The sequence below is a fragment of the Eschrichtius robustus genome, chromosome 2, assembly GCF_028021215.1.
Source record: "Eschrichtius robustus isolate mEscRob2 chromosome 2, mEscRob2.pri, whole genome shotgun sequence".
Taxonomy (NCBI): Eukaryota; Metazoa; Chordata; class Mammalia; order Artiodactyla; family Eschrichtiidae; genus Eschrichtius; species Eschrichtius robustus.
Genome location: NC_090825.1, coordinates 88,585,542 through 89,112,544, shown reverse-complemented (window position 1 = coordinate 89,112,544; position 527,003 = coordinate 88,585,542). Strand labels below are relative to the sequence as shown.

Genomic DNA, 527,003 nt, shown 5'->3' with positions numbered 1-527,003 from the left:
GCCACCGTGTTTTCATTGTCATTTGTCTCTAGGTATTTTCTGATTTCCTCTTTGATTTCTTCAGTGATGTCATGGTTATTGAGTAGTGTATTGTTTAGCCTCCATGTGTTTGTATTTTTTACAATTTTTTCCTATAATTGATATCTAGCCTCATAGAATTGTGGTCGGAAAAGATACTTGATACGAGTTCAATTTTCTTAAATTTACCAAGGCTTGATTTGTGACCCAAGATATGGTCTATCCTGGAGAATGTTCCATGAGCGCTTGAGAAGAAAGTATTTTCTGTTGTTTTGGGATGGAATGTCCTATAAATATCAGTTAAGTCCATCTTGTTTAATGTGTAATTTAAAGCTTGTGTTTCCTTATTTATTTTCATTTTGGATGATCTACCCATTGGTGAAAGTGGGGTTTTAAAGTCCCCTACTATTATTGTGTTACTGTTGATTTCCCCTTTTATGGCTGTTAGCATTTGCCTTGTGTATTGAGGTGATCCTATGTTGGGTGCATAAATATTTACAATTGTTATATCTTCTTCTTGGATTGACCCCTTCATCATTATGTAGTGTCCTTCTTTGTCTCTTGTAATAGTCTTTGTTTTAAAGTCTATTTTGTCTGATATGAGAATTGCTACTCCAGCTTTTGATTTCCATTTGCATGGAATATCTTTTTCCATCCCCTCACTTTCAGGTTGTATGTGTCCCTAGGTGTGAAGTGGGTCTTGTAGACAGCATATATACGGGTCTTGTTTTTATAGCCATTCAGCCAGTCTATGTCTTTTGGTTGGAGCATTTAATCCATTTATATTTCAGGTAATTATCAATATGTATGTTCCTGTTACCATTTTCTTAATTGTTTTGGGTTTGTTATTGTAGGCCTTTTCCTTCTCTTGTGTTTCCTGCCTAGAGAAGTTCCTTTAGCATTTGTTGTAAAGCTGGTTTGGTGGTGCTGAATTCTCTTAGCTTTTGCTTGTCTGTAAAGGTTTTAATTTCTCTGTCAAATCTGAATGAGATCCTTGCCGGGTAGAGTAATCTTGGTTGTAGGTTTTTCCCTTTCATCACTTTAAATATGTCCTGCCACTCCCTTCTGGCTTGTAGAGTTTCTGCTGAAAAATCAGCTGTTAACCTTATGGGGATTCCCTTGTATATTATTTGTTGTTTTTCCCTTGCTGCTTTTAAAATTTTTTCTTTGTATTTAATTTTTGATACTTTGATTAATATGTGTCTTGGCATGTTTCTCTTTGGGTTTATCTTGTATGGGACTTTCTGTGTTTCCTGGACTTGTTTGACTATTTCCATTCCCATGTTAGGGAAGTTTTCATCTACAATCTCTTCAAATATTTTCTCAGTCCCTTTCTTTTTCTCTTCTTCTTCTGGGACCCCTATAATTCAAATGTTGGTGCATTTAATATGGTCCCAGAGGTCTCTGAGACTGTCCTCAATTCTTTTCATTCTTTTTTCTTTACTCTGCTCTGCAGTAGTTATTTCCACTATTTTATTTTCCAGGTCACTTATCTGTTCTTCTGCCTCAGTTATTCTGCTATTGATTCCTTCTAGAGTATTTTTAATTTTATTTATTGTATTGTTCATCACTGTTTGTTTGCTCTTTATTTCTTCTAGATCCTTCTTAAATGTTTCTTGTATTTTTCCCATTCTGTTTACAAGATTTTGGATCATCTTTACTGTCATTACTCTGAATTCTCTTTTAGGTAGGTTGCCTATTTCATCTTCATTTATTTGGTCTTGTAGGTTTTTACCTTGCTCCTTCATCTGTAACAAATTTTTTTGTCGTTTAATTTTTTTTTAAATTTTTATCGGTGTGGTTGTATTCCTGTCTTACTGCTTGTTTGGCCTGAGCCGTCCAGCACTGCAGTTTGCAGGCAGTTGGATACAGCCACGTCTTGGTGCTGAAATTAGGACCTCCGGGAGGCCTCACTCTGATTAATATTCCTTGGGATCTGAGGTTCTCTGTTAGTCCAGTGGTTTGGACTCAGAGCTCACACCACAGGAGCTCGGGCCCAACTTCCAGCCTAGGAACCAAGATCCCGCAAGCCGGTTGCTGTGGGTTCCTCCCACCCCCTTAGGTGTCCGTGTTCCCCCACTGCTGCCTAGTAGGTGCCCTAGTCGTGCATAGACACGAATTCTGCGCCCTCCTAGTCTGCAATCCTGACTCTGCCCCCTCTGGTTAGCTTTTTAAAAAAACATGTGAATGTATTATTTGTGTAGTAAAATCATACTAGTTGAAAAATATCCATTTAAAAAGTAAAGTTCTGAATCCCTGTGACTCTGAATATGAAATGAATCTTTATAAGAGTTCTTATTGTTTATTATTTCAGAGAAAGGAAGAGAGTTGGGTGCAAGCTGCATGCCCATGACAGGGAACGGTTACATAAGTTATGATACATCTACTCCATTATGTAATTATTAGAATAATGGGCTTATTGAAAACGAAGGTAGAGATATGAAAAATGTTAGGAAATAATGTCAAATAAAGATGTATGTGTATATTTTATAAAATTATGCCCATTGAAAAAAGGCTGGAAGGAAATTGCCCCAGTGACAGCAGTGCCTGTGTGAGAGTAATGAGGTTATAGATGATACATAATACATACTTTTTCTTTTACCCATTTGACCATTTTCTATCTATAATGTTACTTTTATGATTAAAAAACAGTTTCCCTTAAAAAGAGTACAAAGGTGTTGTTCTTAGATAGCCCAAAGATGTCAAGGCACACGGCTCTGGTGACTCCTGTTTGGAGGAGGACCCTCTGTCTCTTCTTAAACAAGAGATTAGAAAACTACCAGCTTTTAGTTGCAAAAGAAAGCCATAGGGTTTCTATCAACAGACAATATCTGTGATTCTAATTTCTTTCTGGATGAATGGAAAAATAAGAGTTTGGGATCCCGTGTGTGTGTTTCTGCGTGGGGGTCAAGGAGTTAAGGACGAGGATGCTAGTACAACTGCATGATCAAGAAAGGCCAGTGGGTTTTCAGTAGGAAATGCAAAGTAGCTACTGGAGGAAGTTTCAAGAGATTTTGATCCAAATTAGTCTGAAGCTTTGGAGTCTGTTGGCAACGTCCAGGGTGGATTTGAGCACAGAATAAGATTAAAGATAATTTAACGTGGTCATGTAAAAATATGTGTGTTGAGGGGAATGAAACTGAGGCTGTGTGGCAGACCCTGCTGGCTGTTCTCAGAAGTATCCATTCCCCCTTCTTCTGTAATGGTAGAAGCCCCATTTTGTAGCTAGGCATAGGGTTTCCAGGAAAAAAAAAAAAAGGACTATATTTTCTACCCTCTTGAAGCTGGCATGAAAATGTGAGAAAGTTCTAGTCAATGAGATGGAAGCAGAAAGGGTGTTTGGCATTTCTGAGAAGCATCTTTCTTGTCCACGCTTTCCTTCCTTCTCTCTGACTGGAGTGTGAACATGACAGCTGGAGCTGGGACAGCCACCTTAGCCACGAGGTGGCCTGGGGAATGGGAGCTCCACGTGGCTGAGCAGCGAGGTAGAGGAAGCCCCGCCCTCCCCTCCCCTCCCCCTGCCGAGGCCTCACGCATGTTCTTGTCCCCCTAATTTTGGACCTACGTATGGAGAAAAATGAACTTCTGTCTCATTTAAGCCACTGCATTTGGGGCTTTTGAAACCACACCTTAATCATACAAGGGAGATGGCATGAGATTGTTTAACAGTACTGCTTCGGGGTGACCGTGATCTGCCCGATGTCAGGTACCTCTTTTACCGATCACAATCAGGAGGTTGCTTAAAAATACAAAAATAAAGCCCCACAAAATCAAAAACTAAATAGTCGCATTGACTCTCATGACCACAGAGAGGAGAAAGAACACTGTGGCTCTGGGGTGTCTGGCCTCCGTCCCTGTCAGGGCTCTGAGGAGTGAATGGCGGGGGTGGGGGGGTGGGGGGAGGGGGGAGGGGTTGCAGAGCCCCTTGAAGTTAGCGCTTGTGGGACTCAAATGCATTTGGAGTCAGCGTGCATTTTGCACTCGAAGGGACCTGATGCAAAATCACATCATTCCTGTAACTCTTAGTACCAAGTCTGGGTGTAGGCAGTCTCCATCTATGCTTTTCCTCTCTCCATGAAGCCTCAGGTTTCCCTGTCAGACTATTACAGGGGCTCAGTGAGTCAAAATATGCAAACAACTTTCCTTAGAAAATGCCACTTTTGGGGCTTCCCTGGTGGTGCAGTGGTTAAGAATCCGCCTGCCAATGCAGGGGACACAGGTTTGATCCCTGGTCTGGGAAGATCCCACATGCCGCGGAGCAGCTAAGCCCGTGTGCTACAACTACTGAGCCTGCGCTCTAGAGCCCGCGAGCCACAACTACTGAGCCCACGTGCCACAACTACTGAAGCCCGCGCACCTAGAGCCCATGCTCCACAACAAGAGAAGCCACTGCAATGAGAAGTCCGCGCACCGCAACAAAGAGTAGCCCCCGCTCGCCACAACTAGAGAAAGCCCACATGCAGCAACGAAGACCCAACGCAGCCAAAAATAAATAAATAAATAAATTAATTAATTAATTTAAAAAAAAAAAAGAAAATGCCACCTTTACAAATAATGCTACTGATTATAAAGGCTCCCTAAATTATCCTACTAAATCAAGGTGATCAGACCTTGTTCAGAACTAAGGAAAAAAATAGTGCAAGAATTAGTAATGATTGTAACATCCAGTCATCAGATAAAAAGCAACAAGCTGCACATTTTTTTGTTTTTTGGTATCTTAAATCCTCCAAAGAGCCTGACCAAGCGTAGAAGAAGGGATGGCAAGCATTTGAAAGAGAACAAATTCCAGTGGTGCCTGGAGAAGGCTAATTCAGTCTATTACAAATGCAAAGGCTTTATGGAAACCTAAGAATGTTGAGTTGAGTAAAATTTAGCCAAACTATGCCCTGAGGCCCCTTATTTTCCCTGAAAAGTCAGCGTGGACTAAGGTGGCTGGATCTTCAAAGCTGATGAAAGGAAAAAGGCTGCTGGGGAAGAGGAAGAGGCCACAAAGAATGTTCTGGACCCTTCTGCAGGCTTCTAGGTGAATCTAGAGGGTTAAAGTAACCCAGGAAGTCTGGGACAAGATGGCAGTACTTACTAAGTGATTAGCAATACTTAGTAAGGTTATGTTCAGTTATTTTAGTAATTTTAATTTTTATTTGAGTGTGGGAAAACCACCATTCTACCTCAAAATACCCTTGCCTCTACCTGACACTTGCTTCATGGCTGTGAGGACATGCCAGAGCCACTGAATCAGCACCTGGGGGAGACAGACCAGAGGCTGTGTGTAAAAACAAACCTTCTGAAGGCTGTTTGCAAACCGACCCTACCAGCAGAGTATTACCCCATGGACACCAACACTGCAAGGGAAAGGGAAGTGGAGAGGGGAGGAAAAGGAGGCACAAAGGAAACTAAACCACAAGTGGGACCAATATTAACCCCAGCAAAACTCTGGGGGCCTGGCCGGCTGCCATGGTTTCCAAGGAGTGCTTACTCACAGAAACCTCGCAGCATGCCTTAGGGAGAATCTCCTTCGATCAGGCGGTCGGAGGAGACTTTGGGGCCAGAACTGAATCAGTGGAGTCTCCTGAGGTTCAGTGCTGGCAGGTGTTCAAAGAAGGCTGTTCTGTAGGCCCAAAGTTTTATCTCTTTCACTCTCTGAAGGTTCACACGCCATCTCATTGCTCAACCGGTTGCAACCTTTTCCAAGCATTTTGAGAACCATTTCCCTGAGTCCTAGTCTCCCCTAAATTAATTACCTAAGACCTAGCATGGTCAGTGCTCATATGCTTCATGGTCTCTCTCCTTCCCTCTTGTGCAATGTTTGTTAAACCCGAGGTAGGAGAAGCACTTGAAATCATTGATTCAGGTGAGAGGCTTGGATTATCTGTGCATTTCCTGAACTATGTTTGGCTCTGGGGAATTGAAACCCTCTCCCCATTTGCTGCTTATTTCTTCCCTGCTGGTAGTGAGTTCACTGTCTCAGACCAGGCACCTTGGGGGCTGGGGAGCAGATCCTCAAAGTCCATCTCTGTGATGGATGAGGACTCCTAGGGCCTCAGAGCAGCTTTACCCTCCATCTCCCCTTTAAATCTAAGGCTTATTTCCAGCTCTGCCCACTGGCCCCTTCTCCTCCCTGACTGTTCTCATGACTTTCACACCCCTGCGAAGGGATGCAAGTAAGTCTCCCTTTCCTGGCAAAGCAACCTGACTTTGGGAATAAAAAAGGCTACAAATTGCTGGCTGCTTGGGAGAGGTGGCATTTCACAGCCACACAAGTCTCCTGATGCACTTCTGGGCTGAGATTTTATCACCATTTCCCAAAGGATCAGGAGGAGAACAAACTCCCGTGAATGTTATCGAGATCACTGTGGGCAAGAAGACTCGGCTAAGGCAGCTCAGCAATTCCAAAAGAGGCCTCAACAGCAGCGATCCACTCGGTATGGTCAAGAATACGTTTGAAGGAAGAATAAGTGTGAGACACTCCAAATCCTGGCCCCGGGCTGTTGGAGGAGAAATCTTATCCAGAAAGCTAGATATGAATACGTTCTTCTAAGGTAGGTAAAACACCTTAGAACAATATAATCAACCAAGAGAAATCAAAAAGCCCTGAAAAAGGTTAGTATCTAAGAGAGGCAGAAGCATCAAACTCAAAGCCAATAAACTGAAAAGGGGGATTAAGAACAGCTGGAGTCAGCACTTATTTTCTGCATCCGTGGAGACTTCTGAGAGGTAGACGAAAGTTTTTTTTTTTTTTTAATTAATTAGTTAATTAATTTATTTATTTTTGGCTGTGTTGGGTCTTCGTTTCTGTGCTAGGGCTTTCTCTAGTTGCGGCGAGCGGGGGCCACTCTTCATCGCGGTGCGCGGGCCTCTCACTATCGCGGCCTCTCTTGTTGCGGAGCACAGGCTCCAGACGCGCAGGCTCAGTAGTGGTGGCTCACGGTCCTAGTTGCTCCGCAGCATGTGGGATCTTCCCAGACCAGGGCTCGAACCCGTGTCCCCTGCATTGGCAGGCAGATTCTCAATCACTGCGCTACCAGGGAAGCCCTAGACGAAAGGTTTTAAAAAATAAAGAAAAAGGCCAGGTTGAGCCGAGCTGTTTCTTTCCTTCGGGTTGAACAGAGACTCCTCTCGTTTCTGGCTGACACTGGATAACCCAGCGTGCCTCCGGAGTACTGACATGTGGGAGTTCTGAGTGCCGATACCTGGGACCGTGCAAGGCCTGAAGGAATGGGGCTACTTGGTCACGCGTGCAAGTGTGCCTCTGTGCTGCTGGGATCCCCGAATTGTCTTTCCCAAAGCAGCATCTGTTGATTGATATGACAGAGTGTGGTTAGGCCTCCCAAACCCAGCAGGCCCAGGATCAATTTACACCTTTGTTTTGGGGCCCAAGGCTCCAGCCAGCATTCCTGAAAGCTGCCCTGGAGAAGGTGGCCCCCAAAGAGATTCTTGCGGCAGCTGCTGGCTGCTCAGGCACGCGGGGCTCCCCCCATATGGCAGCGGATTGTTATGCGAGCACCACAGCCTGACAGGCCGTGTGTCTCTCTATGGCCTCAGAGCGTTTGAGCACATCTATGTCAGGCCCTCTTGTGCTCCTGGAACCTGTCGGTTGGCTGACAGGATGGGTGCTTTCCGAAGCATGAGGGTCAGATCTGAACGCACTCAATGATGGTCTTCCTGCGGCTGTTGGGAAGAATCCCGCCTCCTTCCCCTGCTCCTCCACTTCTCACTCACAGCGTGTGGCCAGGGCGAGCAGCGTGGTGGATGACAAGGGACACCATCAAATGGTCCCCCGAGGGCAGGCGGTAGGGGAGCTCACTGTGGTCAGACTCGTGGTCCTCACTCTTGGGCTTTGGAAAAGGGCCAGCCTGTTGGCCGACTGGTCTCATCTGCAGAATAAAGGTGGCCTGAAAGACATCATCTCAAAAGATTCCAAGGCCACTGGGGGGCAGGCATGACCCAGCTCCCACCCACTCCTCCCTCATGCAACCCCGCAGGAGGGGATGGTTCCTCACCATTGGGGGGGTTGGGATCAGGACCCCGGCTCTCTGCTCTTGTTAGTAACTAATCAGTGGCACAGCTAAGAGCAGAACCCAGGCTCTGGCCCCCAGCTCAGTATCTTTCTAGAACACCGAAACTTCCGAACTAATGCCAGAGTCAACCCACAAAACAAATGCCGTGACATATGGGAAAGCCCTCTATAAACTGTAAAGGTCTCTATATACCTCAGACTCTCTTCTTTCTCACTTACCACACCTGTGTCTCGTGGTGGCATCATATGCTCTCTTATACAGAGGTAAATGTTCAGGCTTTTGCTACCCTCCTGCTCCCACTTCATCTTGGCTAAATGCTGCTTCTTGGGCACCTGGTTATTTCATCAGCTAGGAAATCATTCGAGGCTTAAAGCCCAAGTTGGACGATTTGCTGAATATAGAGCAATCCTTGAATAATAATCTTCAAATTAATTTAGACTCAAATTTCAAACCTGTGCTATATACAAAACTCAAGTCTCAGCATTTCAGAACTGATGGAGAATTTTAAAGAGGAAATATTGGATTCACAAATGACGTCTTGGAGAAGTGGTTCTCTAGACAGAGCAGCGTTTGGCTTCCCTGTGGGTGAGACTCAGGGACTGAGCAGCGTTCTGTCCTCCAGCTACCAATTGAATTGTGACTGAATCGTTTATTCTGAAAGAAGCCAAATGACATTAACAAGCTGATACACTCAGCAAAAGCAGTCAGGTTTGATTCATCTTGAGATCATTATTTTTCCTCGGGGCTTTGTTCAGATTTATTTAGGGGACCCACGTAAGAACTTGAGCCCAGAATTTAGTGGTAATTATACAAGACGGATGGTCAAGTCAGAAACACTGACCGCAGCACTGGGGCCCAATGGGGAGAAGCATTTCCTAGCTGCTCTGTATTTGTAATTGCCTGTGCAGAGCCCCCAGGGAACTCCCCAGGCAAGGCAAGGAGGAAAAGAGGCACCTGGGGTGGGAGGCACACAGTTGTGGAGAAACAGATAATGTTAGATCTGGAAAGGAATTTATATTGGCGGCGGCTGGGGAGAAGGGCCCTAGAGTTACCATGGCTGCTAGACGCCAGGCATTGTGCCACGTGGGTTGGATATTGTAGGAGTATTAAACTGATAAAATAAAATATTGCTGGAGGCTTCCCCCACTGGCCCCTCTGCCCCCGTATTTACACCTGCCCCTTATCCCCATTCAGACAGCAGCTGGACCACTTGGGAGTCTTTTCCTCAGAGAAGGGTTATTACTGCAGAAAGGAAGGAAAAGAAACTTCTACATTTCAAAAACCTGGGCCCTGCAGGTAATCAAGACATTTTTTAAATGTGTGAAACACAAGGACAATGCTTCCCAACTCTGAGCCTGCGCAGAGACTGGGATCCCAAAAGGAGAGTGATTAGTGGGTAGATGCTGGTGGGAGCAGACGTGAGCCCTGCTGTGTCTCCACTCCTTCCAAGATCCACAAGGGCAGAAACCCACACCAGCTAGAGGCATTTGGGAACGCAGGGCCCCTTGCGCTCAGAGCAACATTAGTGGCCCTGTGTGGCTGAGCGGACCAGCCAGGGTGTGGAGGAGAGCAGACTGAGAGGGACACAGATGCATAGTACAGAGCTTCACTGGGTCGGCAGGCACATTTTCGGACAGAATGAGAGCAACTCGTGGCGTATCAAGGTGTGGATCCTACGTGAATGGAGAGATATTCCATGTATGGTCCAGAAGACTCAATATTATTAAGGTACTGATTCTAACTATAGCCTTGAGTCCTTCCAGCTGTCTCCCTCACTCACCCCTAATACAGACTCTTCAGCCTTCTGTTAACCTTGGATATCTTCCCCATATATCAACTCCCCCTGACTTTATTTCCTTCTCTAGCTCTGAGCTTCCTTCCAGCGTGTCCTGATGGAGCAACAGGTATGTAGCAATACCAATCCCCTCGGTCTCCTGGGGCTGGAGCCCCTGGTCAGTTGTGTCCAAGTGCAGGCAGTCTCCATTCACCCCCATGTGCCACCAGGTGCAAAGAGTCAGGAAATACTGCCTAGATCTCACAGTCCTTCACTTCAATCCCTCTAGCTTTTGCTCCAAACTCTCCTGGCTTCCATTGTGCTTGCCCTGCCATCTCCCACCCCTTCATCCATCTTCCAGGCTGTGGTCTCCGCTCCTGCCCCACACTGAGCACTGCTCTGTGCTCCACATTCATGATCACCAGCCTTAGCTGGGCTCTTGATGCTGGAAAAGCCTTTGCTGGGTCTGAGCCAGTTATCTCTCCACTTTGCTCAGGTGCTTTTTCATTCTCAGTTGCCTTTTAAAAATCTGCTCCTCCACCACACCACCCTTTCTTCTTGACAAATAATCTTACTTGGTACTTGACTGAAAAGAGAAAAACTGAGGCCATCAGATAATACCTTCCTTGGCTACCTCCTCTGCCAGTCAAAGTTTACAGTGTTGGCGTACAAATCGGGAGATGATTCTCCATGAATCTCTCAAGTTTCTAGATGATGAGGCGTAACAGCCAGTTACTATGTTTTCGAGAATGTTTGTTTAAACAAGCAGCCTTGGAAAGAGAGCAGTGTCTACTACATTACAGGTTAATAAAGATGGAGACATCCCCCTCCCCTCCTCAGAGCAGATTTGTTTACATTCCAGGGTGATCTCTCTCTCTGGAAATGAGGATGGGCAGGTTTTCCAGAAACGCTTATATGAGATCGGGGCTTGCTAATCTCAGGGCTCCATGCACCCCACTGCATGTGCAGGCAACATTTGGCCTGATCTTTTCCCTCTGTGGGAATCGGGGTTTGGAGAACAGGTGCAAGATATTACTCTGCCTACTACTATTGCTGTGAGTAATAGGTTTTTTTGTCTTTGTTTTTTAATTGAGCTATAATTAACACATAACATTATATTAGCTTCAGGTGTACAACATAATGATTTGATATTTGTATGTATTGCAAAATGATCACCACGACAAGTCTAGTTAACATCTGACAGCACACATAGTTACAGAAATTTTTTTCTTGAGATGAGAACTTTTAAGATTTGCTCTCAGCAACTTTCAAATATGCAATACAGTATTACTAACTATAGTCCCCATTGCTGTACATTATATCCCCATGACTTGACTGGAAATTTGTTCCTTTTGACCCCCTTCACCTATTTCTAAGACCCCCCCTGCCCCCAGCTCGGCCTTTGGCAACCACTAATCTGTTTTCTATGATTTCTTTTTTTTGGTCCGTCCTTCCTTCCTTCCTTCCTTCCTTCCTTCCTTCCTTCCTTCCTTCCTTCCTTCCTTCCTTCTTTCTTTCTCTTTCTTTCTTTCTTTCTTTCTTTGTTTCTTTCTCTTTCCTTCCTTCCTTCCTTCCTTCCGTCCTTCCTTCCTTCCTTCCTCCCTCCCTCCCTCCCCTCCCTTCCTTCCCACATACAAGCAAGATCACACAGTATTTGTCTTTCTCTGACTCATTTCACTTAAGAATAATGTCCTCAAGTTCCATCCATGTTGTCACAAATGACAAGATTTCATTCTTTGTTATGGCTAATATGCCATTGTATATAAATACCGCATTTTCTTTATTCATTCATCTATCATTTGGATACTTAGGTTACTTCCATGTGTTGGCTATTGTAAGTATGCTGCAATGAACATGGGGGTGCATACATCTTTTTGAGTTAATGTTTTTTTGTATTCTTTGGATAAATACCCAGAAGTGGAATTGCTGGTAGTTCTATTTTTAATTTTTTGAGGAACCTCCATGCTTTCTTTCCATAGTGGCTGCAGCAATTTACATTCCCACCAACAGTGAACAAGTGTTTCCTTTTCTCCACATCCTTGCCAACATTTATTGTTTCTTATCTTTTTGATAGTAGCCATTCTGACAGGTGTGAGGTGATATTTCACTGTGGTTTTCATTTGCGTTTCCCTGATGATTAACAATGTTGAGCCCCTTTTCATGTACCCATTGGCCCTGTCTATGTCGTCTTTGGAAAAATGTCTATTCAGATTTTCTGCCCATTTTTAATTGAATTATTATTATTATTTGCTATTGAGTTGCATGAGTTCTCTATATATTTTGGATATTAACCACTTATCAGGTACATGACTTGCAAATATTTTCTCCCATTCAGTAGGTTGCCTTTTCATTTTGTTGATGGTTTCCTTTGCTTTGTAGAAGCTTTTTCATTTGATAAAACCCCACTTGTTTATTTTTGCTTTTGTTGCCTTTGTTTTGTTGTCAAATCTAAAAATTCATCACCATAACCAATATTAAGGTGTTTACTGACTGCTTTTTTCTAGTTTTATGTCGTCAGGTCTTCATATAAGTCATTAATCCATTTTGAGTTAGTTTTTGTGTGTGGTGTAAGATAGTGGCCCAGTTACATTCTTCTGCATGTGGCTGTCCAGTTTTCCCAACAACATTTATTGAAGAGACTCTTCTTTCCTCATTGTATATTCTTGGCTCCTTTGTCATAAATTAATTGGCCATATATGCATGGGTTTATTTCTGGGCTGTCTATTCTGTCCCATTGATCTATGTGTCTGTTTTTATGCCAGTATCATAACATTTTGATTACTATAGCTTTGTAGTGTAGTTTGAAATCTGCGAGCATGATGCCTCTAGCTTTGTTCTTCTTTCTCAAGATTGCTTTGGGTTCTTGGGATTTTTTGTGATGCCATACACGTTAGGCTTGTTTGTTGTGTTTCCGTGAAAAATGCCATTAGAATTTTGATAAGGATTGCATTGAATCTCTAGCTTTCTTTGGGTAATATGGACATTTTAACAATATTCTTTAAATCCATAAGCGTGGTTATTTTTCCATTTATTTGCATCTTCAATTTTTTTTATCAACGTGTTGTAGTCTTTAGTGTACAGGTCTTGGATCTCCTTGGTTGAATTAATTCCTAGGTATTTTATTCTTTTTGGTACAATTGTAAATAGGATTGGTTTTTTCACTTCCCTTTTGGATAGCTTTTTATTAGTGTATAGAAATGCAACCAATTTTTGTATATTAATTTTGTACCCTGAATTCTTTGATTAGTTCTGACAGTTTTTTTGTGGAGTCTTTAGTGTTTTCTATGTAAAATGTCATGTCATCTGCAAATACTGACAGTTTTATTTCTTCTCCGATTTGAATGCCTTTTGTTTCTTTTTCTTGCCTAACTGCTCTGGCCAGGGCTTCCAATACTATGTTGAATAAAAGTGGTAAGAGTGGGCATCCTTGTCTTGTTCCTGATCTTAGAGGAAAAGCTTTCAGCTTCTGATCATTGAGTGTGTACTTAGCTGTGGGTTTGTCATATATGGCCTTTATTATGTTGAGGTATGTTTCCTCTATGCCCACTTTGTTGAGAGTTTTCATCATAAATGGATGTTGAATTTGGTCAGATGCTTTTTCTGCATCTATTAAGATCATCATATGATTTTTATCCTTCATTTTGTTAACATGGTGAATCACATTGATCGATTTGTGGTTGCTGAACTATCCTTATATTCCTGGAATAAATCCCACTTGGTCATGATGTATAATCCTTTTAAAAGTACCCTTTTCAGCAATCCTGCTGAATTTGGTTTGCTAATATTTTACTGAGGATTTTTGCATCTATGTTCATTAGCAATATTGGCCTGTAATTTTCTTTTCTTGTTGTGTCCTTGTCTGGTTTTGGTATCAGGGTAATGCTGGCCTTGGGGTTGGTATTCTTAAAAAAAGACAAAGGCATGTAAATTGGCCCCTCTGGATGGGCTATATCAGTTGGGAATCATGACTGACAGACTTTGTGTGCCTGAAATCTGTCCATCCTCCCATACTGACCATGACTCCTTAATCATTTATCTAACCATAGGCCGTAGAGCGTTGCCCACCAGTCCTCTAATTATCCCCAGATAGGCCTGAATCCTCCAGGGACATGATTTCAACTGGAGCCAATGCCTGAATCCTGCAGGGAATGTGTTTTAGGCTTGAGCTGTGCCCCTGCCACATACAGATTAGGTAACTGAAATTTGGAGGGATGTCATCGCTTACTCATGGCCCCACAGCTGGGGAAGCTTGCTTTCTCATGTGCCAGGCCAATCTCTTCACCTGCTTTGCTCTCCCCCAGTCCCCAGCAGCCAGCTTCACTGAGTCCTGTAAGCACCCCACTGCCTTTATAATCAACTGGACAAAGTAGCCCAAGATGGCTGAACTTGGGCTGATGAGATAATGAAAAGAAAGCAGTTTGTAGTGAAATATCTCTGTATTTGAGCAGAGTCACATTTCTGGCTCTGAATTACATTGCTAGTACCTCTCCATATAGTTCAATTCCAATGAGCAATAATTTTTTCTTTTCCCTATATTCCCTTTTAGATGTATTTTCTGGAAATCTACCTCTCTTCATCCCCAGTGCATTGCATGCATCCTAAATAAATCTCAATTTGTATGAGTTCAACATTACAAAGTTAATTTTACAAAAAAAAGGGGGGGGAAGGGGCTCTATGTGGCAGATAGGGAGGCAGTGTCAAGCAGGGTCCCTTAGAATTGGTGACTGCACCTCCCAGCTTGCCTAGGATTGTCCTGTGGTCCCAGTTATTAAGATAATCCCCTTTCACTGTTAAGATAATCTCAAACTTTTATGGCCCCCAACCTTTGACCCTTCAGCCCCCCTTTGGCATCTGTGGGCCAGTGATCTGAAGGCATTGCTTCACTTTGTGGGCAAGAAGGTTGGGTGATTCTTGTGAATTCTGTCAGTCAACACCCTTCCTTGTAGATGTTCAAACATAGCAGGTCCTTGAGAGTGTCTTGAGCTAGAATTGCTTTGGGGATGAATGAGGCAATAGATAGGACAGGTCCTTGAAATGTAACTCAAGCTTTACTTATGTGAGATATTCCAGTGGCTGTTACTGTCATAACTAGCATAAAAGAGCTTTAAATATGTTCATAAGGTGAATATGTTCCCTCAGTTCCAACAGTGATGTAAATTAACAGGATCCCAAGAAAAAACATGTGACAACCACTTTCTCCTCCACCTCCTCTCTTCTCCCTCCTCCCAGCGCTTGTAGAATATTCCCTCTGTGAGCTGTGATGCTCTCTTACTTACCTGGGCTTCTGAGCACCCCGAGACCAAAGAGTGGTGAGCCCAAGGGCTGAGTCACATTAGGAGACAGACAGATAATGGAATCCAGGGCTACCGCAGGGAGCTTAGAATTGGGGCAGCAGATCTTAGAAGGGCAGATGGAAGGGGACAAGAGGATGGGGGAAGTATCCAGCATGACATACACCACTGGAAGAGGCAAAAGTGTTTAAAATTTTTCAGAGAACTAAGCCAGGTGGCTTTCCTGCTGCCCATTCTATTTTCCTCAAACTAGGAGCATATTTTGCTCTAACAAATAAGTAGATATCAATTGCAACCATCCTATAAGCCGTTCTCAGCGCATTGGCCTTTGTATTCAATACAAGGCAAATCTCCCTCCTGCCCTTACTCCCTGCACTGAGTCTAAGCCCCTCTTCCCCACTCCTGCCTCATGGAGGGGTGGGTATGACAGTGGAGCAGCATGATTCTTCTAGACACATGGGATGGTGTTGTGGCTCTGCTGGCCTTGCAGAGGCCCTTGTTCATTCTTCCTCTCTCAGGGAACTCCAAGGCCAGAAGAAAGATTTATTCCTAACCTCATCATCTGGGTTTCTTAAAAGCATTTCCAAACTATTATAGATAGGGAGAAAGTATCCCATCCGTAAGAGATATAAAAATACCAATTTCCTCCCTTTAAAAGATGTGCTTCTGAGGAATATAGGGAGCACAAATAAATCAGGAGAGTGTGCCATGGCTCTCTGTCCACAGCGCTTAGCTGGCGAGGAGGTGGGGACCTGTGGACGTACCCGAGACAGACAGACAGAGCTCTCATTTAGTCTCCTGGTAATCTCCAGGGTCGAGGCTCCAGGCTTAGTTTTCACCTCTTCACTGTCAACTTCTTGCCAGGAAAAACGCTGGGGAATAAAAAGAAAAAGGAAAAAGATTTTTAAAGCAGGCATCCTAATGTATCACACAGAGGAGGGTCAGGGGAAGCATCAAGGCAACACAATTCTTGATGTGCTTCTGAGTGAAACAGCCTTGCATTTGATCTTTAGTGAGAACGATAGCATTATTTTTTAAAATCTCAAGACAAAAACATCCCTGACCGTTGTCATGTTTTGCTTCGCTGTCTGATATTTGACAGCAAATTATAGGGATGGAAAAGCTAGGGCTCTTGTAAAACAGCCGATCAGCAGTTCAAAACACAGACACCAAAGAGCTGGCTAGCCAGTTTGGCTATTCGGAGCACCATTTTCCTAGTGTGTCTAAGAGCCCCATTCTTGTAGAGGCTGAGGGGAGTTGTGGTATGTGGTGGTATGTGGGAGCTGCCCTGAGAAAGGAAGTGCACTCAAACAGCATCACACAACGTGGGGTGAGGGTCCTTGGGAGTGAGGGAAGCCAGTTTCTCAAATGCCGGTCATTCGCACATGGTGTTACTGAGTCATGTACCACCTGGATTGGTACTTATTTTATTCTGTATAGTTTTTTTTTCACTTAGTTTATTTAAAATGGATGTTATCTCATCGGTTTGATGGGCTACTTATAATTTTTATTATTGCATATTAAAATAAATATGTACCTATAAATATGATACGCCGCCTAAATCATCTCTAGGATTACCTAGTGGCTCACATACCACTTTGAGGAAATAGCAGGTAGGCTGGGCCCCTGTATGCACAGAGGGCCACAGCAGTAATATTGGGTGCCACGAGCATTTTTCAGTTTCTAACGTCTTGCACTTAGTTGCATGCCCCCTGGCTATCTGTGTCTGCCAAAAGCATTAGCTTCTCAGTGTTTGACTGGAATGATAGCAACTCAGGTAGAGCACTGCTGATTTCATGGGAAAACCTATTGACTACTTTTTAATGTGTGCAATTGATCTGGATAGACACAATTTTTCAAAATGTGCATGTTGGGAGGATAATGAAGATGAGTGTGTAGTGGTGGAAAGTTCAGTAGCCACTGGTTCAGATCACCCCTACTCTGTTCAGATGAAGAAACTGAGCTCTGGGGAACTCCAGGAACACACACCGAGAGGGCCCTGAAACTCAAGTACCCCGACCTGGTCATATTCTCTTTGCTCGGTGTCACCCACCTCTGCCACTTCCCTCTCTTTCTCCCCAGGGCCAACGGCTCTTGACCACATCTGTATTAAACAAATGGCCACAGCTCTTCCCAGGGAGTATCAGTTCCCTGACCTCAAAGGAGTCACAAGGCTAGGAAATGTGCTGAAGGTACCATTTGAATGGACTCAAGTGGTGGGGTCTGTGTCTGGCATGGGGGGATGGGACCCTGTGTCCAGGGACCATGAGGATTTTCCTTAATCCTTGTTTGCCTTCAGTGCCAGACTGGGGCCTGTATCATAGAAACTGTTCCCCAAAAATGATCGAATAAATGAGTGGAAGGGTCAGTAAATTAAATGCAAATGGAAAGTGCCTCCACGGTGTCATCTACCGCTCTTCATGGGACCCAGTTCCCCTACACAACAAAGCAGTGCTGGACCCCCTCCCCCCAACCAGTTTCCTCCCAAGGCAAAAGTCTTTTGATGTCAGCACAGGGGGTAGAGCCATGCAGGGTAGAGTTGATGCACTTGTGCATATTTAGCCTGGAGAAAAGAAGGCGGCATGACAGTATTTTCAAGGCTGTGGTAGACCTAAGTTGGCCCCCAATGAGTCATTCCCTTTTAGAGTAACCTTCCGTGAGTGTGGGTGGAACCTGTGGGTTTCTTCTGTTGAACAGAATATGTGATGCAAAAGTGATGGCAGGTCACTCTTGATGAGATTATTTACGTGGCAAATGCTGCTCCCATGATTATGTTTCTTTATATAAGACTCTTGTCTTTGAAGACTGGAAAGAGAAATCCTTCCACGGGCCTTGAAGAAGCAAGCTGCTGTCATATAAAACTACCTGTGAAGGGGGTCACATGACAGGAAACTGAGTATAGCCATAAAAAGCTGAAATCAGCCCCCAGCCAACAGCCAGAATTAAAACGGGGACCTCAGTCCGTTTTGAGGACGTGAATTCTGCCACCAACCTGAAGGAGCTTGGAAGTGATGCTTTTTTCATTTGAATCTCTGACGACACTGTGCCCTGGCCAACGCCTGACTGCAGCCTGGTAAGGCCCTGGTGCAAAGGACCCAGCTAAGCCATGTCTCCTGATGGAAACTGTGAGACGATAAATACGTATTGTTTAAAGCCTCTAAGTTTACGATAATTTGTTATGTAGCAATAGAAACCGAATACAAAGGACTTCTCTTTGTCAGGTCCTATGCTAGCCATTTTCAAATGTATACTCACATTTAATTTTCACAAGACCCATATGAAGTAGGCACCATAATTTTACAAATTTTATAGATGTGGAAACTGACAAGATTTGAACCCAGGTAGACTTCCAATAACTAAATAATTATGACTAGGCCCATGGTTCCCAAACTGTGCACTGAGGCACCCCAAAGTACCATAGAAATTCACAGGCAATCCACAGGATATTTTAAAAATTTGAGGGAAACATCTTTTGACTATTGTGTTAATTACCAGCTCCATGCAGCTTACATTTTCAACATTAGATCATATTACAGTCTATTTGATGATGTCATATCTTTGTGAAGCTGGATTTCCAGTGGTTGCTACAAGAAAAAGCGAGTACTGAATAAAAATTGGTGTGGAACAGAGAATGAGGGGTGGTTAAGTCCAATGTGATTCTGAGGTCTGAGAAGCTGTGCAGTGCCCAACAGGGCACACGTCCCATTAGTAAGTAATTGTGGTTATTTAAGAACAAAATCAAAAATTTTTTTTTCTTTCAGTTTATGTGTATTATTTCAAGCTACTAATTTGTTAAGATATACTTATTAAGTTGGTTTGGAGTAACTCCTTATTAAATGGAACTTCTAGTATTTCTTTTGGCCTAGATGTTGTGACTAAAGTTAACTATGATGCTCAGGACCCTGAGAATTGAGACATTTGGGAAGCCCTGTGTCCAGCAATCCGGTCTTCTAGATGCTTGCAGGGCTAATTCCGTTTCACCCTAGAGGCTGGGACTAGAAGCAGAGGGCAAAGTTACAGGAGGCTGACTTCAGATCCCAGAAGGATGGACTGTCTGACTACAGGTGTGGTCCCACACCCACCTGGACCACACCTGTGTTAAAGGTGGCCTCCTAGGGGGTGAGATCTGTGTCGAGGGAATCATTCCAACAAAGGCTGGATAAGAACTTGCGGGCCACACAGATGAGGAGATTTCTATACCTGCCTTAGGTGGGAAGGGAAGCCAGAGGGTTACCAAGGTCCCTCTAAGATCCGAGGATCCTGGGCCTCCATCCACCTGATTTCTGAGAGTCTCTACTTTGAGCAGCACTTGTGGTCTCTGTTCTTCCTACAGCCAGGTGTTTCTAGGGAACCTGGGAACTAGAGCATCTGGGTGTTGGAGGGAGAACAGCCATATTAGCCCAAAGGCAGGCTAAGCTGCCATGATCAGGAGGCCCAAAGTACCCAACAGAGGCATGGATAAGGTAGCAATGTATTTCTCTATCAAGTTCTGGGTATAGAGGGGGTTGGTCTAGTATCGGAGGAGAGCTTAGCTGTGCTTTCCATCTCTTTGACCACGGAAGCTGCTCTGCTTGTAGCCATCTCCCTGCCAACAGGAAGTGGACAAATGGAAGTGGAGTGCAAGCAGCTTTCCCTTTAAAGTCGGGACCTGGAAGTTGCCACGTCACTTCTAGTCACATCCCACTGGCTCAGACTTAATCATAAGGCTCAACCTTGCTGTAAGGAAGGCTGGGAAATGTAGTCGCTAGCTGGGCAGCCATATGTTTGGCTAAAACTAGAGGAACTCTATGTCTAAAATGAAGAAGGGGAGAATAGACACTGTATTAAGTCTGCTAGGGCTGTCATGGCAAAGTTCCACGGGACTGAGTGGCTTAAACAACAGAAATTTATTTTCTCACAGTTCCGGAAGCTAGAAGTCCAAAATCAAAGTGTTGGCAGGCTTGGCTTCTTCTGAGTTCTCTTCATGTTCACACAGCATTCTCCCTCCAAGCATATCTATGTCCAAGTTTCCTCTTCCTATAAGGACACCAGTCCTATTGGAGTAGGGTTCACCCTAATACTGTCAATTTAATTGCCTTTTTAAAGATACTTTCTCCAAATACAGTCATATTTGGAGGGTCTGGGGGTTGGGACTTTAACATATGAATTCGGTGGGACAGAATTCAGCCCATAACATATGTTGAAAGGCAATTCTCAGCCTTCCAAAAAGGCCAAGGCCTCACAGATACCCTGGCTGTGCTGGTCACAGAGCAAGATTTAAGATGAAGAAATGAGAGGCAGAGAATGTCCTAAGGTGCCTTTGTGAGGTGCCGTTAGGTCAGAGTAGTTAGATAGAGATGCTTAAGAAAATGGGCTCTAGTATACTTAGAGAACACAGAGTCCACCAAAACTCATCCTAACTCAAGACATTTTAAAATTAGTTGGAATACAGTGGATTTTTGCCTGCAAGTTACTGTTACCTCTATAAGCATTTTGAAGTGGAGATCTTTGGAGAAAGTTGAGGAAAGGTAAAGGGAATACTTTGTGGAGCACTTCTGGGTAGTAAGTGCTACTTTAGGCCGCTTTACACATACTGCTCTTAAATAAAGTGCACACCAAAGGGGTGTGGGTATTATTATCTTTATTTTGCAGGTGGAGGACCCAAGGTTCAAAGAGACTGTTATTTGTTTAGCGCTTCACAGTGTGTGGAGGCACCGGGATTTGAACCTAGATCATTTGATGCTAAAGCTCACGTAATTTTTAATAGACCCCACTGTCTCATTTACTTTGAGGTGACAATAATTGATAGCAGAACTTCCCCTAACAGAAGCCATTGCCAAGATGAAGAAAGAATCAGAGTGCCAGGCTTCTAGAGCTCAGGGGAAGGGTTCAGGAGAGTGAAACGCTGATCACCCTGCCGCCCCACCCTCCCCCATAGTAATTTTGCCCAGAGCTGGCCTGCTTGGGAGGTGGAAGAGGAGACTTAGCAGAGCAAAGTGGGTAGGGTTCTTGCAGTCTCTTCTGTTCCTTTGCATGATGTTCTGGTTATGTCGAGAAGGCCCCTGTAGCCACTTCCAAGGACAGCCTATGGGGAACTGGGTAAATAACCACTCTCTGGGGCTGTAACATTGCTGAGCCCCACTGAGCAGTGTCTTCTTGGCAGAAGTAAGGATGGACATGTCTCCTGTTCTGGCGCAAATGGGATCATTCCTAGTTCCCGAATGCGGGGGGAGGGGAATTCCACTGAGGCTTGGCTGTGCCTGCTGGAGAGCCAGGATCTTGCCAGCCCCATCTAGTATAGGATTGTGTACCCCGCAACAGGCAAAGCCCGGGCTGAAAGCCAGAGAGGACCCAAAGGTGGAGGCCCTGCAGGGCGTGCGGGCCCCCAGGTGCAGCCTGGGCACTGCACTGGGCGGCTTGTCCGCAGCGTCTGAGGCCACGCCCCTTGTGTGCAAAATGATCTCCAGAGCAGCCCCTTTTATTTTTGTTTGCATTCTTTAATTCCTTTCTTTCCTTCCAGCGATTTCTCTTCCCCCAGATTTAGCCCTCAGGGCTCAGGCTCTCCCAGAGCCGGGCTCAGCTCCAGGAAGGGGAAGCGGAAGATCACGGGTGGTTCCCGCAGGCTCGCTGATTAATTAACATCTCGCTTCTCCCAGGACACTCGTTTCTCAAGCCAGCCTCCTCTTGACGTTCTTTCTACTTCTCTATTATCCCCCGCGGCTTTCCACAGAGATTCGGATTCCATTAGCGATGTCAGCCGATCCTGACAGACAGCCCATCCACGATTTAAAATTCGCGGCGCTAATTTAATCTCTTCTTTGATGTGTCTCCTTTAGAGGCAGCGTCATCAGTTGGGTTTGCTTGGCTGCTGTTCATAGTCCTAATTTTTAGCTTTGGGGTCAACGTATTTGCCCTTCCCTAGCCTTTCCCCAGAATAATCAGTCTTAGCAAGCGTTCTGCCTACCTAAGAAAAATGCTTTCTCTCCCTCATCTCTCCAAAGATTCTGTCCTCTCATAACTTCCTTACCCCTCCGGTTCACCTTGCTGCTGGCATCTGGTAGACCAGCGCCCTGCGTATAGGGCCGCCTGCACGGGGTCGCTGCCCTGAGCTCGTTGTCCTGCTGGTGGGTGTGCTCTGTTTCCTCTGGCAGTTTGGGGCCAGCTGGACGAGGCGCATCCTTTTGAGCGGGGAGGGAAAATGTGCGAACAATGTATCAATTTTAGGTTACTGAGTCTTAGGAAAACTCTGGTGGGAGCTGGGGATTCCTTTCCCCAGGGTCATGTTGTCACTTCAGCTCGGTCACATTTCTGAGCCATGCATTTCGCAGCAGCACCCCTTACGGAGGATCCTTGTCTGAGAAAGTGGATGAGGTTGTTTGGGGTGGCTGTTTGTTGAATGCATGTCTTCCTCACCATCGCCATCCTGTGTACCTGGCTGAAAAACTTTGCCCCGAGGAGAGGAGGCTGGGGGGGGGGGCGGGGGGATGGGGGGAGGAAAGGAACTGGGGTGTGTGGGGATGGGCAGGGGGAGGAGGCCACAGGGACACTGGAGATGGCTCCTTGGCACTATTCATGCACACTCCTCTATGAGTGAGTATGGGTGAGTGTGTGTGTTTGGTATGTGTGAGTGGATGAGGGTATGTGAGTGTGTATGTAGGGCAGAAGGGAGGATAAAGGTGTAGCTAAGACAGAAATCCACTATTTCCAAATTTCAAGGTGACCGTCCAAGAATTCAACCACCTGCCTTTTCTCTTTTCTCCCAAAGACCTTAGAATGAGTGGATTTCAAACATGGGAGGGCAGGAGAAATGAGAAGCTGGTCAGCTAGATCCCCTAAGCCTTTATTCCTTCTGTGGACAAACTGTCTTCTTTTTAAAAGTTTCATTGTCTTGAATAGGTTATAAATTTACATGTTTCAGAGAGTGAAATAATATTAAAGGTATGCACTGACATGCCCTCATCAACCTCCTCATTTATGTTTCTAGTGTTACTCTAGACAAATATAAGCAAGGAGAGACTATATGTATTCTTATTTCTTCCTATTTCTGAAATAAAAGACCACATACTATATCTAAAGTTCTTCATCTTTTAAGAAAGCATTTATTATGACACATTTCAAACAAACAGCAAAGTTGGAAGATTTTTAACAGTTGTAAGACCAACCATATGCCCATCGTTTATATTCTATAATTAACACTTTTCTATACTTGTTTTATCATATACCTATTCATTTCTTCATTCCTCTACCCTTTAGTTCATCTTTAAAAAAAATGTATTTCAAAATAAATCACAGACATCATCACACTCCTGTATAGTTCAGCATGAATATTATTAATTAGAGTTCAGTATTCGTTGACGTTTCTCATTCTTTTAAAAAATTATTAGCACCTTTAATTTATATTTATTTATTTGGCTGTGTTGGGTCTTCGTTTCTGCGTGAGGGCTTCCTTTAGTCGCGGCAAGCGGGGGCCACTCTTCATCGCGGTGCGCGGGCCTCTCACTATCGCGGCCTCTCTTGTTGCGGAGCACAGGCTCCAGACGCGCAGGCTCAGTAGTTGTGGCTCACGGGCCTAGTTGCTCCGCGGCATGTGGGATCTTCCCAGACCAGGGCTCGAACCCGTGTCCCCTGCATTAGCAGGCAGACTCTCAACCACTGCGCCACCAGGGAAGCCCGACTTTTCTCTTTTGATATAAAATTCACAAACAGTGAAGTGCACAAAGCTTAAGTGTACATCTACTGATTGTGACCAATGGATGTCCCTGTGAAACCCAACCCCCTTCCACGATATAGAACGTTATGATTTCCCAACCATGTTCCTACGTGACTTTTAGTCAATCCCTATTCCCACCCCAGAGGCAACCACAGTTCTGATTTTTTTTTTTTTTCTACCACAGAGAAGTTTTGCTTAACTTCACATAAATGGAATCATATAGTATATACTCCTTTATATAAAGCTTTCTCCATGTAGCATAATGCTTTTAAGGTTCATTCATGTTGTGTTGATCAGTAATTCATTCTTTTCTATTGCTGAATAGGATCCCTCCGTATTGGGATGTCTTACCCCAAAGACCACAGTTTATTCATTCTCCTATTGATGGACACCTAGTCTCTTTCTAGTGTTTGGCTACTAACACTCTATAAATATTCTATTTTTTGTTAACCTATGACATATGTTTTCATTTCTCTTGTGTGAATACTTAGGAGTAGAATTGGCAGGTTATAGGGTAGGTGTATGTTGCACCATTTTACACGCCACCAGCAGTGTATGAGAATTCCAGTTGCTTTACATCTTTGTCAGTAGTTGGTATCGTCAGCCTATAATTTTAGTCCTTCTGGTAGATGTGTTCTGGTATTTAATTACAACTTTAACTTTGATTTTCCTGATAACTGATGATGTTGGGTGCCTTTTCAGTGCCTATTCACCATTCACACATCTTCTTTTGTGAATGGTCTGTTTCTTTCGCCCATTTAAAAAAAAAAAAAGATTTTTATTTTAAAAAGATCTTTTATCCATTAAAAAAACTGAGTTGTCTTTTATTATTGAGTTGTAGAAGTTCTATTAGATAAGTGTTTTGTGATTATTTTCTCTTGGTTCGAGGTTTGCCTATTCATTATCTCTTTTTGATGAGTGTAAGTTTTTAATTTTGAAGTCCAGTTAACAAAATTTTTTAAGGTTTTTGCTTTTTCTGTCCTAGAAACTTTTGACTACCTCCTCACTGAGTCACAAACTCTTATATTTTCCTCTAAAATTTTTATGACTTTAGCTATTATTTTGGGCCTATGTATCATCTCAATTTTTGAGTATCATTTGAGGTAGGGGTCGAAGTTCCTTTGTTTTGTTTTGTTTTGTTTTGTTTTTCCATATCCTGCTCTTTCAGGGCCGTTTGTTGAGAACACTTTCTTTCTCCCTTTGTATTACTTTGATGCCTTTGTCAACAATTGAGTATATAATTTGAGGTCAATTTCTGGGCTCCATTATGTTCCATTTATCCTTTTGTCAATCCTTATGCCAGTATAGCCATCTTAGTATAAGTCCTCCTACTTTGTTCTTTTATAGGATTGCTTTGGATATTCTAGGCCCTTTAAACTTTCATATATATTTTAGAATCTGTTTGGTTTTTTTTTTAAATCTTTTTGAAGTGTTGAATTTTGCTGATCTGAAAGGAAAGAAATGGTATTTCAATGTAGCCTTCATTTTCATTTCTCTGATTAGGCGTGAGTTTGAGTATTGCACAGACTTTTTAACAGCAGTGGCCTAATGCTTCAGTAGAGGGAAGAGAGCTGGGTCAGACAAACTCATGACAGAAGTATTTATGAGAGGACCAGCGACTGCCCAGCTTCCACTCTGTTGCCTGGCCAGCCCTGAGGTCACTGGACCATTTTCATGACTTTCATTTCTGTTTGTGCTGTCCTAGTCCACACTTGTGAAGCATCTGATCTCTTCCAAGGGACAGAGGGGGCTGTATGGCAGCTCAGCCAACAGGCAGTTTAAGAATAAATGTGGAAAGGTTGACAAATTCAGGAGGATTGAGCAGGTGACACAGTCCAGACTTTTGGGCAGGGGATTTGGAAGTGGGAAGGAAAGCTCCATGCCAAAAGTTCCCTGCAAGCTGTCCAAGCTGGGACATCTGCTCAGTACTCCCCAGTGCTCTGTGCACTCTCTCACCAGCTCCTTTGGTCCCTTGATTTGCCTGGACCAAGATAGCCAAGCATGTTGTAGCCTGAGTGCTGGAATTAAGGTCAACAAAGTATCATGCTCAACACTTTGAACCTAGATGTTTAAGCAGAGTTGTGGCCATTATTGAGAGAAAACAAGAAGATGAAATTATTTTCAAATTAGAGGACAGCCTTTCCAAGTGTTCTCTCTGTCCCCCAGGCCTGCCAGGTAGAGATCGTCCTCTTTAACATGGATGGAAGTCTTGAGATGATTTCCTGAAAGACATTTTAGAGCTAGAGCATGTCATTCCATGGGTCCGCTGTCCCATTTCAACAGAAAACTCTGCTGTGTGCACATATGACACATTTATTAGAGAAACAAGGTACTACAAGCATTGAGAAATAGAGGATGAAGAAGACTTTTGAAGACCTTACCTACCTCTCCTGATCCTATTCCTCTTCTCTTCCCCCATAGAAAAGCACTATTTGGAATTTTGTGTTTATTATGTTATAATGTTAACTGAATACTTATTTATCTCAAAACAATGTTATAAATTGTATATAAAGTTTTGATCTTTATGTAAATGGGCTCATACTCTATAGATTCTTCTATGATTTGCTTTCACACTCAAATTTTTTTAAGTTAGGTTTATTGAGGTACATTTACATACAATAAAATTCACCTTTTAAAGAGCACAGTTGAAATGTTTTGATAAATGTATACAGCTGCATAATAACCCCCACAACCAAGATAAATAGTATTTCCATCACCTCATAAAGTTTCCTCATATTCCTAATAGTCAATCCCTCCCTCTGGCAACCAATGATCTGTTTTCTGTCACTATGATTTTTTTCCTTTTCCAGAATATCAAAGAAATGGAATGTTACAGTATAAAGTCTTTTTTTTTTCTAGTTTTATTGAGATATAATTGACATACAGCACTGCATGAGTTTAAGGTGAACAGCATCATTTGGCTCACATTTATTGTGAAGTGATTACCCACAGTAAGTTTAGTTAACACCCGTCATCTCATACATACAAAAAAGAATAAAGAAAATGTTTTGTTTTTCCTTGTGATGAGAACTCTTAGGATTTATTCACTTAACAGTTTTCATATGTAATGTACAGCGGTATTAACTATAGTCATCATGTTGCATATTACATTCCTAGTACTTATTTATCTTATAACTGGAAGTTTGTGCTTTCTGACCACCTTCATCTAATATCACCTCCCCCCAATTCCCACCTCTAATAACCGCAAATCTGATATCTTTTTCTATGAGTTTGGTCCTTTCTCTATTTTGAAACTGGATTATTTGTGTTGTGGTTTTGCTATTGAGTTGTATGAGTTCTTTGTATATTTTAGGTATTAACTCCTTATCAGATATATGGTTTACAACTATTTTTTTGGCATTCTGTAGGTTTTCTTTTAATTGTGTTGATCATTTCTGTTGCTGTACAGAAGATTTTAAAATACTTTGACATAGTCAACTTGTTCATTTTTTATTTTGTTGCTTGTGATTTAGGAGTCGTATCTCATGTCCCAGAAATCATTCCCAAGACCTGTGTCAAGAAGCTTTTTCCCATGTTTTCTTCTAGGAGTTTTATGGTTTCCAATCTTACATTTAACTCTTTAATCCATTTCAAGTTAATTTTTGTGAGGTGTAAGATAGGGGTCTAGTTTCATTCTTTTACATGTGAATATTCAATTTCCCAGCACCATTTATTGAAGAGACTTTCTTTTCTCTATTTGAGTATTCTTGCCCCACTGTCAAATATTAGTTGACCATATATGCATTGGTTATTTCTGGGCCCTCAGTTCTGTTCTATTGGTCTGTGTGTTTGTTTTTATGCCAGTAGCTTTATAATATAGCTTGAAATCAGGAAGCATGATGCCGCCTGATTTGTTGTTCTTTTTCAGTTTTGCTTTGGCTGTTCAGGGTCTTTTGTGTTTCCATATACATTTTAGGATTGATTTTTCTACTTCTGTAAAAAATGCCATTGGAATTTTGATAGGGATCGCATTGAATCTGTAAATGGCATTGGGTAGTATGGACATTTTAACAATATTCTTCCGATACGTGAATGTAGGATAACTTTCCATTTATTTGTGTCTTCTTCAATTTCTTGCATCAGTATCTGGTAGTTTTCAGTGTAGAGATCTTTAACCTCCTTGGCTAAATTGATTCCTAAGTATTTTATTGTTTTTGATGCAATTGTAAAAGTGATCATTTTCTTTTTCAGATAATTTATTGTTGGTGTATAGAAATGCTACTAATTTTTCTTTGAATTTTATTTATTTTTTTATACAGCAGGTTCTTATTAGTCATCCATTTTATGCACGTCAGTGTATACATGTCAATCCCAGTCGCCTAATTCATCCCACCACCACCCTCACCCCCCCGCCACTTTCCCCCCTTGGTGTCCATATGTTTGTTCTCTACATCTGTGTCTCAATTTCTGCCCGGCAAACCAGTTCATCTGTACCATTTTGCTAGGTTCCATATATATGTGCTAATCTACGATATTTGTTTTTCTCTTTCTGACTTACTTCACTCTGTATGACAGTCTCTAGATTCATCCACGTCTCTACAAATGACCCAATTTCGTTCCCTTTTATGGCTGAGTAATATTCCATTGTATATATGTACCACATCTTCTTTATCCATTCGTCTGCTGATGGGCATTTATGTTGCTTCCATGACCTGGCTATTGTAAATAGTGCTGCAGGGAACATTGGGGTGCATGTGTCTTTCTGAATTATGGTTTTCTCTGGCTATATGCCCAGTAGTGGGATTGCTGGGTCATATGGTAATTCTATTTTTAGTTTTTTCAAGGAACTTCCATACTGTTCTCCATAGTGGTTGTATCAATTTACATTCCCACCAACAGTGCAAGAGGGTTCCCTTTCCTCCACACCCTCTCCAGCATTTGTTGTTTGTAGATTTTCTGATGATGCCTATTCTAACTGGTGTGAGGTGATACCTCATTGTAGTTTTGATTTGCATTTCTCTAATAATTAGTGATGTTGAGCAGCTTTTCATGTGCTTATTGGCCATCTGTATGTCCTCTTTGGGGAAATGGCTATTTAGGTCTTCTGTCCATTTTTAGATTGGGTTGTTTGTTTTTTTTAATATTGAACTGCATGAGCTGTTTATATATTTTGGAGATTAATCCTTTGTCCGTTGATTCATTTGCAAATATTTTCTCCCATTCTGAGGGTTGTCTTTTTGTCTTGTTTGTAGTTTCCTTTGCTTTGCAAAAGCTTTTACGTTTCATTAGGTCCCATTTGTTTATCTTTGTTTTTATTTCCATTACTCTAGGAGGTAGATCAAAAAAGATCTTGCTGTGATTTATGTCAGAGTGTTCTTCCTATGTTTTCCTCTAAGAGTTTTATAATGTCCAGTCTTACATTTAGGTCTCTAATCCACTTTGAGTTTATTTTTGTGTATGGCATCAGGGAGTGTTCTAATTTCATTCTTTTACATGTAGCTGTCCAGTTTTCCCAGCACCACTTATTGAAGAGGCTGTCTTTTCTCCATTGTATATCCTTATCTCCTTTGTCATAGATTAGTTGACCATAGGTGCGTGGGTTTATCTCTGGGCTTTCTATCCTCTTCCATTGATCTATATTTCTGTTTTTGTGCCAGTACCATGTTGTCTTGATGACTATAGCTTTGTAGTATAGTTTGAAGTCAGGGAGTCTGATTCCTCCAGCTCCGTTTTTTCCCCTCAAGACTGCTTTGGCTATTCAGAGTCTTTTGTGTCTCCATATAAATTTTAAGATTTTTTTGTTCTAGTTCTGTAAAAAATGCCATTGGTAATTTCATGGGGATTGCACTGAATCTGTAGATTGCTTTGGGTAGTATACTCATTTAAACATTATTGAATCTTCCAATCCAAGAACATGGTATATCTCTCCATCTGTTTGTGTCATTCTGATTTCTTTCATCAGTGTCTTATAGTTTTCTGAGTACAGGTCTTTTACCTCCTTAGGTAGGTTTATTCCTAGGTATCTTATTCTTTTTGTTGCAATGGTGAATGGGATTGTTTCTTTAATTTCCCTTTCTGTTCTTTCGTTGTTAGTATATAGGAATGCAAGAGATTTCTGTGCATTAATTTTGTGTCCTGCTACTTTACCAAATTCATTGATTAGCTCTAGTAGTTTTCTGGTGGCATCTTTAGGATTTTCTATGTATAGTCTCATGTCATCTGCAAACAGCGACAGTTTTACTTCTTCTCTTCCAATTTGAATTCCTTTTATTTCTTTCTCTTCTCTGATTGCTGTGGCTAGGACTTCAACAACTATGTTGAATAATAGAGGCGAGAGTGGACATCCTTGTCTTGTTCCTGATCTTAGAGGAAATGCTTTCAGTTTTTCACCATTGAGAATGATGTTTGATGTGGGTTTGTCATATATGGCCTTTATTATGTTGAGGTAGGTTCCCTCTATGCCCACTTTCTGGAGAGTTTTTATCATAAATGGGTGTTGAATTTTGTCAAAAGTTTTGTTGTCCACATCTATTGAGATGATCATATGGTTTTTATTCTTCAGTTTGTTAATATGGTGTATCCCACTGATTGATTTGCTTATATTGAAGAAGCCTTGCATCCCTGGGATAAATCCCACTGGATCATGGTGTATGATCCTTTTAATGTGTTGTTGGATTCTGTTTGCTAGTATTTTGTTGAGGATTTTTGCATCTATATTCATCAGTGATATTGGTCTGTAATTTTCTTTTTTTTTTTGTAGTATCTTTGTCTGGTTTTGGTATCAGGGTGATGGTGGCCTCATAGAATGAGTTGGAGGGTATGCCTTCCTCTACAGTTTTTTGGAACAGTTTGAGAAGGATGGGTGTTAGCTCTTCTTTAAGTGTTTCATAGAATTCACTTGTGAAGCCATCTGGTCCTGGTCTTTTATTTGTTGGAAGATTTTTAGTCACAGTTTCAATTTCATTACCTGTGGTTGGTCTGTTCATATTTTCCATTTCTTCCTGGTTCAGTCTTGGAAGGCTATACCTTTCTAAGAATTTGTCCATTTCTTCCAGGTTATCCATTTTATTGGCATAGAGTTGCTTGTAGTAGTCTCTTAGGATGCTTTGTATTTCTGCGGTGTCTGTTGTAACTTCTTTTTCATTTCTAATTTTATTGATTTGAGTCCTCTCCCTCTTGATGAGTCTGGCTAATGGTTTATCAATTTTGTTTATCTTCTCAAAGAACCAGCTTTTAGTTTTATTGATCTTTGCTATTGTTTTGTTTCTATTTCATTTATTTCTGCTCTGATCTTTATGATTTCTTTCCTTCTGCTAACTTTGGGTTTTGTTTGTTCTTCTTTCTCTAGTTCCTTTAGGTGTAAGGCTAGATTGTTTATTTGGAATTTTTCTTGTTTCTTGAGGTAGGTTTGTATAGCTATAAACTTCCCTCTTAGAACTGCTTTTGCTGCATCGCATAGGTTTTGGATCGTCGTGTTTTCATTTTCATTTGTCTGTCGGTATTTTTTTATTTCCTCTTTGATTTCTTCAGTGATCTCTTGGTTATTTAGTAACGTATTGTTTAGCCTCCATGTGTTTGTGTTTTTTACGTTTTTTTCCCTGTAATTGATATCTAATCTCCTAGCGTTCTGGTCAGAAAAGATGCCGGATATGATTTCAATTTTCTTAAATTTACCAAGGCTTGATTTGTGACCCAAGATGTGATCAGTCCTGGAGAATGTTACATGTGCACTTGAGAAGAAAGTGGAAAATGATGTTTTTTGGATGGAATGTCCTATAAATATCAGTTAAATCTATCTGGTCTATTGTGTCATTTAAAGCTTGTGTTTCCTTATTAATATTCTGTCTGGATGATCTGTCCATTGGTGTAAGTGAGGTGTTGAAGTCCCCCACTATTATTGTGCTGCTGTTGATTTCCTTTTTTATAGCTGTTAGCAGTTGCCTTATGTACTGAGGTGCTCCTATATTGTGTGCATATATATTTATAGTTGTTATATCTTCTTCTTGGATTGACCCCTTCATCATTATGTAGTGTCTTTCCTTGTCTCTTGTAGCATTCTTTATTTTAAAGTCTATTTTATCTGATATGAATATTGCTACTCCAGCTTTCTTTTGATTTCCATTTGCATGGAATATCTTTTTCCATCCCCTCACTTTCAGTCTCTACGTGTCCCTAGGACTGAAGTGGGTCTCTTGTAGACAGCATATATATGGGTCTTGTTTTTGTATCCATTCAGCAAGACTGTGTCTTTTGGTTGGAGCATTTAATCCATTTATGTTTAAGGTAATTATTGATATGTATGTTCCTATGACCATTTTCTTAATTGTTTTGGGTTTGTTTTTGTAGGTCCTTTTCTTCTCTTGTGTTTCCCACTTAGAGAAGTTCCTTTAGCATTTGTTGTAGAGCTGGTTTGGTGGTGCTGAATTCTCTTAGCTTTTGCTTGTCTGTAAAGCTTTTGATTTCTCCATCAAATCTGAATGAGATCCTTGCCAGGTAGAGTAATCTTGGTTGTAGTTTCTTCCCTTTCATCACTTTAAGTATATCATGCCACTCCCTTCTGGCTTGTAGAGTTTCTGCTGAGAAATCAGCTGTTAACCTTATGGGAGTTCCCTTGTATGTGATTTGTCGTTTTTCCCTTGCTGCTTTCAATAATTTTTCTTTGTCTTTAATTTTTGCCACTTTGATTACTATGTGTCACGGCGTGTTTCTCCTTGGGTTTATCCTGTATGGGACTCTCTGCGCTTCCTGGACTTGGGTGGCTATTTCCTTTCCCATGTTAGGGAATTTTCCACTATAATCTCTTCAAATATTTTCTCTGGTCCCTTCTCTCTCTCTTCTCCTTCTGGGACCCCTATAATGCGAATGTTGTTGTGTTTAATGTTGTCCCAGAGGTCTCTTAGGCTGTCTTCATTTCTTTTCATTCTTTTTTCTTTATTCTGTTCTGCAGCAGTGAATTCCCCCATTCTGTCTTCCAGGTCACTTATTCGTTCTGCCTCAGTTATTCTGCTATTGATTCCTTCTAGTGTAGTTTTCATTTCAGTTCTTGTATTGTTCATCTCTGTTTATTTGTTCTTTAATTCTTCTAGGTCTTTGTTAAACATTTCTTGCATCTTCTCAGTCTTTGCCTCCATTCTTTTTCCGAGGTCCTGGATTATCTTCACTATCATTATTCTGAATTCTTTTTCTGGAAGGTTGCCTATCTCCACTTCATTTAGTTGTTTTTCTGGGGTTTTATGTTGTTCCTTCATCTGGTACATAGCTCTCTGCCTCTTCATCTTGTCTATTTTTCTGTTAATGTAGCTTTTGTTCCACAGGCTGCAGGATTGTAGTTCTTCTTGCTTTTACCGTCTGCCCTCTGGTGGATGAGGCTATCTAAGAGGCTTGTGCAAGTGTCCTGATGGGAGGGACTGGTGGTGGGTAGAGCTGGCTGTTGCTCTGGTGGGCAGAGCTCAGTAAAACTTTAATCCGCTTGTCTGCTGATGGGTGGGGCTGGGTTCCCTCCCTGTTGGTTGTTTGGTCTGAGGTGATCCAACACTGGAGCCTACCCAGGCTCTTTGGTGGGGCTAATGGCAGACTCTGGGAGGGCTCATGCCAAGGAGTACTTCCCAGAACTTCTGCTGCCAGTGTCCTTGTCCTCATGGTGAGACACAGCCACCCCCTGCCTCTGCAGGAGACCCTCCAACACTAGCAAGTAGGTCTGGTTCAGTCTCTTATGGGGTCACTGCTCCTTCCCCTGGGTCCTGATGCACACACTACTTTGTGTGTGCCCTCCAAGAGTGGAGTCTCTGTTTCTCCCAGTCCTGTCAAAGTCCTTCAATCAAATCCCACTAGCCTTCAAAGTGTGATTCTCTAGGAATTCCTCCTACCGTTGCCAGACCCCCGGTTGGGAAGCCTGATGTGGAGCTTAGAACCTTCACTCCAGTGGGTGGACTTTTGTGGTATAAGTGTTCTCCAGTTTGTGAGTCACCCACCCAGCAGTTATGGGATTTGATTTTATTGTGATTGTGCCCCTCCTACCATCTCATTGTGCCTTCTCCTTTGTCTTTGGATGCGGGGCATTTTTTTTGGTGAGTTCCAGAGTCTTCCTGTCAATGACTGTTCAGCAGTTAGTTGTGATTCCAGTGTTCTCGCAAGAGGGAGTGAGAGCACGTCCTTCTACTCCACCATCTTGAACCAATCTCTGGAAATGCTACTAATTTTTCGTATGTTAATTTTGTATTCTGCAACTTTATTGAATTTGTTGATTAGATCTAACAGCTTTTGGTGGAGTCTTTGGGGTTTTCTATATGTAGAATTGTTTCATCTGCAAATAGAGACAATTTTGCTTCTTCCTTTCCAATTCTGATACATTTTACTTATTTTCTTGTCTGGTTGTTCTGGCTAGGACTTCCAGTACTATGTTTAATAGGAGTGGTGAGAGTGGGCACCATTGTTTTGTTCCTGATCTTAGAGTAAAAGCTTTCAGCCTTTCACCATTAAATATGATGTTAGCTGTTGGCTTGTCATATATGGCCTTTATGATGTTGAGGTACGTTCCTTCTATGCCTAATTTAAGACTTTATCATAATTAAATGTTGAATTTAGTCAAATGCTTTTTCAGCATCTATTGAGATGATTGTGTATTTTTTCTTTCATTCTATTAATGTGATGTATCACATTGATTGATTTGTGTATATTGAACCATCCTTGCATCTTAGGGATAAATTCCCCCTTTAATATGCTGCTGAATTCAGTTTGCTAGTACTTTATTGAAAATTGTTGCATCTATATTCATCAAGAATATTGGTCTGTAGTTTTCTTTTCTGGTGGTGTCCTTTTCTGGCTTTGGTATCAGGGTAATGCTGACCTTATAAGTTTGGGAGCATTCCCTCCTCTTTGATTTTTTGGAAGAGTTTGAGAAGGATTGGCATTAATTCTTCTTTAAATGTTTAGTAAAATTCACCAGTGAAGCCCTCTGTTCCTAGGCTTTTCTCCATTGGGAAATTTTTTTTTCTTATTGATTCAATCTCCTTACTAGTAATTAGCCTGTTCAAATTTTCTCTTTCTTCCTGATTCAATCTTGGTAGTTTGTATGTTTCTAAGAATTTTTCCATTTCTTCTAGGTTGTCCGGTTTGTTTGGTATATAGCTATTCATAGTACCATCTTACGATCCTTTATATATCTGTGGTATTAGTTGTAATGTCTCCTTTTTCATCGAAAATAGTGTTGATTTGGGTTCTCTCACTTTTTTCCTTGGTTTTTTTAGTTCTGTCATTGTATTTTTGAGTTCTAGGATATCTGGGATTTTTTTTTTATGGCTTCTATATTTTTTTGTTGAACTTGTTTTGTTAATTTATTGTTTTCCCAATTTTGTTTAGTTGCTTATATGTGTGTTCTTGTAGTTCAACAAACTTCTTTAAGAGGATTATTCTGGATTCTTTTTCTAACAGTTCAGAGATCTCCATTTCTTTAGGGTCAGTCATTGGAGCTTTATTAGTGTCATTTGGTGGTGTCATGTATACCTTTTTTTGTGTGTGATTCTTTATTCCTTATATTGGCATCTGCACATTTGAGTAAGCAGTCTCTTCTTCCAGACTTTACAGGTTCACGCTGGCAGAAATAGTTCTTCACCTGTCATCTCAGTCTGGGTTTCTGGACCTGTCTGCTAGTCATGTCCTTGGGCAGTGGGGCTTGCTATTAGGGTCTGTTTTTGTGAGAAGCCATTGCCTGAGCTCTGAGGTCAAGTAGGGATGGGGTGCTGCTGGCTGAGATCAGTTGGATAGGACTACTGGCTTGGTTCCCTGCCCAAGTAAGGCTGTAGGATGGGCTCCACAGTACCCGAGTTCTCTTGTCAAGCTTACCAGATGCCTGGGACTGGGTACTATACTGAGCAGTAGGTGAGGCTATGAAACCTTCCCTGCCCTTCCAGGACAGCAGGATAGGACCCAGGGCTTGCATGGCTCATTGCTTGGGGACCCAATCAGTCAAGACTGTGCGCTGAATTCCTTGCCCAGCTGGAGCCACTGGTTTTGCTCTGCAGAGGTGTAAAGTCACGAGCTATGCTCTTTGTTCAAGTTCTATTGTAAACCAGGCTGTTGGATGGGTCATGCAACTTTCTGCATGCTGTGGTTAGGTTCCCTGGTTGAGTGGGTTGAAGCAATAGGCAGAACTATGAATTAGTTTTCCTGCCAGGGTGTAGTGGGAGAACCAGCTCCAGGGCTGGCAAGGCTCTTTGTTTGTAGTCTTGACTCAAGCTGACTCATGCCCAAGTTCCCTGGCTGAACAGTGCCACTAGTTTTGCTCTGTGGATGATCAGCTCTGCCTGCCATACTCTCTGCTTGAGTGTTGCTGGGCTATGCACCTTCCAGGTATTCCCAATCAGGCTTTCTGGCTGGGAGGAGCCAGGAGCTACACTCCGCAGCGGGTCAGGCTATGAATCAGGTCTCTTGTTTGGGAAGATGAGGAAGGCCTGCTCCAAGAAGCTTTCCAGGTATTCCCAATCAGGCTTTCTGGTCAGGAGGGGCCACGAGCTACACTCAACAGTGGACCAGGCTATCAATTAGCTCACATGCCCGTGTGAAGCAAAGGAATTCTCTAAGTCCAGTAAGGCTTTTTGTGGTTTTGACTCAAGCTGACCCACTCCCCAAGTTTCTTGGCCAAACAGAGCCACTGGTTTTGCTTTGCAGAAGATCAGCTCTACCTGCCATATTTTGTTCTTGAGTGTTGCCGGGCTCTGCAGCTTCCAGGTGTTCTAGCCTGGCTTTCTGGCCGGGTGGGGCGGGGAGCTATCACTCAGCCCTCCTGCCTCGGTGGGGGAAGAACAGGCTTCAGGGCCAGGAAGAAGACCTGAATCAGGCAGATGTGTACCTCACCAAGTTCTCTGGTCAAACTGTGCCACCGTCCTGGCTCTGCAGATAAGCAAAGCAGCTGGTTGGGACTACTACTTGGACACTGCAGGTAGGAACTTACTTGGTCTGCCAAGGTCAGAGTGCCAGTTGTTGCAAGTCCCTACCCACCTTCTCCTTCAAAATCAGTTTCCTGGTGGTCAAGCCCCGCAGATTCTCCCTGCAATCCCCATGGGGCAAGACTGGAGGGAATGGGGCTCCCAAGAAGTGACCCACAAGGCTGGGGGAGCTAGATGTCCACCGTAAGCTCTCTTTTCCCCCTGGAGGAACCCGCGGGCTCAGGGAAGGCCTCTCAGCGTGGTGCTGCCCTGGCCTGGGGCAGGGGCGATGTGGTCAGTGTGTAGCCTCTCCTCACTCTTCTCAGTGCAGTCTGTCTTGCTCCCTGTGGTGCAGAGGGTGCTTCAGCCTCACCCCTGCGTTCTAGGATTCTCTCAATGGTGTCTTGTCCATGAGCAGTTGTTAATTGTTCTTGTGAGGGAGAGAAAAGTCAGGAACAACCTTTGTCAACATCTTGGTGATATCAGTCCTTCACTATAAAGTCTTTTGTGTTAGGCTTTTTTTTTTCACTTAGCATAAAGGCTTTTGCAAACAGGTTTCTGTGTGGTCTTTTGCTTTCATTTCTGTTGGGTAAATACCTAGAAGTGGATTTTTTGGGTCATATGATAGGTATAGGTTTAAATTTATAAGAAAAGGCCAGGACTTCCCAGGTGGTCCAGTGGTTAGGACTCTGTGCTTCCACTGCAGGGGGCCTGGTTCGATTCCTGGTCGGGGAACTAAGATCCTGGAAGCTGCACAGCCAAAAAAGAAAGAAAAGAAAAGGCCAAAGTGTTTTCTACGCCATTTTGCATCCCTGCCAGTAATATATGAGATTTTTCAGTTGTTCAACAACCTTGCCAGTGGTGATAATGTCAATCTTTATAGGCTTAGCCATTCTGCTGGCTGTGCAGTGGTATAGGTTTTAATTTTTATTTACTTGATGACAACATTGAACATCTTTTTATGTGTTTATTGGTTATTTTTCATTTTTCTTTGGTAAAATGTTGGTTCAAATATTTAATTTTCACCTAGGTTTCACTTGTCTTTTCATTTTATTAAGAGTATCTTTTAAAGAGCAATTTTTACAAAATTTTGAGAAAGTCCAATTTATCATTTTCTTTTATGGTTTGTGCCTTTTGTATTCTATTTAAAAATTCTTCGCCTAACTTAAGGTCATAAAGATTTTCTCCTGTGTTTTCTTTTAGAAGTTTTATAGTTTTATTTTTTATGTTTACGTTTATGATCCATTTAGAGTTAATTTTTATTTGGTGAGAGGTAATGGCAAAGGTTCTTTTTTGCATAGAGATATTTAATATTTTGGCACTCTGGCAAAAATCAATTGATCTTATATACCATGTATGGATCTATTTTGGAATCACAATTTGGTTTCATTGATCTCTATGTCTATTTTTATGCAAATACTATGCTGTTTGATTTCAGTAGCTTTATAGCGAATTAGGTGGTATAAGTCTTTCTCTGTTTTTTTCAAAAATTTTGGCCTTTACACATAAATTATAGAATCGACTCAGCAGTATTTAAAAGTGGCCTGCTGGAATTTTGATTGGAATTACGTCAAATCTGTGCATCATCTGGGGAGAATTGAAAAGTTAATACTGAGTTTTTCAATCCGTGACCATGATGTCTCTCTCCACTAATTTCTGTTAGCAGTCACTTGTATTTTTTAGTGTACAGTTTTTACATACTTTTTATTAAATTTATCGTAAATATTACATTTTTTTGATACTATTGTAAATTGTTTTTTGAAATTTCAGTTTTCAGTTGTTTGTTGCTAGTATATAGAATCAGACTGATTTTGTATGTTGACATTTTATCCTGTGACCTTGCTAAATAAACTCACTTATTGAGTTCTAGCAGCTTTTTTGGTAATTCCTTAGGGTATTTTACATGGAGGGTCATGTTGCTGCAAATAAAGATGACTTTACTTTGTTCTTCTCAGATTTTATTACTTTTTTTTTTTTCTTTTTCTTACATTATTATACTTGCTATAACCTCCAGAGCAGTGCTGAATAAACATGGTGAGAGTGGATATCCTTGCCTTGTTCCCAATTTTAGGGGAAAAAACATTACTTTTTAAAATCATTAAATATGACAACTATACATCTTTCTTTTTTAATTGAAGTGTAGCTAATTTACAATGTTGTGCTAGTTTCAGGTGTACAGCAAAGTGATTCAGTCATACATATCTATCTATCTATATACTTATTCTTTTTCAGATTCTTTTCCATTATAGTTTATTACAAGATATTGAATATAATTCCCTGTGCTATACTGTATGTCCTTGTTTTCTTTCTATTTTATATATAATAGTGTATATATGTTAATTCCAAACTCCTAGCTATAGATCTTTCATAGATAACCTTTATCATTTGAGGATATTCCTTTCTATTGTGTTAAGAATTTGTATCATCAGAAGCTATTGAATTTTGTCAAATGTTTTTCTTCACCCAAGAGATGATCATATAGATTTTCTTTATTAGTCTGTTGACATGGTTCGTTATTACTATTATTATTTTGATGGTTGAACCAACCCTTCAGTCCTGGATTAAAACCCATTTGTTCATGCTTTATTTTCCTTTTTACATATTAGTGGATTTGATTTCTTAATATTTTGTTACAGATTTTTGTATCTCTGTTCTTGAGTAATATTGGTCTGGAGTTTTCTTAAGATGTCCTTGTGTGGTTTTGGTATTAGTGTGATGCTGGTCTCATAAGATGTCTTGAAGTATTTCCTCCTTTCTACATTCTAGAAGTGTGTAATATTGTTGTTATTTCAACCATCACTGGTAGAATTCATCAATGGAAACATATGGTCCTGCAGTTTTCTTTGTGGTTGGGTTTCTAACTACAGATTCACTTTATTTAATTGACCCTTGAACAACACGGGTTTGAACAATGCGGGTTCACTTATAGGTGGATTTTTTTCAATAGTAAATACAGTAGTACTACCCTGGTTGGTTGAATCTACAGATGCAGAACCATGGATACAGGGGAACTGCGGATATGGAGGAACCTCGTATACAGGAGGGCCAACTACATATTATATGCAAATTTTCGACTGCACGGAGGGTCAGCATCCCTAACCTCCATGTTGTTCAAGGGTCAACAACAGTTTTGCTATTCAGGTTATCTATTTCTTCTTGACTGAGTTTTTGTACGTTGTGTCTTTTGAGGAATCTGTTGATTTTAGTAAGTTGGCAAACTTATTGGCATAAAGTTATTAATGATATTTCCTTACTTTCCTTTTACTGTATGCAGAGTCAGTAGGATTGTCACCCTATTTCATTCTTGATATTAGTCATCTGTATCTTCTTTCTTTTTTTTCCCCTTGATCAACCTGGTAGAACTTTGTTGTTTTTATTGATCTTTTCAAGAAATTAGTATTTACTCTCACTAATTTTTCTCTTTTGTTTTCCTGTTATCTATTTCATTGAGTTCTGCTTTTTATTATTTCCTTCCATCTTTTTATTTTCAGTTTAATTTGCTCTTCTTTTTGTAACTTCTTTAGGTCATTAATTTGAAACCTTTCTTCTTTTTTAGTAAGAGCTTTGGATGGTATAAATTTCCTTCTAAGCATTGCTTTAGCTGCATTCCAGAAAATTTATTATTTTATTTTTCCATTTTCTTTGAGTTTAGAGATGGGGTTTTCTCAGCATACCTGTCCCCACCCTGATGGCAGACCACTTCTTCATCCTCTTAATCAGTGTGTAGGTTCTAGGGCTCAGAGGATTTTCTGCCTCAGAGGCAGATGGTTTTTGTTTATTAGCACAGAAATGCTTGAATCAAGGGCACGGGCTGGTTTCCTGTTTGTCCTCTAGCAGCAGCCAATGGTGACCCTGCACCTCTGCTGGGCTAAGATTGCAGATGGACTCCTCATAATACTCTTGCTCCACTCTCAAATCTTGGCAGTTTCCTCATGTCTTAGCCACCAAGAAGGACATGGTCAGGTTTCCCACCCTCATGAGCATGTGGTGGATACCCATGGAAGGGAGATGGCGGGTGGGTGCCGATGTCTCTCTGTTACGCTCTCTCTCACTTAGGCTTTTTTTTTTTTTTGATAGCTTTTTCATATGCTTATTAGCAACTTTTTTTTTTAACATCTTTATTGGAGTATAATTGCTTTACAATGGTGTGTTAGTTTCTGCTTTATAACAAAGTGAATCAGTCATACATATACATATGTTCCCATATCTCTTCCCTCTTGCGTCTCCCTCCCTCCCACCCTCCCTATCCCACCCCTCTAGGTGGTCACAAAGCACTTAGGCTTTAATTTGTTATTTTCTGTAGTTTTCTATTTAACTGCTTTTATGGTGACTGTCACTTTTTCCTGTGCTCAGTCAAAGGTGAAACAATTTATGTGCCCCGTGTCTCCTCAAAGGACTTGTCACTCTTTGCAGTTTACTTTACTTGGTTATCTTGTGACATCAGCTCTCTGATGGTTAAAAAAAATTATGATTTTGTAGATTATTCAGTTTTCTTTCTCATTGTTTAGGGTGGGAGTGACATTTTTCTGTGACTTTCTACATCCTAAGCAGAAGTAGAAGCATCCTGAATTTTATTTTTGTGATTCATTCACGTAGATGCTAGTGAACGCAGCTCATTAATTTTGGCTGCTGCATAGTATTTCACAGTAAGAACATAGCACAATTCATTTTCCACTTTCCTATTGATGAACTTTTCAGGGTTTTTTTTTTTTTTTTTTCTCTATTACAAGTGATGCTATTATAAATGTTTTAAAAAATGTCTCCTGGTACACCAGCACAAGTATTTCTCTCAGACATGTACCTAGGAAAGGAATTCCTAGGTTACTGGGTAAGATGCCATGTACAGATACTATTAGGCTTCACATCTTCACCTATGCTTGGGATTATCCACATTTAAAATTTTACCAGCCTTGTAGGTATAAAGTTATATGTAATTGTAGTTTCAGTTTACATTTCCCTGATTACTAATGAGGTTTTTTTCCCATATGTTTATGGGTCATTCATCTTTCTTCTTTTGTAAAATGGGTTCCATTTTTCTTTTGGGTTGTCCTTTCTTTTTGATCTGTAGTAGGAGTGTTTTATGTATTGTTGATTATTCTTTGTAAGTTACATATATTATAAATATTGTCTTACAGTTTATAATTTGTCTTTTTATGATGTCCTTTGCTGAATTGAAGTGTTTAATTTTAATATAATTGCATGTAGTAACTTTTTCCTTTTGTGTCTTGTTTAAGGAGCATTTTCTGGCTCCAAAGTTGTAAAGATATCTCCGATGTTTTCTTCTAAAATTTTTAATGTTTTGCTTTTTACATTTAAGTTTTTAATCCACTTGTCAGTTTTTAAATTAAAAAAAATGTTTGTACATAGAGTGTGAAGTAGGGATTTAATATCATTTTCCCCCATGTGGATAACCTCATCTCCCTGTACAATATAATGAATAGTCCATCTTTCCCCCACTCATCTGCAGTACCACCTTTGCAATGTATCAGTTGTTTGTATTTGGGTTTATTTTCAGTCTCGTTATTCTGGTCTATTTTTCTGTTTGTTTCTCTGTGCTAATACCATATTATAGCTTTAAGATAAGTCTTGTGTAATAGGAGAAAACTCTATACCTTGTAATCCTTGATTTTTCTTTAAAAATATCTTTGCTGTTCTTGACCCTTTTTTCATATACATTTAGATTCATCTTGTTAATTTGTATAAGGATTTCTATTGAATATTAAATAAGAATTGGATTTGATTGTAGTAAATAATTTAGAAAGTATTGATATTTTTACAATACTGAGTGTCCCTTGCCATTAAAAGACATAACTCTCCATTTATTTAGTTGTCTTCTTGGATGCTTTGAAAACACTCTCCATAAAGGGCTTACACATCTCTCATTAGTTTACTCCTGGGTGTTTTATAGTTTTTGTTGCTGTTGTAATAGCATTTAAAAAATATTGTTCTTACTCTTATTCTTTGACTGGTGAAGAAATGTAGTTGATTTTTTTTCATGTTGATCTTATATATAGAAATTTAGGTAGTTCTCTTATTCATTATAAGAATGTGTTTGGGTTTAGAATGTAAACAATCATATATCATCTATGAATAGCACTGTATATTTCTTTTTCTTGACTTTCTGTTAGGGCATCCAGTACAAGGTTGAATAGAAATGGTGATAGATATTCTCTTGTTTTATTCCTGATTTTTAAAGGGAATGCTGCTAATGTCTCACCAATGTTTACTGTAGGGTTTTTTGAAGATTCCTTTCTGATTTTAAAGAAGTTATATTTTTCTCCCCACTTTACTGGATTTTTGACTGTCTCATAGAATTTTATGTGTTTTTTTTTTCCTACTTTCTCTTTTTGTATGATAACTTGCATTAAAAAGTTCTTATAAAATCAAACCATTATTTCATTCTTGGAATAAATCTAATTCAAAATTGATATTTTAAATATTTTATTCATTGCTGGATTAAGTTTGCCTTTACTTTGGAGGAGGTTTGTCCATATTCATGATGAAGATTGGCTTGAAATGTTCTTTTCTTGTAGTTTTTTTGCTCTTTGTTTTCAAAGTTATATTAGTTCATTAAATGGATTGGAGAGTCTTCTTTCTTTATTTTCCTCTCTCTGGAGGAGTTTGTAAGAAGGAATTATCTGTTCCTTGAAAGCTTGGTGGATCCCCTCTAAACCCTATACCTCTAGGCCTGGTATTGTCTTTGTGAGAAGATTTTTATTTTCTTAACTTTTAGCTTTGAATAATTATAGATATTGAAGAGTTTACCAGGAACTGTACAGGGAAATCCTGAGCATGTTTCCCCAGCCTTCCCCACAATTTTGACATTGGTACAATCCATAGGGTTTACTCAGATTTCACCAGTTACCTATATACACGTTCATGTTTGTGTGTGTGTAGCTCAATGCAGTTTTATCACGTGTGTAGCCTTGTGTAACCACCACTATAATTATGATAGTGAACTGTGCTGTCACCACAAGTCTCCCTTATGTTTCTCCTTTATAGCCACATCCATCCCCTTTCTCTATCCCGAGCTCCTGGCAATCACTGATCTGTTTTCTCTCTGTGATGTTTGTTAATGAATGCTACACAAATGAAATCATGCATTGTGTATCCTTTTAAGATTGTAGTTTTTCACTCAGCATAATTTTCTTGAGGTTCATTCAAGTTGTGTGAATCAATAGTTCACTCATTTTTTTGTTTGTTTGTCTTATTTTATTTTTGGCTGCGTTGGATCTTCGTAGCTGCATGCAGGCTTTCTCTAGTTGCGGCGAGCAGGGCATACTCTTCATTGTGGTGCATGGGCTTCTCATTGTGGTGGTTTATCTTTGTTGTGGAGCACAGGCTCTAGGCAGGCAGGTTTCAGTAGTTGTGGCTCACGGGCTCTAGAGCACAGGCTCAGTAGTTGTGGTGCACGGGCTTAGTTGCTCCATGGCATGTGGGATCTTCCCGGACCAGGGCTCCGAGCTGTGTCCCCTGCGTTGACAGGCGGATTCTTAACCACTGCGCCACGAGGGAAGTCCAGTTCACTCATTTTTGATATCACCTCACACCAGTCAAAATGGCTATCATCAAAAAATCCATAAACAATAAATGCTGGAGAGGGTTGTGGAGAAGAAGGGAACCCTCCTGCAGTGTTGGTGGGAATGTAAACTGTCACAGCCACTATGGAGAACAGTATGGAAGTTCCTTAAAAAACTAAAAATAAAGCTACCATATGACCCTGCAATCCCACTGCTGGGCATATATCTGGAGAAAAACATGGTTCGGAAGGATACATTCACCCCAATGTTCATTGTAGCACTGTTTACAATAGCCAAGACATGGAAGCAACCTAAATGTCCATCGACAGAGGAATGGATAAAGAAGATGTGGTACATATATACAGTGGAATATTACTCAGCCATTAAAAAGAATGAAATAATGCCATTTGCAGCAACATGGATAGACCTAGAGATTGTCATACTGAGTGAAGTAAGTCAGACAGAGAAAGAGAAATATTGTATGATATCCCTTAGATGCAGAATCTAAAAAGAAATGATACAAATGAACTTAGTTACGAAACAGAAACAGACTCACAGACTTAGAGAACGAACTTATGGTTACCAGGGGGACGGATGGGGGGAAGGGATAGTCAGGGAGTTTGGGATCAACATGTACACACTGCCATATTTAAAATGGATAACCAACAAGGACCTACTGTATAGCACAGGGAACTCTGATCAATGTTATGTAGCAGCCCGGATGGGAGGGGAGTCTGGGGGAGAATGGATACATGTATGTGTATGGCTGAGCCCCTTTGCTGCACACCTGAAACTATCACAACATTGTTAATTGGCTATATAAAATAAAGAGTTTAAAAAAAAAAGAAAATCTTTGCCTTTTGTTTTAGTTGTTGCTCATGGCTAAAAAAAAAAAAGTAATTAGACTTTTTCAAGAAGAAAAAATAGTTCACTCATTTTTATTGCTGAGTAGTATTTCATGGTATGGGTATACCACTGTTTCCTATTGAAGAACATTTGGGTAGTTTCCAGTTTTGGGCTGTTATGACAAAAGCTGCTATCAAATTAACTGCACATGGTTAAAAGTTATTTTTAAAAATTTTTTAATTGGAGTATAGTTGATTTACAACGTTGTGTTTCAGGTGTACAGCAAAGCGATTCAGTTATACATATAACTATTCTTTTTCAAATTCTTTTCCCATTTAGGTTATTACAGAATGTTGAGCAGAGTTCCCTGTGCTATACAATAGGTCCTTTTTGGTTATCTATTTTAAATATAGTAGTGTGTATATATCAATCCTGAACTCCCAATATATCCCTCCCCCACCCCTTTCCCCCCTGGTAACCATAAGTTTGTTTTCTACAACTATGACTCTATTTCTGTTTTGTAAATAAGTTCATTTGTACCATTTTTTTTTAGATTCCACATATAAGTATATCATATGATATTTGTCTTTGTCTGACTGACTTCAGTCAGTATGACAATCTCTAGGTCCATCCATGTTGCTGCAAATGGCATTATTTCACTCTTTTTTATGGCTGAGTAATATTCCATTGTAGATATGTACCACATCCTATTTATCCATTCATCTATCGATAGACATTTAGGTTGCTTCCATGTCCTGGCTGTTGTAGATGGTGTTGCAGTGAACATTGGGGTGCAGTGGACATGTATCTTTTCAAATTATGGTTTTCTCTGGATATATGCCCAGGAGTGGGATTGCTGGATCATATGGTAGCATCTAGTTTTAGATTTTTAAGGAACCTCCATACTGTTCTCCATAGTGGCTGCACCAATTTACATTCCCACCAACAGTGTAGGAGGGTTCCCTTCTCTCCACACCCTCTCCAGCATTTACTGTTTATGGATTTTTTGATGATAGCCATTTTGACAGGTGTGAGGTGATATCTCACTGTAGTTTTGATTTTCATTCCTCTAATAAATAACTAGCAATATTGAGAATCTTTTTATGTGCTTCTTGGCTATCTGTATGTCTTCTTTGTAGAAATGTTTATTTAGGTCTTCTGCCTATTTTTTCGATTGGGTTGTTTTTTTGATACTGAGCCTCATGAGCTGTTTGTAAATTTTGGAGAATAATCCCTTGTCGGTCACATCATTTGCAAATATTTTTTCCCATACTGTGGGTTGTCTTTTCGTTTTGTTTATGGTTTCCTTTGCTGTGCAAAAGCTTTTTAGTTTAATTAGGTCCCATTTGTTTATTTTTGTTTTTATTTTCATTACCCTAGGAGATGGATCCAAAAAGATACTGCTGCAATTTATGTCAAAGAGTGTTCTGCCTATGTTTTCCTCTAAGAGTTTTATAGTACCTGGTCTTAACATTTAGGTCCTTAATCCATTTTGAGTTTATTTTTGTGTATGGTGTTAGAGAATGTTCTAATTTCATTCTTTTACATGTAGCTGTCCAGTTTTCCCAGCACCACTTACTGAAGAGACTGTCTTTTCTCCATTGTGTATTCTCGCCTCCTTTGTCATAGATTAATTGACCACAGGTGCAGAGGTTTATTTCTGGGCTTTCTATTCTGTTCCATTGATCTAAATGTCTGCTTTTGTGCAGGATCATAGTGTTTTGATAAGTGTAGCTTTGTAGTATAGTCTGAAGTTTGGGAGCCTGATTCCTCCAGCTCCATTTTTCTTTCTCAGGATTGCTTTGGCTATTTGGGGTCTTTTGTGTCTCCATACAAATTAAAAAATTTTTTTGTTCTAGTTCTGTGAAAAATGCCATTGGTAATTTGATAGGGCTTGCACTGAATCTGTAGATTGCCTATAGTCATTTTGACAATATTGATTCTTCCAATCCAAGAACATGGTATATCTTTCCATCTGTTTCTGTCATTTTTGATTTCTTTAATCAGCATCTTATAGTTTTCTGAGTACAGGTCTTTTGCCTCCTTAGGTAGGTTTATCCCTGGGTATTTTATTCTTTTTGATGCGACGGTAAATGGGATTGTTTCTTTAATTTCTCTTTCTGATCTTTTGTTTTTAGTGTATAGAAATGCAACAGACTTCTGTGTATTAATTTTGTCCTGCAACAAAGTCCTGCAACTTTACCAGATTCAGTGATGAGCTCTGGTAGTTTTCTGGTAGCATCTTTAGGCTTTTCTATGTATAGTTTCATGTCATCTGGAAACAGTGACAATTTTACTTCTTCTTTTCCAATTCGGATTCCTTTTATTTATTTATTTTTCTTCTCTTATTGCTGTAGCTAGGACTTCCTAACCAGTGTTGAATAAAAGTGGTGAGAGTGGACATCCTTGTCTTGTTCCTGATCTTAGAGGAAATGCTTTCAGCTTTTCACCATTGAGTATGATGTTGGCTGTAGTCTACAGCCATACCACCCTGAACACACTTGATCTCGTCTAAAAGTTATTTTAAAGGCTTCTGTGACCTTACAAGTTTTAAAGTAAATGGTTTTAAAGATGTAATAATATATCTTGCTAACGTACTTCTAACAACTCTCTCCTAAGCCTAGGAACTTCACCCCTGATTTTCTAACAGCCCTGCAGTGAATTGAATCATATTAAAGGGTATCATTATTAAATTCCTCCAGCTTCATTTAAAATAGTAAAAAACCAAAAAACAAACCAAAAAAGGTGCTATGAACATGTATGTAAAAAGTTTATGCATGAAATAAACCTTCAGTTATCTGGGTTAAATGCTACAAGACGATTTTAAATTACTGATTTCAGCTCTTTAATGGTTACAGAACTATTTTGCATGCTATTTTTTCTTGAGTAAGCTTTGGCAAGTTATATTGTTTCTAGGAATTCATCAATTTTGTTTAATTTAGGTTATTTTCAAATTTATTATCAGAGAGCTCACAGTATTCACTAATTTACCTTTTCGATCCCTGCTGTTTCTGTAGTTATTTGTATCTACTATTTCATTCCTAAGATAGTTTATTCTTTTTTTCTTGCTGAATCTCATTGAAGAACAAAGTCTTGGCTTTGTTTTTCTATGTAAGCAGTATGTCAAACATATCAGCGTAGGGAAAGAAATTAAAAAGCAGCTTTCTTTTTTGTCTTTCATTGTTCCTTTAAAATTTATCCAGTTAAAGAAAGCCTTCCATTTCCCCTGGATGGAAATGCAGAGAAGCCTCATAACTCAGGGTGTCTCACCCATGGCACTATTAACATTTGGGGCCAGAGAATTCTTTAGTGTGAAGGTCTGTCTTGGGCATTGTAGGATGGTTAGCAGCACGCTGGCCTCTACCTATTGGATGCCAGGAGCACTTACTAGTTGTGACGAACCAAAAATATCTGCAGACATTGTTAAATATCCCCTGGGGGGAAAAATTGCTTCCAGTTGAAAACCACTGCCATGACTCTTATGTTTAATCTTAGAAAACAAAGTTCTAGAATCACTTTATTTCTAATCTTTTAAGTTGAATGCTTAGCTCATGAATTTTCAGCCTTTTTTTTTTTTTTTTTTTTTTTTTGGTTGTCAGGAAATTCAGTAAAATGTATTGCCTCGTTGTAATTAACAGATTTTAGATATCTGGTTTCCTCTCTTTTCTCTTTATAATTGGACTTTGTTTTTATTTATAATTTTCCTCTTTCACCTTATGTTTAACCTTGTAGATGACTTCTGGTCTTCCCAAATTAGTACTTGAGGAATATACTTTAATATACACCAATGATTATTTTCATGGAACATCTACTTTGGGGTAAAAAACTGTGAGGGTATCCTGATATAGGACTGATTTCAAGCCACGAGAAAGGGTTTGAGAAAGAGAACAATGAAGCAAAGAGAGGAGATATGCTCTTGTGAATCTGCTGGTCTCCCATTTCTAACTTTCTATATACATCAGAGTGACGTAGAAGAGAGGCTGGATTTAGTTTGATATAAAACGAAATTTAGGAGTTAAACTGGCTGGGGCAGATGGCTGCCTGTCTCCTGATTTGATTGAGATGAAAGGTTCAACCATAGCAGATGAGATGTTCCCATCTCTGACTGGTATTCCCTGGAAGACTGATGAAGTGTACAGTTCTGGAATAGAAAAGGCCTGGTTTCTGGGGTTTTGGCTGCTGCAACAGGAGCTTCAGTGAGGGACATCAGTGAGCAAATCCTCCCACTTTGCCCACTCACTCCCCTTCATAACGCACATACATCCTCAGTGTGTTCCTTTGAGTCCTGCTGTGCTGTATGACTGTGTCATACTCATTCCTTGATATTTGGCAGGGGGGCAGAGGGGAGGCTTCCAGAGGCTGCTTGGAAAATTAAACTGGGATAAAAACCCAACAGGCTTAAATTATTCATTGGCTTTTACCCAGGTCTAGAAGGAAACGTTTGGGGGCTGGATGTGTTTGCATGAAAGGGAAAGATCCTCTGAATATGGAACAAGACCAAGCCCTAATGAAAGGTGGGAAGAGGCCAGGAGAGAATAGCTTCTAAGGTTGTCAATATCTCCACTTCCTATGACATTTATTTTTCTATTAATTCTTGGCATTTATATTGCTGTGATAGATCAATTAGCCTCTCTAATGTTCTAGTCCATTGACCTTATCATTTAACTATCCTATGGTGCCACTGTCACCACAGGGAGACTGCAAAAGAAACATTTATAATTTTGAATTACCTAGGTCCAGAGCTGGGGAGACATTAAAAGGCTTAGTTTAGATAATCAGCACATTAGATGACTGAACCTTTAAGGAATTTTCCTTTTTCTCATCACTCTGGAATTCTGACAGCTACACTGTGAAAGCAAGAGAACAGAACCCATCCTGCACAGTGCTGGTGTTCAGAGATTCTAAAGTGACCCCGAGAAGACTTGGGAGATCACAGAATCCCAAAGCTGGAAGGGGCCTCGCCTTAGAGATCACTGAATCAGCCAGGATCCTTGGCTGCAGGCAACAGAACTGCTCTATGGATAGCTTAGTAAAAGGGAATGAGCTGGAAGGCCATCAGGAGGCTCCAAGGTCAATAGGAGGCTAGAGAATGAGGCTTGGGAATGGGAAGAAACCAAGGGTGCTCTGGAGGACTAGGGCAACTTTACAGCAATATTTTCCTAGGAACAATGCCTTCCAACTCTTTCTTCTGTCCTTCAAGACTCAGTTTTGGGAGAAAGTATCCAATTGGGTAAATAAAGATTATGGATCAGTCCTTTGGCTTCCATAGTGGGAGGGCACCATCTGGACTACATTAAATACTGAAGAAGGAATCAGGATGCTTTTAGAGAAGCAAAATTAAAAAAAAAAAAAAAGTTTTAATACTAGGTAATGATTTAGTCCAACCTGTTTTACAGTTGAGGAAACTGTGGCCTAGATAGTGATGTGGCTTGTTCACATTTACAAACTAGTGAGAGTCCAACCAGGGATGAGAACATAGGTTTCCTAGCTCCCAGTTTGATGCTTGTTTCGATATCAGATGCCTTTGCAAGTAGCACCAACAGCCTGACTCAGCTGTAGTCACGAGTTTGGCCTAGGTGTGCTGGGTCAGTCCAATTGTAGCAGATTAGGGGAGTTTCAAAATACACTTCATTTACACTGTTTTTACCTGAAGGAACAACCACTGATGCTTTTAATTAATGGAAACTAGTTCTTACATCCATGTTTTTTTGCAAGCAACATCATTGCCATCTGCCTAAAGAAATCACTAGCCAGAGGGGTATGTACAGTGAAGTCTAGGACTTTAAATACCACGAGAACTCCAGGGAATTTCAGAGATGCTGTTCATCCATCCTGGGGACTGGAACTTCAGTCCAGTAGCCAACCTCCCTTGGTGATGGATGCACCTGGTCCTAATTAATTGAAGTCAGTAAAAGCACAGGTTGTCTGGGCTGCTGTGTCAGAAATCAAACCTGCCAGAGATGAGGATGCAATCTCAGACGGACAATTAAAAGAGTTATGGTGAAAGGATTCACCAAGGGCCAGAAACACCCAGCTCTGGTCAGCCAGAGTGCTGCAGGAACAGGAAGGTCGGACGGAGAGGGTTGTATGGATTCGTTTTGCTTGTCCTAAGAAGCTTGGGGGCTGCCCCACAAACAGGAAACGTGTTTTTGAGAGGGGAGTGGTTACCTCTTCCAATCCAAGATCAGGGATGGGGAGAGGGCTTGGTTTAACGCAGGGGAAACTGTGTACATAACAGCATGCCGTTTTAGAAAGGTTATCGATTTGCTGACTGAAGGGTAAACAGTCGTCCAGCATCATCTTGGTTCTGTGACCAGCTCAGCCCTGTACACAAGCCAGGCAAGGATGCACGCCTGTAACTGCCGTGCAGCAGCAGCTTTCAGCTTCTCTTTCCAAACATCCCTCTCAGCCACCTTTCTCCCCTAAATCCTTTTGTTATGTCTAAACAAATCCTGTTATGAAACAACAGCAACAAAAACCCTGGCAAAGAGCCAGTCCGCACAGAGAAATGGGACTTGAACTATATTTCAGTTTTGATTTCTAAACAGAGGAAGCAGTGATTGGAGTGTAAGCAGCACACACCCATTATCATCAGAACTCAGAAGCTTAATTACAGAGAAACTGAAAGCTAATGGTTTTTTATACACTGTTACATCCCTAGGAGGCCAGTTACCATGGAAATCTCTCCTTCCTTTTCTTCTGCTTAGAGAATGTTTATATGGAAAAGAAAGAAATATAAACACGATGGAAAGATTAAACAAGACAAGGCACAGTTTGCTACAAATATTTACATTTATTATAAGAATACAGTAAAAAAAAAAAAAAAAAAGTTCCACAGACCTATGCATGGTAATTGGTCTATTGGAAAAGAAAAAAGGGCTATTCAAAAATGATCTGTTTACAAAAATGATGAAATCATGTTTTAAAAAAGTAGAAAACAATTTAAAAACACCCTACAATGTTAGCTGAAGTTCAAAGTGTATTTCTTCTGAATGTAAAACTAACAAATAAATAAGTGCTAAATACAGATCCGAGTTAAAAATGGTAAAAGACAGACAACTAACTGCTTAGATATTTCTCTCTCATTCATTTTCAGACTTGTTTACAAAGCCAGATAAACTCACCAAAGGACTTGCTTCTGTGTTTTACACTTTAGCTTTTTATAAGAAGCACCCTATTTCCAGTGTTTCTTTAATCCACTTAACAAATATATTATTTTAAAATAACAACAAAAGAAGATTAAAGGTGCTTTAACCTGACAATATTGGCACTAAAAGGAAACTGTAAACCACAGGAGTGCTTTGCTCAACATGAGGCTTGCAGATGGAACATCTGTACCATGGGGGGCTGAGGGCACACCCCATTCCCACCCCGTCATCCCACACTCATCTTCTAACAAAGGGAAGTGGAAGCAACCCAGAAAGTCACATTTCTGCAACCACTCACTGTGGGTCTGTGCCAGGAGCATGCAGTGCCTTAGGCCAGTGGGCCGCCCACCGTCAAATGGCTTGGGCGCCATGTGTACATTTTGTCTTTGCTTTCCGTTTGCTTGAGTTCCTGAAGAAGTCAGGGCTGTTCCTGGGACTTTGACAACTTGATTTTATTCTCCTGCATTCATCTGGCTTTTCCTAACCCTATGTGGTTGTATGGCTATGACTTCAGAGAGTTGTAATCTTTTAGGGCACTCACCAGACCATACCAAGAGAAACACAAAGAAACCATAACATAAACTCAGCAGAATTCATACTGCCACCAACCCCTGCTATACTCATATGTTGCTTAAGTAGGCCATGTGATTTAATATATTTAACATAAATTAAACATAAAACCTATACACCTCTGACTAATAAAGCTGTCTTAGTGAGAAATCTCAATGATTTATGAAGGAAAATGATAAACAGAAATGGCCCATGAAAAGTGTGCTCCTGGCCACTGGTCCATGTTGAGAGTCTGATTATGTCACAGGATGCTGTGGGGTAACTGGCATTTCATATGGTGAAATGTTCGTCAAGTGAAAGGGAGTTTCACGTTTTGGGCCACTTTGGTCATGAGTCTGAAACAAACAAAACCCCTCTCTACCAGTTCCCCTTTATCTTTGATTTTGATTTGATCCTCAGAACCTATAGCTGGGATTGGATTTAGAATCATAGGATTATAAAATATACTTGTTATGGGGAATCAGGTGAACCTTGTGGAACCAATCTCTTTGACACTAAAGCCCAAAATAGTGAATTCCATTAAAACACGTATATTTTGCATGCATTCCAAGTGTGAAAGGTCTAGCATCTGAGGAGGAATTATGGCAAATAAGTTCATTTCTGTTGGAATTGGTCTTCCATTTGCAGCTGAGGCAAAGCAATTAGACCGGCAGGGGATGGGCCTTCACAGCATCCTATCATCTAAATACAAGAACTGTTATGCTTTGGGTTAGGAGAAAACTTCACGGTCATATTAAGCATGGCTCTGGGCACCATGCCCTTTCCATTTGCTTACAACAGTCTGGCATTTCTTAAGAGCAAGGAGGCAAGTTTATTTCTACCAAGTAAAATTATTTGTAAAAAAATTTGTAGATAATAGGGTGTTTTCCTCACCCCTACCACTCTGCCATCTTCCATGTTTAAAAATTAACAAAAGCATGGATTAGCAAGCTTGCAAAGACTGCCAAGATGGGCCTTTTGCCTGGGATCTCAGTAATAACATTCCAGATTCCCTCTCAGCCACTAAGTTTCTGAATCCAGGGCACTTAGAAATTCAAGCTACCATTGCGGGTTGGGGGGTGGATTTAGTTTTTTGCTTCATAAGGATTTTTCAGGCAACTCAAAAGAGGACCCCCAAGGTTGTACAATTTGACAAGAGCTACATGAAGAAAATATTAAGTTTGGGCTCATATGCAACTTCATTTTTCATTCTCAGATTTTTGCTGCTTCAATGTGGGAATTGGGATTTTTTTTTTTATGGCCTTCTTATATTTATTCTGTGTTGCCCAGAACATTGCTATTTCCCATTGGCATCCATCCTATGCTTTCAAAATAAGGTACTAGCTCCTCATTAGATGAACTGCCTGGATGGTTCTATTGATAGTTTTTGCATGGATGTTTTAACTGAGTACAAAGGGATGAAAGTAGTGTTTCTGTTGTTGCTTTAATGGTTGAAATCTGGCTTCTTCGTATGTCATTTTAGAATCTGCTTTGGATAGCATCTAGAAGGTGCTTATTCTGATACTAAAGATGTTCTTAACAGATAGGAGAAAGAGTGATGTTTGGTTTTGTAGGAAGGGTACCGCTCTGGGGGAAACTGTAGAGTTTGTGTTTCAACACAGTAGTGCTTTGGGGTCTGTGTCTCTAGGTAGATTGCCTTATTTTAAACTTGAGTCTTTGTATTTGCTACCCTCTTTTCTGAAGCTATGGAAAAACTCTTTGACATTGTGCAACTGAAATACTTTTAGACATTTACTGACAAGAGGAGTGTGAAGGAAACAATAAAAAATACTGGCAGAGAAGAGTGGAATGGAAAAATTGAAAATGTCCGGGGTTTTAAAATAATCATTGTTAGTGTTTTAACATTTCTCTGGAGGCAGGTCACCTAGTGAGCTTACTCGGCCAAGTCAACAGGCTGCTTCCCTGGACACATCTGCTCACAATGATCTTTCCATCCTGGGAAAATCTCCCAAGAACCTCTATTGATAGTGTAACTCATCAAACACATCTGCCACCTAGTTGTCCTATCCCCACCACAGAGACTACAGCGAGGCCTCTTTGTGTTCTAAGCTGCATGTGTCACGGGGCCTCTCACACAGGGTATGCGGTTGGTCTGGTAAATGGGTGCCTGGGAGCTCTCTATAAGGCAAGGGCCTCCTGAGCACGTGAGGAGAAACTGTTTGGTCTAGGCCAGTTAAGACACTGTCTGATAAAAGCTGATGAGAAAAGGCTTTTCTGTTTTGGTAAAGATTAAGAAACTGAACATGAGAAAAAGAAATACCAACCAGAAAAAAAAAAATAACCCAGAAAAACTAGCACCCAGTAGGGTTCCCTGAACCTGACATGGCAGATATTGAGAAAAAGCTTCGGAATGAATAAAGCTGAGGGAAAACATTACAAAATTCTGCTACCAGGGTCATTACCATCACTTAGAGCATTTTATTACTTTGTAGAACTCTCACATCTTCTGACTTCAGTGGTAATGTTTGGGAAGATAATTTAGAAATTCAAGATTTGAATCTTTTTAGAGTTTTTTTTAATTTTTAGAGTTTTTTGAATCTTGCCAAGTTTGCTGGCCAGGAGGGAAGCTCAATCTGTCTTTATGTTGCAGGCAGAGACACCCGCAAGGTATCTTTTCTTTCGTAAAATAATAAGAAGGAAATTTCACAACAGTTTTCCTCCAATGCTGGCTGCCCCAGACATATGTGTGCCACCCTCAGTTCCTTACTGCTTAGGAAGTGGGCTGAACCACTGTCATACCTGCAGCCTTCCAGGAAAACCAAGCAAGAGTAATTCTCATTCAACAGTGGCTTGCTCTTGAGATTATAGGGAGCATAAAGAAAATCAAATCAATACCCCACTTAGTGCCCTTTAAGAAGTGTTGTAGAAACTTGAGAGGTACGTAATGTTTAATACCATGCAGTGGGAAGCACCTCAAAATTCCCTTTTGAGGATTCGCTTTCCCTCATTGATACCACATGTATTTGTTGGAAGGTGAGCCCGTGAGTCACTTTGCGTTGGCACTTTGTTTTTGCCCTTCCTGTCCTTCAGTCTTCCTTTTTGGGTGTCTCTTTTTCTGCCTTCCATGTCTGACCTAAGCCATGCTGCGCTGCGACTGGCTTTAGGATGCTTCTCTGATTCCTTCCCTCACATGTTATTAGTATAAAGACAAGGAGCGTGGCTATTTAATCGGTGCTCCCCTCCTTCCCTGCTGCATTCCATGTTTCCCCAGAGCTGCGCTCATCAGAGGAAGGTCCCTCTGGGGTACCTCTAGGAGCCAGTTAGTCAACATCAGTCAAAAGGTGACATGGCTGATCTCAGCGTGCTCTCACTTAGGAGACCAGCCCCACTGCAACCAGACTTCTAATGAGGTGTGAATAATCAGCGATTTAGTTTAAGAAATAGTATCACTAACTCAAATACAAAGAGACTTAGAGAAGTCTCTGTTAAAAGTCTAAGCATATACGGCCAACCCCATTTGTTGGGAGGACAACGGGCATGTGTCGCCCAGCACAGCGCCACCTCTGAGCTGGGGATAAGAGACTGCTACACATGCAAGGGAGAGGTGTCTGGTTTGCTCACATGAAGGCCCACATGCTGGCAGGTGACCTCTTTTGCTTCTTTTGACTCCAGTACCTTTTAAATTTTCTGTAGGAAAGGATCTGGCCTGGTGGCACTGTTCTCCTCAGGCCTCCTAGTGACGTTGTCCAAGTCTTCGTTCCACTTTAATTATCCTACACTCTCTGTAGGGGCTGCATCATCCTGCCTTAGAATAACTGGTGCTCTCCTCTTTTGCCTTTGTAGACGTTTGCCTCAGTGCCTTAGTAACAGATGTGCTGAAGCCTATGCTCATTATAGCTCCCCAGTTTAAAGTGACTAGGAATTTAGTACCGTAGGATTTTTCTCCCACCTAAGAATCTCAGTCTTTATTAGGCCGTCTTTAATGTCTACACTTAACAGTTCAGAATTTAATCTTTGAATCAGTATGAGGCAGTAGGATGGTCTTCAAGGGGCTACAAATATTTCCTTACATTGAATTATGACTAAGCTATGCAGTTTTACACTTTCTGTATTATAGCATTATTTTTTAAAGGAGAATTTTATGGGACTCTACAACTGTAGCAGTATCTCCTTCGAGTAGGTAATCGTGGTACCTGAAATATTGACTTTTAATTAGAATATTTTCTTTGGCAGAAATTAATATGTAGCTCTGGATCTTCCCAAATAATATATTATTCAGACTTGATATGAAACTAATCAAAACAGAGAAAAATAAATAAACTAAAATATTTAATAAAAATTTCTGGTACGTATAAGCAAATCAGAGTTAGTAATAAAAGAGGTAATACTTTATTTTAATGGTAAACTTTCATGCTAACTTAATAGTGTAATGGAACTGTAATATAAACTCATTTTCATATAAAATCTTTGTTTTAATTAACATATTAATACATAAAGAAACCATGTCTTTTTCAATTGTCTGTCCCTTTTTGTTCCTTGTATTTTGCATTATTCTCTGTTTTGTGTGAGGGCTCTGACCTCCTAAATACAAAAGTCAGTCTTTACATGACTCAGAATAGTGTTTATGGACAATCAATTCTGTTGATAAGAAACAACTAAAATACCAATGGTGTGATGGGGGGCTACGTATATGTAAAAAGAGGGTTGAGGCAAACAAACAAACAAACAAACAAACCCTCTTTTCAGAAAGTATCAACTGATCTCACGTCAGAAGACACACAGCCACAGAACAGTGCCCGTAGAGTATACTAGGGAAGGTTTGCAGGTACATTTTTAGAACATCATCTGATGAGTGAACTGGGAAGCAGTGTGACTGAGGTAACCGAACGACAGTAACGTACGACCTAGACATGTATTTTTGCGTTCTCATTTTTATGTTTATCCCACTACAAGATCCTCAGTGTGTGGCATACAGTATAATTAAAACACTTTCTTCTTGACACAAGTCATACCAGTACTGTGAAGCCACGGTTATTTTAGTGGTATTAGCCAAACTTTATATAAAACTATATGGCAAAACTGAAACAATGAGTATAACACAGACAAGAAAACCATATCATGGTTTAAAGGAAGTTAAGACTAGTTCATGACTAAACATTTTCTTTTCTTTTAAAACAACCCTCAAATGAAAACAGTTGTGAAATGTGTGCTGAAAATTGGCTGAAGCAATTAGACTCATGTTCTACCCTGGTGTGCTAGTAACAGGTTTCAGTAATATTGTATTTGTGATAAAATGGTGAATTATGGATGAAGAATTTTATTGCCTATATTAAATTTGGGAGATAAGCGAGAAATGATTACATAAGACCTCTCACTGGGGACCTAGTGGCAGGATGGACTGAAATGAAACCTCTGGTTTTGAAAGTCTAAACAAAACCTATTCATCCTTTATTATTATATCCTAGAAGAGAAAGAATATGTTGGCTTTGGGAAGTAACCTTAGATTACATGGAGTGCAAAATAATTTTAGGTTTCACATGTTGGTGATAAATGTTAATTTGACAATAAAAGATTTCTTTCCTTGAAAAATGATGAACTACCTAAATATTTCTCATAAAGGTTCCTTGGTGATTCAAGATAGAAAAATGCAGGTGAGAGTCAGGCTGCCTGGGCTTACCGCCCCCCCCCCCCATATTCATAAATTTAAGGAATTATGACAGAAGCTACATAGGAGCAACAGATGCAACGCGTGAAAAATCCATTAACAACACAAAGATTTGTGATCTGGCTGAATTACATTCAGACCAGTGGCAATTTTGGTTACTGTTTTCTTACTAAATAAGTCATAGGATTTTATGTGTTTCTGAAACCTTTCCCTATATCAACTTGCAAATTCAGAGGAGTATTTGTGTGTATGCTTTTTGGGTATGGATTAGCCTCCTAAAGTACATAATTCCAATAATTATCAGTGATAGAAGGGATGAATAAATTATGCTTCAAGCACAACAAAGTTAACAGTAAAAAATAGTCTGCATAAGTTTTTCTTAATGCATGTGCCTATATTAAATTTAACATTCTATATAACTGATATGATCCTGAAAGACTCCCGATGAGTTATTAATCCTGAACTGTACCACTGCCTGCTTTGGGACAAAGAATAAAATAGAATTTAAATGCTGCAGATGTCACGATGTTTTGAAAAGCCTCTTTAATTTAAGCACAGAGTTACGATGTGAACTGCAAATTCTAACAGCCTGGATGAGTGAAATATCAATGCCATGTTCGTTCTTTACACCAGAATGCAATGATTAAGCTTCAGGTCTTGTTCACAAAATTAAAGCCCAAACCAACATTCTCTCTCTTTGCTGAGAGCTTAGCATTGGGGCTGCTAAGTGATGGGAGGCTGTTTTCTTTAAGCAAAGAACATTACAGAGAGATGCACTGGGAAATACTGGCAAAGGGTGGAAATGTCCCCATTTTATTCTTGCTTTTGAAGGCTGGCCAAGTGCCTGAAGACCAGAGCTCTTCATCTTAATTCATGAGTCTGCTTTGATTTACCACCACAGTATACGCCATCAAAAGAAGGTTTCATTTTACTCATAATATTTGACAGAAGGGAAACAATGCTGATTAAAACAGAGTTACTTTGTATATTGCAATATTTTTGTGGGTGAGTTTATTATGCTTTCATTTTTGTCTGGATGTGGTAATCATTAAATGTGTGTGAAACTTCAAGGAGATTGAAGTGGTGGACACAAGCCATTTTTCTCCTCAGTATTATCCTGTTTACTCTTGAAAGTAGTACTGGGTGTGAGTTGTGCGCAGTGATATTCCTAGGCAGCAAATATGTGGAGGGGGCAGGAGGAATTTTCTATCCCATAAGCTCCTCCAATGAATGTAGACCAAATAATCACTACTGTGCTATTTGGACACAGGCCTGAGCACTTATTAAAAGCTCCCAGGCCACATTTACCCCTGAGCGTGACCATCTCTTACACACATATTTATCCTGAGAGGCAACTATATACAGACCATGGGGTAAGTTCCCTGGATGAAGCTAAGATTCAGCTAAAGACAATCCTAGTTTAAACTCTGTTACATTTTATTCATGTGAAGCATCTCCAAACTGTGCTCATATATGGGTGGGCTAATGATAAGAATTTTCAGGTAGCAGTATAAGAGTAAATGAGGGGGAAGGTGGACAAAGGAGCGCTGTCTCTACAGCTTTTTCCTTAATAAGGTTCACCTGACTTCTTAACCATTTACTCCATTCATACCTGCCAGGTTTCTCGGTATTATGTGCGTGTGTGTGCTGTGTGGCTGTGTGGGGGGTGCACGCCCACGTGTGTACACACATGGATGTGTTTATGAACTAGAATCATCATATTCTGACAGCTCTGGAAACTGGCACAAATGAACAGAATTAAATTCTGGGATGTCTCCTCTCAAATGAAGGTACTTAAAATTATGCTGTTATTTCTGTAGACTCGTGCTTTGGAATTTCTCTAAAGAATTTTTTGTTGACAAGAAGGCTCTATCTATGAACTCCTGAAAACATTTCTTAAAACCTTTTTCATGAATCAGACCATAAAATAAAGCACGTGTGTGTGTGTGTGTGTGTGTGTGTGTGTGTGTGTAAAGGCATAACTCTGGTAAGAAGGCAGATTTTCTATTTTCCTTTCCTTCTCTTTGATGATGACTTTAGCTGCCCCTTTCTCCAGACCGTCCTCCTGTTCCAACTTACTTCTTGCCATCACAGCTGTCTGAAACATTCTTTAAAAGCTGTGGCCTCAATTAAGAGCTCTTTGAGGACGTTCCAGGTATCATTTTCTGATGCCTGGACAAAAGGGGAGGGAAACAACAGGTTTACCAATAAGACAGGAATGTGAGGATTCTTACACTGTGCTTATTTCTGGCGAGAAAGGAAAGAAAACCCCTAGGAGGTCTAAATAATTCTCAATATAAAATGATGTTTACAAATACACTCTTGCCTTGGCAGAGCAGAAAGCCAACTTTGGTTGGAATGTGTCCTGCAGACATGGCATTACCAATGCAGCTGATAGCACCGATCGAGTAGGGTCTGTGGCATGGGACAGCAGCCGTGAACTGGGTCTGAAGTAAAAAATCTCTGAGAAACATCGATGGTCCTGGTGTGAAAAAGATGGATTGGTTCCCCCTCACGTTTAGAGCCTGTGCTTTTCTATTTACAAAGGGCTGAAATGCCAGGATTGCTGTGGTGAGCTAAGAAAGCCCTTGGTAGGACTACCTGTTTCTTGAATGCATTTGCCTTTGACTTTTTTTAACGGCACATATTTAAAAAACAGTTAATTAAAAAAAATAACCTTAGAAGACTGTTGCACATAACGTGGTATAAACTCATTGTTAACGAGAAGAACAATATTACTCTGCTGGAGGACCAAGTCCTGGAGGCTGAGTTTGCACTGTTCTGTCACTATGTGATTTTCTTCTTGATGACAGTGAGCTCTTTCTGAAGTTCAGTGAACTTGGGGCGGTTTTCAGGTTTATAATCCCAGCACTTCATCATAATTTTAAAAATGTCCTCTGGACAATGCTGAGGGGCTGACATTCGGTATCCTGAAGACCCAAGAGAAGAAGAACAGAGGTTTTAGAATGGGGATAAGATATAAATGTTCACATAGGGCATTATGCAGTTTGTAATTTTTAGTACCTTATGTTGTCGGTTAATAGAAACAAAAAAATCCATTTCGGGGCAAACTGATTTTTTTTCTATAAGTAATGCAGACTTTAATATTAATAGAGCAACATCATTACCTTCTAGTTCAAAGAACCCATTTTCTGTTTGTTCATTTGTCACAAAGTCTGATGTAAGATACATCACATACAAATGCATGTTTCAGTTGCTCTAAGTATTTGCTTTTAGAATTTGCTTTTAGATGCTGTAGGCAGAGTTTTAAAAAAATCATCTTTACAACTCAGGTTTTTGAAGATGAGGAAAAGGATGAGGATTTATAAACATTAACTTAAAAGTGAAATAAAAATGAATATGAGGCATATTCCTTTACGGTCTGAGAAGAATATTATCTTTAATTCAAAGTCAACTGGCAGTGTCCCGGCAGTATGCTGGGCGGTATGTGTGTGCCTGTGTGCATTTGCCCCCGGCGCGGTAGGAAAAGGGAGGAAGGAAGCTGGAAAGTCATCTTCCTACACCCGATTCTACAACCATGCCCCCCTCGAGGGGCCTGACCCTAGGGCACTGGTGTTTTGTTGAAAGTATTGTGTTGTTGTTGAAAGCCGGGGACTACACAAGTGCACGTGAGGGTGTCACCGTCACCTGCTTATTCCTGTCCCTGATCTGAGAACACCATCGGGCTTCTTCAGAACTGTTCCAAAATTCTCAACTTCTTCCTGAAGTCTAACTGCATTTCAATTTGCAGTAATATTAACAGTGTTTATTTGGCATAGAATAAAAAATAGGTGGTCTACCTCAATCTCCTATTTCCCTGGAAGATAGTGAATGGCACAGCCTTGCAGGTGTCATGCCAGGCAGGGGGAGTGGAAGAAAAGCCTAGAGCTTTCTATTTTCAAAGAGCTGGGATCTATCTTTTAAAGTCTTTGTTGTTGCTGTTGGTTTGGTTGTGTAAGAGCTACACCATCCATAAAGTTCAAAAGTAAATTAACCAGCACCTCTTCTATCGCGTGCCCAAGAGTACCCCCTTCCTCCTCCCAGGAAATGCAGACACGGCACCAGCACTGCCCGGGCTGGGTGTGAACACTGCTACCCCGTGTCTTCGGCTCACCTCTTTCCACTTGCTCCCGAGCTTGTTGATTTGTCATTCCAGGGTATGGGCAGACCCCTAAGCTGAAGGTCTCCCAGAGGAGGATGCCAAAGCTCCACACATCACTCTCAGAGCTGTATCTCCCTGCAGGGCGAACAAAACCACACTCAGGTCATTGGATAAGCGGGTGACCATTTCTGGTTGTGTATGTCTATGTCAGTCACATATTAACATATTTAAACTTACCAGGAATTCAATAACTAGTGATCTTATTTTCTTGACTAGTTTTGCTTTCCAGGAGTAGTAATATTACCAATTAAATGAATAGTCTTCAGGCTGCTACTTTAACCAAACCACCTTCCAAATCACATTTCCCCCACCAAGAACAAATATTCACTCAGTATGCAAGCTTACTTTCTCTGTGGCCTCTAAATGAGATGGATGGTTTATATAAAAAAGATATAAATTTGTACACATCGATGCCTAGGAGATTAAATAAGTTGGAGTTCTGCAATTTTGTCTTCTGCCTGCATCATTTTCTTTCTACTAAAATTACAAACAAACTTAAAGCAATAAGGAAAGTTTCTTAACTTCAATTTTTTACTCATCACTGTTTACAGATATTCTTACATGCTTAAAGTTCTCATTTTCTCCACTGATAGTTTCATTTACGGAAAATACATTTTTCTGTGTTTTGAATAGAGTAGAAATTAACATAGCTGGCTGATAAAAACAACTTCTTTAAATTACATGGTGCCGTGTTTTGTCAAAATATCTCGGTGCACCTGCTTTACTGAATTACATAAGCTAACTCTTAGTTTAGTTTAGTTTAGTTTTTTTTTCCCTTGGTAATCTTCTAGAGAAACAAGGAGATAAAAGCCAATACCAGATATCTTCTGGAATGAATGTGAAATCAAGGAGGGGAGGCAGAAAAGGCTATGAATTTTCAAGATTTTCCAACATAATTCTGCCACTCCGGGATGTATAAATGCCCATCCTCTCAAAATGTCTTGTTACTTTGAGTAGGATGGCCTTTTCTCTTTCTTGAAAACAGTACAATGAGAATGAGAGTACGCCTGTGCTATAACTGCTCTGACGTCAGAGTTTGGAGCGTACTTGCTGATCATCATCTCCAGCTGTGTGAATTAGCTTCCTTCTTACTAGACAGTAATTACGGACATTCACTATGCTAGTCGGTAGGAAGATTAGTTTCCCTGTCTGCATATCAACTCTTTTCATGTTTGGCATCCAATAATTTAAAACTTTTTATGAAAATCATTCAATGGTTACAAGTTAAGACTAATTAACTCTTTAAGGAAGTACAAGGCATAGAGAGCCAAATACCTTATTTTTGTAAGATAGTATCTGGGAAGATATCAAGAATGGCCAGTTGTATTATAAATTAAGATCACACTCTAGAAGTGAAAGCTTATAACCTAACTCTGTAACCTTGACATTTTTTTTCTTTTTTTTTTAAATTTTATTTTATTTTATTATTTTTGGCTGCGTCGGGTCTTCATTGCTGCGCGCAGGCTTTCTCTAGTTGCGACAAACGGGGGCTACTTTTTGTCACGGTGCGCGGGCTTCTCATTGCAGTGGCTTCTCGTTGCCAAGCATGGACTCTAGGCGCGTGGGCTTCGGTAGTTGTGGCACGGGGGCTCAGTAGTTGTGGCTCACGGGCTCTAGAGCACAGGCTCAGTAGTTGTGGCGCACGGGCTTAGCTGCTCTGTGGCATGTGGGATATTCCCGGACCAGGGCTTGAACCCGTGTTCCCTGTGTTGGCAGCCGGATTCCTAACCACTGCGCCACCAGGGAAGCCCTGCAACCTTGACTTTTGAATCTGGTTTTACTGGATAATTTAAAAAAATTAATTAATAATTACTTCTTTATTTTTCTTATTGAGATATAATTAACATAACATTATATTAGTTCCAGGTGTACAGCATGATGATTTAATGTTTGCATATATTGCAAAATAATCACCACGATAAGTCTAGTCAACATCACCATCCATAGTCACCATCCATAGTCATAAAAATTTTTTTTCTTGTAATAAGAACTTCAAGATCTACTCTCTTGGCAACTTTCAAATATGCAATATAGTATTATTAATTATAGTCACCATGTTTTACATTACACCCCCATGACTCATTTGTTTTATAACTGGAATTTTGTACCTCTTGACCACCTTAACCCTCCCCCTACCTCCCACTGCTAGACTCTGGCAACCACCAGTCTGTTCTCTGTATCTATGAGAGTGGTTTTGTTGTTGTTGTTTAGATTTCACATATAAATGAGATTATACAGTATTTGTCTTTCTCTGTCTGACTTATTTCCCTTAGCATGATACCCTCAAGGTCCATCCATGTTGTCACAAATGGCATGATTTCGCTCTTTGCTATGGTTGAATAATATTCTATTGTATATACACACTATATCTTCTTTATTCATTCGTCCATCGATGTACACTTAGGCTATTTCCGTATCTTGGCAATTGTAAATAATGCTGCAAATGAACACGGGGGTGCATATATCTTCTTGAGTTAGCATTTTTGTTTTCTTCAGATAAATACCCGGAAGTGGAACTGCTAGATCATATGGTAGCTCTATTTTTAGTTTTATGAGGAACCTCCATACTGTTTTCCATAGTGGTTGCACCAATTTACATTCCTCCTGACAGTGGAGGAGGGATCCTTTTCTCCACAACCTGGCCAACACTTGTTACTTCTTGTTTTAATAACAGCCGTTCTAACAGGTATGAGGTGATAAGTCACTGTGGTTTTGATTTGCATTTCCCTGATGATTAGTGATGTTGAGTATCTTTTCATGAAACTGTTGGCCATGTATATCCCTTCTTTGGAAAACTGTCTATTCTGAACTTCTGCCCATTTTTTAATCAGATTGTTTTTTGTCTTGAGTTGCATGAGTTCTTTATATATTTAAATATTAACCCCTATCAGATATACGACTTGCAAATATATTCTCTCATTCGGTAGGTGTCCTTTTATTTTGTAAATGGTTTCCTTTGCTGTGCTTTTTAGTTTGAAATAGCCCGACTTGTTTATTTTTGCTTTTGTTGCCTTTGCTTTGATGTCAAATCCAAAAACTCATCTCCAGCACTAGAGCTTACTGCCTATGTTTTCTTCTAGGAGTTTTATGACTTCAGGTCTTATAGTCAAGTCTTTAACCATTTTGAGTTAATTTTTGCATATGGTGTAAGATAGTGGTCTGTTTCATTCTTTGGCATGTGGCTGTCCAGTTTTCCCAACATTTACTGAAGAGATGTCCTTTCCCCATTGTATATTCTTGCCTCCTCTGTCATAAATTAATTGACCATTTATGCATGGGATTATTTCTAGGCTTTCTATTCTGTTCCATTGATCTGTGTGTCTGTTTAATTCTAATACCACGCTGCTTTAAATACCATAGCTTTGTAGTATAGTTTGAAATCAGGGAGCATGATGCCCCTAGCTCTGTACTTCTTCCTCAGGATTGCTTTGACTGTTAGGGTCTTTTGCGGTTCCATGAAAATTTTAGTATTATTTGATCCAGTTATGTGAAAAATGCCATCGGAATTTTGATAGGGATTGCACTGAATCTGTAGATTGCTTTGGGTAGTATGAACATTTTATTAATATTGATTCTTCCAATCCATGAGCATGAAATATCTTTTCATTTATTTGTGTCTTCTTCAGTTTTTTTTGGTTGTGTCTGATAGTTTTCAATGTACAGGTTTTTCACCTCCTTGGTGAAATTTATTCCTAGATATTTTATTGTTTTTGATGCAATTATAAATGGAACTGTTTCCTTAATTTCTCTTTCTGATAATTTGTTATTAGTGTATAGAAACACAACAGATTTTTGTATTTTGACTTTGTATCCTGCAATTTACTGTATTCATTGATTACTTCTAACAGTTTCTTGGTGGAGGCTTTAGGATTTTCTATATAATATCATTTCATCTGCAAATAAGGACAGTTTTACTTCTTCCTTTCCAAATGGGATTCTTTTCATTTCTTTCTCTTGCCTAATTGCTGTGGCTAGGACTTCCAATACTATGTTGAACAAAAGTGGTGAGAGTGGGCATCCTTGTCTTGTTCCTGTTCTTAGAGGAAAAGCTTTCAGCTTTTTACTGTGAACTGTGATGTTAGCTGTGGGCTTGTCATATGTGACCTTTATTATGTTGAGGTACACTTCCTCTGTACCCACTTTGTTGAGAATTTTTATCTTAATGGGATGTTGAGTTTTGTCCAATGCTTTTTCTGTATCTATTGAGATGATATGATGATATGATTTTTAGCCTTTATTTTGTTAATGTGGTGCATCATGTTGATTGATTTGCAAATGTTAAACCATCCTTGTATCCTTGGAATAAATCCCACTTGATCATGATGTATGATCCTTTTATTATTTAATGTATTGCTGAATTCCGTTTGCTAAACATTTTGTTGAGAATTTTTGCTTCTGTGTTCATCAGGAACAATGGCCTGTAATTTTCTTTTCTTGTGATGTCTTTATGTGGTTTTGATATCAGAGTAATGATGGACTCATAAAATGAGTTTGGGAGTATTCCCTCTTCTTCTGTTTTGGAAGAGTTTGAGAACGACTGGTATTAATCTTCTTTGAGTGTATGGTAAAATTCACCAGTGAAGCCATTCATTCCTAGACTTCTTTTTGTTGAGAGGTTTTTTTGTTACTGATTCAATTTCAGAAGGTTTTTGTTTGAGAGATTTTTTTCATTTTTTCTAGGTTGTCCAGTTTGTTGGCATATAGTTGTTCATAGAAGCCTCTTACCATCCTTTGTATATCTGTGGTATCAGTTGTAATGTCTCATTTTTCATTTTTAACTGTTTTGATTTGGTTTCTGTCACTTTTTTTTTCTTGCTGAGTGTAGCTAAAGTTTTGTCAATTCTATCATTTCAAAGAAATAGCTATTAGTTTCATTGATCTTTTCTATTGTCTTTTTAGTCTTTATTTCATTCATTTCTGCTCTGATCTTTGTTATTTCCTTCCTTCTAATAACTTTGGGTTTTATTTTTTCTTCTTCTAGTTCCTTGAGGTGTGATGTTATGTTGTTTGAGATCTTTCTTGTTTCTTGAGGTAGGCATTTATTACTATGAACATACCTCTCAGAACTGCTTTTACTGCATCACCTAACTTTCGGTATGTTCTATTTCCATTTTAATTTGTCTCAAGGTAATTTTGACTTTTCTTCTGATTTATTCTGTGACCCACTGGTTGTTCAGTAGCATGTTTAATTTCCACATATTTGTGAATTTCCTAGCTTTCTTCTTGTAACTGACTTCTAGTTCCATACCATTGTGGTCAGAAAAGATGCTTGATGTGATTTCAGTCTTGTTAAATTTATTAAGACTTGTTTTGTGGCCTAACATATAATCTGTCTTGGGGAATATTCCACGTGCACTAGGAAAGAATATGTATTCTGCTTCTTTTGGATGGCATGTGTATACTGATCTATAGATATCTATCTATATATATATCTGTTAAGTTCATCTGGTCTAAAGTGTCATTTAAGGCTGACATTTCCTTACTGATTTTCTGTCTGATCTTTACATTGACTCAGGTAGGGTACTGAAGTCCCCTACTATTATTGTATTGCTGTTTATTTCTCCTTTTAGGTCTGTGAACATTTTTTTTTTTTATATATTTAAGTATTCCTATGTTAGGTGCATAAATATTTACAAATTTTATATCCTCTTTTTGGATTGACCTCTTTATCATTATGTAATGCCCTCCTTTGTCTCTGATTACAGTCTTTGTTTTAAAATCTACTTTGTTTGATATAAATATAGCCACCCCAGCTTCCTTTTGGTTTCCATTTGCATGGAATACCTTTCTCCATCCCTTCACTTTTAGTCTTTGTGTGTCCTTATGTCTGCGATGAGTCTCTTGTAGGCAGCATATAGATGGGTCTTATTTTTTATTCCATTCAGCAACTCTGTCTTTTGACTGGCAAATTTAGTCCCTTTACATTTAACGTTGTTATTGATATGTATGTACTTATTGCCATTTTAATTCCTTTCTTGCTGTTTTATAGTTCCTCTCTGTTCCTTACTTCTTCACTTGCTCTCTTCCTTTGTGGTTTGGTGACTTTCTTTAATGGTATGCTTAGATTTTTCTCATTATCATTACTGTATCTACTATAGATTTTGACTTTGTGGTAACCATGAGGCTTACATATAACAACTTACATTTTTAAGTTGATTAAAAAAAACTGAAGATTGAACACATTCAAAAGCTATACATTTTCACTCCCCCCTGCCTTGTTTTATGTTTCTGATGTCAGATTTTACATCTATTTATCTGGTATATCCCTTAACTAATTTTTGTAGTTATAGTTTTTATTTTTTTGTCTTTAACCTTCATACTACCTTTATAAGTGACTGATCCACTACCTTACTACATATTTACCTTTACCAGTGAGATATATATACTTTCATATATTTTCTTGTTACTAATTAGCAACCTTTCTTTTCAGCTTAGAGAAGTCCCTTTACCATTCCTTGTAAGGCCAGTTTAGTGGTGATGAACTCTTTTAGATTTTGCTTATCTGGAAAACTCTTTCCCTCTCCTTCAATTTTGAATGATAACTTTGCCAAGTAGAGTATTCTTTGTTGGAAGTATTCTTCTTTCAGCACAGTGAATATATCATGCCATTCCTTTCCTGCATGCAAAGTTTCTGTTGAAATATTTGCTGGTAGTTGTATGGGGAATCCCTTGTATATAACAAGTTGTTTTTCTCTTGCTGCTTTTAAGATTTACTTTTCTTTAACTTTTGACACTTTAATTATAATGTGTTTGGTGTGGGTCTTTCTGGGTTCATCATCTTATTTGGAACACTGTGGGTTTCCTGGTCTGGATGTCTCTTTCCTTTCCCAGGTAGGAAGTTTTCGGCCATTATATCTTTTTTTTTTCTTTAAATAAATTTATTTATTTTTTTATTTACTTATTTTTGGCTGCGTTGGGTCTTTGCTGCTGCGTGAGGGCTTTCTCTAGTTGCGGCGAGCGGGGGCTACTCTTTGTTGTGGTGCACGGGCTTCTTTCTCATTGTGGTGGCTTCTCTTGTTGTGGAGTACGGGCTCTAGGCGTGCGGGCTTCAGTAGTTGTGGCGCACGGGCTCAGTAGTTGTGGCACATGGGCTCAGTAGTTGTGGCGCACGGGCTCAGTAGTTGTGGCTCACGGGCTCTAGAGCACAGGCTCAGTAGTTGCGGCGCACAGGCTTAGCTGCTCTGCAGCATGTGGGATCTTCCCGGACCAGGGATTGAACCCGTGTCCCATGCATTGGCAGGTGGATTCCCAACCACTGTGCCACCAGGGAAGTCCCCCATTATATCTTCAAATAAGTTTTCTGCCCCTTTCTCTCTCTCTCTCCTCCATCTGGGACTACTATAATGCAAATAGTCTGCTAGATGTTGTCTCATAAGTCCCTTAAGCTCTCTTGGCTTTTTTCATTCTTTTTTCTTTTTATTGCTGTGATTGGATGACTTCCATTGCCCTCTGAGCTCACTGATCCTTTATTCTGTTTCACGTAGTATGATGTTGAACCTCTCTAGCATATTTTTCAACTCAGTTATTGTATTCTTCAACTCTATGTCTTTTCTTTGGTACCTTCTTATATTTTCTATCTCTTTGTTGAAATTCTCACTATGTTCATCCATTCTTTACCACCTTTAACGTTTTATCAGGTGGATAAACTATGTCCGTTTCGTGAAGGTTTTTTTCTGAGGTGTTATCTTGTTCTTTCGTTTGGAACACATTCCTCATTTTGCTTGACTTTCTGTGCTCGTTTCCATGCATTAGATGAAACAGCCACCTCCCCCAGTCCTGTAGGAGTGGCCTCCTGTAGGAGATACAACTTACCATCCAGCTCTGACCTAACTCTCCGATGTCTCTCAAGCCTTTGTGATTGTCCAAGCAGCCTATTTTATTTTTTAATATCTCCTAGTAGTTGAAGGTGTTCCAAGACCTGTCAGTGTCCCAAAGAGGAATATCTAGCACATAGATTCAGGCTGATTGGAAGCCAGACCCTCGGGCAGCAACTTTAAAGCATGCAAATATATACAGTCCTATCAGACTGCAAGTGTAAGCCATGCTGGGCATCAGAGCCAGGCGATCTGGAATGGCCCCTGGATTACAGTCACAAAAATAGGGGCTCCAGACAAGTGTATAAGTTCCTTCCTGGGAGATACTGACAAATTGTAGCGAGGCAGAGGGAGTCACAAAATCCTGTTCTCTGGCCTGCATTCCCTGAGAGCACCTTGATAGGCTTCTAGACAAACCTGGAGCCTGCCCTCAGGCTGAAGCTCCAGCACAAGATTATAGGCCTTTCACGGAAAGACTGTGCTCCTGGGTCTGTTGCCTCTTGCTGTGCCCTGAGGGTGGTAGCTGTTTAAGAACGCTTTCTCAGTTCTGTGGGACCCAGGAGTGTCAGCCCTGCTGGTCACCAGAGCCAGGCAATGTAGAGGTGTCTCCTGGCAGCAGCTGAAAAAATTGAGGCACCAGACAAGTGTTTAAGCTCCTTTCTTGGAGATACCAGTGAGCTAGAGTGAGGCAGAGGGATAGCACAAAGACGGCATCCACCAGCCTCATTCCCTGAGAGCAATTCTGTAGGCCCCTAGAAGTGTGCCAGACCAGAAGCCTGCCCCTCAGGCCAAAGCTCCTGGATAAGCAAATGGTCTTTATCAGAAAGACTGGGGGTGTGCTTCAGTCTGCTGCCAGTGCAGTGCCTTGGGAGGTGGCAGTCTGCCCAAAACTCACTCTCAGATTGTTACAGTCCTGTGGGTTCCAGGACTACACGACCCCTGGTCTCCAGAGCCTGGTGATCAAAGGGTGTCCCCTGGGTGGCAGCTATAAAAACCAGGCCACCAGACATGTGTAAAAGCTCCCCTCTGGGAGATACTGGCACTTTGGATCATAGCAGAGGGAAAGCATGAAGATGGTGCCTGCCAGCCTCTGTCCCTAGAGATACCCTGTCAGGGCCCTAGATGCATTAAATTAGATGCCTGCCCCTCAGGCTAATGTGTTAAGATTAGCAAGTGAAGCTCTTTCATGTAAACTCTAGGAGTCTCTCCATTAGCTGATTCTGCCCTGGGCCCTGTGGTGGGTGAGCCCTTTAAGAAGCAGTTCTCAGCTTGCTAAAGCCTTGAGGGCCTCGTGGATGCAAGCCCAGATCATTTTCAAAGCCAGATGTTTTGGGGGCTCATCTCTCAGGTGCAGGTCTTAAAAGACAGGATGCCTGATGTTCCTTCGCTCCTCAGGGAGAAGCTATAGGTTTTGAGTTCCCTCCTGATTGTGGGTCACTGAACCAGGGGTGGGATTTAGGACAGCATTTTAAGTCAGCTGCTCCTACCTGCTCCCATGTGGCTTTTTTCCTCCTTTGCCCAATGTGTACGAATTGCTCAGCTAGTTTTTAGGTTTTTTTTTCAGGGGCAAATGTTCCATATGTAGCTGTAGATTCAATGTGTCTGTGGGAGGAGGTGAGTTCAGGATCTACCTATATCGCCATCTTGACCTGAAACCTTGCTGGATAATTGTAATGGGCTAAAAGTTACTTGCAGCCATATAGCACATTGCTAGTTTTCCATGTCTCATTTGATGCTCACAGTACCCTTTGCAGGGGAAGATACTATCATTCTCATTTGCAAATTAGAAAACATAGGTGTAGAGAAATAGATCGCTTGCTAAGGTCATGCAACTAATGACATGACTGGTTGGGAAACCTGGTCCTGATGGCTGATCCAGGACTCTTTACATTATAAATCCTACCTCTCTTGCATTTCAGAGTACTTAGTTACTTCACAGTAATTAAATTTCTATGGGTTGTATCAGCCCCAAGTTCCCAGGTGACAAATGAAAAAAGTTCTTTTAATGATCGTTACACAGATTGTTTTATTCCTTAGTTGGAAATCAGTATCTTATTTGCCCCTTACAATCACAGTACCCTTGGTAACAGCTGTACTGAGGAGGCAATATATGCTGAGGAGGCTATGAAGTACGCTACCACTGTGTGCTTAAAAAGGGGGGGAGATACGTACAATTAGATGGCTGAGAAATCTCTGAGAAGAATACAACAATATGATAAGAGTATTTGCCTTTAGGAAGGGGAATTACATGGCTAGAGACAAGGGTGGGGAGAGGGGCTTACATTTCATTGTAGGCCCTTTACATACTGCTTGACTAAAACAAAACAAAACAAAACAAAACGAAAACAAGTTTATGCATCATCTTTTCAAAAATTAAATGACAACACTAATGACAAAATAATGGTGAAAATAACTTTAATTCTATGTCCCTAAGCCGAAATTTCACAGAGGTTTCTTAGACTGAAGGGGTTTCCCATCTACCCTAACCCCACACTGCATGAAGACTTGGGCAGCATTTCATCTACTCTGAGGGCAAAAGTGAAAAAAAGAATCTGTGGGGAAAAAAAGACCCCTGGAAATGAGGCAAAATTTTACCACCAATCATAAATTGATATTTGCATAAAACATGGAAGAAGTGGAACAAAAAATAAGACTTTCATAAAATATTTATGTTTTCTCTTGTTAAAAAAAGTGCTAGGATTCAGAGCCAATCTTCAGTAATTTTAGTCTATGAGAACTAAATTTCTCAGGGTTGCCATGACACTTGTAGACACTCAGGAACTCCCTCATTGGATTCGGTAACAAATACTCCCCACTTCTTTCTCATCCTGTTAAAAATCTCTCCCTCATCTAAATTGTTCTGCATTTTATTTTTTATCAATTTTTAAAATTGAAGTATAGTTGATTACAAGGTTGTTTTAATTTCTGCTGTACAGCAAGGTGATTCAGTTATACATACACATACATTCTTTTTTTAAAATATTATTTTCCATTATGGTTTATCATAGAATATTGAATATAGTTCTCTGTGCTTATCCATTGTTGTTTATCCATTCATAACGCTACATCTGCTAATCCCAACCTCCCATTCCATCCCTTCCCCAACCCCCTCCCCCTTGGCAACCACCAGTCTGTTCTCTGTGTCCATGATTCTGTTTCTGTTTCATAGATAGGTTCATTTGTGTCATATTTTGGATTCCACATATAAGTGATATCATATGGTATTTCTCTTTCTGACTTCACTTAGTATGATAATCTCTAGTTGCATCCATGTTGCTGAACATGGCATTATTTCGCTTTTTATTCCATTGTATATGTGTTCCACATCTTCTTTATCCATTCATCTGTTGATGGACATTTAAGTTGTTTCCATGTCTTAGCTATTGTAGATGCTGCTGATGTGAACATAGGGGTGCATATATCTTTTTGAACTATAGTTTTGTGTGGGTATATGCCCAGGAGTGAGATTGCTGGATCATACCGTAATTCTATTTTTGGTTTTCTGAGGAGCTGCTTTCCACAGTGGCTGCACCAACTTACATTCCTACCAACAGTGTAGGAGGGGTCCCTTTTCTCCACACCCTCTCCAGCATTTATTATTTGTAGACTTTTTAATGATGGCCATTCCGACTGATGTGAGGTGGTACCTCATTGTAGTTTTGATTTGCATTTCTCTAATATTAAATTAGCGATGTTGAGCATATTTTCATGTGCCTGTTGGCCATCTGTATGTCTTCTTTTGAGAAGTGTCTATTTAGGTCTTCTGCCCATTGTTTGATTGGGTTGTTTGTTTTTTTGTTGTTGAGTTGTATGAGCTATTTATATATTTTGGAAATTAAGCCCTTGTCAGTCGTGTCACTTGCAAATATTTTCTCCCATTCTGTAAGCTGTCTTTTCGTTTTGTTTATGGTTTCCTTTGCTGTGCAAAATCTTGTAAGTTTGATTAGGTCCCATTTGTTTATTTTTGTTTTTATTTCTATTGCCTTGGGAGACTGACCTAAGAAAACATTGGTATGATTTATGTAAGAGAATGTTTTGCCTATGATCTCTTCTAGGAGTTTTATGGTGTCATGTATTATGTTAAAGTCTTTAAAGCCATTTTGAGTTTATTTTTGTGTATGGTGAGAGGGTGTGTTGTTCTGCATTTTATAAAGTTAACATTAAAGACTGCTAAAAGAGGTCCCTCACTGCCAATCAAAGATCTTCTTGCCTGTCTTTATTATATGACATACCAAATTTAGGTCTGGCTCTTAAAGATATTTGGAATTAGAATTTTGATTTGTAAATACTTTAGTCAGCTTGAAATTCAACTAAAACACACTGTGATTGAAAGGCAGGATTTTACTTGGCATAATTGCTTAGCAGTAAGAGGAGTTTTAAAGGCAGTGTAATATAGAGAATCTGGCAAACAGGGTTAAGAACACATTCTAGAGAGCTGGATTTTATTGATAAGGTTTTAGGGCTCCCAAGTCCAGCTCCAGCTCCTTTATAGGGATGCTGTAAGAATCAAGAAGAAGGTGCTTAACAATGTTGTGTCATCTAAAGAAAACCTCTGAGTAGATAAAAAGAATACAGTCCTTTATTTTATCCTGTGATTGTTCTCCTTAGGAATATAGCTTTAGAGTAATAACCACCCCAGAGAAGAATCACTGGAAAATAGCAGGGCTGCCATTTTCTCTACATTTTGAGGAATGGTGGAATTAGTTTGTGATCTGCAAAGCTTCCAAAAGCTTCTCTTGCCAGCACATGGGAAGACACACTAAGGGTGAGGATTAGTTTCTGTGGAGTATTAAGTTAGAAAATTTCATTGTTGGGAACTAGAACGGCTTAGTCAATTTCTCACAATGACAACTACCTACACTTATCTATGCCATAGCCTTGCTGATATGCAAAATACAAAGCAGATTCTGGTGTCTCGATCCACCCCCAATTCACTTCCAAAACAATAACATTCCAAAGCTTTATCTGGAAAACCTCTGGTGGTTCCTCAAGAAGTTAAGCACAGAATCACCATATTACCTAGTGTGTACTCAGAATAATTGAAAATAGGTCCTCAAATAAATCCTGGCATACAGATGTTTATAGCAGAGTTATTCACAAGAGCCAAAAGGTAAACACTGCTCAAATATACATCAATGAATGAACAGATAAATAAATGGTGGTAAATATATACAGCAGAATGATTATTCATCCATAAAAAGGAGTAAAATAATGACACATGCTACAACATGGATGAACCTTGAAAACATTATACTAAGTGAAAGAAGTCACATACCAAAGGTCACATATTGTATGATTCCATTTATATGAAATATGCAGAATAGGTAAATACATAGCAACAAAAAGCAGATATGTGGTTGCCAGTGGCTGAGGGAAGGAAGGAATGGGGACTAACTGCTTAATATGGGTATAAATTTTATTTTGGAGTGATGACAGTGTTTTGGAACTAGACAGAGGCAGTGGTTGCACACCACAGTGAATGTACTAAATGCCATTGAATTGTTTGCTTTAAAATGGTTAATTTTATGTTACATGAATTTCACCTCCAAGCTCTTTCTAAGTTACCTGGTCTTTAATTAAGCCATTAAGACATTTGTAAATACCTTATTAATTTCTCATGGTGAAGTAATTTTTCACTTTAAATCAATAAAGAATCATTTTATGATATTTTCAGTTTAATTTTTATTTTATATTGGAGTATACTTGATTTACAATGTTCTGTTAGTTTCAAGTATACATCAAAGTGATTCAGTTATATATACATACGTATATCCATTCCTTTTCAGATTTTTTTCCCATATAGGTCATTACAGAACATTGAGTAGATCCCTGAGCTATACAGTAGGTCCTTGTTGATTATCTGTTATTATAGATAGCAGTGTGTATCTGTTAATCCCAAACTCCTAATTTATCCCCCACCCCCGACATTTCCCCTTTGGTAACCATAAGTTTGTTTTCGAAGTCTGTGAGTCCATTTCTGTTTTGTAAATAAGTTCATTTGTATCATTTTTTTTTAGATTCCACATATAAGTAATATCATATGATATTCGTCTTACTGTCGGACTTACTGCACTTAGTATGACGATCTCTAGGTCCATCCATATTGCTGCAAATGGCATTATTTCACTCTTTTTTATGGCTAATATTCCATTTATATATAATATTCCATTGTATATGCACCACGTCTTCTTTATACATTCCTCTGTCAATGGATATTTAGGTTGCTTCCATGTCCTGGCTATTGTAAATAGTGCTGAAATGAACACTGGGGTGCATGTATCTTTTGGAATTATGGTTTTCTCCAGATATATGCCCAGGAGTGGGATTGCTGCAGCACACGGTAGTTCTGTTTTTAGCTTTTTAAGGAACCTACATATTGTTCTTCATAGTGGCTGTACCAATTTACATTCCCACCAACAGTGTAGGAAGGTTCCCTTTTCTCCACACCCTCTCCAGCATTTATTGTTTGTAGACTTTTTGATGACAGCCATTCTGACTCGTGTTAGGCGATACCTCACTGTAGTTTTGATTTGCTTTTCTCTAATAATTAGCGATGTCGAGCATCTTTTCATGTGCCTGTTGGTTATCTGTAAGTCTTTTTTGGAGAAATGTCTATTTAGATCTTATGCCCATTTTTTGATTGGGTCGTTTGTTTTTTTGATATTAAGCCGCACGAGCTGTTTGTGTATTTTGGAGATTAATTCCTTGTCAGTTGCTTCATTTACGAATACTTTCTCCCATTCTGTGGGTTGTCTTTTCATTTTGTTTATGTTTCCTTTGCTGTACAAAAGCTTTTAAGTTTAATTAGGTCCCATTTGTTTATTTTTGTTTTTATTTTCATTACTCTAGAAAGTGGATCCAAAAAGACCTTTCTGCGATTTATGTCAAAGAGTGTTCTGCCTGTGTTTTCCTCTAAGAGTTTTATAGTATCCGGCCTTACATTTAGGTCTTTAATCCATTTTGAGTTTATTTTTGTGTATGGTGTTAAAGAATGTCCTAATGTCATTCTTCTAGATGTAGCTGTTCATTCTTTTAGATGTTGCTGCTAGTATTTGGTTGAGGATTTTTGTGTCTATGTGCATTAGTGATATTGGCCTGTACTTTTCTTTCTTTGTGATATTTTTGTCTGGTTTTGGTAACAGGGTGATGGTGGCCTCGTAGAATGAGCTTGGGAGTGTTCATTCCTCTAGAATTTTTTTGGAATAGTTTCAGAAGGATAGGTGTTAACTTTTCTCTAAATGTTTGATAGAATTCACCTATGAAGCCATCTGGTCTTGGACTTTTGTTTGTAGGGAGTCTTTAAATCACAGTTTCAAGTTCAGTACTTGTGATTGGTCTGTTCATATTTTCTATTTCTTCCTGGTTCAGTCTTGGAAGATTGTACCTTTCTAAGAATTTGTCGATTTCTTCTAGGTTGTCCATTTTATTGGTGTATAGTTGCTTGTAGTAGTCTCTTATGATCCTTTGTATTTCTGTGGTGTCTGTTGTAACTTTATCATTTCTAATTTTATTGATTTGAGCTCTCTCCCTTTTTTTCTTGATGAGTCTAGTAGCTAAAGGCTTATCAATTTTGTATATCATTTCAAAGAACCAGCTTTTAGTTTCACTGATCTTTGCTGTTGTTTTCTTTGTCTCTATTTTATGTATTTCTTTGCTGATTTTTATTTCTTTCTTTCTTTCTATTAATGTTGGGTTTCATTTGTTCTTTCTCTAGTTGCTTTAGGTGTAAGTTTTGGTTGTTTATTTGAGATTTTTCTTGTTTCCTGAGTTAAGATTGTATTGCTATAAACTTCCCTCTTAGAACTGCTTTTGCTGTGTCCCATAGGTTTTTGGATCATCGTGTTTTTGTTGTCATTTGTCTCTAGGTATTTTTTGATTTCCTCTTTGATTTCTTCAGTGATCCACTGGTTATTTAGTAACATATTGTTTAGCCTCCACATGTTTGTGTTTTTTACAGCTTTTTTCTTGTAGTTGATTTTTAGTCTCACAGCGTTGTGTTTGGAAAAGATGCTTGATTTCAATTTTCTTAAATTTACTGAGGCTTGATTTGTGACCCAAGATGTGATCTGTTGTGGAGGATGTTCCGTGTGCACTTGAGAAGAAAGAAGTGTAATCTGCTGCTTTTGGATGGAATGCTCTATAAATATCAATTAAGTCCATCTGGTCTAATGTGTCATTTAAGGCCTGTGTTTCTTTACTGATTTTCTGTCTGGATGATTTGTCCATTGATGAAAGTGGGGTGTTAAAGTCCCCCATTTTTATTGTGATACTATTGACTTCTTTTATGACTGTTAGCATTTGCCTTATATACTGAGGTGCTCCTATGTTGGGTGCATATATATTTACAATTGTTATATCTTCTTCTTGGATTGATCCCTTGATCATTATGTAGTGTCCTTTTTTGTCTCTTGTAACAGTCTTTATTCTAAAGTCTATTTTGTCTGATATGTGTATTGCTATTCCAGCTTTCTTTTGATTTCCATATGCATGGAATACTATCTTCCATTCCCTCACTTTCAGTCTGTACGTGTCCCCGGATCTGAAGTGGGTCTCTTGTAGACAGCATATATATGGGTCTTGGTTTTGTATCCATTCATCCAGTCTGTGTCTTTTGGTTGGAGCATTTAATCCATTTACATTTAAGGTAATTATCAATATGTATGTTCTTATTGCCATGTTGTTAATTGTTTGGGATTTGTTTTTTTAGGTCTTTTTTTCTTACCTTCCTCTTTTGTTCTATTCTCTTGCGATTTGATGACTATCTTTAGTGTTGTGTTTAGATTGCTTTTTCTTTTTTGTGTGTGTATCTATTGTAGACTTTTAGTTTGTGGTTCCCATGAGGTTTTGATATAGCAGTCTATATATGTACAAGATTCTTTTAAGTTGCTGGTCTCTTATTTTCAAATGCATTTCCAATATCCTGAATTTGTACTCTCCTATTCTCATGACTGCTGGTTTTGATATCTTATTTGCATGTGGATGATTTGCTACCTTTACTGCATGTTTGCCTTTACTGGTCAGTTTTCCCATTTGTAATCTTCTTGTTTCTAGTTGTGGCCTTTTCTTTTCCACCTAGAGAAGTTCCTTTAACATTTGTTGTAAAGCTGGTTTGGTGGTGCTGAATTTTCTTAGCTTTTGCTAGTCTCTAATGCTTCGATTTCTCTGTCAAATCTGAATGAGAGGCTTGCTGGGTAGAATATTCTTGGTTGTAGGTTTTTCCCTTTCAACACTTTAAATATATCCTGCCACTCCCTCTGGCCTGCAGAGTTTCTGCTGAAAACCCAGCTGGTAACCTTATGGGGATTTCCTTGTATGTTATTTGTTGCTTTTCTCTTATTGCTTTTAACACATTATTGACTGGGGGATTTTTGCAGAAACTAACGTCTGTGGCCAGGTGATTTGCTATGTAAGTGAATATTGAAACACCCATGTTTGAGTAAATATCAACAACTTTTTTTGCACTAAATGTATTTATTTGAAACTTTGTACATGTCTTACTAAAGTATTCTAATATTTCGTTAGAGTGTGATAGGCAGTATAGCAGGCACCTCTGTGCAGGGGAACAGAACAGCTATTACAAATATACTGTGTTTCACTGCACTTTCCCCTGTTAGAGCAGACTGTACACTTTCTGGTGGGATTTGTTTTTTTAGTCCTATGGGTATGGTTTCCTCTAGAATATGTTCTTTTATTTTACCTGATAGTTGACAAGGTGGATCTTTGTGGGGGGCTCTTTTAGAAATGCCACAAGAAGGACCAGGTGCAGGACTACCACTGCATTCACCAGAATTCTCAGTTACCCATTCTCTAGCTACTGCTAACAAAAATTGCTTGTAAGTCATTTTATTCTGTGCATTAAGGCTACAATAAATTTTAAACTCATTGAATAAACCACCCTACTCAAATAGAAACCCACTTTCTTATACCATTTTCGAGTTTTCCAGAGGATATTGAAGTTTGCCAGAGATTGATCGGATCGATCAACTTCTTTCATATATTTATTATACTCTAATATACAAGTGGGTTTAGTTATCTGATGGCCAGTCCTCCTGTCTTCCTTTCCTGTAGATGCTATGGAGGCGTCATGAAGAGTTGTCACCATGCAGACTAGCCTCTTGTCTTTCCATATAAGAAGAATCACTTCTCCCTTCCATAAGAATGTCATTTCTCCCCTCTGTAGATGTTTAGATTTCTTCTTTAATTGGTTTGGTAGACCATGATTCTCTCTTATAGTCCCACAAACTCTGGTTTTATTTTTCAACAATATTTCAGATGTGGACACACTGTTGTAATAATTGTCTTTGTAAATATGGTGCCATGAACCAAGATAAGGTTGTAGGACCGATAATATTGTTTCTTGCAGTTTCTTTCCTTCACCCATGTAAATCTCAAGGTAGCATATATATCGTTTCATTTTCGGTAACCATCCTGACCAAAATTCCATATTTTGTAAGTTTTCTGGGAATATAGGTTTTGAATCTGAGTCGTCCTCTCCACTCTAATTGCCTCCTCAAGTGATAGCTCTTGTTTGGGTATACAGATCAATTGAAATTTTGGTAGAAAATAATACAAAAGAGGTTTAGCTTTTGAAGTTCTGTCTGCAGGAAGTGCAGTTTCTGAGTTATGGTTAAAGTGAAGAAATATCATTATTTGTTTGAACCTTCTTCTTGTCATAATCTTTGGAAAGACAGGTGTTTCAAGTAAGGGATCAGTCGACCAATATTCTTTCCAGTGTGACTTTATTTGTCCCATCAAAATTATTAATCCAAGAAACTTCTTCATGTCACTAGTGGTTACATCAGTCCATTTTAAATCCTTATCATAGTTTTTATATGATTTTTCATTCTGCTGGTGATACGAATTGGTTTGAGAAGTGACCAACTCAAAAAAGTCGTTACCAAAAATTGTTATTTCACTAACACTTTGTGGGTTATTACAGTCAGCAGTTACACCTGACACACCTGTAAAGTCTTCTAATTCTCATGAAATGTTGTCTTCAATCCACTCTTCTGTAGAAGCAAAGGAGCATTCTCCAGCACCATGAGTTTCATTTTCACTTTCCGTATCAGAATCAATCACTAAGGTTTTTTTGTCTTTTTGTTGGTCTAATATTCACATCGTGTGAATCAGAACTATATTCTGAAGAACTATCCTCTTCTGAGACACTAGTATACATGTTGCTCAATCAGAGAAAGTATCTGCATAAAATTCACTGAAAAATTCTTTTTCACTCAAAATTTTGTGATGCGTCATTTTTGAAAATTTTATGGTAATAAACTTGTGTTTATAATATACACAAGGTTGGAACAAAAACCTAACGGACCAAAATGTGAATGATAATGACATCATAAGCTGTCTAATGAACTGTTGATCAACTTTAAGCTCTAACAACTTTGCAAGTTGATATTAATTGTATCACTCTCTAAAAACGTATTGATATGTCTCTGGTCAATAACGTTTGGGTAACAAGAGACATATTAATATGTCTCCTGTCAATAAATTGTTAACATTTTCTCTTTGTCTTTAATTTTTGTTAATTTGATTAATATGTGTCTTGGCATGGCCCTCCTCAGGTTTACCCTGTATGGGATTTTTTTGTGCTTCCTGGACTTGAGTGATTGTTTCCTTTCCCATGTTAGGGAAGTCTTTGGCTATTATCTCTTCAAATATTTTCTCAGGCCCTTCCTCTTTTCTCCTTCTGCAACCCCTATAATGTGAATGTTGGTGCATTTCACCTTGTCCCAGAGATCTCTTAGTTTGTCCTCATCTCTTTTCATTCTTTTTCCTTTATTCTGTTTTGTGGCAGTGATTTCCACCAATCTGTCTTCCAGCTGACTTATTCATTCTTCTGCCTCATTTATTCTGCTACTGATTCCTCCTAGTATATTTTTCATTTCAGTTAGTTATTGTTCATCTCTGTTTGTTCTTTAAATCTTCTAGCTCTTTGTTAAACATTTTTTGTATCTTCTTGGTCTGTGCCTCCATTCTTTTTCTGAGATCTTGGATCATCTTTTTCAGGCAGACTGCCTATTATCTCCTCCTCACTTAGTTGTTCTTCTGGGGTTTTATCTTGTTCCTTCATCTGGAACATATTTCTCTGCTGTCTCATTTTTTCTAACTTTCTGTGTTTGTGGGCTCTGTTCTGCAGGCTGCAGGATTGTAGTTCTTCTTGCTTCTGATTTCTGACCCCCGGTGGGTGAGGTTGGTCCAAGGGCTTGTGCAGGCTTCCTGGTGCCTTCCCACTGGTGGGTGGAGCTGGATCTTGTCCCTCATCTCATTGTGGCTTCTTCTTTGTCTTTGGATGTAGAATATCTTTTTTGGTAGGTTCCAGTCTTTTTTTGCTGATGGTTGTTCAGCAGTTAAGATTTTGGTGTTTTTATAACAGGAGGTGAGCTCAAGTCCTATTCTACTCTGCCATCTTGTCTTCAATCTCTCTAATATGCTTTCATGTCACAAACCTCAGCTTCTTCCCTCCCACACCTGGTCTAGGTCCAGCCGGAAGGAGGCAGAAGTAGGAGGCTGAGTCAAGGCTTGGTGCCCTGGCCACGTGGAGGTGGCACTTACTAAATATTTTCTGATGAATGCTTTGTTACGAGCTGCAGCGAGGCAGGGACCATGATGAGGGGCAGCGGCCACACATGCATGGTACCAGCTGGCACGGAGTCTCACAAGCTGCATGCCCTTGCCTGCCTCTTGTGCATCTCCACTTCGAGGAGCAGGACTGAGGACACAGGGACACTGCATGATGCTTCCCTCCACTTTATGATATTTTTATTCAAAACATACTATACCCATTCACCAACTCATGGCTCATATGCTGCTTCCCTTAATGAAAATGTAATTTTTAATTTCACTTAAAAGCATATTATTTTTTTTTAAAAATAAAATTCTTGAGTTCTTACCCATCTTGCTATGGCCCATTTCATCCCAACCACAGATAATACAAGCTGTATTTACTTCCAATTACAATGACACATAAAAATTCAAGTGAAAAAAATCCCTGCTGTTTTAAAATGTAACAACTCCCATCTCTCTCTTCCCACAAGATTTATACAAGTTCCAGAGACTGAGATGCTAAGAAACCATGTCAATTTTCAGAGTGAGAAACAACAGCATTGACTGACTTAATATTTAGGAACCTAACATTAGATGAGGTTATTGGACCCATTATAAGACATTCAAAAGAAATGGTCCAGAGCCACAGCAACATTTTTACTCTGGGTATAATTTGACTATTAAGATAGAAATAAATAATCTTTTTTGGATAACAATAAAAACTTTCAGAGGTACAGTCATACTTAACAATGCTTGTATTATCCATCTTTTAAATCTAGCAATCTTCCATACAAAAATCTGATTAATAAGATCAGTGAATTAAGTTTGTGCTCATGTTCAAGTGTAAAGTCTGAACACTTACTTACACATCCTTTTTTGTTGCTCCTCAGATGATTCTAACTGGAGCTCTGCTCTACCCCTGTAACTTTGCTTGTGAATGTTTTGTGCTAACGGAGTCCATTTTTACCACCAAAAAGAAAAAAGTCTATTCTTACCATAATTAAGAGCTTCTGGTGCTGTCCATTTAATGGGAATCTGCTTTAAGCCAGAAGATGAATACACTCCACCATCCTCTTGACGAGACATTCCAAAGTCACTGATTTTCAGAACATTATTTTCACCTACCAGACAGTTTCTTGCAGCAAGATCCCTAGGTTACAATAAGACATAGAAAACACCTATTAAAACAAACTGAAAGCTGCTTTCACACTTATATGACTTCCATGCTTTGCAATTTTACATTTGCAGTGTATTCATAATGAGGTTAAGAATGCTTGCAATTTACCAGTCTTTCCCATCTTTTCTGTCATAGGTAAAAATCATCCACAAGAACATTTGCATATGGAACAGGCCACATGCTAATCTCTAGCCACCACATATATTATTTCTATTTAAATAGAAAGACACTGATTCTAGGGTTAAGAGAGAAAAATCACAGAGGAGAGTCTAAGCAGACTTGGCATTATTTCTCCTTTGACTGGCTTTCCTAGAGCAGCACTAACAGAACTTTCTGTGACAATGGCATATGCTGTCTGGCATGACCTGTGCTGCCCAGTAGGTAGCCATTGGCCACGTGAGACTATTGAACACGTGCAATGTGGCTGGTGTGATGGGAAACTGAAATTTTAAATTTTCTTTACTTTCAGTTAGTTAATTTAATTTAAATAGCTGCATGTGGCTTGTAGCTGCTAAGTAGCCTTTGGCAGTGTAGCCCTAGAATTTCCCAAAGGTTGGAGAATGGCTGAGGTGCCAGAGAGTCTGGCGACTCTTTTGTTTTTTTTTTTTTTTTGCATCTGGGATGTGCAAAACCCTACGTGATGATCTGCCCTGCCTCTCTCTCTCTCAACTTGTCTTGTTCCAGTCTGTCCATAATTTGCTATATTCCAGCCATATTCAGCTTCTTTTTGTCCCCAAACATAGGACAAATCCCCTAAACATGGCAAGCTTATTTCTACTGTAGGGCTTTGCACTTAGCTATTCCCTTTGCCTGGAGTGCTCTCCTTCTAGGCTTTTGCATAGCTGGCTCCTCTTCATTCATTCTTAGCTCAAACTGCTATACTTCCTAACCTCCCCTGCAGCTAGCTGTGGCTGTAATCTAAATACTGGCCAATGAGATATAAGCAGAAGAGTTGTCTAGAATTTTTAGGAAGTTTCTTTAAAAGAAAGGGGAAGTACCATTACATTTCTCTCCTCAGAGAACTCTATCTTGACCACCCTTAACTAAGAGGAAAGACAGCAGTGAACAAAACAGACCAAGTACTCTCATTCTAGTGGGGAAGACATTCAATAGTCACATTCATATATGTACATATAAATGTTTATATATAGAAAATATAGATAAAGTATATGAGCATGCACACACACAAAGAATATCAGATAATAGGTCAAATGATGTTGAGTGTTAAGAAGAAAAAGAGTTGTATAAAGGGAAAAAGATTTACAAGCGGGAATCCTATTTTAGATAGGTTGTTAGGGAAGGTCTCTTTTTGATAATGTGATATTTGATCAAAGACCTGAAGGAAGTTAAGGAACAAGCCATGAGGATATCTAGGTGAAGAGCGGTCAAGGTAGAAGGAATAGTAGATACAAAGGCCCTAAAATTGGTTCATGCTTGGTATATTCAAGGAACGTCAAGGAAGCAAGCAGAGCTGGAAGGGAATGAGTGAGGGAGAGAATAGCAGATTTAATCAGAGTTAGCCAGGACCAAATAATATATGGCCTTTTAATAGTAGGCTCCTTGGCTTTTATTCAGCTAGGAGGTAACCAGAGAGTTCTGCACACAGGAATGACATAATGTGACTTATTTTTTTGAAGGATTATATGTTACTATGTGGAGAATGGGCTGGCAAAACCAGAGAGACCAGTCAGCAGACTATTTCAGAAGTCTAGGAGAGATGACGATAGCCTACACTAAGATGAAAGTGGTGGAGGTGGTCAGAAGCTATCAGATTCAGAATATATTTTGAAAGTATCAATACAATCAGTAGGGTCTGCTGGTAGACTGGATGTGGAGTAGGAGAGAAAAAGAGTCATGGATGACCCAAGATATTTTGGCCTAAGCAACTGGAAGATTGGAACTGACAGTGAAATGGGTAACTGGGGGAAGAACAAGATTCACAGAGTGTGGCAGAGACAGCCAGTTGCCCCCTAATGTCCATTTCCTCTTCTGTTTTAGTAATAAGTGCTCCATAATTTCAAGGATTGAAGAAAGAAGGCTGAGAAGGAGCAGCAAGTGAGGCAGGAGGGAAACCAACAGAGGGGCTGGTGTCCTGGAAGCCAAGTGAGGAAAGCTTTTCAAGGGGGAATAGAAATTAACTGACATCTACTACTGAGAAGACAAGAAAGATGAGGACTATGAACTGGCCATTAGATTTGACAACATGGAATTTAATGAGACACTGACAAGAGCAATCTCAGAGGAGTGGTGGGTACAATAGCATGACTGGAGTGTGTTCAAAGAGAATGAGAAAAAAGAAGTGGAGATAGTGAGTTTAGACGCTCTTCTGAGTAAATTTGCTATAAAGGGGTACAGAGAAATGGGGAGGCAACTAGAGGGGGTTTCAGGTCAAAGGAGTTTTTCCCCTAATATGGGGGCTATTACATGTATTTATGCAGACAGGAATAATACTGTATAGAGGGTAAAACTAATGCAGGAAGGGAAAGGTGACCATGGCAGGTGTGAAGCCCTTGAAAAGAGGTGATGGCTCCATCTGTGCTCTTCAGAGCTGTATCCCCAATGCCCAGAATAGTACTTGGCACATAGTAGGTGCTCAATAAATGTTTGTTGAATGAATACATATATATTGTCTTATCCTAGCAGTGATCCCTGCTGAAGGCAGCTCGTCTATTCTGTGCTTTCTTTTGTAATAATTCTTTTCCCCCGAGGAACAATCAACAACTTGTTTCTCTTTCAGCTGAGATGGTTTTACATATTTACCTTTGAAATGCACCTCTATATGTCAAACAAACATGACTCAAGGCTTCTAAAAAAATAAAGTCTAATTTATAGGATTGGTCTTGTAACATAGGAAGTACCTTGAGCAACTGACTTATATCAGTAGTTGACTGGTAATGATGATATTTCCTCAGGGAGTTAAATTAGCTTTTTATGTTTTAGTAGGAACCTTGGGCGATAGTACCTAAACAAACACATTCAGAAAGGAATGTGACATTTTCTACCTTACTAATTTGCTAAGATTGGCTTTATTCATCAGATCCAAGTTTCACAATGGAGAACCTTAGAAGAAGCCCAAGGTTAAAATTAAATCTTTGACTTGCTTCCCAGCACCCACTGGAAGAGTGAGGGACTCTGGTTTGTTGCTAGACAAAGTGAGTGATAGTGAAATGCTGGTCCATCTTAATCTGTAGGAAGGAACTATATTATATGTGCTCAGGAACACCAAGTCCTACCTATGGCAGAGATGGCCAGAATAAACAATAGCTTTGCCACTTATTTGAGTGGCCTTGGTTAATCTTCATTTTAGGTATCTATAAAACACAACCTAGCAGGGTTAAATGGACTAATGGTTGTAAAGTGCTAGTATGCAACATATGATTCAAAATAAGTCTTAAACAAACTATTACTGCTGCTGCTGCTGCTGCTACTACTACTACAAGAGGACCTGCAACAGTGAGATAGAGTTTGTGACCTGCAGTATTTAAAGATGATATGATTTTTATTTTTACACACAAAAATCTCAAGGAATTTAAGTAACAAGAACTAATAAACAAATTTAGCAAAGCTGCAAGGTAAAAGGTGAATATTAAAAAATATTCTTGCATGATAGCAGCGAACAATTGGAAAATAAAATAAATTCCATTTACAGTAATGCCAATAAAACAAATACCTAAAAATAAGACAAGCAAGTTTTTTTACACTCACAACAACTATAAAACTTGACTGAGAAAAAAGTAATAAATAAAAGGAAAGACAGTCCATGCTCATGAAGTAGAAGTCAATATTGCTAAGATGGCCAAATTAATCTATAGATTTAATGCAATCTCAGTCATTCTAGCAGACCTCTTTGTAAAATTAGACAAGCTCATTTTAAAGGCCATATATGACAAACCCACAGGTAACATCATTCTCAATGGTGAAAAACTGAAAGCATTTCCTCTAAGATCAGGAACAAGGCAAGGATGTCCACTCTTGCCACCTTTATTCAACATAGTTTTGGAAGTTTTAGCCACAGCAATCAGAGAAGAGAAAGAAATAAAAGGAATCCAAATCAGAAAAGAAGAAGTAAAACTGTCACTGTTTGCAGGTGACATGATACTATACATAGAAAATCCTAAAGACACTACCAGAAAACTACTAGAGTTCATCAATGAGTTTGATAAAGTTGCAGATACAAAATTAATACACAGAAATCTCTTGCATTCCTATACACTAACAAACAACGAAAGATCAGAAAGAGAAATTAAGGAAACAATCCCATTTACTGTCGTATCAAAAAGAATAAAATACCTAGCAATAAACATACCTAAGGAGGCAAAAGACCTGTACTCAGACAACAATCAGATGCTGATGAAAGAAATCAAAGATGACACAAATAGATGGAGAGATACACTATAGTCTAGGATTGGAGGAATCAATAGTGTTAAAATGAATATACCACCCAAGGTAATGTACAGATTCAATGCAATCCCTATCAAATTACCAATGGCATTTTTCACAGAACTAGAACAAAAAATTTTACAATTTGTGTGGAAACACAAAAGACCCCGAAAAGCCAAAGCAATCCTGAGAAAGAAAAATGGAGCTGAAGGAATCAGGCTCCCTGACTTCAGACTATACTACAAAGCTACAGTTTGGTACTGGCACAAAAACAGAAATACAGATCAATGGAACAGGATAGAAAGCCCAGAAATAAACTCATGCACTTACGGTCAACTAATCTATGACAAAGAAGGCAAGAATATACAATGGAGAAAAGACAGTCTCTTCAATAAGTGGTGCTGGGAAAACTGGACAGCTACACGTAAAAGAATGAAATTAGAACACTCCCTAACACCATACACAAAAATAAACTCAAAATGGATTAAGGACCTAAATATAAGACCAGATACTATAAAACTCTTAGAGGAAAACATAGGCAGGACATTCTCTGACATAAATCACAGCAAGATCTTTTTTGACCCACCTCCTAGAGGAAAACATAGGCAGGACATTCTCTGACATAAATCACAGCAAGATCTTTTTTGACCCACCTCCTAGAGTAATTGAAATAAAAACAAAAATAAACAAATGGGACCTAATGAAACTGAAAAGCTTTTGCATGGCAAAGGAAACAATAAAACAAAAAGAGAACCCACAGAATGGGAGAAAATATTTGCAAACGAAGCGACAAGGGATTAATCTCCAAAATATACAAACAGCTCATGCAGCTCGATACCTAAAAAAACCAAACAACCCAGTCAAAAAATGGGCAGAAAGCTGGTTTGGGGGTGCTGAATTCCCTTAGCTTTTGCTTGTCTGTAAATCTTTTGATTTCTCTGTTGAATCTGAATGAGACCCTTGCTGGGGAGAGTATTCTTGGTTGTAGGTTTTTTCCCTTTTGTATACGTATAACTGATTCACTTTGCCATACAGCAGAAACTAACACAACATTGTAAATCAACTATACTCCAATAAAAATTAATTTAAAAAAAGGGTAGAAGATCTAAATAGACATTTCTCCAAGGAAGACATACAGATGGCCAGGATGCACACTGAAAGATGCTCAACATCACTAATTATTAGAGAAATGCAAATCAAAACTACAATGAGGTATCACCTCACATCAGTCAGAATGGCCATCAACAAAAAGTCTACAAGCAATAAATGCTGGAGAGGGTGTGGAGAAACGGGAACCCTCCTACACTGTAATGGGAATGTAAATTGGTATAGCCACTATGGAGAACAGTATGAAGGTTCCTCAGAAAACTAAAAATAGAGCTACCATATGATCCAGCAATCCCACTCCTGGGCATATATCCAGAGAAAACTGTAATTTAAAAAGATACATGCACCCCTATGTTCATTTCAGCACTATTTACAATAGCCAAGACCCGGAAGCAACCTAAATGTCCATTGACAGAGGAATGGATAAAGAAGATGTGGTACACATGTACAATGGAATAGTACTCAGCCATAAACAAAAAATGAAATAATGCCATTTGCAGCAACATGGATGGACCCAGAGATTGTCATTCTGACTGAAGTCAGTCAGATAAAGACAAATATCATATGATATCACTTATATGTGGAATCTAAAAAAAAAAAAAGGTACAAATGAACTTATTTACAAAACGGAAATAGAGTCATAGTTGTAGAAAACAAACTTATGCTTACCAGGGGAGAAAGGGGCAGGGGAGGGATATTGTGAGAGATTGGGGGATTGGGACTGTAATATACACACTACTATATATAAAATAGATAACTAATAAGGACCTACTGTATAGCACAGGGAACTCTCCTCAATACTTGTAATGACCTATATGGGAAAAGAATCTAAAAAAGTGTGGATATATGTATGTGTATAACTGATTCACTTTGCTGTACACCTGAAACTAACACAACATTGTAAATCAACTGTACTGCAATAAAAATTTTAAAAAAAAGGACATGGAAATGTAAAGGTTCTAGAATAAAGTAATTTTAAGAAAGAAGTATAAAGTTGAATGACTTACCTAACCTGATGCTAAATCTCACTATAAAGCTACTGTTATTAATACAGTTAAGTAAAGGAAAATAAGATATTATGGATCAGTGGAACAGAATAGAGGGTCCAGAAATTTATCACATACGTATGGTCAACTGATTGTGACAGAAGTACAATGGCACTGCAGGGCACCCCTCCCAATCTTATTCGTGAACTGGCTGACACCTCCTCAGAGCCAAATGCCATTACTCTTGGTCGGAATGAGCTTTTATTCAGTGCAGCATTTTAGTCATTTACAGGATTGCAGTGTCAGTACTTTCCTCAGAATAATACCTATGCTTTACAACTACATACACTTCTGTTGTTGTAACTATCTATCTTCACTGCAGTGCCAGCTTAGTGTTTGTCCTCTGAAATGATGCTTACAGTTCTATGAGGGACCAAACTAAAACTAATGTAGCCGTACCTTCAATTCAATGTAAATAACGTTTCAGTTAAGATTTACAGAAAACTTTACTTTCTTTGGGTGGCAGTAAGTTCAAGTGCATGGAAATGGTATCGTTTGGGCATACTCTATGAATTAAAACCTTAGGCCTTCAGGCAGTAAGCATGCCCTGCATACTCACAGTTTGCCTAGTATTCTAAAAAGAATTAAAGGAGATAGGAACGACAGATACGGTCTCTGGGCTGAGAGGCTGACAATCTAATTTGGGAGATAAGGTAGACACACACCTCTGCCCCTTCTCGCCTCTCCATTCCTTTCTTTGTTAAGCTCACGGTTGCCCAGCCCCAGGACAGACACTCTAGGAGACCGCTCATGCTCCCTGCCTCTTCACACATGAAACTGCCAGAGAACAAGTCAGTATGAGCCAGTGTGTTAACCAACTGCAAATCCTACAGGAATGCAGAGATGAGAAGTCTCATAACAGGCTGGTATGGTCATTCACAGGAGGTATCGGAGATAGCTGTATCTCACCATGTGCAGAGGAATATCACAGTGAACGCTGCTGGCAGCCGAAAGGATATGGAAACGTTCCACTTATGTCTGCTGAGTAATCTTATTTGAAAACTCCAACTTCTGAGTGTATACCAGGGATGTCTTACAAGTTGTACATAATATGAGACAGGCTAATTAAGGATAAAATGAGAACAGAACAGTTACAGGAAATCCAACGCCAGCAGGCAATGGAGATGAGCACATTTTCTTTGTTCTCTGGAAAGTACAGCAGTGCGCATCTTGCTCTGTGGAGATGTTGCCTCTCAGGGCAAATACTATGGTAAACCAGGAACAACCAGGAGGTTGGGCCAATGTTCTCCTTTGCCGGCTTCCTTATCCCAAACGTCACTTACTACTTGCAGCTAAGATTCCCCCAAGTCAAGATTTATCCCTCACATAGGAAAGGAGTTAGAGAAGTATTTGCTTCTTTTCCCACTGGGTCTGGATAATACTGAGCCACAAGTAACTATCAGCACTTAGGAGGAGAAAACCTCTTTAAGGCCCTGAGATTTCCTCATTCTAACACATGGCATAAAGCCAACAACCCAGGGATGGGGGAGAAATGAAGCAGACTTCATCTGCCTTATTATGTTCTGCTAAAGAACAGAATTCTCATATCTTATTACTGCACAACATCTATAACTGATAGTGGAAGCACATTTTGGGGGCATTTAGAGGAGTAGTTAAAAGCAGCAATTTTGAAACATGACATCATTTACTAGCTCTTGGACCCTTAGAAGTTTACTTATGCTTAGCCTCAGTTTTCTCATCTGTAAAGTAGGAATAATAATAGTATCTACCCAAGATTGTTGTGAAAATTACGTAAACTGCGTAGCACAGTAATTGGAAAATAGCCACACAGATATAAAACTTCACATTTACCACAGTAAAACTTGAATTTTAGCCACAGAAGCCATGTGTTGGAGAATCACTGCCTTTTCCCTGCTTCTAATTGGAATATTTGACTATTTTTCTATTTATATAAATATAAAAGCCGTTCAATTTAGTGCTCCTAACAAAGATTTATATAGTATTTACTACTTGTCAGGCATGTAAGCTCCTTTCATAAACATCACTTAATTCTTCTAATTAACTGTATTTTTGATCTTCATTTTTATAGATGATGAAACTCAAGCCCAGAGAGTGAAGTGACTGCCTAAGGTTACACGGCCCACAAGGGGGTGAGGTGGGGAGAAGCAGGAATTGGACCCCAGCAGCCCAGCCTCAGAGTCTGACATTTTAGCCACCTGTTATCATGCCTCTCAACACATTTTGTAATTCTCTTTCGGAATGTAATCCAATTACATACCACTTAATCTACAGCCAATGGCTACAATTTCTGAATTTTAAACAACAAAAGGGTTAAAATTGGTTACCTTTAAGAAAAGAAGTGACACTTCAAACTCTCTCCCCTCTCAAAAGTGAAAAAAAAAAAACCCAAAAAATAATCTATATAATAAGCACATGAAAAACCCATTTTCTGAAGAAGCCAAGAGTCACTAACTGCTTTAAAACAATATACATGATTGTTTTGATGGAAAGAGAGTAGTATTGCCTGTTTCTTGTTGGAAAATTTTTCACATGATAACAGAAATAGAACTATAAACCGTCTGACAGAGCACACCAGGAAATGGAGGTGGGGCAAGATGGCGTGTCTTTGGCAACAGAGCTGGCACCTAGGCGACGGTTTTATACCAGCCGATACTTAAGCCACTATTTAGCTGACAGTGATGGGATCAGAAATTAGACAAAAAAGAGATGACCAGCCAGATCCTTCTGCCAATCACACGTTGCTTATTTCCACTTCAGAATCTACCTTATCTTTCCTTTGAATAAAGTACATGTAAATGTGAAAATCTCTCTCCATTTCTTGTTTTCAGTTGCACCTGTGACTTCACTCCCAGTTTTCCACTGGTCACATTGTTCCTCACCATCTCTCTCTCTTCCCTTCGCAACTTCCTCCATCACACTTCATACCTCTCGCTTGGTGAGCTCTGTGCCCAGTGTTAATGGGGCACTTATTTCTAAAGGCACAGGCCCCAAAGGAAGCCTCAGCTTCCTTTCCCTGTGAAAATTAGCCCCATTATTAAACTGTGCTTTTCCTGTTCCTTTGAAAAATTGTTGAGTGTCACAGACTTCTGGGAGGTTGGAAGGAAAGTGCTGCTTCTGTGAATGCAGTAGCAGACCATGTGTGGAGGGAAGGTCAGAGTGTAATTTATGCCTTTTTGCTAAGGGCTGGTCCAGTGCCCTGTGGGTTTATATGGTGAGAGCCAATGGGCTCCTGAAATCCCTGTCCTGCTTCCCGCCAGGACACTTAGAATCCTCAAGATCTGAGTCTCTTCATTTACTTAAAGCCTCTGCAAAAATGCAAATATGTTACCTGTGGGGAGGGAGGCATGTATTACCTTTTACTCACATTTTGCCATAAATTATTCCAAGAGATAATTGAATAGACATCATACAAAATCTTAAGGATGATAGGGCAGGCATGTTCTGACAGTGAGAAGAAAGAAGAGAAAAGGTAAAATCGAGTAACAAGAACTGGCTGAGGAGAGCCGGCCTGGGCAGGGTGTACAGCGGGCTCTTAGGGGAAAGTCAATCCGGACACTGGGTGAATATATGAGTGTGATGGGGCTTTGGGTGTGGGCAAAATGCAGCTACAACTTCTAAAAAAGCTGTCTAGGGCTAGCTCTAGTGTATTTATTCTAAACCAGGTGACTCTCTTTCTCAACAGCAAAGGAAGATCACCACTGGAGGCTTAGCTGCCTCAACCACTGAACCTACTTACACTGGAGTAATGCTCCACTGGGCTGCATTCTGCGGAGAAACAGAGGCCTTTGGTGATCTCCTCTAATGAGGCTGCTGCCTGATAGCTGGGGCATGAAACAATTAAGTCCTTGCCTGACAGAGCCGGCTGCATGAGAACCACTTATGGAAGCTCCTGAAAGTCATCTGCCTTTACTTAAAATGGACATGTTCAGCACATATAGAAGTGCTTACTTCTTTTGGCTCTTTCATCTCCTTCCCTTGGGCAACAAGCGAATTCCAGCTGGCCATGCACAAGTAAAGACTCCACGTATTCTTTTATTTAGCTTATAAATCAATTCCTGGATAGTTAGTTAGGTAAAGAAAGGGAACTCATACTAAATATGGATATTGAAAAAAATTCAGAACCAAACACATAGTGATAATACTTGCTTCAGTCCTCAATTTACCTGAAAAGCCCAAGGGGAACTTTCTTTGTATTTAACTACTGGGATTAATCTGGATGGTTTATAGTTTTATAAAGCTCTATTTGTATGGTCAGAAATAAATATCTCTCATTCACCATTTTCTGCTATCACCTGAGGGCCACGTTGTGAAATTAGATACCAAATACCTAGAGACCACTACAGATTTTAAATAAATATTGATCTAATGTTGAATCTATTAATAAAAAGAGTCTGGCCAATAGGAACTGGGGCATGGTGGGCGGGGAGGAGGACAAATTAAAAAGCATTGATGGCAAGTAAATGTTTAAATCTCTTTAGTTCACAGAAATGTATCAAATCCCAATGGGTAATTCAGCAACAAAACAGAGCTGTCTTAAGCATGCACATTAAAGGCCAACAGCTGTCTTGAGGCTGCAATAAAATGCGTTGCAAGGACTTGCCTCCAAAGTTAGCCTCAGTACTAATGGCAAGAGCCTCTACTCCTAAAAGACTTCCGGAAGGGAGATTTAGAAAATATCCAACCACTCCTATTCTGAGAGTATGAGAAATGAGAACAAAAGCCACTTGCCTGGGTGACTAATGATACAACCTACAATGTTACACTTGGATGCAGTAAGTTACTCTGAGCAACAGGTAGAAAAAAGTGACAAAATCACGCCTTACTAAAGAGTCATCAAGATAATAGCAACCATTTGTTGAGTGTTTTATATGTGTCAGGTACAGTGTTAGATCTTTTTCAAATAACTGATTTTCGATTAATACTCAACTTCATGCATACTAATCTGAACATTAGATACATTTCAGATTTTTCCAGAAGCAATAATGAAAACATCTCCACTGTTGGGAGTTCTGGACAAGGGGTTGGAGACTTGAGTTCTCACCAGTGTTTTCCTTAACAAGATGTGTAAACGAGTACATCACACATCATTTTCCTGGACCTTGGAAATGAGAGCACCAGTTCTTGACTTGCTTTGAGCATAAGGGCTCCTGCATAATATCCAACAGTTTTATGATTCCTTTTTACCACATCTACCCTGATGTGAGAGGTGTATGTTTTATAATGGCTGACAGAGAAAATACAATATAATGGAAAGGCTACTAGGGATCCAAAGATGTTTTGAAACAAATTTGTATTCTATTAATCACAACAGTAAAATAGTACTGCATATAGTTATATACAAATATATTATTCTGTCTCAAACAATGCTTGATGTACACTTGGAACACTCGCAATAAGTTGGAGGAACCAGTGGTCCATGGTCCACCACTTGGTGGCCAGCACATGGTCCTTTCAACTAACATTCTGTAAGCTCTAGGTTAAAGGCATTGTCTTACTGTAACTGGCTGGATGAATCTAGACACACAGTGATGCTAGATGATCCTGGTGAAGAGTTTTCCACCTTTCCATCGCAAGAGTGAATGCCAACAGCTGATGGATGGAAGTAAAGCTGGGAGGGTAAGTTACAAGTTACAAGCTACAACCAAGGAAATACATTTCTCAACCCTGTAAGAATAAGAGTGACAATTTATTTAGCACCTAGTATGTGTCAGGCATGATACCAGGAGCTTAACCTATTATCCCTAACCCCTATTTTAAGTGTAAGTATCTCTGTTATACCGATAAAGAAACTGAGGCTCAGAGATTAAATAACTTGCTCAAGAAAATATAGCTGATAAGTGGCTGAGTATGGAATCTGTCTTGTTCCAAAGCCTGTGTGCTTTCAGTATTCTACAATGCTGAGTATTCTGGTTCCTTTGAACTACCTTTCATTTTTATCTTGACAAAACTTATACAGTAAATCCCCTACATACGAACCTTCACGCTGCTTTTAAAGATGCGAATGTATTATAAACCTATTACAGCACAGTACTATATAGCCGATCGTGTTAGTTGGGTACCTAGGCTAACTCTGTTGGACTTAAGAACAAATTGGACTTACGAATGTGCTCTCGGAACGGAATTTGTTCGTATGTAGGGGACTTACTGTACTCTGCAATCTCTGAGTAGATAGATTTCTGCCATTTTGTTCCTGAGACTTGACTTCTTTTCCATTTAAGTTTGATGAAATAGAGCCCCTGATCAGTGCTTAGGCTCTAGAATATACACTATACTGAGAGGACTAAAGTAAACATTATTTCTTCTATTCTATTTTCTATTTTATTTTTCTACCCTGTATAAAGGCACATAACAATTCCTCCAAAACCATTTGTTGTTTATACTTTCACTATATGATACACATACACTGGTGCCTAAATTAGGACATAAAAGGCACATAAAGAGGAGAGCAACTGTGTAATCTGTGATGCACAAGGTGCCACAATGAGCTTCAAGATCATTTAAATTTTTAAGGTCTGCAAAATGTTCAGTTACTAATGAACAAACACACTCTAATTACGATGGAACGCACCTAGATTTAGATACTGAATGATCCGCAGATGGTTAACCCTTTGCAGGATAATAATCTCTGTGCAAGGGATGCCACAGACTTTGCACTTTGCTGAGAGGGTCAATAATGGATTATCCTCCAAATGCCCTGCCCCTCAATTCTTCCAACCAGACAGAGCTACTTGGTCAAGCTGCACGTTTGCCTCTGGTCTGGTGACGCTTAGTAGATTCTTAGGCCATACTCTTAGCCAAGTAGGAAGATGGCCGTGTCTGGCATGCTAACACAAAAAGTGTCTTTAGAACAGTTTGAGCCCCTATGTACAGAGGGGAAATACCGAATCACATTTACTGTGGCACCAGTATCCTGCTAATGGAAAACATTTTTCAGTATTTATAGGAATTCAAGAGAAGTAATGACTTTCTTCCATGTATCTCAACAGTTCTTTCCTTGCCTCCCATATACTTTCTTTTAAAATGAAATTTTCATTATTCCCACTTCAATGTCTAATGTTGTTTTCTAGGTTTATGAAGTGATATCCCAGGTAACTTTATTATAAATTTCCCTTCAGTCCTATGATTGCTTTCAGCATATGAAATCCAAATAGGAGAGGCAAAGTTATGAATAGGTCTAAGCCAAAGTTATGAATAAGGTCTATTATAATAATTCATTTTTATCTTGAAACAAAGATCTGAAATTCAATTTCTTTTTTGTCTCTCTATATTTTCCTTCCATAGTCAGCAGAGCTTGCTTTATCTTCACTCACTTTTAATTCTATATTATGTTTGATAAGACTATTTTTGTGGTATTACATTAAGACTTGATTTCATATATGTAACTATTTTTCTCTTGTACTTCTACAAAAGTTTTTAAAAATGTTCACCAAATGTCCTTCTATGATTAATTATTATTCGTTCTGTGATTCTTTGATGTAGTCCACACAAAATCTGCATTTTGCAGTCATAAAGGATTACCTGTCTGAGCAAATATTAACTTTGCATACACATGTGTCCTTTTGGTCTCTTACCAACTTGCAGACCACAGTTACATAAAACAAAAGTGTCTGAAAGACTCAAAGTGGACAAAATAATAATTTATATAAATGTAAAGCATATCATGCCTAAAGGATACCACATATTTTTGCAAATTACAGTCATCTCCAAACTATCAGAGGAAAATGTGACAGTTGCTTTAACGACATTCAGGACAGTGTACAGCAAATCAAAGTGGCTATCCCTGGATCTTGGTGAAATTACATGTAAAATAATCACCTATGTGGAAACAACTAGGACACAGGATTTTTAAATTCTATGAAATACCGAATTGCTCCTTTAGTGCCATCAATTGAATCTTAGCTGACATGAGGTAATAGTTGAGCCTGTTAGATTATTCAAAGTATTTTTAAAGCAAAGGAATTAGGGGCTACATTTGCAAACAGACTTTCCTTACTAAGATCTTGTTATTTTGGCACAAATCGCCACTGATCTGACATTAAATGCATGCCACAAGACAAATATATATCTTAGACTATGAGGCCCAACATTTTTTATAACAATGATGGTAGAGAAAAGAGATGAAATCATTTCTGGTTTTTTGACCCGGGAACTGATTAAGGAAACACTACTAAGTCTCTATTCCACAGATGAGTTTCTAGGTTCTAAGAACCCGGCATTCTATAGTTACTGTTTGATATACACAAAAACTCTTACTACTTTACATCAAAAAGACATACTTGTAATTTACTTTGTACTTTTAAAAGTACTATTCCATTAATCTTAGAATCTAGCTGTAAAAAGTACACAAAACAGAGTATCCGTACATGCATTGTATGTACATCTCAACCAATCAGCCCACCATTGGTTCAACTTCTCTTGATTAAGGCCTTAATAGGTACCGGCTTCTCTGCTATGTGTTGCAGATAAAGATAAACCTAACTCCTCTCAGGGAATTAAATATTACAAGAAGAAATAGCTATGCTAGTACATACATTACAATATTAGAAATTACAAGTCTGATAATTAGGAGTGGGCTCTCAGAGACAAATGTGGTATGAAAACTATGGCCACAATATTTTGTACTTCTCCATCCCTTATATCTAGGCTAACTTGTGACTTCAATGCGCAGACGTGGCAGAAGTAATATTATGAAGTGCTGGAGTGTAGACCTCAGGGGGCCTTGCAGCATGCACTTTTGTCTTCCTGGAACAGTCCTGACACCATGTAAAAAAGCACAGGTGAGAAACCATCTAGAGAGAGAGAGGACCACCCTACAGTAAGCAGGAAGGCCCAGCCATGTGAGTGAGGCTATATTAAACCCTCCAGCCCTAGTCAATCTACTAGATGTATGTGACCCCGGGGAGAAAAGCAGAAAACCATTCAGCTGAGCCCAGGCCAAACTGTTTACCTGAACTGATGAAACAAAAATAAATAAGAAATGGTTGTTGTTTTAAGCCACTATGTTGGGGGTAGTATTTGATGTAACAATAGATAATTGGAACAGCAAGCTTATCAACAGCATTGAGAATGAAAGTTCAACAGTGAGGATGGGTAGGGCAGAGTTGGGGGCAAGAGACCAAAGAAAAATTATCACTGTTCATGAAAGGTCTGAATCTGCTACCTGCTTCTTTCTCACCCATACCTAATAGAGAATTGCTGCAGGCACTTTCTTATTAGTGCAATAATTTCTCTTCGCTTGGCTTCTGATCCTCAGCTTTGAACTTGTTTTCTCATCTAACTTTTTATGGGCCACATAGCTTTCACGGGCTGAATTTTCCCTTTCAAGCTTTTTGCACTAATGACTGCCAGGCTATTTGACTAGTATCTCTTCTAGACATTGCTTCTTTGTGTCCAGAAAATGACGTTCCTAGATGGCTCCACCTGGTCCTAAGCTTCTGTACTACCAACCACTTTTAACGTGATATAATGAAAAGAAAAATAAATTTACGCTATCTGGCACACAGAAGCCAGTTAAATTTAGAGGTAAACTTCTCTGAGATGCTTTGAGGGAATTTTGCTATCAGATTAGAACAAATCAGAGTAAGTGATATGGATAATGTTGCCCCTGAGTCATCAATAAAGGTGAACAATTATGGGGAATACCTGATATCAGAAAGTAGGAAAATGTGATAGGCAGTTTATAATTATTTCCATAAAAGATTTAAAATTGACAAAGAGAAGGCCAAGCGATAAAATAAAATGATTTGATTCCCTCAAAAATATGTATTTTGCACTTACTATTTGCCAGGCACTCTTTTAGGCAAAATGGTGACAAGACACACAAAAATTCATGTCCTTATGGAACTTACATTCCTTTGATACAAACTAGGTAAATGATGCATTATCAAATATGATACATCTAAAAGAATTACTCAAGGACATATTCGACATAATATAAAAAGGGAATGCATAAAAGAGAAAGAAGTAGTGAGCAAAAAACAGAAGGAGCAAAGACATGAGTGACACTATTAGGTCTAAATAATTGTTGATCCATTCTGTTAAAAAAAATCCTATATGTCTTCAACACGCTAAATGGAAGGGAGGAGGTGGGAGGGAGTAGGACAAACTGTGCTAAGGGCATCAGCCTGCTCCCACTGAAAGAGAAGAGGATTAGGATGTAAAAAAGATCAGGTGTAAGAAGCGCATGCTAACAAACAAAAGCAGTTGTGGCAATACTGCCATCAGAAAGCAGAATGGAGGAAAAAAGAGCATCAATAAGAATAAAAAGAACTATATTTCTAAAAAAGTAGAATTCACCAAAATGATACATGTTAATGATACTAAATGGAACATGCAGCAAACAGTGAAAACAACAGGAAATCTAGACATATCATGAGTTAAGGGCAAAAACAAAAGCAGCATAATTTAACATAGACCTAGAACTGGTTTAGAAGGGGTCAATGTATAAACATGGAATAGATGAAATGTCAGCAGTATCAGCAGAGATGGAGTGAGACAGGATCAGAAGCAATTATCAAACAGGGACCAGAGGACCTGCTTTCCAAGCAAACAGCAACTTAAACACTGGTAAAGGAAAATGGAGGCCACCTTGGAGTATTTTAATAATACTATCACTAATGGAAGAGAGGGCATTCAAATTCAATCCATGCGGAAACAGAGTAATTATGGAATCCCACACTATACCAGTATGTGGTCTGACTATTAAACAGGAATGATGTCATTTTGTGGAGAAGTTGTGCCTGTTTCACTGCTTGGCTTATTTGAAGCAAGGATGATTGGGGCCTCTGGGAGGACCTTATTGGGAGCAAATCTGCCTTTGAGAAAGAATGGGCAAATCTTCTACTAGGTCTTTACAGCTATAATCTCAGAACCAATTATTACTATTATTTTTAAAGCTAATAATTAGCTTAGGTTTTCTGCAGTTTAGCTCTTTTGGTGACTGATTCTATTAATACAGTAATAGGCAAAACAACCATTATGCAGACATTGGTTTTATTTTCTGAATGTTTCTATACTCCATTATATTAGCTGGAGAATAGACATGTAAATCTCATCAAATTGCCATGTGCTAAATAATGAGGTTATTGTCTAAAGTCATACCAGGCACCCAAACTATTCTATATTTTTTTCATATTCTGGATTATATCTATGTCAGATTATCAAAGAATATACTAAGTGGCAGTCATGTTTTAAAATGAATGTTGAATATTTTCTTTAAAATTGAATTTTATGTACTAAAAATAATTTTGTTCTTTTTTTCTGATAGTAGTGGAAGAGCAGATGTTTATTTTATACCAATATCCAAACTGTTTTTCCTCTAAAATTTGCCTTACCAAAGTTCTCTCCAACAATAATAACAAAGAATTCTACTCATACTGAATGGTTCAGGAAGATGATTCATGATAAAGAAATGTCTTCCTGTTCCAAAGGATATGTGGCAGAAAGATAAAGACCACACTCAAAGAAAGGATCATTATTTACTAAAAACTCAAAAGCATCTATTGGGTTTAATAAAAGGCCAATAGTGTACAAGAGAGTGACAGTCAGTGGATAAACATTTTAGTCAACAATGTAATTAAGAAAAATAAGAAAATACTGGAGAAATTGGGTCCAAATTATTTAGCAGATGAAATAGCAGAATTTCTGTCCAGAGGAATTTTTAGGATGTTAGCATATAGAGAGATGACAGGATCTCTTTTCTGGGAATGTTAAAGAAAGGGTAAGATGATTGATTCAGCAAACATTTCCTGGGCACCAAATATGTAGCAAGTACGGTGCAGTGTTGGAAAAAACCAGGTTCTGCCCTTAAGGAGTTTATCCAGTGGTAGTAACAAACGATCCTGTAGGAGAGACAGTAGAGGTCTACAGAGGGCATGATGGGCACAGAAGGGGAAGGAGGTAGGAGAAGGATGCTCAGAAATGCTTCAGGCTTGAAGACAGCCTTGCTAATGATTACATGTTTGCTAGGGCAATTATCCAGACATAAAAACTATGTTTGACATAACCCAGGAAAAAATCTCTCAATCTTATCCTTACATAGAGGATCAACTAAATAACTTCCAGTGCTATCAAATTAATGTCATGGAATTCTCTGAACTTTGCACTAAGTTCTAGCCGAATTTAAATATTTGTTGTCTAAAACCTTAAAAGGGTTATTTCAAGCCCTATGCATATCTGAACCTTCACATTTCACCAGGCAAACAAATTAAAAAAATTTGACATTTTTTTCTAAAGGACGGCATGAAAGAGGTATGTATAGGACATCTAAGGACATATTCTTAGAAATGTTGCTAAAAAGTCAGAGGAAAAGGAAAAGGTAGACAATTAAAAGGGGATTCCCAATGTATTTTGACCTCCAAGAAGAGATGAGATAGGAATGAAACTGGGAGTCCCCAGAAAAGGCAATAGGATATATTCTGACCAGAAGGTGTGCAAAGCCAGAAACAGGCAGATGAGGAAGTAAAGAACCAAATGGGAAGAGTGAGAAATGGTCCCAAATCAGCACAAACAAGAGGCAGGCACGGTGCAGGTCTTAGATCTGAAAGCAAGAACTAAACTATAAAACTTTCAGAGGGACTTCCCTGGCAGTCCAGTAGTTAAGACTCTGTGCTTCCAATGCAGGGGGCGTGGGTTCAATCCCGGGTTGGGAACTAAGATCCCGCATGCTGCGCCGTGTGGCCAAATAAATAAATAAATATATATATTTTTAAATCCTAAAAGAAAAAAACTTTTAGAAAGAAAAACATAGGAGAAAATCTTTGTCACCTTGGTTACAAAGGAGTTCTTAGATATGTTACCAAAAGCATGATGCGTAAAAGGAGAAAGTGATGGATTAACGTTCATTAAAATTAGCAACTTCTCTTGAAAAGAAAAACAAGGAAAGGACAAGCCACACCTTGAGAGAAAAAATTTATAAAATTTCTGTCTGATAAAGGACTTGTTTCCAAAAAATATAACAAATGTTTACAACTTAAAAACAGGACAAAAGCCTGATTAACAAAAATGGGCAAGAGATTTGAACAGACACTTCACAGAAGAAGGCATAAGAATGGCAAATAAGCACGTGAAAAGAAACTCAGTATCATTAGTCATTAGGAAAGTAAAATAAAAATTAAACCCATAATGAGATAGCACTACATTCCCACTAGAAAAACTAGAAAAAGATTAACAGTAACAAGTGTTACTTATTGTAGGGAGAAAGTGCAACTCTCACACATAGTTGGTGGGCATGCAAAACGGAAAAGAACTTGGAATACGGTTTGGCAGTTTCTTATAATTTTTTTCCATGCAACCCAGCCATTCAGCTTCTAGATATTTACTCAAGAAAAACAAAAACATACATTCACACACAGACACATATGAATATTCACAGCAACTCTGTTTATAATAGGCCCTAAGTGGAAATAATCCATATGTCCATCAAACTGGTGACTGGAAAAACAAACTGTAGTATAAAATGGAATACTACTCAGAATTTAAAAGGAAAAAACTATATGCAACAACATGGATGGATTTCAAAAGCATTATGTTTTTAGTGAAAAAAGCTCGAACAAAAGGCTAGTATATGCTAAATAGTTCCGCTTAACTGAAATTTTAGGAAATTATAAACTATAAACTATAGGGATAGAAACAGATTAGTGGTTCCCAGGGCCAGGGGTAGGAGAAGGGGACTGACTACAAAGTGGTACAGGGAACTTTTGGGGGTGATGGAAGTTCAGTGCTGGTTACAAGGACTGTACACATTGGGTAACACTCATCAAACTGCACCCTTAAAATAAGTGCATTTTCTTGTATTTAAACTATATCACAATATAGATAATTAAAAATATGTAGGGCATCTGAAGATTCTTACAAATATATTTCATCATTATAAAGTTAATGGTGTTATTATTAATAAAGAACTTGGGATAGCATGTTACTTTGGGATTTCTTTACATGGGATTTCAAAATAATTTAGGGACCACATAGTCAAATAATTTATTCTTAAGTTAAACCAAGCAAATAAAATTATTAAAATACTGTCTCTCTTTAATCTGTGAAGATGCTTCCGAGGATAAATTTTCTGCTTTCTTTACTATCTTGGCGAGAGTTTTGTTCAGTCATTTTCACAGGAACGGTACCCTTGTAACCAGTGTTTGTTAGTGAAGGGGTAAGGCCTGGACGGGAGTGTGCGGCTCCAAAATGGCTTTTTCTAATGCTGAACAGCTAATTGTCTTTATGGCACTTATATTTTCTATTGTGGCCTTTTTTTGTAAAATAGTCAAAAGAAAATTCAATAAACTATCTTCGTATCACTTTATTTTAAGGCTATTATCCCATAAAAAAAGGGGTTGTTTGCATTAATACCCAAATGAAATCCCTTTATTTTCCTTTAAGGGCTTATAATGCCAAACTCTTACCAAAGAAACTAAACACTACAACTCATGACTTAGAGATTGAGTTATACTATTAAGTGTTACATAACTCATCATTTATCTATTTTTTATATTTCATATTTTTAAAAAGATACTAACAGTACAAAAAGGACTTGACAGCAAGGCATTCCTGAAAAAGTAATACTTTTTTTAGACCACTGAAAACATTTAATAAAGTCTTTCAAGATCTTTATGGCCTCAAAATTTAGAAGTTTTAAAATACTAATTACAAAGCATCCTAGAGAAAGTATTAGAAAAGGATAATTAAACAAATAATGGATATTTTGCAAACAGTGAAGCTGAAAGTAGAATACATTCACCGTATCAGTGTTAAACTGTACATGAAGCAATTGGTCCTATTTTTAATCTTTTGCATTTACTTTGCTCATGACTTCTGCACTTGGTGTTTCTGTATGACAGTTTCCCCAAAGCCTTTAGTGTACGCTGAAGAGACAGAATTTGAAAAAGGTACTCATGCTCAGAGTGGGGGAGAAAAACAAAATAATACATCAAGGTATGGTTTTCCCCCAAATTTCCATATGCCGTATCCATCAGCCTATCAGGGAGAGTTAAGGTATTGAGGTCTATTTTTAGCTTAAGTTCAGAATCTAGATAGAAAAATTCTCAGAATGTTTTTATCGAGTCACACAATTGTTCTGGTCCCAAGGGTTTGTCTCTCCCTTTGTCTATGACCCAGGCAGTTGACATTCTGCTTACAAAAAGAAACTCAGAAACGCACATGTGATGCTGCTCAAGGCTGCCAAGTTATGTCTACTCTTCATTTTAAAATGAGACAAAATAAAATTAAAGGCAACAGAAATGAAAACAAAATATCAAGACAGAGAGAAGGAACTAGGATTTTGATGTATTAATTTACTTAGTACAGGGAACTAAAATTTAACAGCTCTAGGTATGAATACCTGAAGTAAGGAAGAAATTTTATATGATGGGCTAGTATTTTGCACACCAAGTTATGACTGGAAGCTTCCGTACTAGGATTTTTCTTCTCATGAAACATTTACAAAGAATCTTTGCAATTATGTCTGTAATAGTCCTTCAAGAAAAGTTATTAGGATACCGATAAAGAAAGGAGATGGGAGAAAACTGACTGAACCAGTTCTGCATTTAGGAAGCAGCAGGGCTACCTGGTGGACAGAATGCCTCACGAATCTCTTCTCAGCCCTGTCATTTGATTCATCACTGTTTCTTCCCATGTGGTCTGAAGACAAAACAATCAGTATCACTGAGTCTGGTTTATGACTGAATCCCTAAGAGATACCTGTATAGCTCCACAGGCTAAGTTTAAATTTTAGGGGGAGAAATCTATGTAAGATGCCTTATTTCTTAGAGTATTATATCTGAAAATAGTAAGCATGAATGGCATTCCAATTTATCACAAAATATTTATTTGATTTGAGACAGAAAGATGTCTTGGGTTCATTTTCTTTCCTCTCAGCAGATGCTCTTACAAGATTCAAGTTGGGACCAAAAAAAAAAAAAAAAAAAAAAAGATGCAGTCCTTTTCTTTGTCACTTTAATAACCATCGCTAGGAAAATAGAATTTCAATAGCCAGGTAAATTAAAACTAGTTAATGGCCTGTTATCAGCATGGATGATCTGCTTTGTAGATTATTGCAGTCACATTCTATTTTTGTTCAGAGCCACTAGGAGAGGCTTGGGGACGGTGGGCTGGGACTATTCACAGGCTCTAGTCCATGACTCTGCATTCATAATTTGACCTTCAAATGTCACTGAAGTATGTTTCCAAACAAAAGTGCTTTCTTTTGGCACCTGTCTATCTCAGCTATAATCCCTGAATCTCATTTTGGCGAACAGGATTCTTCTGACACTTTATAAAAATCCCTCCACCACTGACTATACACCACATTCCACATTACGTGCTTCTTAACAATTATTGTCCTAGTGTCTTATAAATTAGCTTTTATTTTATATTTTTCTTGACTACATGTAATGTCTCCCTAGTAAGATTTTATGTTCTTTAAAGAAATGATCTGAAGAACCTAGGGGCAGGACAGGAATAAAGATGCAGACGTAGAGAATGGACTTGAGGACACAGGGAGGGGGAAGGGTAAGCTGGGACGAAGTGAGAGAGTGGTATGGACATATATACACTACCAAATGTAAAACAGATAGCTAGTGGGAAGCAGCCACATAGCATACGGAGATCAGCTCAGTGCTTTGTGACCACCTAGAGGGGTGGGATAGAGAGGGTGGGAGGGAGACACAAGAGGGAGGAGATATGGGGATATATGTATATGTATAGCTGATTCACTTTGTTATAAAGCAGAAACTAACACACCATTGTAAAGCAGTTATACTCCAATAAAAGACGTTAAAAAAAAAAAGAAATGAACTATCCTTCTTTGAATTCCCATAAGCATTCATTCATTCATTCAAGTAGTGATCTCTGTTCATACTGCCAGCCGGTTACTGTGGGAGCTGTAGCAAATAATTAAAATATAAGGTAAAATATGGTATGTTATTATATGAGAAGACCAAAAATGGTAGTAGAAAGAAGGTAAAGATTATTTCTAATTGGTAGATGACAGAAGAATCTAAGATGGAAATAATGAGTTGAGCTCCTTGAAGGAAGAGTAGGGTTTTAAAAAAACTATTTAAAAAGTTGAAAATAGGGCTTCCCTGGTGGCGCAGTGGTTGGGAGTCCACCTGCCAATGCAGGGGACACGGGTTCGTGTCCCGGTCCGGGAAGATCCCACATGCCGCGGAGCGGCTAGGCCCGTGAGCCACAACTACTGAGCCTGCGCATCTGGAGCCTGTGCTCTGCAATGGGAGAGGCCGCGACAGTGAGAGGCCCGCGCACCGCGATGAAGAGTGGCCCCCGCTCGCCGCAACTGGAGAAAGCCCTCGCACAGAAACGAAGACCCAACACAGCCTAAATAAATAAATAAATAAATATATTTAAAGTCCAAAAAAAAAAAAAAAAAAGTTGAAAATATCATCAATCATTTTGTTTCCTACTGTAAAAGCACCACATGTTTACTGTTAGGAAAAATTGGAAAATACAGTGGGCTGAAAAGGGGGAAAAAAAGAGCAGCCATTATCCAATGAGCCAGAGATAACGACTGTTCATACCATGTTGAATATACCTAAAGTCCTTTGTTCTGCATGTGCACTTCTTAAAAATGTGATTAAACTAAACATACTGTATTATATCATGTTTGTTTTACCTATTAATATATTAAATAACCTTTTCATAATATTTATCCCACAAAATTATTTTTAATGACTTTATATTGTATGGCTATATCATTTTGAGATATTTTAACTTTTTAGGATGAAAAGGCTTTTAACCAGGTAAGATATGAAAGGGAAGGGAGAGAGAAGGAAAGGAAGATTATTCTAAGCAGAAGATACAGCCTAAATAAAGACTTAGAAATGGGAAAGAGGGAACAGTGAGTACTTGGGTTTCTGAGGTTGATCAGGAGGCCCGAAGCCCATGAAGACTGGTTTTAGACTCCGAATGTTATCAGAAGGCAATGTTGAACCACTAAAGATTTCTCAAGAGAGGTATCATGGACAGAGCTGAGTTTTACGAGAATATTGAAGCAAGAGTAGATGGTGGATTGAGGGAGAGAATAGAGGCCGTAATTCTAGGAGGAGATTAATTCTTAAGTGAAGCATTCTCCCTGCCATCATTTTTTTCCAATTCATTTATTTCACAGATTCCCAGATTCTTTATATAAAATACAGACTATTTTTTAAAAAACATTTTTTTCTTCTAACTCAGATGTTCCCTCCCTTCTTCCTCTAGCTAAATCCTACTCATTCTTCAAAATCTAACTTAAGCACCGTTACCTTTGGGAAGCCTCTCCTGATTGTGTACCATAGCACAGTTCATTGTGTATCTCACTGAATGCTAATCACAGATTTACTTGTCTGACTCTGTCTTAAATGTCAGCTCTGTGCAGAGCCTCTGATGAGAGCCTGGCACCTTAACGCTCAGGCACACGCCACATAGTAGTTCTCGATACATGTTTGCTCAATAAATGCATGAAAATTCCCAACTTCCCAAGTCCCCGATATTCAAATGTTACTTAAATTGGGAAGTTAAATAGGGAAGTTCTGGGTAGGCAAACTAAAATCTACAATTTTAGAAATAATGAAATTCCACAAAAATGGAGAAGCACTAAGGAAAATAAGTCGATTATTTTTGGAGCTTATTCTCACAATAGGAAATCTATCAAAGTTAACAGCACTGGAGTGCACAGGCCGACTCATTAAGGGACTGCTTGAAATGCTCAATATCAGAAAAAGAATATCAGAACTCGTTGCCAGTGATCAAATAAAATCACTAGCAGTGTATACGCCCACAGAAAAGTCCAACAAGAAGATAAATGGGTATAAAAAAATTATAGTTCAGGCACGAGAAATCAAAGGGAATAGAACTTAGAACAGTGGAAATGTTACAGCATTCCCCTGTTGCTGATCACAGCAGTAAATTTCATTTTAAAGTGTTTTCATAGAAATAGTCACTAAGAAAATCTGTGTTAACACCGAACTGCCAGCAGATTTAAAAACACAACAGTATCTCTTGGGAGATAATACTTGATTCAATCTAATAGTGTATATATTTCGATTCATTGAAAAATAGTAAGTCCACAGGCTTGACTGGCTTGTGGAGACAGGAAGAGGCTACACCCAGCTTCCAACAATGTGACCAGTATGAAGTCCACATAACTTACCACTTTTCAAAAAATACTGCGATATTTTGGGTTAAATGGCCTGTGAGAAATAAGTGGTCGCAGTTTAGCACAGTTTACTTCCTGTTAGCCTGTTCTGCCTCTTCTTCTCTGATTCTTTTCATTAGCATCTGAACGTAAAAACCTTGCCCTCCACCCCACACCCCCCTTCCTGTCACTTTATTGACCATGCTCTTGCCTCCTTGTGGCTACTGGCTATGGACACTTGAAGGCCTTCCTGTTCTTGGCCTCGCACTTGACATTACTGGTTCTTTGAAACTCTCCCTTTGGCTTCTGAGACACCAGACCACCTTCAACGATACCCTCTTGAGTTCTTCTGCCCACGGAACCCTTCAACATCAATGTTCCCCCAGGTTTGGTCCCGGGTGCTTTTCTTCTCAGTCTAGAGGCTCTCTCTGGATGGTTTCACACACTGCTCCACTTCTAATGATCATCTATGTGCTCATGACTCCTAAACCTTTATGTCTACCCTGGATCCCTCCTTTGTTCCAGAGCTTCCCTACGTCTCCATTTCACTACCCTACAGAAACCTAAAATGCATTATGATACAAGTGGGTCTTTTCTGTGTTCCCCTGACAAAGAATGGTACCAACATCCACTCAGACTCTCAAGTCATACTCGAGAGAGTGTCGTGTTTAATGTTTCACTGCTCTCTCCTAACTTGCCCTGTCACTTGCTAAAATGATCACATCTTTTCCGAGAACTGGCTCTATTCTTCCTAGTCCAAACATTACTCTCCACCAAAAAATGGCCATCTAGTTTTTTATTTTGACTACTCTTCTTATTTTTCAATAGCTTCACCTCATTTTAACTTTTAACCTGCTGATGCTATTTTTACAGAGTTTCTCACTAGAAAGTATCCTAGGCAGTATCGTATCAGTTACTTAAGACACATCAATATCTGGTTCTTTCATTCCTGAACACATGGAAGACTGCCTTTCTTAGCCTCCTTACAGTTATATGTGCCATATGACAAGGGAATGGGTGACATGTGTCACTTTTGGTCTAAGGGAGTGAAAAGCTCCTATACAACCATCTGGCTTTCCCCCTGCCATGGTGACAGTACAGCACACACTGAGATGGTAGAGGCATAAGCTAAAACCTCCCTGGATCTCTAAGTCACTGCTTGGAAGGGAGCTGCTCTGCACAGTTACAGAACTTGTAACAGATTTTCCATTAGCAAGAAATACTCTTTTATACATTAAGCCCTTGAGATGTAGTATTTCTATGTTATTGCAGCATAGTTTAATCTTTCCTAGCTAATACAGCATTTTTCACCATTATTTCAAAATTTTAGTTTTGAAGGGCTCCTGATCCAATTGAGTCATTTTTTTCCCCCTTAGGATTTTAAGATGCTATAATAGGTTGAATAATTTAGCCATCTCCCATTCCCGAAAATGTCTGTGTCCTAATCCCTGCAACCTATGAATATGTTACCTTACATGGCAAAAGGGATTTGAAATTTTGAGATGGGGACATTATTCCAGATTATCTGGACAGGCCCACTGTAATCACAAGCCTTATAAGAAGGAGGTAGTAGGGCCATTCAGAAAAAGGGAATGTGACAATAAAAGCAGAGGTTGGAGTGATGCACTCTGAAGATGGAGAGAGGGGCCATGAGGTAAGGAATGCAGGTGGCCTCTAGAATCTGGCAAAGGCAAGGAAACAGATTCTCCCAGAAGGAATGCAGACCTGCTAACACATTGATTTTAGTCCAGTGAGACCCATTTTGGACTTCTTACTCCAGAGCTGTAAGAAAGTAAACTTGTGTTAGGCCACTAAGTTTGTGGTAATTTGTTACAGCAGCAACAGGAAAGTAATACAGATGTTGAATAGTACTTTTTCTTTCTCTAAAAATTGTGAAAATGACTTTCTAAAGTCTGAGGTAAACATATCCAAGAATGATGTCTTAAACTATATTTTTCTATCCTTTCTTTATCTAAGTATCAATAGTAGGTGCTACTGGATAAGAGTTTCTTCTCCCTATACTATTTTACCACTTTCATCTTACAGGCATAGGTTTTGCTTCTTTTTTTACTTGCGATAAAAAAGATCTTTCCTATTTCCATTTTTGAATTATTTATTCTATCTTCCCAAGTAATATGGAACACAGAAATCGATTCATCAAGCCTTCACCTTACGTACTGTAAAGATCACCTTGCATGTAATATTCCCAGGGCTGGTGATACCCTCCATCAGCAAGACAAATGTGGTACAATCTTTGGAGATTTTTTGCCTGTTACTTCAGTTTTCATACTTCTGGTAAAGGTTCAGAAATGTTATAGATATCCCTGACACCTGTTGAGAAGAAGTATAATGACCAAATATCTGTTATACCTGTTTTCTGGTTCCAAGTGGGAGACTCCTAAGAACTAAACTCTTAAGCAGCCTGGGCCTACCTAACCTTTCAACAGTATGTGATTTTTGCACTTTCCCCAAACATAACTGTCAGTATCCTTGCTAGTTTCTGTAAAACTAGAGATACTTAAACAAATATAAGACGATGACTAGAGAAAACATCTGTTGAAGTCAGCAAGTAAGATCACTGAGAACAGGGTCATTCACTGTTCCCCTGCTACTTGATGCTTTCTGCTGCTTCCAGTAAAACTGTACATAACATTTTGGGGCCAATATCTTAATTTTTGAGATGAGGAAACAGGCTCTGATAGCTGAAGCAACTTTCCTAAAGTGAAGGATAGCGTAATTGCTAATGATTAATAATAAGGGCTCTGGAATCTGGCTTCAAATTCAGACTCTGCCGCTTACATGTACATCCGTGGGCCTCATTTCCTTATCTGTGAAATTGGGAAAACAATATTACCCACCTCATAGTGAGGATTAAGTGAGTAATATTTAAAGCCGGTCCTAGGGACTTTTCTGGAGGTCCCTGGTGGTTAATTAAGACTCCGCCCTCCCAATGCAGGGGGCACCGGTTTGATCCCCTGGTCGGGGAACTAAGATCCCGCATGTTGCATGGCATGGCCAAAAATAAATAAATAATTAAATAAAAAATAAAGCCAGTCCTGGCACATAGTAAGCAAGCAATACAAAAATGTCTGAGACTATTTTGTTATGCAGAGAGTTAATAACTGACTTAGTATTACAGGTGAATCTAGTGTTTTTTCCACTACCCCGCTCTGGATCCTTAAAGTCAGATATGATATACTTGACTTGGTAGTATGCTTTATTACTGAAAATGCAACCATAAGTCAATTTTTTTGATTTTTAGAATTTTTCATTGTTTTTATAAAATAATACATGTTTTTGATAAGGAATTCAAGCAATAATAGAAAACTACAAAGGAAAAATATCACCTCAAATCCCTTCACTTGGAATATCTCCCTATGTATACATACACTCAGAAAACAGAACTAAATCAATGGATAGGTTAATTTTACTGATCATATTATAATGCTGCTTTTTAATAAAAACTCAAGTGGATATGTAACTAATTCTTTTACCCTAAAATTCTGTTACAAGTTCACTTAGAAAACAGGACCAACAGAGTAAAATGGAATTTTATGCTGATTAGGAGCTAAGAAAGTCTTTATGTTCAACTTCATTTTGACTCTCTGGCTAATTAGTGAACATTCCTAATTCCAAAGATTACATCACTTGATTTTAGCTAAATACACATATAAAACTATGGTACCTTCTTGCTGTATTTTTGTTACTCTTTATTTTTAATCTGTATTTTGTTAATCCATTGTTAATCTGTTTTTTAAGACAACATAAATGATCTTTAAGCTCAATACTATAAAACGAAATTTCCAAAATTGCACATTTTAATGGTTTAAATTATAATGCAAATTTTATTAAAATGGTGATAATAAGGCAGGTAGTAAATAAAGCTACAAGTTTCATACTTCCTTCCTTGACACAGTTATAAAAGTCTACTGGAAAGGCTTTGTTTTCCTGAACAATTAAACAGAAAATGTAGCCATAAGTATAAGATAGCGATACATATGCAAGTAATTTCACAGAGAAATTATTCTGCAAATACTTGTAATTCAATATGTATCTGAATTATTATATTTGTTTCATATATTTTATATACATAAATCAGAGACATATGTTGACCTTTTTCTGACAGCAATCATAATTCAATCCTTTTGCCAGAGGGCTGCATGAGTCCTAAAACTGATATTTGTATTTATTAATGATTTATCCCTGCCTAACTCTAAAGGGCTTATGGTAGTGGGAGCACCGCTACCCTTACAATGCTTTTGTGAAAAATTAAAAAGGGTGCCCTCTCTGGGTGGGCAAGTGGATTGCAGGCTGCGTTTAGTTCCCATTCACTCCCTAGTGTAGGGCACAAACTATATAACTATATTGATGACTTTTTCTGGTAGGTAAAACACAGATATGGGATTAAAAAAATTTTTTGGACCATATAAATGGAAGAACAAGCTGATGATACAGCAGATTTATCATATTCAGGCATTTATTCTGGTTCTAAATTTTTGGCAGCTAATGCAGAATGACAAATATGTGGTGTTACATAGCCTTGGTTCCTCATGTGATGTACAAAATCAGCTGTACATGCAAATATTTCGTGGAACTAAACTCATGTAGAAATAGTTTCTCTCCTAGGATAAATGATCTTGACTATCTTCAACTATGGTTGCCCCAAAGTTTCAGAAATGCTGTATAAACTGACAATTTTTATATTGATCCTCCCTAAAAGCAGGAGGCACCACAGTAAACATTAACTCTGAAGACACATTTTTAAGGAGCTAAAATGATGCAATCATTTGCTTTCTGATTTTGTAAGTTAATTTGGGATGAGACTTAGAAAGTCTTTTTGAATGGCTGTAAACATGTCCATTGGACTGTCTCTAAAACATCAGAAATATGAAACATGTTTTGAGCTGATGTCAGATTATGCTTTGACCAGAGTTATTGTAACTTATCTTCCAGAAGATGACAGTTGTCAGAGTAATGACAACAACCAATTTCTAAAAGTGTCTTTGCTGGAGAAATCTCTTCTGGGGTCAAGTTCTCCCTTAATTTCTGCTACAGCAAATGCCCTAATATATCAATGAAGGAAAATAGGTCCTACTAGCAAAAGCAAAATGGAAATTACACACCCTGGACATGTTTTCTAACTTTGCATATTTTTTCATCTTTTACCCTGGGTAAATGTGTGTCTATAGCTTTTGTACCAGTTTGTAAATTTACCAATCTGCATTTTCTCTTATTAAGCAAGTTTTTCAATTATGGTCTTTGAAGTGATAATTCAGTATATTGTATGTAAAAGAGAAAATTTTAATTTTAATTTTGAAGTTAGTAGTCTTACCACCAATTCAATTTGACTGAATTTAAACTTATGATTCTAGTTTTTGTGTCTCAAAGTGGTTTGTGGAAAAAATATTACCACTAACACTCAAAAATAGAGACAACAAATATAGAAAATGTTTTTCAAAAAATTTTTTGAAACCTCCATCAAAAAAGTATAGCACAATAGGAGAGCATCATTCAATGAATTACAACAATTTTCTGTTCAGCAGGGCCATTTTAGATTACTTTTCCATTTTCAGAGGGAAAACAAACCAGTCAAAGATACATGTTCTTCCAAACACTTGTCTATAATTCATTTTATAGAGCCCATCACTTATTTCCAAGATAACAGCAATTTTATAAAATGTCATTTTGATTATCTTGAAATCTTTTAGTTACAATATTCTGTTAGGATGACTCAGAGTTAAGTATGAGAAATTTGCAATGGGCTCTACTTCAAGATCTAATGTTTAAAATGTCACAAATACATTACAGATTGTTCGAATAATAACAAAAGAGCAAAGACACATGAAACTTCATTTTCAGTAGCTTCTCAGTAAATTTATACGCCAGGAGAATACTAATGATAGGGATTAACACAACACCAACTATCACTTCAAAGGTACATTGGCTTCTAGGACCTGAAAAGGGATACTTTACTGTTCTATTTCCTCTCTTAAGACCCAGCTAGCTGACTTCCATGCTATTCTATGAAGGTTTTCTACTTCCTAGATAACTGCAGGTAGTACTTTCTATTCTAGAGCATTGTCATAAAGCCTACTGGGGAGAAAGATCACAACTAAATAAACAATCATAATTTAGTGCAGTGAGTGCTGTGATAGGGTAAAAAGAAGGGTGGGTAACCAAGATTTGGTAGAGAAGCAGGGCTTGCTAAGTGAAATGAGGTCTAACTAGAATCTGAAAGAAGTAACAAGGTGAGACGGGTGTAGAATGCTCCAGGGGAAGTGAAAGTATATTTGAAGCCAGTGGAGCACAAGAGAGGTGTACTGGGAAAGGGGGGTTCAGAGGAAGGCACTGGTGACAGGAAATGAGGTACCAGCTGATCAGGTCCCTCAGCTTGAGGGACCTTCTGTTCTCAGATGCTCAGTCTAAGGAATAAGACTGTAGGCATTCAGAAAGGTTTGAGGTGTCTCATGCCCAAGACTTTTCTCGCTCTCCTCTTCCTCCTTACACCCATTACAAGTGAACTACTTCATATCTTGTTTGCTCTTTGGGGTGGTGGTGAAGGGGAAGAGCAGGAGAGCTATTTGTGAAACGCTTACATTTAGGAGGCCTCAAATTTGACTTTTCTCATTATCTCTATCTAAAGGGAGGTTGCACATATGATCACAGAGACAGTCTGATAAGACTGGATAGCAAAAAGATGTCACTATTTTTATAACCTAGCTTTGCATTTCTTTATTGTTTAATGTAACAGAAAAAAGGAAGGTGACCTGAGTAACCATTTTGAACTAAGATTCTGATCCAACTTGGTTAGGTGGCAATTGATCACAAGGGGTAAAGCAGATATAGTTTGGCAATATTTTACTCTCTTAAATAATATTATAATTTACTGATAGGTTAAAATGCAAGTCTCTATAAGATTCTTATTTTATAGTGTTTCTAATTCTCAGCATCCTCAAAACTATCCTGCACACTCATTGCTACTTTGGTATTTATGATCCCAACCATCAAATCATGTTGCAGGAGACTCTCTTGCCTTGTGATAATATACACACAGCAAAGCCTCATTTTGAATGTCCTGGTCAAGGAAATAAGTATTTTACATAAGGAAGATACCCAAGTAACTAACCCTTTGAGAAGAACCTTTAAACAGTTTTAACCACTTTTAATGAAAAATTTTCTAAAATGTAGCACACTCTCTTACATTCCTACACAGACTGAAAAGAACGTCTCTCTGTCCCCCATGACTTACTGGCAATCATTATGAATAATGATGACTAAACTTTAGTATAAGAGAGTGATGCCTGAGTGAGACTTTAAAAGGAAGTAGATTTCTTCTCACATGCTATCTACTGCTTTAAGAATATTGCCTCCTTCTTGTACTGTCTTGTCTGTTTCTCAAAGTGTCTGTTTCTTCTCTCCCTGGTCTACACCCTTCCCATGGCCTTTTCTTTTTTTAAAATATTGATGGATTGATTGATTGATTGATTGATTGTATTTATTTATTTTGGCTGTGCCAGGTCTTAGTTACGGCACTTGGGATCTTCGTTGCGGCATGCGGACTTCTTAGTTGTGGCATGAATGCGGGATCTAGTTCCCCAACCAGCGATCGAACCCCGGCCCCCTGCTTGGGAGCACGGAGTCTTACCCACTGGACCACCAGGGAAGTCCATTTTTTAAAAAAAAATAAATTTATTTATTTTATTTTTGGCTGTGTTGGGTCTTCGTTGCAGTATGCGGGCTGTTCTCTAGTTGCAGTGAGCGGGGGCTACTCTTTGTTGCGGTGTGCAGGCTTCTCATTGCGGTGGCTTCTCTTGTTGTGGAGCACGGGCTCTAGGCACGAGGGCTTCAGTAGTTGGGGCATGTGGGCTCAGTAGTTGTGGCTTGCGGGCCCTAGAGCGCAGGCTCAGTAGTTGTGGCGCACGGGCTTAGTCGCTCCGCGGCGTGTGGGATCTTTCCGGACCAGGGCTTGAACCCATGCCCCCTGCATTGGCAGGCGGATTCTTAACCACTGCGCCACCAGGGAAGCCCCCCCATGGCCTTTTCTAACTTGCTGATTCAAATCTGTGAGAATTTGAAAACCAAACTTAAGAGGCTTATGCTTAGAATAAAAAATCAAGATGCTCCAAAGGAAAATTCCCATATCTAAAGTGTAGGAGTTTCAATGCAGGGGATTTTACGGCATTTATTTAGGCTTTAGAGATCTTTCATGGATTATTTCCCATTCTTAACGTGCTCTGGATAGGTGGAGTTGCTAAATAATTGCATGCCAGGTAAGGGAGCTATTATATATAGATTCCGGCACCCAAGTTCACCCAGCTAAGAGGTGTCCCTACTATGGTTAACCATATAAACATGTACAACATTAAAAAAAAAAATCTACCAAAGAAATACATAATTAAAGAAGAAAAACTGACATTATATGTAATTCCAAAATAAATATATTTGAGTATGGATGGAGAAATTAATTTTTTTCTATTTACAAAAGTAATTGCTCAGTGGAAAAAATACAGAAAATTAGAAGAAGAAAAAAGCAAAAAATTACTTGAAATCTAACTAAAGCTATCACTCTTAATATTTTGGTGTGTTTTATTAGTGTTACTTTCTCTCTCTTTATATATACATATATATTCTCTTTGTATGGAGAATATTTATGTTTGTGTGCATATACACTGTTTAAAAAAGTGGTATCATGTAGATTCTGAAATTTGTCCTCCTTGTTTTTTTTTAGCTAGGAATATAGTATGAACGTTTTCTCCTGCCAACAAATATTCTTACATCACAGGATTTATAATGTCAGCATTTGTGTTCCATTAATGGGCATATTATAATTGATATAACTAACATTTGGTTGTTGGGCATTTTAGATTATTTTTCCAGATACTCCCCCTTTTTTGGGCTTTCATGAATAAGACTGCAATGAACACGTGGTCACACACATCTATTTGCTCCTCCGTAGTTAGTTTCACAGAATATATTCTTAGAAGTGAAATATCTGGGATAAAGTAATGCAAACTTGCATAATTTTAGGGACATATTCTAAAATTACGACCCAAAGAGGCTATGCAATGTGCACTCCCACCAGGGGCATATGCATGTCTGCTTTCCCATATCCTCATTCACACTGATTCACCATAGCATTCTTTTCGATTCTTGCCAATCTGCAAGAGAAAAATGATACTCATTTTTAACTTGCATTTTTTATGACTATGGGATTTTAACATTTTTTTCAAATATGTTAAAATTTTAAATATACAAATATGCTAAATTCAAAATTTTTTCCTATTTTTTTGGGGGGCATTTGTGTCATCATTCTTCTGTGAATAGCCTTTTCATCATTTTCAATTGCCTTTTCATTGCCTTTACCAATTTTTCCATTTGGTTGTTTACTTTTTATTTATTGATTTATAAAGAGTCTTTATGGTTAAAAATGCCATTTGTCATATATATTATATATTTTCTCAACATTTTTGTCTCAATTTTATTCTTGGTGTTTAAATTAAAAATCTATTGTTTCTTAATTGTTCCTTTATCACATTACTGAATAGTTTGATAGATTTTCTAAGGCTCTACTCTGCTTTTTAATAAAATCTCCTTTGAACTTCCTCCCAACCCATCAGTTCTGAGATAATGACGCATACAGCATGGTAAGTAAAGTTGTGCCAATGCTGTACTTGCCATATGGAGCAATATTTTAAACTCTGCAGTTCATTCTGTTAGTACTTCATCTATGACATGTGGATTGGGAAGGACTTTGTGTCTTTTTTGAAGCATATGTAATTATATGATGTATATAATGTCATAAATCATAGATACTTCATACATGTTGAATACATGGATAAATGTCACAAAATTATAATTTAGAAATTCTGACATATAAGGAAAATGTTACTACATGTAGAAAGGTAAAAACAAGCAAGATAAAACAATTATGATAATGAAAGAAGAGACATAAATAGATAGATATGCTATAAGCATGAAAAGATTAGTAGTCAATAATATTACTCATGTCAGTAGCCTTGGAATACATGTATTTAATCTCTCTACTGCCAGTTGGATTAGATCAGAAGTTTTCTACTTTTGTTTCTGAGATGGGAAGAGGCTGGACCTAAGTCTCTACTTCGCAGCCCCAAAATATTTTAAAACCCCTAGAAAAGAGCTGAAAACTAAAGATATTTTTGCTGCAAATATCTATCAGTCTTCCTCTTTTGTTGTTTATATTCATATAATTTTATGTATTTATTTTTGTCTGTGTTGGGTCTTCGTTGCTGCATGCGGCTTTCTCCAGTTGCGGCGAGTGGGGGCGGGCTTCTCATTGTGGTTTCTCTTGCTGTGGAGCGCGGGGCTCTAGGCGTGCGGGCTCAGTAGTTGTGGCACATGGGCTCTAGAGCACAGGCTCAGTAGTTGTGGCGCACGGGCTTAGTTGCTCCGCGGCATGTGGGATCTTCCCGGACCAGGGCTCGAACCCGTGTCCCCTGCATTGGCAGGCGGATTCTTAACTACTGTGCCACCAGGGAAGTCCCAATATATTCATATAATTTTGATGAAAAAATATATTTGAAAAAATTCTCTTAATTTTATTGAGAGGAACCTATCACATGGTTCTTTACTGCTTTCCTGGTATGTTATTTGTACATATCTTAAAAATTAAATATCAAGATGTAAATCATCTCAGTTTCTCTCTCTGTTATTTATACAAAGTTCTGTGAGATTATTGTTGTTTTTTTAAACATAATAATATACAGTTTATAAACTGTAAGGTCTATTTTGTAGGTAGCCAAATAACTTCAGTATCAGCCCATTTACTCAAGGCCTTAAACAAAAGCAAGCAGAAACGCATCAACATATATTTCCTGACAAATGCAATATCAGTGACAATAATAAAATCCCAATAACAACATTCTTTATGTATACAGCCTCTCTCTCTTCCACAAATCTCAACTCTGAATAATCTCAGAAAACACTGAACCACACTTGAATAAAGATCCCCTGAAAAACATTATTTTGCTTTTGCGTGTTAGATGTTGCTAGCACTCAGGATGCCCCCCGAGTCTGCCTCCATGGAAAGATACCAAGTACTGGTTGATGCCAACTACTGCAAAGCACAGATGAGTGATTTAAGGGGGAGAGAGGGAGAATTCTTTACAACTCAGGCAAGAAAATATTTATAAAGCAAACATAAAGCACCAAAGCACATAATTTGAAGGTAGATTTAGCTTCATAAAGTCATATGAAAAAATTTTCTTTAAACATCCTGTTTCCTTCTTTATGTCACTGTGGTAAAGCTCTACAAGGAAATGTTTTTGCTATTTTTTAGCTTGTAGATTTCAAAGAGAGCATTTCCTTTGGGGAGAGAGTCACTTTCCTGTTTTGGCTGTATAAGCTCTGGTGAGGGTCACCTTGTTCTTTGGGACACACTGGGTAGTCAGTGACTTTATGTGCGCGTGCAACACTGGAGCTGTTAGAAAGTTTACAATGAAGGGAAAAATAGAATTTTCTTAGGCAAAGCTTTCTATAGCTGAGTTTGCCGCACATTGTTAGCACAAACGTGTATTCTTGTCTGTAAGAAACATAACAATAAAATTTTGGTTATGTTTTCAATCAAGAAAGTAAAATAAAGGAAATAATCCTAGTCAGATTATTTGAGCTTCCTGAAAAAAACAGGAACAGGAGATTTGATGAATAAAAGCAGCAGTACTTGTCTCTTCACAACCTGAAGATTACTCATAGAGGGAAGAATTAAAGAGAAATTGTTACAAATTCAATATCATATTTATTCTCATATTCTCCAATTTTCTTAATGTGGAATTAGAATGAATACAAAAGGTATTCACATTTGTTTTCATATTCATTACACTCCTTTCTTGCTCTACGAATGAAGTAAGCTCTTGAAACACTCTGTGTCCTTAGGACGTCCAAACGACATTTGGTAGCAGCTCTCGGGCCCGTAGTGATTCCAGGAATGAAGGGAAATTGACTAGGTCCTTAAAAAGCTTTCCTGGGGAATCCCTGGCGGTCCAATGGTTAGGACTTGGCACTTTCACCGCTGGGGCCTGGGTTTGATCCCTGGTCGGGGAACTAAGATCTTGTAAGCCATGCGGCCAAAAAATGAAAAGCTTTCCGGTTCTGGCTAGCTCAGCCAAACCAAACTAAACAAAACCCTAAGACAAATAAACATACAAACAAATTCCATTTCTCAGACGTTCCCACTTTTCAGGATATAAATGAGGGTGAGAAAAGATCACCTAGATGTCGGTGATCACAATTAGCATGCTACAGAGTAGAAGGCCCTGAAAGGATTCCCTTTAAGTTCCTCATTTTCCGTGGAAGGCTTGGGTCTCCGGAGGAAGCCAGGGCCCCATGGCTGGTCAGAGGCCCCATCAGGGCCACAAGGAACATTTACTCCTTCCAGTAGGCACTTTATGAAGGACTCCCACGCAGCCTCTGAGACACAAGGAATTATTTTGATGTTTGACTTCTAAAATTATCAGTGTTTTAATACTATTTACTTTTATAAAAACAACTATCAGTAAAAAATGGTAGAAGGAAAAGTATTAGGGAAAAAAAGAGCAGGGGAGAAGGGATTCGAAGCCTAGAGAGCTCTCTACTTTCAGCTATATGAATTGCCTTCCCCAGGAAAAACGTGTTCTCCTAAATCACGCATTTGTGGTGAGTAATGGCTTTGACAATTAATTTAACAAATATTTACTGAGATACAACAGTAAATAGGATAAATTCCTTTCCTCATGGAGCTTACAAATTAGGTTGACACACAGATAATAAACAAGTAAATAAGTAATACAATTGCTGATAGTTCTGTTATTAGGGAAAAAAGAGCAGGTATAAATACAGAGTGTAAGGGAGCGGGTGGAGATGATTTTAACAGGGTTGACAGGAAGGCCTCCGAGGAGGTGATATTTGAGAAGAGGAGGAGACCTTTGAATTTTGAACTGTGAGTGGCAGTTCGGCTGGTAGAAAGTTCTGAGATGAAAGATAAGTTAAAGAAAAATTTATTCACACTGGACCCTAGTTTTTCCCCGAATGTTTTTGCTGGTCTTTCTTTAACTCAATACTCACAAGACTGATTAGACAATCTATCTTTTAGGTTGGCAAGAAGACAACTGCATTTATGTGTCTATAGTCAAGCACTTTATTGCATAGAACAAGCTCTTCTTTTTGTGCCCCGCAAGTGAACTTGGCTCGAGCAGTACAGTATCTCGTTCCCTGATATAACTCTTCCTGATGTGCCCAAGATTGCTCCAAATGCTGACTTGGACTGTCCGAGTTACTTAATGGGATGATAAAGCTGCTGGCATTTTTCATTGACCCTGAACTCCTTCTTAATGAAACAGGAGCAGACCACTCAACCTAGTTGGGTTCTTGCCTAAATTAGAGTGGACAGAAGTGATGCAAGGTTGTTGCTTTTGTCATCAAGTAATCACATCCCATCTTTAGTGACAGAATAATAATAAAAAAGACCTATTTGTCACTGTCTGGCCATCAATCTCCCTAACATTGAAGAGGTAGAACTTTTAAGCTCGATTAGTATTGACTACTAGAATACAATCTACAGTTCTAATACTCTACACTTCTCACATTTTCATACAAAACAGTAGATTTCTCAGAAGGGGCCGAAATGAAGTGTAAAAGGAGCTCAGAGCTAATATATATATTGAACTGTCACTGAGAGCTCTGATGCTTAACTTCTTCCTATTCTCTAGTCCATCTTCATGTCTTTCTTTTTTTTTGGGGGGGGGGGCTATGCATCACGGCATGTGGGATCTTAGTTCCCCGACCAGGGATCGAACCTGGGCCCACAGCAGTGAAAGCCCAAGTCTTAACCACTGGACCACCAGGGAATTCCCCCATCTTCATGTCTTTTGTTAGCTGAATTTGCCTTCTGAGGCCTTTGAATAAATCTCCCTCCAAAGTTCCCCCCAAATGATTATGTACACTAGGTATGCTTTTGTATGTCTTTCAAGGGAAGATTATTTCTTCCTCTTCTTTGGATCCCTGACATCTTGCACAGTCTGTTCTATAGCAGTTGTTTAATAAATGCTCCATGAAGGCATGTCATTCTTCTTATTTCCCTCAAGTACAGTTCTTGTTATTTAACAGTTTCAAATAATTTTGTAGTCCCTAAAGTTATACCTCTTTTATGAAAACTTCCCAGATTGAAGCCTCTTTGTTTGTCTAATTCCCACACCTGCTCAGTGGCTCTCCATCAAACAATGCACCCACGCTTGCCATGCATATAATTTACATAATAAAAACAATGGGGAAGGGAGTTGGGGTCAGATTATTAGAGTCAAGCAAATGAAGAATGGAACTGAGCTTCCAAATGCTTTAGTACGGTTCACTGACAACTTATTTAATTTTTTCAAAAACTCATGTAAAAAGCAGTTCCTAGTGAAAAATCCCATTAAGTCCATAACAGAAGGTAAACAGATTTTTATAGCAGTCTCTTGTACCCTTCTCCTATCTTCAGTCTCCTAACAGAGATGGTTTTTAACGCTTTTTTCCCCTCAGCCTAAAGCTACGATGTGAAATCCACGGTGGAGGTAATAATTTTCATGGAAATTTCACTGGTGCTAACAAATTAGGAAGAAAGAACCTTGGAATCCATGCTCTGGAAGCCACACTGGGAAGAGCAGGCCATGAAGTCTAAGGCCTCTCCCACCTGATGTGTCTCTAGACTTCTAAGCTGGTGGCTTTTAAAACCACAATAAACCAAGGAAACTGTTCAAGAACCTATACTCCACTGGCATAGCAGGTAGAATTGCCACTGTGGTAGCTATATTATTGTGCACAAATGTATAGTGTTTCTCCCTGTAGGAGGATTATACCTCACCATGCTGAACATATACATCCTTACCACGTTGAACCCAAGCATGGCTATGTGACTTGATTTAGTCAGTAAATTTTGAGAAGTGATGATTGTTATGTCTAGGAAGCAACTTTAAGAGCCAGTGCATGGCTTGGCAAGTTCCCTGCCTCTGTGATTGTAGAAGCAATAGATTCTTCCTGTGTCTGTGAGCAGAGCTCCTTTTCTGACCCATGATGGACTGCAGTGAGAAATACACTTAGCTGTTTTAAGTTCCTGAGATTCTCATGTTGTTTGTTACCGCAGCATAATCTAGCTTGTCCTAACTGATACAAAAGGCAAAACTTTTCTGTCCTTAGTGATGGCTGGAATATGGGTGATATTTACAGCTGATCTGCAGTACCTCTTATGGCTTTTCAGTTGAGTGAATGTTCAATCAAGTCCACTGCAGAGGAAAAAAATTGCTATCTTTAATTATTTTATAACCTGAAACTTTTGTGAGTTTTTCACATTCCTAATAAATACTTCAGATACTCTTGATGAAATAGGATATCATTAACATGGCTTGTGGGAAAATGGAGAAAGGAAGTTTAATTTATATTTTCAAAATATGAAAATTTTTTTTACTCATGAAAAAGGTCCTCTCTAGTGCCATGTAGAACTCATCATGTTAGGTACACAAGGTAAGAGAGGCCACCTCTGTGCCCTCTGGAGATGCTGACCTAGTTAGGCCTCCATTCAGTCTTATACTCGAATGTAGACCCTTATAGGGACTCACATGTAGGTAGCTACTAGTTCCTACAAATTTTTCCAGTTCTCTAAACATACGCAAGAAATGTGGAGGAAGAGGAGCTATCACAGAGCATGGGTCCAGTGGATTCTGGCGCTGCTTGTGAGTTGAAGGGCAGTCATGAGTTATGAGGAGAATGCTCAACTCTCCAAGTTCTCCACTCACATGATAAGAATGTCTATCTCCACCACATAACAATCTCTTTCCCCCTAGTTCATTGCAATTTAAATACACTCCACCCTATTATAAGATGACTCAGATGATGAAAGGCACTTTCTGTGCATTCTTAATGTCTCCAGTTATAAGTTAGAAGGCTTTAATCTTTGTCTATCACTAACAGGGGTGTTAAAGGAAAAAGCATTTGAAGTCCAAGACTGTTAGAAGGGGCAGCATCAAACACCAAAATCATTTCAACAGGTTTAGAATTTAGTAAATTTTTTTCCCTGCTCTCTCAAAAATCATCAATAGCTTTCTGTCTACGGCCATACCACCCTGAACGCACCTGATCTCATCTGATCTCAGAAGCTAAGCAGGGTTGGGCCTGGTTAGTACTTGGATGGGAGATCGATAGCTTTCTGATGACCATTTTAAAAAGATATATTTTCTAGTTGCCTAGGTCACACTATTTTTCTATTTTTCTGTGCCCCTAGTAACAATACCACTGATGATACATATCTTACAAATGACAACCAAACTCTTTTCCATGGGATTTATATGAAAAATTTGGCCAATATGAGCATGAAGTGAACTGACCTTATGATTAATATGTGGTAAGTTGCCCAGTTCAAGATGACTGTAATATTGCTTCAGAAAGGATATCTTTTGTACTATTTCTTCTTTTGTGTCTGTGTAATTATCCAATATAATGAAAAGGGAAATGTGATTTTAATTTATTATAGGTGTAATTCTCTTCTACTTTGACCCATTTTTTTTCTATTTAAGGCTTTATATGAATCACTATTAAGAGCCACTAAAATAATGCATTACTTTTTAATGTAATGTGAATATGGTTTTTGTGTTCACAGAATAAAACCAGGCTTCATCTGCTAACAGCAAGAAAAACCTAAGCACTTTCATTGTCTACAATAATATTTCACATTACATAAGGCAGCACTGTTTTGCTTACTAGGCACTAAAGGTATTTGCAATTTGAGCTTTATTGGGAAGTCAGAGAAAAAAGTTTTGGCCTTTATTTCTGATATGATTCAATAACATACTCTTCAGTCAGCTGGTAATTGATAGCAGTGTTCTCTCTTTGACTCAATTTTTTTATTGCAATCCATCTAGCACTGTGCAGGTCCTGTCAGCTAATTGGCTGCCCATCTTTCTGATACTTAACCTCAGCCAATGTAAAACTGAGAAGTTTTCAATCAATTCTTATTCCCAGGTAAATTTAGCCCAGGCCCACTTCTCTCTCCTTAGGCAATCTTGTTCTCTCTCATGGCTTTAATGATCACATAGAGCCATCAACAGATCCCAGTTTTATATCTCCCACTCCACTATTTCAGCTGGACTCTTAAAGATTCCTCTTCCTAGATGGCCTACAATTATTTCAAACTCAACAAGTCCAAAACAAATGTCAAACTGTTCCCCCCCCCACAAATCTGCTCCTGACTCTTATTCCCTATCTTGGTTCATGGATTGCCATGGGCCCCCTATCCGCAGTAGAAATGTACTCTCAAAATCTTCTTTGACCTTTCCCTTTTCTTCACTCTGTCACATCAATAATTTATAATTACTCTACATCTGAAAAAACTCTTGAATTCAACCTTTCCTTGTCATTCACATTGCATGTGTCACAGTACAGGCCCGCCATTGCTTTCTTAGACAACTAGGATAGTCTAACTGTTCAGAGAGGGTAAGTGACTTCACAGCCTCCAATCTGTGAAACATCAGATGGAAACTCACGGACAGCTGACTGCATCCTAAAAGAGTGGGAGAAACTGGAGAAATGAAGAATTTTTAAGGCAGTAGTATAGCTTCAAACAAGAAAAATGGAAGTTCTGGGGAGAGTAACTAAGTCTAAGGCTTTTAGTTAACATTATGGTCTCACTGAATCTCTCTTCTAACATCTTTTTACTGTCTTTGATAATGCCCAGTACAAGAAACATGCACGATAATTAATAATGAATAATATGAATTACAAAACACCCTGAAGACCTGCAAGTATCCCATGGGCAATTCAAGGAGATAAAGTATTTTCCCCTTTTATTAAACCAAGGGGTAAAGTAGCTGTTCCTCCTCTTTTCCCCACCCTCCTTTTCCTGTATATCCTTTGTTCCAGCCCTACACATGACATCCTCTCCTACACTTCCAAGGCAGAAGTCCCTCCAGTTCCAATGTGACAGAAATCCTCCAGGCTTGAGTTACACTGCAGGGAACTGGGAAGAGCCAGTCAGTGAATCAGTCAGGGGCTAGGGCTGGATGGTAGGCCTATTATGTCTTCAGGAGGAAACTAGGACAGGACATCCTTCCCAAGTTAATTGGGTGGGGGCCAAGTCCATAAGGAAAAGAGTAGAATCAAGCCTGATAGAAACCTCAAGCACTAAAGAGTGGAGTGGAATTGAAAACCAGTTTTGGTGTCCTTATTTGCTTATTTCCTCACAGGGCTGAAGCCACAAGGGCACTATGAAGAGTACTTATCTTTTATGGGCCTTTCACCAAGCTCAGCCTCTTACCACCCCCCTACCATTGATATTTCTATCTCTGTTTGTGGCTCCTTTCCACCAGATATTGGTTCATTCTCTTTCATTTCTCCTCTAGATGGGAGGCTTGTTAGGTCAGTTTGTGATTAATGAGCTGGACTTTACCTTGGATACTGTCTTGGGTTCCTCCATGGCTCTATTCCCTCTAACTGGAAGCTAGCCTTATCCTCCTCTTATACGTTCCCAAATTCCTAAAAGCTAGACCAAGGTTGGTGCCTTTGCAGAGGCTCTAGAGATATCTGAACAGAGAAAAAGAGGCCTGGCACGAAAGCTGGTCAGGAACAAACATGGCAAAACTATACAACTTCAGAAGCAAGAAGAACTACAATTCTGCAGCCTGTGGAAGGAAAACCACATTCACAGAAAGACAGACAAAATGAAAAGGCAAAGGACTTTGTACCAGATGAAGGAACAACATAAAACCCCAGAAAAACAACTAAATGAAGTGGAGATAGGCAACCTTCCAGAAAAAGAATTCATAATAATGATAGTGAAGATGATCCAGGGCCTCGGAAAGAGAATGGAGGCAAAGATCAAGAAGATGCAAGAAATGTTTAACAAAGACTTAGAAGAATTAAAGAATAAACACCTAGAAGAATTAAAGAACAAACAAACAGAGATGAACAATACAATAACTGAAATGAAAAATATACTAGAAGGAATCAATAGCAGAATAACTGAGGCACAAGAACGAATAAGTGACCTGGAAGACAGAATGGTGGAATTCACTGCTGTGGAACAGAATAAAGAAAAAAGAATGAAAAGAAATGAAGACAGCCTAAGAGACCTCTGCGACAACGTTAAATGCACCAACATTCGCATTATAGGGGTCCCAGAGGAGAAGAGAGAGAGAAAGGACCGAGAAAATATTTAAAGAGATTACAGTCGAAAACTTCCCTAACATGGGAAAGGAAATAACCACCCAAGTCCAGGAAGAGCAGAGAGTCCCAGGCAGGATAAACCCAAGTAGAAACATGCTGAGACACACAGTAATCAAATTGACAAAAATTAAAGACAAATTATTGAAAGCAACAAGGGAAAAACGACAAATAACATACAAGGGAACTCCCATAAGGTTAACAGCTGATTTCTCAGAAGAAACTCTACAAGCCAGAAGGGAGTGGCATGGTATATTTAAACTGATGAAAGGGAAGAACCTACAACCAAGATTACTCTACCCGGCAAGGATCTCATTCAGATTTGATGGAGAAATCAAAAGCTTTACAGACAAGCAAAAGCTAAGAGAATTCAGCACCACCAAACCAGCTCCACAACAAATGCTAAAGGAACTTCTCTAAGTGGGAAAAACAAGAGAAGAAAAGGACCTAAAAAAACAAACTCATAACAATTAAAAAAATGGTAATAGGAACATACATATCAATAATTACCTTAAACGTGAAAGGATTAAGTGCTCCAACCAAAAGACACAGGCTCACTGAATGGAAACAAAAACAAGACACATATATACGCTGTCTGCAAGAAACCCACTTCAGACCTAGGGACACATACAGACTGAAAGTGAGGGGATGGAAAAAGATATTCCATGAAAATGGAAATCAAAAGAAAGCTGGAGTAGCAATACTTATATCAGATAAAATAGACTTTAAAATAAAGAATGTTACAAGAGACAAGGAAGGACACAACATAATGATCAAGGAATCAATCTGAGAAGAAGATATAACAATTATAAATATATATGCACCCAACATAGGAGCACCTCAATACATAAGGCAACTGCTAACAGCTATAAAAGAGGAGATCGACAGTAACACAGTAATAGTGGGGGGCTTTCACACCTCACACCAATGGACAGATCATCCAGACAGAAAATTAATAAGGAAACACAAGCTTTAAATGACACAATAGACCAGATAGAGTTAATTGATATTTATAGGACATTCCACCCAAAAACATCAGATTACACTTTCTTCTCAAGTGCACATGGAACATTCTCCAGGATTGATCACATCTTGGGTCACAAATCAAGCCTCAGTAAATTTAAGAAAATTGAAATCTTATCAAGCATCTTTTCCGACCACAATGCTATGAGATTAGAAATCAATTACAGGGGAAAAAAACGTAAAAAACATGGAGGCTAAGAAACACGTTACTAAATAACCAAGAGATCACTGAAGAAATCAAAGAGGAAATCAAAAAATACCTAGAGACAAATTAAAACAAAAACACGATGATCCAAAACCTATGGGATGCAGCAAAAGCAGTTCTAAGAGGCAAGTTTATAGCTATACAAGCCTACCTCAAGAAACAAGAAAAATCTCAAATAAACAACCTAACCTTACACCTAAAGGAAGTACAGAAAGAAGAACAAACAAAACGCAAAGTTAGCAGAAGGAAAGAAATCATAAAGATCAGATCAGAAATAAATGAAAAAGAAATGAAGGAAACGATAGCAAAGATCAATAAAACTAAAAGCTGGTTCTTTGAGAAGATAAACAAAATTGATAAACCTTTAGCCAGACTCATCGAGAAAAAGAGGGAGACATAGTTTTGGAAGTCCTAGCCATGGCAATCAGAGATGAAAAAGAAATAAAAGGAATGCAAATTCGAAAAGAAGAAGTAAAACTGTCACTGCTTGCAGATGACATGATACTATACATAGAGAATCCTAAAGATGCCACCAGAAAACTACTAGAGCTAATCAATGAATTTGGTAAGGTTGCAGGATACAAAATTAATGCACAGAAATCTCTTGCATACCTATACACTAACAACAAAAGATCAGAAAGAGAAATTAAGGAAACACTCCCATTCACCACTGCAACAAAAAGAATAAAATACCTAGGAATAAACCTACCTAAGGAGGTGAAAGACCTGTACTCAGAAAACTGTAAGACACTGATGAAAGAAATCAAAGATGATACAAACAGATGGAGAGATATACCATGTTCTTGGATTGGACGCATCAACATTGTGAAAATGACTATACTACCCAAAGCAATCTACAGATTCAATGCAATCCCTATCAAATTACCAATGGCAGTTTTTACAGAACTAGAACAAAAAATCTTATAATTTGTATGGAGACACAAAAGACCCTGAATAGCCAAAGCAGTCTTGAGGGAAAAAAACGGAGCTGGAGGAATCAGACTCCCTGACTTCAGACTACACTACAAAGCTACAGGAATCAAGACAATATGGTACTGGCACAAAAACAGAATGGAACAGGATAGAAAGCCCAGAGATAAATCCACGCACCTATGGTCAACTAATCTATGACAAAGGAGGCAAGGATATACAATGGAGAAAAGAGAGCCTCTTCAATAAGTGGTGCTGGGAAAACTGGACAGCTACATGTAAAAGAATGAAATTAGAACACTCCATAACACCATACACAATAATAAACTCAAAATGGATTAAAGATCTAAATGTAAGACTGGACACTATAAAACTCTTAGAGAAAAACTTAGGAAGAACACTCTTTGACATAAATCACAGCAAGATCTTTTTAGACCCACCTCCTAGAGAAAAGGAAATAAAAAGAAAAATAAACGAATGGGACTTAAGTAAACTTGAAAGCTTTTGCACAGCAAAGGAAACCATAAACAAGACAAAAAGACAACCCTCAGAATGGGAGAAAATATTTGCAAACAAATCAACGGACAAAGGATTAATCTCCAAAATATATAAACAGCTCATGCAGCTCAATATTAAAGAAACAAACACCCCAATCCAAAAATGGGCAGAAGACCTACATAGACATTTCTCCAAAGAAGACATACAGATGTCAAGAAGCACATGAAAAGCTGCTCAACATCACTGATTATTAGAGAAATGCAAATCAAAACTACAATGAGGTATCACCTCACACCTGTTAGAATGGGCATCATCAGAAAATCTACAAACAACAAATGCTGGAGAGGATGTGGAGAAAAGGGAACCCTCTTGCACTGTTGGTGGGAATGTAAATTGGTACAGCCACTATGGAGAACAGTATGGAGGTTCCTTAAAAAACTAAAAATAGAATTACCATATGGCCCAGCAATCCCACTACTGGGCATATACCCAGAGAAAACCATAATTCAAAAAGACACATGCACCCCAATGTTCCTTGCAGCACTATTTACAATAGCCAGGTCATGGAAGCAACCTAAACGCCCATCAACAGACGAATGGATAAAGAAGTTGTGGTACATATATACAATGGAATATTACTCAGCCATAAAAAGGAACGAAATTGGGTCATTTGTAGAGACGTGGATGGATGTAGAGACTGTCATACAGAGTGCAGTAAGTCAGAAAAAGAAAAACAAATATCGTATATTAATGCATATATGTGCAATAAATAGTCAAGTACTTCAGACAGATTTTTCTCGTGTAATCCTTGCAACTAATTTATGAGATAGATAACATACAGGTAAGATGTAGAGATGCCAGACAAGTAGCAAAGCCTGGATTTGAACTGGGACTGACAGCAAACCTATTTTAATTTACACTCCAGGTATTCTGGTAAGCAGTATGCATGATGATAACATGGCTCAACAGTGATTCCTAGGCCCCTACCTAAAATAAAACTATAAGCTAAGAGCACATCAGAAAAAAAACATAGATTATTTCTTGCTCTTAGCAATTAACACCATATTGGCATTTGATGGCTGTTCAGCTATTACTGACAGTCGACAAGTGCTCACCAGTGGTATTTATAACATCATTTATGTGGGGAAAGATATCTCACAAACCCAATAAATAAACACATTACTGATCTCATCTTTTCTATTAGAAAAATGTATTTTTAAAATTCTGATGTAAATTTTGAAAAATTGGTGTTCAATAATTTAGAAAAAGAACGTTGAAGGAAAATATAATAAGTAACATTACTAATGTGAAAGCTCACATTATGATTAATGCTGACCAACTGTTGTCCGCCTCCACTGAGGATCACAGGAGAAAAGTCTTATGTTACAGCAAGGGATTATTAGGATTGACAGAGAAGAACTCTGTAGCTATAAACTTTATTCAACACGGGACAGAGTTATATTAAGTAAGGCTACTGAAGCTCTAAACCATAGTGATCTTCAAAAAGAAAATCAGCGATCAACCATTTTGGATGGCTTAATCTAAAGACCCAATTGGGTCTTAATCTAAAGACCCAATAAATGAAGAGTTGAGGTTTTTCAATTTCTACTGCTAAACGCTATATAATTCTATTTGACATCGTGAGATTTAACATATAATATTTCAAGAGACTGAATTACCAGAAAAAAAAGTTCTCTGTAATAAAAAATGAGTATTTTCTCTTCTTCCCCAACTTCCTTCCAATAACCATGTATGGAACATCTACTATATCAGGCATATAAAGTTGAATAAAACATGGTTGCTCTTTTGAGGAACACACAGTTATTACAGGAGATAGGCATGTAAATGAAAAGTACAACAGAGCAAGTGATACTACAGAGGTAGGAGTAGCAGAAAAAACTCTGCAGAAGCAGATTCAAATATTAAAAGTGCTTACTAAGTTCCAGACACTTATTAGGCACTGGGGATATAAGAGTAAAAGAGATGCCCTGGTCCTCAAAGAGATTAACGTTCTAATGCTGTGCTGGTCAGTATGGCAGCCACTAGCCACATGTGACATCTGAAACGCACTTAGTCCAAATGGAAATGTGCTTTAAGTATAAAATACCCACTGGATTTTGAAAACTTGTAAAACAAACAAAAGAATGTAAAATACCTCAATAATGATTCATGTTAATTACATGTTAAAATAAGAAATTTTTAATATATTGAGTTAATAAACTATACTATTAAATCAATTTTACCTTTTTCTTTTTGCATTTTAATGTTGCTACTAGAATATTTTAAATAACATAGTGGCTCATATGACATATTCATTGGACATATTTAATAGAAGGTACAGATAAATTAACAGAGGACTATAGTTTGTCATCTTTGATAAGTGCTAGGATAGTACAGTAAAGAGAGGAAGGAATATAAAAAAAAAGCTTCCTCAGGGGAAAACTGATCTCTCTTAAGCATCAAAATGTGAAAAAAAATCAATTAAAGTTCACCAAATATGTAAGTCTCATATTAAATGTCAACTTTTTTATTAAACAAATATATTTTAACTGTGATATTTACTACAGTATAAAATCTTTAATCATCTTCTTCATCATTTTTTTAAAAATAAATTTATTTATTTATTTATTTATGGCTGTGTTGGGTCTCCGTTTCTGTGCAAGGGCTTTCTCCAGTTGCGGCGAGCGGGGGCCACTCTTCATCGTGGTGCGTGGGCCTCTCACTGTCGTGGCCTCTCCCGTTGCGGAGCACAGGCTCCAGACGCGCAGGCTCAGTAGTTGTGGCTCATGGGCCTAGCCGCTCCGCGGCATGTGGGATCTTCCCAGACCGGGGCACGAACCCGTGTCCCCTGCATTGGCAGGCGGATTCCTAACCACTGCGCCACCAGGGAAGCCCCTTCATCATTTTTAAAATATGGAGATGGCTTTATTTTTTTTTAATTGTAAAGTATGTCCACTCTGAATCATCTTGAAAGCAGAGATAAGTATAAACATATAAAAAGAAAACCTATTCACAATTATTAATACATTGCTATATGTCCTAAAGTATCAATATTTATGCATATAGAAATACAAATTTATTTCTATAAAATTAGATCATACTTTATTTAGTATTGTGATTATGTCTATTAATAGTAAAATTATAATCTCATATATGTTGAGACTTAGGATGTTTCCCAAAATTTGCTATTATATACAATGATATGTTAGACAACTCAAAACAGTATATTTTTCAAAACATTTTTTATGTCTTCTTTGATTACTGATTTGAGGTAAATTCTTTTTTTTTTTTTAATAAATTTATTTATTTTATGTATTTATTTTTGGCTGCATTGGGTCTTCGCTGCTGCATGCGGGCTTTCTCTAGTTGCGACGAGCAGGGGCTACTCTTCATTGTGGTGCACAGGCTTCTCATTGTGGTGGCTTCTCTCATTGCAGAGCACGGGCTCTAGGCACGTGAGCGTCAGCAGTTGCAGCGCGTGGGCTCAGTAGTTGTGGCTCATGGGCTCTAGAGCGTAGGCTCAGTAGTTGTGGTGCAAGGGCTTAGCTGCTCCGCAGCATGTGGGATCTTCCCGGACCAGGGCTCAAACTTGTGCCCCTGCATTGGCAGGAGGATTCTTAACCACTGCTCCACCAGGGAAGTCCCTTGAGGTAAATTCTTAAGAGGTGAATTGCTGTGTCAAAGGGTATGCATTCTTACATTTGTTTAGTACATTTTAATAATTTGAATCCAAAAAACTTGTACCAATATATACCTCTTCCAAGAGCATATGAGAATGTGTTTTTCATTACTTATTAATAATAAGAATTAAAGATTTAAAAAATCTTTACCAATCTGATAGCAGAAAATATTTCATTGTTTTAAATTTACATTTCTTCATTTTCAAATGTTTATTAGAAATTAATAAACCTGTTCATGTTCTAAATTAACTGCCTGTTCAAGTGCTCTGCTCATTTTTCTGTTTGCTCCTTTATTGCTTTTTAAGAGCTCTTTATATGTTATGGAATATTCAGATCTAGTTTACCACACCTATTTCAAACCTTTTCATCCAGGTTTCTATGTAACAGTGGTTGGTTGATTGCTATGTGGAAGTACACAACAGGCAATAAATAAAAGGCAAAGAGGCTTGAAATTCAAGGAGGTCTTGAAAAAATTACTAAATAATAGAGAACTTTAATATATCACTTTTAGCATTAAACAGAACAAGCAAAAAATAAACAAGTTAGTATACATAGATACGCAAGGTTTTAAAAGAATTAATGAGAATATTAAGGTACATATTAAATATCATTTAATTTTTAAGTTATAAAATTTCCATATTTCCAATAATAATTATTTAACCTTAACAGACTATTAAGATTCTCCATCTGGAGTTCATTTTGTAATAAAATGAAGTGTGAGTATTTAAGTTTATTCCTCTGCCCTCATCCCAGCCCTAGCACCAATAGTTAGCTAATTGTTCCAGCACCATTTATTAAAATAAATGTTTTCCTACTAATTTACAATATCACTTGTATTGTACTCCAAATCTTTATCTATACTTTAGTCTGTTTCTTGACATTATATTCTATTTTCCCAATATTTTTGTATACATTTATGCTCACACATTACTGTTTTAATTACTATAGGTTTATAAAGTGTTTTAACACACAAATGGGAAACTTCTTCATCCTTTTTGCTTTTACAATGTTTTCTTCATTGTTTTGGCATATTTATCTTTCTATATATACTTTAGAATCATTTTATAAAGTTTCCAAAGCAAAACTACATTTCAGTTTTAACAGGAAGTATATTAAATGCATGCTCCAGATATTAAAATAAAAATTACAATTCATTTTATTTGCATAACATGTGTATTCATTATTTTAATACATTGCCAGCCACATACTTTAGAACTTTACGCCTGATTAACCTATAGGTATTGCTGAATGTTAGTGTGGGCAGCGTAGTACTTATAATCCTCACTGTGCATTGCTGCATTACAGATTATACACATGATGAAGTGCATACTATAAAGCAGCAAACACCCAAATGATGACAAACTATCCTAACTGCATTTTTCCTGCTTTTTATTAAGTAACTCCCAAATATGAATTTAGAAATATCATCAAATTATTAACGAGGCCAAAGACAACAGTCTAAAATCACGTACTGATACTAAAAGTGTTTACTGTGAATGCCTTATTAAGATGAAGACTGTTATTTTATGCCTACAAAACTGACAACTGAAAGTGGTCACAGATATTCACAATATGCCAAAGTTCATGATTACATGTAAAAAATATACCTTGAGGATCTAGGAACTTAAAGTATACTACTTCATAATTAAGAAATAGTTACCTGTATTCCTCTCATGAAAAAACTTGTATATCTCACAAAGGTATGACAAAGATGTGTGTGACCGATAATTGGGTAGAGAAGGAGAGGCTGAGGAAATGTATGTTCTTTGTCCATGCTATTATGAAATAACAATTGTTATTTAGAGAACATATGTATTGATTTCAGGGGCCTACTTCTGAAAGTACAGGCTGATTCTGGGTCCCAAGTGAAATGTAAAAATTAAGTTTGAACATAAAAACATGAAGGATATTTTTGCTTTTTATGACTCCTAATATAGTTAATTAGGAATACCTTTCTTAAAACAGTAATCTTTAAAAATGAAAATGTAACAAGAGTTGAAGTATGCTTTGTATGGATTAACATTAATAATTTATTATTATTTTAGGTATGACAAACACACAATATATATACAAGTCTTCATTATGTGTTGTAATAAATAGCAGCAAAGATAATCCCCAAAGGCAGATAACCTTAAAATGATCTGTATTTAGAATTTTGTACTGGCATTCAATACAGATGTGTGACAAAGCCTTCTTGTTTCCCCAAAGTGACTACATTGAAAGATAAACCATGATTAGATGGAAGTACATATAATAAATGCCAATAAATATTTAACACACTGTAAAAAATAATCTCAGAATTTTGCCAGTTAAGAATTCAGGGGTTATTAATAGGTTTCTATGTGTTGGAAGTATGTGAAAGGGTAAGAGTCTATTATAATCTTTTCTACTGGCTGGTGGACCCCACAGCGACCTTTCAAAACAGAGCCTGGGATCCTGTTCCCCCCAGTCTTCACCTTGCTAACTCCTTCAGTTTTCACCAAAATGAATAATTCTCAGAAGTCTTTCCTGATTCCCCATGTAAGTAGATTTTCCCTTCCCCCTTCCATACAATTTATTCTCATCATTGTATCCTGTTTGCTTCCATCACAGCTTTTATCACAACTAGTGAATACCTAATTATGTGTTTACCTTTTTATCTGCCTTCTGTACCTGATTATAAGCTATATAATTACAAGGAGTGATACAGCCAGTACCTAATACAATGCTTTGCACAAAATAAACACTCCAGTAAGTGTCTGCAAGATGAAAGAAAGTAGAGATTAGGTTGGAGGAGGTTTGCTTTAGTCACTGTAAGTTCGTAGCTGTGAGAAATGGCATAGGCAGTGAATTCTGATTCATTAATCAATCCCTTTATTGAAAATGAAAATTATCCAATTACTTTGACTTAGAAAATTTTCCTGTCCATGCTTGGGTTTTGATGGGCACAGCCCTGAAATCAAGATCTCAAACTCTCTTTTTTTCAAGCACCTTCTGTGTAGTAGCTCCATATATAATGGCTAAGGTGAATAAGTAAACAGAGGATAAAAGCAAGGGAGTACGGCTCCTATTGCTCTAGCCCTTCCAAGAGGAATGGAGCTGGACTGCTTTAAGATCTAGCAAGCGTGGGAAGCTGCAGGGCCTTTACCTCAGAACGCACATATAATGGGGCCCAGATGACTAGACAACTGGGTGCAAGGGAGGGGGAGAGGAAGTCCCCTTTGGACTTAAGTAGCTATCCTAGACCACACGGTGGATGTTTAGAGGTATTTTTCTGTGTTTTAAAGGTACATCAGCAATTATTTCCAAGCACATAACTGTAGTTTTCCATAGAGAATTCAATAAAGGTCAGGGAGTCTCTCAGACTGAAAGTATAGTTTCTGGAACTAAGTCAATTACTGGCTGCATCAGGAAAGAAACAACAGCTGTAGATATGAGGTTCTGAGCTCTAAGAAATGAATGAGCCATCCCTGGATGTAGCGGTCTGAGCCCTCACTGTTTCATCCTTTCTGACAAGTCAGAAGAACAAGGAGTCCTAGAGGTGATGCCTAAAAAGAATTTCCAATTTAGGAACAAGGATATTAAGGACAATGCGTGGATGCTGTTACCCTAAAACTGCTACCTCTCAAGTAACAAAGTCTTCCATGAGATGATTTATAATATAAAACACTTGGGAATATCAGATTTTAGAAGAAGTACATCAAAAGATTAAAAAAAAAATCCAGTAGTTCCTGTCTGCTACTTTAACATTTCGAAAACAATACTATTACTACTAATACTAACTCACACTGATGGAGTGATTAGAATATTCTACGCACTGTGCTAAACACAACCTTCACCAAAATTCTGTAAGTACTGCTATTATCCCACTTTTACAGACTGTGTTACATGAGTTGCTGGGGTTATGTTATTTAAAAAATCTGACTGTAGTAGGAGGAGACAATAAGCTGAACTGCAGATGTTTTTACAGTCTTTGAATATAATTCACCTCTAAGAAAAACTTAGTAAACTTATTCACATAAAATCTTTTGTATGCATTTATAAGATGTTTAAATCACTACTTTCACAGTGCTTCTTACTTTATGGTTATATATTTATCCAAACAATGGTTCACAAATCATTTGAATCCACTGTTTTGTATATAGGGTTCTAACATATCTAAGAGGAAAGTACAGCCAATAATTCTAAATATTTATCTCCTGAGGTATAAGGATCTTGAGAACAGTAAAGTTTACCGAAAGAAAAAAAATATTTGATTTAAGACTTTCCCTACTGAGTAGTAGTCAACTTGTCTTAAAAGGAGAACTCACATTTCTAATCTTATATTTTCTTCCTATTAAACGCTTTTCTCCCACAAGAGCTTAAGTAATTGGCTCAGTCACAGTTTTGAGATCTCAGTTGAAGGCTGCTGTCCATCAAGGAAGGTGGTAAAGAAAACCACCAACAAAAACGTCTGTAAGAAAGGACAGAGCAAAATCTTAGAGATGACAGGTGTTATGTTTCTAAGGAAAACTGATGCCTTTCTGAACACAGAGGAAGGGAAGGGAATCCACACAGTGATTTTTAGGAATTTATACAGGCATCTAATGAAACATGTCTTCCATCTCACCAGTGCTCAAGGTGTTCATACTCTGTATGAATTATTGGTCTTTTGTACAAGCCACTGAATGGAAGAATACTGCTAATAATTTCCCCCTGCATTTTGTTTCTCAAAGCTTTCAAGTTGGTTATTATAACAAGGATAAAGGAAACTGCCAAGCACCTAGTTTTCTGTTCCTTTGAAAGGTTTCTGGCCAATATCACTGCTAACATAAGCCCACAAGAGTAATTTATGGGCTTATAGAGATACTGACTGAGATGTTCTGAGATGACTGAAAGATTAAAATGTTCTTTAGCTAAAAGAAGCAATGATGAAAATGTAAATTAACCTTCTTTGGCCTAGCAGTCATTGATCGAAGTATTAAAACTTCAGTCTTTACATACACCACAGAATGGTTACACAGCTTTTAATTTAAAAAGTAAATGTGAATACAATGTTATTAAGTGAAGAAAATTAGGAGAAAATATTTAAAAGATGTTTTTCATGGGTTTAAGAACTATGTCAGGTATACTTGGGTATATATACTCCACAAGTAGTATGCAATACTTTCTCTCTTTTTATTTCAACACAATAGCTTCTAGGTCTGATCCTATACAATAAAAATAATAACATTACCTATTTGTATAGTTCACCATTTATAAGTAACTTTTATTTATCTTAGTACATTATCACTTAGTCAATAAACATTTGGTGATTCCTATTTGATGCAAAGTCCCTTTGCTAAGTGACTGGGAGGCAGAGCTACCATCAATTTTCACTACTGAGGGAGCATATCAGTATAATATATAGCTAATTGTTACAAAAACGCAGGCATCTGAAAACCCTACTCCCAGGGACCTCATCTTACTCATGGTTTCCCAGCACTGATATTTTCAATTCACAAAATGATAAATGTACATTTACCCCTACTTGAGTATATAACTATGCCTAAATGATTTATAAGAGCTTGATATTTCCTTGTTTGGCATGAACTTGTAGAATTGTATACATTAAAAGCACATGGGAATCATTATGTTGTAGTCAGTGATACTTCTGACCCATAGAATTTCATACAGTGATCTCATCCATGTATAGAAAAACAAGCTCAACGCTTAATGGATGACCTTTACCATTCTAGGATGTTATCCTGCAGGGAAGAAAACTTTTCTGTATTTGTAACATTATGAGCATAATGGAGTTAACATACTACACCTGAGAAAGAATCAGTATTGTCAACAAAGTCCCTTAAAATAAAAGTAAAATCCCAGATGTTAGATAAAATGGAAACCAAAAAACTTGGACAAATTGTCTCACAACAGGTTCTCATCCAAGAGTTCTGACGCATATTGACAGAAGGTAGCTAAATCTTTTATCATAAACCTTGAAATTCCATTCATCTTATGTTCTGACATTTTCAAAAAGCCTGATCACATATGGATATACTTTTTCTTTATTTACTTCACTTAAGTCCTTCCTCTGAACTGCTGAATAATTTTCATTCATACAAGAACAAGAACTGGAAAATAACATTATGCTTAAAATGCCATTTGTCTTCACTCAAACTATGTGTTTGTCTACTTACAAAGAGTGACATCCCAAAGGCAAAATGCAATGCAAATGTTATATGTGTATGAAGACAGGATGCATCAGTAATAATTATCTTGAAATACAGTGGCAGCCTACAATCAAGGACATCAGCACAAGTAGAATGTGAATATCCATTTGTTTCTCAGAATAAGGCAAAATTGCAACATTTTAAACAAATAACTTGGTTCAGATTTGATTTAAGTCAACGGGTATGCTATAGAACTGGAAGAGTGATTAATTTCTTAACATTTTACATAACAAACACATTGTCAAATTATACTTGCAAGCAGAAATAAAGCAATTTATTGACACTGTTGTTTTGTTTTGGATCATCTGATATTCTCTTTGCAAAGGGAAAAGAGAAAATCTACAAAGCAGTCAAAGCTTTTACCAAGGCTAAAGCTAAAACGATTCCATTATAACTGCTATCTACAGTCAGCAGTATTACATTGTTTGTCAACATCTATCAGCAAAGAAAACTGGTAAAAATCATATTTCACAGGTTTCCATCTCTCTAGTGCAGTTTAAGTATTTTTGGAAGTGTGGTGACCTCTTCAGGACACCAGTACCATTAGTCTGAGATCTGTAACTTACACAGGGTTCTAACACATTCTCTCTTGCTCACTCATCTGAGCTGATGGAAGTCATGTTTCCTCAATTCAAACTACTTTATCTGACTTCTTTTGCAGCTCATCATTTTCCATGTTACAGTCTGGTTGCATATGTATGTCTTATATGTTCTTTTCCAAGGGGGAAAAAACACTTGGAAGGGAGTTTCTTATTTTAGAATTCCCTAACAGAACTAACATTTGCACAGAGTAAACCAACATGGCTTAAGAAAGGAAAGAGGAGGAGTAGGAAAAAAGGGAAGAACTTATAGTCATATTTTTGTATGGTATAGTCTTACAATTTTGAATTATAAAGAAAAAACATCTAACTACAAACTGTAAGGATAAAAGTACCACAAACCACAAAAAGTCAGTGGAAGCTGAAAATAATAATCCTTCCAAAAGAAGAGAAGTCTTTCCTGGCAAAAACTCCTATAAAATCTGTCTGGTAGAGTACTAATAAACCTTACTTATAGAGATGTCTAAAAATAACTTGGAGTGTTTTCATAATCTTAGGGTGAATAACCTGAATATAAGAAAACCATTATTATAAGTGAATCTTACAAAACTCCTAGACGTAGAGATACTTTGTTAATGTGCCACTTACTCTGCTATGCCTGTGTAAGCCTTTTTCCACTTACAACTGCCAAGGCTGGTTAATATGTATGGTAGTATTACTTGGAAAACATCTGTATTTAATTTGGGTCTGAGATAAATGACTCTTATCAATAAATCATAAATTGTCTTTAATTTTTCATCTTTTTTCCATGTCTACTACAGTTTAGGCCTTTGTCGTATTTTTGCCTAATTGGTCTTCCTAGTCTTACGTGTTCTAAAGCAGGGGTCCCCAACCCCCGGGCCACGGACCGGTTCTGGTCCATGGCCTGCTAGGAACCGGGCTGCACAGCTGGAGGTGAGTGATGGGCTAGCGAGCGAAACTTCATCTGCCGCTCCCCATCTCTCCCCATCGCTTGCATTACCGCCTGAACCATCCCCGCATCCGTGGAAAAACTGTCTTCCATGAAAATGGTCCCTGGTGCCAAAAAGGTTGGGGACCACTGTTCTAAAGTTTTATTAATACTGTTAGGAAAAAAATTAAGATCTTCATTAGCAACAAGAAGCATTGAATGGCTACTATGTTAGGGCCTGAGACATTAAAATAAAATAATTACTTCATAATATCTTTATAATGATAGTTAAGAGTTAAATGCATTTTTAGGAACAAATATCTATTGGCTCATCTACTAAGAACTGAGGAGGTAGAAGGAGGAAGGAGGGAAGGAGTAAAGAAGGAAGGAAGGAAACAATCAAATAGCTAACAATGTAGTTGGAGAAACAAGACATTCGTTTTGGAAGGTAATAACACACAGATCAGACAACAGGGATGAAGAGGAGAAGAAGCTGGTGGGGGGAGGAGGATTTGAGCCTGGTCTCAAAGGGAAAAAGAGATAGAAAGGGTTAGAAGAGGGATGTAACGCTTTTAAAATGTTTGACCCACAGGCCAAAGCTTTATTGAAACACAGTCATGCCGTTTAGTTTACATATTTTCTATAGCTGCTTTTGTCCTACAATGGCAGAGTTGAGTAGCTGTGATGCAGATGATCTGGAAAGCCTAAAATATTGACTATCTGGCCCTAAAGAAAAATTTCTAGAGCAAGGATTCATATATGTTCATCTAATCCTTTTATTATTCTCAAAAATTTCAAGTTAAAATCCTGTGCACCACCGGTCAGAATGGCCATCATCAAAAAATCTACAAACAATAAATGCTGGAGAGGATGTGGAGAAAAGGGAACCCTCTTGCACTGTTGGTGGGAATATAAATTCATACAGCCACTATGGAGAACAGTATGGAGGTTCCTTAAAAAACTAAAAATAGAACTACTATATGACCCAGCAATCCCACTACTGGGCATATACCCTGAGAAAACCATAATTCAAAAAGAGTCATGTACCAAAATGTTCATTGCAGCTCTATTTACAATAGCCAGGACATGGAAGCAACCTAAGTGTCCATCAACAGATGAATGGATAAAGAAGATGTGGCACATATATACAATGGAATATTACTCAGCCATAAAAAGAAATGAAATGGAGGTATTTGTAATGAGGTGGATGGAGTTAGAGTCTGTCATACAGAGTGAAGTAAGTCAGAAAGAGAAAAACAAATACAGTATGCTAACACATATATACGGAATCTAAAGAAAAAAAAAAAAGGCCATGAAGAGCCTAGTGGCAAGACGGGAATAAAGACACAGACCTACTAGAGAATGGACTTGAGGATATGGGGAGGGGGTGGGGTGAGAAGTGACAGGGTGAGAGAGTGTCATGGACATATATACACTACCAAATGTAAAATAGATAGCTAGTGGGAAGCAGCCACATAGCACAGGGAGATCAGCTCGGTGCTTTGTGACCACCTAGAGGGGTGGGATGGGGAGGGTGGGAGGGAGGGAGATGCAAGAGGGAAGAGATATGGGAACATATTGTATGTGTATAACTGATTCACTTTGTTATAAAGCAGAAGCTAACACACCATTGTAAGGCAATTATACTTCAATAAAGATGTTTAAAAAAAAAAAAAAAAAGAAGATGTGGCACATATATACAATGGAATATTACTCAGCCATAAAAAGAAATGAAATTGAGTTATTTGTAGGGAGGTGGATGGACCTAGAGACTGTCATACAGAGTGAAGTAAGTCAGAAAGAGAAAAACAAATACCATATGCTAACACATATATATGGAATCTAAAAAAAAATAAAAATAAAAAAATGGTCATGAAGAACCTAGGGGCAAGAAGGGAATAAAGACACAGACCTACTAGAGAATGGACTTGAGGATATGGGGAGGGGGAAGGGTAAGCTGGGACAAAGTGAGACAGTGGCATGGACATATATACACTACCAAATGTAAAATAGATAGCTAGTGGGAAGCGGCCGCATAGCACAGGGAGATCAGCTCGGTGCTTTGTGACCACCTAGAGGGGTGGGATAGGGAGGGTGGGAGGGAGGGAGACGCAAGAGGGAAGAGATATGGGGACATATGTATATGTATAACTTGATTCACTTTGTTATAAAGCAGAAACTAACACACCATTGTAAAGCAATTATACTCCAATAAAGATGTTAAAAAAAAAATCCTGTGCGCAATATTACAGATATCTTTATATGCAATGAGGTCTTGATATTAGCATATGAAAAATGAGGGAGGTAGTACCATTCACAGAATATCACTTTAATAAAGGTTACTTCTGTCTATTCAAACATCTGTAGTGTTGTACAGTTCAAAAGTGACAAAGGAAAAAATTAATAACTGAGCTATTAGGAACCTTAAAAGAAATGAGTGATATTGAACTTAGTCCTGGGTGTGCCATGCTCACCATCTACATTCATGGTAAGTTACAAAAGACATGGCTTATGGAATCAATCCTATGACAAGTCCTTGTACCTCCAACGGATGAACATTAACACAGTGGGCAGGGAAATGAGCACCGATCACTGCCTATAAATAGCTGACTGGGTGCACAAAGACTTCCATGTCTAAGAATGTCCTTCAGTAGGAACCATCATTACCACATGCACTGAGAAAGTGTAAGGGCAATACTATCTTAGAAATGCCATTCTTATGCCTCTGATTATATATTTTTCTATGTTGATGTCTTGCTTCACCTGTTATTTATTTCCCATGGCTTTTCTCTTGCATATTAAATAACTTAGCATTAGATAATATTTTGAGTATATTATGCCCTTTGGAGCAAATAAGGGGAATTGACTTTTTTCTACCAAGTACCATTATCAAATAGTATTTTTAAAAATTGTGTATATTTTGTGCTGCAAAATTTTTAAGATTCCCTAACTAATAATCTACATTTGATTCTTTAATACACACATTACTCAGTTGTCCTACATGCCAGGCACAGTGCTACCTATGGGAATAAGGCCTTAACATGAAGGAAATACAGTTTCACCCTTCAAGAGATTCACAGCTTTTGCTGTGCACGTGTGTATGTTTAAAGCAAAAATATTTAAACAACTTCAGAAGAAATGAGTAATTCAAAGAGAAGAGCTTCAAATAAAAAATTTAAGTAAATTTCTGACACCCAATAGGTGAAAAGAGATTTCCTTCAACAGATAGTGTTTGAAAGCGGTGGTTCTCTGACCTTCTCATCCTGTAATATAAAAAGCTTCCTGAAATATCCAGTTTCCCTTGTTTCTTAAAGTTAAAAAAAATGAGAAAAAGATATATAAAATTCACACTTTTTTGTATCCTTTCCTCCTGGCTTAATTGAGGACTCCTGATATGTCCAAGTCACAGGTACACAGGCAGAAGATGCTAGAGCAGATCAAGCTCAGGCAGGCAAGAGTAAACCACTTTTCAGTCCAGCAATGATGTAACAAGCCCCCGCACATTATTAACTCTGCAACTGTTAACAGTGATTGTGGAAGATGAGCATTGTATTCCAGTGCCACCAGGCTGGTTTTAGATTCAGCAGTGACAGAAATCTATTCTTATCTCTTCTCAAAATCTAGGGGATTCTAGACCATGACCATGTTTTCTTGCATTGGGAAACACAGCTGGACAGGCAGATGGTTCAGGAAAGACAGGCAGATGAATCAAATGGCAACAGATATCTATGAAAATATGAACGTTTCATGCTACGGAGAGGCAGTATATCTGATATGTCAGATCAGAAAACTGCCTGTCTGCTCTTCCCAACAGGGTACAGACAGACGGCAACAAGATGAACAGGAAGAACATGCACTGCTGAAAACTGCAGTGGCCCTTCTGCATTAAATGTTCCTTTTTAAGCAATATTCAAATATTTCATAAAATGGTTTCAATTCAGCTCAAAAATAGGGGGTTAATAAAGATGATGGGGAAAAGGCTAATTCCTCTCTTTTATAAAGAAAAGAACAGACATAAATACATCAGGTAAAACTTTTTCAATGTTGTAGTGTTTTTCTTCTAAATAAATAAAGCCTTGAAAATGGAAAGAGAAAAATACGAGAAAAGGTATATACAGTCAAATAGCTCTGGGCAGTGAGTGACCTCTTTCAGTAGCCGGTTTGGAGCAGTAGCCCAGGGAAGGCCCACCAAGATGGCTAGCACTGGCTGCCAAGAGTAAATATTACTTCAGACCACTATGGTTGACATCTTCGTCCTTTACTGTAGCTACATAGAGACCACACTGTAAATACAGAAGAATGATCACCAGCTGCTTTTACCTCATTCAAACCTTTTTTACTGACAAATTTAACCCATACATTTTTTCATCCATCTTTGTTTTCTTTCATCTAGTTCTAAGGTGCCTTGGTGAACAACCCCCTCTTCCTCTGTAACTGGACAGTCATTTAACACGATGTTTCATTTGCATTGCCATTTAGTTTTCTCAAAGGCTTTCTTATCTCTTATTTTAATTTAACCTTATAGCCACTGATTGTGAAGTAGGTATTGTTAACCCTCTCTTAACAGAGGGAGGGAGAAAATCTGGATATAATACACTTTTTTCAAGATAATTTTCTCTTTTAATTTGTTTTTTTAAATCACAGAAACACTAGGGAAATGTCTTTATTTTAGGTAAACCAATATACATGCCTTGAGCTGTGAAGAAAACAACAAGAGACACTTTCGGTGTTGTCATTGTTAAATCCCAGTCATTTAAGAATAGCACAAAGCTGTATTCTGTGTCCAGGTATTTCATTGTTACATTGTTTCACATGTTACAGTGAGTTCTATTGGCCAGATAGCAAGACTCCCAAGAAGCAAACCCGGTTACTCTCCTGGTTTTCTTCCCAGAGAAGAAAACTTTCCAAAGGAAACAGGTTTCTTTCTATGAACGGTGTTTTTATAAATTTCTTTCTTTGACTGATAGTTTATTTGTACAGAATTAGGGACATTTCTGAATAGAGTGAAAAATATTTTTCTCTTTCATTTTCCAGTTGTCATTGTTATTTGTGGCACTATAAAGTTATCAAGGATGAAATAATTTAAGATCTTAAAGGAAACACTTAACTATCAGTGAATCCTTAAGTAAGCAAATAAGTTAAATAAACAAACGTTATTCTAGAGCCATTTTACTGTCAAACTAGATTAACAGTACTAGAAATGACAAACATTGGGTACTACCACCAAAAGTTAAAAGTAATATTGAAATTGCCTCCTCATTTAAAAAAGCTAGGGGCAAAATGAACTGATAGTTTTTCAATGAATGAATGAATGAATGAATGAATGAATGGTTTTAAAAAATCACATATATTTTTTCCATGTTCTTTTCTTACCCTCAAATATTTCTTTCACTGATTCACGATTAATTCAAAGTTTCACTGATTCACTCATCCATTTATTCATTCATTTTGCTTTCATCATTTCCACATTGTTCATCTCCATGTCAGACCTTTCTCTTCAGTTCTACTTCTAAATACTCACCTGCCTTTTCAATGTCTTCACAAATATCTTACAGGTACTTCAGATTCAACATGCCTCGAAATAAACTCATTATTTCATCTCCGATCTCCTCCCCACCCAAGGAAACCCCCAAAACCGAACAAACCAAAAAACCGTGCTCGTCTTCCAGTATTTCCTGAGTCTAGAGACCTATCATCCAGCTGCACATGCCAGAAACATGGAAGATGTCTTGATACTGACTTCCTTGAAAGCTTCCCTTCCCTGCATCCACTCTTCCCTCTAGTCCGGTCTCCACACTGCAGCCGGAGTAATCTGCATGGAACATGAATGTGATCTCTCCTACAAATAGATAACTAATAAGGACCTACTGTATAGCACAGGGAACTCTTCTCAATACTCTGTAATGACCTATATGGGAAAAGAATCTAAAAAAGAGTGGATATATGTATAGGTATAACTGATTCACACTGCTGTACAGCAGAAATTAACACAAAATTGTAAATCGACTATACTCCAATAAAAATTTAAAAAACAACAAAACAAAATCCCTACAATGACCTCCATTGCTCTCAGGGTCAGGACCACCCTCCTGCACCTGGCCTACACCTCACAGGGTCTGGCCCCTGCTACCTCTCTGGTCACATCTCAAGTCGCTATTTAACCTAGTCATAGTCTGATTACCTTTCATTGCCTTGAAAGGCCATTCTCCTTCCCACCTCCAAGCCACTCTCTCCCAGTTGATTGTTTCCTCTCTCCTCTTCCATCTTCCCTTAGTTACTTAACTTTCGGTTCAAATGTCATTTCTTCAGAGATGCCTTCCACAGCCTCAGGATGGGGCCATATCCCACTTTAAAATGCATTCTTTGTATGAATATCTGTTAATGTACGGCTCATTCACTAGACTTTAAGCTTCTCAAGGACAGACCCCATCTGATTTGCTCTATTATTCCAAACACCAACCATGTGCTTGACACATAGTACTTAAGTAAATATGTGATGACTTCAATTGAACTAACATTATGGAACACTTGCCCTTTGACTGCTTTTCAATACCCAGATGCTTACAAAGTAAGTGGATAAAGTATTCTTTAATAAAATTAGAAGGGAAAAGTAAAATGTTTAAGTTACTAAATATGGTAAAAGGTCAATTTAGAAATCCCTTGGGAATTAAGCTTATTTTTAATACACCCAGTCACGTAAAAGAAATTCAATAAATTACCCCAATATTTGTTGGGTGGCTCTTGCAATTTAGACTGCTGTATGCTATTTTTTAAATCCCTACTATAAAAGGCCTTTGGAAATCCTATTCTTGTTTCTTGTCCACTCCCTTCCCCCAATGTACTCTTTAACAAATTATCAAATATCTTTCACTTCTCTCATTTTCCTTGAGAGTAGAGAGCATGACTAAACTGGGCCTTTTACAAAGAAGGCATTCAATACATGGTTTTGCATTGATTTAACCTGTGGAATAGAGAGAGGCTTTAGAAATTATGAATAAATTGAGGAATTCTATCAGGCAAGCTTATATGATATCAAAAAGCAAAAATATAGAAATCTCAATAATTGTTTCTACTAGGATATGCATTTAAGTATAAATTTGATATGAAAATTATAATTTTCTTTCCTTTACTAATATATATTTGAAAAAATAGTCTTAAAATTTATAATGTGGCACAATGTGATAAAAAAAGAGTGAATTCTTAAATTACACACCATTTACGTTTTCATTTGATTACAAAGAGGTTTATAGATTATTTGTATATCATGCCATATGGTTATGTCCTACCATGAGTTTTAAAACATCTCAAATAGCTGACATATTTTAATTTTTTTCCTTCATTAATTTATGTAAGTAAATAGATGCCTAATTTTTAAAAAGTATAATGGGAATTTTAAGAATGAAGGGAGAAATACTATTCACTGAGAATTAAAGTTACTCATTATATACTGTCTTAAAAGGCTAGGAACTAAGTACCTCTGCACTATTCTAGCCATACCATTCATATTCTCTCATTATTTACACAATGAATGGACAGAGGGCACGTAAGGGAGAAAGAAGCTAAATGAAATATGTGCCTATTGAGCTCTCTAATACATAATAATACGTCTGATGTTTGCTGCCCAATTATTTCAAACTACATGTTAAAAATTAATACTTTCTGGCATGTTATAAACTACTGCTGTTTTCTTAAGCCCTGATCATTGTCTGCAATAGGACAGGGTCAATATAAAAAATAACTACTGTTAGATGAAAAAGGGATTGAAACAGGATAGTATTCACCTTCTGTGACTCTTGGAGGATGACAATATCTGGAGAAGAGCACTGACACTGTCTCACTAAAACTCTGGAGTGATCACATTCACACAATCAAAAAAATACTCTGAGCATCCTAAAACCTTCATTCTGACTCACAACAGAAAAAGAATTTTGGTCTGTTTGTGTAACACATACTGGTTTGCATCACACATAATTACTTCTTCATTTACGCAATATAAAGAAATGAATCAGTGAAAACTAAAAATGGAAGAATAACATTTAGGGGTGAAACAATTTAGGGTTATTTTTCCAGAAAGTTCTTAGTCATCTAATGGCATTCGATTAGTACTTTGGACAGCAGATAAGACCTATTTCATTTATTCACTAATTTATCCACTTATTCATATATCAGATATTTATCACACTCCTACCTTTTGAAAAGTACCCAGTGAAAAATGTTCACAGAAAATCTACACTATTTCCTTCCCCACAAAAAAGCAAATCAAACTGTGCAATAAAAAATGTTCAGTATTAAAAGGTCAATTTGAGAACACAAAATAGGGACGTGTTTCTTTTCTATAATAATAAAAATGTCTATTCATAAGAAGTATAAATAAGTGTACCGGACCACAAACAGTAAGTCTCTAAGCTATTTTATAAAACTTTGATATTATAATAGAGGCCATTTTATTTTACAGTACATAACCTTACATTAGAAGGAAATGGCCTTTGTTTAGTAAACAAAATAGCAAGTGAATGACATCTTCTCTCTTGTGTCACTTTAGTTCTACAGATGACATTATACCTCCAAGAATCAGACTTAAACCATTAACTAGCAACATTACCGAGTTATTAGGTTAGGTAAATAATAATTATTTTCTAGCAACATTACCGAGTTATTAGGTAATTATTAACCAGCAACATTACCGAGTTATTAGGTTAGGTAAATAATAATTATTTTCATACACAAGTCATAAAACCAGAGACCCGGGGGAAAATATAACCCTCTATAAATTATGCATACATTTAATTTTACTTATTTCTTTAAATCAATGGGTCTGTGACCTAGGATACTATTTTCAAGGTACCCTTCTTAAAGATCTGTATCTTATTTGGAAAACATATGTCCAATTAAATGCAAAAAATTACAGATGAGATCTTGAGGTTACTTTCTTTTATTTTCTTCCATTATGAGAAATATAAGATTAGTGTGGGAAAGTGAGAATGCCAGAAGGAGTGGCGCTCTGTCTACTCTTGGCTCTGTCACTAGCACAGTTCTCAGCATTTAGTAGGCTCCCAGTAAAAAGAAAACTACGTGTTATGCTTTTATTTGGCTCATTATAGTTTGAAGCAGTCATGTTTGAATTACTAGAATTACAGAACATAAAACATTGGAGAGTGTCTTACAGTCACCTGACTTTATGAGGAAAATAATACTGGAAGATCATTGTTTGATATCTGAGCAAATATGAAGTTATCTTTCACTCTTTCTTTCACTTACATATAGGGTCTAATATCACAGCAAATCCTGATGGCTCTTCCTTCAACATTCACCCAGAACCGGCCACTTCTCATGCTCTCCACCACTACCCTCCTGGTCCAGCTCCCATGGTCTCTCACTTTGATTACTGCAATAGCTCTCTAACCGGTCTTCTCATTTCTGCAATTGCCCCCTTAGAGTCTATTTTTAAAAAAGAATTCCAACTAATCCTTAAAAAACCTGGGACAGATCAAGTCAGTCCTCAATGGCCCCCATCTCATGAAGACTAAAAGCAAAGCCCTTTCAATGACTTATAAGATCTTCCTGATCGGGCTACCGCATAACCGTCTAACCTCATTTTCTGTCTCCCTTGTTGGCCTTCTTTGGACATACCTGGCAGGTGCCTATCTCAGGGCTTTTTGTACTTGCTACAAAGTTGCTAAAGTTTTTCTCACTGATATTCACAGGGCTCACTCCTTTCTCTCTTCTGGGTCTTCTCTTACACCCTATATAAAACAGTGCCTGCCCCTACCTTCCCATTCCCTTTAATCCTATTTTGTGACTCTCTATAACATTTCTCACCATGTGGAATATTTTATATTTACTTGCTTATTCTTTTTTAAGTGCATTTATTATCTGCTTCCCCTCTCTTTCGTAAGCTCCGTAAGGGCAGAGTTTCGTTTATTCGCCACTGAAGGGGGGCAGAATTTGCCACCCCAGAATATGACTTTTAGGCTTAAGGATTATTTTGAGCTGATTATTTGAGCAGACACAGGAGAAGCTCTGAAAACTGAGTAGTTACCCATTTTAAGGGAAATTTCCATTTGTAAGGGTGTCTCCCTCTCTGTACCAGGAAGAGAGGGATGACTAAATCTCTAAAAACTCATCAATGGAGAAAACACCGACTTAAATCTGCATAACAACCTTACCCTTGTTTATTGTGCTTTTCCTGGTAACTTCCTATAACTGGCCTCCCCTCTTCCCCAACATCTTTCTTTTGTCTTTAACTGGAGGTGGTATTTAAGGTGGTGGCTTGGGCCATTTCAGGGAGTTACTCAGTTTTCCTGGGTATCTCCCATGTATACAGGAGGTATACTTGTTATTAAACTTCTGTTTTTCTCCTGTTAATCTGTCTTTCATTACAGGACTCTCAGCCAAGAACCTAGAAGGGCAGAGGGAAAATTATTATCCTCCCCTATACTGCTGTAGCCATAGTATCTAGAAGAGTGTCTGGCCCAAACATACTCAGGGTTGGAAACACATAGCTCAAAGGGTAATGAGAGTAAGGTAGCAAATTGTGGAGAAATGGGCTGGAGATAGAGATGAACCACCTGGAGATTCCTAGGCTTTAATTTTGCTTTTTCTTCAGGGTGAGGATGTGGACTTGTTGGCACCAACAAGAACCAATAGAGCCCAATGTTTAAAATATCACATTAAACAAAATCACACAGATGTATAAGTACTCCGTGAATAGTGTCATAAGCTCCACATTACAGCCATTAGTAAGAAAATGAGTGTCTCAGATTCAACAAGGCCCTATCCTATGTAGACAGTGTCATCATTAGAAACTCTGGGGACCATGGTCAAGTGAACTGAGATATCCTGCATTTGCTTTTGCCTTACGTGGCCATCTTCTTCTGAAAAGTTTCTGCATCCTTGGCTAAGTAGACAACTGAATCTCATCTTACAGTGGTATGGACATGAGTGGTCTTTTCCTGCTAAATTGTGAGCCTCTTGAAATGCTGTAGGGATATTTCTTATTGGAGAGCTTGGAGATACCCCTTTCCTACTCAAGTAGCCTTGCAGTGTCTAACCCAAATCAGTGTGTCAGAAAGAGTATTATTATCTTCAATTTATATTGGAAGAGACAAAAGTATAGTAGGTAACTTCATTCATTCATCCATTCAACAAACTTTTACTGAGCACCAAAACTAGATACTGGCAACTGTTCTCTGTATCAAGGAATGAACAAGATAAAGCCAGTATCCTCATGGAGCTTACATTCTAGTTGAGGCAGACAACAAAAAGTAAACCAGTACTTTTTTATGGTTTCTATGTCTACATGTACCACTGTTATACATATACATATATTTATACACACACAGTTGCATATGTAGATATAAATAAAATAAATGTCAGGTCATGATAAGGACTGATGAAAAATGAAGCAGGGTAAAAGTTACAATGAATGCTGAGGTAGGGGCGGGGAAGGGGTCCAAAGTCACACAGCTGATGTGCTACAGGGCCAGGATTCAAAAACAGAGCATTCCAGTGTCAAATCTGTGGGCTTAACCACTATGCTGAAGCTGTTAAATGGCTCTGCAAACACTAGGCTTCCAGGCTGTTAGAGCTGGCAGTGCAGAGGCAGACAGTCTGAGTGGCACAGAGGCACTTGAAAAGGAAAACCTGGGAATGAAAAGGCCTTCTCATTGTGCTTTTGAATTTCATCAAATAAAAAACATATTTAAAGATAACAATTGGACAAAACCCCTAGTAATTCTCAATATTAGTGAGGTGAGTCAATGCCCAGTAAATGGCTCAGGCTTGAGTTCTCTAGTTCCATGTTGATTGCTCTGATCCTGCCTCGGCGGCCAGAGAGTAGGAAACAAACATAAAAAACAAAAAAAGCAAGCGAGAAGTTTAAGCTTGTTTCTATGTCATCCGTGTTCTAATGGATTCTTCAGAAGCCAGAATTTCTATTTGACCGAGACTTATTAGGAAAAGCTAGCTACTCTAGCATAAATCAGGTTTTATTTTAGAACCTGAATTCAACCAATGGTTACCCAAATCCCTGGGGTAATCATGAACCCAACTCCATGGTTCTGGCCTTAATCTCCTGTCTGTCGTATGGATGTGGTGTGAGCTAGGATTCAAGGAGACTGCACGACCACCTGCAGGAAAGAGTAAACCCACCAGCCCTTCACCAAGGAACTGGGTGGGGATGAATCATCCCAGGAAAATATGGAGTTAAGACTTGTAAAGCACTCTCTTATCTCTACAACGAGGCTTTCTCTAAATCAGTATTTATTAAATGGTTTTAAGATTTGCTTCATACAAGAGATGTCCACGTGGCTGCTTATAATTCACAAAAGGGAAGAAACTGAAAAGTATATCTAACACATAGTTTAAGTGTTTTGCTTAGTTTCACAGGCTTTGTCGTTCACTTGATCTAGACTTGGGTCTTCCACTCACCAGCTGTATGACATTGGACAAGTTACTTATTTTGATGGCTCAATTTTTTTCTAGTGTGAAATAGAGAGAAATGGTCATAGAAATATGAAGACTAAATAAGATAATGAATGTGCTTGCCCAATAGGAATCATTCAATGAATGCGTGGTAGCCATACTTTAGGGAGCCTGCTCAATATGTGTCCCACCCTCTGAGAATTATCCCCTCACACACAGTAACCGGCTCCTGTAAATCTATGTAACAGTCATCCTGCTTACTTTTCCCTTGTCTAGCCATGTTATTGATTAAAACAGGGGTAGACACCTAATATAAACTGGGCCAATCAATTCTTTCTGCCACGAATTTGAAATGAGACCTCAAAGAGTAATTAATTATCTGCAGATGAGGGGCTTGGAAGGTTGTGACTCGAATGTCACTTGAGGGAGCTTTGCACATCGGGGCAGAGGAATGTAGTCTTCAGAGCAAGAGGGAAATGAAGTAGCAACATAGCAAGAAGAAATAATGAAAGACCAAGTGAACACAGAGGGTAAACAGAAAGAGATGCTGCTTTGGTTCCTGACTGCTTCCCAGTTCCTAATTATAATGACTCCCAGAGCTGGCTGAACTTCCTGTCTTTTGAGTTCTGTGAGATAACTCTATTTCCTTCTAATAAATTTCCTATTGCTTAAATTAGCTTAAGCAATTTCTGTTATTTGTAATCAAATAGGCCCTAAGAGAAAATGGTAAACCAACCATTTGTGTTTGTTTAATGTAAAAGATCACTTTTGACATTCTGAACCAGAAATGTACTTAATGTAATTAAGTGAATAAAAGTCAGAAATAATAGAGAATGAGGTATAGGCCAATTTTCCTCTATCATTTCTATGTAACATAAGACAAGGCTAGCCCTCGCTAAGCCATGAAACAGTGCTCATGTACTCCTATTCCCTTCTTCCCCTCTCTTTTCACTCTCAAGGACTTTCATTCCGTTTACTGGACTGAGCTGAATTCCTGAACAGTATCCTACATATGCTGCATCTTTCCTACCAGTAACCATAAATCAAAACTCATCCGTTCTCTGACCCTTTACCCCAAATCCATCATTTCTGTTTTCTAAGAAGGCAGTTAGATACTCTGGTACATTAACTCAAGCCAACATGTTAATTGATTCCAGGATAAGAGAAGGCCTCCTTTTTCATTCCTGGAAACATACATGTGACTTTAGGAAAAAATCCTTTAATTAAAATGAATGAAGCTAGCGATAGGAAAATCTGACACTGAATAAAGTAGCAGGATAAATAATTTTTAGGAAGGTGTTCCTGTGAATACCAAACTGCTCTAGAAAAAAAAAAAAGGTTAAACTAGAGGAGGACCATATATTTTTGAGACATTTAAAATTACACTCCTCTTTGTACTGTAGCAAAATTGGTTTAGAAGCTAAAAATAAAAGTACAGCTTAATATATTCAAAATTATAATCAAATGTTAGAACAAGAAAACCAGTCATAAATGCTTAGTCAACTAACTGAGATTATCACATTTCTATGCTAATCCTGTGTTTTTAATTAACAGATAAAGCAGAAGGGGGTATCTAAACAATAGTGTACAAAAAAATGAAAAAAATTTTCAAGCTCTAATTAAATGGACAAGCAATAACAAAATACTGCTGCATTTCAGCAACTGTTCATTAAAAAACAACAGAAAACACCTTGGTATGTCTTTCTAAAATTATATTTCACAGGCTTCAGCATCCTCTTCTGTTTTTACTCATGACCATAAAGAGTCCAGATGTTGATTATAAGCTGAGCCATCACACCAAACACCACCTGGCCTTCTGCCCTGAATCTTCTAATTGGTCAGAAGATGCATGTCTTATGGAAAGCAGCTGAGTCCAGTGTAGTGATTCAGAGTGGGGCTCTCAAACCAGAGTGCCAGGATCCACGTCCTGGATCTGCCACTTTCTTTTAATACGATCTTGGGCAAGATGCTCAACCTCCCTAACCATAAGTCTCCTCATGTTACAACAGGCCCAACAATAGTACCTACTGTTGCCTTGTGGATTCACTCATTCACCTTTAAGTGCCAGGTACTGTTTCAGGCTTTTGGAATCCAAAAGTAAACAATATAGGTAAAAATTATTGCCCTCCTGAAGCTTAACTTCTCATATATTGAATCAAAAGCACTTAATTAGCATAACGCCTGGTACTCAGTAAGTAATCAATAAATGTCAGCTGTTAGGTTCATGAATACTTGATGAGACAGAACAAAACACTGGAATGGGAATGTGTCATAATGAAGTCAGCACATCCAAGAACTAACAGTGGCCCTGCCACTAATTCTCTAGGTGACCTTCGTTTAATCTTTCTCGGCCTCAATTACTTAATCTGTAAACTGATCTTAAGGTCCCTTTTATTAAATATATGGCGGATCATAAGACACAGAAAAGATGAAACGTTCAAAAACACTGAAGAAAATATGCAGATACATTAAGCACAAGAATACTTTTCCACTACATTCAACGTTTAGGAAGAACTCAGATGCTAGTCAGTTGCATTTAAAAAATAAAGAAAACTTTCAAGAGAGTTTCCATTTTCAAGGGAAAAATGTAAATGATCAATATCATACCAAATCTTTAGCTTCATAAAATATGAAATCACAAACAACAAAAATAAGACAGAAGCTACATCTTACATTTATCTTAAAAAGTACACATGCCTAAACCTTATCAGAAATCACTGTATGAAATAATCTTCTTCTGGAACATATCTAAGTGAAATGTAATATTGTTCCTTTCTGGGCAATCTTAGCTTTCTTAAATTGTTTTTCCAATGAAACTTAAAAATAAAATTGGTCCCATACCTACACCTTTTCACAAGATTATACATTTTTCAAGATTCTGTAAATTTTGTTCAAATTACTTTCCTTTTCCAGTTAAAAACCACAGACTTCTAACTGTCTTAAAATTATCTGAATGTATGGCTAGATATTCCCAAGTTTAGCCAAATTAAAGGGTATACATGGCCCTTGGAAAGAAAGACCCTGTTTATCTGGCTCAGCCCAATGTTCCTTGGTCTTCCCATTTTGATAGTATTATACTCTTTGTAGTTCCATGATTGTCATGCTTTCTCATGAAAAACGTAACTTTGCTTTCAACTTTGCTTCAGCTAGAAAATTCTTTCCCCTTCTAGTCAATGATACACTCAAGTCTCACTCAAACAGTATCATCTGCAAAACTTTCCCTGATTACTCCCCACCATAGCTCCCATACTGACAGGTCATATTAGACCCTCTTGATATTACTCCCATGGTATCTTGTACACATTGTCACTAAACTGATAATCTCTTTGCATTATTATTATTTTCTGTTACATCCATCTGAAGGCAGGGATCATGATTCTCATATTGCTATCATCCTGGCAAAGAATAAGCTAATGTTCACGTTTCTGAAGTGCCAGAAATATCATTGCTCTCAATGGATAAGCAAAACATTTAGCAAACAATAAAATATTTGCAGTCTTATATATTTTCATTTGTAGAGTTATTAATCTTACTCCATAACAAAGAAACATCACTGTGGTAGAGTAATCAAAAATGAAGAGGAATCAGTACAAGAGTTAAAATAGAAACAGAAATCATATTCTATAGTACCTCTCCCAAGATACTTTTTCTGGCATTGACAATGACATACAATATCATGAAATGAAGAAATGCTTCCAAGACTCCCAATAGATTATGGTCTTTAACTCAAATACATGGCAATCAAGAGTTTATCCTCCCTTTACTTTCCATGGACAAATAAAATACATGGCACAAAACCAATTTTTAAGAATAAACCCAAATAAAAATAAATCTTGCAGTAGAACTCATCAGCAATAAAACCATAAACACCGTTACCATTTAAATCTAATATAATGTCAAACCTCAATCCACTTAACATCAAGAATCATCAGGTTTAATACTTTTTCCAGAGTGACACCTAGCGATCTAATAACATGCCACTGTAAGTAAACACACCCCTGCAAAGTTTATCAGTGTACTTCAAATATTTGTATGAAGTACAAGTAGGAAAGAAAATTTCACATTGGCTTATAGAATAATTATAAAGAAAACAGGGTTGATTACAACTAAATTGAAACACAAAATATCCAACACTCTCAAATTATAAGCAGAAATAGTTTCAATTAGAAACTTAGTGAATCAAGAGAACACTCCTGGAAGTGAAATGGAAATTACAACAAGAACACTTTCCAAAAAAGCATGCCATTTCTTTATGCAATTATTTGTTTCCATTTTATAGCTGTCATACTTGTTTATCTTTAATGAAACATTGCTCTGCTCTTCTCATAGTAATCAAAACAATACAACAAAGCTAAAGAAAGAGAATGCGTCCCCCAAAAGTTAAGATAATATTCTGGAGAGATTCAATTAGAAGTATTTTCAAGTTCTGAATTCCAGTGACCTGGAATCAGTGAACAGGATACAATGTATAAGTTCATATAAAATTTAAAGCATATTTAAATTTTTTTGCTTTGATTTGTAGGACAAAGACTTTAGAATTCATAGACATACATATATTTTGGGTTGTCATGAATGGGGCTTGGGGCCTTTCTTCATTACTTGAAAAATGAAAGGAAACTTTTAATCACGTTTTAGAAACTTTAATTAAATTTTGAAATACCTTACTAGAAATTTTTCCAATGAGGAAAAATACTTTTCACTGTAGTGTATAATATATACATATATAGTATTTATATATTTGTTATATTTACACTACATAAATATATGTATGATATTTCTTAGGAGAAAAAAACGTATAACATGCCTTGAGTATATCTATTAAATATAAATCAATTAAAACTCCACTGCAATTACTACTGCTACCACAGAAATAGTTCCACAGAATGACACAGAGGAACACAGTTCTGTAGCACAAGTCACTTCCATAAAAAATTCAACACAAAGAATGATTTACTTTCTCAATATAGAGTCATGTATTGGTGAGGTACCAAAAAGGAAGAGAAAAAAATTGAATTCATCCAAAAGAACATTTACGTTAAGATTGAAGAGGAACAAAAAGATCACTGGCTAGAGATATCATGAAATTCATCCAGTAATCATGATTAACAAGAGAAATAAGAATAGCATATAGTTTAGGAGGTATCAGTGGAAGTGATTATAGAAAAATATTATATTGTTGTTATAATATAGCTAGTAAGGAAAATCATATCAAAAATGTATTTATGAAAATAAAGACAAAAAGAAAATATTCTATGTGACATGACAAATTTGGAGTTTTTGTGTTAATGCTTATCAGCACCCTGACAGATGTGACTAATCGATCACTGGACTCTGTCACTGATCCTGGAATCCTTCTCAATGCACAACACAGACAGCCACTACCAATCACTGAAAGTCGGCACTGAAACCTATTTGTCAAACCTGCTCTCAGCAACACTGTTCAAGATGTTCAATCAGGAACCTTACCCCCAGGCAAATAGTACAGGACTATGTACAACCTTCTAGGATATGTGGTCAAGCGCGGGTTGACTTTCAAACATTTGGAAATGCATGAAAATTCTTAAAAACCAAAATGGGAAAATAAAATTACAGCAGATAATATTATGATTCTGTAAGTGGGATAAATTTTTAAAAGCTAACTGCCATCGGCAATTTAGAATTGTTTCAATTCTCATGATAGAGGCACTTAAAAAAATACAATCATCCATTTGCAAGGAAAGCAATCACTAAGGCAGCAAGAAATTGAAACAACAGTTCCCTCAACCACAACACACCAGAAATTAAAGACTGTTACTGGTAACTGACATTAAAACAGTTTCAAGAATGTGTATTTATTATGGCTTAAAGCCATAAATAGTCTAAGAGTTTAAAAAAAAAATCTGAGACACGAGAAAAACTGCAGTAGAGAATGTGATACCCAAAGTAGCTTTAACACCTGAGCAATCAAAATTATAGGTTTTCTCTAAATAAAGGGCAAAATCCTTAATTGTTACTTTTAACATGAAGTAATGAAATTAGTGATAATGCAATTCTTGTCCAAAATCAATTTTTTTAGTCTTCACAAATATCTATTACAATGTGATTTGATCTACATTCATTGAAAGTAAATATAGTCTATATTCATAGAAAGTAAAACAGGAATATGATAGTAGCTTAGTTTTAGTTGTTTTAATTTCCAGAAAAATAGTATCCTTATTGAAATGTATTTTAAAACACATGTGACTGTTGAACCATATTTGAAACATAAGCCATAATTTTAGTTTCAGAATAAAACTGAACACTAAGCAAAATTTGGGGGGGGGGGAATTAAGTAAAAAATATTCATTGAGATCAAATAAATGTATATTTCAGGTGCATATAACTTTGTTCTGCTGCAATTCTATGTTGTACAACCTCACAAGAAGATGAAGTCAAAGGCTGCATAATGAAACACATGAGAGAAAAATATACCTCTATAACCAACCAGCTTCAAGTTCACAATGGTTCAATCTGACAATGAACCCTCCCCACGTTAAACAGTACATGTGCTGTTTCAAGCAAATAAAAACTACATCAAATCCCCCACTTTATTTTGCTTATATACACTTAGCCATATTTAGGATCTGACATGAATTCTGCAAGAGATCTTAATTTGTATTCACACTTAGCAAAAGAAGATTACTTTCAGCTACAAGCAGCTAAAACCACAATCTATAAAGCATTAAAACCAAGTTGCTGGTCTTGATATAATTAGAGAAAGTTTGCTAAAATCTCCTTTGAAATAACTAGTGTGCTCAAATCTTTTACCCTTGGCCAAATTCACTGTCATGAATTGTTTTACCAGTAGGATTTTCTGTAATTTTATAAGTAATTTCTTTGAAAAAGGAGAATAAGTAACACATGAAACAATCTTATTTGGCTGTTAAGTTTGTAGCTGCTTATACTACTAACTTGTGGTATATCTTATCACTATGCTATTCATGATTATAATAAAACAAATTTTAATTAGTAAGTCATTGTCTAATGAGGTATACTTACCTCAGGAAGACAGAAAACAAGTGTTTCTGTAAACTAAGTAAGCAACTGTCAAAGAATGCTTTCACACAAAATATGAAAACCAACAAGAAAATACATGTTTTGTGAAAGAAATTCACTGCTTTATGATAGCAAGTATATCAGTTTTCTAATACCCTATTAATAAAACTGGAAAATGTTTAAAAAATATTCTCCTTACCTGTGTATACAGTTTTTACTCTCAAGATAGGCCATACCAGAAGCAGCATCTAATGAAAATTTCACTAATTGTTTGAGTTTTATTTCATCCTTCTTCTTTCTCAGAAAGGAGAGGAAATCACCTCCTAGAAGAATTGAAAGGTGAACAATGAGACAAGATCATGATGAAAGTCATATTTATCACCTATTAGAGATACCTGACAGAACAAAAAGCATTACACATTTAACCATACCTTTTGCTCATTTCATTTAAGGTGAGGATAAAAGAAAATATGAAAAGAACACATCTTATTAGAAAGCAGACACCATGAATTTTCTTAGATGCAGTTTAAGTACTTTAAGTGCTTCACGCTGTATATTACCCAACACATAATAATATTCAAAGTCATACTTCTTCCTCTGTCACAATTTCTCACCAATTTGCCTGGATAAAATTTTTTAAGAAATTTTATTTTCTCTAATACCAAATAAAAGATTACAATTATTATGAGTTAAAAAAGTATATGATATCGAATTAGTTATCAGATTCAGTGACTGCTTAAAAAATTGAGATTATTAACAACACCATCACTAATAGTAGAGTCAGACAGGAAAAAAAAAAAAGAAGGCTATGATTTTGATAAGATTTAGTTGCTGAGTCAGATTGCATGTTTGTGCATCAAATGAATTCCAGTGATGACTTAGAGAAACTCCATAAAACGGCATGGTCCAAAAAAAATGTAATGCAAGCCACATAGTAATTTTAAATATACCGGTAGCCACATTTTAAAAAGTAACAACAATAAAAAGGTGAAAGTGACTGAAATAGTATGTTTTTTCTTTAGCCCAATATATATAAAATATTATTAAATCAACATGTATCATTACAAAATTACTGTGGACATATTTTACATTTTATCATCCTAAGTCTTTAAAATATGTTGTGTATTTTACATGTATGGGACATCCCAATTTAGATGCACATTTCCATCTGAAGTATTTGATCTGTAATTTAGATTTCATCAAATTTACGGTTAAAAAAGTAGACTCACATACCTAGGTTGTTCCAAATATACTTACCCTTTTCTAATAACTGAATCATGTTATTGGAAATTAAATTAAATTTTAAAATTTAAATCAATTAAAATTAAATGAAATTCAAAATTCAGTTTTTTAGAAGCACTAGATACATTTCAAAAATTCAAGAGCCCAGGAGCCACATATGGCCAGTGACAACCATGTTAAATAGGGTAGCCTTACACTGTGCATTCACTAACAGCATGGCATTAAACAATTTCCTTGTTAATGTATAGTGTAATGTATTGTATTATTAAACAAAACAAAAGAAAACCAAGTTAAAGTATATTAGAATGAACATTCTCTAAAAACACTCATCCCTACTTTCTCTTTCTATTAGGCCCTCCGATATTAAGCCAGAATTTTGCAAGAGGGATTAACATTTTAATTGTCATTTCCTGATGCTTTTGATCCTCTTCACCAGGGACCTAGGCCTCCTTAAATAGAACAACTCTAGAGATGAAGACTTAATGGCTTTTTCTTTAATGAGAATACCTAGAAAATAAACACCTAACTCCCCTTAGAAAGTTCTCTTTTTCTAATCTCTTCTCCTATTCACAAATCAGTATTACACAAATTTAGGTGGACTATTTGCAAAATCACTAAGCTATATGCTTTAAAAATAATCTTAATGGTATCAGATAATTTACTTTTTTTTCTGTTCTTTTAAAGAGAATATCAAATTTATTACTATGAACATTACTGAAATAGCTTCTATCAAGCTTGACTTAATTTTCGGAAACAAAAACAAAAACACCTAAATGCAACAGTAAACAGCAAAATTACCACTAATTTCTCAACTTTAATAGGTACAAAAAATGTCTATTAAAATGGACTTGAAATCAATATTTAGTTCAAGTTACTTCCTGGACCAATATTCACATATATTAATTATTTTGTTAGATATACATTGGCCTAGTTTAGAAAAAGTGCACCCTTCTGGTCTTGAAACCACATAGCATTTTTTCTAAGCTATGGAATAACTTTCAAATGAAAAAATCTTTTCTGCAATTTGATTAAAGCAGCATATGACATAACCCCAGTGTTCTGCGGAATCCTAATATTATTTCTTTCCAAAACTAGCTCACATTCAGCACTTTTCCTTCTGCCTCCTGCTCTTTTTAAATTAGTCTTTCACATAATCCTCTTCATACCCCAATCCCCGGCCCAGCCTGTAAATCCTGTGAAGAGAATTGCGCTTCTGTTGTTCAGTATGCTAATTTCAGTGCCCACCACAGGCTGTCTAGCATGTAATAATACCTCAATAAGCATGAAGACAAGCTACTCAAGAAATTTTTTATTCATTTTAAACATTTCTTCCTTAGTTTTTCTCCAATGGTTAGAACTATGCTTTTCAAGTACTTGTTAAATGTTAAAATAATGTTTAGAAAAGGATGACATTACATCTCTTATCAATGGCACCTGACAGATGCCATAAAATTCTTTAGATTCCAACAATAAAACTTAGTACATTTAAGACTCTGAGCTCATCTTGATAGATGCTTCTGTAACACCACTGCCTTACAAACTGCATCATTTACAAAAATAATTTGTAAAGAAGCAATCCTTAATAGATAAGACTGTAAACCAACAAATGCACACTAGATTAATAAACAAAGAGAAGACAACACTTAAATAGAATTAAAAATTGGCTGAAAAGTGATGCCAAGTCAATAAAGATAAAGTACTAGGAAGGTAGAGTTAGATACAGCTATTTCAGAATACTGTGACACAGCCAAAGATACAGACAAAGGGTATCTGATTGTCCCTTAGTTAATCCAAGACTATTTCTACCTTTGAGAAACTTCTTGCTTAAAATCACTAAATCATTAAAGTAAATTTTAATTTATTTCCAATTTATAGTTATTCATGCCACAGACACAGTGATCTTTAGTAAAGTAGCAGAGCTGCACCATTCCACAGCCCTACTCAGCTAACTGCAGAACACTGTCGAGAAGCAAGGTCTTCAGGAAAAAAATTAAATAACTAGGATTCAGTATGGAAAGCCTAAGCCTTGGGCAAGTGTAGGCATTAAGGACCCTGAAGCAAAAAGTAAACTCTCCAAAGGACAGACTATGAGACTAAAGCTAGGATACCAAGAAAATAATTCAGACTGGGCCAGAAACATTTCCGTGGGGACTGTACTTGATTATTATCATTTAGTGAAGAAGAACTGGAGACTGACATCAGATGATACGATCTTTAGTATTCACTGTAAGGTTACTGTAGAAGATAGTGTCTGTTTCTTTGAACTCATTCTTTTGTCATTTTCACTGTGGAAGTTTAAAGAACCTCTCTTAGAATGTGTGATACATACAAGAATCATATATGCAGCACATGTGTATACATGTTTGTATATGTATGTGTGTATGTGTGTAGCTAGAGTACCCCACCTGACCATTGCAATAAGATGGTGGTGTTCATAACTGGGTAAAACAAGATAATAACTCCCCCTTTGTAGCTGTCTTACCAAAGCTTATTTCTGTATGGCACATTAAACCAAGACAGGATGGATTATTTTCTAGAATTCTTCACCAGTGATGAATTTCTAAGACAATTCTTAGCATGTTTTTATAGCCAACTTTTAGTTTACTCACAAGGCAGCATTACATGGTGAAAGGAACATGGATATTGAAGTCGTGCTGATCTAGGTCTGACTGAAACGGAGCAGGCCCTATGGTCCTTGCCCAGCCCCCCTCACCCCATGTCCTCAGCCTGCCTTTTGTCTGTGGAAAAACTTTAGCTAAAGAATAAGTTTAATCAGAGAAGTGAGAAAATGCAGAAACAGAGGAAACAGTCAAAGGAGACCAAATAATAATAGTTTAGTCATTAAGCATAGTCGAGGACCTTTAGTTCCTCCTTAAGGGCTATAGATAATATTCTGAGCCGTATCCTGTGAGCCGTCTTATAGATACTGAAACCGCCACCAGGTGGAAGAAGTTAACTACATGATGGCTAGGCTGTGGCCATGACATAAGCTGCCGCAATTCCGAGAATTGGCCTCAAAGAAATGGAAACAAACCGAACCTGGAACTGAAGATTAACTGTACCTAGGACAATCAAGATGACACTGTCAGACTACCGATGACCAATTTCAGGATGACTGTCAGAGCTGACTGTATTGCTTCTGCATGTAGCCCCCTCCCTCTGTCTATAAAAGCTCTTGCCCCCTGATGGTCGGGGCGGCGGGTGGGGGAAGTCGGCCTTTGGACAGGTGTCCACCCTGGTTGCTGGCATCCAAAATAAAGCAAACTTTCCTTTCCCCCAACCTGGCCTCTTTATTGGCTTTTGAGCGGCGAGCAGGCGGACCCCACTTTTGGTTACATGATTAGCTATGTGACCTGGGGTAAGTTGTTCAATCTCTCTAAACTTCTTTAAAACATAAGGATTAATTCCTTTTATTTCTCAAGATGGTTTTGAAGACTAAAATGTATCTAAAGCACTAAGCATATGCCTAGCACATGGTACACACAATAAACACTACAACTTATCATTATTTTTGTTGAAGTTATTTTGCATATAAAATAAGGAAGAGTTGTAGCAGGGACTGGTTGTTTGTCGCACATCAACTTTCCCTCATTCACCTCAATTTCCTTTAGGAGACTGCCCTTCTCCCATTTTGGAAAGTATTTACCTCACCTCAACAATAAAGGTGATCCTAGATTTGCTTACCCCAATCAATGGAGTCCATTTCCCAGTGACTGGCTCGGGGATAGGCACATAGTTTAATTTAGGTCACTGAGATACAAGGAGATACTTTAAAGGGTGAAATAAACTTTTTTTTTTTTTTTGAGAGAAGTACCAGGAAAGAAGTATTCTCTGCAAGTGGAAGTGTACAGGACAGCATGTAGCACCACAGAGACTAGCAGCCTTGGGATGAAGCTATCACCATGGAAAGCAGAAAGAGTAAAGGAAAAAGAATACTTTTTGGTGACATGCTTGATCCACTGGATCACATACTGCCTCAAGAGTGATTTCCCTCTAGATTTTCCAATTAAGTGAACGAATACAAGCTCTGTAAGTTTTTTGATATACCTCCCGTATTAGCACTCAATGATTCCTTATGGATAAAATAGTATCTATACTAGAAGACCTTGAGAATTAAAAAGATAATATATATATATATGTGTACATATATATACACATATATATATAAATGTCTGGAACAATTAGGAAATAATAAATAGAAGTGCTTTATTTTGTTTGCAGCCAACTTTTAGTAAGAGGATAAAAGACCATTTTATTCTCAGCAGCTCTTCCTCCAAGATTTCTTACTCTGTGCTGTGAAAATCTGATCCTACCTGTTCTTTCAGTATTAATGGGACTCTGAGGAACTGATCATATTAAACAAACTCGGAGAGGTTATTATGTAAACAAGAATACTAATTTATCAATTTGTCATTTGAGAAAAGGGATCATCAGGGCCATACCACTAATGACTTCTTGTCATTGAATCATGTAGAGATCTTAATTTATCTTCAAACAACTTCAAAGGTTATTAAACTAAGAGATACTAGTCCCTAGTGATATATAAAATGTATAATTCATTACCCTTGTTTTTTGGGATATCAATTTCTTCCTGAGAAGTTTGGTTTAGTTGTATTCACTTATACATTTAAAATAGGATCGTAATCAAAGCAACTATTAAATTATAGAGAGCTATTATGGGGGCTCCATTTATGTCATTGTTCAGAGTTCTTACTTAAAACAAAAATAAACCTTTGTTTAAGTCAATAGAGTTTTGACTGTTAGCCAGCCCATCAAAAATAAGGGGAAAAAATCTATATGATAATCATAAACAATGAATGCTGATTCAACTTTTACCCAATGAGACACAGAATAGGTTTTATATAATAGGAGGTAAGCCAAAACAAGTTCTTGAAGAAGAAAGGATTCATCAAACACTGAAGCAGAGAATACTGACCGGTACATGTAGGTTATACTTAGGAGAGATGGATTTCACAGAAAGAGAGATTAGCTGGGAGAACGTGTGAGTTGTTAATCGAGGTGATGAGGGCTTATACTAAGAATTATCTGCCTCCCCCCCCCCCCAAAAAAAAGACAAAAGCATTAGATCTGAAAAGACTCTGTACTAAAGCTAGACATTGGTCAGTCTGTGGGGAAAGATGAGAAACATGAAACACTGAAAAACTGAAAGTGACTCCAAGAATATACTGGCTTTTCTGATACCATCATGTTCTTTTTAAAGATGCACCTTATGAACAGCTTGCTACCTAAGTAACGTAGTTCGGCTGGGCCAAAGGCAGAGCTGAGTGTGTGGTTTTCCCAGTTTAGATTAATACATGACATTAGTCTTTTCAGATGAGGTTTCCTAATAGCCATGCTCTGCCAGCACTGCAGAGTACCGGGACCTTTTGCATTTCTCCTTTGTAGATGATCTCCGAGAACATAACTCCCTAAGGGTCATGATAACAGTTCTATGAAATAAAAGAGTGCATTTCACAGTATTTTTAACTTGCTGGTTCAAGGGGCACCAGCTACAATATTGCTAGACATTATGTGATCTGCCAGGACAGATACCAGAGTCAACTTTCACAAACCATCAGAATGTCAGTTTCCAGAAAGTACTCTGGAGATAATCAGCTTTTTCATATTGTGGGGGAGGGAACTGAATTGACCTTTTATTCTTAAGCTGGTGATTTTGGTGATATAATTGAAATTCTAAGGCAAGTGTCTGCAAACTATGGCCTAGAGGCCAAAGTCAGCCCACTGCCTGTTTTTGTAAATAAAGTTTTATTGGAAAACCACCACACTCGTTCCTTTACATACTATCTACAGATGCTTTCAAGCTATGATGCCAGAGTTGTGACAAGAGACTGATGCCTAAACATTTTACTATCTGGCCCTTTATAGAAAAAGTTTGCTGACTCTTGTCTTAAGATATTACTCAGTATTCCATATAGCTGTAGTCCCTTTCATTCAAAGGTTCTTATGATTGCTTTGGCTACTTTGAACCAAGATTTTACTTTTCACTGTGTGTTTTTTGCATGAGGGCTCAATAGTGCTATTTTTTAATGCTCAAAAAAGGAAGCTGAAAAGGCAGATTCACCAATTAATTTTGTGTCCTAAGGCTGACACACATAGTTACACACGAAAACATACATAGAGCGAGATCACAAATCCCCCGCCATCCTCCCCAGCCACAACGCACTGTCTGCCATCAAGACAAAGAAATTCCACAGTCCGTCTCTCCCTGCTTTCGGGCCAAACGACTTACTTTTCTATTTGTGGCTTCTTATGCCCCTCAAAGCTGCCTTTGATATAAAATATAAAGAATGGACAGGAAGATGGTGTATAAAGATGCTGGCTCCTGGAATACCCTTTAAATACTTAGATGCTACAATGGCATTTTTTCTAAATAAAAAATTCAATGGAATGCTTATTTTGATATCTCTATCTAGTACAGGAAAAATGCAGAGAAAAAGAAAAAGGCATCAATTCAAGCTTCCTTAGATTTTTAAAGAGATGAGGGATAAAAAGACAAATCCAAAAGTACGTTTACATTTAATAAGGGAAAAATGTTAAAAAAGCTAGCAATATTTTTAGAAATTGAATTTATCATAGGCTAGATATTTTAGAGACATTATATTCCCCAAATCAATGATATCAGTGACTACTTTATTAAGACCTATTACATAATCTTGTTATCTAAAATAATTAGAAACATATATTTATATCTTCACATTTACACATTTTTGTTGGATATGGTCAGAATTTATGCAAAGGTTTTGATCAGAAATACATTCACAAATTATGAAACTTTCTATCAAAATAAAAATTATTACTTTAAAATATACTTTTAAAGAACACATTGCAGCAAAGAGTTTGGAATGTCAGCATTAAGGAAAAATCAGAAAAAAAGAGTCTCCTTTTTCACTTTTTAGGAAGTTGTGGAAAAAAACCCTCAAATTTATCCTCGTAATTTTAAGTGTATAGTATAATACTGTTTTTTTTTTTTTTTAGAAATTCACGTTCTTTTTATTTTATTTATTTATTTATTTATGACTGTGTTGAGTCTTCGCTTCTGTGCGAGGGCTTTCTCCAGTTGCGGCAAGCGGGGACCACTCTTCATCGCGGTGCGCGGGCCTCTCACCATCGCGGCCTCTCTTGTTGCGGAGCACAGGCTCCAGACGCGCAGGCTCAGTAATTGTGGCTCACGGGCCCAGTTGCTCCGTGGCATGTGGGATCTTCCCAGACCAGGGCTCGAACCCGTGTCCCCTGCATTGGCAGGCAGACTCTCAACCACTGCGCCACCAGGGAAGCCCTAATACTGTTAACTATATTCACAATATTGTACAACAGAGCTCTAGAACCTTCTCATCTTGCATGACTGAAACTCTATGTACCTAATGACCAACTCTGTTTCCCCCTCCAAACAGCGCGTGGCAATCACCATCCTATTTTCTGTCTCTATGAGTTTGATAACTTTAGATACCTCATATAAAGTGGAATTATACAGTATTTGTCTTTTTGTGATTGGCTTATTTCACCTAACATAATGTCATTAAGTTTCATCCATGTTGCAGATTTTGACAGGATTTTCTTCTTTCTTTAAGGCTGAAGAATATTCCATTGTATGTACATGGCACATTTTCTTAATCCAGTCACCCAATGATGGACATGTAGGTTGTTTCCACCTCTGGACTATTGTGAATAATGCTGCAATGCATGTAGGTGTGCAAATATCTCTTCAAGATCCTGTTCCATTCTTTTGGATATATATAGAGAAGTTGAATTGGTGGATCATTATTGGAGTTCTATTTTTAATTTTTTGAAGAATCTCCATGCTCTTTTCCATAGTGGCTGTCCCAATTTACCAACAGTGCACAAGGCGTTCAAATTCTCCACATCCTTGCCAACACCCATTATTTTCTGGGTTGTTTGTCTTGTTTTTTGACAGTGACCATCCCAATGGGTGTGAGGTAATATCTCTTTATGGTTTTTATTTGCATTTTCCTGATGATTAGTGATACTGAGCATCTTTTCATATGCTTGTTGGCTATTTGTTTATCTCTTTAGAAAAATGTATATTTAAGTCCTTTGCCCATTTTTTAATTGAGATATTTGGGTTTTGTTATTGAGTTACAGGCATTCTTTATATATTCTGGATATTAACCCCTTATCTGATATGATTTGCAAATTTTTTCTCCCCTGTGCTGTAGGTTGCTTTTTGACTCTGTTGACTGCTTCCTTTGCTGTGCAGAAGATTTTAACTTTGATGTAGTATCATTTTATGTGTGTATATTTTTCCTTTTGTTGCCTGTGCTTTTGGTGTCATATCCAAGAAATCACTGCCCATTTCAATGCCATTACATTTTCCCCTATTATTTCTTCTAGGAGTTTTATAGTTTCACATCTTACATTTAGGTCTTTAATCCATTTTCAGTTAACTTTTGTACACGTGTAAGATAAGCGTCCATCTTCACTCAATTGCAAGTGGATATACAGTTTTCCCAATACCGTTTATTGAAGAGACTATCCTTTCCCATTCTGTAGTCTTGGCACCCTTGTCAAAGATCATTTGACTGTATATGTTAGGGTTTACTTCTGGGATCTCTATTTGGTTCCACTGGTCTATCTGTCTGTCTTTGTGCTGGTATCATACTGTTTTGATTACTGTAGCTTTGTAATAGGCTTTGAAATCATGAAGTGTGAAGCCTCTAAATTTTTACTTCTTTCTCAATAGTATGGTTTGGCTATACTGGGTCCTTTGATGTCCCATGTGAAGTTTAGGATTTTTTTTTTTCTATTTCTGCAAAAAAATGCCATTGGGATTTTGTAGGGAGTGCATCATATCTGTAGATTGCATTGAGTAGTATGAACATTTTAACAATATTAAGTCTTCCAATTCATAAACACAGGATGCCTTTCCATTTTTTGTGTGTCTTAATTTCTTTCAGCAATGTTTTATAATTTCAGTGTACAAGTCTTTCAAGTCTTTCACTTCCTCAGTTAAGTTTATTCCTACACCATTTATTCTTTTTGATGCTATTGTGAATGGGATTATTTTCTTAATTTCCTTTTAGGATTGTTCATTATTATTGTATAATAACACAACTGATTTTTGAGTGCTGTTATAGGATTTCCAGTACTATGTTAAATAGAAGTGGTAAGAGTGGGCACCTTTAACTTGTTCCTGATCTTAGAGGAACAAGTTTCCAGTTTTTCACCACAGAGTATGATGTTAGCCCTGAGCTTTTTTCCATATGATCTTTATCATGTTGAAATAATTTTTTTATTCCTAGTTTATTGAGTGTTTTTATCATGAAAAGGTGTTGAATTTTGTCAAATATTTTTCTTGCATCAGTTGAGATGATCCTGTGACTTCTGTTGTTTATTCTGTTAATGTGGTATCTTACATTTATGGATTTTCATATGTTGAATCACCCCTGTATCATATTTACACATAAAACACACTTACACTGAGATCACAAATTTCCTTCTACCCTCCCCACCCAATGTCTGCTACTTATGCAAAGTCTAACTGACTGTTTCTGTCTCTACTTTCATGTCAAGTACTAACTGCCATCCTCACTCATCAGAGAACAAAATATACACATTTTAAAATTGGTCATCAGAAATCTGAGGTAGCGTATAGCAGAAACTCTTCTGACTTCCTGGCTCACTGTCAATAACACTTGATTCTTTAGATGAACCACATGTCTCAGTACAGGTATCTTTCTGTAGTGCTTCTCTCTGTAAGAGATCGTTCATTTCTGAAGGAGCTCTTGATCATTTCATCCACCTGGGGCTATCTTAATTGTCTATAATTCACCTTCAATTGCACTGGCTGAATAAAGAGGGGATAGTCTGAAATCAGAATATCCTTTATAACAGCATCAAAAACCAAAATACTTAGAAATACTTTTAGACAGGGATGTGTTACACTTTTACACTGACAACTACAAAACACTGTTGAGAAATTAAAAAAGTGCAAATTAAATGGAACAATATACCCAGTCCATGGATTGGAAGATTAATATTGAGTGTTAAGAGTCAATTCTCCCCAAACTGATCAAGTGCAATCCCAACCAAGTTCCAAGCAGGCTTTTTGGTTTGATTTCACAAGCTGCTTATAAATTTTTACATGGAAATGCAGAAGATCTAGAATAGAGAATAATGATGAAAAAAAGGGCCAATTGGGAAGAGACAGACTACCCAATTTTAAGAATTACTATAAAGTTACAGTCAAGGGAGTATGTTTTGGCTTCAGAATAATCAAGTAGATCAATGGAACAGAACAGAGTCGAGAAATAAACCCACCTACTTAATGGCCGATTCATATACTACATAAGACACCAAAGCAATTCAATGGGAAAAGGAAATTCTGGTAAAGAATTCATATACCATTTTAAAGAACTGGTAGTGGAAGAACTCGATAACTGTCTTGGAAAAACAGACCCCAATCTCTACCTCACACCTACACAAAATTAATTTCAAGTGATCTATAGACCTAAAGTTTAAAGCTCTGAGAAGGAAACACAGGAAATACCTTTGTGATCTTGGTAAAGGTGAAGATTTTTTAGAACTTAGAAAGCAGTAACCATAAAGAGAAAGAAAGAGACAGACAGAGAGAGAGAGGCATACATACATCATTATAAAAAGTGAACAGGGACTTCCCTGGTGGTCCAGTGGTAAAGAATACACTTTCCAATGCAGGGGACATGGGTTCAGTCCCTGGTTGGGGAACTAAGATCCCACATGCCGTGAGGCAACTAAGCCTGCACGCCACAACTATTGAGCTTGAGCGCCTCAACAAGAGAGCCTACGTACCGCAAACTACAGAGCCCACATGCTCCAGAGCCCACGCGCCACGACTAGAGAGAAGCCCAAGTACTGCAACAAAGAGACCAAGTGCCACAATGAAAGATCCCGCACGCCTCAATGAAGATCCCACGTGCTGCAACTAAGACCCGAGGCAGGCAAAAAAATAAGGAAAATAAATAAAATTAAAAAAAATAAACATTAAAAAAAAGTGAACAGCTACTCTGTAATAACCTAAATAGGAAAATAATTTGAAAAAGAATAGATACATGTATATATATAAGTGAATCACTTTGCTGTATACCTGAAACTAACACAACATTGTTAATCAACTCTATTCCAATATAATAATTTTTTTTTAAAAAGTGAAGAGTTAAGCCAAGGAATTGACTTTTTCTTTAATTTAAAATAAAAACCATTTTCATTATGGTTAAAAAAATACATAAAATTTATTTAGCATCTTTACTATTTTTAAGTATATAGTTCAGTAGTGTCTCCCTCTGAGATAAAGGTTTCATTCCATTTATACAAAGTTCAAGAACAGCCAAAACTAATCTATAAGTCAGGAAAATGGTTACCATGGAAGTGTATACTTTGTGATAATTTGAGCTCTACAATTTGTGTACTCTTCTGTGTTATATTTTGTTTGATCTAGTACTTCACCCTATTTATAAGCTAATAAGTTAGACTGCTACTTTTTCATGGGTCAGAGATGAAGACCTTTATTACTCACAGCACAGCACGGGGGTGTTGTGGATAAGCCCAGATGGATACCTGCACACAGAGCAGGATGTGTTTCAGGAGAGGAACGATGAGTCTGGGAAAGCTGCTGTTTTATAGCAGGCAGTAAGCAAGCCTGCTCTTTGTCTGAGAGGGAGACATTACCTTATCCCTAGAAGCTGCTCACAACAAACACATCCCTGAGAAATGGCCTAGGTAAAGATCAGTCAGGGCCTTGCATTCTTGACATACCCAGTAAGATGAGTAGGAATGCAAGAGATCAATGGAAGAGTACCTCTAAACATACTCTAATAAAAAGCTTACTAGATTTTTTTTAATACCAAAAAAATATAGATCAGAGGAAGGTCATAAATACAACAAGATTTCAGCAAGTCATTTGACTCATTATTGTAATCACTTGGTAGAAATGGAGATGAAGTGAGCTAGACAGAATTATAGCAAGTGGATCTGTAGGTTGAACAATGATAGCCATGGGATCTTGATTTAAGGTTTGATGGAGATTTGTCAGGAAGTGGACAAGTATGACTTGGAATTCCATACTTAATCCTCTCATTTTCAAAATTTTCGGCAAAAATTTGGATGAAGACACAAAAGGCATGTTACATGTAGTACAAAAAAGTTAAGTGAACTTGTTCTAATAATCTGACAAGAATAATTCTGAGGTGATATCAAAGCTGCTTTCAAATATGTAAAGAGCTTTTTTTTAAAAAAAAATGAAATAAGAACGTTATTTCTCGTGTAACTTCAGGTTTCAAGTAAGGGTTATGTTTTGTGTGCCAGGATACCATGTCTAAATTATTTCTTCAAAAATACTAAGAGAAATCCTCATGTGTGAGTTCACACTATCATTCCACCTTCAAATATCTGCATCAGGAAAATTTATCTCCCTTTTTGCTTAGAGCAGAAAAGCTATGTTGCTTACCATTTAGAATAAAAAAAATACAAAGTGAGTACTTGTGATGAGTCTGACATATTTCTACAATGATGAATAATCAATGATAAAAAGATGATTTCTCATATTGAATAAGAGATTTTAGAGGTATCAAAATTTCCTAGGATGGATGACTTTTTTAGCAGATTAAATTGGCTTAACTTGATCTATCTTAGGCAAACATATAGAATAGGACTGCTGACATTCTACTATGTACAGCAAATATATTTAGTTTGGCAATATCTTATTACAAGGAGTTAGCCCCCCTACACTTGGGATTTCAGTGAGAATCAGGAAAAATATTCATCTTCCCTAATAAGTAAAACCCTCGGTTGAGGAGTTTAATATTAAAAGTGTCTTGCATGTATTTAATAGTTTACATGTGTTGGCACAGGCATTATCTCATTGAATTCTCTTAACAATACTTTAAGCATTAATTGACTTTCCCAAGAATATACTACAAAGGGGAAGTACTGGGTCTCAAGTCCACGTATGCTGTCTGGAGATCAGAATTCTCTCGGCTATAGCAGTTTTCCAGGCATAGAGCAGTGACTGTGTCCTGAAAGGACATGAGCTTGTCGTGTGTCAGGTGGGGCACACGTGACCAAACTCTTCCACATATGAAGGGGCTGTGGAGGCCTCCTGGCAGGCTGCCCTGTGTACAGCCTCTCAAGGGAGACAGTTAATAAGCTCTTCTGCCAGCCGCCTCACAGAGAGTCTCCTGTGATACATTAGGCAGAGGCAGAGCTCCATCAAGAAAGGAGACAGGAAAGAGTAATGTTCAAAGGCCTTTACAGAAGAAAAACTAAGCCTAAAAAAAGTGGAAGTGCTTAATTCAATTCCATAGGATTCCATGTAAATTGCTGAAGGCCTACTAAAGATTAATGGATACTCTCTCTTCCAGTGGTTCTTGATCTAATAAGGAAGATAAAAAATTCAGAAATAAACTACATTAAAAGACACAGTGAAATAGTAGTTAAATATATACACAAGTAATATGTTGTAATAGTTCAGAAACACACAATGAAATCTGATTTATGGAACTGGAGAAAGATTCAGCAAGTAGGTAAGGCTGTGAAGGATGGAGCAGGATTTCAGTGGGGGGAAAACAAAGGAGAAGTACCTGTATTTACCTTAAAAGCGAAAGATATAAATTAAAACAAAGAGCTCATGAGAAGTAAACATCTACAGAACAAAGACTCACATTTCTGTATGCGTTTGTTTCTATTTTCACGTTGCTGAATTTTTTGCGCTAAACTGGCACTACTGATGATGAATACTGACGTTTTCTCCTGGGTAACTGCATAGGAGGAAAAACTAAATTGGGTTCACTCTAATATCGAAAATATCTTTTTCTTTAAACTTGATTTTGGATATAAAATAAAAATTAATGCCTTCTTTGGAATTTTTCTGGTAGAATGTGAGTCTGTGCTAGAAACAATTATGATCCTCTAGAAGCACAAGAATGTTTGGCCATAAACAGATATTCCTACTAATTCAGATCATCATGAAATGGGTTCCCAATGACGCTGAATGTTCTCAAATCTAAGTGGGAAAAAAAGATTTATTAAAGTAATTTGACTTAAATGGTTTTCCTAGGATAAGTACTTTCAGGAAAGAGATAAGAACCACGCATGCAGTAAAATTTTAGTTATCTAAAGGAAAAAAAAAGTTTCTATACATCTTTAAGATTAACTTTAATAGGGTTTTACTACATAAACTTGCAGACTGTCTTCTCATTCCAACTTTGTTAGTAATTAGTTGTAGGAATTTAGGTGAATCATTCAATTTCTCTGGATTTCACCCATTTCACTTTATATAAAGGGACTGGGTAGACTGACCTGTAAGTTCCAATCTAGAGCCAGAAGCTCAGTGTAACAGACAGTGAGGATTATTCAGTCACCATCTCTGGGTTCCTAATCTTAATATGCTCTACTTTGGACAGGGTGCACGCAGTCATATTTTATTTACTATAGAAGCCTTCCACTCTTACCCCCCAATATCATCTCTCTCTATGCCAGGGCTCTGGCACTGTCATCTGTGTGTATGACCTGTTGATAAAGCTGGAGCTGCTCAGCCGTTCTCCTCCATTCCTGACTCTCCCCATCCCAAACATTAGTGTCATCACTTCTCTGAAATCTCATTCAAGCAATCTGAGAATAATGATTTCTTTATTAACATACTTTATTCTGCATATCCAATTTATAATCCTCTTCCTTGCCTCTATCATTTAACCTTTACTGTTAGTGCTTTAACCTGAACTCTTAGTCGTTCACTTTGGGATTAGTGAGAACTTTGTTTTTTGATATCAAACTCTAGGAAGAAAATGGAATCATTCTGCCTTATAGTTTGCCAGCTAATTCACTCCCATTATTCAGACGTAAAATCCTTAAGCGTCTTCCTTCCTCATTCAACAAAAGATGACTTTTACCAATATCACCAATTCGAAATGGTTAATGCAGCCTCTATCCCTTCATAACCCCAAAACTTCACTTTTACAAACAGTAAATATTTCACTGTTTATATAGATTTTTTGTTAAGTTATTATCTATGTGACCTTTTCACAACCACTCACATGGAGTATTCCAAGTATTTTATCATAAACTTCCAGAAGGCACAGCCCAGTAGGTAAGTCACTTCGTTCAACACGAAGTTCAAATAGGCAATTAAAACTTTTTCATTAAAGTGATAGGTTAAATGTCACAGAGAGACCAACAAAAGATTTAAATTACATGGGCATTCTCTTCAAGTTATTGTTGGTCATTTCTTATTGGATATTATTTTCATTTTATGACATGAATACAAGCTCAATGAGCAAGCGGAGAGAAAAATGCCAAGTGTAACTGGGATTTTCTTTTTCATTTTGGTTATAATTTATCATTACACCTGGGAACAAAAAATAATTGTTATTTCTCAAAAAAAGACACCAGTTTTATTAAACTACCAAACTCATAACCATAAACGTACACCATAGTAAGAGCATGATCCAAACAATGTGGATAGAATGACAAAAGGAAATGAGCTCCTTTAAGTTAATTCCCACATTGCCAGAAAGGGCTTCAAGAGCACATGTTGGCATTTAGTCCAGCAGTGGGGTCAGGAGGACAAAGGGAGCTATAGAGTTGCCAGTGGCTCAGCTGTCGTATCTGACAGCACACTACAGGGCAATGCACACAGGGGAAAGGGTGCCCTAAAAATCTGCAGGATCTAATCTGACAGGACACCTTCTGCCTTGAATAGATTTCTCTGGGGTAACTATAACCTTTTCCGGGTATCGTTTTCTTGCCTGGCTACAGTACACTCAAGCCAGAATTTTGCCTACGGGTTCTAGTATCTATATGGATAAGTCTTCCTTCTATAACCAGGACGCTGTTTATCTGACTTACAGCTGTACAAAATGAGGACACCTCTTATTAATGCCAGGAAAAAATGAGAAAAAAACCTGAATTACTCTTACTGCGTTTTGCAATTCATTCACTCAGCAAATATGGTGTAATACCACACCGTAAGACATTCAAGACTTATGATGAAAGAATACTTTTCATCCCATACTTTAGAGCACTAATCTGGAGTCACCATATGTCAAAAAAGCCTTCAACAAGTTCCCAATCTCTCTCCACTTTCCTACACAGAAGAAAGTGTTATATATATGTATCACCCCCAGAGAAGTTTTCCTTCACTGTTATGGACTATTTCTTCTCTCTTCCCTTCTCCCCTGGTGTAGCAGCAGTGGTTAGGATGCTTCCATAACCACAGCATCTTCTTCAATTGATTTTAAATAGGTCTATACTATTCAAGTAAGATAAAACAGATTCTAGTCAAAATGTATTTAGTCTTCTTCCACTACTACTGGAAAAAACAGAAAAGGATATTTTATACAAATTTATCTTTAAAAGCCACCCATCATTCACTCAATCTGGTATTCAGCTTGGTGGGTATGGTTGCAAAAAGATTTAAGACATCACAGAGTCTATAAATATATGGGAACAAGAAATAAACTGAATACAGTTTCACTTTGTTCTCTTCCTTTCATCCTAGAGAACAGGTAATAATTATGGCAAAAATATTCACCTGGCAACTGTATTTTAAAATGTGGCTTATAGTTATCTTCTCTCATGGACTTTGATGTTACAAGGAACCAATTTTGACAGTATTCGAATATGAGACATAACGTGGACATTCTATGTAAATCTGCTGGCGGCAAAATTTTCTAGATGTAAACTACAGACCAACTCCTATAGGGCAAAGACTTATGGTATTTTATATTCCTAGTGAGTAACTATGTTCATCATGTAAGAGTGACTTAGTAAATATTTACTGAGTATATACCTAGTCTTTACAACAGTTGTCTACTCTAAAGCAGTGCATCACCTTCTTAATCTCATTGCTTGGATGATGGGAAAGGAGAGAAGTCAGTAAACACATACATCTTTCTTGAGGGAAGCCCAATAGGAAGGGACATTAGTGTGACCTGGCCTGATTCTGCAGACCTATCCAAGCTGCCTGAGAAAAAAGAAGAAACTGGAAGTCAGACAGTGACTACTCATTTTAAGAAAGATGTAGAGAAATTACCCAGAGACGGTTATATATAAATAATGCACCATTAAGTTAGTCATGCAGATTTTAATCACCTTCTTGACAATAAGGAGTAAAAAAAAGTTCTGGTTAGTAATGAACTAATATACTACCAGCTTCTCCATAAGCATTATTTTCAAGATCACCACTCCTGCAACACGTTATAGATTCCATGGACATATTCTTGAATCCTTAATTGCTGTATAATATGAAGTAAAGAGGGATGTCACTAGTAGTATATGTCTTCAATTTTGTTCCTTTATTATTCTTATACTCTAGGTGTTCTTCTCACAGCTGGTGGACCACTCCCAGCTAATCTGTGGCCCCAGCCTTGAACTTTTAAAACCCTCTGGGGATACTGGTGATTGCTAGTTTATTTCAGAAACTCTTGATTTACACGCTTACACTAAATAATCTTTGAGTCACAATTTCCTCTTCTTTAAAATGAAAACTATAGTAATACTTCAATATTATATAGGGTAAAACAAATCAGATTTATTTATAATTATGAAAAACTAACCCAATAATATGTTTAAAGTCCTTTATAAAATAAAGTCCTCTCATCAAATTTGAAAAAGTTAAAGAAAAACAATAATAATATTTGTTGTGTGATATACATTTTTTTGCCATTATTCCTTTATTTCTGTTTGGCTGTTGTTAGCCAAATGATATGCAGACTGGTTACTGGTCACGGAGGAAAGAAAGTCAAATAAGTAAGTTAATGACAAGGTAGTAAAACTAGATGGAAGGGGAAGGATGGGCCCTTGACCTGTCCAGAAAATGGGCCCAGGAAACCAGGAGTATTGCCCTGATGGGTGGCCCAGAGTAAGTGGTCTGCTTCTATTAGGCTTAAGGACAGAGAGTTTCCAAAAGGCCTTGCAATGCAAATGATCCATAACAAATTGATATTATCTTTTTATGTGGGTAGTAAATAGGGAGACTATTGTTGAAAAATTAAATTCCACAGCCTGCTTTTTTTTTGAAAGTAATTTCCATTAATAAGAGATGTATATAATTTTTAAAAATTATTCTGAATGCCGTAATTCTTGATACAATAAGAGATTATCTTACCTTACCTTAAGATTTTTTTTAAGGATTTCTGTTTAAATGGCCATACTAGACTGGATTTAGCAGTTAATTTATACAGTAAGGGGAAATCAAAATGGTGTGAAAATCTAAACAAACTTCATTACAATTGATCCTGTGTTTTAAATGCAATTTCTCTTGGAATAACCCTCTCTGATACCTGACTCTCTCATAGATTGATTCAGAAACATTTTTGACCCAAAATGTCTCAAGTTTTTAAACTTCAGTACTATTGTTAAAATCTGGCACTATGTGGTTTCATTCTTGCTTTTAATAATGTATTAAATTCATATTAAAGACAATGGATAAAAGTCAGACAAGGTAGCTGACATTAAGGACAGTGAATAAAAGGCAGACACATTTAAGAGAGGTGAAGGATCATTAACTATGATCAAGTAGAATTTATACCTGGGATGAAAGAATGGTTCAACATATGTAAAACCAATGTGCTATATCACATTAATAGAATGAAAGAAAAAAATCATATAATCATCTCAATAGACATAGAAAAGCTATTTGACAAAATTCAACATCCATTCTTAATAAAAACTGTTAACAATAAGGTGTAGAAGGAACATAACATAATAAAGGCCATATATGATAAGCCCACATATAAGTATGTATGTTATACTTAATGATTTAAGGTTGAAAGCTTTTCCTCTAAGATCAGGAACAAGACATGGGTACTCATTCTCACCACTCCTATTCAACATAGTACTAGAAGTCCTTGCCAGAACAATCAGGCAAGAAAAAGAAATAAAAGAAATAAAAGAATTGGAAAGGAAGAAGCAAAATTGTCTTTATTTGCAGATGACATGATTTTTTTTTAAATTTATTTACTTTATTTTTGGCTGCATTGGGTCTTTGTTGCTGCACGCGGGCTTTTCTCTAGTTATGGCTAGCAGGGGCTACTCTTTGTTGCAGTGCATGGGCTTCTCATTGCGGTGGCTTCTCTTGTTGTGGAGTATGGGCTCTAGGCACGTGGGCTTCAGTAGTTGCAGCACGTGGGCTCAGTAGTTGCGGCACGTGGGCTCAGTAGTTGTGGCTTGTGGACTCTAGAGCGCAGGCTCAGTAGTTGTGGCACACGGGCTTAGTTGCTCCGCGGCATGTGGGATCTTCCTGGACTACGGCTGGAACCCGTGTCCCCTGCATTGGCAAGTGGATTCTTAACCACTGTGCCACCAGGGAAGCCCAGATGACATGATTTTATGTACAGAAAATCCTAGACTCAACCAAAGAACTGTTAGCTCTAACCAATGAATTCAGTAAAGCTGCAGTATACAAAATTAACATACAAAAATCAGTAGTGTTTCTATACATGAATGACTTATCTGAAAAATAAATAAAATTATCTCACTTACAATAGCATCAAAAACAATGAAATACTTAGGAATAAACTTAACCAAGGAGGTGAAAGATCCCTACACTGAAAACTGCAAGACGCTGAAGAAAGAAATCAAAGAAGACACAAATAAATGGAAAAATATCCTGTGTTCATGGACTGGAAGAATAGTGTTCAAATATCCATACTCCCCAAAGCCATCTGTAGATTTAGTGCAATGCCGATCAAGATTCCAATGGCATTTTTTATAAAAGTGGAAAAAAAAACTCCTAAAATTTATATGTAACAACAAAAGACCCCAAATAGCCAAAGCAATCCTGAGAAGGAAGAACAAAGCAGGAGGTACCACACTTACTGATTTCAAGCTATACTCATCAGAACAGCATGGTATTGGCATAGAAACAGACAAACAGATCAATGAAATAGAATAAAGAGCCCAGAAATTAACCCAAGCATATATAGTCAACTAATATTTGACAAGGGAGCCAAGAATATTTAATGGGGAAAAGACAGTCTCTTCAATAAATTGTGCTGGAAACTGGATATTCACATGTCAAAGAATAAAAACAGACCCCTGTCTTACACCACTCATAAAAATTAACTCAAAATGGATAAAAACTTAAATTTAAGACCTAAACATGACACTCCTTAGGTGAAAACATAGGAATAGAAGCTCCTTGCTGTGGGTCTTGGTAATGATTTTTTGGATATGATACCTAAAGCACAATGAACAAGATAAAATATAAACAAGTGGGACTACATTACATGAAAAACCTTCTGCAGAGCAAAAGAAACCATCAACGAAGCGAAAAAGAAAACCCTACAGAATGTGAAAAAATACTCACAAACCATGTATCTGATAAGGAGTTAATACCCAAAATATACAAAGAACTCATACGACTCGGGGCTTCCCTGGTGGCACAGTGGTTAAGAATCCACCTGCCAATGCAGGGGACATGGGTTCGAGCCCTGGTCTGGGAAAATCCCACGCGCCGCAGAGCAACTAAGCCCATGCACCACAACTACTGAGCCTGTGCTCTAGAGCCCATGAGCCACAACTATGGAGCCCACGTGCCACAACTACTGAAGCCCGCATGCCTAGAGCCTGTGCTCTGCAACAAGAGAAGCCACCGCAATGAGAAGCCTGTGCACCACAACGAAGAGTAGCCCCCGCTCGCCACAACTAGAGAAAGCCTGCGTGCAGCAACGAAGACCCAACGCAGCCAAAAATAAAATAAATAAAATAAATAAATTTAAAAAAAAGAACTCATACAACTCAATAGCAAAAAACCAAATAACCCAATTAAGAAATTTTCAAAACACCTGAATAGACATTTCTCCAAAGAGGATACACAAAAGGCCAATAGGTACGTGAAGAGATGCTCAACATCACAAGTCATTAGGGAAATGTAAATCACAACCACAATAAGATATTATCTTACGCCTGTTAGAATGGCTATCATCAGAAAGACAAGAGGTAACAAATGCTGGCATGGATGTGGAGAAAAGGGAAGGGAACCCTATACACTGTGAGAGGGATTGTAAACTGGTATAACCACTATGGAAGACAGCATGGAGAATCCTATAAAAATCAAAAACAGAACTACCTGATGATCCAGCAATTCCCCTTCTGAAAATATATACAAAGGAAACGAGCAATAACTTGAAAAGATATCTGCACCTCCATGTTCACAGCAGCATTATTTACAATAGTCAAGACATGGAAACAACTTAAGTGTCCATGAATGGATGAATGAATAAAGCATAAAGTTGTGGTGTATATATGTGTGTGTGTGTGTGTGTGTGTGTGTGTGTGTGTGTGTATACACATAATGGAATATTATTCAGCCATTTAAAAATAAGGAAATCCTACCATTTGCAACAACCTAACGACATGGATGGACCGTGAAGGTACTATGCTAACTGAAATAAGTCAGACAAAGCAAGATAAAAAGTGTATGTTCTCACTTATATGTGGAATCTGAAAGAACAAACAAAGAGCTCATAGAAAAAGAGATCAGATTTGAGGTTAACAGAGGTGGGAGGTATGGAGAAGGGGAATTTGAAGGAGGTCAAAAGATACAAACTTCAAGTTATAAGACAAATTAGTACCAAGGATGTAACATACAACATGATGACTATAGCTAACACTGCTGCATGATATAGAGCAAAGTTGTTAAGAGAGTTAATCCTAGGTTCTCATCACAAGGAAGACGATTTTTCTTTCTTTTCTTTTTATTATATCTATACGAGAGGGTGGATGTTCGCTGAACCTACTGTGGTAATCACTTCACAATATAGGTAAATCAAACCATAATGCTGTAGGCCTTAAACTTACAAAGCGATTGTATGTCAGTTATTTCTCAATAAAAAGGGGAGGTGGGGGGAGCAAGACCAAGGAAAGGGAAATGAGAGGTGATGAGTAATGAGAGCCGAGAGGCAGACTCAATGATTTAGGAAGGGGAGCGTACAGAGGAGACACAGGAAACATCAGAAAACTAATCATATACGCAGAATTTGGATGCCTAAAAACTGATTTTCATTAAATTAGCAATACCTGGTTCAGATAAAAATTCAATTTGATATATAAGATATATCATTTTATACATATAGAATACTACGAGCAAGTCATCAATTCATTAATTTTGTCTTTGCTTATACTTTGGGAATCATCACGTGTTTTTTAAATGAAGTTCTATGTTAATATTAGGGAATACTTAGCACAGTAAATTAAGATTTACACACATTTCACTTCATTTAATCTGTAACATACTACACCTGAAAAACAGTTTGTCAGTGATCCCAACTTACACTCAACAGGTAAGCACATAAACCCCAAGGTTTATTTATGATCAACTACTGTAAAAAGTTTTGGAAGCATGTTCTTGGAATTATTCAATAGTTTAAGTTTATACCCACCTATGGATTATATAAAACAACTTCAATGTCCATTCTACAATGAAAATTTTAGCTCCCTAAAAAAAATGAAGTAAAATAGGTCAAATATTTAATTCATCACAATAAAAATTTTTTATTTCCTTAACAACTTAGCTATTATTCAAATAGAAAAACCCATACGGCTCATCTTTATGAGATGGATACGGAGCATACCGAAACACTGCCTTGGAAATACAAGAACACTTTGAAAGATCATTGACATCAACATCATCTTTCTTTTTTGGCAAAAACCTTGTCATTTCTCCCTGGAATACTGCCAGAACCTCTACTAACTTGGACTCAACACTACTCTTCATAGCTTAATCATTTCCCACCTCAACTATTAAAATTAAACTCTTCATAAATCTATCTTCAGTACACTCAGGGCATGAAGACAGTTCAGCCAACTTATTTTGTCATCCAACCTTGTCTTACATACCCTGGTTTTCTGTACATCCAACACATTTTAGAAATTGGTATTCTGCTCATTCCTATCCACCTCTGACAGGTTTTGAGCTCTCCAAAGATTACTTGTCTTCCAAACCACTTACTTACTATCCACTAGTCTTCTAACCTTGATTTGTCCATCTCTTGTTATGAATTTCTGAACCTGTCAACTGTGATTTTGCTTGGACTGCATTTCAAACTCTTTCCTATTACAAATATGTTTTGTATTTTATCTCAGAATCATAGTTCCTTCTTTGTTTACGGTTGACTTTAGATAAAATGTTTGGTCTACTGCAAGCTGCTTTCTGAAATTCTTTTTGTATATTTTCCTAAAATCTAAAGGTTTTGTATTTTAAAAATCAAGAAGAACTTACTGACCTATACATTAATAGCCTTCTTTTCTGCTAAATTAATATTCAATTATTTGGTAATGCTCTAGTAGGAAGAGAAAGAAATGAGTGTCTTGGATTAATTTTTAATTATTTAATTAACATTTTGACTAAACAATCTAGGACAAAATGGGTAACTACCTGTGCTTTGAAAATACTGACAGTTTTCAAAGGCTGGATATTGTTTACTCTGAAGTATCTGGGCACGATAGGAATCTGATAGTTCATTGAACTGAAAATCCAATCTATACTTAATGATACTCCTCAGCTCAGATTACTTTAGTAGGAGCTAATATTTATTAAAAACTCAGAATGTGTTAAGAACTGTGCCACATTCTTTATATATATTACTTCATGTAACTCTCGGAACATTATTATTCTCATCCCTCATTTTATTAGGAAAGATGTTAAGCCTTAGAAAGATTCAGTAACTTGCCCCAAGTCACACAACTAGATGTAGTAGAGTAGGAACTTAAACCCATATTTGGCTCCAAAGCCAAAGCGGTCATGTTTACACAGGCAAGTCACTCTACAGTATAGCAACTCCCAAATGAGAGTCATAGTGAACTCTGAATCCCACTGAGCATTTCTTTTATTGTAAGTGTTAAAGTGAATAACAACAGAACATCACAAGTGATCAGTGAGAAGCCTCAAATACTTTGGAGGTGAGTATTTTTCCCGGTTTCTTTTCCTTTTTTTTTTTTTTTTAATTGAAGTATAGTTGATTTACAATGTTGTGTTAGTTACTGCTGTACAGCAAGGTGATTCAGTTATACATATATATACATTCTTTTTTTAAAAATTCTTTCCATTATGGTTTATCACAGGATACTGAACACAGTTCTCTGTGCTATACAGTAGGCACTTATCTGTTGCATATATAAAAGCCTGCATCTGCTAACCCCAACCTCCCACTTCCCTGTTTCTTAAAAGAAATTCTGACTCCATAATCAAGCACACTCGGATGAAATAAATGTGGACAAAAGGAACATTATATAGAGATAAGAAAAACATTTTCTGATACTCTTACTCCTAAAAACTTAAATCTCAATTACGGCCGTAACTAGGGTATGGGGTTTGCTTGCCATCTATAAACTCATCTCTCACATGTACCTGCTTTTATACAAAATACTATGAGGAAGCACAGGTTCCACAGGGAGTCACGTATTTTCTAGAGAAATCTCTTGAGTTCAGATTTAATGCTGCCTGAACTGTTGATCCAGTGGTCTAAAGTTTGGAGAATATCTATGAATCTTTCCTATAACATATCTATTTAGATATTCATGACAGTAGAATTTAACCTAAAATGTATCTCCATGTGAGAACAGATGTACAAAAAAGTCCACTGAAACACTCTTTATGGTATCAGATGACTAGAAAAACAATTATCAAGCACTGTGTAAGCAAATACCATGCAACTATTGACAAAATAAATCTATATATACTGATGTAAAAAGACTAGGGTATTTTGTCAAGTAAAAAAAATACAAAGATCAGAGCAGTATGTATGGTAAGCTATTGTTCGTGTTAAAAATAAAAAGATGTATATGCATATATATTTCCATGTGCATAGAAAAACTCTAGAAGGATAAAAGTAAAATTAAACACACAAAAACAAACAACAAAATCCCTCCTCAAAAAAACTAGTAAGGGCAGCTGCCTCTAAAAAGAATTCCAAAGGGAATGGGGAGTCGGGGACAGAAAAATGGCTTTTCATTGTGTTTCCTATTGTACTCTTTGAAAGTAACACTTAAAAAAAAGCCACTGCCGGACTTCCCTGGTCGGGCAGTGGTTAAGAATCCGCCTGCCAATGCAAGGGACACGGGTTCAATCCCTGGTCTGGGAAGATCCCATATGCTGCAGAGCAACTAAGCTCGTGCGCCACAACTAGTGAAGCCCGCGCGCCTAGAGCCCATGCTCCGCAACAAGAGAAGCCACCGCAATGAGAAGCCCGCACACGGCAACGAAGAGCAGTCCCTGCTCACCACAACTAGAGAAAGCCCGCGCACAGCACAACGAAGACCCAACACAACCAGAAATAAATTAATTAATTTTAAAAAAAGTCACTGCCTAAAAGATAATTGCATTGGAAATAACAAATTGGTCATCCTGAACTGTAAGGCCCTTCATCATTCCATCCCTCCTACCTTTCCAACCTTACTTACGTGTTTCTCCCAGGCGCACATGCCTCAGTCACTCTACCCTTCTTCCTGTTCCTCAAACACAAAGGCTGTTCCTACCCTTTCCCCAACACTTAGCAAAGGTAGATTATTTTTATCTTTCAGGTCTTAACACAAATGCCACCTTCTAGAGATGTTTCCTAAGACCTCTAAAACAAATTAGGTGCTACCTGTGACTATCTCTCTGAGCAAAACTCTTAATAGCAAAATTTGCAATAATAAATTTATTTGCGATTACTGTTTAAATATACGTCTCTCCCACTACATTGAATTTCATGAGGGAAGAGATCATAGTTATATTTTTCACCAATGTATATGGTGTATGGAACACAGTTAATGCTAAGTATTTATCAAATAAAGTAATTAATCCAAATCTCACAACAATAGGTTTATAAAGAATGGAAAGTCTTAAAGAAAAAGGGGTGTATTTCTAAGTTTCAAAATCACTTTACCAATAAAGATGTTAAAAAAAAAATCACTTAAACACAGGGTGATATATGTGTCTAAAAAAGTTATTTTTTGTGTTTATTTTTTATCAAAATCGACTGGTTTAGAATATTTTTGACAGAATAATAAAGCTCCTTCAAACTACAGCCTCATTAGCTTAGAAATTCCACTTTAAAGAGAATTGAAGAATATAACTATGACTCTTAAAAGTAATAACAATTATACAATACTTATACATTTTTAATATATGATTACCTATCCTTTATTCTTAAAAAGCACTTTTAAAGATGTAAAAAACTGCAAAAAGATAAGTATCTAATTCTTTTATCCTATTCAACAAATGATGTTAAACAAAGAAAGGGTTTCTTTCTTAATTTTAGTAGCCATGATAGGAAATATAGAAATTCAACCACTTGCTGGTAGCAAATAATATTTTAGAAGACAAATTCACTTGGAAGTCTTATCAAAGATCTTGAAAAATGTTCTCAATACTAATCCACAGACTAACAGGTAAAAGACTAACATGTAAGAGAAGGAAAAAACAAAAGAAAACAAAACAATGTCTTAAAAAAACAGAAAATATGGAATACATGTAATCTTTTAAGATACAAAATTATTAAAGATGCTATATAAAGTCACTTTTTAAATCTCTTGCAGTTTGTTATACAAAGCCTTTCATTTTGAATCCAGGTATTGTCAAGTGTGATATTGTTTTCTCAAGTTTGACACAGAAGAATTTAGGCAAATTTTTCTTTTCTAGCAAAGGTTACATTTTCTATGTGTATTTATTAAGCTCTCGATCTGAGGCACAGCTGTGTCAGGTATTGAATAATATTCTTACTGGAACTGAAATTCATGCCCATAAATAGGTACCAATGACAATCGACTTCAGTTTTACAGAGAAGGACAGATGAAGGCAAACGAAGAGCAGGAAAGTTCCATACACACAAAACCTTATTATAATGAGAGTTTCTAATATTATTTTCACATTTTCAATGACAAAAGGGTATGCAACACTTAACATAAAGTGCAATCACTCAAGATGAATCTGTGAAGATGTTTAATGTATATAGCATCTGAAAATCTAGAAAAAGAAAAAAGAGAGTACCTAAATGAGAAGAGAGATATTAAATATGACCAGAAGACTCGTGAAGAAATGAGAAAAGAAAAAATGCATAATAGATTTTCATAAGTAATTAATTTGGCTGGTCATAAAATGAGCATTTAGCAAGTAGAAGACTGATTTCATCCTTAAAAATGTATTCAAATTTATGAAGGAAATGGGGGAAAAAAGGCAAAAATGTACACATTCCTGTCCATTGGAGACAACATAACACAGACTCTTAGGCCTCAAGGGCCTAAAAGATATTCAGTATTTTCCAAGGAATTGCTCATAAAGATGAAGCTTTCTTTACATTAGTTACCCTGAAAGCTGGTTAAGAACAGCAAGAACATAGCATGCCCAGTTTAAGGTAATCACTGCAGGGTGACTCCTTAAAATGAAATAACTCATTACTATGATCTACGAGGCTTTGCATGGCTTGAACCCCATCCCCTCTCTAACCTCATCTCCTACTACTCTCCCCTTACTCTTCCTTCATCCACACCACTCTTTCTGCAGCTCCATGAAGCCTCGAATGTCCATCCTCCAGTGTCTACACAGATTTCCTCACTTCCACCAGGCATTTTACTCAACGTTCTACCCATATTGAGGCCTTCCCTGGCCACTCTCTCTAAGACTCCAACCTCTGCCCATACCAATAGTTGCTATCCTCTTCCCTCTATGCTTTATCTTTTCACGCCACTCAATGTCCTATATGTTTTACTTACCTATTTCTTTCCCTACCAGAACATAGGGTTCACGAGAGTAGGAAGTTTTTCTTTTTGTGGGGTCTTTTGGTCTGTTTTCTTCACTGTTGAATCCCCAGTATGTGGCATATAAGGGAGGCATTCAGTAACCGTTTGGTGACCAAATGACTGAATAATCTAACAGAATATCTAGCCTTAAATAGTTTTTAAGTACAATTCTACTTAAAGAATATTGGTGTATCTGGGTAGAGTGACATACCTTCTCAAATATTAATGGATAAGGTTTTTTAGTTTCTTCCACAAATTTAAGAAGAGTCCAGAGTTTGCCTATCATTTCTGAATAGACAAGGTAACTTACAACTAGATAGGGATATAAATAACTTAAAACTAGAAAGGGATAAACAAAAGAAGAGAGAGCCAATATCTTTGGCTAATGCTGACAAGAGGCGTTTGTTCGGCTTCTACGTAAAATAGTTTGAATATTTATGGTACTGCAATGCAAATAAAAAACCTCCCAACATATTCACTTTTCAACTTTCATCATAAATAAAATAAGCATTGTTTAAGAACTTTGATTCAACCGATTTTCAGTTGTCTTTTAATCTTGGAAATATTTTGTGTTCCCCATTGTTTTAATAACTGTTCTCCTTACAATTCTGATAATATGAAAATCTCATACTAAATAGGCTCTTTCAGAGTCATATACATTGGGTATACTATTGGGGAAAACCTATTTATTTATTTTTAAAAACACATTATATGTAAAAATTTTTATTTCAGCTGAATTCATCACAGTTTTACTAGCCCTGTTCATACTTCTAACATTTGCATCAAATATAAGTAGGCTTTTAACAATGAAGCAAATTTTCTTATCATTTATATTACTTTAAACTTTCTCTGCAAATTTTAAGACTTTTCCATGTACAGTAACAAAAAAAAAAATAACAAAAGTAAAACTAATCAGTATTTTATCCATGAGGAAGGATGCATATATGTTCATAACGCTTACATTTTCCTTTAATTCATTAAGAAACTTCAATTATCAGAAAGACATTTTCAAAACAGGATCTAAGAGTGAAAATATGGTTCAGAATATGCTTTCTCCTTCTCACCAAGCTATCTGCCTCCTTGCAGGAGGTACTTAAGGTATAAGAGCCATCAGATGCTCAGAACATGAAAAACATATGGGTAATATTGCTCAGATATACACAGTGCACCAATGGCTCAAATGTACCATGAAAAGTTAGTATTTGTTATAACACACCAACCTTTGCTCGCTGATAGAAAAGAAAATCCCTAAGCACTTATTTATAACCATTCAAGTCAAAGAGGGGATACAGTAATAGTTGCTATATTTTAGATTTCATTTCTCATAGCTTTCTTTTGGGTTAATGTTTTTAGTGTTTAGCTCAACCTCTGGGAAAGAAGGGTATGGTCTACCCAAAACAACAATAGAAAAATGCTAATACCACATGTGTGGAATACCACCAGGTTATCAATTTAAGTCGTGCATAAATTAAATAAAGTAACTGATTTCAAAAGATATTAGTGCTTTTATTGTCTGGAGAAATGGCCAGTTTAAACTATTCCATCTGCGTTTGCTTTGGGATATTAGGCAGCAAATGAAACATTAGGGTAACCCAACATATCATTTGGCCGAGAAAGAAATATCAACTTAAAGATGCTATCTTTTTAAAATGTTGTTTTGCAAGTATTAAAAAGTCAACTAAGCACATTTATTTTGCTTTTCATTAATGTAATATGCTTGAATTATAAAGACCAATATCTAAGTTTAGATGTTATAATGTCAGTTAGCATAGAAAAGTTACCCATTCTTCCAAATAGAAATTTACAATGCACTAATTTATAATTACTCATTTAGACTCATACAAACTTTGTTTTAAAAGAGTATTCTGTCGACATCTCCAAACAACAAAGTAATAAAGCCCACAAAATTAGGTTCTTCTTTAGTAATTATCAGCAGCATAAAAAAACTCAGCCACTGAGTTGACATATCTTATAATCTTTAGCACAAAATATTAATTTGAGAATTATTTGTCCTTTACCTTGAACTCAAAATTTACTGCTGTGAAGTCATATTGTTACATAACTGGTAATGGATTGTATGATGGGAGATGGGTTAAATCTGTATAAGGTCATGTGCCAGTTCAGACTTCAAGGGCTCTTTTACTGAGTGCCAGGAGCCATGTTCCTTAATCTTTTGTTGGCACAATTTACCCTTTCTATATTTATAATGAGTGAAAGAAACAAATGCCAGGCAAGGATCCAGAGCCAAAATACTGGGACTTTGTTAACAAAGGAACAGAAACTGTCATTTCCAGTGACTCCCATAATAACCTTCTATAGCTGTGATGTCATGTAACAAATTGATTCTGTTAGAATCACATAAAAATATAAAAGTTCATTATGAATTGGGAAGGAAAAACATTTATTTTTTAAAACAATTTAACCTTCTGGCTAAACTTAGTGAACTTCCCCTAGAAATTACAAATGAAGTGAATAATTAAAAGAAAAAATTCTGACAATGGAAAGATTCTATTGAAAGGCATTTATGAGAACTATATAAATAATAATGTCCAAATTTCTAAGCTAAAATCTCTAGACAATATAAACTACACGAGCTCAATATTTTTTCAAACTTGTTATAGAGGTGAGATATTTTGATGATGTCTAAAACCTGGTAAAAATTCTTCAGTAATTCTAAAAACTCCAAAGCCATAAGTCATTTTAAAATTAAGATAAGTTTGAGGATTGCCAAAGAGCGTGCACCTGTGAGAGCTGAGGAATGTACCATATTATATAACAGTCAATTAGTTCCAAGATGTTCTGAACTCAAAGATAACATCCAGGTCCAAAAGAAGGGGCAGTTAGCAATATCTAGTATAAGACTAGAGACTGATGTTTGTCTTGCTAAAATTAATTACCTCTACCCAGGATCTGTACCTCACATTGTTGTACTTGGAGGTTAAGGTGCTTGGTTTCTTATTCATCAGGGTATCTTACGTCAGCCCTAATTTAACCACATATGTGAAAATAAATGACAGCTGCCTGGACCATAAATACTCCTTTAAATCATGGCTTGTCATTTGAAAAAAAAGTCCTCTCATCATTTCCTTCATTTCAATCTCTAAGCAAAAAACAACTTGTTTGCAAAATAAAATGGGGTCATCTTTTAGCATTTAGAGTTTGTCTTTGTTTTCAGTACTTCCTAGCACCATTTACAATTGCCTTTGTTTGATTTTGTTTATCCAGCAACCTATAAGCAAGCAATAAATAAAGTATTTGTAATTCAAGAAATGATCCAAATGAAGAAAGGATCATCTTGGAGTAGTCACTCTAAACTTGAATCCTCAAATGCTTATAATCTCCTCAAACATTACTCTAGTTAAAATGTATTTCAGATTTATGTTTTCAAAGGGCTCAGTTATCTGACGAGAACAGGAGCATTTTAAATCTCTGCATAATACATTTCTGAAATGGCTTGCATATAAGACACCAAGCAGTTATTAAATCTTGCTTTTAACCTACCAGTTCTCTAAATCTTCTCTCCACAGCTTGATTCCCAGTAGAGAAAAAAGTAACTCAAACAAAAATCTTCCTGTTTACCGTAATAAGCTATTTACTTATCTGTGCAGAAGGTTGAGAGATTATGGAATGGGGATGCATGTATCTGCCCACAGGGTACTTGCATAGGCATTTTGCTTGAATTTTCATTTATATTTTCAATTCATAAAAGGATTATATATTTTGACCCACTTATAACTTGAATGACATAATAGAAAATAGAAAGAGCACAGTTTTCCCACTTGGTATTTAACTGATGTTGACAAGTCACTCTAAGCTCTCTGAACCTCATTTAGCTTATTTGTAAATGGAGATAACAATACCGCCTGGTAGAGCAAATGACAAAATGTTAATTAAAGTCCTTTGAGAACTGTAAAATATTATGTAAATGTAAAATATTGTTTATTATTATGCTACTTTATTAAGAATGAAAAGTAGCTGGTTATTTCCCCATCATGCCTTTTGTAAAATGAGGAAAGGACAGAAAGATGCTGTTTTGAAGTAATCTAATAGTTTGTTATGAGAGGTTTCACATTTAAGAAAAATTTTCCTAACTAAAAAATTATAGGTTAGAGCTAAAACTTAGAAGCCATTTTAATCCAGCCACTTTAGTTTTAGATACAAGTAAAGAAAGACCCATGAAGGGTAAATACTAAAACATACAAACTAAACAGTTACAAATGGTGGTGGAAAGGGAAGAGCTAAACCAAACTTTATGCTTCCCAATTTGCTGTCACATCACTTGGCTAAAGAAATCTAGGGTTAGGATTAGAGTCAGGGGCAGGGGCAAGTTCAGAGGTTGGGTTAAAGTTCTGCCTGGATTATAGGAGTCATTTTAAATAGTCATTTTCTTCTGTTGGTCAATTATAAAATAATAACAATAAAAATTATGACATGATGAGAATACACAGAGTGGTCATTATGGTTAAACATTCTAAGATTATATATATAAATATAAATTATATATACATATACATATGTAAAGTGTCTATGTGTGTTTGGCATACACATACAAAATCACAGTACGTTAGCTCTTACAGCAAGTATATTATTCTTACTTCACGGGTAAGAAAACTAAGGGAGGGAACAGAAGGGTTAAGTAGATTGAGCAAGATTATAGAACTTACAAGCTTCTGGCCAAAATGCCTGGCTCTTGGTCTTTTTTTTTTTTTTTTTTTTAAGAGCTGTACATCTTAATGTACAATTCAGTGACTTTTGACAAATTTACAGAGAGAGATGGACAACTGTCACCACAATACAGTTTAGAACATTTTCATCACTCCATAAAGATCTCTCTCGCCTGTATAGAGTCAATCCCCATCTAAACCCCTAGCCCCAGGAAATCACGAATCTTCCTTCTTTATCTATAGATACCTTTTCTGGGCATTTCATTTTGTATCGGACTTGGGTTCATCTATACTGTAGCATATATTATTAGCTCATGACTCTATCATTTAACAGTAATATTACTATTGTATGGATATACTATATTGTTCATTCATTCAGCAGCTGATGGACATTTGGATTCTTTCTACTTTTTGGCTATTATAAATAATGTTTATATGAACAACTGCAGTCTTTGTGTGGACACACATTTCAGTTCTCTTAGGTGGATACCTAGGATCAGAACTGTTAGTTTATATGGAAAATTTATGTATAACTTTTTGAGAAACTGTGACACTTTTCCAAAGTGGCTGTATCATTTTACGATCCATGAGCAATGTATGAAGGTTCCAGTTTTCCACATCCTCATCAACACTTATTAGAGCCCATGATCTTCACCACTACCCTCTGTAGGCTTCCAATAACCGTGCACATATGACACTGAATGCTAGAATGGGAGGGAAGGGGGCTTCCCTGGTGGCGCAGTGGTTAACAATCCTCCTGCCAATGCAGGGGATACGGGTTCGAGTCCTGGTCCGGGAAGATCCCACATGCCGCGGGGCAACTAAGCCCGTGCGCCACAGCTACTGAGCCTGCGCTCTATAGCCCGCGAGCCACAACTACTGAAGCCTGCGCGCCTAGAGCCCGTGCTCCGCAACAAGAGAAGCCACCGCAAGGAGAAGCCCGCGCACCACAACGAAGAGTAGCCCCCACTCGCCACAAATAGAGAAAGCCCGCGCGCAGCAACGAAGACCCAATGCAGTCAAAAAAAAAAAAAAAAAAGAATGGGAGGGAAGGAGGATCTAAATGGAGGAGTGAGGGAGACAGAGCTTACACTTACTCAAAGACAGCCAAGTCTATTTCATTTATGTTAAAAAAAAATTTAAGACTTTTGAGAGCAGTTTTCGATTCACAAAAAAAATTGAGAGGAAGATACAGAGATTTCCCATATAATCCCTGCTCCTTACTAGAGAGCTTCCTGTATTATCAAATCCCTTGCTAGAATTTGTTATATTTGTTACAACTGATGAACCTATATTGACACATCATTATCACCCAAAGTCCATAGTTTACATAAAGTTTCATTCTTGGTATTGTACGTTCTATGTGTTTGAAAAAATGTAAAATGACATGTATCTACTATTATGTCATACATGGTAGCTTAAATATCCTATAAAAATCCTCTGTGCTCTACCTATTCATACCTCCCTCTTCCATAACCCTTGGCAGCCACTGAAATTTTTTTTTTTAACTGTCTCCGTGGTTCTCCTTTTTCCAAAATGCCAGAGTTGAAATCATAAAGTATGTAGCCTTTTCAGATTGGCTTCCTTTACTTAGCAATATATATTTAAGTTCCCTCTATGAATTTTCATGGCTTAATATTTTATTTCTTTCGAGTGCTGAATAATATTCCATTGTTTGGATGTACCATAGTTTGTTTATCCACTCACCTAGTGCAGAGCATCTTGGTTGCTTCCAAGTTTTGGCATTATGAATGAAGCTACTATAAACATCCTTGTGCAGGTTTTGTGTGGATGTAAGTTTTGAACTCCTTTGGGTAAATACTAAAGAATGTGATTGTTGGATTGCACGGTAAAAGTATGCTTACTTTTATAAGAAACTGCCAAACTGTCTTCTACAAACAAAGAGTTTTATTTCTTCCTTCCCAATCAGTACAACTTTTGTTCCTTTTGCCTTATTATGTTAGCTAGGACTTTGAGTAAGATGTTGAAAAGGAATGGTCAGAGGGGCATCTGTGCCTTGGTTTTTGATCTTAGTGGGAAAGCTTCAAGTCTCTCACCATTAACTATAATGTTAGCTGTAGGGTTTTTATAGATTTTTTTAAAAAACAAACTGAGCAAGTTCCTCAAGTTTTCTGAGTTTTTAAAATTTTGTCATGAAGGGGTGTTGGATTTTGTTAAATGCTTTGTCTGCATCTATTGATATGATCACCTTTTTCTTTTAGCCTACTGATGTGATGGATTACATTAGCAAATTCTCAAATGTTGAAACTGGCTTGCAAACCTGGGATAAACCTCTGCTATGCTTTTGATAACCATGTATTTATCAGCTTTTCATCTTATTGTGGAAATATATATATATTTTTTACAAGGAACCTTATGGTGTTTGCCTCATTTATCTTTATATTCTGGTATGTAAACGTGTTCACTGATGAGAAAGGAAAAGATGCATAAGGCTTAAACAACAATAAATTGAGAGAATAGGAAGAGTTTCTTATCAGGCCTTAACTTGAAAATGTCAAAATTATGAGCTCATTGTTTTTGAACTTGCTATTTTGGCCCAGGTTTCATAACATTAGAATGTTAGATTATAAGTGGTTCAATACTAGAGATTTTGAAGCTGTGTCTGAAGAGAAAAAATCACTAAAGACTATGTGTTATCTTAAATTACTTTAAAAATGTTTAAAAGAAAAAAACCAATCATTTATTTTTAAGTGCTATAGTTGTTTTACCATAGAATGCTATAATGTCTTTTATATTAGTATACTAGCTAGCATTTTGATTTCAAACACTGGCAAAGAAATATTGTGGCAAAGGTGAAAAATACCTTAAACATATTAAAAGGTGATTTTTATTTACTTTTTCTTGCTTTATTTTTTGCTGTTTTGTCCTAGAAGCTAGAACATCTAGTATAGTGTTTAAGTGGTAAATGTAGGCATATTTGTCTTATTTCTGATATAAATGAGCAAAGTATTCAGTCATTTGCCATTAAATATGATGTCATCTTAGGAGCATCTCTTTCTTAGGAGCCACTCATGGTGAGGACATTCTCTTCTATTCCTCATTTTCAGAGAATTCTTAACAGGAATTAATGTTGGATTCTGCCAAATAATTTTTCTTCATTTATTGAAATGATTATGTAGTTTTAAATTTTATTAATATGAATTACATTGATATTTGAAAGTTAAATCAGCTGGTAGTCCTAGGATAAATTCCACTTGATCATGATGTATTTTTTTTTAATTAATTATTTATTTATTTATTTATTTATGGCTGTGTTGGGTCTTCGTTTCTGTGCGAGGGCTTTCTCCAGTTGCGGCAAGTGGGGGCCACTCTTCATCGCGGTGCGCGGGCCTCTCACTATCGCGGCCTCTCTTGTTGGGGAGCACAGGCTCCAGACGCGCAGGCTCAGTAATTGTGGCTCACGGGCCTAGTTGCGCCGCGGCATGTGGGATCTTCCCAGACCAGGGCTCGAACCCGTGTCCCCTGCATTGGCAGGCAGATTCTCAACCACTGCGCCACCAGGGAAGCCCCGATCATGATGTATTTTTACCTACTGCTGCATTTGCTTCATTAAAATTGTGCTCAGAATTTATATATGTAATAATGACATATAGTCTGTAGTTTTCTTTTGCTGTAATATTTTTGTCTAGTTTCAGAATCAGGTCGTGATGATCTCAATGAGTTGAGAAGTAGTCTCTCCTTTTCAATTTTCTAAGAATTTGTGTAGAGTTGGTGTATTTCTTCTTAAAACTTTGGTATAATTCACCAGTGAAGCCATACAGGTTTGGAGTTTTCTTTGAAGGATGGTTTCTTAATGACCAATTCTATAAAAGATATGGGGTTATGAAGGCTGAATGAGCTTTGGTAGTTTTTGTCTTTCAGAAAATTTGTCCATTTCATCTAAGTTGTTGAATTTCTTTATATAAAGTTAAGGAAATATTAGGAATATCTTTTTTAATATCTGTAGATTCTATAATGATGTCACCTCTCTCATTCTTGATATTGGTAATTTGTGCCTTCTTTTTTCTGAAGAGTCTATGTAGAGGTTTTATCAATTTTATTAATCTCAAAGGATCCCATTGATTTCTTCTATATTTTTTTCCTTTCTTCTATATATTTTGGGTTAATTTGCACTCCTTTTTAAGGTGAAAATTGAGGTCAAAATTTTGAGTCCTTTCATCTTTTCTAATATAGGCATTTAGTGCTATATTTATTTCCCTAAGTACTGCTTAATAGGCATCATATAAATACGGAGATGTTGTGTTTTTTTTCTTTCCATTTAGCTCAAAATACTTTCTAAGTTCCACTCTGACCCATTGGTTACTCAGCTATGCATTGTTTACTTTCCAAATATTTAGAGATTTTTCAAATATTGTTCTATCCTTGAGTTCTGTTTTATTTCTGTTGTGTTCATAGAACTTAAATTCTTATAAATTTATTGAGATTTGTTTTATGGCCCAGGATATGATCTATCCTGGTAAATATTCTCTGTGTACTTGAAAAGAATGTATGTCCTGGTGATGTTGTGTAGAGTGTCCTATAAAGGTCAGTAGGTCAAGTTGACTGACAGTGTTATTCACATCTTCTGTGACTTCCATAGTGAACATATTTCTTTAAAAAAATCCCTTACAATAGCATCACAAAAGATCAAATACTCAGAGATAAGTTTGACAAAAGATGGAAAGTCCTGTACACTAAACTCTACAGAACCTTGCTGAGGGATATTAAAGAAGACCTATCTTACTAGAAAGATATGTCACGTAGAGGGGTCAGAAGACTCAATATTATTAAGAAGTCTATTCACCCCAAACTGATCTATAGAGTCAGTGTAATCCGAATCTAAATATTAGCAAACCTTTATATAGAAACTGAAAAACTAATAATAAAATTGCTAGAGAAATGCAAAGGACTTCTAACAGCCAAAACATTTCTAAAAAAGAACAAAATTAGACAACTAACATTACCTGATACAAGGCTTACTATAAAACTTCAGTGGTCAAGGCAGTGTAGTATTGGCATTATGACAAACAAAAAGATCGACAGAAATTAGAGTCCAAAAATAAAACTACACATAAATATATTTTAAAAAATGAAGGTAAAAAAAAGGAGACAAAGGAGAGTCATTGGTGCTGGAACAACTGAATATCTATATGCCAAAAATATGAACTTCAAACCATTCCTCACTACCATATGAAATGGACCATAGAATGAACTATAAATTCTAAATTCTAAAACTATAAAAATTGTAGAAGTAAACATAGGAGAAAACCTTTGTGACCTGGGATTCAACAAAGATTTCTTAGATATACCATCAAAAACATGACCTATAAAAGAAAAACATAATTTAAAGTTTGAAATTAAAAACTTCTGCTCTTCAAAAGACACTATAAAAAGAATGAAAAGACAAGTCAACTGAGAGAAAATGTTTAAAAATGATACATCTGATAAAGGACTTGTATCCAGAATATATAAAGAACCGAGACTTTATTATAAGAAAACAACCCAATTAAAAAATTGGGCACATTATTTAAATAGACACTTCAAAGAAGATATATGAACGGTAAATCAGCACATGACAAGATGCTCACATCATTAGTCAGTTGGGAAAGACAACGAAAACCACAATAAGACACTTCTGCATAAAATTATAATATCTAAAGACTGACCACACCAAATGTTGATGAAGATGTAGAGAAACTACAGTTGGGAATGCCAACTAGTATAATCACTTTAAAATCTATTTGGCAATTCCTTAAAAATTTAAACATGTACATTCTATCTACTTCATTTATTCCACTCCTAAGTATTTTCCTTAGAGAAATGAAAGCACATGCCCATACAAAGACTTATACATGGATGTTCACAACAGCTTACTTGGCAGTAGCCCTAAATAGGAAACAACCCAAAAGTCTATCAACCGTTGATAACAACGGTGATATATTCATATGATGCTATTCTACTCAGCAATAAAAAAGAATGAACTTCCGATAAACATTACAACATGGATGGATCTCAAAATTATGCTGAATGAAACAAACTAGACCCAAAAAAGAAAAGAGTAGTACAGACTATATGATTCCATTTATATAAAATTCTAAGAAACACAAACTAATATATAGTGACAGAAAGCAGATTAGTGGTTGACTGGGACAGGGGTTGAGAGGGGGAGGAGGAAGGGACTACGAAGAGGCATGGGGAAAATCTGGGGGTGATAGATGTGTTCATTACTTTGATTGTGCTGATGGTTTCACAAATGTATACATATGTCAATACAATAAAGTGTACATATATAAAGTATATGTCAATTACATATCAATAAATCTGTTTTCAAAAAGATTGACAAATTATGATTATTAAATATTAGATTTTTGACATTCTCTCAAAATTGAATTAAGTCAGTCCAACACTTCAAGGCAAAAAACTGACAGTTTTTGTTACCAGGGAAAAAAATCCAAGCATTGCAATGAAAGTTAAAATTTTGGAAAACACATTTGCTATAAAGAAATTGATACTTCCTGTTACTTTTCCAGTGAGATTAGTGATGACATTAATGAATGTGGTCTTTTGATACTGTATAATGAATTACTTCACTGTTTGGAAGATCTATATAACCTGGTCACTTGATATTTTCCAAATGAGAAATGACAAAGCATGATGATACAAAAATCATGCATTCATCTTATAAGATTGACCAGTGGAACTAATGTAACAGAGTACGAAAAGTTCAATGTAGTTTCAGATCCCACACTGCAACTAACCTCCAAGAAAATTTAGCAAAGTCCACTGTGGTAGGCAGAATTTGAAGATGGCCTCCCAGTAATGTCCCACCCTAATCCCTGGAACACGTGAACATGATTAGATATCAATCCCATAATTATGTTTTGTCATATTGCACAGTTGCCCTAAAGATAGGCAGATTAGCCAGGTGAGCCTGATCTAATCACAAGACCTTTCAAAAAAGTGGAGGGTATTCTCCCAGCTTTTTTGAAAAACAAAACAGAACAAAATGAAAAACAGAAGGAGAAGTTAGGGAAATTCAAAGCACTTGAAAGATGTGACACACTGGGTCTGAAGAGCAAGGAATGTAGGAAACCTTAAGAAGCTGGGAGGTGCCCTTGGCTCACAGCAAGAAAAGAAACGGAACCTTAGGCCATTTCTCAACTGCAAGAAATGAGACTTTGCCACCAACCGGAAGGAGTTTGGAAATGGATTTTTCCCCAGTGCCTCCAGCCAAGAACTCAGCTTGATGTACTGATTTTTGGCTTTGTGAGACCTTAAGCAGAGAACCCCAGTAAAGCCTGCCTGGACTTCTAACCTACACAACTGTGAGGTAATAAATGGATATTGTTTAAAGCTGCCACGTTATGATCATTTGTTGTGCAGCAATAGAAAACTAACACATTAACCATAAATCAAAATGCACATTAACTCAGATCCAACTCAAGCACTGTTTAAAAAAGAAAAAAAACCCAAATAATAAAAATGGAAACAACCAAAGTATCCATAAATAGAAGATCGATTTAAATTATAGAAAGCCATATAATGGAATATTCTGTAGCCATTATAAAGAAAAGGTAGAACTATATGGATGAATATGAAACAATGAAACCATGTTATATTAAAAATAGAAAAAAAGATCATCAATGTTAAGATTCTGAATAATTAAAACATTGGCATAAAATCATGGTATCTATATTAAATATTTTCCTGGGGGAAAAAAACACAAAAAAATAAATAGCAATTAGCTTTGGGGTGAGATCAGATTGTTGAGTAGGACGTTTTCTAATGAAGTTTATTATTCTTAATCATTTAAAAAAAATATCAATAAAGGTTACTATTTAGTGTCCAGATAAACACTTCCCTGGCTCTCTTCCAAAGCTATCTTTTGCTTTATTCAGTTTGGACCTGCCATCAGGAATTTGTTACCATGCTCCTTTAATCAGTCATAGTAACACCAAAATGACTTTTCCTCAGCAAGTCTGCCCTACCTCTCAAATCTAAGTTTCTCAGTGACATCCCTTAGTAACTGGGGGCATCATTTGCATTATGTGAATGTTTTATGTATTTATAATACTTAAATATCCCATTTTAATTAAAATTATAGGCTATTCAATTGTTTTAAAAATTTTGTATGAAAATTGTATGAAAGCTACTTTAAGATATAAATCATAAATAGTGTAAACCATGCAAATATATATTTCCATCTTGAGGATGAAAATGATTATGATCTAGGAATCCTGCAGTTATATGGTAATAAAGAAATATTCCAATAGCAATCAAACCAGCATGGTAAAATTGGACCAATTTATCCTTTAATAATGAAAGAATTATATGGAAAGTTTTTAATGGGTAATCTACAATATCAGGTTTATGTGATGCATATTAAAGTTAGAAAAATGTTTTCTATTCCTTTAAGTTTCTCCTTTTAAAATGAATAAATAGTTAAGGTAACAAAGCAAATCCTTTTCAGTTATTAAATACTGTATTTATAAATCTTATCAAGATCATATTTTACCTCTGATTATATTTTCTACAACAGAAAGATGTACAATAAAAATAACTTAAAGATAATACGATATCAGTTTGATGTTATCCTTGTTTGTTGGCAAAAGTAGTTAACCAAAATACCTGGAGGTGTTAAAAGTCACCAGAAAGAAATAAAAGGACAAATTCCTAGAGAGATCACCTTTTTTTTGTCCACATATCAAACAAGCTCATAGTTTGTGACCCAAAGCATTATGATATTATTATATACAATTAAACAAAAGGATGTGTGGTAATGTACTTGTAAAATGATATACAATGAAGTAAATATAAGACAGTACTATCATTATTATAAAGTAAACCTAAGTAGACTATTTATCTAAATAGCCTTTCTCACAGAAAGATTATATATAACTAATTTCCACGTGTAACTGCAATGTAATAATATATCTTCTCTTAAAAAAGTTGGCTGACACTTTCTAGAAAATAGCAAGTATTATAGACTATAAAAATATCAAGTATGTGTACAAGCTCTTCGTCATCAGGAAAATGTTAAACAAAATCCTTGGAAACTTTACAAGGAGAAATCAAAGAGACTGAACATATAAAACCAATAAAACATGACATTAAAATGTCATTGAGGAAACCTCTAAAATCATATTACCTGGAACCAGTTCCATAATTATGTAGATAGGCTGTCTTTGTGTGCAAACTCCTATAAGTTTGACAATATTGGGATGATCATATTGCTTGAGAATTCTGGATAAGAGAAGTATAAGAATAGTTACCATTTAAGTTGTAAGCATTAATTTATGATCATGAGTAGTGTGCACAAGTAGAATGCACTTTAATCAACACAATTTTTAAAAGTTTAGTACAAACCCAAATTATGATAAATGGGATGTATATGTCTTGATAAATCTTGGCAAAATATAGATATAAATGAGTCAGTTTTTATTCAATTAAATATTCATTTAAAAATTATTATCTACTCTGAATAGCTAATAACCATGCTAAATAGGAATAACTTACTTAGTCCAAAATATGTAGAACTCCCTTTAAAGTATCTGGTTTTAGGCACCCTCACAAAAGCTGGAAAGTATTAGTGGACCAAAAACTGTAAGCTGTTAGGGCAGCATCTTTTTGTTTTGTTTTATTTTATGTATATACTTCATTTAAAACAAATAAAAATAGAACGATTCATATTGGTAAATGCTATAGAGTAATCACTTCATATTAGATTTCATAATACATACTTTCTTGATGATCATGATCAATTTCAAAATAGTAAAAACTCAAAAAGTTTTGAGAAACCTGGCAGAAGGTTAAACAGTGAGTAATACAAGACTTAAGCTGAGGCAGAGAAGTTTTAGTTTGGATAAAAGCAGAATTTCAGAGAGCTATAAAAGTAGCATAGACTCATCTATAGGATCCCAAGCATGAGTTAAAAATAGATTAGATTCCCTCAGAGGACTGTCTACCCTGATGATTTCTGTTACCAAATGATATTCCATATTATCCTATTGACATAGTTATAAATTCACTGATACTTGAAAAAACACAGTTTCCTTTCTAGGAGAATGAAAAAACTAACTTCATTTGGATAAAGATAAAACAGTTTATATGTGTGCTGTACATGGACAACTAAAGCAGAGATAGCTCTAAGAAAAATGTTATCGATTGAACATATATAAAGTTTAATAAATGAAAAAATACACTGGGAAGAATTCTAGAGATAAAGAAAATATTCTGTCAATAACTGAGTTTGCAGTTTCTATGAGGAATTAGAAAGGAAGTTTTAGAATGATTGACTGTAATCCAAAATGTCATTTCTTAGGTTGAAAACTGCTTAATAAAGAAATTCCACAAAACAGCCAGGATGAATCCAAATAACATTAAATAGCTAAATATATAGCTTTATTATCTGTTAAAGGATACTTGGGAGTTTGTGTGGATGTAATTGTCATTTTTAACATAAAATTTCAGTCTCACTTTAGAAGAAGAAATTAAACTTTCAGTAAAACATTCACAAATTAGAAAGCGAGATACCTTAAGATACCTATGAATAACTAAAATAATGAGGCTACAAGTTTCAATTGTGATAGCATACCTTTAAATTCATCATAGGATATTTTTTCTGAATTGCTAATAATATACATGAAAAAGGTTTGCAACTTTATTCCATAGATAATATTTAATAAATGCACCCAACTAGTTTAATCCATTGCTATAAATATCCATGTTTAGATGATGGAGAAATGACATCAAGATGCTCTATGCCACGGGATTTAGTTCTTTCATTGCCATGTCCTCTGTTCTCCCATGGCACTTTATAAAAACTTCAATTTTATATACAATGCCATGATGGAGACAACACACACACACACACCTTTCCTTCCTTCCCTTTATACCACCAATCTATGGATCTATATATCCTCCTTCTCCTTCTCTCCCTCCCAACTATCCACCTACTCATCCATCCATCCATCTCCCATTCATACGTCCATTCTCACTCTATCCAAAGCCCCTTTCCATTTGTTTTGTGTTTTGTTGTATATATTAGATTTTACCACTAACAGAAGAGTTTAAACTATTTGCAACATAGGGCTGGCAAGCTGGAACATTAAATTCTAGCTAAAACAGAAAAAAGAGAAGACAATCATCCTAAAAGATCAGTTAGAAAAGAAACAATGCAATGAGCTGAAGAAGAAATTTGAGATTCTCAGAAAATAAAGCTAACAGCTGGGAATAAAGAATCAAGCAATAATATCTAAGGAGGGTAGGAAAGATGTAATTATATACTTAAATATATGTCTAAATTATGGATTTATATATAGAATACAGTAATATTCTTAGTATAAGGACAATCACAACACTGCATATATGCATATGTGTATATGCATATGTGTATATGCATGTGTGATAAAAGCACAAAATACTGCAATATTTTTCAAGGACTCAAAGAATACTCACTGTTCTCAAAAGCATCTGGTTCTTTTGACTGTGATTGTCTAACTGACCTGCAGTCTAACTCAAACATATAGAAACTTTTTGTTTTCACATTGTATAATAAGTGCCTACTTTTGAGGGCCCTGAAAGTGCTTACTTCTAATTCATCAAATCATATTTACGATATCTTCAAACTTACGTTTTAATGAATCACTTACTTATATTATAAATACATATTTACATTACTTTAGAGAACTTACTTGGCTTCTTGTAAAAATTTTATTTTCAGTTCCTGAGGAAGATCTTCTTTACACGTTTTAACAGCAACAGCAGTTTTATCCTTTAATATGCCCTTAAATACTTCACCAAAATTTCCCTGAAAATACAAATATATTTATTGTTTGGAGTGTAAGACAGCCACGTAAACCTTTGCAAAATACAAGGAAAGCATGTAATGATGAGCTTTGAGTTCATCAAAGTACTCTGTTAGCTTTATTCAGAGTTTTAAGTGGAAATAAAGACTGGGAATGTTGCTCTTACCAATACTCTAAATACACTACCCAACACACCAACCATTTGGGGGACTGAGGGTTGTGGAGAATTGAAAAGGAAATGGGAAAAAACTGAAATAGAATAAAAGGAAAAACTAATGCTGTCAGAAGTACCTAAGTTTCACTCCATCTAGTTCCCTTCACCCCCTTAGCTCTAAGTTTTATTAGGTTGGCATTTAAAAATAAAGCCAAGTTTGTGACCACCTAGAGGGGTGGGATAGGGTGGGTGGGAGGGAGACACAAGAGGGAGGGGATATGGGGATATATGTATATGTATAGCTGACTCACTTTGTTTTACAGCAGAAACTAACACACCATTGTAAAGCAATTATACTCCAATAAAGATGTTAAATAAATAAAGAAAGAAAGAAAGAAAGAAAGAAAGAAAGAAAGAAAGAAAGAAAGAAAGAAAGAAAGAAAGAAAGAAAGCAAGCCAAGATCCTGTGAGGTGACTGGTGGTATTGATCCACACAGCCAGATGTCACTTGGACGAGAGTGTGAGAGAGTAAGACACTAGATGAGAGGCAACAGAACCAAGGCAGATGAAGGACTGTCAACAGCCACTGCTGCAGGCTGTCAGTCCCTGAAAGATACCAAGGAAAATGAGGTGTTTGCCCAAATGCCAGTGTCACCCATGATGAGCTCATTTCTATCAAATGTCTGAACTCCTAACCTTACTCTATGGCTAGAACATATTTTGATTTAAAATGCCTTATTTCCAGTTTGAAGTCACTTTTATTATAGTTATGAAACAAAAGAATATAGAGAAGATCTATAAAGCTAACACAACAGCTATTTTGGAGTATTCTCTTCAAGTCTTTCTATGTATGCATATGTATTTTTTACATAGCTATAATTATAATGTGCAAGCACTGTATTATAATTAGCTTTAATGCTGTCATTGTTGAGCAACAAGTAACTAAACTAGAGGTCTGATAATCAATGAGTTTGAGTTCTAAGTTCAATGTAACTCTTAACCTATGATCCAAGGTGTATAAATTTTATGTTACTAATCATTTAAATTTACTAAAATAGGTATTTTAATAAATTCATTTATTAAAGAATTACTATTTGCTTAATTTAACACTTATTTTACTTAATATTTTAAGTATACTTGAATATTTAAGTAATGAATAGTATTATTAAATCTAATATTCAACTCTTAAATATTCATTCAAAACGATGATTGATCACCCTTACATGAAAAGTAAACATACAATAACTTCAACACAGTGCACATTCATCACAAACTAGAAAAAGAAAAATTTGAGCTTTATATCCTTCCCTGTTATTCAAGGTTTTTTTCCTTCCCACAATTATCACATCATTTAGAGCTGAGAGAAGGTATTAGTACACACAATTACTGCTGGGCCTCTATTTATCTGAATGATTCTGAAGCACTTAAAACTCACCTTGTCTGAAACTTAACATTTTATTCACTAGAAGACATTTCCTGACTAAATTACCTTTTCATTTACTAGGGCCATTACTCTCTACAAGCATTCAGATTCTTCCTGTGGAACACTTTTGTCTTCCTCGTAGCACCTCAGACAGCCTACCCTGATTCAAGATCTCCTTTTTCTCACCTAAATTGATCTCATCCTTAGTCCCTCACCCTCTTCAGCCAGTCCACCACAGCACTGCCAGATTAATCTCTCCAAAACACAACTTTGATTATACCACTGCCTTATTTAATATCTATCCTTCCATTACCATTCCTTTCTCAGCCTCTGTCTAGCCATCTTAGCCTCTGACTGCTACATGTGTCCTAAATTCAAATACTTAGTGATCCCAAAAGATGTGCCACGCCTTCTGTACATTTTCCCCTCACCTCCAATCAGAGAACATGCTAACTGATCTTTAAATTCATTTCTATGCCACCTCCTTCATGAAGACTTTCTTGATCTTCCCAAAATTATACATCTTGTTCCTGAACACTTATTATCCCATTGCCCCTTTGTACCTTTCTAATGGTTTCTGTCCTATATAACTGTTCTTGGCACATACAAGGCATTTGAAAATTGTAAACATTCATTTAATAATCATTACTCAGAAGACTTCAATTCTGTTAATGGTGGTCAAGGCAGGAATCTCTAAACACTGCAAAAAAGACTCTGCTTCACAGACCACCTCTTCTCCATCCAAAGAGGTCAGGAAAAAGCCTACGACATCCAATGCTGTCTACCATGTAACAGGCACAGCTTCATCTCTGCTACTGGCTTTAAGTCCATGAGGCGAAATTTCATTACTTCTCTTGTGTGTTTCTGTTGGTCCTCACAGAAGATCCTGGTGGTCCTCATTTCCCCCTCGCTAATTCTCATTAGGTTCTGCAGACTCCTCGTCAACCTGTTATCTCCAACTATTTCCCTTCTGTCCTAAACCTCCAGTTGCCTTCTGGAACTTGTGGTCCATCATCAAAATTTTATCTTGATCTATTCTTTGGTCCTTCTCTTCGCCTTCTTGTTCTAACAGAAACCTGGCTCTCACTTGAGAACTCTCAAATGGTGGGTGAGCTTCCTGTGCCTTCTAAAACTGTGATGACCCCACCCGCACCCCCAACACACACACCATGCTTCTCCCATCACCTGAGAGATGGAATACAGGATTCATCGAGCTCCTTGTCACTACTTTCAAAACATTTTCCCTTCTGCTTTCCTAAAAACCCCTAGCTTTGAAATGTTATTATTTGATTATATACCCACTACCCCTTACTGTTGCTAACAGCTATTGAATTTGAAAATATTTTCCCTCATTTGTTGACAATTTGAGCTCCTGGATCACTGTATCCGGTGTTACTCTTGTCTTAAAACTTTGAAAATTTCAATAGACACTTAAAGATCCTTCCAACACTTCAAACTCTGTTACGTGACCATCCCTCTTCCAATGATCCATGTTCCAACCTATTTTCTATGATCATACCTTAAACTTTGCCATCACCAATAATGCAACTCCTCTGTAATACCTACTTCATTCATCCCATCTTCTGGCTGGCTTCTATTTTTCTAGCTTACTTCCTCTAGTATTCGGACTCAGAATCCTTTGACCCTATAGGAACCTCCAAATCTTCAGACCCTATTACTTTTTATTGTCCATAACCCCCTAACAGCCTCGCTTTCTTCCTTATTCAGCTTAAATTCCATGCTCAATAATTATAACAACTGTTTACTACATACTCTCAACTTCTCTGTTCCTTTTCATCTGTAGAACTCCCTCATCAAATCCACAACCCAGATTAAATGCAACACGGCCTACTCTGTTCCTATGCAGCTAAATGTGGCTGGAGAAAATCCACAATGATGTTGACTAGTTTCACTTTAAATTCATGAACACAAACCTCTAGGGGGGCCTTAATACTGCTCAATAATTATATTACAATTCCCTAGACCATTCACACTCTCATTCTTCCAATTAACTATTCCCCCCGCTTCGACTCTCCTCTTAAAGCTCCCATACCTTCCCCACACCCTCATTCTTAGTTAATAACCTTGCTCAATTTATTGAGAAAATTGAAGCAATATAAAGAGAACTTCCAGACTCTCAGTCCCACATTTACCCTCCTACCAATCTTCCTTGCTGTTATAAAAATGAACTACAGTGCTTCTATTAAAGTCAATCCTCCACTGTAAATTAAATTCCATCCCCTCTTACCTACTTGATGATATTATTTCAGCAATTCTCATCTCTTTCCAAAATCTTGAATTTGTCACTACATATTGCCAACTGCAAACCAGCATGCTGCCTCTCTCAGATTAACCAACAACACACAAATCATTCCTTCTGAAACTACCACCACATGTAGTTGGCTACATGAAGTAGCAAAACTTCAAAGAGTTACATCCTTGCTATCTCTAATTCCTCTCCTCCCATTCTCCCTTAAATATATTTCAGTTTGGCTTTCACATAAAGCATTCTAAAGAAAGTGCTCAGCCAAGTCACTAGGGATCTCTTTACTGTTAAAGTCAATGGTGCTCAGTCATCATCTCATTTGACCTCTCAGCAGCACTTGCCACCACTGATCACTCTCTCCTCCTTCATATACTTTCTTCTCTTGGCTTCTAAGGCATCCTATCTCCTGGTTTCCTGCCTTCCAGGAGCTTGCTCTTTCTCAACCTCAATCATCTTGCTTCTCATCTCTCCAGCCTCTTGATTTTGACGTGACCAGGGCTCAATCTCTCTCTTCTCTTCTCTATCTAGACTCACTCCATTGCTGAACTCATCTAAATAAACCAGCAAATAAGTAAGTGACAACTACCAAATTTGTACTTTTGATCCACACCTCTTTTCCAAACTCCAGACTTAATACCCAACCATTTTCTCAACATCTCCAGTTAGAAGTCTAACAGACAAACCTTAATATTTACATCCCAAACTCCTAATCTCATTCCCCCCAAACCTGCTACACCTATGCCAACTGCCCTCTTTGTCCCATGCCCCACAGAGAGCATCAGGATATTTAGTTGGTTCAACCTTAAAACAAATCCAAACTCACCACTTCTCACCACCTCCACTGCCATCCCCTCTGATCCAGCAACCAACATCTTTAGTTAGGTAAGTACAATAGCTTCCTAACCTTCCAACTCAGCCTATTCTCAACACAGTAGCCAGAGTGGACTCTGTAGAAAGTAAGATCATGCCACTCCTCTACTCAAAATCATTCTCTAGCTTACCTTTTCACACATATTTAAAGCCAAAGTATTGATAATTACGGTGATCTACATGGCTCTACACGATCTATACTCTCACCACCTCACTGACTTGCTGCCCTATCCTATTATTCCTTGTTTACTGGGTTACAGGCAAACTGTCTCTCCTGCTCATCAAATGTAATTTGCATTGGTACTCCCTCTGTCTAAAACCCTATTCCTCACTTGACCACATGGCCAAATCCCTCCTACCCAGGTTTTCATTGGAAAGAAACAATCTTAATAAGGCTTATTACCTGGATTCCCCCATTAAAAATTGCAAGTCCAACCAATAGCAGTCCAATAGCACTCCTAAATTCCTTATATTTTCACAGGATTTAGCACCCTTTAACATTATGAAGTTTTCTTATTATTAAGTTTATTAAGTTTATTGTTTTCCTGTCTTTCCCTGCTAGATAGAATATGAGCTTCATTAAGGGCAAGGATATTTGTCTGCTTTGTTCACGGATGTATCCCAGGAACCTAGAAGAGTGCCTGGCACACAGAAGGCATTCAGTAAATATTTGAGGAATGAATATTTTTGAATACCAATTATATATCAAGTACAGTCTATAGAAATACAGTGCTCAAAAACAGAGTTCCCATCTCAACCTTATACTACTACTAAATTCCAAAGTATAAGAACCATGGCTAATTATTTTTCTCATGCATTTTCATGCAGTATACTATAAATATTCAGAATAGGTAATGAAAATATTAAACGTCACTTTTCAACTCAAATATATTTGCTGAAATTAAGCTATATAGTGTCTCTAAAGTTGAAGTGTTTTACTAAAAATGATAAAATTTATTAAAGCTGATATCATGCTACTGCCTTGTCATTGAAAACAATTATTCTTTGAAATAACCTTATTGAGGACCTAAAGGCTAAAATTCCTCCTAATATGTGAAATACCATGTATCACATATTAAACAAAGATAATTGAAACATCTCTCTTTAACTGAAAGTATTTTTTCCTTAGAACTGAAAAATCTGCTCTTCTCAACACACTATTTTCAGTAACTGGTTTAATTTTATAACTTATTATTTAATTGTATTTTCATGGAAATTAATTTACTTTTGTAATAATTTTTAGCCCAATCACTGCTACTGAGTTACCTAAAGTAATGAAAAAGAAGAAATATTTCCTTAAGAGTTATGGCCGCATCACAGAGGAAATAAACATACCAGCTACTGCTTGTAGCTTGAAATTCTTTAGAATTTACTTACTAAATAAGTATTAGCAGTCAATAGAAACTGTTTTCCAATAGCAATTTAATGCTTCTATTTGGAAAAGATATTTTAAAATAGTAAGAATCCTGCAAAGTAGATTGTTTCAACAGGGATTTACTTTCTCAACACACATCAGGACTAAAAACTAGGGGAAATTTGTCAATTCATCAAGTTTACATTTAAATCAAAAAAAGTAATGAATAATCATTTATTTCTTTACTTGAAACGTTGAGCCTTAAATTCTAGTACTGATCACTCAGAAATGTATGAGTGATAGTTTTCCCTAGCTATCTGGATTTTATACTATTTTTTTACATTGCATTATGAACCTCAACTCAATTCAAACATCACTAATTAAGTCATCGACAAAGAAGTTAATATTTATCTATTGGAACTCAGTTATAAACAAATAACAAATTTTCAAATAGCCCATTTGATTATTAAATGTCTGCCATCATTATTAGTTATAATATACTTTCATATGGCCAATGAGTTGGAAGAAACTCCCAACCAGGTTGGAAGAAAGAGACTTTCATCATATATAGCTGCCTCCTCTGACCACTAACAGAGCTAGCTACAAAATAGATATATTGAAACATGTGCCTTGTCCACATAATTTTCAGGTTGAAATAACATGTCCCATGTTGTCACATACTGTGATTCTATATACAATTCTGAAATCCCAAAGAGCAGTACTGCATTTTCTCTGAACTATCATGTATAACCAGAAACAAATAGAATAAGACTATTAAGTATTTAAACTTTTATTACATCACAGTTTCTTTTCAAATCTCAGCTCACTAGTTTTGGCTTTACTACACTGTAATAAAATTATTGTGGATTTTAGTTCTTTCAGAGGAAAATATACAATATAATATTCTTAAAAGTCAAGATAATTCTTAAACTTTTCAAAGATTTTCACACTTCTATTTCAGTGAACATCACAGTATTTGTAACAGATATGGCACTGTGTTCTTCTCGGTTCATGGGGGAATGTGCCTTGCTGTGTGCTGGAATATAAGAAAGGCTTTGAAGAAAATGAATCTGTAGAGTTCACAATCACTATCAAGATTTGGTTTTTCAGCTCAGTGGATTACATACCTTGCCCAGTAATTCTCCCAATGTGACATCTTCATGATTGAGAACCCATTTCTTATCCTGTGGCAAAGAAAAAGAACAGTTTTTTAGCCCAAGCAAGAATGCAGTTCCTGTAAGATGCATTTGAGGCAGTGGCAAATAGACCTAAGGGATATTGCATTCAGACCATTCAATAATCAGCACACTAAGAAGTTGTAACCTCAAGAGGTTATAAAACAGATTTAAGAAATGTTACCACACAATAGAACTTTTAAGGTCTACATTACAGCAAACTTCTATCAGAATTCTCAGCCTTCAAAATGATAGTACCCCTGTAACCAGAACACAGCATGCACTCTCCTCCCACCATAAAGCTTAGGCTATGCTATTATTTGTCATTTCAGAAACACTGTGTCATAAGTACCTGAGGGAATCTCATTTTGCAATGTAAAATTTCCAATCCTCACTTGATCATAGAGAATTATTTTATACCCAAACTACATTACTAAGAGCTAATTTTTCCACAACTGGTCATGAATTATAGCTGTCTGTTACACTGCATATAGTCCCACATCTTTCCCAAGTAATTTCCTGTAGTATAATAAAGCAACAAGCATCAATTACAGTATCATCAAGGTACACAAGATCAGTGATGCAAACATGCCATGATAAAAGAACATCCCATTATGTGATCTCAAGAGCTAATCAGTACTTAGGGAATATTTTATCATCTAAAAAGTCTCAGCTATGAGAGCACACAATACTGTAATGTTAGAAAGACATACTAGATTTAAAAAAAAAAAAAGAAGTAAGGAAAAATGAATGAAGTGGGGTGGGGGGAGAAAGGAGAGAAGGAAAAATGAGGGGATGGAGCAAAGAGAGAAAGAAGAAAAGAAAATCCTGGAATGATATATTTTATTCTTGATTTTTAAAAAATTTAATGTTAAAGTATAGTATTCCCCCATTACACAGACTGAAATATAATTATGAGCTATAGAATGAATTGTAACAAGTAATCAAACATCTTGAAGTAAGAATCCACCCTAACTATGGCTTAAAAATGTCCTGGACAGCCATCTGAAGTACTTTACCTTCTGAAACACCATGTGACAAACACTCAACCACCACCCTCTGATTGTTCAACAAAGGGAACAGCAATGATTTCTAAAAACGGCTTACATGTATAATCTTTAGGGGTTCAGAATAGCCTCCCCAAGATGTGCTACTTTAGCATGTGGATTATTTTGAGCTAAAGGCAATTGAGACCCTGTGGGCTCAAGGCAAAGCTTTACTTCTCCCTTAAAGAATTTAAATTGGGGGCATTACCCATAATAAGAGCTATTACCAGAAATAAGTTTTTATGACCTACCTGTATGACAGGGCAAATATCCAATTATTAAACAACTGCTCTTCCTATTTGTGAATTACCCTCCTTCTCTCTGAAGCCTCACGCCCCTATCCTATCCCTTAGCTCAGGATGGCACATATACCTCATTTTACGTTTCTAACTCAACTTCTCATGCCTGTGGGGTTCCTGTATGTACAAAATTAGATCCGATAGTCTCCTGTTAATATGTCTCATGTCAATTTAATTCTTAGACCAGCCAGAAGAACCTAGAAGGGTAGAGGAAGTTTTCTTTCTCCATGACAAGTCTTTCAACCTAAATAAAAAGCCAGAACTATAAAGGTCCTGAAAAAAAAAAATAGCAGAATATCTTCATTACCAAGTATGTAAAGAAAGATTTCTTAGGACACAAAAAGCACATAAAAGAAACAACTGGAATTCATCAAAATTAAAAACACTTGTTCCTCCAAAGGCTCTTTTGAAAAAACGAAAAGTCCAACTACAATCTGGGAGAACATTTTTGCAATACGTATATTTGACAAATAATTTGTATGTAAAACATATAGAGAATGCATACCTCAAAAACAAGGTGACAAACAACACAATTTTAAGAAACTGGGTAGAATACTTAACAAAAGAGGATGGACAAATAGACAATAAGTACATCAAGAGATGTTTAACATCACTAGTCAGTGACATACAAATACAAACCAAAATAAGATGTCACTTCATACCATTAGAATGAAGTGCCTTCTATTTACAATAGCCAAGACATGGAAACAAACTAAATGCCCATGGATAGATGAATGGATAAAGAAGATGTGGTATATATATACAATGGAATATTACTCAGTCATAAAAAGAATGAAATAATGCCTTTTGCAGCAACATGGATAAACCTAGAGATTATCATACTAAGTGAAGTAAGTCAGACAGGAAAAGACAAATATCATATGATATCACTTATATATGCAATCTAAAAAAAACGATACAAATGAACTTTACAAAACAGAAAGAGACTCACAGACAGAGAACAAACTAATGGTTACCAAAGGGGAAAGGGGGTGGGGAAGGATAAATTAGGAGTTTGGAATTAGCAGACACAAATTACTATATATAAAATAGGTGGGGCTTCCCTGGTGGCGCAGTGGTTAAGAATCCGCTTGCCAATGCAGGGGACGCGGGTTCGAGCCCTGCTCCAGGAAGATCTCACATGCTGCGGAGCAACTAAGCCCGTGTGCCACAACCACTGAGCCTGCGCTCCAGAGCCCGTGCGCCACAACTCCCGAAGCCCGGGCGCCTAGAGCCTGTGCTCTGCAACAAGAGAAGCCACCGCAATGAGAAGCCCGCGCACTGCAAGGAAGAGTAGCCCCCGCTCGCCGCAACTAGAGAAAGCCCGCGCACAGCAACAAAGACCCAACGCAGCCAAAAATAAATAAATAAAATAAATAAATAAATAAAATAAATAAATGAAATAAAATAGATAAACAAAAAGTTCCTAGTGTGTAACACAGGGAACTATATGCAGTATCTTGTAAAAAAAAAAAACAAAAAAACTATAATGGAAAAGAATCTGTAAAAGTTTATATATATATACACACACACATATATATGTTGAATAACTTTGCTGTATACAAGAAACTAACACTGTAAATCAACTATATTTCTATTTAAAAAAAAAGTGCCTTGAAGAGCCTGTGTCTGGGATGTCTCTCAGATCTTTTATGCTTGTTTACAGTTGGTGACAGGATGAGATATTGAAAGGACCCCTAACTCTTGTAATTTAAATAACGACTATGGTGTTACCTGGGGGAAAGATGAGTGGTGCTATTGTCAGGGAAGAGGTGTAAGGGGAGAAATGGGATATTAAACGGGATGTGGAATGCTTACTACTGCCAGAATGGCTAGGGGTCACTCCTGATTTGAAGTCACAAAAATAACCTTTCCACTGATTAGTCCGGGAGAAGACAAGGCTGGGAAGAGGACTAACTGCATAACCAAAAACCCTAAAATTGAAAAGGAGTCAGTTAATAAGGTTGCTCTTGATCTGTTTTAGCTAAAATGAAGATCACAGAGAAGGAGCCTAGAGCCTCAGAATTTAGATTTGTGACTCCATCTGTAAGAGGGAGGGACAAAATACCCAAAGGGGATTCAGTGGCAATTTGATAACTGCAATTTTGTAGAAATGTGGATAGCGGGGCAAACTCCAAACTGTCAAATTGGAAAAAGGCAGTAGCATTTAACACATGCTCTGAAGAGGGGAACTACGCAACTCCTCCCTTAGACAATAAACGAAATACTCCTACTGAGGCTGCTGAGTGATTGAGAAAGACAAGCAACTTTAGTTACATGATGATACTAAAGCTTCACCAAACACTATGCCTCTGGCTCAGGCAATGATGGATATGGTAACAAAAGGAGGTCCAACTCTTACATAAATTTATGTCAAGGGAACAAAAAGCAAACAAGCAGAGACTACATCAGAAGGTAATTCAAAGGTAAGGTTAGGGAATAGGGACATTAAGTAACAAGGAGTTTGGAGAATGGAGAGTTGCCGAAGGAGCCTGGATCCCTGTCTTCCCCACCATCTTTATTGACCTCTCTTCTTTTCCCCTTTGCTCCAAAGCAAAGTCACACTCAGAAGGGTTGCCAGAAAGAGCTGCAGTTCACTCCTTAACAACTGTCCCAGACCTGGTATCTCCTACAGAGATTATACCACATATTCTTGGCTTTATCTTTACTCTTTTTTCTATAGAGGAGCAAGGAGATTTGTACAACCTTCTTGAATCTGGAGAAGGAACAGAAAGAATGGAGGCAGATTGCCTCCAAGAAACAGGAATGGCAGCATCTTCCCTGGTTTCACAGATCAACTGAATGAAAATAAAAGTTGTACTAAAGTATAAGTCAACAGAAGTAAAACAGACATAAAAATACGCATTAAAACCATAATGAATAGAGTTGACAGTTTTACTGTTTCATCTGCTTGCTAGTGATTTGTGACCATATAGGAATATCCACAAACCTATGTCCAAAACTAATGATTAAATTTGTCTGATGTTGAAGCTACAAAAAACTTGATTTAGACTCTTCAAATGTTCTTGACATTAGGACTCCACTCCTTAATTCATGAATATTAACACATCATTACCATGGTGAAAGAAACATATACTTCCCCCATTTATCAGTTATCTCTGAAAATGAAAAAAATAACATTTTGAAACATCAAATTATTTGGGCTAAACTGGACAACTCATTTTTAAAGGGGGGAATGGAAGACAACTCGAAGGCTTTAATACATTTTTTAAAACTATGCATTTCTGGGGAATTCCCTGGTAGTCCAGTTGTTAGGACTTGGCGCGTTCACTGCCGAGGGCCCGGGTTCAATCCCTTGTCGGGAACTAAGATCCCACAAGCCGAGCAGTGTGGCAAAAAAAAAAAAAAAAAAAAGGAATTTCTGCGTTTCATCAACTGATCAGAATATTTTCTAAAACTGCTTAAGAGTAGATTTAAAGTCAGCCCACCATAGTACAGGCAAAGGAAAGTAAGTATTATCACTTGTCTGAAATCCAAACTTTTGTAAAGAAAAGCTGGGGACACATTTTTAACATGTTCCCACATACACTTGCTTGCTAAATCTCAGAAGAACCCCCATTAGATTGGCAGGAAATGCATTATCTCCACTTCACATTGAAAACCAAGGCCTTGAGAAGATAAAATCCTGACTGTGATCACACAGGTACTAAGTTTCAGAGTTGAGATAAGAACCTTGATCTTTTGTCTTTTGGCCCACTATTCCAACACATTCTTCCTTGCCTTTCACTGGTCTCTTCAGTGTGGTAAAGAATATTACATTTAAAATGAAACTCAGTAGTATAATAATTTTCTGAGCCTGAATAATACATATAAGTATATTATGTCAGGTAATTAAAAAGAAGGGTCAAATATAGGACATACTATCTATAACCTGAATAAGTGCCATTAATATTTAAAATCTTAGATATTTACCTACAATATATGATAAATGAGCGTTATGTTACCAGAGAGCCAATTCATGCCAAACTGTAGAACTACCCTAGAGGTAAAAATTTTCATATATATAAAGTCTCATTGAGACTTTTAACTGTTATATGTAACATAATCGATTGCAAAAAGGTTTTTCATTTGAGTTATAGACCAGGAAGGTCAATGAAGCAGCTTTGAGAATTGAATCATCTTGAGCAAAGAACATATGGGCTTGCGGCAACTCAGCTGGAAGATATGGGAATTCTGCCTAAAGTGCACCTTGCATAATCGTTACACACCTCCTGCCGACCATCTCCACGGCAATAACATTGATTCCAGTTTGCTCACCTCCCAGAACTTCAACCTATTTTCTAACTACATTGTAAGTTGTCATCCAAGTCCCAATTTAGAAGCCTATATTGGGAGTGTAGATCATCATTTATTTCCATGGGTAGCTTTAAGTGCAATTTTAAAACATGGTTGTCATGGCAACATTTCTCAGTCAAGGTTTTAGGATGTGTCAAGTTTATTTGTATTCTCTTCCTGAAAATCTTTGGCCTCCATACTTGTGTTAGCAAATGCTGCCGAGTGCAAACTACCCACTGAATGTAGGGAGAAATTTGTTTAAACTTCAAAGGTAACGCCAGTTTTACCAACTTTAATAAAGACAAGGAACAACCAGCAATTCTAAAAGTAAAGCAAGCTAAACAATGAGAAATATTTAATTAGCTGGTATTAATAGAAATTCAAAAGTTTTTTTTTTTTAATTTGTTAAAGCAATGAAGATTTCTTGATTCCCAGGCTTGTGCTTCTACCACTAGTACCTATAAAACCTTACCACAATCTTGGATATCCTTTAAGTCTTTGAATACTCGTCTAGTATGCTAGGAATACTGCTCCTCTCTTGAGGAGAATCACTATAGCCCATTCCTGCTATTGAATATACTTCTCCGACTCTACTGGAATAAAAACACCAAAGAAATATAGATTGGCAAGGACGCCAATCTAGATTTCAGAGGTGATCTAGTCCACCCTTCTGCCCCAACAGTGATAGGCCATCCATCCATTCATCAGTTTAGTTATCCACTCCTTCAACAAATCTTTATCAAACACTGCTACTCACAGCAGATGAGAATTATGACTTTAAGCAATTAAGAAATCACTAAAACACCCAGTAATGAAGAACACTCTATTTCATTAACGAAGCCAATTTAATTTTGAATTATTCTAATTCTTACAAGGATTTTATTATATTTAACTTTTAATCAGTTGGTTCTAGTACTAGGAACACAAAGGATCCTCTGTCTACTACCTAACAGGGAATTATACGTTTGAAGAAGAAAAGCACATCCTCCTGAAGGCAACGTTTTCCGACGTTAAATGTCTAGCATTCCTTCCATCATTTTTTCATGTGAAGTGACTTCTAGACATTTCTGAAATATATGTAGTGGTCATTAACTATATCTGAGAGCACATGATAGTTAAATTATAACAATATATTGTGATCTACTTAGTTTTCTGAAATGTATGTACATCTCACACTACCTTTCTGCTTTCATGTTCACAAATAAAGGAAACAATATTACAATCTTCAAACTTTTCCTTCATTACTAAGATTATTTTACTAATATCTTAGCACTGTATACCCGTTGAATCATCAAGTATGATATAGGGAATAGTTTTTTTTTTCTGTTTCTAAAACGTAACAATTCATTTGAAAATTATTAGTAGGGAAACAGTGTATTTTCAAGAAGAAAAATGTGGCAGGACATAAACATTCCCAACTGATTTAAAAGACTGTTTACTGAACTTTTGAATACATCCCAGTTTTCTAAGGGAGGTTTTTATAATTGAAATGTTTGTTTTCTGTATTTTTATGGGCAACTTTGTTGAAAGATGATTTTGTGATGAATCTTGTCAGTGATATGATAAGTAGAAGACGCAGGTAGTGTAGAGCTAATGTTAGTACTTGATATCCTTATTTTTTTACAACTTAAATAACAGACCTTAAGTAATTAAGACTGTTGTCAAAATTTGAGGTCAAACATAAAATTCACATAACCATACAACCATAATAACCCAGTAAATAAACAACTAGGAGTTTCTCAAAATTTACAAGTATTTCTTCTTAATGATGAAAAATAAAAAAACCATGGGTAATCTTCATGAATGTAGTTTAACATAAAGAGCTTTAAGACTAATAGTAAACAGGAACTGCATAATTATTACTCTAATGATATGTCAGTGCTTTAATGGTACATTAAAAAACTCAGTAAATTACTGCATTACAAGTAGATATGAGAGACTAGAATGTAAGAAATAAAAGTGTAGAAGTAATTTTTTCTATAGGTTACTTCTTATCTTTATTAGAGTTATTTGCATTTTTGTAGCATCAAATATTTATATCAAAATTCCTCTCTGACACAGGAGGGCAAAAATGTTGCTAAACTATACAGGTAAACGAGTCTAATACTGGATTGTTTTTATTGAAGAACAGTTGACAATAGTGTGTTAGTTGCAGCTGTACAGCACAGTGCAGATTATATTGCCTTATAGGTTATTACAAGGTACTGGGTATAATTCCCTGTGTTATACAGTAAATCCTTGATGCTTATCTATTTTATGTATAGTAGTTTGTATCTGTTAATCCCGTGCTCCTAATCTGTCCCTCCCTGCTCCCTTCCTCTCCCCTTTGGTAACCATAAGTTTGTTTTCTATGCCTGTGAGTCAGTTTCTGTTCTGTGTATACATTCATTTGTGTATTATTTTAGATTCCACATATAAGTAATATCTATAGTATGTCTTTCTCTGAGTTGTTTCACTAAGTATAATATTCTACGACCACCAACACTGCATCAAATGGCAATATTTCATTCTTTTTATGGCTGAGAAATATTCTATTGTGTGTATATACCACTTCTTAAGCCAGTCATCTGTGATGGGCACTTGGGTTGTTTCCATGTCTTGGGTATTATAAACAGTGCTGTTATCAACATTGGGGTGCATGTATCTTTTTGAATTAGAGTTTTTATTTTTTCAGGATATACGACTGGAGTGGAATTGCTGGATCATATGGTAGCTCTATTTTTAGTTTTTTAAGGAACCTCCATGCTGTTTTCCATAGTGGCTGCACCAACAGTGTACAAGGATTACCTTTTTTCCACATCCTCTCCAACATTTATTATTTGTAGACTTTTTAACAATAGCCATTCTGACTGGTGTGAGGTGCTACCTCACTGTTGTTTTGATTTGCGTTTCACTAATAATTAGAGAAGTGGAGCATCTTTTCATGTGCCTGTCAGCCATCTGTATGTCTTCTTTGGAGTAAAAATGTCTGTGTAGGTTTTCTGCCCATTTTTTGACTGGGTTGTCTTTTTGATACTGAGTTGTATGAGCTGTCTGTATATTTTGGATATTAATCCTTTGTGGGCTGCATCATTTTCAAATATTGTCTCCCATTCCATGGGTTGTCTTTTGGATTTGCTGATGGTTTCCTTTGTTGAGCAAAAGCTTTTAAGTTTGATTAGGTCCCATTTGTTTAGTTTTGCTTTAATTTCTTTTGCCTTTAGAGAATGATTTAAGAAAATATTGCTACAATTTATGTCAGAGTGTTCAACCTATGTTCTCTTCTAGGAGTTCTATGGTGTCATGTCTTACATTTAGGTCTTTATTTTTGTATGTGATGTGAGGGAATGTTCTAATTTCATTGTTTTACATGTAACTGTCCAGGTTTCCCAGCACTACGTGATGGGATTTTAATATTTCATGAACTCCCCAGTTTTCATACCCTTGGACAGAAGGCAACTAAATGAAAAAAATCCTGCAGTGAAAGGTCCAAACAATATGAGCACTGCACTGGCAGCATCTGCTGCAACACTTTATCGTATGTGTATCCTGATCTTCCCAAAGACTTAGAATCCCAAAGGATGCCTCTCCTCTAGACCTTCCCGACCCTCTTGTCTTTACCAAATACTCTTTAACAGAGTGCAAATCTGTCTGATATTACCTCTTTCTATCTTTACTCCAAGTCTCCCACATATATATATTTGTTTGCAGAGTCTACTCACTGAATGTAACAAGAAATTTGTTTAACTTTCAAAGGTAATATCAGTTATACTTACTTTAACAAAGACAAAAAGAAATGGGCAATTCTAAGTTAACGGGCAAGCTAAGCAATAACTAGATGACTTAGGTAAGCTAAACAAATATTCAATATAGTTGACAGATTATTAACATTTGGGGATTTTATCTTAATATTTATTTTGAGTGTTGTTTTTACTGACATCATCCTGAAACTTTTAGGTAATATTTTGGAGTATATACCTATGCTTCCACTATATCTAGTTAGGAGATTTATGACATAATGTGCATCTGGAATTCACCCTCATCACTAAGAGAGGAGGTGCTTTATCACTTGGAAGAAGCAAATACTCCAGTGGGCTCTGGCAGTAATATCAATAGACTCCATATTCTTTAAGCTTAGTACAACTAGCATAAAATGGCTTTCCTTTTTTTTTTTTTTTTTTTTTCAAAAGCCATCGGAATGCACCTGATACCTCTGTATTTCTAAATAGATGATTTAAGTCTTATCAAAGAGACATAATAATTACAATGACAAATATTGCTAAAAAACTATTGATATCTAAAAAAATCTCCCAAGGATAATACTTTTTTAAACATTGAATTGTTTAAATACTCAGGACACTTAAAAATTACCTAAAAATAAATATTTGAAATTTGCAAAATTAAATATTCTAATGCCATTTTCTTAGGAATGATGTAATTTTATAACATCTTGAGGCCAAATTTCTCATCTGTGAATGTGATCAATCCTTCTAAATCACACACTTTTAGGGAAAATGGTAATTCTGTAAGAAAATATGAATAATTTGTACTCAAAATCAGTTCTAAGAAATGAATTTAACTAACCAGGCTTATTGTCCATGTTTTACACAAATATTTCAAAGTAAAAAGAATGAAATTTAAATAAAGTAACAGAGATTAGAAGTTTCATTAACAATTAATCCAATTTTAGCACCATATTCTAAAGCAGAATACCATGACAATTCTATTTGCTAACTCAAACCTTGTTTCTTATTTCTTAGAAAATCTTTGGCTTTCAGAAATAAACTAGTAAATATGGACAAAAGTAGAAGCAGATGCTGAAACATAAAGAATCAATATTGATTAAAATGCTTCACAAAGTGAATTAAAGGGAAATTTTTTCTGAAACAGTTAAGGTTAAAATTCATAGCTAAGCTATCAGGTAATTTCCTAATTAATTCCTTATATTAGAGTGAATTTTTACATGTCAACCCTTCTTACAAAGAAACACATCACAATAAACATCAGAGAAAGCATATTTAACTCACAGAAATTGATATAAAAGAAACTCAAAAGTTTATTCAATAGATTTGATAGCTTTTAACTTCTAACTTCATCCATTCTAGTACCAGAATTGTAAGTAAAATTAACTGACTTGAGATTCATCTTTTTTTCTTTCCTTTCCTTTTCTGAAAGGTATGCAAATAAGAAATGGGGAAGAGAAGAGTGAAAACTAGAATACACCTGCTACTACCATGGCAATAACAATAAAATGTAATTATACTCTTTTGGAAGAGAGCAGGACTGAAGAGAGCAGTCAAGAGGTCTAGTCTAGTTCATATAATATACATGAATGGGCTCTATATAGTCAAAGAGACTACTGCTAGGAAAGATTTTTCCAGGACTCACTTTGAGGCACAATATAATACACAAGAAGACAACAGAACAGTCTGGTATACACCAAGCTATGCAACTTACTAAAAGAAAGCCAAAACAGTGAAATAGCATGTTGGGGAAACAATGGAAGCTGAGATACAGCACAAAGCCTGGCTCCAAATCCATCCTACCATGTATACACTGAATTGTGCTAGAAATTCAAAGATATGTGAATTCAAAGATGAGTTAAACACAGTTCCTATTCTCAAGGGCTTTAATATAAGCATATGGAGAGTAAAGAGTCAGAAGTATGAATAGTCTAGAGCTGGAACACTGAGGTGCATGTGGTCAATATAAAGATGCATAAAAAAGGCTTCACAGAAGAGGTAGAAAGGTTTCCCAAATTTCTCAGAGTAACTTTTCCTTAATTTCCTACAAGTTACTAAACTAAGAAAACTATAAAGTTCTTGCTTTAGGTGGTCAGAAGTCATACACAGTCTTTGTGAAAAGAAAACAGCCATGCTACTCCCTAGGGTCCATGAAAGGAAAAGGAAAAGGTTAAGCGGAAGCTGCTTGGGGTGAGAAAAAAAAAAAAAAAAGGCACAGGAGGTATGTGTTTCAGTGCAGGAGTGAAGGATAGGGGTTGGTCAGGGATCGCAATGTTTCTTTTATCTGTGGTGGATGATTGTCTTCATTTCACCAACACTAACTTTCTTCTTCCCAGCCTCTCCTCAAACTAGAGGGTTTGTTTTTCTATTTCATTCCCACCAAACTTTTTCCCCATATACCAGGCAGCAGTCTCTGCCATAGGCCATAGGAGCCATCACTCCTATGGAACTCAATGTTACAACTACACTGGAGGGGAAGAGATGAAACGCTAGGGAGATATATAGTCCTGGAATTTCAAGACAGACTCAAAACATAAGGGTATATTCTATTAGACCCTTATGAAATGGTGGTTCTGACCCATACATTAAATACATGATCAATAAATTTAAGAATCCAAACATCATTGCAAACATTGCTTCTCTAGGAAAGTTCATCTCCAAAGAATCAATTAGAGATAAACTTTTAGAGTACACTCTATTCAAAATGTTATTTAAAGTGTCACATGACTAATATAACTGATGATAAAAGTCGGAGAAAAGAAGCCATATTGTATTAGATAACTCAGAAAAAAAGCTTCATAAAGAGGTAAAAGTTAAAAAAAAAAAGAGGTAAGTTAACATAAGCCTTGAATATGGTTATAATTCTGATATACTAAAAGGAGAAAATAACTTCAGCAAATGCCTAGAAAAAAAGTGCAGATCTTCTAGGTAGAGTGAATACACCAATATGGTAGAAGCAAAAAGTTCTTAAAGGGGGTAGTGGTGGGTAGAAAAACTACAGATAAACTTTCTGACCAAACCATGGAGAGCTTTAAGTACCAAGCAATTTAGTATTCACTTAATCTTATACCCAGGGAGGGAGAGAGGGAGAGGAGAGGGAGAGGAGAGGGAGATGCTGAAAGACTACTGAAACAAATAACGGCTGAAAAATTTCCAAATTTTTCACAAATTTGGAAGACACAGACCTACAAATTCAGGAAACTGAGAGAAATTTACATAGGATAAACCCAAAGAAATCAGTTAAACTAGACATATCATAATTATACTTCTCAAAATTAAGGACAAAGAAAATGTCTGGAAAGCAGCCAGAGAGAAATGACATATTACCTATAGGGAAACAATTCAAAAGACAGATTTCTCCTCTGAAACTATGGGGTTCAGAAGGAGCGAGCACAATATTTTTCAATTGTTGAAAGAAAAGAACTGTCAATTGCCACTACAGGTGACAAGACTATCTTTTAAGAATAAAGGTAAAATAAAGACATTCTTGGATGAAGGAAAACTAAAAGGATATGATCAAAAATAAACAGGGTTGTAATATTTTCTTTCTACTCCTCAATGAATTGTTTTCTGTACCCCAGATACTCCAATGGGGCAGATACTGAAGCCAACGGAACGTTAATTAGGATAGAAGAGACATAGGAAAAGTAATTCATGGGACAATTCCCCTTTAACTTTCATTTAACTCCGTGTGAGGAAAGAGTTAACACAACAGATCAGTTTCACTTGGTTCCTGCTTACCTTGATAGCATACCTGTAGTCAAAACTGAGAACTTCTGGAATGTTCAAATGTTACTGAGTAATGTTAGTCCATATGCCTCAAGTGGCAGGTCAAGATGAACATGTTATTAGCTTGTTTAAAATAAACCTGAAGAGTCATGCTGTGCATCTGGTACCTGTTCTGAGGTCCTCACCATGGCTGGTCATGTAGCAGGTATGGGATCAGCTCCCTCTGAGAATTCTGGACTCCAAGACTCAGAGTTTCCTGAGCATATCTCTGCAGTTTGTAGGTGGAAAGACATGCCCATGCAATTCCTGCATAAACAGGGCAAGAAAGCCTGTACTTGACCTCTCCTTTGCTGTTCCTGCTGTTCTCACATGTATCCTTTGCTGCAATAAATCTTAGCCTTGAGTATAACTTTAGTAAGTTTATGTGAGTCTTTCCAGTGAACTAGTAGGTGGGGTGGGACTGTCAAGACACTCAGGGCTTTCAGGTTCTGAGAGATAGGTTCCTCAGGCAGCAAATGGCGGAAACAGTGTTTGAACCCACATCTTTCTGACTTTGCTGGCTATGTCCTTTCTAACAACTTATGCTGCCTCCCCAAATAGAGTACTATATTTAAAGCAATGCATATGACTCGTTCAAGTTCAGAGATTGACTATCATGCAATTATCAGTTTTAATTAACTGAAATACAATGGGTTATACGTTCTATTTCAAGTTCTAGTCCTAAAAGAAGATTTCTGACTTATGTTTTATATACTTCGCTTTCAGCAAATGATTGCTATGTAATTCAATTATAGATTGCTCTTCACTGAACTGAATTTACTAGATTATAATCTAATTTAAAGCCTTACATTTTGCACATTCACAATTTGGGGGTCAAAGAATAAAGTCACAATAAAACTTTAAAGTTGTAGTTAAGTAAAATGACTCCACATAGCTGGCAGAATTATGAATCAATTTTGTAAAATTTTTATATAATCTATAACCTAAAATAAGAACTTCAGTCTCTAGACCACTTATTCCTACTAGATGAGATATGACAAATATTCCGTTTTCCCATAGTAACTCTATCAATTTTTCTATAAAATTTAAAGAAATCATAAAAAACAAGAAAAAATTAAGTCATAATAATATTTTCCACTTTCATGAAAACACTAGGCTTTTGTAATCCTTCATCTTTGCACATAAACAGGTATAATAATAGGCGTGAGCTATAAAAATAGCTACAAATAAAACCCAATGACAGCTTTAAAATGTTAAAACCTGAATTTTAGAATTACTTTGGCTTCATAAAAGTAGCTATTTTAAATGAAGTGAACAAAGTAGCAAATAAGTGGCTTCTCCTTTGTTCTATGGAAGACAACTAGCCACAGTCTGCCTGGGCTACAGGGGACTAGTCGTGCTTCTTGGTGGACTGCCACAGGGTGCAGATGGTCACTATTTATTATGCCAATTAATCCCTGCCAAATTGCTCTGGGATGGCTGTGCATTTCTTCCTACAGTTATCCTTTTAAAGAGCTTTACAGGGATATAGGGACATACGTGAAATTAGATTAAGCAGATAACTCAGAGTGATTAGGAGTATGATTTAAATGAATGATTTACGAGAATAGTCACTTCTCCAGGAAAAAAGCCCACCTAAAATACTCCCAGTGATACTACAGAACAATCTTATCTATCCCTATATCTTTCCCATATCAAAAATTCAGTAAAAGGAGTTCTTCCATAAGGGTGAAGAAGAGATATATTTTAATGCAACATTTTCACTTTTACATTTTTTTAGTAATTACTTCTGCCTTAAACAAATACAGGACAACTCACTAATGCAATAATACAACCTATTCCCAAGCAAGAGCCAATGTAATATAGGTCCAACTTGAGAATTTAGTTACCAAAAATAGTGAAAATACAAGCTTTATCCATCCCATGGTTAAATGGATGGGAGTAATCCTCCTGTATAATGCATTTTTTAAAAAGGCAAAAACACAGACTTAAAAAAATCTCACTACAAAGATTTAACACCTAAAGCAGATAAATTTCTGAATATATTGACAACATGACATTTCAGAGCTTTTATTTTGAAGCCACAAGCCCAGTGTATAATCCTTAGAAGGAATAATTAACAAAATGTCACAATACAGAACGTAAAATGATTGTCAGAGTCTGTAATTTTTCTACTATTCATACTGAGAAATGATTGCTATCTCTTCTTTTATACACAGGTTTTCAGTCAGTCTGCTTCATTACCTGCTTAGCACATTTGTTCCACTCAAAATTTCAGCCACAGCTTATTTTTAGAGTCCAAGGGTTATTCAGAATTTGATCAGCTTTGTCATTAAAGTTATCAGGTTTGCTTTAGAATAAAAATTCTCATTGACAAGTATGCAAAGTAGTCTGCCTGTCTGGAATCCACTTGAGTAGCTTTTAGTAATTGAATACTTGTTTAAATGCTCTATAAATTAATACTAAATAATTCAAAAGTTCTTTGCCCCCAAATGGTTATTTGGGAAACTTCCATTTATCACCTTAGAAAATATTTCATTACTGTACCTGAAAGTTATATAAAATAGTTTTTGTATGTGTATGGTATACTTTTGTCTTTTGAGAGAGAATTTTAATTCTTATTTTTAATGCATGTCTACTCAAATTCTCTACTTACATTATAAACTTCTGTTTCTATTAGTATACTATTAATTGAAAAAAGGCTATATAACTTTCTGTACACATTAATATTTTTCAACTCACTTTCATTCATCTGAACTTTAGAACATCTCATTTTTCTTGACTAAAACTCTCAGAGCCAAAGTCACCCTCCAAAGGGAGACACTCGCAGCTGGAATAAGTAAAAAAAAAAAAAAAAATGCTGATACAGACTCTTTCCACGTTCTGGAAACTGAATGACTAAAAATAACCAGCTAGAACAATATGCAGGTTCAACTTAGTCTATCAAATTCCTACAAGATATACCTTATTATTCATCCATTAATACTATGTCATAGATGTCATAGATAATTATCCCTTTTGCTGATGGGATTGAGTTTAACAAACACAATGTGAAAGGCACAAGGGTTCATTAAAATGACAGCAAAGTATAGATTCTGTTTTTAGGAGTTTATTATCCAGTGAGAACAGGAGAAAGAAACAGATCTTACAGTACCTTTATCCCTAGAGAGCGAAAGAGATGAAATTTCTAGCTTTTTCCTTCTAGTCTTGGCATCTACCCTTGCTCCTCCCTATCCCCCCCCCCCCACTTCGCCCATTGAGATGAGGTCTCTCTCAGGTGGGTTCGGCTCTCTCCCCAGTGGCCAACTGAACAGGAGGAGATGTGTCTGAGTGAAGTGGGTCAGGGCCTTGCTTCTGGGACCTCTCTCCACTCTGTGTAGGGGGTGGCAGCCTCATGAGCAAGAGATATGCAAGGAGTGCCACTTGTCCTCTCCTCAAGGAACACATGGCAGGGTCATTTTGGGGGGTCAGTGGAGTTATCTCTGGAACCAGACACTGGCAAAAGGCGGCTGAGTGGTATTGAGGACAATTCCATGGGATTTATCAGAACCTTCCTCTACAGCTCCGAAGGCTAAAGGAACGTAGGGCTCTATGGCACTGCAGCATGAGCCCTCTGTGCTATGTGGTGGTTGAGAGCGGAGGCTGTGGAGTCAAAGTGCTTGGGCTTTAAGTATGGCTGTGCTGTGCTATGTCATCAACCTCGCCTCCTTGAGCCTCCGTCTCCTTATCTCAAGATGAAGACGAAAACAGCAGCTACCATACAGAGTGGCTCCAAACACTGAATGAGGTTTTTATAAAGAGCTTCGCACAGTGCTTCACACACAGTACGTGCTTACTGAACACTCACCGTTCTCCTTACTCAAGATCCCTCACACCTTTGGGAAGAGAGCAGTCCGTCATCTTTCACACTCATCTACCTCAAGCACCTTGTCTTTCCTTTTAAGCAAACCATGATCCTGCTCAGACCTTCCTTCCTTCCTTCAACAAGGATTTACTCAATGTCTATTATGTGACAGGCACTGTGCTAGGCACTGGCTAAAAAAGGTGACAGAAGCCAGTCCCTCTCCTTGAGGAGAGGAAAAAGTGAAAATATGTTTGCAAATTACAAAAAAAAAAAAGATACAAAACACAAACAATAATACTGAGATAAAGAATAAAAGTGGAGGTAGCCATTTAAACAGACTGGCATTTAAACTGAGTCTGAAACTAGGCAGAGACAAGGACACAATATTCCAGACAGAAAGCACAGTTGGAACAAAGACTCTGAGACATGGGAAGAGCATGGTATGTCCAAGAAACAGAGTCCATATTGATCCCCTGAGTTCTAGACTTGGACATACGATTATATACTTGACATCTTTATTAGAATGTATAACAGTATCTCAAACTAACCAGGTTCATAATGGAACTCTATTCCTATCTCCAAAAAATGCGTTCTCATGGTGTTCCCCATTTCAGTGTTAACTACTATCTATCCAGTTTCTCAAACCAAAAATCGTAAGAGTCATTCTTGAGTCTTTTCTCTGCCTCGTCTCCCATAGACAATCCATCAGGAAATGCTGCATCTACTTCCAAAAGATCTTAACACATCTACTTTCTGTCCATCTCTAATCCCACCACTTAAGACCAAGTAAGTATCATTTCTTCCCTAGACCACTGAAACAGTCTTTTAACCTGATTTCTTGCTTCCATCCTTACCTCATAAATATTCTAAATGCATGAGAGAGTTGTAAATGATCTTTTAAAAAATGTAATTAAGTATTAGAGAAATGCAAATCAAAACTACAATGAGGTATCACCTCACACCAGTTAGAATGGGCATCATCAGAAAATCTACAAACAACAAAGGCTGGAGAGGATGTGAAGAAAAGGGAACCCTCTTGCACTGTTGGTGGGAATGTAAATTGATACAGCCACTATGGAGAACAATATGGAGGTTCCTTAAAAAACTAAAAATAGAATTATCATATGACCCAGCAATCCCACTACTGGGCATATACCCAGAGAAAACCATAATTCAAAAAGACACATGCACCCCAATGTTCATTGCAGCACTATTTACAATAGCCAGGTCATGGAAGCAACCTAAATGCCCATCGACAGACGAATGGATAAAGAAGTTGTGGTATATATATACAATGGAATATTACTCAGCCATAAAAAGGAACGAAATTGAGTCATTTGTTGAGACGTGGATGGATCTAGAGACTGTCATACAGAGTGAAGTAAGTCAGAAAGAGAAAAACAAATATCGTATATTAACGCATGTATGTGGAACCTAGAAAAATGGTACAGATGAGCCGGTTTGCAGGGCAGAAGTTGAGACACAGATGTAGAGAACAGACATATGGACACCAAAGGGGGAAAACTGCGGTGGGGTGGGGATGGTGGTGTGCTGAATTGGGCGATTGGGATTGACATGTATACACTGATGTGTATAAAATTGATGACTAATAAGAACCTGCAGTATAAAAAAACAAACAAACAAACAAAAAATGTAATTAAGAACTGTCATCCCTTTTATTAAAACACTCCAAGAGTGTCCCATTGGTCTTAGAATAAAATGCAAACTCTCTCCCATAGCATACTAGGACATGATCTCGTTCCCACAGTTCTCTACACTTATCTTATTCCACTCCCTCCTTTGAGGACCTCTTTACATTCTTTACATAGACTAAGTCTGTGGTTATTGTTGATTTTGAACTCTGTACATGTGTACTACAAAGTCACTCTACCTAGGACTTACTCATCTCTGTAATTTCTTCCATAGATAATGCATTTCATGTTCCAGGTCTTCCAGTCAAATTGTATCTCCTCAAAGAAACTTTATCTGACCATCTGATCTAAAATGGATTTCAAATGGTAGTATAATATTTCTGTGTTATGTCATTAACATTTGTGGGGCCCAATATCACTTATCTAAATATGCAGAAGTTATATATTCAGTTAAACTGTTACATAAATTATGTTCTATTACATTCCTTTGTCAAATGTACCTCCCCCAATATCTGGAAAGTCAAATACTTCTCAAGAGTTCTGCACTAGAACATGGTGAGAAGAAACTGGCCATTAAAAAAGCTTACTTTAAGAAGGAAATAGGGCTTCCCTGGTGGCGCAGTGGTTGAGAATCTGCCTGCCAATGCAGGGGACACGGGTTCGAGCCCTGGTCTGGGAGGATCCCACATGCCGCGGAGCAACTAGGCCCGTGAGCCACAATTACTGAGCCTGCGCGTCTGGAGAGGCCACGATAATGAGAGGCCCCGCGCACCGCGATGAAGAGTGGCCCCCACTTGCCACAACTAGAGAAAGCCCTCGCACAGAAACGAAGACCCAACACAGCCATAAATAAATAAAATAGTGTTTAAATAAATAAAAATAAAAATAAAAAGCCAGCTTGTATATCACCTGCTCTTTAAAAAAAAAAAAAAAAAAAAAGAAGGAAATAATCTGATGCTATAAGCAAAGTTTGATCCAGGCCTCATTCTCTAAGTTTGCTGCTTCTCTTCCCACTCATGATTCCATCGCACTCCTCAAGGAGCCTAGCATGTATACACACCTGTGGACACCCCATCCTGCACATCCAAGCTGCATGTGTGTGTGCCATGAACAGCCACCTGTTGGTTGCCCTTCAGATGGTCTACCCTTGAGAGCATGGACCTGGATAGGCGATGGAGGTGGATCCAGGGTTGCTGGGGCAGGGTATCTGACGTCCTCGAGACCCTGAAGGGGAATCCACCAACCATATGTGGGCACACATTCCGGGGGCTACCAACTCCTCAACTGCAGGCAGAGCACAACTGGTGGGGTGCCAAAGTGGAGCCACAGCAGGAGCTACGTAAACTCCTTCTGGGCCTAAGGATCTCACCAGTTCACTTGTTTCCTTTTTAGCAACATTAAACTATAATTATCTTTTAATTTATTTGTTTACTTTTCTCTATCTCCTCCCTCTAAAAGGTAAGCTGCATACTTATAGGAGCTTTGTCTGTCTTGTAATGTCTGACACATATATCGCTGGTATTTAATAAACACTTGTTGGATTATAGTTCTTACAGTGATAGCATGAAAATACAACAACTTTTAGAAAAAATGTTTCACAAGGTCATGTTTTGCAAATAAATACCTACCAAATCTAAGGAAACTAAGCATTTGCATTTCAACTAATCTTATTTGTGTAAGACTTACAGTGTAGTAAAAGTTATCAACTTTATAAGATGGCAGATATGTTATCCGAAAGCCTTAGTAATTTTATAGAATATTAAGATAAATACTGAGAATCTTTCGTTACAAACTAAAGGCTAATAGGTAGGAAGAAACTGGTCAATGAAAAGGCTTACTTTTAGAAGAAAATATTCTAATGTATTTTATATTCAGCATATGTAGAATATTCAAAACATGATTCTAGCTACAGAACTTAGCAAATTGTTAGAACACTAAAAATGAAAAGCAATTTCTGTTTGTGAGTCAAATTTTCATTAAATTACTTGATAATTATTTAAACATACCACTATACTATGCATTTGGTATCAAATTGTATCTCTTCAAAGAAACTATCCGACTATAAGTTTCTTGATTTCAAGATGAAAAGAAAGATCCAAGAAGACTCCACAGCAGAGAATCCAATATTATGGCCCCTGATATCACTCTTATTCAGGTCAAGGAAAACTTAAAAAGGCTGATGGTTAGCCAAAATTTAAATTTTACAATGCTCCTGCATACCAGCTAAAAATCTAAGTTTGTTAATTATAGTGGTAGTAAGATGGCACTGAGTAGAGCAAAAAGTCATTGTTTCTTTGAATCTAATCATGAGGTGGGTGTGAAATATTTTGGCATTTGTGAGAACAGATGTGTTAAAGTAGCTACACTAGAATCATTTTACTTAATATGTGAAGCAAAATACTGAAAATAACTTGAAATTTAAAAAGAATAAAAAAACAAAAAAATCGAAAAGAAAGAACCTGAACTATCAATAGAAGTTATCTCTAGGATTTGAATAATAATTATTTTCTTCTTTGTATTATCACTTTTACTATAGAATGCCTATATTAACAATCAGAAAATCAAATGCTTTCTTATAAAAGAAATACAGTGAATGAAATAGGTAGAAATGTGGTTGGAATTATGTAAACTTCTTTGAATAAACTGAATAAATTTGTGGAAAAAAAAAAAACAAGGAGAATAAAGGTAGAATGATTCCTTAACTCCTGGTTATAGGTATACTAATGTAATGATGGTCTTTATGTTTTGAAGATAATAAAAATGCCATCTGATTCAGCGTATTTCTACATTGTGGTAGAGACCAGAGACATGACCAAATATATGCTATATTATTTATGACTATAAAGTAATATTACACATTTAAATATTAATATTTAAATTAATATTTTTAAAGCACTATTTCTAAGTAAACTTATTCCACAAATACTGCTCTTGCTCAAAACAACTTTGGGAATCCATTTTAAAAACTGCCTTCAGAACTTAAGAACATTTCCAATGTTAGCAGATGATCAACCTATGGAAGTAGAATTTTGTAAGGTCAATCATTAAGAGTCAAATCTGGTCGGTGTGATAGGTGGCCAAACTTGCTAAAAAAAACAAGTTGACTGCCAAGTAGGAAGACCCATTTTGTGTGGTTCAGAAGTTCCCCTGGGGGCTTCCCTGGTGGTGCAGTGGTTAAGAATCTGCCTGCCAATGCAGGGGACATACGGGAAGATCCCACATGCTGCGGAGCAACTAAGCCCGTGTGCCACAACTACTGAGCCTGCGCTCTAGAACCCGTGAGCCACAACTACTGAGCCCGCGTGCCACAACTACTGAAGCCTGTACACCTAGAGCCCATGCTCCGAAACAAGAGAAGCCACCACAATGAGATGCCCGTGCACCGTAACAAAGAGTAGCCCCCACTCGCCGCAACTAGAGAGAGCTCACATGCAGCAACGAAGACCCAACATAGCCATAAATTAAATAAATAAATAAATAAATAAAATTTATTTTAAAAAAAAGTTACCCTGAAGTCAATCGCAAAAGAAGTAAATTTTAAAGCATTTTTAGGGAAGCACAGCATTGTTAGAATTTTTCTTCTTCAAGATTATCTTGATGATAATAAGCGTAAATCATTATCAGAATTCTTTACATTAGTTTTAGAACTTTATGGAAGTAGCTAGATTTATATGTACCAAAGGTTCAGTTTGGGAAGGAAACAGTTATCAGCAGCTTTGTGACTCACTTCTTCTCTGGCACTACAGGGAAGAATGCCAGAAGGAATGAAGGACCTCCATCAGGCCTCCTTGTAAAGTTATGAATAGATTGGTTTTCAAACCTCAGTCTGCATCAGAATCACCTGGAGGACTTTGCAAGATTGACAGGTCTCACCCCAAGACTTTCTCAGTAGGTCTGGCAGATGACCCAAGAATTTGTATTTCTACAAAGTTCCCAGGTGAAGTTGATGCTGCTGGTCTGCTGATCATACTTTGACACTACTACTACTAATACTTTGGTATATACCTAGGAGAAAGTTACCAGGGAGGGCTTACCTATAAAGTTAAGCCAGATACAACTGGTGTTCTAGATTGGTTATTGTAGATAAACCTATAATTTTAGGACTTATGAGGGCATGACTAGCTAGAGAGTAGGAAGTAGTTACATAAGGATTTTTTTTCTGTAAAATTAAGGGACTGAAAGGATAGAGTCCCCAAACCATACATTGTTTGGAACTTATCTGTTAATCCAAAACCAAAACTTATCCTCCTGTGAAGAAAGGGACACTTTCTGAAGCTGTATATCATGGACACAAGCCCCTCAGGGAAAAAATACTACATTTGTGCCTGATTTCTGCTTTAGCTTTTGAATTATTATAATACTTTGGTGTTGGATGATAGCTGTGATTTGCCTGAATCAGCTTTGACATTTCAACCTTTTGTGTTAAGACAAGTGGCTTCTCAAAGTCACATGGTTTAATAGTGGTATTACTCAACTAGCTATCAAACTTTCATATTCTTGTTTTGCATTTTTCCTTATTATTTACCCAACCAAGGGCTAGGCAAAGATGCTCAGAAAACAACATGGGGGAAAGCAACTCTACAACTTGAGCCCTTCTTAAAGTTCATATTTTGCTTAGAGAACACAGTGAATCCTTTAAAATGCTGTGGGAAGTAATTCTTATAGCTATGACATTTTAAAAGATTACTCTATGCCAGACACTATAACGTTCACATGTGTATGATTATATATGTATGAATCCATTTAAATCTGTAGAAACCTACCAGGCAATCATAAATCCAGTTTATAGATGAGGAAATGAAAGTTTAGATTGATAAATTTACCCAACCTACATATCTGCATCATCAGGATTCAGATTTGATACTCAAGTCTGTATTCTTCACTGCCAAACTACACTGAAAATTGTGAAAAGGCAAAAGATAATGGGGAAAAGGGGGTTATAAAAACCTTGGTTATCTAGAGTTCTATATATGCATAATCCCAATGATAAGGTATTATTTTAACTCTACATCAACATCATAATAGATTGTTTATCAACCTTAAATCTTTATATGTTCAATATGAAGACACGTATGTTTTTAAATGGGCAGGATAAAGCAAAAGTATAAACTTTAATGATTCTTACTAATGCTTTCTAGTCAGTGCAAGTAATTTCTGTGGATAATCTGATTTTTTGGATAAGACTCCAAAAGCACAGGCAACAAAAGCAACAAAAACAAGTGGGACTACATTAAACTGAAAAGCTTCTTCACAGCAAAAGAAATAAAAAATAAAAGGCAACCTACGGAATGGGAAAAAATATTTGCAGGCCATATATCAGATAAGGGGTTTAATATCCAAAGCATATAAAGAATTACTACAACTCAATAACAAAAAACCAAACAATCCCAATTTTTAAAAATGGGCTGGGGCTTCCCTGGTGGCGCAGTGGTTGAGAATCTGCCTGCCAATGCAGGGGACACGGGTTCGAGCCCTGGCCCAGGAAGATCCCACATGCCACGGAGCAACTAAGCCCGTGAGCCACAACTACTGAGCCTGCGCGTCTGGAGCCTGTGCTCCGCAACAAGAGAGGCTGCGATAGTGAGAGGCCCGCGCACTGCGATGAAGAGTGGCCCCCGCTCGCCGCAACTAGAGAAAGCCCTCGCACAGAAACGAAGACCCAACACAGCCAAAAATAAATAAAATAAATAAATAAATTTATAAAAAAAAAAAAATGGGCAGAGGAACTAAGTAGACATTTTTCTAAAGAAGACAACCATACAGCCAACAGGTACATGAAACTGGTACTCAACATCTCTAGTCACCAGGGAAATGCAAACCAAAACCACAACGAGGTATCACTTCACACCCATTAAAACAGCTATCATAAAGAAGACAAGAGATAACAAGTGTTGGTGAGGATGTGGAGATAAGGGAACACGTGTACATTGTTGGTAGAAATGTAAATTGATTCAGCCACTATGGCAAACAGTATGTAGGTTCCTTAAATTAAGAATAGAATACCATATGATCCAGCAATCCTATTTCTGGGTGTATATACCTGAAGGAAATAAAATCACTGTCTCGAGAAGGTACATGTACCCTTGTTGATAGCAGCATTATTTACAATAGGCAACTCATGAAAACAACTCAAGTGTCCATTGACGGATGAATGGATAAAGAAGTTGTAGTGTATATTTATAAAATGGAATATCATTCATTCGGCCACAAGAAGGCAAGCTTCCCATTTGTCAACAAGATAAATGGATTCTGAGCGCATTACACTGAGACAAGTCAGAGAATGACAAATACTGTTTATTATCATTTATATGTGGAATCTAAAAAAGCCAAACTCAAAAAGACAGATAGCAGAATGGTGGTCACCAGAAGCTGGTGGGTGGGAGAATTAAGAGTATGTTGTTTAAGGGTACAAAATTGGAACTAGCAGATAAATAAGTCCTGGGGAGCTAATGCACAGCATAGTGATTATAGTCAACAATACTGTATCATATAAATGCCAAAGTTGCTAAGAGACTAGATCTTAACTGTTTCCACGGCAAAAAGGAAGTTGTAATTGTGTGATGTGATAGGCATCCAATGTTACAGTGGTAATCATATTGCAATATACAAATGTAGCAAATCAACACATTGTACCCCTTAAACTTACAGTGTTATATGTCTATTGCATTTCAATTAAAAAAATCTATCCATTGCAAAAAAGGACATATTTTATCTTAAAATAATAAGATAACCATAATAAAGTTAAGGCCAGTAATATAATATATATCCTCCAAAATTAGTCAACAGAATAAAAGCTAAATGAATATAATTTTATTTGGACCAAGCTAAAAGAATTAAAATTTACATCATATGGAAATAAGTTTTATCTTTTCATGTGAATTATATTATTTCAGGCAAAGGATCCAAAAATGAGTAACAGTATTTATTTATAAAGCATGAAAATCTTACTATGTCCTTTGTCTATTATCTCGGCAATCATGAACAGAGGCATATCCAATATTTTGCTTCAAAACAAGACAATCCAAAACAATTCTTAGATCAATTAGCTTTGAAATTTTGTATCTAGAATTTCACGAAAATATGGTATCTTCAATTCTGTAATAACTATCGTGTCTTCTCTAACAATTTTGGTTTGCAAAATGCCTAACATCTTTTTGACAAATTTGATGTTTTAGTCTAGAAAATTCACAAATTTAGGAAAAATTTTCTTTCCATGCCCCCTGTAGGACTTACTATCTTCTCAAGATCATACATTTAAGGTCACCATAAAAAACTAGTCTCTTTTCACTAAAAGGCATGCAATACAAAAATTCTTAAAATAACTACACAAAAGAATTGAGAAATACAGGAAGAAAATACCATGTTTATAATATGGTATATTAGTCTGCTCGGGCTGCCATAATAAAATACCGCAGACTGAGTGACTTAAACAACTGAAATTAATTTTCTCACAGTTCTGGAGGCTGGGAAGTCCAAGATCAAGGTACATGCCAATTTTGTTCCTGGAGAGAACTCTGCCTGTGTCCTCTAATGATCTTTTCTAGATGCATGTGGAGAGATAGCTCTCTCTTTTTGTCCTCTTGTGAGATGGCCCAGTCCTACTGGATTAGGATCCTACCCTTATGACCTCATTTAAACTAAGCTACCTCCTAAAAGCCCTACCTCCAAATACAGTCTAATTGTGGGTTAGGATTTCAACATATAAATGGAGGGGGAGGGAGGGCAGGTGAAGGGGAAGAGACAATTCAGTCCATAGCACATAGGGAAAATCTAGAATAATCTTGAGGAAAACATACACATTTCTCAAATAAGAAATAATGAAGTTCTAAACACTGACTAAATATACTAATATACATTTTAAAATTTTGCTATTGTTTTGCAATAGCTTTTCATCTTAAAAGACATGACCGAAAATTGTCATTTATATTCATAACCACACTTTTATCAATAAACCAAAAGTTGGTTTGATATATTCAGAGACACCGAAATGTACACAGGTGTATTTAGGAATTAAAGTGGTCCTCGGTTAAAGTGACAATAGTTTGCTATATACTTTGCTTGCAACTTCACCTTGACTTATAGTACTTGCTCATTTTGCTGTTATTCATTCTCAGCACAAGTCCAAATCAGACTGACTGATATAAAATGAATTTTTATAGAAAAATGATCCTGAGCTACTAAAGATCTGTTCCTCCAGCAGGTTGTCACCTGACCTTATCATCTTCCAGCTTAGTATCAACCTACAGGATTGAGATGGACTGATAAAATGGTCCAAAATTAACAATATATTGTACACTCTCCTACATAGGGTGCCCTGGTGTGCACCAAGATCTCACGAAGCAGATACAGAGAGAGAAAACAGAAACATGTAATTATAGTCTCTGGCCATTGAAGAGGTAGACAATTCAGGCTTTGAATAGAGGAAAAAAGGTCACCTAGAAAAGGGTTGCCTTAGCTCATGGTGTTTTTATTCTCCTCTGTCCACTTATTGTGATCCTTTGGCTGAATGTGGCCCAGTCCTCCAAAAGGAGTGAGGGAAATACAAATACTCCATTCAGGGGCACCCAAAGCCGCTGAAGGTAAATCACAGATGTAATATGACACAGCACAAAAGTGGCTTAATTTACAGTAAGAATATCACAGTTCTGCTTAAAAATATAGTTTTGCTCATGATCCCATTTCATCTTACAAAACATGTTATAATGGTATCTCCTGATTCCCCCAGACACGGTGCGCGGATCCTGCCCTACTGCGTCCCACAGCTCTCTGTTCATGCTTAGATTATGTCTCCTTGTATTATAATTATCTGTTTACTTGTCAGGCTCCTCTGGCAGACCGGGAGCTCCTTGAGACTATGTCTTAGTCATCACTATAGTTCCAGAGTTTATTAAGAAACTGTCACATAATGGGCATTCAATTAACGTTGCATAAATAAAGGAGTGATTATATGTTCCCTCCAACTATTGTTTTTTTTTTTAAAAAAAGTCAAGCATTTGCCTCTCCATCAAGTTCTAAACCACTTTTAATTTATCTACAAGTTAATTTTAAAAGAAAAAGTTATTTGATGCCAAGAACTGGTATTTCAAGTTTTACTACAAAGGAAACTGATACAGCCTAGTTTTAAAAAGCTTGAATAGCAAAAACTTATAAATGGAAATGATGATTCCACTGTGATGACTGCAAAGGGGCTAGCAGATGTTGCTTTGATAAAAATGCTGCATTGCTATGTGTTAGAACCAAGGAGCTTATGAAATCATACATACACACAAGAGTCATGATCCATATAACTGTCAGACATAAGAACAACTTTTTCTTATAATTAGATTGAGTCTGACAGTATTTCTGGAAACATAAATATCATACTTTCACATTAACACCTACAGAGACATTTAGAACAAAATGTTCTTTAAAAATCAACACTTAAAAAGATTACTTTAAAACCAAAGATAATACTAAAGTCAGAAAATGCATTTAAGACTTCATGATTTCTGGGAATAGGTAATCCCACTCCCCGTGTTCAGCAATGTAAGAAATCAGTGAGTTAAGTATGCGAAGATAGTGTTTACTTCTAGTGTCCTTTGCTTTTGTCATTTTACGTCTGCCAGATACGATTTGGGTAGTTTCAATTTTTCTTTATTATTCATCATATTCTCCTAGACTTTTCCAGCATTAACCTTTATTTTTTCCCTTTCCATTTCGGCAAAAGCAAAAGCAAGAAAATAAGTAATTCATAATTTAAAGGAAATTGTAGTTAGCATTTATTTTCATCCATAGCTCTATGTTCATTGAATGTCCATCAAGAAAAATTTGTATCTCTTTGAACAAACCTCTCCGGTTTCAAGTTCTATGCACAATGCTGATGTAATGCCATCACAGTAACACTACACAAGTCTCAAAGAAGGCAACCTTTGAGAAGACTTTCTGGAAATCGTATCACATGAAGAAAAGTTATTGCTTTAAAAATAAAAGCTCTTACTCTGAAAAAAATGAATAAAAAAAGTAGGGGGGAGGGGTCATAAGTATCCTCTGAATAGGACTGAATTAGTAGTGTGGTTTCGGATTTAGTCACAAAACAAGTAAATACAATTTTGATCGGCACATATCTAACTAGACAGTTAACAGAAGGCAATGTTGCTACTCCTGCTATGAAAAGCCAACTAAATCAGCAATTCCCCCATTCTCCACAACCATCCTCTCTACATTTAAACACAAACCCAGCTGAGTTGTCTTGATGTATGCAAACATTATGTTGGTGTAATCATTATCTTTACTAACCCAATTTGCTAAGCATTTTTAGCAAGCCTATAACATGGCAGGCATATATTAACATATGATCTCTACATTCAAGGAGCTCACCATCACAGACATCTTCACAATAAGAAAGTGTTATGTTAGCATTATGAACCAAGTGTCAAGAGCATAAAAAAGAATTAATTTCTTTTGTATTTTTTGCATATCCATCTCTCATTTTTTCAAAATAAATTCATTTTATTTGTGCCAAAAACCAAATGTTCAAAACTCCAAAACATTGTAAAAATAATAGTCAAGTAAAGAGAATAATGTGAACCTTCCTAACAGTTTGGGGTAGAAAATAAGAGTGATCAGATGTTTAAGATTTATAGTCAGCAGAGCTACATGAGCACTAGATTTGGGAGATAATGGAAGATAGCCCCAAAACCTAGTTTGCTCATGGATTAAGACATAAAATCAGGGAAAGAAATGAAGGTGTGGGGTCTGGAATGAAGATAATGAATTATCTTTTGTACTATTTTAAGACACCCAAATACAGGTGTTAATCCTTGGAGACAATTATAATTATTGGTCAAAAGTTCATGAGACTGGTAAGAGAATGGGAGCACAAAACATTTCAAGAGGGATAGAAAAAGAGAATCAAAAGAGAAAACAGAGTAAGTTTCAAAAGTGAAGAATTGTAGTAGACTGTTTCATATCCACATCCAAGTATATATGCCATTTTGAAATGTGACTTTTTTTTCTCCCATCCAGACACAGAGTTTCTTCCTCACCTTGAACCTTGGTCTGCCTTGTTACTTACTTTGACCAACAGACTATGGCAGAAGTGGTTCTATGCAAGTTACAAAGTCTAGACCTCAAGAAGCCTGGAAGTTTTCATCTTGGCGATCTTAGAACACTAGGCTGAGATGACGATGATGTGAAGAAGACTGGCACAGAAGACCAGCCGTTTAAGCTGTCAGGTGAGCCTGCCCCTTAACTTGTCAGCTGAAAGCAAACATGTGAGTGAGCCCAGGCTAAATCAGCAGAACAGTCTAGAATCATGAGAAATGATAAAACATAGTCTTAAGACACTAAGTTTTTGGGTGGTGTTTTATACGGGAATAATCAACTGAAACAAGAACCAACAGAGGACTGTATCCAGGAAGAAGCAAAAAACAAAGGCAGAAGACAGGCTCTATTAAATAGTCAGAATTTTCAAGAAGTAGCAGAGGTTTTAAAGAGGCTGAGGGCTAAGCAGAGGTCACTGAAGCTAGTAAAGAGAAGTCATCTCAGACACCTGAGAGTTCAATTTCAGTAAGGTGGTCAGGGTAGAAGCCTTTTTCAGTGGGTTTCAAATGAGTAGCTGATGAGAAAAACTGACACAGAAAGATGGATTACTCTCACAAGGTACTTTATAAGAAAGGAAAGACAGGAGCTACTTTAGAAGGCTGAAGAGGAAGACTGGTTGAACAAAAGCTTTAGCCATGATTGTTTAAGATAAGGATGGAGGGGCTGAGGAAAAGATTGCAAGAGGACAAGAAAAATATTTTTTAAATAGAGAAAACTGATATATCAAAGGCCCAAGGGAGGTGAGAAGAGATGGGACAAGGGTGAGTAGTATCTTAGTTCGGGCTGCTCTAACAATATACCACGGACCAGGTGGCTTAAACAACAAACATTTATTTCTCACCGTTTTGGAGGCTGAGAAGTTGAAGATTGAGGCACCAGCAGGTAAAATGTCTGGTGTCTGGTAAGAACACTCTTCCTGGTTTGCAAACACCTTGTCGTATCCTCACATGGCAGAGAAAGAGAGCCCCTGGCTCCTCCTCTTTTTATAAGGATACTAATCCCATGGTGGAGGCTCCACCGTCATGACCTCATCAAAACCTAATTACCTCCCAAAGACCCCACCTCTTAAAACCATCCCATTGGATCATAGGGCTTCAACATATGAATTGGGGCAGGGGGGAGGGGGACACAAACATGCAGTCCATAACAGTGAATTAACCAGAGAAAAATGAAAAAAAAAAAAAAAAAGCATGTTAGGTAAATTATAAGAGCTGGGATAAGGGAGAAAGACAGGTTAGGACAGGTGAAAATAATTGTTGGTACAGTGCACAGGAGTTTCTTATCCAGGTTCTTAGAAAAAAGAAGAAAGCAAGATCACTTGCTAAGACTGAAGGAACAGAAAATAGTTTAGGAGCTTGAGAAAAATAGTAAAGTTTGGAAATAGCTGTGGGAAATGGGGAGCAGAATCAACTAGACATGAGAACTATTATGTCAAGCAACATGGTAAACATCTATAACGACAGTCGTAGTTAGGGAGAAGAATTACTATTTTGTCATTTAAATAGACAATAAGACAGTATTTTTACTCAATTCCATGTATTAATAAACTCAATAATGTAATGTTAAAGAGGGGCACACTTTATTTCCTCCATGAGTACAGGATTATCATTTTAATACACTGGTTTCTATATTACATGGTTGTCAAAAGTAAAGTAACCGTCAAAGAAGATATATGGATCACAAATAAGCACCTGAAATTATGCTCAACATCATTATCATTAGGGAAATGCAAATTAACAACACAATGAGATAATAACATACTTATGAGACTGGCCAAACGTAATAACTAATACTTAATTATTTTTTAAAAGTGACAAAACCAAGCACTGGCAAGAACATAGAGTGACTAAAATTCTCCCGTATTATTGGTGGGAATGCAAAATGACACAGCCACTTTGGAAAACAGTTTGGCAGTTTCTTATAAACATGCATTTACCAGACAAACCACCAGTCGCATTCACAGGCATATACTCAAGAGAAATGAAAACTTATGTTTACACAAAAACCTGTATATGAATGTTTATAGCAGTTAGATTAATAATTGTCAAAAACTGGAAATATCTTTCAGCTGAAGAATGGAAAAACAGACTGTGGTATGGCCATACAACAGACTGCTACTTAGCAATAAGAGAAAATTACTGATCTGTGCAAAACGATATGGATGAATCTCATTTGTACTTTGCTCCACGAAATAGGTCAAATGCAAAAGGATACATACTGCATGATTTCTTTTATGTGACATTCTTGATAAGTTTTAAAGGGCTAGGTTGACTAGGAAAGAACACAGGAGAATTTTGGAGGGTGTTGGAATCGTTCTATAATTTGTGGTGGAAGTTATATAATGCATACACACATTTGTCTAAATCATTAGAATATATGCTCAAATGGATTAATTTTCATTTCTCTGTATATAAAGTATCCCTCCATAGGTATGACTGAAACAATGTAAAGTGCCTTTCAAAATGAAATGACACTGCAAAGACTGCTGTCTCTTACTATTTTGGACCAAAACACAACAGGACTACTATACTAATATAATGTTAATAATAGCATTTTAGAATGTGAAGTATTGCTTCAAAATACCGTTGAACAAATATCAATAAACCATGTAACTAAAAACCGCTTTTTAAATCCTAAATAAAATGAAGTTAAAGATTATTTCTCAATTTTCCAAATAACCTATTATAAAAAGCCATTAACTGGATCGTTTCCAATAATAAAGACAGTTGGTTAGCACATCAGCATATACAAAGCATAGGTTTCATAGTAATTTACTTTTATTCAATACCAAAGTTAAGTAAATGTTTAAAACAAAGAATTGAAAAAAATTTTTATCAAAGCTTTTCCTCTACAAATTTGCTCTTAGAATCAATATATTGCTTAAATAATCTTAATTAAGTGAGGTGAGGTAGATAAGATCTTTCTACCATATAAGCATCACAATCACTTTATTTAGGCTAATTTTAGGAGATGTTTGTATTATAAAGTAAGATAAAAGTAAACTTGTTCAAGAAGAAACTTAGATTACAGTTTTTTATCATCTTTACAAATCATATGTAAATAACAATTCTCTTCCACCACTTCCCTATTTCTGTTAGCGCTCTACAAACAAAACAAAACAACAAAACAAACAAACAAACAAGCAAAAAATCTAAGAGCTGTTTTTCATCATAGGTAGGTACATGGTAAATATAAAAAGCAAAATCTTATTTATGGCTCAGTGAAAACGCGTCATAGCTTTCTTCATTTCACTATCTCACTATGGAAGAGTAGAAAGAAAAAGGAAAATTGTTTAACCTATCCAAGATTCATCATTTATGATATTACATTAATACTGTTGCTGTCTGCCTCATGAGGTTCTTATGAAGAGCACATAAGTAGCTTTGTAAAGTATTGTACACAAAACCATGAGGTGATCTTAGAGTATACCTGAATTAAGCAACACTAGTTGAAAACAAGAATTTAAAATATTTACAGTTGCCTTTAAATTCAGCTAATTGTGCTAAAAGTGGTCTCCATAAAGATATGAATTTGTCTTAAGTTATACTCTGGTTGAGGGAAAACAATATGTAGTTAAGATGGGATAATTGATTCACTCATTCTTATAATGATTGACATTTCCTAGACATGCAGCACTATATAAGAGTTTACAAAGTACAAGAAGGCAGAAGACAAAGCCTTTGCTTTTAAGGAACTTCAACTGAAGGGATATTTAAACTCTGTGTGTTTGGTAAGCTTTCATTTGTGTGCAAGAGCACATGTAACTAAAATAAGTGTTTCCTGAAGGTTCTCTAGGTATTTTTTGGAAGTCTCCTCTCCAGAACAGAATTCTTTTCCAGCCAGTTTGGCAGTGTTCTATACTTACTGGAACTTAAATATCTTGTGTATGTGTTTGTATGTGTGTGTAAGTGTATACAAATGCCAGAATCCCCCCACACATAGATGATATAGACTTCTACATATATGTATCACCCTTCATGGAATAATACCAACCACTAACATACCATATACACAGTGTTATCCAAGTATGTATGAATTCACACGCACACGCACGCGCACGCGCACACGCACACGCACACGCAGTGTCTGGTTACTGTCCACTTGCCAACCTGCCTCCTGATCCAACTCCAGCCAGAACAGGGCAACCTACAGGGGTTCTGTGCCCTTGGAGGCTGACTCCTCCTCAGACTTCACCTTGAAGATTCTCTGAAGAGTTGATGAACTTCCAGTTAGATTCCAAGGGTGAAAGAAAAGAGGTCTGGGTGTTTCTTGTTTCTTTCCACTACCCTCTTGCTTGGTGCCGTGTTTTTGGCAGTTGCTGCATCTCTTCATGATTAAAGCTTCTACTGAGAAGTCCGATCTGAAAAGTTCTAGGACACACATGGCTCTAGTAATTCTATTTCTGTCTCTTGTCTCTTTATTCCTAAGGGTAGTAATGACTTAATACTGTGTTCAGTTTCTGGGAAACTAACCATCCCTAGTTTGCTCCCTTAATCCTGTCCGTGTTTCTGTTAGTAGTTCCTTCATTTTAAAAAAAATCTGTTCATTTAAGCCATCTGGGTTGAATTGTGTTTTCTACCAGGCCTTCACATACATACACACAGAGAAGTATATCACCTGCACATATGTAATGTGATACTTACATATATAAATATACCAACCAACACTAAATTTCAAATGAAACTGAACACCTAAAACGACCACAATTACTAACTGCTTCATAAGGTTCAAAACCAGACAGCTCCCAAACGAACGTACTTTTGATTTTTTAATTTTTGTGACTATGAAAGTAATATACGAGTGTGTTTGTGTGTCTGATAGAAAATATTACCAAAAATTTGCCATGCTTTGTAATATAAAGTTTAAAATATTTTATAGTAAATTTATAATCATGCTATAAATAATATTTTATGGTCTATTTGTTCAGTTAACAGCATATTATGAGCATATTACCATGACATTAATTAATGCAAAAACATATTTTAATAGGCTTCATAATATTCTATTATATGAATTTATAATCATTTATCTGTTCTTTTTTGTGGACATCTAAATGATTTCCAAGATTTTACTATTGTTTCCAATGCTTTGGTGATGATCCCTAAACTTCTAATAATTCTTTAGATTACATTCCTAGAAGTAGGGTTATTGGGGAAAAAGGATATGAATATTTGGAAACTATTGATGAGTGATATCCAATTAAACATCTTGAGATTATGGAAATGTTCTATATCTGCTGTGTGCAATATGCAGCCATTAGCTGTACGTCTATTGAGCACCTGAAATGTGGTGAGACTGAAGAAATATTTAACTTAAATAGCCAATGTGGCTATTGGCTGTGCAGTATTGCACAGCACAGTGTTAGATACCTAATGTCCGATCCAGAAAAGTTGTCGCAATTTACATTTTCACTAGCAGAAATTAAGTGCTCATTTCCCCATTCGTTCATTAAAAATGTATTACTTGTCAATTTGATAGGCAAAGATAGAGGTAATTGCTTCTTAATTTATATTTCTTTAAATGCACGGGTTAAACAGTTTTTCATGTTTTCTGTTTTTCTTTTGTTAACTGTTCTTTTTCTTTGCCAATTTTTCTACTAGTGGGTGAATTTGCTTTTCTCAGAATAAATGTACTCTATATATTAAATAAATGAATTCCTGCCATATCTGTTGCAAATAATTTTCTAATTCTGTTATGATGCTTTTTGATATACAGAAGTTTTACATTTTAAATTTATTGATCTTATGTTTGTGTTTTTATCCCAAGCCAATTTAGATAAAATGTCAACTTATACATAATTTACTCATCACCTTTATGAAAAAGAAGGGTCAAGATGAAACAGTGAACTCATACTTCAAAACACCACCCCGGCCTCAGACACATACAAATGACAAATAAAATATAAAAATAGTCAAAAAGGCTGTGCTGGACTCAGAAACAAAAATACTTTCAAAGAACAGAGATACAAAGCAGTAAGTAGACTTGATGCTTCATCTGCTGTGTTTCTGTGTGTTATGTGTCTGGAATTAGACAGTTATGGTAAAGGGCTTTCCTCCTACTTAGTAAAAGGAACTAAAAATAGACCCAGGATCTCAGCTTGAAACAGCAAATATACAATGCACAGAAGTGGAAACCAGAAAAGCCAATATATATAGAAAAAGACGTTCAGTCTCTCTAGCAATCAGAGGGATATAATTGAAACTATATCTAACAGAATGGCAAAAATTGTAAGTATGGTAATGATGTAAGGAAACAGAAACTCTTTTACCCTATTGATTGGAGTATAAATTGGCACAAACACATTGGGAAGCAACTTCAGCAATATTTAACAAAATTAAAGATGTGCATGCTCTTTCATCTTGCTACTCCACTTCTAGGTATAAATAATAAGAGAAACTCACACACAAACCTCACATCTACACAAGGATATTCTTTATGCATTGTTTGTGTTAGTGAAAATTAAAGGCAAATAAAAAAACCAAAATATTTATTAACAGGAAAATATATGAATTCCAGAGCTATTAATATGGGCAAATATAATTTTTTAAAATGTTGAGTACAGAAAGCAAGTTGCAGAATGATAAAGTTTTATAAAAATTGAAAAACATGCAACAAATGCGAAACACACAAATACAGTACTTGGCTAGTACAAATAGCAGAGTATAATTATAGTATAGAAATATAGGAAAAGATAAATCAAATAAGTAGGTAGCAATGCAACTAAAAAAGGAATAGAATCAAGGAGGGCTTCACATTTATCCACATTGTTTCAATTTCTTATTTCTAAAAAACTTAAGTAAGTATGGTAAAATATTAGAAAAAAATTTAAATGAGCTTGTATATGGGTATGTACTATTTTATTCTCTGTAGTTTTTCATGTTTGAAATAATTTATATTACCAAACTAATAAAAAAAAAAAGAACCTACAAAGAACTCTCTAGAATCTTTTTCAAAATAAAATGTATATAAATCACTTAAAAGGCAATTTGAGTGGAGACTTCCAGTAACAAACAAGATGAAGTCATCTCACTACTATCTACCCCTCGTACTGATTACATCTAAAACTCTGGACAAAATACAAAAACCAATTATCTGAGGACACTAAAAAGTTAACAATGGCAGGCAGATTGGGAGGAGATGCAAAACTTATAAAAACTCATAGCAAGGATGAGTTTCCTGGTTAATTTTTTTTCTCTTGGGCCCTGACTTGGACCCACAGGGAACTCAGAGAAGAAATGTGTTAATTGGAAAGGGTACCAAAAAACTGAGAGAGAAACCCTGCCTTTATGGCCAGGGGACCTTTCACTAACTCTTTGGTACTTTCTATTTTAACAGAGACTAGATTTTACGTCTTAAAATCTGTACAGTTCTGTAAGACTGATTCTGGTTACAGCTTTACCTCAATTCATCTTATTCATTTTATTTATTATCACGATTGCTTAACATTCATCAAGCATCCCCACAATGTACAGGGCACAGAATGATATTTAAATGTCAAATATCAAGCTCAAAGGTCCTATCCTTTCATTCACCTTCAAAACCTGTCTCAAGTTGGACATTAAGCTTTCGATATAAAGACAGATAAGGCTGAATTAGTGGGGGGGGGGCAATATATTTCACTCAACTATTTAATATCAGAACATCCTTATCTTGAATTTGAGATATATATGGGGAGAAAAAAGAACTAGAAGAGCCAAAAGAAGACAAAAATTTGAGATGATTTAACATATTTCTGTGGCTAAGCTATAGCTTGAGGGCTTGAAATTGCTTAGAGAGAGTTTTTCCTCAGTAAAATAGCAAGTGCTAAAAAAAAAAAAAAATCAGCACTTAATAAAACTTATTTAATGAATGAATAAAAAAATGAGTAAAGTAGGAGATCTGGAAGTACAAAAAAAAAGTTCATCTGTTTGAGATTACAAATTTTGTAAAAATGTGGTATAAATGGCAATCCTAAAAATCATATATAACCCTTAAAAAATAATATATCAAAGTTGGTCCATCTATTGAAAAGCATTTGATTTCTATTAAATCTGTATCTTTTCATTAAATTTTAAAGCCTTACATATAGGTGACCAAATCAGTAATTCTTCATTAATTTGAATTTTTTAAGTTTGTTTTTGTAGGAAACATGATAGCTCATTGTAATCACTCATGATTAAAAAATATGCCTATAGTTTTTTCATTTGCCTTGCTAATAACTGAAACAATTAAACTATGTAATAATCCAATCAACTTCTTTAGTGATAAGCTAGAATCCACGTGAAATACACACATATACATGTGAGTGAGTGTGTGTGTGTGTGTGTGTGTGTGTGTGTGTGTGTATGGGGCAACCTGGGTATTGAGTGTCAATATTGACATTTTCTCCAATATACTGTATTGCTAATAACATTCCTTCTGTCTCATTATAAATAAGAGTACCATTGTATAAGACATATCTTTGTGTGTGTGTGTGTGTATATATATATATATATATGCATGTGTGTACACATATATATGTATGTATAAATATGAAATGTTTATGTCAAGCTCACAGGTATAATGTGTGAATACATTTTCAAAAAAGCCTTATTTCACGCCTCATAAGTTATGTACATATTTTAATGTTAAGAGTAGAGTACTGAGACTATTTTAGTAGTTATCAGTGTGACAAATCATGAATGTCCATCTAAAAACGAACAGCTCTGCAATATACTTGGGTAGAGGGTTTCTGTATTGCCTTATTTAAGCTTTATTTTACAGATGCTAATGAAGATGACTCAACTCTGTACTTCACTGAATAATAACTCTCATCATTTTCTCCCTTATTTCTAGCCTTATAAAGATGTATTTTCCATTGGTCTCTTGATACTATTATCCACTTCACCTCTTTCCACCACCAAAAATATTAACACTTTCAAAATATGGTATTAACTTACTTTCCATTATCCTTTCATCCATTTCTTTCATTCTCTCTTCATCTGCAATTTTTTGTCAAATCCCCTTCTCTTTTTGTTTTTTTCTTTGAATTATAAGTAGGCAGGTAGAATGCAGGTACATATACATATACACATGCATACCCCAATATTATAGCAAGTATCATCATAATTTTCCAAGCTGAAATACTGCTATGTATAAATCAAGATGTCATTCACAATACTTTTTACAAAATTTAAGTCTGGCACTTTGAAACTTATAAAATTACTTATCAACAATGCTTTTTACAATCTGATTACAATATTTATCTATACAAGCGGAATATAAATGAGAATTACCAGGTTTCAACAGGTTAGCAAAATCATACGTTTTTCTTCTAATATTGCTTGAGTTGACCGACCACTAAAAGATCTTAAAAGTATTAGCTTGGTTTCAGATTCATCAATATTTTATTTCATGCCTAAGCTAATTTTTTTAAAAATATTTTTTGGCTTTTACTGACATAGGTTAATGTTAAGAAGCAGCTTATTTTGTATGTTTCCAATAGAAAAAAATTAAGTGGATTGTATCTGTGGCATGGCCCAAATCACCTAATCAATTCTTGAAACGTATTTAGTCCCTAGTAAGTACAAGGCTCTACAGGGATACAAAATTATTATGATATACTCCTTAACCTTAGACTGATTAAAGGACAGTATGAATATTTGCAAATAACTAAATCAAACATTGGTGAATAGAGTACAAATGATCTTGTTCAAATGAACAGAAATGTATTAAATGTCTACCTATATCATATTAAACTCCTTCATACTAATAGTTATGTATTCCCATGCTTATTCCACATGAAATTTTTATAATGGAAATACTACTAACATAATAATTATATTTGCATAATTGCTTCCTTGGACATTTTTCAAAGACTTATACTAATCATCAAGACACAAAGTGAGAGAAACAGCTGTATACAAGAAATTAAAAAATGTAAAAATCCTAATCTGATCAAGTAAAGAAAAATACACACAGTATGCAGCATCAGTTAAGTTGGTGATTTATCTTATTATCTCAGACCTTCTTTCTTTTAAAATTTAAGATTAGTGTATTGTTAGATATTTTAAATTGGTCACATTATCCTTATTAATTTTCTGTATGTTTTCTAACATCTGAAAGTCCCATCTCCAGAAGTTTATAAATATTAAATTCTATTTTCTCCTTTATTATCATTTGATTTTTATATGTAATTCTAACCAATTCTAAACATATAATATTGTGACAGTGACTAAACTGTTGCTTTACCAAACTGCTAACCAATTTATCTCACCGCCATTGATTGAGAGAAAATCCCCTTCCCAACTGATTTCTGACACATCCTTTATCGTATTTTCCCCACATACTTTCACATGAATAGTAATTTGTTACATCTGTGTGTTTCTAAGTGTAAGGAGAAGACACGAGCATAATACTCAATGAAATCTAACTAGGAAAAATGTAGAGAAATAACTACTGACTGGTATTCATTCACTCATTCATTCATTCACAATTCATGAGTTAAGGACAATTTCATCTCCCAGATATTTTTCTTCTATATTTTCAAATATGCTTAATCTTCATTCAAATTTTATGTTTTTCAAGACACTGATGAAAGAAATTGAAGTTGACACAGATGGAAAGATATACCATGTTCTTGGATTAGAACTATTAACATTGTTAAAATGACCATACTACCCAAGGCAATCTACAGACTCAATGCAATCCCTATCAAACTACCTATGGCATTTTTCACAGAACTAGAACAAATAATTTAAAAATGTGTCTGAAAACTCAAAAAACCCAATTGCCAAAACAGCCTTGAGAAAGAAGAACAGAGCTGGAAGAATCACACTACCTGACTTCAGACTATACTACAAAGCTACAGTCATCAAACCAGTATGGTACTGGCACAAAACAGACACATAGATCAATGGAACAAAATAGAGAGCCCAGAAATAAATCCACACACTTTAGGTCAATTAATCTACAACAAAGGAGGCAATAATATACAATGGAGAAAAGAAAGTTTCTTCAATAAGTGGTGCTGGGAAAACTGGACAGCTACAGGAAAAAGAATGAACTTAGAACATTCTCTAACACCATATACAAAAATAAACTCAAAATGGATTAAAGACCTAACTGTAAGACTGGAAACCATAAAACTCCTAGAGGAAAACTTAGGCAGAACACTCTTTGACATAAATCATAGCAATATTCTTTTTATCTGTCTCTTAAAGCAAAGGAAATAAAAGCAAAAATAAACAAATGGGACCTAATCAAACTTAAAAGCTTTTTCATAGGAAAGAAAACCATCAGCAAAATGAAAAGACAACCTACTGAATTGGAGAAAATATTTGCAAAAGATATGATTGACATGGGGTTAATATCCAAAATATATAAACAGCCCATATAATTCAACATCAAAAAACCAAGCAACCCAATCAAAAAATGGGCAGAAGACCTGAGTAGACATTTTTCCAAAGAGGACATTCAGATGGCCAACAGGCACTTGAAAAGATGTTCAACATCACTAATCAACTGGGAAATGCAAATCAAAACTACAATGAGATATCACCTCATACCTGTCAGAATGTCCACCATCAAAAAGAACACAAATAACAAATGTTGGTGAGGATGTGGAGAAAAGGAAACCCTCGTACACTGTTGGTGGGAATGTCAATTGGTGCAGCCTCTGTGGAAAACAGTATGGAGGTTTCTCAAAAAAAAATAAAAACAGAACTACCATATGACCCAGCAATTCCACTCCTGGGTATATATATGAAATAAATAAAAACAGTAATTCAAGAAGATACATGCACCCTGATGTTCATAGCCACATTATTTACAATTCTCAAGGTATGGAAGCAACCTAAGTGTCCATCAACAGATAAATGGATAAAGAAGATGTGTATACTATACAATGGAATACTACTCAGCCATAAAAAAAGAATGAAATTTCATCATTTACAACAAGATGGATGGACTTGGAGGGTATTATGCTAAGTGAAATAAGTCAGACAGAAAAACAAATGCTGTATGATATCACTTACATGTGGAATCTAAAAGATACAACAAACTACTGAATATAACAAAAAAGAAACAAAGACACAGATGTAGAGAAAAAACTCATGGTTACCAGTGGGGAGAGGCAAGCGGGGCGGGGGGGCAATATAGAGGTAGAGGATTAAGAGGCACAAACTATTAGGTATAAAATAAGCTACAAGGATATAGTGTACACACAGTGAATACAGCCAATATTTTATAATAACTATAAATGGAGTATAACCTTTAAAAAATTGTGAATCACTATATTGTACACCTGTAATTTATATGATATTGTAGATCAACTATAGTTCAATAAATATTTTCTTTTGAATTTTAAAAATAATTTTATTGGAGTCTAGGTTTTAAATATTTTTTATTGGAGTATAGCATACAATGTTGTGTTAGTTTTGGGTGTACAGCAAAGTGAATCAGTTATACATACACATATATCCACTCTTTCTTAGATTCTTTTCCCATATAGGCCATCACAGAGTACTGAGTAGAGCTCCCTGTGCTATACATAGGTCCTTATTAGTTATCTATTTTATATATAGTAGTGTGTATATGTCAACTCAATCTCCCAATTTATCCCTACCCCCCTTCTCCCTTGGCAACCATAATTTTGTTTTCTACATCTGTGACTCTATCTCTGTTTTGTAAATAAGTTCATTTGTACCATTCTTTTTTAGATTCCACATACAATATAAGCGATATCATATGATATTTGTCTTTCTCTGTCTGACTTACTTCACTCAGTATGATAATCTCTAGGTCCATCCGTGCTGCTGCAAATGGCATTATTTCATTCTTTTTTCTGACGAATATTCCACTGTGTATATGTACCACATCTTCTTTATCCATTTCTCTGTTGATGGACATTTAATTTTATATTTTCCAGTCTCAGACCCTAAAGATACTTATACTTGTGCATATAATTACCTGGTTTAGGTGGGACATTTTATTCAACTTTTATATTTCTATCTCCTGAGTCATTTTTAACTTGACTAATTGAGTTGTTTCTGGAAATCTGGTGAGCATATTCCCAATTCCTTTTCCCACATGCCTCCAGATCTTTGCCTCCATTAATTTTAACTCTACACAAAGAGAAGTTTAAGAGCTAAGAAAGATAAGATATAGGGCTCTAGGAAGTCTTTTAGGAGTTTTTCACATCCGCAGAAGTATTCAGAAAGTAGGGCAAGCAAAGGAGAAGACAGAAAAGTACCAGTAGGATTAGGTGGCCTAAGAGAACCTTCTTGAAAAATCGTGTAACATTCCATAGTACATGTTTCAAGAGAGTAGGCACTATGTCTCTTTCGTTTTCTACTGCATTGCCAGCACCAGCTGCACAGCAGGTGCTCAATAAATATTTGCTGATTGCATGAAAGAGACCAAGAGGGCAGAAAAAGGGAGAGAAAAGGTGATAGAGCAAAGGGGAAAAGAACATGTGAGTATATCTAGGTTAGCATGCCTTGAGTAGGGTTCTTGAGTTGTCTCACAATTCTATCCTTTTTTGGAAGAAGGACCTGGGTAGCACACTCTAACTGACCTAGAAGGACTTGCAACTTTTTAAACCACCATTTATCTCTTGCTCCTCTGTGACCTTAAATTCTGCTGATTCTCTTGCTCCTCTGTGACCTTGCTGCTATTAAAATTCTGAAGTGCCTGAAATCAAATTGTACTGACAGACTCCTGTTGAATAACTCTACTGTTCCCTCTGCTCTCATCCTAGGAGTTCCATATGGCTTAGAAATACCACTCATCTGCTTGATGTGTTGATGAAACTGCTAAGAATGATTGTCATGTCAAAAAATTCACTGTCATAAGATGACAAAAGTTAATTTACTACTTTGCATATATTTCATACCTAGAAGAATACTACGAATCAGCTGTCCAGATTTCTGCCAAAAAATCAACTCAATTTCAAAACATAATTAGACTTCAACTTGGTTTAGGCTGAAAGTACCAAGATGTTTTAAGGAAGCAGAGAGTAAAGTAAGAGAAGAGGGGTTTTGAGGAAGCAGAAAAGCGGTAAGATGGGGTGAATGTGTTATGTCATCGTCTATGTATACATCTTGGTCAGAGATGCTATCAGTCTTAAAATTTTGTGCTACTGACTCCTTCACCACAAATGCTGTGATGCTCAATTATCTCTAAAATTGTTACTGGTGCTGTACGTCATTCCACATTGCCATGGCATCTCATCAAGGTTAGAATCATTCAATCCACCAATTCATTCACTGAATACTGATTACTTACTAAGTGCTACGGGACACAATGGAACGTACCTTCAAGGGCCTTACTGTGTAGTGATATTATTGTATTAGTAGTATTAAATGACTACAAAACAACTACAAATTTTCCAAGCATGTGTTATCTCATTTGAGATAACAGAACCAATAAGGTAAGATTATCACCATTTTATAGGTAAGGAAATGAGGCGTAAACAGTGTCATACTAGTAAATGTATAATTACAAAAAAAAATGGAAAATGTTGAGGAGGAAATTTAAAATGTGTAGTGGGGTATCTGATATTGCCTGGAAGTCAAGGACATTTCTTGAAAAAATAATTTTTACAGTTTAGCTTTCTTGACCACTCTAAAATACGACTAACCAAACACAGGGTTAAAAATTATAATTAAGTAGATGAACTTTATCACTTTCTGTCTTAGAATCATTTCAGAATGATTACAGTGAATATACAGCTTATAATAAGAACATAAAAAAATATAGTGTTCATGCAGAATATCATTTTAGATATTTTTCTTCTGAATTCTGATTAGACTGTGAAAATCAATTTTGGAACATCAACTTCTCCAAAAAGCCGTAAAATAGGCATTTCTGTTTCACTGATTCTTGATCATTAGGATGCTTTAAGATGATTAAAGTTTAAAGAGGCCACTGTTTATACCTCAAATAATTACCAGCTTATTACCTGATAAATGTGATTTCTTCTCTCATTTCCAAAGGTAGAATACACATACTTTTATTTCAAATTCCTCCTATATTCTCCCTGTCTAAATTACAAACATAAGGTAATTAAGAGAATTTATAGGTTCAAGATAGCTCTTTTTTTCCATCTGAAATAGTGGTGCTCAAACTTTAGGGAGCATCAGAATCACCTAAGTGACTTGTTAAAACAGAGAGCCAGGCCCCACTCTAGAGTTTCTGATTCTGTAGGTCTGGAGTGAGGCCAGAAAATCTGCATTTCTAACAAGTTCCCAGGTAATGTTGATGCTATGATCCAGGGAATGTACTTTCAAAACCACATGTCTAGGAGGTGAACCTTAGGGAGATCTACAACTAAAAGTGGAAAGTACTGATATTTCCTAAATTAACTCAATTTCACTGGTCCTTCATTAGCATCATTGATGGTTGTAATGAGAACAATCATACAAAACTCAGCGTACTGACTACAAACATGGAATTACAGTCACTGTCCTCTCTATACCACTTGGAAAGGCAACGTAGCGTAGTGTTTAAGAGCAAATACTCTGAAGGCAAATTGCTTGGGTTGGAATCCAAGGTCTGCTATACTTCTACTTAATAGCTAAGTATTCTTGAGAAAATTACTTAACTTATGTGCCTCAATTTCCTTACCTACAAAAGTGGGAAAATAATACCACCTCAAAGGGTTTTTCTGATATTTAAATGAGGAAAGCACGTACACCAACGTCTGACTTAGAGTATACAAAAGTGTTTATTAAGTAAAAGCTCGTTTCCTCAATAAAGACTTTCTCTCAGATTTCAGAACTATGAATATCTGTTCTCCTGAGCAACTTCCTTTTTTTCTACTTTTGTTGTTTATTAACACACAACTGAATTTCCGGCCTATATTCACTTGGAAGAATGCCTCATAAACATTTCTATATAACAACTATTCCCTGATTGAACATGTTATTGTACTTTTTTCTCTTCACTCCAGTGTCATCATCACCTCATTTTTAGTCTGTTTTATTAAACATATCTTTGTAAGAGTCTCCAAATCCTTTACTGGAATGAAATATGATATATATAAATCAATAAGCCAATAAATATTATAGCTCTGACTTTTTTATGTTTACCACAATTATTAAACAATGGAAGTAAACTAAAACAAACTAAGCTTCAATTATGAACAAAAAAATGACTTCAGCTATTTTTTAGTGCCTTTGACAAATCATGAAGTATATGCTATCCTATCCATGTACTTCAAATGATGACCCAAATCCCTTCTAGAAGACCTTCTCTCAAAAACCCCACCCAATAAGTCATTATTTTGCCCTTTTAAGAAACATACATTCAGTTTTCACTAAAATTTGAACAAATAGCAAGAGACTTTATTAGGGTGCATGTTTGTGCAACTAAACATGTGAGGCCAGCGTTCACTTGTTTCTTTTGCTTCTTCGTACCATTCAGTAAGAGACCCAGTGGGGATATTTAACGACCACTTGAGGACTATGGGAATCTGGTGACAATAATAAATATGTTCAACTTGGGTATTTGGAAATTCACATTTTCTTATTGGTCCAAACCCTCAAGCACAATTTTTTCACTGTGACTTTTAAGTATATCCTATGTTCTTGCCAAAATGCCTAAATAATCAACCAATTTCAAATACATTAGTTCTTGACATGGGAATCTGGGATGAAGTTTCACACTTTCATATACTTCAGGTGAAACAGCATTAGAGAAATAGTATTAAATAGTATTTTGCTTGAATGGTTTCTACTAGACACAGGAATTGGAATAATTAAAGAATTGATCAAAACAGGACATACTATCTTTCATGGCCACTTAGTCAACATAGCAAAATTAGCCTGTCGTATGAATTATTTTTTTACCAGTAATGGAGAGAAGTAATATTGCATAATATCCAGTGTTAACAGAATTGGGATTATTTTATACCACAGTTAATGATATACTTAGATAGGAAAGGGATATTTCAATATGAATTACTTTTTAAAATAATTTTTTAAAGTCATGTCTTTCTCTTCAAAGTAATACTGTATAACATTTCTTGAACTCTTGGATTTGACTTAATATATAATATGTGACTTAATATATATATGTGAAATACATCTTAATATATAAATGAGAAATATATAACCTATAACCTTCAAACATTGACTTTCTAAATTCTTAATTTTCCAGTTATTGTTCCACTTTTCCATTTTAATAACTTTGACTTCCAGGTATTTCTCCACTATTGTCTTAGGTTATTAAATGAGAGAACTCACCATCACAATATACCTAGTTTCTTTTCTATTTTCAGAATGAATTCAGTATAACTCATTATTTCAATCTATTACACACACAATGATATAGTGTTTCCCCTGTCTTTTGTCCTATATTGCAAGCATATCTGTTTAACACATCTAGGTCAAACTTATATTTCTGTAATAGGAACCTAAGGGATATTAAGGAAGTTCGCACTATTATGAAAAAGATGACCAGTATCCAGATATCTTGATTTTTTTAAAGCTTCCAAAGCTTAATGGATAATACATTTTCCCAAGCCTATGGATATTAGACTTTCCAACCTAGTTAGCCATAATTTCATTGCATACTATATGATAATATGTGATATTTTTAAAGTACTTGAGAGTTAACAAAGTGCTTTCATAACCGTGCCTTTACAACAACACTGTGAAGTAGGTACAGAAAAATAAATTGGGTCTCAAAGAGATCATGTGTATTGTCTAAAGTCTTATACAAAAAACAATCCAGTGAAGATACATTTGGTGGAGGAGGTCAACCTGAATCAGCCTTTGAACAGCCTTTCTTGCCTACTCAACTACAGGAAATAATTGGGGAAAACCTCTAACTCCAAACTAGAATTTTTAAGGGGTTAATAAGGGAATACAACTTGCCATCAACCAAATCAGTGACTTGGGCTTCTCCAAAATATCTAAGAAAATACTTTGATTCACAAGATCTGTGGTAGCTGGGAATAATTTGCACACTCTTAACAGCTTGGAAATTTACTCCATTATCTAAGAATATGCCCTGAAAGGATGATACACGTAAAAAAAATCATTGAATCACTGAACAATAACTGTTTGCTTAATTATTGGTAGTGGTATAACATTTCCAAATTAGTAATCCCTACAATTCTCCCAGTCTGGATCTTTTCTAGTTTCATTGCCCCTTTCTTGAAGGTGGCTACTAGAATTATAGTCTAAGTCATCTAGGTGCTACCATAGGCACTGAACAAAGACCAGACTATCACCCATTTTATTAATTATAACATTTTCATTAATGCCCAGAAGTTTTTGGACAGCTTGTACACAGCTGCATCTATGAGTTCATGTTACCCTATGTTTTTTAAATTATTCTTTCAACTCATATCTATTTAGCACCTTTTGTGTGCCACCATTAAACCAGGCTCAAGGAAGACAAAAGTGAATTAATACAGTCCATGACTTCACAGATCCACAACTTGAAGTAAACAAAAATTAAAATAATTTTAATACTATGAAATAAGTGATATAATTATGGTTTGTGCAGAATTCTGTGGACGTACAGGGAAAGGAGAATCTAATTTGAACTGGTGGGGTTAAGAAAGACTTTAGACAGGAAATGACACACAAAATATTACATCCCAGGAAAAGACAGCCGCATTACAGAGATCGAAAATTGTGAAACAGCAGATCCCATTCTGAGAAGTGAAAGGGATTTTGGCAAGCTGCGACTTCAGACATGTGAAGGACTGGTGGGAAAAACAACTGGAAAGGCTGAAAGGAGCTAGATGGCAAAAGGTCCTTGAATGCTAGAATGCTTCAACCTGAGCAACAGGAAACAAAGATTCCTTAAGAGTATTTGAAGCATCTCCCAGACCTGATCAGTTACTTACTACGTAGACATCCCAGACATCTAAGCCTGGCAATAGGGCAAATGATTAGCAAGCATGAGAAGCAAGGGACTCTTTACAATTGTCTTTGGACCCATTTCGATGTTGGCCTCAGCTGAGGTAGCAGCAGCAAGGAGCAATACAAGAGGTAACAGACTGAAAAGCCATTTATGAGGCAAAAGTTTCAGGAATTCATGACTCATTAACTGTGAAGACTGAGGATTATATGAATATTCCCAATATTTTTTTATATCTTACATGCCTAAATGGATGGTGTTAACAAAACCAAGACTGAGAAACAGGGCCATGGGGGGAATGAAGGAAAGAATCAGCATGAGTTCATGTTTGTATATGTTGACTTTGAGGTTCTTTATTCTTATATATGCATTCCAAAGGGACAGCAAAAGGAAAGGGACAAAAAGAGGCAAGGAAGAAGGGCTAAATTGGGCAGATGAACAAGGATCCAATTAGGGAAAATCCTGAATGGACTAATAACCCTGCATTGATTCACAAAAGCAAAAAAAAGTATCATAGATTTTTTTTTAACATCTTTATTGGAGTATAATTGTTTTACATTGTTGTGTTAGTTGTTGCTGTATAACAAAGTGAATCAGCTATATGTATACATATCTCCTCATATCCCCTCCCTCTTGCGTCTCCCTCGCACCCTCCCTGTCCCACCCCTCTAGGTGGTCACAAAGCACCGAGCTGATCTCCCTGTGCTATGTGGCTGCTTCCCACTAGCTATCTATTTTACATTTGGTAGTGTATATATGTCAATGCCACTCTCTCACTTCGCCCCAGCTTACCCTTCCCCCTCCCCGTGTCCTCAAGTCCATTCTCTACATCTGCATCTTTATTTCTGTCCTGCCCCTAGGTTCTTCAGAACCTTTTTTTTTTTTTTTTTAAGATTCCATATATATGTGTCAGCATACGGTATTTGTTTTTCTCTTTCTGACTTACTTCACTCTGTACGACAGACTCTAGGTCCATCCACTATGCTCTGTCAGGCCCTTCACCCATACACCCTCAGTCATCCTTCACAATTCTTGGAAGCCTTCCTTGAACCATCAAGGTAAGATGCCCTTCTTATGTCCTCTAAAAGACCATATTTCCTCTAGAATAGGATTTATCACCTCAATCAGTACCTAATTTCTATTATAAAATAGGCACTCAATACATATTTACTGAATGCTAATTAAAGAGACAGAGGCATGCTTAAAACCTGTGAATTCCTAGAAAATTTTGACCTATTTACTTCAGATGAACACTGATGACCTTCCCGAAACCCTACATTCAAGACTGCAAGGAGTGAAGGAGTCTTTTAGAAGTTATTCCTAGAGAAGAATTTTAAAACTCTATTGACTCTCTCACAGTTCATTGTTATGGACATTAAAAAATGATTCTCATGGTCTCCAACTGAAGTGATTTGATTCCAAGGGCAAAAAAAGATATAGATTTATTATTTAAAAGCGATCATAGCACTACTAGAAAGTATAAGTAAAATCATACCTCTTGAGTTCACCATTACAAAATATTTCTAATAATAAAACCATAAAACAGTAAGGGCCATGATTTGAACATGGAGGTCTTCATGTTCAGAAGAAATTATAACTGATCTTTGTTGCTCTTGAGTCTATTTCTCATTAAATAGTTATCAATCAAGATCCAAGGATGTCCACGAGATTATAATTTCCCATTATGGGTATTTCTGTTATTAGACCTTATTTTTTGGTATAATTTTCATGCATGCCAGTTGTTATATAAATAGCAGAAATAAAACCTTAAAGTTTCATTTTCTCTAAGGCTTATATATGAATGAGGCTTTTCATTTTAAAAAATCACTTGAAGATATCTTTTTAATGTCCTTGGTCTTTCTAATTTAAATCCTATTATTTCAGTGTCATTAGAATTCTTAGCATGCATATTTAGTCTCTGTAAAGTAGGATGTGGGACAAATCTTTTGTGGCACAATTAAATTGTCCCCCTCAAGGACAACATAGCAGAAGGTGAGCACTAATTTAGTTAATATGGTAAAGAAAGATAAATGGTTCTTTTAAAAAGTGAAAACAAGCACTGCCAATTCTTGTATTTCATTTTCACTTTTGAAGTGGGTTAAAACAGGACAATAATTTGCATATAAGAAATATTAAATATTACATAAGATTGCTTCACCATTTAAAAGTTAATATCAGAGAGAAATCTCAACAAGGTGTCAAATGAATTTTATGGAACCAATCATAGTTCATAGTAGTATAAAATACTTATAAACTGAATGAGAGCATCAGAAATATTTCCTATCTGTACTTAAAAGTATTTATGAAGTTTGCAAGAGCAACGTAACTACATGAAAAAGTAACTTCTAATATAAAGCAATAAAAGAAGGAAATGAAAATATGACAAAAAAGCTATTATACTAAAAGAACTGAAATGGAGTGTGTCATTTCCAAAGAGATCTCATTCATAAATCTAAACCATGCTCCACTTTGGAAACAGTAAAAGCTAACATTTTAATATTATTCTAAAAACAGAGTATTAAGATCTTTAAGTTATAAATCTTTTTCAAATATTATATCAAGCATTTATTAAATATCCAGATTTTCTCAAAAATAATGACAAATATTTAGTGAATTATGCATTATACACTGTGAGATACATAAAGAATGAGTAAAACTATCCTTCTTGCTCTCAAGGAGCTTATCGAATGGGGATGTCAAACTACAAAATGAACAATAACAGCAGACAATAAAGTAAGTACCCTAACTACTGCAAAGTTAGATGTGAGCCCAGAGGAAGAGGATGTTTTTTATGGAATACTCCATGAACATCTATATTAAATAAAGTTGACCATAATAAAATGGAAATTACACATCATCATCAGAGGTTTTCTACCTCAGAAGATTTCTGTGGGCTGCAGGCTGTAGAGGCAGAGATAGGAGAGTAGTAATAAGGATAAGGGGTTGTGTGACTTATGAGACTAAACCAGCATGGAAGCAACAGATCCCTCTTCTCTCTCTGTCATATTCAACTTCTTATCAACTCACCTCACTCACCCCTTACCACCTCTCATGTGTCCCTCCTATTCTACTGACCACTTCTCTCCTGGCTTGAATGATAGAAGAACCAACATTAAGAACACTCTGTTGGAATGCCTTTGTCTTTTAGTTGGTAGAGACTTTGTTGTTTTCCAGATCTCACTAACTTAAATCCATTGTACTCTGGGGTTTTTAGAACATCAAATATGTTCTCAATGTCTAAGTTCAAGATTTGGAAAGTAAGACAGTAAAAGAGATGGTAACCTCCATTAAATTATCCAGAAAAGGTAATTTATAAAATTTTAAAAACTCAATTATTGGCAACATATTGTGGACTTTTTTTTTCCCATAAGGGCAATATGAATGAAAACAACACTTCAACAAAACCTCATTCCATGTTAGGGTTTTTTCACTCTGTGTGAAAAACTTAGCTAAATGTTAAATTGTTCAGGTATATAATTAAGAGAGAGATTTGTAAGTGTCATAGGTGTGATCTTTTGGTTAAACTTTTGATCTCTTGTTTAAACTTTTTACTGTATTTAATGCTAATTTTATTACTATTTTGATCATAAATCTGGATCCTAGAATTTTACTATTCTGTTCAGCAAAAATTGAAAGTAGACAAAAAATTCCAATGGAGAATGTTCTTCATTAAGTTGTATAAAATACAACTTAATATTATGCCCTTGGCTATTATTAAAGGACACTAAAAGCAACAACCTATGAAATCTGTCCTTAAACTTTTGCAGAAATGTTGTTAAGGACACTGTTATATCTAAAATCCCAAGACAGAAATTTCCTTTAGAAGTTATTGGTAGTAAAACTTCACTTTAAACAAATTAATAACCTTCCTCCTCTCTAATCATGAAACTAGTTAACTTTTCCTACAATGGCTTACAGCTAAATTTCAAGCTCAACGTGGAAACTATTATAGGTCTTTAGGAAACTGCATTTTGTATTTTATTTACTGTTGTTAAATTTTCACTATCAATTATTTTTCCATGGTACTGATAATTTGTTTCTATTTATGTTTTAATATTATTCACTGAAATATAATTTGGATATGGCTACACAAGTTCTCTGTGAAACACATTAAAATCAAAATTGATTTCTTTCTGTTTTTTAAATGTGCCGATAAATACCTTAACTTCTACAAGCAATTAAAAGGCTGGATAGGCTTCAGTAATTTAGTGAGGTATGAGCTATCACCAACTACACTTTAGATGTGCTTAGTTCACATCCAACCCTTGCTTGTAAACCTTCAATGAAATGGCATTTTCCATAGATAAATCCTAATCGTGGTATTCAAGGCTCTCAAAAATCTGGCTTTAACCTAAACTTTTCAGATTCCTCATCTTTTAAATCGTCTGCTTCTGTCAAGGCAACTGATCTTGCCTTCCTTAAAACAAGTCTCAGAATTTCCCAAGTTTTAGATTACTTCCTTACTATAACTCCAAATAATTTCCCTAGTCTTTCTGCCTATTCTCAAGACCTACTTCAAGTCTATCTTTCTCTATGAATCATTCCTAGGCCATATGTTTTTCTAAATTCACTTATCACTACTTTAAAAATCCTTTATATAAGTATTTTTCAAACTGAGGTTCATAAAATCAACTCTTTGGATGTAGACTTTAAAGAAATAGAGTGCATCACATTAAGAAACATGAAACGTTGTTTTGTAAAATTTGTCTCAGTTATAAACACACATACATACCAATGTTTCCAATTTTGTGTGTCCTGGGTCTCAATACAAAATGCAATTTCTTTCTATGCATTGTGGAAAAAAAAGTTTTGGAAACACTGCTTTATAGTGTTCAATTAAATATTATCATATAATATGGTTTTAGAAAATTTTTAACATTACAAAAATAATATGTTCGATGAAAAATTTAAACTACACTTAAGCCAAAAAAAAATACTTTTTTAAAATTTAACTTTTGAAGGGGTAATACACTCACAGTGTTTTTTAAAAGTGAAAAATATCAAATTTAGACTCTAAAAAGTTTCCCTTAACACCTCTATTGCCATTTCAACCTCCTCCTAAAACATGTAACCCCTGTTATACATCAACATCGTTATTAGTTTGAGTATATAAAATTTCTTTATCATATAAAAGCAAATTCAGACATATAATCTTATACTCACATACGTTTTATATAAAAGATAACATAATATATACTCTGTTTTTTAGCTTAATTCCTTTTATTAGCAATATATCTTGGAACTCTCTCCAACCAGTATATAGATGCTTTCTCATTCATGGTATTCCATTGGATGAGGTACCATAATTGATGTAACTAGACTCCTGTTAATGAACATTTAATTATTTCCACTCTCCTGATATTACAAACAATGCTGCAGTGAATAACCTTATACTGATATCATTTCATATATACACAAATATAAGTAAAGGATAAATTGTAGAAGTGTTATTGCTAAGTCAAAGGTATATATGTTTTATAATTTTTATAGATTCCGCCACATTGCCTTCTACAGAGGTTTTTCTAATTTATACCCCCATTGCCAAATTACCTAAGGGTCTTTATCGGCACATCTTTGCCAAGCAAGTGAATTATTAAACTGTGAGTTTATGCCAGTCTGATAGGTAAAAAAATCTCATTATAGCTTTAATTTTCCTTTATTCTACTGAGTAATGTAATCATCTGTCATATTTTAAAAGCCATTTGTATTTTTATTTTTTGAACTATCCACTCATGCCCATTGCCAATTTTGCTATTTGATTGTCTTTATTAATTTCTAGAGGTTCTTTATATATTAAAGAGATTAGCCTCTTGTGGTATGGGTTTTCTTGAATAGATTAGCAAGTATTTTAATTTTCTGTTGATCTCTTAAAAAGCAGTTATTATATATATTTTGTTTTCCCTTTTTCTAATTCATTCTTTTATGCTTTTACCTTTGTTAATTTCTTTCTTCTGCTTTCCTTTTATTTAACTGTGGATTTTTCTCCTAATTTTTTGAGTTGGATGCTTAACTCATTTATTTCATTCTTTTTGTTTTGTCGATGTTAAGTTTTTAAGGCTCTGAATTTACCTCCAAGGGCAGTTTCATCCGCATCACTTAAGCTATATATAAAACTTTATTTTCCCCACACATGTCCTGCATTCATTGATGCAAGCAAGGAATATAGAAATTTAGGGTAAATTCCTCCCTTTCAACAGGTATTTTTGCTGGAGCTTGGTAAGATCTACAGCAACTTGGTTCTTTGATCACGTCTTTTCTTAACTTTGTGCTACACAACTTCTGCCCAATCTAAGGTGCTTTTGGCTACCTAAACATGTACTTTTAAGCCTGTGGATAATATACAGCTCCTAGTTTCATGAAAAATGCAGTTTATAGATTTTGTATTTTGTTGTTGTTGTTCTTTTGTTATTGTTCTATGGTTTCCAACAGGGAACAAGGAAACAATGTTAAGTTATGCAACCCTGTTCATACCAGAGATCCTCTTATATATTTTCTTGTATATGTCTACATTTCCCAGGGTCCATACATATATAGAAGATTTTGTAAATACTTTAAAATGATGATATGATACACATCAGGCAATGTTTGTGCTGTAAATACCAAATCCTATCTTTCAATCTGCATTAAAAAAATTCCAATGACTTTTCTTTTAACCACTTGGGCGCCATCTGCCTACTCCTGTCATCCTTTATCTATTTATAGGATGGATAAGAAGAATATTCATATCTACCAAAAAACTTGGCTCTTCAGACTAAAAATACTATGATATTTAAGAAAGTCTGAGGAAGACTTATGCATGAAATACCTTTGAGAGATCACATAAGAAGAAACATTAGCGGTCTCCAAGGTCCATTAATTTTTTGAGTCCAACATTGCTCCTCCTCACAATATCTGCTGGTAAATTTTGAGATAAAAAACTGAAAGACAGTCTATGTGTTTTATGTTCTATAACAAGGTTCTTTTATTTTATTAAATGGAACAAGCCTAAAATCCAAGTTTAATTTGACTTCCCAAACCATGTTAAATGAAGACTAAACATTCAAATACTTTCTGTATTTCCCTTAGCACAACATGCTATTACAGTTCTTGTTAGACTAAGTTTCATATGGGATGGGATCATAACTGTCAAGTTCACTGTTACGTACTGCTAGAACACCGAAATACAGAAAAAAATTGTTCTTGAACTACTGACGTTACTAAGACTATAGATTATAATTTATGCTAGCTGGGGTTGTAGTAAAAAGATGATGAACAGAACAGAATCATTTTCGGGTCACGACTCTGAAATTTACGAGAAATGTGGTTTAGGTTAATTACAATCTCCGAGTTTCCTCACCTAATAATGGGGATAATAATAATACTCAGTTCACAGTTGTTGAAAATATTTTTAAAATAATAGAAGTGGAGTGTTATCAACAGACTATACACTCAATAAATGTATTTTTTTCTTCCTTCACAATTTAAAAACTTCCAAATTTGCCTTCTGTTCTGATATATTTGTCCTGTAAAAGAAGTTTTTAAACAGGAAAGTATATGGTATTTTACAGTTTCCAAAATCCACAGAGAAAATTTGACTTTTCCTGAGTTACCTCCTTTTATAAAAAACCAGTAATCTGGTAAGTATTGGAAGAAGTAACTATATTACTCAAGTATAAAGTAAAATGAATAGTCTTTAAGTGATCTGAAACTTTAAAAAAATGAATAGAGTACCTAAATCAAAAGTCAAGCTCTCCTCTCATAAACTGTTCTTTGTTTGCATGTGTTTGATCAAGAATGCTGTTATCAGGAACCTGTCACCTTATGACAAGTTAGTTTCAGTCACAGAAAGATTTACTCTCCCTGCAAAAATCTGTTTCTAATATTCTGGCATGCTATACCAAATTCTGATCAAAAAGCCACAATTACTTGATTTAAGCTGGCAGGCAAGTTATTTGTCTAAGGTTCAACTTAGCAACTCACTCCTAACTTGCCTGAATTTAATCATGAACTTTAACTTCCATTCAGAAAGAAAAAAAATTTTTAAACAGCTAAATCTGAAGAAATATTAAACTTAACAAAGACAAACTTTCAAGGCACCATTTAAATGTTAAAGTTGAACTAGATGTCTTCCTTACCTATATCTTACAAAGTCCTATATTTTACCTAAAATCCCAGCTCTGTCACCTGCTATTACTGTTTAATAATTTACCTTTTACAGAGACCTATATTGCTATGTTAAAGACTTATTCAATTTGACATTTTATGGAATCAAAGACTCTTCTTTTCCCTTAAACCCGCATCCATGTTCCTTAAAATATACATTTTTTTCTCTGAAGTCTCTAAGATCTAGACTCTACAATCTAGATAGATAATGGTTAAGAACACGGGCTCGAATCCCAGCTCTGCCTCTTAAGAGTTGTGTTATCTTGTGCAAATCATTTACCATTTAAGCTTCAGTTCCTGATTTATAATTGAATGCGGTTAATAACAATACTTACTTCATAGGAATATATACAGTTAATGCATATAAAAAGCTTGGAAGTACCTGGCTTCTAGGACTTGGTCAGTAAATTAAATTCTTCAACAAATATTTACTGAACACCTACTAGGGGCTAGCACTGTTCTAGGTACTGGAGATATAGTTGCACTGATTATTAAATGTAATTCTGGCCGTTATGGAACTTACATTTCTCTTGGGGGGAGACAGACAACTAAAAATACATCATACAATATAATGTCAGGTAAACATAACCATAACAAAGAGAAATTAAGAAGAGGGGAACATAAGGAGGTAAGGTGTTATTTCACACATGGTAGTCAGAAAAGGCCTCTCTGATGAAATGACATTTGAACAGAGACTGAACTAAATAAAGAACAGGCCCTGTGCATCCCAAAGTGTTTCCTAATTATAAAGATGATGATTATGAGTGATCAATAACCCGTGTACAACATGACCTTCACTCCCATATCTTTACACAGGCTTCGGGAGATAGTGTAGGAGAAATCAGCCAGTGGAGGGTGGGCATGAGTGGGTAGGGCACTCATTAGCTTTATTATCATGAGAAAGTTAAATACTTTCTCTAATTTAGATTGCCTAGTTTCCTTTACCTCTGGAGATAAGAAAGAGACTACCTTGGCTACCGTGTCCTCTAGTTAGGCATATGATGTTGTACATACATTCTCATGGGTAAGAGAGAAATAAATGGAAAGAGAGAAGTAAGTTACTATAAACAGAAATTATATTGAGACCAAAATAGCATTCTTTATGTAGGCTAAAAATGAAGTCTGGCAAGATGGAAATTAGATGTTTTACAGCACATTATATGGTCAAAGACATTAACTTCTTACACAAATTAAATCAAGAAAGAGATTCCAGTTATAAGAGTACAAATACTTCCCAAAGGAAGATAATAACAGATAATACCACCATAAAAAAATCCATATCAATTTGTTCTCCACTCATAATTGAAAATTATCTACTTTCACAACCTCTGCTTTGTGATTTTCTTTTAAAAGAGTGATATGATTCCTTAAATCAAATGCATAACAATATTTACCACACACTGAGATAATTACTTGAATATTTCAAATATCAGTACTTTAGATCAGGTTAATAGTCAGCTAGATTAACTTCAAATTTCTACCTCATAAAACAATCATATGTAGCCCCTTAATCTTCTACAGCTTTCAGTTTAGTTATTTTCATAGATAGTGCTATAAAATGATGGGATATTCAGCTCCACAGCCAGTGCTGGAGGTTTGGAAGAAAGAGAATAATTGGCTATGTAACAGTCCAGAGAATCTACTCCATTTATCTAGGCTCGTTTCATGGAAAATTTTATATTATGAGGGATATAGCTTTATTTGCAATTATATGTTCCTACCCAAGCCCAGATGAGCATTTTTATGTGCCTCTTTTATGGCTTTGATCTCTCAATTTAGACCTGGCTAAGCAAGGAGACAATGCAAATATTAGGTTGGCTTGTGAAATGAGACGTCACTATCTCTGAAAACCCGGGTGTATCTCATTAACCTAACACGGTAAAAAGTATCTTCACTGCAGTGAACTTTACTTCATATTGGGATATACTGGAATTGAGTTCATACTTTCACATGTACAATTAAGTATACAAAACTCCTGTCACTTAAAGTGCTGGAGGAAGGGCAGTGGTGAAGAGATGTCAAAGGACCCCCAGATTTATGGTTTGAGCAGCTGGGTATTTGGTGGTACCACTTATTAAAAAGGAAGAACAGGGCTTCCCTGGTGGCACAGTGGTTAAGAATCTGCCTTCCAATGCAGGGGACACAGGTTCAAGCCCTGGTCCGGGGAGATCCCACATGCCGCAGAGCAACTAAGCCCGTGAGCCACAACTACTGAGCCTGCTCTCTAGAGCCTGCGAGCCGCAACTACTGAAGCCTGCGTGCCTAGAGCCCGTGCTCCGCAACAAGAGAAGCCACCGTAATGAGAAGCCCGCACACCGCAATGAAGAGGAGCCCCTGCTTGCTGCAACTAGAGAAAGCCTGTGTGCAGCACCACAGACCCAATGCAGCCAAAAATAAATAAATAAAATAAATAAATTTTAAAAAAAAAAAAAAAAAGGAAGAACAAATTTTGTACTTAAAAGTGATAAACTCAGTTTTAGGTGAAAAGTAGAAAATTTTTAGATGTGGGAAAGATATATATCTGAGCTGGAAATATAAATTTGCAAGTCACTGATGTATTAATAGTAAATGAAGCTATGAGAATAGAGGACCTTAACTAAAAAAAAGAACTCAGAATTCTGTAAAACAACAGCAGCTATTCGTTGATGAAAGAGAAAACATTAATAGACCGTTTTTGTTTTTTTTTTACTAGAGATAAAATATGACAACCTGTTCCAGACTAAAGGAGAATTTTTATAGGGTTTCTTTGCAATTAAATGTAAAAAAAAGTGACCGGAAAAATATGAACAAAGAATGAGCCCATCTCATAATTCTAGAAAATTATGCAAGAAGGACAATTCCTTAGCCACAGAATTAATATTTAGCAACTGACTGTTAAAATCTTCTGTGAGCAGAATGTTAAAACTCAGCCCCTCAATAAAGACTGAGTAATATAACACAAGTACTAACACAGACACTAGGTTCCAGACTAACAAAGGGAAATATAACCATTGTTTTTTAAGTTTTAAATTTTAAAAGTTTTTTAAATTTTAGGTGAATTTGGATTATATACTAGCATTCTTGGGAATAACACTTGCTTCATATTAAAAGTCATCCCTAGATATGTAAACCTCAAATCAGCAAATATTAACCTACCAGGTTTTATGACTTTCCTATTTCTACACTGTTCTTCATATGAGACGGGCCCCAAAGGAAAGGGACTTTTGTTGACCCCAACCCAATTCCTGGAACATTAAAAGTGCTCAGAAGTTACGCCAGCTCCATTGTTCCTCCCAGGTCAGGCCCCACAGGTTTTACCTTAAAAACACAAACCTGCCTCATACCCATTCCCTACCTCGCAAATCTCTTAAAGCTCATGAAAAGCCATCTGTTCTGTGGTATATCATCTTAGAGGTAAAAATGACCTAGAACAATCTCTTGCCCAGCTACCTGGTTGTACATAGTGAAGTTATGATTTACTGCCTTTGTGAAGAGTAGTGTAGTTTTTAAAAATTCCAGTGTCTTATAATATATTGTAACCTTAACACCCAAAATTAAAATTCTAATTTACTCTTGATTGCTGGACATTTTCTTTGACTTCTACATCTCAGAATCTTTTATAAACTGAGCCTTTAAAGTCTGAACCTTATAGTGTGAAGGAAGGCCTCAAGTCTTTCAAGAAAAACTGGGAAGGAAAAAGAAAAACAGGCCATTTGCAAACACTGAATAAAAAGGTAACCCATCTCCCATCTTAGTAAAACCAAGGAAGTTCCATGTTTCGACTATATTTGTTTCCAAACTTCTATAAATAATCTAAGAACTTTATTTACTGTGGGAAATAACTCACGAAGCAGTCTCAAAAAAAAAATGTGAATATATGCACCTACCTTAGGAATAGGATTCAGCAGAACTACACCTGATTTCTTAGTGATGACCTGTTTTGTTGTATAGTGATGGTCTATAAGTTGAGGGATATTTGAAAACCCAGTGCCTTCAAAACGATACATGTTCTGGAGAAAGGACAATAAAGTAGAATAAATATGAAGACATTGCTTTAGCAACATTACATTCATCAACAAAGTTCCACTTAAGAAAAACTATTATTGCACAACAATGTGAAAATACTTAACACTACTGAACTATTATACACTTAAAAATGGTTATGATGGTAAAAATAAAAATAAATAAAATTCCAACATGCTAAAAAAATTTACCTTTGCATCAAGAAATTAATTTGCATAATGACTAAATATAATTCAGATTGTTAAAAAATAAAAAAGAAGAAAAAAATAAAAAGAAAAACTTACAGACCTGGAATGCATTTTGCTAAAATAATAACCAAAGGAAATAAAGCACAGGATACATTTAAGTTAAGGAACAAGAAATATGTGTATATATGTTTGCTTATATGTTCCATTTGATAAAATTTTCAAGATCAAAAATAGTGTCAAAAGGTTGAGGAAGTATATCCAATATAATAATAAGTATTTTAAGAATACCTCTGATGATCATTTATTTCCCTTTTATCAATACAGTATTGAGTGGTTTTTCTACACTGGGGTTATTCATGTATTATTCTTTTACCAAAACCACACAGACATTCACATTCACTTACATTTGATAAAGAAATAAAATGCAGCAGACACAAAACTGCATATATCTGCATAGTCAAATCGTAGCACTTTTTGATTTCAAAACATCAAGTTAGTAACATTTTCCCAAACTCTGTCAAGACCCCTTTTCTCTGTCTTCATATTTCAAACAGGCATGTAGGTCAGTAATCATAGGGATGAATTGATGGCAATAAATTTAGCAAAGAAAAAATATCTTATTGGGCCTATTTTTCATTGCAAAAAGCGTTACAATACAGTGTGATGTAATAAAGGCTTCCATTTGATTGTTCACAAAGAATTCACCTGTACATATACGGGTGATGTGTACAAATACAGATACAAACGTGCTCCATTTTAAGAAAATGCTATGCTAAGAAATAAGAAATTTCAAAACTCTCTAAATTTGGATACTATTTACATTACTGGAAGATTATTTTCCCAGTTAAAGGATAAAAAACGCAAAGTTCCTTTTCCATAATATAAAATTAGATTCAATTTCCCAGAATCTAATTTATATACAACTTTTTAAATGAATATTTCCATTTCGTCAAGTGAGGAACAAACATGCATTAGCTTACTTTAACACTTAACTATATAGTTCAACTCAAGGCAGTTTGTGTTAGGGTCAATTCAAGGCAGTTGTTAATAAACTGACTAAAAAATTGTTGCATACAACAGCCAGACCTGCTATGATATATTAGTAAAGATACTTAAGAATATCTCACACTAAGGACAGTAGTCTATTGCTAGATGTGCAATGCACTGAGCAAGTTCTCTCAATGCCTCAGTTTATTTCAAAACAGAAATAATATTTGGACGTCCTCACAGAAAAAGTGTGAGGCCTGAACAAGTATTAACATGCAAACCACTGCTTAGTATACAGTACATGGTACACACTCAATTATTAAGTCATCATACCAATAATAAACCTTGGATTACAAAAATAATTCCAAATCTGGATATATGATAGGAAACATTTTCAAAGGACACTTAAAAGTGTAAATTACATGTTCTCAAGGAATAATGATTATCTGTAAATAACCAAATATCCTAGAAGGCATTCTTATATGAAAATAAGACATGAAGAAAGGTAAAATGTTATAGATGTGTAACATGTAGTAATAACAGTAATATCTGAACCAAATATATGGTCTTGTATACTTGAAAGTTCCTGAGAGTAGATATTAAGCATTCCCACAAAAAAAAAAAAAAAAAGAGTTAATTACATGGGATGATGGATGTGTTAATTCCCTTGATCTTGGCAATCATTCTACAATGTGTACCAAATCATCATGCTGTACACTTTAAATATATACAATTATATTTGCTTAGTATTCCTCAGTGAAGTGTGTGTGTGTGTATATATATATACACACACACACATACACACACACACACACACACACACACACACACACTGTTTCTCCCTTTGTCTTTCTTCAGTCTCTTAATAAAGAGCCAGGAAATCCTGTTATAACAGACCATTCCATTATTTTGCACAAAATTTTTACCTCCCTCAGAATAAAAGCCTAAGTCTTTACCATGGTCTTTAGGGCTCTCTAATCTGTCCTCTATCATCTCTCTCACCTCATCTCTTACCAAATCCCCCATCCCGCCTCACTCCCCTCCAGCCACACTCATTTCCTTCTTGTTTTATGAACACACTACACACATTCCCTCCTCAGGGAGTTTACACTTGCTGCTTGAAATAGTTCCTTGGATGGCCGTTTGGGTAATGGCTCCCTTACTTCCTTCTAGTCTTTCAACAAATGTCACCTTTTCAGTGAGGTCTACTCAGGCCATCCAATATCCATTTCTCACCCCAACTAAATTTCTTACCTCCTTTTCCTTACTAAATTTTTCTCCTTAGAATTTATCACTATCTAACATCACATATATTTTACTTATGTATCTTGTTTATTGCCTATCTCCTCCTCTAGAATATAAGCTCCTGAGATGATAAATTTTTATCTTTGTTTTGTTCATCAGAGTATCCCTCTGGTCAAGAACAGTGCTTGGCATATATTGCCTGGATAAATAAACGTGTGTGAAATAAATGAAATGCAATGCATCTAAAATGACTATAAAGTTAAAGTAAGACAACTTAACATAGAAATGAATACTGGAAAGTTCACACACCCACACAAACTCAAGATGCCCTGTAGAATGTTTAATAAAAAGTAAGTAATGAGATGAAGTTCACACAGAATGAAAATTTTAAATCAGCCACTAGTGTCATAAGGCCTTATATAAATTTCTAATATACCCCTTATAACTAGAGAAATAGAGAATAAAATAATAGGAATTTTCAGTTTCCCTTTCTTAAGAACATATCTAGTTTTTAATCTAAAGGTAGTTTTCTGCCATTGACACAGTAATCATGATGAACTAATACAGTAATACAAGCAGCAGTACTTCCTTCAAGGGCTAAAATGAGAAACTGATTCCTAGCAAGTATTTGTTTAAAACAATTCCTCTGACATCAGTGAAGTTCTGAGTCCTAACACAGTGCAAAACCAATTAACTCACTTCCTTAAAGATGAAGATAATGTAATGAATCTAAAAATGATGCTATGGCTGTTTGCTTATAAAGTTCACCTAAGCAACTAAGGTCAAGAATAATACATTCACGGACCCCTCATGCACTGTTGGTGGGAATGTAAATTGGTGCAGCCACTATGGAAAAAAGTTTGGAGTTTCCTCAAAAAACTAAAAAGAGAACTACCATATGATCCAGCAATTCAACTTCTTGGTATTATTCTGAGAAAATAAAAACACTAATTAGAAAGGATACATGCACCCCTATGTTTATTACAGCATTATTTACAATAACCAAGATATGGAAGAGACCTAAGTGTCCATCAATAGATGAAAGGGTAAAGAAGAATGGATAAAAAACAAGATACACACACAATACAATATTACTCAGCCATAAAAAAGAATGAAACCTTGCCATTTGCGACAACATGGATGGACTTAGAGGGTATCATGCTAAGTGAAATAAGTCAGAGAAAGACAAATATTATATGTGGAATCTAAAAAACAAAACAAACAAATATAACAAAATAGAAACAGACTCATAGATACAGAGAAGAAATTGGTGGTTGCCAGAGGGGAAGACGGTAGAGAGATGAAAGAAATAGGTAAGGGAGATTAAGAGGTACATATTTCTAGCTATACAACAAATAAGTCATGAGGATGTATTGTACAGGATAGGGAATATAGTCAATAATATTGTAATAACTTTGTATAGTGACAGATGGTAACGACTTATCATGGTGATCATTTTGTAGTGTACATAAGTATCAAATTACTATGATGTACACCTGGAACAAATGTAATATTAGAAGTCAACTGTACTACAATTAAAAAGAAAAGAATACATTCACCAAAAATGTTGAGGACTTGTTTCTTGATACATTCAAAATTCTGAATATTACATTTGACTTTGTACAAATTTGTGTAAATTTCTTATAGCTCAGATGACCTGAGGTTGGGTTCACATACAGAGAATTCTTTTTAAAGTTTTTCTATATGGCTTTACTAATAATGTGACAGAGAGAATCCATATTAACTTTCAAATAAGAGATTTCTCTTTGGAGCTACTAATGACCTCTTCTGTGAATTCCAAAAGAAGCAATAAAAAATAGTAGTAAAAAATAAATTTCTACAAATTCCTACAAAGATCATTTTGTTGATAGTCATTTGTATTACATTTTAAAAAACCAGGTAATATATCATTAAAAAATAAGAAGTATAAATTAAAAATATGCTATGAATCAATCTTTGTAAAATAAGAATCACATAGTTGCACATAATTAAAATATATTTTTAAGATCTCAAAGAATATACAGTGAGCCTGTAAGGGGGTATTAACTGTGAAGCACATGTTCCGTGATACATATTTCTGAATTTTTACTAAGAGTATGCATTATTTTTGTTTTTAAAACATTCACTATATCTAGAATTCATTCCTGATTTATCACTGTGCTACTTAAGAATCAATCATGCATATAGATGAAAAACGATAAAAAGTAGAATCAGATTTTGTTGCTACACATATTTCCAGAGGACTATTATTATGCAAGGAAGTCAGACAGAACACAATAAGCACACAAAAATGAGAAGGGTATTCAATGAATGTGTAATTTGAAATATTATGCCTGAGTAGATCTCCTGAAAAACCATCAAGGATAAGCATGCATAAGAAAAAAACAAAAAGGAAAGAGGGAAAATCATTTCTGAAAGAGGGCAAGATGAATAAGCTGAATAAAAACAAAAGGCTAGAACACTCCTTTTTTGGGTAGTACCCAACAATAAAAATGTAAAACATAAATTTTAGCTTTCTCAAATAAAAAAAGCACATTGACTAGTTATATTACTATTTAAACCAGTAAACAGGAAGGATTGTTGGGGAATCTGAGGAATAAAATTAATAAGATTTTGGTAAGTCTTCTCCTAGTTAACTTTTATTCATTCTTCAGATGGTTGTCTCAAACGTAACTTCCTTAAGTTTTCCAGTTAAAAGTGTTCATAGCACTGTGTATCTTTACAGCACTTAAGAGAGTTTATAATTACATATATTGTGTGTGATTTACAAATGACCATGAGCCTCCCCACTAGACTGTAAGATCCACCATTATATCTCTGGGTCTTAAAAGTACTCACTCAATTAGTATTTCCTGGAAACTAATTAATAAGGTTTTGGAATGGCTTTGCTTTATTGTTAAGAAGGAACTCTCCTAAGTCCCTGATTGTGTGTCTGGGGCACAGAAAATGATATCTTATGCTGATTCATTTTAACTTCAAGGAACGTATTGCCTTCTCTTGAATCTTTGAATGGCTGGAGTAAAACAGTTAAAATAATCTTAAGTGTACAAGGATAAGAACACAAACTTGGAATTGTCATACAAACAAGTTTTGGGTCTGTATATACTTTCACTTAGTCTTTCTTAAGATCCACAGTATGAATTTAAAAGGTAGTTCAAAGAGCCTAGAGATTGTGGCAAAAAACACAAAGTAAACCTGTCTGGTACATTCAGAGACTACATCCATCACTTTAAAGTGAAACTCAGCACATGATAGACATCCAATAGATATCTGTTGAATGAACTGATGATACAATACACTGAGCTACCCAATTTCACATAGTAGCTACTCACAGCCTCCACTTCTGTGCTATTTTTGTTTTATTGGCCCGTATCCCTGGACTCTATAGAATACTTGCTCAATTAGTATTTTTTGATTGAAATGAATGAAGAAATAAAAAAGGATGATATGCCATTAGGTAGAGGATGTTCCCCCAGGTTTTATTTTAAAATATTTACTATGTTGTGATTTTTCAATTCATCACCAGATGTTAATTCAAATGTTTGGCTCAATTATCCTTAAATCTGCATCTTTAATGTTTCTCTGTTCATGAATTCTACTAATGTCTCACCTACCAGGTCTTAAGCTCACCGAGCAGTAGGCCATACACTTTCAGTTTCACCTCCTACACTGCATAACATGATACTCTGCCAAAATGTGTTTTTAGCAAATATGTGTCAGATAAATAAAATTAGAGAAATATGAATTGGTATTTTCCTATTAATAATAGCACAAAAAGTTTTTTTCTGAAGTACTTTGTTTCATCACTTCTTTTTGTTTATCTTATACAAAAGCAAGGATTTGATTATATACTAACCTATCAAATGAAACAATGCTATTTGAATCTCTATGAAAATCTGTCAATATTTATGACAAAAGATAAACAGTTTTAGGTACAAACTTTAACTGTGGCTTTACATCAAGCACCATAAACAGGTTAGTAACTATGGAATAAGTCAGTAAATAACACTAGAATTACACTGAGATTCAGATACTTAGCTATGCTTAATATATCTGGCTTTATGAAATTAATGTAATTAGTGTCCAATAAAAAGTACAGTTTTCCTTGCTTGAACTAGCTAAAACAACAGATATTCTCTGCTAGAGTAGTAAAAAATGTAAAAATCTAAAGTATCTGCATCCATCTTGATAAGTCATAATGTTCACAGCATGCAGAGTTTCACACCATGTTAAAAAAATAACTGTGATATGCATACAAAAATAAAGCTTCAAAATAACTGCCAAACTAGACTCTAGTTGACAGAGATAATGTTGCTAAAAATAACGTTATTTGTGATCAATGAATACCTCAAACTTAAATATATAAATTCTAAAACAATACTTTCATTACTATTTAAATTTCACAAATAAATCTCAATAGGAACCAAAAAGAAAATTTTTAACTTTTCCAATTACACTTATATTTCGTATAAAGTACATTTGTATGTTTTTCTAAATAAAGTGTTCAAACAATGGTAAAAATGCCTAATGATCTGCATAGCACTTCACACATTACAAAGAATATATTCACTGTTTGACTCTCACAATCAGTATATCAGCTATTACCCCCAATTACTTCCCAAACCAGAGCTTGTAAAGTACAGATCTGGGCCTGAAACTCAAGTTTTCATTGATTACTATTTGACTTTTTTTCCACAGAATCCTATATTTCTTTATGTCTTCCTCACTTAGGACACCTGACCCCACATTTATGTACAGCTTTTATAATCTACTAATGGATTATAAATTCATTGATTGGAATATAATAGGCAATCATTAAATATCTGGTAATGACTTCCCCCATTTATAAACCCCTTCCAGACAACAGGTGTATGAGGAAGGAAATGGGATAATTTTAGATCAAGCAAGATTCACCTGCACAAGAAGAAAAAGAATTAAAATTTCCCCAAACAGTCGATTTCACCTTAAAACTCTTATTTTTTAACTGATTGAAGAACTCAACATTATACAATGAGGGCAAATTAAATAAAATTAGGCAGTGGAAAACCTGAGGCATTTACAGAAATACAAGTACTCTCTTCTTTAAGAGAGATCTTTGCAAAATTTCAATGACAGAGGAAGCTGAATAAAATCTTTAAATGTGAACTTGTAACAATATCTTATTTTTAGAATATATTATGCTGTTCACTTTAGTTACTTAAAACAAAATGGCAATATTAAAGACAAGTGATAATTTGCAAGTGGACCCTTTCCATTTTGTTTCTAAAAATACTAAGTTAAATTCCTACAGTTACATTTTAAACTACAAGAGGTAATAAGGGAAATATTTCAGTCTTATTTAATGTATGACATATTTCAAAGAGTAACTTTTAGAGCTTAGAAAATAGAAGGAAACATTCATATAAGTTGTAGTTTATAGTTTGTCTACCATCTTTCCTTCTACAATTCTCATACAATTTTATAAATATTGCCAACATGGTCACTGGGTGTAATAAGGAAGGTTATCTACATCCATAATTTAAAGGCACATACAAATTTAAAGAAAGTAAGGGATGACATATTATTAGAAACAGTAGGTTGGATGTATAAGAGTAGGCAAATATAATTATCAAGTTGAGGTCTGAATACTATGCAAAATTAACAAGTAGTATGAAAATTATAATATATACTTTAATATACTTATTTTAACCCATCTGAACAGCATTTATTTTCATTTAAATATAATCCCTAGATGTGATTATACTAAATGCAACTTTTAAATGGTTACTTTTATGGTATGTGAATTTCACCTCAGAATTATATCTGTATAGTATATAGATAATATAATATGCAATATATATTATCACTAGATGAACTTATATATATGTGAACTATATATGAACTTGAACATATATGTTCCTAAAACCCTCTGAAGTTCATCTAATGATAATGGTCCAATCTTCTTGTACGGTACTTAGCATCACTCTAGTGCCTGGACATAAACTGAAATCCTACAGACAGTCAGCTTGAAAATGCATGCCATTTGATATGATGGGGTAAAAAATGACAAATACAGGCATCAATTCCTTCCTATGCCAAAAATATTAAAAATTTCTCAGTGGGTAAAGTTAAACAAAATTTTGAGATCACTCTTCATCTGTTGAGTGCTTAATAAAGAATGTAACAAATAAGTTTACAATACTTAAGCTTCAATAAATAAATCACTATTAGAACAAGCAATATGCCCAGATCATTTTAAAAATTTTTCTTCGATTTCTATTTATTGTTCATTAATGCCAACAAATAATAGCTTATACATAAGTGGAAAAAAACCCTTAATCCTCAAAGAATCATAAAAACAATTCAACTATCACTGTCCCATTCATTAAGGTATTTCATTATTACTATTTAATAAAATATTTCTTAAAAATCTCTCATGGTAACATTTTTGAGCAATTTCAAGGGCTGGTTTCAAGAGCATAAAATTCATAATTAAGTTTCTCTAAAAAAAAATTATGATAATCACATTATTTCTTTTTATTTTTAATACAAAGGATCTTTAATGTTCAAAGTTAACTTAAAACATTAAATATTTATGCATTTAAATTTAATGTAAATTGTAACAACTATTCTTAACTTTATATTTTAAAATATGTATTTCCTTAAAAATGTTAACATTTTAGTGAATTTGAGAGCACTCTACTTACGGAATTCAGAAAAAAGAAAAATTAAGTGCTAAAGTTAGTGTTACAGGCATTTACCACAAATTATTCATCATTTATTACAATTATACCTCAATTAACTATATCAAAATATACATATAAAACTAAATTGGAAACGTACATCAACAAATTGTATGATAAAGTGTCTCCTTTGTCCATCAGAAAATACAGAAAGGACATATTCACCAGGTTTCCCATGACTCTCTCGCACCAAGAAGTCTCCTTGTTGTTTTAACAGATCTTGCGCTTCTATTCTGGGAATTGCACCATGGTACCAATCCTGTTCTGCCAGAGGCTTCTCAATTATGGGGATCGTATCACAGAACTTGAGCAAATATTGAAAAAAAACTAAATTAGAGAAAATAGCAATTTTTTTCTGGTAAAGCTAACAGCAATTATAAATACTCTTACCTATGTTCTTCCCTTTAATTAACCAATTAAAAGTTATATGATGAATCTGAAATTTTCATAATTTTTAAAGAAAATACGTCCTAGAGCACTGGTGCTGAAGCTTAGTACAAATACATATCCTTAAATACTTGAAGGTTATTTGTTTTTTCTATCTATCATACATAGGTACACAAAACATCAACATTTAGAGTTGGCACTTATAGTCTTATTTACCATGTCATAAAATAAATCCATATATTTAAAATTTTTCAATCAGAGAATTATGATGAAAAGAGAGTATGATCAGAGAAATTTATCATAAAATAACTTCATTTTAAAAGTTGAGTTGTATCTTTTTATGGAATTAACTCTTAATCACATGGGCTGTGGACTGTCCCCATCATGAGTCCCAGGAGTGCTAAGTCGTCATTTGATGGTGCTCTGTTGCTGTGCCTTCTCATTCTTATCCTTATTCCCCTGACTTCCTTAACCATTACCTCTGCCACATGGCTGGTCCTGATCCTGTACAGCAATGGCAGACAAAGCCTTAGGTGAAATAGCTTCATTGAAACCACCAATGTTCAATTACAAACATATGGCAAAAACAAGGGAGGAATATAAGTCATGAGCACAGCAGGAAAGCAAATTATCTGTTATTTTAGGAGGCCAAGTGCTAATAACAAATAGAGATAACTAAGAGCTGGTTATGTTTCGTTGAAATGTTTCTAATTAATAATAGATGAAATCACACATTTTCTGGTTGCAAGTAAAAAGTTTTTTGTTTGCTTATATTTATTACCCACAGAAACTAAATTGCCCCAGGCAATAAGAGTACTTTGTGGGTAAGGCATAATCATATGCACTAACCCTTAAGGTTCTCAAAATATAATATGCACAATGCCTCATGAGAAAGTAATTCATAAATCGGAAAAATCAGAATTAACAATAAATGAAAGACAAATATTCACACATCAATCAGGTTTTTCAGGTTGATATTATGAACTCTACATAGGGATAAAATACAGTACCTTTCTGGTAAATGAGAACTAGTTTTGAAGAGAGCCTGCATTGTTTTGTATCACACGAAGAGGCTTAAAACTTACTGGTCAAAGTTCCATTTTATATTATCCAAAACCCATCCGACTGATTTAAAAAAAGAACGTTGAGAAGTCCCAATCAGACTTTTTCAGAGTCCACAGTTTGATTTCTACTTCTACCACTATGATATTCTTTAATTCTTTAATTGCATACATGATGTGACTATACATGGAAATCGTTTATAAGCTAAATAAGCCTTTTTCTTTTAGTACTAATTATGATAAACACTATATTTCAAAGAAATTTTAAATTGTGCTCCCAAAAATGGGTTTAAGAATTTGGTTTAAAAATGGGTTTAAATTATATAAAGAACTAGCCACAACTATGAGATTAAAAAAGTATTATTTTTAAAAACAAATGCATAACCCACACAAAATTAACTTTTTGTGTATACTGATACTAATAGTTTATAATTCTTAAAGTAGGTGGTCAAAATGATTAAATATTTCTTCTCCAAAATTTTGTCACAGTGCATTTCAATACAGAAAATACTAAAATTTTTACTGTTATACGAATATTTCCAAGTCTCACCAATGGCAAAGTGTTTCATTGCTTTTTTCCAGAGGAAAAAAAAAATCAATAAAATAAGAAATTCAATGTCACCTCTTGGCAAAAAACTTTTTTATTATTATCTCTCAAAAAAGGTCTACATAATAGAAAAGCATCACAAACAAGAATATCATATGCTTGATTTCTTGTCCTATTCAACCTATCCTCCCAAATTTTGATTTATTTAGAATTGTGAGAATGAAGAGCCTGGAGAATTCGTTAAGTCAGAAGGGCATTTGAAATACAAAAGGTGAGCTAACACTGAGAAATTCATTTAAGGATTTGAAGGTGAGGAATACATCTGGGGAAAAAAAACCATCTATGTTTGTTTCTTTGTTTAAAAAAGAGGAGTAAATAGGAAGAAACTTATATTGCTATTTCATAGGGATTACACGTCAGTCCTCTGGGTTTATTAGTTTCTTTTGGGTAGGAAGGGAAACTTATAGAAATCTTCTGTTTCCGGCTCCTAGACAATACTGTAACGAAATGTAGGCTGAACTCACTATGAGTGTGTGTGTGTGTGTGTGTGTACATGTGTGACAGGCATACACAGGGAAAGGTTGTACTTATACCCTGCCTGGTTCTATCAGGTCTTTCAGGGACTTCCCTGGAAACATTGGAAGGAACGTTTTAATTAATATGATTTCAATTAAATTCCAATACAATTTTGCAAACTTGACAGTGATAGAATGCAGGATGTACCAGCAACAAAATCCCAGCATCCCAAAAGCCTTCATAATTACATCAAAAATGAAATGAAGCTTTTTACTTCAAATATCACAGCTTTCTAAGCCTAAGTGGGGAAAGATTTTTCCTTGTCATTAAGTTATCTAAAATTTTTGCCAAAGATATGGGGAAGGGGAAGTCTCCTTTTTAAAATGTATAGTAATCCAATACAGTTAACAAGTTATACTTAATAAGACAAGCTTTTCTGATTGACTAGGCTAGCTGTTTAGTTAGTTATTTTCCCTGGGCCTTATTCATAAAGAATATTCCAGCAAAAACATACTGAGCTTAGTGAAATAAAAAGATTGGTTTAAATGAAGATGCAATGAGGAGTCGGCACAAGAAAATGAAAATATTTTTTTCTTGACTTAAGAATAAGAGGCTATTTTTTTTTCTTAGCCTAGTTCAGGCTAATTCCCAAGAATTCAATGAAGATTTGTGTGCTTTTATCTCAAACATTTGAGCACAAGATGAGATCCTTTTTGAGAGGCAGAGACAAAAGTGTTTAAAAACAAAAATCAAAGTCTGGATCTTACTCAAATTAAGTACCCAAATAAGAAACCATTAAAAAAAAAAAAACACTAAAATATAACAGCATGGAAAATATACAAGTAAACCTCTCAATGAGCTTCAACAAGCTAAATAAAACTTCAACACTAACATAAAAGTTTTTATGAATTTTAATAACCATAAAAGTGAATTTAATTCTTTAATATCTTATATAAATTTAGTTATTAATTTAATAATCTTAGTAATGAATTATTTCAGATCTAGTATAATAATATACTATGGTGACTACAAGTAACTCACAGGATTTTAAACATTTCTCAAAAATTCCATAATGACCCCTTTAATTTTAAAGCTATGTATCACTGGGAAATTTTACGGGGAGATTAAGAATCAAATGTCATATAAGCAGAAGTAAGAGAAGCACCAAACACTTGCAAAGGGTGGGAAATATTGGCCTATTGAAAAGGAATCTGCCTGATGGTACTAAAAGCTACTTTCACTGAAAGGGCAATGTAACTATAGGTAGAAAAAATGTATTTTATACCAATTAGAGTTTGATAGTTGAACAAATGCATAACATAAAATGAAAACATGAATAATAATGCTCTTCCTGCCACTTTTTTTCAAATTTCTAACCAGTTATGTTTTGAATGCATTGAAAGAGTTAATTATTAAAATAATGAAAAACAAAGACTATTTGGGATATTTGATCTTCATGATTGTTTGCCTTCAGGCTAGACAAACAGGATGTAAAACAATGGTTCCATCATTAACAGGCACTAAGGCCTATCTGCAAATTGACGAATTCTATTTTTTTTTAGCAATAAAGTAGAACTGATCATTGTTTTCATACACTGATAGCTTAGTTATTTTTATTATAAATATACTTTACCTAATGTTCACTTTCCACTATGAAACTAGCAACAAAATTCTTATGTGCAAATTTCTTAATTAAAATTTTTTGTACTTTTTGAAAATTTGAGTTTGTTCAGTCTTTAGCTAATAATATAACTATGGTCTATCATAATGACTAGGCAGAATTATATGCTGAACAAATTCACATTCTTATACAATTTTCCCCAAAACTTTATTTAAAAAGATACACACCTAGGCCAAACTCAAATATTACCTTACTTCCACTGCTTTCTATTTCCCTGATTGCCTATTTTTTTTAAATAACATCTTTATTGGAGTAGAATTGCTTTACAATGGTGTGTTAGTTTCTGCTTTATAACAAAGTGAATCAGCTATACATATACATATATCCCCATATCTCCTCGCTCTTGCGAATCCCTCACACCCTCCCTATCCCACCCCTCTAGGTGGTCACAAAGCACAGAGCTGATCTCCCTGTGCTATGCGGCTGCTCCCCACTAGCTATCTATTTTACATTTGGTAGTATATATAAGTCCATGACAGTCGCTCACTTTGTCCCAGCTTACCCTTCCCCCTCCCCAGTCCTCAAGGCCATTCTTTACGTCTGCATCTTTATTCCTGTCCTCCCCCTAGGTTCTTCAGAACCATTTTTTTCTTTTAGAAAAAGATATATGTGTTAACATACGGTATTTGTTTTTCTCTTTCTGACTTACTTCACTCTGTATGACAGACTCTAGGTCCATCCACCTCACTACAAATAACTCAATTTCGTTTCTTTTTATGGCTGAGTAATATTCCATTGTATATATGTGCCACATCTTCTTTATCCATTCATCCGCTGATGGACACTTAGAATGCTTCCATGTCCTGGCTATAGTAAATAGAGCTGCAATGAACATTGTGGTACATGACTCTTTTTGAATTATGGTTTTCTCAGGGTATATGCCCAGTAATGGGATTGCTGGGTCAGATGGTAGTTCTATTTTTAGTATTTTAAGGAACCTCCATACTGTTCTGCATAGTGGCTGTATCAATTTACATTCCCACCAACAGTGCAAGAGGGTTCCCTTTTCTCCACACCCTTTCCAGCATTTATTGTTTGTACATTTTTTGATGATGGCCATTCTGACTGGTGTGAGGTGATACCTCATTGTAGTTTTGATTTGCATTTCTCTAATGATTAAAGATATTGAGCATTTTTTCATGTGTTTGTTGGCCATCTGTATATCTTCTTTGGAGAAATGTCTATTTAGGTCTCCTGCCCATTTTTGGATTGGGTTGTTTGTTTTTTTGATATTGAACTGCATGAGCTGCTTGTAAATTTTGGAGATTAATCCTTGGTCTGTTGCTTCGTTTGCAAATATTTTCTGCCATTCTAAGGGTTGTCTTTTTCATCTTGTTTATGGTTTCCTTTGCTGTGCAAAACCTTTTAAGTTTCATTAGGTCTCATTTGTTTATTTTTGGTTTTATTTCCATTTCTCTAGGAGGTGGGTCAAATAGGATCTTGCTGTGATTTATGTCATAGAGTGTTCTGCCTACGTTTTCCTCTAAGAGTTTGATAGTGTCTGGCCTTACATTTAGGTCTTTAATCCATTTTGAGTTTATTTTTGTGTATGGTGTCAGGGAGTGTTCTAATTTCATTCTTTTACATGTAGCTAGCTGTCCAGTTTTCCCAGCACCATTTATTGAAGAGGCTGTCTTTTCTCCATTGTATATTCTTGCTGCCTTTATCAAAGATAAGGTGACCATAATGGGTTTATCTCTGGGCTTACTGTCCTGTTCCATTGATCTATATTTCTGTTTTTGTGTCAGTACCATACTGTCTTGATTACTGTAGCTTTGTAATATAGTCTGAAGTCAGGGAGCCTGATTCCTCCAGCTCCATTTTTCTTTCTCAAGATTTCTTTGGCTATTCAGAGTCTTTTGTGTTTCCATACAAATAGGGCAATTTTTTGTTCTAGTTCTGTGAAAAATGCCATTGGTACTTTGATAGGGATTGCATTGAATCTGCAGATTGCTTTGGGTAGTATAGTCATTTTCACAATGTTGATTCTTCCAATCCAAGAACATGGTATATCTCTCCATCTGTTTGTATCATCTTTAATTTCTTTCATCTGTGTCTAACAGTTTTCTGCATACAGGTCTTTTGTCTCCTTAGGTAGGTTTATTCCCAGGTATTTTATTCTTTTTGTTGCAGTGGTAAATGGGGATGTTTCCTTAATTTCTCTTTCAGATTTTTCATCCTTAGTGTATAGGAATGCAAGAGATTTCTGTGCATTAATTTGGTATCCTGCTACTTTACCATATTCACTGATTAGCTCTAGTAGTTTTCTGGTTGCATCTTTAGGATTCTCTATGTATAGTATCATGTCATCAGCAAACAGTGATAGCTTTACTTCTTCTTTTCTGATTTGGATTCCTTTTATTTCTTTTTCCTCTCTGATTGCTGTGGCTAAAACGTCCAAAACTATGTTGAATAATATCGGTGAGATTGGGCAACCTTGTCTTGTTCCTGATATTAGTGGCAATGGTTTCAGTTTTTCACCATTGAGAACGATGTTGGCTGTTGGGTTTGCCATATATGGCCTTTATTATGTTGAAGTAAGTTCCCTCTATGCCTACTTTCTGGAGGGTTTTTATCATAAATGGCTGTTGAATTTTGTCGAAAGCTTTCTCTGCATCTATTGAGATGATCATATGGTTTTTCTCCTTCAATTTGTTAATATGGTGTATCACATTGATTGATTTGCGTATATTGAAGACTCCTTGCATTCCTGGGATAAACCCCACTTGATCATGGTGTATGATCCTTTTACTGTGCTGTTGGATTCTGTTTGCTAGTATTTTGTTGAGGATTTTTGCATCTATGTTCATCAGTGATATTGGCCTGTAATTTTCTTTGTTTGTGACACCTTTGCCTGGTTTTGGTATCAGGGTGATGGTGACCTCATAGAATGAGTTTGGGAGTGTTCCTCCCTCTGCTATATGTTGGAAGAGTTTGAGAAGGATAGGTCTTAGCTCTTCTCTAAATATTTGATAGAATTTGCCTGTGAAGCCATCTGGTCCTGGGCTTTTGTTTATTAGAAGATTTTTAAGCACAGTCTCAATTTCAGTGCTTGTGATCGGTCTGTTCATATTTTCTATTTCTTCCTGGTTCTGTCTCGGAAGGCTGTGTTTTTCTAAAAATGTGTCCATTTCTTCCAGGTTGTACATTTTATTGGCATATACTTGCTTGTAGTAATCTCTCATGATCCTTTGTATTTTTGCAGTGTCAGTTGTTACTTCTTCGTTTTCATTTCTAATTCTACTGATTTGAGTCTTCTCCCTTTTTTTCTTCATGAGTCTGGCTAATGGTTTATCAATTTTGTTTATCTTCTCAAACGACCAGCTTTTAGTTTTATTGACTTTGCTATTGTTTCCTTCATTTCCTGTTCATTTATTTCTGATCTGATCTTTATGATTTCCTTCCTTCTGCTAACTTTGGGGTTTTTTTGTTCTTCTTTCTCTAATTGCTTTAGGTGTAAGGTTAGGTTGTTTATTTGAGATGTTTCATGTTTCTTGTTTCTTGAGGTAGGACTGTATTGCTATTAACTTCCCTCTTAGAACTGCTTTTGCTGTATCCCATAGGTTTTGGGTCGTCATGTTTTCATTGTCAATTGTTTTTGGGAATTTTTTCATTTCCTCTTTGATTTCTTCAGTGATCTCTTGGTTATTAAGTAGTATATTGTTTAGCCTCCATGTGTTTGTATTTTTTACAGATTTTTTTCCTGTAATCAATATCTAGTCTCATAGCGTTGTGGCCAGAAAAGATACTTGATATGATTTCAATTTTCTCAAATTTACCAAGGCTTGATTTGTGACCCAAGATATGCTCTATCCTGGAGAAAGTTCCATGAGCACTTGAGAAGAAAGTGTATTCTGTTGTTTTTGGATGGAATGTCCTATAAATATCAATTAAGATCATCTTGTTTAATGTGTCATTTAAAGCTTGTATTTCCTCATTTATTTTCATTTTAGATGATCTGTCCATTGGTGAAAGTGGGGTGTTTAAGTCCTCTACTATGATTGTGTTACTGTTGACTTCCCCTTTTATGGCTGTTAGCATTTGCCTTATGTATTGAGGCGCTCCTATGTTGGCTGCATAAATATTTACAATTGTTATATCTTCTTCTTGGATCGATCCCTTGATCATTATGTAGTGTACTTCTTTGTCTCTTGTAATAGTCTTTATTTTAAAATCTATTTTGTCTGATATGAGAATCGCTACTCCAGCTTTCTTTTGATTTCCATTTGCATGGAATATCTTCTTCCAGCCCCTCACTTTCAGTCTGTATGTGTCCCTAGGTCTGAAGTGGATCTCCTGTAGACAGCATATATACAGGTCTTGTTTTTGTATCCATTCAGCCAGTCTATGCCTTTTGGTTGGAGCATTTAATCCATTTACATTTAAAGTAATTATTGATATGTATGTTCCTATTACTATTTTCTTAATTGTTTTGGGTTTGTTTTTGTAGGCCTTTTCCTTCTCTTGTGTTTCCTGCCTAGAGAAGTTCCTTTAGCATTTGTTGTAAAGCTGGTTTGGTGGTGCTGAATTCTCTTAGCTTTTGCTTGTCTGTAAAGGTTTTAATTTCTCTGTCGAATCTGAATGAGATCCTTGCTGGGTAGGGTAATCTCGTTTGTAGGTTCTTCCCTTTCATCACTTTAAATATGTCCTGCCACTCCCTTCTGGCTTGCAGAGTTTCTGCTGAAAGATCAGCTGTTAACCTTATGGGGATTCCCTTGTATGTTATTTGTTGCTTTTCCCTTGCTGCTTTTAAACTTTTTTCTTTGTATTTAATTTTTGATAGTTTGATTAATATGTGTCTTGGCATGTTTCTACTTGGATTTATCCTGTATGGGACTCTCTGTGCTTCCTGGACTTGATTAACTATTTCCTTTCCCATATCAGGGAAGTTTTCAACTATAATCTCTTCAAATATTTTTTCAGTCCCTTTCTTTTTCTCTTCTTTTTCTGGGACCCCTATAATTCAAATGTTGTTGTGTTAAATGTTGTCCCAGAGGTCTCTGAGACTGTCCTCAATTCTTTTCATTCTTTTCTCTTTATTCTGCTCTGCAGTAGTTATTTCCACTATTTTATCTTCCAGGTCACTTAACCGTTCTTCTACCTCAGTTATTCTGCTATTGATCCCTTCTAGAGAATTTTTAATTTCATTTATTGTGTTGTTCATCATTGTTTGCTCTTTAGTTCTTATAGGTCCTTGTTGAACGTTTCTTGTATTTTCTCCATTCTATTTCCAAGATTCTGGATCATCTTTACTGTCATTACTCTGAATTCTTTTTCAGGTGGACTGCCTATTTCCTCTTCATTTGTTTGGTTTGGTGGGTTTTTACCTTCCTCCTTCATCTGTTGTGTGTTTCTCTGTCTTCTCATTTTGCTTAACTTACTGTGTTTGGGGTCTCCTTTTTGCAGGCTGTAGGTTCGTAGTTCCTGTTCTTTTTGCTGTCGGCCCCCAGTAGCTAAGGTTGGTTCAGTGGGTTGTGTAGGCTTCCTGGTGGAGGGGACTAGTGCCTGTGTTCTGGTGGATGAGGCTGGATCTTGTCTTTCTGGTGGGCAGGTCCGCATCCGGTGGTGTATTTTTGGGGTGTCTGTGACCTTACTATGATTTTAAGCAGCCTTTCTGCTAATGGGTGGGGTTGTGCTCCTGTCTTGCTAGTTGTTTGGTATAGGGTGTCCAGCACTGTAGCCTGCTGGTCATTGAGTGGAGCTGGGTCTTAGCGTTGAGATGGAGATCTCTGGCAGAGCTTTTGCCGTTTGAAATTATGTGGAGCCAGGAGGTCTCTAGTGGACCAATGTCCTGAACTCGGCTCGCCCACCTCAGAGGCACAGGCCTGACACCTGGCCAGAGCACCAAGATCCTGTCAGCCACACGGCTCAGAAGAAAAGGGAGAAAAAAAGAAAGGAAGAAAGAATAAAATAAAATCTAGTTATTAAAATAAAAAATATTAAAAATAAAAAAATTTAAAAGTAATTCAAAAAAGGAGAAAAACAAAAAACGGACAGACAGAACCCTAGGACAAATGGTAAAAGCAAAGCTATAGAGACAACATCACACACAGAAGCGTACACATACACACTCACAAAAAGAGAAAAAGGAAAAAAATATATATATCGTTGCTCCCAAAGTTCACCGCCTCAAATTTGGGATGATTCGTTGTCTATTCAGGTATTCCACAGATGCAGGGTTCATCAAGTTGATTGTGGAGATTTATTCCACTGCTCCTGAGGCTGCTGGGAGAGATTCCCCTTTCTCTTCTTTGTTCGCACAGCTCCTGGGGTTCAGCTTTGGATTTGGCCTCGCCTCTGCGTGTAGGTCGCCTAAGGGCGTCTGTTTTTCGCTCAGACAGGACGGGGTTAAAGGAGCAGCTGATTCGGGGGCTCTGGCTCACTCAGGCCGGGGGGAGGGAGGGGTACAGCGTGCGGGGCGAGCCTGCGGTGGCAGAGGCTGGCGTGATGTTGCACCAGTCTGAGGCACGCCACGCGTTCTCCTGGGGAAGTTGTCCCTGGATCATGAGACCCTGGCAGTGGCGTGCTGCACAACCTCCCAAGAGGGGAGGTGTGGATAGTAACCTGTGCTCGCACAGGCTTCTTGGTGGCTGCAGCAGCAGCCTTAGTGTCTCATGCCCGTCTCTGGGGTCCACGCTGATAACCGCGGCTTGCGCCTGTCTCCGGAGCTCGTTTATGCTGTGCTCTGAATCCCCTTTCCTGGAGCACCCAGAAACAATGGTCTCTTGCCTCTTAGGCAGTTCCAGACTATTTCCTGGACTCCCTCCCGGCTAGCTGTGGCGCACTAGCCCCCTTCAGGCTGTGTTCACGCAGCCACCCCCCGTCATCTCCCTGGGATCTGACCTCTGAAGCCCGAGCCTCAGCTCTCAGTCCCTGCCCGCTCCGGCAGGTGAGCAGACAAGCCTCTCAGGCTGGTGAGTGGTGGTCGGCTCGGATCCTCTGTGCGGGAATCTCTCCACTTCGCCCTCCGCACCCCTGTTGCTGCACTCTCCTCCGTGGCTCCGAAGCTTCCCCCCTCTGACACCTGCAGTCTCCGCCCGCGAAGGGGCTTCCTAGTGTGTGGAAACCTTTCCTCCTTCACAGCTCCCTCCCACTGGTGCAGGTCCCGTCCCTATTCTTTTGTCTTTGTTTCTTCTTTTTTCTTTTGCCCTACCCAGGTATGTAGGGTGTTTCTTGCCTTTTGGGACATCTGAGGTCTTCTGCCAGCATTCAGTAGGTGTTCTGTAGGAGTTGTTCCACACGTAGATGTATTTCTGATGTATTTGTGGGGAGGAAGGTGATCTCCACGTCTTACTCTTCCGCCATCTTGAAGGTCTCCCCCCGCTCCCGATTGCCTTTTTATGCACCTTCTTGGATCTCTAACAAGAGACCCTATCTCTAGCAAAATATATTTTCTTAAAAGTCATTCATTTTTGGTCTCACACTTCTGCTTCCTCCACTACCTTCTGATTTCCCCTCACTTTACTCTTTTTTTCGCCTGCTTCTTTAGTTCCCTTACTCATCTTCTCTTTATTCGTAATTATTCTTTTTTCTTCTTTATCATTTTTATCCATTTACTTTTTCCAATTGTGCTTGTGACTCTCATTTATTCTCCCTCATCCCATCATGTCACTGCAATTTCTTCTACAGCTTTATTTTTTCAGTATCAAATATCCTTACCTTAAGTTAATGCAATATTACATATAAAATGTGCCACAGTATCAACAGTAACATTTTAGTCCATTAACTGTAGTCAGTGACAATGTTATACTACACATCTCAACTAAAACTATTGCCAGATCATTCTAATGAGTCAGTATGAAATCGTAGCTCAGTAAATTTAAACATTTATCATCAAGTTGGGATTGTTTATATAGAATATAGCATCGTTCTGACATGATCTGGGTTGTTTTAAGCATTTGAGCAAACACATAAAAGATGAGATTTACTCTCTATATAATGAAATTATAGAAAATAAATCCTGATAAGCTCTTCTTGAAAATTATGTATGATAATACTAGTGATTCAAAACTTGCAACTCTGAGAATAATATTTAGTTTTCCTAAACATGGCTAACTATATTGGAGAATTCAATGTATTTATGTCAGTGATATGATGTAAGAAATTTAATTTTTATTTTCCCTTGTTTCTCATTTTTCTCCATCTGAGTGTCTGGGCTAAATAAATAAATAAATAAATACTAAGACCTTCAGAATAAAGGAAGACAACCAAGGTTTAAAATACATAATATTTAAGCTGAACTTAATAACACGCCTTGTCAGAGGAAGTACAAGGTTGTTCTGCTAGACACGAAGGAAAACACTAAAAAATATAAGCAGTTTATTATGTTATGAATGAAAATAACTATATTGCCCTATGCCAATGGTGGAAGCCAAGCGTTACAATACCAGCTTGATAACTGATATACAACTTAAACACAGCTAAATGATAGTTTGCTAATTTTCTAAATAGAAGTAAATAAGCAAATCTTATTTACTACATTATTATATATAATGGATGCACATCTTTATTTTTCAGTATTTTTATTTTCTAAATTCAAATGTAAAGTAATTCAAAAATTAAAATAATCTATATGTCAACAGAATCCAGAAAAATATTAATTTTAAAGAGACAGAAGAATAATTTAATAATTCTTCTGACATCTAAAGAACAATTATCTGGACCAAAATGTGCTTTATTCTGGTTTTAAAGAACATTTTTCAAAGAGTGCTATTGTTATAAGGGTGTTCTGTACTCCACAGATCAGTGAACAACTAGCACTCACAAGGGGCTGTAAGATGGAACAAACTGTTGCTCAGCCACTTATAACAAAAATTCTGCAGTAAAGCAATGGCTCTGGAGAAAGGGCAGTATTCTTGACATGACTAGAACAGATCTCATCAAATATATTGTGGTTTGAAAGATTTTCAATGGAAATGGACCCTCATGATTGCCAGTAGGCTTTCAGATTATACAATGAATCCTGTCTAACACCTCTGTCCTTGACTTCAGAAACAGTCTAGGAGAAACAGTCCTCAATGCAAATTTATAACCTCCTGAGGCATGGAAAGATGCTGGATGTGGAGCAGACCTCAGTACCTGGCGGTACCATGGATAGGTTATTTAACTCTTTTAGTACAGTGGAAAAAAAAAGAAAACATGCTTGGGGCTGATCATAACAGTAAATATTAAACATCTACCATCAGATACTGTATTCGGTTAAAGCCAAATTCATCTAAAGCTAATTATCTAACATTCTTCCTTCTAGCAACACTGTTGATCAAAGTGTTCCATTAGACTGTCTTCACAGATAGCTCTACATTTTAGTCACACTGTAAAAAATGGTAAAACAAGTAGCTATGACAAGTTCAATGAGAATATTATCATGATTAATTCATTTCCCTATGTATAATGCAATTAACTGTTTTATTTTATCTAAAATTATGCTCTATAGTTCCAATTTTTATATGTTTATTTGAGTAAAGAAACAGTGATTTCATAGTTGCTGCTTTTTTAAGATTTTAAATTAAACATGCTTCCACACAGAAAAAAAATGAATTTGGATGTCTACCTCACACCATACACAGCTATTAACTTGTAATGGATCAAAGACCTACATGTAAAAGCTAAAACTATAAAACTGTAGAAGGAAACACAGGTGAAAATTGGCATGACCTTGCATTAGTCAATGGTTTTTTAGATACAACACCAAAAGCATGTGAAATGAAAGAAAATTAGATAAATTGGACTTTGTCAAAATTTAAAACTTTTGTGTGTCAAAGAACATTACCAAGAAAGTGAAAAGACAATTCACAAAATGAGAAAAATTTTTTTCAAATTATATATTTGATAAGGGGCTTGTATCCTGAATATATAAAGAACTCATAACTCAACAATGAAAAAAACCCACCAATTAAAACGTGTGCAAAGGATATGAATAGTCACATCTCTGAAGAACATACGCAAGTGACCAATAATCACATTAAAAGATGCTCAACATCATTAGTCATCAGGAAAATGCAAATAAAACTACAATGAGATACCACTTCATATTTACTAGGATGCCTACAATTTTTAAAAAAGGAAAAAATAACAAGTGTTGAGACTGTAGAGAAATTGGAAGACTCATGCATTATATACATTGCTGGTGGGAATGCAAAATGTTGCAACCACTGTGGAAAACAGTTTGGCAGTTCCTCAAAAACTTAAACGTAGAATTACCACACGACCCAGCAATTCCTTGGTATATAACTGAAAGAACTGAAAACATACATTCACTTAAAAACTTGCATGTGAATGTTCATTGCAGCATTATTCATAATAGCCAAAGGTGGAACAACCCAAATGTCCATCAGCTGATGAATGGATAAACAATATATGATAAATCCATACAAGGGAACATTATTCAGTCATAAAAAGGAATGAAGTACTGATACATGCTACAACGTGGATGAACCTTGAAAACATTACACTAAGTTGAAACTAGACAAAAAAGGTCACATATTGTGTGACTCTTTTTATGTGAAATGTCCAGAATAGGCAAATCCATAGGGATCAAAAATAGATGAGTGATTACCAGAAAATTGAAAAGGGGGGAATTAAGACTAATTGCTAACAGAAATGCAGCTGCTTATTGCGGAGATTGAAAGGTTCAGGAATTCTATAGTGGTGATGGTTGCACAACATAATGAATATACTAAAACCACTGTGTGTACACTTTGAAATGCTGATTTTTGTGTTGCGTGAAGTATATCACAATAAAATAATTTAAATAGGCGTAAGTCTGCCATTTTGCAGGGTTTTTAAAAAATGTTTTTTATGAAGAAAAAAATCATTTATAGCAATTAAAAATTTTCCTTCCTCTATGTTACCTTTACCAAACTAGAATACTCCAAAAAATACTAAATTATGTCAGAAAAAAATTTTAAATTACAATTAAGGAGCCTCTAAATTTTATCCATCTTAGATTATCATACTTAATACCTGAAACCTTCACATTCGCAGTAAGACTTAAAACCTCAGTTACCTCTGTAGTCCAGGGGAAAATCTTCAAATAAATAGGATATCTAACACCTTACAGAAATAGTTCTGTACCTTTATTCATAGTGTACCACAGTGTCATAAACTACAGACTATCTCAATCTTTTTAGTTCATGAGATTTCTGAATAAATCAGGCAATATCAAAGGGCACTTAACTGATGGAGATAATGATTGCCATAATCATGAAGATAAAAATGTGATCAACTGGGGGAGGAAGTGACCGTTCCCTAGAATTCTCAGTTACAGAGAGAACATATTCTTAAATGAAATGGGCATTTATTTCATAGCTTCAAGATGTTGATAAATTTATTAAAAATGTATATCTGAATGAGGCACATGTTTTGTGGGAAAGGCACTTCATTTCAGGTAAAAGCAGTTTGTAGACACCAAATTTTAACCTATATCAATCACTGTCAATTTAGTAATTTTACTGAAGAATAAAGTAATTTTATTCTTCAGTAAAATTACTTAAGAATTTTATTAAGTAAAATTACTTATAATAATTTTACTTTTAAGTTGAGAAAACAATATGTAAATACTTTCAGATATTTAAAAAGTTACGGTTTATACCAATTAATTATGAAGATTGTACATACTATACCTGACACGCTTTTAGGAGTGCCAACCCTGTACAACTTCATCTTAATGAACAAATAGGGTTTTTTTAATTTTAGATGTAAATCAGTGTGTCTTGAAAGAAAAAATCTCTCTCGTCCTCGGATCAACCCTGATTTATCAAAACAGGCTCTGCCTAGAGCCAAAAGCTGAACTTTCCATAACAATGAACTTCAAAGTAATGTAGGCAGCATGAAGTCTCAGAGCCACTGCGAACTCCTAGGCACCTGTCTTGAGGGCACAAGGTTCTCAGGCAGCCCAAGTTGTAGGGAAAAAAACAAACATGGGAAATGGTACCCCATTCCCACAATCATAGAATTCTTATTTTTCTGTCACTAGCTAAACTTTTTAAGCTCTAAATTCCACTCTCCTACATTTCCATCTAAGAATAAAACTAAAAGAAACCTTGAGTTTATAATGAGCCTTGGCTCTCAAGTATTTCAGACATTTTACTCAAGTCAAGCTTGATCTTTAACAGCACACAGGAAGAAAAAATGGTGGGGGACACCTTTCACAAATCAGCTATTAGGTGCTGGCACAAAGACCTCTGACCTAAGTGAAATAAAGGTGAGTTAATGACAACTTAATTATGCCCTGTGTTTCACTGACTCATTTTAATGTTAAATAATTTTATAAACGGTTCACTGAGGTGTTTGAACATTTCTTTTCAAGAACTACATTTGTTTTTCTTTTTTAAAAAACTGTTTTTAAATATTTCCTTTTAAGAACTGTTTTTCTTTTTTCTTCTAATAAAAGTTATCAAAAGACTCTCTTCATAGAGTCTCTGAAACTTCTTATAAACTCTTAATCAAGTCTCCTATACTTTATTTTGACTGTCAAATCATAATAAACCAAGTCCTATGAACTACTATTTATCTGTAAAGTTGTAAATTTAAGAAAACAAAAGTAGGAGATAAGATTTGAAAGAGACTTACTCTATCATGTAGCCCTTGCCCATAATTATTTTTATTTTCACTTGCTATTTAATGCCACATGAGATGGTCTGCATTAGTTCTACTTCCATAGAACACTTCAGCATATTGGAAGTGACAGTGGCAGCATCAAAGGTTAAAATCTATCTCTTTTATACAAAAATATAATTTTCTGCTTTTTTGTTAATTAAAATACTTGACGCTTTGCCGCAATTGTACATAAAAGATTGTTGCCTGAGTGGAATAAATATGGGAACATGTGTTTTACATTAAAAAGGAATTAGAGCAAATAAATCCAAAATGTGAATGGACATTTAACTAATCTAAGGTTAGGAAACACTTTCTTTTTCTAAATAAGAGGAGGTCACATTGTCTTAGCTGAACTTTTAAAGAATAAGAAATGATATTAAGATATTATTCTGTAGAAACTTCACAAGATGGGGGGAGAAGCATGTAATTGATTTGTACTGAATATTGTTTTAACCATCATTCAATAAAATATTATTATAAGGCTCTACTGTGAATGAGGCATGGCTAGAATAAAAAGTTTGATAATTTAGTTTTATAGGTCATGAAGGAAGAAAAATACTTTGTAATTTTATATATAAATGAGATAAGAATATTTTTTATCTTGCTTGCCTATAGCTGCTATTACTAGGGGTAATTAATATTCTATGCATTACTGTGATGTGCCTAGCCCAAATTTCAAACGGACTTCAATTATCTAATTAAAATGTTCTCAAAGGTATGAACACACATATAAACTGATACATTTTAAAAATACATATACAATAATCCCTATTATAAAAACATGTTTCACTGTAAAAGAAATTTGTTTATATTTTTCTTCTAATAAAGCCCCAAAGTACATAAAATACTCCCTGTAACTACTTATATGTAGTACAGAAAATCTACAATACAAGTTTCTTTCTTTCCTGCCTACATCACTGTTACTAGGGGTTTTAATATACACATATATACACAGACTCATATGCCCACAAAAAGTTAAATTGTGTACTTACCTTTCCATTCATAAATACAAGTTTACATATTATATTCATTGGTATATCAGAAAGAAGGTAGACAATGACTATTTTCAGTAGCACACAGAGTTCATCCTACTTACTGTTGAAGAGCCCAGTGCAGACTTTGGAGACCTAATGATTCCAGCAATTGAATGACGAATAGACTCAAATTTGGATAGCCTCTCCTTTCTTTCCTGGAGAGATTAAGAAAGAAGCCTTCAGCAGTAGTAAACTATCTAGTATATACACAGTTATGCTAGGTATTTAGGTATTTATCCACAGCTTATGTCCATCCACTCTGTCTTCCAAGTAAATAAAATGTAAGCTTCCTAACATTAAGAATTAAAAATAACCAAACGCATATGAACTCTATAGCATTTTATTTTCCTGGTCCCTCAATAAATGTCATGATTTGGGGAAAAATAAGAAAGAAATAGAAATTCATGAGATGACAGAAAACAAGAAATGCTAAGGAAACACACAGAAAACCAAATACTAGCGCTCAGAGGAAAAAAAAAAGACACAAACTAGAAGGAACCAGTCTAACAGAAAATTTCAGATGGTACTGTAGTTGTGACATATTCTTCATAAATTTAATTACAAAACAACTGCTGTATATGCCTTACTCCCCACTCTTCCATTCTCCACATCTTGGCTATACCTTTTTAACAGTTTTCGCCTTCCCAAATGTTTTTATTTCAGAAGATTTCTCAAGCACTAGAAATAGATTTTTAAAAAATCCCAAACACCCCAGCTCTTCCAAATGACAGTCTATTTAGATGCCATGGTAAATTACAAATGAACAACTTTAACCAAAAAGCACAGAACAGTTCTCAAAGCAAGGCTCTTAAAGGAGGCACTAAGGTAGAAACGATAAGGTTCTTGATGTCAGAAGGGAAAAAGAGTTTAAGTCTGGGCAAATCACTTAACTATTCTGGCTCTTAAGTTTCCATATCAGTAAACAGGAGGACACTGGACTAGATAAAAATCTTCATCTCAAAAAATTCGTGACCATTGTTCAACTCCCCAATCACGTGCATTGCATTGATCATTGATGAAACTTTCACAGAAGAGCTCCACTGCATCAGGCTGGCAACCAGAGTTACTCCCCTTAGGACAATTAGTTATATCCTGCCTGAGGGTGCCCTCAGAACTTGTTCCCCAATGGAAGGATGAACTAAGGAGAGTGAAAGGTAACAATGGAACACTTTTTTGTTAATAATAGCTTGTTGAAGCAATAACCATATATTATTTCTTACAGACTTCCGTAAATAAACTCAACCTAATAACATTCTTAGAAGGAACAATGCAAGTGATTATTTGGCCCTGTAGGAACAGTCAGAGACTTATTCAAGCCAGTAGGCAATAAGATTCAAGAAAAAGATAACATTCATGCTCAAACTCCAGGCTGAGTGCCAAATATCTTTGGGACTACTTATGCAAAGCAGCCATGAAATTTGGAGGGATTTTGTGAGAGATAACTACAGGGAAATTATAAGGCTAGAGAAGATTGTCTCCTGAAAAAAATTCTAAACTGTTGATAACTCTATAACATAAATGAAATACTTCAAATATCAATATGTCCTTCATAAAAGGAATGCATTTATAAATAAACAAATAACTTAGTCTTTTTCAGATATTGATTTGCTGGAGAGAATGAAGGATACACAGTTTCAATTCCCATCCCATCACGGTATACAATTTAAGTATAAAACAGTTTCTAAAGGATTTATTTTAGCAATTGGGTTCTGACTGAAGAGAAATCATTTTAGAAGTATTCACTGCCTAGTAACCTAGTTTGTCATGCTGTCTTTTTTTCTTTGATGCTTGCATATTAAGAACATTTATTAAAAGAAAACCCCCTTGCTAAGTCAAGCATTTTCATATTTTGAAATAATGAAATTGGAAACTAAATGTGCAAAAGGAACATTTGAATGATTAAGATTTTGTCTTAAAATAACAATGCTAAGGAAATTTATAGTATAACAGAATGGAGTTCAACGAAACCTAGGTTGTAAAGCTTTCTATCATTCTTCCTGCTTTCTTGACTCTGTAACTTCTTAAATGATTTCTCCAGGGACATAAATCCCAAGCCCCAGGCTATAATCAGCTCCCTCCCTGTTCAATACCGAAGTATAATTCATGTTCCATGGAGATTTTCTCAAATGTATGAGCAAAAACGTATTATAATTCTTTTAATAAAGTATCCAGTAGTGCAAGATGTACACCAACCAGTTTCCTTTTCAGCACCTCACTGACTCAACAATTTAAGTACTGATAGGTTTTGCTCAGTGAGCAACTGTGCATTTCAGTTTTTTTTAAAACTTACAGTACTATGAGTTAAATTATCAAGACATCTTAACTGAAATTCTGCTTTTAAAACAATTAAGGGACATAATAATAGGGCAGTACATTTATCTTCTTTGCTTAAACTAATAAATTATAAAACAAAGAATACATTATGGGGGCTTCCCTGGTGGCGCAGTGGTTGAGAATCTGCCTGCCAATGCAGGGAACACGGGTTCGAGCCCTGGTCTGGGAAGATCCCACATGCCGCGGAGCAACTAGGCCCGTGAGCCACAACTACTGAGCCTGCACGTCTGGAGCTTGTGCTCCGCAACAAGAGAGGCCGCGACAGTGAGAGGCCCGCGCACCGTGATGAAGAGTGGCCCCCGCTCGCCGCAACTAGAGAAAGCCCTCGCACAGAAACGAAGACCCGACACAGCCAAAAATAAATAAATAAATAAATAAATAAATAAATAAATAAATAAATAAATAAATACACAAACAAACAAACAAAAAAGATTTTTAAAAAAAAAGAATACACTATGATGAGAATGAAAGTATTTCATTAGAGGTCCCTATGTCTAGTAATCAAGGCACTTTACCAGTTTCAGCCATACCCTCACGAAGCTCATTATTCTATTTAACAAATTATTCATTATTCATCATTATTATTCATTATTCCCAAGCTCGTTATTCTACTTAATACACTATTTTGAACAGATCAAAATAATCCCTGTGTATGCTGAACATGTCTTTCTCACAGCAGCTTCCTTATCTCTCCTCCCTCTTCCCTCTCTGCCTCCCATTTTCCCTTCTTTTCTCCTCCCTCTCTTCCTTACCATAATGAATGCTTATAATATTAGCTATTATTATTACTATTTGGGTTTTACTAATATTGACAAGGACATTTGGGCTGCTTCCATCTTTTGGCTATTGTGAATAGTGCTGCTATGAACACTCATACACATGTACTTGGGTATCTGTTTTCAACTCTTTCAGGGATTTATCTGGGAGTGGAATTGCTGGGTCATATGGTAATTCTATGTTTACCTTTTTGAGGAACAGCCAAACTGTTCTTTCACAGTGGCTGACCCATTTTACATTCCCACCAGCAACGGATGTGGCTTCTAACTTCTCCACATCCTCACCAACACTTATTATTTCTGTTTTTCTGATTATCATCACCCCAGTGGTTGTAAAGTGCTGCTTGCATTTATTTTTTTTATGGATATTTTCACAGGATATAGAATTAAAAGTCGATGGCTTTGTTTTTTCTTCCAGCACTTTTGTCTTCTGGTCTCCATTGCTTCTGGTAGGAAGTCAGCTAAAATTCATGTCATTATTCCCCTACACATAATGTTTCTTTTTTCTCTCACTGCTTTTATAATCAACTAGGAAATAAGTACATGTTTTTTTTTTTTTTTCTTTTAATTATCCTGCTTGGGATCTGTTAAATTTCCTGGACTTGTGGGTTGAAAATGTTGGAAAACACTTAACCATTGTCTCTTCAAATATGTTTCTACTCCCACCTCCCTCTCTCCTTTCTTCCTTAGATTCTAATTACATGTATGTTAGCCCTTTTGATATTACCCCATGATCTCAAACACTCTATTACCTATTTTTCTCTTTTTGCTTCATTGTGAATACTTTGTCAACCTGTCTTCAAAGCTCACTATAATTTTCCTCTCTGTGTCCAGTCTACTGACAAGTCCATCTAATGAATTGCTCAGCACTGATATTATATTTTTCATTCTACAATTTCTATTTTTTGTAGCATCCACATTGCTGCTGAACTTCTCCATCTTTTCATATACATTGTCTATCTTTTCTATTAGATCCCTTAGTATTTTTGTAAAAGCTACATTAAAGACATTGTCTGATAATTCCAATACCTGGGCCATATCTGAGTCTGCTTATTTTCTTAGCTGTGGGTCACATTTCTTACTTTTTAGCGGGCCATATAATCTTTGATTGTGTGCCAGATGGTTTGTATAAAAAAAACAGTAGAATCTGAATTCAATAATATTTACCTCAAGAAAGAGGCACACATACTCCTTTTTTCTGTCAGGCTGCTAGAATTGGGGCTGTAGTTAATAAGTTGGGCCTGGCCTCTGCTGCTGCTCTGGTTTGAATTAGTTCACCACCAGCTTCAAATATTTTGGGCTAGATCAAGAGTTTTTCTTCAGCTAGGAATGGAATCTGAGCCCTGGCAAGATTCCAGCACCCTCTTTTTTTGGGGGGAGTGTGGGATAGGGGGGCACTAGGGAGTTCTCTTTACTCTCCAGGCTCACCCACTACTTTATATATCTAAGATAACTTTCTACCCTCCTTCCTAGCCTTTGGAAAGCCATTGCCCTGTACTCTGTGAAGACCCAGAATTCCCTGAAGAGAATCAACTTGGGAGGGATTTCGTATTTTCCTCTGTTGGTGAAAATCCAGAGTGCTCAGTCCTCCTGTCCAAAAGCCTCAAACACCACCCACACCCCCAACAACAGCGTACCACCTTTTTGGTGTGGGGAGAACTTCATTTGGAGTATCTTTCTCAAGTCTCCTTCTCTGATTCTCTGCTCCACTTGTGGAAGACCCTTGAGTAAATGCTGGTGAGTGGATGCTGCCTCACTGTGGGGAGGGCTCCTCCAGATTCTAATCTGCCACACCAGCCTACACACTGTTCTTACAAGTTTGTTAAAAGCTTGTTGAGTTGACTTCTCCTTATTCCCTTTGATGGAAGTTTCCTCCTATCACTCAGTTCCACCAAGGATGGAAGTAGTCACAGGTTTTTTGTTTGTTTGTTTTTGGGTTTTGTTTTCGTTTCCTATGAAAGGCTTGCCACTTTCTGGACTTTGGTTCATTTAGGTTTCTTTCTGTCCTCAGATCCCTGATGAGTATTTTTTTTAACTATTATTTTGTACCTTATCCTCCTTATTTTGGTTATGAGGTAAGAATGAACGTCTCTTGTGACTTTCTATATCCAAACAGGATGCAGCATTCATATGTGTTTTATTAAGACAAGTAACCTACCAGTCATAATTTTATTTACCTTTATTCACAAACCAAGAAAATAAAAAGACACAATTTAAGGGTCTTCAGTATGACAAAGAAGCCATTAATTTATCAAAAGTTACAGACTTTAATTTAACTACCATTTTCTAAAGCAGTCAATTATCACAACAGGCCTTTAAAGACTATGTTCCCCAGAAGATTATTTAAAGGGTTAAACTCCAGACAACTCAAAAATTTTGATTGTTATTCTGTTTTGGTTTTCTTGTTTTTTGGGTTTTTTGTTTGTTTGTTTGTTTTCTTTTGTTGATTGCTCTTGGGGGGTAGGGGAGATAAAGTTTATTGGTTTTATATTTTCTGCAGAGGACCTCACAAGGACACTATAAAGACTAATATGTACATATTTCATTTCTGTAAACATTTTAAGTTTCCAACTTTATCTAAGAAGTTTCATGAACGGTTTTACTGTTTGATATTTTCATACTGCACATGTATCAATAATCCTCTTATCTGTTCAGAGCTCCTTTTGTTACTGGAACTAATAACTGAGAACATTTCAAGTTTCAAGGCCTCAGTCGAGACTTTATTAGAATGGAATCAGCAACTGCAGGACCCAAAAGAAAATCATGACTAAAATAACAAAAAAGAATAAATTTTAAAGAAAGGAATGTGGCGCTTATAATGTTACGCTTCCATTATCAGCAAATAAAATCCAACTGGGAAACCTGTTTTAGAAAGAAGTCAGTTAGGTTCTAAGCATTTGTCTCACTCTCAACCCCTTTCTAAGAGAAACTTCCACACTATGGGATTGCTGGTACCGCCTGCCTGAGAATGAAGTTAATAGATAAAAGGTGAGAAATGAAGACAGACAAATTCTTGATGACATGGTTTGAATTTCTGGATATATCCAGTTATGTGAGTGGATAAACTCTCTTTTTTGCTTTAACTAATCTGCCTTACTTGACTGCTACATAGAATGAATACAGCAGGCCTTCCTAGAATATCCATGAGTAATTGAAGATTTCTAATAAACGATTACAAATATCACAATTGTCACTAACAAAATAATGCACTAACATTTTTAATGTTTTGGACACATATTTACTTTCAACAGGAAAATAAATATTTTAATATTGAAATACATTAACATAAATGTAACAATTATTTGCAAAATAAACACTTACTATGTTGTGATGATTACTCTTACTTATTCCCATTAATTTAACAGTTTCAGCACATGACACAGAAAATAACTGCTCAACATGTTGGTGAAAACCCTAGTTTAGATGGTTATTACTAGATGTTATACTACAAAAGGTTCAGTAATTCCACAGATTTTAGAACTGCTCAGTTAAACAAATTTAAACAGATTTCTTAAATGCAACATGTCTCAGAGCCTCAATAATGCATTAGTACATGCACTCTTTTTTTGGAAGAAATATTATTCTGCAAAATTCACTTCAAGAAATGCTGTCATGAGGCTTTCATTATGAGGCAGTAGGAGGCAAAACATTCTCCTCCACTTTACATCAGTCATGGCTTTTTCTTGGACATTATCTTCACATGTAACAGCTCCAAATTAACTAATTCCAGCTCCTCTCTTTCTGGCCACAAGCACTTACCCCACTGGTTTGCTTTCACCAGTTCCGCTATAATCATTTTCCAACGTCACTGAAACCCTAAGGCTCTGAGTCTCCTAATCTCTCCCAATCAATCACCTTCTCATTTCTTCTCTTCTTTTTCTAACTGAGATGCCACGACACATCATTTCACTGACACTTTTGCCAATATTCTAAATTCCCTTGCTCTCCTGTCTCTTAGTTGTCCCCAGGCAGCAAACCCTAATGGTGGATCGATTCAACTTTCTGCATTCAGCAACTCACCACTGATGGGGAGAAGCACATGATTATTACTTCAAAAGAGCCCTAAATATCTGACATACTATGAAATTTCTCTGGCCAACTCACTTCTTAACTCTCCCACTGCCGTTGTCAACCATTTCAAACCTTTCTTACTTTTCTTGTGTCTAAAACCACCTTGTTCTACCCTCTACAGCTTCTTTAGAAGGAAGCTACAAGCCAGCAACTCCTTCAACTTCCCTTTTCAAACCTACAAATCCATTCCTTCTCTTTCCATTCTAACCTCTTCCCCATTTGGAAACATGAAGCTGTCTCTCTCCCACCAAGGGTGACCACTCTACTTGTACCTCATCCCTTCCTGTCCTCCCAAGGACTTTACACCTTAAAAAAACCTAATAGATTTCTCTTTGATGTACTGTCCCATCAGCTTTTATATTTAAGTTGTTCTCATAGGAAAACAAGGAGAAGAGGTAGTAAGAGAAAGGAGGTGGGAGAGAGAAATGAAGAGAAGAAAGGATGAACCTTTCCCTTTACCACACATCCTGCTCCAGCTGCTGCTTGCTCTTTACAAAAAAAAGAAAAATCCCTAAAAGAGTTATCTATGTGAGCCAGAAATCTCAGGACCAAGTCTCTATTCCTATACAATAGGCACTAATCTGTTTAAATTAATAAAGCATCCATTGCATATACTGGTATTTTCAGAAATTCATTCACTATTTCATCACTAGGCAATAAGCAGAGCAGAATCAATAAGTGATGAAGAGCATACTGGCCTAGAACAGTCAATATGTAACTCCAAATATCATACTTACTATCAGGAAGAACTTTGATTAGGTGTCATCGTCCAAACTACAATTTTTCAGCTGAAAATTTAGAGTGGGTATTCATCAAGTAACCATATCAATGGTTTCACAAAATTATTAAAGGTACAATAATAGTACAATAATTCCAAATATTTAAAATTGTATTTTTTATTAAGCAAAATTATTACATGGGAGAAAAAGTTTAGAGATATGAGAATTTGAACATCCCCTAAATCCCCTTGTTCCTACTGAGTTCTCCAGAGATTTTATAACTAGCGTTGTCTATCTCTGTCCTTATAGAGGAAACCTTAATTTATACCTATCATAAATGCACATAGAAAATATAATAACAAAGAAAGTATAGCCCAGAAACACTAATCGTATTTTCATCCATCAGTTTGAGGTAAAAACTCTATATAGCTCTCTGAGCACAGAGATGACTGAATCCTCAAAATAAGGCCTCTCCAGGAAGGTTTCCTGTAGTTACCTCACTCAGAGCAAAATTTCATGAAGATTCTAATAAAAGTAACTGAAAGGTTATAAATGGTGTTTAAATTTTTATTCCTGATGAATTTTTCATCCCACAACATTCTTTTTGACTTTGATTATATACTTTCTATTTCAATATATAACTAGAGTTAAGAAGTGATTTGTTCAGTTGGAGTGGCAGCCCTAAAAATTGAGAGGCTATATTTTATTTAAATAATGGCCAAAGGGAATGTCAAATGTCTTGACTAAACTTCCCTAGGTTTGCATGACCTACACATTTTAGAAAGCACAGCTTTTAAAGGCACCATGATTGTTCTTCACTGTCTTCATTCCTTAGGCAAGCTAACTCTTGTTTCAAGATACACATTGGAAATATTTTCTCCTTGCCAAGCATTAACTTCCTACCTTACAAGTGGCTGCAATGTGTTTTACCTGAGATTCAGAAAAGTTTATACAGAAGAAAATTTTCTTATAAAGGGGAAGGAAAGCTGATACAAATATTTGTAATGTCTAGTAGCAGTCAGATGGATTCACAACTTCTCAGGATGGGTAAGGAAAAGAGGAAGTGGTTTAGAGCCAATCTAGGTCTACTTAACACAAATAGCTATGCTCAAAGGTACATAGCAAGCTCAGCAGTTATTTTGTTTTGTTTTGTTTTTACATATCCAAGAGAATTAGAATAATTCTATATAGGTGTAGGGCATTTGATTCTAATCATACTTTCATGGCCTTAGACATAGCAAAAATTTTTCCAGAGCCTCAAAACACTATCTAGCCATATTCAGAGTTTCTCAGAAGACAAAGTTCACGCCTCAGAAAGCATTTCACCCCCCCTTAAGTCATGATAAGCTCACAATTCACATTTAAAATTCGACGAGCATAAAGAACTTTATCTCTAATGGATATGAAGCTGAAAGAAGACAGGTATTACTTTTTCTAATCTTCAATATAAGACAAAAATATCAATGATTTCCTTGGCCATAGAAGTCATTGAAACTATACGATTAGTTTGTAATATTTCTAATTCAGAATACCTTTGCACAGCTATACTTTATTCCAAGTAAAAACTTAATCTTTTACCGGTACTACTCAAATTGTAGTATAATATCTATAGAACTGACTGACAGATACATAAGATTTTCATTTGAAATAGTACCAGGAGAAACAGCAATTCAATAAAGGATGAATCTTAATTAAACAATAATCCTCTTTATCAAAGGATAAAGAAAAAAGATTATCTCACCAAAAAAAAATTTTTTTTTTATTTTAAAAAGGAGTCTGGAATTTTCCTCTCATTAAAAAATAAAACAAAAACAAACAATCAAAAAAAAAAAACCCACCAGATACAATATGAAAGCATTATCATAAGTACCTTAGCCTACTTTCTTTCTGCTTCATGTGATAAAATAAAGCAGATGAGTTAATGGAGGAAGATTATACAAGAACAGCAGATAATTAGGAAGTACTCTATCAATGGGTGAAAGACCAATGACACCCACAATGATCAATCTCAACATTGGGATAGCAGTCCAACTAAAATATACTTTATTTTCCACAGATCATTATCCTAACTTTTCCTTCCCTCTGAAACTTAGCTACCTGAAAGTGTTGATAGAAAAAAAAAAAAAAATCAACTATATAACCGTCTCTGCTTATGCCTTGTTAGCCACTTGCTTCTCGTGTCACTGAAATTTTAATTTGCTCTCCCACATGACCTCAATGTTGCCAAACCCACTGGGTACTTTATTTGACTTTCCACAGAACGTTTCCCTGTTGACGACTCCCCTCTTTTCCCTAGGCTTCAGTAACATCACTGCCTCTTGGTTTTCCTCCTATCTGTCTGGTTGTTCCACCTCATTCTCCCTTACAACATCCTTTTTCTTTGCCTGCCCCTTAAATGTCGGTCACCCAACATTACCATCCTTGGCCCTCCTATCTTGCCCCCCCGCAAAATCAAACACATTTATCTCTATCACTTCAATTATCATCTGCATGCTGATGATGCCCAAAAGCTACATCTCTAGGCCAGACCTCCAACTAGAACTCATCATCCTTCCCCCAGTCCAATCTGCTTCTATTCCTATGAGCCTTTCTTTTGTGGCTAGCGCCGACAACTACAGAATTCCGAAGGCAGAAATCTGGAGGTCAATCTTGGTATTCCTTCTCCCTCATATCCATATCCAATCAGTCACCAAAATCAGAAGTTTGTAAAATATCTCTAAAATCAGCCCCTTTCTTTCAGTACTCCCTGATGTGACTTCAGTTCAGGCACCAGCATTACTGCCCTGGATTGTTCTTTGCTCCTGTTCTCTACAAAGCCCCGAGTGGTCTTTGTAAAAAGGTAAATCAGACCATTTCACTCTGCTGCTTACTATCTTGAATGGCTCCCCCACTGAGTTCACAATAAAATCCCAATTCACACAAAAAGGTTTTTCCATAATATAGCTCCTACATACTTATTCAATCTCATCTCTCTCCACTTAATTTTTCATACCTATAATATGGTCATATATAAATACTGAAGATTTGGAATGCACCATATTTTCTTTTACCGAAGTGATACATGATGCTTCTTCCTTTTCCTGAAATACTATTCCAAAATTTTTCTTTTTTTTTTGGCCTGTCCACCTCTTATTCCTTCTTCAGGCCCAAAGCAGACTTTTACCCCGAGATCTGGCACTCTAAATCAAGAGTATTCTTTTTATGTTCTCTGACAGTACCCAAACTTTACTCTCGTCACATTCTTGTTATAATTATCTGTTAACTTCACTCAACTGTGAGCTCCTTGCGGACAAGGACTTTATCTCATTCAGCTTTGTATACAAAGCTGAGACAGTGCGTGTGGCATATTGTACTTTCCAAAATGGCCTCAACAATATCTCCATCACACATGCCCTTTTTACCATAAAAACTCTGACTCTTCTTTCACTGAGAAGTGGGGCATATGTTCTCTCCACTTGATTTTGGGCGAGTATGTGACAATCGTGAAAGGGACACTACATGACTTCTGAGGCTAGGTCATACAATCAGCTTCCTTCTGGTTTTCTTAGAACATATACTCTTGAACCTAGCCACCTCAAGCTGTAACAAACATCAAGCAACCCAGAGACAGATCTACAAGAAGGTAAACAGAGCTCAGTTGAACTTGCAGCCAGCAGCACCCAAACTGCAAGTCATGTGAGTGAACCACTTAGGAAGTGGATCCTAATGCCTCTAGTCCAACTGTTACAGTTTATGGCACGTGGAACAGAGATAAGCCTTCCACACTGAACTCTTCCCAAACAGAGATTCATGAGCAAATGAAATAACTGGTTGTTTTAAGCCTTTAAGTTTTGCAGTGATCTGTTACATAGCAATAGATCATCAGAACAGTGCCTGTCATAAAGTACACACACACACACACACAGTGGAGTATACATATGCACAACACGTACTAACACATATACATAAAGTTTGGTGAATCAATGAATACATTTTCCAAATCAATTTTACTCCATAAGTTAGATTTGGTGGACAGAGGAGAGACTGTTGCCAAATATTTTAATTAGAATAGTTAAAGTATCTTAGCTTTTTTAGCATTACAAAAACTGATTCAGAAAATCAAACACAAGAAATATATAAATTAGGGTAAATGTCCTCGTAATCACCACCCAGTTCAAGAAATAGAACTTTGCCAAATACTGCAGAAGGCCTCCAGGTGACAGACAGGTCCCAGTCACAACCACCTATATCCTTTCCTCCAAAGTTACCACTATCATGCCTTCCACAGTAAATCACTCACTTGCATTATTTTTAGTTTTATTTTTAGTTTTTAGTGTGCATCCCTAGACACTATACTTTTACTTTTGAACATTTTTAAAATTTTATTTAATGTATCTTTAAGCATCTTTTAATCAATAAGTTCCCTCTCCATCCCTATATTTTCCTTACAATTCAGCTGTTTAAAGACCCAGCCATTTTGGATGGACCTAGGGTCTGTCATACAGAGTGAAGTAAGTCAGAAAGAGGAAAACAAATATCGTATGCTAACGTATATATATGGAATCTAAAAAAAAAAAAAATTGGTTCTGAAGAACCTAGGGGCAGGACAGGAATAAAGACGCAGACGTAGAGAATGGACTTGAGGACACGGGGAGGGGGAAGGGTAAACTGAGACGAAGTGAGAGAGTAGCATGGACTTACATACCCTACTAAATGTAAAATAGATAGCTAGTGGGAAGCAGCTGCATAGCACAGGGAGATCAGCTCGGTGCTTTGTGACCAGCTAGAGGGGTGGGATAGGGAGGGTGGGAGAGAGACGCAAGAGGGAGGGGATATGGGGATATATGTATACGTATAGCTGATTCACTTTGTTATACAGCAGCAACTAACACAACAATGTAAAGCAATTATACTCCAATAAAGATGTTAAAAAAAAAAAAAAAAAAAGACCCAGCCATTCGACTCAGAGTTTTCCACAGCATGAATTTGATGATTTCATACTCATGGGGCAGTCCAACATGTCCTCTGTCCTCTTTTCTACAAACTGGCAGCTAGGATCAGAGGCTAGATCACACTTGGATTCAATACCTTTAGTGAGGTCATGGTGGCAAATATCAGGAGACAACGTCTGGTTCTCTCTTTTTGTGATGTTAGCAGCTACTGATGATCAATGTCTACATCCACTAATTCATGGGGTATTGTAAAATGGTGGTATTCCTTCAAATTCTATCATGTGTTTCCCATTTATTAGTTGGAATATTTCTATAAAAAGATGCTTTCCCTCATCAATTATTTGGTTAATCAGCAATTATCTGCTAATACAGTTCATATAGGAAAGGCAGGATAAATGTTTAACTGTATTATACGGATATATTTTTTAAATTCAAAGTCTTTGAAACAAGAATTATAAACAAATCAAGATAAGTTAAAATATACTCATTAATGGAATAATAATAATGATGGTGGTGATTAAGGTAAATATAATCAAAGCTAATATATAACAAACTTTTGTAAACGGCCTTACATATATTAACTCACATAATCCTCACAAACAACTTTATCAGACAAGTACTATTATTTTCTCTTTTTTACAGATGAGGACACTGAAGCACAGTTAGTAAATGACTGAAACAAGATAGAAGCATGGGTAATGTCTTTAACAGCATTTAAAGGTGGTCCAGAAATAAACATACACATATTCTCAGGTTCACTGATGTATTTCTATGGAGTCTTATAGGGTTATCTCTGTTTAGCACCATGATATTTAGCTATGTGACAAAGAGAAATGATTCCATAAAAAACTTAGAAAGTGGATAATCAAGGGCTGACGCTACACTAAACCTAGCCCTAGTTATCTGTAACTCTTTTAAATTCTTTTCCTTGGTCATCTTCAACTTCCCATCTCTCTTTGGATGGGAAGTTTTAATTCAAGTAGATGTTTTAAGTTTTTTTCTTATCCCTAACTTGTCCAAATTCCTAATATGAAATTCAGTATACCAAAGTTCTTTTTCTGACTTAAGAAAATTCATATTTACTTTTCTGGCTTAAAATAAGTTATTCCACCTTGGGCTTCAATTAAACTTATATTACAGTACCTAATGCATTGATATAAGCTAATAACTATGTTATTATAAAGATAAATTATAATGATTATTTTGCAAAGGTTAACATGAGAAATTGGCTCTAAAATCTTTCATTGCAATAATATTTTCTAAATGTCTGCTGAGATAGAAAGTTCCAAAGATACTACATAAAGTAATAATCTCTGTATCAGAACAAGGTATTTTAACTGGGTCTCTACAATTTAATGTATATAGATATTTGGTCTACCATTTACTCATGTTTACTTGTAAAAATTATTATTCAGAAGTCCATTTATTTGAATTACAAAAATACCATACTACTGGAAAAGATTTTAAAGAAAAATCCAGATACATAAATAAGATACTGGCTGGCACGTTATACAAACTTTTCATTATTTTAAAGCTTTTACACAAGAGTGAACGAGTAAAATGTATAACAGAAACTATACCAGCCAATGGATACTTAGCAAAGCAATTCAACCAGCAAAGTACTCAAGCACACTAAATCATCTGACTGGTAAAGATTCTTGAAAAACTAAGTTTAAATAAAACTGTATTTTTAAAGATTCAAATCTGCTAGAAATAACTTTGGTTATAGAGTTTATCCTTAAATTCTTATAACTTTAACAAAAAGCATTGTTACTTAGATAATATTAGGTGTAAAAAATTAAAAAGAACTCATTATTTTGAAATGCATGTTGAAGAGAGATAAATGAAACAAAGTAGGTTGCACAGATACAATGTTAATCATTTGGCCTAATACTAACCAGAATGCATAAGAGTGTAAAGACAATGTTTTCTTAACCAGTTTTGCTTTTACATTAACGATACTTATATAAACCAGGAGAGAAAAAAATGTACAAGTACATGGATTAAATCTCATGTGGCTAGTCTGGATGAGACCTATTACTGATACAATTTCATACTTCTCCCTTCAACAGGCATGTACCAGTTTACTAAAATTCATCTGACAGATAAATATAAGAATGTAATTTCACCAGAAATGCAACATGCAGTTCTCTTAAATAAGACATTTGGTACAGATTTAAATGAGAAATCTGTGTGGGATGGCTATTCGTGATTAGCTAACTGGACTATTCAAGTACAGTTATTATATTTACCAAATAATAATACATTTTCACTTGAGACTTAAACAATATTTTCACGTTCTTCATACCAAGGGTAAATAAGTATACCAACGAAGAATGTGTATCTTCTCAAATATAAACAATTAAATATAAGTCATCAATATAAAAAAGGGATATTCTACTACATAGAATTACCTCAAACATAGAGAAAATATTCAATATACTTTTAGACATTGCATTATGAAGTTGCTATGATAGTCTATGAAAATTTACAAACTATTACTAATAGGCCTACAAATGTATTTTCATGTACAATTCTCAATTATACAATTTCCTAAACATTCATTACCATTCCTTGACTACTGACAAATGTTTATTTTGGCATGTAATATTAAAAATAAATTTTTAAAAATCTAAAACTGTATTTTAAATCTGCCTTTTTGAAAAAGAAACTATATTACCTAAAAAGAAGTGCTTATTGTTTTTGCCATAAAAGCAATAAAAAGATAAAAATAACAAATTACCAGCAATATTATATTGACTGGCACATTTTTTTCTGTAAAGGGCTGGACAGGAAATATTTTAGGCTCCTGGGCCACATGGTGTCTGTCACCCCTACCCAACTAGGCTGAAGCCTGTGTTCCAATAAAACTTTATTATGGACACTGAAATCTGAATTTCATATAAATTTTACATATCACAAAGTAGTCCTTCTTTTGATTTTTTTCAACCATTTAAAAATGTAAAAATAATTCTTAGCTCATAAGCCACCCAAATATAGACAGCAGGCCAGATTTGGCCCATGGGCCATAATTTTCCAACCCTTATTATGTCACTTAAATTACAGAAACTATACAACAAAGGCTATATAAGCAGTTGTTAAGAGGACAGATTCTACAGTCAGACTGGGGGTGTTCGAATCCTAGCTCTCCTACTTGCAATCCATATCAAGTTTCCTAACTGTACATCAATTTCCTTCTCTATAAATTGAGAATAATAATAGTACTGCCTATTAAGAATAATAATAGTTCTGCCTAATAGGGTTGCTGTAAGGATTGAATGTGGCATGGAAAGGACTAAGCAAAGCTCCTAGCACTCAATAACTAATTAACCCTCTCTAAATATGCTGCTGCTGCCATCTTCAAAACACAGGAAAAGTTCTGTGTTACACATTATAATATGCAAAGGCATTCTACTTCCAAATGTCCACAGGCAAAATTAGAGAAAAATCTTTTAAAAAATAGTTACAACATTTCAGAACTGGAAGATACCATAAAAATAATCTTGTTTCACCAGAAGTTCAAAGATGTTTTTGGTTCAAGTCTGAGTTAAAGTCAAAACGAGGACTAGAATCAAGTGTCTCTATCTGTATTATGAGACCAGAAAGTCCTGTGTTTATTGTATCCTGGTAGCAATTTCGTAGACACTTACTGACCAAAATTTAAACAACATTCCTTTTTGAGGGGTTTGGAAAGGAGTACTTGGGAAGTATGAGGCCAGGGGCTGGCAAAAACTACTCCAGGCAGACAAAATAGCAGAGTGATTGAAAGCAAAAATTTGGTATCAAAGCTGGATTTAGGGCTTCCCTGGCGGCGCAGTGGTTGAGAATCTGCCTGCCAATGCAGGGGACACGGGTTCGAGCCCTGGTCTGGGAAGATCCCACATGCCGCGGAGCAACTAGGCCCGTGAGCCACAACTACTGAGCCTGCGCGTCTGAAGCCTGTGCTCTGCAACAAGAGAGACCGCGACAGTGAGAGGCCCGCGCACCGCAATGAAGAATGGCCCCCGCTTGCCGCAACTAGAGAAAGCCCTCGCACAGAAACGAAGACCCAATACAGCCAAAATTAAATAAATAAATTAATTAATTAATTAATTTTTTTTTAAAAAGTTGGATTTAATTACAGCTGCTTGACCCACATAACCTTGGGCTAATTTATGTAATATTTCTGGGGCTCACAGAATAGGTACTCAAAAGATATTTGAATGAAAGGCCAAAAGAACTAGGCTTCTCTCAAAGTTAAGGGTCTCACCTACAACCAAAGCTTCAACTTTTGAAAACTTTCTTGATAATTAAAGAGAATAATACACAGCTGTAATGGGTTGGATGTGACACCCTCCCCCAAAAGATATGTCCACCCAGCACCTGTAAATGTGACCTTTCTTGGAAAAAGCATTTCTGCAGATATAAGTAAATTAAGGGTCTCAAAATGAGATCGTCCTGGATTGTCCAGGTGGGTCCTAAATCCAAAGACAAGCTTCCTTATAAGAAGACTTAAACAGAAGAGGAAAAAACACAGAAGAGAAGGAAATGTGAAGAAGGGAAACAGGGATTGGTGTGATGTGTCCACAGGTCAAGAAATGCCAGGGTTTGCCAGTAGCCAACCACCAGAAGCTACAAGGGAGACATGGAACTGTTCTCGCTCAGAATCTCCAGAAGGAACCAACTCTGCAGACACCCTGATTTTTAACTTCTGGCCTCTAGAACTGTGAGAGAATAAATCTATGTTGTTTTTAAGCCAGCAAGTTTGTGGTAATTTGTGAGAGCAGTCCTAGGAAACTAATACACAGCTGACAAAGAATCACTGAATATTTACCTTGTAAAGTGATCATCAGCTATTCTAAACATCAAAAAAAACCCCACCAAAATCACCCTTATATGAATTCTATTCATCAGGAAAACTGGTTAAAAATTGCATTATTCTTATAAATTCTATACAGTGAGATTAAAATGCGCATATACGCATTTTTTATTGTTCATTTCCCACTCCAGGTTTTAGAACCTAATCTCTGACCAAGGTTAGGTTGCTGACCAGCAACACCTTGCCCCCAAATCCACTATCAGAAGTATAGCTGCAGTCCCAAAGACAGTTTTTCTCAACAGGAACCCTGATAACTCCAGAAACTATACAGCAATACGCACAGCTCAGCAGTAGCAAGGTCACAGGACTGTCTCCCTCTGGCTTTTCATTCATTTACAGTACAGTAGCTGGAACAGTGGCTAACTTTTTTATTTGCTTTGCTAGCATCTATTTTCATACTAATTAGCATATGCGGTTTTTACATTTTGGGGTCCAATATTGTTTCCGATAATAAGGTGCCAGCAAAGAAAGAAGGAATTTCAAAGGCAACCAACTACTAAGAAAAAAAAATAAGTTGATTAGTATAAGTTTACACAGATAGGGCATGTAGTAAAAAGATTAACATTGAAAATAAGTATGAAAATTACTGGTCCATAGTCCTTATTCTATCACACTTTTTTCATGTTTTATATAGAATCAGTGTTAGAAGGAATCTTCCAAGCTAGAGATTTTTCTACTTCAACATTTTCACTCATAGCAGTTGAGAAAATGGAGATCAGAGTAGGTAAGATGACTTGACTCATGACACACATATGATGACAAAGCTAACTCCTTTTTCCACTATAACATCCTAGATTACATCCACAAAGTTAACCAAATGCTGGGCATTTGGCCCAGCATTACATCCACAAAGTCAACCAAATGCTGGGCATTGGTCACTCATTCAAAAATTTAGGGTGGGGTGGGGAGGAAAGGCTCTAACGACATTAAAGTAGAAATGTTACATTGAAACAATTACTACATTCAAATTTATAATATTTAGTATAAAACTGTTGTTCATTTACACCAAGATGCACTATTTTGAATACCATAACTCAAGGAATGTAATAAAAACAGAAAAAGACCAGTAAATCTTAATTACAAATAATTATAAGACTGAGGAATGCTGCTAATATGAAGATACACTCTCTCACACACACACACGTGCACACACACACACACACACATACACACACACACACACACACACACACACACAGCCGTTTGGGACCCGAAATGGCGAAATGTTAGATATGACCGAAATTGTATCTGTATCAGACAGATACAATTATCTTTTTTTTTTTTTTCACTAAAGATAAAACACTAAGATAGGGGAGAGGCCTTTGAATACAAATACAGGAAAGTTTGGATCCACATGTCAGAAATGCTTCATTCAGTGCCTATAAATTCATTAAATCTCAAAGTAGTGAGAACCCAAATGATTTTAAGTATTCTCAAATACATGAATAAAACATCACTATTGCTAAAGTTTTAGGGGCTATGTCAAAGAAGACAGTCATAATACACTGCTTGAAGTCTCTGTGGAAAAAATATTGACATGCTTAGAAAATGACTCTAACACTGAAGGTAGCTAACATTTATTGAGCACTAACTATGTGCCAAGCACCATGGACCCTGTCCATGCAGTCTTCTGTACATTTAATCATCTATAACACTATAGAGCAGGTCCTGTTAGCCTCACTTCATAGATTAGAAAGCCAAAGTTTGGAGTGGGTAAATAACTTCTGCAAGGACAATAAGAAGTTCTTACTCAGAATACTAATTCTTACACTCAAACCTGTAACGTAATCTAAATCACATCATTTGTTCTCTTCCCTACACTGATTGGGTAGCAACAATATAATTTATAGAACCAAAGGATTAATATCTAGAATTTTTTAAAATCAGCTTCAGCGCTCTAAGAATTATATATAGATTCAAAAAATTACCAACAAATTGTCTTAAGGCTTTAAATGTACAAAATAAAATCAAATAGCTAATTATCATATCTTAATGAGTAGAAATTAATACTTTTTAAAAGAATAACTTACTTTAAAACTAAATGGCACTAATGAGATGCCTCATTTGACCATATCCTTAAAAAAGATTATCCTCACAAATCAAATTTGTATTTCTGTCTTCTTACATAGTTCAAAATGAACATAATCTGGCCTTATCTTGCTGAGTCAAAACTATAAGACTCTGTTTTGGAATTTCTTCTATCTGTATTTTGTGCCTTTTTTTTTTTTTCCCAGATGCCTCCCTTGGTGTTAAAATATGGGTTATCACTTATTGCTACTGACAATTCTTGATTCCACTCCTCCCCCTCTCCTCCACCACCCCACGCCTGCACTCGCTATTTACCATTTGCTCTTTCTAATCTACAGTACACTGAGAAATCATGAAAATAAGTTCATTAGAACTGCTTCCAAATAAGAGCAGAAAATTCTAAGATTCTTTCTGATCTTGATTATGTGAACTTAGTTACATTCATCTGTGAAATCCAAATAGATTATTTTTTCTCCTACTTCTAGTTTCAGAGTAGAGGTCACAGAAAGAATGACCTATGGAGAAATTGGGTGTTTTTCTACTTGTTTCTAAGTGTAAAACTATACCTGCATGCCTTAAATGTGGGTAGTATTTCCAGGTTTTTACTACCATCCTGGAAGAAGGTATTGCCAAATCTCCTAGTCTCTATTCAGTTTTCATTTTGCTTGAGCTCTGTGGAAGGCAGATTTCTCAGATGGCCTCTAAAATTCCCACCCCTTCGTATGCACATCCTGCATGATCACTAGGATGGTGATATGGTGGATTTCACGCCCATGATTAGGTTATGTTACGTGGCACAGCTGACTGTAAGAAAGGGAGAATATTCTGAGTATGCCTGACCCAATCAGGTGAGCCCTTAAAAGAGACTGGCCTCTTCCTGAAGGCAGAGACTTAAAGCTTAAGAGAAATTCAGTGTGAGGAAGATTCTCCATTGCCGGAGGGGACTACATAGCAAGGTATTCTGGTGGTCTCTGCGAGCTAAAAGTAGCGTACAGTTGTCAGCCAGCAAGCAAACGAGGACCTCAGTCCTCAAGTGCAAGGAACTGAATTTTGCCCCAACCACATGAGCTTGAAGAGGACCCCCACGCTTCAGATGAGAATGCAGCCAGCCAACACGCTGACTTTAACATCATGAGACCCTGAGCAAAGAGTTGGGTCAGGCCTGGACAACACAGAACTGGACCCACAGAACTGTAAACTAATAAACAGGTCCTGTTTGAAGCCATTAAGTTTGTGGTGATTGGTAACACAGCATAGAAAACTAACACAAGCCTTCTCAGCATTTGTGTCTTACTGATGGCTCCTTGCCTGAAATGCTTCTTTGTGTGACTCTCCTCTTTCCTCTCTCTTGTCCCTCCTTAGTCTCCACTGTGAGCCTTACTTGCTCTACCCACCTAGTTCCCCAAGCTTCTGGTCTTAGCCTTTTCCTCATACTGTACCATCTTCCTGTGTGATCACTCTCATTTTTTAACAAATGTTTGTTGAACAACTACAATGTTCTAGATGGTAATGCAGGCTCTAGGGAGCTATCAGTGAAAAAACAAACAGAAAAAAACTCCTGCTCCTGTGGGGTGTTCACTGATTCTACGATAACCAAGACAGCCTCGCCTCCTGTGTTTCAGACTCAAATCGCCAGCTGTTTTTTAGGAAACTCAGTCTCAGAGAGGTGAGGTAACATGTCTAAAGTCCCTCATTCTGGACTTAATCTCAAATACATCTTATTCTTAAATATTCTGAAACTGTTTCCTCAACTGAAACCTCACTTCTTCACCCCCTTCACTCCTAGGTCTATTGCAACCGAACCTCCTTCCTCCCCCCTCCACAGAAACAATTCTCATTGAGCTCACTAAGGACCTCTTAAGTTGCCAAAATCACAGAAAGCTTTTCAGCCTTATCTATCCGTCCACTGCACTGTTTACTCCTTTGTTCTTGTATCTTTCAAATTACCCTACTTTCTTCTTTTTCTCTCACTCCCTCTTTAATTACACTGGACACTCCCAAGTCTTAATCTCCAGCTTCAGAAGGACATCCCAAACTGCCTGCTAATCATCTCTACAAGAAAGTTCAGGACACCTCAAATTTTAAACGTCCCAAACTGCAATCACTCGCTCCCATCTGCCTGCTCCTCCTGCTCTGGGCACTTCATGAGCGGAGCCAGTATGACTTCAGTCACCTATGGTAGCCACCCTCCACTCCACCTATGTCTCTCCCTCTCACTCACTCATAGAGCCAGTTAGTCACTCGTTCCTGCTCACTTAACACACCCCCCCCAAAATCATACTTGCTTTTTTTTTGCCTTAGATAGAAAACTCTATAATAATTTATAAAATATAAACTAACACTTGACCAAAATCTAAGTTAGATGGTAAAGTTTACATGAACTATCAGCCAACTGTGGAGTTCAAAACTTTTATGTTTGCAATAAGTATTCTGTGCTTATTTCAAAGATGAATAATGGTACAGATTTGTGATTAAGTAGAGACCTATAATTTTAAAATAAGCAGTATTTTGCCTACCACTTTTTATAACCATTCTTAAAAAAAAAAATACATGGTTTACTACTGGGCTTAAAGTATTCTTAACCTTGAAACAAGGCCATATTCTGGAACAATTTTTTCATCAACAGGTCTTCTTACTTTATTGCTGTTCCCTTCATTCACAGAGAGCCCATCATCAGCAAGCCGTAAGAGTCGTCATTTCTCAAGCTCAATTCCATAAGATGCTCATGTACCTTATTTCTGTTAACTTAAATACAAAGGAAAAGTTAACCTTTCATTGGGTGAAATAATGCAATAGATAAACCATGTAACCGAGGATTTCTGGAATTCTAGTAAACAGTAGCTCGAATGGTGTCTAGATTATACCTGGAAACATATAGTTATGACAGGAATTCACTTACAAGATTTAGCTTTATCTAATGAAGTATTTGCCCTTGGTTCCATAATCACTTAGAGTGAATTAGCAATAATACATTCTGCAATCTACTTTTGTGTGCTTTGTTAATTCAAGATTATTTTGGGTGGGGGGGGCAAAGAGAAGCTTTAAGGTAGCCAATGCTTTCTTGCTACCACAAACAAAACAAGAGACAGCAATTTTTACTGATTATTGCAGGATATACACCTCTATAATATTAGAAATTTAGAAATACTTTACCTGCTGTGATTGAGTAAAAAAGCTAAAAAATATTTCATGCCATTCCTCTTTCACCAGTTCCCTTAGGGCTACTAGAGTCTATATTTTGGGATGAATTTTCAACATATATCGAATGTTCTCAGATGTCTCTAGGTATGTTTCTTAATCAAAATAAAGTTTATATAATATTTTTTAAATACATAGAAAAGCATAACAAAAAGTAAACTATAAAGACCCCAGGGATTATTTGGCTAAATGACTAGATACAGAGTCTAAAGTATTCACCTATCATTCATCCTTTTGGTTTATTTTATAATTTTGACCATACTTTCTACCACTTCCACTCTCTCTCATCCTCTTAAGAAACAAGCAAAAACAGTTTTAATAGATGTATACTTTCAAGGCAGATGCCATATAAAAATTACATCATTGATAGCTAGAATAAATCATTTTTCAGAAATTAATTAGAAATTGAGCATATAAAGCAATAACCTAAAATTATAAAATTAGCAAGGACAATCTGAAGTATGTACAATTACCTTGTTTTCTCCTAACATATGTAAAATTTTCCCTTAAAATCCTGAAATCTTTGTTTTTGTCCTTATGAAAAAGATGTCCTACAATAAATCTCAAGAACTCACCAAATTAACTACTTTTATAAATACTGTTATCATATCACCAAACACTGAAATACTTTAAAACATCTTGCGACACTCTGTCAATCTGCAGAGGCAATTAAGTCTTCCTAAAAATTCAACCAGAAACTAGAGAGCTGGGGGGGAGGGAGAATACCATGCCTTCAAAATATAGATATTTATAAAAGCAAAATGTGATAACCAGATTTGTTAATATTAGAATCAGTAACATCTATTGAGGCATTAAAATTCTTCTACCTTAATAATCTTAATGCCACACAAGCTCCTGTGGAAGCAAGCACCTTCTAAAACATACAAACAAATAAATAATAACAGTGAAAATAGTAGTACTATTCCAAGTCACATTTTTCTATTTTCACTAAAATTTTACTTATTCCTTCAGTCAGAATTGCATTAAACTATATGTGGCAAAAATGTGTCTAAAACTAACCTAACCAAATAAGGTTTTGTGTTTCTTATAAAACAGGAAAGTAAGCAGTCAAGAGCTGATGCCAGAAACTCAAGAGGAACAAGGGCCAAGGAGCTCTCTTCCATCTTTAAGAGAAATTCTCTTGACCTAAACTTGCTTACTAGCTACCATCCCTCGGTCAATACTATTTTTTGATTGATGAACATATAAACTAAGATTTTGGATGGTTCTTCCACATGAATGCTAAAGTCATCCCAAATAGCTATGGGTAGAGAAACAGACAATGAACCAGAGAACGCATTCTTTGATAAATGAAGAGGAATGACCCAAAACATGAAAGAATTCAGCAATGAGAAGGAGTAAATGTAGTACAACCAAACCCCACAAGCCTCGATAACACAGAGGCTTTCACATCAAGTGAAGGAATACAAAAGGCAGTATTAAGGAACACTTCTCAACACTGAGTTATACTGGATATGAGAGGATGAATCCTCTCTTGAAAAGGAAGTTTGCTTACCAGAATAAGATTCCAGGGGGCATAGTAAAACATTTTTGAAAAGATGAGAGCTGTATGAGGATGCTTAAGGGAAGTGAAAATACAGTAAAGAATGAATCTGCCATATACAATACAGAATTAATATGACACACTAATTGACAGAGGGAGCAGATGGCTAGCGACAGCAACGTGGGGGGCAAAAGTTTAGCAGAAGACGACAAACTAGGCCTGGATCTTTTACCAGAATCTGACTTTCTGGGTAAAAGGGAATGGCTCCTGCCTAAAATGAACACTTATGAGTCAGTATGTATCTTACGGTGATAAGGATTCACTGGAAACATCATAAAATAATATCAGAGAGTAAGAACCAAAGAAGTCAGAACACCCTATGAAAGGAGGATAAATAGTGACTCCATAAGAATACAGAACCCTCCTTTAATCAATTCAGGTACAGAATCATCACATAAGCTAGTAGAGGTGGATCTGAATATGTGTGCGTGTGAGTGGGTATAGTAACATCTGACTAAGCAGACTGATGATAAATGTTTAAATGCTTAAAAGTATATTTATAGATTTATGATAAGTCTAAAAAATCTCATTGTATTTAGGCCAGCATTAGCTAATAACCAAAGATAAATTATCACAGTTATGGGTGGAAGTTCACAGGTATGAGAGTTCAGTAAGTATCTACTTAAAGACAGTGTGCATACCTATACTTAATGTCTACTTGAGGATGGTGCCTGATAGCCATCAACACAAAAACTCTTATTCTGTTTACTTTAGGATAGTGTAGGAATAATGCATGACAATGTAGAAATTTATATAATAGTTAAATAACAAAATTTTAACCTTTTCCACTTTATTTTGAAAACATGCAGCAGAGCTGACACAAAAGAAAAAAATAAAAATTAAGAGGATTAAAAACAATTTCAAGAACAGTAAATAAAGAGCATAAAGTCGTTTTGCAAAAACAATAAGAGATATACAAAAAATACAAATACAAATACAGAAAAATGTCAAATAAAGATCATAAAATATATCAGGAAATGAAGAGTGAAAAGGAAGCAGGACTTTATTTTAAAGCTATAGAAAATTAGAGTTGTATAAGTCACTAGCTAGCTACATGAGCCACTAATTATCTAGGGCTTCAGAGACACTGTTATATATAAAATGATAGATTAGACAAGATGACACCAATGGATTCTACATTCTCTAACATTTTTATGACTCCTTAAATCAAGATAACACAAAACGTACAAATATAAGGAATGATTCTTATACTTACGAATAGTACTTACCCAATGACTATAAGACACTAATATTTAGAACACCATAACTTAAATATTGAATTTAGTAACATTAAAACAAGAATTACATGTCTATTAAACTCTCTTCAAATATAAAAGAAAAAATATATGAAGCTACATAATCATCAAATGTTCTTTTTTGACATTTACCATTCTTATTTGAAGGCCAGAACTTGTTTTTCCTAATGTAGTGAATCTAGAAGAATGACAGCCTAAAATATAGGGTCATTAATTAAGGGACTTGCTGGATATAGGCAATTAAATTTAAACTACAAAATAACATGCAAACATAATCCTTTACTAACAACAGATTTAAGATAGGACTCCATTCCTCTTATTTATAGAAATGATATGCTATGCACTAAAATACTAAGAAATTAGTGTGTTCCAGGTTTCTAAATTAAACTGTAAGAATTGATTATAAAATTAGTACTAACTATACAGTTATATATCATTGTGAAAAGCTTTATCAGGTATTATCACCGATTTTTTAATACCAATCAAGAAAAATATTATTTTCCTTTGCTGACAGAAATTGAAAATAAGAAGGTAAAATTGGGCTCACCAGGCAGGAAAGAAACTGAAATCAGGAAAAAAGAAATCTTAATACCATCACAGATTTCAAATTGAGCAATGATTCTCCTCAGATATCTAACAAAACTGCACTCTTTTCCCTTCCCATGTTTTGGAATAGTAGAAAGCACATATTTTTCTCAAATCTGAGAGGTGAATAAAGGAAACAAATAAAATAAAATGAAAACGGAAAACAAGCCACTTTCATTTTTTAACGGGCTTGCTTGGCATCTGAGTGACAGAATTCCTTCAAAAGAATTTTGTCTACTATCATATTCGGAAGTCAAGAAAAAATATTCTTCCCATTTATAAAGAAGCAGCATAAAACAGATGATCTGTTGGACTCTGAGATCATTTCTGGGCCCTGGCTGAAGTAGGTCTGAGACAGCCTTCCCCCCCCTTACCTGTTCTCTTTTGACTTCTGATGTGGAAGAATAGGGAGCCTCAGAGCTGTACTTTAAAGTACAGGTTTTACAGGACTGGGAGTCAGAACTAGGATCCGGCCTACCCTCACAGTGGGAACATCTATTTTTCTTCTCCATCTCAAATCTCAACCAAGAGCTGGTGATAGTGGGCCCACAGAAGCCAATTTGTCCACAGACCTTCCTGTCTGAGCCAAAAGCAAGATAGAAAAGGCACAGATCTGGATCTCCCATTTGACGCTAACTCCCCCTGTTGGCATGGAAGTATACCAGTCAATTCTGGATGAAAGGAATTGACATATCCAACAAATGTTATTGGTTTATTGAGCAATAAAGAGGAAATCTTCATGCATTAAGTGAAGATCCATTACTTAAGAAATAAATCTATTTTGTAATTGATTTTTTGAATAAAATACCTTCCTATTCAACATGTAGAAGTCATCTGCTTCAGAAACCTGGATCTTGAGATCTCTGAGAACAGGCCAAACTTTCAAGCACTTCTTGAAACAAAACCTTGCAAGGGTAAGCTGGGACGAAGTGAGAGAGTGGCATTGACATCTACACACTACCAAATGTAAAATAGATAGCTAGTGGGAAGCAGCTGCATAGCACAGGGAGATCAGCTCGGTGCTTTGTGTCCACTTAGAGGGGTGGGATAGGGAGGGTGGGAGGAAGACGCAAGAGGGAGGGGATGTGGGGATATATGTATACGTATAGCTGATTCACTTTGATATACAGCAGCTACTAACAACAACAATGTAAAGCAATTATACTCCGATAAAGATGTTTAAAAAAAAAAAAACTTGCAAAAAGCTTTGCTAAAAAAGCCTTTCTTAATCCAGTGTTTTTTAATTAATTTTACTGAGGTATAGTTCTCCAATTCTTTATAATTCTTCTGATTCACAAAGAATCTAAATTACACACAAATGATCTTTAAGGTCTAAATAAAAATAAAAATTAAATATTTCCTGACAGGAATGTGTTGAGCTTAACAACATAAAAGGAGGTGAAAGGGCTGGAGAAGCAGTAGAGGGGTCGGGATACTTAAAGCATAAACGTTTAATTTGAAAATAGGGCTCCTATCTTGTTAATCTGTTCTATAATAGTTTGTTCATTGTTACATAAATCCTTGTTTTATTCATTCATTTTTTCGAAAAGAAGGTACTATGCAACCATACTAGATGCCAGATATCATATTCAGGTACTGTGCAGCACATTCTTTAAAATGGACCAAAGTTCAAGAAACATTTTTAAAACAAATAAGAAAAAATAGAAGAAGAGCAAGAGAGACCTACTATACAAAAGTCTTACTCAGTAAAACTTTCCTGGGTCACAATTCTGATATAAAATCTCTTCTTTTAAACCCTTTGCTTCCCTTTCCAATTCCATGCACTTTAAAAAAAACAAAATTAAGACCTACATCTTTGTATAATTTCCTCTATTTCTCTAGTTTAAATATATACATTTTGATTTTGTTGTTATAACAATCATTCATCTTTATATCATGTCCATCAGGGAAAAGCCCCATTTTATATTTTGAGAATAAGTTAATAAAATGTTACAACTAATAAATAATAATAGACAACATGGGGTAGGGAGCTCCTTATAAGCCAGGCATTGTTTAAAACATATTAGGTGGATTATCTCATTTAATCCCTCACAATAACCCTTATGAGAAAGGTTCTATCACAAGCCCTAGTTTACAGAAGAGAAAACTGAGGCACAGAAAGGTTAACTAACTTGCCCAAGGTCACACAGCCAATAAGCGGTTAACCCAGGATTCAAATCTAAGCAGCTCTGCTCCAAAAAATCTATGCAATTAACTTATATTATGCTTCTTGGGCTAAAGCCCTGCTCCATCTCACCAAAAGTATTCTGTTGCCAAGATGGAGTCTCAAAGGATGCATTAGCAATTTATTAATTTTGTCTTTTTGCTATAGTTTGACACACTCAAGAAACAATGAGTTTTTATTCTCAATATTCTTTCCTTTGTTTCATTTTTTTCTCTAAACCATTTTAAACATATAATTTGTATTTTTACACCTACATAGATTTACTTATATTTTCCTACCTTTCCTTATTTCCTGTGTGGTTTTATTTATTTATAGTTTCAATAATCATTGAGCATTTACTAGATGCCTGGCATATGAATTCACAGGCTCATAAAATCATAAAACTTTAAATCTTGAAACAATCTTGGAGATAAAATAAATCAAAATTAATGTTCACAGTCAAGGAATATAAAATCTAGAGAAGCTAGATATCTTGCTTCTTGGTCCAGCCCAGAAAAAAAGCTAATTCGGGTATTTCTCCTGTGATCATCTGTACCCACTGGTTTTCTCTTCACAACTAGAAAAATATGATGTCATCTAGATACCTCACTAGGCAGTCTTTCAGGTCACTTATATAGACAATAAGTACAATGGATGTTGTATCAGTGTCTTAGGTCTTCTGTTAACAAAATACCACAAACTGCATGGCTTAAAGGAAAAGAAATCTGTCTTCTCACAGTTCTAGAGGCTGTAAGTCTGAAATCAAGGTTTTGACAGGGTCATGCTTCCTCCAAAAACTCTAAGGAAGTATCCTTCCTTGCCTCTTATGGCTTCCGGTAGCCCCAGGCAATCCTTTGTTTATAGCAGCATAACTCCAATCTCTGCCTTGGCCTTCACATGGCTGTATTCCCTGTAGGTCAGTCTATCTTTTCTTCTAATAAGGACACCAGTCATATTAAATCAGAACCTGCCCTAATAACCTCATCTTAACTTAATTACATCTACAGACCCTATTTCCAATTAAGTAAGGTCATACTCACAGGTACTGGATATTAGGATTTCAACTTATCTTTTTGAGGAAACAATTCAACCCATAACAGATGGGATTATTAATTGCTAAGGTATCTTTATCTTTACAGTTTTCCAGTTAAATAAATACCTGTTTATTCCTACCCTCTGATTTCTGATTTTAAATCTTTTCTTGGGCCATGCTAAAAGCATACTTCCCACCCAATGGTGACTTAATATTTAGCAATCTTTCGTAAAGAACGTTGCCAAGTCTTTCCTAAAACCTAAGTAGATGATTTTTCTGTACCCTATTACCTTCATATAAAAGAACTCTAAGAACAATCAGGTATGATTTCTTCCTTAGAAAATATTCCCTTTCCCCTAGAAGGTTTTTTACTTAAATATTTGATGACTCTATTTGTTATTATGAATTCTAAGAACTTGCACAATATTCAAAAAATGTTTAGTAAGCCTCCTCTATTTGCCAAGTACTGCTCAAGGCCAAGGAAATCATAGTAAACAAAATGAAAGTGCCTGTCTTCGTGGAGCTACAGTTTGGGGGGCTAGCAGGGATTATAGGGGAAGGAAATAGATACTAAAATCATACATATGTACATAATCAAATGCCATAATTAAATGAGTTAATAACATACAAATACACATATTAAAATATTTAATGCATAGAAACGCTTAAAAGAAACCTATCACATAGTAAATGTTAGCCAACAAAATTGTAGTAGTAGCAGCAAAGAACTAGAAGTAAGGGCTATGTAAGAAGTGGAAAAGGGCAATAGGATAATGATGGCAGGGAGTAGAGGGTTAATGAAAGAGCCTATTACAGCTAGAATAGTCAGAGAGATGTCTCAAAGGAATGACATTTGAGTTGAAATGATGAAAAGAAGGCAGTCAGGCATATGAAAAACTGGGGAAAAGAGTATTAAAGAGAGAGGAAACAGAAAGGCCCTGAGACGAGAAGCAGTTTGGCCTGCTCAAAGGACAATAAGATCAGAAAGGCTAGAGTGTGGAGTATGAGAAGGAGTGGGAGGCTATGCTGGGGAGAGCTAGGCAGGGACATGATCACGTAGTTTAAGCTCTGATAAGAAATTTTATTTTGATTACACAAGGATCCCACTGGAGGGTCATAAGCAGGAGATAACACAAGATCACACTGAGATCACTCAGTTACTACGTAGAAAATACAATGTAGGAAGGGCAAGGGAGCAGACAGGTGGTCTGGAAGAAGCAGTCAGGCTACAACTTACTGTTTTATTCTGATGATCACAGTGAAGATGCTGACAAGAGGTCAGATTTGGGATGTATTTTAGAGATAGCACCACGAGAACTTATGGATAGAGTGGATGTGAGATCTGTGAAAGAGTGAACACAAGGGTGATTCCCATGATTTTTGGCTTTAACAGCTGATTAAACGTGATACCATTTACTAAGAAGTGGAATACTGTGAGAGTGGCAGATTTGAGGGTTTTGACAAGTTAAATACGAGATTATCAGTCCAATTCCTGAATGAAATAATCAAATTCTAAGTCACTCTTGTTAAATGAAGTTCACTTTAAGTATGTCTTCGTCATGCAAATGACTGTCATACGTTATATATAATACCAGAAACAACAAAGAATTTTAGGTGATCCGAATAACCAAAGCATTATTTTTACATATTCAAGAACCATGTGGCAGGTGATGACTTTTGGTAAGCATGCTAAAAATAGAAAGCCTTCACATATAAATTTCAAAACTGTATATGCATTTATTTAATTTTATTTTTAAAACATAAGATGAAAAATAGCTCAATTTCAGAAACTTGGTTTCTCTGACACTGAGCTCCACCTGCTGGTAGTTTCTTATCTTTAGGAATTTGTTATCTTTAGGTATTATACTATGAAAAAGAATTAAAATATGTTTAAGTGGAATATAGCCTCCAACATAAATACACTGAAAAATCACATTTAGGAGAAATCATGGTAACTTTTTCTTTCTTTATAGCTACCTTTTATTGAGTTTAGCTATATGCCAGGCACTGTGCTAAAACATTTTTACAAACATTATCTCATTAATTTTCAAAACAACTCTATGAGGTTTCTATGATTTGCTACATTTTACCAATAAGGATATTTACCTCAGAGAGGTTGTGTTGACTTTTCCTATGGTCATATCTTTAGTAACACAGAGAGGGTCTGAACTAAGTTCTCTCTGACTATAAGTCTGTTGGCTTAGTAAACAGGCAACACTGCTTGGATAGAATTTAACCTATTGTGACAGAAAATTCTGAGTTTGAATCTGCCACTCTTATTCTGATCAAATTCCTTACTCTCTTCAAGTTTCAGAGTTCTCATCTGAAAGGTAGGAATCACTCCTTCCTTGCAGGGTTGTTTGCCAGTAACAACAGTTTATGTCCAGCATACAGTCAGTTCCTTTCTTTTAGTAATTTTCCTTAAATGACATATTGGAGCAACCTAATGCATGAGGCTTTATATGGCCAGATGTAATGAATCAAATCCACTGTCTCTCAAAGAATAATCCTTTAGGAAATTTTAAATTTTGAATTGTAATAGATATTAAAAAATTTGTTTAGAAAAATCCTCCAAAATGGAACATTTCATATAATAGTGAGATTTTCAGCACTCTTTAACTACTTATCTTTAAAAATCTATAGAGCAATTACATAAAGCCAACAAAAAAATCTACAAAGTTAAATTAAGAATAATCAACTAGAAAATAGTGAGACATCACAATTATCACAATTTATCATGAAAATTGCAAGCAAAAGTTGAAGTTTAACACTGACAATTTCCCTTTAATCATCAATAATGTTTTTTAATCCTAACAAGGGGCAAGCTTTGAATAATGTTATGGGAGTTACGTTTTCACAACATAACTAAATTATTTTACATATATAAAATATTTCCAATAATTTAAAATATAGGTCTTCAACAATTTTTAAAAATCAGCTAATTTACTAGTAAATCCTTCTAATCTTACAGATCCACCTGCAAACAAGTATAAAATATCTGCAGTTGAAAACTTTTCCCAGGGAAAATAATGATCCACTGCATAACCTAACTGCAGCTGAGAAAAATGGTACTAAGAGAGAATCATTAGAATCACATCCAAGTTCATTAATTATTCTAAATCTAGAGTATATTCTTGGATGAACTCCGTTTACATACAGCTGCATTCTTAGACCTCCATGGACTGATTTTGGTGTTATGGCCTCCACTTCCACTGAGGGATTCTAGATTCTGAAAGAGATGGCCTTATGAATCTTCTTCCAGCAGGAGCTGTAGTGATATTGTCAAGGGCACTGTCACTGCAAAAGTCAATGTCAAAGCCTCCAGTAAGAAATTCTATTAGAGCTAAATACAATGAAAACGCTTTGCTTCCCCTGCAATGTGACATGCCTTCTTTTATTTAACAGTAACTATTACATGACTTTATCGTCCCTTTCATTTTGGCCTTTGGGAAGTTTAGACACAAAATAATAGCTCTGCTGTAGTAACTATCCAAGCTATGACCTACATAGCTTTTCCTCCAGTCTTGATATCCTGTTACAACCTCTATTTTTCCTGGTGCTGATTTTATTTTTTTATTTGTATTTTGTCATCATTAGCTACCTCAAATACTCTGAGGACTAAGGCAGGAAATGAATGAATGACACAAGTACATAAACTAGCAAATATGAAATCTATACAAAAAGCCTTGCAATGTGAAGATCACAAATTCCCAGAGCTAACAGTCTTTTCGCCGAACAATTTAAAACAAACCTGATTATCTCATATTGGTGACATCATGCTCTCTGCAATCTTCAGACCCCTAGACATGGTCATTCTACTAGGCTGCCTTTCTTGAAGTGATACAGCTGAAGCTTAAAGCATCAGCTCTTTTTTACTTCCTGTCAATCAGCTGAAGAACTCTATGGAAAAATAGGAGAACACAGGAAGGTTTCCTGTGTTCTTTGGTTTTTAACATCCTAATCCCAAATCACATTGTACATCCACAGAGCAAGAAGTCAAGCTGTCTCTGACTTTCTGACTTTGGGAGACAGGAAAGAGGCAACATCCCTAAAAATCATCCAAGAAGCCTATAAGAATGGCAGACGAAAATTAAATTAGGCTTTCAAATTCCTATGAAAAACAACAGATCAGCGTTTTTTCATGGTATGGCCAGTCCATGTTTGTTTTACTGCTCACATACCAAATATCTTTAGTATCTGCACAAATTATTCCATCATTTTAAAAGCATGGTCTATCTTTCAAAATAGAAATAATTATCATCTACTTCCCCAGCACAATTTTCAAAATATAATAAGCGACCACTAAATTAAAGTGAGACCTCTAAATTGTATGCTGTCATCAAATGCTAGAAAGTACAAAGACACTTTCTCTTGGTGAGTTAAATAACCAGTGAAAAGTCAGAATCAACATGCTTGCGCTACCCAGTTTTGGGGTAACTGACACTCTCTTAGCTCCCCAAGCTCCTGATTTGAGGTACATATTATTATCTTACAATGCTTAATAAGCTTTCACAAGAGGCATTCAGAATTTAAAAGAGTTCTTTAAGAAAAACTCCTTTGCCTAATAGTTCTCAAACTTTTTTCAACCCCAAGAGACCTGAAGGATGCAACACTTTCGCAGCATGCATTATAGTTAACTATGGCTTGTTAGCAAAAGAGAAAGGTAGGGAGAAATGTAGTCCATGGAGGAAACATAATATGGGAAGGAAGGGGGTGAAGGAAGAGGGTGACAGAGAGACAGAAGTATGGCCTGTGTAGTTTAAAAAGCCCCTCCTCATCCCAAGTAATTCTGAAAGGACAGCCATGAACAGCCCAACACACAGACACAAACTAACACACACACACACACACACACACACACACACACACTGGAACATGCCTTCATTTTGGTCCCGCACTTAATTAGAGCAAATTTTTTTTTCTGAAATTCTTAATTGAAGTACAAGATACATTCAGCAAAGTGTACAAATCAAAAGTGTACAGTTTATGAATTTTCAGACTGAAAAGATCCCGGTAACTAGAACACGGATCAAAATACAAGTCATTTCCACACTCCAGAAGTCCCCGGTGTGCCCCTTTCAGTCCTTCCCTCATCTCACCAAGGGTAATCCCTATCCTAACTTTCAATATATCATAGATTACTTTTGCCTCTTTTTGAACTCTATATAAGTGGAATCACAGATTATGTAACGTCTGGTATCTTTCACTCAACATGATGTCTGTAAGTTTCATCCATACTGCTGTATATAGCTGTAATTTGTTCATTCTTATAACTGCAGACAATTTCACTGGGTACATATTCCACAGTTTATCTATTCCACTGTTGATTGACATTTGGCAGTTTCCAGTTTCAGTCTATTATAAATAGTGCTCCTGTGTATATTCTTATACATGTCTTTTGGGGAACATATGTATTCATTTATGGGTCACAGGGTGTGCCCATATCCTTTAGTAGATATTGCCAAATAATTTTCCTAAAGTGGTTGTGGTGGTGAAGATGTTTTTGAGGACACAGTGCATCCTGACCCCACTTAAACGACACAGCATACTGAGTTTCTGATTTTGCCTACCTATAAGTGATGAATATGCTAGCTAAAGCTATTTCTCTGTATCCTTTCCTTTCTATCAGTGTTATAAGGAATTTATTACTTTCTAGAACATATTCTAGAGTAATTTACCCCTCTACATTAACTGAGTAGGTGTTTTGTTTTGTTTGGTGCTTATATGCCAAGGAATATGTAGAAAAGAAGTCAAACATTTGACTGGAATCTAAACACTGATGATTTCATCTCTACAAGCACATTGAAGAAAAATTTATTGAGCACCTACTCTTTGCCAGGTACTGTCTTAAGCACCAGAAGCTTTATATAGAATTTAAGAGATGAGGTACTTATAATAATAGCATAAATGAAGCCAGGGCATTTTCATTCTCAATGCTATCATCTACTGGCCTCTCAGACACTCTCCTTTATTTACTGAGATATTTGCAAGTGGCTTATAATTATTTTCTTTCCAGTGCATGACTCTTATACCCAAGGCCTCAAAGTTCCTTTGGATGTCTTCATCTCCAACAATGCTCATTTATGCTTAACTTCAGCATTGCATTCTACTATTCATAACTTGGAGCCTACCAGTCAAAATTGCTTCACATGTGAAATTTCAGATCACACTTAATAGCTTCATATAAGCCTCTTAACTACCTTACTCCAACTATACTTGTTCTTAAACTAGATGAATAGTCAGTCCCTGGACTACTCCAAGATTTTTATCCCAGTCCTTCACCCCTTATATACGTCTTTCTTTTTTTGCTTTTCTTCCATAGGGACATGCCTGGTAGTTATGACAAGCATCCATTCTGATTGGTCAGAGTCCAAGGTAGGGGCCAGACAATATAAGGAAAGCCTTTTATGCAGGCCATTCAGAAAAAGTACTGTTTAGCCTAAAAGTTATAAGCAGCCATTCTTGTGGGGGTCAATATAACCAGACTTGTCCTGATCTGAAATTTTAAAAGGTTACTTTGGCTGGAGCATAGCAAACAGGTGGAAAGGAGGCCACTGTGGATGGTAACAGACAAGTTAAAAATCTCATTTTCTAATTGCTTTTCTTAATGATTATTTTCGTTACTAGTGAGGCTGAAAATTCTTTCTTATCTTTATTAAAGCTTATATATCCTTTATTATAAATTTCTTATGTTCTTTGTCCATTTTTAATTGACGCATTCCTTCTTTATAAACCAGCTTGGATGATTTACTTACATATTTTAAAACATTAATCCTTGTCATATTTGCATCACATATTATTCCCAATTTTTATTCTGCAATTTAATTCTTTGTTTTCTGACACAGGAAAATGTTCACTTATATTTTCTTTAGTCGTTTTGTGGCTTTATTTTTTTATATTTGAGTAATACATCTGAAATTTATTTTTTATGTGGCATGAGCTTAAGACCTAAAATGATATAAACTGAATAATCTTTTAATCTTTCGTTTTCCTTAAAATAGCCTTATACTCATATTAAGAACATATATAGGCTTCTTTGGACTAGTATTCTATTAATCTATCTGTATATTCTTGTTTCCTAACTATGCTGTTTTAATAATGTACTTCTAGTTGTTCAAATGTTATGTTTCTAACATCAGTATGATAGCATTCATTCAAATTTCAAAATGAAGGCAGATAAAAGGATCTGAGTTCATTTATATTCTCTTGTAGGCCCTTGTAACATCTAACACATAGTTAAATACACAGTAGAAGTATAAATGATTTCTTTCTGATTGAGTTATTTCTCCTTCCAAGGATTCAATGATTTTTAAGCAATTTTGAGAACTTATCTAGAAGAATTAGCCTCTACTCTAAAAGATCTCTAGATACATTCTGACAGAGAAAATCTTTCCTTAGTCCGAGATCTTATCATTTGTCTGGGATTTTCAAACTAAACCAATGATTTTAAAAATTAACAGTTGAGTCTTAATCTTTTAAATATTAATACTGAGAAATAATTTTCTTCAGAACACTATAATAAAAGGGAAAATTTATTAGGACTTAAAATTCTTTCATTAGGTACCAAATGAAGCAATAAATCATAATATTCACATATTCTCTTTATTAAACCTTTCAATTAAATTAAAGAAATTGATATGTCATAAAAATAACTTTCAAAATTTACGACAAAAGACTTTAGAGATAAAAATATATGAATCCTTCACTACATGAAAGGCCAACTGTCTACTTTCAATTCAAGTCAAAAGATAACATACTCACACATAAATTTTAAGACAAATACTATTCAATTTAATAGAGGAATTAGCAAATAAATTGCAGAGGCTGAAATACTTTTCTTAGGTTGAAGAAAATTAGATAATTTTTAAATTTTTAAAAGAATGTCCTGAACACGTTATGCAATGGTTTATATGCCAAGTAGTTGCTTTTTATTGATTTATTTTTAATGGGTACGCAAAAACAAAACTATATTATGGGAGAAAAGGAAGAACTGTATTCATTATCAATAGAAATTTTTAGCAATTTTATTATTCACAATTATTATGACAAATTAGACATGTATGTAAAAATCTTTTTTCTCTTCAGATGATTAGATCTCTCCCGTCTTTTCAAATAATGTATCTGCATTAAACTATAATAAAAAAGTCCAAAGGTTTTTTTTAACTTTTAATTAACATAGAATGAATGTCAGTTAATACTATGTCTATCAGTTAACAGTTAATCCAAAAAAAAAAAAAACACAAAAAGAAAATCTAATTGGTGTGTGAATAATAATGAAATTGTTGTTAAATTAAAATTTGTATTACATTTAACGTTTTTTGTGTGAATTTGCATAAGTCACTTAACTTCTCTGCTCTCATTTTTTATGTTTATCTTGAGTGGTGTTCCAGTATTCCTAATTTCCTTGGACATGTAGATTTGGGGATCATCAGTTGATGTTTAAGTCATGACAGAAGGAAAAAAGCCCACAGATAACATGAACACAAAGAAAAGAAAAGGATTGAAAGCCAAGGGCTGAAGGCTAAAGCCTGAGGAATATTAATGATCAATTTCATCACAGCACTTAACTCCGATGTTTTCTTGTTAATCAATTATTTATTGCAACTTCCTGCCTGCTGAATGTAGATTTTTGAGTACAGAGACTCTCTTTCACTCCAGGATGTCTCCATCCATGGCACACAATAGATACTCATAGAAGTTGGTTAATTGTGTTTAATAAGAAGGCAGAGGAAGGAAGAGGAGAAATGGGGACAAAGGTGCAAGAGACAGAAGAAAGGAGGAAAAAGAGAAATGGAGAGGAGAGGGAAAAGAAAGGGGACAAAAACCAAATGCGTACTAAGCACCTTCCTATGTCTGGGCTCTATAATGTGCCTTTGCCTTTGCATCACTCATTTAGTCCTAATAACAATCCTCTGAGGTGCATATTACTAACCACATTTTACAGATGAAGAAACTGAGGTTTAGCGGGGTAAAAATTTACTTAAAGGTAATGAAACTCATGACAATTTGACTCAAGTTTCCACATTTTCTCCACCCTGCCCTGCTGGTAAAAAGAGAGCCTTTAAATAATACTGAGAGAAGGGAATCAATGAGGTATAAAGAAAAACTAGTTTCAACTGACAGAATGAATAAATAATGGTATGGCATAAATTGACAACAAAGAGAGTTATTTTTAAAAGGCAATATAAGTATTAAAAGCTGTTAATTGAATTTTCCATAATTGCAAACTTAAAAGAAAAATGTTATTTTAGGAATGAATAATTATAAAATATAATGCCATTTAGGAATTTTTTTTTCACTCAAACTAAAAGAAAACTGTCATTAAAAAATGTGATTATGAGTTACATTTTTATAAAAATTGCTTTGTGCAAAATTTTAAACACAAACTTTAATAGTGTAGTAGAAGAAAAAAATGAGCTTACAGTAAACTAATAACACTAAAAATTTTCTTTAAAAACTTAGCTGGTCAATCCTATTGATGCCAGCAATATATAAGTAAAATTAATTACATGATACTTTGTTTAAAAAATACTTTGTAATCTATTATGGCTAAAGAACACAATACAGTTGGCCCTCCACGTCTGCAGGTTCTACATCCACAGATCCAACCAACCATGGATCTGAAATATTTGGAAAAAAAAATTCCAGAAAGCTCCAAAAAGTAAAAGTTGAATTTGCCCTGTGCAGGCAACCATTTACATAGCGTTTACATTGTATTTACAACTATTTACGTACCATTTACATTGTATTAGGTATTACAAGTAATCTACAGATGATTTAAAGTATCATCATGTGTGTAGGTAATATGCAAATACCATACCATTTTACTGCAGGGGCTCCTGGAACCGATCCCCCTTGGATACCCAAGAAAGTCTGTACTTCAAATACAGAGTAGATCCCAAACATGCTTATCTATCATCTAAAAATTAACAGGATACATTTTTAAAAGAAAATACTCATGCTTAATGAAAAATAATATCAAGACTAAGGAATAAAGACTAGCAGAAAATAAGCATTTACATTAAATCATCATTTCTGTGATAATTATCATCTACACAAAAGACAATGGTAGTTTACTAAGTTGCAGGCACTGTTCTACACGCTTTAAATGTGTAAACTTAACTATTCCTTACAACAAACCCAAGAGTAAGTAAAACTGTAATTCCTGATTTACACATTGGGAAATGAGGGCAGGAAAAGTCCTGAAACTTGCCTAACACTTCCTAAGTGGTAGAGCATGGATACAAATCCAAGCAGTCTGGCTCTGCAGCTGGAGCTCTCTAGAGTGACGACTCTATTGCAGTAACTCATTAGTCATTATCTCTGTAACTACTGGAGACTTTGTCACTCTGTTAGAATACCACTGCCACAATTATTTATAAAATGAGAAATATTTGATAGAAGCTAACATCAACATTTAACCCATTTTTTAAAAAAACTGAATGGCATCAATTATAACCTATAACCTAACATCAATTATAACCTATAACCTAACAGATATTTTGAAATTCTGTACCTATTCGGTCCCTCTGTAAACATCTGTTGAGTGTATATCTACGTACTGCTAGGCACCTAAATTTTTTCTAATATTTTAATATATGGATATATACAAGTCAAAATGCAGCCAACTTTCAAATTAATTGTTAAATCAATTACTTTTGCTCCATCTACCCCCACCAAACCTATGGTAGGGTCTAAATCTATTTTATCTTTGACCCACCCTTCCCACAAAACCCCGGTACAAAATATTCATGTAGTAATGATTAAACACTTGTTTAATCTCAAATGACTGAATAAATCTGAGTTATTAATCTTTTAATTTGCATTAATCATAGCAATATTTAATTCTTGCCTAACTTTACTTTGTTCTTTTATTATATCCTTTTAGAGCTAGCTAACCCCTGGCTAGTTAGTTTGTGCTAAGATATTAAGAAATCCATAATTAAAAAGACAAATTAGGAATATATATATATATGTATACATATATATACATATACATGAAAATGAAAGGTAGCTTTTTCATTTGGTTTGTAGTATATTACATGCATGTATGTGTGTGTGTGTTTGTGTATAAAAATGAAAAAGTTACCTTTCATTTACCATATACTTGATTTGGCTTATTTACTCACTGAATATGCATATAAATATGAGCAGAGATAGTTAAAATATAAGTTAAAAACAGCTTAAAATTTTGTTTTCTTTCCCCCTGATACTGAAGATACAGTGGCCTAATGCAAAAATGTCTCTGGCATCATCCATTAACTAGTCTGTGATGAGAAATGACTTCATTTGTATGAACCAAAGAAAAATGAACATTTAAAGGAATCTTTTTTAATTGAATATAATTGACATACAACATTATATTAGTTTCAGACGCATAATATCATGATTTGATATTTGTATATACTGAGAAATGATTTCCACAACATGTCTAGTTAACATTCATCACCACACATAGTTATAAAAATTCTTTTCTTCTGATGAGAACTTTTAAGATCTACTCTCTTAGCAACTTTCAAATATATAATAGAGTGTTATTAACTATTATCACCATGCTGTATATTACATCCTCCTCATTTTATTTTATAACTGGAAGTTTGTACCTTTTGACCACCTTCACCCATTTCACCCATTCCCCATCCCTACTTCCGGCAATGAAACACAGTCTGTTCTCTGTAACTATGAGTTGTTTTTTGTTTTGTTTTGTTTTGTTTTGTTTAAGATTCTACATATAAGTGAGATCATACAGTAATTGTCTTTCTCTGTCTGACTTATTTCACTTAGCAAAATGCCCTCAGGGCCCATTCATGTTGTCACAAATGGCAAGATTTCATGTGTGTGTGTGTGTGTGTGTGTGTGTGTGTGTGTAAACATATATATGAGATAGATATATATATATATCTCACATCTTTATCCATTCATCTATTGATGGACACTTAGGTTGTTTCCATATCTTGGCTATTGTAAATAATGCCGCTAGGAACATGGGGGTGCAGATATCTTTTCGAGTTAGTGTTTTCATTTCCTTTGGATAAATAAACAGAAGTGGAATTGCTGGATTGTACGGTAGTTCTACTTTCAATTTTTTGAGGAACCTCCATACTGTTCTCCATAGTGGCTGCACCAATTTACATTCCCACCAACAGTGCAAGAGGATTCCCTTTTGTCCACATCCTCGCCAACACTTGTTATTTGTTGTCTTTTTGATAATGGCCATTCTGACCAGTGTAAGGTAATATTTCATTGTGGCTTTGATTGGCACTTCCTTGATGATTAGCAATGTTAAGGAATCTTGACCTGAATCATTTAGAAAAATCAACATGTTTTTTATAATGTAATCATTATCACCTCCTAACTTCGTTTTATAAATTAGAAATTTATGCATCAAATAAACATAAAGCATATACCTCTAAATACATTTTAAGTATCAGATCTACAGGAGAATTTATTAGTTTAATGGTCTAGAAAGCCACTGAAAGTTCAGCATGATAAAATTCTTGTCACAGGAAAGCTGGAAGCAAGAATTTATTAATCTATAAAACTGAAATATTAATGTCGATATTAATGTAGTAATTAATATCCATAACTGACATTGTTCTCAGGTTAAGAAACCTTTAAATTACTTTGAGAGTAAAATCTAAACCTATATAAACTGCACAAAACCTTCCAAAATGTATCTTACATATAATCTCTATTTATACACATAGTAAAATTATAGGATTTCACCAGCTGTCTTTATAATAACAAACAATTGTAGACAATGTAAATATGTCACTTCTTTGCTCAGAGTCTTATTTCTCTAAGAGTTAGCATCAAAGTCCTTACAATGGTCTGCTTGACTATGCGATCTAAATGCCCACTACTTCTCTGACCCCATCTCCTACTACTCTGGCTCACTCTGTTCCAGCCACACTGGCTTCCTTGTTGTTCCAACACAAGAACCAGACTCCTGCATCAGTGCCTCCCAACTGCTTTTCCCACTGCTTGGAATATTCTCACCCCAGGCAATCTCATCATTTGCTCCCTTAGTTCTTTCAGATCTCTGTATAAATCACTTTATCAGTAAGCCTTATTTGACCACCATATATATGAAAACCCCTCCCAGCACCCTTTTTCTCCCTGCTTGTTTTATTTTTCTCCAAAGAACTTACCACCACCTGACATATATATGTATGTAGGTGTGTGTGTGTGTGTGTGTATGATTGTTTATTGTCTGTCTCCTCCAATTAGAGTGAAAGGTCCATGAGGACAAAAAAAAAATGTTTATTTTGTTCACTACTGTATCCCCAGAACTTAAAATGGCACCTGACACCTGACATTCAATAAACATCTGTTTGTTGAACAAATAAATGAAAAAAAAAGTAACTGTATACTCACTGTTACAAAATGATACTTAAAATATATTAAGTAAAAAGTAAGGTACAGAACAGTATTGTATGTTTTACCATTTGTGTCAAAAGAGCAGGAAGCATATAATATAAATTTATGTTTATATTTGCATACAATGCTTCTGGAAGGTTACCTCTGAGGTAGGGAACTAGGGACTAAGGAAAGGATACTTAGACACCTGTGCACGTATATGTACTACATATTCAGAGAAATTAATTAAGGTTTTGCCTTCATAAATAAGAAATATTACAAAAGATAATCCTACAGAAAAATCTACAATTCATACTTAAGAACTCAGTAAGTATCTACAAATTAATTTACATGTGAACTAAGGTACATTATTAGAAAAAAGTAAAATAGAATCTTTTTGTAACAGTATTTCTTAATATATAAAATACTCAACATAATCTCATTTCAGTGTCACAGAAATCCTGTCAGGCAAGGTGGGTACACATTCATTTCCTCCTTTTATGGAAAAGAAAACTCAGAAAGGTTAAGTAACCTGACGATAGTTACACAGCAGAGACAAAGCTCAATTCAGGTCTCCTGATTCTTAGTCTGGTACTCTTCTCAGTGTATTTGATAGTAAGGCTTGGAATTAACATTTACCTTATGTATTTAAAGAAAGAAAATATACCTGATGATGAAAACAGATAAAGCTTCAATGATGCTGTCAATATATCTCAATTGATATCATTCCAATTTAGTGACTAACTATAAAATTGAAAATATATTGAACATTATGGTAAAATGAATTACTATCAAATCATAATACAGACAATATTTAGTCAACAAACCAGATATTTTGTTGGTTGAAAATGTAACAAAACAGGATTTTATTGATAGTGCTGCTCAATTAAGCAGAACTCAATAAAATATGCAGAGAAGATAAATATATGTTGTGTATTAGTCTAGTAAAAGGGCTTAAAAATGTGCAATTTCAGAAACATCAAAGTAAAGGCAATTATCTTATAGGATAGCTAAACATATTTAAAAATTAGGAACTCATTCCATGGTGCCAGATATATTTGACATACAACAGAGATTCTTTCAACAAAAATTATTTGGCCTAAAGCACATGTTGTTAATAGGAAAATAACTAGATTACTCTGGAGTAAAAAGGAAGTTCAATTCCTCAATTCAACAGACACTGGTTGAAAACTTATGTTCTTACAACTGGATAGCTAAAAACAAACACGATATTTTTGAATAAATTAAGAGAGAGAGAGAGAGTAAAGTCAGACAATGTTTAGTCAGGGACTAGAAAATCTTGGTATTTCCATCATTATCCAGATAGGGCAGCCAACAAAGAGTTTAGCCTTCTAATTTGCCCCAGAAGGCAGATTCTTCTGCCTGCAGAACTAGAAGTGAAGAATAAAATAAAATAATCCTTGGGTCTGTAGTCCATTTAAACAACTCAAATGTCTTCAGCATTTACAGCACATTTAAGTGTCAATAACTCAAATGGATAAGAAAGGATCTGTCTTCTAATTCATCATTTCCCGAAGTATAGTTTCCATTGCACAGTGGTCCCTTCAGGACACTCTTTGAAAAGGGATTGGAACAGTATTTCCAGAGACACTGCATTCCGTGCTATAGTTCTCCTCTTGGGAATTTGATACAAAAAGTTTAGAAAATTCCTGCAGTCAATACAACTGTTTCTTTTGCCTTAACCGGGTATGTCCGAAATTCTAGAACTCATTTTTCCTTGGAACATTTTTCGAGGACACCAAATTCTCTTGATTTTCTACTACCTCACTGGTCATTCCTTCTTAATCTCTTCCTGATTCCTCCTTGTCTAGACCTAACTTGCAGTGCCCCAGAGTTCAGTCCTTGTTTCTCTTTTCTTCTCTATCCTCTCTCACTTGGTGACATTCTATAGTCAAATAATTTTAAATGCCATTTGATGCCTACAACTCTCAAATTTATATCTCCAGTCCAAACCATCCTCTGGAACTACCAAATTTCTACACTGATGGGGTTTCTTTCTTTCTTTCCTTCCTTCCTTCCTTCCTTTCTTTTCTTTTCTTTCTTTCTTTCCTTCTTTTCTTTCTTTCTCTTTCTTTCCTTTCTTTCTCTCTTTCTTTTCTTTCTTTCTTTTTCTTTCTTTCTTTCTTTCCTTCCTTCCTTTCTTTCCTTCCTTCCTTCCCTCCCTCCCTCCCTCTCTTTCTTTCTTTTTTGGAAAAACAAGCTGAAATCTTGCTCTTCCTCATCAAAACTGCTCTATGTGTACTCTTTCCATGCACTTGAAACAAATTCTATTCCTCTAGTGCTCCTGCGCAAAACCTTAAAGTTGTCCTTGACTCCTCTCTCTCATACCCCACATTTAATCCACAGGAAATCTCATGGGCTCAACCTTCAAAACATATCCAGAAGCTAAACACTTCCTGTTAGTTCCTGTGATACCATCCTTGCTCAAACTGTCATCTTCTATCACCTGGGTTGCTGTAACAACCTCAATCTTCCATTCTTATTAACCTTAAGCATATTATCAACACAGTGATCCATTTAATTCAAAAGTCAGAGCATGTCAATCTTCTGTTATAACCTCCCAACCCAATGGCTCCCCATTTCATTCAGAGAAAAGCCATAACCCTTAATTATGTTCCACAGGTCCTGAGATCTGTTTTCCATTACTTCTCTAATCTCATTCGCTATACTCTCACCTTCCACTCTACTCAGAGCTCCTTACTGTACCTTAGACAGTCCAGACCTGCCCCTGCCTTATAGTCTTTGCAATAAATACACCCTCTGACTAGAATGCTCTTTCCCCAGAAATTAAGTGGTTTACTAGCTCCCCAGTTCAAGATTTGTTCAAACGTCACTTTCTTGTGTAAAAATTGATAAGTGGATGCCTTTGAATGGTAAGTAGAACTATGAGATATTTTATTTTATTTACTATTCTTATTTTATGTGGTAGGAATGTATTATATTTATTTAATAACATTTATTATTTTGTAGTTATTAAAGCCACATATGTTGTTTTTAGAAATCTTGGAAATTAGGAAAAATGATAAAGAAAAAAACTCCTACCATGCAGAGATTTTGTGATGACTATTAACCTATTATTTCATTTTTTTCATTAAAAAGAACATTGTTTATATAAAAAATGTCACTTTCTCGATGATGCTTATCTTTACTTGCATTTAAAATTGTATCCCAACCTGTGACCCTCTAGACCCCCAATCCCCTATCCTGCTTTGTTTTTACACCTTGGCATTTAGCACCTTCCAATATAATATATAATTTACTTATTTATTAACTGCCATTCACCACAGAATGTAACCTCTAAGAGAGATCCTTCATTAGTTTTATTCACTGATATATTACAAGCATCTAGAAATATCCTCGACACATAGTAGGTGCTCAATAAATATTTCTTGAATGGATAAATGAAACATACTTATCCACAGATAATAGAGAATTACTGTGCAATACTTAATATTTATCAATATCATTTTCTTCTTGGTATTTTGGCCAAAATTAGACTTAGGTGAAAAAAGACAACACTAGAAGGATGACTTTTCCTGACAAAGATGTTTACATTACCTGTCTCCACAGTTTTTTAGATTTCTGTAAATTAATAGATGGGTCTTAATTCTCATCGAATTATAAAGTCAAAATAAATATCAGTACATCTAAGAGCCTGACTACAATTCTAACCCTGACATCTGAATCACCCTGGAATTTTTATAAGAATATACAATCCATGGCCCATCTCAGCAGTACAGTTCCTTAAGGGCTCTCTTTCACAGAAGCATTCACCACCAAAGAGTCTGAGTTTTGGTTAACACTGCCATTAATTAGGATCATGTAAAATAGTTAATACTTACTCTTAAATAATATTTAGGCCAAGTTTTTACTATTTTCCATGATATTATGCTTTAATTTTTAGCTCTTCCAATTCTTCCAATATTCAACTAAATTTCCCTTGTTGAAACACCATTTATAAGGATGGAATTTATAGAGGAAAAAGCAATGGAACTGCTTACATTAATTTCAGGCTTTTTGGGTAATGTTATTCATAAAACAATGCTTAAACAGTCATTTGGGGAAAAAATCATTTATACTTTTAATATTTTGACTGTTTTTGAATAAAATGAAAAGTTATATTCTAATTATTACTGAAAGATGGAATTAAGCAAAAATTTCACTGATATACGTGGGAGTATTATTTAGTTTTAAGAACTAAGAATTGCAAATATTTCTACTTGTTTTATAAAACATACTGAAAAACTCATTAATTGCCATCAATCTGAGGAATGTCCTGTTTGATTTATAAAATGTTACTTTATTACTTTAAACTACACATAGCATTGCTTTGTAAATTCCTTAAAGACTTACTAAAGTCATTGCTTCAGTGAATAGATAAGATGTATAGAAACAAATAGCATTTCAACTATTTAAAATAAACTGGATAAATGCAATATGTGACATCACTTTCTAAAAATTTATAAGGTATTATCATTTAATAAATGGGTATAAGAGAAAGTTTGAAAGTACCAGAAAGCAGTTTAGCCTCTTAAACTGAATTATACATTCTCTCTAAAACATTATTTATTCATTTATTGAAAAAGTTTTTCTTCAATGATTATGAAAGATAAAACTCCAAATGATTACAAGTTCTTAATGAAATAAGAATTAATGAACTGTTATATTTTAAATTCCAAAGTCTAGTTTTTAGTTGTTGTTACCAAATGGGGATATGTTATCATTTAGTGACTTGAAGAACTATCTTCTATTCTATAATAATAATGCCAACATGAGTCATCTGCATACATAATTACTTAAAATAAATTCGATAGCCCGTTTTAACCTATCTGCCACTAAAAAAAGGCTATGAAGTAACCAATTCCACACCCACATGGGGACAAGGAAATACTATAAACCACACTTAGAGAACAAAAGATTTACTAACTAAGGTTTCAAAGCCAAGCAAAAGAATAAACATTCAGAAGTTCCTCTGAAAAAAATGCATATGTTAGTTATTAAAAATCAAGAAGCAAGAAAATTAATCCAGTAGGGTCCCTGGTCTACATGGTAAGATGTTTATTGTCTGGTAGGACAGTAAAGGAGAGCAAAAAATTATAATTCATAATTCACAATGTAATATATAGATCACTATGGCTCAATTAATAAAAAATAGTAATAACCACAATAATTTAAACACTTCCTATTCATATCCAGATTTATCTAGAATTGGACATTTCAAATGCAGTCTTTTTTTCCTATGGAGACATTTGAATCCATTTAACAATCAAATTGTACTATTTAGAATCACATAAACTAAAAATTACTAAAATATCACCTATAGCATAATTAACTATAATATAATAGTTCTATTTATGGACTGCACACAGTTACCCACAGAAAAATCCAAGGATACAGCTCAGGTTTTTTCAACCTTGGCACTATTAATATTTTGGTTTGAGTAAGTTTTTGTTGGGAGTAAGAAGGGATGGGCTGTAACGTGCACTGCATGGTATTTAGTAGCATCACTGGCCTCTACCCACGAGATAGCAATAGCATCCACCAGCTGTGAAATCCAAACATGCCTGGAGACATGGCCAAATGACCCCTGGGGGGCAAAACTGCCCCCTGATAGAAACCACCAACATAAGATAAAGGAAGGAAGAAAGGAAGGGGAAGAGAGAGAGAAAGTAATTTTAAACTAGGCATTCTTAAACAGTTAATAAATCTGTATAAAATAAAGTTGAATTTCTAGTTGCTAGATTTAAATGTGTTTATTGTAGTTTAAGGCTATTTACAAGAAAAAATCGTCTTTAAAAAAATCAATGTTTTGTATTGTGAAAACAATAAACATATCATCAATCTCAGATAAATTCTACTGTTCTTATATAAGAAAAAAATTAATAAATATCTTTCTCCTTATTTCTATCTTAAGAATAACACCCTACCTTCCTGCTGTCTCCCAGGAATAAAAACAATTGCAGTCTTTGTTTTCAGTTTTGAAGGCAAGAGAAGAGCTTTTTCCTTTGACTCTACAGGTGGTTCCTGACAGTGCTCTCCAGGTGACCTGAGGTGACTGACAAGTCTATTTTGCATTTACAAACAAGTTTAATAGGACCTGCATATTAACAAGAGTAATAATTTGTTATAGCAACCAGAATTACTTTTTGTATTCACTTATTACCTATATACTACTCTTTCAACTTTCTCATTTGATTACTCTTTGGCTTACCATAGATGTAACTGATCGTGCATCTTCTTCATAATTTACTACTGGAGGCGGCTCTTTCCCATCATTTTCTTGCACTTTTTGCTCTAGCAATTCTTTCTGTGCTGTAAACTTTGCCTCAGTGCATCTCAGCTGCTGGACTGATTGTTTTAGCTCTTCAAGTGTCTGTTTTTGGCTTAGCAGAAGTACAATACTAAAAGAGAACAGATTTAATATAAATTATTTCAACTTCTTAAAGAAATAAAGACTTTAAAGGAAACTATATATATATGTATATTTTGCTCCTATTTTCTTTCATTTTCCTCTTTATAAGAGTCATTCAGAATCATAAGAATTATGAAACTAAACAGATTTTAAATCACCACAGTAGTTATTAAATGTTAGCATTAACAAAATGGAAGGAAATGTTTAGAAGCAAAAACCAAATTCAAGATGCTTTCAAATGTATTATGATATATAGCATTCATTTCATTTTACAGTTAAACCATCTACCTCACAGACACTTAGGTCCAGAAGTGTAGAGTCTAAAATGAATTGATATGACTGAAGGAGAATCTTAATTTATTTCAAATCTCAAATGGAACATAGCTAAAGTCAGACCTGTGCCTAAAGTAAAATAAACCAAATCAAGGTGACAGCCTGGAACCAAGCTGTGTGCATATTGTGAGGGGTGTGTTTTTAGAGCTGGGGAAAGCTGTTCTGATAAGGACAAAGGGAATGAGTGTAAGTCCCCAAATCTTCCCCACAACAACATTATAAAGACAGTAGGCTTCCCCATTTCTCCGTTAGAGAACAACACAGGCCACATGTTACCTTATAGTGATCTTTTAGCCCTTGGAGGCTGTCCCTAATAGGAATTTCAAATTAATTCACCCACATTAAAGCCACAAGAAAACAGGCAGTGCCGGTGAGGAATACCTCTGGGAATGCTGTCATACTTAGTGTATTAATACCTTTTTTTTTAACATCTTTATTGGAGTATAATTGCTTTACAATGGTGTGTTAGTTTCTGCTGTATAACAAAGTGAATCAGCTATACGTATACATATATCCCCATATCCCTCCCTCTTGAGTCTCCCTCCCACCCTCCCTATCCCATCCCTCTAGGTGGTCACAAAGCACGGACCTGATCTCCCTGTGCTATGCGGCTGCTTCCCACTAGCTATCTGTTTTATATTTGGTAGTGTATATATGTCCATGCCACTCTCTCACTTCGTCCCAGCTTACCCTTCCCTGTCCCCGTGTCCTCAAGTCCATTCTCTACATCTATGTCTTTATTCCTGTCCTGCCCCTAGGTTCTTCAGAACCTTTTTTTTTTTTAAGATTCCATATATATGTGTTAGCATACAGTATTTGTTTTTCTCTTTCTGACTTACTTCACTGTGTATGACAGACTCTAGGTCCATCCACCTCACTACAAATAACTCAATTTCATTTCTTTTTATGGCTGAGCAATATTCCATTGTATATATGTGCCACATCTTCTTTATCCATTCATCTGTCGATGGACACTTAGGTTGCTTCCATGTCCTGGCTACTGTAAATAGAGCTGCAATGAATATTGTGGTACATGACTCTTTTTGAATTACGGTTTTGTCAGGGTATACGCCCAGTAGTGGATTGCTGGGTCATATGGTAGTTCTATTTTTAGTTTTTTAAGGAACCTCCATACTGTTCTCCATAGTGGTTGTATCAATTTACATTCCCACCAACAGTGCAAGAGGGTTCCCTTTTCTCCACACCCTCTCCAGCATATATTGTTTATAGATTTATTGATGATGGCAATTCTGACTGGTGTGAGGTGATGCCTCACTGTAGTTTTGATTTGCATTTCTCTGATGATTAGTGATGTTGAGCATCCTTTCATGTGCCTGTTGGCAGTCTGTATCTCTTCTTTGGAGAAATGTCTATTTAGGTCTTCTGCCCATTTTTGGATTGGGTTGTTTGTTTTTTTGATATTGAGCTGCATGAGCTGCTTGTAAATTTTGGAGATTAATCCTTTGTCAGTTGCTTCATTTGCAAATATTTTCTCCCATTCTGAGGGTTGTCTTTTCATCTTGTTTATGGTTTCCTTTGCTGTGCAAAAGCTTTTAAGTTTCATTGGGTCCCATTTGTTTATTTTTATCTCCATTTCTCTAGGAGGTGGGTCAAAAAGGATCTTGCTGTGATTTATGTCATAGAGTGTTCTGCCTATGTTTTTCTCTAAGAGTTTTATAGTCTCTGGCCTTACATTTAGGTCTTTAATCCATTTTGGGTTTATTTTTGTGTATGGGGTTAGGGAGTGTTCTAATTTCATTCTTTTACATGTAGCTGTCCAGTTTTCCAGCACCACTTATTGAAGAGGCTGTCTTTTCTCCATTGTATATTCTTGTCGCCTTTATCAAAGATAAGGTGACCATATGTGTGTGGGTTTATCTCTGGGCTTTCTATCCTGCTCCATTGGTCTATAATTCTGTTTTTGTGCCAGTACCATACTGCCTTGATTACTGTAGCTTTGTAGTAGAGTCTGAAGTCAGGGAGCCTGCTTCCTCCAGCTCTGTTTTTCTTTCTCAAGATTGCTTTGGCTATTCAGGGTCTTTTGTGTTTCCATACAAATTGGGCAATTTTTTGTTCTAGTTCTGTGAAAAATGCCATTGGTAGTTTGATAGGGATTGCATTGAATCTGTAGATTGCTTTGCGTAGTATAGTCATTTTCACAATATTGACTCTTGCATCCAAGAACATGGTATATCTCTCCATCTGTTTGCATCATCTTTAATTTCCTTCATCAGTGTCTTATAGTTTTCTGCATACAGGTCTTCTGTCTCCTTAGGTAGGTTTATTCCTAGATATTTTATTCTTTTTGTTGCAATGGTGAATGAGAGTGCTTCCTTAATTTCTCTTTCAGATTTTTCATCATTAGTGTATAGGAAGGCAAGAGATTTTTGTGCATTAATTTGGTATCCTGCTACATTACCAAATTCATTGATCAGCTGTAGTAGTTTTCTGGTAGCATATTTAGGATTCTCTATGTATAGTATCATGTCATCTGCAAACAATGAAAGTTTTACTTCTTCTTTTCCAATTTGGATTCCTGCTATTTCTTTTTCTTCTCTGATTGCTGTGGCTAAAACTTCCAAAACTACGTTGAATAATAGTGGTGAGAGTGGACAACCTTGTCTTGTTCCTGATCTTAGAGGAAATTGTTTCAGTTTTTCACCATTGAGAATGATGTTGGCTGTGGTAAAAACCCTCCAGAAAGCAGGCGCAGAGGGAACTTACCTCAACATAATAAAGTGTATTAATATCTTAATGAACTGTGCCATGCACTACTGAAAGTAAGTTACCAATAAGTAAAAGACAATTGGGAAAGACAGTCTCTTCAGGAAGTGGTCCTGGCAAGTTGGACAGCCGCATGTAAATCAATGTTAGAACACACCCTCTCACCATACACAAAAATAGACTCAAAATGGCTTAAAGACTTAAATGTAAGACAAGACACCATAAAACTCCTAGAAGAGATCATAGGCAAAACATTCTCTGACATAAATCATACCAATGTTTTCTTATGTTAGTCTCCCAAGGCAACAGAAATAAAAACAAAAATAAACAAAGGAGACTTAATCAAATTTACAAGCTTTTGCACAGCAAAGGGAACCATAAACAAAACAAAAAGACAACCTACAGAATGGGAGAAAATATTTGCAAACAATGCAACCTACAAGGGCTGAATTTCCAAAATATATAAGCAGCTCATAAAACTCAACAACAGAAAGAACAAACAACCCAATCCAAAAATGGGCAGAAGACCTAAATACACATTTCTCGAAAGAAAAAATACAGATGGTCAATAGGCACATGAAAAGATGCTCAACATTGCTAATTATCAGAGAAATGCAAATCAAAACTACAATGAGGTACCACCTCACACTGGTCAGAACAGCCATCATTAAAAAGTCTACAAATAACAAATGCTGGAGAGGGCATGGAGAAAAGGGAACCCTCCTACACTGTTGGTGGGAAAGTAAGTTGGTGCAGCTACTGTGGAAAACAGTACAGAGGTTCCTCAGAAAATTAAAAATAGAATTACCATATGATCCAGCAATCCCACTCCTGGGCATATATCCAGACAAAACTGTAATTCAAAAAGATACATGCACCCCTACGTTCATAGCAGCACTATTCACAATAGCCAAGACATGGAAACAATAAAAATGTCCATCGACAGATGAATGGATAAAGAAGATGTGGTACATATAAATAATGGAATACTACTCAGCCATAAAAAAGAATGGAATAATGCCATTTGCAGCAACATGGATGCAACTAGAGATTATCATACTAAGTGAAGTCAGAAAGAGAAATACCATATGATATCACTTATATGTGGAATCTAAAATATGACACAAATGAACCTATCTATGAAACAGAAACAGAATCACAGAAATAGAAAACAGACTGGCGGTTCCCAGGGGGAGGGGGTTGGGAGAGGGATGGAGTGGGAGTTTGGGGTTAGCATATATAAGCTTTTATATATAGAATGGGTAAACAACAAGGTCCTACTGTATAGCACAGAAAACTGTATTCAATACCCTGTGATAAACCATAACGGAAAAGAATATTTTTTGAAAAGAATGAATATATATGTATAACCGAATTACTTTGCTGTACAGCAGAAATTAACACAACATTGTAAATCAACTATACTTCAATTTTTAAAAATTGATTAAAAAAAAAAAAAGAACGAGATCCATAGACTAGGAGAAAAGATTTACAAAAGACACATTTGATACAGGATTGTTATCCAAAATATACAAAGATCTCTTAAATGTCAACAACAAGAAAACAAACAAACTGATTAAAAAATGGGCCAAAGACCTTAACAGATACCTTACCGAAGAAGATATACAGATGGCAAATAAGCACATGAAAAAATGCTCCACATCATATGCCATCAGAAAAATGCAAATTAAAAGAACAATGAGATAGCATCATACATTTATGAGAATGGCCAAACTCCAGAACACTGACAACACCAAATGCTGGCGAGGATGTGAAGCAACAAGAACTCTCATTCATTACTGGTGGAAATGCAAAATGGTATAGTCACTTTGGAAGACAGTTTGGTAGTTTCTTACAAAACTAAACATACTCTTACCATATGATCCAGCAATCATACTCCTTGGTATTTAGCCAAAGGAGTCAAAAACTTATGTCCACATAAAAGCCCACACATGAATGTTTACAACAGCTTTATTCATAATTGCCAAAACTGGGAAGCAACCAGTATGTCCTTCAGCAGATGAATGGATAAACTGTGGTATATCTGGACAATGGAATACTTTTCACTGTTCAAAAGGAACAAGCTACCAGGCCACAAAAAGACATGGAGGAACCTTAAATGTACATTACTAAGCAAAAGAAGCCAATCTGAAAAGGCTACATAATGTATGATTCTAATTATGTGACATTCTGTACAAGGCAAAACTATATGGAGACAGTAAAAAGAAAACTATATGGAGACAGAAACAAACCAGATATTCTTCACAGGGTGAATGATCAAAGTATGGTATATCTATACAGTCATGAGTTGAATTGTGTCTTCTAAAAAGATATGTTCAAATCCTAACCCCAGGAACCTCAGAATGTGGCCTTTTTGGAAATAGGGTTGTTGCAGATGTAATTAGTTAAGATGAGGTCATACTGGAGTGGTTGGGCCCATAATCCATGACTGATGTCCTTGTAAGAAGAAGAAAATCTGGATACAGAGAAGAGACCACACAGGCAGAACACTATATGAAGATGGAGGCGGAGATTGGAGTGATGCTTCTATAAACCAAGGAATGCCTAGAACTGCCGGCCATCAGCAGAAGCTAGGACAAAGGCATGGAACAGAATCTCCCTTAGAGCCCAGAAGAAACCAGCCTGCCAACACCTTACTTCAGACTTTTGGCCTCCAGAACTGTCAGAGAATAAATTTATGTCTTTTTTTAAGCTGTCCGGTTTGTGGTACTTCAAAATGGCAGTCCTAGGAAACTAATACACGTGCCATGGAATACTGCATAAGAGTAAAAAGGAATGAAAGTACCTGGATGAATCTCCAGAGAATTACGATAAATGTAAAAAGACAATCTCAAAAGGTTACATACAGTGTGATTCCATTTTATATAACATTCTTGAAAAGACAAAATTATAGAAATGGAAAATAGATTAATGGTTGCCAGGGGTTAAGGAGGGGGTGGGAGATAGAAGGCAGTGTAGCTATAAAAGTACAAAATGGGGGATCTTTGCAGTGATGAAAATGTTCCATATCATGCCTGTATCAATGTTAATATCTGGATTATGATATTATATTATAGCTTTGCAAGATGCTACCATTAAGGGGAACTGAGTAAAGGGTTTATGGGATCTCTCTGTATTAATTCTTACAACTACATGCCAATCTGTAATTATCTCCATTAAAATTTAATTTAAAAATATGTATCACTGGTTGTTCCCTGGCAGTCTAGTGGTGGTCTAGTGGTTAGGGTTTAGTGCTTTCACCCATGTCGTGGCCCGGGTTCAATCACTGGTTGGGGAATTGAGATCCCACAGGCCGCACAGCGCGGCCAAAAAAAAAAAAGTTTCACTGCTGCTGCTGCTTCCTGTGGTAACGTGAGGCTTTTATCATCTCATATACCTTGGGTTCCTAAATAATCTGTTTTAGAAATAGGCCTTTTTTAATTCTTCTTCAGGAGTTCTAAATATCTATTATGTCATATCAACAATCACTTAGACATTCTGAGACACTATCCTAACGCCAAGAATTAGGAAATACATAGAAGGGAATATCACTCAGCCATAAAAAAGAATGAAATAATGCCATTTGCAGCAATTTGGATAGACCTAGAGATTATCATACTAAGTGAAGTAAGTCAGACAAAGACAAATATCATATATCACTTATATGTGGAATCTAAAAAAGTGATACAAATGAACTTATTTCCAAAACAGAAACAGACTCACAGACTTAGAAAACAAACTTATGACTACCAAAGGGGAAAGGTGGGGGGGAGGGATAAGTTAGCAGTTTGGGATTAACATATACACACTACTATATATAAAACAGATAATCAGGGCTTCCCTGGTGGCGCAGTGGTTGAGAGTCTGCCTGCCAATGCAGGGGACACGGGTTCGAGCCCTGGTCTGGGAGGATCCCACATGCCGTGGAGCGACTGGGCCCGTGAGCCACAATTGCTGAGCCTGCGCGTCTGGAGCCTGTGCTCCGCAACAAGAGAGGCCACGATAGTGAGAGGCCCGCGCACCACGATGAAGAGTGGCCCCCACTTGCCGCAACTGGAGAAAGCCCTCGCACAGAAACGAAGACCCAACACAGCCAAAAATAAATAAATAAATAAATAAATAAAATTTAAAAAAAAAAAAAACACAATCAACAAGGACCTACTAAATACATTAACATCTTGCTTTTGTTCAATAATTACTTTTTAAACAATACTGTTATAATCACTATGTAACACACTATAATTATTTTATATGCTTATAACACCATTGAGTAAAAAAGCTATAAATATTTCAAGAAGAAGAAAATTATAATAAATGCATGATTGTACAATACAAGATGCACAGGAAGCTATAAATAAATTTAAAACATTGAAGGGATCAGGACTTATGCAGGTGCTATTTACTCCCTATTTCTGACTACTCTTTTCCATGCATTCTTCACTTGGAGGGCACTTTCTGTCCTTCAGGTCTCAGCAAAAATGCCATTTCCTAGAAGACCCCTGACTACCTATCTTAAGTGGGTACTCCTCTGTTATTCTTCTATCTGAACTCCTTGTTTCACAGCAATTATCACAATTGTTAATTTCCTGTTTTGTACTGGTCTACTCTACAAAAGTGTAAGCTTCATGAGACATGTGACCATATGTGTCTTACCTTTCACCGTATTCATAGCACCTAGTGGATATAATCTAAAAATTCTGAGACAAAAATAAAAGGTACCTGAGTTTTCAAACCAGAACAATACTCCAGATGGTTCAAGTATTAACTTCACTACAAGTTAGATGTGAATCTTTGCAAGTCTCTTAAAATTTCTGGCCCTCAGATGTCACATAATTTGAAAGACCAGGAGGTTGAATCAGATGATCTCTTAAGATTTTGCATGGCTCTAAGAGTTATGATTTTATAATGTACAAAGTATTTTTAAGTACTGGGTGATAACGGTACAGCACAATACAAAACTGAATAATCATTCACTTTTCGGAAATCAAACCAAGCATTAAAACCAATAGTAACATTACCAGCTCTTTATGCCAATGACTCATAAATGACATTTGCTTGGTATATTTTCCCATAAACTATTTTCTAATATAGTAGTCAAGGATCATAGATCAGGAGAAGATGGATATTATTTCCATTTGAATAAATATGCTTTGGAAGTAATGAGTAAAGATATGTATACTAGAGTGACGCTTTGTGTTCTATTAAAATTATACCATTTCAAATGGCTGGTTTTATTCCTTTCACCCTATTTTTTAAATAAAATTTTGCAATAGCTGTACTGCAACTGCATCATTTATATAAGCTAAAACTCTGTGTTTCTTAGTGTGAATTTAATGTCACATAAAAACCATTCTTTAAGTTCATTTTTCACTTTATATTATTCAATTATAGGACTCAAAGCTATCAAATGATTTCTCATATAGTTTATTTTTTCACTGTTATTATAAGATGTTTTGGAGAAATTTATGTTAAACCTAAATTTAAAGGTTTTAACATTAGTCCCTCATATGTTATATTTTCATAGGAATACAAATGCTATTTCTATTAAGTAAACATTCACATAATTCCATTAATTTAGAAATAATTTAAGAATGTAAATTATCTAATATAGGATATTTTTAGTATTTGGAAAAAATGTAGTTTTGTTTGTTTTGTTACTTTTAGTTTTTATTTATTTATTTATTTTTGGCAGTGTTGGGTCTTCGTTGCTGCGCACGGGCTTTCTCTAGTTGGGGCTAGTGGGGGCTACTCTTCATTGCGGTGCATGGGCTTCTCATTGTGGTGGCTTCTCTTGCTGCGGAGCACGGGATCTAGGCACACAGACTTCAATAGTTGTGGCACGTGGGTTCAGTAGTTGTGGCTCGTGGGCTCTAGAGTGCAGGCTCAGTAGTTGTGGCACATGGGTTTAGTTGCTCCGCGGCATGTGGGATCTTCCCGGACCAGGGATAAAACCCGTGTCCCCTGCGTTGGCAGGGGGATTCTTAACCACTGCGCCACCAGGCAAGTCCCTGTTTTATTACTTTTAACTAACACGGTATATGAAGCTAAAAAAGTCTGCAGAGTAAAAATAAATATTTTTGAAACTAGATAAAAATTGCTCTTAATCATATATTTAAATAAATATATGTAGACATATATATTTACATATACACACAAAAAATGGAAATGTTTAAGAAATATTAAGAAAATGAAATGCAAACATTTACCCTAGAATCCCTTTCAGACTATTTGTTTAGCAAAATATTTTAACATATGATTCAAAGACAAACTTCAACCCTACCAATGTCTAAATTAATGAGATTTCACAATGGCTACTTAGTTATATACATATGCTTAACATTTTCAAGATTATACCCTGAAGCTAACAATAAAAACTCCATGAATAACAAAGGGGTGACAGAACTTGGGTTAAACAGGACTCATTCCCTGAACTGCTTGACATACTTATCCCTTCTAATTTATTCTCCTAAGAACACTGTTAAAATCGTAAGATCAAGCAATTGCTGTGATCAAACAGACAGAAACCTTGGAGTCAGAAACTCATGCATTTTCTATCACTTACTGGGTATGTGATCCTAAGTAAGTTATCTAAATTCTCTAAGTCTTAAAGGTAAAATCCAGGTAATTACACAGGAAGCATAGTGAAGATAACATTCAGTGAATTAACATATATAAAACATCTAGCATAGTATGTGGAACAGAGTACGAACTCAAGAGATGTTATTTCCCATATGTCCATCACCCTTTAAGCTTCCTCTCCTCTATGTCCATTCTCATCTTCTGATAAATACAAGTAGGTGGAGGAATGTGGATCACACTGATTATGTAGATGAAGAGAGAATAGAAGATGTGAGTCAAGAGAACATACCAAAAAAATCAAAGAATCTACAACTTCCACAGTAAGACAACACTTAAAGATTGCCTCCCCCAGCAACTCAGACATGCTGGTGAGAGGGTCAGCTATCCTACTGTATTTCTTTATATCTGCTAAATTATAAAACAGGAGTCATTTACAATGTGCATACGTACAAAACTGTAAAACGTACAACTGCTTGGTCATCTGAAGAGATTTACTAGCAAATAGAGAAAAACAAAAGATAATTTTTTTTAACTTTATATGTGCAATGGTTGATAAATTTTATTTTTATAATCCCAATAGAGTCTTCTGTTGATGCAATACTGAAAATTTCCAGATTTATTAAAGGAATATCCAGAGTAACTCAAATTTTCCTGTTCTCACCTTTAAAAGGCTCATCAATTTCAATATGACATTTAACACCAAGTTGTAATAAAAGCCATAGTATAAGTGGGAGAAGTAGGCTCCTAATATCCTGAGTTGTACAATAGGATAGATGGTGTTGCCATTCACTGAAATTTTAAAAAATACTAAGAGTGAACTAGGTTGCATTGGGTTGGGTTGGGTTATATTGAAGGGATTTTTAATTCAGCCTTAGATATGAGAAATTTAGTGTACTTCTAAGGCATCCAAGGAGGCATGTCAACTAGGCAACTGATTACACGGCCATAGAGTTCAGAGAGGAAATCTGAGAGAGAGTAATATACATGAGTCATCTTCAGGGGATCAGCTAGAGATAGAGTACAGAGAGGAGAATGACATAGCCTAGGGCCATGCCTTGGTAACTCCAAAATATACTGGCTGAGTGGGGAGGATGAGTTTACAAAGAAGGAGTGGCCAGAAAGAGAGAAGTAAGATCTGTCACCTTGGTCCCAAAGGCCAAGGGAAATGAAGTCAACAAAGATACTGTGAGGAAGTCAAGTAAGATAATTGCTAAATTTAGCAATATAAAGGTCACTGATGATTTTATAGATATCCACCTATTTCAACGGTGACAGGGCAGAAGCCAGATATCTGTGGGTTAAGTACTAAGTGAGAGTGAGGAAATGAGTGCTCATTAGCACTCTTAGAACAAGTTTGACTAAGAAAACAGAAGGCAAAGACAGTAATTGAGGGAAAAGATGAAGATTAAAGACAGGTTATCTAGGGTGGTCAGAAAGGTAGAGATTATTTTCAGGAGTCAAAACTTAAGAATATTTAAAAAGTGAACACAAGACACAGTTGAGAAGAAAAGGTGAACATAATATATAAAACAATGTAAAATTTCTGGGAAAGTAAGAGATGATGAGATATAAAAATAGGCACAAGAAATAAACAGGACAAGGAACAGGTCCTCTATGGAAGTTAGGAAAGAGAACGGGTACAAACGTGGTGCATTTAGGTATCTAAAATATCTAGAAAATAAGGTACTTGCCACTTAATGATTCTAATTTTTTCTGTAATGTAGGAGAGGTCCATCTGCTGACTATGATGGGGTATATAACAGGATCAGAAATTTGAGAGAAGCAGAAAATATTTGAAAAGTTGTGTAGAAAGTAAGAGCAAGTATAGACCAGACAAATGCTACACATCACAATCCTTGAAAGTCTTGGCAAATCACACCAATTGGGAAAGTATGATAGCAAGAAATTTATATATTCTAGTCTAGGATTAGAGAAACCATACCAGTAACCCCTGTTGGAGATGCAAACAATGACCAAAGTCAGATTAGAAATTTTAAATTTTAGATCAAAATTTAAACCTTAATACAGTAGAAAACATAATTATTGAAATCAGTAAAAACAAGAGTATAGCAAAACAAGTAAAGTCAGAGGATCCATGAAAATATTTACAGATCCAGAAATCAGCAAGAAAAACAACAGTAAGACAAAAACAGCACAGCAAATATCAGAAGGATTTTTATAGGTGAAACAGACTGCTTTTTTAGTAAGTTTATTTGCTTCCTTCTAACACAGTAGAAACCAGTTTCTAGATAATACTGGTCTGTCACTTTCTTAACAAGGAATTCACAGTGAATCTGGTAGACTTTGATGATGGGGAGTAAAGACAGGTTTTAACAGGGTTTTTCAGGAAATAGTTCAAACCATTAAAACATTGAGACATATGATCAGTACACTATATTGATAAAAACACAAAATCACTCTTCTAGAGTCCTAGAAAGTAATTCAACCATACACAGTTTTATACTTAACATGAAATTTCAGCTTCTAGAAATTACACGTCCATAATTCCATGTAACTGAAGTATTTCTGTAAAATTACATCAATTAAACTTTCTTCCTTCAAATTATTTTTGTTTTACTCACTCAGACTTCTTTTCATAGGTCTTAGAAGATTCCTCAATCCTCTTCTCTAGCTCCAGGACAGCTTCCTCCTTATTTAAAAGCATCTGCTGTGTCTGTATAAGTTCCTCTGCTAAAGTTTTCAACCTAGAATGAACAGTTTCCTCATTATCAATCAATACATTAATTACACTCACTTTATACATACAAAAAAAAAAGCATTCATATGTCTAAGGTTGCAATGTCCAAAACAGTAGCCGCATGTAATTTTACACTACCAAATGTAAAATAGCTAGTGGGAAGCAGCCACATAGCACAGGGAGATCAGCTTGGTGCTTTATGACCACCTAGAGGGGTGGGATAGGGAGGGTGGGAGGGAGATGCAAGAGGGAGGAGATATGGGGATATATGTATATGTATAGCTGATTCACTTTGTTATAAAGCAGAAACTAACACACCACTGTAAAGCAATTATACTCCAATAAAGATGTTAAAAAAAAAAGTTAATGCATATAAAAATACAAATTTAATTAATTAAGAGTAAAATTTCAGTTCCTCAGTTGCATCAGCCACATTTCAAGCACTCAACAGACACATGTGGCTAATGGCTACCTCTTTGGACAGGGAAAAGAACATTTCAATAATCACAGTGAGTACTCTTGGGCAGTCTGTTTTAGAGAGTCTTATTCATCAAATAGCAAAAGAGAAACAGAAAAAGAAAACGGAGAAAGAGAAAAAAGGACTAAAGTAAAAAATACCTGTCATCTCCCAGGAAGAGTGTATAGTGAAAATACCATGATTTTTGTTTTCAGAATAACATGTATTTATAATCTGGCTTTGCCACTTTTTATCTGAGATCCTGGGCAACTTGCTTAAGCTCATTGGATCTATTTTCTCTTTAGTATTTTGGGTACTGTAATACCTGCTTCAGAGCATTGTTTTGAAGATGAAATACACTAATGTATAAATAATAAATGGTACTTAGGAGGCATCTAGTATTATTTGCATAGGTCATCTCATTTAATTCTCACAACAACCTATGAGATAGATGCTGTTATCCTTATTTTAAAGAAAAGAAAGTAAGGCTCAGTCACATGGTAATTTAATACAAGCTATTTCTGTTTTCACATATTGCAATAGAGGTATTTTCTATTAATATATAGATTTGAATACAATTAAATACATAAAATTAATATATACCCATAGACCAATTTTTGGTTACATAAAATGCATTTGGTCCTGAATAGAAATATTTCTACCACAAAAACACACACAGCTGGAATCTAAAATATTAACTTATTTACAAAACAGAAACAGACTCACAGACATGGAAAACAAATTTATGGTTATCAAAGGTGAAAGGGAGGGAAGGAATAAATTTGAAGTATGGGATTAACAGATACACACCACTATATATAAAATAGATAAGCAACAAGGATTTACTGTATGGCACAGGAAACTATATTCAATATCCTTTAATAACCTATAATGGAAAAGAATCTGAAAAAGAATATATATATATATAACTGAATCACTTTCCTGAACACCTGAAATTAACACAGTATTTTAAATCAACTATAGTTCAATTACAAAAAGGAAAACTAAAATTGCTATAATCATAAAAAATACATACACAGCTATCATATCACATTAAAATTTTTATCTTCAGCTTTTTAAAGCAAGACATGAAACCCAAAACATACAAAATATTAAATAACCCAAGTATATGAATATTTGAATTTATTTAAAGTTAAAGAGATGATAAAGTCAAAAGTAAAAGTCAAACTTCGAAGAAATATTTGCATTGGGAATTACAAGCAAAAGCTCATGTAGAAAAACTCTTAGAAAAAAGTCAACCTTCTATGAAAATGGACAAAAACCACAACAGGAAGTTCATCAAGAAAAATTCAAATGATCAGTAAGCACACAGAAATATTTACAACCTGAACCACAAAAAGAAATCTGCAAATTAAATGAATAGTAAGTTATTTTTCACCTACTAAATTGACAAGCGCGAAAAAGTGATAATATTCAGTATTCTCAATATTGTAGAAAGAAAGAAAAAGGAAAGAAGGAAGGAAGGAAGAAGAAGGAAGGAAGGAGATATAGGAAGGATGGAAGGGGTATGGGATTGGAATAGGGGGTGATTTAAGGACAAAAAAGCCTCTCATATTTAACTCTATATTTATCTATATTATTTAAATCTCATAACAAAAATGAATATGATTTTTAAACTATTAAATAATACGTAATAGAGATAGAAGAGGTAGAAAAACTATGAGACATAATCAGAACAACTCAAAATACAGGGAAGGAGGGAGAGAGGGAGGGAGGAAGGAAGGAAGACACATACCCTATTGATGTGACAAAACTAGCACAAATTTTTTAGTGGTCAACTTGGAATTGTCTCTCAAACTTCAAATTAGAATATTCTTTGACCATCTAAAAATCTGTCTTACCAAAATACTTTACAAAGTGCACACAATTAGTCCATATGAAGATGTTTGTTATAACACTGTTTATAAAACAAAAAACTAGAAAATATTTAAATGTTCATCAGCAGGGGAATAGCTGAATAAATTTTAATACATTTAAGATACAGAATAGCATAGAGTCACTAAAAAGAATGAGGTACACAAATAAAACGTTCTTCCAAGGCAAAGTCTTAAATTAAAAGGCATGATGCTGAAAAATACATATAGCATGGTTCCATTTATATTGAAATAAATGTATGTGTATATGTGCTACTGACTGAATTGTATTCCCTCAAAATTCATATGTTGAAATCCTAACCCTCAAAGTGATGGTATTTGGAGAGGGGAACTTTGGGAGGTAATTAGGGTTAGATGAGTTGGTGAGGGTGGAGCCTTCATGATGGGATTAGTGTCCTTAGACGAGACACCAGAGGGTTCACTCATGCTCTCTCTCTCTCCAATCCCAGGCAAAGAAGAGGTCATGTGAGTACACAAGAAGGCAGCAGTCTACACCCAGGAAAAGAGTTTCACCAGGACCCAAACTGGCCAGCACCTTGATCTGGAACTTCTAACATCCAGAACAATGAGAAGTAAATTGCTGTTGATTAATCCAGCCGTTCATGGTATTTTATCATGGCAGCCATAGCAGATTAATACACTATGTATGTATTTATGTGTGGAGAAAAACCAGGTTACTACAGACCAAACTTTCATCATCACTCTGAGGGATTTGGGATTGGAATAGAGCGTGATTTAAGGACAAAAAAGCCTCTCGTATTTTACTTTATATTTATCTATATTATTTAAATCTCATAACAAAAATTAATTTGATTTTCAAACTATTAAATAATAGGTAATAGAGATAGAAGAGGCAGAAAAACCACGAGACATAATCAGAAGAACTCAGAAAATAGTAATCCAGATTACTTCATCTATGTTTAGATTTAAGCAACATAATAAATCTCAACAGGTTTCTGAGGGCAGTAATATATTACAGCAAAACATAATCAATGATGCTTATAATAATGATCCAGAATCATAAGGGAAAGGTTAAATTAGATAGGTATTTTTTTAAGAATATATATATATTTACAAGAGACATACATCAAATCTGGTAAAATTATTTTGTTGAATTTGATGGCAACATAAGCTTTGATTATCAGGAAAATTCAGTTTTGTAGAATAGTTCATATCCTGACTACTAGACACAGAAAGCATTACTGTATTAAAATTAGAGGTCATTCTCAAGAAACCTACATTTCAACTTCTGGCTTCAAGCTACTTATTAACAACTATAAATACATAAGTAAATAATACTCACACATAATGCTTTGCTCTTTATAAAACTCTGCCCTATATATAATCTCATTTAATCCACATGAAAGTCTGGAACACAGGACCCTACCTCTGTACCCGTCCTAACCCCAGTCTAGAGGTAATAAAGACAAGCTTCTCACTATTGCCTTGGCCATGTTGCATCTAAGCTGAATTTGATAGAAAGCTCTTTCCCTCTCTTTATCACTTTCCTCTCTTCTGTTCTTTTACTTCTCTCTCCTATACCTTTCTCTATTCTCTTCTTTTCTTCCTGCTCAATTTTCCATTCACCTCTCTTCTCAATTCTTCCTTCATTCATCTAAACAGGTGTTTACTAAGCACATACCTTTGTGTCAGGCATGCTCCTAGACACTAGGGATACAACAGTAAACAAGTTTGGCTTCAGGAAACTTACATTCTAGTAGAAGAGACATAGACCTTTTTTCTTCCAACCCTCTCTTCTTCTTCTTTCCTCTCTTTGACTATTACTGTTTCTTTCCCTAGTTTCTTCTCAGTTCTTCTCACTGTACCATATTCTCTGCTCCATCCTGAAATAAATACATAGTCCCACCAAACTGTAAGATGCAGGCACCATGGCTTACTCTTCACAGCACATCCCTTACACTTAGCACAGTGTCTTGCACACAGTATGTGCTCAACTCAGTCCTCTATGTCCTGTTCTTCTCATGAGTTCACACATTAAGCTTTTTTCTGCAATTCCCTAATAACTCCCAAGGCTCTCCTGATTCCAATCTTTCTGAAATATCTAGAAAGTGAAACCAAAGAGCTACCTCAATGTGGGAACAGCACAATTTATGACTTTCACCCACCATATGGGCTAAACTGATATATGAACCCCTACTGCAGTGGTGCAGTGAGGGAAGCTTTAGTTCTCTGTATATAGATGTCATTAGTATAGTGCTGACTCCTTTCATGCAAACATTTTATCATCAAGCTAATCACTTTACCTTTCTACATCAGATTAAGAGAATTATTTGTGTTTATAACTCTACACCTCTACTGCATTTTGTAAAGCACCTTACTCTGGTATAACAGACAACAGGTCTAGAAGCAGACACTTTCACGTTCAATATTCACTTGGCTTTTCTAAACTTCCATTTTCTTCCCTAATAAAACGGAAATTAATACCTAATTTAAAGGGTTTCTGTAACTATGATGAATAGTTTTAAACTTCCTAACATGGATTTGGAAGCATAGCATATTCCCTATAAATGTAACTGTATATTATTAACCAATTTTACTAGTTTCGTAAGAAATATTTTTCTGAAAAGTAACTTTAAATTTTGTCTTCTAGGGAATTCCCTGGCGGTCCAGTGGTTAGGACCCCATGCTTTCACTGCAGAGGGCCCAGGCTCGATCCCTGGTCGGGGAACCACAATCTCACAGGCCACATGGCACAGCCAAAAAAAAAAAAATTGTCTTCTACTTTTTTAAAGAATATTTTGTTAACACTGGATGCAAAAATTAACATTGCTCCCAAGGCAGAGGTAGGATTGAGTGTATTTTAAATAAAACTCAAGAACAGGTTATATTATTTATACATTATTCCTAATTAAGGACAAGTAAAGTAAAGAAATTGCAAGAATGCTACATCAAAAGTAGAGGAGCCATTCATAATTAGATGTTGTTTTTCCCTTTACAACAGTGTCATTTCCAAGAACTTTAACTTTTTGGAAATGTGAAGAATTTCAGTTCCATGAGAAATTAACATAAGCTTGCATGGCTTCATTATTCTTGATGCAAACAAAACAGTATGTCTCTATACACACACATACACACACACATACATGTTGATTTGATGTGACATGACAGTAATAATATCACCACAGATCTAAAAGGAAGCAAAAAATGAGGAGTTTTAGTATTGATTTCTTCATATTTACCACTTGGAAAAACTCAAGGGAAGACACTTGATTGTGGTGAACATCATAGTTACTCTAGTTAATTGTAGTGTTGCCCTCTTTTTACTTTGAAATGGTGTAAGAAGGGAGGAATGAGGTGAAAGCCAGAGAGTCCTGATCCACTGCTTAAACCACCTTAGACTGCCTAACTCCCTCTATCAGAGATCACTGGCACGTGGCAATTCTAGCCAAGTATATTAAAATCCAAATCTGCTAATACTTTCTACTTCCTTTAGCAATCATTCAGCCTTCTGAAAAATATCATATAAGCTTTCAATGAGGAATTAAATATGAAGTTGTGTATATGCTCAACTTGTGGCATACACATGTCAGCTCATTTGTGAGAAGAATGAGGTGGTACTCGTGATTTCTTTTCAAATTTCTGATTTGTGCTAAAACAATTTTAACCCAGAAAGAGAAAGAAAACTACCACCAGCTTATTAGATTCTCTAAAGAGCTGGAAAGGTCCTAGAAGTTAAAACAAAGGCCTAGAAGAGCTAGTAAGACTTCTGTTCTCTGGCAGGTCTGTTATGTTAGCTAGAATTTACTACCTGTTACATTGAGCAATGAAGGCTGGAGGAAGAAAGAAAGGAGACAAGAAAAAGGGAAGGAGAAGATCAGAGAAAAAGCAATAATAATATTAGTTTCCTCTACTTTATCTCGCTCTTGATCATGTCAAAAAAAATAGTACCCCTTCTTGAGGCTTTAATTTTTTACAGCCTTAGCGCAAACAAAGCATAGCTGAGCTTTATGCAAAGTCTTCTTAAATAAAAAAATTGAGCAAAGATAAGCCTTTGAAGTCAAAATTTCTCAATATTTCTAAATCTCTACAGACCCATGGTTGCAAATTCAAAGTAGAAAAGACAAAGAAGATTCAGAAGAATGGAATTATATGGGGAAAATATTGTCCCTTTTCTCCACCTGGAGCGGAATGGATTAAGAGAAAAACATTCCAGTATACACAGGTTATATATAGATGACTTAATAAACGTAAAAATAGTTTGCAAATTTCAAAGAACTATTTACCATGATGTCATTGTTGTATATGTTCTATACACAAATATAACAGTAACAGTTCAAAAGGCTTATTTAAATTTTTAAATTAGATATCATGGTATACTTAAACAATCATGATGCAAGTATTTAAATGTCATAAAATGACACTATCTCATTAAAAAAACTCACAAAACTGACATAATACTTAACATGTACTGACTGACAAGCACAATTTTAAGCACTTTAGAAATAGCACTTAAATTCACATCAGTCTTATAACAAAACTATTAATATTATTTTCATTATCATATGAGGAACTGAAGTACAGAGAGGTTAAGGATCTTGTCCAAGTTCACAGAGCTGGTATGTGGAAGACCTGGTATTAGAGCCCAGGCAGCTTAAACTCTAAGTCCATGATCTTAACAACTAATATTCTCCATCTTAGTAATTCCACCTCATAAAATTTATCCAATATATATGCTTCAACAAGTGCGCAAAGCTGTAAATACAAGGATGTTTATTGTGCCACTACTTACACTTGCAATAACCAAAGGTGAATTTACTATGATGCTAATGACACATAACCTTCAGAAACCTCACCTGCATGATACATTCCAAGGCCCCATACTTAACTTTATATTTGCAAATTTGTATAGTTTTTCTGTTAGATGTTCCTCCCCTCCAAATTTTGTAAGCTTCAGGCTCGACAGAACCTGCATCTGCCGCTGGCAATAAAAAAAACTACAGTAGAAATAACATAAATGTCCATCAATAAATAACTAAATTAAATGAATTATGTTACATACATGAAAGCAGGAAAACACTGTACACTATTAAGAAGATTTCATATATGTTAAGAAAAGTAGATGATGCAAGAGTATGCATAGAATAACTCCACTTAAGAATACAATTTATATACATTCATATGCTTGTATATACATTCTGGAAAGATACATAAACTTTTTTCATGAATTCACACTAGAAGGTTGAAATAGGGTCAAAAAAAAAGGGAGAACTTTGATTTTCACTGTATACCCTTTTGTAAGATTTTGCAGTTTTATCATCCACATGTATTAGTTAGATAATTTTTAAAGATTTAGTTGTATTTAAAAGATACAAAAGCTTAAAGTAATTATTGTGGATAATAACAAGCTTCTAATACTTATAACAATACTTTATATATCTTCAAACCATTGGCTATTATTATTTAAATCATACAGTGCTCTTAAAGAGACCCAACTTCCTAAAAAATTATAAATTGCAAATTCCTAATACTGTCACATTAATTGTGACATTTGGGTTGATAAAAACCCAAGTGGAATAAGGGTTACAGTTGCCTGAAGTAACTTTTCTGACAACTCTTCTTCTCTATTACTGCCACATAAATTGAAGAAATAAACCATTTCTTGGAAACTCTTAAAATACAATTGCAGCAGCATAGCAATTTATGGATGACCTCCTCTCCCATGTCACAAATCTATTAGCTTTTCTCAAGATTAAACAGATTAAACTGAAGAGGATGGCTCCTAACCAACCAAGCAAAAGTTGTGAATTTCTCCTAATATACAACCTAATCCACCTCAATACAAAAAATCCACCTGCCTTCTATGATTTATTTCCCTTAACCAAACTGTCCTTCTAAAATATCATCTGCCTTCTAACATTTTACATATTTCCAAATCTTCCCAACTCACTCACTCAAAAAGTATTCGCCTAACACAATCCAATAGAACTGCAGTATATGTTTAAACAAAGACCAAAATTGAGTTAAGATTATAAATGAAAACAGCCAAAAACAGACATAACAAAAACCGAGGTCCTGCTTAACATGTGACAGTACTGCATTATTTGTCATTCCATTAATTGATAAGGTTGATTCAGACATGCCAGTGGGTTAACTTGGTGTCATTCCTTACAACAGAAGTCAGCAAACATTTTCTATAAAGGTCTGGAGAGTAAATATTTTAGTCTTTGCCCCCAGGAGGCAAAATCAAGGATATTATGTAAGTATTAATATAGCAAAAGAGAAAGCAAATATCCACAAATATTTTATCGACAAATTCAAAATATAATAATAATTGGGTACAATTTATTGTAACACCAGTCTACTAATAAGGACAGAAATCTTTGGAGGGTGCTATTATTTCCTTTCACTGGGACTCAAAGTTAGTGGTTATCAACAAAATCCACTAGAATATTCACTTGTAAATGAAGATATGTAATGAGATTTTATGTATTTCACTTTGAAAAGATGGGTACTGCCAAATACTAGTATCAACCCATGAGCATATTTTAATTGAGAATATTTATTGCTTAGCAGGCATTTATAAAATTATATTGCATGCTTTTTAGCATGTCATTACGTTGCAGATTCATCACTTCTAATTGAAAGTTATGTGGGAATTCCTCAACTGCACAGTTAAATGGATTTTGAAATGTCAAAATATTTGTACCGAAGTCCAAAATTCACTGCTGGAAATGTAGTTTGAGCTCAAAAAATACATCAGCTACAAATTTGGTGGGAATGGTGATCTGGCTTCATGTTTTAATGTTTGATAGTACAAAAAGTATATAAAACTGCCTGACATTACCTGGGATTCAAACAACATTAGTTGTCATCTAAATGACATTACTGGAGTACAAGTTCTGTATGTAAGCACTGAATTATATTGTAATTTTAGGTTTAATTCATTACATAGCTAATTTCCAAAGCTTTTAGAATTTAGTGTTCAATAACAGTGGTTGAGGGAAATTCTGATTATCAGAAAAATTTCAATCATGACTCTGAGCTCAAAAAAAATCACAATAAAACTTTACCAGCTCTAAATCATCAAAGTCCTATATGACAAGGCAATTCAGGATATTCAGTTTCAATGTCTGACAAAAATCCGTGAAATTGATGATAGTCAAGTCCAGGAGAGCAAATGAAGTTCACTGTTGACATTACTGGTTCAATAACCATATGATTAGATTACAACATTTTCCACAAAGTGCCTACTATTGAATAATACAATGAATAACCACAGGATTTAAACACCTAACATTTTCACAAGCTTTGTAAATTGTTCAACTAAACCTGTTTCTGATCCACACATATTTTTAACAACATCAGTTGTAAAATACATCTTAACAGATTCCACTTCAGTTTGTACTGAATTAGTGTTTTCTCAACTTCAATGAAAATATTCTTGTTTGTAGTTGATCCACACAGGCTATTTATTCATCAAAAGTAATTCTTTAGTTGAAATCATTTGTCGTGTTTTTTTCAATTTACTAATGATTTAGCTCCCAATGTTCTCAACCCTTCAAGCAAATGTTCTTGCTGAAAGAGTAATGGTCATAAACTTATTTTCTCCTGACATATTTCTTCAGTTACTGCAGTAAAACACTATTTAATTAATTTACCACTGATAAATGGCTTTCTTTGCTTGGCAAACAAATAAGCCACCCATAAACTTATTTTGGCTTCATCCACATTTTCATAATTTATTTTTCTGAAGAAAGTCTGCTGTGATGAGGTATTCCAGTTTAACTTTTTTAATTTTTCTGACTAGTGCTCTCCTGTGAGTCAGTAATATTGAGACGAGTGCTTAGTCTGATAATGTCAACATTTATTATTTTACCACAGCCATAGTGCCAGTGCATGATAAACACAATGCTTTGCCATCTAATTCAATAACAAAATAATCCACACTCCACTGTGTCTTAAAGTGTGACATCCAAAATCCATTTTCTCTTCTTTTCTTGTTTTGACATGACATGCATGCACTGATAATAAAAAGTAAGTAAATGCTGTAGTACAATGATATGTGTGGCATTCAAAACACTGTTGAATTATAACCATGTCACTGTGATTTATAGTATGCCAAGCAGCAGTGTGAAGTGATGAGAATGCCATATATGGTCACAACTGCTCAACTCTGCCACTGTAGCAGGAAAGCACCCATAGACAACAGGTAAATGAATTAGCATGGCTGTGTTCCAATATAACTTTATTTATGTACTCTGATGTTTAAATTTCATATAATTTTCATATATCAAAAAATATAGTTCTTCTTTTGATTTGTTTAACCATTTAAAAGTGTAATGAGCAGTCTTGGCTCATAGACTGCACAAAACAGGTGGCTAGCTGGATTTGACCTATAGGCTATAGTTTGCTGACTCATATCTCACAAAATCCAAGATAATCACTTTTCCACATAGAGAATTACCATTCTTCAATTAAGAGATCTTATTTATATTCCACTGTAAAAGTTAAACATGTTCTGACTTTAAATTTTTTTAAATGTACTGGGAAACATGAGGCCTGAGGTTAGGCTTTACTTTAGAATATAAGACTAGAGAGTTAAACACAGTCTTCTAGAATTCCAATATATATCCTACTGATAGGTAATAACAACTTATGATAAAGAGACCTCATTTGAAACTAGAAAATTGAGTCAACAAAAGAACTAAACAGGACCTTTACTCTCTACCGTTGTACTAAAATTAATCAAAATTCCTCTTTTGGCACACATGTTAATGCTCATATTTTGGAGCAACTTGCTATCTTTAATTTGCCTCACTTAAACTATGGATTCATAATTCCATTTACCCTGCTTTTTAGTTTGCAATAGATCACAAATTGATGCCTCATCTATCGAAAATGCCAAAACTCACACAACAGACACTTAAATATATTCTTCTAATGTTCCAAATTTTATAGACCTTTTTTTCAAGTTATTTGGATGAACTAAAATTACTGAGTCCCCAATTAGTCAATTAAGTAGTGATTAGATGACAGGAAATATTTGCATATATAATCTTAATAAATGGATGATTAAAGTCAATAAAATATAGTACCTCTTCCAGCCTTTGGCAAAGAAGGGTGATCCAAAAATGAGGTAGATGTCAAAGGGGTGCTGGAGGGGAAGGAGAGAGGCTGTAGATGATAGAGACAAAGGAAGCAACCTCAGATTGAAGCCTGAAGGTAATACAACCTGAACGCATGTGTGGTGGCACATGCATGACCTCAGGTGCTAAAATTATCAGAGGCTGAGAAATAGCCCTCTACCACATAGTGATCTACCATGCAAAAACATTTCCAATAAATAGGAGATAAACAAACAACCTACAAATAGCTGAGTTGAATTCCTCTCTCTCTCTCTCCATATGTGTGGGGGGGGGGGGCGGTGTATTACCTTTATAATTATAGCTGATAGATAAATAATGAGAGTATGATAAAAATGCTTTGTGGCACATATTTAGATGGGTAAATGCAGTAACTTTGTCATTTACTATTATATCATTAGATTTCCATCAAATCTGAAAAGGGGGCAGGCAGCAACACTGTATAATCTTGTTTTAGATATAAATACTAATTGTGTAATGATCTCAGAATCTCATGCATTTACTTGTGAAAGCTCTACATGATACAATAAAGAGCAACCAAGAATACAAACTATTAAATTTATGAGTGTTTGCTAATGAAAATAATTTTTATGCTATATTTAGGAATCAAAAAAAAAAAGAAAAACGAAAAAATTCACAGGTATCTTTTTATGACTAGCAAAGTGAAAGAGATAACCTCAGGGAAAGGGCATCTCTTTAAACTTCAAATACCTTACAAGTCAAGACTAGTCCAGAAGTATGGTAGATCAGAAGAAAAAACAGAGTTAAAAAGAAATTCCAGTTAGACTACCGTAAAAATGCTAATTATTTCCCCAATAATGCTATACAACTTGAAGAATATAAGTTAGAAAAGTTTAACAAAAAAGACATTGTTCAAATATGAAAGATATTCAACTAGAGCAGTAGTCCTTAGCCATTTTGGGTTAAGAAGCCCTCTGAAAATTTGCACACAACGTCCCCCCAGAAAGTAAAACACACATTTCTACAAAAAGTTTTAACGGGATGCAGCAGATTTTTTAATCCTGTCTGCACATTAAAATCACCTGGAAAGTTTACAAAAAATTCCAATGCCTAGATCTAACTCTCAGAAAATCTGATTTAATTGGTTTGGGTCAGGTCCCAGGCATCAGCATTTTTTAAAGCTCCCTAAGTGATCCTAATATGAAGCCAGAGACAAGATTCGCTATTCAGAAACTCCCCGAAATATCTCCATAAAACCATCTTCATTCACTCACTCATTCAACAAAGATGTTAATAAATCACCCACAACATCTGACATCCAGCCAAGAATTCTGAAGAGTCCAAGAGAAATGTAATCCAATTTTTTCTTTGTTTCATAGTCACTACTAATCAGCAGTCCGACAGATTGCCAGTATGACTTCTATTTATGGAAAAATTCTCCAGAAGTCAAAAATTAATGATTCTCATTTCCAAACAAATGTAACCTTTCACAAAGGATAGGGTCACTGATCACTTAAACAAACATAAAGGAATGCAAAACAAAAAGAAAAATGTTTCTGAAGTTTTCCTTAATACCATTCTTTATTAATGCATTAGAGCTTTTAGATGGGCTAAGAAAAAATATACAACAAAAAGAAGCACAGGCCATAAAATATTAGCATTTTCAAAAAGAGCTTTAAGAGTGTTCTATTCTAAAACTACATAAAGCAATGTGACTAAGGAACAAATGTTTAGTGAAAGGATAAGGAACTAACATAATGGGAAGGAAAATAAATAGCTAATATTCTGGAGAGAGCCATGCTAACATAAGTTTTCAAATAAAACTGCAAACAGATGAGAAATAAAACCGCATTTATTTAACATTATTATAAATATTGGCCCAAACATGCTTCCCTACATACCCCATTGATTCACCTCCATTCCTAAATATGTTCTATGTATATACAAACATATATGTACTTTTTTATTAATAGACTCATTCCATAAATGTTATTCTATAACTTGTTTTTGCTTTTTATCATATACTCTGGTGCTCTTTCCATACAAGCATATATAAAAACCTATCTTATTCTATTTAAAACCTGAATAATATGGGAAAATTGTGGGGTTAGTATAGACCTAACATAATTCATTTACCAATCCCTTACTGATGAATATTTAGTGTGTTTCCAGTGTTTTGCCACTGTTTTGAGACCTGTATAATCCTTGGCCTCTATCCAAACTATATATGTGTGTGTGTGTGTGTGTGTGTGTGTGTATACACACACATATATATGTGATTTCTCAGAAACCCTCATTCATACACAGATATTAATAAGTGAGAAAGTTTAACCTACAAATTGTTTGAAATGTTTTTGTATATACCAAATTTAATAATTAATGAACGTGACATAATATTATACCTTGTAACAGTTTTCTTTTCATATTTTGGAATTAACAAAAATTTTTCAGATCTCAAACATAGCCAGAGGCCCCTGAAAAACCTAAGCACTGTGCTCAGAGTCCTTAATGTACAAAACCACCCCAAGCAGTAATTTAAAAAACAAGAACAAAAACCAATACATAGAAATACAAATGACCCCAAATAGCCAAAACAAATAGAACAGAGCTGGAGGAATCATGCTCCCTGATTTCAGATTATACTACAAAGCTACAGTAGTCAAAACAGTATGGTATTGGCACAAACAAACACATACATCAATGGAACAGAATAGAGAGCCCAGAAAAAACCCCACATACTTACGGTCAATTAACCTATGACAAAGGAGGCAAGAATATACAATGCAGAAAAGACAGTCTCTTCAATAAGTGGTGCTGGGAAAACAGAACAGCTACATATAAAAGAATGAAATTGGAAAATTCTCTAATACCATGTACAAAAATAAACTCAAAATGAATTGAAGACCTAAATGTTAAGATAGGAAACCATAAAGCTCCTAGAGGAAAACACAGGCAGAACACTCTTTCACATAAATCATAGAAATACTTCTTTGGATCTGTCTCCTAAAGCAAGGGAAATAAAAGCAAAAATAAACAAATGGGACCTAATTAAACTTAAAGATTTTTGCATCACAAAGGAAACCATCAACAAAACAAAAAGACAACCTACTGAATGGGAGAAAATATTTGCAAATGATATGACCAATAAGGGGTTAATATCCAACATTTATAAACAGCTCATACAACTCAACATCAAAAAAAAAACAAACAACCTGATTAAAATATGGGCAGAAGACCTGAATAGACATTTTCCCAAAGACGACATGCAGATAGCCAACAGAAACATGAAAAGATGCTCAACATCGCTAATCATCAGGGAAATGCAAATCAAAACCACAATAAGATATCACCTCACACCTGTCAGAATGGCTATCAAAAAAAGAACACAAATAACAAATGTTGGCAAGGATGTGGAAAAAGGGAACCCTCATACACTGCTGGTAGGAATGTCAAATGGTACAACCACTGTGGAAAACAGTACGGAGGTTTCTCAAAAAACTAAAAATAGAGCTACCATATGCCCGAGCAATTCCACTCCTGGGTATATATCTGAAAAAATGAAAATGCTAATTTGAAAAGATACATGTACCGCAATGTTCATAGCCACGTTACTGACAATTGTCAAGACATGGAAGCAACTGAAGTGTCCATCAAAGATGAATAGATAAAAAAAGATGCTGTATATATATACAATGGAATACTACTCAGCCATAAAAAAGAATGAAATGTTGCCATTTGCAGCAACATGGATGGACTTGGAGGGTATTTGCTAAGTGAAATAAGTCAGACAGAGAAAGACAAATACTGTATGATATCACTCATATGTGGAATCCAAAACTATAACAAACTAGTGAATATAACAAAAAAGAAATAGACTTACAGATATAGAGAACTAACTAGTGGCTACAAGTGGGGAGCCAGAAGTAGGGAGGGACAGTGTAGGGGTCGGGGATTAAAACATACAAACTATTATATATAAAATAAGCTACAAGAATATATTATACAACATAGGAAATATAGCCAATATTTGGTAATAACTAAGTGGAGTATAAACTTTAAAAATTGTGAATCACTATATTGTACACCTGTAACTTACATAATATTGTAAATCAACTATACTTCAATTAAAAAAAAAAAAACTAATACACAGAACTTACTATGTGCCAGGGACTCTTCTAAGTTTTCCACATTTACTCATACATGTAATCTTCATAACAACACTATGAATTGGGTGCCATTATTATTACCATTTTACATTTTGAGGAAAATGAGGCATAAAAGGATTAAATAATCTGTCCATTTTCACAAAGGTAATAAGCCATACTGTCAGGATTCAGACCCAACCAACTCAATATGTTAAGCTTGTACATATATCTTTGCGTACTTGTATGCTAAAGTCCTAGGAGTGGAATTTCTAAGTTAAAAGGTTTGCAAGTTGAATTTTGATGTATATTGCCAAATTATTCTCCCAAAAGGTTATACTAATTTACATTTCTGCCAAGACTTTATAAGAAGGCTTATTTTCCCATATCCTACACAACACTGGGTACTATCAAATTACGTAATCCTTGCCAATCTAGTAGTTGAAATAGCTTTTTAAAAAATGTATACTTCTTTAATTGTCACAGGATTACTGGTCATTTGTGTTTATTTTTCTGGAAACTATGTGTTCATTTGTTTCATTCATTTCTATTGCACCTAATATTCCAACATAAAAAACAAAATTAGCAAATCAATGCCTCAGGAAAGAAAAGATATAAGTTTACATTTAATACACTAACATTATGGTAAAAAGGAAGATTTTCCTCTTACATTAAAATATATATATACACACATATATACACATATACATACATATACATGTTTTAATGGAATTAATTTAGAATATTTTAACAGTGCCAATAGACACATTGAATAACTCATTCTTGGAATAAAATTCTTGAGGAAAGTCTAATCTTAAACTCATATCCTGAATTTAGACACTGTTCAACAAAATATAGCTAAAGTTTTGCCTCAGTAAGAGGTAAGCAATTAAATCTATCACATTATCAAAGATTTATTACCTTTAATTTATTGCATTTTTGTTCACTGCTTCATCACCACAATTAAGAAATAATGATTTATGAATATAACTAGTTTTGCTCTAATTATACCCTAAAAAGCAATAAAACAAATTCTTCTTTAGTCACAAAATCTCTTATTTTACATAAGCTTATAACAGGTAGCTATTTTTAATTTTAACTCATAACACTCCAATATCTATATGCTCATTCTTTCTTGGTGTATTAAATTAAATTGATCAATTGTAGCATAAACTCCTTGAAAGTATTAAACCTTACAACCTTAAACACACAGTAAATATATTTTGATGAATAAATGAATGAATTATTTGGGGGTAATATGATGACTTAAAAAAACAAGAGTAATTTATGTCATGTTCCTTCACCAAGCAGCACAGGAATTAAGGAATGGAATTTGTCACTGCACAAGAATTGAGAAACTCTACCATCTATTTTATGACATGCATTCAACTCTATTGTTAAGAGCAGAGTTTCTCAACCTTGGCACTACTGACATTTTTGGCAGATAATTCTTTGTTGTTGAGGCTGTCCTGTGAACTGTAGGCTGCTTAGCAGCATCCATGGCCTCTACCTTCCCAACTGATAAATAAAAATGTCTCAGACGTTGTCAAATGGCCCCTGGGAACAAAAATTGCCCAGGGTGAGAACCACTGGTTTAGAGATAGCTGACATTGTAAGAGTATATCTAAAGTCAAAAAGAGATTCCTGAGAAGGGTCTTAAAACTTGAGAAATAGCTTGAAGAATCGCATTATGGCTTCTCAAAAGGACCCTCTAATGCAGGGTACTCCCATGCCTCCATTCCTCTCATCAACAGTCAGTCCCCCGTAACTATTAAGCCTTCATCTTGGACGAGGTAATTCAACAAGCATTTGTTAGTTTCTTCATCCCATCTGGCCAACTTTAAAGACATTAAACCCCTTACCAAGAGCTAGTCCCAGGATCCTACCACTTAATTATCTGTAACACTACAATGTCACTGAACAACAGAAGGAAGATTGTTTAATTACATAGATAGGAACTTTTGGCTGTGTTTTTTGAGGTAAAATTTCAATAAGTCAGATGATATAACATGTCCAATACTGAAAAGAAAATAAGTATGTAATCATTTCTAGCTGTAGTTCTCACACAGGTATAGGTACATACAACACTTATTAATAAATATAAGTTTCTTTGTGTTGCTCCTGAACAAAATCAGCAGATAGGTTAAATATCTTTAAATATACTTTAAAAGTAGAATGCCTTAATTATGTTTTCTAAATTTTAAAATGTACTGTTAATAGCCTTAAATGTTTGAAAAGGACAAAAAACACATTAAGATTTCTCAAAACTCTTTTAAACTTTTATGCAATAATAACAAAAAGTGAAAAAGGAATTGATATAATAGCCTATAACAGAAGGTACTTCTGCTTAAAGAGAAAAGAACTCAAAAGTCAAATTTTTATACTAAATGCTTCTGACATCTATAAGTCTCTTCTTATCTCTAACACTCATTGTCCTCATTTCCAAAATGGTTCTGCTATTTAGAGAATGAAAGGGATAAAAAAAATTTCTATAAATTTTGGAAAAAATAAAGCATTATTCCAATATAAGATATCAGCAATAACTGGGCAAATGAATGTAACATCACACAGAATTTTGATTTTCAGAATTACCGAAATTAGTGATGATAATGGGTAAAGTTAACATATTTCTCAAAACATTTCACTCTGACCAAAGATCAGTTCATGTTTAATTTACTTTTCATTACTTCCAAGAAAATAAAAATTAGAATTTTAAATCTGATAAAATTTAACTATAAGTAGTAACACTAATATTTAAGCTTCAGATTTTCTAAATACTTACATTACTTGCAAACTTTCTGCTGTTAAATTATTCCACATAATCTCATTTGCCTGTAGATTTTCATTATCTTCTAGTAAGGAAGTATCAAACTCAATTTCTTGCTCTTTAGCAGCTGTCGTTCTAGTAAAGTATGCCAAATAATTTTGATCAATATGAATGTACTATCATAATATGTCTTAGTACATACCAAAGGCAGAATATTTGTTCTTATTTAAAATTATGTTAACAAAGTAGAGTAAAAACAAATAGAATAAATCAAACTAAACCTTAGGCCTCAAAGATCTAGTCAAGTAATTTCAGCTTAGCTTCCTCATTTGTAGAATACAGATATTAACCTGCTTTATTCCTTCCTCAATGGTAATGAGTATAAAATAAGATGATGCATGCATGAAAAAATCATTGATTATTATTACTATAAAGTTTAACACAAACAGAAAACCGCAAGTTTATTATTATTTAATTGTTAAAAAGAAAATACAATTTCATGGATTAAATATGGGTTTAAGCAGTGATGTAGTAACAACTGAAAAACTTTTCAAGTTCATTATATAAATTAAATAGTTATCATCATTGAGAAAGGATTTTGAAAATAATTAAAAACAAATTAATATGAAATAGCCTATTTCCTAACAAGCTCTTCAATATTTCTTATTTTAATTCAGTTAAATATTATATGGTTAAAAAAAAAAAGTAATACTGTCATAAATACTGAAAGAAGAATGAAAATATCATACATACCTGTGAACATCTATAAAATTATTGTATTCTGTGCTAGGGTCTATCTGTTCAACTGACATTTGAATCTCTTTATGGACATTCACTATTTCCTCTGTAACAAGACTGGTTATCTGGCTGTATTCATCAAATATACCTTTCCTGAAAAGAAAAGAAAATTATACAACATTTTAAAGTTTTATCAGGGAAACACAGGCCCAAAAAGGATTTAAAACAATATGAAATATAATGCCAATTTTTACAGATGGTGATTTAACACACCACCTTATTTCATATACCTGGATAGTGAAGTGAAGAGATTATACACGTGTACAGATTAACAACTTACATTTGATATAATAATTGTAAATGATCTACAGTAAGGCATTACATCGTCCAATATCTATCTAACATATCCAAAGTGTAAGCCAGTGCTAACCACTTTCCATTTCTAAACATCACCACTGAAATGCTGATTCCGTAACATGGAACTGTGGATCAACTCCTGTCTATCTAATGTTTCGTTCAGTGCCTGCCGCTTCCTCACATGCCCTAGCTCCTGGTTCTTCTCTTGCTCCTGGGCCTCTGCTCTTTTTCATATTATACTTAGAGAGTTTAATTGGTTTATACCTTCAATGACATCTCAATCTCTTCTCCTACCCTCCAGTTAGTAGCAAAAATAATCATAAAAGTTATTGGACTTATCTAATAAATGCAAAAGGAAAAACTATTCTGTTACAAAGACCCAATCCCCAACTTAAGAATGCTATGCCCGGCTTCCCTGGTGGCACAGTGGTTGAGAATCTGCCTGCCAAGGCAGGGGACACGGGTTCGAGCCCTGGTCTGGGAAGATCCCACATGCCGCGGAGCAACTGGGCCCGTGAGCCAAAAGTACTGAGCCTGCGCGTCTGGAGCTTGTGCTCCGCAACAAGAGAGGCCGCGATAGTGAGAGGCCCGCGCACCGCGATGAAGAGTGGCCCCCGCTTGCCACAACTAGAGAAAGTCCTCGCACAGAAACGAAGACCCAACACAGCCATAAATAAATAAAAACACACATTTAAAAAAAAAAAAAAAAAGAATGCTATGCTGTAAAAATATACCATTGCTCATTAGTAGCCTTAAAAAGTGTGGACAAACAAGCTTATCCTGCATATACCCAAATAAATATAAGGCCTTGTTTGTTTTTCTTTTCCAAAGTCATCACTCATAAAAAGTAATCCTACAAAACCTCTCTTACTATGAAGCATTCTCTCAATTACTTCATTCTGAATAGCAAAATACTGTTTGGGTTAAAAAAAAATTAAATTCAAACTGCTTCAGGCAATGCTAGCTTGGAATGATTACAGAAATCACCTGATAGACACAGTTTAAAGAAAAGAGGGAGGCAGAGAAACTTAATACAGATTTAGTAAATATCCCTGGGGTTATGACCTCACAATTGAAAGTACTGAATGATATTAATGTAAATAAGACTATCTAGATAATTCTTAAAAAGCAAAACAGTAAGTGGTTATGATGTGGAGATCATTAACACATCTTTAAGACAAATGGGGGAAAAAAAGGAAGAAGTCTCCTAATGTTATATGAATGAGTACTTGTGACATAGGATTCAATTTCAGTGATACTATCATGCTTGGATTTTTTTAAATGCTAGGTCTAAAAAAATTTATTACAAAGTAAAGATAATACACTGTGTGAAACTATTATATGTCTCAAAAAAGGATGTTCTTGTGATGATGAAGACACTATTATTGAAGATTCATATGGAGAGTTTGAGAAAATATTGATTCATAAAATGAAAGTAGGAAAGGAAACGTTTATAGATCAACAATATGTAATTTAAAGTAGACATTACTAAATTTATGAATTAAATATTTTAAGTAGACATTTCACTATTTCATCAATACCCTTAAAAGTTGACATATTCAAGTTGACTAAAAACACTTTATCTTTTTTTGGGAAATGGGGGATCACCTAAACCAGCAAATAAAGGAGACGAAGTCTACCATAGGGTGGCATATTGAATTGATCTGTATGGTAAACGTGTATGCATTTGAATTACTGACCAACGTTGTTTGCTCCTTGAAGGGAAAAATTGTGACCTACTCATCTCTACATCTGCAAGCACCAGGGTGCTTTGCATACAGCAGAACTTCAATAAACATTTGTTCATTTTAATCTCATACAACAAAAGGCTGGCAAATAAACCAAAAAATTATTTCCTTTGGGCTTATCCGTTGCTCAGGATTTAAACCCAGTCCTCTGGAGGTAGATATCCACTTCTTAACACATGTCAAGGGAAATCCCTGGCAGTCCAGTAGTTAGGAATCTGTGCTTTCACTGCCGAGGGCCCAGGTTCAATCCCTGGTTGGGTAACTAAGATTCCACAAGCTGTGTGGCACGGCAAAAAACAAACAAACAAACAAAAACTAACACTTGTCAAACTAAAGATTTTTTTTTTTCAGCTAAATTTCTAGCTAACTGGAGCAAAACAAAAACATACAAAAATAAGAGACATTCTTGGGGCTAGCTAGAAGGTTGCGGAGATGAGTGAGTGTAAACTGAAAGGATAACAGAAGTGAAAAACAAGGTAGAAGAGGTGTGAAATACCCATTGAGCTAGTTCAATGATGCAGCTTACAAAACAAAGACAATTTTTATACGAAAGGTGAACTAGCAGAAAAAAAAATGTTAAAATCATTTTATGAAGGGATTTTATATCAAATAGGAAATGTATCTTACAGTGCTTTTATCATTTCTTCTTGCATCTTTTGTAAGGAATCCAGAAGCAGAGGAAGTGTAGTGTCATAATACTGATTCTGATGAAGCTGCGCCCCTTTCAATGCCAATACATATTGATTATGCAACATATGAAGTTTCATTGTGGCTTTGTCGTAACGTTCCTTAGCCTTTTCAGTTTCTTTCCCTGAAAAAAACATTGAATAAAGTTAGCAAAGAGATAATTTTAAAAGTTCTATCTTCACTATGTGCAAACTGAGTTACCACTATTTCATGCTATCTCATACATTTTATGAATAATCAAAAGGTTACTGAACATATACTATGTTTATTTGCCAGTACTTTGTACAAAGGATGCTCTGAAGGAAGCATGCACTGCAGTAAATGTTTGGTGAATAAAGGTTAATGGACAATTTTTTGAAAAATTGTACAGATATATGATCCTTCTCATCTTCAAGGAGCTCACACCAAACTGGAACAACAGTGCACGTGAAACTGTATAACCAAGAAAACAAGAAAGTTTGTAAATAATGTTAAATTTTGAGGTCTAGGTTTGAGATATGAATAAAGACCAGGGAAGTCAGAGGAGACTGTGGAGAAAACAGACCTAAAAAGATGAGGCAAGTCTGGAAAGGTATAAGAAAGACAGGATAGACAACAGTTCCTCCCTCTCACCTTCTCTTTCTCCATTTCTTCCTTCCTTTCATTCATTAAATATTATTAACTGTTCACCCCCAGGAACTGTGCTAGACATTGAGAATTGAGTATTTGGCAAAACAGAGTCTTTGACATACAGCCCATGGTCTAGTGATTTGAAATATTGAGTGAAAACATGAAGAGAAAAAGCAATGTTCCATCGGCAAGCAAAGCAGTAAGCTCAAAGACAGCAAGTTTTGAGGAAATGAAGGAAATGTGTCTGTACAGGTAGGACAGTTTTAGGTTGTGAATGACTTAGAAATCAAGCACAGAAATTTAAACTTGATGCAGAAGAAGTCTAAGAGATGATAATTTTATGAACTAAAACTTTTTGTGGACTTCCCTGGTGGTGCAGTGGTTAAGAATCCACCTGCCAATGCAGGGGACACGGGTTCAAGCCCTGGTCCAGGAAGATCCCACATGCCGCGGAGCAACTAAACCCACGCACGGCAACTCCCGAAGCCCCCGCTCACCACAACAGAGAAGCCACCGCAATGAGAAGCCCACGCACCGCAACAAAGAGTAGCCCCCGCTCACTGCAACTAGAGAAAGCCCACACGCAGCAACAAAGACCCAACCCAGCAAAAATAAATTAAATTAATTTAAAAAAAAAAAACACCTTTTGTGGTTCCTTTACTAAAATCATTCAGAAAATATTTACAGACTGGTAATATAAATGAATGACTATACAAATAAATGAAATTTTTAAGCAGGTCTTCAATGTTAGATGCAAACTGAACAAATATTTCTTGTCAATTATTTAGATTTAGGGAATAAACTTTTCAAAGTATATATTAATTTTTGCCCTCTATCCAAGGAGACTCCTCCAAATGAATCTTTCCCCAAAATAAATCTTATGTTGAGAATTTTAGACATCAGAGGCTGTCCTCTGCTTCCAATCTGTTCAGGCTCAGCATCCATCTGGGTATTCCCTATAGACAGGAGTCAGAAAAGTATTCCATATTGGAGAATGTCCTCAGCCGAGTGCCAAAAGCAGAGAAAAGGCCAGGGGTTTTGCAGACAGAGGAAACCTCAGACCATGCTCAGGTATAGCAATAGAATTAGAACAATTTTCTTGCCTTTCTCATCACTTTCCTAATTCTGAGGCAAGGAACTACATCCAGCTGGTGAAAAAGGAAACAGAACTTTCCAGCAGACTGGTGTGTCTCTATTACTAACAAATTCTAGTGTTTCTAGATACTAGAACCACCACTGACTTCTCCAGGGGAGCTGCATATAATATTTCACAGAGCATAATTCTCTACCCAAAGACCATTAGCTGGTTCCTATTCAGAGGGATATTCATAATTGTCCAAGCTGTTCATAAAATGTTGCCCTGGATAACCTATTTCACTTTATAACATAAAGAACTTGTTGATGAGAAAATAACTTAATCACTAGGGTATATTTCCTAACCCTTTCACAGCTGACTACAAAGAGATTCTAATACAGAGTGAAAGAGATTCACTACAGTGGGAGGATGGGAGCAAATATATTAACTCAGTTCTGATCTGAAGGAGTCAGAAAAAGATAACATTAGCCATCAAATGAGTGGGTTTTCTCACTTTTTGACTGCAACCCACAGGATAATATATTTTACACCATGAACCAGTAAATAATCATATATTTTTAAATACATAACTGAAATAAGAAATTCATTAAAAAATTCTTCCCCTTATTATGAAGGATGCTCTGTGATTTTTTAAAAATTCTATCATTTGAATTATGAATTTTTTAAAATGTTCATTCGGAAACCAATAAATATTTTGCCTCATCTAATATAAATCCCTAGAGTAGCTGTAACTTACTCTGTATGGCATTAACTTAGGAATTAATAAACCACTTCAATAATACTAATCACAAATGATTTTTTAACATTCGCAGGAACACACCTGCCTACATGTTCAGTTACTTTAATAATTTTGTCATAGAATACTATATTTATTTACCCATAAACATTGCTACTTAGCATCCTTCTTGCAGAAACACATTTCTAAAAGAGCCAGTACAATTGATACATCTATGGCCAGCCCTGCAGCCTTCCTCTAAAATGACAACCCCCTTTTCTGCTTACCCACATGAGTCAGGGGGATACTCCCATGTGAAGATACCACCCAAGATCCAAATTGTATTCCCAACGAAATAGGTACCAATCTTTCGGCTGGGAGCTATGTCACATTAATGCCTGAACACCTGCTGGAGTGAAAGTCCATGAACATTTGCTGCAGAAGTTGCCAGAACAGCCCTTTCTAAGGCCCTTTTCCTTGAGTTGGTTTTGTTTTGCTTTTTTTTTGTTTTTGATTCATCATTTTTAAACTAGTTTAAGTTGCTGTTGCTGGGAATTCAACAAATTCTGACAACAGACGTTTCAAAGTTCATGTACAATTATGCAGATAAATTAATTCTAAGTAATAAAGAAGTCTTCTGGGGTCCACGTGTTCATAATAAGAAAATAAGGTAACAATATTTGAGTACTGTATTCTAATTTGTTGATTTTTATTATAAGTTTAAAAATTATAACTAGTAAATTCAATGAAGTCCATATTTTATGTCACCTCTTTAAAAATATTGCTTTTGGGGCTTCCCTGGTGGCACAGTGGTTGAGAATCTGCCTGCCAATGCAGGGGACACGGGTTCGAGCCCTGGTCTGGGAAGATCCCACATGCCACGGAGCAACTAGGCCCGTGAGCTACAACTACTGAGCCTGCACGTCTGGAGCCTGTGCTCCGCAACAAGAGAGGCCGCGACAGTGAGAGGCCCGCGCACCGCGATGAAGAGTGGCCCCCGCTTGCCACAACTAGAGAAGGCCTTCGCACAGAAACGAAGACCCAACACAGCCAAAAACAAATAATAAATAAAAATTAAAAAAAAAAAATATTGCTTTTTATATGAACTCTATTATTCCCAATTAATTACTTAGATTTTTTAGTGTAACTTCAAGAGTCAAGCTCTCCACACAAACATTTTCATGGAGACATTTAAACCGCCCATCTGTCCTCCTATTGCACAGATTTTTAAGCTGCACACCACCCATCTGTCCTTCTAGCTGGTATAGAAATGACGAATGAAATACACAACACTCAGCTCACTAAGATTTTATAATCCAAAATTACATTAGAAAAGTTAAGAACTTCCCAAATAATTTTTTTCTCTTTATCAGATACAGTGTATCACCAACAATCTGAAGAAGGCTATCATAGCCAAAATCTAATTATCAACAGCTTACCAGTGGTCATTAGCAAATTTAGAAAAAATATGCTTTTGAAAACATCTGAGGCAGAATCCATTACATTAAAATAATAATACATAATGCTAAAAGATTCTTTAAAAACAGCTTTGGGTCTAAAACTGAAATTGGGGTATGCCGTAGTAGGGCTCTTTTGTTGGTTCGTTTGTTGTCCTCTACGCTCATAGACACTCGTGCACTTGGTTATAAGATGTACTTGGGCATGCACCCCATACTTCCTCCCTTGTAGACGTCAACAAAAAGTTTCAAAAACATGCTCACTTGCCATGATTTGAAACGGGATCCTATTGTACTTTTTTTCTTGATTTGTTTTAAAATAAACATTTAGGGTCCCAAAGAGACTATGTAAGTAAATTCAAGAAATAGTAATACTGTGTGAAAACCAAAGTTACAACTAAAATTTTTTTTAATTCCATTCACGTAAAATATATTGCAAAATACTACCCACCACCATTCCTGCCACACAGCTTTTTGGTTCAGAATATCTCAGATCAATATTATACTTTCTTAACTTTTAAATAACTACATTTGAGCTTAAAATCAATGTGAAGTACACAGAGTGAATAAATTCTAATGACAGACACAGAATCATACCTCTGTTGCTGTATGCTTTTTTTTTTTTTCAAATGATGAGAAGCACTGAAGCAGGGAATGGAGTTATTCTATGTGTCAATTAACAGGGAGAAGAACATTCAATTTTTCCTCCTCCACATAATGAAATTCACAAAGAGATTGAATTACAATTCTTTCCACCACTTGTTGACAAACCCGTTTAATGTTTGTAATAACAGAGTGTGTATACAACATGTCATGCCACAAACAATATTATGAAGCCAGCAAAACTCAATTATGTATGTTTGACATTTATAAGAGACAGGCTAGACTAGCCATTAAGCTAGTCTAGAAAGTCAAGTATTTTTTATTATAAACTTCTGAAGAATTTACCATTTGTTAAATATTATGGTGAAAAGCCTCTGGATAATAAATGAGAAGTGATTATTTTCCAAAAGTAAACCGCAAGTAGTCTCTGCTTTGATTTGGATAAATAAACATTCTCCCACCTTACATTATTCCTTTCTTTCAAAACGTTCCACCTCAACTACGTAACGTTTACTTACTACTCTGAGTAAAAAGAAAATGAATGAGAATTCATCTTAACTTACAAGTTATTTGACCTAAATGTCCGCATATGTTTTTTCACTTGGAAGTTAAAGTTCAAGTATGATATGTGGGAACAATGAATGAGCTACCTATTTTACTCAGTGATGTTCTGAGTCAATTTTCATCTCAGCTTCTCCTTTGTTTAGCTGTGCAACCCAAGCAGATCATTTAATCGGAATTTTAGCTTCTAATTTTTAATCCTGGGAGTTAAATCGTGTGCTCTTCTCAATCCATTGGCTTGTGATGGAAATCAAATGGCAGAAAGTTGTCACAATGCACAGTTAACAACAAAGGCTAAAGAAGACAGAATTTGGAGAGCTGAAAAAACCTTTTTGATTAAATGCTCCTATGAAGCATTAAAAAATACAAGATGTGCATCCATAGTGTGCTAGCTTTAATAAATTTCCTAGTATAAGAAAATTTGATGTATCAATCAAGAAATATTTATTGAAATGCATTATGAGTTTTAAACTGTTCAAGGAACTAAAACAGTGATATTTTAAAGTTCAATATAAAATACCTTTAAAAAGCAAGCTTTCTAGTTTGGAAATATCAAGCAAGGAAATACCATTCCCTTGCTTATAGTGACTGCTAGATTCACTTGACCCACAGTCTTTTAATAACCTATATATTGAATGATATACCATGGTCAAAGCTATATTCTCCCTTTTTTTTCTTAATTATTATTTATTTATTTGGCCACGTGGCTTGAGGGATCTTAGTTCCCCGACCAGGGATCAAACCTGTGCCCCTTGCAGTGGAAGCCCGGAGTCTTAACCACTAGACTGCCAGGGAAGTCCCAAAGCTATATTCTCTAACAGCAAAGCTGTGCTTGGGGGGATTCTGAGTAGCTGGGCGGCAGCATAATTCTGAATCTCCCAAATATCATCTAAAAATATAATAAAGAACAAAAAGAAAAACAAAACCTGCACCCTCAGTATAATAGGCAGAGAATGTCCAAATTTTAAATTTTCAATGAGTAGAAAAATAAACATCAGGGCTTCCCTGGTGGCGCAGTGGTTGAGAATCTGCCTGCCAATGCAGGGGACACGGGTTCGAGCCCTGGTCTGGGAAGATCCCACATGCCGCGGAGCAACTAGGCCCGTGAGCCACAACTACTGAGCCTGCGCGTCTGAAGCCTGTGCTCCGCAACAAGAGAGGCCGCGATAGTGAGAGGCCCGTGCATCGTGATGAAGAGTGGCCCCCCGCTTGCCGCAACTAGAGAAAGCCCTAGCATAGAAACGAAGACCCAACACAGCCAAAATAAAAATAAATAAATAAATAAAAATAAACATCAAATCTTTGCAAATGATCTCTCACCCTCCCACTGCAAGCATTCATGGACACCAAAGACTGTTCTGAAAAAAAAAAAAGAAAAGAAAAATGCACTAAAGAGAGAAGAGCTAGCAGTATGCCTAAGACTCATCTAAAACCACCATAAGAATAAGAAGACCCACCCTACATGTGAAAGTACTGAAAACGTGTAATGGTAGATCACCGAACTGACTACAAGGTAGGGACTTAAAAGTGTATATGGAAGATAATGGAGGCAGTCTTAGAAAGGTAATACTTCAGGCAGAAATGGTTAAAATGAAGGGACTTTGGTAAAGGGAAAAAGAAAAAGTCCTGCAGAAAGAGAAAATAAAGAAAAATAAAAGGACACAAATCTTTGTCAAGAACATGAAAAGAATGAGATTCTATCCTACTTGGCAAGGTAAAAAGTTAGGCTTACCCTGGGCCTCACTTTTTAACTTGCCAAGTAGGGTAGAATCTCATTCTTTTCATGTTCTTGACAAAGATTTGTGTCCTTTTATTTTTCTTTATTTTCTCTTTCTGCAGGGGAAGGGTAAGCTCTGACAAAGTGAGACAGTGGCATGGACATACATACACTACCAAATGTAAAATGGATGGCTAGTGGGAAGCAGCCACATAGCACAGGGAGATCAGCTCGGTGCTTTGTGACCACCTAGAGGGGTGGGATAGGGAGGGTGGGAGGGAGAAGCAGACGCAAGAGGGAAGAGATATGGGAACATATGTATATGTAGAACTGATTCACTTTGTTATAAAGCAGAAACTAACACACCATTGAAAAGCAATTATACTCCAATAAAGATGTTAAAAAAAAATTAAAAATAAAGAAAAAAAAAAAGTTAGGCTGCCTCAATTTCATGGATGTGGGCAAAAGAGACAAGACTCTTGGGACAGAGACAAAGGACAGTTTATTTCTCACAGCAGTATGAGTAGCTAAAGTATCATCATTTGTGAACAAAAGACCGTAAAGTCAAACAACACCCAACAAATTCACAGAAAATGTATGTACCATGTATAACAGATAAAGGGCTATTCACTGTAATATACCTTTTAAATTCTTAAAATTTTAAGAAAAAAAAAAGACCAAACTTCAATTTTTTTAAATGGGCAAAAGAACTCACTAAAAAATAAATACTTTAAAATGGGCTTTAAACATATAAAGAGGTGGTCAACCTCAATCCCTCACTCATAATAAAAGAAATGCAAATCAAAATTACCTACCAAATTAGCAAACACTGTTTTGGCAAGGATGTGGAGAAACTGATACTCATACATATCTAGTGGGAATGTAAATCGGTACAATTTTTATAGAAGGAAATTTGGCAATATCTAACAAAACTACACACACATTTATATTTTGACTCTGCATTCACACTTCTAGAAATTTATGCTTAAGATATTCCTTCAACAACAAAAAAAAAAAAACCTACACACAAGCTTATTCATGGTAGTAGTATAAATAACTGAAAAAACTACAAATAAACTATATGTCCATACACAGGAAAGTGCTTGAATAACTTATAATGAAGTGCTATGCAGCAATTAAAAAGAATAACAAAGAAATCTACAAACTGAAATATTGAGGTCTTTCAGGATACAATGTCAGGTAGAAAATCAAAATAAAAAAGCATATCATAATATTGTAGTTTTTGTATAAGAAATAAAGAGATATAGTTAAAGAAGATATAGTTCTCTAAATATCTACTTTTGTACAGTTCTGACTTTTGAAACCATTAATGTCTAACCATTAACAAAATAAATAAACAAAATCAACAAGGGTAAGAGCAGAAAAACAACCTAAAATGGGACACAATAGAAACAAATGAACCAAACTGTATTTCCCAGTGAGTAATGTAACCACACTGAAAGGAGTGGGGAAGGAAAGCATTAATCCAAGTAACTTTGGAAACAGTATTTGACTACAGAGGAAGACTAAAGACAAAAAGAGGTCTAAACAAATACTGAACTGTAGTCAGTAGGTTTCTTTTTTCAGAGGCATAAATTAGCAATTCTGAAATTATCTTCTGTTATTTTACGAGTGAACAAGTAAGTAGATTGTGAATAATAGTAGCCAGGTGTCTCACTGTCAGAGAAGGAAATTACAAATACGTAAATAGGAAAAGACAGAATGAACTATTTGGTGTTCAACTGGAATTGGAAATATCAATGTGAATACTTCAGTTTTAATATAGATAGAGCAACAGGTATAGAAATAGGCACAGATGCATTTGTGTGTGTGTGTGTGTGTGTGTGTGTGTGAGCGTACATTTGCTTATTTCTTATCTATATCCACTGAAAGGACCTAAAACAAAGACATCCTAGTAGCAATGAGCACACCCAGTGCCCAAATATTGGTTTCTAAATACTATTTTCTACTAAATGGGACTATGACTCCTTAGGGAAATGAAGCAAGACCTAGAGCAGAAAAAGTATAAGATAAGCCAGAAAATAAGTGCTCAATAAATAACAGGAACATGTCAAAAGGACAGAAGAACCAGTTTTTGTTTCTCTCTCATGTACAGACAAAGAAAAGGATAAAGTAAATGTGCTAAAATATTAATATTTAGAGAATATGGGTGAAATATATATGGGAATTCTTTGTATTATTCTTTCAAAATTTCCATTGGTCTGAAATAATGTCAAAATAAAAAGTTAAAAATGGAAAGCTGTAAAAATTTATTAAAGCTCAGAAGTATCTGAATATTCACTAAATCTAAAAAATTCAGTTATTTAGCCTAGAGATTAAAAGTCTCAGTGATAGAAAAAAACTTAGTTTTAATATGTATGTTTCAAAGCAGGTATGCTTACACTATAGGTAATATTAATAGATAAAGACAGCCAGAATTTTTTTTAAAAAAAACTATCATTCTACTTTATAAGACTAGTCAAGTGTGTGGGAGAACAACATTTACAGCAAATTAAGGGCATTCATCCTTTAAATCTTTATCCAGAGTCCATGACATCCTAAGTTCTGTGAGAGACACATATTCATAGTCTCTTCCTTAAAAATGCTTGACAAGAAAATTAAGATGGAGGTTCACAAAACAGTCATCATAATGTTAGGATATAATTGTAGAAGAGGGAGTGTAGAGATCACCATATATTTAGTATGGATAACCAACTAGTCACTGATCTAAAACTCCTAATAATGTGCTATAATATACAAGGTTATCTAATAAGTTGATGAATATCCTTAATGAAGTGGTTTAAAAGCCACAGGTTATGAGTAGAATATATCTAGAAGAAACATCATATTGGTTTCCTTGGAGGAAAAAAAAAAAACTGGGTAATACGTGGGAGAAAAAGTTTTCACCGTCTACTTACTGATTTGTACCTTGTGATTTTGAATTTGGAACCATATAAGTATGAAGAGGAAGCCCATGAGCCCCACTAAGGGGGGAAAATGGAATCTCAATGGAAATTCCACAAGCTCTCACCAGTCTATCTAACCTCTTATCTGAATAAGGCTGTAGCCCCTCTTGCACTATTTCAATGAATAAACTGCCCTTGCTCTTAGCTAAGACCAATCCATTCCCTTGGGTACTAGATCCATTCTCTCCCATACAACAAGCACGTTGCTCCAGCAATTCTTCCTTCATTCTGCTGCCTCATCAACTTTTCCTTCTTCATGGGAACATTTTTGTCAGCAAACAAGCTACAATAGCTCCTAATCTTTAAAAAAAATTCCCCCTTGACTCTACTTCTTTTACTTAACTCCCTATCTCTCTCTTTCCCTTTACTGCAAAACTTCTAAGATTTGTGTATACTAGTTATCTCCAGTTTTTTTCTTCTCATTCTTTCTTAAACCCATCCCATTTAAGTGTTTCCTTCTACTGTTCCACTGAAACTGTTCTTGTCAAAGTCACCAATAATGTACGTTTTGCTAAATCCAAACTTTAGTCCTCATCTTTTGTCTTAGCAGCACGCAACTGCAAATCACGTGATCATCTGTTCTTCCTTGAAATCCTTTCACCCCATCTGGCTTCCAGAATAATATATTCTTTTGGTTTTCCTTTTATCTTAGTCTTCTTTACAATTTCCTCCACATTTCTGTGACTTCTTAATGTTAGGCTCAGACTTAGAACTCTTTTCTATCTTAATTAACACCCTTTGTAATATCATCAACTCTCATGGCTTTAAATATCAACTAACAATCAGATTGATAGTTCAACCCCAGAAGTCTCCCTGGAACTCCAAAATTAGAGATCCAAGTGCAAATCTGACATCTCCACTTAGATGTCTAATAAGAATCTCAAAACCAAACTCCTGATCTTCACCTCCAAATCTGCTCCTCCTATATTTTTCTCCATCTCAGTAACAACAATGCCATCCTTCCCATTGCTCAGGCCAAAAATATTGGAATCATTCTTGACTTCTTTCTCTCACACTCTACATCTAATTCATCAGCAAATCCTTAAGCTCTACTTTCAGTATATAATAAATCTTCAGTATCCATGGATTCCATATTTCCATGAATTCAGACCTACTGCCTAAAATTTCTTTTTAATCCCAAAATTGATACACACATTGCTTTTCAGGTCAATCATGGACATGCACACATGCAGAGCAGCAAAGGAGTCACCTGATACACACATTCTCAACTGAGGTTGAAAAGCTATGCTCGGCCTTTTTGTTTCAGCTCTTCTACTGTAAATTCCTTTCTGTAGTCTATATAGTTCCACATTTTTTGCATTTTTGTGCTTTTCGATGGTAACTTTGATTTTAAAATGACCCCCAAGCAGAGTGCTGAAGTGCTGCCTAGTATTCTTATGCTCAAGGAGGCTGTGATGTCCCTGATAGAGCAAATATGTGTTAGATAGCTTTGTTTAGTCGTGAGTTATAGTACTGCTAGCTGTGAGTTCAATGTTAATGAGTCAACAATATATATTAAAGAAGGTGTCTTTAAACAGAAACACACAAAAAACAAAGTGATGTGTTGATCAACTGTTGAAAATGTTGTGACCCTGCTTAAAGGGACCTAATCCCTTATGTTATGCTCACCAGGGGCAATGATTCAGTAATCAGCTAATGCTAATTTAGTATTCACAGTGACTTTTTAGAATATAACTACCATAAATAACAAGAATCAATTGTACATGTATCCAGAATTTGCCCGCTTCTCATCACCTCTGCTGCTACCACCCAGGTCCAAGCCAGCATGAACCCTTGTCTGTATTACTCCAATAGCCTAGAAGTAATCTTACTTACATCCTTCCCCAACCACTCATATGATTCTCAACAAAACTACCAGAATTATCCTGTTAAAATGTAAGTTCATGTCATTCCTTTGCTCAAACCCTCCAATGGTTTTCCATCTTACTCAGAGTAAAAGCCCAAGGGTTTTAAAAGAACCAGCAAGATCCAGCGTAAGCTGTGCCTCCCGTACCACCCACCATCATTCTTCCTCTGTGACCTCATCTCATACCTCCACACCTTTCCTTTATCAATCCCTCAGTTCCAGCCACACAGGTGTCTATACCACCCCTCAAATATGCCACACATGATCCCATCTCAATGACTTTGCTTTGGCTTTTCCCTCTACCTGGAGTACTCTTTGTCCCAGGTAATCACATGCTTCACTCCCTCACTTCTTTCACTCTTCATTTAAATGTCTTTCTCCATGACAACTAACCTGATCATCCTCTCAACATCCTATCTACCTACCATGTTTTCTCCACTGTACCTTTTACCACCTAACATAACATATGTTTCATTTATTTATTTTACTAATTAGCTATCTTCTGCTCTAAAATGTAAGCTCAAGGAGGCAGGGATTTCCATATGTTCTGTTATCTACAAGATCAGTTATGCAAATAACAGTGCCTGGCACATAACAAGAAAATGCACAAATTAATATAGTTCTTACTTTAAAAAAATAAATTTAAACTTAAATAATTTTTTTAAAATTAAAAGTTATAGAAAGATTACAATTTTACCTTCTGCATCTGTTTATATCATCTTTCTAGTAATCAAGTCCAAAACTAATATTGTTAAGGAGCTCACCTATAAAATATAGAGGAAAATCAGCAAAAGGACATAACTTCTCTTAATCTCGTTGTATATGAAACTTAGCTTTGTTTACTTAATAAAACTAAGCAAAATAGGGACAAATCATATTATTGAACTTTCATATTATTTTTAGGAAGTTATCTGCAGAATATAAATTAATCATGTAGCATATTCCATCCCACATAACATCTCAGCATCTGATGCAAATATTACAGCTGTCACTCCAATTTCTGCAGCTTTAACCCAATGCAAATTAGATTAATAACTAAGAGCACCATTACTCCTTATGACATTGTAAAGGTCCTATCATATTAAGCTCCATTCACTGAGAAGCATTCTTGCCATAAGGTAGCTGCTGATAGATCATGTATTAATAAGTAGGTCCAAAAAAAGACAAATCCTCCCACTTTCAGGTCATTTCAACAAAACTGATAACCAATAAACATAGCCTGAACTCTACTTTGGTCTTTAGTAGGTCATGCATCCAAAATGCATTTCTTTCATATGCTGAACTGAGAGGTAAATTTGAACTTTGGAGTACTTTTCTAGAGGGCCTCCATGCATCATCCATACATGATTCTGATTTTTTAAAATCTCCAAGATTTGGTGATTATCAAATAAGAAAGCCAGTAGCCATTCTTAGTGGACTCAAAATAAGGAAATCAACTAAAAGAGCCTTTTCAAAGTTTTATTCATTTTTTAAATTTAGATTTATTTAAACATGAATTTAACCATCTGTCTCAAGTCTGGACTCATTTCAAACTGGTTTTCATAATTAAAGTACTCTAAAGAGAAAACTCAATGGATCTAATCAATTTTAATTGGCTATAAAATATCACAGAACTATTCATAATATGTGAAGAGGCAATTTAAGAAAATATACTTCTCAATTAGAGAAAACTTCACTTTTGAATGAGTCTTCCAACTAATTCCCGACAGTTCTAGCAGTAGGTACCCTCTTACTACGTCTGCTTAGGGTAAGTGAGGGCTTGTAAATAATCAGGGATATTACCAATCCTTTAGCATTCTTCTTTGTTTCTCATAGAGAAAAAAGAATTTGAAAAGGAGTTTGTTTCCCTGCTCTTGTTATAAAAGGGGTGAAGAGAGCTCCTTTCAAACTTCTCTAGGCTGACTGGTATGCGCATGTACAATGGGGAAGAGCTCATCCTGTCTTGCTTCTTTCCTGAATATGATGTGCAATAAAACAGAAGCATTCAGACTTCTACCCATGTAAGAGAAGCCCCACAAATGTCTTTGTGGGTATTTTGAGGCTTGGTAAATATTAAACCATAGTGTAATTCTAGCCATCAGAATACATAGCTGTGAAGCAGTTATTTTGACCACCTTTTCTAATATTTCAATATATCCTCAAGTAAGCTAAAAATCTTCAATGCAAAATCATACTTAAATTCACTTAATTCAATACCATCTGGTTCAATATGGTATTCCTTATTTTTTATAAAATTAGCATACACTTACTCTTAAAAAATATTTTTTAACTTTGGAAAAAGGTACTACATGGCGATATGAAGAAGGATGTGCATATAAGTATATAGGTAAAGATTATGTATATTTCCTACAACATAAACAAGTGGGGACTGACCAGAGGGCAGACAGCAGAAGCAAAAAGAACTACAATCCTGCTGCCTGTGGAATGAAAACCACATTCACAGAAAGACAGACAAACTGAAAAGGCGGAGGACTATGTACCAGATGTAGGAACAAGATAAAACACCAGAAAAACAATTAATGAATGGAGATAGGCAACCTTCCAGAAAAATAATTCAGAATAATGACAGTGAAAATGATCCAGGACCTCAGAAAAAGAATAGAGGCAAAGATCGAGAAGATGCAAGAAATGTTTAACAAAGACCTAGAAGAATTAAAGAACAAACAAACAGAGATGAACAATACAATAACTGAAATGAAAAATACACAGAAGGAATCAATAGCAGAATAACTGAGGCAGAAGAAAGGATAAGTGACCTGGAAGACAGAATGGTGGAAATCACTGCTGTCAAACAGAATAAAGAAAAAAGAATGAAAAGAAATGAAGACAGCCTAAGAGACCTCTTGGACAACACTAAATGCAGCACTTCAGACCTAGGGACACATATAGACTGAAAGTGAGGGGATGGAAAAAGATACGCCATGCAAATAGAAATCAAAAGAAAGCTGGAGTAACAATAATCATATTAGATAAAATAGACTTTAAAATAAACAATGTTAAAAGAGACAAAAAGGACACTACATAATGATCAAGGGATCAATCCAAGAAGAAGATATAAAAATTGTAAATATTTATGCACCCAACATAGGAGCACATCAATACATAAGGCAACTGCTAACAGCTATAAAAGAGGAAATCAACAGTAACACAATAATAGTGGGGGACTTAAACACCTCACTTACACCAATGGACAGATCATCCAGACAGAAAATTAATAAGGAAACACAAGCATTAAATGACAAAATAGACCACATAGATTTAATTGATATTTATAGGACACTCCATCTGAAAACAGCAGATTACACTTTCTTCTCAAGTGCACACAGAACATTCTCCACGATAGATCACATCTTGGGTCACAAATCAAGCCTCGATAAACTTAAGAAAATTGAAATCATATCAAACATCTTTTCCGACCATAATGCTATGAGATTAGAAATGAATTACAGGGAAAAAAATGTAAAAAGCACAAACACATGTAGGCTAAACAATACGTTACTAAATAAGCAAGAGATCACTGAAGAAATCAAAGAGGAAATCAAAAAATACCTAGAGACAAATGACAATGAAAACATGACGATCCAACACCTATGGGATGCAGCAAAAGCAGTTCTAAGAGGAAAGTTTATAGCAATACAATCCAACCTCAAGAAACAAGAAAAATCTCAAATAAACAATCTAACCTTACACCTAAAGGAACTACAGAAAGAAGAACAAACAAAACCCAAAGTTAGCAGAAGGAAAGAACTTATAAAGATCAGAGCAGAAAGAAATGAAATAGAAACAAAGATAACAGCAAAGATCAGTAATACTAAAAGCTGGTTCTTTGAGAAGATAAACACAGTTGATAAACCTTCAGCCAGACTCATCAAGAAAAGAGGGAGAGGGCTTCCCTGGCGGTGCAGTGGTTGAGAATCCGCCTGCCAATGCAGGGGACACGGGTTCGAGCCCTGGTCTGCGAAGATCCCACATGCAACGGAGCAACTGAGCCCGTGAGCCACAACTACTGAGCCTGTGCATCTGGAGACTGTGCTCCGCAACAAGAGAGGCCGCGATAGTGAGAGGCCTGCGCACCGTGATGAAGACTGGCCCCTGCTCGCCGCAACTAGAGAAAGCCCTCGCACAGAAACGAAGACCCAACACAGCCAAAAATAAATAAATAAATAAATAAATAAATAAATTTATTTTAAAAAAAAAAGAGGGAGAGGACTCAAATCAGTAAAATTAGAAATGAAAAAGGAGAAGTTACAATGGACACTGCAGAAATACAAAGCATCATAAGAGACTACTACAAGCAACTCTATGCCAATAAAATGGACAACCTGGAAGAAATGGACAAGTTCTTAGAAAGGTATAACCTTCCAAGACTGAACCAGGAAGAAATAGAAAATATGAACAGACCAATCACAAGCACTGAAATCGAAATTGTGATTAAAAATCTTCCAACAAACAAAAGTCAGGACCAGATGGCTTCACAGATGAATTCTACCAAACATTTAGAGAAGAGCTAACACCCATCTTTCTCAAACTCTTTCAAAAAATTGCAGAGGAAGGAACACTCCCAAACTCATTCTACGACACCACTGTCACCCCGATACCAAAACCAGACAAAGATACTACAAAAAAAGAAAATTACAGACCAATATCACTGATGAATATAGATGCAAAAATCCTCAACAAAATGCCAGCAAACAGAATCCAGCAACACATTAAAAGGATCATACACCATGATCAAGTGGGATTTATCCCAGGGATGCAAGGATTTTCAGTATACGCAGATCAATCAATGTGATACACCATATTAACAAACTGAAGAATAAAAATCATATGATCATCTCAATAGATGCAGAAAAAGCTTTTGACAAAATTCAACACCCATTTATGATAAAAACTTTCCAGAAAGTGGGCATAGAGGGAACTTATCTCAACATAATAAAGGCCATATAAGACAAACCCACAGCCAACATCATTCTCAATGGTGAAAAACTGAAACCATTTCCACTAAGATCAGGAACAAGACAAGGTTGCCCACTCTCACCACTATTATTCAACATAGCTTTGGAAGTTTTAGCCACAGAAATCAGAGAAGAAAAAGAAATAAAAGGAATGCAAATTGGAAAAGAAGAAGTAAAACTGTCACTGCTTGCAGATGACATGATGCTATACATAGAAAATTCTAAAGATGCTACCAGAAAACTATTAGAGCTAATCAATGAATTTGGTAAAGTAGCAGGATACCAAATTAATGCACAGAAATCTCTTGCATTCCCATACACTAATGATGAAAAATCTGAAAGAGAAATTAAGGAAACAATCCCATTCACCACTGCAACAAAAAGAATAAAATACCTAGCAGTAAACCTATTTAAGGAGGTAAAAGACCTGTACTCAGAAAACTAGAAGACACTGATGAAAGAAGTCAAAGATGACACAAACAGATGGAGAGATATACCATGTTCTTGGATTGGAAGCATCAACATTGTGAAAATGACTATACTACCCAAAGCAATCTACAGATTCAATGCAATCCCTATCAAATTACCAGTGGCAATTTTACAGAACTAGAACAAAAAATCTTAAAATCGGTATGGAGACACAAAAGACCCCAAATAGCCAAAGCAATCTTGAGGGAAGAAAACGGAGCTGGAGGAATCAGACTCCCTGACTTCAGACTATACTACAAAGCTACGGTAATCAAGACAATATGGTACTGGCACAAAAACAGAAATACAGATCAAGGGAACAGGATATAAAGCTCAGAGATAAACCCAGGCACCTATGGTCAACTAATTTATGACAAAGGAGTCAAGGATATACAATGGAGAAAAGACAGCCTCTTCAATAAGTGGTGCTGGGAAAACTGGACAGCTACATGTAAAAGAATGAAATTAGAACACTCCCTAACACCATACACAAAAATAAGCTCAAAATGGATTCGAGACCTAAATGTAAGACCGGATACTATAAAACTCTTAGAGGAAAACATAGGAAGAACACTCTTTGACATAAATCACAGCAAGATCTTTTTTGATCCACCTCCTAGAGTAATGGAAATAAAAACAAAAATAAACAAATGGGACCCAATGAAACTTCAAAGCTTTTGCACAGCAAAGGAAACCATAAACAAGACGGAAAGACAACCCTCAGAATGGGAGAAAATATTGCAAATGAATCAACGGACAAAGGATTAATCTCCAAAATATATAAGCAGCTCATGTAGCTCACTATTAAAAAAACAAACAACCCAATCCAAAAATGGGCAGAAGACCTACATAGACATTTCTCCAAAGAAGACATACAGACGGCCAAGAGGCACATGAAAAGCTGCTCAACATCACTAAATATTAGAGAAATGCAAATCAAAACTACAATGAGGTATCACCTCACAACACTTAGAATGGGCATCATTAGAAAATCCACAAACAACAAATGCTGGAGAGGGTGTGGAGAAAAGGGAACCCTCTTGCACTGTTGGTGGGAATGTAAATTGGTACAGCCACTATGGAGAACAGTATGGAGGTTCCTTAAAAAACTAAAAATAGAATTATCATATTACCCAGCAATCCCACTAGTGGGCATATGCCCAGAGAAAACCATAATTCAAAAAGACACATGCATCTCTATGTTCATTGCAACACTATATACAATAGCCAGGTCACAGAAGCAACCTGAATGCCCATCGACAGATGAATGAATAAAGAAGATGTGGTACATATATACAATGGAATATTACTCAGCCATAAAAAGGAACAAAATTGGGTTATTTGTAGAAATGCGGATGGACCTAGAGACTGTCATACAGAGTGAAGTATGTCAGAAAAAGAAAAACAAATATTGTGTATTAACGCATACATGTGGAATCTAGAAAAATGGTACAGGTTAACCGGTTTGCAAGGCAGAAATAGAGACACAGATGTAGAGAACAAACATGGACACCAAGGGGGGGAAGTCGGGGTGGGGGGAATGAATTGGGGGGAAAAAAAAAAGTGGAGATTAGAGTGAACCAAAAAGAAATCTGGGAGTGAATAAACTCATAACAACTTTCAGAACAAATGAAGAAAGACGATGAAGTCCACTAAGACTGTAAATCTTAAGTTAATGTGTTAAGTAGACACATGGATGATTTAAGAAAAGACCCACATCATAATTATCCAGGCAAAATCTATAATGCCTAAGATGAAAAATATACTACATGAGATTAAAGGGAGATTAGACACTGCAGAAAACGAGACTAGTAAAATTGTAGATATAATCATAGAAACTAACCAAAATGAAACAGAAAGCAAAAAAGACAAGGGGAAAAAAATAAACAGACCATCAGTTGGCTGTGAGGCAAATACAAACAGCCTAATACACATGTAACTGGAGTCTTCAAAGGACAGCAGAAAGAGAGACATAGACAGAAAATATACGTGAAGAAATAACAGCTGAAAGTTTTCCAAATTTGATGAAATTTGATGAAAATTATAAACCCTCAGGTATAAGAAGCTCAAAACCCACAAACAGAAGGAGAAAAAAAAAACTTACAGGAAGGCACATCATAATCAAATTGCTCAAAATCAACAATAAAAAGGAAATCCTAAAAGCTGCCAAAGGGATATAAAACATGCAGAGCAACAAAGAAAAGTATGAGAACAGATTTCTCCTTGACATGACCAAAGGACAACATCTTTAAAGACCCAACAGGGAAAAAACCACCTGCTAAAAGAAAATTCTATACCCTACAAAAATATATTTCAAAATCAAAGGTGAAATTAAAACTTTTTCAGATGTACAAAAGCTGAAAGAACTTACTACGTGTAGACTTACAAGAAATGTTAAAGTAAGTCATTCAGGCAAAAGTAAAATGATACCAGATGGAATAAAGAATGCTAGGAAAGATAACTACATGGATAAACATATAAGATGTTTTATTATAATTTTAAAGATACTTGACTAAACAAAAACAAAAATATTAACAATATAGTACAAACTTAAAAACATATGCAAAAGTAAAATATATCACAACAATAGCACAAATATAGGAAGACTATACCAGTGTAAGGATTCCTTATTATACACAAGGTGATATAATATCACTTGAAGGTATACTATGGTAAAGCAAAAATAAAATAACAAAAGAAAAAGTTACAGCTAATAAGACAACAAAGGAGATAAATGGGAATCTTAATAAATTTTTTTCAATTAATCCAAAAGAAGGCAGAAAAAAGGAAAAGGAGAATAAAGAACTGATGAAACAAAGAGAAAAAAAAACTGCAAGATGACAGATTTAAACCTAACATTGTCAAAATCAGTCACATTAACTATAGTCTAACTATCCCAATTAAAATGTAAAGATTATCAAGATAAAAAAGCAAGACCTAATTATATGGTGCACTTCAACTATATAAAGACTAAAAAATGTTGAAGTAAAAGGATGAAAAAAAGATATATCATGTAAACACTAATCAAAGTATCTAATATTAATATCAGATAGAACAGATAACACAGCAAAGAATACTACCAGGGATAATAAAGGTCATTTCATACGACAAAAGGGTCAGGGCATCAAGAGGATACAACAATCATGACTACTTTTACACCCAATAACAAGAATTTCAAAATACATTAAGCAAAAAACTGACAAAACTATGAGAAGAAATAGACAAATCTACAATTACAGTGGGAGATTTCAATTGCCCTCTCTCAGTAATTGATGGAACAAGTAGACAGAAAATCTGTAACAACATAAAAATTTTTAATAACACTATTAACCAACTGGCCCAAGATAGCAATATAGACCACTGCAACCAACAACAGCAGAATACATATTCTTATCAAGTGCACATGAAGCATTTACCAAGATAAACCATACTATGGGCCATATAACATGTATTCATAAATGTAAAAGGAATAAAGTCACAAAAAGAATATTCTCAGACTAAATGAAATTAAATTATAAATGAAAAATAGAAACTTTTTTTAATGTCAAAATTTTAGGAAACCAAATACATTTCTAAATAACCTATGTATCAAAGAAAAAAAAAGGCCAAAAGGAAATACCTTAAGTATTTTGAACTGAAGAAAAATGAAGACACAATATATACAAATGTATGGAATGTTGCTAAAACAGTCCTTAGGGAAATTCATAGCACTAAATGCTTATATTAGAAAAGAAGATAATTCTCAAATCAATGATCTTAGTTAGCTTCCACATTAAAAAAAAAAAGAAAAAATAGAAAAACTGGTGCAAACTAAGCCTAAAGCAAGCAGAAGGAAAAAAAAAAAAAGATTAGAGATAAATCAATTAAATAGAAAGCAGAAAAATAGAAAGAAAATAAAGCCTAAAGCCGATCTTTGAGAAGATTAATAAAATTGATAAACCTCTAGCCAAAATGATTAGGAAAAAAAGAGAAGACACAAAGTACCAATAACAAAAATGAGAAAAAAAATATCACCACAGATTCTACAAATATAAAAAGGTGGATAAGGGAGTATTCTGAACACCTTGGTACCAATAAATTAAACAAATGAAGTGGACAATTCCTTGAAAGATACAACCTACTAAAACTCAAAGAAAAAGATAAACAGGGGCTTCCCTGGTGGCGCAGTGGTTGAGAATCTGCCTGCCAATGCAGGGGACACGGGTTCGAGCCCTGGTCTGGGAAGATCCCACATGCCGTGGAGCAACTGGGCCCATGGGCCACAACTACTGAGCCTGCGCGTCTGGAGCCTGTGCTCTGCAACAAGAGAGGCCGCGACAGTGAGAGGCCCGCGCACCGCGATGAAGAGTGGCCCCCGCTCGCCACAACCAGAGAAAGCCCTCACACAGAAATGAAGACCTAACACAGCCATAAATAAATAAATAAATTAAAAAAAAAAAAAAGATAAACAGAATAGCCTATATCAATTAAAGAAATTGAATTTATAGTTTAAAAATCTTAGCAAAAAAGAAAAAAATAAAGCAAGCAGACCCAGATGGCTTCACAAGTGAATTCTACCAATATTTAAGAAATATTAAGAATTAAACACAAATATTTCTAAGAGGGGGCAATCATGCAGAGGACAGTATTATCCTTATACAAAAATGAGACAAAGATAGTAAAAGAAACAGACAAATTTGAAAATCCAAAAAAACTTAGCCAACCATATCAAACAACATAAAAAATAATAATACATCATAACCAAGAGGAGTTTATTCCAGGAATGTGAAGTTGGTATAATATTTTAAAAATCAATCAAAATAATTCACCATATCAAGGTAAAAGAAGAAAAAATATATCCATCTCCACAGATATGGAAAAAGCATTTGACAAAATATAACATCCATTCTTAAGCAGGAATAAAAAGGAACTTCTTCAACCCGATAAAAGGAAAAACCAGGCTTCCCTGGTGGCGCAGTGGTTGAGAATCTGCCTGCCAATGCAGGGGACACGGGTTCGAGCCCTGGTCTGGGAAGATCCCACACACCACGGAGCAACTAGGCCCGTGAGCCACAACTACTGAGCCTGCGCGTCTGGAGCCTGTGCTCCGCAACAAGAGAGGCCGCGATAGTGAGAGGCCCGCACACCGTGATGAAGAGTAGCCCCCGCTTGCCACAACCGGAGAAAGCCCTCGCACAGAAACGAAGACCCAACACAGCCAAAAATTAATTAATTAATTAATTAATTAATTTTTAAAGAAAAAGAAAAACTACAGTTAACTTCATATTTATGATGAAAGTCTTTCCCCTAAGATCAGGGACAAGGCAAATATGTTTGCTCTTTCTATGTCTGTTCAACACTATACTGGAGGGTCTAGCTAGGGCAATTAGGCAAGAAAAAGAAAAAAAAAAAAGACATCCAGATTGAAAAGGAAGAGGAAAACTGTCTTTGTTCATAGACAATATGGTCTTATAGGAGTTCTTTTGAGAAGTCATCTACTCTTTATAAAGATGATGTGACGGCAAATGTTTTCATTTACAGCCATTATGTCAGAACCTTAGTTTGGACACAAGCTTTATGGATTCACAAAATTGTTTTATGGCAAACCTAACGATGTGTTTAACTAACTAAAAGTATTCAGAACTTAATATGCTATAGGAAAGTAAAACCTGTGTATTTTGCATTCAAGAACTTATTATTCCATGCTATCATGAAACACTCTATTAACTTCAGCTCAATAGGCTAAAATTATTTTGGTTGTTCTCAGCATACATGTTATAAATAATAATGCATAGACTAATGTCCAAATTAGTCCAAGTCAATTTAAGACAAACATTTGTTCCCTTGACACAGCATAGAGCAAAATGACTTTGATATTTAGGGTATATTATTCAATACCAAAAAATTTAACTAAAATGGTGCTATATTCATATTACAAATGAATGTTATATTTTACATTAGACAACATAAATCAGTGTCCCTTTGGATATAAATTCTAAAATTGAAAATTTAAAGTATTTTGTTTAATCCATACAGCAGGGGTCAGGAGTTTGGAATTTCAGTATTAACCCAGGCTTCCAGCTCATCTGCTACTGCTGCTGAACCTCCAGTTGCAGTAACTGAACCCTTGATTCCAAACCAATTCTTGATCAAATCCAGAATTTAACCCTTACTTACTATAGGAGCTATTTCTGGGTCCTATCTCCCCCAAAGCCTTGTCTCCTCAAGCTGGACACTATATATCAGATTGGGTTTTTAAATAGCTTTTCCAAGACCTCCTAATGTCTAAAGCAACGACTCTGAATGCCAGAGCCACAGCTTGGGTATCCACCACCAGTGCCCCAGCAATTCCTAGAGCCTATTCCAGAAATGGCCTGGTGTGGCCTCTCCAGATAAACTAAGGTTCTGACATAAAGCCTGTAAATGTTGGAAGAATTTGCCAACACATCATTCTTATAAAGAGTAAATAACTTCACAAAAAAAAACCTATTTCCATGTTAAAGGTAGAAGAAGGAGTTTGAAAACAGATACAAAATTTTCAAAAATATGATTTTATACTTTTTCATGTAATCATGAGTATAAAGATAGTTGTGATTATAAAAGGGGAATTCACATATGTCTCATGCGTTTACATAGTTATATAAGAACTTACTTTAAAAGTATATACTCTATACATTATAAATTGATTTAATGGGAGTAATCAAATTCTTGAAAATAAAAAAGTACTATCACTAATACCTTTAGAAAGAAAATGTAAATAAGCTCACATATTTTAACTTCAGGAGACTCAGTCAAATAATACATTTCTTAAGATCAATTAAAACTACGGTCTTCAGATTTTCTAGTTGCCTTCTTACTACTGATACAACACTGAATGGTATTTTATCTCTATAATAAGTAATAAAGATAAGTAATAAAGAACAATTATTACCTGTGAATAATCTTTGATAATATAAACTTTAGGTACAAGAACTATTTAAAACTTTATTATGATATCAGAATTAGATTTCATTTTTTAAACAAAAACTATGTCTTTAAAAGTAGGTATCAAACACTTGGGAGTAATTATGTACTTCTTTCCTTAACTAATCATTCTCCAACAGATATAGACCTAGTGTGATATACTTCGCATAGATGGATTACAATATAGTTGGATTAAGTCACCACTTGCTCTGGGTGAATTTAATGTGTGGATATTTATAATATAGGAAACTAATTTGAGAATGCTAGCCAAGCATTATGTAATGAACTTTATAAAAATAACCCTTTGACAGATTGAGTAGTAATGCTCAATGTACAAAACTATTTCTGAATCACTCTTGATGGTTTAGCAAGGGATCCCTTGTATAAAGACTAAATTTTGAAAAACAGTAAAGACTTGCAGTTCCCAAGTTAGAATATCAACTAGAAGTGGGTAAGCTCCTCGAATGTTTGAATCTCAGTAACTTAAAGATAGCAAATGCTCAGTAAATACTTCTTGATTATACAAAGCACTCTTTAAAATGAAAAAGGAATAATAATTAGGCATACAAAGTTTGAAAATTATGAAATAATCATACAACATTGGAACTTACATCTAAGACTATCTGACTCCAAAGACTGACTCATCTTTCCACTATTGCATTTTTTCTTTTCTTCACTTAAATAACTTACATAACTGAATTACAAAAGCATTTTAAAAGATATGTTTGCATTAAAAAGAGATCGTAATCTCAAAATGCTGGTTGAGGTACAAGAAAAATAAGTAAAAATAAGTAAACTGTGAATACTAATTCATCTAGAAACACTGCAAGAAGCAGAAACGTGAAATAAATGTGGGAGGGATGGAGACAGGGAGAAAGGGAGACACAAAGTAAATGCTGAAGGGAACACTGGGAGAAGGGAGGGCAAGGGAGAGAAGGGGAGGGACAGAGAAGGAAGTAGAGGAAGGAAGTAGGGAGGAGCAAGAGGAGGAGGGAAAGGGAGACAGAAAGGGAGGAGGGGGGGAAACTGCATCGAAATCAGTCTCCCTTCTAGTCTACTGGGAATAACAACAAAAACACAGTATTTTCATTGTGTAAGGTATATCCAAATATAGGAGCTGTTTATTTCATTTACCTCAACCAAATGACAAAATAATATACAAGTAAAAGAAAGAGAAAATACATTAATAAATGAGAAAGGTAAATTTAATAATTAAAAAACTGTTTTAAAAAGAGTTGCTAATAATGCTTCTATTTAACCAGAAAACAACAAAAATTTTACAATTAAAAAAAATCTAAATATGAAGACTATTTAGTCACATTTAAAAACTATAACCACAAATCTTTGATTAAAACATAATGTTTCTCTTTCCATTTACTTCCAAAGCTTATTATGAAAATTTTAGTACAATATAGATATAAAATTAAGCTATGAAAGCAAAACTAAGCTATAAAATGACTTGTGATTTTAATGGCATTTAAATACAGGTAAAAAGAGGATCAATAAAAGCTTCTAAACAAATACAACTTTATTTTTCTTATTTAGTACTCAGTAATTAAGTAAATAAATCTAAAGCCTATGAGAAAAATTTAAACATTCCTTGCATTCTATTACAAGTACTGCATAATTCTATTAATAGTATGAACTACTCAAAAATAGTTTCCATTATTTTAGAAAAACAAAACAAAAAAAGAAATACTTATTACATAGTTTGGTAATTAGTCTATTTTGGCTTATTTTAATATTTTTAAAATGTGAATTGGTCTAAGTGGAATCATTCCACCACTTATAAAGATAACTTTCAAATGATAAGAATAAAAATCACTAAAATAAACATTTTTTATAATTGCATCATACCTTTAGCTACAGCTTCTTTATATTTCTCTTTGGCAGAATTCATTTCTTTTATTAATTGTCTATAGCTTGTTTTTAATTTCTCTAATTCTGTCTTGGTGACCTGTCAAAAAGGGAAATGAAAAAACATTTTTTAATGCTTAAATTTATATCAGTCAAGAACTTAAATTCCAAAGCATTAACAGATGCATATTTTACTGCTTATGGGTCAGAGGTGCTCTTTAATATACAATTATAACCAATAAACTAAAATTAGCTTAGAAATCGGTGATAAATTCAACAGCATATGAAAAAAAAAAACATTTCCTAAAAAGAAGAGCAGATCATGAAATAGTGCTGTCATCGTCTAAAATGTAAAGGCCAATAATTAATTGCTGTGTACAAAAATATTTTCTCTAATAAAAAAAATAATTTAAAATACTTATTTTAATTGTACAGAATAACTCTGAGTTGTCATAATTCACCAGTTCTAACATGATTTGTTTTTTCACATTGTAACATCTCTGAAAAGATGTACCTAACAATCATTGCTGGCCAGGCAGCAATCATGACAGTGGTCACTGCATGCACACATGAACTTGGTTATTATTTCTACAGAAAGGCTAGACAAATCCAAGTCCTTGACTCTGTAGTCAAAAAGCTATAACAAGCATTTGAGAAAAAATTGAGAGTCTTAGATTGTATCTGAAAAACTTCTAATAAGCCTTCTGAGAAGAGTAAGAAATTAGCAGCATTAGAAACTTGCTAAAGGGGCATAAGCAACTTGGAAGAAAATCCCAGAGCCCACTTTAAACAAATTCTGCATCACAAATGTTCTTGACAGCATGGAGGATTGCACTGTGTAAATAAACAACAATATCTACAACTATGATATAGATATAAATGAGTTCAAATCATTCCCTTTTAAAAAGAACCTCACTGGTTAACATTTTGTTTTTAATGGACTTTACCTTTTAGAGCAGTTTTAGTATCACAGCCAAATTTAGCACAAAGTACGGAGATTCCCCAGTTGTCTTTTACCCTGACTCATGCACAGCCTCCCTGATTATCAACATACTCCACTAGAGTATGTTTGTACATTTTTACAACTGATAAACCTACAATGACACATCATTATCACACAAGTCCATAGTTTACATTAAGTTCCACTCTTGGTGTACATTTTATGGTTTTGAACAAACATATAATGACATGTATCCACCATTATAGTACCACACACAGTTGTTTCACAGTCATAAAACCCTCTGTGCTCCACCTATTCACTAACCCCTGGGAACCAATGATCTTTTTACTGTCTTCATAGTTTTGACTTTTCCAGAATATCATATAGTTAGAATCATACATATTTTTCAGATTGGCTTCTTTCACTTAGTAATATGCATTTAAGGTTCCTCCATGTCTTTCTGTGGCTTGGTAGCTCATTTCCTTTGAGCTCTGAATATTATTCCATTGTCTGGATGCACTACAGTTTATCCACTCACTTACTAAAGGACTTCTTGGTAGCTTCCAAGCTTTGACAATTATGAATAAAGCTGTTATAAACAGCTATGTGTGGGCTTTAGTGTAGATGTATGTTTTCAACTCCTCTGGGTAAATACTAAGGAGCTCAATTGCTGGGTCCTATGGTAAGAGTATTTTTAATTTTGTAAGAAACAGCCAAACTGCCTTCCAAAGTGGCTGGATTATTTTGCATTCCCACCAGCAATGAATGAGAGTTCCTGTTGCTCCACAACCTCACCAGTATTGGGTGTTGTCAACGTTCTGGATTTGGGGCATTCTAATAGATGCGTAGTGGTATCTCACTGTTCCTTCAATTTGCATTTCCCTGATGACATATGATGTTGAGCAACTTTTTATGTGCTTATTTGCCATCTGTATATCTTCTTTGGTGAGGTGTTTGTTTTTTAATCAGGTTGCTGGTTTTCTTAGTAGACTTTTAAGAGTTCTTTGTGTATTTTTTTTATTAATTTTATTTATTTTTGGCTGTGTTGGGTCCCCGTTGCTGGGCGCAGGCTTTCTCTAATTGCAGCGAGCGGGGGCTACTCTTTGTTGTGGTTCACAGGCTTCTCATTGTGGTAGCTTCTCTTGTGTGGAGCACGGGCTCTAGACACGCAGGTTTCAGTAGTTGCAGCACGTGGGCTAAGCAGTTGCGGCATGCGGGCTTGAGTAGTTGCGGCGCATGGGCTCAGTAGTTGTGGCTCGCAGGCTCTAGAGTGCAGGCTCGGTAGTTGCGGCTCACGGGATTAGTTGCTCCGCAGCATGTGGGATCTTCTTGGACCAGGGATCGAACCTATGTCCCCTGCATTGGCAGGCAGATTCTTAACCACTGTGCCACCAGGGCAGAGTTATTTGTGTATTTTAGATAACAGTCTTTTATCAAATGTGCCTTTGCAAATATTTTCTCCCAGTCTATGGCTTATCTTCTCATTCCTTTGATATTGTATTTTGCAGAGCAGAAGTTTTATTTTTTATTTTTTTGAGGAGAACCTGAATACAATATATATGATATATATACATTATATATATATATATATAATGTATATATATATATTGCTTGAAGCAGGCAAGAAATATGGACACTTCCATCTGCGTGATTGCCCATCACAGTTACTGCTCTGGTCTCAGGGGCTCGAACTATTTTCCATTTTGCATACTTTTAAACTGTTGTATCACATTGATGTCTATTGTTGAAACCTGTCTGAGAATTTTGCCAATCTGGTTCATTTTATCTTGCCTGTCAGGCTGCTTTGAGTTCATTATATCTTTTAAACTTATGAAGTCATTATAGTTCCATACTTGCTTATAGACCACCCAGAGTGTGCCTGAGACCCTTTTGGGTTTCACTTCCAATGCTCTTACTTTCCCTTAAATTCTGTACTAAAGATGACATACCCTTTGAGATTGGAGGCACAGTTTCATACCATGACTCACGTCCAATGTTAAGTAGAATTTCTCTGAATGAAAACTCATGTGTTCCTTTGCCATTTGCAACACGTGTCACACACATTTCTGTGGAGTTATAATGTTTTAAAAAAGAAAGAAAGGAGGGAATTCCCTGGTGGTCAACTGGTTAGAAATCTGTGCTCTCAAGGCTGAGGGCCCAGGTTCAATCCCTGGTCAGGGAACTAAGATCACACAAGCCATGCGGTACAGGGAGGGAGGAGGAAAGAAAGAAAGGAAGGAAAACAGAGAAGCTTTAAAATTTTGAGGAATTCCACCTTATCAATTATTTCTTCATGGATCATGCCTTTGGTGTTGTATCTAAAAAGTCATCTTCATAACCGAGGTCATCTAGGTTTTCTCCTATTTATCTTCTAGGTGTTTTGTAGTATTACATTTTACATTTAGATCTGTGATCCATTTTGAGTTAATTTTTCTGACTGGTGTAAAGTATGTGTCTAGATTCATTTTTTTACACATGGAGGTCCCTTGTTCCAGAACCATTTGTTGAAAATATTAACTTCTCTCCCGTGTTGACTTTGCCCCTTTGTCACAGATCAGTTAACTACAATTATGTGGATCTACTTCTGACTCTCCCTCTCTATTCTGTTCCACTGATCTATTTGTTTGTCTATTGTCTTTCACAAATACCAAACTATCTTGATTACTGTATTTTTTTTAATTTAAAATACTCCTTTAATTATCTTTCATGTATTAAGATATTTACATATATATATATACACAACTATATAGATATGCATCAAGTCATAAGCCAAATACTCATTATCCAGAGAAAAGTATCAGAATAATTTTTTTTAACATCTATTTGAAGTATAATTGCTTTACAATGGTGTGTTAGTTTCTGCTTTACAACAAAGTGAATCAGTTATACATATACTTATATCCCCATATCTCTTCCCTTTTGCATCTCCCTCCCTCCCACCCTCCCTACCCCACCTCTCAAGGTGGTCGCAAAGCACCAAACTGATCTCCTTGTGCTATGGGGCTGCTTCCCACTAGCTATCTATTTTACATTTGGTAGTGTACATATGTACATGCCACACTTTCACTTTGTCCCAGCTTACCCTTCCCCCTCCCCATATCCTCAACTCCATTCTCTAGTAGGTCTGCATCTTTATTCCCATCTTGCCCCTAGGTTCTTCACGATTTTTTTTTTTTTTAGATTCCATATATATGTGTTAGCATATGGTATTTGTTTTTCTCCTTCTGACTTACTTCACTCTGTATGACAGACTCTAGGTCCATCTACCTCACTACAAATAACTCACTTTCTTTTCTTTTTATGGCTGAGAAATATTCCATGTATATATGTGCCACATCTTCTTTATCCATTCATCTGTTGATGGACACTTAGGTTGCTTCTATGTCCTGGCTACTGTAAACAGAGCTGCAGTGAACACTGTGGTACATGACTCCTTGAATTACGGTTTTCTCAGGGTATATGCCCAGTAGTGGGATTGCTCGGTTGTACGGTAGTTCTATTTTTAGTTCTTTAAGGAACCTCCATACTGTTCTCCATAGTGGCTGTATCAATTTACATTCCCACCAACAGTGCAAGAACGTTCCTTTTTCTCCACACCCTCTCCAGCATTTATTGTTTCTAGATTTTTTGATTATGGCCATTCTGACCGGTGTGGGATGATATCTCATTGTAATTCCGATTTGCATTTCTCTGATGATTAGTGATGTTGAGCATCTTTTCATGTGCTTGTTGGCAGTCTGTATCTCTTCTTTGGAGAAATGTCTATTTAGATATTCTGCCCATTTTTGGATTGGGTTGTTTGTTTTTTTGATATTGAGCTGCATGAGCTGCTTGTAAATTTTGGAGATTAATCCTTTGTCCGTTGATTCATTTGCAAATATTTTCTCCCATTCTGAGGGTTGTCTTTTGGTCTTGTTTATGGTTTCCTTTGCTGTGCAAAAGCTTTTAAGCTTCATTGGGTCCCATTTGTTTATTTTTGTTTTTATTTCCATTTCTCTAGGAGGTGGGTCAAAAAGGATCTTGCTGTGATTTATGTCATAGAGTGTTCTGCCTATGTTTTCCTCTAAGAGTTTGATAGTGTCCGGCCTTACATTTAGATCTTTAATCCATTTTGAGTTTATTTTTGTGTATGGTGTTAGGGAGTGCTCTAATATAATTCTTTTACATGTAGCTGTCCAGTTTTCCCAGCACCACTTATTGAAGAGGCTGTCTTTTCTCCACTGTATATTCTTGCCTCCTTTATCAAAGATAAGGTGACCATATGTGCGAAGGTTTATCTCTGGGCTTTCTATCGTGTTCCATTGATCTATATTTCTCTTTTTGTGCCAGTACCATACTGTCTTGATTACTGTAGCTTTGTAGTAGAGTCTGAAGTCAGGGAGCATGATTCCTCCAGCTCCATTTTTCTTTCTCAAGATTGCTTTGGCTATACGGGGTCTTTTGTGTATCCTTACAAATTGTGAAATTTTTTTTCTAGTTCTGTGAAAAATGCCAGTGGTAGTTTGATAGGGATTGAATTGAATCTGTAGATTGCTTTGGGTAGTAGAGTCATTTTCAAACTGTTGATTCTTCCAGTCCAAGAGCATGGTATATCTCTCCATCTGTTGGTATCATCTTTAATTTCTTTCATCAGTGTCTTATAATTTTCTGCATACAGGTCTTTTGTCTCCTTAGGCAGGTTTATTCCTAGATATTTTATTCTTTTTGTTGCAATGGTAAACGGGAGTGTTTTCTTAATTTCACTTTCAGATTTTTCATCATTAGTATAGAGGAATGCAAGAGATTTTGTGCATTAATTTTGTATCCTGCTACTTTACCAAATTCATTGATTAGCTCTAGTAGTTTTCTGGTAGCATCTCTAGGATTCTCTATGTATAGTATCATGTCATCTGCAAACAGTGACAGTTTTACTTCTTCTTTTCCAATTTGTATTCCTTTTATTTCTTTTTCTTCTCTGATTGCTGTGGCTAAAACTTCCAAAACTATGTTGAATAATAGTGGTGAGAGTGGGCAACCTTGTCTTGTTCCTGATCTTAGTGGAAATGGTTTCAGTTTTTAAACATTGAGGACAATGTTGGCTGTGGGTTTGTCATATATGGCCTTTATTATGTTGAGGAAAGTTCCCTCTATGCCTACTTTCTGGAGGGTTTTTATCATAAATGGGTGTTGAATTTTGTCTAAAGCTTTCTCTGCATCTATTGATATAATCATATGGTTTTACTCCTTCAATTTGTTAATATGGTGTATCACATTGATTGATTTGCATATATTGAAGAATCCTTGCATTCCTGGGATAAATCCCACTTGATCATGGTGTATGATCCTTTTAATGTGTTGTTGGATTCCGTTTGCTAGTATTTTGTTGAGGATTTTTGCATCTATGTTCATCAGTGATATTGGCCTGTAGTTTTCTTTCTTTGTAACATCTTTGTCTGGTTTTGGTATCAGGGTGATGGTGGCCTCATAGAATGAGTTTGGGAGTGTCCCTCCCTCTGCTATATTTTGGAAGTTTGAGAAGGATAGGTGTTAGCTTTTCTCTAAATGTTTGATAGAATTCGCCTGTGAAGCCATCTGCTCCTGGGCTTTTGTTTGTTGGAAGATTTTTAATCACAGTTTCAGCTTCAGTGCTTGTGATTGGTCTGTTCATATTTTCTATTTCTTCCTGGTTCAGTCTCGGCAGGTTGTGCATTTCTAAGAATTTGTCCATTTCTTCCAGGTTGTCCATTTTATTGGCATAGAGTTGTTTGTAGTAATCTCTCATGATCCTTTGTATATCTGCAGTGTCAGTTGTTACTTCTTTTTCATTTCTAATTCTATTGATTTGAGTCTTCTCCTTTTTTTTCTTGATGAGTCTGGCTAATGGTTTATCAATTTTGTTTATCTTCTCAAAGAACCAGCTTTTAGTTTCATTGATTTTTGCTATTGTTTCCTTCATTTCTTTTTCATTTTTTTCTGATCTAATCTTTATGACTTCTTTCCTTCTGCTAACTTTGGGGTTTTTTTGTTCTTCTTTCTCTAATTGCTTTAGGTGTAAGGTTAGGTTGTTTATTTGAGATGTTTCTTGTTTCTTGAGGTAGGATTGTATGGCTATAAACTTAGCTCTTAGAACTGCTTTTGCTGCATCCCATAGGTTTTGGGTCATTGTGTTTTCATTGTCATTTGTTTCTAGGTATTTTTTGATTTCCTCTTTTATTTCTTCGGTGATCACTTGGTTATTAAGTAGTGTATTTTAGCCTCCTTGTGTTTGTATTTTTTACAGATCTTTTCCTGTAATTGATATCTAGTCTCATAGCACTGTGGTCAGAAAAGATACTTGATACGATTTCAATGTTCTTAAATTTACCAAGGCTTGATTTGTGACCCAAGATATGATCTATCCTGGAGAATGTTCCATGAGCACTTGAGAAGAAGTGTGTATTCTGTTGTTTCTGGATGGAATGTCCTATAAATATCAATTAAGTCCATCTTGTTTAACGTATCATTTAGCTTGTGTTTCCTTATTTATTTTCATTTTGGATGATCTGTCCATTGGTGAAAGTGGGGTGTTAACATCCCCTACTATGATTGTGTTACTGTCGATTTCCTCTTTTATGGCTGTTAGTATTTGCCTTATGTATTGGGGTGCTCCTATGTTGGGTGCATAAATATTTACAATTGTTATATCTTCTTCTTGGATTGATCCCTTGATCATTATGTAGTGTCATTCTTTGTCTCCTGTAATAGTCTTTGTTGTAAAGTCTATTTTGTCTGATATGAGAATTGCTACTCCAGCTTTCTTTTGATTTCCATTTGCATGGAATATCTTTTTCCATCCCCTCACTTTCAGTCTGTATGTGTCCCTAGGTCTGAAGTGGGTCTCTTGTACACAGAATATATACGGGTCTTGTTTTCGTATCCATTCATCCAGTCTATGTCTTTTGGTTGGAGCATTTAATCCATTTACATTTAAGGTAATTATTGATATGTATGTCCCTATTACCATTTTCTTAATTGTTTTGGGTTTGATACTGTAGGGGTTTGCCTTGTCTTGTGTTTCCTGCCTAGAGAAGTTCCTTTAGCATTTGTTGTGAAGCTGGTTTGGTGGTGCTGAATTCTCTTAGCTTTTGCTTGTCTGTAAAGGTTTTAATTTCTCCATCGAATCTGAATGAGATCCTTGCGGGCTAGAGTAATCTTGGTTGTAGGTTTTTTCCCCTTCATCACTTTAAATATATCCTGCCACTCCCTTCTGGCTTGCAGAGTTTCTGCTGAAAGATCAGCTGTTAAGCTTCTGGGGATTCCCTTGTGTGTTGTTTGTTGTTTTTCCCTTGCTGCTTTTAATGTTTTTTCTTTGTACTTAATTTTTGATAGTTTGATTAATATGTGTCTTGGAATGTTTCTCCTTGGATTTATCCTGTATGGGACTCTCTGTGCTTCCTGGACTTGATTGACTGTTTTGCTTTCCCATATTAGGGAAGTTTTCGACTATAATCTCTTCAAATATTTTCTCAGTCCCTTTCTTTTTCTCCTTCTTCTGGGACCCCTATAATTCGAATGTTGGTGCGTTTAATGTTGTCCCAGAGGTCTCTGAGACTGTCCTCAATTCTTTTCATTCTTTTTTCTTTATGCTGCTCTGCAGTAGTTATTTCCACTATTTTATCTTCCAGGTCACTTATCCGATCTTCTGCCTCAGTTATTCCGCTATTGATCCCTTCTAGAGAATTTTTTATTTCATTTATTGTATTGTTCATCACTGTTTGTTTGCTCTTTAGTTTTTCTAGGTCCTTGTTAAACGTTTCTTGTATTTTCTCCATTCTATTTCCAAGATTTTGGATCATCCTTACTATCATTATTCTGAATTCTTTCTCAGGTACACTGCCTATTTCCTCTTCATTTGTTAGGTCTGGTGGGTTTTGTCCTTGCTCCTTCATCTGCTGTGTGTTTCTCTGTCTTGTCACTTTGCTTAACTTACTGGGTTTGGGGTCTCCTTTTTGCAGGCTGCAGGTTCGTAGTTCCTGTTGTTTTTGGTGTCTGCCCCCAGTGGCTAAGGTTGGTTCCGTGGGTTGTGTACGCTTCCTGGTGGAGGGGACTAGTGCCTGTGTTCTGGTGGATGAGGCTGGATCTTCTCTTTCTGGTGGGCAGGTCCACGTCTGGTGGTGTGTTTTGGGGTGTCTGTGGCCTTATTATGATTTTAGGCAGCCTCTGTGCTAATGGGTGGGGTTGTGCTCCTGTCTTGCTAGTTGTTTGGCATGGGGCATCCAGCACTGGAGTCTGCTGGTCATTGGGTGGAGCTGGGTCTTAGCGTTGAGATGGAGATCTCTGGGAGAGATGATTTGTTGTCTATTCAGGTATTCCACAGATGCAGGGTACATCAAGTTGATTGTGGAGATTTAATCCGCTGCTCCTGAGCCTGCTCGAGAGATTTCCCTTTCTCTTCTTTTTTCGCACAGCTCCTGGTGTTCAGCTTTGGATTTGACCCTGCCTCTGCGTGTAGGTCGCCTGAGGGCGTCTGTTCTTAGCTCAGACAGGACGGGGTTAAAGGAGCAGCTGATTAGGGGATTCTGGCTCACTCTGGCCGGGGGAGGGAGGGGTAGGAATGTGGGGCGAGCCTGAGGCGGCAGAGGCAGCCTGACATTGCACCAGCCTGAGGCGTGCTGTGTGTTCTCCCAGGGAAGTTGTCCCTGGATCACGGGACCCTGGCAGTGGTGGGCTGCACAGGTTCCCGGGAGGGGAGGTGTGGATAGTGACCTGTGCTTGCACACAGGCTTCTTGGTGGCTGCAGCAGCAGCCTTAGTGTCTCATGCCCGTCTCTGGGGTCCATGCTGATAGCTGCAGCTCGCGCCCGTCTCTGGAGCTCCTTTAAGCGGCGCTCTTAATCCCGCCTCCTTGCGCACCAGGAAACAAACAGGCAAGGAAAAGTCTCTTGCCTCTTCGGCAGCTCCAGACTTTTTCACGGACTCCCTCCTGGCTAGCTGTGGCTCACTAGCCCCCTTCAGGCTGTGTTCACGCAGCCAACCCCAGTCCCTCCCTGGGAGCTGACCTCTGAAGCCAGAGCCTCAGCTCCCAGTCCCCACCCATCCCGGCGGGTGAGCAGACAAGCCTCTCGGGCTGGTGAGTGCTGGTCGGCACCGATCCTCTGTGCGGGAATCTCTCCGCTTTGCCCTCTGCACCCCTGTTGCTGCGCTCTCCTCCGTGGCTCCGAAGCTTCCCCCCTCTGCCACCGCAGTCTCCGCCCGTGAGACTAGGGGCTTCCTAGTGTGTGAAAACCTTTCCTCCTTCACAGCTCCCTCCCACTGGTGCAGGTCCCGTCCCTATTCTTTCGTCTCTGTTTTTTCTTTTTTTTTTTACCCTACCCAGGTATGTGGGGAGTTTCTTGCCTTTTGGGAGGTCTGAGGTCTTCTGCCAGCGTTCAGTAGGTGTTTGTAGGAGTTGTTCCACATGTAGATGTATTTCTGATGTATTTGTGGGGAGGAAGGTGATCTCCACATCGTACCCTTCTGCCATCTTGAAGCTCTCCCCGATTACTGTGTCTTTATGATAAATCTTGAAGTCAGGTAGTGTCGGTTCTCCAATTTTGTTCTTCTCCTTCAATATTCTGTTGGCTATTCTGGGTCTTTTGTTTCTCCATATAAATTTTAGAATCAATTTGGCATTTCCAGAGATTTTGATTGGGACTGTTGAATCTATAGTTCAAATTGGGAATAATTTGTATCTTGACAACACTGAGGTTTCTCATCCACAAACATGGGATATCTCTACAATTATTTCTTCTTTGATTTCTCTCATCAGAGTTCTGTCATTGTCCTCCTATAGATCTTGTACATATTTTGATAGTTGTATACCTAAGTATTTCATTTTTTGAGGTGCTAATGTAAATGGTATTGTGTTTTTAATTTCATATTCCACCTGTTCATTGTTAATATATAGGGAAGTGACTGACTTCTGTATGCTAACACTGTATCCTGCAAACTTGCTATAAGTGTTTATTAGCTCCAAGAGTTTTTTGTTGATTCTCTTGGATGAACAACCATGTCATCTGTAAACAAAGACAGCTTTATTTCTTCATTCCCAATCTGTACACATTTTCTTTTTCTTGCCTTGTTTCATTAGCTAAGATTTCCAGTATTATGTTGACAAGCATTGGTAAGGGCGGACATCCTTCCCTTGCTCCTGATCTTAGTGGGAAAGTTATGAGTTTCTCACAATTAAGGATGATGTTAGCTATAAGTTTTTTGTAGATATCTTTTATCAAGTTGAGGAAGTTCCCCTTTATTCCTCATTTACTGAGAACCAACCCAACTGGTGTTGGATTTTGTCAAATGCTTTTTCTGCATCTATTCATATGCTCATGTAATTTTTCTTTTTTAATTTCCTGATATAGTGGATTCCATTAACTGATTTTCAAATATCGAACCAGCCTTTCACACCTGAAAAAAATTCCACTTGTTCAAAGTGTATAAATTCTTTTTCTACACTGTTGGATTTTATTTCTTCATAGTGTATTAAGGATTTTTGCATCTATGTTCATGATAGATATTGGTCTGTTGTTTCCTTTTCTTCTAATGTCTTTGTGTGCTTTTGGTGTTAGGTAATGCTGGCCTCATAGAATGGAGTTAGGAAGCTCCTCTCTGTTTCTTTTTCTGAAATAGTTTGTAGAGAATTGGCATAATTTCTTCCTTAAATGTTTAATAGAATTCACCAATGAAGCCATCTGAGTCTGAAGCCATCTGAGCCTGGTGCTTTCTGTTTTGGAAGGTTATTAATTATTGATTCAATTACTTTAACAGATATGTGCCTATTGATTGTCTATTCTTCTTATGTGAGTTTTAGCAGACTGTGTCCTTCAAGGCTTTGGCCAATTTCTCCCAGGTTATCAAACTTATGGACATAGAGGTTTGTTTTTGTTTTTTTTTTAACGTTTTTACTGGAATATAATTGCTTTACAATGGTGTGTTAGTTTCTGCTTTTTAACGAAGTGAATCAATTATACATATACATATACCCCCATATCTCTTCCCTCTTGCGTCTCCCTCCCTCCCACCCTCCCTATCCCACCCTTCTAGCTGGTCACAAAGCACCGAGCTGATCTCCTTGTGCTATGCGACTGCTTCCCACTAGCTATCTATTTTACATTTGGTAGTGTATATGTATCCATATATACACTACCACTCTCTCACTTTGTAACAGCTTACCCTTCCCCCTCCCCACGTCCTCAAGTCTATTTTCTAGTAGGTCTGTGTCTTTATTCCCGTCTTGCCCCTAGGTTCTTCATGACCTTTTTTTTTTTTTAAGATTCCATATATATGTTAGCTTATGGTATTTGTTTTTCTCTTTCTGACTTACTTCACTCTGTATGACACACTCTAGGTCCATCCACCTCACTACAAATAACTCAATTTTGTTCCTTTTTATGGCTGAGTAATATTTCATTGTATATATGTGCCACATCTTCTTTATCCATTCATCTGTCGATGGACACTTAGGTTGCTTCCATGTCCTGGCTATTGTAAATAGAGCTGCAATGAACATTGTTGTACATGACTCTTTTTGAATTAGGACATAAGAGTTTTTAAAAAGTAGTCCTTCATTATCCTTTTAATATCCATGGGATATGTATCTTTCACTTCTGATATTAGTAATTTGTACCCACACTGGGTTTTTGTTATCCTGGCTAGAGGCTTACTGATTTTATTCTTCTCAAAGTACCAGATTTTGGTTTTGTTGACTTTATTAGTTTCATGTTTTCATTTTCATTATTTCTTTTCTTCTGTGTACTTTGGATTCAATTTGCTCTTCTCTTTCTATTGTCCTAAGGTGGAAGCTTAGATGATTGATTTTAGATCTTTCTTCTTTTCTAACAAATGCATTCAATGCTATAAATTTCCTTCTAAGCACTGCTTTTGTTGTATCCCACAAATTTTGATAAGTTTTGTTTCCAGGTTCATTTCATTCAAAATATCTTTAAATTTTTCTTGAGATTTCTTCCTTGATCCACGTGTTATTTAGAAGTGTACTGTTTAACCTCCAAGTATTTGGGGATTTTCCAGCTTTCTTTCTGTTACTGATTTCTAGTTTAATTCCACTGTGGTCTCAGAGAAGACATTGTATCAACTCCATCTTTCAAATATATTGAGGTGTGATTTATGACCTAGAATGTGGTCTGTCTTGTTGAATCATCCAATGTGAGCTTGAGAAGAATGTGTATTCTCCTGCTCTTGGATGAAGTAGTCTATACATGTTCCTTATATCTAGTTGATTGATGATATTATTAAGTTCAACTCTGTCCTTACTGATTTTCTGCCTGCTGCATCTGTCCATTTCTGATGGGGGGTGGGGAGGGTGCTGATATCTCCAACTATAATAGAGGTTCATCCACTTCTCCTTACAATTCTAACACTTTTTGCAGTTCTATCAGTATTTTGATGCTATGTTGTTAGGCACATACATGTTAAGGATTACAGTGTCTTCCTGGAGAACTGACCCCTTCAACATTATGTAATTCCCCTCTTTATCTCTGATAAATTTCTTTACTTTGAAGTCTGGCCTGTCCGCAATTAATATAGCTACTCCCACTTTCTTTTGACTAGGGTTAGTATGGTATATCTTTCTCCATCCATTTACTATTAATCTATACGTGTCTTTATATATAAAGTAGGTTTCTTGTAGACAACATACAGTTATGTCTTGTTTTTTGATCCATTCTGACAATATCTGTCTTTTAATTGGTTCATTAAGACCACTGACCTTCAAAGTAATTATTGATATATTTGGATTAGTATCTACCATATTTGTTACTGTTTCCTATTTGTTACCCTTATTATTTGTTCCAATTTTTGTCTCCCACTCTTTTTCTGTCTTTGTGGTTTTAATTGAGTATTTTATGTGATTCTATTCTCTATCATTTCTTAGCATACTAGGTATACTTCTTTTTTTTTGCTTTTTTTAGTGGCTGCCCTAGAGTTTACAACATACATTTGTAACTAATCCACTCCTACTTTCAAATAACACTATACCACTTCATGCATAGTGTAAATACCTTACAATAACAAAAGAATCAAAATTCCTCCTTCCCATCCCAAGTATTATCGCTCTCATTCATTTCACTTATATATAAGCATACATAAAAATATGTACACACACACAGGATATATACATGAGTGCACATAATCAAATACATTGTTGCTATTATCATTTTCAATAAAGCAATATCCATTAAATCAATTAAGAATGAGAAAAATAAAAGTTTTCATTTTATCTTCACTCATTCCTTCCCCAATGCTCTTTCTTTCTCTATGTAGATCCAAGTTTCTGACCTATATCATACTTTCTTTCTCAGTCTCTTGGCAACAAATTCCATCAATTTTTTGTTTGTCTGACAAAGACTTTATTTCTCCTTCACTTTTGAGGGATACTTTCACAGGGTTCAGAATTCTAGGTTTATGAGGGGGTTTTTTGTCATTCATTCTGCTTGGTGTTCTCTGAGCTTCCTGGATCTGTCATTTGGTGTCTGACATTAATTTGGAGAAATTCTCAGTCATTATTATTTCAAAAATTTATTCTATTCCTCAGTCCCTTTCTTCTCCTTCTGGTATTCCCATTATATGTATGTTACACCTTTTGTAGTGGTCCCAAAATTCTTGAATATGCTGTTTACTTTTTTTTTTTCAGTCTTTGTTCTCTTTGCTTTTCACTTTTAGAGATTTCTATTGGTATAAACTCAAGTTCAGAGATTCTTTCTTCAGTTGTGTCCAGTCTCCTAATAAGCCCATCAAAGTCATTCTTCATTTCTGTTATAATGTTACTGAACTCTAGAATCTCTTCTTGGTCCTTGCTTAGGATTTCTATCTTTCTGCTTACATTGCCCATCTGTTCTTGTATGCTGTCTACTTTACTCATTAGAGCTCTTAGCACATTATTAATAGTTGCTTTAAATTCCCAGTCTGATAATTCCAAGATCCCTGCCATGTCTGGTGCTGATGCTTGCTCTGTCTCTTCCAATTGTGTTTCCTGCCTCTTGGTATGCCTTGTCTCTTTCTTCTTGATTGTCAGGTATAATGTACTGGGTAAAAGGAACTGAGGTAAACAGGCCTGTACTAATGTGGTGATAAGTTGTCAAGGAAGGAGAAGCATTTTATAGCCCTCTGATTAGGTCTTGGTCTTTCACTGAGCCTGTGCCCCTGGACCGTGAACTTCACATGTACTTCTCAGTCTCCATCCCGCCTTACATGGGACAGGATGGCTAGAGTGAGCTGGAGTTGGGTACTTCCCTTCCCCCAGGTCAGTTAGGTTCTGGCTAAACAGTTTGTCCTGACGACAGACCTTGTTAAAAACAGAATGCTCTAGCATATGTCAAAATTATTCCTTTTCCTCTGCCACTACCAGGATCATGAGATTTTTTTTTTCCTATATTCTCTGTGAGAACCTCATAGGGATTTGGGAGGTAAAATTCACAAGTGTGAAGGCCCCTCAATGAGTGGGTCCTCCTGGAGTTTTTAACCCTCAGAAATGTCCACACTGAACTTCCAGAATTTGTCAGTTACAGTTCAGGTTTTTCTACAACCAACAGTGGTTCCCGAGACCACTGCTGCTCTGATAAGTTGTGATTCTCTGTATTTGCTTGTCAGTCTCTCCAACTGGGGGGGGGGGGCAGTCATCTGCTCTGTGACCTACTTTCTCTAATGGATCTAAGAAGAGTTGTTGATTTTTCAGTTTGTTCAGCTTTTTACTTGTTGTTAGGATGGAGGGACAACTTCCAAACTTCTTACATGCTGGTCTGGAAACTAGAAGTCTTAACTTTTGAAGTTGCTAAACAACCAATTCACTATTAGGCAAACTGGCAATATTTTGGGGGGTGGTGGGACTACGTTGGGTCTTCATTGCTGTGCGCAGGCTTTCTCTAGTTGTGTCCAGCGGAGACTACTCTTCGTTGCAGTGCACTGGCTTCCCATTGTGGTGGCTTCTCTTGTTGTGGAGCACAGGCTCTAGGCGCACAGGCTTCAGTAGCAGCATGCGGGCTCGGTAGTTGTGGCTCGCGGGCTCTACAGCGCAGGCTCAGTAGTTGTGGCACACGGGCTTAGCTGCTCTGTGGCATGTGGGATCTTCCCGGACCAGGGATCGAACCTGTGTCCCCTGCATTGGCAGGCGGCTTCTTAACCACTGCGCCACCAGGGAAGTCCCAAACTGGCAAATTAATATCAAAAAGCAAGAATTTATCCTACCTTACACCTCACGGCAACCAAATAGTTGATAAAGGAAAATTTTTTATTGAAAAACTCCAGCTAACAATTGCATCAGGAATGACAGAAGTAAAATATTGCCATTTTACAACCTCCACTGAGCTAATGGATCTAAGTGGTGAATATGAAGTGTTTCTAAAACTATTAGGTGAAAGGCTGAAGAGAAACTTTTTTAATAGATTGACCAGGCTGGCAACACTGGAACCTATTAGCCAAGTTTAACATCAGAAAAAGATAAACAAGCAGACATTATATACCTCTTGATATGAAACAACAGGAAGTCTATACCAGCACCTATGATGTATTCTTGCCCAAAATAAACAGCCAAAATCTTATCAAGCCTCTAGATCTAACTTCCAGTTTGCAAGAAAATTGGAGGATGAAGGAATATGTGAAACTGCATCACAAGATGCTAACAGCAAAATCCAAAATGAAGGAATTAAATGCTATAGAATAAACTACCCAGTTTCTTCCACAAATAAATGGCATTTTAAAAGTGGGGTGGTGAGGGGAACCTAGAGATTAAAAGAGATTATTCAAATGCAACATATGAGCCCGGTTTGGATCATGATTCAAATGAAACAACTGTAAAAAACATTTAACAATCATTTGAACATAGTCAGGATAATTAATAATATTAAGAAATTATTGTTATTTTAGGTGGGTTAATGATAACATAGTTTTTTTTTAAAAGAGTACTTATTTTAGCAATATATACTAAAATACTTATGGATAAAATAATAACTGGAATTTTCTTTAAAGTTATCCAGTGTAGAAGAAAAGTAGGTGAGAGTATAGATGAAAAAAAAAAAAAAAAAGAAAATATTGACTATATGGATGGATAGGTCAATGGGAGTTCATTTAACAATTCTCTCTTCCGTATATTTGCAAATTTTCATAACAAAAACCACTGTAAAAAGTTATCCAGAAGAGACAGACTCTGTGAAAAAAATATAGAAATATTCCAACTAATTTATTTTGCCTATTTTTTATTATATGCATAGAATTACATGATGCAAATTAATTTTTTAAAAGCCTAAAAGAGCTATTTCAGTGAGTAAAAAATAAAAATTCTAAGTGATAAGAAAGCACTGTATCATCGTTTAATTGGCAGCATTTTTTTCTTTCATGAGAGTATATAAAGTAACAATATATCTTATAATCAATAAAGTTGTATATTCAGTAAAAATAAGATACTACTTATTAGAGACACTGAAATCTATTTCTTGTCAGGAAACGGTGACTAAACAGTTTTTAAAGTCAAACAAGATAAAGTATTTCAGTGAATTTAAAAATCAAATTAAAGAAAGAATTCCAGAACGGAAGGACAAACCTTGATCATCTCTGCCTCTATCTGCTGATGAACACCTATATAACTCTTCTTCACCTGCTGCTTGTCTTTGATCATCATGGTGAGCCTGTGTAAGGGCCCAGAATTTAGGTCCTCTGCATGTGTCTTCATTATCCTACTAAGTTGTTCCGTCTGCTGAATCATAAGTAGCCAAGACTTTTTAAAAAATAAGAAATAAAATTAGCACTTGTATTAGAGGTTTCCACTTAGCTGTCTTCAGGAACTTTAAATATTTAGTTTTACACAAATTATTACATTAATATAAAAATGGCAGGTTTCTGGCAATTATGCAAGGAGCTATATGAGTGGTTCATATTTAATATCTTTAAATTCAAGAACAAATGCTTCAAAATTCAGTAATCAGAGACTGCAGAATTCTAGGACAGGATTACGGGACTCTTTGAGAAGCCACACTTGCAGTCTTCATTTTACCACTTCTTGTTTGTTTTTCAACACACTGATATATTGCTTCTGCCCAAACCATTCTATTGCCTCAGTAAGGTTAACACTTCCTAATGATCAAATGCAACAGAAATTTACCCATCTTCATTCTTAACCTGTTTCTCTGAGGCATCTGATCCTACTGACTCACTTCTTCCTGAAACTCTCTTTTTTGGTTTCTATGGCTTCTTATCTTCCAACACGCTGGCTTGCCTTCCTCCCTTCCTAAAAATTCCTTCTCAAACTTTATACCTGCTCTTCTTTTGCTGTCTATGTCTTAAATGCTTGTATTCTCTACATTTCTATCTTATCTCTTTTCTTAATAAATACCATTAGTTCTCAATGGTTTTTCTAGCCCAACACATTGCCTCAATAGCAGACACACATAATGGTGGGTTTGGGACAAGTGGGCATATGGATACTGCTCGAAGAACAAGTCATTTGTTTTTAGACTTTCTAGCTTATAAATACTGAAAAAAAAGTAAAAGGAATGCTCTTCACTACAGGTCTTCAAAATTCTATTCAGAAACAGGTGTTGGAGACTTTCCATGGTCAGAGAGGATCCATGGTAAAGATACAAAAACTAGACAAGGTATAGTTTCAGATATTTCACAAGGGTAATTTTCTACACTATTACCTTTGATCTGTGAATGAACAGAATTAATTCTGTTTCTGTTAGTAGCCCAAAATAATCCTAAATCAAAATTTAATAGGTATCTAAATCAAAAGTATAGCCTAAAGGAAGCAAATTCTTAGTCAGTCAGAACTCACCAGGGTCTAACTTAGTAATCTTGTTCTTGATACACCGCAATATATGTTTTTTTAAAAAAGTAATCTTTGAGGACATTTCTTTAGGGAAAAAGGTCATTTTTAGTTCTGAGATGCTATTATGAACATGAAGTAAGACAGGTGGCCTATGAACTCATCATATTTACTTTCAAATTCAAAAACCTCAGTACTAAGATGCTCTTGATACCACAAAGCCATTTAAAACTGATGTAGCTCCTCCATTAAAATATAAAATTTAACAAAGATGAAAACAAGAAAAACTATACAAACGTGGATTAAAAACATAATTTAAATTGCCCTAGTAATTCTTGTAGCTTTGCCTTTTTCATCTGATATTTTCACTCTAAAAAATACCATGTTAGAAAAACATTCTATAGCATGTGCAGAATATTAAGGCTACCAAAAATAAAGTGAGAGGAATCAGTTTCTTTCTCAAAAAACAAATATTCTCTATCTTCAAAAAACAAATACTCTCTAAGTGTTTTGTAGCAATAAATTTTTGTGATTCTATGTAGGAGTCCTTGCAGCCTAGGGAGAAGCCTTCTTAGAAGCTAACATTAAAGATCACACAACTGGGTCAGATTGCCCTTCACCTCCCAGGAGGGCACATCTCATCCTGTCTAATAGCCCTGTTCACTGCAGTCACTGTGAAAAGTCAAAACCTCCCAAGGTATATATTATTACCCCAACTGTCAATCCCATATTGCCCTCAATATCTCCTATTCTGACCCAAGACACTATCTATAGAATCCTGTACTCTCAAGAACTCTTGCTCTATGATTAGAAAACTCCTTATACTTCTTATCAGAACTTTGCATTTGTCTTCTATCTGTAACAAAAACCTGGCTTGATCCTACTAACAACAACCTAATACTGCTAATAAATATGCCCTCTCTTCCTAAAAGTCTCTGTTCTTCTGAAGCTCAAGTCACCCTTGCACATGAACAATCCATCAGAAACTCCTTCTGATTCTCCCTCCAAAGTCTACCACAAATCTACCCACTTCTCTTCATATTCACTGCCACCCCTTTTGGAAGATATGATTATCTCTGGCTTAGACTGTTGCAGCACCTCCTAACTGGTGTCCTCTCTTCTACTCTGCTCCTTTCCAAACCATTCTCCTTAAAGTAGCAAAAGAAATTGTCATCTCCTGCATAAAATCCTACACTGGCTTTCCTTTTCATTTAAAGAAAAATCCAAACTTCCTTCTAAGACCTATAGTGTCTCAGATTATGTGTCCTCTGTCTATCCTTTCAACTTCTGTTTTGCCATTATCTACCCAGCTAAATAAGTTCTAGGAGCACTGGTCTTCCTTTAGTTTCTGAAACATTCTCTCTTCCTGGGAGCTCATCCTCTCTTTCACATGGCAAGATCCACCTCTTCCTTTAGGAAATCAGCTAAATCTCATGTAGGTCTAATGCTTGCTATTCTTTATCTTAGCACTTAAAACAATTATTTATTTGTATGTATACTTTTTTTTTTTAATGTCTCCCCAACTACAATGGAAGCTCCATGAGGGTAGTACTGTGTCTCTTTGTTCACTATTTTAGGTATTCACTGTGAAGCCTGAAATAATAGTTACTAAATATTCTTTGAAAGAAGGAAGGGAGAGAGGGAGGGAAGGAGGAACAAATGTAGAATAAAACCATGAAGTGAAAATATGCCATTAAAAGATTTTTTTAATTGTTTCAAACTGGAATTAGATAGCATAGAAACAATGCCAATTATGATGGGGAAGGAAAATTAACAAGTCTATCTTCAACTGATAAAACAACAGAGGGATTAGAGCAGCACATAATGCAATAAGAAGCACTGGCCTAAAAGGAATGAGTGAGTGTGCAAGAAAATGTTTGGGTGGTGTATAACTCGAATTAGATGCATGGCTGGAATATTTCTTAAAAAGAGAGATGAGCAAAATGTTAACAGATGCTTAATAAAGAAACAAACAAACAAAAAAGATGCATTTCAACATTTATAATAAAACTGATATAGCACTTTGCAGATATGCTCTTTAGTTTGGGCATAGCAGTGGCCAAAGCATAGATAAATTATTTGTTGATGAGGATAATTTGTGGAAGATAATTCCTTCTAACCTGATGAACAAAATACTCATCTCATCTGCAGACCATCTGCAGACATTCAAATTGCTTTATTATACAGAATCCTGCTTAAGGGATTAATAATGTTCCTCATAATGGAATTTTACCAGTAGTCAGAGTCACTGATGCTGAAAGCTACAGATAGGTTAAGAAATAATAAAAAGTGAAAATATCTGAAGTTTAATTTTAGAAAAATTTAATCACAGGCAAAGAAGATTAATACAATTTGAAAATAAAACCATTGTGGTTAAATTTACAAAATAGAAAAAAAGTATCAACTTTTGAGAGAAGAGCTATAAAATGTGAAAGTAGGAATAATTTAACTATAATAAACTAGACAAAAATCCCAAAGGATACTAACAAAATCAGGAGTGAGAGATGGATAAGACGTATAAGTATGTTCATTTCCTCACCTTTCATACAGAAGAGTCAATAGACAGCTTTAGTTGTAAAGTTTGTAAATAAACAGATACAGATATAAGCTTATAATTTTTAAGTTTCAAAACTTAAACAAGTGAATGTTTAGAAAAAAGCAGACTATATAGACCTTCTGAATTACAAAAATAATTTTTAAAGAAAGTTAACATTGTCCACTAGAAAAAGAAAGAAAACAAAAGAAACTTAAAATGATTAAAATTAAAAATAAGCTGCAAAATAAAAATTATACTAAACACATCTGTTAAATATTATATGTAAACTTTATGTGTTAAACATCTATGAAAAGGAAAACATTATCAAATCAGAGGGGAAAAAACTTCACTATACACAAAATGAGAAACATCAGTAAAATAAAATAACATGTAACAACAACAGAAAAGATAGGGAAAACCCTCTCCCAGAAAAATATGAACAGTAAGATCCAGCAGTCATTATATTCAAATGATATAAAACTGAATTCTAGACACAAAATATAAAACAAAGAAGGGCACAGTATGTTGCCAAAGAATATCACTCAGCATGAATATATAACTGTTGTGATTCTTTTCATTCCAGAAAACAGTACATCCAAACAGAAAGCAAAAATGGTGGAAAATGCAATGAGAAATCAAAAGTAGTAGGAGAATTAAATATGCTCATCTCTACCTGTGACAGACTAGACTAAAAAAAAAAAAATACAGAGTATCTGAATAAGTAATTTAATAATGAATATGTTTGATCTATCATCATATATAAAACTCTATACACTACAGGTCTAAAAATACCTATTTTAAAAGAATATTTTTAAAAATTAGATAATATTGGGCTATAAGAAATTTCATAAACTTCCTCAAAATTAGAAATAGTGCATACTAACCACACTATCTAGCCTCTTTCAATTAAAGGAAAAAATCCTTATCAGAATTTTTTAAGGGAAAAAAATCAAATCATTCCTAAAAAAATGCATAGGCCAAAAAAGTTAAGTTTTTAAACTAAAAGAAGACCTAGAAATAACAGTAAATAAAACACTGACCATCAAGCTCCATGATATACAGCTCAATATGCTCAAAGATTCACAAACTTTACACTTCTATTTCTAAGTAAGAAAATTTTAAAATAAATTTATTAAAATACAGTTTTAGAAGTTGGAAAAGGGAGAACAATATAAAACTAAGGAAAGTACAAAGAAGGAACTGAAAAGAAAAAATGAAAAATATTTATTAATTAGACAAAAATAAAAATAGAAAAAATGTTAACAGCATTAAAAAGGAGAGCTTAATAATAACGAAGGAAATAACAATAACAAAGGAAATAAAGTATATAAAATCGACACTTAGAAGTGAGAAATAACCATAAATTAAGACAAAATTGCAAAAACTGAGAGAAGAATCTGAAAATAAGTGAAGTAGCTTTTTTTTTCTTTTAAAGAGAAATGCAAATTAGCAAAATTGACATTCCAAGAGACTGCATACAGATCATTCCATTTTTTGCTCACAGGTACATTCCCAGCCCTTTACCTGCTGGGACCTGATCTCTGCAAACTGTATTTCCCAGGCTCTCCCTTGCTAACTGGCTTTTGGCTTTATTGGGCAATGGGAGGTACTGGCACAAGGCTGAAGGGCAGGAAGAAGGGAGAAGCCAGGATATATTTCTCTCTCCCTCTCAGATTCTTTCTTTCCTCTGTCTCTCTGCTTGTAATAAGCCCTCCTCCTCCCTTTGTGGCTTCCAGATGGTAGAGGCTCCACATAGTTACTAATCTCTGAGGTGCCTTACCTTTCTCTGCTTGCTCTTAGCTCTTCTAAAACTTTTGAACACATTTACCCCAATTAAATCCTATTTATTGAAGTACCTAGTGTAGGTTCTGTTTTCCTGACTGAATCCTAACTTTTACAGATAGGAAATTCAAAGAAACCAATAACCATGGAGTACATGGTTATCATAAATCAATTATCAATAAAATACCTCTAATAAAGTACACAGCTCAAACATTTTTTCCTAATGAATAATTTCAAACCTTTATGAAAGAGATACCTTTGGTATTACCTAAATTGTTTCTAAATACGGAGATTGAAAACAAAGTTCCTAAAATCACCATAACACAGATAACAAAAAATGATGAAGATACTACAAAATTAAATTCATTTATAAATACCAATGCAAAAGTCTTAAGTAAAATATTAATTGGGCAAAATTGCCCATTAAAAGAAAAACGTCTCATAATCAGTTTGGGAACATTTCAAAAATGAATATTTAATAGTCAAATATAGAAGTATTCCTTCCCATATAAGTCAAACACAAACCAAGCTGTTTAATATCAACAATGTTATTTAACACTGTTTCTTAGATGCCTCTGAACATAACGATTTGAAAGGAAAAGGCTTACCCTTTCTAATCATAAAAAAATACAAATGAAGCCATTTGAAATTATTATTTTTCATGTATCAGATTGACAAAATTAAATAAAACAACCACACACTGTAGGTAAGTGTATATGGGAACAGGCTCTCTAATGCACTGTTAGTGGAAATGTAAGTTACTGAAAAACAAATTTGGCAATAGCTACTAAAATTCTAAGTGGGCAAACTTTATACCCAGAAATTCTACTTCTTAGAATTTATCTCACAAATAATATTTTCACAAGAATTCAGATTTTATTTACAAGGATATTTATCACAATTTTAAGAGCAAAAAGAGTTCAATAAAAAAACTGAAGAAATGAATTATAAAATGATATGCAGCCATTAAAAAAAGTAAAGTAACTGCAAGTGAAATGATACAGAGAAAGCCCAAAATACATAACTAAGTAAAAAAGCCAAACTTCCGAACAGTTTATAGAGTACAAAGTTATTTCTGTAAGATAAATAAATGTCTTGTGTGGGCATATGCATAAAAAAAAAATACAGAGAAGAAAATTAGGACGACTATACATGAAATGTGGAAAAGATAACAAATTATTTTTTTCTCCTCAAACCTGAAATGCCTTGTAAAAATGTAAATATTAGAACTAATCCAAAACAAAATTATTTCTGTACCAACTCAAATTCCATCCACAAGCTGCTCAAAATACATACACACTGTGACCTAACACCACGATAGCACTTCCAAACATACGGTTTACTAAAATATGAAACACCAGCCTTTACTGTATCACTCCAAATTTAGGACAGATGCTTCCATGCAATTAAATTGCAGCTCTCATATGGAACAGGGAACAATCATCACACTAGAAGCCAAAACTATATCTAAAATAAAATAATACAGAACAAGGTGAGCTATTTTTTAATCATTACGTGATAGTGTGAAAAAATATAAAACAATATCTACTCAAAGGTAGTAGGAAATATTAGCAGCTCCTCCATAACGTGGTAAAAACTCACTAGTTTAACTTACTTTGGGGAAATAAAGTCTAAATTAATTTTTAAAAATTAAATGTTAGAATTTTCCACAGAAAATAATTTATTCCATTCAGGTATATACAATAGCAACAGGCATGAAATGTAAAGATCCTACCACACTGCTTATATTTCTATATATTAGTAATTGTAATTAACAAATTAATCATGCATATTATCAGGTACTCAGAAATGAGATGAAGGAAACACGAAAACACAGTTTTTCTTGATTGACTGATTGATTCCTTTGTACCAGTAACAATGTTAGAAAGAGGAGATAAAATAACCAGCAAAGTAAAGGACCTCTTCTGACCACGACATACTAACTGGAATCAAACTCATCTTCCCATTGAAAACAACTAGAAAATGGGGCATCATAAATGACACTCTTTTCATATATTGGACAGCAGGCAGCACAGGGCTGGAATCCCAAAGAGAACTGAAAGGCCTAAAACTGCCCCAGTTGCATTCCTGGAGGTATTTTCTTAAGGGAAGTGCAGGGAGAAAATCAGAGATAAACAGACTTAGAAGTCATAGTAAAAAGTTTGATATATACTAATTACAATGCCCAATCAGAAATTTTAGGCAGGGGACTTGGCCATTACAGGGGTTAAATTAAAAGGTCAAGAAGAAAACTCTCTGGGCCTCACATAGCTTATACTTGTTTACATTTTTTTATTAAAATAATAATGCAAACCCTCACCTGATCTGAATTATCTTAAATTCTAAATATGTAGTCTGATTTCGTTAAGTGCTAATTACATCTTCCCAGAAGAAAAATAAAATGCTATTGGGAAAAATCTTTAAAAATAAAATCAGCAAAGATGGAGTAACAGGGACCAAATTTACCCTTCTACCTGAAACAAGCAAAAAATGGACAAAAGATATGGAACAACAGTTTTCAAGACACTGTTTACCAGCCAAAGAAGAACAGTGATCACCAAGAAAAGGAAACAAACAAGGTGAGCCCTACAATTGCCCTGACTTACTGACTTGAGAGACTGCAGCACAGGAAGGAGAAACTGAAGGAGACACCAGCAGAATTCCTGGGTTGAGGAGACAAAGCTGAGAGTCAGGAAAGAGCAAGGCAACTAGAGTTCATGGGACAGACTACTGGAGAGGACAGAGGTACACAGAGAGAAGCCCAGAGATCTGCAGCGAGCCCCGCTCCGTCCAGGATTCAGCACAACACTGATCAGTGCATGCCTGTGAGAAAACTACATGAGCTGGGCAAAGAACTGGCTGAAAAGACTAGAGGAAACAGGACCTGGTGCTCACCCATGGTTGGGAATACTGTCCATTCCCACCAGCCACACGGAAAAACTCAAAATTTATGGGGCACGGGGTAGAATACTCAAAAAAGTTTTGCCTTGCTAGTGGGGAGTAATTAGCCCTGGAGTTAACACTGTTCTGGTCCTGCCTAACAAATCTTAAAATCAGGATCCAAAAGATCAAACTCTTTCCAAGTAACGTAACTGTGTCCCCAAACAAAACTCAACAACACATAGCAATACAAACTATCAAAAATGAAGCAGAGAGAAAAAAAAATTTTTTTTAATAGAGTATCATTGAACTTTAGGACTTTTAGAGATCTAATATGTGTATAATTAGAAACATCATAGAAGACAGAGAGGAATAGGGAAAGTATTTGAAGAAATAATGGCTGAAAATATTCAAAACTTGATGAAAATGAAAAATCCACAGATTCAAGAAGCTCAATCAATCCCAGCACAAGAAGCATGAAAACAAAACAAAACAAAACAAAACAAAAAAACCCCACACTATCAGTACCATATCTGAGTCAAATAGCCTTGGGACATTCAAATGTTTTATAATGATAATATAATAGTTTTCACAAACTGATTACATATATGAAACCCATCAATTCTGTAACTCATTTTGATGAGTTTCTGGATAACTTATTTTTTTCTTACAGCATTTAAAATTTCCTCCCCTGTAAATATAGCAGGAATTGACTGGTCTCCTCTGCACGGTTTATATCCCAGTATCCAGAAATCTCTACAGGTATGATCTCGTCTGGTGGAGATTTGCAAAGAACCAAAGGACTGAGTTTACTTAGTGAGTGAGCGAGAAATGGATCATCTGAGTTAAATATGTCCTTTAATTTCAGGGGATTTCGGCTTCTCTAATTAAGCCTTTCTAACAATGAAAGGGTTGAGGGACTTCCCTCGTGGCGCAGTGGTTAAGAATCTGCCTGCCCATGCAGGGGATATGGGTTCAATCCCTGGTCCGGGAAGATCCCACATGCTGCGGAGCAACTAAGCCTGTGTGCCACAACTACTGAGCCTGCACTCTAGAACTGAGCCTGCATGCCACAACTACTGAAACCCCCACGCCTGGAGCCCATGCTCTGCAACAAGAGAAGCCACCGCAATGAGAAGCCCGTGCACCACAACAAAGAGAAGCCCCTTCTTGCTGCAACTAGAGAAAGCCCACGCGCAGCAATGAAGACCCAATGCGGCCAAAAATAAGTAAATTAAAAATAAATTTATTTAAAAAGAAAGGGTTGAAACTTTTTAGACCCTGTTATTCAAGTACTATAAATTCTCAGATTATCAAACACTGACAACACAATCAAAACAAATCCTGAATAAAAATGCTATGTAGACAAAAAATTACTAAATATTTTTAAATAAAATAGAATCAAAATAATCAACATAATCAAAGTCAGTATCTGGGTTCTAAAGAGTGGTACCAAAGATGCTGAGCCACATTATCTCAGTCATTGCCCAATCTCAGCAGTAAGAAAAAAGCCATTTCCGGAAAACACATGACTACCAGAATATTGGTACTGCTACCAAAAAAGAGTAAGTCTAAATGTCTAAACAGGGACTTCCCTGGCAGTCCAGTGGTTAAGACTCTGCACTCCCAATGCAGGTGTCACAGGTTCGACCCCTGGTTGGGGAACTAAGATCCCGCATGCCACACAGCACGGCCAAAAAAAAAAAAAAGTCTAGAGGGTGGGAGGGAGACGCAAGAGGGAGGAGATATGGGGATATATGTATATGTACAGCTGATTCACTTTCGTATAAAGCAGAAACTAACACACCATTGTAAAGCAATTATACTCCAATAAAGATGTTTAAAAAAAAAAAAAGGTTTAAGCACAGATTCAGACCACGAAGGAAACTATATTACCTTTTCTTTTCTAATACTTTTTCTTCAGTTTTCTAGACTCAGTGCCCCTCAATTGCTTTTGTTCTTCTTGGACTTAAAGGCCACTCTTCTTGTTCTTCTGAGGAACAAAGATAACTGGCCAGAGTCACCTTTGTCCTTCAGAAGTAAATCACATAAGCTCAGCAGTTTGTCCTACCAAAAGTTACGGGTTGAATTAAAGACCTCCGCAGTCTCTTCCAGCTCCAGCACCCTGTGGTTGTTCTCTACTTAGCTATTTCCCTCATCATCCTCATAAACTCATTGACCTCTGTAGCTCATGTCCACAGAAGATTGCTTTGTTGATCCAGCTCTAGTGGATCTTTGTTAATACAGGGATGGCCTATTTGAAAATTTTAAAGAAAACAATAAATTACAGTAAGGAGATGTTTGCCTACTTCCCTCTAGTTTCTGGGTAATATTCCTGTTCTCCACCCTGCTGCATCCCACTCCCATTCCCCATCCATGTCCTAGAGAAGTGGTTCTGTTATTCCCTATTTCCTGTATCCCCAAAATTTCCTTGATTGGCTCTTTCAACTCAACATTTTTTACAAAAACAAAGCCTTTCCCTTCCCCAATCCAACCAGTTCTTCCAGCTACTGCTCAATCTAATCTTTTTTAAAAGCCCCTCAAATAGACTTCTGGGGGGGAAAAAAAGTTAAAGCTCTGCATTTGTTTCCAGAAGGTATGAACCAGACTGTAGACTTAGGATACTCCCTTTTGAAGCTCTACCAAAGAAATGCTGTTTCTTTTCTCATATCCTGTGTAATACAGAACCAAGAGGTGAGTTTGATGTTCTCCATTACTTCTCCCCAACTCCACCCCAATTAAAGCTAACCTTGCTTGTCAAGACGGCCCTTCACTCCTCCTCTCCAACACTGTCTACCTCTGATACGCTCATAGGCTTTTTCTTATTCACCCCTTACATCAACACTCTGAGACACATATCTTCATCTTATAAATAGTGTTGGAGAGATTAAGTAATCTGTCCAAGATCACACAGCTAACGAATGGAAGAGCTCAGCTTCAACCCAAATCTACCTCTTAATGTGTTAGACTGGATACAACCTAAGAAGTCTGGAGGATACAGAAGTATGGGAACCTAAAGACCCTTGCAATGAAGGACTACTTTGAGAATAATATCTAAGCTAAACTGATGAGAGTACCTTATAAACTGGTTAAATATTACATTAATCTGTATTTAGTACTTTATCATTAAATTACAAGCTTAAGAGCCATAGGGAAAAGCCATCTACTCCCTGTGGGCCACCTACTTTGTAGCATGAATAACAAACAGCTAAAGTGAAGAAGTCCTAGGCCAAGATTAGTGAGTCATTCTTGATATGACACAGTCTGTTAGAAGAAATGAAGATGAAAAAGAAAGAGGCCTCTCACTGTATTTGAGTTTCTAACTAGAATAATGAACCACCCTTCAAATCTTCCTAAACAGAACAATTAAGAAATAAATCATCTTCTTACCTAAACAACCCCAATACCACACTGGATAATTAGAAATAGTACCACTTTAACACTGACAGTACACATTTCTTTATGCTCCAGGAAAACAAATGATTGGTTTGGGACTTTAAGTTTTAGAACATTTTTCAGAATGTTGAGTGGTATAGTAAATAATATTAATATTATATCATAAAATACTGTTTTTTACATAAAATGCATTATTTCAAGAGATTTTCTGAAATCCTAAATGTGATTATTTTATGTCTGACTTATTTCACTTAGCGTAATGACCTCAAGGTCTATCCATGTTGTCGCAAAAGACAGGATTTCCTTTTTTATGACTGAATAATTATTTCATTGTGTATATATACCATATTTTCTTTACCCATTCATCCATTGATGGACACTTAGGTTATTTCCATATCTTGGCTATTATAAATAATGCTGCAATGAACATGGGGGCATATATATCTCTTCAAGATAATAATTTAATTTCCTTCAGATATATACTCAGAAATGGAATTGCTGGATCATATGGTCATTCTATTTTAATTTTTTGAGGAACCTCCACACTGTTTTCCAAAGTAACTGTACCAAGTTATGACCATTTGTCTTCTTTGGAGAAATGTTTATTCAGATCCTCTGCCCATTTTATAAATGGATTGTTTGGTTTTTTGCTCTTGAGTTGTAAGTTCCTTTTTATTTTTTGCTGGTTTATAACATTATATAAGTTTCATGTGTACTATATTTCTATTTCTGTATACACTACAGTGTGATTTTATATATATAGATATATAGATATAGATATATATCTCATCTTCTTTATCCATTCATCTGTTGGTGGGTACTTAGGTTGTTTCCATATCTTACCTATTGTAAATAATGCTGTGATAAACTGAGGGGTGCATATATCTTTTAAAATTAGTGTTTTCATATTCTTGTGATAAATACCCAGAAGTGGAACAGCTGAGTCATATGGTAGTTCTATTCTTAATTTTTTGAAGAATCTCCATACTGTTTTCCATAGTAGCTGCACCAATTCACATTACCATCAACAGTATACAAAGATTCCCTCTTCTCCACATCCTCTCTAACACTTGTTTCTTGCCTTTTTTGATAATAACCATTCAAACAGGCATGAGGTGATATCTAATTGTGGTTTTGATTTGCATTTCCTTGATGATTAGTGATATTGAGCATCTTTTCATGTACCCATTGACCATTAATGTGTATTCTTTGGAAAAATGTCTATTCCAATCCTCTGCCCATTTTTTAATTAGGTTGTTTTTTGTTGTTGTTGAGTTGTATGAGTTCTTTATATACTTTGGATATTAGCCTCTTAATGGGTATATGATTTGCAAATACCTTCTCCCAGTTGGTAGGTTGTCTTTTCATTTTGTTGATGGTTTCCTTTGCAGGGCAGAAGCTTTTTAGTTTGATGTAGTCTCATTTGTGTTTTTTGTTTTTTGATTTTTTTTTGCTTTTATTTCCCTTCCCTGAGGAGACACATCCAGAAGGATATTGCTAAGACCAATGTCAAAAAGTATACTATGTTTTCTTCTAGGAATTTTATGGTTTCAGGTCTTATATTCAAGTCTTTAATACATTTTGAGTTGATTTTTGTATGTGGTGTAGGATAGTGGTCTAGTTTCATTCTTTTGCATGTGGCTATCCATTTTCCCAACACAATTTATTGAGGAGACTATTCTTTCTCCATTGTATGTTCTTTGCTCCTTTGTCATAAATTAATTATACATATATGTGTGGGTTTACTTCTGGGCTCAGAATTCTGTTCCACTGATCTATGTGTCCAATGTTCTGCCAATACAATGCTGTTTTAATTACAATAGCTTTGTGATATAATTTGAAGTCAGGGAGTGTGATGCCTCCAGTTTTGTTCTCTCTTCTCAGGATTGCTTTAGCTATTCAGGGTCTTTTTCGTTCCATGTAAATTTTAGGATTTTTTTGTTCTATTTCTGTGAAAAATGTCCTTGGGAATTTCATAGGTATTACATTGAATCCATACATTGTTTAATGTAATAGGAACATTTTAACAATCTTAATTTTTCCAGTCCATGAGCATAGAACAACTTTCCATTTCTTTGTGTCATCTTTAATTTTTTTCAAAAACGTCTTATAATTTTCAGTGTACATGTCTTTCACATCCTTGGATAAATTTATTCCTCAGTATTTTATTCTTTTTGTTTCAATTGTAAATGGGATTCTTTTCTCAATTTCTCATTCTACTAGTTTGTTGTTAGTATATAGGAACACAAAAGATTTTTGTTCTATATTGATTTTGTACCCAGCAACTTTATTGTACTCATTGACTATTTCTAATAGTTTTTTGATGGAGTCTTTAGGGTTTTCTATATATAACATCATGAAATCTGCAAATAGTGATGGATTTACTTCTTCCTTTCCAATTTGGATGCTTTTTATTTCTTTTTCTTGCCTGATTGCTGTGGTTTGGACTTCCAATACTTTGTTGAATAAAAGTGTGAGAGTGGGCATCGTCATCTTGTTCCTGATCTTAGAGGGATTGCTTTCAAGTTTTCACCTTTGAATATGATGTTAGCTGTGAATTTGTCATATATGTCCTTTATTATATTGAGGTACGTTCCTTCTATACACATTTTATTGAGAGTTTTTATCATAAATGGGTTCTGAGTCTTGTCAAATGCTTTTTCTGCATCAACTGAGATGATCATATGATTTTTATCCCTCATTTTATTAATGTGGTGAATCACATTGATTGATTTGTGGATGTCAAACCATACTTGCATCCCTGGATTAAATCATACGTGATTATGGTGTACGATCCTTTTAATGTACAACTGTCCCTCAGTATCCAAGGGGGATTGGTTCCAGGATTTGCCACAGACACCAAAACCTGCTTGATACTCAAGTCCCACAGGTGGCCCTCCATATCCATGGTTCCACACCAGTGGATTCAACCAAACACATACCATATAGTGCTGTATTTACTACAGAAAAAAAACCATGTATAAGTGGACCTGTGAAGTTCAAAACCTGCGTTGTTCAAGGGTCAGCTGTATTGTTTATTTGGTTTATTAATATTTTGTTGAGGAATTTTGCAAGTATGTTCATCAGAGATAATGCCCTGTAATTTTCTTTTTTTGTGTTGTCCTTGTCTGGTTTTGGTATCTGAGTAATGTTTGCCTTATAAAATGAGTTGAGGCATTCCTTCCTCTTCAATTTTTTAGAAGAATTTGAGAAGGACAGTTATTAAATCTTCTTTGAATCTTCAGTAAAGCCATCTAGTTCTAGACTTTGTTTTGGGGGATATTTTTGATTACTGTTTCAATTTCCTATTGATCAGTCTATTCAGATTTTCTATTTCTTTGTGATTCAGTCTTGGAAGATTGTATGGTATGATTGAAATTTTTATCCATTTCTTCTAGGTTGTCCAACTTGTTGGTGTATGGCAGTTTATAATATTCTCTCATAATCCTTTGCATTTCTATGGTATCCACTGCTATTTCTCCTCTTTCGTTCCTGATTTTATTTATCAGAGCCTTCTCTCTTTTTTCCTAGTGAGTCTAGCTAAAGGTTTGTCAATATTGTACCTTTTCAAAGAACAGGATCTTAGTTTAATTGATCTTTTCTATTTTCTTTTTAGTCTGTACTTCATTTACTTCTGCTCTGATCTTTATTTCCTTCCTTCTACTGACTTTGGACTGTGTTTTTTCTTCTTTTTCTAGTTCCTTTATATGTAAGGTTACATTGTTTGAGATTTTTCTTGTTCCTTGAAGCAGGTCTGTATTGCTATAAACTTCCACTTAGTACTGCTTTTGGCACACCCCATAGATTTTTGGTATGTCTTATTTGAATTTTATTTGTCACCAGGTATTTTTTTATTTCTCCTTTGATTTCTTCATTGATCCAATAGTTACTCAGGAACATGCTGTTTAATCTCCACATATTTGTGATTTTTCCACCTTTCTTCTTGTAATTGATCTCTAGTTTCTTTCATACCATTGTTATTAGAAAGATGCTTGATATGATTTCAATCTCCTTAAATTTATCGAGACTGTGCCCCAACACATGGTCTATCCTTGAGAGTGTTCCATGTGCACTCAAGAAGAATATGTATTTTGCTGCTTTGGGATGGAATGTTTTATATAAATCTAACAACTCCATCTGATCTAAAGTTTCATTTAAGGCTGCTGTTTCCTTGTGGACTTTTTGTCTGGATGATCTATTCATTGATGTAACTGGGGTGTTAAAGGCCCCCACTATCATTGTAACACTGTCAATTTCTCCCTTTAAGTCTGTTAATACTTGCTTTATATATTTTGGTGCTCCTATGTCAGGTACATATATATTAATAACTGTTATGTCTTCTTGATGAGTTGCCCCCTTTATTATTATACAATGTCCATCTTTGTCTCTTGTTACTGTATTTTGTCTGATATGAGTACGGTGACACTCACTGTCTTTTGGCTGCCATTTGCTTGAAGTAGCTTCTTCCATCCCTTTGCTTTGAGCCTATGTTTGTCTTTAGAGTTGAGATGAGTCTCCTGGAGGCACCATATTGTTGGGTCTTATTTTTTAATCCATCCAGCCATAATGTGACTTTTTATTCAATCTATTTAATTGAGGGTGATTATTAATAAATGAGTACTCAGTACTGCCATTTTATCTTTTGTTTTCTGGTTGCTCTATATCTCCATTGTTTCTTTTTCCTTATGTTTCTATCTGCTATTTTAGTTTAATGGTTTTCCATGAGATTTTTCTCAGTTTCCTTTTTTTTAATGTTTCATGTCTCTGCTCTAGATATGTTTTGTGGTTACCATGAGGCTTGTATAAAATATCTCATAGATAAAACAGTCCTTTTTTCTGCTGGATAGCATCTTATCTTCATTTGCTTACAGGGGGTTCCATCCTTTTCCTCTTCTACTTTTATATTTTTGTTGTCTCAAATTATCCCTTTTATGTTGTGAGTTTGTTACCAAATTGAAGTAGCCATAATTTTTCTTTTTTTACTGTTTTTTCCCTCTAACCTTTATCCAATAATCAAGTGTTTAACAACCTATTCTGATATAGGGTTGCAATTTCCTGATTCTGTCTATTTATCACCTTATTCGTAGTTTTGTGCACTTCTGCTTTTTTTTTTTAGGAGAAGAGCAGAAACGTCAACGTCTCTTATAAAGCACGTCTAGTGGTGATAAACTAACTCCCTGCTAGGAAAGCCTTTATTTCTCCTTCATATCTGAAGGATAACTTTGCTGAACAGAGTATTCTTGGCTGACACCTTTTATATTTCAATATTTTGAGTATGTCATTCCACTCTCTCCAGGCCCATAGAGTTTCTGCTGAGAAATGTGCTGATGGCGGAATGTGGGCTCTTTTGTAGGTTACCATCCTTTTTTCCCTGGATGCCTTTAACATTTTTGTTTTTTTGCATTTACTTTGGAGAATTTTAACATAATGTGTCTTGGAGAAGGTTTTTTTGTATTGAGGTTATAAGGAGTTCTCTTAGCTTCATGTACTGGATAACCAGTTCCTTCCCCGGGTTTGGGAAGTTCTCAGCTATTATTTCTTTAATTAAACTCTCTGCTCCCTTTTGCCTCTCTTCTCCTTCTGGGATACCCACTATTCTAACGTTGCCCTTCCTAATAGAGTTGAAGAGTTCTCATAGAATTTCTTTTTTTTCTTTTAATATATAAATTTATTTATTTATTTTTCGCTGCATTGGGTCTTCACTGCTGTGTGCGGGCTTTCTGCGGTGAGCGGGGGCTACTCTTTGTTGCGGTGTGCAGGCTTCTCATTGCGGTGGCTTCTCTTGTTGCGGAGCATGAGCTCTAGGTGCGCAGGCTTCAGTAGTTGTGGCGTGCAGGCTCCAGAGCGCAGGCTCAGTAGATGTGGTGCATGGGCTTAGTTGCTCCGCAGCATGTGGGATCTTCCCGGACCAGGGCTCGAACCTATGTCCCCTGCATTGGCAGGCGGATTCTTAACCACTGCTCCACAAAAGAAGCCCTTTTTTTTTTTTTAATATCTTAATGCTCTCTCCTCTTCTAACCATACCATCTCTAGATTTCTATCTCTGAGCTTGCTAATTCTCTTCCATATGGTCTGTTCAACTTCCAATGCTTTCTAGTGAATTCTTCATCTCATTTATTGACTTCTTTAACTCCAGAATTTGTTTGGTTCTTTTTTAGAGTTTCAATCTCTCTGGTAAAGTATTCCTTCTGGTCATTAATTTTATCCCTCATAAAACTGCTTTCTGAGTTTTCTTGTAGCTCACTGAGTTTCTTCATGTCAGTTATTTTGAATTCTCTATCAGTTACATTGCAATACTCTATGACTAAGTTCAGTTTCTGAAGAATTGTCATTTTCTTTTTGTGATGCCGTGTTACCATGGTTCTTCACAGTGCTTGATGAGTTGTTCCTCTGCCAGCGTATCTGAAGCAGCAAATACCTTTCTTCCTTTAGGTAAAGCTTTTAGAGAAAAAAAAAAAAAAAAAACACCTTGAGTCTAGGGATTCAATAGGTTAGTAATTAGAGGCCTTTTGTTTTCCAGTAGGTGGCACTATAGCACAAGTTTTTGGCTTGTCTCACCTGAGCTGCCTCCAGTTATACTCGAGAGTTGGCACTTTCCACTTTCCACCACCCGGGTGAGAGGTGTCACCCAGTGCCCTAGATGTCACTGCTTGTGCCTCTGAGGTTATTGATGCCTTACTGCTGCTGGTGTCAACAGTGTCACCCCCTGGGGCACAATGTCAGGTGCCTCTCCCACATTCAGTCTCCTGGGTAGCAGGCTCCGCTGCCATGGATTTGGGGGGTGGGGGGGTTGGAGGGAAGCCATGGTTACAGCTGTCTTTCCTGTGACCAGAGTTTTAGGGTGCACAGGCTCTGCTATTGTGGGCGAAGTGGGGAGGGACTGGAGTGGTGGGCACTTCTGAAGCTGGACGGATGTGGTTGCAGGCTCCACCACCACTGCTGTCCAGTTCCTAGGAGCTGTGGGTGCCTCTGCAGCCAGGAAGCTGGTGTTGTGTGTGCTGCATCCCCTAATGCTACCAGGTTCTCTTGGGTTGCAGGCTCAGACTCTGTGGCCAGGGGTCTGAGATTACAGTACTGCCTTCAGTGTTCCCTCTATGCCTCCTCTATGTGTTCCAAGACACCCACGTTTTAGATGTACAGATATGTGGAATTCTCCAGCAACCTAGTGTTGCAGACAGAGGCACATTTGTTGAGTTATGGATTTTACTGGTTGTAGATTAAAATGGAGAGACAAAGGAAGTACCTCATGCTGACATGATAATTTTTTAATTGGATTACTTGTTTTTTTGCTCTTGAGTAAAATGAGTTCCTTATATTTTAGGTATTAACTCCTTACGAAATAGATTTTTGCAAATATTTTCTCCCACTCTGTAGGTTACCTATTCATTTTGCTGATAGTTTCTTGCTGTACAGAAGCTTTTTATTAATGCTTTTGCTGCTTATTTATTTTTGCTTTTGTTGCTTGAGCTTTTGGTGTCATATCCAAAAAATTGTTGCCAAGAACAATGTCAAGGAGGTTTTTTTCCCTATGTTTTCTTCTAGTAGCTTTGCAGTTTCAGGTCTTACATTGAAGTTTTTAATCCATTTCCAGTTAATTTTTGTGAGTGGTGTAAGACAGGGGTCCAATTTCATCCTTTTGCATGGAAATATTCAGTTTTCCCAACATCAGTTATTAAAAAGACTATTCTTGGCTCCCTTGTCAAATCTTAGGTGACCATATATTCAAGGGTTTATTTCTGGGATATCAGTTCTGTTCCATAGGTCTATGTGTCTGTTTTTATGCTAGTACCATACTCTTTTGATTACTATAGCTTTATAATAAATTTTGAAATCAGGAATTGTATCTAGCTTTGTTCTACCTTCTCAGAATTATTTTGGCTATTTGGGGTCTTTGTGGTTCTATATGAATTTTAGGATTGTTTTTCTATTTCTGTGAAAAATGCCATTGAAATTTTTAGAGGGACTGCACTGTATCTATGGATGGCTTTGGGTAGTAAGGACATGTTAGCAATATTAATTCTTCCATTTCATTAGCACAGAATGTCTTTCCATTTATTTGTGTCTTCTTCAGTTTCCTTTATCAATGTCTTATAATTTTCAGTGTACAGGTCTTTCCCTTTTTGGTTAAATTTTTTCCTAAGGATTTTAATTTTATTATGCTATTGTACATGGAATTATTGTCTTTCTTTTTCAGATAGTTCATTAGTGTATAGAAACAAAACTGATTTTTGTACATTGATTTTTTTTTTAATCCTGAAGCTTTACCAAATTCATCTATTAGTTTCTTGGTAGTATTTTTATTATTTTCTATATACAGTAAGTCCCCTACATATGAACGAGTTCCATTCCGAGAGTGCATTTGTAAGTCCAATTTGTTCATAAGTCCAACAAAGTTAGCCTAAGTACCCTACTAACAAAATCGGCTATACAGTACTGTACTGTAACGGGCTTATAATACTTTTCACACAAATAATACATAAAAAACAAACAAACACACAAAATAAAGAAAACATTTTTAATCTTACAGTATAGTACTTTGAAAAGTACAGTAGTACAGTACAACAGCTGGCATACAGGGGCTGACATCGAGTGAACAGGCAAGAAGAGTTACTGACTGGAGGAGGGAGGGGAGGTGGGAGATGGTAGAGCTGAAGGATCGTCAGCAATAGGAGACGGAGGGCAAGCTGCAATTTCACTCACGCCTGACGTTAATGGCACAGGTTCTGCTTCCTTGCTGGATTCAATTCTATCTACCCTCTTGAAAAAATTATCCAGTGATGTCTGGGTAGTAGCTCTTTTTTTCTCGTCATAGATGACACGGTAGCCCTGGATTGCATTCTGAACGGCTACTACAACCTCTGTGTACCGTTCTATGTTCAGGTCCTGTGCCTCAAAAACAGTGTCGCCTCAAAAAAAGAAAATTCCTTTGCCATTTCCTGAATTGTGAATCTCTTCGATTCTTCAGTTACTTCTTCTTCCTCTTGTTGCTCCACTCTCTCAATTATTTTCACTTTTGTTTCCATCGTTATCACTTGGCACTTCTTAGCAGTACCAGCTACATCACTGCTGCTTTTACGCTGGCTTCCGGACATCCTGGGCTTGAAATAAAGATACTGTACTACTTTACTACTCTATTCAGTACTGTACAGTAAAGTACACAAATGCACAACCACTTGCAGAGATGCACGCATGTGACAATGTACACCAGACACGTGAACTAACTTACGTGATTGGACATGTGAACACACATTCACATCTTTATAAGTTCACAACTTGAAGGTTCATATGTAGGGGACTTACTGTATGATATCATGTCCTCCACAAAGAGAGACAACTTGACTTCTTCCTTTCCCATTTGGATGCCTTTTATTTCTGACAGGTGTAATTTTAGATGAATAAAGAAACACAAAGTAAAATTCACCTTTAGCACAGAATAAAACAAGTCCTCAAACTAAAATAGCTGTTAAAATATGAAAAGATGCTTAATTTCACTCACAATTAGAGAAATATAAATTAAAGCTATACTAGGTATCATTTCTACCTATCATATTAATAAAAATTCATAAGTTTGACAACATACTCTCTTGCCCAGATTAAGTAGAAACTGGTAGTTTCATATATTCCCAGTAGATATACAAAATGGTACAAAAGCTATAAAGGAAATTTATATTGACAATATATAGCAACACTACATAGTCATTTACACTTTGACCTAGAAATCCCATTTCCAGGAATGTACCTTAAAGATACTCATAAAGATACAAAAACACATCTGTAACAAAGTTATTCACTGCAGCAATACTTGTGACTGCAAAATACTGTCAGACATAATATCCCAACAGAGTAATTTGGTTGAATATCTAAATATTCTCACTACCAAAAGGAACCAGGATCCCTCAGGGAAAGGTTTATTGAAGGAAAAGGAAACATTCAAAAGATGAGCCTGGAATATTTTAGTATGCCAGGAAATATAGAGTATTCAAAGAATGTTAGGGAAACAGTCCAGGTAATTGAAAGAAAACATGGTTACCTACACTTCTATCTCCCAATATTTCTTCCAAGAGCAATACAAATAACAAAAACGTAAAAATAAAACCACACTAAACCATGCCCTCAGGATTAAAGGCAGAATGTACACACTTCAAAAATAACTTTAAGTAAAAAAGAAAAATTACCAAAGCACAAAGTGTGACTTCTCACACACATGTTCCAGATTAAAGGAACTGAAGAAACCTATCAACTAAATGAAATAAGTGATTCTCTATTAGATCCTGAATGAGGATGAAAAAAAAATTTTGCCAAAAGGGACATTATTGGAACAGTTGACAAAAGCTGGATATGCGATATATTTTTGATAATAGCATGGTAACAATGGTAAATTTCCCAAATTTGATCATTACATTGTGGATATCTTCTTAGAAAATACATACTTAAATGTTTAAGAATAAAGAGACATGATGTCTTCAACTAACTTGCAAATCATTCCCCCCAAAAATTATATATATAAAACACAAATTATATTGAGAGAGAAAGGAAACCACAGAGCAAATATGGCAAAATGTTAACAATTAATAAATACAGTAGAGTTCATAGGGGAATCTTTGTTCTATTCTTGAAACTCTGCTGCACGTTTTAATTTTTTTTAAGTAAAGACATAAAAATCACTGTTGCAAGGCTTCTGCTTCCATCAAGATAGAGAAACAGGCATAAATTTATTCTCCTGCATAAAACAACTAAAAACTGGACAAAAATGTAAGATAGTATTCAAGCCACTGGACATCAGGCAAGGAAGGACAGTGAACCCTGAGAGACTATAAATAAATGATCTGAACACTAAGATTATCCCAGCTTACTGAATGGAGAAAATGTCCAGGATATGGTCCAGGGAGGAAGGGCCAAGCAGAACTCAGTAATCTCTGCAAGTTAAAGAGACTGCTCAGAGCACAGAGACACCAACATAGTCAGAGTACTGGTGAAGAGACAAGGACAGAGTACTAGAGAGAAGAGAGCTGCACAAGGAGAAAACTCAAGAGACCTGCAAAGACTCACCCTTGATTTTTTTAGCTAAGTACTGATTAGCTCAGGGCATGAGGAAACTACTCTATGCCGTGGAAATAACCCACCAATAAGGATTACAGGAAACACTGTCTAGAGCTCACATAGTATCACGGAATTGTACCAGGTCCCAACAGCCAGAGTTTAAAACCTCATAATATGGGGAGCATCCTTTGGATACTGAGAATGATCTTGCCTCAGGAGAGGAGATAAATTTACCCTAGACTATACATACTGCTGGTCCACCTAACAAATGTAAAAAACAAGAGACAAAAAGATCAAGCTGTGTCCAAGGAACTTAATCATATCCCAAAGCTCAAGAATAGTTAAAGAAAGGTAAAAATATTCAGTACCTAATAAGGTAAAATTCATAATGCCTGGCATCAAGAGCATGCAGTTGCAGGAAAATACAACCCAAAATGAGCAGAAAAATCAGGCAGTCAAAGCTGGCCCAGAAGTAACACTGAGGATAGAAGACAAGGAGAATAAAAGAGTCACTATGACTGTATTCCATATGTTCATGAAACTAAAAGAAAGAATAAATATATTAAGTAGAGAAATGGAAAATATTTTAAAAGATTCAAATTGAACTATTACAATGATTCACTTATGACTTGCTCATTCTCAACATGGAAATGGCTCAGCTACTTGGTTTCTGTTTCCTTCTCTCCAATTCCTCCATCCTAAGTACAGGTGTGGGGCAAAAGGAAGATCTGAGTTTTGGCAGGTATGAAAAGATAAAAGGACTGGCATACACCGGCATGTTTAACTTGAAATACTGGTGAGACAGGAAGTGACATTGCCAGAGGAAGAAGAAGGGAGGAGGAAGTGATACTGTTGGAATAGGAGAGTTCAGGGAGAGAGTTAGTTAACTCATTGATAGGCTTATTAAAGAGCAAGGAGGGGCGGGGTCCAACAAAGCGGCATAGGAAGTCCCTGAACTCACCTCCTCCCACGACACACCAAATCTACAACTACATAAGTAATAATTCCAGGTAAAAAGAACTGTAAACTAGCTGAACGGCACCCTCCACAATAAGGGATAAAGGGACCACAGCAAGATGGGTAGTAGAGGCAGAGATGCAGTGACTCCAAAACCCTATCCCCCAGTGCAGTGACACACAGCAGGGAGGCATCTCACAAGTCCAGAGCCTCTCTTTAAGGATCAAAGGGTTTGTGCCCCACACTGGGCACCCCAACCCTTGGGATCTGCACCAGAGAGACAAGGCGCCAAAACATCTGGCTTTAGAAACCAATGGGGCTTACATCCAGGGGGCCCAGGGGGCTGCGCGAATCTTAGATACTCCTGTTGAGGGGCTCATGTGTAGATTCACTGGTTCCAGGAACAAGCACAAATGCAAGTTTGAAAAGTGACTGGATTATGTATAAAGGAGATTTGGTTGTTAACCTTAAAGCATCTGCTGGAGGGACAGGGATTAACTGGGATTTTCGCCATGGATGGTGCCACTGAAGAGTACCATTTTTGCACTCTCCCTCCACCCTGCTATTGCAAGTGGGCGAGCACACAACCTCTCTAAAGTCAAGTGTCTATCCCACCCAAAATGCTCATCCCAGGCCTCCCTAAAGCGGAAGGCATGCCCCATTCACAACAGTTTCCTCAAATATTGTGAAAACTGCAGGCGTGCCTCTCCCCCAGCACTCTTTCCTGGCCTCTCTAAAGCTGAGGGTATGCCCTGTCCGCAATACTCTCTTACAGCCTCACTAAAGCACAGTCTACACAGGGGACTCCTGATTGCCAGGCTCTGGTAGCCAGAAGGGCTTGTGCTCCTGGCCCCATGGGACCGTAACAATCAGAAAGATAGTTCTGGGCAGAATACCACACCCAGGACACTACATAAACAGCAGACTGAAACATCCCTGATCTGCACATGAAAAAGGCCCCTTAATTGTCCTGGAGCTTCAACCTGAGGGGCAGGTTTCAGGTTTGCAATACATCTAAAGGCTACATAGGTGCTCTTTGGGAATGTAGGCAAGGAGACACCACCTGTGCACCCTGTCTTGGCCTCACCACAGCATGCTGGTACCTCCCAGAAAGAAGCTTATACACTCATCTGAAACCCCAATTCTTCCAACTGCTGCCAAGGGGACATATCTGGACCTCAGTTTGGAGGTTGGCAGGGTATACAAATGTCGTCGCATAGGACTTTATATATCTATCTGCATACTTCAAAAGCTATCGTCTGAGAAACAGGCTTCCAATCAGCCTGAATCTAGGCTGACTAGGATCACTCCCTTTAGAACACTGACAGGTCTTGGCACACCCTCAGTAAGCAAGACCTATCAAGAATAAATCAGACTACTTATACAATCACATAGGTTCCAGAGACAACCAAGAGCTAGAGCAAGGTTGAATGATAAGAGCCATCTCTTACATAAGGCCTAGTTCTTCAAGACTGGGAGAGGTAGCTATTTTGCCTAATACACAGAAACAATTATACAGAGTCAAGCAAAAGATAAACACAGAGGAATATGTTCCAAACAAAAGAATTAGATGAAACCTCAGAAAAAGACCTTAATAAAACAGAGATAAGTAATATACCTGATATAGAGTTAAAAGAGATGCTCACTGAACTCAAAAGAAGAATGGATGAACACAGTGAGAGCTATATCAAATAGATAGAAAATATTTTTAAAAACTAAACAGATGTCACAGAACTGAAGCACACAATAGCTGAACTGAAAAATATACTAAAGGGGTTCAACAGCTGACTAGCTAAAGTAGAACAACAAAACAGTAACCTGGAAGGTAGGGCAGAGGAACTCACCCAAATAAGCAGCAAAAAGAAACAAGAATTTTAAAAAGTAAAGGTAGCTTAAGAGACATATGAGACTACACCAAGCAGAATAACATTCACATTATAGGGGGCCCCAGAAGGAGAAGAGAGAAAGGGGCAGAAAACTTATTTGAAAAAATAATGGCCATAAACTTTCCTAAGGAAACATTCAGGTCCAGGAAGCACAGAGAATGCCAAATAAGATGAACACCAAGATAAATTATAATTAAAATGTCAGAAGTTAAAGAGAGAATCTTAAAAGCAACTTGTCACATAAACAGGAATCTCTATAAGACTATCCGCTGATTTTTCAGCAGAAACTCTGTAAGCCAAAAGGGAGTAGCACAACATATTTAAAGTGATGAAAGGGAAAAACCTACAACCAAGAACACTCTACCTGACAAGGCTATCATTCAGAACTGAAGGAGAGATAAAGAGTTTTCTAAATAAGCAAAAGCTAAAGGAGTTCATCACCACTTAACCAACTTCATGAGAAAAGTAAATGGGTCTTCTTTAAGCTGAAACAAAAGGGTGCTAACTAATAACAGAAGAATATATGAGAGTAAAAATCTCACTGCTAAAAGCAAATATATGGTAAGGGTAGTGTGTTAATCACATAGGAAGCAATTAGAAGGTTAAAAGATAAAGTAGTAAAATTAATTGAAATTACAATAATTAGTTAAAGAATACACAAAATAAAAAGACGTACAATATGACATCAGAAACATAAAACATGACTGAGCGGAATAAAAATGTAAAGTTTTTAGAATGTGTTCAAATGTAAGTTGCTACCAAATTAAAATAGACTGCTATATATAGAGAGTGTTATATGTGAACCTCATGGTAACCACAAAGCAAAATGTACAGCAGACACACAAAAGATAATGAGAATGGAATCTAAACATAACACTAAAGAAATTCATGAAACCACAAGGGAAGACAGCAAGAGATGAAAGAAGGAATAGAGAGAAGTTACAAAAACATCCAGAAAACAATCAACAAAATGGCAACAAGTACATACCTATCAACATTTACTTTCAATGTAAATGGACTAAATTATCCAATCAAAAGACACAGAGTGGGTGAACAGATAAAAGAATAAATTTAAAAAAATAAAAGAATAATTTATATGTTACCAAGAAGAGACTTACTTCAGGTTTAAGAACACACAGACTGAAAGCAAAGGGATGGAAAAAGATATTGCATGCAAATGGAAATGAAAAGAAAGCTGGTATACCTATACTTACATTAGACAAAACAGACTTTAAAACAAAGAACATAATAAAAGACAAAGAAAGGCATTACATAATATAAAGTGGTCAATTCAACGAGAGGATATGACATTTGTAAATATTTACACACCGAACATAGGAAAATCTAAATATATAAGACAACTATTAACAGGCCTAAAGGGAAAATCTGACAGCAATACAATAACTGTTGGAGACTTTAACCACATTTACATCAATGGATAGATCATCTACACAGAAAATCAAGGAGACATCAGCCTTAAATGAAACATCAGACCTGATGGACTTAACAGAAATATATAGAACATTCCACCCAAAAGCAGCAGAATACACATTCTTCTCAAGGGCACATGGAGCATTCTCAAGGATAGGCCACATGTTAGACCACAGAACAAGTCGCAATAAATTTAAGAAGACTGAAATAATATCAAGAAATTCCTATCAAAATTCCAGTGGCATTCTGCACAGACCTAGAATAAATAATTCTAAAATTTGTATGGGACCAAAGTCCCCAAGAAAAGGAGGGAGGGAGGGAGGGACGGAAGGAAGGGAGGGAAGGAAGGACAGAAAGAAGGAAGGAATGAACAAAGCTGTAGGTATCATGCTCCCTGATTTCAAACTATACTACAAAGCAATAGTAATCAAAATAGTATGGTATTGGCATAAGATACATAGATCAACAGAATAGAGAGCCAGAAATAAATCCACACATATATCGCCAATTAATTTACAACAAAGGAGGCAAAAATATACAATGGGAAAAGGCAGTCTCTTCAATAAATGGTGTTGGGAAAACCCAACATCCACATGCAAGAGAATAAAACTGGATGACTATCTTACACCATACACAAAAATCAACTCAAAATTGATTAAAGACTTGAATGTAAGATCAGAAACCATAAAACTCCTGGAAGAAAACATAGGCAGTAAGCTCCCTGACATCACTCTTCGAGGTATTTTTTGGATCTGATTCAAACGCAATGGCAACAAAAGCAAAAATAAATAATTGGGACTATATCAAACTAAAAAGCTTCAGTACAGCAAAGGAAACCAGCAATAAAACAAAAAGACAACCTCCAGAATAGGATAAGATATTTGCAAATCATACATCCAATAATGGGCTAATATCCAAAACACATAAAGAACTCATACAACAAAACAACAACAACAAAATCCAATTTAAAAACAGGCAGAGGATATGAATAGACATTTTTCCAAAGAAGACATATGGATGGCCAACAGGTAGGTAAAAAGATGCTCAAGATCACCAGCTATTAGGCAAATGCAAATCAAAACCACAATGAGATATTACCACATATCTGTCAGAATAGCTATTGTCAAAAAGACAAGAAATAACAAGTATTGGAGAATTTGTAGAGAAAATGGAACCCTCACACACTGTGGGTGAGAATGTAATTTAGTGCAGCTACTATGTAAAACAATATGAAGGTTCCTCAAATAATAACAGAACTACCATATGCTCTAGTTATTCCACTTCTGGGTATTTATCTGAAGTAAACAAGAACACTAACTAAAAGAGATATATGCATCCCTATGTTCACTGTAGCATTGTTTAAATCAACCAGATATGGAAATAACCTAAGTGTCCATTGGTGGATGAATAGATAAAGAAGATGTGGTATATATACACAATGGAATATTTCTCAGCCATAAAAAAGAAGGAAATCTTTGCCACTTATGACAACATGAATGGGCTGTGAGGCTATTATGCTAAGTGAAATAAGTCAGTCAGAGAAGGACCAACACCGTATGATTTCATTTATATGTGGAATTTAAAAAAACAAAACAAATAAGCAAAGAAAATAAAACTCGCAGGTACAGGAACATACTGGTGGTTATCAGAGGGGAAAGGGATTGGGGTGTAGGTGGAAAGGGTGAAGGGGTCAATTATATGGTGACAGATGATAACTAGACTTATTGCAATGATCACTTTATGGTATATACAGATACTGATTATGTTGTACACCTGAAACCAAAATGTTAGGTACCAGGTTTACTGGAATTAAAAACAAAAAAAAACTATCCTAACATGAAGGAGAGGAAGGAAGGAATGAAGGAAGGAAGGAAGGAAGGAAGGAAGGAAGGTTGGTTAATTCATTTGTCAAAAAAAGGAACAACTCTAAACATTTATGTACTTCTTAACAGAGATTCAAAATACATGAAATAAAAACTGATCAAACTGCAGGGAGAAACAGACTTATTCACAATTATAATCAGAGATTTCAACACCACTCTCTCAATAACTGGTAGAACAGGTGGACAAAAATGAGTAAAGAGGGACTTCCCTGGGGCCCAGTGGTTAAGAATCCACCTTCCAATTCAAGGGGCGCGGTTCGATCCCTGGTTGGGGAACTAAGATCCCACATGCCGTGGGGCAACTAAGCCCATGCACTGCAACTACTGAGCCCACATGCTCTAGAGCCTGCACACCACAACTACTGAGACTGCGCACCACAACTACTGAGCCCAGGCACTCTGGAGCCCATGTGCCACAACTAGAGAGAAGCCCACACACCGCAACAAAGAGCATGCACACCGCAACAAAAGACCCCACATGCCACAACAAAGATCCCATGTGCCACACCTAAGATCCAACGCAGCCAAATAAATTTTAAAAAAAAAGTGTAACCATATTCTTTAAAATAAAAAAACAATGAGTAAAGAAATAAACGGCTTGAACACTACTATGAACAACCATACTTGACCTAATTGTCATTTATAAGAACAATGCAAACAACAGCAGCAGAGTATAAAGTGCACATGAAAGAGTTACCAAGACACACCATACTCTGGGCCATGAAACAAGTATCCATAAATTTAAAAGGATTCAAGTCATATAAAATAGGATCTTTGAAAACAACGGAACTCAATTTGAAATCAGTAACAAAAATATCTCTAGAAAAAAAAACAACTACTTGGAAATTATATAAGAGACTTTGAAAGAATACATGGGTCAAAGAAGGAATCAAAAGTGAAATTAAAATGTATTCTGAACGGAAAAAAATGAAAATAACCATATGAGAATTTTCTGGGATGCAGCTAAAACAGTACTCAGAAAAAATTAAGAACACTATAAGGATGTACGTATTACAGAAGAAGAATAGTCTTAAATCAGTGATCTCAACTTCTACTTTATTAATCCAGGGGAGAAAAAGAGCAAATGAAACAAAAATTAAATGGGGGAAAAAATTAATAATTTCAGAGCAGAAATCAATGCAATAGAAAACAGAATATCAATATACAATGAATGAAATCAAAAGTTAGTTCTCATATAACATCAGTAAAATTGAGAAACCTCTAGCCAGTCCAATTAAGAAAAAAAAAAAAAGAAGACACAAATTATCAATATCAGGAATGAGAGAGATAAGACTACTACAGATTCTCCAAATATTAAAAAGACAATAAGGCAAAATAATAAACAACACTAAAAAACTGACAACTTAGGCAAAAATAAACAAATTCCTTACAGTTCACTGAAGAAGAAAAGGATCATATGAATAGCCCTTTATTTTAAAAGTTAAATTTATAACTAAAAACCTTCTCCCAAAGAAAACTCTAGGCCAAGATGACTTCACTGGTGAATTCTATCACACACCTAAGTAAGAAATAAAACCAATTCTACATAAACTTCTCCAGAAAATTGAAGAAAATACTTCCCACTTGTCTTATGAAGCCAGCCTTATTACTCTGCTACCGAAACCAGACAGTATTACAAGAAAAGGAACTGTAGATCTATATCCCTCAGCAACACTGATACAAAAATTCTCCAAAAAAAATTTCTTAGCAAATTGAATCCAATGACATAAAAACAAGGATAATAAAAAAAGATGAAGTGGGAAGGTTGTTTTTTTTTTAACTATCTTCAAATGTTTGAAACATCTGAAAATCAATCAATACATTTCAACATATTATCAAACTGAAAAGAAAAAACAATACAATCACCTAAGCAGAAGACAAACAACTTGACAAAATCCAACAACAATTAATGAAAAAGCTCTCAGCTAGGCAGGAACAGAAGGGAATTTCTATAAGCTTATAGAAGATATCTACAAAAACTCAAAATTAACATCATACTTCATAGTGAAAGACTAAACACTTTTCCCCTAAGATCAGGAACAAGACATAGATAGATGTCTGCTGTCAATACTTCTATTGAACTCTGCACCAGAGGTTTTAGCTATTGCAAGAAGGCCACAAAAATAAATAAAAGGCATCCAAATTGGAAAGGAAGAACTAAAATTCTCTTTGTTTGCAGATAATATAATCATCTGTGTAGAAAATTCAATGGACTCTACAAGACAACTGCAAATAAGTACGCTTTGCAAAGTTTAGGTTCTGAGATTAACATACATAATAACAATGAACAGTGGAAAACGGAAAATTAGGAAAAATACTATTTATGAGAACATCAAAAAATATGAAATACATATAAATCCAAAGGACCTATACACTTAAAACTATTGATATAAGATTAATTAGAAAAATTAAAGAAGATATACACCATGTTTATGGATTAGAACTCCAATACTGTTAAGATATACATTTTCCCAAAATTTACCTATATATTCAATGCATTTCAATCAAAATTCAGTAGCCTTTTTTATAGAAATTGATGAGCTGATTCTAAAATTCATATGGAAATGCACAGGAACTAAAGTAGCCAAAACAATTTTGGAAAGAAAAAAAAAAGCACGAAGAGAAATTACACTATCTAATTTTGAGATTACTATAAAGCAACAATAATCAGAATAGTGTGATGCATTTTCAGAGTTAAGAGGAAAAGCTGACATACTCCTTGTTTCTCTTTGGGTTTCCAACCATTGTTCAACTGTTATCTCTCAACATTTCCTCTCTGAAAGGCAATAATACCAATTAAACCACTTCCTCTCAATCTATCACCTTTTCCTATCCCCCTTTCCCATCCCCCAAATTCTCCTGCCCTCTTTATCTCAGCATTCGTCTCCATCTATCCCTCACCAAAATACCTGACACTTCAGTATACACATTGATGACTCCTTCTCTGTCCTGACCTCATAAATCCTCAATCTTCTTACCTGTTAATACTATTTCTTGTTCCTTTTACTACCTTACTTTTTTTTTTTTTTAAGATTTTTTTGATGTGGAGCATTTGTAAAGTCTTTATTGAATTTGTTACAATATTGCTTCTCTTTTATGTTTTGGCTTTTTGGCTGCAAGGCATGTGGGATCTTAGCTCCCCAACGAGGGATCAAACCCACACCGCCTGCACTGGAAGGGGAAGTCTTAACCACTGGACCGCCAAGGGAAGTCCCATACTTTTCTAAACAGTATAATTTCAGTTAAACATAGTAAATAAAACACATGGCTATTTTTCACTCCTTTCCAAAACCCTACCAAAATATAACATAGTTATTAAAGTATAAATTCGCAATAACAAAGAAGATAGAAAAGGCAACAATCACAGATAAGATTTGCCAACAAAACGTTAGAAAATGTAAGTGGTAACTGATTAGCATATCAGGAAAAGTTGAAACTTAAGTGTTCGGCAAAGGGGAGGTCAAGAAGAAAAGGCCACATGGTGGGAGGGGGAATTGGAGGAAAATGATCAAAAGGTACAAACTTCCAGTTATAAGATAAATAAGTACTAGGGATATAATGTACAGCATGATGACTACAGTTAACACTGTTGTATGATAAAGAGAGTTGTTAAGTGAGTGCTTTCTAAGAGTTTTTATCAAAAAGAGAAATTTTTTTCTTTTCTTTTTATTATTTGGATATCAGCTAAATCTACTGTGGTAATCATTTCACAACATAACATAAATCAAACCATCATGCTGGACTTCCCTGGTGGTGCAGTGGTTAAGAATCTGCCTGCCAATGCAGGGGATACGGGTACGATCCCTGATCCGGGAAGATCCCACATGCCGGGAAGCAACTAAGCCCATGTGCCACAACTACTGAGGCTGCGCTCTAGAGCCCATGAGCCACAACTACTGAACCCATGTGCCACAACTACTGAAGCCCACTCACCTAGAGCCCGTGCTCCACAACAAGAGAAGCCACGACAATGAGAAGCCCACACACCGCAATGAAGAGCAGCCCCCGCTCACCACAACTAGAGAAAGCCCGTGCGCAGCAACGAAGACCCAATGCAGCCAAAAATAAATAAATAAATAAATTTATTAAAAATAAAAGAGGGGGAGGAGAGAAGATGGCGGAAGAGTAAGACGTGGAGATCACCTTCCTTCCCACAGATACAGTAGAAATACATCTACACGTGGAACTGCTCCTACAGAACACCCACTGAACGCTGGCAGAAAACGTCTGACCTCCCAAAAGGCAAGAAACTCCCCCACGTACTTGGGTAGGGCAAAAGAAAAAAGAAACAAGAAATAGCAGAGACAAAAGAATAGGGACGGCACCTGCACCAGTGGGAGGGAGCTGTGAAGGAGGAAAGATTTCCACGCACTAGGAAGCCCCTTCGCGGGCAGAGACTGCAGGTGGCAGAGGGGGGAAGCTTCGGAGCCACGGAGGAGAGCGCAGCCACAGGGGTGCAGAGGGCAAAGCGGAGAGATTCCCGCACGGAGGAGCGGTGCCGACCAGCACTCACCAGCCCGAGAGGCTTCTCTGCTCCCCCGCCGGGGCGGGCGGGGGCTGGGAGCTGAGGCTCGGGCTTTGGTCGGATAGCAGGGAGAGGACTGGGGCTGGCGGCGTGAACACAGCCTGAAGGGGTTAGCGCACCACAGCTGGCTGGGAGGGAGACGGGGAAAAAGTCTGCAGCTGCCGAAGAGGCAAGAGACTTTTTCTTGCCTCTTTGTTTCGCTGCGCGCAAGGAGAGGGGATTCAGAGCGCCGCCTAAACGAACTCCAGAGAAGGGCGCGAGCCGCGGCTATCAGCGCAGACCCCACAGCAACAGGGGCGCACAGGAAAAAACGGAGAGACTCCCGCAAAGAGGCTCGGCGCCGAGCAGTGCTCACCAACCCGAGAGGCTTGTCTGCTCACCCGCCGGGGCGGGCGGGGCTGGGAGCTGAGGCTCGGGCTTCAGTCAGATCGCAGGGAGAGGACTGGGGCTGGCGGCGTGAACACAGCCTGAAGGGGTTAGCGCACCACAGCTGGCTGGGAGGGAGACCGGGAAAAGGTCTGCAGCTGCCGAAGAGGCAAGAGACTTTTTCTTGCCTCTTTGTTTCGCTGCGCGCAAGGAGAGGGGATTCAGAGCGCCGCCTAAACGAACTCCAGAGAAGGGCGCGAGCCGCGGCGATCAGCGCGGACCCCAGAGACGGGCGTGAGACGCTGCGGTTGCTGCTGCCGCCTCCAAAAAGCCTGTGTGTGAGCACAGGTCACTCTCCACACCGCCCCTCCCCGGAGCCGGTGCAGCCCGCCACTGCCAGGGTCCCGTGATCCCCGGACAAATTCCCCGGGAGAACGCGCTGCGCGCCTCAGGCTGGTGCAACGTCACGCCGGCCTCTGCTGCTGCAGGCTCGCCCCGCCTCCTCCGTACCCCTCCCTCCCCGCGGCCTGAGTGAGCCAGCGCCCCCAAAGCAGCTGCTCCTTTAACCCCGTTCTGTCTGGGCGGGGAATAGACGCCCTCAGGCGACCTACACGCAGAGGCGGGTCCAAATCCAAAGCTGAACCCCAGGAGCTGTGTGAACAGGGAAGAGAAGGGGAAATCTCTCCCAGCAGCCTCAGAAGCAGCGGATTAAAACTCCACAAACAACTTGATGTGCCTGCATCTGTTGAATACCTGAATACACAACGAATCATCCCAAATTCAGGAGGTGGACTTTGGGAGCAGGATATATTAATTTTTCCCCTGTTCCTTTTTTTTTGTGAGTGTATATGTATATGCTTCTGGGTGAGAGTTTGTCTGTATAGCTTTGCTTTACAATAGCTTTATTTTACTTCACTATATTATAGCCTCTTTCTTTCTTTCTTTCTTTCTATTTTTTCTCCCTTTTACTCTGAGCCGTGTGGACGAAAGGCTCTTGGTGCTCCAGCCAGGCATCAGGGCCGTGCCTCTGAGGTGGGAGAGCCAACGTCAGGACACTGGTCCACAAGAGACCTCCCAGCTCCACGTAATACCAAACGGTAAAAATCTCTCAGAGATCTCCATCTCAACATCAAGACCCAGCATCACTCAATGACCAGCAAGCTACAGTGCTGAACACCCTATGCCAAACAACTAGCAAGACAGGAACACAGCCCCATCCATTAGCAGAGAGGCTGCCTAAAATCATAATAAGGCCACAGACACCCCAAAATACACCACCAGACGTGGATGTGCCCACCAGAAAGACAAGATCCAGCCTCATCCACCAGAGCTCAGGCACTAGTTCCCTACACCAGGAAGCCTACACAACCCACTGAACCAACCTTAGCCACTGGGGACAGATACCAAAAACAACGGGAACTACAAACCTGCAGTCTGCGAAAAGGAGACCCCAAACACAGTAAGATAAGCAAAATGAGATGACAGAAAAACACACAGCAGATGAAGGAGCAGGGTCAAAACACACCAGACTTAACAAATGAAGAGGAAATAGGTAGTCTACCTGAAAAAGAATTCAGAATAATGATACTAAGGATGATCCAAAATCTTGGAAATAGAATAGACAAAATGCAAGAAACATTTAACAAGGACGTAGAAGAACTAAAGAGGAACCAAGCAATGATGAAAAACACAATAAATGAAATTAAAAATACTCTAGATGGGATCAATAGCAGAATAACTGAGGCAGAAGAAAGGATAAGTGACCTGGAAGATAAAATGGTGGAAATAACTACTACAGAGCAGGATAAAGAAAAAAGAATGAAAAGAACTGAGGACAGTCTCAGAGACCTCTGGGACAACATTAAACGCACCAACATTCGAATTATAGGGGTCCCAGAAGAAGAAGAGAAAAAGAAAGGGACTGAGAAAATATTTGTAGAGATTATAGTTGAAAACTTCCCTAATATGGGAAAGGAAATAGTTAATCAAGTCCTGGAAGCACAGAGAGTCCCATACAGGATAAACCCAAGGAGAAACATGCCAAGACACATATTAATCAAACTGTCAAAAATTAAATATAAGGAAAACATATTAAAGGCAGCAAGGGAAAAAAAACAAATAACACACAAGGGAATCCCCATAAGGTTAACATCTGATCTTTCAGCAGAAACTCTGCAAGCCAGAAGGGAGTGGCAGGATATACTTAAAGTGATGAAGGAGAAAAACCTACAACCAAGATTACTCTACCCAGCAAGGATCTCATTCAGATTCGATGGAGAAATTAAAATCTTTACAGACAAGCAAAAGCTGAGAGAGTTCAGCACCACCAAACCAGCTTTACAACAAATGCTAAAGGAACTTCTCTAGGCAAGAAACACAAGAGAAGGAAAACACCTACAATAACAAACCCAAAACATTTAAGAAAGTGGGAATAGGAACATACATATCGATAATTACCTTGAATGTAAATGGATTAAATGCTCCCACAAAAAGACACAGGCTGGCTGAATGGATACAAAAACAAGACCCATATATATGCTGTCTACAAGAGACCCACTTCAGACCTAGAGACACATACAGACTGGAAGTGAGAGGATGGAAAAAGATATTCCATGCAAATGGAAATCAAAAGAAAGCTGGAGTAGCAATTCTCATATCAGACAAAATAGACTTTAAAATAAAGACTATTACAAGAGACAAAGAAGGACACTATATAATGATCAAGGGATCGATCCAAGAGGAAGCTATAACAATTGTAAATATTTATGCACCCAACATAGGAGCACCTCAATACATAAGGCAAATACTAACGGCCATAAAAGGGGAAATCGACAGCAACACAATCATAGTAGGGGACTTTAACACCCCACTTTCACCAATGGACAGATCATCCAAAATGAAAATAAATAAGGAAACACAAGCTTTAAATGATACATTAAACAAGATGGACTTAATTGATATTTATAGGACATTCTACCCAAAAACAACAGAATACACATTTTTCTCAAGTGCTCATGGAACATTCTCCAGGATAGATCATATCTTGGGTAACAAATCAAGCCTTGGTAAATTTAAGAAAATTGAAATCGTATCAAGTATCTTTTCCGACCACAACGCTATGAGACTAGATATCAATTACAGGAAAAGATCTGTAAAAAATACAAACACATGGAGGCTACACAATACACTACTTAATAACGAAGTGATTACTGAAGAAATCAAAGGGGAAATCAAAAAATACCTAGAAACAAATGACAATGGAGATATGACGACCCAAAACCTATGGGACGCAGCAAAAGCAGTGCTAAGAGGGAAGTTTATAGCAATACAAGCCTACCTCAAGAAACAGGAAACATCTCGAATAAACAACCTAACCTTGCACCTGAAGCAATTAGAGAAAGAAGAACAAAAAAACCCCAAAGCCAGCAGAAGGAAAGAAATTATAAAGATCAGGTCAGAAATAAATGAAAAAGAAATGAAGGAAACAATAGCAAAAATCAATGAAACTAAAAGCTGGTTCTTTGAGAAGATAAACAAAATTGATAAACCATTAGCCAGACTCATCAAGAGAAAAAGGGAGAAGACTCAGATCAATAGAATTAGAAATGAAAAAGGAGAAGTAACCACTGACACTGCAGAAATACAAAAGATCATGAGAGATTACTGCAAGCAACTCTATGCCAATAAAATGGACAACCTGGAAGAAATGGACACATTCTTAGAAATGCACAAACTGCCGAGACTGAACCAGGAAGAAATAGAAAATATGAACAGACCAATCACAAGCACTGAAATTGAAACTGTGATTAAAAACTTTCCAACAAACAAAAGCCCAGGACCAGATGGCTTCACAGGTGAATTCTATCAAACATTTAGAGACGAGCTAACACCTATCCTTCTCAAACTCTTCCAAAATATTGTAGAGGGAGGAACACTCCCAAACTCATTCTACGAGGCCACCATCACCCTGATACCAAAACCAGACAAAGATGTCACAAAGAAAGAAAACTACAGGCCAATATCACTGATGAACATAGATGCAAAAATCCTCAACAAAATACTAGCAAACAGAATCCAACAGCACATTAAAAGGATCATACACCATGATCAAGTGGGGTTTATCCCAGGAATGCAAGGATTCTTCAATATACGCAAATCAATCAATGTGATACACCATATTAACAAATTGAAGGAGAAAAACCATATGATCACCTCAATAGATGCAGAGAAAGCTTTCGACAAAATTCAACACCCATTTATGATAAAAGCCCTGCAGAAAGTAGGCATAGAGGGAACTTTCCTCAACATAATAAAGGCCATATATGACAAACCCACAGCCAACATTGTCCTCAATGGTGAAAAACTGAAACCATTTCCACTAAGATCAGGAACAAGACAAGGTTGCCCACTCTCACCACTATTATTCAACACAGTTTTGGAAGTGTTAGCCACAGCAATCAGAGACGACAAAGAAATAAAAGGAATCCAAATCGGAAAAGAAGAAGTAAAGCTGTCACTATTTGCAGATGACATGATACTATACATAGAGAATCCTAGAGATGCTACCAGAAAACTCCTAGAGCTAATCAATGAATTTGGTAAAGTAGCAGGATACAAAATAAATGCACAGAAATCTCTTGCATTTCTATACACTAATGACGAAAAATCTGAAAGTGAAATTAAGAAAACACTCCCGTTTACCATTGCAACAAAAAGAATAAAATATCTAGGAATAAACCTACCTAAGGAGACAAAAGACCTGTATGCAGAAAATTATAAGACACTGATGAAAGAAATTAAAGATGATACAAATAGATGGAGAGATATACCATGTTCCTGGATTGGAAGAATCAACATTGTGAAAATGACTCTACTACCCAAAGCAATCTACAGATTCAATGCAATCCCTATCAAACTACCACTGGCATTTTTCACAGAACTAGAACAAAAAATTTCACAATTTGTATGGAAACACAAAAGACCCCGAATAGCCAAAGCAATCTTGAGAACGAAAAATGGAGCTGGGGGAATCAGGCTTCCTGACTTCAGACTATATTACAAAGCTTCAGTAATCAAGACAGTTTGGTACTGGCACAAAAACAGAAATATAGATCAATGGAACAGGATAGAAAGCCCAGAGATAAACCCACACACATATGGTCACCTTATCTTTGATAAAGGAGGCAAGCATATACAGTGGAGAAAAGACAGCCTCTTCAATAAGTGGTGCTGGGAAAATTGGACAGGTACATGTAAAAGTATGAAATTAGAACACTCCCTGACACCATGCACAAAAATAAACTCAAAATGGATTAAAGACCTAAGTGTAAGGGCAGACACTATCAAACTCTTAGAGGAAAACATAGGCAGAACACTCTATGACATACATCACAGCAAGATTCTTTTTGACCCAGCTCCCAGAGAAATGGAAATAAGAACACAAATAAACAAATGGGACCTAATGAAACTTAAAAGCTTTTGCACAGCAAAGGAAACCATAAACAAGACCAAAAGACAACCATCAGAATGGGAGAAAATATTTGCAAATGAAGCAACTGACAAAGGATTAATCTCCAAGATTTACAAGCAGCTCATGCAGCTCAATAACAAAAAAACCAACAACCCAATCCAAAAATGGGAGAAGACCTAAATAGACATTTCTCCAAAGAAGATATACAGATGGCCTACAGACACATGAAAGAATGCTCAACATCATTAATCATTAGAGAAATGCAAATCAAAACTACAATGAGATATCATCTCACACCGGTCAGAATGGCCATCATCAAAAAATCTAGAAACAATAAATGCTGGAGAGGGTGTGGAGGAAAGGGAACACTCTTGCACTGTTGGTGGGAATGTAAATTGATACAGCCACTATGGAGAACAGTATGGAGGTTCCTGAAAAAACTACAAATAGAACTACCATACGACCCAGCAATCCCAATACTGGGCATATACCCTGAGAAAACCATAGGTCAAAAAGAGTCATGTACCAAAATGTTCATTGCAGCTCTATTTACAATAGCCAGGACATGGAAGCAACCTAAATGTCCATCGACAGATGAATGGATAAAGAAGATGTGGCACATATATACAATGGAATATTACTCAGCCATAAAAAGAAATGAAATGGAGGTTTTTGTAATGAGGTGGATGGAGTTAGAGTCTGTCATACAGAGTGAAGTAAGTCAGAAAGAGAAAAACAAATACAGTATGCTAACACATATATACGGAATCTAAGGAAAAAAAAAAAAAAGGCCATGAAGAACCTAGTGGCAAGACGGGAATAAAGACACAGACCTACTAGAGAATGGACTTGAGGATATGGGGAGGGGGTGGGGTGAGATGTGACAGGGTAAGAGAGTGTCATGGACACATATACACTACCAAATGTAAAATAGATAACTAGTGGGAAGCAGCCGCATAGCACAGGGAGATCAGCTCGGTGCTTTGTGACCACCTAGAGGGGTGGGATGGGGAGGGTGGGAGGGAGGGAGATGCAAGAGGGAAGAGAAATGGGAACATATTGTATAGGTATAACTGATTCACTTTGTTATAAAGCAGAAGCTAACACACCATTGTAAGGCAATTATACTTCAATAAAGATGTTTAAAAAAAAAAAAAAAAAGAAAAGAATGAGGAAGCCCTTTAAAAAAAAAATCATGCTATACACCTTAAACCTATACAGTGATGTATGTCAATTATATCTCAATGAAACTGGGGGGAGAAAAAGAAGAAAAGACCAGTTCATAGGTTCAGATAACTCCAATAAAGCTCAGGAACTGGAGAAATCTAAATGAAGAAAAAGGAGAGGGCACTGAAACAGAAGGATTGATTCAGTCTATATAAGGAACAGCCAGAATTCTAGTTCCTATTGCTCAGCCCACAGACATGCAACTATCCTTCCCCCAGTGCAGAAGAAAACAAGAGGAAAAAATTAACCAGAGAGCTTCTGGACTCAGAGACACCAGGCAGCTTACCAACAACAGGAGGATTAACTAAAATATGACTCTTCGAACACTCAATCTACTTTCCCTATCTATTCCCATAACATAACAGAGTAGTCAAACAAAATACAGGACACCAGTTAAATTTGAATTTCAGATAAAAAATAAATAATTTTTAGTGTATGCATTTCTCAAATATTGTACGCAAATTTAACTGGTGTTCTATATTTTAATTTGCTACATCTGGCAACCTTACCTTCAGACTAGAGACTAGAGAATTGTTCTTTGGGGAATTTCATTGGCCCAGGAAAGGATGTTAAAGATATTAACATTAGGAGTTCTCAGCGAAATCACAGATCTTTACCTGATCACACATACCACATACACACATTCCCCATAAGAAATAGAGTTTCTTCAGAAATAGAGTTTCTTCTACAATTTACTCAAATCCTAAGACCCATGAGTGCAAGAAACACACTAATTTTTTTAACTTTCCAAGTAAGGTAAAAAGAAATTTTAACTTTGAATAAATATAGTGAAATGTGAAGTAAGACAATGAAAATAAACAGAGCGAAAATCCAAGAACTGTTAAGGTGTGTAATATTTCATATTTTATGCCTTCAAAGGACAATTAACAGTGCAATTTTGGCCTTTATTTTTATAGCCCTTATTTTTAAATTTTATATTATACTTTATAATCTTGGAGCTAAAAAACCATATTGTTTATCCAAAGGATTTTTATGTGTGATTAAATCATCAATATATTAGTATTTTAGTAATGAAATGACAGCAAAGAACACCTACATGTTAAAATACTCCATGTGATTCACAATACAAATGATTCACAGAAGAATGCAGGGAAGGTGGGTTATAATGAAAGTTTGTGTCAAAAGAAGAAAACAGCAGGGCTCAAAGAACCCAAGGAGGTAGGGTAATAAAGAAAATGAAATTTGTAAGAAGGGTTCTCAAACCTAACTAATCATTAGAATAATCTGGACATCTATAGGAAAAAAAGATTTCAAAGTTCAAAAATTTCAGACCTACTGACTCAGAATATCAGGAGCTGGGCCCAAATTTTACAATTTTTGAAACTTTCCCCATGAGATTCTGATAATCAGCAAGATTTTGGAAGATTTTAGAATGCTGACTTAGGTACGCTTATTCAATAGTATGATCTATTTGCCTTAAGGACAACTATGATGCTATAGACAATAAATGATGAAATCATTCTTCTTACCTTGGATACATTGCTGACATAATTCATTTGGATAGTACTTTCCTTATCAACTTGATTACAAAGGTTCTGTAAAGTAGATGCATATTCTTTATCACTTTTTATTCTCAGGGCCATAAATTTCTTCACTGTTTCCAGTAACCGTAATTCCCAGTCTTGCAATTTTAACACAGCTTCATGTGAATTCTTCAGGTCACTCCCAAACCCCATTTTTGTAAGGCACTGTCTTATCCTCCACACTGCACAATTGAGCCGTCTAATCAGCACATATCTGTGTATGTAAACAGAAGAAAAGAATCTTAAATCAAAAGGAAATTAGTCTTCAAAGCAAAGTTATGGCCCATTCTTTTTAGAGTAAAAAAAAATCGTTATAACTGAATGCTTTCCCCCAAAAATCAGGAACAAGATGAGAATGTCCAATCTCACCACTTCTATTCAACACTATAATGGAGGTTCCAGTCAGTACAATGAAATAAGTGAAATAATTTTCAATGAATTTGGAATGGAAGAAGTAAAACTATATTTATTTGCAGATGACATGACGTATATAGAAAATCCTAAGAAATACAATTTTTAAAGTATTAGAACTAATAAATGAGCTCAGTAAGATTACAGGGTACAAGATCAATATACAAATATCAACTGTATTTCTATATACTAGCAATGATCAATCTGAAAACAAAATTAAAAAACAATTCCAAAACAATTCCATTTATAACAGCATCAAAAAGAATAAAATATTTAGGAATAAATTTTACAAAATAAACACAAAACTTTACCCTTAAAATTATAAAATATTGTTGAAAAAAATTAAAGATGACCTAAATAAATGGAAAGACTCATGTTAATGGATCCAAAAGAGTTAATATTGTTAAGAAAGCAATACTGTCCAACTTGTTCTAAAAACTTAACTCAATCCATATTAAAATCTAAGCTAGTTTTTTTTTTTTCTGCAGAAATTGACATGCTAATCTTAAAATTTACAAAGAAATGCAAGGAAGCCAGAATAACCAAATAAATAAACAAACAAACCAAAACACCCTGAAGAAAAAGAACAAAGCTGGAGGACTCAGACTTCACTGCCAAGTCTATTCAATGGGGGGAAAAAAAGTCTTTTCTACTAAAGATGCTGGGACAATTGGATTCCACATGCAAAAGAGTTAAGCAGGATGCCTCCTTAGACCACACACAAAAAATTAAATCTAAAGGAATCACAGATCTAAATATCAGAGCTAAAACTATAAAACTCTCAAAAGAAAATATAGTAGTAAATCTTCATGACCTTGGTCCAGGCAATGGTTTCTAGATATGACACCAGAAGTGCAAGCAACAAAATAAAAATATGTCAATTTGTTTTCATCAAAATTAAAAACTTCTGTACTTCGAAGGCCACCATCAAGTAAGTGATAAGACAACAGAATGGGGAAAATATTTACAAATCATATATCTGATCAGGGACTTTTATCTGGATTATATAAAGTATTCTTACAACTCAATAATGAGACAAACCAATTAAAAATGGGCAAAAGATCTGAGTAGACATTTCTCCAAATAAGATTTACAGACGTCCACTAAGCACATGAAAAGATGTTCAATATCATTAGCCATTAGGAAAATACCAATCAAAACCACAATGAGGGCTTCCCTGGTGGTGCATTGGTTGAGAATCCGCCTGCCAATGCCGGCGACACGGGTTCGAGCCCTGGTCTAGGAGGATCCCACATGCCGTGGAGCAACTGGGCCCGTGAGCCACAACTACTGAGCCTGCGCGTCTGGAGCCTGTGCTCTGCAACAAGAGAGGCCGCGATGGTGAGAGGCCCACGCATCGCAATGAAGAGTGGCCCCTGCTTGCCGCAACTGGAGAAAGCCCTCACACAGAAACGAAGACCCAACACAGCCAAAAATAAATAAATTAAAAAAAAAAAAACCACAATGAGATACCACTTCACACCACTAAGATGTCCATAATCAAAAAGACAGATAATATCAAGTGTTGGAGACTGTGAAGAAATTAGAACCATCAGATACTGGTGGTGTAAATGTAAAATGGATAGTTCCTCAAAACTTAAACACAGAGTTATTATATATGACCCAGAAATTCCACTCTTAGGTGTGTACCCAAGAGAAATAAAAACATATGCCCACACAAAAACTTGTGCATGAATATTAGAGCAGAATTATTCATAATAGTCACAAAGGGGAACAACCCAAATGTTCATCAACTGATGAATGGATAAATAAAACACGATGTATCCATACAAAGAAATTGGCAATGGTAATGAATGAAATGTTGATACAAGCTACAGCATGGATAAACCTTGTAAACATGCTAAGTGAAAGAAGCCAAACACAAAAGACTGACATGTTGTGCTATCTTCTTATATGAAATGTCCAAAATCTATTTTTAGACGCATAAATCAGATTAGTATTGACTAGAGCTGGCAAATTTGTGAAGAAATGAGGAGTGACTGCTAACGGGTACTGGATTTCCTTTTGGGGTGAGTAGAGTGTTCTAAAATTGATTGTGGTAATGGTTGCACAACTCTGTGAACAGAATAAAAACCATTAAATTGTACAGTTTAAATGGGTGAATTCTTCAGCATGTGAGTTACAGCTCAAAATTCTTTAAAAAAAAATCCTACAGTATAACTTATAATCATCTAAAGGTCACTTATCAGACAACCCAAAGTTATTCCTGCTTGTTTGCTATAAATCCCAAGAACTATGATAGAATTTATTTTCCCCTCCAGTCTCCTAGAATTTCAAGCAAAGAATCTTTTAGGGTCAGTTAGAAGAAATAAAGAAACACATCTTTTATTTTTAAGTCTGGCTCATCATATCAGAAGTCAATTTAACTCAGCTGAAATCCTCTAACGTATACAGAAAAATGAGAAAAGGTTTCTCTCTCTAAGCTCAGTGATACCATCTAAAGAGATGGTAAAAATGTGTGGGTTTTCGAAATAGAAAACAAATTCCAATTTTTTCACAACTGAAAACTGTCTCATTTTATGATCGAACAAGTAGAGCGGGAAAAAGGTTGTGGAAAAATGTACTCCATCAAGGTTTCCAAAGTTGCAAGCAGGACACTAAATGGACCTTAACATAAATAAATCAATAAAAGTAATTGACTTATTCACTTTAATATCAAGTAGGATAATTCCAGTTTATTCACTTTGTAGGTAGTAGCTTTAAAAAATTTACTTTGATATACTGTATCTTTATGGGTCACAAAAAAGAACATTTTTCTGTTATTTTACTTATAGCTCAACTAAGTCTCAGCGAAGATATACTCTATCTCATACCATGTTTTCAATGGAAGAATAAGAAACATTTTTTTTTCCAAAGAAAGGTGAAACGTTTTGCTTTTTTTTTTAAAACTATATCTGAGATTGTGGTTCATTTTATTCTGTAGCTTGGAATAAACATGACTTCTGCTTCTAAATGCATCTAGCTGTGGTCAAAGCTTTGACAATAGCTTTCTTCTCTCATTATTAGGAATTTCAAAAGGATTATGAAGAGCTTAGATGAATAAAAAGGGAAACAATCTGGCAGCTATCTGAGAAACACTCCAGCCCACCCTAAGGGCTTATTTATGTACACCAGTATTCTAGGTTAGGGTGAATATAAAATAATTTAATACATGGTACCACTCCTTGAGGAATGACAAATAATAAAAATTTTTAAAAACAACTCCATAATTAACTGATTATATGTCTAATTATTAAATTAGTAGAGATTATAAATACTTTAAGGAATTAAAAGGAATGGTATCCTACAGATAATTTTTCCATAGATGTCAAATGATATACATAAGACTATTCAATTCAGTAGTGTTTGGAATTTTTTTAAAAACTGGAAATATTAATTAAAAGGAACTGACTAGGTAAATTACAATCAAAGCTGCTGCAGTTGATTGTATTGATAACTGAGAAATCCTAGGGAGTACCATTCAAATCATAGTCTGTGTGAATTTGTTCAGTGTCCAACCTTCACAACCATATGTGTTAGATGTGATCATGGCATATTCATTCAGTGGAGTATCATTCAGCCCTAATATAAAAATGAGAAAACTTGTGTATTGATCTGGAACTATCATTAACAATTATTAATAGAAAAAAGTAAGATACAGAACTTGGTATGCCTACATTGTGTAAAAAGGAGGAAGAATAATAAAAATTAAAATTACTTGTAAGTACATAAAATATTTCTAGAAGAACACACAGTGGCTGGGACACAGGAATGGGAAGGAGACTTTTCATTATATACCCTTTTGTACATTTGAATTTTGTTTTAAGTGAACATATTGCTATTACTTATTCAAAAATTAATTAAAGAATTTTTGAAGAGAAAAAGAAAAAATTCATGAAACCTGAAGTAATCCAGAAAAGTTTCCTAGAAACGGCAAGACATGAGTTAAGGTTGGAAAAACCATGATTTAGATAAAAAGGTCAAAAAGCAAATGTATTTCAGGAAGGAATATGGGGAATATAAGTGACTAGGGGGTGAAGTAAAAAAAGAAATGTCTCCAAAATCAAGCTATATGTGGCAAGCAGTGGCAGATGTCATGTCAATTTACCTCTTGCTATTCTAACGTTAAGGGAACTAATAAGGCTCAAACTCCTTAACTGGTGTTTAAGGCAAAATAACAAGATCATGAATGTGATGCTTTAAATGATTAATTTGCTGGTGCTAGTTACGCAAGTGTGTTCAGTTGGTGAAATTTCATAAAGCTGAGCATCTGTGATTTGTGCACTTTTCTATATGTATGTTATAGTTAATTTAAAAAGAGACATAGAGATAGACTTTAATCTGGAAGCTAGGTATAAAATAGCTTGGAGACAGCAAAAACATAAAATGAGACATAAGAAGGCAAATTAATAAGTCACTACAGCTATACAGCTTGAGAAATGAGGATCTATAATTGACAATGTCAGTGGGAGTTAAGATCAAAGAGGCTTGACCTGGTAAAAGTATTTAAAGAAAAGAGAGACAGATGATACAATGACAACTTCAAGGCTTTAATAATAAATGATAACAATATCAATAGAAATGGAAGAATGAGAATACAGAGCTACTTTAAAAAAAATACATTCATTTTGGCAGGAAATAAATGCTTAGGTAAAATACAAGGCTAAAGATACAAATTTGAGAGTCAGCTGCTTAAAGGTGATAAAACCAATAGATTGAATGTTGACAGAAAAGCAGAGAACTACAAGGACAAAGCCCATGAGAATGTATCAATGGAGGAACTAGAAGAAGAAAAGCCAAAGGGTAGAGATTAAGTAAGCAAAAAAGAGGTTTGACAGAGTTACAGATGATGGGATAAAAAAGAAGTTATTAGCAATGTCGAATGTCAGAGAGAGATGTGAAAACTGCAAAAAGTCATTATTGGAATTTTCAGGTAAAGCCAGTATAGTAAAAGAAGTACTTTAGAAGCTCCTACCACCAATAACCGATAAAAAGAACAAAAATTGTTAAGAAAAAACAAAAATTTAAACATATCATCAGCAAATAAAGGAGTATAACTTTATGCCACAAGTTTCACAGCATAGTTTCAAAGGAAAAAAAGAGAAAATTCTGGTGCTCTAGGCAGCATGGAAATGTGCCCAACACTACCCCTCAACTTTCAGAAGATATCCTGAGGAAGAAGAATTAACAAAATCCTTAGAATTCACACTGGATACTCCAAAATGAAAAGAAGCAGCAGACACTGAACAGACCAACCTAGGGAAAAATCAAGAAAATAACTAAAGGAATATTACTCAACCATAAAAAGAAACAAAATTGAGTTATTTGTAGTGAGGTGGATGGACCTAGAGTCTGTCATACAGAGTGAAGTAAGTCAGAAAGAGAAAAACAAATACCGTATGCTAACATATATATATGGAATCTAAAAAAAAAATGGTTCTGAAGAACCATAGGGAACGATAAGCTGGGAAGAAGTGAGAGACTGGCATTGACATATATACACTACCAAATGTAAAACAGATAGCTAGTGGGAAGCAACCGCAGAGCACAGAGAGATCAGCTCGGTGCTTTGTGACCACCTAGAGGGGTGGGATAGGGAGGGCAGGAGGGAGACACAAGAGGGAGGGGATATCGGGATATATATACTCATATAGCTGATTCACTTTGTTATACAGCAGAAACTAACACAACAATGTAAAGCAATTATACTCCAATAAAGATGTTAAAAAAAAAAAAAAAGAAAAGAACTAAAGAAAGAAGCTTCTCTGTACCAAGACAGGACCTCAGAAAAATGCAGGGAGGGCAGCCTTGGCTTGCCATTTTCCAGGGCTCTATGAAGAACTGGTGGATGAAATTAAATCCAGAAGTACAGGATGTTTAATGGAATCTCATAAGAGAGAGTAAATCTCAGGGCCTCCAACAAGGCCAAACTCAGTCCCAGCCAATACTTCCCCACCCCTCTATCACCATGCTCATATGACAAAAAAACCAAAATTAAAAGTAAAACCTAGGAATTCCCTGGTGGCACAGTGGTTAAGAATCCGCCTGCCAATGCAGGGGACACGGGTTCGAGCCCTGGTCCAGGAAGATCCCACATGCCGTGGAGCAACTAAGCCCATGGGCCACAACTACTGAGCTTGTGCTCTAGAGTCCACGAACCACAACTACTGAGCCCGCATGCCACAACAACTGAGTCCGTGCACCTAGAGCCCGTGCTCCGCAACAAGAGAAGCCACTGCAATGAGAATCCCGCGCACCACAACGAAGAGTAGCCCCCGCTCGACGCAACTAGAGAAAGCCTGTGTGCAGCAATGAAGACCCAACGCAGCCAAAAATTAAAAATAAATTTTAAAAAAAAGTAAAACCTAGCTTCTGATCCAGACAAGATGGCATAGACCATTTTTCCCAGCTCAGCCCCAAAAAACACAACTATAAACACTGAAAATAGCAAAAGGGACGACCAAAGAAGAACTCTGAGAGGTAGAAAAGGGAAACTCCTTTGGCCCTAGGACTGGAAGAACAGCACAGAGGCAGGGTGTCTTGTACTCCCCTCACCCAACAGAAAATGGTCATCCATCCCTGACTTTTCCCAACCTCCAGTCTGGGAACAAAAGGCAGTCCGTGTAGGCTAACTCCTCCCAGGATCCAACAAGAGTCCCTCTGACAACATCAGGCAAGCCAGACACCACCAGCGAGGGAGACAGATTATGAGCCTCACCAAAAACAAATAACCAGGGGAAGCATTCTCCTTCCCTGATAGGCCTGAGAATCCCATTTTCTGCCAAGAGAAATGGAACTAGGCACGAAGAACCAGCAAGAGAGATCCAGCAATAGCAAGCAGCCCAGTCAGAAAGCCTCCCTGTTCCCACAGGTCCAAGGATCACCTTTCCCACCCAGAAACACCAGAGCAGGTACACAGAACTGGCAAAAGGGACCCAGCTCTAGCAAGAGGTCCAGTCCAGGAAGCTCCTTGTTCTCTGCGAGTCCAAGATTCTCCTTTCCTGACCAGAGACTGTAGGGCAGCTACGGAGCACAGTAAAGAAATCCTATCTCACCTCCTCTCTAACCAATAGACATCTAGTACTGCTCAGCCTAAGAAAAATGTCTTCTACTCCCTCAAGCAGCACCACCACCACCAAGAACCAGTGGGAGCCCTAGTGATACCAGATAAAGCAAACCAAAATAACAGCACAAAGACTCTGAAAATTAAACTGTCACTGGAACCACAGCCCACAAAAATAGGCCAAGAACTGCATGTTAAATCTAACCAGAGTGATTGACTGCCTGTAAAAATAAAAGATTGAAATAGGCCCCAGAGTCTCCTAACAAAATAGATAAAATATCTAGGCTTCAATTGAAAATCACCTGTCATATCAAGAACCAAGAAAAATAATCACAAGTTAAAAAAGAAAAGACAATCAACTTATGCCAACAACAAGATGAATCAGATGTTGGAATTATCAGAAAGGGATTTTAAATCAGCCATCATAGAAATGCTTCAACAATCGATTACAAATTCTCTTAAAACAAATGTAAACCAACAATTACAAATTCCCTTAAAACAATTGTAAAATTAGAAAATCTAAGCAAAAACTAGAAGTTATTAAAAAGCATGGAAATTATAGAACTAAAAAATACAATAACAGGAATAAAAAACTCACTAGATGAGCTCAATAGTAGACAACAAAGGATACAATCAGTGAATGTAAGAAAGAGGAATATAATTCAACCAATCCGAACAACAGAGAGAAAATATACACAAAATAAGTAGAATAAGCAAAGCCTCAGGGACCTGTGGGACAATAACAGAAGACCCAACATTTGTATCGTCTGAGTTCCAGAAGGAGAGAAGAAAGTAGGGCTGAAAGAGTATTCAAAGAAATATGTCCAACTTGGTGAATGAGAAATCAAGACAGTGTGGTATTAGTAGAGGATAGACAGTAGATGAATGGAACAGAATAGAGAACCCAGAAATAGACCCACACAAATATGCTCAACTATTTTTTAACAAAGGTCTAGAAGCAATTCAATGAAGGAAAACTAGCCTTTTCAATAAACGGTACTGGAGCAACTGGATATCTATAGGCCAAAAAAAGAAAAAAAAGAATGAACTCTGACCTAACACCTTACACAAAAATTAATTTAAAAACTTAAACATAAACGTAAAACTGCAAAACTTCTATGAAAAAAGAAACAGGAGGAAATCTTCAGGATCTAAAGCTAGGCAGAGTTCTTAGACTTGAAACAAAAAAACACAATCCATAAAAGGAAAAATTGATAAATTGGGCTCATCAAAAGTAAAAAGGTTGCCCTGTGAAAGCCCATGTGAAGATGAGAAAAAGACAAGCTATAGACTGGGAGAAAATATTTGCAAACCACATATCTGACAGAGAACTAGTACCTAGAATTCATAAGACCTCTTAAAATTCAACATTTATAAACAACAACAATCCAACTAGAAAATGAGCAGAAGACATGAACAGACATTTCACAGAAAAGGATATAAAAATGGCGAATGAGCACACGAAAAGGTGTTCAACATAAATTAGCCATCAGGGAAATGCAATTAAAACCACATGGAGATACCACTACATACATATCAGAATGGCTAAAATAAAATATAATGACAAGGCCAAATGCTTGTAAGGATATGGAAAAAGTGGATCATTCATTCGTTGCTGGTTAGTATACAAAAAATGGTACAGCCACTCTGGTTTCTTATAAAACTAAACAATCAACTACCATATGACCCAGCAATTGCACTCTTGGACATTTATGCCATAGAAATGAAAACATATGTTCACACAAAAACCTGTACACAAATGTTCATAGCAGCTTTATTTGTAATAGCCAAAAGCTGGAATCAGCACAGGGATCCTTCAACAGGTGAATGCATACCATGGAATACTACCCACATTAAAAAGGAACAGTCTATCGACATAGACAACAACTTGCACGAATCTCCAGGAATCCTGCTGAACGAAAAAAGCCAACCCCACAAAGTTATATACTGTATGATTCCATTTATATAACATTCTTGAAGTGACAAAATTTTGGGAAAAGGACAGATTAGGGGTAGCCACGGTTTAGGGCCTGCAGAGTGGAAAAGGGAGGTAAGTATGGTTATAGAAGAAGGATACAAGGGATTCTAGTAGTGTTGGAACTGTTCAGTACCTTGATGGTAGTGGTGGATACATGAATCTAGACAAGTAATAAAATGTTACAGAACTTAACATACACACAACAAAGGAGTACAATTTAAACTGGAGAAATATGAATAAGATTAGTGGATTATGTCAATGTTAATATCCTGGTTGTCATAGTTTTGCAAAATGTTACCATGAGGGGAAACTAGACCAAATGTACAAGGGATTATTATTTCATATAATTGCGTATTAATCTACAATTACCTCAAAAGAAATTTCAATTTTAAAAAAAAGTAATGCCCAGACCTCAAACTACAGGTCGGGGGAAGAACAATAATGTGGAGAGGGTGTCACAAATTTAGCTACATTCTTCTACAAGTAATAGGGCAGAGCTGCCTATGTCAACCATAAAGAAGATGAAAAAAAAAAATTACAAGGAAATTGTACAATCATGCTGTAGCCAAAAATTACAAAGAGAGATAGAGGGCAAGCAGGTGGGGGTAAAATACAGACTGATTTGTAATATAAGTTCCAACTGGGCAAGGAATTACTCTGTTCTCTTCCCCCACTATTATCTCCAGTGCTTAAAACAGTACCTTGCATATATAGTAGACAATAAAAATCTGTTAAATGAATTAACTGGTTGAGGCTACACAGCATTATACATGCATCCCCTCATGCCCTACAATCCCTACTTAGCCCTCTTCATTCTTTAGGATACTTAGTGATCCTAGGTATTAATTCTATTATTACTTGTAACACGAGGTATTAAATTTACAACCCTAACCTATAGGTTAAAATTCAAACTCCTTTGCCTGGTAATCCAAGCTGGCCTCAGACAGCCTTCCACCCTCAAACAATAGTACCACAACTTTCTAACTATGGTCCCTTAAATGTCTCATGATCATACCTCTGTGCCTTTGCAGATGTTGTTCCTTCAGTCTAAATGTTTTTATCCCTTGTCTGCCTACAGAATTTTCAACAACTAAACTGTAAAGTTGTTTTTTCTGTGAAACCTTCTCTGACCATCCCCACAACCATAATTACCCAAGCCAACTTAGGTGTTCCCTTTTCTCAGATCTCAGGGATCATGTATGTACCTGTGATTAATATAACACTTCTCATAGTATATTTTAATTATTTGTTCAGGTATATTTCTCCCATCAAACTTATGATCTACATGAAAATAAGAATATTACAGAGTTTTCACTTTTATAACACTCGGGCTAAAATTACTACCCATATACAGTAGGCATTCAATTTATTATAAATAATTGCAAGAGCAAACCCATTTTTTAAAAGATTTATAAATGAGATTTTAAAATAAAAATTCCTATAATTTAGTGGATGCTGAGTACAAATCAGGCAGAAATAGAGTATTATACAAAAGTACATGCATGTCATTACCAAAGATGTCTATTTTAAAATAGCATCTTTTAAAATACACGTCTTTTTAAAAGGTAACACTAATAAATAGCATCTATTAAAATAGCATCTTTCTTAAAAGGTAAAACTAGTAAAAATCCTAAAAAAATTATTGACTATTTAAATTTATTTAAATCTTTCATATTTAATGGCATTCAGCTTGCTATTTAAGATCAAGTGAGTTATGTTGAGTTTTCAATTCACCGTAAATAGTGATTAAAAACTTTAAAAGAACCATTAAAAATTGCCATATTTTCAAAAATTAGAATTTCATCCTGTATAAAATAGATCTATAAATACACACTTCTTAAACAAAAATGGACACTATTTAATAGCAAAATATAAAACAGATAACTAGTTTCCTTGGCAGGACAATAGAATTCCCATGGTATTTCTTATAAGTATAAGGGTATATGCAAGTATTTGTTCTAAAATGCCTCTTGTGTTTCAACTTTTGGCTCCACAACTTTTTTACACCCTGGAAACTTTTTTACATTCTCCAAATATACAGAGAAAATACTGTTTTTCTACAGGATAAAGAAACTTTAATCTGTACTGAATACTTCCAAGTAAGGAAGATTTATGTTAACACAGATGATATATTGCTGTCAAAAATATTTCTTTAATCATTTCCTTTTTTTAACATTGCAAAAAAATTCAAATATACCACGGAAGGTATGCTTACTTAGAAAAATCAAAAAATAAGTGAATAAAAGCTGTGTCATAGAAATAGGAAATCTTGGAGATTAACCAAGATGGCGGAGTAGAAGGACGTGCTCTCACTCCCTCTTGCGAGAGCACCAGAATCACAACTGGCTGCTGAACAATCATTGACAGGAAGACCCTGACTTCACCAAGGAGGATACCCCACGTCCAAGGACAGAGGAGAAGCCACAGCGAGACGGTACGAGGGGCGCAATCAGAGTAAAATCAAATCCCATAACTACTGGGTGGGTGGCTCACAGACTGGCGAACACTTATACCACAGAAGTCCACCCACTGGAGTGAAGGTTCTGAGCCCCACGTCAGGCTTCCCAACCTGGGGATCCGGCTACGGGAGGAGGAATTCCTAGAGAATCAGACTTTGAAGCCTAGTGGGAATTGATTGCAGGACTTTGACAGGACTGGGGGAAACAGAGACCGCACCCTTGGAGGGCACACACAAAGTAGTGTGCGCATCGGGACCCAGGGGAAGGAGCAGTGACCCCGGGGGAGACTGAACCAGACCTACCCGCTGGTGTTGGGGGGTCTCCTGCAGAGGCGAGTGGTGGCTCTGTTTCACCGTGGGGATAAGGACACTGGCAGCAGAGGTTCTGGGAAGTTCTCCTTGGCATGAGCCCTCCCAGAGTCTGCCATTAACCCCACCAAAGAGCACGGGTAGGCACCAGTGTTGGGTTGCCTCAGGCAAAACAACCAACAGGGAGGGAACCCAGCCCCACCCATCAACAGTCAAGTGGATTAAGGTTTTACTGAGCTCTGACCGCCACAGCAACAGGGAGGGAACCCAGCCCCACCCATCAACAGCCAAGTGGATTAAGGTTTTACTGAGCTCTGACCGCCACAGCAACAGTCAGTTCTACCCACCACCAGAGCCTCCCATCAAGCCTCTTAGATAGCCTCAACCACCAGAGGGCAGACAACAGAAGCAAGAAAAACTACAATCCTGCAGCCTGTGGACCAAAAACCACAGTTACAGAAAGATAGAGAAGATGAAAAGGCAGAGGGCTATGTACCAGATGAAGGAACTAGAAAAAAACCCAGAAAAACAACTAAATGAAGTGGAGATAGGCAACCTTCCAGAAAAAGAATTCAGAATAATGATAGTGAAGATGATCCAGGACCTCGGAAAAACAATGGAGGCAAAGATCAAGAAGATGCAATAAATGTTTAACAAAGACCTAGAAGAATTAAAGAACAAACAAACAGAGATAAACAATACAATAACTGAAATGAAAACTACACTAGAAGGAATCAATAGCAGAATAACTGAGGCAGAAGAACAGATAAGTGACCTGGAAGACAGAATGGTGGAATTCACTGCTGCGGAACAGAATAAAGAAAAAAGAATGAAAAGAAATGAAGACAGCCTAAGAGACCTCTGGGACAACATTAAACGCAACAACATTCGCATTATAGGACGCCCAGAAGGAGAAGAGAGAGAGGAAGGACCAGATAAAATATTTGAAGAGATTATGGTCAAAAACTTCCCTAACATGGGAAAGGAAATAGACACCCAAGTCCAGGAAGCACAGAGAGTCCCATACAGGATAACCCAACGAGAAACACACCGAGACACACAGTAATCAAATTGGCAAAAATGAAAGACAAAGAAAAATTATTGAAAGCAGCAAGGGAAAAACGACAAATAACATACAAGGCAACTCCCATAAGGTTAACAGCTGATTTCTCAGCAGAAACTCTACAAGCCAGAAGGGAGTGGCATGATATACTTAAAGTGATGAAAGGGAAGAACCTACAACCAAGATTACTCTACCCGGCAAGGATCTCATTCAGATTCGATGGAGAAAGTAAAAGCTTTACAGACAAGCAAAAGCTAAGAGAATTCAGCACCACCAAACCAGCTCTACAACAAATACTACAGGAACGTCTCTAAGTGGGAAACACAGGAGAAGAAAAGGACCTACAAAAACAAACCCAAAACAATTAAGAAAATGGTCATAAGAACATACATATCAATAATTACCTTAAACGTGAATGGATTAAATCCTCCAACCAAAAGACACAGGCTTGCTGACTGGATACAAAAACAAGACCCATATATATGCTGTCTACAAGAGACCCACTTCAGACCTAGGGACACATACAGACTGAGAGTGAGGGGATGGAAAAAGATATTCCGTGCAAATGGAAATCAAAAGAAAGCTGGAGTAGCAATACTCATATCAGATAAAATAGACTTTAAAATAAAGACCGTTACAAGAGACAAGGAAGGACACTACATAATGATCCAGGGGTCAATCCAAGAAGAAGATATAACAATTATAAATATATATGCACCCAACATAGGAGCACCTCAATACATAAGGCAACTGCTAACAGCTATAAAAGAGGAAATCGACAGTAACACAATAATAGTGGGGGACTTTAACACTTCACTTACACCACTGGACAGATCATCCAAAATGAAAATAAATAAGGAAACAGAAGCTTTAAATGACACAATAGACCAGATAGATTTAATTGATATATATAGGACATTCCATCCAAAAACAGCAGATTACACGTTCTTCTCAAGTGCGCACGGAACATTCTCCAGGACAGATCACATCTTGGGTCACAAATCAAGCCTCAGTAAATTTAAGAAAATTGAAATCATATCAAGCATCTTTTCTGACCACAACGCTATGAGATTAGAAATGAATTACAGGGAAAAAAACGTAAAAAGGACAAACACATGGAGGCGAAACAATACGTTACTAAATAACCAAGAGATCACTGAAGAAATCAAAGAGGAAATAAAAAACTACCTAGAGACAAATGACAATGAAAACACGACGACCCAAAACCTATGGGATGCAGCAAAAGCGGTTCTAAGAGGGAAGTTTATAGCTATACAAGCCTACCTCAAGAAACAAGAAAAATCTCAAATAAACAATCTAACCTTACACCTAAAGAAACTAGAGAAAGAAGAACAAACAAAACCCAAAGTTAGCAGGAGGAAAGAAATCATAAAGATCAGAGCAGAAATAAATGAAATAGAAACAAAGAAAACAATAGCAAGGATCAATAAAACTAAAAGTTGGTTCTTTGAGAAGATAAACAAAATTGATAAGCCATTAGCCAGACTCATCAAGAAAAAGAGGGAGAGGACTCAAATCAATAAAATCAGAAATGAAAAAGGAGAAGTTACAACAGACACCGCAGAAATACAAAGCATCCTAAGAGACTACTACAAGCAACTTTATGCCAATAAAATGGACAACCTGGAAGAAATGGACACATTCTTGGAAAGGTATAACCTTCCAAGACTGAATCAGGAAGAAATAGAAAATATGAACAGACCAATCACAAGTAATGAAATTGAAACTGTGATTAAAAATCTTCCAACAAACAAAAGTCCAGGACCAGATGGCTTCACAGGTGAATTCTATCAAACATTTAGAGAAGAGCTAACACCCATCCTTCTCAAACTCTTCCAAAAAATTGCAGAGGAAGGAACACTCCCAAACTCATTCTATGAGGCCACCATCACCCTGATACCAAAACCAGACAAAGATACTACAAAAAAAGAAAATTACAGACCAATATCACTGATGAATATAGATGCAAAAATCCTCAACAAAATACTAGCAAACAGAATCCAACAACACATTAAAAGGATCATACACCACGATCAAGTGGGATTTATCCCAGGGATGCAAGGATTCTTCAATATACGCAAATCAATCAATGTGATACACCATATTAACAAATTGAAGAATAAAAACCATATGATCATCTCAATAGATGCAGAAAAAGCTTTTGACAAAATTCAACACCCATTTCTGATAAAAACTCTCCAGAAAGTGGGCATAGAGGGAACCTACCTCAACATAATAAAGGCCATATATGACAAACCCACAGCAAACATCATTCTCAATGGTGAAAAACTGAAAGCATTTTCTCTAAGATCAGGAACGAGACAAGGATGTCCACTCTCACCACTATTATTCAACATAGTTCTGGAATTCCTAGCCACGGCAATCAGAGAAGAAAAAGAAATAAAAGGAATACAAATTGGAAAAGAAGAAGTAAAACTGTCACTGTTTGCGGATGACATGATACTATACATAGAGAATCCTAAAACTGCCACCAGAAAACTGCTAGAACTAATTAATGAATATGGTAAAGTTGCAGGATACAAAATTAATGCACAGAAATCTCTTGCATTCCTATACACTAATGATGAAAAATCTGAAAGAGAAATTATGGAAACACTCCCATTTACCACTGCAACAAAAAGAATAAAATACTTAGGAATAAACCTACCTAGGGAGACAAAAGACCTGTATGCAGAAAACTATAAGACACTGATGAAAGAAATTAAAGATGATACCAACAGATGGAGAGATATACCATGTTCTTGGATTGGAAGAATCAACATTGTGAAAATGAGTATACTACCCAAAGCAATCTACAGATTCAATGCAATCCCTATCAAATTACCAATGGCATTTTTTACGGAGCTAGAACAAATCATCTTAAAATTTGTATGGAGACACAAAAGACCCCGAATAGCCAAAGCAGTCTTGAGGGAAAAAAATGGAGCTGGAGGAATCAGACTCCCTGACTTCAGACTATACTACAAAGCTACAGTCATCAAGACAATATGGTACTGGCACAAAAACAGAAACACAGATCAATGGAACAAGATAGAAAGCCCAGAGATTAACCCACGCACCTATGGTCAACTAATCTATGACAAAGAAGGCAAAGATATACAATGGAGAAAAGACAGTCTCTTCAATAAGTGGTGCTGGGAAAACTGGACAGCTACATGTAAAAGAATGAAATTAGAATACTCCCTAACACCATACACAAAAATAAACTCAAAATGGATTAGAGACCTAAATATAAGACTGGACACTATAAAACTCTTAGAGGAAAACATAGGAAGAACACTCTTTGACATAAATCACAGCAAGACCTTTTTTGATCCACCTCCTAGAGTAATGGAAATAAAAACAAAAATAAACAAGTGGGACCTAATGAAACTTCAAAGCTTTTGCACAGCAAAGGAAACCATAAACAAGACGAAAAGACAACCCTCAGAATGGGAGAAAATATTTGCAAATGAATCAACGGACAAAGGATTAATCTCCAAAATATATAAACAGCTCATTCAGCTCAATATCAAAGAAACAAACACCCCAATCCAAAAATGGGCAGAAGACCTAAATAGACATTTCTCCAAAGAAGACATACAGACGGCCACGAAGCACATGAAAAGATGCTCAACATCACTAATTATTAGAGAAATGCAAATCAAAACTACAATGAGGTATCACCTCACTCCTGTTAGAATGGGCATCATCAGAAAATCCACAAACAACAAATGCTGGAGAGGGTGTGGAGAAAAGGGAACCCTCTTGCACTGTTGGTGGGAATGTAAATTGATACAGCCACTATGGAGAACAATATGGAGGTCCCTTAGAAAACTAAAAATAGAATTACCATATGACCCAGCAATCCCACTACTGGGCATATACCCAGAGAAAACCGTAATTCAAAAAGACACATGCACCCGAATGTTCATTGCAGCACTATTTACAATAGCCAGGTCATGGAAGCAACCTAAATGCCCATCAGCAGACGAATGGATAAAGAAGATGTGGTACATATATACAATGGAATATTACTCAGCCATAAAAAGGAACGAAATTGAGTCATTTGTTGAGACGTGGATGGATCTAGAGACTGTCATACAGAGTGAAGTAAGTCAGAAAGAGAAAAACAAATATCGTATATTAATGCATGTATGTGGAACCTAGAAAAATGGTACAGATGAGCCAGTTTGCAGGGCAGAAGTTGAGACACAGATGTAGAGAATGGACATATGGACACCAAGGGGGGAAAACTGCGGTGAGGTGGGGATGGTGGTGTGCTGAATTGGGCGATTGGGATTGACATGTATACACTGATGTGTATAAAATTGATGCCTAATAAGAACCTGCAGTATAAAAAAACAAACAAAACAACTAATACGAAACTTTCATTGGGTTATTTGTATGGAAATATGTTAATATAAATGTTTCAGACATTACATGAAATTTCTAAAAATCTTATATTTGTATTTGTATGGAAATATGTATGGAAATATGTTAATATAAATGTTTCAGACATTACATGAAATTTCTAAAAATCTTATATTTGTATTTGTATGGAAATATGTATGGAAATATGTTAATATAAATGTTTCAGACATTACATGAAAGTTCTAAAAATCTTATATGTTCTGGTATAATGTTATAAGTAATAATCCTAGTTATTACTTTAAAATGTATATCTCAGAAATAACTAATTTTCTTGTCAACTGCATTATTATGAACTTTCGTCAAATCTTTAACCGTGGTCATTTTTAAGTCTTTTGTCATTTACAGACAGTTCTGGGTGTACTCTGATGATTTTGCAAATATGTTCCTATAAAAGGGTTTCATCTTCAAGAAATTCATGGAAAAGACTCTGACAAGTACAGGTTTCTGGTAACTGACTGTACTGCTGAACTGAATGAATAAGCATTTTCAGAACTCTAATGAAAAACTGATGAACTCATAAAAGTGCTAACAAAAGATCAAGATGAAAAAAAAAAATTAATTACATGGGACTGAGTGAACTGATGAGGATGAGTATAATTTTTGTGACTTTCTGTCTGAATTTAAAAAAAAAAAAAAATCCCACAAGGACTCAGAGGCAAAGAATATACAAATCAATTTTCACTGCAAAGTAAAGGAGCTGTTACAGTGGAGGATTACTGGACTGAATGTCAATATTATGACATAGTATGAGTGTGTTTCATGTTTGGTAATTGCTATCATTGTTGCTTTTGTTGTGGTCATCCATGTACAATACTTGGTGTCAGTCTATTTATCCCTTGTAAAAATAAAATACAGTGTGTGTGTGTGAAAAAAAAAAAAAAAAAAAAGAAATAGGAAATCTTTCATTCTTCCTCCAAGACAAATTTTCATAAGCTGGCAAGAAATTTAATAGGAAGATGGCAGAGTAGAAGGACGTGCTCTCACTCCCTCTTGTGAGAAAACCAGAATCACAACTAGCTGCTGGACAATCATCGACAGGAAGACACTGGAACTCACCAAAAAAGATACCCCACATCCAAAGACAAACCAGAAGGCACAATGAGATGGTAGGAGGGGCGCAATCACAGTAAAATCAAATGCCATAACTGCTGGGTGTGTGACTCACAGACTAGAGAATATTTAAACCACAAAAGTCCACCCACAGGAGTGAAGGTTCTGAGCCCCACATCAGGCTTCCCAACCTGGGGTAGGGCAACGGGAGGAGGAATTCCTAGAGAACCAGACTTTGAAGGCTAGTGGGATTTGATTGCAGGACTTTGACAGGACTGGGGGAAACAGAGACTCCACTCTTGGAGGGCACACACAAAGTAGTGTGCACATGGGGACCCAGGGGAAGGAGCAGTGACCCCAGGGGAGACTGAATCAGGTGTACCTGCTAGTGTTGGAGGGTCTCCTGCAGAGGCAGGGGTGGCTGTGGCTCACCGGGGGGACAAGGACACTGGCAGCAGCAGTTCTGGGAAGTACTCCTTGGCATGAGCCCTCCCAGAGTCTCTGCCATTAGCCCCACCAAAGGGCCCAGGCAGGCTCCAGTGTTGGGTTGCCTCAGGCCAAACAACCAACAGGGAGAGAACCCAGCCTCACCCATCAGCAGACAAGCAGATTACAGTTTTACTGAGCTCTGCCCACCAGAGCAGGAGTCAGCTCTACCCACCACCAATCCCTCCCATCAGGAAACTTGCACAAGCCTCTTAGACAGCCTCATCCACCAGAGGGCAGACAGCAGAAGCAAGAACTACAATCCTGCAGCCTGTGGAACAGAAACCACATTCACAGAAAGATAGACAAGATGAAAAGGCAGAGGACTATGTACCAGATGAAGGAACAAGATAAAACCCCAGAAAAACAACTAAATGAAGTGGAGATAGGCAACCTTCCAGAAAAAGAATTCAGAATAATGATAGTGAAGATGATCCAGGACCTCGGAAAAACAATGGAGGCAAAGATCAAGAAGATGCAATAAATGTTTAACAAAGACCTAGAAGAATTAAAGAACAAACAAACAGAGATAAACAATACAATAACTGAAATGAAAACTACACTAGAAGGAATCAATAGCAGAATAACTGAGGCAGAAGAACAGATAAGTGACCTGGAAGACAGAATGGTGGAATTCACTGCTGCGGAACAGAATAAAGAAAAAAGAATGAAAAGAAATGAAGACAGCCTAAGAGACCTCTGGGACAACATTAAACGCAACAACATTCGCATTATAGGACGCCCAGAAGGAGAAGAGAGAGAGGAAGGACCAGATAAAATATTTGAAGAGATTATGGTCAAAAACTTCCCTAACATGGGAAAGGAAACAGACACCCAAGTCCAGGAAGCACAGAGAGTCCCATACAGGATAACCCAACGAGAAACACACCGAGACACATAGTAATCAAATTGGCAAAAATGAAAGACAAAGAAAAATTATTGAAAGCAGCAAGGGAAAAACGACAAATAACATACAAGGCAACTCCCATAAGGTTAACAGCTGATTTCTCAGCAGAAACTCTACAAGCCAGAAGGGAGTGGCATGATATACTTAAAGTGATGAAAGGGAAGAACCTACAACCAAGATTACTCTACCCGGCAAGGATCTCATTCAGATTCGATGGAGAAAGTAAAAGCTTTACAGACAAGCAAAAGCTAAGAGAATTCAGCACCATCAAACCAGCTCTACAACAAATACTACAGGAACGTCTCTAAGTGGGAAACACAGGAGAAGAAAAGGACCTACAAAAACAAACCCAAAACAATTAAGAAAATGGTCATAAGAACATACATATCAATAATTACCTTAAACGTGAATGGATTAAATCCTCCAACCAAAAGACACAGGCTTGCTGACTGGATACAAAAACAAGACCCATATATATGCTGTCTACAAGAGACCCACTTCAGACCTAGGGACACATACAGACTGAGAGTGAGGGATGCAAAAAGATATTCCGTGCAAATGGAAATCAAAAGAAAGCTGGAGTAGCAATACTCATATCAGATAAAATAGACTTTAAAATAAAGAACGTTACAAGAGACAAGGAAGGACACTACATAATGATCAAGGGGTCAATCCAAGAAGATATAACAATTATAAATCTACAGGCACCCAACATAGGAGCACCTAAATACATGAGCCAACTGCTAACAGCAGTTAAAAGAGGAAATTGACAGTAACACAATAATAGTGGGGGACTTTAACACCTCACTTACACCAACGGACAGATCATCCAAAATGAAAATAAATACAGAAACAGAAGCTTTAAATGACACAATAGACCAGATAGATTTAATTGATACTTATAGGACATTCCATCCAAAAACAGCAGATTATACTTTCTTCTCAAGTGCGCATGGAACATTCTCCAGGATACATCACATATTGAGGCACAAATCAAGCGTCAGTAAATTTAAAAAAACTGAAATCATATCAAGCATCTTTTCTGACCACAACGCTATGAGATTAGAAATGAATTACAGGGAAAAAATGTAAAAAACACAAACACATGGAGGCTAAACAATACGTTACTAAATAACCAAGAGATCACTGAGGAAATCAAGGACGAAATCAAAAAATACCTAGAGACAAATGACAATGAAAACACAACGATCCAAAACCTATGGGATGCAGCAAAAGCAGTTCGAAGAGGGAAGTTTACAGCTATACAAGCCTACCTCAAGAAACAAGAAAAATCTCAAATAAACAATCTAACCTTACACCTAAAGGAACTAGGGAAAGAAGAACAAACAAAACCCAAAGTTAGCAGAAGGAAAGAAATCATAAAGATCAGAGCAGAAATAAACGAAATAGAACCAAACCAATAGCAAAGATCAATAAAACTAAAAGCTGGTTCTTTGAGAAGATAAACAAAATTGATAAACCATTAGCCAGACTCATCAAGAAAAAGAGGGAGAAGACTCAAATCAATAATATTAGAAATGAAAAAGGAGAAGTTACAACAGACACTGCAGAAATACAAAGCACTCTAAGACACTACTCCAATCAACTCTATGCCAATAAAACGGACAACCTGGAAGAAATGGACAAATTCTTAGAAAGGTATAATCTTCCAAGAGTGAACCAGGAAGAAATAGAAAATATGAACAGACCAATCACAAGTAATGAAATTGAAACTGTGATTAAAAATCTTCCAACAAACAAAAGTCCAGGACCAGATGGCTTCACAGGTGAATTCTATCAAACATTTAGAGAAGAGCGAACACCCATCCTTCTCAAACTCTTCCAAAACATTGCAGGGGAAGGAACACTCCCAAACTCATTCTATGAGGTCACCATTACCCTGATACCAAAACCAGACAGAGATACTACAAAAAAAGAAAATTACAGACCAATATCACTGATGAATATAGATGCAAAATTCCCCAACAAAATACTAGCAAACAGAATCCAACAACACATTAAAAGGATGATACACCATGATCAAGTGGGATTTATCACAGGGATGCAAGGATTCTTCAATATACGCAAATCAATCAATGTGATACACCATATTAACAAACTGAAGAAGAAAAACCATATGATCATCTTAATAGATGCAGAAGAAGCTTTTGACAAAATTCATCACCCACTTATGATAAAAACTCTCCACAAAGTGGGCATAGAGGGAACCTACCTCAACATAATAAAGACCATATATGACAAACCCACAGCAAACATCATTCTCAATGGTGAAAAACTGAAAGCATTTCCTCTAAGATCAGGAACAAGACAAGGATGTCCACGCTCACCAGTATTATTCAACATAGTTTTCGAAGTCTTAGCCATGGCAATCAGAGAAGAAAAAGAAATAAAAGGAATCCAAATCGGAAAAGAAGAAGTAAAACTGTCACTGTTGGCAGATGACATGATACTATACACAGAGAATCCTAAAGATGCCACCAGAAAACTACTAGAGCTAATCAATGAATTTGGTAAAGTTGCAGGATACAAAATTAATGCACAGAAATCTCTTGCATTCCTATACACTAATGATGAAAAATCTGAAAGAGAAATTAAGAAACACTCCCATTTACCATTGCAACAAAAAGAATAAACCTACCTAGGGAGACAAAAGACCTGTATGCAGAAAACTATAAGACACTGATGAAAGAAATTAAAGATGATACAAATAGATGGAGAGACATACCATGTTCTTGGATTGGAAGAATCAATATTGTGAAAATGACTATACTACCCAAGGCAATCTACAAATTCAATGCAATCTCTATCAAATTACCAATGGCATTTTTTACGTAACTAGAACAAAAAATCTTAAAATTTGTATGGAGACACAAAAGACCCCACATAGCCAAAGCAGTCTTGAGGGAAAAAAAAGGAACTGGAGTAATCAGACTCTCTGACTTCAGACTATACTACAAAGCTACAGTAATCAACACAATATGGTACTGGAACAAAAACAGAAACATACATCAATGGAACAAGATAGAAAGCCCAGAGATAAACCCACACACCACACCCACGCATCTATGTTCAACAAAACTATGACAAAGGAGGCAAGGATATACAATGGAGAAAGACAGTCTCTTCAATAAGTGGTGCTGGGAAAACTGGACAGCTACATGTAAAAGAATGAAATTAGAACACTCCCTAACACCATACACAAAAATAAACTCAAAATGGATTAGAGACCTAAATGTAAGACCAGATACTATAAAACTCTTAGAGGAAAACATAGGAAGAACACTCTTTGACATAAATCACAGCAAGATCTTTTTTGATCCACCTCCTAGAGAAATGGAAATAAAAACAAAAATAAACAAATGGGACCTAATGAAACTTAAAAGCTTTTGCACAGCAAAGGAAACCATAAACAAGACGGAAAGACAACCCTCAGAATGGGAGAAAATATTTGCAAACAAATCAACGGACAAAGGGTTAATCTCCAAAATATATAAACAGCTCATACAGCTCAATATTAAAGAAACAAACAACCCAATCCAAAAATGGGCAGAAGACCTAAATAGACATTTCTCCAAAGAAGACATACAGATGGCCAAGAAGCACATGAAAAGCTGCTCAACATCACTAATTATTAGAGAAATGCAAATCAAAACTACAATGAGGTATCACCTCACACCAGTTAGAATGGGCATCATCAGAAAATCTACAAACAATAAATGCTGGAGAGGGTGTGGAGAAAAGGGAACCCTCTTGCACTGTTGGTGGGAATGTAAATTGATACAGCCACTATGGAGAACAGTATGGAGGTTCCTTAAAAAACTAAAAATAGAATTACCATATGATCCAGCAATCCCACTACTGGGCGTATACCCAGAGAAACCATAACTCAAAAAGACACATGCACCCCAATGTTCATTGCAGCACTATTTACAATAGCCAGGTCACGGAAGCAACCTAAGTGCCCATCAACAGACGAATGGATAAAGAAGAAGTGGTACATATATACAATGGAATATTACTCAGCCATAAAAAGGAACGAAATTGGGTCATTTGTTGAGACGTGGATGGATCTAGAGACTGTCATACAGAGTGAAGTCAAAAAGAGAAAAACAAATATCATATATTAACGCATGTATGCAGAACCTAGAAAAATGGTACAGATGAACTGGTTTGCAGGGCAGAAGTTGAGACACAGATGTAGAGAACAAACGTATGGACACCAAGGTGGGGAAGCCGTGGGGGGGGTGGGGATGTTGGTGTGATGAATTGGGCGATTGGGATTGACATGTATACACTGATGTGTATAAAATTGATGACTAATAAGAACCTGCTGTATAAAAAAATTAATTAAATTTAAAAATTAAAAAAAGAAATTTAATAGAATTTGAATTTATAATCCTTGACTAATAAAACCCATCAAAATCAGTTTATGGTTCAAGTTACTTTATCAGAATATGTTTGTTCATTGATAAAGACTATAAAATCATTCGCCAAAGTACAAAAATAATTACTTAACAGTATTTCTTACCTTTTATATGTTTCAATAGTGACAGAAGTCAGAAACAGTGACTATGTGAACAAAGTCTTAAGCTGCTTGCAGCAAGACAGAAACAAAGTCACAAAAAGCCACCAAGTGCGCAAGTAATAACCACAGTTACAAAACAAAAAATAGACCTCACATGAATACAAAATGAGGTGCTTTTTTCAGAAGCAGTTAAACAGGCTGGAATGAACAGTCACCAAAGTTTAACCACAAAGACAACATCATTCATTATCAGTTAATATATGGTGACCTTGATCACCTTACAGATATGGTATCTAAAACTCCTCCTACACTTTCCTTATTTCAAAGTGTTGCTTTAGCTTAATTTAAAATAAAAGTTAAATTCAATTGAAACAGCACTAGATTGGCCAGACAGCCTATGGGAACAGCATTAACAGATAATGATATTTCATTGCGAGAGAACACTGAATAAAAGCTGTGTGAGGTTATAAACAAATGAACAACATGTTTGCTTTTAAATTAACTGGTTTTTTTTTTTATTTTAAAAATGTATTTGAAGTACTGATATTTAAAATTATTTGGGCAGAGCAGGATTATTAACAGAATTTTTGTTTATTTGTTTTAAGCTATTATATAAATCAACAGGTATTTATTGAGTAACCATGGGAGAGATACTGTTAGGGATACAAAGATAAATAAAATCCTGGATTACTGCCTTCAAACTATTTACTGTGTATTAAGAATAAATAGACAAGTTCACAGGTAACAATGACACAATTCATTCAAAATTCATTCAGCGACAGTAGTGAGCACCTATTTGCCAGGCATATTTCTCAGTGCTGGGAATACCAAGATGCATAAAATTACAGCCCCTAGTCTCAAGAAGCTCACCACCTACTAGGGGTAACAAATGTGGAAACAAACAAATGCCATATAATTAAACAGGTTCACAAATACAAATTGGTTATGAGCTCAGTGGGGATACAGGGGAAGTATGTACCACATTTCTAGAGACAATCAGGGAAGCCTTCACAGAATATAAAAGCCTGAGGTACAAAGTGCTACAAAGACACAGAGAAAGGAAAGAGTACAGCTGAGCAGAGTTCTCAAAAAACCTTTATTAAGAAGAGAAGATCATTTCACAATTATATGTGTATCATGCTCTACACCTTAAACTTATACGTTACATGTCAATTATATCTCATTAAAGCTAGAAAAACTATTTTTAATCAAAAAAAAAAAAAAAATCTCTGGCAAGCCTTGAGGGATAGTCGTGAAAGGAGCTCATGTACATGCATGTCTCTCTGCAAAGGTGTGTGTAGAGGCGGCTTTGGAAACAGTCCTGGGTTGAAATCCTAACTCTACCATTTCATAACTGTGTAACTGCACATTTTAATTAACCTCCTAAAAGATCGGTTTTCTTATCTTTAAAATGGGGATAGTAATACCTAGTTTGCAGGGTTATTGTGAAGATTAGATGAGATAAAAGTATTTAGTGTGTCCGGCTTTGGAGAGACATTAAAAAGCAGTCATTGTTAATAAAGCATGAGAGAGAGAGAGAGCACCCACACAAGACAGAACATAGAAGAGCAAGTGATGGAGGAGGGCTCCTTCCTAAATACAAGTTTGAACATAAGCAAGGATACACAGGTGGGAAAATGGGGAACATGTTTGCGAACCATGGCTAATTTGAAGGAAAACAGGGGAACAAAGTTAAAAGGGTTAAGTGCACAATGCATACTAACTTGTATGCCCTAAATTCTCAAACTATAACTGTTATCTAGATACCTCTTGACCTTTTAACTCTTCCTATATGATCAATTATTATAAAAGAGTTCAGTTTTCAAATTAAGGCCAAATTTTTTTCCTTCAAGGAGAGTAACAATGTAGGGAGAAGTAAAAATAATTTCAAAATCCATGTGTACTTTCAAATAGGCTCATTAAAGGCAGACATATACTAATAGAATGGCAACCAACAAGGTTTCATCAGTTATAAGTTATATGAACTAGGCCAAAGCCAGTCCCTAATCTGCAGTGAGAAAGCCTGTCAGAGAGCCCATATCAGGCAAACTTTGTGCCACTCTTTAAAACATGGAGGAAAGTCAATTTCATTCTTGGCTTTTTTGTGTAATTCCATCTTTTCCCAAAAGGCAAGGCCTAACTCCCACTCCTGTCCCATCCTTCTCTACAGTCATGTTCCAACAAATCTGTTTTCTTTCCTAAATTGTTCTTCTAGAATTCCATTCAGTTTGTAAATGAACTTCCCTAAATCTCTACCCTTTCATTCCCATCAGAAACCTGGTTCCCCCAAAACACAGGCTCTCACGTGGAGACTACACCTTCCCTACATTCCACCACCCACATCCATGGGGCTGCGGGGCGGGGGGGCGGCAGGGGGGGATGAGAGGTGGGTAACAGTATCCTGATTCCCTAGTGCCATTTCCAAATCACTGCTCTTCCAATCTTATTCAAAAACATCTTCTCCTTTGAAATTTACACCATTCAGCTCTACCAAATTCTATTCCACCTTGCTGTTATTATTTCCAAATCTGGTTCTCAATCTCCACTTGCTCCCAATCTTATTCTCCAACCCAAGTCTTATCTTCATCCACAGAGATTTTAACCTCTGTAGTCTTTCTCTTCTCCAAAGATCCATTCAATCAAGTCCATTTCAACTACCCATTGTTATTGGCCATAACCTGAATCCAAAACTGTTTCATCTCTGCAATGGTAAATTTTACTATTCTAGTTTTAGACCATAACCTACTACCTTCCTACTCCTCTCTGGAGTCTAAACTGCTACTATACCTACTCTTTGACCTCAAAATGATCTCCAGTCACCCACTATTTCCTCTAAACTTTATCAGCTCCCCCTATATTCTCTCCCTTCTAGGGTAAGGATGTCACTTATCATCCAGAACTAGGGTACTTTTCAGAGTAAAATGAGGAGCTATTCTTCATTATGCCAGGACTACAGGTGTAAACCTGGTCTGCCCTAGACAAACTAGGACATAGAGCCCCCCTACTTCTTTCCCTACACACTGTGAATCAACTGACCTCCCTTAACTTTCTTTCTATTGTACTTGTCCTAAAAACCTGCAACTCTTAATCAATCCTTCTTTCTTCCCCCTAGCCATTTTTTTTTAAAGCTTCACTACCTCTTACTAGTATTTCAAGACTGTGTTCAGATCACCTCCACTAGGCAGCCTTCTCTTGCCTCTGCCCGTTGTTACCATAACATTCAGGAATGACAGTATCCTATTCATGACTGTATCCTCATGTTTCTCATACGATGTCAGGCATATATGTGTATTCCCATAGATGTACTCCATGAGCCTCAAAGTTTGACTCTAATTATCTTTTATGTGTTTATTCTGAAGTGTATCATATGAAAAATGATTACTATGAAGTTTTACAATTTCATAGAGATTAAACAAGTCAAAGATAGCAATTACACAAATAAAAACTAGCAGGTATTTTCCTTAGCATGAGCTTTTTAAATTTATCTTCCTCAGACATTCGATTAACTCTGGGTTTTGTCTGTTACTCTCTGCTCGTGATTCTGTCCTCTTACGTTTCAAATATAAAGTCACATCAGGGCTTCCCTGGTGGCGTAGTGGTTAAGAATCCACCTGCTAATGCCGGGGAAACAGGTTCATGTCCTGGTCCGGGAAGATCCCACATGCCACGGAGCAACTGAGCCTGCACTCTAGAGCCTGTGAGCCACAACTACTGAGCCTGCGTGCCTCAAATACTGAAGCCTGTGCACCTAGAGCCTGTGCTCCACAAGAGAAGCCACCGCAATGAGAAGCCCCGCAACAAAGAGTAGCCCCCGCTCGCTGCAACTAGAGAAAGCCCGCGTGCGGCAACGAAGACCCAACGCAGCCAAAAATAAATAAATAAATTTATTAAAAAAAAAAAAAAGTCACATCAAACAAATGTTGGAAGTACATGAAGTATAAGTAGAAATGAAAGGACAAGTAGGAAAAGCAAATTTCAGAATATGTATATCAAATGATCCTCTTTTTTAAATTATACAAATATAAACACACATGTTTTTTAATACAGTTGGCCCTTCATATACACAGGTTCCACATCCATGAATTCAACCAACTGTGGATCAAAATATTCAAGAAAAAAAAATTCCTCAAAGTTCCAAAAAGCAAAACTTGAACTTGCCACAGGCCAGTAACTATTTCTATAACATTCATATTGTTTTAGGTATTATAAGTAATCTAGAGATCATTTAAAGTACAGGCATACCTCGTTTTATTGCACTCCACTTTCTTTCACTTCGCAGATAATGCGTTTTTTACAAATTGATGGTCTGTAGCAACCCCACATCAATCAAGTCTATCGGCGCCATTTTTCCAACAGCAGCTGCTCACTTCATGTCTCTGTGTTACATTTTGTTAATTCTCTCAGTAATTCAAACTTTTCATTACTATTATATCTGTTATGGTGATCTGTGATCAGTGATCTTTGATGTTACTACTACGATTCACTGAAGGCTCAGATGATGGTTAGCATTTTTCAGCAATAAAGCATTTTTTAATCAAGGTATGTACATTGTTTTTTAAAACATAATGCTATTTATTGCACACTTAGTAAACCACAGTACAGTGTAAACATAACTTTTACATGCACTGGGAAACCAAAAAATTAGTGTGACTTGCTTTACTGCAATATTCGCTTTATTGCAGTAGCCTGGAACCAAACCCACAATATCTCTGAGGTAGCCTGTACATGGGAGGATGTGTGTAGGCGACATGCAAATACCATGCCACCTATATAAGAGACTTGAGCATCCTCAGATTCTGGTGTCAGCAGGGGGTCCTGCATCATTGATATCCCTTGCAGACACCAAGGGATGACTATATACGTTTTAAAAGTTCAAACTGATACACATCAAACCTTTAACATTAGCTACCTCTGAAGAATGAGAGTTAGAATACTGGGAAGAATGTCACTTTTTATTTTATGTATCTCTAGTTTGTATTTTTCTAAGAGGATATATTCATTTTATAATGTTAACAAAATTTAAAGGAGTCCCCAACAAGTTTTTTTTAAGACTGAGGACTGAGAAGATAAAAATCTAATTTCAAAGATGAATGCTTAACATTAAAAATTATTTCTCCTTCATGGGACTACCCTGGCAGCCCAGTGGTTAAGACCCCATGCTCGCAGTGCAGGGGGCAAAGGTTCGATCCCTGGTCGGGGAACTGAAATCTCTCATGCCACACGGCGTGGCCAAAAAAAAAAAAAAAATTATTTCTCCCTCAAATATAGTTAATTTATTTTTACTCAGAAAATGGCAAAGGTATTTATATCATGAGACAGAAAAATCTCCCAATTGTATTCACATAACAGAATCTTGACCCCTCTCACAGAATGCTTCTGGTTTCCACTGAACAATTTTATCCCTGTTCCATATCCCAGGCTCCTGAATCAAAAGTCTCATCCTTCTCTATTCCCTCATTTTTTTCAGGTTTTACCTGAACCAATTCTAGCTCTAATTCAGCACCTCAACAATAAATTGATCTAACCACAGGTTGAACCATTACTGTAGTTGCCCAGGAAAGGAATCTTTGTCTTTTTGCTCTATGTCTTAGTAAACGCCTTTCATTCATTTATTTATTCATCCAATAAGTACTTTTAAAATGTCTACAATATGCCAGACACTAAGTGAAGTCCTCAGTACAGAGATAAAAAAGTACTGGTCACAGCCTCAGGAAGCTTATTAGAGGAAAGGAAGAGTTCTAATACCTAACAATAACTGCTCTAAGGAATCCCTGTACCAAGTATAGTAAAAACACAGAAGTATAATCTAATCCTGGCTGAAGGAAAAAGAAGGAAAAGTCTTCACAGACATCCCTAAAACATCCAGAGTAGTTCCTTCCTCACTGGTACTTTCTTCCTTTCCCCTCAACCAAAATATGACTCTCCCCACTTTGAAAATACTGCTTAAAACTTACCTCTTACTTCCTCGCCACAAAGCTCCACTTTTTCCTAAATGCCATGTAGTTCTTAAAGAAAACCAAACAAATCTGTGAAACTCAAAAGCCAGCAAGGAAGGAAGAAAGAGAACACTCACTGAAGGCCAGCCCTACACATGTACCAGAGAGAGCAGGTACTTAGATCTTTTCTTATTGTGCCTAGCTCTGGTTGTCTCTACTAACTTGCTCATATATCATTTGCATTTCTATCTACTTCCCACTTGAAATTGTGCATTTTTCAAAGATGAAGACTTAGACTGCTACAGCTTTGTAACGTCCACAGTGACTACATATATATTCCTAGGTATAATCAACTGGTTGGGAGGTGGGAGTGGGCCACAGTAGGTGGGGGAATAACTCCTGCAGACTTCAGTTGTTTTAAATGAATTTCAATTGCCAACTGGCGCCAGTGGGTTGAATACAACATAAATTTCCCAGTTTTTTTTTTATCTTTAACTTAATGCAACCAAATGTAGAAACCTCAGCCAATGCATATTTATAAAGTTGGATTGATGTTTTTTAAAAAAAGCTTGGAATAAACAATTTTATCTCCAGCAACCTCAGAGAATTGGAAGGAAAAAGCAAACTGCAAATACGTTTTGGATGAATAATGTTCTCAGAAACCAGGCAATTCTCAAGAAAGACATTACGTATACACAAACTATATATTTTAAGAGAAAATACAGATAGATAATGAAAAACAAAAAGAGGTGGGGACTGTTCAAGATTAAAAGAGAATAAAGAGATAAGAATCAAACACAGTGCATGAAACCTGATTGAATCCTAAATCCAAAAAACTCAAAAAAACAATTTTTAGGGACAACTGGGGATATCTGAATATGGACCATTATATTAAACATATTCTTAAATTAATGTTAATTTTCTTATATAAATATTGATATTATAATCATGCAGAAAATTATCCATATTCTTAGGAAATGCACGCTTAAACATTTATATTATATATTTATATATTATAATATAAATATAATATATATTTTTAATATAGTTTCCAGCGGTTTTTAAAATAAATAAATATATAACAAGAGAGAAAATGTAGCAAAAATTAACAGTGAGTGAATACAGATGAAAGGTAATATGGGTGTTCATTGTCCCGCATTTTCCATTTTTTCTGTAGCACTGAACATTTTCAAAATGAAATACTGAAGGGGTGGGATGATGGCTTGAGAAGATGCCAGCTTGACGGAAGCCTAAGGGGTAAAAGCAGCACTAGTCTCAGCAAACTTGAAAATCAACTGTGTGATCTTGGGCAGGTCATGGAAGCTCTCTAGGTCTCAGCTGAAAGAAGAGGAAGTGAATGATCTCTAAGGTAAACTTCCAGCTACAAAATCCCATTATTCAACTACTTCTCAGCTCTAAAACTCAAAAGATAACCATATGCGAAGAGGGAAAACTCACAGGACTGTAAAAAAAAATAAAGTATTTAAAACAGCTAGCCAAATGCTTGTCACAAACAATAAATATTAACTCCTCTCTTTTGAAAACACTGTAAAAATTCTTCAGCAAAAAAAAAAAAAAAAAGAAAGATATGACTACTAATTAACTTAGAAAAAATAAGTAACACAGAGTGGAAAGATCTACTTTAATATCTATTCAATTTCTATTGAATTAAAAACTATGTGTTTGCACCTAAAGTAAAGCAAAACAAAGTATTAACTAGTACATATTACAAATTTTTCAGATGCTTTTATTTCCAGCACTGATGTTATTTGTACCATTATAATTAATTTCCCTTTTGGTAAAACAACTAATCCTTGAGATAATGGGAAAGATAATTATCTAAAAAGATTCTGTACCTGATGCTAGCACCCACCCAGTTGTTCAAAACCCAAAAATCATGGAGTCATCCTTGAGTAACACTCTTTCCACACCAAAAATATCCATAGATTTTGACTAAAAAAAAAAGAAAGTCATCTCAAATCCATCCATCTCGCTCTTGTTGCTAGCATCTTAATCAGGGCACCACTATCTCTCACCTTAGCTCCTAAAATTGCCAGCTTTCAGTTCCAGCCCACTTGGTCCATTCCTCACATAGTAGCTAAAATGATGGTATCGTTTAAGAACAAAACAAACTACATGCCAAACCCTTCAAAGCCCTGAATATTTCTATAACTTCTTCCTACCCATCTCGGTCTCTCCTACTGTGTCAGCCACAATGCGGTTTTTTAAATTCCTCAAATTCACCAAGCTCTTTCCTCCTTCAAAGTCTTTGTACCCACTATTCCTTTTTTTTTCTTTTTGTCCACCCAGCTTTATTGAGATATTATTGACATATAAGATATGTAAGTTTAAGGTGTACAATGTGATAATTAGATGCATGTATACATTGTAAAATGATTATCACAATAAAGTTGGTTAACATCTCCATACCTTCACATAATTACAACTGAGTCTGTGTGTGTGTGTGTGTGTGTGTGTGTGTGTGTGTGTGTGCATGTGTGTGTGTGTGTGTGTGTGAGTGGTGATAGCATTTAAGATCTACTCTCTTAAAAGCTTTCAAGTATATAATACAGTATTTTTAATTAGATTCACCATGTTCTACATTAGATCCCCAGAACTTATTCATCTTACAGCTAGGAGTTTGCACTCTTTGACCAGCATCTCCCCATTTCTTCCACTTCCCAGCCTCTGGCAACCACAATTCCACTCTCTATTTCTATGAGTTTGGCTTTTTAAGATTCCACATAAAAGTGAGAACACACAGTATTTGCCTTTCTCTGTTTGACTTATTTCACTCTTCCATTCCTTCAAATGAGAATGCTTTCCCCACCAAAAATACCACCACCACCATGCCACCCCCCACACACACACCCTCCTTGAAATAGCTCCTTCTCATATATAGGTTTCACCTTAAATACCAACTCCTTAGAGGAGCTTTTTGTGACCACCCTATCTGAAGTAGCTCCGGCCACCTTATCTCCAAGTCATTTGCTTTCCTTCAGAAAATTTACTGCAATTCATAATTATTTTGTCAGTGTAGTTTTTAACCTCTCCCATCCTCTAGAATATAAGCTATAAAGATAGGATATCCAACTTATCCATCATTATATCACCAGAATCCCCAGGAAATTCTCTGATCCTTAATACAAGCCTATTAATGTGCATCAAATAAATGAATAAAATAGTAAGTGAATACAGGACTATATTAGATAATGGACTAATAATGCTATTAATGGAAATATAAAAACCAGAAGGAGAAGTAAGTGTTTAAGAAGAAAAATAAAATACACTGAGTTTGGTACAAGGCAGTTGAAAATATGGGACTGGTGGGCACACAGGTCGGGAAAGAGATACAGATTTGGCTTCTGCTGACTCTAAGTGTTAGTTGAAAAAAATAATAACTAAATCACAAATGGAATAGAATGCAGTAGGATAAATGCCAAGCAAAAAAACAAATAACACAAATATAAAATGATTGTAGCCTGCCTAGGTAGGAGAATAACATAAAGAACACTATAAAATTAAGACAAGTCAAAACTGTTTTCACAGTTTCAGAGGAAAAAAAAAAAATATATATATATGTATATATATGTATTAATATATGTGTGTGTGTGTATATATATATAAATTTATTTAGTAATTTACTAAGAAGAGTAAAGTAATCCTACCTTACTACTATTCGTTGCTGGTCATATCTTAGCTAAAGTAGCAGGTCCATGTTGAAGGATTACACATTAGGGATGAGGAAGACACTTGAGAAAACGTGCAGTGAAGTCTCACGGGAATGATCATATGTCTAGGCAGAAAACATGAGCTGCAAGAAGAAATTCAAGGAGTCAGAACTGTTCACTACAGAGAAAAAGGTAAAAATGGACACATGGAGTATGGTAGGCTCCTACTGGAAATCAACTCTGGCAGTTCATCACGCTCACAACATTAAAAATCAGGATGCTATGCTTACCTAGCTTGTCCATCCCCTGCTTACTCTCTCCCCTTTCTTTCCACAACTTTCCCAATAAGTAATGCATTTTATCTTCTCCCTAACCTATTTCCTCAGTTTTGAAGAGGTAATTCATGTTTTTCTCCATTTTCACAGCATAAAACTAATTTCAAGTTTGAAACACATTAGAAGAAGCAAAATTTTAAATATTTTATATATAATATGTTAAGATATTACAGCCTAAGGAAATAATTAACTATGTAAGAAAAACTTTGTCAAAGGCTGGGTAGGTTTGGGAAGGATTCTCCTGGCAAACACCCACTTTCTTTGTCTAACATGATTCGATATGCCAAAGCATGGCTCTGATGTTGGCTGCTCTCATTCAATCCTTGAAACTAGGAGAATTTCTAAGATGTTCCTTGGTCACTGGCTCTCATCTTTATCACTGATGTTGAATGTGCAGTTTACAGCCCTGTCACAGTTTCTCATTTTTTGCCTCATGCCCTCATATTTCTAACCCTGACTTCTTGGTTTGTAATCAACTCTCTTCTTTCAAGCTCCTCTTTTCTGTTTGCCTATTCTGTTTCCTGTCATTTCCCTTGCTTCCTTGACTTTCACATGAATCAGAGGACATTTCATAGATGCTACCAATAAATAAGATTATTCCTTTCTTTCTGGTCAGGAAACTAACCAAACACAGTATATCAGGAATATCTTCCACGTCTCCTACTCTTCTAAGGTTTTTACGCATTTCCAAAAGCATTCCTTCTTTGCCCCCTAACAAGCATTTTACTCTCTTCTAGATTTGACAAGGTTCTCAATGCTAGAATGGGTTGGAAATCTAATCAACATACAATGAAAGTGTTATTACATTCCTCTTCTTCCACTAAACTGTGACGTGATTAAGGACAGGGATTATCTTAATATAGCCAGCATCCTACACAATACCTCAACGTTATAGCCACCAAACAAGTGGCTACTGAATGGATGAAATTCCAAGGGGAATTACGGCTTTCTCTGATTTGTACACTTTGGTGTAAAGTAAGGCTTTAACAAAAGTTGTCAAAGCCTTAAAATGATACTTAAATATGGAAGTTTTAATCATGACTTCTATACTGCTTTCAATAGAGTATCTTAAATCAAACCTCCAATATTAAACAGTAATACTTACAGATTTCCAAGAAACAAAATGTAGTGAATGTGTACCTAAGTATACAGACATTACATATGTTATCTAATTCCACTTCAAACACAGACCTCAAAATTACTGAACAATCTGTTTAATTTAAAATTTTTCCAGCTTCTCTTCTCTATCAGCAAAGGAACTTGAGAGTTGTCTAGAATTCCATATTCTAGCCTCTCACTATGATACAGAAACAGTTATTTTCGAAGACTTAAGGACAAGAAAGACAACTATTCTACTGGGATTTCATATCCAACATTGAGCAGTGGCAAATGTCTTGCTTAAGGAAGCTAGTCAAAGTACACAGGTATTACTTATGTAACACTCTCTAACTCAAGTCTTTTCTACAATTTTTATTTTTCAATGAAAAAAAATAATATTCCACTTGAAATAGTTTGAGTTAAAAATAAATAACAGCTTTCTCGGTAGTATCTCTAAATGGAACATTTCCTTATTCAAATTACTATAAACCCATGAATAAAACTTATATTCCTTGTATTACTTCAAAGGTATTATCATCCTTATCAGAGCTCAGCAAAGGTTTCTATAGACAAGTGAAAATGTATAATAACTACTATCTAGTGCACCTTAATCATTCCCACCAACTTGCTCAATTATACAGGCTACCATCTCTAACTCACACTCACAGCCAAACATAGTTCCTATTCCCTGAATGTGCTTCTCATTATGACTAGGACTAGGGTGAGACAAGAGAGGTGCCCAGGGTGCAAAATTTAGAGACACTCACTCTCAGGGTCATGCAAGTGCCACCTGCAGTTGCATGACCCTAAAAGTGAGTATCGACGTACACTTTGTGTCCCAGGCATCTCTTTTGCCTCACCCCAGTCCTGGCCCTACTTCTCCTTCTGATCTCTACTTCTCCTACTTCTCCAATAAGTAACATCCCAATTCTGATAAACCAAAATCTAATTCTGATAATCCAAATATCTAAGATCAAGCAATGAATTTAAATTTAATTTTATATCCATTTAAAATTGTTTTCAAAGAAAATTTCTCATTCATGATGTGATGTTAGGTGAAAAATAGATCAGGCAGGAATGCCTACATACAATAAGAGTCTGAGCTTTCAAAAAAAAATGAGTGTGAGTTGCATGTGAATGTAAGTGATGGACCTGTGTTGTTTTCAACTCCCTTCCTTTTGGTAGCAGCATTTAAATTTTCTTCTGTTGAACCACCCTTCTCTATTGTCAATCACTGTAGTTTGCGTGGCACTGATCCTTTCCACTCTCAAGTTCCTGGAATAAGCAGAAAGTTCCTGGAAAAGGTGCAGGTGGAATAGGCGCCCAGGTCTGGACAATCAGCATATTCCCTGCCCCAAGCAGTGGTTCAGGAATGAGCATGTGACCCAATTGGACCAATAAGACTCAATCCCAAAATTTTGCAGGACCTAATCAGAAAGAAAACTTTCAGCTGAGGTTGCTAAACTGAAAGAACACAGTAAGTACCTATTTGACAGTGAGCCAACCCAAAGAAGTGCCGAGGGATGACAAGAGAAATGAAGAAAACTTTGAAAACATTTTATCTCTAGATTTAATCACATCTGAGTTCAGATGTAGCTACTGGAATGCAGAATTATTGTTGGGAAACAATTCTCTCTGGATTTCTCAAGTTCCTGTACAGTCAGAGCCTTCTAAGCAAAAGGTACTACGAGGGTATTTGCATAACAGACAAACTTAGAGACTAGAAACAATATCTCCGTAAAGATAGAGACCTCCAATGAGAAATAAAGCCCTTTGGTTCCCTTCCCTGTAAGACATTTACTTATATTTTTTAACTTATATTTCTTATGTTACTTCATATTTTTTAAAAGCCTTATTTATCTTAGAATAGATTTGGCCTTTTTTTGATATATATATAAATTTATTTATTTATTTTTGGCTGCATTGGGTCTTCGTTGCTGCGCGCGGGCTTTCTCTAGTTGTGGCGAGCAGGGGGCTACTCTTCATTGTGGTGCACGGGCTTCTCATTGTGGTGGCTTCTCTTGTTGCGGAGCACGGGCTCTAGAGTGCAGGCTCAGTAGTTGTGGCTCACGGGCTTAGTTGCTCCACAGCATGTGGGATCTTCCCGGACCAGGGCTTGAACCTGTGTCCCCTGCATTGGCAGGGGGATTCTTAACCACTGTGCCACCAAGGGGTCCCGTTACTTCATCTTTTTTATACTTATACTGACTTACAGTCTAGGTTAATAAATCTGATGACACTTTCCCCCTCTCCCCTACAGAAGATTTGCTCAATGAGTAATCTCTCTCCCTCTGCAGGGTGTTCTCATCAGTGTTTTAGAATTATCAATTACATGATGCAATAAACTATTTTTGCTTATTTATTAATTCATTCAACAAATATTTGCTGGAAGGCTACTAAAATATGTGTCCTGCATTTTCCTACACACACACACACACAACAGAGACAAAAATTCCTGCCCTCATGGAGATTATATTCTAGAGAGAGGAAAAAAAAAAACAAAATAAATAAGTAAAATACAAAGTGCCAAGTGGTGATAAGGGCTATAAAGAAAGGAAAAGCAGGAAAAGGATAAGGGCTATAATGAAGGAAAAGGCGGGAAAAGGTAACAAGTATCAGGGAGGTAGGAGATTTCAGATTTCTGTTCGGTAATCAAAGAACTTACAGAGGAAGTGCTATTTGAGCACGGACCTAGAGGAGATAGGGAAGTGAGTCATATGGACATCTGGAGAAGAGCATTCCAGGCTGGGGGAGCAGTAAGTCAAAATACCTACTTAAGGAAGACCAAGGAGGCCTACATGGGGTGAGTGGTGAAGACAACAGTAAAATCTGAGCTCAGAGAAAGATCCTCAGGAGGGAGGGAGAGCAGGACCACAAAACCAGCTCATTTTAAGGAACAGAGCTTGTACTCTGAGTTACATGGGAAGCTAGTGAAAGATTCTGAGAAAAAGTGATGTAATCTCTTACTTTTCAAAAGAATGTTATTAGTATTCTGAGGCAAATATTCTGAGAGTACCAGTAGTAGTGGGGAGACTTGCCAGGAGTTATGTAGAAGGAGAGAGAAGATGGTGTTGAACCAGAGTGACCCAAGTAGAGGTGATAAGAACTGGTCAGATGTCAGATATATTTTGAAGCCAACAGAATATACTGAAAGATTGTATTGGGGAGGTGAAAGAAAAAGAGTTAAGGATAACTTCGAGGTTTGGGGTCTGAGCATAAACAAAAATGGAGTTGCCACTTACAGAAATGGGAAGGATTGATTTTTTAACTGGATTTCTATCACTGGCATACAAAAGAAGACTGACAAATATAAAAATTTATGCTGGAAATCAATAATTACAAATGACAGCCCTAAAATGTAGACCTGATTGAGTCAATAAAAGAAAATGAAGGGAATCTGGTATCCCTGTATTATAGGGTGAGAAGTGACCAATCCATAATAAGCAAAACATCTGGTAAATTCCCACCTCTTAAAAATCAGACTACTTGCCTAGTAAGGATGGAACTGAAGGGCACTTAGTAAAAATGTCAGGATGTTGGTATATTGCCTACTATGCAGCAGTCTTCAGTAAGGCCCCTCAAAAAAGAAGCAAACTTTGAGTGAAGTCTTAATAAAAGGAAAATCTTTTCAGTCTTTCATTACAAATTCAAGATGGCTGATTATCTTGCAATTTACATTGTTGAAAATCAAATATCCCTAAACTAAAATTCGGGTCTTTAACCACACAAAATAAAAGGTGGGGAAAGCCTGGTGCTCTGGGCTCCTCCCCAACCATCCTAGCAAAAAACATATTTACAGCTTGGGAGCAGGGACAAACTAGTTGTACACCGTTACTTCAAGAAGTTGCTCTGAATGGCCTAGAGACAGAGGCCAAGATGAAGATTGAGAAGCCTAGAATCTGCTTGATTCCAAACCTCAGTACTATTGACATATTGAACTGGAAAATTCTTTGTTGTGGGAGGCTGTCCTGTGCATTGTAGGATGTTTAACAGTATCCCTGGGCACTACCTCTACATGCCCGTGACACCTGCCTACTCACCTCACCACCCCCTACTGTGATAATAATAATGTCTCCAGACATTGCCAAATATCCCGAAGTAAAAAATAAAATAAAATAAAATAATGCCCCCTGTTGGAGAACAACTCACTGGGTTAGGGTGGCAAAGTTGTTTAGAGACATACCAGGGCAATAGTTTGATTCAAGGACTAGGCTTTGGGCTTTGGGTACTGGGGAGAAGTTGGTCAAATACAAATAAATCAAAAACCTACTAAGTTTATAAGAAAGTTGTATTGACTAAGAAACTCCCAGCAAAGGTTTGTTACTGCTCGGCCCTCAAGATGTTTCCCTGGACTCCAAGCTCTCATCAATAGCAAAAGGGCTGCTAAAACTGTACAGTCCCCAGTAAGGGAATTCTTCTCAATACCCATGTCGGCTGTGACCAGGAGGAGAAATAACAAAGATCTTGCTGGGTGGAAGAAGAGACAACCATGTTGGCTAATCAAAAATCTTATTCCACTGCCAAGGCAGAGTCCTTGCCACCCCTGACCAATGAAATATGTACAGATCATGGATTGGAAAATCTCTGTGGGTTACTTCCCCTTTTTCTCTTTTCTACTTAAGAGTTTTTATTGTCCTTATGTTATTTTCCTTCTATCACTGAATACTGGCTTTATTACGATTAGTTATATTTATGATTTAACCATAAGTTTCTTGACCCTGAGGCTGTCTTTTCAAACAGAACTGAGAGAAATTACCCAGCGATTCTAGACTTAAAGTTTGATGCAGTAATTAAACAAGTCTTTGAGTTGTCTTCCTCTGTTGGGGGTCAAGTGGTAAATGCACTGGAAGTTGTAAGTGAAACACTGCATTATATTAGATAAGGGCATTTTTTCAAGGGTTTATATATGAGGGAGGACACGGATGCACACTAGGAGGATTACAGTGAATGTCTTTTGGTTCTGCTTGCCCAGCATCCACTCCCACTTCCCATGATCACAGTACCTTCTTTCTCTTTCAGTGAACCACCAACCCTGACTCTCAGTCCACATGGTTCAGACCATGTGGCTGACCACACTTCCTATTCCCAGTTCCAAGAGTTAACACCTGATCCAGATCTGGCCTATCATCATATACTATTCCCCTGACCACAGGATCAAGGATGGAAAAATGAGCTAACTCATTCAATGAGATGTAATCCCAGGGCTTTTGCTAAAACTATGAGTAGGAAAAGTGTTTTTTACGTTGGGCTTGCTAAACTGAAAGAATGTAAACCATGAGGGAGCTCCACACGGAGAAATCCTACCTGAGAGCATATCTAACGCCAAGAGAAAGCCACTGAGTTTGCTGAGGCCACTGAGCCCTTGAATCCAACCGTACCTGAAGAGAATACACTCCTGTTTGTCCCAGTGCCCTAAGATACTGTGAGTAGGGGTTTAGTCTCATGCAACTGAAAGGTATTTAAAAATCTAGTATCATTGCCAGTTAGACAAAACTGAGGTTAGTTTTCAGACCAAAAACAAAAAACAAAAAACTGAAGATATAAACATTAAATTATTTGCCTAAATTCATACAACTAATTACTGGTAGCACAGATGCAACCCTAAATGGGTCTAGCTCTAACAGTCATGCTCTTTCCACTACATCTACTCTCTCTCTCAAGGAAACAGTCTGAAACTTCTCTACGCTTTAAAATTATCTGTAGCCATAAAGTAAGACCTTACATGAAGTGAGTATTCTACTAACATTTGTTGAATAACCAAAAAAAGAAGAATCTCACACCTTCCTCCACTCTGTCCCACTCCTGCAACAACTTGCCTCTTGTATAGCATAGAATATTTCTGCGTTATTTTTACAATGTAAGCTACCTTAAGGACATGTAATAGCAAGTGTCTCTAAGCTAAGTCACTTCAAGCTTAGACTGCCAGTTTCAGTGACGGGGTAAATTGACTCCAAAATATTAATAGAACATCAGAACCTTAGAAAGAGGCCATCACCACTGACTAGCTACTATTCTGTTATAATGAATTGTGAAACTCAGAAAAGGACACCCATATTATCTTTTAAGTGAGAATACTATTGTTTATGTTAGTATTTTAAGATATCTGTCAGAATGACATTAACTTCTAGAAAGTAGCAGCTATTTATAAACAGTCAAATCTCTTTCAATATTATTGTTGAGTGTAAGAGAGAAGGGAAATGGGATAGAATTTATGAATATAAGACCCCTGACATTTTCAAGAAATTTAAAAACCATGAGAATTTCTGACAGAGCTGAAACATTCAATAACAATGTTCCACAAGGCAAGTTTTGTTTCCCTAGAAGGTGTGGTAGATTGATTCACATCCAGACTCACTGGATTCAACATTCCATCTTTAAACATATTGAAAAATGCCCATTTTCTGGCTAAGATCTACCACTTTCTTAGGCCTCTACTTTTTCTTCACTTCTAGCAGCTGGCTTTCTTTTTCAGGAAAATTTTTACAAAGAAGCAACATTTTATCACTTGACAAAAGTTATTATACAGGATAACTTCAAACTGAGAACAAAGTCAGGGTGAGATGTAGACACTGGGCAGTTAGGTGAGGTCACGCATATCTTAGGGTCTCACTTCCAATAAGGGGAAATTATTTCAGCAAAACTTCAAATACTTCAAAATGGACTCTTAAAGTCACTGCCAAGTAATTGAAACTGCTGTTAAGTCCAGACTGCTAATGGTTCACTAGGTTTAGACTTTTATCATTTCATTTATTTGAGATTTAGCATATGAAAGACCTAAATTTAAATCCCGGGTATCACTTTATAGCTAAATCTCCTTGGATATGACCTAAGATTGGTTCCAGATCACAAAAAGAAAATACAAGCTACCCAATCTATAGGGCTGTGATGAAAATAAAAACAAATGTACAAAAATGCCTAACATTTTTAGCAGGCACTAAAGAAATGTCAATGCCCCTCCCCCATAACAATATCTGAATTCATGTAATTTACTCAAAAACTTTTCCTGACAGAAACTGTTTCTTCCTTTGAAATGTTGAGGAGGGGATAAAAAAGGGCTATGCATAATCATAATACAATATATTATATATATACATACATACACACACATAACTATTGGTAAGAGAAAGAAATCAGTCTCCTGCTTTGCAAAAAGTTCTATTATATATAAATCTAGATGAAAATTCTTATCCTTTGTCCAACATAATTGTTTATAAATAATCAGGATAATGATCATCACGTTATTTGTCATTAAAAATTATCTGATACAACTGCACTGTTCAGTTTGTTTTAATTAATCTACTATTGCCAATTTATTCAATACATAGAAAGTAAAGAGGCCTGACAAAGTGATGGTACTTAACCAAAATATATAAATTTGCAGTAAATTCAGAATGGATAAGAAATGTGACAGTGACTGGATCAGCGTCAATAGAAAGACCACCATACACCACAGACTCTATACTAAAACAAACAAAAAGTTTATGCTTAAAATGTTTCCTTTGCTCCTACCAAAGCAAAATTTTAAAACCTTACTGAAAAGTTGAAATGATGGCTAACTTGTATACGAATGTATATAGAAAGCATGTGATTCTGAAGGAAATATAATTCAAGAGAAAGTCAGAGCACTGTATAAACATTCTCACGAAGTAAGAAGTCATGTGGCTGCTAGGGTGGCTACTGAACCATTTGTTACCAAAACTGAATATTGGCAGAAGAGTCAAATGCATTATTCTTGGTAAAATAACAAAAAGTTCCAACAACTGACAGGAGAAGCTTGGGAAATCTTCCCAAGCTGAAGACATGCAGAGAGTAGAAGGGACACAAACTCCTGAAGTGTCCAACTCCTGTCAAACCATGACCAAGAAACAACAGCAAGCAGCAAGCATTACAGTGACCAACGACTAACTCTTCAACTTTGTGACAGTGCAGCAGGCTTTGCGATTAAGCCAAAAACACTCTTTTGTTCTACAAACCCCAGGGCAAAAAAACCAAGAATAAGAAACTCTGCATGTATACTAATGATGTAATGAAAATCATCCAGCCTTCATTTTAGAAGCAAAAAATTGTTTAACAACTTTGACGACAGAGTCCTGTTTATAGAATCATTAAGGGTCTGGAGAGATCAACTAAATTTTTCAATTAAATCTGTATTTTATGAAGGTAGTTATATCCTAGGTCCACAAAGATTTCAAGAAATACCACTTGCTAATGTTAAGGGTCTAACAAACATAGTTTTTCTAAGTCTTCACCTCAAACTGTATATTATACATACTACTTCTATGTAGGATGAACTATTCAAGAGCAATTTCATTCACAGAAATGTAATTTTAAAGAAATTTTTCTGACTGAGCCGCTCTAAAGAGCATTTTTATATACTAAACACCTAGAATATAAATATTCTACTATTAAGAGTTTCCCCTTTTCCTAAAACCATTTGTCCCACTATGGAAATACCTTTTCTGCAAGTAAAATAACTTACACTGGAAAACTAATTTCAATTTTTCTATGATAATGTTATTTTATTTACTCTGACTTTAAAATGTAAGGCTCTTCACTATCAATTACATAAAATTAGTAATCTCTTCTTATATAAGCATTACAACACTGATAAGAAAAAGTGAAGAAGCATTCATTTCAGGAAAATGCAGACATAACTTGGGTCTCAAAGATAGTACTATAAGGTGTGTCTCAAGTATTTGTTACTAATAATAGTTATTTACCTTTTTTTTAATGACTCACTTTTCTCAATAAATCAGAGTAGATTCAAGTTTATCCCTATAATAGTGTCATTCTCGATCACTTGCATTCTGATATGCTTCCTAGAGTGGGAGAGGATAAGATGGAATTATAGAGGGCATACGAGAAAACTACGTATTAGAATATGTCACACATGTACATATCTTGTACTTGGGTGGGAAAAAATATTGAGAATCATTGACTTAGATCACAAAATCTTTCTTTTACTGCTGGATGAGACAATAAGGACTATTTAGTTCCAATCCTAACTTTTTACCAGTTCAGTGCTTGCTTCACAACACCCAATAACTATAGGCTGGTCTGTGCATTTAAACTATAAGTGTGTGTTCTTTAAGAATCAGAACCCCATACTTACTGAACACACATTTTGAAATAGGGGTATCTGTAAAATGTTGCTCCCTAAAAAATAATCATATAGGAGATTTCTGTAGGAGACAGAAAACTTTCAATTAAGAGTTTTGTGTATTATTACATTTGAAAATAAAGTTTAACTTTTAAAAAGATTAAGTAAATGTAATTTAAGGCGGCAGGGAGCATTAGTTAGAGATTTAAGAAGGTAACATTTAGCTTTTCTGTACCACTTTTAAGCAAATATTTGTGGTTCAAAGGAAAGGAATTCAGGGAAACCATCCAACAACAGATGATAATCTAATGTGAAAGAAAAATAATTCAGGAATTCAGACAAACTGGACATATTTTGAGGTAAAAATCAGTTAAGGTAAATTTCTGATTATCGCTACTGAGATACAGTAACCCAAGAGCTAAAAAAAAAAAAAAAAAACCCAGCTAATCTGAGATATTTCTAATTATTTGGTTTGTACAAATGTAAATATCATTCAATTTAAGTAAACTTAATGTACATTATTTTAATTTCCAAAGTCTAAAACTTAGGGACTTTTAGTATCATAGAATAAACACAGTAATACTAGAAGAGATGAAATGAAAATTACCATGAAAGGAACTGAACGTGAATGCTGAACACTCCCTAAATTCAGTCATTTTACCTCAATTGTCTCATTTCTTCTTCATAACAACCTTGTGAGGCAATTATATCATCCCCATTTTACAGATGAGGAAACTATGGTTTAAAGAGATTAAGAAACTTGCCCAAGATCCCACAAAAGAAAATCCTAATTTCTGACTGAAACCCAGATTATCTGGCTCCAAAATAAATGACTCTTCTTTTCACTATACCCTGCTATCTCACAAGAAACACATACATTGAACTTTTCAGTCTTTTAATTAAAACCTTCTAAAGGAGGAAACAGTATTAAGCTTATAGTGAGCGGTGATAATGTATAGGCTAAAAATCAGTCATAGTTTGATAAGTATAAATGAATATTTAGGAAATAATTCCAAATCATGCATGACATTAAATTTTTAAAAAGCTGAATATGAAATATTGCCCCCAAATAGAAAACTCCGAAAACTTCTGTAGACAGGCACTAAGTAAACTTCATCTTACCTGGACACTTTGAATTCCAAAGAAAAAACCTGAGCGGCTCCATATTTTGTCAGTCATACAACAGTTTCATATGGTTAACTAGGACTATATTTATACTTAAGAAAAAAGAAAAAGTGGGTAATTGCTTGGGTCTGATTCTTTTGTTCTGACTCTAATCTGTCCTCTATTTATTCTTTTCCATTTTTCCTCCAGATTTTGGAGTCTTCTTCTAATTTAGGCTAACTGAGTCTCAAGTTCAGGAACTCCTCCAAGTTTACATGTAAGTGCTGACACACTGCAATGAAGACCATAAAATTGCAATGATTGGTAGAGTGTTACAGAAGAAACAAAAGTTTCAGTTATTTCAAAACATTAACTATCGTGGAATTACTGATGACTTTTTTTTCTGTATAGTTTTCTGAATTGATTTTAAAGCATTTAACTTTTATAATAAAAACAGGAGAGCAAGAAAAAAGGAAAGAGGGAGGAAGGCGGGGCGGGGGGGTGGGGAAGTTGGAGCTTTGATTAAAAAATATCTGAACATCTTATTCTTTCCAAAGTTCCAAAACTATGACCTGCTTGTTCCCTTCTATCTCTCAATGGCATGGCATGAAAAATAAACCACACATAAGCATGCCAAAGTCAAATGAGATATGGAAAAATAATAATGAGGCAATCCAAAGATCTATAAATTCTGAGACATAGCTCAATTTCACTATTTCAGAAATTAGTTATTAACTGAGCAAAGTATGAAAAACAGATTTAGAGCATACTAAAACTGAAAAGCAGGATTCACATACTTAAAGAAGAGTGCAGGAATTTCCTTAGTATGGGAAAATTATAATATACACATATGTGAATTTATACCAATTTCTTATTCTTTTTATCACAAATTGAAGTTCTGTATTAAAATATTCCTTTAGCAACACCATGAAACAACACGCAAGATAGTTTTGAGTCCTATAAAAATTAACTTAAATCTCTCTAAATTACTTCACTTTCCATGGAAAAGTTATATTAAAAAAAGTTCACATTTGTAAGCTTTCTTTTTCCATTACAAAAACACATTCTTATTCCAAAACAACATACATAAGATGACCCAATTTATTAAGTATGTTACCAAAACAGTGCATAATTGACAGTCCCTTCGACCTGTCTTCAATAGAAGACGCTTATTTAAAAATCAAGTAGAAAACTATAATCTATTAACACAAGAGTCCAATTTTAAAACAAGACTTTTATTTGTATAACAAGTTCATTAGATTTCCTTTTTTTTTTCTGATTACCAAAACACAGTTAACTCACCAAGGCCTTGATTTATAAAGATGATGACTTCCTACTCGCAGGACTGCTTTATAATAGTCTCATGGAATTCAATTACTACAGTTTTTATAACACTATTACCATATACAAACGGAAATAAGCACTTCACAATATTTTGGTTTGATACATATATTATGCTGGTTTTCAAACTTGATAATTTCAGTTCCTCTGTTCCTTAGTATATACCATGTAACAGCTGTCCTGAAAATGTTATTGCTGTGTAGATGGTGAGTATTCACAGCACATCTGAACTTGCCTACATTGTTTGAAATTTTTCATAGTGAAATACTGGAGAAAAAAAAGGCAAATGTGAAATGTTCATAGACCAGAGTTATAGCTACATAACAGTTGAAGATGAAATGAAAAGGAAGGGTCTACCAAAAGCCTGAATTATTTCTTCAACTACTGACATCAAACGCTGAAATAGTGCAGAAGCTGCATTAACCGGACTCTAAATAATTTTACATGGTATATATTTAATGCTGCCAACCATCAGTATGGAAGAGAAACAGATCTTCGCCAAAGGTCTTTCATGGAAGAAACTGGAGAAAGGTTTCCAAGTATGCCTATGTACTCCCTTAATATATTTCCAGTACCTTTGAAAACAGTTCACTTGGCTCAAGAGAACTAGCAGAAAAGATTCCCCAGATCACAAAACATACACTGAGCCCTCCTTTGCATTCACTGACAAATATGTGGCTCTTCACAAGTATGTCTTCCTAAAGTCCATATAGGTAGATACACCAGAACACTGCACAGTGAAATTATACTTTGCAATAGTTTTTTAAAATCCTGTCCCCATTCCATAGGTGGAAAAGTACTTTCCAGTCTTTAATCACTAAAATAGATTTGGTCTATTCTTATTGATTTTTCTGTTACACTTTTATATCGTTGTTATACCATTTAAGAAATTTTTTTAGTATTTTAAAACATCTGGAGAAAGAGAAAAAAATGGCACTACACCCAGAGTAATTTCTGTCAAATTTACAGTGAGACTACTACGAATATATGCAGCTTCTTATGAATTAAAAAGATTAAGGTTTTTTAACCATAAAGCAATCGAAAATGAAAGTGCCAGCCTTAATAAATTATTAGACATTGCACTATATATCAAAATCACAAATGTACACACACACACACAAAAGCGACAACTTCACAGTTAATTTGTGCAAGACGTACCACCCTACCAAAACCAACTCAATTAGCGTGTTTCAGAAAGTTGATCCTAAAGGAGACTAACCAGAAAGCTGACCCGAAGGTGACTCCAAACACCTCCTCAACCGTAAATGGCAAAGAGAACAGAACAGAAATTGCCCCGCCTGCGCTAGCTTCACACTATCTCTTGAGGGTCACTCCTGGCCAAGACAGGAGTAGGGACGGAAGGTGGGGGATAAAAGCAGGGGGTGGGGAAGCTGACAAGAGAGAAGAGCTGGAGGCGGACTGTGCCGGTCCAGGGAGACCGCAAGGCCCCAGCGGTAGGAAGGGGCTGAGGGAACACCTAGGGATTGGGGGTGGCCGCCCAGCCCGAGGCCCGCGCCGAGGGGATCGCGCCGAGAAAAGGGGGTGCGGGCGTGATGGGCGGTGCCCACAGTACTCCCAGCACCGCCCCCACACCCCGCAAACCCCGGACCCGGCGACTGGGCGGAGCCGTCGCGCCCGCCTCAGCCCTCTCGCGCCGGCACCCGCCCCCTCAGCCTCCAGTCCCGGGTGGGTGGGAAGGGCGGGCCTCGCCCGACCGGGTGGGCAGCCCGGCCCAAGCCGCAAACAGGAATGCGCCGCCGCGGGCGCAGGATGGACGGGAGACCCCGCAGTCGGGGGCAGGAGGGGGGGGTTGGCTGAGGGCGGAGAAAGAGCCCTCGGCGCAGCCGGCGCAGCCGCCGCAGCCAGGGCAGAGCCCCAGACGCCCCACTGCGGGCAGGGAGTGTTGCCCCAGTTCTCGGCTGGCCTTCCCTACTCTTCCCCCCTCCCCCGGCGTTGCCCCGGGTAACAGCGCCTGCCGCGGGCGGCGCGAAACTCACCTATCTAGAACCTGACAAGCAGGAGCCCCTCAGACACGGGAGCCAGTCGCCACCCCGCGTCACGGGGGCCGCCACAGCCAATGAGCGCTGCTGTCACGAGCCTCCGCGGCCAATCCAGCTGCACTCCGGTCTCCGGGCACCCTCGAGGCCTCAGCCAATGGGCACCCGCCGAAGGCGGGCACTGCCTCCCGACCCCCAACCCCCTCTTCCACCACCTCCCAGGAGGCGGGGCGCGGCCGATTGGCCTGGACCCCGGAGGGGTGGGGCTCGGGCACCAGGCCCGGTGGGCGCGCGCGGAGTGGGGTTTGCGGGCGTGGCGAGGGGAGGCGTGGAGCGTCGGCCGCCGCCCTCCGGGCCCGCTCCCCAGCTTGGGTGGGGTCGCGCGGCCCTCCTAGTGGCGCAGCTCTCCTCGTCCCTGTAACTCGCTCCTCTCTAGCCGGTGTCCAGGGCTGCCGGGATGGGAGTTTGGGCGGGATGCGGCCGGAGGCGGGCGGCGGCGTCACAGGAAACTTTGGGAGGCTCGCCTGGCCGCGGCCGGGAAGTGGCCGGGCCGGGGGTGATAAGCTGGGGCCGCCTGGAAGGGACTACCCGGCGGGTCGGCTGCCGGAAAGGAATTCGGAGGGTGGGGACGGAGACGTGATTAAAATGTTAATGGTGCCCGCGGGGTGCTGGGTGATCCCGGGAGCTGAAATCTCCGGGAACGGAAGCTGCTTTGGGGGCGCGGACCCTCCACCCCTAAGTACGCATCCTTCACCCCTTCGAATCAGTCACTTTTTCTGTATATATCTTACTTGCATCTATTGTAACGTTGATTCTTTTAAACTAGTTTTCGGCTTGAAGTGCCTGAAAGGCGGGAACAGTGTCTTTCTCATTCCTGTAATTCCCAGTGCCTGAGACCTTCTCTAAAAAAAAGGTTAGACAATGCTGGAGTTGTGATGGATGCTATTAAATAAGTGTACAGCAGGTCCTGTGAGTAGTCTCCTGTAGTAAGTTCTTACCTCTTCCAGAGTCTAGCATGCGTGAAGAACCGAAGTTGGTTTGCTCCTCCAGTGAGGGTTGTTTCTGAAGCGTCCTTCACCAAAAGAATTTAGTGGAAAATGAGTAATTTGAGCTAAACAAAGAGACGTAGGTGATCTGTAACAGTATGATAGGTGTTATTAGTCACTATTGCAGGGTATGTTTCTGTAGCCGACTCTTTAAGGCATTGTATCGTACACTGCATTGGTTGAACCATTCTTTGCCTGGAGCAAATTCTAAGGTCAACCCTATCTCGACCCTCCTCCTCCAAAACTTGTGTATTACAATGGGAGCCAAAGAAGAGTGAATAATTAGTTCATAATTAATAATTTCTAAACAGAGTAATTTATTTTACTGTAGTAAACGCCCCTACACATAGACAAATTTTAAACGGGACTTTTCATGTCTACTCTTTTAAAGAAACCAAAACGTGCTGTAAAGACAAGAATTTTATTTTTTTTCCATTGTGTTATGGGGGTTTTAATTGTTTATTTGTATTTTTTTAAGCCTAAAAGACCTTTTATTTTATTCTTAAATTATTCTAGTGTTGAGAAAGGTTAAGTAAAATTACAAAGGTTACACATAACCAACTAGACAAATGTAAAGACAAAAATTTTTTTTAAAAAGCTTAATTCTCCCTATTGGATATGGAAGAAGGGATTTCCCTTTCTTAGAGCACTTGCCTTAGAAAACTGGTAATTGTTGTATACTTTTTCATCTCTTTGAAATGTATATAAATTATTTTGAAGACTGGATAGGTCTCTGTCATTTTGTGTTTTGTTAGCGTTATATCCCAGAAATGTGTTTCTCAAGGACCTGGGAACTATCTCTTTGAAATGCAAATGTCAAGAGAGCTAGCGCCCTTGAATGGATAAAGATGTTGTGGTATACATATATATACAGCATGGAATATTATTCAGCCTTAAAAAAAGAATGAAAGCTTGCCATTTCAACAGCATGGATGGACCTTGAGGGCATTATGCTAAGTGAAATAAGTCACAGAGAAATGCAAATGCCATATGATCTCCCTTATATGTGGAATAAAAAAAAAACAAAAAAAACCTCATAGATACATAGAACAAATCGGTGGTTGCCAGAGGCAGGGGGTGGGATGTGGGTGAAATGTGTGAAAATGGTCAAGAAGTACAAACTTCCAGTTATAAAATAAAAAATAGGAATGTAATAGCATGATGACTGCAGTTAATAATACTGTATTGCATATTTGAAAATTGCTAGGAAAGTAGATCTTAAAAAGTTCTCATCACAAGAAAAAAATTGTGTAACTATATATGGTAACGGATGTTAACTAGAATTACTGTGGTGATCAGTTAGAGATATATACAAATATGGAATTATGTTGTACACCTCAAACTATTGTAATATTATATGTCAATTATACCTCAATTAAAAGAGAGAGAGAGAGAGATAGCACCTCTCTCTCCCAGTTTCTATGGGATAGTAGGAGCCTAACTTTGTGGGCAAATTTTTCCAAGTTGCAAAACTACCTTCTGTCATAAAGATGAGACATTTGTTTTTCCTGTGGATAATGCTTATTAGCTAACTCTGATGGTCACCCCAATTACGAAATAAAGTCAAGATGAATTATGTGTGCAATGTTATCAAGGCCTATTACTTGATGACTAGTTATCATTTATCTTGAAAACATACGTAATGGGTTGTATCTGCTAGGCTGTATAAAAGGGTGAGATTGCTTTCTGTCTTTGCAGTCTCTTTGCAGATTGCCTGCAATGCACATCACATTCTGGTGTAATGCTTATTCAATAAGAAAAGTATTATTTCTCCACTGCGTTTGTGGAGAGAATTTCTGGGTTGGGAGAACATTTTGTTTTTATTTATATTCCCCAAAAAATACCTGTGCCTAAAATATCAAGACTATGAAGTTAAAGAAAGTAATTAGTTTCTAGTTTTTAATTTGTTTTCAAAAATGACCTCACATTAGATGATAATGTGTTGCCGAACTAAAAATACATTTTGAGTCAGAAATAATAAAGTTAATGTTTGGTATGTATTTTGTAATGACTGTTAACTGCACAAACTAAACTTATGTGAATAAACCTCTTAAAATAGAAAAGAAATTAATTTTCTATGAATATTAAATACTGTGGTATATGTCAAGTCAATATGAAAGAAATCGATGAATGTTTATGCATTATATGGTTAGACAAAGCCAAAATACAACTTTGGGAATTGCCTCACCAAGGCATATCTTTTCCAAGAACCTTAGGATTTCTCTATCTTTATACAAAGAAAATCTAAATCTGGAAAGATGTGGTTTATGAATTTGTTATTACATATGTGCAGAAAGTAGCTTTAAATAAAAGTCTGGTGTGAAAAATAGAATTGTTTGCTATACATTGTGTGTGTGTATGTGTGTGTGTGTGTGAGTTTTAAGGAACTCAGATATCTGAAAAGAGTAAGAATCTTTCTAGTTCTTCAACAATTCTCTCAGTTCTCACCTATTCACTCCCAACTTAAAAACTGCCTGCCATATGCCAAGCACCATGCTAAGAAATGCAATTTTTTTAACATCTTTATTGGAGTATAATTGCTTTACAATGTTGTGTTAGTTTCTGCTGTATAACAAAGTGAATCAGCTATATGTATACATATATCCCCCTATCCCCTCCCTCTTCCATCTCCCTCCCATCCTCCCTATCTCACCCCTCCAGGTGGTCACAAAGCACAGAGCTGATCTCCCTGTGCTATGCAGCTGCTTCCCACTAGCTATCTATTTTACATTTGGTAGTGTATATAAGTCCATGCCACTCTCTCACTTCATCCCAGCTTACCCTTCCCCCTCCCTGTGTCTTCAAGTCCATTCTCTATGTCTGTGTCTTTATTCCTGTCCTGCCGCTAGGTTCTTCAGAACCTTTTTTTTTTAAATTCCATATATATGTGTTAGCTTATGGTATTTGTTTTTCTCTTTCTGACTTACTTCACTCTGTATGACAAACTCTAGCTCCATCCACCTCACTACAAATACCTCCATTTCGTTTCTTTTTATGGCTGAGTAATATTCCATTGTATATATGTGCCACATCTTCTTTATCCATTCATCTGTCGTTGGACACTTAGGTTGCTTCCATGTCCTGGCTATTGTAAATAGTGCTGCAATGAACATTGTGGTACATGTCTCTTTTTGAATTATGGTATTTTCAGGGTATATGCCCAGTAGTGGGATTGCTGGGTCATATGGTAGTTCTAATTTTAGTTTTTTAAGGAACCTCCATACTGTTCTCCATAGTGGCTGTATCAATTTACATTCCCACCAACAGTGCAAGAGGGTTCCCTTTTCCCCACATCCTCTACAGCATTTGTTGTTTGTAGATTTTTTGATGATGGCCATTCTGCCAGGTGTGAGGTGATATCTCATTGCATTTTCAATTTGCATTTCTGTAATGATCAGTGATGTTGAGCATCCTTTCATGTGTGTGACACCTCATTTAAAGTGGAGTTGGGAAGCCCTGAAGGGGGAGCTCTCGCGCAGGTATCACTCACCACAGTTTGTAGCCTTCTGACCCAACAAGCTGCCCACTACCTGAAGCCTGTGAAGAACCACCACAGCCTCCCCAATTTCCTCCTTTCTTCTAAAAAAGCAAGTCTCTCTCCTCGGTTCTCCAGATTTACCTATGGTTTACCACAGTTTGCTTGTCCCAAATTGAAATTCTCTGCTATTCCCAAATAAACTTATTTTGCTGGTAAAATAGCTGGCTCTTTTGTTTTTAAGGTCAACACTTTCTGAGGAAACTGACTGGCCCAAGGAAAATACTTTCACGGATAGTGGAGGGGAGGGGAGAATCTTCCAACATTGTGATTCCTTGCCTAATCACATCAAAAATGAAGTCTGCCAATCCACAAGTTCCAAGCATGCAGGGTGCTTCTCTCATTCTTAAATATGAGGAGACATTTGGGGATCACCACACTTTTGAGGAAACCCACAGTCATGAAAATCAGACACCAAAACAAACAGAAAAAATTATGGGAAGAGGTGGGGGAGAGTTGAACAAAACCAAAGCAGAGAGCAGAAGAAAATTTCAGAACTATGAGCAATGTCATTAAAGAAAGAAATTCTATGAATAAAAAGAGGATGCTTTTTTTTTTTTTTTAAGAAATATTCAGAGGGAAAAAAACGAGTTTTGGAAATTAAAAAATAAAATTTAAAATTCAGTAGTAGATGACAAAATGAAGTTGAGAAGTCTCAAAAGAAGATCAAAAATACAATTGAAAAATGAGATAAAAGGAAATTTAGGATGAATCCAGGAGATTGTACAGCTAAACTATAAAAGTTATAAAAAAAGAAAAGGAGGAGAACGGAGGAGGGGTGGAATTATCAAAGAAAGGCATTTCCACAGAACTGAAAGAACTGTTTTTCCAAATCATATGGATCTAGTGAGTGTCTGAAAAATAAATGAAAAAGACTAACGTAATCCTAAAACATCAGAATAGCAGAGATAAAGAAAATTCCCTAAATGCTTCAAATAGAATAACAAACAGATTGCAGACAAAAAAATCAGGCATGATAATAGAGAATGGCGCTGGACTTTTCAACAATGTTACTGGAAACTAGAAGAAAATAGAGCAATATCTTTAGATTCCAAAGGGCGATTATTTACAATTTAGAATTTCCTATAAACCCAACCATCAATCAAGTCTAACAGCAAAATAAAGGTATCCTCAGATATGCAAGATCTCAGAAAGTTTTCTTCCTGTGAAACCTCTTCTTAGGAAGATACTTAAAAGTGTTTTCCACCAAAAAGAGGGATTGAAAAAAGAGAGATGAAGACATGGATCAACAGTGGAGAAAGGAAAAGGGAATGCCTAGAATGATGGTGAAGGAAATTTCCAGGAAAATAACTGTATGAGGGGCCTAAAAAGCAGCCAGTAGAGACAGAGGCAGGAGAATGGAAGTCTCCAGAACTGATGTTTCCAAGAAAAAAAAAAACAACAACAAAAAAACAATAATGGGATCAATACATTACCTGGTGCATTTTACTACAAGGAGAGATGTATTAGCATTATGACACAATTTGGAGATGACTTAAAGAGTAGGCATATAAAAGATGAAGCAATTATTAGTCACAGGAAAAAAAATTTATTTAAAAA

At 36.3% G+C, this 527,003-nt stretch overlaps 1 protein-coding gene across 8 annotated transcripts; it reads right to left on the bottom strand.

Moving 5' to 3' along the window:
- Positions 1 to 58,868: 58,868 nt before the first annotated feature.
- On the bottom strand, positions 58,869 to 520,944 carry FER (FER tyrosine kinase). 8 transcript variants are annotated; one of them, XM_068535705.1, is made up of 20 exons: positions 520,863 to 520,933; positions 505,885 to 506,030; positions 471,501 to 471,768; positions 429,411 to 429,584; positions 411,926 to 412,025; positions 386,053 to 386,236; positions 383,336 to 383,473; positions 382,598 to 382,717; positions 364,141 to 364,263; positions 351,722 to 351,911; positions 302,676 to 302,768; positions 284,891 to 285,094; positions 275,513 to 275,635; positions 214,953 to 215,009; positions 207,645 to 207,760; positions 205,100 to 205,194; positions 162,516 to 162,639; positions 83,869 to 84,023; positions 62,457 to 62,579; positions 58,869 to 61,272 (listed from the first exon to the last, which is right to left on the bottom strand). In XM_068535705.1, exons 3-20 carry the CDS (start codon positions 471,705 to 471,707, stop codon positions 61,130 to 61,132), a joined length of 2,469 nt encoding a protein of 822 aa, XP_068391806.1. In that variant the 5' UTR covers positions 471,708 to 471,768; positions 505,885 to 506,030; positions 520,863 to 520,933; the 3' UTR covers positions 58,869 to 61,129. The 8 variants fall into 8 exon arrangements, with proteins under 8 accessions (XP_068391806.1, XP_068391807.1, XP_068391809.1 ...); XM_068535706.1 differs by lacking the exon at positions 429,411 to 429,584; XM_068535701.1 differs by lacking the exon at positions 58,869 to 61,272 and having other exon boundaries at positions 62,263 to 62,579.
- Positions 520,945 to 527,003: the final 6,059 nt, after the last annotated feature.

Excerpts from the sequence above, each read along its gene's own strand:
- FER (XM_068535703.1), bottom strand. The coding sequence starts at position 471,707 with ATGGGGTTTGGGAGTGACCTGAAGAATTCACATGAAGCTGTGTTAAAA. Across the intron at positions 207,761-214,952 it reads TGGGAGAATTACTGGGCAAG|GGAAATTTTGGTGAAGTATT; the intron begins GTATGTAATCCA and ends TTGTATTTTCAG. Across the intron at positions 205,195-207,644 it reads AAATTTTTACAAGAAGCCAA|AATTCTCAAGCAATATGATC; the intron begins GTAAGTTCTCTA and ends TCTCTTATCCAG.